General features: G+C 38.6%; 2 protein-coding genes across 2 annotated transcripts; both read right to left on the bottom strand.

Annotated features, from left to right (window-relative positions):
- Positions 1 to 50,714: 50,714 nt before the first annotated feature.
- On the bottom strand, positions 50,715 to 51,857 carry LOC150079258 (uncharacterized). The gene has a single exon (XM_090383008.1). It carries the CDS (start codon positions 51,855 to 51,857, stop codon positions 50,715 to 50,717), a length of 1,143 nt encoding a protein of 380 aa, XP_090239134.1.
- Positions 51,858 to 108,727: 56,870 nt separating this feature from the next.
- On the bottom strand, positions 108,728 to 356,071 carry LOC150079257 (dnaJ homolog subfamily C member 11). The gene is made up of 17 exons (XM_090384090.1): positions 355,964 to 356,071; positions 327,622 to 327,751; positions 310,637 to 310,710; positions 292,141 to 292,242; positions 258,008 to 258,069; positions 255,992 to 256,166; positions 237,525 to 237,592; positions 228,387 to 228,451; positions 217,860 to 217,984; positions 189,890 to 189,969; positions 159,661 to 159,777; positions 149,802 to 149,957; positions 145,171 to 145,240; positions 131,667 to 131,773; positions 124,559 to 124,649; positions 120,258 to 120,387; positions 108,728 to 108,870 (listed from the first exon to the last, which is right to left on the bottom strand). Exons 1-17 carry the CDS (start codon positions 356,045 to 356,047, stop codon positions 108,851 to 108,853), a joined length of 1,656 nt encoding a protein of 551 aa, XP_090240216.1. The 5' UTR covers positions 356,048 to 356,071; the 3' UTR covers positions 108,728 to 108,850.
- Between the last annotated feature and the right edge of the window lie 220,645 nt (positions 356,072 to 576,716).

Raw genomic sequence — 576,716 nt, 5'->3', positions numbered from 1 at the left:
GACCGTTTGGTCGTCCCGGAGTATAAACAGAAAATTTATTTTATTTATTTATTATTTACGCGTATCGGTGTTCCACAGACAAGAGTATGGCGAACATTACGTGAGCACGGCTTGTATCTATTTCACATACAGCGGGTGCAACACCTTCAACCAGGAGACGACGCCCAGCAATTGGAATTTTGTCGATGGGTAAATGCCAATTTCCGATTAATTCCATTGATACTGTTCAGCGATGAAGCTACTTTCACCCGTGACGGTATCAACAACTCTCATAGGTGGTCAGACGAAAATCCACATGCCACTGTAGAAACAAATTTTCAACTTCGCTTCTCTGTGGTGGGGTATCATCGACAATCAGTTGATTGGACCTGTTGTATAACAAAATCGTCTTACAGGGCCCATTTACCTAGAATTTCTGCAAAACGAACTTCCACTACTATTGGAGGATGTTCCCTTGGCTACTTGGGTACTTTCAGCATGACGGGGCTCCATCACATTATACCCGTCTGGTGATACAATATCTAAATCGATCTTTCCCTGAACGATGGATTGGATCGACGGCGGTGGTCCCGTTCATTCGCCACCAAGGTCTGCAGACCTCACTCCGTTAGGTTTTTGTTTGTGAAGATGGATGAAAAGCGCAGTATACAAAGAAAATGTGAATACAAGAGATGAATTGCTCACTCGCATTTTGGATACTGCTGCCCTCGTAAAGGAACGCCAAAGACGACCTCAGAAGAACAACACGTCATATTACCACAAGCGTTGCAAAGTGCATCGAGTTGGCGGTGGGATTTTCGAGCATTTATTGTGAACTGTAAAAAAATTGCGAATTATTTGTGTTTTGTATCATTCAAATACAAACAGTGTCATTTATCTTTCTTTAATACCTCTCATAATAGCTTTGTGCGCGCCAGTTTCAAACAGCTGTATCTCCGTATCCATTGAGAATTGGACACGTTTATATTTTTTACTCAGAATAATCGATACTATAACCTCCCAAAATATTTACTATTCCTCCTGAATCACCCAGTAAAGCTAAGGGGAATGAGAGAATAGTTTGTATAACTGGGGGAATGAGGTATAGTTGTTCCAGGATGCGTTTCCTAAAAAAAAAAAAAAAAAAAAACAGCCAGAGCAAGAGGGTACAGTAGTACACGCGTGTGATTGCTTGCTCATGTGACTGCTAAATACGGAAATGTTCTTGTTCCTCTGACCCTGTGTGGCCATCCTGGAGTATAAAACAGAAAATGCATGAGATGTATACACAAGGTGTTTCGTAACATGTGGGTCGTAGTTCCAGGATCAATTCAGGACCTAAAAACAATGAAAGATATATAAATATCCGTCGTATTCTGGATGGTTAGAGCTATGGCTCTTTGAATAAATAAAAAAAAAAAAAAAAAAAAAAAAGGCTGTGGAGTTTTCGATGGTAAAAAATTAATAAAAATGAATAAGAATAAGCAAATATGTACGTAGTATGAATAAATATTTTACTATGTATATTCTTGTTATTGTTTATTATATTTTACCATTAAACGCCACAGCCATTTTTTTATAATTTAAACGTCCATCTCTCCGTAACCGTTCAGAATTGGACATGTTTATGATGCGAACTCTTTTTCACTGTCCCAGCGCCTGAATTGATCCTGAAAGTACAGCCCGCATGTGTAACCTGTATGTTTGATCTTTTATAAAGCAAGTAAAATCCATGAGAATTCTAGATAAGACTGCATTCGCTTCGGAATAACCTAAGTGAGATTGATTTCTGCTACATCCATGATTGATAAAAGAACCAGTCTTCTTTCGAGGTTTGATCCTCATACTGAACTAACCGACCTCAGATGACAGTTGTATAGTTTTCCAGTGAAAAAGTCCTGCTTCGAACTTTTGCGAAGCAAACGAACCGACCTTGAGAACACCCTCCACCCCACTTTTTATAAACAAAGTGCACCATAACTTCAGTTAGTTTATGATAATCAAGGATCCTCCTTGTGCATGAGCTATCAGGGTGAAGTCGGTGCCCAGTAGCGCTTATCCGGCTTATTAAGTCCCACGTAGAACAACTCATTCCACTCCGTACTACGTTATCACCCAGTCATGCCTGGTAATGTGCGCTGTACCCACTGGCTCGGAATATTCTCACCCTTGTACCCCGTTCCTCACGCGCGTTCGTGCTTCACCTGTCTCTACGTTCAGGGAGAAGAAGGGGAGACAAGAAGGGGTTTCTTTTTCTGTGTCACGAGCATTCGAGTAGTTTCCATTTCCGCCCCCATCCCCTTCATCCCTCCCACTTTTAATAGCTAACACCGGTTATCAAGCAAAACGGTCTGGTCATCCAGGCCGACGGCGGAGGCTTTACCGAGCGTGAGGTCACCTAGTGTGGGGTCGCCAAGAAGAGCGTGACCTGTGGCTATTAAGACCTGATTTCGGGTTTCTCTTCAGCCTGGCTGCTTGTAATGTGTGGGCAAGTCGGCGACGAGCTCAGCTACCTTCTCGGACTCCGCTTGAGGCGTGCGGCAGCTATTATAGCCGTGAATGACTTTCCCACCGCTTCTTTCATTTTAGCAGCCCTGATACGCAGGTATTGCGGTCAGAACGGGGGCAATCTCTTTCACCGCCACCGGGCTGCGCGGAGATAACTTTGTAGGTTGATGCGCGCCCAACGAGCCAGTTCTCGGAGCGCCCTGCGACCACTCATCTGGGAGTTAATTTAATCGTTTAGACGAGTAAATAGATGCAGAGGGCGACTGCGTCTCACTTACGAACGCCCAAGTTTGCAATAAGAAGGTGGTTTGACGACAGCACCGTCATCCGAACAGTGGCCTTGGACGTCGTCTAGGGAAACAATAGGCTAACGGTCTGGTTGTGGACAGTGGGGGAGGGGAGGAGGAAGTATAGTCGGCATTTTATTCATACCGTCCATGAGGGCCGTGGGAGAATAGCAAAGGACGCCTTAAGAAGTTGGCCTGTCTTGCCCTGAGCGATGGGATAAGGTGGGCCTTGGACATTAACAGTAATTATTCTTCGCGGTAACCAGTGATATCATACTTGGTTTCGGCGTGGCCTTTCACTTCCTCGTCCCTTTTACTCTATTAGAAAGACGATGATGAATAGAAACTCAGTTGCATCAGCAGTTTCTTATCTGGTTTGTAGACCAGCTATGTGGATCGCTATTTATGTGCACACAACGCAAACTTCCGAAGATTAAGCAACGGTTAGTTGAACAGCATTCACAGACAGGCAAAACTGAAAGTTCTCTTTAATAGACAAGTCCTGAACTTTAATAACCATTCCAAACCAATCGTCTGGGCTCCACGCCCTTCATTCCCCCTCCTCCACATTGCGGCGGTGAACGTGTGTATATGGTAGTTTCGCCACTACTCCACATACAGCTGTTGGTTATACAAAAACGTTCAGAGGTGAAAAGATCCTTAATTAGAAAACGTGAACTGGACCAAATTTCGTGAATATCTGAATACAATTTTTAATGGAGATGACAAAGTAATCATTAACACCTTAACAGCAAAAGAATGTTTTTCTGGTTCAATATCATTTATATCAGGCGATGGCCTACTGGACGAAAAGAAAACAGACAAGAAGAACTTCTGTCCCATGGTGGTCTTCAGCACTAGCTAAATTGAGACAACAAACTCAACAGGCACGAAAAGCATACCAAAGGAATAGGCATTTATCGGACGCAGACACTCAGGCTTTGAAAAATGATTACAGAGACTTGAGGAAGAGGTACCATAAAGCAATTGTTGATAGCAGGCAAAATTGTTGGCAACTTCTGGTGAAGGAAACAGGAAATGCTGACCCTTGGGGTATAATCTATAAGCTTTCAAGAAATAAATTTTTGTGTGGTAATTTACGTAATTTACAATACGGTAATTAGAGAGAATCAAGAAACTTCGGACAGGGAATCTACAGTCGAAGCGATGGTGAGTAGCCTCTTTCCGGAAGACTTCTCGTATATAGACAGCCCAGACCAAGCGGAAATTAGACGCATTAATCGGGAATATATAAGGGGACTGATATTGCCATTTTTAATATGCTTGAGCTAGGAGCTACAGTAGCTAAATTGAACCATAAAAAATGTCCTGGCATTGACCTCATTGAGAATCAAGTGATTGAAAAATTTTTTGAATTCTTCCCTGAGACTTTATTGAACTTATTTAATAAATGCTTCCTAGAAGGGCTTTTCCCTCTTGAATGGAAGCTTGCGCTCCTAAAAATCTTGCATAAACCGGGAAAGCCAAAAACAAACCCCAGAGCATACAGGCCAATCTTGGCAAATTATTTGAAAGGATGATTCCCCAAGGATTTTAAAATTATTTACAGAACATAAACTCTCCTCTGGTTGCTTGTTTGTTTGTTATTTGGTTTTTAGGAGCATTAGCAACTAAGGCCATATTGCTCCGGGATATGCGGTGGTCATTCCTGACCTTTCCGCATCCTCCGTATTTGGTGGTGACGGGCTCGAACCCCGGTCTAATCAGGAACCTCTGATTGCCAGTTTGGATTCAAAAAAAGGACGATCCACTGAGGACGCAATCTCAACCTTGCTGACTTACATTCAGGAGGCAAACAGCAAATATGTTCTTGCTGTTTTAATTGACTTTGAGGGCGCTTTCGATTCCCTCTGGTGGGAGAGTGCTCTCAGGTCACTGCAACTGGCAAAGTGTGATGACTACCTGTTCAAAGTCCTTAGATCTTACTTTAAGGACCGACAAATTAGAGTATGTGCAAAGCATTTATCATACACGACTACCGTTTCAAGAGGATGCCCTCGGGGTTCAGTCTTGGGACCTCTCTTCTGGAATGCAGTGCTAGACCAGTGGCGCACGAAGGATAGCGATGAGCTCATCAAAGTTGCATATGCAGATGACCTGGTGGTGGCAAGTGCAGGGAGGATCAAGGCAAATTCTCGAACAAAAAATTCAGTCAGTTTTGAATAATTTAGTGGCATGGGCGGGTTTAAATAAACTAAAGATTTCTGTCACCAAGACCAATTTCATGGTGTTTAAACACCACTTCGATTATGGGAGGCTGCCAAAGGTGACCCTGTATGGTACTCAAATTCCATATGTACAGAACACCAAGTATTTGGGTTTAACTTTAGATGATCGTCTCAGGTTTTATGTACGTGTCACTAAAATCAATGAAAAAATCAAAAAGTTCGTAGCTGCAGTTAGAAGTTCCTGCAAGGAATGGAGTTTATCCAAAAAAACTCTGTTATTGTACTACAAGACAATATTTCTTCCCATTGTAGTTTATGGTGCTGGTATTTAGTTTGCGGCTGCTACCAAGGTTACAACTAAAGCCAAGCTTCTGTCCCTGCAACGTACAATGCTGCATACAGTTATATGCGCTCCCAGGACAATGTCGACAAATGCCTTACAGGTTATTGCAGGTACCATCCCCTTGGATTTACACATTATTTTCCGAGGTATTGTATATAACTTAAAGAAGGGAAGGGCGTTACAAATACTGAATATCACCTTTAATCCAAAGAACAACATAAAGGAGGAAAAACGTAGAATTTGGCGTGAGCTTGTGAATTGCTGGCAGCAACGTTGGGATTTGTGTGAGTATAGAACCATCACAAGAGGGTTCATTCCAGCAGTAAGCTTTGCAATGGACAGGTGGGTGTCTTCTTGGTTTGCTCCTACCATGACCACGAGTTACTTAATCACTGGACATGGCTTAAGGGCCAAACTATTTGAAAGAGGATTAAAACCTGACCCCTACTGTTCGTGCGGTGAGGTTGAATCTTAGAGACATGTCATCCTTGAATGCGGAATGTATACTTCAGACAGGCAGGAATTACTACATAGGTTACCAAACTTCACGGAGAAAAATTTACCTCTCTTGGTTCAGAGGTGGGACATCTTTGCTTTGCTTCAGGAACTCTCGGCTAAAGTTTTTAAAATAAGACAGGAGTTAAGAAATCTATTGCAGGATACCAATTAAGGGAAGTGCTGCACATTCGACGACAGAACGCTTCGTGTATTGTCATCTTTATAGGATGTTTCTGGTTTACAGTGCGAGTTGATCTTCCGCTCCTGGATACCCAAATGCAGGCTTGCATTTGTGGATGGGCTCTAAGTGGAGATAATATTAATCTAAGTGTTAATATTTTCTAAGAGTTATTGTTAATAGTTTCTAAGAGTTATTGTTGCAAACTCTTCTGATCGTGCAACCTTCTTTTCTTCATTGTGTTGTATAAGAAAAATTATATCAATGCGTTCTGTACTGTATAGAAGGAGCCGTGTAGCGTCTATTAATTTTCCACTCTATGTACAGATGCGTGTTGATTATTCCAGCATCTGTGACACCGTGCCAGGGAAGGTGTAGCAACTACACCCACTCTGTTGGCGTGCAGAAGCCTTATCTCGCACGCAGCGCCATCTACACAAAACCTAATTATTAGTGTATGTGTGACTTCTGTTAAATATAAAACAAGGTGATGTTAGAGAAGTAAAAAAGGATATTTGGCCCCGATCTCGGTGTGACCCCCTCCTCCACCACTACCTCCTCTCTCTCTCTGTGCCAGATGTAGTGAGTCGGGCGGTCCTAGTCGTGCAGCTTCCGTCATAACCCCGTAGTCATTTCGTGAGTCCGCGCAAAGGTAGCGGGGTGCGGTACAAGGAGATAGCATCACCTAAACGTGGTTGTTACTTCGCTGTACTCAGTATCAGGGAGCTCCGACCCGTCAGCTCCCGGTATTTCATGCGACGATAATTGTCGAGATAGTAACGACCTCTACCGGTGCCAGTTATTCTGTTGTATATATTTTACACTGGTGCAGACCTGTTTCCATGTCGCGGAGATATCAGAAGACCCACGAGAGGAGGGGGAAAAATGTAGAGGAGATTGATCAAGATTAAGAAATGAATGCTGGTGTAAGAACGATTTTAATTGATCGTTGATTTCCATTACATTTCTTACGTACATTTTTGGTAGTGCTACCTAACATTATCTTCACCTGGCCCAATTATTGTTCTCGTAATTATTTTTCTAATAGTTGTTTAATTTTAGTGGTTTAATGGTTTTCAAACACTTTACCTCTTTATATATTCGCACTTTCAGCGCAAGGCCGGCAATATTTCTTCCAGCGACCAGGGTCGAAAGAGGTTCATCACTGCATTATAGCTCGCATCTCAGCTCTTCCTGTAAATAAATAACTTTCCAACAGCAACGCATCTTGCCTTTCTTGTTCAACAATGGGGTTGAACAAGAAAGGTGAACAAGAAAACAGGTGACCAGAAACGTTCCACGTTTCTGGTCACCTGTTTTCTACGATATCTTTAAAGATTCTTCTCAGGCTTTCGGACCCAGCCCAAATGAAAAACATTACAATAGGCCTCGTGAGGTGAGTACCTCCCATGTGTTACATCGCAAAATGGTCCATCGTACAGAGTCCTAGCCCTAATCACAAAACTCGGGGAAAAGAAGCAGGTTGGGAAAGGATAGATGGGATTCATTTATCATCGTTAACCCTGTCGACTCCAGCCTCCTTTTCCCTGTATTACGTGGCAGGAAACAATGGTCAATCTACGATTGCTATTCTGCCGTTAAAGGCGCACTGTCTGTTCCCTCCGCACCTTTCTGTACCCTCGGGCATGAATACAAGAGTGTTGAGGATATGTGAACCTAATAGTGAAGGACATTCGCTTCGTATATCGGGGAGGGTTGATCAAACAGTTCTCATTTTGACTCGCTGGAATTTATTTATCGGATCGCAGTTTTAACGGCCTTGAAGTACTGTGTGCGCTAAACAGTATCAACAGACTAGCCTTGCTGTTCATGGATTATCCTTGCCTATTTTCAAAAGGCATCTACGTGAAGAATGTCAGCGGTAAAAACTGATGAAAAATCTGATATGAAAAATTGAGAAATCAAAAGTGCGTGCTGTCATATAGAAGGAAACAGCCTCGCAGAAGTGATCGTGAGTCAGAACGGAAGTTCTCTTACCTTACGTGGTCGTCCCAGAGTATAAACAAAAAAATATATTATTGGACATAGTATTGGGGGAGGGGGAGAAAGAGAGGTGTGGGCAAGATACTGAGAACTCGAATGTTGGATGATTTAATAGGCGCTGATAGGTATCGTATGCTTGAAGGAGAGGAGGCGAGATGGAGATGCAGAATCTCTATCATGATTTTCTGTGACAGAGAACTTATAATAACGTTAGATGCATGGAAGAGGTTTACATTAATTTAAATTCTAAGGCTAGGAGGCGTTAGCGTAATATTTCTGTAATTGTGCAATATCTATTCACGAGGAAATAACAGAAAGTGATTGATCCTGTCTTATACTTCGACTGTGTGCCAAGTGCCACGGGTCCTTCAAGAGACGCCTTCTGGAGTTCAGCCTAGTCGAGGATGCCCTCTGTACCTGTGGAGAACCTGAAGACTGGGACCGCGTGATGCACTCATGCAATGTATACTTGGGCCTAAGAACCCAATTATACCTAGACCTCCACACTACATCACTTCGGCCAGAAACCAAGTTATTCGAATCTAACGATGCCTTCCGCGTCGCTGGCATCACCTGCAACTCCCTAACACTACTCCTGTATAACCTCCTCCACACAGCAACTGATACCCAGCATCGGAAACTTCCAGTCATGAAACTGCAAATTGCAGCCAGCCCTCTCGACGCCGCTCCATGATTCTCCATTGTGACGATCCCGGACTCTAATTTGAATTTTACGTGTTCTCTTCTTCCTACCCACAGTTCTTCTCCAGGGCTCCTACAAATGCACCTAGCACTCTTCCTGCTCCTTTCGCCTGGGGATGCCTACACTCTGTCATCCCCTGCTGATGTGTTTATCTGTGTCTTTTTTTCCCTGTCTTCCACTTTCCTTGGCCCTCCCCACTCTCGCTTCTGCAGGAGTGTGGACGGCCCGTCAGATGTCTTTTAACTCCCTGGTCCGGCTCCTCGTTCCAGTGGACGGATGCTGGGAGGCTCCTTCCTAGTGATCGCGCCTCCCAGTAACGAAGAGGCCAGTCAAACAACACACTACTCACACAACCCACACTGACTGGCTTTGGAATGTTAAAAGAGTACTTAACGCGGATATGTGGAAAACCACGGGAACCGCATAACAATAACACTATGTGTGCCATGTGCATTTCAGAATCTTTTTAGCAGTGTAAAGGTAAAAAGGTAAACGTCAGCCATTATCAACCCACTGCAGGATGGAAGCCTCCTCGACATTTCATGCTGAGGGGAAATGGACCATAATCTGCCACGCTGGTCCAGTGCGGGTTGGCAGATTTACCGTATTTAACAGTCAAGGGCTTGAACCCCAGTCTACTCAAGGAGCGTGTGCTACTGCACTCTCGCTCCTGACCACTCGGCTACGGAACAATTTTTTTTCATAAACCTATCAGAAATTTAGGCACACGCTCTCAAAAAGGCTCGCCTACTATGATGTCTGAGAAGAGGAGCTCAAATTGGTTCAAGACTACAAATACTTAGGTGTTACGATTCAGTATGACATAAAATTTTCCATGCAGTGTAAACATGCAAGGATGGCTCATGGTGTATTGTCCATGATTTATAAGACCTTTGCTAGTAGGGAGAAGGATGTTATTATCCCTCTGTACAAGACTATGGTTACACTGCATTTGGAGCATTGTATTCAGGCCTGGAAGCTCCACCTAAAAAAAACTTTTGGAGCGGCGGTCAAAGAAGGGTGACCAGATTAGTGATAAGTGTAAATTGAGGCACATATGAAAAACGGTTTAGAAGGTGCAGTGCAGACTGCAGAATTTAACAACAAAATGAGTAAAGGGAAATCTGACTGAAATATATAAAGGATTGAGTTAAATGAGGAAGATCTGTTCTCTCTTGTAAGTGATACAGGAACCAGGGGATAGAAATATAAAATCTTAAGAAATAACAGAAGTCTAGACCTCATGATCTTCACCTATGGGCAGATTTTTTTTTTTTTTTTTTTTTAAATGTTAGCCTCCCAGATGGCAGAGGCGGTGAGTCGGGTTAAGTTCAAAGCGGAATTGTATGGTTACCTTGTAGAAATGGGAATAATATTTCATTCTATTTTAATAATAAAATATATACAGGGTTGTTAAAATTAAAGTGTCCCTATATAGAGGGCTCTGGAGCGAGTTCTAAGGCTGAAGATAAATTTGGACAACAGGTACAATAAAGAATGCGCTTCCCATTTATTGGTAAAAAAATAGTTCCAAAATTTGTCACTATATGGCGCTGTGGCAATACATATCACTTGAACAGCGCTACAATTGTTAAATGTGTCCTCCATTTCGGTCAACAACAGTTTCCATTCGAATAACAGCATTTTCTACAGCAGAACATAACATGTCAAATGGAATAGCCAGCACATGACGTCTAATTCTGTCCTTCAGATATGCCAGAGTTTGACATCCTTTCCGATACACCTGGTTCTTCAAAAAATCCCACAATCAGTAGTCGCATGGGGTGAGGTCCGGTGATTGGGGTCCCCAAGATGTCTTGAAAAAACGGCTGATGACCCGTTCGTCTGTAAGGTTTTGCCTTAACAATCTTTGGACACGACGGTGGATGTGGGGTGGCGCACCATCTTGCATGAATATGGTATCCTGAAGGCACCCACATTGTTGCAGCTCTGGTATTGCGAAATTTGCCAACATTTCATAATATCGCTGTCCAGTGACGGAACAGGTGCGGGGTTCAGTCGGTGGTAACTGTTCCAATCATGAATGTGGCCGTAAACACAACTGTCCCAAATGCGACAGTTGTGCGTATTCACTTGTCCATTTAAGCAGAAGTGGGCTTTCACTCCAAAGGATGTTCTACGGCCAAGCGATATCCACTGTCATTTGCGCCAGAAAGTGAAGTGAGTATGTGAAACGAATATCTGCATCACCATGCTTTAGCTGCTGTAACATGTGCATCTTGTAAAGATAGTACCGTAACACCTGACACATTACTAGCCTTACAGTGGAATACGGCATGTCCACTTCACGAGAAACAGCTGGCACCCTTGCGCTACCACATGGAGATTGACTTGATAAATCCACGACAGCCATAGCTACATCTTCAACACGAGAGGAGTCCACTCGTTTTCGACCTGTACCTGGTTGAACACCAAGATGTCCTGTCGCTTCGAATTTCGCAATCATTTTGCGGACAGCACAAACAGTCTTAGGTCCCTGTGGGCCTTATGCGCTTCTGACGACGGAATTCTCTGATAGCCGCAGCTGCATTGTTGCTGTTCTGATAGTACAGCTTCACTAATAGCGCCTTTTCCTGCAAACATCTACTGTATGATTTTGAAGACTGCTTTGCTTTTATACAGTAGAGCTGAGTAGTGGCGCTGTGGCAATAACTTACGATTATGCAAATAACGTAAGTTATTTGCATAATCGTAACTAAGATAGTTATGCGCCACACAGTGACAAGTTTTGTAACAAATTTTTTTTTTCCAATAAAATGCTAGCGCATTCTTTATTGTACCTGTTGTCCAAATTTCTCTTCAGTACGAGCCTTAGAACTCACTCCAGCGCCCTCTACATAGCGATACTTTAATTTTAACAACCCTGTATATTATGAAATTACATGAGGTTGTGTTGGGATATATATATATATATTTTTTTTTTTTTTTTTTTTTTGGCAAATTCATGAAAAAGTCAGTTCCTTGTATCATTTTGTCTTACTAATACTAATTTTATTTTATTAAAACTTCTACAGAATATAATATAGCATAATAAAGTGTAATGATTGGTCTAATTTTTACTTCTTCCCTTTTGTACAGCAACTTGCTAAACTAAATCATCTTGCAGTGATTCGACGACTAGAGTTTGTATATCGTAGTGATCGAAGCTAGTAGGAATTTCTGTGACAGTAATTACCTTTCATAATAGAGAAATGCACGCCATCTAAGGTGTTACTAAATACTATTAACACGTATCTCATAAAAAGAAGTGAGATAATCGTCTGAGTTTCTCTTTGGTATCTTCGTGCTAGTTTCTATTATGGCTGCTGCTGTTGGAATTCGCTAGAAGCGCCTTGCTGCTGAAGTTAAATTAATTGTCCGCTGTCATCATGGTGCTGGGGCTTGCGTGATTCTGAATTAATCATGCCGACCAGGGTCATTTTTTCGCGTTCCATTGTCGTTATGGTAAGCCTTACAAAAGGGTTTCTTAGTAACCACCTTGCTATTTTACTAACGACCCCTAAACAAATCTAAATCAGAGAGAGAGAGGAAAAGGAACAAATGGATGTTACAGACGTTTCCTTCAACCATTTTCCCGTCCAGAACGATTGTACAGTTTTCGCATGTACGTCATTTAGAATCCTTCTCAGATACATTCCTCTTATACATTTGCGCACTGTGCTTTCTTTCCTTTTATTCATTCTTTACTCAAATGCCAGTAGGAAATATTTCAGATTTTTTGTTACCTGAACACCTTCCCCCCCCCGCCCCTTTCTGTACACTCGTGTGGTTTCCATCCGGTAGCCATTAAGAAAAATTGCAAGATTTCCGTATGTCATCTTTCCCACATCGTGTTTTACATGCATCCTGACAGAACTAACCGCTACTTATTTTCCACACTGAAAGTGCACGGGGTTGACGTGATACAGGGTGACAAGAAAATCATTTTCAATGCATTCAACCATTCCGGTGAATTTGTCAGAAGTTTGGCGAAGCGGCTACGACCAAGACACGCGCTGCACGAATACGCACCAACGAGAGCTGCAGGTGGCGGCGGTGGTGATGACGGAAAGAAGTCCGTCGGAAAATTTGCATTTTAATGACCCACAAAGTTGGCGAAGTTTGAAGCGAAGAAACCGAGCCTCTCTCTCTCTCACCGGCTCTGCCGGACGAAATCATCAATTCCAGATCTCGATCCATCAGAACGTAATGACAGATTACCTAATTTTGAACCGACACGAGGAGGGAGAGACAAGCAGAGTGGGAGGGAGAGACCTCTCCACGGAGACGAGACGGTAGCGATGGCTGTCTGCTCTGACTAGCAGCTTGCTAAGCCTAATCATCTGTAGGGGGTGATGACAAATTGCCTCCCCTCAATGTGTCACATCATCGGCAAAGCTTACACGTGGTGTTCGGAGGTCCCTCTTAAATTAGAACTTGAGGCAAGGGAAGAAATTAATATAAATCACCCCTCCTCTTTTATACCCCTTCCTTCATCGCCGTACCTGTCAAACACGAGGATGATGAACCTTCTCCGCAGAAAAGGCACTCTTGAAGGAGGAACCATAAGAGGTTGGAGATGAAGAGGGGTGGAAAGGCAGACAGAGAGTCGACCGCGTGATACTAATGCGCATTTTACATTGCATGAGCGCTCAGCACTGTCGATTAAGACCCACCGGTTTCGACAACGGGCTGACGATGTTGACACTGTGAGTGGTTGTGCCGAGGATCGCTGTGGCAATAAGGTCAACAACGGCGCACTGAGAGATGTGTGAAATCTAGAGATGACGCCCACCATTCATCAACGATAATTAGCGTTTGTTCATTAACTTCATATCACCAGGAGTTAAGAAAAATGCCGCTTAATTACCCATCTTTACTCCATTCCTCTATTGTGACCACACTAGCACGTTCAATATATTTAACTATTTATTCGAAGTACTAGAAACAACTTATTGATGAAGTGTAATCAGTAACGTTTATATTCCAGATGGATTTGATTACTAAAGCTAGATCGTTTTTTATTTTTGGAAGTATTTGAGGTAATCTTCCCATAGGAAAATTTCCAATGGGAAGTTTTCTGTTGTAGCAGATTACTACTAATAATTCGAAAAATGGGTAATTAAACTATTGCAAGTATTTAAATACAGTAGACTGCACTGTTATAACTAGTCTTTTTGGTTGGACAAAATTTGATTTGTTTTGTATAAGTAGTTTTTCTTGTCGATCCTAATTATTATTTTAATAATAGACTTTAATCAGTAATACTAGATCAAACTAAATCTCGTTAATTCATTGTATTAAATCCATAAAAAATATTTAATATTGTAATTACGCCATTTTGTAAATGCCATCTTTTTAATCCTAAGAATTCTGCTGTTTATTCGCTAGTGGAGAGAACCCACTTGTTTTTAAATTACGATGCAAGCAGTTTCGTTATGGGCTTGATTAATGTATGACGCCATAGACTGTAAGTGCCCTCCCTTCTCCCCTCTTCTAGAGAACTCTTGAGGAGATCACTAAATAGTATCGTGAACAATATGCTTTGTTTTTATTTTCATTGTTATTAACCACCCTTAAAATAGCGTCTTTGAACTCCTAGAATTGTATGAGGGCTGTTACGGTACATACGAGTTTTCAGACAATCTGTAAGCCTGAAATCTGCTGAGCTGATGTCAGAGTTGCCTCCGAGTTGGGAAGCATCAGGAAATGACTGTCCAGAAAATGTTTTCTCAGAATGGCCTTCACTCCTTTCGTGACATGCAGTTATCCACCAACTTGCATAAAGACTGTAGTATGTATCCTTTCTCTGTAGTGCTGCCACAATATCAGAACGATCAATGTACGGTGCCGTACTTTAATGTGTGCGCTGAAGCTCGAAGGTACAGAAGTACACGCGCTTTGAGTGACTGTGGTTCAAGCTCGCGTGACTACTAAATACAATAATGTTCTCGTATTTCTCTATCTTGAGAACTCCGCTAATCTTACTGTTAATTTTATTATTGTTGTAGACGCCAGGTGGGTAAAGTGCCTGCCTGGTAACCCAAAGGTCGCAGGTTCGAATCCCGCCTCGGGCTTGGATCAGAATAGTGCAAAAAACTTGGGAGGTGCATTATGACCACAAAAGCCGATGCGCCAACAACTAACAAAAAAAAAAAAAAAAAAAAACACGAGACGGAGTTTCAGAACAAACTGTATCATGCCTGCATTATGCATCCACTTCAAGTTTTCTTAGGTTGGATCTCCTTGCTCTAAATTTCAGCTTCCTGCAAAGGGTATCGTAGGGCTCCGTGATACGATACCCCATATAAACAAGAAATTTCTTGTTTATCATTATTATTTCTGTTCGTTTATTTAATTTTATTCCCTAGACAGCCAACTAGCTAAAGAGGATTCCTGAAAAGCAGAAAATGCATTCCAGTCATCAGTTATATAGAAGAATATAAGATTTTTTTTTTTTTTTTTTTCGTTACTTTAGTCAAAAGAAAAGCTCAACGTGTAAGCATTCCTTAAAATATTTCATAATGTCACTTACAGTTGCGTCCTCCGTGACGGTCTAGTGGTTCCACGATTTGTCACTCGTTTGAAGAGGTTTGAGTTCCGTTGTAGATAGATTAGAGGAATTTCTAAAGTTCTCGTCAATGGAAGCTATAGTTAGCCGATTTTTTTCAGCCTCTACGCCATGAAGATCGGCCCATGAACACACAATACACAGTGGCGCAATATGATCTAAGTTGCTGATGTGCGCCTAAATCACAACAACAACAGTGCAGTTGTTTTTTACAATATAATAACGGTCTATCTGCTTGTTATTTATGAGTATTTATATAAATTATTATCTAATGCTTCCATCTGTTTCGACAGTTGCAGGAAAACATTTCTTTAACAATAATCAGGTTACATCAATAGTGCGACAAATGGTGTTATATCTATACAGTTTTCTTCTGTCTGACGAAACTGAAACATTGGAGCCTTTCTTTCCAATTTGCCTCCTTATACTTGCGTTTGTGCACGCCTAGCTCATATATGTACACGCGGCTCGTGGATGAGTGCCTAAGTTTTGGCTTCCGTGTGGTCAGAGGTGGCCACCATATTTTTAAACTGCGATACCAATTCAGCAAAACAGGAAGTCATGTTTTCATTGAATGTTAAATTCTGCTTTCACAGCTCGAATTTCACGATTCAGTCATTATACAGTGTGTACCGTTGGGTTAACACCAAGACCACTCTTTCTGTGAAGGTATTTGTGATGAAAATCCCAATAAGATTCACTGACTCGCTCCCGAACTCGAACCCGGATCTTTTTAACCCGGTGACGAGTGACAGATCCACTCTGTCACAGAGGTGGTGGTTCTGTGGCTGCACGCGCTTGCCATAACTGAATATAAAGAACACTTGCAGTTATTTTTTTTTTTATCATAATAAATTCAGATCTCGTAATGGAACCAGACGTCCTTAAAGCAGGTGTTCGGGATACCATTACTTACCGCCCGCTGCATAAATTAGAAGGTATGAATGGGAAAATTAAGAGGGTGAATAACCCATAATTAATCTCAATATTTACACCCCTCCTCACCAACTGTGGACACTTTTAATTACTAAAACCAGGACGCCACTGACACAAATGTTTCTGGCATACTCGAGCATGGTAATAACTATCTCACCACCTGTCTCTCAAGGACGGGCAAAGTTATTTTTCTGCTGTTCAACTCCCTGAACGCTGATTCGGAATGCTTTCATCAGCGAGCATGCTAATCAAGTGCCCCTTACAGCGTTCTGTATTGGCGAGCAAAACGGAGAGGTCCACAAAAACATGTTAAGTCGCTCATCCTGGCAGGAAGTACCAGGAAAACACAAGTGAAACCCTCTGGAAGAGAGACGTCAGAATGCTCGTGCATCACTACAGTGCCAACTCTAGGTACCTGCCGCTGCAACGTGTGGGTGTGCAGTCGTGAAATATGACGGGGAAGACATCACGCGTCGAACTGGCCCATTAAATCGCAACGGGTGGCTGACCTTTTCATTGCCACCTGACGCCCGGTTCGGGAGGTGCAGCAAAGCAGCGAAAAACTGTAGGCATGCAGATCGAAGAAAGGACAGGGCGACGAGCCTCGCTGACTAACCGGTTACTAAGGAAAGTGACACGGACGCAATAACCTTTGGGGGGGGGGGGAACAAGGAAGTCGCCGAAGACTCTCTCCAGGTTAGCAAAACTTGGTCACCATCACGAATACGCGCTCGCATACACACGGAAGTTAGGTGACATTCCGACGTTCGTGAACATGGCAACGTTTGTGTTATCAGTTTGCTAATTATCACACGATTATTTCTATAAGGGCTATCGGAATTTTAAATGAAGTTAATGCAAATAGCTGATTTTATCGTAATAATACTGTTACAGTAAGTCCTTCATTGGGAACTCGGTGCGTTTAACACGTACAGTATGCGAGTGCAAGAGTGGTATAATGCAATATACCGAGATTACTGTATTATCGCTCTGTAACATAAAATGATTGTTGCTCGTTACAACTCCCAACCTTGATTTATCGCGGGTTTTTTTTGTTGGAACAATCCCCGCTCTACCTTTGTATTTCTGTCCTGTGAAATAATATTTGATGACAGCTGTTTTTTTTTTTTTTTTATGTGTTTGCTTGCTGATAAAAGTCCTCAATGAATCGATCGCTTTGACTGGTGTGGATGAGTTTAACATCGGTTAGCAAAGAGTGCTTTAGAAATAAAATAAATTTTCTGTTTATGTTCCGAGACACCTGATCACAGGATCAGTAGAGTTGACGAGATAGGCTACAATATGCCTGGCACCCCAAAAGTCGCTGGTTCGAATCCCGCCTCGGGCTTGGATCAGAGTAAAATGCAAAAACTTTGGGAGGTTCATTATGGCCTCCCAGAAGCCGATGCGCCAACAACTAACAAAAAAAAAAAAAAAAAAAAAAAAAAAGGCTACAATGTGTAATCCTCGCGGCAGTGAATGCATTTGCACTATCTTTCAGCCACTTTGCTGAAATCCAGTGTGATACATATGTTTGGAAGGAACTAAGAAAATCAATTGTTCACAGATACAGTACAGTATTTATAATTCTAAAGAAGGATTATAGAAACCTGTAATTAAATACAGATTCACCGATTATATAAGTAGTGACTTATGGAGGTGGCACCAGGAAACATCATTCAGCTCAGCATCCAGAGTGATAAAATATCGGTGCACACCTACATCCTTTTCTTGCTTCATATTTTCTTAATGGAAAATCGACTTATTGCGCGCTCGCCGAAATCCTAAATCATTAATGATTGCATCCATAACATTTTGTCCACATTGCATCAGTTGAACAGTCTCACGACGGTGATCATCTGTGACAATGTAGTGGTTTCGCCACTTGCTCATTTATAAAAGCTTGGGCTCGAATCTCCATGCCCCAAAAATTTCCCAAACAACCGGACTAATCCTTATCAGCAAGTAGTATCTCACCACCTTTCTCTCAAGGACGGGCAAATTTTCTGCCGTTCAACTGTTCTCAAGCATGTAACCACCCATAGAATACAAGCAATTTTTATACTCAATACACTGAAACAGGACCAGGGATCTAGAATCGAGTCCAGCCTTTATCGGTTCGAGTATATGTATATGCATACATGCTATCTGTATAGCATCCTAATTAAATATCAATCCATGGCGACTTCTTAACGCATCCAACATTTTTTTTTTCTTGTTCAAATGCTAAAGTGATTGACGTTTTCAAGGCCTTTTCTCTACTCCGTAGCTGGACCAGTCATGGCAATTCCTACCAACCTTCACATTCCGTGTGTTATCCAACCTCTCCTATGCGAATAATTTTTTCCCCAAACAATGCAATTCACTTTCTTAATTCATTGGAAATAGATCCAGTGAGATACTGTTAGCGCAAGCAGTGTAGAATGAAGAGAGATTCTCTGAGGCCCACAAATTACTTCAACTATAGAGAAGGGTCTCAGCACCGAGGATGCCGTCCATAAACTCATCTCTCAGGCGAATGAAACGGAACACAAGTACACCCTAGCCATTATGGTGGACTTCGCCGGCGAATTCAGTTAGCTGTAGTGGTCCAGTGTTATTAGGAGGCTGGAGTTTCTTACAATCTTTATTAAATCCTACAACAAGAGATCAGTCCAAATTGTAACCAAATATCAAAGAGTCTCCAGATGTGTTACCCGGGGGTGCCTACGGGGCTCTGTCCTGGAACTATTCCTATGGTCAATTGTCCTGGACGAGTTCCTGGGGATGGATCTTGGTGGGGTCTTACCCCTGGCCTTCGCCGATGATCTTGCTCGTGTAATACACTCTGACACAAGAGATGGACTGGAAGTGAAAGCAAATCAAGCTCCCCACCAGCTACAGAATTAGGCCTCACTGCACCAACTGTCCATCTCGGGTGAAAAAACGAAGAGCATCTTGTTTAAAGGGAACTTCAAATCCGCAGACCCCCCAGTCATCAAGATAAACAGCACACCAATCCGATTATATACTGAAGTTTAAATACACACATAGATGCAAACCTCACCTGAAGTACCTTGCCGTTAAAATGAGAAAATACGCAGCCATGATCAGACGAATAAGCCGTGCTGACTGGGGCTGTCTCTCTAATTTACAAAGCGGTATTCGTACCGATTGTCTGCTGTGGTGCACTAGAGTAGAACAGGCGTAAACTCACTTCAATTCAGCAATTTATGCTTCTAGTATTAGTATGTAGTATTAGCAATGGCCATATGGTGCAAGGAAGCCTATGGCTTATGCTGCCTACCAGCCAAAAAAAAAAAAAAAATTAATAATAATAACAATAAAATAATAAGAGAAAAGGAAATAGACAACCTATGCGTTTCCCTCCTCCCACGCCCAAAATGAAATCCCGTAGGTAATTGACCTTTGAATTTTCCCAAACTGTCCGCTTCTACCACCCATGTAGGTAACTTATTCCAGTAATTTATAACTCGCTGGCTAAAATAAAACTTCCTGTAATCCTGTCTAAACATCTCTTCCCACAACTTGAAATTATGGCCCCTCTGCCTGTTACCAGGGCTTGCCGCACAGTCAGCACTCCTGTGCTCCAATCATCGCAAGATTCATGCCCCTCTATCTGAAAGTAGTGAAAAGAGGCCTCTACCATAGTGTTAGGGTCGGGCGCCACCTGTGGATTGCGCCATATGTACACTGTGAAGAAATACAGAACACTGTAAATGCCAGAAAAAGTGTAGTGTGTTGAATGTGTAGTTTTGTGTTGGGTTCTGTTGTGTGTCCTGGCATTTGGCCGCAGGGTCCCTGGTGGAACCCCACGTTGCCCGCACACACCATTAGGAGGTAGCCAGGCTGCCCATTATTCTCTGGCAGGTCTCCGTCAGGGTCGCCTGAGCTTCCTGAACGGAGACCAATTAAAAAAATAATAATAATAAATAAAAAAAATAATAAAAAAATAATAATAAATAAATAAATAAAAAATAATTTAAAAAAATAAATAAAATTAAAATAATAAATAAATAAAATAATAATAAAAAAAGACCGATAATAATAATAATAAAAAATAAGAAAATAATAAAATAAAATAAGTAAATAAATAAAAAATAAGGTAGAGTGCGGCAATACAGGGTGTACAGAAGAAGATGGGGGATGAAAGTAAGAGTAAGGGGATGTAGGTAAGGGCATCCCGTAAATTGACAGTGGAGCATATGCCCCACCAGGAGAAAAGGGGAGGGGATAACTCCAGAAGGGTAGAAAAACCACTCAGCGAGAGTGCTGAGTGTGACTTATATTTTGCGGTGGAGTGGTCAAGACCACTGGAGCCTACCAAACCATATGGAAAGTTAGCAGGTAATCCTACTTTGGATGTTCCAGGGTTAGCAAGTCGATGCTGGTAAAACAGTCAAGTACAGATTTTTTATTTCAAGTTTGAGTAAGTCCTTTACATGTTTCTATCCCTGGCTTGAGTTGGTTGTAGAGTCCTGCGCCTAGAAAAGAGGTTCTGTGCGTACTCACTTAATGATTTATAATATTGTTCTTCAGAAATTAGCAGGTGCTCCTGTCCTTGAGGTATGTGTTGTAGCCTGGTGTACAGTGTTCCTCGAAGATCGTTATAAATTGGGCAGTTATAAAGATGGTCCCAATCTTCAATTTCTCCACATGTACAGTAGGGGTTATTGATGATTCCCAAGAGGTTATTGATGATTCACCTTATGATTTATAGAGCCGTGTCCAGTTATAATATATGTACAGTAGAGGCCAGGAGAGAACCAAGGCGGCGACTTTGGATAAACTAGTTTGACATCCGGGATGAATTTCTTAGTTATCAGGCCCTTGTCCGTCTCCTCCCATCTTGTCTGCCAGATTTGTAGTAGCATGGCAGCTAGTTTTTTCTTTTCTTGCTTGCAGTCAGTGCGGGTGTCGATGGTATGTCCAAAGATGGTAGCTGGGATTCCCCGCGACAGGCGGTAGTGCAATCCTCGACGGATAACCTCCAAGTCAAGGGGAGGACACCTGCAAGAACCTGTAGGGCCGGAGAACTTACTGTGCAACAGGCCCTGGTAATGGCAAACAGTATACTTCGCTGAATTGTTTCCAGTTTGCATTTATTGCGAACGATTATTGCTCTATGGTACTAAATCCCGGATCCATATGTAATAACAGGGAGGAATATAGCGTTATACAGGAGTTTGAGTGTTCTCCGGTTCAGACCCCAGTCACACCTGCTTACTCGGACGATTAAGGCTGCATAATTTCTGATTTTTACTTGAAGGTATGAGAGGTGCGGGAAGAAGGAGAGCTTTGAATCCAGGATGATACCCAGGTGTTTTAGGGAAGTTACCAGCTTGATGGTTTTTCCTTGTACCTTGATCTGAGGTGGCCTTGATATTTGTAGGGTGCCTTTGAGAAGTATGGATTGTGTCTTCTGTGGAGAAATCCGGAGCTTGTGTAGAGTTGCCCAGTCCTGTAAGATCTGTAGTGCCTGATTTCCAGCGGCCTCGAGAGCTGCTCTGGTGTCCGCTGCGATGGAGATGGTAATATCATCTGCGAATGCTTGGATAGTAACAGGGCCCAGATCCAGACCAAGTAACTCATCAAGGACGATGTTCCAGAGGAACGGGCCGAGGACCGAACCCTGTGGGCAGCCTCTGTAGATAGATTTGGTGAGCTTCTGGTATGGTGAGAAGATGGTGATCTTCCTGTTGGAAAGGTAACTTTCTATACACCTGTATAAGTTGGCTGGTATGCGTGCCAATCTTAGCCTGCGAAGAATGCTTGGCCACCAGAGCATGTCAAAGGCCCCGGCAAAGTCAATGGTTATGAGGAGAAAGTACTTGTAATTAGTGTTGGCTGCAGCTTGGGTTATTTGGTAGAGAGCATCCTCTGTGCAGCGTCCTGGGCGAAATCCATACTGTGAATTGGATTGTAGGCCAGCTTCTGTGTAGTGTGTTAGGAGTCTGGTATGGAGGAGGCGTTCAAGTAGTTTGCTTAATGTGGACAAGAGGGCAATGGGTCGGTATGAGTTAGGCTGTTCTGGAGGCTTCGATGGATTTTTCAGTATTAAGTTTAATTCAGCTATTTTCCAGCTTTCTGGGAAGGATCCCTGGATTAGGCATTTATTGAACAGGTTAAGCAGAAATTGGGGATTTACCTGGGCGACCTTTTTTAGAGAGGCCTCTACCAGTGCCACAAGAAAGGCATTCCCACCCAACTACTGAATCTGCATCTGGACCTCACAAATGACCCCAAGCAAGAAAACACGTGTATCGCCAGCCACCTACAGCGTCTATGGCAGGAGTCCTAGAATGCAACAAATAAAGGAGAAATAACTAAGAAGTTCCCACAATCGTTCTTACCTGTCCCAAGCCTCCTCCTCCCTGGTATTCACCTGGACTGCAGGCAATCTTTCTGCTTACTGGGCTCTACCCATTCCAGCAAAAGTTAACAGCGCTCGGTATCGAGAACAACCCTTCCTGCCACTGTGGAGATGAGGATTCCTGGGCCCACGTCATGTACGAATGCCCCTTATGTGATGATCACCGCTTACGACTCTTCACCGGGATACAGTCCAACCCCCGCCATCAGGAACATATCCTCAAAAATGATGAAACATCTCAACATCTCATACAGCCTTCACACGATTTGCACAGGCAGTTCTTACCACCAGACAGGTTTACCACACCCATGACAGGCATGACCTGAACGTTCCACCATCATTGCAAACCCCAATAGGGATAGAATAAATGCTAGCACCCACAAAGTGCCGGAAATTAAAGCAACCTAGCTGTCATGCAAACCCCACTCTGGGGTAGGACTAAGTTGGCACCCTCTTGTGGGTGCGGATATCCCTACAGAGCGCAAGGCCATGGCGCTCACACAGGTGCATCTGCCCCCGTGACTTTAATACCCTATACCCTCTCCCCACTTCACCTTGGTCCTCCTTGTTCTTTACCCCACATTCTGACCCACTCTAATTCCTAGTGTGCTCTCTTCAACAAAAAGTTTTTGTTTTTATAGCTTGGCGTCTCTCAGGAAGCTCAGGCAACCCTGGCGGAGACCAGCCAGATCATGATGAGCGGCCTGGCTCACCTCTCAGTGGTGGCGGCGGGCAACGTAAGGTGCCACTAGTGGCCCTGCGGCCAAGCAGCCAGAGATATAACAACACAACAGAACAAAACACAATACTACATAAACCTGACACGACACTTTTTTTTCTGTCTTTTGCAGTTCTGCATCCATCACAGAGTACATACGGCGCAGATGTGGGAAACTACCGGTGGCGCCAGGCCCTAAGTACTGTGCCACTATTCAGCTTTGCCCTGTCTCATAAAGAAGACGGAATAAGACGTAACACGATGTTAAAATGTAATAAGTGATCCATAATAATATAATGTAATAACAATTAAATTAAAACTTTAACCTAAAATCATGACACACATATTTTACAAAGTAGTGTTGAACCACTACTTGTAAAATATTTTAAATAATTGCTTCATTTAAATAAAGTGTGTGTGTATATATATAGTGTCAAGGATTAGAAGGGTAAGGACAGTAGAAAAAAGAAATGTAGATTTGAAAAAAGCGAAAGAATGTTAATATTCTAAAATTTATGATGAAATAAGAAAATTATGGGCTGAATTGCATAGTCAATTTGGAGGTGAATGAACTGTAAAGCAAAAATATTAATACCAATTGATTAAACAAAATAAAGTAAAATAAAGTAAAGGTGGTAAAGCTGTCATATCAGAAATGTGTGGTCAAATTTAGTTATAGGTCGAATACAGGGAAAGCAAAAATGCAAAGTCTGATGTCAGCGGAAGTAAATATTGATACATGGTTAGGTATTTCATCAGGGGACTACACCTAACCATGTATCGGGAACTGCGTTTCTATACTTGTCCATAACAGTAGAAGAAAAGTTAAATAAAGTCAAAAAGCACAATGAAAAAAAAACATTTTTTTAGCACATTCTTTTACCGTATAAACAAGGTAGTCCCAACCCAGTGTAAATGAAATGAAAATTATTATGGTAACCAAAGTTTTCAGAGTGGGAAACCGTGTTTCCCATTCTGAAAACACTTAATTATATATATATTTTAACCATATCCTTATTTTTACCTTAATAATTTTCATTTCATTGACACAGCTTTACTACCTTTATTGTATTTTACTTTATTTTGTTTAATCACTTGGTATTAATAATTTTACTTTACAGTTCCTTTACCTCAATCTATGCAAACTTTATCAGTCTTATCTATTCTTACATATTATATACTTTTGCATCCTTTACTGCTGCTCTGCGCGTTTTGTTGCATTTGTCTCATTCCTTGTTTATCCATTTTTATTTTTCCATCAAATGTAACTATGACCACAAATTACATTTAATACAGTCGACGAGAAGGTGTACCCAAGGGGCAAAAAATAACATGCCTCTTGTTATTATTTCCATAAACGTACCCATTCGTCGGCATAATACAGAAGATAACTGAATTCGTCCGAAAAGCCCTCTTCACTTATCCGCTGTTTAATCGCTGCATCAAGTGTAGCACGTCTGTGATTTGCAGTCAACATGAGATGTTCAGTCGGCTGTCTGCTCTGATACCGCATCTCATGGAGGACACTTCGAATGGTCCTGCCGCAAAGTGTCCTGGACTGTCTCCCACATTGGATCCTCTGGACTGCTCAGCCCATTCGGTTGGTAAGCACAAGCCGCAGCCATCGCCTACCTTCGTTTATCCATTACTGGTCTCGTTTTTTTTAGTTGTTGGCGCTTCTGTGACCATAATGCCACCTCCCAAAGTTTTTGCATTTTACTCTGATCTAAGCCCGAGGGTGGGATTCCAACCCGCGACCTTTGGATTACCAGGCAGGCACTTTACCCACCTGGCTAGCCCGGTCAGCTACTGGTCTCCTACCACACGTTTTGTGCAAACACTTGTCTGCAACTCCTGATGCACTCGCACCATGATAGGTTCGAAACACACCTCCCCACGTTGCGCCAACAATCATGCCCCATTTTAAAAGTTTATCATATAGTCGAGCTCTTCCCATGCTCGTCACATATAGCACTACATGACAGTTATGCATATACAAACCCTTGTTGACTCCATTCACCCAACCAAACTTTATTCCCATGATTCAGTCCATTTACTCTCATTAATGTGGGTGGACTGTTTTTTCAATGTCTTTCAGTATATGTGTATCTCTCTCGAAATACGCGTTTTCGCAAATAATATTTTTAGGTACGTTTCTCAAAATATTCGAAATATCCATTTTGAATAAAGGAAGTAATCGACGCAGTGGTGCAATTACTACCGATTACAAAATTCCATACAAATGTGTAGTTCCAAGTACGCATTTGTGTAGAATTTTATTACCAAACACAAGTTGGTTTCAAATGCTTATCGGCAACCATCCATCCGTCCGTCTGGGAGGAGCCCTCATTGGTCCATGTTCAGGTATCGGGAAAGTTTTCACATTTTGGAGTGCGCACAGTTATGACTGTCATTTTATCCGTTAATGTATTCCTAATCTGTGTTTCATCCTATATTAATCACTAGTCGTCACTCGAACATTTCAAGTGTTCCACTTTTGTAATTACTCTCGTTGAATGTAGCCCCGCGACTGTTTGTTCGTTATAAGTTATTGCTGTACAGTATTCAATACATACAGTATGCCCATAATATTCTGTTTATATTCCAGAGTAACATAGATCAAAGGAGTTGACAGCTATTCATTTGACAATTAATATTATCATTAACCGTATTTAGTAATCACGTGGTTCCAACCACGACAGTGTCGAGTACACTGCTGTACTTCCACATCAGTCTCTCGGTTACGTCAGACCTCACTCATACGTGTATTAAATGATTTAGTGGTCAATTAGAGTTGCATTCTAACAAGTAACACCTTGAAAAAAAAAAAGAAGTCCGATAGTCTAATTCAAACATACGGCCTTATTACATTATTTCGTATGGGAAAATGATTTCCGAGGTATGCGTTTGCGCCTTATGCGACGTGACGATTTTCAGGAACGCATTAATAGCTTAACTCAAGAGATACTTGTATGGATACGTGTCGATCACAGTTGTCTCGTCATAAACCCTATGACAACAGAACTATTCTGACGTATACTTCGACGATTATTGCCGTGTCATGTACCCCGTCATGACAACAACTCAACATGTATGTGTGTGAACATTAAAAACATTTGAACTTTGTCCGATCATGGATAACAGCACGTAATTTGTTTGGGTACACATTCATTATCAATTCCTGGACTCTGTTTGTCTAGTGGCAAACTTTATTTTGATATTTGTCAGTAGCAAATTAGCAGTTTATCTTTATAATGCTATTTAATTTTATTTTCGCATTTCTTTTTTATTTCTTCTTTTTAATTTATTTAATTTATTTTTTTTGTGGTGGCTCCATTTTGGAGCCGGATATACTGGGCCCTGTTTTTTGAGGGTGAGGTTTCCTTACTTGTGCCACTGGATTGCTGGCATCCATAGGTTATTGCCTTCTGTCTTCCAGTGGATACGGGATCTATACGCTAGTCCTCATGAATTAGGCAGTGTACGCGAACAGTTGTGGCTGCACAAACTAAGGGTAACTCTGTGGTACCCTTAGTTTGTGCGTGATTAGGCCCATTAATTACAGTACGAGCACAGTTATGGTCCGCCTTCTGGTGGCGTGGGAGGCTACTGGGAAGCAACTTTCCTGGTGATTGTTGCTTCATGGTAGCAAAGTGTCCAGAAACAACAAGACACAAAGTACACAAACATACCACTATTCTAATTTCTGTCATTTTATAGAGTTACGTAACATCACAGTGTACCACGGCGGAGCTGAACGTTCAGGAGCAGTCCTACATAAGACAGAACACTTGTCCACATGTTGAAAGGATTCCACCAAGAAGGCGCAGTTCATCGTCTGTAGCACGCAGTTCTTGTACTCTGCTGATTCTGTCAGGATATCTTTTCCTTTCCTTCAGAAACGCGTGCTGCACTTCTGAATTCCGAAAATTTGGGTAGGCCTCGCTATAACTGAGTAGGGTATTTCCATCGCCTCTATAAGGATTTGTTTTTTTTTTTCAGTTGCAGTGTAATCTGTCCTATTCTGTCCATGTACTGTAATTTTAAGTGTTATTAAACTCAATGATTCCGTATCCATAAATTCCATCACTAGGGTGTGTTATTATTATTGTTGCTCTTATATTATTTCTCCCTGATTGGGGTTCCACCTCGTGACGGGTATTGCTACCGAGTACACAGGGAGATTGTTATGTCTGGTGTTGATGTGTTGGATCGAGGAACTCTGATTATCCTACAGGTGTTCAGGATTGCAACTTTCTGGAGTTCCTTGTATGACTTCCCTGGGAGACCTATTGCTGTTGGGCTGTTATATAGGGTCTTTGGCACCATACCGGTGGTTAGCAAGATGATCGGGATGGTCATTACTTGTTGCATATGCCACATCTCTTTGATCTTCTGTCTTATATTCGTGTACTTCCTGATTTTTAACTAATGGGTTTTCTGGAGGTTGTCAGAGCTGGGCACCGCTATGTCAATCAGATAGGTAGCCTTTTCCTTCTTGTCGACAAGGGTTATGTGCGGGATTGTCTTTCTGTTATTATGGCGCGGTCCCAGTACAGCTTGTGGGTTGGTGTCTCTAGCTACCTTGAGTTCGTACCCCAGTGGAAAAGGCCCGGGTTCGAATCTCGTCGATGACGCGGGAACTTTAATGGGCTTTTTTCACTCCGTGGCTGAGTTAGTCGGTCTCAAGCGTAGATAGCAAGATCTCCCCCCCCCCTCAAGAAACTGGGGGTTTTCTTCCAAAAAAACAGAAAAATCGACCAGAGAACACGCGCAATTTACAGAGACAAGTACGGGTTTATGTAATGAATTACGAGTGACCCTAATTATAATTTGATTTATTTGTTGTTTCCTTGCTAGCTTCTGACCTGGCTACCTGGTCGTGTCTACGAGTGTACTCAGTCTGGATGATCACCTTGCATCCCGTGTTGATGTGTTGGATCGTTTCTGAAGCCAAATGGTATTGTCGACATGTGTCATCTGACACTCCGGGCTCCTTGGCGATGTATTTTCTATAGTTTCTGGTGCTTATTACCTGGTCTTGGATGGCGAGCATAAATCCTTCAGCCTTGGTAAAGAGCTTTCTGCTTGTGAGCCATGCATTGGAAACCATTTTATCTATGTGATCTTGATGGAGGTCATTGTAGTGTATGCCATGGAGTGTTTTCTTTGCCCATCTTTCCACCTTCGTTCGTGGCGTCGGAGCGAGAGGGGACTCCTCGCTTAGGTTGAGTAGGATATGCCGCTTGTCTATCTTTCTTATGGCCTGGTAGAGGCTTCTGCGTTTTTCTGGAAGTAATCCTTCAAGTTAGCTATCGCTGTTTTCTGTTGCTCGACGAGGTCTATCAGGCCCCTTCCTCCCTCTTTCCGAGCTATTGTCGTCTCTCCACGGCTGAATTCGGGTGGTGTTGGCTGCTCTTGGTCATCATTCTCCTTGTCTTTCTCATGGTATCCTCCAGCTCAGTGTTAGTCTAATCTATGATCCCGATGGAGTATGTTAGTACTGGGACTGCGTAGGTGTTTATGGCTTTAACTGTGTTCCCTCAATTCAGCTTTCATTTCAGCAGGCTTCTGAGTGTGGTGGTATTTTTCGGTCAGACAGGCCTTTATTTCCTCGTAGTTTGGTCTTGCATTTGTCTAGACCAAACTCCATCCTGATATCATTGCTGAATGAATTCTTCGGTGATCTGGAGTAGTTGCTGAAGTTGCTTCTTGGGTGCCACGTAGACTTGATGTCATCCGTGTACATAGGTGGGTGAGGGTGTACAGGTTTTGCCTTCCTTCTCTCGTCCATTAATCGAGGGAAATCGAGGCCAGCTCATCGAGCTTCCACAATTAATCCTAGTGGTAGCTATGACAGCACCGTATACTGCTGTGTGGATGGCCTCCAGTGTTGCACCATTGTTGTTGTTATTATTAAACCATTTATTAGCTGCAAGGTCGCCCCTAGAATAGTCATCCATCTACCTACGATCACTTTACAAATATAGAATATAATTACATATTATGGTATAAGCCTGCAAAATTACTTGCGTTATTATTATAATACTGTACATTATATTGTTATTGTTCTTTATTCAGTTTATTGCTTTTTTACAATCGCCTCCTGTACAGCATGTAAACTAGAGGAGTACAAAATGGAAAATTACATAGTTTATTTGTATAGTTACAATAACGTATGCAATTTACAGTAATATTTACAATTTTTATTTGATATATACATAAATGTAATGAGTTAAAAATTTAAACAGAACGGGTAGATGAGACTCTAGAAATCTGGTAAGCTGAAGATGGATTACAAATTGCAGTACTGTACAGTTATACAGAGTGAGCGTCATTGCTTCTTTCGGATTAAGTGGGACTTTATTTCTAAGCATCCTCTCAAGGGTTTAGGCATGATCCAAGCAAGTTTGCGATGCAGATTCTTATGGATTGTTTTTTGTATGCCTTATTTTCAGTTAGTTTGTAAGAGTAAATTTCAAGTTCAGTGAAATATTTCGTGTTCGCCGGAAATCTACTATTCAGGCAGGCAAGGTTGTTGACTTTCATCCTTAAGCGATGAAGAGGATTCTGTATGCTTCTGTGCCACTATCAATTCCTCCTTTGGGTTAGTAATCCCGACAGGGTGGCGATATATATATATATATATATATATATATATATATATATATATATATATATATATATATATATACACTGTATATACACTAAGTGATCACTAAATTAAGACTACCTAACTAATACTTCGTAGAACCTCCTTTTGCCCTTAGTACATCAGCAATCCGACGTGGCATTGATTCAACAAAATGTCGGAAGCGTTCATGAGGTATGGCCAACCAAGCTGTGTGTAATGCGGCTAGCAGTGTAGGTATAGAGGTGATTGGTGTATCCAGACGCCTGATATGCCTTTCCATAATGTACAAGTGCCCTATGGGATTGATATCGTAGGGAGTTCGAAGGCCAGTCGATATGCTGGAAGTCAGAACTGTCTTCCTCAAACCATTCCTACACGACAAGTGCCCAATGGCTCGGCGCATTGTCATCTTGGAAGACACCATCGCAATTCGGGAAAAAGTGTAACATAGCGGGGTGTAAACAGTCAGCAAGCAGTTGACGATTGCGGAGACCACTGATACGTTATTCCACATAGACCAGCGGTCCAACATGCCCCACACCATACAACCGCCTCCACCAGCCTGCACTTTTGATACCATGCGTTGGATGAAGAGCCTCATGTTGTTGACGCCAATCCGTACACGACTATCCACGGTATGGAGTAAATAACGTGACTCATTCGACCAGTACACTTTCTTCCAGTCTTCTAACGTCCAACTTGCATCACTTTGCACCAGACAAGTATTTTTTACGCCGATGAACCTTGGTTAGGAGAGGATGCCGTAGGAGTCATCTGCTGGTGTAACCCATACGTGGGAGCATGCGACGCATGGTCATGCCAGATATTGTTCCGGGTTGGCCCATGTTGCATTGGGTAGTCAACTCTTCAACAGTGCTGCGCCTGTACGAGTCGTCGGACCCGGTGCTCACATCTAACATCAACCTTTCGCTGACCTTTGTAGTTTTGCCGTCGGGTCGTTGTTTGACCATTTTGACGCCAGTCCTGGTACATTTTAGCCTTTAATTACGGCGGCTCCCGAACACCCCACCAGTTCAGCCATTTGGGAAATCGAGGCACCAGCTCATCGAGCTTCCACAATCTGTGCTTTATCAAAGTCCGATAAATCCTTCCTTTTACCCATCACGCTCGGAATTTTACTACCTACTGAACTATAGACACCTTATCTATGCTACGTAGGTCGACTAACTCCGCACTCTCGTACCTCACGTGGTCAACGGGTCGCATTCAGTTTTCATAGGGATGGTCATAATTCAGTGATCACTCAGTGTGTGTGTGTGTGTGTATATATATATATATTTATTTTATTATTATTTTTTTCCCATGACGAGGAGCTTTCAAAGGTGTCGATGTTAGCCTGTAATATCGTTCGGGATACAGCATCCTTCCTAGTCGGTTTAGCCAACTTAAGATCCAATGTTTGATGGCAAATATCTTTTCTTGGTGGCATTCCGGTGCAGAGTACCATATCTTTGAAACATAGAGGGAAATTGGTGTGAGACATCTTTTTATATATTGGCATATATAAATATTAAAACAATAAAAATGCACTGCTTAGCAGCAAGAGATAGCACATAAAGTTTTTCAGATGGATCATCAGTTAAGTAATGGTCCTAGATACGATAATAAGAGAAATAGAATAACTATGACCGTTGTTGCTGCTGCTGGGCGGTAAAGAACCACTTCCATCTATAGGTGAAGCATAGCGAAGAGTCCTGCCCGACATTAAGGCGCTATATGCCTGCTGTTGATGAATTTAGTTGGATCTAAAAGAAATAAATAAATTTTCTGTTTATAATCCGAAACGGTCAGAGGAATTCACAAGACACGGAGAATACAGAAACAGCACCGTATTTAGCACTAACTGTCTGGACCCATCAGTTTTATTTTTAGGGACCATGTTGTTAAAGAGCCCTAGTTAATACGGGCTAAGTCAATTTGTTACAGTATCAGCTTTTCCAGTGTAAGTATATTTATTATAAAGTTATTTATCATTGTGAGCCACCAAGGTTCTATATTAAGGTTGATATAAAGAATTTTCTTGAAGATTGAGTGGATTTCCAGCAACTTTATTTATCCACCTCAGTATTCTACCGAGATGAATCTGTTGATGTACGTCTAGGAGAGCAGAATACTATATTGCCGAAGCATACATGGGAATTGGTAAAAGACAAAGCTGGATTCATTGAGCGATGACATTTTTATTAGCAATATCCACAAGTTCTCCTGAATCATCCACATGGATACAGAAGTTTTCTGGGTTTTTTTTGCAAAAATGGTTTTGAAAGGTGAGGCTCTTATCCTAAGTAAGGTCCAAGTGTAGTCTTATGTGTTCATTAACACACGAGACACATTCTGTAATATAAAATAAGAAAAAACAAAGTGACATGCACCCCCCCCACAAGTTCATAAGTGCAAGCGCATGACTCCTCCCCCAAGGAGGCGCACTCTCACCACCAACAAAGCACGAGTACCACTTACCTACAAAAAAAAAAAAAAAAAAACACGAAGACAGAGAACTCACAAACATCACCTTCTCAAGGGACATTAGCACTTGTGAACTGAGGACTCTTTTCAGTCGTTTATATCTATTCAGCCAAATGCCAACCCATACGATTCCGAACACAAGAAGTAAAAAAAAAAAAAAAAAAAAAAAAAAAAAAATACATTTTCTATTTATACTCTCGGACGACCACATAAGGTCAGAGGAGTTCACAAAATGAGAAGATACAAGAACATTACCGTATTTAGTAGTCATGCGACTTGGACCACGGTCACCCAAAGAGGGCGCACTTCTGTAACCTTCCGCTTGACCTCCACACAGTAACGAACAAACTAAAATCATGAGAAATGCTATGGCCACCGCCTTTATAGAAAATAAGGAAACATAACAAACAAAATGTAAATTTAAACGCCGACCAAGATGATCGATAGGTCTGAAGCAAAAGCAAATAAACGTTAAAACCAAATAATAAACAGAATTAACATAAGGTAGTAATATTGTACCTTCTTAAGAATTATCGTAATTGTAGCATTTATTTGTTTCGTGGAAATAGTGTTTCTTTTTTATAATACTTTTGTAAATATAATCAAGATTGTCGAACTAATGGTAGATTTACATGGATAAACAACATCCGTTGTCAACGCAGATTCAGTAAATTGGTCAATAAGTCCGTCAAAATCAGTATTCATAGAAATTTTTCTGTTTATACTCCGGCACGACAACCAAGTCAGTAGAGTTTACAATAAATCGTCAATACATATATTTTATCGTATTTAGTAGTGACGGGTTTGAACCCCGGTCCACTCATGGAGCGCGTGCTATTCACTCTCGCTCCTGACCACTGGGCTACGTCAGGCCTAGAAAAAATGCTGAAACTATCAAATATCCTACAGAAAGATTTAATTTTTAAGCCGGCGATGCAATAGACCCTGATGAAAGTTTGATCAGGAATCATTATTAGACTTACATTTTTACGTTTAATACATAATCACGTTTTTTATGGTAGGTTTAAAATAAAATAAATATCCAACTTTTAACCAGAAGTGTACGTAACTTACGCAACTCTACATAAAAATATTTTTTCTGTTTATACTTCGGCACGACCACACTGTGTGAGTTCACAAGGTGAAGAGAATACAAGAAACAGCAACATATTTAGCAGTTACGGGCTTGAACATAAGTTGGAGATTCTTTCTGTTTCAGAGACATTGAACATAATAAATTTACACTAAATGTGTACTTAACATATCGACTGTTGAGTTGGCTAATTATTTTATATTTGTTTTTCACAAACTTATGTTTTACCTTTTATTACTCTTAGGCGGGCTCCAAGTAAAGTTCCTGCTAGGGAAAATTGCTCTATAAAAGTTATTTGGAGTTTCATTTTCTTACAAGCAGAATCAGGGAAGGAGGCCAGTACCGTTCAAAAAATTCGTTCTTGTAAAAATATCAGGTAACTTTTTTTTAGTATAATAATAATGAATCGAGTTGACGTTTCCAGTTAACTCGCTGAAAAAAAATTAAAGAACAAATAAGGTGCCAAATTAATGGCTTTGGCATGTAAATTTGCATAATCATTTTATTTCCACTTTTATGGATTATAAATGTTTAAAGTAGTAGTTGTAGTAAATGGAAAATGATGCAGAAAAGCAAGCTTATATAGCATCAGCCAAAAAAAAAAAAAAAAAAACCGACACAGTTCACCCACTGCACCCTCCAAGAATTTGTCTAGTTCTTCCTTGAATTTCTTAAATCTCTCCACAAATCAAGTTGAAGAAGGATGGTTGCAGGATAGATGTGAGGAAGTTTGACTTCAGCCAGCGGGTGGTTGATTGTTGGAACAGTCTTCCGTCTTGTGGGTGTGTGTAGTCTCAGGAAGTGGAAGAATGTCATTAACATTCAGCTTACTGATTCCATTCACACCTCAATCAGATCTCCCCGCAAATGTCTAGTCTGGAGACACTGTAATTTGCAGAACTGAAGTCTTCCTAGGTAAGAGCACTCTTTTGTTCCCTTCATCAGTTTGTTTGCACTTCAATTCATCTATTCCAGCAGATCTCTATCCTTCCTAAAGTGAGGCCTCAAGACCTGTATACAGTACTCAAGATGCAGCCTAACCGTGGCCTTATACAAAAGGATAATCACCTCCTTATACCTGCTAACAACGTTTCTGTATATCATTGACAAAACTCATGAGCTGTCCTGGCAGCATGTCCGCACTGCTCAGAGAATTTAATGCCTAACTGCACACTTACCCCCCCCCCCAGGTCTTTTTCATTCGTCACTACCCTGAGTGTAGTACCACACAGTTGATAAGTTACTCTGAGGTTACTGCTACTCATGCATTTGTCAATGTTAAACTTCAGCTGCCATTTCTCAGCCCGTCCACCCAATTTTCCTAAATCTTGTTGCAGTAGCTCATTCTAATGAGTGTCGTTAACTACCCTGTCAAACCTTTGTATCATCTGAAAACTTAGACATTAAGCCTGATATACTTTCATCAATATCATTGATAAATTTTGAAAACAATGACAATGGGCTCAGCACCCTGGGGACCTCCACTGATAACATTAGTCCACGAACAGCAGTGCCCGTTGATAACCACTCTGTCTTCTTCCACTTAACCATCCCTTCATCCATAGCAGTAACTTGCCCTTAATGCCACATTGCTCCAGTTTGTACAGCAGTCTTCCATTTGCAAAAGTATCAAAAGCTTTCCTGAAATCAAAGTATATACTGTCAAAATTATTTTTTTGCATCCAATTCCTTGGTCACCCCATCATAGTAATTTATCAGGTTGGTTAGACACAGCACTGTAATGGAGGATATACGCCGTATATCCTCTGGATTTTTTTAGGTGATGAATAGCATATATCTTCTGGTTTTTGAAAGACTTGAAAAAACAAATATTAAAATTAAAAAATAAATTTATTAGAATTTGATTCTTAGGCAGTACTTATAATTTTATTATTTTTAATACATATGCCATATATATATATATATATATATATATATATATATATATATATATATATATATATATATATATATACAGGGTGTTTCAGTTAAACGTTTCAGAACTTCTAAGAGGGGTAGGGTACATCCTGACAACTCGAAATCATATAGCAATGTGGGGTCGGAAATGCTTTCCTGAAGCGGTGTTGTACACAGAAGCACCATAAAGAAAAGAGACCGTAAGTGAGAAATCGTTTTAATAATACATGAAAAGAAGCAAAAGGTACATGGATTAAAGTAAGTGTTCAAAGTTTCTTCCACGGGCTACAATGCACGCCTCACATCTCCGACGCATGGACATCCGAACATTCTGGAATACTCCAGGCGAATTTCGAATTTCTTCGGCAGCTACTGCGATTCTTGCAACCAGCTCCTCAGCATTGTCAACAGGGGTGTCATAAACTAGCGATTTCATATGACCCCAGAAATAAAAATCAAGACATGATAGGTCGGGTGACCGAGCAGGCCAACGCACGGGACCACCACGTCCGATCCACTGTTGACCAAATGTGACATCCAGGTAGTCACGAACATCTCCGCTATAATGGGCAGGGGCTCCATCGTGTTGGAACCACATTGTCTATTGCGTCGATGCAGAAATCTGTTCATCTCTCAAAAGTTGTGGCAATACTTGCTGCAGAAAGATCAAGTAGATAGGTCCGGTTAGAAGACACGGTAACAGGTAAGGTCCGATGAGGTGATCTCCCATAATACCGGCCCATACATTGACCGAAAATCGAATCTGTGCTGCACGACGTCGTATTGCATGCGGGTTCTCGACCGCCCAGATATGGTCGTTATGCGTGTTGAAAATTCCTTCCCTTGTGAAGGATGCCTCATCGGAAAACAACACTTCAGCAGGAAAAAGGGGATTTGTAGCACATTTTCCAAGGTACCACTGTGCGAAAGCAATACGAGGTGCATAATCCTCCGGTTGCTGTGTCTGGACACGCTGCCTGGAGTATTCCAGAATGTTCGGATGTCCATGCGTCGGAGATGTGAGGCGTGCATTGTAGCCCGTGGAAGAAACTTCGAACACTTACTTTAATCCATGTACCTTTTGCTTCTTTTCATGTATTATTAAAACGATTTCTCACTTACGGTCTCTTTTCTTTATGGTGCTTCTGTGTACAACACCGCTTCAGGAAAGCATTTCCGACCCCACATTGCTATATGATTTCGAGTTGTCAGGATGTACCCTACCCCTCTTAGAAGTTCTGAAACGTTTAACTGAAACACCCTGTATATACACACACACACACACACACGGATATACGCTGTATATCCTCTGGAAATCGATTAATAAGCACAGTAAACTCTCTGCATACGTAACATTCATAGAGTATACTTTCTGTTAATTTTACGACTACAGCATTTGTTAGACAAGAACTCCCCTAACTAACCCATGCTGTGATTGCAGTATAATTGCGTGCCTGTCCAGATGGTCCTGCATTACTTCTTTAACTAGTGATTCCATTATTTTCCCTGGAACAGACATTAAGCTAACAGGTCTTTTGATTCCCCTTTATGAATTGGTTATACATTTGCACATCTCCAGTCCACAGGAAACTCACCTGAATACGAGGACTCAGATAGAAAGACGGAACCGAACTAAATGAAACGAAATGGATTTCAAATGCAGGCAAGTAACTTCTTCTTTGGAGAAGCTACTCGTGTTATCCAAGTTCGTTCCGTCTTCCCTAAATGCGGAGTTACGAAAAAAGCGCCTTTAGTAAACATTCCGGAGAGGGGAAGGGAGGGAGCGATTTCGAGATATTTCGTTACGCCTCTGGCTGCACCTAGTGAATTATATCTGAACTTAAAATCTCCATGCCACAGTTCGTCTCCTTTCTTTGGTCTATTCCGATATATGCTTAGATTTTCATAAGCTGATACTCATAGATATAAATTAGTTGGTTTAACTGCTATTGGGAATGTTGATTGTGTGCATGTCTTTTGTTTTAGTTCCGTGCGCTCTCCAAAGGCGAAGCTACTTATCTGCATTCGAAATACATTTCGTTTCATTTAGTTCGGCTCCGTCTTTCTACCTGAGTCCTTGTATTCAGGTGAGTTCCCTATGGACTGGATCTTTTCTCTGCTTTTCTTTCAACAGTGTTAGCGCCTTCATTTCCTACTTCATATTACGGAGCAAACTCATCTGCAATATTCGTCGTGAACGATTTTATCTATTTAAAAGTCAGCCATCGCCTTCCACCTTGATGGGGGGGGTCGCAAGTAAAAGTGCTCATTCATTTCTTTCCAGGAAATGAACTCGCACTCTTACTTGTGACCCGATTTCACCTTGTGAAGTTATGCAGCTTTCAGGGGTGTGGTAAAAACTTCCTTACCACAGACTGTAGGGGGGGGGGCAGTTCTGCATGGATCCCTAATTCCATTAACTCTTTGTTCTGCAGATGACTGCCGTCAGTTATTTAAAGAGGTCTAAGCAACAACAGCAGGGTTAAGCAACCCAAGGTAACATGATCCACCTTAGTTGGCTTAAACGCTCAAAATGGGGTTAGCGGAGCGACGACGTCATCGTAAACCTCCACCCCTTGCCGTGGTATCTTCTTCCATTCTTGACGCGGGGTAATAAAACCCACATTACTACCGTCCCGTCTTTGCGGTGGGAGTGCATCTTATTATTTTAATTCGCACTGCCGACACAACCATCGACGCATCGTTAACCTTCCTACGGTAAAGGCACACCTAACAAGTAATCTAAGCTGAGCTGGTGTGTGCGGCTTCCTTGAATCCTACTTTATAGAGTTCAATTACCGCCTCTGCTATAGAATGCTGCCTCTGCATGTATGTTCCTGGTATGTGTTTAGTGCCGCAAAATCAGTGAGGTGTCATCACCATACCGCTTCGGCCTATTTTTTTCTCTTCGCCATTACGACGTAATATATGTATGTATGTATCTTCTGCCGAAGATGTCCTCTTTTCTTAGAGATGATTCGCAGCTCAATGGCTATAATTTACTGTCCTTGTAGACACTCTATACGAGTAAGGTCCATTAGTTTCAAGCGTTAAGACATCATACTGTGACATATTGCTCCCTAATAGCCATACGATCACAAAACCCTAACCTGTCCTCTATTTCTCCCTCCCATTATCCGTACACGCCCCTTCTCCATTCTCCTTTGTCCAAGGGTGGTCGTGGTTGAATGGCAGACAAGTGCGACCTGTATTTGAAAGGCCAGTCGTGCTCATAGCTTATATCTGCCTTTGCAAGAAAGCAGTCACCTCCAAGTGTACTGGGGTATAATAGAGGTCGACCCTTTGGTCCACGCCGCTGTTTAAATCGTGAGCGCACGTCGCCAGCTTGGCTTTAACCCTATTGGCCCTTTCACTGATAATAGGGTCAAAGGGATTAAAAACAAAAAAAAAAAAAAAAAAGAGGAAAGAAAGAAAAACAGGCCGCTGTTTTTCGCTTTAGGAAAACATTGGTATGCTCATCTTTTGGCTTAGTCATGTCCTCGTGACACGCTCATCTTCGTTTTCGCTGACATCTTACCGCATCCGGAACTCTGCGTCTGAGGATAGAGCGGCCACTGGAGTGCGGTAAATTACTTTCCAGCAGGGGGCGTATTAAATCGCAGTAATTGTTGGGATCTGTTAAGTTCACCGCGGGCGAGCACCCCGCGTGTAATTGTATCTGATTTCCAATACTCAACGTGTGCTGCATTAGCAGGCTCGTGGCGTGATGCCACAGCGTGAACTCTCCATCCCACACTCCCTCAAGGGAATCCCGAATGCGCGCACACAATAATATAGCCAATTGGTTCCATTCACTCACTCACTTCAATTATTCCGCAGTTGACTGCCAGTTTTTTTTTTTTTTTTTTTTTCGTTTATTCTAAGAGTGGGCAACTCCGACTAAAAGAGAAAATCTTTGGTTAACTCACCAAAGACTGTACACGAATGATACGCCGCATAGAAACATAACAAATGCTTACCTAATTACAAAAACCCTGTCATACACTGCTCGATAAAATTAACAGAACGAAATGTTTTTCGTGATTATTTTGTTGTGAACATTGATATAATAGGCATCTTGGCACGCAAATTTCGAGTATCAAATAGAAATCGATTAGCCACCTTACAGAACCGCGCATTATGCAAATTATTCATGCCTATAAAAACACGGGTTGCGACCACATCGTTTCATTTCCGTTTTTTGGTTTGCTCAGTGGGACAGTCACATCTCAAGTACTCGGGATGGCAGGTCATCGTCGTTTAGATAGTTCTTTGAGATGGGCCGTTGGTCAACTTGAAGCCGGGCAGGCCGCACATTGGCTTAATATGTCACGCAGTGTTGGTTGTCTCGGCACTATGCAAGCAGTTTCAGGATACAGGAACCATTACAAGAAGAGCTGGCCTAGGTCTCCCGAAGGCTACGTCAAACAGAACAGACCGCTGTCTGGCTCTAACAGAAAGACAGAACCCTGCGATGATTTCCTGTCATCTGTCTCTTGAGGTTGCTGCAGCCATAGGAGAAAATATTTCCAACTGGCCCGTGTTAAGAAGGTTCAATTCAAGTGGACTCTGCGCAAGGAAGCCAGTGGTTTATATCCCTTTAACCCCAGACCATCGCAGCGCTCGTCGAAACTGGTGCCTTGAACATGTGGCCCTGACAAATGGGGTACAGTTCTGTTTTCTGATGAGTCCCGTTTTAGCCTACAAACAGATTGTAGACGTTATTTCATCTGGAGACAACGAGGAATGCAGTACCATTCCTTCAACATCAGAGAAAGGAACAGTCACGGTGGATGCGGTTTTCGTGTGGAGCGAAATTATGATCAATGGCCGTACCCCTCTTCATATTTTTGTTAGGGGTACGGTAACTGCACAGAGGTACCGAACACATCCTCAAAACCCATGTGCAACCTTTCAGGGGTTCGGTTGGCCCAGATTTTCTTTTCATGCACTACAATGCCACTGCACATAGATCTCAAGTGGTGGAGGAATATCTTGAGACTGAAGATATCGAACGACTGATATGGCCAGCATGATCATCAGACTTAAATTCGATCAAACGTGTGTGGAATACCCTCTGGCTTCGCATTGGAGACCGACATCGAACTTCTCGTTCACTTGTTCAGCTAAGGTCTGCGCTGGTGGAAGAAAGGGATTTGTTCCCACGGAAGGTGGAAGAATGGGATTATTATTAGTAGTAGTATCTGTTTATTTCACAGAAGGAAACCATCCTGGGATGGCAAAGTGCCAGGAGGGTCAGGATTTGTTGCCTCGATATAAGGTTGTCGTATGGACACCCTTATATCGAGCATGGTTCTCCGCTGTCAGGCCTGTTTAACCGTTGGAGGGGATCATACGCCATACTGGTGTCACGTGACCATATTTTCAAGCATCTTGTATAGACTTCTGTAATGTTACCTTTTAGTAATTCTTATACCATCAACTATAAATGTCCCTTATACCTGTCTGAAATTTCTCGTTGTTTCCTCATTTCATCGTTATTCTATTGTACACCATATCTAATTTTGTCCCACTTCATCGCAAGCTGCACAAGTTACAACATGTTTTCTAGGTGTTCTGTTAATTTTGTCGAGCAGTGTATTTTAGAAACTCTGTCACCATAGTGATTCATCAGTAGAAGTGTATAATTCTCAAGCACAAAATAATACCAAGAGCATATTTGTTATGTACATAAATGAGGAAACAAATAGTTAATACTTGGAAATTTGAGTTGCAAACTAAGAACGTGCCGACATAGCTCAAATGGAAAGGTTAGAAAAACAACTTTTAATGGACAAATCAAGGGTCACGATCTGTCACTAATGGAGTATTAATATAGGAGGTTGGTGTTGATTTGTGGGGGGGGGGGTTATTTTAGAAAATGTTATTTTATATATTTGGTTATATTTATTATTTCCCCTATTAACAACTCCCCTTTATAATAACTCCCCACTTGCGCAATCTGACAATTTCTTTACAGAAAATTCCAAGTTCTAGGGGAAAATCTCCTTGATGAGTTTAATTCCCTTTGGATAGGCTTTTTCTCAGAATAACAAAGAGACACACAAATGTTGTATAATAAAAATACAGTTTATTGGACACTTTTACATAGATACATCAAACAAAAGAAATTTATTAAACTCATGACCAAATAGATTTAATTTCATCTTCTTATAACAGAATGTAAATGAGCAAAGTAATTTGCCTATTGAGCAAACTCAAGGAGGGCTATTTCCTTTACATAAATCATAAACAACTATCTCCTCTTTTAAACTAACAAAATGTTTCTACTTCCTTACTCCTGAGTTCAATTGACTTTCAAAAGAATCTATTAACATTCTCCTTTCATTACAAAACAATTCCTACTCCAAATTGATAAAGCTCCGATACTCTTAATTTCAGTATAAATCCTTACTCTGTTTTCTAACAGATTATAGCCTACAACCTTCTCTAATCTAGGTAATTATTACTATCAAATTTCTACAATTAACTACTTGCACATTCGGGGGTTACTGACATCCGTCTATCCCCTTCCAAAATTCATACTTAGTCATTCACTTATTTAACCAAATATTAACAAGTATCAATCACATCAAAAATTTTATATCTATTCCCTTCCAAAATTTATCTATATGTATATTGACTTGCCCTGGGTAATGTCCTTCACTCCATAACATTCACTAACTTATTCATTACAATAAAGTACTACTTATACATATGTGTTCAATCAAAAGTTCTGATAAACTGGTTATCGAGTGCCTATAGTCGGTGTGATGTTGAGAGTACTTAAGCAAACTAATCACTTACTGACATAACTTGGCAGACTTCACGGTACATCCTTCTCTAAGCGAGTAGGGGATTCTTTCTATCTGGGTCGCATCTCACAATCACTGGGGGAGTTCGATATAAGATACTGGATTCCTTCCTGGGTACCTTTTTATTTCTTTATGGACGCATTAATTTCATCTGATCAGAATGGCTGTACTCTTTTTGTCCGGCTTCGGATTTCATCAGCTCCAGCGTACTTGCTCTCAGAATATCAGGCAATATCGTTCCTTCATAATGGAGTTGACTCCTTCTCATCTACTTTAAGGATCTTGAAAACTTTTCCCTCTTTTCTATGGCACGTGTTCATCTCTCACTTCGAAACTCAATCTACTTTTGACTGACTGTCTGACCGACTTCTGCACCTCAACTTCATCTTTCCACTTACTCGACTGCCTCTCTCACTAACTTATTAGATTAACGACTTAACTGTTCACTTAAAGCTTATCTCCCCCTCATACTGACTACACATTAGAACTTAGCCACTTTTCTCCACCGGCTACTCTATCTAAAAAAACTCATTCCTTTCTTTTCTTCTCCAACTCTCATCTTACTGCCCCACTCACTGACACTGACCCACTCTCATCTTACTGCCCAACTCACTGACACTGACCCACTCTCATCTTCCTGCCCAACTCACTGACACTCACTCACTCTCTTTCTGTCCGTCTCCATCCACAAATTTTTCTTCCGAGTTTGTCACGCCTTTCCACAGTGTTCTACCAATCTCCTCCTTCCTATCTTCATTTTTATCCTTTCATTAGTTGGCAGGTCAGCCAGCCCTGTGGCACGTGATTCACAATACCCCTCTCCTTTTTTATTTCCTACCTGTTGACATCCGTTGAGCTCTTTCATGTAGGCCGAATGCATCAAAACAACTCCTTCTGTGTCATCACAGCTTGTCTCCATAGCACTTCAGAAAAACCACAAATTGTGACACTAGCTACTATAGCGTCTATTTTTAGAAACTAGTGTGTGCGTTTTGCTGTATGCGTTTCCGGTGCGTGACCCCTCATAAACTTGTTGCGCCGTACCACCTGCTGGGCTTGCTATAGTATTTTCTGTCAGTTTTCTGTTTTTGACGGATGTAAAGCTAATTTTTCTGTTTTTCGTTCTTCCTACCTTTTAAGTTTTACAATCCTTACTGGATAATTCTTGTTTATAGAAACTGACGCTATTAACATTTCTCCCAACGGCAAGAATCCAAAAAGGAAAACTAACTTCAGAAGTCAAAAAAATATATTTTATTTTTGTAAGATTTTCAGATCTTACAGATTCTTAGCTTTAGTTGTGCCAAAATTGCGCCCATTCTGGTCAGTATGCCTATTTTACTAGTTGAAAAACCTGGAGTCTGTAGAGGAATTAAGCGTGAAACTCTCGCCCGAGACCGACTAATTCGGCTACGCTGCGAAGAAGGCCCATTAAGAACTCCTCTCGCCTTGACGGGATTCGAACCCTAGCTTTTTCTACATGGCGTGAAAGGACAGCAATCCGTAACTACTCGCTACCTGAGAGTGATGTGGGAAGTCTTAAGGTATGACCCAGGGAATTAATTTGAGAACTGTCCAAACCACTTTGTTTGTGATATTTCGCACAAGGACTGTAACATCTTTTCAGAAAGGATAAAGAAAGAGAGAGGGGGAGGTCGGTTTCATGGGACTGACAAATCGTATTACTATCGCCAGTATATTCTAGAAGATGTTGCTTCTTGATATCACCGATCTGAAAGGTACTCATTTGTACAATGGGCACTCATCAGACCCATGCTATAAACCAACAAGCTTTAGTCAGAATGACCTGAAGGGAATCTTTAAACTATCGAGCTAAAATGGAATCTCCATTAGAATCAACACTTCCATGTCACAAAGCCCGAGTACACGCTCAAATACATATACCGATTTCTGCAGCCAGTCATCACCTACGGATCGAAAATCTGGGCGTCGGCAACAAAAACCACGCTAAAAACCATTTCATCTCATGAGTATACTGGCTTCTTCGGTGGGTCCTCTACAAGCATAAACTGTCCCCCTCACACACACTTCAGAAATGACCAAACTTCTAAAATACAGAAAAGTCTTCAAACGGATATTCACCCTCCGCTTGCTCGTGCCAATTAAAATGATAGTGGGTGAAATCAATACGCCAAGTTTTTGGCAGATTTTCAATTGGAGGATCCCCCAGAAACCCTTAAGAACCTTCCCCTCTCTGCAGCCCGTGGCGTGGAGACTCAGGATTGGCGACAGATTCCTGCCCATGGAGATGCTCCACAACGTCCAGGAGATGGATGTGGACTACAAAAAAAGTTCTTAGAGGACAAATCGCACAGAATACGCATCATGGGGGAAAACCCTGGTGCCGTTTGATCCTAAACACACTTTACAGAAGACGCGTCATGAGGGAACAGCTTTCGTCTTCAGCTGACTGACTGCCATCATTTTTTCATCACGCTGTGTGTAGCATGAAAAAAGAAAAAAAAAATTCTTTCATTTCCCGTATTAATATATGATTTATATGTAATTATCCTTTTTTTTACATATGTTTTTTGAATTTTTCCTGTATTGGTCAATTTTGTGTTAAACCCTTAGCATTGTCGCTGTTATGGGCATTGCTAGTCACTGAATGCAATAAAGATAGAGATAATAAGCTCACGTTGCAATAACAAAAATAAAAGTTAAAAACGATATTGAAATCTTTGTAAGCAGCGAACAAGTGCAAAGGGTAATGTCCGGTACATACCTATCCCTCACATTCCAACCTCACTTCGATACGATGAGAAATGAGAGTTCTTCAACATTGTTCGCCACACGACAGGAGCTGATGAAAGTGCGCAATCCATTGCTCATAGGTAAGAAGTCCTGAGTCAGTAGACTCAGGACTTCTTACTTCGTCGAGTTTTACGTAACTCGGGAATGACTAGTAACATATTGCTACTAAATTATTATTGACAAATCTGAATTCAGCGCGATACTTGTTAATGTTTGACCATTTTCATATATTCTTATTAGTTTAATTTTCTGATCCAACTCGATCGATTTCCTTTTCTCGGTAGATTTACTAGTATCGCTGTCACTTATTCTCTTAGTCGGCACCATAATAATGGTCAAAATTAAATTTTCTGTAAAGTACTTCACAGGGTTAAGGCGAACACTAACTATTATCACCCCGCGCGAGCTCACATTTTACTGAAGCACATTTCTAGAGGTCAACGAAAAACAAAACAATTTGCACTTTCCGTTTTATTGGACGTTTCTGTTAGCGCAATCTATTGTAAACGGTAGTAAACTCGATCGTATTGCATTTGCGATAATACCGATAGCTGGAATTATGCGGGTTTTTATATTATTATGGTGAATTGTGTGTGCCCTTCACTGAAATCTTCAGTCATATATATAAGAAAAAAAATAATAATAATTGTAAGAATCTTCTCTTTTTTCCCTATTTTTTTTGCTTGTTACTCCGATCTCACTTGCGCAATTTGTGCGTGCTGTCATCATCGTTATTATTATTATTTTTTTTTTTTGTTGGTGTTGTTTTAAATGTTAGAATCCTAAAAAAATAAATAAATAAAAAAAAAAGAGTGAAAACAAATTTACGTAAACCCGTAGTTGCGTAAGTCGGGGACTTGCTGTATAGAAAAATGTTCAGCAACCTACGTAACAAAATATGGCGTGATAAAAAAAAAAAAAAAAAAAACTTACCACGTACTACTCGTGTGTCCAATACGATGCTTCTCTTTATTTTTTACAATGTCGATTTTAAATCTAATAGCTTCCCTTTATTTTTTACGATGTTGCGTATGCTTTGGTGACCAACATTCTAATGGTTCATTAGAGATTTAACGGATGCACCGTTTTCAAACTTTTGAATAATTTCAAATCTTTGTTTAACTGAAAGTGCAACTCTTTTGCGTTTACCCATCATTTTCGCGATTTCTAAACAAAACAACAAAAAAAAAAATATATATATATATATATATATATTTACTATAAAAAAAATTTCGACATCCCTGACGTAAATAACGAAAGAAAATTTGTCTTTTTGCGGTGCGACGGAACACAACAGTCGACTGACGCGACGCACTAAAACAAACTAAACATTTGGTCTCATTTTTTATTGAGCGGCGGTTGTGCCTATTATCTTGCAAACGCGCTACCGCCGGGGTTGCAAGATAATAGGCACATTAATTTCACAATGAAGACTTATAACGCCACCTCTTATTGCATAATTACGACTTGCAAGACATCTGTTGGGTATTCTAGTTATTACTTGAATTTTATGATTTCTGATCGATTTTTTTTTTTTTTTTTTTTTTTAAATTTGGAGTCTTGAAGTGTCCCGGTTAATCCAATTCCGGTAAATCGAGAGAGTCGGCTGTATATCCGGAAGTGCCTTACTCCAATACCGCTTTATGCTTCTGAAATTTGATTCACTGCTTGAGCCCTCCTACCTAACGAGATTCCTCGGATTAGAATATTGGATACCAAAATGGACGAACAAAATGATGGGCAACCCTCTCACAATTTCCAGATCCATCTTCCAAGCAAATCTCGGGACCACTCACTGGAGATATCTGATGGCTACAAGAAATATCCTTAGCATGGTTCATAACCGGTCCAATTCTATCAGCCGTAATCTCGGGACCAAAGAAGTCGGGAAGAGTTCATCCCGATTCTCGTCGCCTGCTTCCGCTGAACCTTAGGAATCTAAATTCTCTGAGAAAGAAAGATAGGGGGGGAGGGAGGGGGGAGTTTCCAGCCAATAGCTTAGAAATTTTCAACAACAAATTAGATACACAACGGGATAAGTCCTGCTAAGTACTGCGAAAGATTTTACAGAAAGTAAACCTAAGAAAACTTATCAGCTGATGACTCTTTGAAAGGCAGAAGCACCTGAAGAATGAATGAATGCATGCATGCATATCGAATATTCACCCTCCTTGCCAAATGGCCGTTAAGAACCCCAACCTCTGGAAATAAGATTTAATAATAATAATGGACGAACATTGAGCTATGGAAGATCATGAGAAGGACCAGGACAGTGATGACGAAAAGCCGCCAACACCATCCGAAGGCGACCGTCGAAAGACTGTCCATAGTGTTAGGGCCAGGCGCCACCTGTGATTTCTCACATCTGCGCCATATGTACGCTGTGAAGAAATACAGAACTACTGTAAATGCCAGAAAAGTGTTGTCTGTTGCATATGACATATTGCGTTAGGTTCTGTTGGGTGTCCTGGCATTTGGCCGCGGGGCCCCTGGTGGGACGTCACGTTGCCCGCACACACCGCTAGGAGGTAGCCAGGCTGCCCTTTATTCTCTGGCTGGTCTCCGCCAGGGTCGCCTGAGCGTCCTGGACGAAGACCAAGTTAAAAAAAAAAAAAAGAGAGAGAGAAGAGAAGGCCTGGGGAACAAGAGGAAGGGGGTCTGAATGTGAGGAACAAGCTAAAGTGGACAGATAGAGAAGGCTGTCCACCCGAGTAAGGAGAAATAGGGGATGGGTAAAGTGTAAAGTGTATTGATGTCTAACGGCACCAGGGGTTTCCCCCATCTCCGCGTTGCTTTCATTGTAGAGTGTGTTTAGTGTCAAACGGCAGCAGGGGTTTCCCCCATCTCCGCGTGCTATACATTGTGGGTGTGAAACAGAACACTGTCAATGCCAGAGGTTTAAAAGTGTATGGATTTTGTACATGTGTAGTGTCGTGTACCGTTGTTCCTCTGGTCATTTAGCCGCTGGGCCCCTAATGAGACCCAACGTTGTCCACACTCTGCCTCGTGGAGGCAGACCAGGTACACCAGTATTATAGTTATTTACTCTGGCAGGTCCTGCCACCTAATTTCCTGAGATTTCAGTGTCAAGGACCTTAAAAAAAAAAAAACACGTTATATTTATGGGTCAGCCAAAATGAAGTACTATTTATGCAAATAAATGTTAAGTTTTTGGGTGTAGGGCTCATGCAATTTAACAATGGTTCAGACACTAGTAATTATAATTAAAAGAGAGAGAGAGGGGTGGGGAGACTGAAGGCTGGGGGGAAAGACAGAAATAAGGGGTCCATAGAGAATATGACCCCCAAATCAGTGGAGCAGGCCCATGCCCCACCAGAGGGAAGAGAGGGGCGGCGAGGGGAGGAGGAGACTAAAAGTCACCTCCCGCCCGGGGAGTGGAGGCAAAGGGCCACGCAAGGGAGCGTGGCTTAAAAAAAAAAAAAAAAAAAAAATCTATAGAGTCCCAAAGGAAGGTCTTGTATCAGTCCAAGATGGTTAGTTTAGTCGTGGTGCCTGTTCTTGATCCCTGTAGATAGCAATAAGTGTCCTCCTTCGGGTGAACAGTCCCTGGGCGAATTTTGTCAACTCCTTATACTCCTCTTGCGAGTACAACAGGTTTGATTCTCTGTTGCGAGGGAAGTAAGTCAGCTTTGTCATCAGGAGGCAGCGGAGATCCTCATAATTTTCACAGTTGTACATTATGTGAGACCATGTCTCCACTTCCCCACAGACACAGCGGGGATCGTTTACTAATTTAAAACTGTTTAGTTTGGCATTCAGGGCCCCATGACCTGTTAAAAGATACGTAGTGTACAGTCCAGGGTGAAACCATGATGGTGCTTTTGGGTATAATCTTCCGACATCAGGCAGAAATTTCCTCGTTATTTCCCCTTTTGTGGATTCTGACCACCTATCCTGCCAGACCTGCTGTAGGTGGGTGGCGAGTTTTGTTTTCTCTCTTTTTAGGTTTCCTGTAGGGTCAATGGAGTGGCCCAGGAAGGTGCAGGGAAGCCCTTTTGCGAGATGCTGCACCATGGCACAACGCACCACCTCGAGGTCAAGGGGGAGTGCTCCCGCCAGAACCTGCAGAGCATGTGTACTCACAGTGCAGCAGGCCCGTGTAATAGAGAGGAGTATTGTCCGTTGGATGGAATCGAGTGTCCTTCTGTTAACTGCAGTAGTTGCTTTCTGGAACCAGATGGGTGACGCGTAAGTTATGGCTGGTATAAATGTTGTTTTGTAATACAGTCCCAAGGTGTGCCTCTTGAGTCTCCAATCCCTTTTAGCTATTCTTGAGACGAGGGCAGAATATCTCCTTATTTTCTCTCGGATATGTTTCAAGTGTGGGTTGAAAGATTGGTTCTTGTCCAGTATGATTCCTAGATATTTCATCTCACTGAGTAGTTTGATAGTTGTATTTTCTACTTTAATTTGCGGTGGTCTACAGAGATTTAATGTTCCTTTTAGTAGCATTGAGTAGGTTTTCCCCGGTGAGATCTTAAGAAAATGGACCTTCATCCAGTCTTGTAGAATTTGAATTGCTCGATTTGCCTGGGTTTCCAATTGAAGTCGATTGTCTGCGGCAACAGTCAGTATCAGGTCATCTGCAAATGCCTGTGAGTGGACTTCCCCCCAAGTCGAAGGACAGAAACTCATCCAATACCATACTCCAGAGGAGTGGTCCCAGTACCGATCCCTGGGGGCAGCCCCTGTAAACAGTCCTGGTCAGTTTCTTGTACGGAGTCACTACTTGTATTTTTCTATTGGATAAATATGACTTCATTATTTTGTAAAGGTTGATGGGTGTTTTTGCCTTCCTCAGTCTGGCTAGGACGCTTGGCCACCAGATGGTGTCGAATGCCCCAGCAAAATCGACCGAAATAACTAAGAAATACTTCCTATCACAGGCAGCAGCCAAAATTAGGAGGCTGTTGAGAGCATCCACTGTTGAGGTTCCGGGTTTGAACCCAAACTGTGTGGGCATCACGAGATCTGCAGCTTCATAGTGGTGCAGGAGTCGCTTGTGAAGCATCTTTTCAAGGAGTTTACTAGCAACTGGGAGCAGGGAAATTGGCCGGTATGATTCGGGTTGTTCTGGTGGCTTCATTGGATTTTTTAGAATTAATTTGACGTTGGCCATTTTCCAGTCGGCTGGAAAGACTCCTGTCTTCAGGCATGTGTTGAATAGGTTTAGTAAAGTCTGCGGAGAGATGTCTACTACTTTTTTAATAATCTCCGGCTCCAGAAGATCTGGGCCTGGGCATTTTTTATTCCTTATTTGTTGCGCTGCCTGCTGTAATTCTTCTAAGGCAAAAGGTGGTTCCATTTGATCTAAGGCCGCCGTAGCCTAGTGGTCAGGCGCGCAGGTGCATAAGTACACGTGCCTTGAGTGACCGGGGTTCAAGCCCGTGACTACTGAATACGGTGCTGTTTCTTGTAATCTGTCTATCTTGTGAACTCCTCTGACCGTTTGGTCGTCCCGGAGTATAAACAGAATATTTATTTTATTATATGATATGTTTCATTTCTATCGCAGATCTGCAGTTGTTCTGGTAGTTGCGGGTGTGCTGGTTTTTGGAAAATCACATCGAGGATGTTGGTGATAGACTGTTCCCAGGTGGTGGCCAATGTTCCCTGCGGGGTGCGGGTCGAGGTCATGACCTCACCCCTGGGGAGTTTATTCGTAGTGACTTTGTACACCACCCCCTAGGGGTCGGCATTTCCAGTCGTGCTGACTAATTGCTCCCAGGCCTTCTGCTTACTTTTTCGTATTAACTCAGTGTATCTGTTTCTCACTGATGCGTATCTTTGTCTGAGTGCAGTTACTTCCACTTCCGGCCATGTACGTCTTGCCCTTTGGAACTGTTTTCTTGCCTTTATGACTTCTCTTCTGAGGTTCTGAATGTCCCGAGTCCACCAAGGGACTGCACCAGGTGTGGGCAATTTTCGCTTCATCGCAGCCTCACTGGCCGCTATTATGGTCTTGGTAATTTTTCTCTGGATGTCGTCTGGGTCTTCTTGTCCATCCGCTTCAATGCGGTGTTGGCATAAGGTTCGAGTCAGCAGTTCCCCAAAGAGTCTCCAGTCAACTTTGTTTACTGCAGAGCGGTTAAGCATCTGTTTGGCTATTGGTGTTCTATATAGAGATCGGTTGATTTGGAAGGTAATCACTCTGTGGTCAGACGTGGTCCAGGAGTCTTTGACTGTCCAGCCAGTGATGTGTCCTGCAAGGTTTCCAGTGGCAAGGGTGACGTCAATTGTTGCCTCCCACAGAGTATTACAAAACGTAGGAAGGTGGTGAGGCCTGTTTAGGACTGTCAAGGGAGAATTTGCCAGGAACTCCTCGAGACGCTGCCCATTTCCGGAGCCCCTTCTGTCTGGTGTTTGGCTGTGCCAAGCCGGGGAGCGGCAGTTTACATCCGCCCCTACCAAGATCCGTTGGCCTGGAAGAGTGTCCAACACAACCTGGAGGTATCTCGTGGCAAATGTTATTTCTTCCCCCGGCCTACAATATAAGGCAATCGCGTAGAAGGATCCCAGGGGTGATATTATATGGGCACAAGCAGCCCAGCCTGTGCAGAGTTGTGTGATACGGGTGGCAGTAATGGCTGGATTGCGGATCACTATAGCCGCTTTTGGGGTTTCATTCTCAGCCTGTATGATTTTATATGCTATTGGATAGCCTCTTACTTTTTTGGAGTGGGTGTAGGGTTCCTGCAACAAGAGGATGTCGGCATTTTCCTCGTCCGCTATTTTTCTGAGTTGTTCAGGCACTGCTTTGGCATGGTGTGCGTTTTGTTGTAATATTAACAGCTTGGTTGTATTGAACTTTTTAAATTGTATTGCCATAATCAGTCCTCATTTGGTATAAAACTCTTTATCTTGTTATACGTCGGACATTTTGGATCCCTGATGGAATGGGTATGTTCGAGCTTTGAGGATTTACAATTCACACAAACCGGTTCTTGCTCCTTGTTTGGACAGCTGTTGTATTCATGCCCTTTGCTAGCGCAGTGTCCGCAAGTTGGTGTGATCTGAGTGCATGTATGGGAGGTGTGACCATACCTGCAGCATTTATAGCATTTAGGCACGGTCACATACTCCCTGAACCTGTGGCTACCCCACTCAATATAGAGTCTTGTCTGGTGTTTTAGAATCTGCCAAGCGGCAGGAGCCAGTTCCACTATCCAGTTGTTTTCTCCGGACTTTGACTTTTTTGAATATCTTGGTTGCACAAGATTTGTCATGTCTTTATTTATCCCTTGTAGATTACGAGTTACCACTTCCTCCGCAAGTTGGGCAGGTGTCACATCTTTGTTGACATCGAAAATTAAGATTGATGGCCCTCTTCTCTTGGGTGGCTCTGCAGTGATACCCAGTGTGGCTATCTTGGGGTTTTCCACGATATTCTTGATATCCTCCCTTGACTCTGTTTCTATTATTACCCCTACATTTCTCGTCTTTCTAATTGCTTTTATCTTTGTTGTCTTTAAATCATCCTTCAGTGTTTTCATTATGGTGGTTTTAAAATCCTCACTTGTTTGTGTTCCTTCTGTCTCTGCTGGTCTGAGGACCACAAGGTTTGGTGTTCGAAGCAGCGGTTATTTTCTAGGTTGCGGGGCCTTTGGGTTTGTCTCTTTGTTGTTTGGAATCCTCAGTGCTTGTGCATATGTGGGAGTAAGCTGTTGAGACTGTGGTGTAGGAAGATTCGGTAGAGTGTCCAGCACTTTCTCAAGGATGGAGGTTCTTTTCTTAAGTTCCTCGTTAGTGGTTTTTAGTTTCTCGCTGTCGATGAGGAGGGCTGTGGTAATAGATTCAAGGGTAGCCCAGAGTTCTTGAACATAACTTGCCGCTTGTCTGGTGAATCGACTATTATCTTGATTAAGAAAGGTCACAAGATTCCTATGTAAAGCAGATATTATTTGATGGGTTGGAGAGTCTTCATCTATAGGTTTGTGAGTTGTAGGGTATGCATAAGGTGTAGTTACTGTGACGGCTAGTTTTCTGGATTGGGGGAGGCCTTCTGCCTCAGTCTGATCCAATGCTCTGCGTGGTCCCTCTGGTTGTTTGGCAGAGGAGGTCTTAGGGGCCCCTGATGGGGTAGGAAGATTAGTTGATAGTTTGGCTGCAGATAATGTTCCAGGACTCTCAGCTAGATTAGGAGAGGGCCCTAAAGCTGCCTGGGAGACAGGAGCACTTATAGCTGTTGGAGAGAGAGAGTGGTCTGTAATTTCCCAGTGTAGGGAGAGCTTGCCTGAAGGTTCCAGAGTAGGAGGGACAGGGGCTAGGCGATCTGCTACTGGCGTTGAAGTGTTAAATTGAAATTTAGATGAGATCACAGGGTCAGATTCATCAAGAGACACTTTGTTCAGAAATTCTAGTATGGTTTGAGGAGACCGGGGTGTTCTGGTTTTTGCTCTCCTCTTACTTTTCTGTTTCTTTTTCTTGGACTTGTTGACTTTGGGAGGCTGGAGGCCAACTTGGTCTGATTCGTCTGCTACAGCATTCTCGTCAGCCGACGATGAGGATGTTTCTCTTGAGCTCATGTCTAAGGGTTGTATGGTTGGGGTCAAAGACCAATAAAGCTATAATAAAGCAATTGTAAGGGGTTGCGGTTGCTCCTGAGTAATTTGATTTCTTCTGAAAGGTCTACCGGAGGTTTAACAGGGTTGAAATTTTTTACGCCTCAAGAGGACTGAAAATGCCACCGATCGACAGCGTCAGGCCAGTGTGATGACCTGAAGCCGCACGTCAACGCCTCGAAAATCCCCGAGTTATCCCCAGAACACAAGTGGGGGGAAGAAATAGCCAGCGGCGAGCGTGGCCCTAGAGAGAGGAACCGACGGCGAAGCAGACCACTTTCTGACAATTGCTATAAAGGGATTAGGCAAGGTGTTTCTGGTAGCACAGCTCCCTAGTTTATTTCACGCGCAGTCTTTAAAACAGCCGGAGGCAATGGGCTAGGTACCAAGAGGTAGGAGCACTCACAGTCGTAGAACACTGGTTGTCAATAGCCAACTGCTTTTGTTCTATAGTCGGGAATTGGAAGTACTGTATAATATTGATAAAATCAGCCAAGAAAGCATATACAATAAAACATTACCTGAGGAAGATGCAGGCGATTTGGTATTATTACCGGACAGTTCATCACCAGAGGAGTTCTTTAGAACATCTTTCTCGAAAATCAAAACAGTATAACCGCGCAAATTATTAACTTTAATCGGAGCTCATTCGCAGGCTGCCACACACTATACGCGCACGAACTTGCTCCAATTCAAAACTGTATGTACGTATCGTATTCCCAGCAATATCCACTAGGCCTAACTGTCAACAATACGTGTGTTATTACAGCAAAGCGTTAGCAGAATGCTAAGCCTAAAGGGATTAGGTCTATGACGAGAGAGTACAGACCAGATAACCCTCGTAATAACAAAATTTTTTCACTCACTTAATCCACTTGCGAAGTTCTTTTAGCTGGTACACTTTTCCAGTGGAAGAAAACACTTTAAACACATTAAAATAACTCAACATTCAGGAGCTCCAGAGGTATACCAGTTCACTGGGAAGGCCAGAGATTTAAAAGTGTATGGATTTTGTATAAGTGTAATGTTATGTATCGTTGTTCATCTGGCCATTTAGCCGCTGGACCCCTACTGAGGCCCAACGTTGCCCACACTTGGCCCCGTGGAGGCAGACCAGGTACACAGTAGTATGGAGCTTTACTCTGGCAGGCCCTGCCACCTAGTTTCCTGAGATTTCAGTGGCTAGGGCAGGAACCACTGTGCGAGTGCCAAAGGCCAAGCACTCTCTGGGAGTCAGCTTTTCAAGGAGTGCCAACCATGATGCCAGCATAGTATTTTAATTTTCAGTCTTACACTTTTATCAGTTGGGAAAATGCTATCCGACCCCAGTTTGTGTTTGCACTTGAAGGTCGTTGTTCTGAGCAGCTCTAAGTTCAGCAAACTTTGCCCGTCTGATGGTAAAGACAGCTTGTGCGTAACTCGTTAAAGCTTTGTATGTTGTTTCATTCTGAAGCAGGTATGTTTCATGGTTACGAGGGTTATCCTGGATTTCAGTAAAAAATTTGAGCCTACAATCATCGTAAGCAGGGCACTCATACATGAGATGCCCCCATGACTCCTCTTCGCCACAGTGGCAGAATGGATTGCTTTCAATTCCCATTGCTGTCAATTTCTGTTGAAAGGGCCCATGTCCTGTGATCAGGAATGTAACTTGCAGACCAGGTGAAAACCAGGAAGGAGACTTTGGGAAAGTCATGTCAATGGATGGGAGGAATCTTCTGGTAATTTCTCCTTTGGGCGTGGTTTCCCATGAATGCTGCCAAAGTCCTTGAAGGTTTTCGAAGACACGTTTTCTTTCTTGTTTCAGGTCATTGGTAAGCTGCAGTTGAAGATTTAACAACTGTGTCGGAATTCCCTTCTTTAATCGATGGTAAAGTCCCCTTTTAATCACCTCAAGATAGAGTGGCAAGCATCCAGTAATAACCTGTAGGGCAGGGGTGCTGACAGTGCGACATGTCCTGCAGATAGACAACAGCATGAATCTTTGTATTGAGTCAAGTTTACGCTTGTTCTTTTCCAGGATGGCCTTTGTACACCAAACTGAGGCTCCATAACACACAATTGGGAGAAACGCCGCTTTATAGATGTGAGACAAAGCTTTATGCTTCAAACCCCAGTCCGCTCTGCTGACTCTTCTTATCATAGCCGTATACTTTCGGATTTTTGTGGATAAGTACTTCAGATGAGGGTGAAAGGTAAGGCCGGTGTCAATGTAGATTCCCAGGTATTTTACTTCTGTGTAGAGACGTATAGGGATGTTATTTAACTTCATTGTTGGAGGCCTGCGTATTTGTAGCTTTCCCATGAGGAGAATCGATTTTGTTTTCTCACCAGAAATTGAGAGGTTGTGGAGTGCTGCCAAGTTTTGGAGAAAGGGGTTTGGCAGATCTCATTGAATAACAGAACAAAGTGATTAAAAATTTGAAAGATTTATTTCCTGAAAAACTCAGCGCCAATCTACCAGGCCATAAGGAAGATAGACAAACGGCACACCCCGTTCATTCTCGGCGATGAGACCCCACCCACCCAGACTGAAGAAACGAAGACAGAAAAATGGGCACAGAAGGCACTCCATAGCAGGCACTACAATTGAACTCCATGAAGACTACATAGATAAGTTTTCCAACGCATGGCTCATCAGCGGAACCCTCTTCCCCGAAACTGAAGCATTCATGCTCGTTATCCAAAACCAGGTAATAAACATAAGGAACTACAGAAAACACATCGCCAACGACCCCAGAGTGATAGACGACACATGTCGATGATGCCACCTTGTTCCAGGAAAAAATCCAGCACATCACTGCGGAATGCAGGGTGATCACCCAGACGCATTGGTCATCAGGATAATACACTAAAAGCTAGCGAAGAAAAATACCAGTTATTCAAAGAAGTATTCCATATTACAAGTACGAACTTCAAACTAGAGACCCCCTACCCACAAGTTTTATTCAGCCCCCGCCATAAGAGCGGACAAGATGATCCCGCACAACAGACCGGACATAACCTTCGCTGACAAGAAGGAAAATGCTACCTACATGATCGACATAACAGTGCCCAACACCAGCAACCTAAAGAAAACTTACGATGAAAAGATCAGGAAGTACACAGACGACCAAAAAAAAAGTGTGGCATATGGAACAAGTAATGACCATCCCGATTACCGTGTCAACCACCGGCATGGGGCCAAAGAGCCCATAAGAACCTAGCAGCAAATGGCCTCTCAGAGAATACTTCCATGGAACTCAAGAAAGCCGCAATACTTGAACACCTGTGAGATAGTCAGTCAGAGAGTTCTTTGACTAGTAATAGTAACTGGACGTAACAACTACCCCACGCATCCGGTATTAGGACCCGTCACGGGATAGAGAAAAAAAAAAAAAAAAAAAAAAGCACGGCAAGGAGAAGAAAGAGATGATATATATAACTAAATTCAAATTAATTGATTGTTATCCACTATGCATCTACAAATAGTTGTATGACTTCAGACTTTGTATATAATTTAAACCATTGAATGTAATTCAATTCTTGTATATAAGGCGCCTCCGTAGCCAGGTGGGCAGGAGCAGCAGTGCATAGCACACGCTTCTTGATTAGACCGGGGTTCGAGCCCGTCACCACCAAATACGGAGGATGCGGAAAGGTCAGGGAATGACCACCGCATATCCCGGAGCAATATGGCTTTAGTTGCTAATGCTCCTAAAAATCAAATAACTAACTAATTCTTGTATATATTGTCTTGGGTCAAGTCGACATGTGTATGTAATCTGATGTACATGCGGGCTCGAACCCTCAGATTGCAAATAACACGCCCCTCTGGGACATGGCCATTCCGGAGTGATTTACATAAGCAGATAACAATAAAGGAGCTACGTCTGACCTTGATTTTAAATCGAAATAGGGAAGAGATCAAATTTGACCAACTGGACTACAGAAAAAAAAAAAAAGGGATGAAAGTCGTTAAAACTACTTGTATGTTAGCATTATAATGAAGCAACATGTAAATAAGTTTATTTTATTCTCTAGGCTGAAAGGACAGCAGAGTTCATGAATTCATCTTGACTGCATGTAGTCAGTGTATTGACTTATTAAAGGCAGCGTGATTTTTAGCACCACGGTCACAATGCACCGTTTTTTTTTTTTTTTTTTTTTTTTTTTGGTGTGTGTATGTTTCTAAGGGCTCGAATCTGCAAGTTTCTTAATTGTGGCCGCACACGCTAACCCAGTTAAGTTTCTTTCGAAGGAAGATGTAAAAGGACCTGAAGTTCACCAGAGGCGTCTGGCGCAGTGTGAAGTGCCTTCCGTCATGACCTTCAGTGAATGGTACAAATTATTCAAGGAGGATGGAGATTGAAGCGCGCAAAGAAAAGCCAGTAACTGCAGTTCATTGTGTGACCGTCGTGTGGTTGATGAACTTTTGTGTATTGAGGAAGAATAACTGGTAAATTATCGTTGAAATTTAACAGCAGCGGCGTTGACAACCATAATCCCAACAAAGTGGTATTCTGTAAAGTCAACGAACAATGAATACCCAGCCAATTTTTACCAGAACAAAAAATCTTAATGCACATTTCATTTCATTCGAATGGAATCGTAAAAGTCGATGAGATATGGTGTATTGCCTTACTTCTAAAGCAAACGTTACCTAGATTAAAAAATAATAATAATAATTAGAAGAATGGCTTGTGGCAAACAAGGTGATGGTCAATGTTTTTGGTGTGACAGTCGTGTGCCAAAGGTGTTATGCATGTTGATTTCCTAAAACAAGGTCATACAACTGTTGGTTGCTACTGCGATCTCCTAAAGAGAGTTAAAAAAAAACACTTCAGAAACCAGTTTTAAGGAAGAAAGACCAGGACCTCTGTATAAAGGTGTTAGCTTTCTCTGTGGCAACGCCCGTTCCCATATGGGGGGGAGGGGGTACCTCAGTATATGCATCTGTTGTGCATGCATCCATGAATCTGTTTCTTTGTTTAATTTTCCATTTAGAAAGAGGTCTGTAATTATTTTCGTTTTTTTCTTTTTACAAGTTTCATATAAGTTTTGCATAAAATGACATCTGTTACATCTCGGCACTAGCGGACAAAAAGAGTTAGGTGCCTTAAAATGTCAATAAATCTGTTTTTTTTTGTCATCAAGATGATTCCAATTTCGTATCAAATATATGTCAGTCTTTGAAGATAAATGTAATGAAAACCATATTAATTACTTTATCATAACACTAATTCCACCCCCCTCACCGACCATTGACAGAGTATTTGCAGAAAATTTCGCAACTCCTAGTTCTTCGACAGAGAGAAAACAATTGGCATCTTTATGAATATCAGATAAAAATCCCCAAAATTGACTTAAAATATTAAAATGAAAATAAAATCGAAGCTAATTATAGCGACCCCAGGGGGAATGAGTACGATCGATATCGAGAGTCCATAAAATAAACAAAGGAAAGTTTGCACATTTAAATACAATTCTACAATTAAATATAGTATAATGAAATTCGGAATATGTACAGCAATATTAAACAAGAACATGCAGATTGTACGTTTTGAATTGATTGTGCAGTGTAGTAAGATTAATTTAGTAATACGTATGTACAGTAATTACTATATGCAGTAACACATGTATACAATAACTATGTTTAAGTAAAACTAAATGCAGCTGGGCATAATATTTTTAACAGTTATAATTATCTATATAATATTGGTGTAAAAACACCATACACAATTCTTAACGGAAAAACTACGATAGTAGTGTAAAGGACATCATCTCAATTGTATCTCATATTGTGCTCATACTTCACTACTAGTTACCATGTATTGCACTACCTCGAATAAGTAACGCTTCACTAATAGAGAAGACTATTGTTACTTATTCTCAATGGGCACCACCACCCAGACGGCACCGTTTCAAGGCTTGTTAGCCTTTCATCGGTGGGTGGGCAGAGACACCCTGTTATTGCAAACATGACAGTCCGGTTGTGAAGATAATCCCACAATATGAGATACAGTTGAGATGATTCCCTTTACACTACTATCGCAGTTTTTTCCTTTGAGTTGTCTATAGTATTTTTACACCTATATTATATATACTTGTGCTGCCACTTTATTAGGTTGTTGTTGTTGTTGTTTTGGTTTTTAGGAGCATTAGCAGCTTAGGCCATATTGCTCCGGGATATGCGGTGGTCATTCCCTGACCTTTCCGCATCATCTGTATTTGGTGGTGACGGGCTCGAACCCCGGTCTAATCAAGAAGCGTGTGCTACGCACTGGTGCTCCTTCCCACCTGGCTACGGAGGCGCCGACTTTATTAGGTACACCGTGCTGTGCACACAAAAGGTTTATCCCATAACGTTGCAAGTCACATGACCACAGTTGTGGATATAAATGCAGCATAACAACCTTTCTAGTATGAGTTAAGCGTACAAACCATAGCAAGAATGGGGGAAAAGGCGTGATTTAACGGACTTCGAACGTGGCATGGTAGTAGGTGCAAGACGTGCTGGACAAAACATCTCTGAAACGGCAGTTCTCCTGAACTTTTCACGCACCACAGTTTCAAGGGTGTATCGAGAATGGTGCAACGAACAGAAAACATCCTCTTAACGGCACTCCTGTAGAAGAAAATAGCTTGTTGATGAGAGAGGTCAGAGGAGGATGGCTAGAATTGTGCAAGCAGACAGACGGGCCACAATGTCGCACATCACGTCAGAATACAACCTTGGTACGCAGAACTAAATATCGCAACGCACCACTAGTCGCACTTTTTCGCAAATGGGCTCCAACGGCCACATCGCGTACCTTTGTTATCAATGAAGAACAAGAGAGCACGCCTTCTGTGGGCACAGAAATGCCAGCACTGGACTATCGAGGATTGGAAAATAGTTGCTTGGTCTGACGAGTCGAAGTTCCTGGTGCATCATGTTGATGGAAGGCTCAGAATTTGGCGAAAACAACATGAATCCATAGACCCGTCATGTCTGATGACTACTGTGCAAGGTGGAGGGGGCAGTGTTATAGTGTGGGGAATGTTTTCTTGGTACACGTTGGGTCCATTGATACCCATATATTCACGTCTGAATGCCACAATCTACCTAAACATCATTGCTGACCAAGTGCATCCGTTCATGTTGACAGTTTATCCTCAGTCAGATGGTTACTTCCAGCAGGATAATGCGCCGGTGCACAAAGCCGGAATCACTATGGAATGGTTCCAGGAACATGACAATGACTTTTCTTTGCTGCAGTGGCCCGCTCGGTTCTGGGATCTCAATCCTATTGAACATCTTTGGGATGAGCTGGAAAAGGCTGTTCGCTGCAAGCCCTCACCTCCGTCGAATCTCAAGAAACTGCGTGACACACTCATGTCTGCATGGTACTCCATTCCTGCACAACATTTTCAGCATCTTGTTCAATCCATACCTAGACGAATTCATGCTGTTTTGAAGGCTAAAGGAGGCTCAACACGCTACTAGGTAGTGTACCTAATAAAGTGGCAGCACAGTGTATATAAGAAGAAGAAGAAGAATATATATATACACACACAATATCAAGGCTTACATAGACAGGGGAATTCATTAGACTCTAAAATAACCTGTCAAAATGTGCTGTGTCAGTGGTAGAGCACGTTTTGAAGGCGTATGATATTGGTTCATTCTCTTTCACAGTCAGGCTGCCCTTGAATGAAACGACAAGTTCTAATTTTCGATGAACATCATTCAACGAAACTTCTTGTTCAAACGCAGTGGGTTCCTACTCTTCAACCGTGCAAATTTCAGGTTCCGTTACAGTGAGTTTTTCTTAGATCGTGCCTATCTGAAACACAATGTCCACATCGGCTTAATCTTCAAAACGGTTTTCACCTCTAAGTTTAGGCGATTACACACATCCTCAAAAATGTATTCACTATTATGGGACTGTTCTTCTCGATTAATAGACGAAAAGCCTGCGAATCTTCATTCGCTGCATGATTCAAGGAGACAAATCCAGCAAGTTTGAAGCATTCGGTGATCTCTTTTTCGACAATCTCAGCACGTCGATTTCGTATTGTTTTGCTTTCTAGACTTAGCATAGTTTTGTTTAATTACTTCAAAAATAAATGGTGGCTTCGTTCCACGAGTTCTTTAGTCACCAAGTTTCGAGAAACGGGTAATGTTCAAGAAAAGTTGTCAGTGGCAGGGAAGAAGAGGGACACAAACTCCACTTCTCTTTAGACCTGACGACAATATTGGCTGAGCTCAGAAATGAATAGGATAATGCTGGGTAATCTGCAAGTTTAGATTCTTTTGTCAAGGATTGTACACTGAGTGTATAGAAATCATGAGATACCAACTAGTAACGGGTAGGCCCACCTTTCGCCCGGATAAGGGCAGTCACACAGCGAGGCATTGAGCCCACTAATTCACGAAAGCGTTCCACAGATATCTCCATCCATGCTTGCTGCACTGCTGTCCATAATTCCGTCGCATTCCTGGGTGGAAGATTCAAAGCTCGGACGGATCCACAGCATCCCAAAGATGCTCCACAGGGTTCATGTCTGGTGAACGGGGAGGCCATTCCATGGTGATGAAATCTGCAGAATGCTCTTCGAACCATGTTCTAATCACCACGGCTCTGGGGGGAGGCACATTGCCCAGTGAGTGCACTATGACCATTAAGGGATGCAGATGGTCTGAAAGGATGGGGACACGTAACCTGGACCGTTCAGAGATGCGTCTAGACGTACCAGAGATCCCAACGTATGCCAGTTGAACACGCCCCAGACCATTACCGACCATCCACCTGCCTGAACAGTTCCTTGTTGACATGACTGGTGCATAGCTTCGTGCACTTTCCGCCAGATGCGCACCCTCCTGTCCGCTCGAAATCAGTGGACATGGGACTCATCGGACCAGGAGACCCGTTTGCAATCATCCAAGATCCAGTGCCGCCGATGTTCTTTCGCCCAGTTGAGGCGTAGAGTCCTGTGTCGTGGTGTTAGCAATGGCGGGTCGGCGGCTAATGATCGCCTGATGGCATTGGTGGAGACGTGTCTAGCACCTCCCTCGTTGAAGTCGGCGGTGATTTGTGCCACTGTCGCTCTCCGGTTGTACTACTTCCAACAAAGGCGAAATCACTAGAACATTCTTCTCTTACATTAACAGAGTGTTCCACAGGCTCCCCCCCTGGTTTTCACCTGGCCTTTATGCTACATACCTGTTAACTGGCCATGGATCATTAAAAGGCAAACTGACGGCCCTGGGAATCATCGATGATCCCACTTGCACCTGTGATGGGACTGAGAGTTGGTCGCACCTTATGTACGACTGCCCCCTGTATGAGGATCTCCGCTGCACCTTCATCACTTCCTTGACCTACATACCCAAAGACCAAGAAACACACCTGCTTGATAGTAGGGAGGAATATACAGCTTTTACGCGTTTCGCACAAGAGCTCTTCAGCCGAAGGAAATCCTTATCTACAGTTCCTGTACCGGCACCACAACGGTCCCAAGGAAGGCAATAGACGGTTTGAGACCATGATGGAAAGTCATCCAGACTAGACAGTCATGAACTTGATCGTCGCACCATCAAACGGACACTTATCCGACGATTGGAGTTTGAAAGCTACCATTGGATTGAATTAAACCCCTAGATTGGACACCACCTGATGTCAATGACAGAGGCGCCAAGTGGCGATCCTATCTATGTTCCCTTGTACAGTCACTTTCGACCTCATTCCTTCCCTTTTCTTCGCCTGATGGACTGAGTGTCCACTGATTGGTTGGGGATGCCTCGTCTATATCCCCTTACACTTACTTTCATTCCCCCCTCTTCTTCTGTACACCCTGTACTACCTCACTCTATCTAATCGCTTTTTTTTAGTTAATTTATTTATTTTATTTTATTCTTTTTTTAATTTTTTTTAAAATATTTTTATTATTTTTTTTATTTGTATTTTTTTTTTTTTAACTTAGTCTCCGCTCAGGAAGCTGAGGCGACTTTGACGGAGACTAGCCAGAGAATTATGGGCAGCCTGGCTACCTCCTAGTGGTGTGTGCGGGCAACGTGGGGTTTCGCCAGGGGCCCTGCGGCCAAATGCCAGGACACACAACAGAACCCAACACAAAAACTACACATTCAACACACAACACTTTTCTGGCATCTACAGTAGTGCTGTATTTCTTCACAGTGTACATATGGCGCAGATGTGGGAAACTAACCGGGTGGCGCCTGACCCTAACACTATGCATCTCCGGTTGGTTGAAACAATGCGAGACAGACGTCAACGGCCACGTTCATCCACCACCTTTCTCCACCCACAGCACTGTCCACGATGAGATGTTATTCAGGAAATGGCGTATTCCCGATACACTTGTGATACTGTCGAACGGGGATAGTGCAATTTCTGTACCACCTCCGCGATAGAGTGACCCATGCGTCGGGCACCCACTATCATCCCTCTTTCATAGTCGATTAACTCACGAAGTTTACCCATACTGACATCGCGTTGCCCAGGAACCGGGTATCTCATGAATTCTGTCCTTTCAATGTATTGTATGGGATTGCGAACCAGTTGTTCTAGAAAAATATCTGTTTGTACGAGAGGAACATTTGCAACTCAGTCGAAGTGGGCCCTACCAATTCGTACTGTTTAGCAATAAATGGGATGGTGTTATTTTTCTACATGAGTTGAAGGTTGTCGTTTCGCGACTCTGGTGCACACAGTCAAGCTACGAAAAGATTAGAAATTTTACACGAAGTGCCTTCAAAAATAGTGAGGGTCCCTTGTCGCCTGAAAGAATATAGATAAGGAATTAGGATGGAAATAGACACTCTGCCCTCGTATGACATAATAGTCCAGAGAATAGAAATAAAAATTAGTTGCTATATTTATATATTAACTTTTTAAACTGTCCGTTCTTCGTAATAATCGGTTCTGCCGTATTGCATTCTTTCGTTTACATTTAATAAGAATGTTATTATCTTGTAATAAGTGGGTCGGATTTCCATAAACGTGCAAAAATATATGCAGGTATAAATGTTTATGAACAAAATTAAAAACACATAATAAATTTAAGGAACTGTTATTGCTGCCCGCAATCTTCCGTATATCATCTCTCTTGTTCTAATTTTCGATGAATATAATCTTTATTGTGGTATACGAGAAAATATGGGCGCCGGTAGGATATTTTGAAAGGTGTTGCATGTAGGAAAAAAAATTTTGTTCACCAAAATAAATTAATAAAAATCGTGTATTACTTCGAAATCCAAAGGTGGTAGGTACACTTCACCATGCTGCCGGCGCCCATGCAAGAAAATACACGCAAATCCTTTCACAGCTAAGGAAAGCCAAGGGTTTACAATCTAAGTAATGCAATTATAAATACCAATTAACAATTACATTAAATAGGACAAAATAACAATAGAACAATACATTGATATAACATGAATAACTAAGTAACAATTATATACGTTAATTGGACAGTAACACATGCTACGTTGATTTAATGTAAAAATGTGCAATTGGCCACTTTTTTGTTGTCTGTGCCAAGTACTAATAACGAATAGACGGGTTTTTTTATATTGTAAATTATAATAATCAAACATTATTCGTAGTTTCTTCTCTTCGCTTTTATATCTGTTAATTGTATTGTGTAAGCCCAGTTGGAGATTAATAACTAAATAAATATATAGGTTAGGTAAATAAACAAGGTGAAATAAGCATTATATGCAAGTACTGTATTATACATAAAGCATGATTCTTCTGACATCCTAATTGCACAAAAATGTTCCGTTTATACTCGGCGGTCACACAAGAGTTTATAATATTGACAATAGAATCATTACCGTATTTGGCAATCACGTGTGCTTTGAACCACGGTCATCTCAAAAGCGTATGCAATTGCATAAACCACTCAGCTACGCCAGGCAACTGTACTATATTATTAGAACAGTTGAAATTGCAGAGACTTTTAAACATTTTGAAGTTTTCTTAGCTGGAATTTTATGATGGTGTATAGCGCCCATGCAACTCCGTAGCCGAGTGGTCAGGAGCGGGTCTGCAGTAGCACACGCTCTTTGAGTAGACCGGGGTTCAAGCCCCTGACTGCTGAATACGGTCGATCTGCCAACCCGCACTGGACCAGCGTGGCAGATTATGGTCCATTTTTCCTCAGCATGAATTGTTGAGGAGGCTTCCATCCTGCACTGGGTTGATAATAGCTGCACTTTACCTTTTTCTTTTTTTTTTTTATATATAGCGCCCGTCTATGAAGTTTTGGCTTTAAATCACTACAAGAAAGAAAAAAGAACAATAAATTGCTCGACTGCGTGTCAGAATACTTCATTCTTAGTTATGCACTGTGTTTATAAATTTATTGTTGTGTTTGTGCATAATTCATACGTGTGCTTTAGTGTTTTAAATTGATATAGTTTAGCGCTCATTTCTTTGCGAAGGTTCACTGTAGATTTCATCTTTCTTAATTTTCTTAACTGCTCCTCATACCTCTCCAAACACATTCGTTCCCGCTTTCAGAAAACTGCTTCCTCCACCACTAGATTCCCAAGGATCATATCTTGTCTCCGGAGCACTGCGACAAATTAGCGTTACATACAAAACTGCTTCTCGTGCAATCTGAATTTTCGATAGTGTGTCAGTTTTCTTATTCTTTGTACCCTACCCGTTGCCTGTGCGAGCCAACTCAAGGACGAAATTTTGAAAATAACTAACGGCCAAGAGATCGAGATAAGAAGGGTGTTGGCGTGCACGATTAGTCCAGTTACCGGGTGGAGATGTGCGCACCTTGCAAGGTGAACAAGTGCAATACCACGCTCAGAGTGCCTCAGAGCACCTACCCTTGACCCACCCTAAACTGCTCCTTCTGCATAATTAATCCAGAAATATGGGTATGTATCCGAACATCCCTTATTGCTTTAAGAATTTAAGCACCCTTTTCCTCTCAGTTTCTCAGCAATTTATTTACTTTATTTCAGAATTGATTTGGAATGCCCATAGCTACTCAGTTCTCTTCCCATCGCTTTTTATTTATTATTATTATTTTTTTAATTTCATGTCTTCTTACTTCCAAAGCACTATACGAAATTTGCTCTTACAGATCAACTACAATCTGCAGTACAAAGACTAAGTCATATTTATGTTTACTTGCTGCATGCTTTACTATCGTACATGAAAATGGCTTGAATTATGTACATTTTTTTACATCTTCCTCGACTAGTTTTGTTTGTAATATATAAATAAAGTTGGATTCTTTCGAAAGTTAGCTATATAAATTGTTTATGGTAAGAACAATATAAATACAGTATGTTGTAAATAAGAATCTTTTAGGCTCACGAGATGGAGCTGTTAATATAGTGAAAGTTGCAGATAAAAGTCCCAACGCGTAATTACTTAACTCTGCAGTCAAGCAGTTCATGTGTTTGGAAAGCAAATCCAAGTAATAATCTACATTGTTTCCGCATTTGACGTCATGAGGCACGCCCTCCTTAAATGGCACGCGAAGGTGAAATGAAATATTTTTTTTAACTCTACCCCTTTTTTTCATACCTGGGGCAATACTGCTTTACCCTTACTAGCGATAACGAAACAGGAAAACACTTCAGAAAAACATTACGGCTGTTGCGCGCGCACATTCCAACACCCACCCATATTTCTCATCAGGACCTCGCAGCTTCACGTCTAAGCCTCGAAAGAAACTGGGTTGCCGCGTGTTCGTTGCAAAAACTTTTAAGCTGCCATCATTTTGACGCCCCCTGAATTTAGGCAGCACTTTTACCACATTTCCTCCCCTCGGTGCGTTTAGACAGTGTTAATAGCACACACGAGGACCATCAGCTTTCAAATAAAAGCAACCTTGTTCCGAATTGCCACGCACCCATAGATCATGTTTGTTTTTCGCTAGCTGCAGGATGCTGACTGACAGTAAGGGGAGGGGGAGGTAAAATAAGGGTAAAAGCGTGTGTACGTAGCGATTACTAGTTACAGTGTAGGTGTGTGCATGAAGTTAGGAATGGAGATAAACTTACTTAAACGAACAATAAACAACCCTTCAGAAAGTGTCTGCACGCTCATTCTCGTGCGTGCGTGTCTATGCGCAGTCGTATTTTTTAAATATATATACAGTATATTGAAGAAAGGTATCGTTTGGAATGCACGGTGAATATTGTTATTTATGTCGCGTTTACTGAGCATAAAATGCGAAAATTTCTCCTGTAGTTTATCCCACCTCAAGCGCGTTAAACCGCCGTTTTCTGCCATTAATGCGTGTGCATTTATTTGAAGTCAGTAACCAAATATGCAAAGCTGTGTTCTTTTCAGCCCAACAGATTGTCTGCCTTATTTAGGCTGATCATCTGATGTGCGTTTCTCACCAGACAACTTCTCGTGCTTCTCCATTATGGTCCAATTGTTGACCGATGAATAAACCTAAATTTAGTGGTCATCAGATGCAGCCAACCTGTTCACTCCATCAAATCCTTAAGGAGCACCTTATGGATCATTACTTAGTTTACATTGATGGATTCTTAGTTTACGTTGATAACCTAATGACACGCATTATCTAGAAATGAAAAACAGTTTAGACAATTTTTTCTAATAGGGGAAAAATCAACGTAAACGCCCCCCAAAGAGACTAGTTGTGTTCTCTGTTTATGTTATTCATAAATATTTGAACGAACTGGCTGAATGTATTTGTAAATCAAAATTTTCTACATAAAATATCAAATAACTTAATACATTTAAACTGCGGCAACTCAGCCGAAAGGTGAATACGATACTGGCCGAATCACCATCGCGGGACGAGGAGAGAGAGAGAGTATCTCGCAGCGGAAGCCAGAATTTATAGTTTCACTTCTGATGTAATCAAATACTTAAATATTTTCTTAATCAAAATGATAGTTGTATAGAGCAGCGTTGTAACTGTCTCATTGTCATAAGGAAATTTTATAATATTTCTTCGCTTCAACTTCAAATTTTTAAGTTATTTAGAAAATTCTGATCAAATTAATACCAGCCAATAACTTTTAATAAATCAGTATTTGAAATCCATGCCGATATTGTATATTTGACAATTACACATTGCAACTTAATCCTTGCAACTTCGTACCACTTCATGACTTTACAACAGCATGAACTTACACTATTTAATATATACTATATATATATATAATTTTAAGGTATGGAGCACCTATTTTGTCCCTGTGTAAAAATTAAATATTTCATTCGAAATCTCCCCTTAAGAACTTGCGACATTGTTACCCACTGGTATCAGAACTTAAATAATTATCACCCTTCTTTCCCCTGATCCGGAACATCTGACTTCGGTCATCCGATCATCTCTGCGGTAGGTACTGATATTTACAAGGATCTAGTCATTTAATTAATGATGTTTGTGTGACTTGTTACAATTTTCTTAACTAGCAGAGAGGGTGGGGTTTTATAGATGACAATTCAGAAGAACATTGCCCATGGAAGTATCTATAGAAAAGGCATGCAGCAGAAATAGGACGTATATGAGACAGAGTGGAGAAGCTTCATAAGAAATGGATCATTAATTAACCTGGCTGCTCTCTTTTGAATGGAGTCTTAGAAGCCTTGAGAGAGCGTTTGGGGAATAATGTTCCATTGTAGGGGGCAGATTTGAGATTTGTACATAGAGAAAAGTACGCGAAAGAAAAAATTAAATTTGCTTAGATGCAGAGGAAGGGAATATTTGTGATGTGCTTTATATGAAAGAAATTATAAGTGTTGGTAATCCCTAATAGAGATGTGAAATTTGTTGAACGAAAAGCCTGAGTTTACAGTAGAGAGAGAGAGAGAGAGAGAGAGAGAGAGAGAGAAAACACATGCAATACTCTCCTGAGACTGACTAACTCAGCCGCGTTCTGAAATCAACCCATAAAAATTCCTATCGTCAGGATTCAAATTCGGGCCTTTTCCACCCAGTGTGGGGGAGGACGGTGCTGTATTCGCTATACTGCATGAGAGGGCACTATTGTGCAGACTTCGTTATTCCTATAGCGATCACAAGGCTAGATTTACTAGGGTACAGTGGTTCCAGGAGCCAAAGGACTGTGGGAGCCCGGACGAACCCAATAACTGTTGATCCTGAAGCCCTCGTTTTTCTCTTCTCGATCTAATTTCAGGGCTTCTAAAAATATGTGTACTGGGATCCCGGATTACCTAAATCCGCTATTCAGTGGTCACCAATTAGGCCCTCACTACCTCCTCTGGCGTAGTATATATTTATATCTACAGTCTTGCTAACCCATATAACTGTTTTCCATGATGCTGCTGGTCCACGTCTCATTGTCATGCAACAAATATTGGCAGTATGAGGGTGATTCATATACAAACATATATGTCTAGGATAGGTATAGTTGTTTTGATTTTTCTCCTAGGCTATGAGGCGTCAGTAAGTCGTATGTATTCTGTGTTGGTTTGCCTGTTTACTGGATGTGAAAGAAAAAAAAAAATGTCCATAAAATTTCCTCCCGTAGAAACGGGATTCGAACACAGATTTTAGCAACGCAGTGTGGTAGGACAGCGATATCGTACATGCGATGAAGTTTAATGAGGACGGTTTATGATTTTTTTTTTTTTTTGTGGAACTGTAAGTCTTCCATATATTAGTCATAAAAGTTATTTTTGCCGGAAGGAACGCGTGGTTATGAAACCACGCGAATAGTTCCATATAATAAGTGTATGGAACTACGCTAGGATTCAGATAAGAATTTGTAGCGCAAGAATGAAACCACTTTAATAATGAATGAAATTCTATTTACTTCGTGTGATTTAAATTGATGAAGAGAATTAAGTAGACAGGAGCAGCTATCTATTAAGAGAAACTGGGACCTGCTCTACCTGAAAAGCTGGGTCACCAAAGAGCCAGTTGTGGGTGCAGTGATGAACCTTTTAACAGTATTTCTGTCCATCCTTCAAACAAAAGAGCAGATTGCCGGAAAAATTCTTTCATTAAAAACTGCTGAACTTTTCACTGTCTTCTCGTCTAACTGCAGTACTGGTAAGTTAAGGACTACTGACGGACTAATTCCCTACGACCTTCATATCTTTTGCGGTCGCCATTTGTAGGGAAAGACCGAGGGAGAGGAACATTAGAGGAAAGTGAACCACTTTCATATGGTAATGGGATTTTAAATTAGGTTGTTCTTTTTTAACAACTTTCTTCCAGGCGCCTCGAGTTCACGTTGTTGTCCACGCCGGACACGTTTCACATTAACCGGCTGTACTAATCCCGCTTTAGAGATAAGCTCAATATTGGGCGTGTGTAGAAATTTCCACTTCCTACTCGGTTTTGATGGAGAGTTCGATTAACGTCCTTCAGAGGGCAGCACATACACGTGCATTTTAGAGGCCGTTCTAGTAAAGGACAGTAGTGGGTAATTAGAGAGCTTTCTATTTTTTTAAAGATAGGTTCGTGCGTGCTTTTAATTTTCTGTTTCTTTCACGTACATCCGATAGCATGCACTCCTGTGAAAAATAAATTCAACTTAACATTGTATACGTAAAAAAATAAAATTAGAAGTGAAATCTAGTTTCTTCATACTGAATTAAATTAACAGAATTTCTTCATAAAACATAATAAAAATCACCTTTTATTCCTTATCTCAATGGATTTTTGATGGTGAGTTAAGGACTTAATGCATGGTTTTCAAGAAATGTCTAAGAGGAGTTTCCGAACAAAGTCTAAATTTTTGGAAGTCTCTATTAATAACAGGTTCGTCTATCTTTCCAGGAAATAACTGAATACAGTCACTGACTTAGTGATGTCCCAGAGTATTTTGTATTAGGCTGGCATGCAGTTAGGTTTGCAAAACAAGGCAAAAATGTAGTCAGAGGTGTGTAATTATGCACACATCAAGTTCGTTCCAAAATGAATGGGGAAACGGAAGGCGTTTGGAATAAATGTACCCTTAAGAAAGAGGGCGAAAACTCTTGCATAGCTGTAAAAACAATTTTCCCCTGGTTCTCTCTCTCTCTCTCTCTCTCTCTCTCTCATACATATATACTTGTTATTTATTTATTTATATATAGCTTTTTCAAATTTATCAATAAAATTACGGAAAGTAAATATTTGTGTTCAGTTTTTTCCATCAACAGTCACATGTTCAGATGATGAAAGCATACTAAGGATAATTCGCTCACCGCTTTCATGGTATATTGTGGGTATAATTATCAGATCAAAACCTGATGTAAATTGTTCTTTGTTTCAGTTGCATGAAATCGGTACTTAAAGGCTACACCCCGGTACCTTAAATGCTTTTAGAAACTATTTCAGAGGCCTCGCTACTTTTTTTAAAGATAGCTTCGTACACGCTTTTAATTTTCTGTTCTTTTACTTAAACACTAATGTTTTGTTAATACGCGCCAGATACTCCTCGACACGCATGCACTCCTATTATAATAAATTCAACTTTTGATTGAATTTATTTTTCTTACGAGGCATTTGGGCATTGCAATTTAACAGTCAGAAATGATGCTTTTGAAGAGGATATACACTATCCTCCAACGTGTATTGGGACACCTCATCCCTGAAAACTAATAGTGGTCAGGCGCGCGTGTGCATAAGTACATGTGCCTTGAGTGACCGGGGTTCAAGCCCGTGACTGCTGAATACGGTGCTGTTTCTTGTATTCTGTGTATCTTGTAAACTCCTCTGACCGTTTTGTCGTCCCGAAGTATAAACAGAAAATTTAATGATTAATTCCAGAAGTCATGACAGGTAGGCGGTAGTGCCACGTAAAAGGAGGATATTGAAGGCATGCGCACTCGATGACAGGTAGACTGAAGTTATTATTATTTATACAGGGCGCCTCAAAAATACACGGCATAACTTCAGGAATGAGTTCCTCACATGTAGACAATAAAAATGTTTTATATCAACATAATTAGTTCCGGAAATGCTTTGTTCCTGAGTTATTAACCGGAATGTGTTATCTCCCGCAGGTGATTTCCTTCATCACAAGGTACTGACAGAATCTGGTGGTTTTCCATTCCGACCATGCACTCAAATCAGGAGCAAGCGGTTGTGTACGGTAATGCTCTGGAGGCTCGTCGTTTGTACCACGAAAGGTTCCCAGAACGAAGATGTCCAGACAGGAAAACGTTTGACGGTATCCATTGCCGCCTTTGTGAACATGGGACCTTTACACCTCGTGCTGCCGACAGAGGATGACAAAGATCTACGACTCCTGAAGTAGAGGAGGAGATTTTGGATATTGTGCATGCCACTCCTGGAATCAGCACACGCAGAATAGCAATACAACTGGCTGTTCAACGTTCGACTATTTGGAGAGTGTTGCAAGAACATCAACTGTATCCTTACCAGCAACGGGTACAGGCCTTGTCACCAACAGATTACCCTGTGCGAGTAATGTTCTGCCAGTGGCTCTTGCAGCAGTGACGAACGTTGAACAGCCAGTTGCATTGCTATCCTGCGTGTGCTGGATAGCAATGCACCTCCGTGAGCTTGGTTTCACCGGGCTACCAATTCCAAAATGAGGTTAAAACTGAATTCCTTCCAGTGCAGCATGCTCATCTCTAATCTCAGAACCAAACAGAGCAGAACAATTTCCACCGCTGCAGTGCAAGTTATGGCGGGGTCCCTTCTATTGGATCTATTTTTCATCTAACGTAGCCTCTGCTTTCGACACAAAAAACAAATACTTGCAGAATTACTTGGTATCCAGCTAAATTTAAATGAAGATTCTAAAAAAAAGAGAAAGAAATCCAAATGATTTGGCGAGCTAATTAGAATCTGGCAGACCAGATGGGACATCACCCCACTTGGAGCTGCCACAAGAAAATTCCTGCCTGTGTGACCTTACTCTCTAAATCAATTAAAACCTGGTGCTCCTTAACTATGGAAACTTCCTTTCTGGTAACTGGGCAACACTCTCTCAATCAAAAACTCTATCAGTTTGGCTTGTATCACACCGATCTCCGCCGCTGCGGGAATACAGAAAATTAGTCACCTGCTCTTTAACTGCGCAATCTACGACGATCTTAGGGTGAAGCTCCGAACTGACGTTTCAGATCTTTCTCCAGGGTGGGAGGAATTGCTTCTGCAGAATAAAAACCATCTTTCAGCTCTTCAAAACTTTGCCTCCGAGGTCTTTGCTCGCAGAAAGAGAATCAACCCCGAAGTAGCGAACCAAAATAGTCCATCACATCCATCTGTATGAGTGGGACAACAATTTGCATCTCTGCTATCCTGGATGACAAAACGTACTTTCAGAGGACACTCAGAGTTTTCTGTGGTGTTGGGCTGCGATTTAATTAACCATAACTGCACCAAAATTAGCTATATTTTCTTCTGTGGTTCATGTACACAAAAATTGTCATTACACTGATCCTTAAGGGACACTAGTTCGACTTCTGAATTATCCTGGATGTCAAAACAAGAGTACTTATTGAAGACTACGTTTTTTTTAACCAGCACCACAGCCTTTTTTTTATTATTATTATTTATTAATTTTATTATTTTTTCTAACCAGTACTACAGGCTTTTATTTTCATTTATTTATTTTTACAATTACTGTATTATTTGTTATTTTTTACTTTCATAACCAGCACCACGGTTTTTTTTTTTTTTTTCCTTTTCTCTCTTCTTTCGTTTCCTCTGGAATGAGCCCTGGAGGATCCTAGTCCACCTTTTGGCAACACTAGGTGGGCCAGAGTCTCTTGTGAGGCCGTACGTGCTCTGCTGGAACTGGTCCACCTTCCCGTGGTGTGAACGAGTATCCAGAATCATCTCTCCAGGTGACTGAAGCTTCTGGGTAGCCAAGCAGCCAGAACATACACATTACTCACACAAACCTACACCAATCACATTTCTGGCCCTTTTACAGTTGATTCTGTTCTTCACAGAGACCCGAGGCAGAGTTGAACAGACGTTCCAGGTGCCGCCCTATACATATTCACATTGACAACGAAATTTACATAATCACAACTAATAAAAAGCATAAATTAAAAATTAATTAGAAAAGAAACAATAAAGTAAAGGTTATACCTACAAAATTTTATGTTTATACATATAAATCATATAACGAAGAAGCATACAAAAATATCACAGTAAATAACTAAATAATGTTTATTCTTCCTGATTTTCTTATTGAAAAATCGTTGACAATTTCGGAAATATTGAAACTGGAAACAATCTTTTTCAGTACTAATGCGACTCAAATTTGTTAAACTTCCTTGCGTCATTTTGTTGATCTTAAATAGTTTTTTACCATTTTTAATTTGGAAAAGCGCGCTCTCCATTTGACAGGAAGGGTGAGAAATATTCGTATTGAATAGAAACGTTGGGAAACATAGCAAGAAGATCATTTGAAAAAATATACTGTAACACATCACATGCTTCCATGTTTGGCTGTATAAAAATTGACAAATTTTCTATTTCTTCACACCAATCAATAGCAATTTCTTTTAAAGAAGGATCCGACAAATTAGTTTAAGTCCATACAATGCTTAATTTTGGTTTCTTTACTTAGAGATAGAAACGAATAAAGGTCCGATAAAAAATTAAAACTATTATTATGAACCTTCAGTTGTTCGAATCTCTCTTCTGTTTGTAATATTGTTATGTCTAGTATGACATAATAAAAATTGGTTTTAATTCTTTAAGATGGCTGCTAATTTATACGATACGTATCGCAAAAGCTCAGGAATGCAAGATACACATGCCAAACAAAACGTATGGAGAACAACGTCTTGGGCGGAACACATTCGTAAGCCGAGAGTTTCTTGTACTTAATTCATGTAACATTTTTATGATTGTTGGTACTGACGTGTTTAAATTTTACATCGATTTGCTAACAACATTGATTTTTGATAATATATAATACCATATTACAAGGGAAGAAATGTATAAAGTTTGATTTTTGTTATTGATGATTTAGCTACATTTCTAGCATCATTATCACTGGAAATATCTGTATAGATATTGTATAGAGCATCATATATTTTATCAAGGTTGATTCAATTCTACATTCCCATCTCGTTTCACAAATAGGTGTGTCATTGTTGGAAGTGCCGATTTTAAGAAACTCCCACGATACGTTGATGCTGAAAATAAAACGTAGATTTCATGGACAATGCTGAAATTGTCCATGAAATTTCCTAGGAAGGTACTGCGAACAGTGCTTCTGGAAATTTTTTGACCAAGAAAATACAGCCATTTAAAAAAAAAAAAAAAAAGCTGGAGTCCACCTGGAACTCGCGTGAGTATTGCAGGGTTAATTTATACAGCGTGTTTCAAAAATGGTCAATAATTTAAAGGTGAAAAGTACAAACTAAAGCAAAAAGTCCCAGTGAACGTCGGGCGGCAAATGAACCGTTTTCGAGATAATGCACATTTTCTCTTAAAATCCGCCACTGACAATGGGAGCACTAGTTTAGCAAAATGCTGTGAATCCTTTGATAAGGGTGGTTTCATTAAACATAAGATAATGCATTTTTAATTTTTTGTTTCGACACCACGGGATTTTGCAGATGTTACAAAAGGGGTTCAAAATTCTGTCATTGCATCCGGTCGCGGCTTTGTAGTCTTCTCTGCATTGAGTTGGGAATCCTCTCAGGCATTCCTGGGTCATTTCTGATTTGCTGAAAGGCTCCTTCAACTCGACGCTGCAATTCCTCAACTGTGTTAATGTCAGAAGTATACACCAAGATTTTTATGACCCCAGATACAAAAATCCATAGGATTTAAGTCTGGTGATCTGGGAGGCCACATTCCAAGCCCACCTCTACCTATCCACCGTTGACGATACCGAGTCACAACTCGAGCAAAATGTGCCGGTGCACCATCATGCATAAGCCACATGTTCTGGCGTTGCTGAAGTGGAACATTATCATCATCAAGGAGGTCTGGAAGAACATTCTGCAAGGACAGCTCTCCTGTTTGGTCCAATTAGACGGTCTCCTAGTAGTCCTGCCCAGACATTCAACGAGAAATGTTGCTGATGTCGTGACTCGTGAATTGCATTAGGATTTTCGTGGGACCAAACGTGACAGTTATGAAAATTAAAAATACCATCACGAGTAAACCCAGCTTCGTCAGTGAACAAAATGTTGTTTAAAAATTGGGGGTTCAGGACACTCTGTTGTTGCATCCACTGGCAGAAGTTCACTCTGGGAGGGTAGTCTGTATTGCTGAGACCTTGTACATGCTAGATATGGTAGGGGTACAGTAATTGGCGATGTAAAATTTGCCACACACTGCTATAACTCGGTGCACGCTCTCGCAGAGCAACGCTCCTTCTCGAAATTCCTGGATTTTGTTCTATTCTTTTTAACACCCTTTCCAGGCGCCTCCGTAGCCAGGTGGGAAGGAGCAGCAGTGCGTAGCACACGCTTCTTGATTAAACCGGGGTTCGAGCCCGTCACCACCAAATACGGAGGATGCGGAAAGGTCAGGGAATAACCACCGCATATCCCCGAGCAATATGGCCTTAGTTGCTAATGCTCCTAAAAACCAAACAACAACAACAACACCCTTTCCTCAACATCATGTATTATGCTTCTGGGTCTACCTGCTCGTATTCCATGTGTGAAGCGCCAATGTTCTCTAAGGCGTTGATATACCATGATGAATGTACGCCTGTTGAGCTGCCTTCGGCGGGGAAATGCTTCTTGGTACAAACGTGCAGCCTCGAGTGCACTGAAGTTGGCTTTATCATACATGAAGTGCATGTCCGCATACTCCTCGTTGCTTTTTTTTTTTTTTTATGAAAACCCCAAACACGAGAGGTATCAGAACCTATAGTACTTAGTACCGTGCTTGGGTTGGAGGTTGAGAAGACGAGAGAAGATAGTTGTTGACATTAGACTTGAACTTCTCCAGATTGTAATTTTCAGGAAAGACATATGGGTGGCGCATCCGTAGCCAGGTGGGCAGGAGCAGCAGTGCGTAGCACACGCTTCTTGATTAGACCGGGGTTCGAGCCCACCAAATACGGAGGATGCGGAAAGGTCAGGGAATGACCACCGCATATCCCCGGAGCAATATGGCCTTAGTTGTTAATGCTCCTAAAAAAAAATAACAAAAAAAAAAAAAAAAACGACGAAAGACATATGAAGGAACGTTGTTCCAGAAAACGGCAGTTGAAGGAATAACCGAGGAAGATGAAAAGTTGGTTCTGGAGTTTGAAGTTGGACAGTAAATGTATATTGGCTAGTGGCGGCACGTGTTCGGACTGTTTCGAAAGAGAGAGCGGGAATTATAAAAGCCAATTCAGAAGAATAGTGCCCATGGAAGTATCTGTAGAAAAGGCATGCAGCAGAAACAGTACGTCTATGAGACAGAGAGTGGAGAGACTCTGTTAGGAGATGAGTCATTAATTAATCTAACTGCCCTCTTCTAAATGGAATCTAGAAGCCCGAGAGAGGTTTTGGGGGCACCGCCCTACATGTGGGAACAATATTCCATGGTAAGGCGGATTTGCGGTTTGTACAGAGTGAACAGCTGTTTGGAAGAAAAGTAACGCCGAGAGCGAAAGAGAAAACCAAGTTTTTTTAGATGCAGAGGAAGCAATAGTTGTAATGTGCTTGTGCTAAGAGAGATTTGAAGTCAGGGTAATCCCCAAAAGAGATATATCAACTTGCCTAGAAATAGGAGTGTCACCAAAGATAAGTATAGGAGCAGAAGAATCCTTTTTGCGAGATATAAGACAACACTGAGTTTTAGAAGGATTGAAATCAACTAAGTTGTCTTTGCCCCAACGGAGAATTACCTGGAGATCGGCATTTAAGGATTTGGTAGCGGATATTCGAGAAGTTGAAGCGGATTGAGCAGGGCAAGGTTTCTCAAAATGGAAAGTTGAATGCAATGTGCTATCATAGGCAAAACTATGGATAGGATTTCCAGTCAATGGAAGAAGATCATTAATATACAAGAGGAAAAGAGTGGTGGAAAGAACTGAACCTTGGAGAACACAAGCATTAGTGGAGAACTTAGAAGACAGTGAGCCATCTAGCATCACCCTCATTGAACAATCAGAGAGAAAACTGGATTACCAGTCACCAAAAACAGTTGGCAAACCATAAGATAGAAGCTTGTTTAGAAGACCTCTATGTCAAATACGATCGAAAGCCTTTGAGATGTCTAGAGCAACTGTTGTGTTTCACCGAACTTTTCCATTGAATTTGTCCATAAATGGGTAACATAAGCCAGGATATCACCAGTGGATCGCATTGACGGAAAGTTTCTAGGTGATTTAAGAGTTGGCGGTTAATTGATTTCTCCATTACTTTAGAAAGAGTAGAAGTAATTGCAATGGGACGGATTTGTCACCCTTTTTAGGAACTGGCTGGATATGAGCAAATTTCCAAGCAGAAGGAAAACACCTTTGGAATAAGAAAGTGAAAAAAGGCGGCAAGAACAGGAGTAAGTTCGGGAACACAGGTTTTGAGAACAAGTGGAGAAATATCATCAGGACCTGGAGCTTTCTTAGCATCAAGATTCATCAAAATCTTTCTGACGTTCTTTTGACGGAAGACCACAGGGGGCATTGAATGGAGCATGTTGGGAATGGTGGGAGGTGTTTTACCAAGATCATTAATACACGAGTTGGAAGAAAAATGGGATGCTAGCAGGTTAGCTTTATCCTTGGCCGAAGTGACAACAAAACCATCTGATTTTGGCAGAGATGGGCAGAAGTTGCTGCCAATAGCCTTGGCAAGAGACCAGAATGCTTGGCTACCATTAGGGCAAGAAGCAAGTTTTCTACTCTTAGCCTGTTCAAAATCTACTTTGGATTGATTAATAACTGCTTTACAATTGTTGCGAGCTTTGGTATAGGCAGAAAATGAAACAAGCCAATTACGATATGCAATATTCCTCTCCTGAACGGCTTTAGCACATTTATTGGAAAACCAAGGTTTAGATAAAGGACGAGATTTTAAAGTGGAATGTGGGATAAAGGATTCCATTCCTACAAGGTACGTTAGTGTCTAACGGCTCCTGGGATTTCTCCCATCTCCGCGGGTGTACATTGTATCGGGGCCAGAGATTTGAAGTGTGTGGGGGTCATGTGCTGTATATTGTGTTGTGCCCTTTGTTCCTCCGGTCTATTAGCCGCCGAGCCCCTAGTGGGACCCGACGTTACCACACCATGCCACGGGGAGGCTGACCGGGTGTACCACTGTAGCTAGAGTACTCTGGCGGGTCCTGCCACCTACTTTCCTGGGATTTCAGTGGCTAGGACCAGATTTGAGAATGAGATGATCGCTGTTTCTTGAGCAACGGTTGTAATTTTAACAGAGCGTAGGGTTGTTCGCTGATAACTTGTTCTAGGGCCAAATAGGTCGGGCAGTAATTTTGATGTTTTAGATTTTAGACCTGTGGGGCATATGTGTGTGTGTGTATATATATATATATATATATACACACACACACACACACAACATATATATATAAGGATAATTTCACTGACACGATCTGAACAAACGTTGACATAAAAAGTTTTGAAACTGTAGTCGGACCAAGAAAAAGAAGAAAAGAAATCTCGCAGGTCATCCCATTTTTCATTCTTGTAATGCCAAGCAACACGAGGTTGGGAATTGCCATGAGATAAAGGCTCCATTGGAGAAGAGACAATCACCAAGTTGTGATCTGAGGTGCCTAAAGGACCACTCACTTCAACCGTGTACTTAGAAGGGTTGTTTGTAAGAAAAATATCAAGCGTGTTGGTTGTCTGGTATTCTTGTAGATAAATGAACAATCTGTGCTAGGTCATTAGTAATTGCAAAAGCCTCAGCATCTCGACCTGCTGGGTCGGTGTGACTAGAAAACGGAAGCCAGCTGGAGTTGTGAACATTAAAATCACCAAGGAAAATTACCTCACTGTTAGGAAAGTTGGACTGGAGAAAGTCAAGTTGTAAAGAGAGGAAGTCGAAGAGCTCCAAGTGATTAGTGCAGTTGGGAGAACGGTAGAGACAACAGATGAATTTGACACAATGAGGTAGAGAGATTTTAAGCCAGAGAACATCGAAAAGAGTAGATTACAAATTACCAAGTCTCTGACAGGGAATATCGGAACGGACATATGCACAAGTACCACCGTTGAGGCGAAAGGAATCATACAGCGAATAGTTTGGGCAACTGAGATGAACAGTAGTTTAATCAACCGATAACTGAGATTCTGTCAGAAAACGTACATGGGGTTTGGCAGACTGCAAGTGGAAATGGACATCGTTGAGATTAGAATTGAGACCACGTATATTTGTGAAATGAACTAGGAAGTGTTTGGGAGGTTTAGATCTTTTCGCAGATAAGCTTACTCTATTAGTTTTACAATTCATGGTGTATTCAATAGTGAGAAAAAGTGGGGGGGGGGACATGCTGTATAAAGTAATGACATTTTTGAATATGGCGTACCATGCTAAGATATACCCAGATCTTTGACATAACGTGTCCTCGACCATGCTCCCCCTATACACACTACTCGGACTCCCTCTAGTCACTATCCGGCAGAGTAGAGGTAGCAAGATTATACACCATCTGATCCGGAAGCCTCCTAAAGAGTTACCAGTAGGTTCGGTCCGGTGTACTAACTAGCGGGCGGCCTGCGAACACCTTTTTAGAGCTGTACCCTCGAAATGTAAGGTAGATTGGATCTCGCCATGATGTCCATCATAACCTCAAAAGTCATCAGTCATACTACATGATGGAAGAGATAGGGTAGGGTTGACCGGAACTTAGCTCTGAAGACTAAACATGGGTTCCTTCACTTCAAACCTCCAATAAGCAAAGTGGTGGTATTGCACCGGTTGATGAGAGTCATCTACCACTTAGTATTGCCTGGTAACATAGAGGGGCAGCATTTCTCCATGTGGTGTGGGCGCCACACCTCGACCCCTGCTTATGTTGGTTCACACCTGGGCGGTCACCCACAGTATGCTTGTGGGTTATACCCAGGATTACTAAAAGTCCCACCATCGTGAAGGTGCAAGCAGAGGATTTGCTGTCACAGACCGTCCGGACTTCGCCGAAATTGGGTTCACTTGACTTGAGTGTCACCCGAATATCAGTGCCATCAGCGTTTTAGACTCTCAGGTAGCAAGCGCAGCCTGTCTGGCATATCTGAGAGAATGTCTGTGACAACCTCAAGGACCAGACTAAACTGATGTAACCTCTTTCCGTGTTGACTATTCTTTGACAGGTACTAGTATGCTTGCTACGTCTCAGAGCATTGAGAGAGGGGGAAAGGGAAAGAATGAGCATAACATAACCTAAACAAACAAGTAGGTGGTGGATCCCAACTAGAAATGTGCAATATCTCGAAAACGATTCACTTAAGGATCCATGTTTACTAGGCTTTTATTTGCATATTGTAGTCTGTACAGTTCACCTTTAAATTATTAACCATCACTTTTGAAACACCCTGTATAGTAAATTTTAGAGTAGTCAAGCATTATGCACACATCAACAAAAGTTCAGTGCCGTTTTAAAATTTTCTTCTTATGTAAGTTTCAGGTTTTCAGGCGTTCCTTGAACTTTGGCGCTTCAGGTGCAGTGCTCTACTACACCCTCGGGACGGTCTGCCCCTGGGGCCAGCATCTAGACAACCGCAGGCCTTGTCGGCTGTTCGAGGGTTGCCGTAGTGAATGTGTGGCGAAAGTAGTCAGAAGAGGAACACACAACCATGACCATGTGCACCATGCCATGTTGCATTTTTTCCGGGCAGAAACGGAACTTCCAAGACGTTAATGCGCTGTGTCATCTGGCCCACAATGTGCACGAGCGGTTCGAGGAACACAGTGAAGATACCACATAGCTTGATTTGCCTCCAAATGCTCCTGACTTCAATCCAATTGAACACCTCTAGGATGTTTCAGAATGGGAAGTGAGGCGTATGGACAAGCACCCATCGTCTATTCCGACACTGTGGAAAGCCTTGCAGGCTGCATGGCTGGAGATCCATACGGTCGTCTACAGACATCTAGTGGAGTCAATGCCTAGGCGAATAGCGGCTGTTATCCGTACGAACGGTCGCCCAACACGGTTTAAGTAGGTAATCATAATTCAGTGGTCAGTCATGTACATAAATATACAGTACATGAACTTCCAGATTTTTGACCGTTACTTGACAATAAAATGTAAAATTGGTACCAAATTTTCAGCGTATGTTTTGCAAGCCTTAGGAACGTTTTAGGATCAGTTCCGATTCGACAACGCCCCCCCCCCCCCCAAAAAAAAAAACTGTCAGTTTCGGGTGTTCGCGCATTACTAAAGAAGGAAAGTCGGATCCACACCAAATTTTCAGCTTATGTTTCGCTGATCTGTAGTAAAAAAAAAAAAAAAAGGTAAACTGCAGCCATTATCAATCCGCTGCAGGATGGAAGCCTCCTCAACGATTACGTTGAGGGAAATGGACCATAATCTGCCATGCTGGTCCAATGCGGGTTGGCAGATCGACTGTATTTAGCGGTCAGGGGCGTGAACGCCGGTCTACTCAAAGAGCGTGTGCTACTGCACTCCCACTCCTGACCACTCGGCTACGGAGGCCGCAGTAACGTCCCTTAGATCAATTACGATTGCTTAGCTTTCCCGGTCCCCCTCCCCCAAAAATCTATACTAATGGAAGTATACTTGGGTGTTACTCTAGAAAGAAAAACTTGGATAAACACTAAATTTTCATCGCACATTTTGTTGGTTCTCATGGAGATTAGGCCAATTCTGATCCACCCTTACACAAACGTTGCGATAAATCTAGAACAGAAACTCTGATCCTTTTCAAAAATTTTGGCCATTGTTTAGAATATTCCTTTGGACCAAATATCGTATCAATGGGTTAAGCCCTGGATCCTTATACACCCGTCGCCCTCCTCCCCGCGAAGCTGCTACACAAATCTCGCCTCATAGCTATGCATGACGTGGTAAAATTTTGGTATCATCCTTCACAACGAGTTACCACGTATTGCACTGCTTCGAATAAGTAAAGCTTCACTAATAGAGAAGACTAGTGTTACTTATTCTCATTGGGCACCACCACCCAGATGGCACCGTTTCAGGGCTTGTTGGCCTTTCATCGGTGGGTGGGCAGGCAGGCAGGCACCCTGGTATTGTAAACGTGACAGCCCAGTTGTGAAGATAATCCCACAATATGAGAGATGCCAAAAGGTGTACGTGATAATGTTTAAGTAAGACTAAATGTAGCTAGGCCCAATGAGAATAAGTAACAATAGTCTTCTCTATTAGTGAAGCGTTACTTATTCGAGGCAGTGCAATACATGGTAACTCGTTGTGAGGTATGAGCACAATATGAGATACAGTTTAAATGATGCCCTTTTACACTGCTATCGTAGTTTTCATTTAAGAATTGACTATGGTGTTTTTACACCAATGTTATATAGTTATTCATAATCGAACGCATCTGAAACGCAATGTATACTTCACCTGACTTGTTTTTAATGAGTCGCATTCGCAAATATGTAAAGCATCAATTGCCTTCACTATTTCCGTCCGTGACCATCGGCGTGTAGCAATTCAACTCCCACTGGATAGATTTTAATTTAATTTTACATTTAGGTCTTTTAGAAAGGTTTGCCAAGTCATCCTAAATTTCACTAAAATCGTACCAATGATCATCCTTCACAACGTCCCCCCACACAGAATTTCGAGTTCTCTGTTTACACGTCAAAGTATGTTTCACAGAAAAGTCTTAACACCAAATTTCAGAACAAGAACGATTCCGATTCTACATCTCCTTCCAGTAGTTCACCATCACTATAGAAATTATATTAATTTCGGATGTAAAGCATTGCTTGGGAGGAAAAAGGTAGGTGACACCAAACTTTAAAACATATGTTCTGTAGTTCTTAGAAAGCTTTTACAGCTAGTTGCAAGTTTATGCCCTCCCAATTCCATAGCCTTCCTCAGGAAAACACGCGGTAAATTTAGAACAGATGTTTTGATTCTTTTGAAGATTTGGTAGTTATTTAGAATATTCTTCTGGATCTTTGTACCAAGTGTGAAGTGTCATGTTGAGGTTAGCCCATATTCCCTGTATGCTCTCTACCCTCCATAAAAAAAAAAAAAAACTCTGCTACACAAACCCGACCTCACAGCTACCCATCACGTGATATCACCATGTATTATTCGGATGAGGGGAATGGTGGTAAATGCTTCTTGAAGTATTTTTATAGGCCCCCCAAGTACCAAGCGATAGATATATAGTGATCTTTCTCAGTGACTTCGCTCTGCTTTCTTTCAAGTGTTTTTCTCATCCTCATTTCTTTGTAAGTGGTTCTGTACTTAACAGATCCTAAGTAAGAACCCAGAAAGGAAAATCACCTTTCTTTTCCTAGTATATTTATTAATTTTTGACTAACAAACTAACTTCTCCAGCCGCTTGGCCACTAGGTGGCACCGCTCCTGCCTTCACGTGGCGGGGCCGGAAACCTGGGAGGAAAAGCTCTCACTCCCAGGGCTAAAAGGGAGCAACAATGGACTGTGATGGATGTCCACCACTAAAGCCAACAGGCTCTCAATATATGGAGACCCACAGAATGGAAGATGATCTCAATCTTCCAAAAAGAATGAAAAAGGACTGTAACAAATCAGAACCACCAGCTTTTCTAATAATACATTCCTTATCGACTCAGCCGCTAAGCAAACTCTCTCTCCCTTTGTCATCCAGAGATTCTCGAGAATGCAGCACGTACACCGAAAATGGTGAAAAGGCTACAATCAGGAGATCTTTTAATTGAGACTACTCAAGCAAGGCATTCAGAATTATTACTAATAATGCCATCTATAAGCGGAATCCCAATCAAAGTCTCACCGCATAGCACATTGAACTTCTCAAAAGGAGTAATAAGTGAGTGGGATTTATTGAACGTGACCGAAGAGGAGATAGTCATGGAATTACTAGAACTGAAAGTAACTCAATCAAGAAGAATTATGATACGGAAGGATGACAAACTTGTTCCAACACGTAATATTATATTGACCGTTAGTACACCAAATTTGCCGACCTCGGTTAAAGCAGGCTACCTAAACTGCCGTATCCGACCATACATTCCAAACCCTTTAAGATATTTCAAGTGCCAAACGTTTGGTCATTCCCAGACAACATGCAGAGGCGAAACTACTTGTTCTAACTGCGGGTCAATAAACCATTCGCAAACAGAGTGTACTGGAATGCGACCTCTGGAAATTGAAAAAATAATACAAAAGTATAAGATCGAGAATAAGGTCACATATCAAGAAGCAAGAAAGCAAATAAAGTCAACAATCCCAAAAAGCATGTACGCTTCCATTGCACAAAAGTGCCAAGCTGTTTCAACCCCAACTAAGGTATCAATTCCGCCCAATACATCCATTGCAAAATGGGCACAATCTGTGCTATCAACACCTCAAACTACCACCAAACCTGTTCTAGTTGATGAAAAATAAGTAATACCTCTATCACTGTTCCGCCTAAAATCAAATCATGTGATAAATGTCAAATAAATCACGAAGGCAACAAGCCACTGAATTACAAAAGACAAACTCAAATAGAATGGACTCTGAAAATATAGCTACAACAGTCCTTGATCTTCATGCAGAAGATGATATGGAGACTGGATTTTCACCAGGTCAAACTAACAAGAAACCACTCACAAGAAACAGACAGACTTGCCTTCCCTCCTCAAACCCCGATAATGCAGAACATTGTACAATGGAATTGTACGGGTTTACGCAGCAATACCGATGACATTTATGATTTAATCTCCCGATATGGTCCTGTAGCCGTTTGCATACAAGAGACTAATCTAACTCCATCAATCAAAAATTTTACATTTTACAGAAAAGATAGAACTCTTCATTATCCACACGTGGAGGCGTCGCGATTTTAGTTGACTGTAAAATACCTTCTAGAAACATTCCGCTTCAGACCCACTTAGAAGCTGTTGCTGTATGTGTATCAGTTGGGCAAATTCTAACTCTAGTATCTCTGTACTTTCCACCTAACAAGATGTGCACGTTCAAAGAACTAGAAGACCTCATAAGACAAACACCACCACCTTTTTGTATCCTTGATGACTTCAATGCGCATTATCCATTGTGGGGATCAGACCACATGGACAATAGAGGATACTTGATCGAGACGATACTAGACCTACTGAATCTAACATTACTGAACACTTGTGAAAATACTTTCACCTTCCCATTGGATCTATGTCAGCAATTGATTTAATTCTCTGTTCCCCCATATTGTATCCCAGTATAGAATGGACAGTTTTAAACGATGCACACAATAGTGACCACTTCCCAATCATATGCAGAATCCGAACGCTTCAAACACCATACCCTGATAAAGACAAAATCCATTGCAAAATGGATGTTTCTCTTTATCAAAATCAAAATTCTCCAAAGCAGATTGGGAAAAGTTTTCAACCCGTCTTTCTTTTGATAGCCAGTTGATCAGACTACAGCCCATTGATGATGTCACAGAGCATATTACCAGGCAAACACAAAAATTTTAAACATTGGTGGAATGAAGCTTGTACCAATGCCAAAAAGGAAAAAAATAAAGCTTTGAACCTGTTCCAGAAGTTCCCAACAATCAAATTCAATATAAAAGGCTCAAGTCAAAAGCTAGGCAAATTAGAAGAAAAGCCATAAAGGAATCGTGGATACAGTTTACCTCCACTATTACCAAGGATACTAGCAGTCGTGTCATCTGGAAAAAGATTCGGCAATTAAATGGGAAATATTCACCTCTTCCTTCTCCCATCTTAATCAAAAATGGACAGGAAATATCTTCTTCTGAAGAAATAACTTCTGAAGAAAAATGCCCTTGCAGAGACTTTCTACCAAACATCTGGCAACTCCTTTCTTAAAATCAAAGCTTCGGCTGAAAGGTACAAAATAAAATTCAATACTACCCAATATATTGCCTATAATCAACCGTTTAACCGTTATTTGAGCTGCAAACAGCGTTAAATAGATCACCAAACAGTGCAGCTGGACCTGATGGAATATATTATGTAATGCTGAAACATATAAACAGTACGGCCTTGAATTTACTATTAATGTTCTATAATCGAATTTTTCTTGAAGATACATATCTATCTTCTTGGAATCACTCCATCTTTTTAACCTTTCCTAAACCAGGAAAAGATCACTCACTTCCAGAAAATTACCGACCTATTTCTCTAACCAGCTGCCTAAGTAAAATCCTGGAAAGAATGATACACAGATGGCTTACCTGGGTTCTTGAAACTAAAGCACTGATGAACAATAATCAGTTTGGATTCCGACAAAACAGATCCTCTTTGGATCTAATGGTGAAAGCCGAGACTAACATCCGTAATGCCTACGTAAAAAATGAACATATAGAAAAGGCTTTCGACACTACCTGGAGGTATGGCATATGGAGAGAACTTCATTCCATAGGATTGCGAGGGCACTTACCAGAATTCATTAGTAATTTTCTTCAACGCAGAACCTTTCAGATCCGTTATCAAGCTGTACTTTCTCGGTCCTATGCTCAAGAAGGTGTCCCACGAGGATCAATACTGAGCTCTACCCTTTTTTCACTTAGACTGAGCACCATAACACACAATATCCCCAATATTGTAGAACGATATACCGTATTTCCCCATGTATAAGACGCACCTTTTTTCGAAAAATTTGGGGTCTAAAAACTGGGCGCGTCTTATACAGTGGTTGTAGATTTTTTTTACTTGCATTTCCCGCATTTTCGCGCTTGTTGCCGTTGCGCTCATTGGTTCGCACTTGTTACCGGTATATTAGGTTACGTTTTGCCACGTTCTGCCCAGAAATGGCTCAGAAAAGGTTTTCGTACAGTGCTGAATTCAAGTAATGAGGAGTTGTATGAATTTTATGATGAATAAAACTTGAGTTCAATAACTTTATGTAATACATTTTTTTTTTCAAATTTCGGGCCCCAAAATTAAGGTACGTCTTATACATGGGGAAATACGGTATGTATGCTGACGACCTTACTATATCTTGCTGTTCACAAAGTATTCATACCATAGAAAGACAGCTGCAACTTTCCATAAATAAGTTGGAGACATGGGCACAGCAGAATGAACATCGTTTATCAGAACAAAAACAATTGCAGTTCACTTCTGCAAAAAACGTAAGCTACACCCAGAACCGGAACTCAGATTAAAAAACCATTTGATCCCTCTCACCAGTAATCTTCGTTTTCTAGGCTTAATATCGGACACCAAACTTAATTTTCTTTCACATATCACATACCTCCGAACGGTTTGTCTAAAGAAACTTAATATACTTAAGTCCATTTCTGTTATGACATGGGGAGCTGATAGATACCTCTATTACATTTGTATCGTGCTATTATCAGGTCTCGTTTAGACTATGGTGCTATTGTATATGATTCAGCTAGGAAAAGCATTAATCAGACTTAATACCATCCATCACAGTGCCCTTCGTACTGCTCTGGGCGCTTTTAGAACACCCCCTGTTCAGAGTCTGTATGTAGAGGCACACGAAGCTCGACTTCACCTTAGAAGGAAAATGCTGTCCCCCAATTATGCAGCTAAAAAAAGCAACGGTCGAACAGGATGGACTTAGAAGGCCATCCTGTTCGACCGTTGCTTTTGAACCCTGAATGGACAGCATTCTATAACAGTAAACTTACTGAAAATAGACCAACTGGCATTAGACAAAAGATTTACTTCATACCTGGAATATTGATTTTGATAACATACTTCAAGAGAGCGATGTTCCTAATCCACCCTGGTCTGTAAATCTCCTTCACTGTGATACCCACTTTCAGCAATGGGGAAAAGAAATCCCTGGCAGATGAAAATATCAAACAACTACATAAAGAATATGCCCTCAACAATATACAAAGCTGCCAAATATATACAGATGGCTCAAAAACAGGTTCTGCCGTTGGTGCCGCAGCTGTCTTTCCTTCTTTTACAGCCTCCATATCACTACCGGTTGAATGTAGCAGTTATACTGCAGAATTATATGTAATCAAACTAACTTTACAGAATATTAACGCCTTCCACTATGCTAGCAGTATAATATGCACTAATTCATTGAGTGCAGTGTCTGCTTTGGGCAATCAATTTTCAATATCACAACTAATCAAAAAACAAATCATTTGCTGTTTAAACCATCTACGAAGTAGGAATCATTCAGTGAAATTCTGCTGGATTCCAGGGCATTCTGGTATCGTAGGCAACGAGAGAGCAGATCAGGCAGCCAAAAAACCAAACAGTACAACACCAGCAAATTACCAAGTACCATATAGAGATTATTTGAAGCATATAAAAAAGTCTGTACATTTCAGTGGACAGAAATATGGAAGTCACAAAGTAATAATAAACTGCTCCAAATCAAAGAACCAGCATTATGGATTTCCAGTTTCAGACAAAATAGACAGGAAGTAGTTGTACTAGCAAGACTAAGGATAGGGTACACACACACCTAACCCATATGTTTCTACTCATGGAGGATGACCCACCTCGATGCACGCATTGTACACTGCCACTTACAATCAAGCATATACTTTTAGATTGTCCTCACTATTCCTATTTCAGAAGAAGTACTTTCCACTCCCAATCACAAATGCAAGAACCATTATTGCTTAACCACATGATTGTAAATTGTGCTAACCTAGCTAAGCTCTATACCTTCCTGAAGCAAATACATATATATGAATTCCTCTGATGCCAAAATGGAACACAGTATATTACTTTAGGATAATAATATATGACCTGGTACATTTTGGCTTAAGCTGCCCTTGTGCCCTTAAATACCAAGTATTTGTATAGAACTTTTAACTCAGCTATTTGATAATGGAACGCGAACAAGATGTAACGAAATGTGTACATAACCTAACTTGCTTCATTGCGAATTTGAAATATGGGTTAAATTTCTAGCTTTGTTGTTCATAAAAATAATTACAATTAGATTACTCTTCAAAAAATATCATGTTAATGGGAAATAACAAATTTCTTCCTTCACTTATTATTTTCATGGATTTATAGAAAAACGGTTTAGAATAATACTGGAACAGAGGTGTAAATTTTTGCACAATTTTAACATTGTGTTAAAGTTATCGTAAAAAATTTTAATGTACCTTCAGTTTTAAATTTTTCAAGAGGTTTTTTTATATTTTCCCCCAAAACTAACACAGCCGAACCTAATCTGTAATTTGAATGAATTTAACAATAGTTTTTAACCATGAATAGTCCAATTATGCCCATTACTAGTAGAAAATATCTTCCTGAGTAAAAACCCGTAGTGAAGGGCCATACTCGATAAAAAGTATTTTTTCTAACTAGATAGGGGATTTTTTCCCCCCATTTAGTGTCCCAATATGTAGGAAATATGATGCTTACTATGTATATAAATTCATTTATTGAAAAAAATAAAATATAGATAAATAGGCATATTTCTGACAAATTCTAATGAGGTTTACGAATGATAAAATGAAAACTAAAAGTTTTTCATTTTATTATCAGAGAACTGGAACTGTAGAAATAAAAGTTACTTTCATTTCTCCAGTTAACTTACTATTACGTAAGCTGTGTAATTACGAATACGGACCACGAAAGCAGAGGCCTTTTGATTTTAAGCAAGAGGTATCAGAAAAGTTACCACAGAGATAACTGGCTTGTAGCGGCCAAGTGTTCTTTTTGATCCTCCAGTTATCCACGTAGCACCTGTAATCTAATTCGGTTTCTCTAATGAAGAACGCATGGCAGGGCCGTGCAAAGGTGTTTGGAACCCAGATGAAAAAGGGGTTAAGGGGCCTCGTTTATTTATGTTGAGACTTTGATGGCTTTCTCGATCGGGGGCCGTAGTGCTGCGCATCCAATGTACCCCCTCATTTGCACGGCTCTGGTGCATGGTGGCTTCATAAGTAGTCTATATGAAAGGCGATAACAGTAATGACGTTATCTGACCCGTAGTTGTGATTATTTGTCCAGTCCTGTATGTTTTTTCCAGTATTTGACTGGGATACTCATTGCAGAAAGAGTCAGATCCAGCCATAAGAACGGTAGTCAAATCATATCCTCCCACAAAAATGTCAGTGTGGATGCCCAAGGAATTGCTGAGATTTTCAGTAGTGAAATTGACATCAACTACGACTCCAAACGGTTATTATGGAAACTAAAGGTTGAAGCCAGCATATCAATAGGCGATATGGCCTTCAGCAGCTAGCCATTGTATACTCGAGATCATCATAAATAGAGGTATCCGGGAGAGAGAAAGAGAGGCGCTGAACCTCTGTATCTTGAAGCAGGCTTTGCATCCCTGAGGGGAAGGCGCGGCACGCAACAGAAACTAGGCCAACCAACCCATCAAGGAACGTTGGCTTGCTGGTATAGTCCATCATATGTTGCTAGCTGAGTACGAAGAGAGTACATTGCTCACAGCTATTATTTAAATTCCGTGACGTCACCTTACTACACCTTCCAGCGAAGGACAGAAATCACAACCAAAGTCGCCAGCTTTGTTTTGTTACCTTAACCCTAATCGTGAAGTATGAAAACTGCTTATCCTTTCACGCAGAAATAACTGATGGTTTGTTTTTTTTTTCCTTTCAAATTGGCATTCCTGTTACTTTTCTATAAACTAAAGATAACAGGGAAGCGAACGTAATAATACTATTAATTTTGGACGATAAAACGAGGTTTTTAATGTGTACTGTATTTCGTTACTAAATACCTTCAGAGTTTTCACACTAGATGGCAGCAGCTCATAAAATACTTTACAGTACAAATTAGAGTTATCAGCAATAACATTTTTCTGAAGCATCCTTAGTATGGATGGAACATATATGCTGTGTTAAATTGATTACGTAATAAAAGTTGGTTATGGCCTTTCGACAAACATTATAAATGACATTGATTACAATACAAATTCATCTGAAATAAGTTGTACAGAATTTAAAACGCTGTGTTATGTCAAAAGGATAAAAATAAAATAGCCTAGTGTCAATTCAGTTTAACATAATGAAGGGAAAGCTGAGATTACTTAAAAAAAAAAAAAAAAACTGCTAAACTTTGAAGGCAGGTATAATTATGGGGTTCAATTGAAAGGAGGGGACAAAGGAACTGCCGCATAAAGAACTTGGGGCATCCATTTACTTCGACAACAGTGGCACACTGAGGCACCGAAAATCGATAAAGGAGCACAACATAAAAAGCATCAACTATCTGAAAATACCATCATTGCAATTTAATAAGAATAAAACATACACGAAAATGCCACTTTTCTAGCCAATAAGCATCCCCAACAATAGCTGTGATGTAAAAAGGAGAAAGTAGTAATTACACGAAAGTCTAAGTTTATGAAAATGCCTGGAATTCAAGTTAGCTATTTGTTTAAAAGTTCAGCATACGGTGGTGCAGATTTGACGTCAATGTGTAAGCAGTAGTTTGTTTACACCATCTCAACAGTATCACACTAATCGCAGCACCATCCGGTTTCTCTAAACGATCCGTCAAGGGTAGAGGATGTAACTCCTTGTTACATTCTCATTGTGAGGAATGAAGTTTGTGTTGTCTTGCATAAATACTTATTTTAATCGCCATGTAAACATGTCTCGAAATAACCTTTCCTGTAGTAGCATTACGTTTCAATTCAAAATAATGTAACTTTTTTTTAAATAAAATTGTATGATTCACTTTTTTAAATCGTTAAGTTCAAGGGTTAACTCTTAAACCCCAAAATAGTTAATTAAATAAGTAAAAAAAAAAAAAAAAAAAAAAATCAAATACAGATACACTTGTACTAACATAATTAAAAAAAACAGCGAACTTACTATGCCTTCTCCTTTGTTGTCGTTTAGCAGCCAGCATCTAAACTGCAGTCAGAAACTGCGATTTCCACTAGGTTGAATTCTTACTTGGCATCATAGAAAAGATCATTCGGGAATATGTTAGGTGTATTAAGTGTCAAAGCAACTTATGAAGCTCCAGTATATTGTGCCTGTAATTGCACGTACTCTTCGGTCAGTTTCTGTTCGCTGAACGAAAAACTCGAGTGTCTGGGATCAAAAACAGTGCAACCTTCCCCTGAGACCGAAAACCTACTGAAGCTGGGCGAAGGTAAGGCTAGCAATGGACGGTATATACAGCCTGTATATGGGTGCATCATCCCTTTGTGGATGTTAATCAGATTATCATTAGATTCCGGACGATCCCTTTGGATTGTAGAAGAACTAACATCTCCTAAAACCAAAAAAGGAAGTACGAAATACATGACTGGAAGCGCTGGGAAAGATTATGGAATTTGTGGTTAAGGTACAATCCAGGACCACCTGGATAAGAATAGCGTTCTTAATGAATCACAGCACGGGTTCGTGAAATGGAACTGTTGCCTGACCAATCTAGTTAATTATTCTGAAATCATAAAACAGCTGGATTTAAAAACAATTCTGATAGTATTTACCTTGACTTCAAGTAAAATTTTTGATTTGGTTCCTCGTGAGAGGTTATTATATAAATTGGGATCGATGGAAAAAGAGAACTTTGCCATCGTTCCCAGTTTGCCCAAATTTATCCAGCCCTTGGAGCAAGGGCTGGCTAAAAGATTGTAGACATAGAGTAAATAGACATTCATCAGGGTGGACCAGTGTAGTAAGCGGAGGCCCCTCAGGGATCCGCATTGCGGCCAATTCTGTTCCATGTCTTGTCTTCCTTAATGAAAACTTAGAATGCTTCTAAATGTAAGGTAGGAGTCACTTATAAGCTAGAGGAGATTGGAGTCAAAAGCGGCCCAAGATGGAGAATTAGGGGCTACGATTAAGTCAGACATAAAAATTTTAATGCAGTATAAGTAAAGATATATAGGACTTTCCTAAGTAAGGAAAAGGATGTTAATTTTATTGTCCATGTAAGACGATGCTGAAACTGTATTTAGAATACTGTGTTCAGATCTGGAGGGTTTAAGAAATACAGAGTTTCTAAAAAGGGTTCAAAGAAGGGGAACGAGATTGGTGAGGAGTGTTAATCGTTATTAATATGATAAATTATTAAGAACAGTTTAGAAGGTGCCAGCTGCAAAGTTTGGGAACTTGATAAAGGTATATAAGGCCGTGAAGGGAATCAGTTAAATGAACTAGGGAGATATATTTTCTACTATAGAAGAAAGAAGAACCAGGGACATAAATATAAATTTTTGGAAAGTAGCAAAAGGCCGGATGTGTTTAGGCGGCATGTCGTAGATCGTTGGAATGAATTGTCTGCCATGAAAAATGAGGCGGAGAGTCTGGTAAAGTTCAAAGCAGAATTGGATAGCCACATTTGGAGACGGGGAAGGTATGAGTAATATAATTTTCCCCCCGTCTTTTTTGGCAGATGCAAAAAAAAAAAAAAAAAAAAAAAATCCGCTTTCTTAAGTCATCTAGCCATTATAATACTAAGGCCATAAAAATTTCTCATCATTGACGGGATTTGAACACACGCTGTGCAAGAACGATTATTATTATTGGTAGTAATAGTACTGGCAAATAATGCAAGGAAGAACTAGGGTCATATCGTCTAATTCTTCCTTATTTTTATTCCAACCACCCACTTCCAAAATACCAGATGGTAATTTGTTCTAACAATCAGTTACTCCCTGTCTGAAAGCAAATTTTCACACATCTATTTTGCAGCCATTCTTTTTCAATTTAAGTTTGTGTTTCCTTTTGTTGTGTGTTGTATGAGAAAGAGTTACAATACCATCCTCACTAAAGCTCTTCAGGGCTGAAAGCCTCAGACTACGGGAAGTTTTACTAGAAGAATAAGTTAGTGCAAAGCATTATTTTAATTCGTAGTAAATTACCGAAGTAGGTGAAATGTCATCGTTTTTGTTACATCTCATATTGCGAATGCCTTCAACGAGTTTCCTGGTATTGCGCTGCCTCGAATAAGCAACACTTCGCCAGTAGAGAAGACTAATGTTACTTATTCTTGGTGGATACCACCACCCAGACTGCACAGTTTGTAAATGGATATGGGATAATAAACAGTCTTATCCACATCTTTGTCCATATTAGACATAGAAAAGCACAAAGGTGGACAAAAGAGAGAGGAAGAAATGCGTCGAAAAAGAAAAGTAAATCGCTCGAATAGGCAGCACTTCCCCAGTAGGGAAGGCCGTTGTTTCCTATTCTCGGTAACGCAAGATGCCATCAGACTCCCCAGACGGCACCGTTTCGAAGCTTGTTGGCCGCTTATCGGTAGGCAGATAGGTACCCCGGTGATACGAGTGACAACCCAGTTTAACTCCACAATATGAGAAAACTCTGACACCTCTCAAAAAAAAAAAAAGGTAGAGTGTAAAGTGACAAGATATATAGTATTCCAATGCGGGACATCGATTTTACAACCCCCCCTCCCCCCCAAAATGCATATACTTCTTTGAACTAAACTTAAAAAATTTTCACACTCCTTAAAAAAAATTAAAGCGTGTGTACCCTGTACACATGAAAGATGTTTTATGTGAAAACATTCTTGGCTTGGAAGAGGTAGCGCAGTGGTCTTCAACCGCGGTGCCATGCAATTTGGGTTCAAGTTAATTAAACTTATATATTTATTTCATTATAAAAAGGTACATCCTTATGTTACCTTATGTGAGTAAGGATTTTTCGTGTTTACCACTATAAAAAATTAAACAAGGGGAAAAGACTACAAACGACTGAGGAAGAAATGAGAGTATGTCTTTCCAGTATTCCTGTAGGAGGGTGCTTAATGATTTTGTAATAACTGAGAGAAAAGTGGAGGAGAAATTGTTGAAGTTAAACATAAGAAAGGCACCTGGGATCTATACAGTTATATTAAAGGAGCCGGCAAAGGAACTAAGCCAACCTTAGCCATAATTATGAGAGCATCCTTGGACTTAGGGGAGGTTCCCACGGACTGGAGTTGTGCCAATATATCCCCAATTCATCAAGGGGGATCGAAGGGTGACACGAATAATTACGGACCAGTTAGTTTAACTTCTGTTCCAGGTAAAATAATGGAGTCACTTAGTGTCGAAGTTTGCAGGGTTGTTAATTGCAGTGTGCTACTGCAACAGATTATCCCTTTGTATAAGGCAATGGTCACGCCACGCCTTGAATACTATGTACAGGTCTGGAGGCCTCATTTTAGGAAGGATGTAGATTTGCTTGAACATGTACAGAGAATTGCACAAGATTGGTGAGGGCAATGAAGGGACCCTCTTACCAAGAGAGGCTTAAGTTCTGCAAATTGCAGCGGCTGGAGACTAGGCACCTGCGAGGTGATCTGATTGATGTGTATAAGGCCGTGAATGGGTTGAGCACACTGAATTCTGATGGGATTCTTCCACTTTTTCAGATTACGAACCTAAGGGGGCATAAATTCAAATTAAGGAAAGACAGATGTGTGGAAATTTTCCTTTAGCCAGAGGGTGGTTAATTGCTGGAACAAACTTCCATCTGTCGTGGAAGTTGATAGGTTAAATAAATTTAAGGAACTGGACAAACATTTAGAAAGAAGTTGTTTTGTAAATTTTATTTATTTTTTTTTGGCTGATGCTGCATAAGCTCATACATTTGCTTTCTTGCATCACATGCCACTACTACCTACTTCGGTGATTTACTATGAACTAAGATGATTCTGAGAAGCAACGTTTTTTGCTTTTCAGAACAGCATAATGATTTTGCCACTTGTCACACATTTTGAGATGTGTGGGTTTGAGTCCCATTGTAGACTGGAGAAATTTCTAAAGGGTTGTAGGTAGCAGAGGGATAGAGTTCTCCCGTGAGTTATTCCAGGATTTTCAGCCAGCACTACGTGTAAATCGGTTTATGAACACATAACGTCCTGTGCATTATGGTCCAAGTTGCTTATGTGCCTAAAATATCATAATATTTTAGGCACATAAGCAACTTGGAAATCAAAAACATTGTTTCTGCGCACTCATCATATTACCCAATCGATGCACAGCAAAATTCTTAACATCCAGTGCTTTGGCTACAGTATATGGATAGCCTATGATATTTATAGGAGAAGGGAAAGAAATTGATGGATTTCTATTGGTCCAATTTTAATGAAATTTGAGATGACTTGCCAAATCTTTCTGAAAGAGCCACATCCATTAGGAGTCGAGTTTTTTTTTTTTTTTTTTTGATTTGGTAGTTGTTGGCGCATCGGCTTCTGTGGCCATATTGCACCTCCCAAGGTTTTTGCAGTACTTTGATCCAAGCCCGAGGCGGGAATCGAACCCGCGACCTTGGAGTTGCCGGGCAGGTACTGTACCCACTCGGCTAGCCCGGTCGGCAGGAGTCGAGTTATTACATGGGAATCGACAGATATGTGAAGACAGTAAATGTTTTACTCATATATGCTAACTCACCTAAAAAAAGTCACCAGGAAGAGAATCTCATTGAATAAACTAACCGTGAACATTAAATCAGAACCTTATTTTTTAACTTTACAACAAACTTCATGGTATTCTGCAATTCACAAATATCACAGTGAAGTCAAGCACGTAATCTGGGTAAAGTAAAATGACTACTTTATATGTGTTGTCATAGTACTAATTCTTAACATTTATAACACACATTTTCAAATATCTCTGATATTGTCAACTTCTCAAAAACATTTATCACTAACTTAAAGTATCATTCACTAAGATCAAAAATCTCTAGCATAGAGGTAGGCCTTTATTAAAATTAAAGATATGAGTGAATATTCCTTATCAAATAAAGAATATTAACAGTTAATTTACAAATATGCATTACAAGGCAGACCACCATTAAGAATGATGGAGGTTGGAGACTAATGTATTCTAAAAAATCTTGCTAATTCAAGAATAGGATGTAAAGGTTGTTGTTGTTATTTGGTTTTTAGGAGCATTAGCAACTAAGGCCATATTGCTCCGGGGATATGCGGTGGTCATTCCCTGACCTTCCCGCATCCTCCGTATTTGGTGGTGATGGGCTCGAACCCCGGTCTAATCAAGAAGCGTGTGCTACGCACTGCTGCTCCTTCCCACCTGGCTACGGAGACGCCTGGATGTAAAGGTACTCTTATTTTTAAATAGCTGTTATTTTCTTTTGATTAACAATAATTACTGATATCTTTAATTAGGTAATAATACAAAGGGTACTAGGAAAGTTTTGCAATACAGCTTTGTTTATTTAATTTTTTCAAAGTAATTTCCTCTACATTCAATACACCTCTCCATCCTCCGAAACCAATCTTTAAACCAGTTCTGCCAAGTTTCACTAGGGAGTAAAGCACACTCGTTGTCCCAAGCCCGTAGAAGGTCCTCATCACTGGAAAACCGCCTCCCTTTTAGCTTCATTTTCACATGCGGGAACAGTGCAAAGTCGCAGGGAGCAAGGTCTGGACTGTAGGGAGGGTGCTCGAGAAGTTTCAGTCCTGTCGTGGTCAAATATTCGGTGCAGGCTTTGGCGCGGTGAGCTGCAGCATTATCGTGATGGAGGTACCAGGTGTCCATTCTTGACTTTGGCCGCAGGTTCTTCATAGATCCAATGACTTTAGGCAGGCATTGTTCAGTATACCACTTAGCTGTGACTGTCTTCTGCGTGTCCAAAATGACACGTTCCACAATTCCACTCGATTTGAAAAATACAGCTATCATTTTCTTCTTTACAGATCGGGATTTTCTGACAATTACGAGTGTGTCGTCATCATCAAAGACCCAAACTTTGTTTTGAGCCTTGGTCGGCAGATCGTAATAGTACAGCCAAGTCTCGTCACCTGTCACGATGTTGTTCACATACCGAGATTGTCCCTTATCAAATTTTTTTAACATCTCCCGGCACCAAGTCACACGTCGTGTCATCTGCTCTTCAGTCAGTTGATGCGGCACCCAGAGAGAACAAAGTTTCTTCACGTGCAAATGATCTTGCAGAATCGAACGAATTGCTGGTGCATTTAGGCCCAAAGTATCCTCTATCTGTTGGTAGGTCACTCGCCTGTTTTCGTCAAGCATTTTCCTCACAGCAGTAACGTTTTCCTCCGTAACTGACGTTCGTGGCCTTCCCGGCCTCTCAGAATCCTCCAGAGTGAAATTTTCCCTTTGGAATTCTCTATACCACCTGAATATCGTTGTATGATGTGGACAATCATCATCTAGTGCAAGAGTCATTTCTTCTAAGCACTGGTCTATGGTTAAACCACGCACGAAATTATACCGCAAAACTGTCCTTATCTCGTTTCGTGACCGCGATGCCATCGCAAGCACTTTACACTCTCACTACTAATGAATAACTGAGCCCATCGACTTGGCGCGGCGGCTACTATGCACGTATGAACATGTCTCAACATGCAGCAACAAGCAGCTTCCTGTGATTCATTGTTGCTTCATATTGCAAAACTTTCCTAGTACCCTTTGTATATGTTTGAAAATTTAACTTTATTGAAAGATATTTGAATATGTGTGCTCGTAAATGTTATATTATTATAGCTATAAGTTAGTATGCTTTAAAAAAAAAAAAAAACACCTCCATATGCAAGGCAGTATTGCTAGGTTAGGTTAATTTGTATTTGAAATGTTTTACACAAAATAAGGTTACTGTATTAGGAAAAGTAGTAGTTTCCATGGGTATATTCATAAACTGCTGGAAAATTATTCTAAAAAAAGAAAAGAATCTACACTAAAATGTGCACAAGAGCAAGTCATAAACAAAAATTATTTTAGTTTATTATTAGAATTTTATATAGGTTAGTCTAGTATGCTGACAAAGAAACAGTTCCAGGAATTTGAAAAATTACACTTGTCTTCCACATTTTCCTTTTTTGCTGCTCCATCCGACCATTTTTCTGCAACTGATGTGTATCAACATACAATTCTAACTTGAATGAACTTGAAAAAATTGCATAAAGCTTCCATGAATGACAAAAGTTATGCTTCAGAAAATGGATTGATCATGACTTTAACAATAATATGCAAATAAATGCATGATACTCATTCATGCATAATGAATACGTAATAAAGTTATACTTGGAAGCACTAGCCATGTTCCAAAAGCAAACTATGGAGTATAAATGAAAATAAAACATAATTAGTGCCAGGAAGCAGCTATCTGTTGAAAAACAGAAAATGAAAGTCACAAAACTAAATATAAGAATTGATGTGCTTAGTGCCCTCTATAATAAAAAACTTAGGTTTTTTAATTTTGTATATGAATGTTTAATCCAGCAATCAACTAACTGAAAATTAAATAATAAAGACTGAAAAACTAAATTTGTCTAGTTTTTCAGTCTTCCCCACAAGTATAGGGTAATTCTAAAAAAAATCACTCATTTCCCTGCATCTTTATTTGGGATTCAGTAAACAAATAAAGAATTTGTATTTGCCAAATTACATATATACCATCTTAAAGTACATAGCATATTGTTTATTTTTTAATAGATGATATTCTCAAGGTGACTTGTGTCTCTCTACAGGCATTCTTTTAATCTTCCACACATGCTTCCCATGATGTGGGATAGCATCTCAAAAGGAATTCTGGCAATTTCTTCACAAATATTTTATTTCAGCTCTTCAATATTGTGTGAACAATGAGAGTATACTTTGCTTTTTTAGTGTCCCTACAAAAAAAAAGTCGCTTGCTGACAGATCTTGGGGACCTTGGAAGCCAAGAAATGTCACCATTCCTGGCAATGATGTGGTTATGAAAAAAGCAGTCATATGGCATTCATTGACACTGTCAGTATGAGATGTCAAGCCATCTTGTTGAAACTGACTGGCCTCATTAACTTGAGGAAACATAGTTCATCAGTTAAAAATGTTGTGATCATGTTAGCATAGCAGCCTGACATCACACTTGTTACCCTTCTGTTATCATTTTCAAAAAAATATGGCCAATAATGCTCAAAAGGGATGAAACTGTTACCCAGTTTCATCTCTTGAGTGCAACTCAAATTTCATCACTGTGTAATGGCTGGTGGTGGAACTGGCAAGAGTTTTTTCTTCCAACTGCTGACAGAAGTTTTGTTTATTCACAAAACCATTTTGATGAAAGTGAGTTTCATCAGACATCCATATATTGTGAGTAGTCTTCATCATGATCCATTTGAGTTAGCATTTCTTGACAAATGTTTTTATGGCTAAGGAGATCACAAGGTTTTAATTCTTGCAATACCCAGAATATTTAAGTCCTGGTGCATTAATTGTTGAACACTCCAATTGGATAAGTTGAATAACAGCACATGCTGGTGTGCAGAATGCCTTGTACTCCATGTGAGGAGTGGTGCACAATGTTTTAAATGCCATGAACAGATGGTACAGAATCTTGACAGTTAAGCTTAAAGAAAGCATACATTGTGCACCACTCCACTCTTCCATGGTTACTAAATGGGATGATGTGGACAAGAGTATGTTGGGTGATGCACTCCTCTCTCCATCACACTAATAACCAGTTTTTAAAATCGCCCATTTTTCCTGCCCCACACCACACTAACTATTTGTTAACCTATTGTACGTATTCATGCACAAGCATGTACACTTGCAGTTTCTGTTATTTTTGATAAAGCTTAGTTTCTACTATTGGAAAGTTTACCAGTGAAGTGATGTTTTAAATGAATGGAAGATTCCTGGAGAAAGTATTGTTGTAAGTAAGTACATCTCATGTGTTAGACCCTCACACTGCACACCAATGTTAATCATGTAGATAATAAACTGGATGAATTTGAGGGTTGCTGGTTAAGACAACAAATGCCAGAGAATTTTATGGAGTCCTCATTTAAGGAGACAATACAATATCATTTGTACAGGTATGGAATTACAGTATAAAGGGATTCAGAGCATGACTCTACAGGGGCAGATGATATCTGACAAATCTAATTAGCCACTTCTTTATTGAGGTTGACAGTAAATAACTTTGATATCATTTACGTTTCAGTAAAGCTTTTGATACAGTACTACACATACAATTGTATAAATTGGAGTACTGTGGCATTCAGGGATAGTTAAGAGGTAGAAGATAGAGAGTAAACTAAATGCTGAAGTAATTTTTATACGTGGTCATGTGCAGTAGCAGGGGGGGGGGGTTAGAGGAATGTTTCAAGGAATCATTATAGCAATAAAAAAAATCCACATTGTTTTGATCATAAGGAGGGATTACCCCTACCTGGGAATGCCCTTGGACATGCACAAGCGGCATAAATTTAAATCTAGAACAGATAATTGCAGTGGTGTATTCGGGCCGGAACGACATCCTGGTATTTTTTTTCAAAATGTCATAATAGAAAATCATTAATATTATGAAACAATGGCATAATAAAAGGGGAGGGAGAAATATCTATTTTACCCATTGCTACTGAAAAAAAATATATATATTAATAGTAATCTTTAAAATTAATAGATTTCTTTAAAAATTTATTTAAAAACAAAAATATAAATTTCACAATGAAACTTGAATGTTTCTTACTAAAATACAATGTGTTAGATAAAGATATCCAATGAATGAGATCTACTACTGTGATGCGTGCAAACGCTGCATTTTGATTCGCCATGAGCTGAACACTAGAACTGGCTGTTCTATGAACCGTGAGTCTGAAGTCTGATTCAGTTACTGTACAGTCGATGTGGTGTTATCATATAGTCTTCTGGAGAACAAGCATTCTAGTACTATTTTTTTTTAGCAATACACCTCTGGGTAATTGGGGACTGGATGTTGACAAATATTTCTTTAGTCAAAGGTTAACTCTTTGAAATTTATCAAAATTTAGGGAAGGACTGGATAAATATTGTACTTGAGAGAAGGTGGTAGTAGTAGTTGCTATTTTTATGGCGCCCAACCCCCAAAAAATTAAATTTAATTTTATTTTTGGGGTTGGCTCCAATATTATGTCATAGTCTTTCCATTTGTTTAAGTGTCGCAATTTTTGTGTATTATCCAAATTATAGTAATATTTTCTTTCTTACTCTAGCCATGATGAATATATTCCACCACTCATTTTTGTCTATTGTTTTAAACTGTTAAAAAAACGTCCTCCTTGGCTTTGAGCTTTATTATTTTTTAACTTTCATATTCTTTTGGTTTAGTCCATTGCCAAAGTCAGCATTCACATAACATTTATTTTTGATATAGAGGGAATTAACAATATCAATTCTTGTTAATTTAGTTTTATTTTGTTTTCTATTTAGGGAAAATAAGTATTTATAGATAACACATTGGTAATATGAATGTTTTGAAACTGTGTTCCCTTTTCTGTTTTGGTATTTTTTGTTTATATGTCAGGTCTACAATGTGTATTTTACCTATCCATTTCTAGACTTTTTTCCTTTTAAATAAAAACAATGCAGAACAAACTTGCTCACATATATCCCTTTTGCACACTTAGAAGTTTTATCTTGAACATATTTTATGAAATTGTGTCTCTTCTAATGTATACACTCTTGAATGTACTGTGCAAAATTTCTTTGAGGAGCTATTCATTTATGCCAGTTGTTTCTTTACAAATACACATCTTTGTCTCTTCAATATTTATCTGCTTCTAATATCATAAAACAAGTAGAGAAATATTGATTCATTTTGTTATTTGTACTGGGTTCTCAAACACTGGACTATTTTTAAGGCTGAAACTTTTGTACATGAAGAATATGCTTCACAGTAGCCTCTAATGAATACAGTTATGAACATGAGACTGAATGGCCTGCTCTACATTCTCAGGCATATTTTCAGCACATGAAGCTTCCAGTGGCTTTAAGATTGGCTACCCACGAATTCATTGTGTTGATGTAAGGTATGATATGAATACAAAAATGCCACTGAAAGTTATGGGGCATTGTAGACTACTACATGCATGAAACAGCAGGAACTGGGATTCATCAAACTAGGCATGTTTTTCCAGTGTCAGTGTTCCTGAACAAGGTGTAATAGTACCATCTTATTGTTGTGAAAACACCTTTGGTGGCACCTACTAAATTTCAGACTGACGTAAAACCAATTTGTCACGGAAATGATGTTAACTCAGTCACTAACATTGATTCTATAGAGCAGTTTGCAGACTGAAGTAACGAAAATGCAAGATGGAAATAAGCAAATTATGTAATTTCTGCAAAGGTTACTAATCTGCATTTATTTTAAGTATTGTGATTTGTATTAATTGATTGCAAAATAAAAGCACTTTTGTATGGTATATTTTATTGATCATTCACAAATTTCCATAATTTCAGCTGAAAGACAAGATACAATAGATTTATGATAACTAAAGTAAGAGACATATACTTGCAATTGCAACATATCTAAATGTCTCTGGAAAACAGCATCGATTGAGGTACATGATCTTGTGGTTGAAATTGAGGGATTAGTGATGAAAGTTAGATCGAATGCTTCTTGCAGGAAAGTAATTAATGGTTTAGTTTCTTCCAATCCAAAATTAACGTTGAAATCACCACTCATGATCATGGATATGCTGGTATGAGTATAGCAACAAAGCAAAATGAATGAAGTCAATTATATCCTGTATGTCCTGTTGTTCTTAAGTGATCCTCTACAGCTATTACACACAAGGATCCTGTTGATATCGATAGTGTATCTTTAGTAGCTGGTTTGGTTTCTTTGTATCATTTTCAAACCATAGACTATTGGAAATGGAGCATGCATGCAGAACAGAAATCAATCTTCGTAAATATCCTTTTAAACTCTCAACGGACATTTTTATGTAAATAGTAGTCAGTGTAAGGAAAAGGAGCTTGATCATTTAAAGTAATCTGTTCCGTCATACATAATTATTACTCACTTTGGGTACATCATTGCCTTCAACCAGCACACACAAGGCGCCTCCGTAGCCAGGTGGGAAGGAGCAGCAGTGCGTAGCACACGCTTCTTGATTAGACCGGGGTTCGAGCCCGTCACCACCAAATATGGAGGGTGCGGAAAGGTCAGGGAATGACCACCGCATATCCCGGAGCAATATGGCCTTAGTTGCTAATGCTCCTAAAAACCAAAATAACTAAATCAACCAGCACAACTGCTGGTTGAAGGTCCTACTAAATCCAACGCTTGATTTTTGTGTCTTTTGTGCAATCTCTAGTCTTTGTCATTCTCGCATACTCATTGCTACATTAGTCTATTTTCTTAGGTTAGATTGCTCAATATTCTCAACAATGCTCTGCATTTGACTTCAGCATCATTGCACATTCAGCTATAGGAGTGTGGCACCATCTATAGCAGCACAAACAATGGAATGTAACAAAAATGCAGATTGCAATAATACAATATTTGTATTGTTGTAATCATACTATTCAACAAATGGCTACAATCAAATGGGTAATTAGGCTGTTGGCTTCGATTTCACTAACCTCTTCCAAGCATTGATTTGGTAGAGTAAGTAGTGGGCATGAGTATAAAACATTACATCGTTCATAACTTTCCAGCTGTTCTATGTGAAAATGCCTTTCATGTGTACAGGGTACACACACGCTTTTTTTTTGCTGATGGGAGTGGAACCCAGCTAAGTTGTTGAATGCAATACCCCATCTGTGACAGGTACATTAAATTAAACATATTGAAATGCCTCTTTGGTTAGCACTATTTTATTGACTATAGCCTTCTGATACTCCACACACATCTTGTGAGCCTCCTACATCAATGGGCTGTTTTAACAACAGGATTGCCATTGGCTGGATTTTATTTTGTATTGGAACAATCTGAATACACTTGAGATACTAATGGCATATCTCGCACCAACTACCATGCAATATTTCCAAGTCACTGAAACCTTTCATCTTGCCTTCTCACACTGAACTATATTGTATTGGCACAATTAATGCCATACTCATTTTCTGGAACTTTTCCTTATAGTATTTCATTTATGCTTATTACCTTTCTATACTTGATATTTTCCATGACCTTTATGTCTTAATTATAGATAGTATCCAAAATTTTCCAGATATTCAATGATCATCAGCAACTCATCAATTCGTTGACCCCATATTTCTAAAATATCCTTTTAATGTGTTCTGATAAAATTCTAAAGATTTTTCTTTGCCCTCTTTGACACGTATTAAATCTCCATCTTGTATTGCTGAAATAATAAGAATTTATTAAACAAAACTGTTTTATTTTTTCTTTAATTGCCTCTAACTTCTTGGGCCCACTGTGGTAGTCTGAATTTCTTGTCTTTACAGACTTCCACATACTTTGCACCTTCCACTAAAATTCCCTAAAATCTTCAACTAGTTGTTTAAGATACTTTTTTATGACAAGTCTTTTGTGGTTTTCTTGTTTCTATTATGCTTCCTTCATATAAATTGGTAGCAGTTTTTAGGATGAAATACAAACAAAATTAAAGATGCACGATTTGCATAAAATTTTAGTAGCTTTTTATCATTACTGTTACATTTACCTTTCTCCAAAATATCTCTATAGATGTGACTATCATTTACTATTTAGATCTTTAGCCAAAACTGTTTTCTTTTTCATGAGTTTCTACTGCTCTTTCTAAGATATTAAATCACTCTATTTAAATTTTTTTTTGGACCTTCATCTGGGCCATATGCACAGATATGCCTAGCTGCACATTGCCTGTATTTATCTTCTTTGTGGCTGTGGTACCTACCTTGCTATTCTGATATCATATTAATTTGTTTTTAAGTAAAATTCATTTGTTTGCCATTTAAGCTTTAATGCTGATGGTATCTATCTTGAGAGCTATTTTTATACACATATGTGGCGCCTCCGTAGCCAGGTGGGCAGGAGTGCGTAGCACACGCTTCTTGATTAGACCCAGGTTCGAGCCCGTGACCACCAAATACGGAAAGGCCAGGGAATGACCACCGCATATCCCCGGAGCAATATGGCCTTAGTTGCTAATACTCCTAAAAACCAAATAAACAGATACACATATGTAACTCTAATTCTCTTCCCTCATGGATTTCTCAACTTGTCTTCTGACCAGTTTTCCTATTATATCTACACCACTAATTTATACTTACCGGTGCCTCCATAGCCAGGAGCAGCAGTGCGTAGCACACGCTTCTTGATTGGACCGGGGTTCTAGCCCATGACCACCGTATATCCCTGGAGCAATATTGCCTTAGTTGCTAATGCTCCTAAAAACCAAAATAACAACAATAACATATACTTACCATTTTTTTGTTAGTGTCAGTACTAAAATGATGGCAAGAAAGTGAAGCTACAAGTCTAGGGAATGGCTTGTTCAAATAGCTGATATTAAATTTTACACCCAGTTCATGTGTCATTCTAGGAAGAGAAAATATATCCCAACCTTATCTATGTGCATTCTAATTCCTTAAACCCTTCAATTTGATCTTCTGGAAAGGATCATGAGTTTGATCCTTTCCAGACTTTTGTGGCTTGCAGAACTGGAGTCTCTTCCTGACCTGTATTACCAGTATTCAAGATGTGGTGATCCACAAATCTGTTGAGTGGAAGAAATACCTTTCTATTTCTTCTAGCAAAATAATTCTAGATGTTTCTGCATCCAGAATTGTTTTGGATACACACCCCCTCAGGAGTTTTAGCTGCTCCTTTTGAATTGAACTCAAAACGATGGCTATGGAATCATAGTCCACCACATGGATAGATCCTATACTAAAACATCCCATTCACTGACAGTTTCTTCTTGAAGACCTCTCATAGCATAGGAATCTTTAGTAAAGACCAAGTCGACAAGATTGATCTTCCTAGTACAATCCCTAACATGTGGATACAGGAAGCAGCCATCCAAATGGTCCAAGAACTGAACACTACTACATGCATGACCTAATGTTGCTTCCTCCATTCTATAGAACACCTGTTTAACTGTCTTTTATATGAAATATTTCATGCTTTCATATATTTATTAGAGCTAATTATTCAGCCATTTCTGATTACAAGTGGATGACATCGACTGCCAATGTTTAAAACATTATTATACTAAAATGCTATTAAGGATTCGTTTAGTATCAAAATTTTGGGGAAACAATTCTATAGATTCAACTACTTCTCTTTTACCCAACAGAAGCCACAATGCCCAAGAGCTAGTGACTCAGCCAAATTGTGAAAAAGCTGATAAATGTTCCTTGTGTTACTGATAGTGATATAACCACTTCATTACCTGTAGAATCAAGGAAAATGCCGTGAACACTGTATAATGATTCCACAAATTTAAATAAAAAGCTTACAGTTGTATACAAGATTTAAGAGATTTTTAAATAACTAACAAGCATTCTACCACGTCCAAAATAGATTACTTTTTTATTGTGTTGATCAATTTCTACATGAACTAATATACACCCTAATGCATTCTCTTGTTTAAATGCACATAGTCATGATTTTTCTTCTTTTATATTTTCCCATCATCAGGAGTGAGTTAGATGGGCTGGAAAAAAAAAAAAAAAACTGAAATAAGCTCCACATATTGCTACAAAACTTTAAAATCATGCATCTTACTTGTTTTTAAAGTGAAAACTCTCAAAGGCAACAACCACAGGCCAGATTATTTTCAGAATGATAATCTCACATGGCATATAATGTATTATATAGACACATTTGGTAATGGAGCAATGATTCTTATTTTTAGAATGGCAAGAAGGTAGCCGGGTTCACTTAAGCCACCACTGATATAAAACTCATTCCAACTTCACAGTGAATGTCTTGGTATAACGCTAGGATATTGAGACAACTTGTGAAGGTTGAAATTATTCCATATGAAAAATATGAGTACAAATAATTTATTTTTTTCTTTTCTGAAGCAATTTTCTAATTTGTAAGCTTAGAACATACTATATCTAACTATCATTTTACTAATAAGATAAGAGTAATCCTCGGTAGTATTTCCCGCCAGGTAGAGAATATTTTGATTAGGGGAAGGTCCCCATGGACTGGAGATGTACAAATGTATCCCCAATTCACAAAGGGGGTTCAAAGGGTGACAAATAATTACAGACCTGTTAGTTTAACTTCTGTTCTGGGGAAAATAATGTAGTCACTGGTTAAGGAAGTGGTGCAAGATCACCTAGACAAGACTGCAGTAATAGTTCGGCCACAGCATGGGTTTGTTAAGGGAACGTCTTGTCTCACCAATCTGATTGGATACTACGATGTGGTCACAAAGGAACAGGATGAAAAAAAATTTTGATATTATATACTTGGATTTCAGGAAAACTTTTGATACTGTTGCACAAATTGGAGCGGTATGGCATGAAGGGCAAGTTGCTGGGATGGTTGAGTGGGAGACAGCAGAGAGTGGTAATAAATAAATGGATACTGCTCTACATGGACTAATGTTATTAGTGGAGTCCCCCAGGGTTCGGTGCTGGGCCCATTGTTGTTTTGTATATTTATTAATGATATCAATGAAGGTATATCAGGTTTAATGTCCAAGTTTGCAGATGATACAAAGGTTGGCAGGGTTGTTAATGACTTATTTATTAGTAAAGACAGTATGCTACTGCAACAGGATCTAGAAATGTTAGGTAGATGGGCTGAGAAGTGGCAACTGAAGTTTAATATTGACAAATGCAAAGTACTGCATATGGGTAGCAGTAACCCAAGAGAAATGTACGAACTGTGTGGTACTACACTCAGGGAGGTGGAGAATGAAAAAGACCTTGGGGTAATTGTGCAGTCAGATATGAAGTTCTCTGAACAGTGCAGATGGGCTGCCAGAGCAGGTCGTGGAGTTTTGTCAATGATATATAGGAATTTTGCTAGCAGAGACAAAGAGGTGATTATACCTTTATATAAGGCAGTGGTCAGGCCACACCTTGAGTACTGTGTACAGGTCTGGAGCCCTCATTTTAGGAAGAACGTAGAGTTGCTTGAGTGAGTACCAAGAAGAGCACCAAGATTGGTGAGAGAAACAAAGGGGTTCTCTTACCAGGAGAGGCTTCGAGACTAGGCACCTGCGAAGTGATCTGAGTGAAGTGTACAAGGTCTTGAATGGTTTGAGCAGGCTCAATGCTGATGGGATACTTCCACTTGCTGAGATTAAAAACTTAAGGAGGCATAGATTCAAATTGAGGAAAGAGTTGTAGAATAGATGTTCGGATGTTAGCCAGTGGGTAGTTGATTGCTGGAACAGACTTCCATCTGTTGTTGTGGAAGTTGATAGCTTAAATAAGTTTAAGGCTGAATTAGACAAACATTTGTTGTGACCAGATGGGTGAAACAGGAAGGGGTTTTTTTTTTTTTGGCTGATGCTCTATAAGCTTGCTTTCTTGCATCATATGCCTCAACTAATGCTAAGATAAGCAAATATCAATTAATGCAAAAATAAGATAACAAATGCTCTGTACAATGCTCCTCATAATTCAAAATACTTCTGTTGCAGAAAAAATGGATGCAATATCCACTGTTCCTGATGATTTGGTAGTTGTAACCAGGAGCAAAAGAGGAAATTTGGGCCAAAACAGACTGTTTTTACTAGTACAAGTAAGTTTTCAAGCATTAACTTGCTTGACTACAACTGGTTATTGAATGCTCCAAAAAAAGCTAGTATTGCTAACTTTGTACCTCTTCAGAAATGCTTAGTCAAAAACTTTGACTCTGCGCTTTGGAAATGGCACAAGAGCTTCATCAGAAAGAAAAGATCTCAATTCCCCCCCTTTTAACTGATTCAATATTCATGGACATTCAGCACTGCCATTAGGAATTATTAAAATGTCAAGAATGACTTTTGACAGTTTGTTATATTTCATGCTTCCTTTTGCACCTGTCACTGCACAGACCAAGTACATGAAGTGTTTCTCCTTTCATAATAGTGTCTGGTAGGGTCTTATGCAAAACATCTATTTCTTTACCTTTAACAACAAGAAGTATTGGAAATTTTCCCACAAAAATTTGAAAATGATGCACTACATGCAACTTGTAGCAATAAAGTACTTCCTCACTGAACAAAAGAATGGCATCTTCTTCCTGGTAATCAAGTTCCAAAATAGAAGATTTAAAAATTGTTGCTATAATAAACTTACATATCTAGGAGTAAGATTTCCATACATGGATGTGAGGTATGTTGGACTGATGAGAAATGACAAATTTTCAAATGTTGGAAATTTCAAATAAACAGGAACACACTTTCTGCATGAGTGAGGATAACATGGTTAGAACTTTCAGCTTGCTTGACCTGTTTAGGATTGCTTTCAACAGAAGTCTATTTACTAGCATTTCATTTTTCTTCTAATTCTTGTTTCAATGATCTTGGTAAACCACCTACAACCATACCTTCATCTTTTTCTCACAAATACCCAATACACCTACTCATGGTCTTCCAACAGAACAATGTTAATAGAATTTCGAACCACCTTGATTCCAAGAAAGCTCCATATCCTGATAGTATTTAAAGAATAATTGGTATTTCTCCACCTATTCTGAAAGTCTGAGCTTGCTGCTGTTCTTTGTTGTCTTATGATACTTGTTTTTTCTTCTGCATGGAAATTGGTTCATAAAAAGGTTGACAAATCCTCCCCTCCCAATTATTGCCCCAACCTCTACTTTTTACAAAGTAATGGAGAAATACAATCAACCGCCAACTCTTAAAACTACTTTGAAACCTTCCAACTTATCAATGATCCCCAATATGAATTCAGTCAGTGTTGAGCCACTGGTGATATACTGGCTTAGCATTACTCATCTTTGGACAAATTTGGTGAAACTCAAACAGCTGCTCTTGAATTTCTAAGACTTTTTATTGTGTTTAGCATAAAAGTCTTGTAAACAAGCTCCTATCTTATGGATTTCCAACTGTTTATTGCAATTGGATGTCCAGTTTTCTCTCTAAATACTCACTGCAGTCTTTTAAGTGCTCCCACCTTTTCTTATTACTGAATATCATGAAACTCCCAAACTCTTTCATTTCACAAATATACGTGGTCTCAGTGATGTCCATTTCCACTTAGTCTGCAAAACCCCATGTACTTTTTCTGACAAAATCCCAACTATTGGTTAATTCAACCACTACTCATCTTAGTTGTCCTAATTATTTGCTGTATGATTCCTTTCGCTTCAAAGGTGGTACTTGTGCATATGTCTACTCTGGTATTCCCTGCCAGAGACTTAGTAATATCCTCTTTTCTACCATTCATCTGTTTCCCAGTCCAATTTTCCTTGGTGATTTTAATGTTCACAACTCCAGCTGTCTTCTAGTCACATGGATCCAGCTGGTCCAGATGCTGAGATTTTAGCAATTACTAATCACCTTGCACAGATTGTTCATTTACTTAATTTTTGCAGAGTACCAGACAATCCTAACACGCTTCATCTTTTTCTCACAAACAACCATTCTAAATACACAGTCAAAGTGAGTGATCCTATAGGCACTTCATATGAAGCCGTTCCCTTGTGGGAATTCTCAACTTCATGTTGTTTGGCATTACACGAATGCAAAATGGGATGATCTGCGAGATTTCTCCCTCCTTCCACTGGTCGGATTACTGTTTCAAATCTTCTGATATACATGTTTGCTCAGATTGTATCAGTGAAATTATTCATGTAGAAATAAAATTCTTTATTCTACACTCCATCTTAAAATTTCAACCTTGGTTTTCCAATAAATGTGCTAAGGCTGTTCAAGAATGTTGCATATTGCAATTGACTTGTATCCAAATCTCCAGGTTCATTTTCTGCCTACACAAAATCTTGCAACAATTGTAAAGCAGTTATTGAACAGTCTAAACATGCTAAGAGTAGAAAACTTGCTTCTTGTCCAATTGGTAGTCGAGCATTCTAGTCTCTTGCCAAAGCTACTGGCTGCAACTTTTGCCCATCGCTGTCAAAACCAGATGGTTCTATTGCCACTTCGGCTAAAGATAGAGCTAACCTTCTAGCATCCTACTTTTCTTCTAACTCATGTGTATTGATGATCTTAGTACACCAGCTCCTACCATTCCCAGTGCCTCCTGTTGTCTTCCATCAAAAAGATAACAGAAGAATTTTGTACAGTTTTGATGTCAAGAAAGTGCCAAGTCCTAATGATATTATTTCTCCACTTGTTCTCCAAACCTATGTTCCTGAGCTTACTCCTGTTCTGTGTCACCTTTTTTTCAAAGGAAGGTGTTTTCCCTTCTGCTTGGAAATTTGCTCATACCCAGCCAGTTCTAAAAAGGGTGACAAATCCCTTCCATCCAATTATTGTCCCACTGCACTTGCTTCTACTCTTTCTAAAGTATTACCTACCAACCTTTCATCTGATCAACGATCACCAGTATGGATTCAGTCAGTATCGATCCACTGGTGATATTCCGGCTTATGTTACCCTTCTGTGGACAAATTCAATGGAAAAGTTTGGTGAAACACTCAAGCATTTGATCTTAACACTTCAAAGGGTTTTGATCATGTTTGGCGTACAGATCTTCTAAATAAGCTTCCATCTTATGGTTTGCCAACTATTTTTTGTAATTGGGTATTGAGTTTTTTCTCAGGGTGATGGCAGATGGCTCTGTCTTTAACTTCATTAATGTAGGTATTCCCCAAGGTTCACTTCTTTCTTCCACATTAATGACCATCCATTGACTAAAACCCCTATCCATTACTAATTCCTTAAATGCTGATCTCCAGGTAATTCTCTAGTAGAGCAAAGATAACTTATTTGATTTCAATCCTTCTAAAACTCAGTCCTGTTTTATATCTTGCAGAAAAGGATTCTTTTGCTCCTGTGCTTATCTTCGATGGCACTCAGATTTCTAGACAAGATCACATATCTCTATTAGAGATTACCCTGACTTTTTCACTCCCAGCATTACTTTCCTTCCAAAAAGTTGTTCACACTGTACAAATCAAATCTGCCCTACCATGAAATATTGTTCCCACTGATGCCCCTCCCAAACTTCTCACACTTCTAGATTCCATTCAAAAGAGGAAATTAAGTTAATTAATGTTCCAACTCTAACAAAGTCTCTCCATTCTCTGTTTCATAAACATTCTGTTTCTGCTGCATGCCTTTTCTATAGATACTTCCTTGGGCACTGTTCTCCTGCTCTCTCTTCCAAAAACAAGCTGCAACCAGTCAGTATCCTTTTAATGTCCAACTTCAAACTCATAGAACCAACTTTTCTTCTTCCTCATTTATTCCTTCAACAATCTCCCTTCACATATTTCCTGAAAATTACAATCTGCAGGCAGTTCCTGCTTTACGAGTTCTTTTTTTAAAGTATCAAGTATCAACAAAACTGAAAATATGAACATTAATTGCTGCTAAACATTCATAAATACGGCATTTCAAACCACACATTTAGCTGTACAATACTACTGTGTGTCCAACTCTTAAAGAATTCCATATTTAGATTCCATCAAAATAATAAAACGAACCTGGACAAAATTACAGAGAACTGAGGAGAGTTTATTGATAATTTTGAAGGATTTCAAGACCCAGCAGAGATCATACAAAATGAAACAGAAGCAGTTGTTAATATTGCTAACCAACTGCAGCTTGAGGTTTTTACAACTCACATCACTGATTTGCTTCAAGCTCATAAATGAAGACCTTGAAATAGCAAAATGTGAAGAGGCTGAGGAAGAAGGATTTAACAGCTGAAACTCCTGTTTGTTCTTTCACTCTCAAGGGGCTTGATGAAGCTTTTCAATACAGATAAAGCAATTGAGATTTTCCAGGCGTGAGATTCAAATTTCGAGTGCACTAGAAAAGTTGCTACAGATTTCAAAATTGCTTATGCATGCTGTCTTGAAAACAAACGACTATTGAAGCATTTCCGAAGAAGACGACAACTCCTTATTCTGCCAACATACAAACTATGAGAACCAAGCCAATGATGAGTGTTGAAGAATAAACATTCTTTAACATTACTATGGTCAAAATTTATTTTTGAGGATGTAACCCCTGTTTTTAACATTATGTGTACAGGAATTAAATTCTCGCTTTTCGAGTTTTCACTAGGAACAAATTGACTCGTGAAGTCAGGAACTACCTGTACAGAAATTCAAGTATCTTCTCAACCTTCAACCCAAGCACAGTACTAAGTACTATAAGTTTAATACCGCTCATGCATGGGGTTTACATAAAAAAAAAAAAAATATATATATATAACAGTAATTCTGCAATGGGGTAAAGATAACTTAGTAAATATCAGTCCTAAAACCCAGTCCTATTATCTCTCTCGGTATAAAACACATCATAGATATTTCTTCCTCTACATGAAAAAAGTCGGGTTTTTTTTTTTTTTCTCTCTGCATTACTTTTCTTCTACACAACTATTCACTCTGTATAAACTCAAATCCATGAAATATTTTACCCACATCTGGAGTGGTGTCCCCAAAACTGTTTGGTTCCATTCAAAAGACTGCAGTCAGGACAATTAATGATCCATCTCTTATAAAGTCTTTCAACACTGTCTTACAGATGTTCAGTTTCTCCTGCATGACTTTCTTATAGCTACTTTTATGGACTTCTGAATTGGCATCTGTAATCTTCCAAACCAGATCAAACACATGTAGCAAGCAGTCAGCATCTAGTGATCCAAACCTTTCCTTTCTACTCTTCCCTCATATGTGTTTCCTGAAAATTAAATCTACAGAAATTCACATCTTAATGTCAAACAAGCATCTTTCCTCAGCCAATGAGAAGACAGAAGGCAATGGTACTAAGTATTAATAAAAAAAAAAAAAAACTATTGGATCATTTAATTCTTGCACCATCAAGCAAGTCCTATTCTGATATTACACCCTTTGATGAGTTTAGGGAGTTGTGTTGTAACTTGGTAATTCTGCAAACTTCATTAGTTTCAGTAATTTCTCAAATTGTTGTTTCAATGCTCTCTCCAGTAAAAGATGCAAATAAACATTTAGCACATATGATCCCATGCTCAGTTCAGGTAATGGCAGACAGTAGATGCTCTGTCTTCTTACTTCTCTACTAATGCAGAATGAATGCTACATGTATTTCTTTCTATGCACTTACATGTCCTGCTTATGTTTGAAAATGTCTCATTACATTACATTTCACACTGCCAAAAAAAGTAACATGAAACATGTTACCTTTTCAGATTTCACAATACATGCACATGTCTTCTGAAATTTTATGTTGTATTTCTTGGGAATCTTACTGAAAGACATGTTCATAGCTTTGCACTGTATATTTAAAATGGAATTGTTGCCTGTAACAGAAAAGCAAGCCTATTATCCCAAGTTTATAATTTGCAATCTAGACTATCCACACACCTGTCAATTTGTTAACAAAAAGAAAGTCACAGAATATTTTAAAATTCAGTTTTAATGTAGTTTACTAATCATGTTAAAAAGATGGAGAAACTCTTTGCAATTAAAAATATATTATGCTGATGAGATTGAAACAAAGTTAGATTCTCTGTTCTGTCATAAATATGCAGAGTTGGTGTTATGAGTATCCAATGATGTGAGACAAGCAGAAGCACTGCTGTCTGTAATCTACTGGTTTTTCAACCTTTCCATAAAACATGCTGCGAAAGAAGGCATCTGCAGAGGATTTAAAGGGGATAAACATGTTTAACAATTGGATTTAGTACTAGTAGTGGGAAATGATGAAAGAATGCAAGCTTATACAGCATTATAAATTTAAAAAAAACACCCTACCCACTTACACAACTGGATAGTAGTTTTTTTTTTTTTTTTCATACATAAATTACTCATTGGCAGAAAGCAAGTTTTCACACATCTATACTACAGCCATCTATTTTTAAACTTAAGTTTATATCCCCTTACAAGGGTGGTTCAATAAAGAATCGCCCTCACCTACTTCCACATATTGCAGAGTCATGATATTTTGTGTGTAGCATCATACGTATCTCTGTACTAAAGGTGTAAAATTTTAACCGTGTCTTAATTTGTTTTTCTCTTACAAAGCTGAACGTGTCACGAAGTAGCATCATGAACAAAGTTGAAGCCAGAGCTGTAATCCAGTATCTGTTCTCGAAGGGGAAATCTAAAGAAATCCACGAGGAGATGACTGCTGTATATAAGGATGAAGCCCCATCCTACGGCATTGTGAAACACTGGCATAGACAGTTTAGGTGTGGTCGGACATCGGTAGAATCTGAACCCATTCCAGGTTGTCCCCATTCAGCCATTGATGACAGCACAATCAGAAAAGTGGATTTGTTAATCACGGAAGATTGCCGGATCTGTGCGTGAATTGTCCCCAGAGGTGAAAATTAGTGTGGGCTCTGTTGAAACAGTCCTTCATGACCATCTCCATTTACGGAATTTGAGTGCAATATGGATTCCCCAATTATTGACTGGTTTCCAGAAGGCCGATCGAGAACAGAAATCGCAAGAGTTGTTAGCCCTGTGCCAAAAAGATGAGGAAGACTTTTTCTCTCATCTAATCACTCAGGATGAAAGTAAAAAGCAGTCCACGGAATGGCAACATCATGGTTCCCACCCCCCAAGAAGGAAAGGTCTTGCTCACAGTGTTTTAAGATGAGAAAGTCGAAATAATGACCGATTACCTGCCGAAAGGTGGAACAATTACAGGTGCCTATTATGCCAACTTACTCACAAAATCATGGGAGAAAATCAAAACATGTAGGCGTGGCATGTTGTCCAAAGGTGTGAGAACGCTTCAAGACAATGCCTCAGTTCACACGAAATGCTGCTCCATCCAGCCTACTCACCCGATCTTGAACCATCGGACTTCTTGTTTCCTTCCCTCAAATCATTTCTTCTGGGGAACCACTTCCCCGACAATGAGACACTCATTTCTGAGTCATGGTTCAAAGACCTACCTCACCACTTCTACAAAAACAGTATCTGTAGCCTCATCTATCAATGGGAAAAATGTGTAAATCTGCATGGTGGCTATGTAGAGAACTAAAACCTGTGCCAAGAATCAACAGGCTAGCACCTCTGCAGCTAGGTCAGGGCGATTCTTTATTGAACCACCCTCGTATGTGTGTAGTCCAAGAAAGAGTAAGGATGCATCAGCATTTAGTTCACTTAATCTAGTCAAAGCCTTAAACATGTTGAACACTTCACTTCCTCATATCAATGCTAAACCTGTATTGCCATTTCTCAGCCTCTGCCTCATTTTTGTAGATCTTGTTGTAGTATGCCTTGACTCCTATCAATAAACACCCCACCCACCTTTGCATCATTTGCAAATTTATATCTTCATTAATACTATTAATAAATATTGACGACAATGGGTCCAATACTGAAGGTGTAAAAATGTATTAGTGGAGTCCCATTAGTGGGACTCCACAAGAAAAGTGGTGCTTTTATAACTAGCCTCTGTCTTCTGCCACTCAACCATCCTTTTGTATATAGCATTAACTCAGGCCAATGCCACACTGCTTCAATTTGTACAGCAGTCTTTTATGCAGAACAGTGACAAAGGCTTTACCAAAGTCTAAGTATTACTTTGTGCATCTGGTTACTTTGTTACTCCACCATGGTATACAATAAGATTGTTCAGACAAGATATTCTGCAATCTCAGTTATAACCTGGTGGGTGTATTTCTGGTATTCCCAACCCTGAAAACTTCTCTATGGGCTAATGTCAATGCTAACTACAAACTAAATAAAAATACTTATTTACTTTGTCAGCAGCAACCTGAACAGGATATATGTTTTCTTTCCAGAATTACACAAACATGATAATATATATTCAAGTAAGGAAAGAAAACTGTAGACTAAAATTTGCTTTTAGTCAATGACTACTGGAACAAATCACTGCACAGTTTTTTAGTCAGACAGCTTATGTAGATTTAAAAAGGGATTAAATAAATAGTTGGAAGAATTAAATAAAATATAAAAACTAGGGAAACACGTTATATAAGCTTTTCTTCTTCGTATCATTCTGTTATACTCCTGCTCAACCACAGTACAAAAGAAAAGACTTGAACCAACAAATTTTTAAAAAAACAGTCATAATGAAGAATTATTTTTGAAGTCTCCCTATGCATTGGCTTAAAGTGGGGGGAGAGACTATGTGAAAATCATGATGATTAATGGAAGAATGAATAAACATTAATTTGGTTTATAGTTGTATCCAACACTGATTAACTGGAATACCTTTGTTGGTCCAATGGGGGAAAAACTCTGTGCAATAACAAAAGCTATGAGATAATTTTGTTTACTGGTACCATTTCTTTTTAAGGTGGGGGGGGGGGGGGGAAGAGAAATACAACTCTAACCGAAGAAACAAGAAAAGAAAATATCAGCCCAATACCAAAATAAGTCTTGTGTTTTCATGATTTCAAGTCTTTCATTCTGGCAACATTCACACAGGTGGTGCAGTTTTTTTGGCAAAAAAAAGTGCTAAATTAATGATCTTATTCAACTTTAGAAAAGGTCTAAAAATTGCATTTTCATATTTAGACATGAAAACTAATTATTTCTTTTATAAATAAAATAAGGCAGAAATTACTATCTCTAAATGTTAGAAAAGTGCAGCAGAACTTATTTAAACAAATACAGATTCTTTCAGGATAATTTTAGAGATTTAATTAGAACTGGTGAAATGTTTCAAATACTCCCTAGAAGTTTTTGTAAGCACTTGTGAACACAGCAAGATTTTGCTGTGTTCACAAGTGCTTGGACTATACATTTTAGCACCAATCACATCCCTAAATAAGTTCTGAATATGTGCTGGTTTTGAGAGTTTATACTGTATCAAAATGCAATTTAAGCCACTTATAGTTTTTTTTTTTTATATATATTAGTTCCTCTCCACATATTAATTGGCTATTTTTGTGGGACACTCCCTTAAATGGTTAGGGGTAGAAATGGAAGTAAATGTAGGTACCTTATAAAATTTAGCATGAGGGGTGATACACTTACATTCCATTGGTATCCTCAGAATTTCTCTATCACCAATTGTTACAACGTGGTGACGATCATGGAATTTATACTTTACAACTAGAGATTTATCTTCTCCTAGACAAGGGTCATAGAATCCTGGTAGGTTACTCTATTAAAAAAAATATATATATATATGTATAATTTACTACACGAAACTTTAAGCACAATTACAATGTTCCTACATAGCCTACTTAATAGCAAACACATACAATCCTTCCACTTAATGATTGATATAAATATTGAATTATTGACATAAATCTTGAATGAATTGTTTTTTGTTAAAAAAAGTTAATTAGCATCTTGATATGCAACTGAACCTGAAGAGCACAAGCTTTCTGGAATCATTTCATATGCTTTCATATGAAATGAAAGCATATAAAATATGAATTAACAAAATAAGTTGCATACCCTATCCATTTCAGTCCTCAGAACATCTGCTCAATAAATTAATGTAGGTATGGGAAGGAGCTAGGATAAAAAGAGGGCATGATGACTTTAAACTGGTATAAACTGTCCATCAATTGGAATGGCTGAGCTCAGACTGGCATGAAGGCCCTCATGGAATGTCCTACTAAATGATCAATGCAAACCCAAAACTGACAATCGACAGGAAAATCAGAATAGCTAATAAAAGCAATGGTTGCAATTACACAAAGAAATTTCTGTTTAGACCATAAATATGAAACTGAAACAAACAGGTATATATTTCAGGGTAAACAACTACTTTGATATTTTTTTAGAAATAATACAAATTCTCACTTGGCATACAGCAAACTTGGTGCTCTTTCTGGATGGAAAAGCTAAAAATATACACTGTTAAATGACTGTTATTTTTTGTACTCACTTAAGAAAATTAAAATAAGTTAATTTTCAAACAAATTCTCAAACAATGCCATAACTTACTGTGTAAGTTATGGTATTGTTTGAAACAGTAGGTATTAGAGAGTAATTGTAGTAATAATTAACATAATGCATTATTCTATTTAACCTAAACCCTGAAGACCATTCTTAAAATAAGAAATGTATAATAAAAAAAATCAATAAAAGAATTAGATTGAGCCAGTTTCCTGGTTTTTTATAAATAACAAATTAGTTGATTCACTGATGAGCCAAAATATTATGACCAGTGAGTCATTATGCAAATCAAAGCAACTGCAGGTGAACTACGGCGGGTCAGGATGCAGTATAAAAAACACCTGATACTGAGCTTCGTTAACCAGTGTTACTCTTGTTCTTCAGATGGGAAAGGCAGCAGACCTAAGTGTCTGGCCTTTTGACAAAGACCAGACGACTGGTTCAGAGCATATCCGAAATGGCATGGCTGGTGGTGTGCTAACAGTCAGCTATGGTTAGTACCTACCAAAAGTGGTCCAAGAAGAGGGAACCCACAAACCGCCGGGGAGATGTTGGACGACCACGGCTCATCGATGCTCAAGGTGAGTGAAAGCTCTCCCAGATGGTACGTGGCAACAAAAGGGCAACTGTGGCACAACTCGCCAGTAATTGGAATGCTGGTGATGGGAGTAATGTGTCACAACACACAGTGCATTGAACCCTGCTGAAAATGGGTCTGTGTAGTCGCAGGCTGCTCTGAGTGCCCATGCTAACCACGGTTCATCGGCGACAGCATGCCTACAATAGGCTCACGTGCCTACAATAGGCACATGAGCATCGAAACTGGACCTTGAGTGATTGGAAGAAGGTCATCTGGTCCGATGAATCACGTTTTCTGTTGCACCATGTGGACGAAAACAAGCCAGTGGCAGCGGTGTAGTGCTTTGGGCGATGCTGGGATACCCTGGGTTCAGTCATCCGTGTGCCGGGCACCCTGACATCTACCACCTACCTAAACATCATTGCTGACCAGGTACACCCTTTCATGGCAACGGTCTGCCCCTCTGACGGTGCCATCTTTCAGCAGAATAATGCGCCGTGCCACACCCCAGATTGTTCAAGACTGGTTCGTGGAACATGAGGAAGACTTCCAGGTATTGCCCTGGCCTCAAAATTCACCAGACATCAATCCCATCGAGCATCTGTGGTTTGTGTTGGAACAGCAACTCCGATCTGTGGCGTCTCAACCACAGACCTTACAGGAGTTAAAAGGATCTGCTGGTTACTTGTTGGTACGAGATACCACAAGACACATTTGGAAATCTTGTAACATCCATGCCTCGCCGGGTACAAGCTGTTTTGGCTGCACGTGGAGAATGAACATCATATTAGGTAGGTGGTCATAATGTTTTGGCTCATCTGTGTATACTCAGTGTGTTATATGTCGGGCCCATCTGATTTTTTTTTCTTAAATTAAATGAATTTTTCGTTTTCTGTGATTAACAGAAGTGAAAAGTAAATATAATTATCTACTTATAGATTAATTATTACATCTTTAGAACACTTAATAAAAGTCTAGTTTTACATTCTTTAAACTTAGCCATTCAGTTTAATTACAACTGTATAATATTTATTTATTTCCTCCCATATGCTGCCTTTTTTCTTTCTCTCTATGTATCTCTTCATAAGTTCACAAGTCTTATATAACAATACTGATTAAAACTACAAATGTATTTTTTTTATATTCACACTGTATGGAAAAAATAAACAATTAATGGATTTCTATTTATCTGATTTTAATGAAATTTGGAATGGCTCAACAAATATTTTTTAAAAAGGCCCAGATTTAACTAAAATTTCATGAAAATTCATCCATTGGGAGTCAAGTTGTTACTTGCAGATGGATAGACAAGGCAAAGACAATAGGTGTATATTATGCATATGTATTATATATATATATATATATACACACACACACTGAATGATCACTAAATTATGACTGCCTACCTAATACATCGTAGGTCCTCCTTTTGCCCTCAGTACAGCAGCTATCCGATGTGGCATTGATTCAACAAGATGTCGGAAGCATTCGGGAGGTATGGCCAACCAAGCTGTGTGCAATGTGGTCAGCAATGTGGGTATGGAGGTGATTGGCGTATCCAGATGCCTGATATGCCTTTCCATAGTGTCCCACAAGTGCTCTATGCGATTGATATCGAGGGAGTTCTGAGGCCAATTAATATGCTGGAAGTCAAAACTGTGTTCCTCAAAACATTCCTGCAAAACAAGTGCCCGATGGCTCAGCGCATTGTCATCTTGGAAGACACCATTGCCATTCAGGAAAAAGTGTAACATAGTGGGGTGTACACAGTCAGCAAGCAGTTGACGATAGCAGAGACCACTGATACGTTGTGCCATATGCACCAGGGGTCCAAGTTCCTGTCAGTGAAACATGCCCCACACCATACAACTGCCTCCACTGGCCTGCACTTTAGACACAATGCATGATGGATCAAGAGCCTCATGTTGTTGATGCCAAATCCATCCACGGTGTGCAGTAAATAATGTGACTCATCCAACCAGCACACCTTCCAGTCTTCTAACATCCAACTTGCATGCTCTTTGCACCAGGTGAGTCTTTTATGCCGATGAACCTTGGTTAGGAGAGGATGCCATAGGGGTCGTCTGATGGTATAGCCCATATGTGCGAGCGTGCGACACATGGTCACGCCAGATATTGTTCCGGATTGGCTTATGTTATATTGGGTAGTCAACTCTTCAACAGTGCTGCTCCTGTTTGCCTGTACGAGTCATCGGACCTGGCGCTCACCTCTAACATCAACCTTTCGCTGACCTTTGTAGTTTTGCCGTCAGGTCATTGTTTGACCATTTTGACGCCAGTCCTGGTACACTTTAACTACAGCGGCTCTCGAACACCCTACCAGTTCAGCCATTTGGAAAATCAAAGCACCAGCTTGTCGAGCACCCACAATCTGTCCTTTATCAAAGTCCGATAAATACTTCCTTTTACCCATCACGCTCAGAATTTTACTACCTACCGAACCACTAACACCTTATCTATGCTACGTAGTTCGACTAACTCCGCACTCTCGTACCTCATGTGGTCAAAGGGTCGCATTCAATTTTCATAGGGGTCGTCATAATTCAGTGATCACTCAGTGTGTATATATATATATATATGCAAACACACTCAATTCATATATGTATGGTAGAACAAACACACTCAATTCATATATGTATGGTAGAACTGTGTTTTAAAGAGAATATAAATTTCACTACATCCGTACGTGCAGAGACAGTGATATATGGTGAAACTGATAGAGACTACAGAACTGCTGTGAAATGCACCTAATAAAAACACTTTCTCAGTATAGTTTCACTATGAACAGTAAAAACAAAATCAGCATATGCACATGAATACCTACCTTGGAAGAATCAGGCAGCTGCAGTCGAGAATCTTTGACAAGACACTGCAGGGGTATTGTTACCTCAACCATACTGGAACTGTTTCCATGTCTGCACACAGAAATCAATAGTAATAATAATACTGATTAACTATATGAAATTAACTGAATTGCCACTGATTTCAAAACAATTTCATAATCTTAAAATGTAATGAAACAAAAAAAAAAATTAGATTTCTTATATAATATCTATTTTCAATCATAATCAAATGTAAATGTTCATGTATTTTAAATAGAGCTTCATATAAAAAACAGTTGTAATTTCATATTCACTGTCCAGGCAAAAGTATCCCAATACCACCCCCCCCACACACACACAAACTGTATTTTGTAGCAACATAATGCAGTGAGGCAAATATATATGGATGTCAAGAGATGGTAGTTACCTCAATTGGTTTTAATGCATTTAGTGCCCAGCTGTGATGAAACTTGCTGCGACAGAGAGTTTGGCAATAACTGTAGCCTACTAATGGATAATAACTGCATACAAAATGTAATGAGGTCTGGTGAAAATTTAAATATTACTGGCAAATCTTGTAAGTTTCAAAACTACACACCAGGTGACAAGGCTATAGTAGTATGTAAGATGAGACATTGTACCCATTGAGATTCACCGATGTTTGAAGAATGTTTATGGAGACATAGCAGTCAATGTGAGCACAGTTAGGCAGTAGGTTAAGTATCACATGGTGGTAGTAGTAGTTTGAATGATGTCAAGGTTTCAAGCTGTCTTTATACTGCAGTGACAATGGAAAATGAAGGGGAGGAAGAGAGAGAAAGTGGATAAAGTCATTTCTGAAGATTGTTGCATTAAGGCCCAGGAAATACATGCAAGAGCGGGAATAGGCCTTAATGCATTGAAAAATGATTCTGGACAAATCTGAGCTGGAGGAAATTGTGTACCAGGTAGGTTATAAAAATGCTAATGCCAGAGCAGTGAGTGTAGGCTTGTGCCAATCTTTTGGAGTGGTACAAGATCACTGGTGACTATTTTCTTGACAGCATTGTCACTGAAGAAGAGACCTGAGTACACCACTATGACAAAGTAGCAGTTCATGGAGTGGTTACACAAGAAATCAGTAAGAATTAAAAACTCAATATTCGTTGGAAAAATAATGGGACATTTTTTGGGACAAGACAGCAATTATCCACATAAATTTCCTATGAATGTGGGGGGGGGGGGAGACAATCAATTCTCCTTGCTATGTAAATTACAAACTGACAAAAGATCAGAAAAGAGATAAATTTTTCCTTCAGCATGACAATGTCAGACTCCATACCAGTATCCTGTCAAGGGAAAATTCAGAATTTACCACTGCATAGTCCCAACCTTGTGCCAATAGACTTTTACCTATTTTTCTTTGTGTAGGGGCTAAACAAATGAAAGCCCATGGCCTTCACAAAGTAGTTTTTGGGAGGCTGACAGCAACTTTTATGAGAAGGGATACAGGCTCTGGTTCAGCAATTGGGGAAATTAATATACAATGGTTCTTAACAAGTGAAAAAATAAATATAAGTAATTAAAGACTTGAAATATGTAATGTAGTGTTTACACTTACAGTGCTATCCAAGAAAAAATTTTGGAGGCTTTAGTTTCAGAATAACCTTCACATATATCATTTTGAATGATATTTAACTCTTTCTGTATAATTTAAACTTAAATGATTCACAAATTATTCATAATATAATTTTCAGTATATTTTCAATATGGCAGATGTCATATTTTTTCATGTAATTGTATGGATATAATTTCTCTGTTCATGGATCTCCCAGCTGCTGAAATATACTCAAGTTGGGTTTGTAAAAATTATTAAAGTAAAACCTCATAAATTTAGCATTCAAAAATCTTAATTCTAAGAAATCCAGACCTTTTGAAAATGTTGCATAAAAATATATATTAAAAAAAATAAGAAGAAATTACTCCATGCAACCTATGCTTTACTGAATGTTATTTTGGCAATTATAAATTATGCATGAAAAAAAAATAATAAATAAAAAAGCTAAAGCACTGTTTCCTAATGTGAGGCAAACTCTCCAATTGTAGTGTTTGACTGCCAGTTTATTAAGAAGGAATTCAATGCACAGTTTTGTTCTTTAGTTGCCAGTTTCATGGGACCTTGCAAAGCCCTCCTTACTGAGAGAGCAGGGCTCTCTGGCAGGCACCCTTCAGTGATTCAGTGACAGTGCAAAATGTTTGTGCCACAAGAGCCTTTGGTTAGACCTCTGAGGCTTTCTGCTGGTTTATAGATATAATTACAGAGTTACTGGTGGTGAAATGATCAGCCAACCACCTAACCCGTCTTGCAATATACTTCAGTAACACAAGTACAGCAGAGTGGCAATACTGTAATGTACTCAGGGGAATTCCCCACAAAAATCACACAGCAACTCTTATGGCTACAAGCATTGGTTTGTTTTGGCATGACAATCGTGGTTAACTCTACCACAGCTTCTTAAAGTAGCATATTTTCTGATGTCAATGAAACCCAAGCTACGATTATGAACTGTTCACTGATAATCAAACACTGGGATGAGTCTCTCTTAGTAAATGTAAGGCTTAGAATGTGATATCACAAATTATTTAAGCAACTAAGTTTGTTGTGTACATTTCTTCATTGCAGCCTTGGCATATCATTCACCAGAGGAAAATTTCCTATGCATCCCATTATAAGAAAAAAAAAAAAAAAATTTTTTTTTGCTTTTCAAATTTGTATAGTATACAGTTTAAATGTTAGCAGTCATCAGTGATGATTAGATTGCCTCACAATAAAAAAAAACATACATTTTCACAGTTTATTTTTAATTAAGGCTTAAAAAGTGAGTTCCAAGAAACACACTACAATTGCTGTAGTGGTAATGCAACCATCAAAACTATGAGTTTTTTGGTTAGCTGATGATCTGTGCACTTTACTATAAGAAGTTTACATTTCATGCAAGATTACATTTCAAAAATCTGGCACAATATTGCTGAATTTGTGAGATTTTAATGATTATTAGTATTATATTATATAAACCATCACTTTGATGGCCCTCAGTTTAACTGATTGTCCACCGAACCAGGTTTTTTGTTCGCATGGAACCACATGATGTAACTGCCTCAGTCTGATGGTGGCTACTGTAGAATGAAAGACTCAAAACTGCTGTATTGGTATAAGATGGCCATTCTGCTGCTAGCACTATACCTAAGCAAGAGCTCATAAAGAAGACTTGCATGTATTTTTCCAACATCAAAGCCAGGAAAAACTTTAACTTGTTTTAGTTAAAGGATATACCTGGATGGCCAAAACTAGATCTTCGCTAGCTACTCATCCCACATATGCAGAGATTTTATGCTGGTTACAAAATGTTTTAATTGTATGGGCTATTGTGACTACATCTTCTGCCAGATGTCTTTAAAAAATGCCTGGTTTGTGGGCACTGTGGCAAGGAAGGGCACTTATTCAAGGACTGCCCATTCAAAGGTCAACCTCCATGCTGTGCCAACTGCAAGGCCATCAAGAAACCCCACAATCATTCTGCCTAGAGGTGGTACCTGCCTGACTGGTAAACAAAAGGGCTGCTGAAAATTTGTAAAACAATATAGTTTATGAGTCATAGGCCTCCTCAGAATCAATATAAGTTGAAAATGGCTCAGATTAACACAACATTCTATTTCAGGAGCCATACTGAACAAACTACAGTGTTTATTACACCAAGAAAGGCAAGACCAATGATTGGTCTTGCCTTTCTTGGTGCCTTTCTTTCCAGTCTCAGCAAGGTGAATCGATCTGTCATACTCTGCAAGGCGGTCTTGAAGGCATCTTGAGGTCTTCCCTATGTAGCAGCTGTTACAATCTTTGCAGGTTATGCAGTATCCTATACTGCTGCACAAGAGAAGGGCAACCGGAGTCTTCACATTGGAAACCAGGTTTCTACTAGGCAGCTGCATGCATTTTATGTTGTATTCTTGAAGGATTTTTGAAATCTGGCCCGACATGCCCAGATAGTAGGGAATGTAGGCAGTAGGTACATTATCATGAGTTGATGGCGGTCTCGGGTGGATCGTGAGCTCCTATGCTTGCAATAAGCACTTGTCCAATATGTGGGCCCACGCATTTTACAAAGACATCCAAGAATGGAAGGGATCTGTCCACTTCTAACTCTAAAATGAACTGGATGAATACTGACAAGGAATTGAGGTACTCCAGTAATGCTGTTTCAGAACCACATGGGATGACAGTGAAGGTGTCATCAACGTATCTGCACCACGTTGTAATAGGTACAGGTGGTTTCAGGAATATCTGTTCTTCCACGTAAATGTTGGCCATGGTGGAACTAACAGGAGTGCCCATGGCAGTGCCGTGCACCTGCTCATATAAGGAATCTTCAAAGGTAATGACGCTGCCCGATAAACACAGCTTGATGGCGGCGGTACAGATGTGGACAGTGGTGTTGTGCTCGGTAGGTTTGAGTCATTCTCCAGAAGCCTCTTGGTGCAGCTTATGGCCTGTTGGACAGGAATCAATGTAAACAGGGACACTACATTGAACGACGCCATAATCTCGTTGTCAGAGATTGAGAGCTCTATAATAAAGTGTTAGTGACAGTGTGGATGGTATTTCCTACAAGGGGTGAGGAGTTGTGCAATATATTTAGATAGTTCATATGTAGGCACATTGCAGCAGGACACAATGTGTCGGAGAGGAATGCCTGGCTTATGAATCTTAAGCATTGTGTCCTGCTGCAATGCACCTACATATGAACTATCTAAATATATTGCACGACTCCTCACACCTCTTGCAGGAAATACCATCCACACTGTCATTAACAGCGGCGAGTTCATTCACCTTATAAAGGAGCTCTCAATCTCTGACAATGAGATTGATGAAACCTATTAAATGAAAAAGACACTTACATACGAAATATCCAGAGATATTGAAAAATACTGAATCCTTTTCAAAAGACACACCGACATCATACAAGGATAGAAATCTTTCATGAAGAACATAAGACAGTTCCTTGTAAAGCTTTAAGAGCATTGGAAGTGTCAAATTTAATAGAGAAAAAATTTGAAATCACATACTATTGCTGAATCTCTTGTTCTCCCTGCTACTATAAAAATGATTTCAATTATATATGGGAAAAGTACAGCAATGATTTAAATACCATTCCTCTATCCAGAGACAGTCTCGCAGCATATTACAGTTATCGCAGACAACGTAAAATTCAGTTTATTAAATCGATTGAAAGTCCAATTTTTGCAATACAGTTAGATGAATTCACGAACATTTAAAACCTTGCTCAACTCATTGTATATGTGAGATACTTCTACGTGGGAGATATCTTAGAGAATTTTCTATTTTGCAACGCTTTGGAAGGAAGAAAGACAGGCAAGAAGATTTCTGATGTTATAAATATTTTCTTTCAAACAAATAATCTAACGTGGAACAACTGTGTTGCAATTTGTACTGATTGTTGCATTAACAGGAGAAAATAAAGATTTAAAAGGCAAAGTAAAGGAAATTGCTCCTATTATTGTTTTTAATCATTGCATTATACATAGGGAAGCATTAGTAGCGAAGAAAATGCAAACTGCTTTGCATGAAGTTTTGAAAGGTGCGATAAGTTTGATCAACTTTATTAAAAAGTAGAAGCTTAAATAGCAGACTTTTCACAATGCTTTGTAATGAAATGGGATGAAATGCTTCTTTTATATATGAAAGTGAGGTGGCTGTCCAGTGGTAAAGTCTTGCGATGTCCTTTTGACCTCAAACATGAAGTTTTATTGTTTTTATCAGATAAAAATCAGAATCTTGCTCAATTGTTTACAAATCAAAAATGGCTTGGAAAACTTAGTTTCTCTGCTGATATATTTGAAAAACTTTTAAAAAAATGATTTAAATTTAAGTCTTCAAGGACAGGGAACAAATATATTAATACTCAGTGATAAAACAGAAATTTTCAAAGGGAAGCTTAATTTTTGGAAAATTGAATTTGAGTGTAATAATACTGAAACGTTCCCATGTTTTTGATTTTGTTAATAGAAATAATATTGACATTTTACAATTTAGTGATATCATTGCCACCCACTTAACAATGCTAATTAAGAATTTTTCCAAATGATTTAATGCATCTCCAGAAAAAAAGTTGTATGGGATTCGTTATCCCTTTGCTTTTGATATTTCTTCATGTCCCGAAATTACCATTCAGCAAAAGGAAGATCTTAATCTATTGTCTGACGAAGCCTTACATATATGCTCTTTTCAAGACTCTTGGGAAAAATTTTGGTATTCTATTCGAGATGAGTATCCAGAATTATCGAAAATGGTGATACAAACATTGCTAACTTTCGGGTCTACATATTTATGTGAGGTTGGTTTCTCAAAATTAACAGCTATAAAAACAAAAAAACATTCCAGACTTGATCCAGAAGATGACATGAGATTAGTAATTTCAAACATTGCACCAAATATGGACAAAATATTATCGGTTATCCAGGCTCATCCTTCTCATTAATTGTTTTGTAATCTTAATTAAAGAATAAGAATTTGATTTGTTGATTTTGCTATATTCAATTAAAATATTAAACAGTTATTTTAATGTGTAAATTAAAAAGGAAACTATTTTTTCATTCCTTTCTCAGTACTTGAATAAAATTTTCTACTACATAATTATAAAATGCCATTTTGATCCTCTAAAAATCTGGTCATCCTACCTCAGGGTTTACATTGAGGGGTCATGTCAATTTTATATATAATAAAGGGGGTTGCAAGTGAAACAAACTTGCTCGCCACTGGTGTAGGCTATCAATAAGCCAGATGCAATGTGGCATCTAACAATAACACCCCTCTCAAAATCAGTCATCTTAGCTCGAAGTGCCATGACAAGAACAACTAACTTGTGTGGCCCACCTGCTTTCCTTATATACTGGTCTGAGTCATTTGTTTATCCAAAAAAGTCCAGTGGACTATGAAGAGAAGGGTGTCTGGCTGAATATGGTAAGGCCTTATGGGGAGCAAGACATGATATAACGTTAAGTTAAAAAGGAGTGGGTAATAAAAATTATGCTATGAACTAAAAGAATACTTACTCTCCAACTCCTATGAGTCTTCCATAGAGTGCTTCTATAATAACAAGACCTCTTTTTGTTTCTTCTTGTTCTCTAATACGACTGTACGTTTCATGCATTAGTGCCACCTATTTAAATGTTATGTGATTTTTAGTTGATTCTGAATTGCCTAAAAGTTATTCAAAATAGAAACAATCATGCATTTATTGTAAACACTTGTAAGAGTGTTTTGATTTTCTAACTTATTCAAAGAGTGTAGTAGATTTTCTGGCCTTTAGGTTGCTTATATATAATAAGTAAATAAAAACAAATATGCAAGAGTTGTACAGTAATGCAACTTAACATTTATTTCCTTTTATTCTTTCCTTAACATTTATTTCCTTATGTTGCAAACATAAATGCAATGTTTGCAACAAACATTGCATTTATGTTGTATAAATGAAAAATGAAATTTGCTGCTTTTAATATATTTTATTAACATAAGTATAGCTTTTTTTCTCCTACCCCCTCATTCTCTGTAGGACCCCAGTCTTGCTAAAGGATTCCGCTATATATAAAAATTGGAAGAACAATGTCTTTGGAGATATCAAGAAAAAAGGCATGCAGTACAATATCTGGGCAATAGAGATGGAGTGATTTTTTTGACAGATTCAGAATTTGTGAAGGGTAACTAGAAAAATTTAACACCAGATACAAAATGAAAAATTTAGTTATTTTGATGAAGTTATAATGGCTAGGCTATTCAAATAAAGAAATCTCAACTAATCTAAAAATATATTGAAGGCAAGCATAAGTGAAACATTCTTTTTATAAGATATACTTGTAAGAATATTTCACTTATTAAATGTGATACTAGATGATCAACTTTATGTTGAAGAATTATCTGAAAATTGGCATTTATATTTAGCTGTGGATATTCAAGATTTCAGTTTGTACAGTGGAAGTTCATCAAAGGAAGAGGGAGAGTACTGTACTGATTACCCTCAAGTGGTCACTTCAGATGTTTGAAACATCTCAGTGGTTTCTGAAAATTTTCCTGCCAAAAAAATGAACTGAAAGTCACTCCTTTCAATGAAGCAGTAACATTAAGTTCATTTCAGAAGCATGAAACAGCAGTAAAATGATATTAGGAGAAGAAACCTTCAAATGAAAAGGATCAAATCACGCTTAGGGTGTTTCAAAGACCCTAGCCAATACTTGAGGGAGTTTAGACCTAACTGATTTAATGATTACAGAAATTGTGTTGCAGCCTGAAATTTAAATGGTTCTCAATGATTTTATTTTGTTAATTTTTATAAACACTGTAATGGCAGTAAGAGGAGAGGGGAAAATAAGAAAAAGAAAATCAATAAAAACTCTATTTGCTGCAATTTTATAATTTTCTAAAAATAAGAGTGTAGCAATTTACAGGAATATCCAGTTAAGTTTGAAAAATTAAAACAAATATACTCCAAGGTTCAAGCAGATGTTTATAACATATGTATTTATTTTTCACCACAATTTCTTGCCAAGTTGAAAGAGTATAAGAATGGACCAATAACATCATGTGGACAGATGAAATGAACCTCACTGTCAGGTGTGTGAACATGAAAAATTGTGGTCATAAGGTTAGAATCACACCCATATTTCATTTATCAAGCAGTGAAACTGTCAATATTGGTTCCTTGATGTATAATTTTTTGAGGAACTAATGGCGTAAGAGCCAAAAAAGTGTACGCTTTTAGAGTGAGTATGACTTCAGTAGATCCATAGGTTATCTACTCAATTCATACCCACTCTACAAGCAACGGACAATGGGAAAAGTTATCTTAATGTAAGACAGCACTCCAGCATACACTGGAAAACAAGTAAAGGATATCCTTAATCAACAGTGGGATCAACTGATGATGTTACCAACACTGAATTCTAAATGGGAAGCATTCAGGGACAATTTTGGAGGCTACTAGGCTTTTCATTCCAACTAAGAAATACTGTTCAAGGTTTAGGCCTAAATGGATGTCAGATGAATTAATGAGGCTCATGGCAGAGAAGAAGAATGTACGGGATGCATATAAAGTATCAGGTGACACAGAAGCTTATGGCAGGTATAAACTAGTCTGTAATCAAGTCACAAAGGAGGTCAGGAGGCAGATTACGAGAAATCTTTGGCAAAGGATGCAAAGAAAAACATCAAGAGTTCTTTACATATGTAAACTCTAGAAGGAAAGGGATGAATCAGATTGGACCACTTAACATAGATGGATTGACTATTGATGATCCTGCTCAAGTAGCTGATAAACTAAATGAGTATTTTGCATCTACATTCACACATGAGGAGTTATTCAATGAGAGGAGTGCCAGACGTTTATCAAACGCTAACAGGCAGCTAAGTAATTTTGTAATAACTGAGAGAAAAGTGGAGGAGAAATTGTTGAAGTTAAACACAAGGAAGGCACCTGGGGTAGACAGGATCTATCCAATTATATTAAAGGAGGCAGCAAAGGAAGTAAGCAAACCCTTCGCCATAATTATAAGAGCTTCCTTGGACTCAGGGGAGGTCTCAATGTACTGGAGGTGTGCAAATGTATCACCAATTCACGAAGGGGGTTCAAAAGGTGAAACAAGTAACTACAGACCTGTTAGTTTAACTTGTGTTCTGGAGAAAACAATGGAATCACTGGTTAAAGAAGCATTTCAAGATCATCTAGACAAGACTGCAGTAATAGTTAAGACACAGCATGGGTTTGTTAAAGGGAGGTCTTGTCTGAACAATTTGATTGGATACTATGATGTGGTCACAAAGGAACTGAATGCCAAAAATAATTCTGAATGAAGATGAAATACTGCTGAGCAGTATTAGACGCGACCATGATCACGAAGAAATTAACGATGACGCTGACGACGCATCAGAGCAACCCGTAGAAAAGGTAACTTGCGAAGAAATGATTAACGCTTTTAAAACGGTTTGAATTAGTCTACAGTTGTGTAGAAATTTGCCTTTAGCCAGCAGGTAGTTGATTGGTGGAACAGGCTTCCATCTTTTGTTGTGGAAGCTAACAGCCTAAATAAATTTATGTCCGAGCTGGACAGGCATTTGGAACGAATGGAGGGGTGAAATGGGAGCCTTTTTTTTTTTTTTTTTTTTTTTTTTTTTTTTTTTTGGCTTATGCTGCATAAGCTTGCTTTCTTGCATCATATGCCTCTACTAATTCTAATGCCAACATTTTCCCAGCAATTTCTGAACTTAAGAACATCTGGTTATGCAGATAACCAAAGTCCAGTGTTAATGCAAATTCCCCACAAGAGTACCAGAACTGAAAATGGCTTTAATTGAAGAGGTAATAAACAACCCAGATGAAATGTTTTCATAAGCTATCCATTGGTCATTAGATATATACAATGTGTTGTCAATATCAGTGGCAGTCACATTAAGGAACAAACATTGAAAAGTTTTGTACCAGTAATAAAATTTTCTAATGGTCATTTTTTTGTTACAGTTTATCTGCCCTAATAATAGTTATCCTGAATGTGGTGGTGGCAGACACTGAAATTATGTAGATTTGAAATCTTGAGGAAAATCAATTTCTTCAAGATATTGTCTTTAAATTGTTGAATATAGGAGTATTCCACAATTCAAACTCTTTTCAACAACACATGCCTGAAAATTAACTAAAGTACAGGAAACTGTACCTTCCCTAAGGATAAAAAGTTGCACGAATAAAGGCATATATGTAAAGTTTCTTTGTTTCTTGTTATAGGATGCTGTATACCCTTGTTGACTTTAGGCAATGGAACTAAAATGGTTGCTAGAAAAAAGGCCCTGAGCGCTGGGTATGTTCATAATGAAATAATGTTGTACCAACCAGAAAACCGTTTACAAATAAATAATAAAAATAAAAAATTAAATAACTCAGAATTGTATAAATAAAAGTGCTAAAAACTGCATACAAATAACTAAAATAAAATATATAAAACTTTATGAGAAAGCTTTCAAGGCATTGTGCCTCTTTGTCAACTCAAATAAGAAACACAACAATAGTCAATATATTGGCAGAAGCCTTCCACGTGTGCAAACATCTTACGGTGTGGATCATGGTTGGCAGAAAGGGGGGTGAAAGAGAAGGAGGACATCACTTGCCAGACCCTGCAAACTCAGTGGGGCAGAAATTGGCAATGCAATTAGGCCACCATTTCTCATCACACTGTTAAATAACGGTGCATAACAGGATGCACGCAAGTTCCACCACTACAACTAATGGTGGAACCCACTGCAGCTATATAGAGGGCTTCCATCCACATGAGATGTTGGGAGTCGTGAACACAGTCTAACACCTCAAGAATGGAACATGGATCATAATTAAGATGTTTTTCATTCCAAAAGTGCTCCACAATGGCTGAACTAATAACATCAGCACCCCTGGATAGTCCCCTCATGTTCTGAGATGCGTTATAAACCCAGGGGTTCACATCTGGTGAGTATGGGCTTGGCACACCCAGGGTCCCGAGCTGGATATCATCATTCTTCTCTTTCTTGGTGATTTCCTTCTCTCTCTCTCTCTCTCACGGTAAATCAAATTTTTTTGGCTGGTGCAGCATAAGCCTTGCACCATATTATTAGCCATATGGTTCAAGGCTTCCTTGCACCATATGGCTAATAATAATAATAATAATAACATCGGTAAAACTAAACATTGACTCTGTGATCATATCTCGGAGCATGAGAGGGCTATTGGGAGGGGGCGCTGTTACTAGCTCAGTCATTGTAGAGGAGCACTTTTGGAATGAATAAAATCTTAATTACAGTAAACCACCGCTATTCGCGGTATCTGTATTCGCGGTTGCCGATTTAATATAAAATGAAACCTAAAAAATGTGAATTTTAAAGTGCCGTGAATATTTTCCGCCATAAAAAAACATGGGCTGTGGCTAAAATTACCTTTCCCGGTCAAAACAGCGCTCAGTGGGTGGGGGGGAGAGGGGTGAAAAATTCGCGAGTGTGGATGTTTCTCGCTAATCCTTGTTCAGTATGTGTTATGCGCTTGTTATGGAAGGTTTCGTCGTTTGTTTTTAATTTATATGCTTATAAATTGAATAAATTTATCAATTTATAAATTGATATACTTACAAAAATGATAAATCTACCGTTTTGCAGTGTAAAACAGACTTTTTCGCGTGTGTTAACGGAAGAAAGTGACTTTATTGTGGACAAGTTCTTTCTAACCCCTACAAAAATATGGCTACGAATAACAAGAGAAATGTGAAAATATCAAAGAAGGTGATGACATTAGCGAATAAAATTGAGTTATTAGATAAAATTTCTAATGGTGAAAGTGACTCCTCAGTGGCAAAACATTATAAAATCAATGAGTCAACGGTACGATCAATCAAAAAATCGGAAGAAAAAATCCGCCGTAGCGTCCGTGAAAATGCGCTAATTGCTTCAAAAATTTGCTCTGTAACTCGTGATGTTAAATTAGAAAAAATGGAAAAAGCTTTAAATCTGTGGATAGAAGATCGAACTCAAAATAAAATTCCGTTAAGTTCACTCATCATTCGTGAAAAGGCAAAACTCCTTTATCAACACTTTAGCGGAACTGGTGATAGCACTGGTGGGATAAGTTTTTTTTGCTAGCCAAGGCGCTGGTTTGAAAGATTTGTTTGAAATTTCTAATAAATATTACATTTAACATTAAATTGTTTCTTATTTTCATTTCGATGCCATATGCTTGCATTTCACTATGTACTGTCTATGTACATAGTCATATTATGATGAAGAAATCTTTATTGCATACAAAATGCATATGCCGTACACAATACCCTTCACGGCTACAAGCCAGGGGTTAATATAATACATACATAGTACATACATACATAGATGGTACATATAATACATACATAGACAAAATTTTAGACTAGTTTTTCTTATATATTTCATACTTTGGAACGGAACCCCTTTATTTCTATGGGAGCCATAACTCAGTATTCGCATTTTCGGTATTCGCGACATTTCTCAGGAACGTAACCCCCGCGAATAGCGGGGGTTTACTGTATAATCCACGTTCCAATATCGAGATGTTAGACTGTGTTCACAACTCCTGCCATCTCATGTGGATGGAAGCCCTCCATACAGCTGCACTGGGTTCTACCATTAATCACAGTGGTGGAACTTACATGCATCCTATTATGGAGGCCATTATTTTACAGTGTGACAAGAAATGGCAACCTAATCACATTGCCAATTCCTGCTGCACTGAGTTTGCAGGGTCTGGCAAGTAATGTCCTCCTTCTCTTTCACAACCCTCCACCCCTTTCCATTTCTCACCCCCCCTCTCCTGCCAATCAGGATTTGCACCGGAAGATGTCTGCCAATATATTGACCTACTGTCGCATGTCTTATTTTGAGTTGACAAAGGGGCACAAACCTTGAAAGTTTCTCATAAGGTTTTATATTGGTTTTGGTTTACAGTTTTTAGCACTTTTATTTATAAAATTATTAGTCTTTGATATTTTATTTTTATTATTTTTTTAAATTCTATATGTATATGTAATTAAATTCTCAGATTAAAGTTATTTTTAAACAGTTTGCTGGATGGTACAATATTATTTCATTATAAAATGGCTGCCTTGATCGACATATGAACAAATGAAGAGAGAGAGAGAGAGCGCAATTACCTGATTTCTACATGCTTTTTTGTCCATTGAAATTCATCAGCAACTGTGAGTTGTGCATGGTTTAATAGTCATGTCCAAGACACAATACTATTATTTACTGGTGGCTGCACTATCATTTACCTATGACAATGGTTACAGCATTACAGATGGGAGGCTTTCCCAGCCACCACATGTGCCAGACTATCTGTTTATGCTTTTGAAAAAAAAGTAGGGAACTCGTTTCATGCTGACAATTTAGTTGAAGAGTTCAATGAAATCTGGGAATATCCCCGAATTTTACAACAGATGTGTGACTGAACACATATGGTGAAAAAAAATAGCACACTGGTGTGTCCTCTTATCTGTTGTTTCAATTTCCACTCAGTAGGATAAACAACATTTCCAATTCTGTAAATTGGAAATGTTGGTTATCTTTCTGAGTGGAAAGACTCCTAATTGAGACTATATAATCTAATTGCACCAAATTCTACACCATAAACAATAACAGGTAAACAAGTTTTACTGCACTTTACAAAATGTTTATACTAGTGGTATATCCCTGTGTACAGATCCATGTTTTCCAGTTTCCTTTTTCTTTGGTATTAGTATCAGTAAAATGATGCAAGGATATAAATTCAGCAGTGCCAATTGGCATCATAAAAAAAAAAAAAAAACTATATATATATAATGCACACACAATCCTACAACATATATTGGATACCTAACCCCTGAGAATTAATAGTTAATACCAGAAATCAAATGGTAGTACTAGTTAAAAGTAAGATACAAATGGCATGGAAATTTGATGACAGTCATATGGCAGAAAATTGGATTTAAAGGAAAAAAGAAAGAAATAAAAGAAAAACCTTAGATTTCTTCACAAGAGGTGCGATAGTAGATGTCATGCAGCGAGCACATCCATTTGCCAGACAGAGGGAACAGGACATCCACAATCAGCTTTTAAAAACAATTGTACACCAATGGAAGCCAGAAAGTAAAGTGCAAGTATTCATTTCAAGCCAGGTCAACTTCCAGTTGACCTGGCTTGGAATGAATTTATGACCTCCAGTCTATGGTTGAAACAAACAGTGAAAGGAAATTGCAGAGCAACCCTTAATGAGCTCACATGCAAGACAGAGGCAGAACTAGGAAGTGTAGAACCACAACCATCAGGAAAACACTTCTGGGTTATGAATATGCTCAAAGAATATTTTCATCTAGATTGTACTGTACTAACAATGAAATTTGGTGATAGATGTGATTAAAGGGGTCTGTTTTAAGTGGCTTTGACTTAGTACACTAGCTGTAATTGATGAAAACCATGAACATAACACAGGAGTGAATAGAGCTCACTCCTGTGCATCAGGCAACACAGCAGCAATCTCCAAAGCAGAATGCACTGGTCCCAAAGGAACTAGTTATTGTTGATGACTCTACTGTCAAGGAGATGGGGAATATATTATGCAAAAAGGATAAATGAAATAGGACCAGGGTATGTCTGCCAGGGGGTTTGTTTGTTGTTGTTTTTTTGGTTTTTAGGAGCATTAGCAACTAAGGCCATATTGCTCCGGGATATGCGGTGGTCATTCCCTGACCTTTCCACATCTTCCGTATTTGGTGGTGACGGGCTCGAACCACGGTCTAATCAAGAAGCGTGTGCTACGCACTACTGCTCCTTCCCACCTGGCTACGGAGGCACCTGCCAGGGGGAAAAATTGATGATGTTGTGAAGCATATATCATCTTTTAAGGGCATAAAGGGTGATATTGTTGTATACACTGGCACCAATGACATTAAGAGTAGGAGATCTGCAAATTTACAAGTACAGGTCATTGAAAAAAAAGTCGTAAGTTAGGATTAAATTTGAAAGTGTCTGCAATTCTGCCCAGACACGATAGGAGGGAGTATATATTGACAGCCTTGTCCAGGGCTCATGGGGTAGAATTTTTTTCAGCGTGGTCTGTGCTTGTTAACAGGAAAGACTGCTTCTACAGGGATGAGATACACTTAAATAGAAAGGGTGCAAGAATATCTGCTGATGCTATCGAGGCAGTGTTAGGTGGGTCGAAAAACTGCTAGTTTGGGGGTGATTCACAGACTAAAAGATTAAAAGTAGCTGCAGGCAGAGGTAAAGGTGATTCTTGCACTACTTCTATTAGAATAAGCAGCGGCCTAGAGCGAGGGGTGCTGGGGTTTCAATCAGGGACTGATGGCAGTTATCGTGAAACAGGTGGGTATATAGGATTTGTTAGGGTAACTAAGAATAAGAATAGGTGCATGTATACCAATGCTAGAAGTATAGTAAATAAATTTGATGAATTTGAAGTGTTGGTCAAGACATCAAAGGTGGATATTGTTGGGATATCAGAGACGTGGTGTCACACAGATATTAGGAATGCAGAATTGGAATTTGGGGAGTACAATGTGTACAGAAAGGATAGGAAGGGAGGAGGGGTTATGCTGTTAATTAAGAAAAACATAAAATCAAAAGAAGTGCATCCACTGATATAGATGGACAGTGCACTGTTCAGTCAGTTTGGTGTGATGTAAGCACTGTGAAAGAAGAGTAGGAGTGTGTTATAGGCCTATTGACTCCAATGAACAAGTGTACAGAGAAATACAGTGGTCTAGTAAATCAGAATGTCTTATAATGGGGGAATTTAGCTTTCCAGATATTGACTGGAACTTGTGGGTTGATCACTCGCCCACTAGTAACTTTTGTGGATTCATTGAATGATTGTTTTCTGCAGCATGTTCGAGAGGCAACCAGAAAGGGTAATATTCTTGATCTGGTTATCAGCAGTGATCATTCTTGTATTAAGGATTTGTCTATAAAGGAACCACTAGGTGGCAGTAATCACAGTGTAATGATGTGTAAACTTACTTCAAGAAATAATTACCATCAGGGGTAAAAGGAAAGGGTTTTTGCTTCCTTAAAGGTGACTACAGTGGTCTCAGACAGTTTTTAAATTTTGTACAGTGGGGTCAACTAATGATGTTACCAATAGCAAATTCTAAGTGGGAAGCATTCAAGGAATTAATCATGGAAGCTATTAAACATTTCATACCTATTAAGGAATATTGTTCAAGGTTTTGGCCTAAATGGTTGTCAAATGAACTAATGAGACTAATGGCAGACAAGAAAAATCCATGGGATGCATATAAATTATCAGGCGACAGAGAAGCCTATGGCAGATATAAGGTAGTCTGTAATCAAGTCACAAAGGAGGTTAAGCAGGCAAAGGCAGATTACGGGAAATCTTTGGAAAAGAATGCTAAACAGCAAGGATTTCTTTACTTATATAAACTCTAAAAGAAAGGGGATGAATCAGATTGGTCCACTTGATATCGATGGTTTGACTGTTGATGATCCTGCTCAGATAGCAAACAAACTGAATGAGTATTTTGCATCTACATTCACACATGAGGAATTATTAAGGTTTGAAAATGGCAGAAGGTTATCAAATTGTAGCAGGATACTTAATGATTTTGTAATAACTGAAAGCAAAGTGGAGGAGAAATTGTTGAAGTTAAACATAAGAAAAGCACCTGGGGTGGATGGGATCTATCCAGTTATATTAAAGGAGGCAGCAAAGCAACTAAGCAAACCCTTAGCCATAATTATGAGAGCGTCCTTAGACTCAGGGGAGGTTCCCACGGACTGGAGATTTGCAAATGTATCCCCAATTCACAAAGGGGGATCGAAGGGTGACACGAGTAATTACAGACCAGTTAGTTTAACTTCTGTTCCGGGTAAAATAATGGAGTCACTGGTTAAAGATGCATTGCAGGATCATCTAGACAAGACTGCAACAATAATTCAGACACAGCATGGGTTTGTTAAGGGAAAGTTTTGTCTGACAAATTTGATTGGATATTATGATGTGGTTACAAAGGAACTGGATGCAAAAAATAATTTTGATATCATATACTTGGATTTCAGGAAAGCTTTTAACACTGTTACACATGGAAGACTACTGAACAAATTGGAGCAGAACGGTATTAAGGGTAAGTTGCTACAATGGATAAAAGGATGGTTGAGTGGGAGAGGACAGAGGGTGGTAATGAATGGGCGCTGCTCTTCATGGACTAATGTTATTAGTGGAGTCTCACAGGGTTTGGTGTTGGGTCCACTGTTGTTTTGTATATTTATCAATGATATTGATGAAGGTATATCAGGCTTAGTGTCGAAATTTGCAGATGATACAAAGGTTGGCAGGGTTGTTAATGGCAGTGTGCTACTGCAACAGAATCTAGAAAATTTGGGAAGATGGGCTGAGAAGTGGCAACTGAAGTTTAATATTGACAAATGCAAAGTACTGCCTATGGGTAGAATTAATTCCAGAGGAACGTACCAACTGTGTTATACTACACTTAGGGTAGTAGAAAATGAAAAAGACCTGGGGGTAATTGTGCAGGCAGATATGCAGTTTTCTGAACAGTGCGGACAAGCTGCAAGAGCAGGTCATGGGTTTTGTCAAAGATATTACAGGAATTTTGCTACCTGGGAAAAGGAGGTGATTATCCCTTTGTATAAGGCAATGGTCAGGCCACACCTTGAGTACTGCGTACAGGTCTGGAGGCCTCATTTTAGGAAGGATGTAGAGTTGCTTGAGCGAGTACAGAGAAGGGCAACAAGATTGGTGACGGTAATGAATGGGTCCTCTTACCAAGAGAGGCTTAAGTTCTACAAATTGCAGCGGCCGGAGACTAGAACCTGCGGGGTGATCTGATTGAAATGTATAAGGCCTTGAATGGGTTGAGCAGGCTCAATTCTGATGGGATTCTTCCGCTTGGTCAGATTACAAACCTAAGGGGACATAAATTCAAACTGAGGAAAGACAGCTGTAGAATAGATGTGCAGAAATTTGCCTTTAGCCAGCGGGTGGTTAATTGCTGGAACAAACTTTCGTCTTTCATTGTAGAAGTTGATAGGTTAAATAAATTTAAGGAGGAATTGGACAAACATTTAGAGGAATTGGTTGTGTGAATTTTTTTTTTGGCTGATGCTACATAACCTCATACTTGCTTTTTTGCATCACATGGCACGATTACTATTACATAGCTATTTATTGTGACATTCTGAACAATTCTACTTTACCTGCATATTGGGGGGTCATGTTGATTACGCTGTGTCACAGTCAGTACAACAGTGCTGTAAGGAGAATAACATAGTTAACCTGCATGTCCAGCTCTGATCCAAATCCAACTGAACACCTCTAGGAAATTTTGGAACATCATCGATTGAGAGCCAGAACAAGATGTCTTAATATGATCCTCAAATGGCATGTTTTGTAGTATATATTTTTACCCATCCTTAAAACTAAAAGAATAAACACTTATATGCTAACCCACAGGCAGCAACAAAACACCAAAACCAAAGAAGTGTTATAGAATCATACTAAAACATATGTTTTGTATATATTTGTTAGGAAGTTAAATGCAAATTTGTTCTAATACAGAAAAAAAGGATCAATTTTCTTAACTTTAAGACTCAAGGTGTCCTAGTTCAAATAGAGAACTAGCTACAACCACAAGATTTCAATTGCCACATATCAAAACCACGTAGAAAGTATCCCTAAAAGGGTTGTCAATGTCATTAAACCCATGGATGTCACACTTAACATTAAAAAAAATTTTTTTCCCCTAACCAAATGTTTTTATTTAGTGTCCTAATACATGCTGCATGATAGGGTATATAAATATGCATGCACTAAAAGTAATCCATATCATTTCATTATTTTTATTTTATTATTGTTATTAATTTATTCTTCTAAGTATTCATTTAATCCTTTTAAATTTTGATAAATTCCACCCTCCTTTGCTGCTTCCTTTAATATAATTGGTGCTTTATTCACTTTTAAACATAATTTCTCTTCGTCTCTTTTAAGATATCATTAAATCATTCAATTCTTTGTACTGATTAGGCCACTATTGTTCTGAAGTTAAAAAAACTTAGTCACAACAAATGTGATGCAAAATATGTGTTAGACTTATCAGCAACCTATTCAGGGTCACCAATACTTTTAAATACTTAGCAGCTATATTAAGATATTCTGTTGCAAGGGCGGACAAAGTGAAGTACTAGGAAAGTGATGTACTTGCAATCATTAATAGTAAATTGGCCAATATAGTATAACCCTTTCATTTTATAGTTTACATATGCAAAAAATTATTTACTGTCATTGCTCTTTGCACTCTTAGACTAAACCAATCACCATGTGCTCTAGCATATCTAATTCCACATGTAACTTTAATATAAACTGATTTATATTGACTCTAAGATTCAGAGTTCCTGATATTTTAGCCTTCTCCGCACATCCTTCTCTGTCACTATGTTCCTCAGTTCTTTTGATATTATTTTAGTTTATACTTTGAAGAACAACTATGTTCATATTGTCTATATCTCAGATATTAGGGTGAAAAGCTGACCTGCAATTAAATTATCTTGGTAAAGTTGAGATTTCCTCTGTAGTGCTCTTCACGCCACTACTAATGAATATGAACGGTGGCATGGGGATAAAGTACTGCCCACACATTATTTTTTATCTGTGATAAAAGAATAGTAAAAAATTATTGTAAGATAAAAGGCAGATATATGCAGTATATATTTCTTATACCATTACATTTTAACAGAAGGAAAATTTTGACAGGCATTCAAAAATAAACAAACCAAGTATATGTGAATTTAAAATGTTCCTTCATGGATTTTTATGTGAACTTTAATTTTCAAGTATAGTTTAACTATGAAATAGGCACACAATATGCAGCATTATTAGGACTTTCAAGTGTGAATGTAATTTTCCTCAGGAATATAATCCCCACAAAGAGGTCCTACTGTACATCTAACATTATCTTAGTAAAAATTCCATAAATAATATTATAATGAACTTACTGCTGCTGCTGCTTCTTTTTTCCTTTCTGCCAACTTTGAAGCATTTGCTTCTTGAGCTTTCTCAGCCTCTCTGAAAACAAACAGTTAAGTGATTATAGTATAAATATTATTTCAATAATCTAAAGCATTAAATGCCTAATGGCTATATTAAATTATTCTGTCATGAGATGCAACAAATTGTAGGAATAGGAAAGCAATCTGAAAAGTTATGTTGCTGTCATTTAAATGGTACCTTTAGAAGAAAGTTTATTCTGATGCTGTGTGCTTTTTATATCAATCTTAACAGTTAAAAATTATTGTCTCATCATATGGGTTGATTATATAGAAATTCTACCACTTCATAGCTGAATATCTATTTGGCCCTAAACAAATTTTGCACCTAAGTTATAGGAAACACAAGTCTGAAGATACTATAATTGCAGATTTTAATCACTACAGGTACAAAGCACCACTTAACATTACACTGGGTTTGACCAATGACTTAGTCATTGGTCAAGTCCAGTCAATGTCCTCAATGTAGGTTGCTTATGTATTCAGATTGGACATCACAGCAATCCACATTTTTGGTGACTAGTTGATTTCCAATTATGCCAGGAAATGCAGTGCAAATTGAACACATTCTACCATGCCAATAAGCCCTAAAAGCAGCAGAATGAGTGATAATGACAAGAGCCTTCTTCACACCTATGAGGAGAATAACTTACTGTTATTCTCCTCATATGATGAACAGATCCAAGTATCCAAACAATAGCATAGCCACTAGCACGTCCCCCCCCCCCCAACATTTTCAGCAGCCTCTTTCAATATACAGCACATGAATGCAGATGTTTCTTCATAATTTTTAATGACCACGCAAACTGAAATGGATTATAAAGATTAACAAATTAGGCAATATGGTGTACTTGCCTTTTGTGCATTCCAATGATAGTATGTCTGTGTAATGAAAAAAATATGGAGAATTAAAAAAAAAAAATGTGGAGGGGAAAATCACCTGGGACCAGTCCATTCAGTCCCACTTCAAAAGGTTTCAATAAGTTCCTACAACTAGTAACAAAAATTTAATCCAGCACTTCATAAGACCATAAAGATATTCGCTTGAGATGTCCTAGGCAGGTACCAATATTCTTAACAGAGAATCACTTTCCTGGATGTGAAAAAGTGAGTACATTTATTTATGCACTGAATGGGAGGACAGAGATGATGGTAGTACTGCAACAAGCACAACATTCAACCATTATACTTGAGTACATGTTATCCATTATTACCTAATGAAAAAATTTTGGTATATTGTATAAGTGAATTCATCTATCTATATCTCTAAGAAAAATATTGCATGATATGGCGGCAGGTTGGCCAACTGTCCCAATATGGCCGGATTGTTCTGATTTAGAACTTCAAGTCCTGCTTCCCGATAATACTATCATTTGTTCTGATAAGAGGGGGGAAAACTGTTTATTTATTGTATTTACGTATTTTTAATTAATTCTTATTGGAATCTAACAGATGTGTTAAAAATTAATTCTAATAACAAGAGAAAAATGAGAAAGTCTAAAGGCATTTTGTTCGTCACTGAGTAATGAAAGAAAATAAAATGCATGTTGATAAAAAAATTGGGTGCAATTTTTCTCAAATTTCCGGAGGCAAATAATTTATCTCAAATTGTAAGCTCCATATTACGCATTCCACATTCAAGTGCCTCACCAGAAAGTTTTCAACTGAATGAAAACTGCTTGGCGGAAAGAGGCAGTGGCGGATTAAGGATAGTTGGGGCCCCTAGGCAAATTATATTTGGGGGCCCCCAAAAAATAATAATAAAAAAAAAAGAATAAAAAATAAATAAAAGTTATGTGGCAAATAAATGAAATTTTGTACTTCTGAATTTTTTGCTTAAATTAATCAAGATTTTTATGATGTTTACTGAAAACAATCTATTTTAGAACACTATAGGAAAATGTCTTGGCTTGGGGGCCCCCCAGGTACGTGCCTCATTGCCTTAATGGGCAATATAAAAGAGGGAAACCGTTTTTTATTAGAAAACTTAGAAGCCAAATTTATGGTGAAAGAAAACTACTAACATGTCCTGTTCAGAATTTAAAAACTTTTTAAAATCTTTGAAAGGAGAAGAAATTTTAAAACTAGCAAAATCTAAAGAAAAATATATAAAGTAAAAGTAGCCTTCCTCGCTATTTTTAAAAGAACTGTTATAAATAATATTATAGTTTATATAGGACAAATACTATATATTAACAACAATCATATAACAAATAAATACAATGATTGATAAAAAAATTATTTTAATTGTAATTTTGTATTTTTCATTTACTTTTTGAAGGAAAAAATGCTATACTACACATTTTGTTTCAAGTTGTCCCACTTACCAATTTTCAAAATATGGCCACCTTGTATGGTGGGTATACCAGTTTTTAGCATGGAATGCCTAGTATAATAAATAAATAAATAATGACCTTGTACTTTGAAGAGTTGTTTGTGAGAAGAAGATCTAGTGTTTGGTGTGTGGTTAGGATTGTCTGGTATTTTGGTAGGTGAATGAACAAGCTGAGCAAGGCCATTAGTAACTGCAAAAGCCTCAGTTTCTTGATCATCTAGGTTCATGTAACTAGAAAACTGAAGCCAGTTGGAGTTGTGAAATGTTAAAATTACATCACCATTAGGAAAGTTAGACTGGAGAAAACTGAGTTTCAAAGAAAGAAAGTCAAAGAGTTCCACATAATTAGCGTAGCTGGAATAACAACAGATGAATTTGAAAGAATGGGGCAGAGAAATTTTAAGTAAGATGAGATCAAAAAAAGGAGATACCAGGAGATAATAGGAATTCCCTGACAAGGAATATTTGAGTGAATATATGTACAAATACCAAACAAACCACTACTCATCAAACTGAGATAAGTAGTGGTGGCTTCAAAGACATTACTGGAAAGACCAAATCAAGGATGCATAAAGGAAATTAGGAAAACAAACAGAAAAAAATAAAATAAATACTTCATAATAATTCCCTGATCCTATTTATGATTCCACAATACCCTAAATAACATTGTTTTAACCTTCAGTCAATGCAAAGAAATTGATAATCTCTCTCATCTAAAATAAACTCTGATATTTCATTGATTGGGCATGATAAACTGGAACCAAATTAACAACTACCTACAGAGATAGCAACAATTGTGAACAGTTAAAGCCACATAAAAGGATTTTGATGGATTTGTAGACAATCCATAAAACTCCAGGTAACAAATAAAACTTTGTACTAACATATTAATCACAGAGGAAATCAAATCCATATGAACATCAGATCAAGAAGTCACATGAAAGCAACAAATATCACCAGCATATGAAAAAAAGGTTACTATCAAACACTAAAAAAGGAAAAAGAATTGCAGAAAATAACAACATGGACAAAGACCTACCTTCGGGATGGCCTAAAATCAGTCAAAAAATCCCAATAAATCAAAAAACTTACCACTAACATAAAAATAAAATTTCAATAATGATAATAATATATTTTGAATTACAAAAGAATCAAATGCAGCAGATAAAGTAGACTTTCAGAATAACAGCACCTTTGGGGATTCGATGTGCCGTTATTTCAATTTTTCTGTTATCTAGAAAGTTTTATTTTTAATATATTTAATATAGACATAATGAGGCAAAATAAGAAACAGGGAGATTAAGAATGCAATTTTATTAACTGCACATAAAAAACTTAAACATGTTGACAATCCAATGTTATATTCTGCCATTAATGCACTCCTGCTTACGTCCTGTTCTATTTTCTTTATTATATCAAGTTTAGTCTGCAGTAGCACAGGGTATCTTCACTGTCCTCCCCACACTGGGTAGAAAAGGCCTGGGTTCGAATCCCGTAGATCTCAGGCATAGATAGCAAGTTTCCCTCCCAGAAACTGATTTTTTATCCAGCAAAACAGGCAAATTGACAAGAGAACACAAGCAATTTACAGATACAATACACATGGGTATACGAATTAACTTTGCTGGTGAACCTAATTTTTTAAAGTCTGGACTATATCAAGTTTGTCACTAAGCTTTAATGTTGTTCTTTTTCTTCTCTGTATGAGGTTTATTAACTTTAGGCACCACAGTGAGGGGTTTTTAATTTAAAATAAATGTCAAAGAGCAGTATAATCTGTGATAGCAGTATAGAGTTCACTTTCAAAATGCGTACGTAAACAAATACAGTAATCACATGACTTGCTGTTTTCTTTTTTCGGCACTGCAAGACATCTGCACTATATGTAAAAATCCAATCTCAATGTGTCGTTAGCTCGAATGTTCCATTATTTGGGGTGCCGTTATTTCAAAAGTCTATTATATTTCTAAAAAAAAAAAAAAAATCAAATTAAAAACCCAATTTTTATCCCAAGCTTTGTAAATAAAAGAAAAAATATGCCAAGCAACGTCTTAGCAGATCAAGCAGAAAGGCCAAAATGCAAGGGGCAAGGCTTAACTGGAAATAAATGATATGATAAATTAAAATATATATATATATATCAATATGGAGTAATAATCTCAAAGAACTAAGGTCATTTAGGAATTTCAGTTATATTTAATCAATGTTAATGAATTCCTAGTAATTAAAAATTTTAACAACATACCTTTTCTTTTGTTCTTGATGATATGGATCAATCACAAAGTGTTTAATAATAAACCAACTCACAACTGGTATGACAGTACCGTAAAATACGGCACTGGGAAGCAACTCCTCAGCAAGTGTAATTGGGAAAATATAATCTTGACTAGCCCTGCTGACCCTATAAATGAAAAAAGATTGAATGTATGTACGTATGTATATATGTGAGGTACTACCCAAAAGTTCCCAAAATGTATTTATAAAATAAATTAGACTCACCATGGGTCTTATTTGCCACCGTCAAAGTAGCCCCCATGAGAGTGTAAACACCGATCCTCGCGCTTCTCCCATGATTTGAACGCGTCCTGAAAGTCCTTCGTCATAGTGTTCAGCACCACCTGCGATTTGGTTTGGATATCCTCAACGGCAGCGGTTCCCAACCTTTTTTGACTTGCAAACCCCTTTCAACATTATATTTTTATCGTGAACCCCTTTCAACACAATATTTTTAATGCGAACCACTAAGCCTATATTCTCTGAAATTATTATTAATATTATTATTATTATTAGCCATATGGTGCAAGGAACCCTAAGGCTTATGCTGCACCAGCCAAAAAAAAAATTCCTGAGTTATCCTGAGAGAGAGAGAAGTAGAAAGAAATCACCAAGAAAGAGAAGAATGATGATATCCAGCTCAGGACCCTGGGTGTGCCAAGCTATATTCACCAGATGTGAGCCCCTGGGGTTGTATAATATTACTGAATTTTTATTATACAATATTTCCAGTACTACATTTTCATAAGCAACATTACATAATAATAAAAATTATTATTAAGTATTAAGAAGAAGAAGACATCTTTATTGTACAATAAAGATACAATACATGCCCGCCACGGCCAGAGGCTTGACAAGGTTATGAGATAATATAAAAACATATTATAATATTAAAAAATATAATAAAATTATATTTATTAAATTAAAATATATTTTTTATACTTTGTAAAGCAGTTATTAATCAGTCCAAACTACATTTTGAACGGGCTAAGAGTAAAACTTGCTTCTTGTCCAAATGGTAGCGGAGCATTCTGGTCTCATGCCAAAGCTATCGGTCTCAATTTTTGCCCATCTCTCTTCCCACTTCTGTCAAAACCAGATGGTTCTGTTGCCACATCAGCCAAAGATAAAACTGACTTGCTAGCATCCTATTTTTCTTCCAACTTATGTATTTATGATCTTGGTAAAAAAACTCGCCTCAAAACTGTTTCTGGTGCACTCCATTCAGTGCCCCCTGTGGTCTTCCGTCAAAAGGATGTCAGAAGGATTTTGATGAATCTGGTGTAAGAAAGCTCCAGGTCCTGATGATATTTCTACACTTGTTCTCAAAACCTGAACTTACTCCTGTTTTGTGTTGGCTTTTTTCACTTTTTATTTCAAAGGTGTTTTCCCTTCTGCTTGGAAATTTACTCATATCCAACCAGTTCCTGAAAAGAGTGACAAATCCCTCCAATCGAATAATCGTCCTATTGCACTTACCATTACTCTTTCTAAGTAATGTTAAAATCAATTAACCGCCAACTCTTAAACTATCTGGAAATCTTTCATCTGATCAATGATCGCCAGTATGGATTCCTTCAATGTCGTTCCACTGGTGATATTCTGGCTCTGTTACCCATCTATGAACAAATTCAATGGAAAAGTTTGGTGAAGCTCAAGCCATTGCTCTTGACATTTTATATGCTTTTGATCATGTTTGGCATAAAAGTCTTATAAATCCTATGATTTGCCAACTATTTTTGTAGTTGAGTATCCAGTTTTGTCTCTGATTGCTCACTGAGGGTGGTAGTAGTAGTGGCATGTATATGAGCTTATGTAGCATCAGCCAAAAATAAATAAATAAATAAATAAAATAAAAATTTAAAAAATTTACACAATTCCCTCTAGGCTGAATTAGTGCAATTGTGTTCCTTGGCAGAAACGCGACTCTGATCTTGTCATCTTTTGATTTCAGGACATCAGCCGAAGAATGAGCTGGGCAGTGATCCAACAGTAGCAGAGCCTTTTCTTCAAGTTTTTTTGGAAACAAGTGATGTCTCACTGATACAAACTCACTTTCACCCTATTAAACAAAAATATAATTTGTCATCCAAGTATTGAAGCTATTTTTATCAATCACAGGTAGAGATTTTGTGTTGACATGTTTAAAACACTGGAGACTTCAACTTTCACCAATGCACAATGGCTTCAGCTTGTGATTTCCAGTCTTGTTGCCTACAGTAATTCTCTCTTTGTTAGTTTTCATGCCTGCTTTGTTGGGTGCCTTTATAATGTCTAGTGACTTGTTGGGAAGTTTATAGCACAGCACTATTTCATCACAGTTGTACAACCGTTCATCTGTGAATTGACCATCTTGAATTCACATTATGCAGAAAATCAGGAAACTCTTCAGCTACTGTAATTTCACTATATGTAAATTTGTCTACCACTCCAAAGCTACCCATCAGAAGCTTTAAATGTGCCACCATCTCCACCAAGCAGCTTATGAAATTTAAGTGCCTGTGCTTTCAAAATTACCCCATTTATCGGCACTTCTTTACTATGCTTCTGTAGAAGCCACTTGTATAATTTGGTCCAAATTATTTCTGATGCCCCACAATTTACCATGTTCACTGATAGCCAACTTCAAGCAGCATAGGATTGCAGTGGATCGTGCCAGATGGGATCAATTCAAAGAGCAAATCATAATAAATACACAGAACCTACACCAAGATGGTACTTGGACAAGAAATCCTGATGTTCATCAGTGTGCAGCAACCAAAGAGATTATAAATGCGGCGAATCAAGCTACAAAAAAGAAAAACCCAAAACCAGGAGCGGTGCCATGGTGGTCAAGAGTTAGATGCCCTACACAACCAAGTGCAAAGGAGAAGATGAGCCTTCCAGCGGACAAGGCATACAGGGCCCCCTCAGGATGTTGAAGCACTTAAGCAGCAATACCGGGAGACAAGAAACGCCTACACTGCAATGATCAGGCAGCGGACGAAGGTGTCCTGGGAGCATCTTGTCTCCTCGGTGGGAAACCAGGATCCATGGGGCACCATGTACTAGATTACAGTGAATAAGATGCCACAGGGTGAGGCTGTTACCTCGGTGAGGACACTCCAAGGACATATGACCACTAACTGGAGAGACACAGTTGGCACCATATTCATTCCCCCAAAAGACCAAAATATCCCTGAACAGGAAAAACTCTGTAGCAACAATGATGAGTACAGCACTACCAGCCACGAGGTGCCCTTCACAATGCTTGACTTGCACCTAGCCATCAGCAAACTGAGAAACAGGGAAATGCCTGGAGAAGACATGATTGAACCTGAGATTGCAAAAAAAGGTAGTAGAGTGTTTGCTCCGGACCTTTTACTAAACCTCTATAATCACAATTTGGCAGATTCTTCCAATCTGTTGGGACAATCCCCAACAGATTGGAAGAAAGCTGTTATTAAGCTTCTAATCAAAAGCCCCAGCAAACCACTGCACCTACGGATGTCATATCAACCCATTGCCTTGCTCTCAGTTTTGAGCAAGGTCTTTGAGCAATTCCTCCAAGAAAGAATAGAAAAGTATTACAACTTGGCACAACTTCCAGTACCAAACCAATATGGTTTCAGGGCACAAAGAAGCAGAACCGATGCATTAGAAATCATTGCTCTGGCACTTCAAAACTGTCAGAGCAAATATTTGCTGCTTATCTCAGTTGATTTCGCTAGGGCATTCAACACTCTTTGGTGGCCGAGCGTCCTCGCACGGCTGTGGAACTGCCCCAAAACCTATATTCTTGCATCAAAAGCTACCTCTCAAATAGAAGAGTTGTCGTTAAGACACCCTTTGCCAAAATTGAACAACAAATACATAGAGGTTGCCTGCAGGGCTCTGTGCTTGGACCTCTCTGCTGGATGAATTTCTGGCCATGGATGTCCGAGCACAGGCCTTTGCAGATGATCTCACCTTGCTCATAGCTGGAAACTCTAGGGCACAGATTGAAACTGCTGCCAACAATGCCCTGACTGTTCTGCAACACTGGACCAAGCTACATCGTCTACAAATATCACCAATCAAAACTCAATCCATTTTGCTAAAAGGGCATCTTGCCCCAACGAGACTGCTGCTAATCAAAATACAGGACAAAACCATTAAACTAACGACCAAGCTAAAATACCTGGGCTGGACAGAAGTCTCACATTCCTACCACATGTAAAAAATCTACAGAAGAAAATGAAAACATACACAGTGATGATAAATAGAGTGGCAAGAAAAGATGCACCCTTGCCCTCTTATACAAAGCTGTATTCATCCTGCGGTGACTTATGCCTCTGGAGTCTGGTACAACAAAGCCATGGCTGTGGTAAATTCTAGAAAGCTTCTCACCATCCAAAGACCGGTGCTACTCACCATGATAAGAGCTTGCCACACAGTCTCCACCCCAGCACTACAAGTGATGACAGGAAGCCTGCCCTTCGACCTGGAGGTGGTTCAGGCTGGGATGAATTTCCAGCTTGGTCGGAGCAAAAGCACCGACTGTGGTGAACAAAGAGTTCACCACAGATCCTGCAAGCAACAGAGCAAATGAAAAGAAGCGTCTTCTAGCTTAACTCCATGGAACAACAAAGGGACAAATAACAAAATAATTCATCCCTGAGATAAATAGTCTACCCAATGCTACCGGCCTGGTTTTCCCCAGGTCTTCATGTTACATATCTGATGACAGGACATGCCATCAGAAGTAAACTGGCCACCTTCCAACTAGTGGACAACCCCCTGTGTGCCGTGCCTTCGGGTCAGGGGACCCGAAGGCATGGCACACACTAATGCCAACACTACGAAGACCTCAGATTAGTATTAATCACCAAGATTCAATTCATCCCGAGAAATAATGGAGAGTGCTGAGACTTCTCAGACTTTGCCCAGGCCGTATATGCCAAGCAACAAACTTTACTACAACCACCAAATCCCAACTAGGAAAGTGGCAAGGTAAATAACAACAACATGAATTACCAACGTAGGATAAAGTGCAAACAACAAAATGACACAACCACACTAGGGGAAGAATGAATTGGGACCCTAAAATCTTATCACCCCACAAGTCAAAAAAACCTAGGCTCTCAATAAAGTGACCGCCTTCTGCGACAAACAGGAAAACTGCAAGTTTGTGACCTCAAAACACCTAGAGAAACAGCGACCACAAACAGCTTCCTCTCAACCCAACAGTTGACTCAACAACCACAACTGACCAAAAGAATTAGTGACAACTGGCACTGCACACCTGAGACAAAAGGAAATTGATTCCAAGGAAAGGACAATCATACTTGACCAAACACATGGATGTGACAAACTAACCAGCACCACAAGGAAAGGACAACCAAGATACTGGAACAAAGACCAGGACAGCAGCTGATCGCTGCCTAAGCCATATGGCGACCCAGGCTGGACACCTAGCCCAGCCTACTTCCAACCCCTATCCCTGGCAGGGGGAGGTAACCTTTTGGCACCTCCCCCACCTGCCATCCAAACTTCCCTCTGGGGTGGCATGGGCATGCCACACTGCCCAGCAGGGATCATCTTTTCTATCGACCCCTTACTTCTACTTCTACTACCCCCCAGTCTTCAATCTCCCCTCCCTCCCAACCATTATCTTTCATCTACGTATAGCCTCACACGTGTAAATTTAATAACATCAAAATTTTGCCCGACCTATTAGGCCTTTTAACACATCTCTCTAGCGTTTAACCCCAACCAGCGATTTCTTAACAGCAATCTCATTAAGCATTAATATCAAATGTGTAAAATTTTTTATTTTAGATCCTAGCCACTGAAATCCCAGGAAACTAGGTGGCAGGACCTGCCAGAGCAACTTGTTGTGATAATGAACACACCCGGCTATCCTCCACATGGCGAAGTATGGGCAACACGGACCCCACTAGGGGCCTGGCAGCCAATAAACTGGACAAACAAGGGCATAACACATCACACTGCACAAACATGGCCCACACACTTTCAAGTCTCGGGCCTGACAGTGTACTGTCCTCAATACAGCGAACACATGCGGAGATTGGAGAAATCCCAGGTGCCGTCTGACACGAACAGACCTTATATCTTATAATTTACCATGTTCTGAGAAAACTAAATCAAAATCAAACTGTCTGGCCTATCATAGTGCTGAAGTGAGGTCATGTGATTTCTCCATAAATTACTTGTCAGTTCATGTATATTTTTGTCTAGTTTAGCTCTTAGCAGTTTTTGCTGTCCTAAGTGTAACTTATAGTCGAAGAAAGGATGTTCTGTACTGTTCTTTACAAAAATTTTATTTATAACTAATGTAAAGCACTTGACAAATGGTAAACATATTCCCCTTCAGAGGTAAAAAAGAGTAAAGTGTAGCCATTATCAACCCACTGCAGGATGGAAGCCTCCTCAACAATTCATGCTGAGGGAAATGGACCATAATCTGCCACGCTGGTCCAGTGCGGGTTGGCAGATCGACCGTATTCAGCAGTCAGGGGCTTGAACCCCGGTCTACTCAAAGAGCGTGTGCTACTGCACTCCCGCTACTGCCCACTCGGCTACGGAGAGGTAGCTGTTTGTAATTAGCATTCCACTGATATACTCTTTTATTGCATCTCCAGCTATGGGGAGAAACTGGGTGTCTACAGTAATTAGTCTCTGACAAGTCCTCTTGTTTACAAAAATTACTTGCAACTGAATACTAACTATACTGAAGCGAATATACAGCCAATTTTTAGCTAATGTCTCCTCTTGGCAATAAGGTAGTAGGATGTATGGCAGATATGAGTATATACAGTACTCACTTTTTTCAGCTTCCAATATGAAATTGCTAGTTCTTTGAACACACTACTTTTTTCATAATTTGTTTTGGAGGACATGATCATACCCGTGGTAAATTTTTCACTTACTTTGCCATATAATGACATTTATGTGTGTGTGTGTGTGTGTGTGTGTGTGTGTGTGTGTGTGTGTGTGTGTGTGTGTGTGTGCGCGTCCAACTCCCAGTTGGACAGATGATTTTAATGAAATTTTATGCTTGCCTTTCAGAAGGATTTGCAGATCCAAAATTTCATTAAAATTGGACTAACGAAAATTCAAAGTTTTTTTATGTAAAATTTTGAGTTAATTTTATATACAAATGGAAGTTATTCTGGATGAATGACCAATTACTTTACAAGAAAATGTCAGTTCAACACAAATTTAAATTTTCAAAAATGTTAAATAAATACAGTGCCTCCCCTTTCCCCACAGAAAGTATTTTTTTACTTTTGGATGTTAAAGCCAGCAGTATTCCTGAAAGAGAAGTCAGATCGACACTAAATTTTCGGTGTATGTTTCTCTGATTCCTAGTAAACTTTTTTAGGCCAATTATAATTCCACAACCCCTTCCCTGTCCACCCACCCCACATACTTTCCCAAAAGAAATTATATGAATTAAAGTATGTTTCAGACATTCTAGAAGATAAAGGCATTAAAATTTCACTAAATAAATAGATGCCAAGTTTTCCATCATGTATTTTGTTGGTCTCTGTGCAGTTTTATGTCCAATTTCATAGCCTCAAGTTTTTACCCCCACACAGACACACTGCAATAAATCTTGGAATGGCAGTTTCAAATTTTAGCACTTATAATATTTCTGTGGACTTTTGTACCAAATACCATCTTCATAAATTAACCCAGGTATCCTGTGCACTAGCCCCCCCCACTTAAAAAAAAAAAAGGATTGCTACACAAATCTCATCTCACAGCTACTTGTCATGAGAGATGATATCATGTAGTGAGGTTTTAGCAAACACTTCCTGAATACAATGTAAAAGATTTGAACCCCTAAAGTATGTTATTTGATAATTGAACAAACCTGAAATGTAACGCAATGCATACATACCTAACTAGCCATGTTCTTGTGTAATTTTGAGCACATTCCCATAGGGGTAAAGTGACTATTGCTCTTCACCATGTCCATCTATATGTCTATCCATTTGCATGCAGCAACTCAGCTCCCAATGAACAGAGTATGATGAAATTTTGTTTCCTTTTCGAGTCACCCCAAATTTAGCCATCATATAGTATAAGAAAGCCACGGGCTTTTGCTGCACCAGGCAAAAAAATAATAATAATAATAAAATAAATAAATAGTAATTCAAAAAAATAACAGAGGAATAAAAATAATAACTAATAGTAACGAATGGGGCTGGTGTACTGGGGTCCATGGTTGAAATAACAAATATACACGTATAATTATAACCCAGTTTAATGTAAAAATATTTGAATTTCAGTTGATAAAGAGACATGCCAGTCTCGAAAGCTACTGCCTGTTAGTATATATTTTTTACATTAAACTGGGTTATAATTATACGTGTATATTTGTTATTTCAATAATAACTAATCATGTGCTTTCCTCTTCACATAGGTAACTATCCTTTGAATTTCTCTAAGCTGTCAGTCTCAACTACCTATGGAGATAATTTTTGCCCAGTAATCAAGAACTTGCTGGCTAAAAGAAAAATTCTTGCAATCCAACCTAAACTTCTAATTTGAATTTATGGTTCCTAGTTCTGGAATTTTTATAACCATGAAAATTTTACCTTCATTGGACCAATGCAAAAAATTTTTTCCATAAATTTTCAAGTTATCTCTGTATATAAATTGAAGTATGATTCAGACATTCGGACACTGCTCTACAAGGAAAAATCCAGTTCACATTAGGTTTATAGAACATGCTCTTTTACTCCTTGAGAAGGTTTTAGTATTGATTTTATATCTCTTACCAGTTCCACACCTATATTAGTTTTAGGTGTGGAGCATTTACTCAAAAAGGAAATGTTAAGTCAACAGCAAAGTTTCAGCATATATTTTGTTCATCCCTTGGAAGCTATTTGGGCTAATTGCAACTCAAGAGTGCTCTTAGTTCTCCCTGCCCTAGGAACATTTGAGAAATTTGGAATAGCTGTTCCAATCCTTCGGAAGACTTCAGGACTTGACACTTAATTTCATGTTGACAGGTTAAACCATATTCCATGTGCCCCCCACCCCCCCAAAATATCACATGAATAAGCAACCAAGAGGTAATAATTAATTATTATAAAGTTTTAACTTCTAGTATTTGATAAATTGAATGAACCAGAGATGTAGAGCAATGTGTTCATTAACTTGTTTCTTGCTGATTTGAAACATGGGTGAAAATTTTACAGCATCCATAGTTTTTGTGATATTTCCATTTTTTTTTCTCTAAAAAACATACAGAATCACAAAATTAAATGTTACTTTTCAAAAAAATCATGTGAATGGAAGATAGAATTCATTCTTTGCTTATTATTTTCATTGATTCGCTTAAAATTTATCCAACTCTTTTTTTCACGAGGATTTTTTTCACTAAACTAAACCAGCCAAAGTTTCTCTATAATTTGAATTTCAAATGAACTTAACAATAATGTTTAACAAACAAATATTTCAAGTTTTTTTTGGTTAATTTTTAAACCTCAAACACAAAATGTATCAGAACATATAATACTTAGTACTGTGCATGGGTTGAAAGTTAAGAAGACAAAAGATACTTGTTGACATTAGCTGACTCACAGCTGCCATGTAAGAATTGCATTATAAGTGATTATAAGGTTATTACTAATTGGGAGGTCCTCTTATTTGTGAATCACGTTTACACAAATTCACATTACTTGGATTTGCATTAGTCAGGGACTACCTATACTTATGTAAAAAATGATTCACAAAGTACATACTTGTTTGTTATATGTTATTTCTTTCATATTTATTTATAAACAAAATGTACCACCTGTACTTATGAAACAAAATAAATACTTGAATCATACTTGATTTTTAACATGACTCCAGATGGCACACCAACCACCATGGAAGCTCCTAGAACACTATGTTGGGATATCTTCTTTTCACACCCATATTCCACAAGAGCTCCAAATGTCCCCAATCTACAGATTTTAGAAAGGATTGAAAAGGGTTATATAAACTTTATTTTGGAATATTACAATGCACAATATTTCTTTTAAATTTCTTCAATGAATACAAAATGTTAATTGCTAATTAAATTTAGTTAATTATAAAAAGATTTATTGGATTGATTCAATAAATCTTAATTTCTTGAGAGAAAGACATGTGAGAATTAACTCACATTATAATAATAATTATAATAAGAAATTAAACAATACTGCACTCCATGTAAATTTTAAAGGCAAAAAATTATCTAGTTAATTGAAACAAACTGGAAAGAAAACTTTACAGAAAACTAGGAAATGATGTTACATGGTGATTTTCCATAAAATTTTTCTCTCTAAATAACTACTCTTATAACACGATTTTTTTTTTAAAAAGTTAGTTTATTTTTTAGCATTACTGACTAAATGTACTACACAATTAGATATCTAATTGTATAGTACATTTAGTCAATAAGGCTAAGTAAACTAACTTTTAAAAACACCCATGGTATAAGAGTGGCTATTTAAATAGAAAAATTTTACAGAAAACATTTCAACAACCCAACCATTTGGAGGTCAATTTTGATGACATTTTGAAATCCTTGTGGATATTGTTTTCAAGTCTAAAGTACAGAGCCAACTTCCCATTAATAGTATCCATGCAGTATCACAGTATTGTAGAACTGGACAGTTCTACAATACTACATGAACACTGATAATGGTAAGTTGGCTCTGTACTTGAAAGTGATATCCACAAAGATTTTGAAACATTGTCAAAATTGGCCTCTAAATGATTTCTGGAATGTTTTCTGTAAAGTTTTCTTTCTAACTTGTTTCAATTAGCTTGAACATTTTTTGATCAAGTTAATTGAAAAATTTACATGAAGTGCAATGTTGTTCGATTTATTAGAATCAATAAATCTTTCTATATTTAACTAAATTACTTTAAAATTAAAGAGCTAAAAGCACTTTAAAATGAAAAGTAGAAATACATTAAGGATAACTGATTGCCTGTGTTTCTCTTACATTAAGTTTATACAGCTTAATTTGTATTAGAAAAATAGAAAGCCACTCCCATAATTATGGCAATCTCTCACAAGCAATGCCTTTACAATTACCTGTTTTTTTTTTTTTTACTGTATTGTTCTGCAAATTTGTAGAATTGGTGCCGGCCTACCCTTAGTTGAGGAAACAATATTGAAATAACTATAGGGGAGATGATGGCAATAATACTTCTTGCTATAGAAGTGCTGTTTATTTGTAGTGCAATAGTAATACAATCTGTTAGCATTTGTTGGAGCATATGATGCAAGAAAACAAGTTTATACAGCATCAGCCAAAAAAAACCCTTTCCATTCACCCATCTGGTCACTCCAAATGTTTGTCTAGTTCAGCCTTAAATTTATTTAAGCTATCAACTTCCACAACAACAGATGGAAATCTGTTCCAGCAATCTACCCACTGGCTAATGGCAAACTTCTGCACATCTATTCTACAACTGTCTTTCCTCAATTTGAATCTATGTCCCATCAGGTTCCTAATCTGATCAAGCGGAAGTATCCCATCAGCATTGAGCTTGCTCAAACCATTCAAGGCCTTATACACCTCAATCAGATCATCTCGCAGGTGTCTAGTTTCCAGATGCTGCAACTTGCAGAACTTAAGCCTCTCTTGGTAAGAGCACCCCTTTGTTCTTCACCAATCTTGTTGCCCTTCTCTGTTGTCAAAGTGTTGCATATGACAGATCAATGCTATATTCAATATAAGTGTTAAATGCCATTAACCTGTTCACAAGTACACATGTATACACTGTGAAATAGAACTACAGCACCCTGAAGGAGCAGGAATACAGATAGGAATACTTAGAGCAATGATAGCCAAGGAATTAGGAACACATGGTAAAAGCTGCTGATACTAATGTGTGTGTGTGAACACATTTAATGACACAAAACATTGCTTACAAAAGACAGATCAATATGATGTAAGTCTGTTGCAGTTGCAGATATGCTGAGCTAAGCATCTCAGCATTGAGTCATACAGGTGTCAAATAGCCTCCTGTAGTATTTCCAACCAAGCACTTGCACCTTGTCCCACAGAACATCTGTGGTCTGTGCTGGCTGCAGGTGGCTGGGTGGATAGTATCCAGTCATGGACCACATATGCTTGATGGGGAAGAAATCCAGGGCCTGGCTAGCTAAGGCAGTATTGTCCATCTCCACAAAGGATCTTAGAAGAAACCCCCTGTGGCATGTGTTTTTTGGAAGGGGGGATTCCTGCTGAAAAATGGCATCAGGCACCCCAGTGAAAAAAGGGAGAGCAACAAGTTCCAAAATCATGGCAACATAGTAGCAAGCAGACAGAGTGCTGTTGACAAACATCAATAACAACTGACTATCAAAACTGATCACATCCCACAACATAATACGAGCAGGGCATGCAGAATGGTTTTCAACAATAGATCTAGAATCGTCAACACAATGATTGTTGCATACACATCATTGCCACATGTGTATGCAACAGTTATTGGGCCCCAAGCAGAAGTGGGATTCATCACTGAAGACCACTTGATACCATTCTTTGTCAGATGCTGTTCATGACGGACAACAGTCAGGGGTAATTGACACAATGGCCAGGTATGCATGGTGGCCCTCTTCTGCCAGTCAGTATGTAATGGTTCGACATGGGACGACAACCATAGCTTATTGGACGGTAGCCAGCATGGCTGTAGGTGCAGTGTAAATCTGCCAACAGATAAGACTACCCTCTAGTTCTGTAGACCTCTATTGTTCTCCAGATTCACTCAACAAGCAGCTGAACCTTCTCACAGCCACTGTTGCCATCATCTATGTGCTGTGGTATTGTCATTGCCTACATTTTCCACTGCACGATGAAGTGACCATCCACTCTCGAAGGTCAATAATCTGTTCTTTATTAAAGTTGCTGATATCAGTGTTGAATGAACTGTCTTGGCATTCTCTGCTTGCACTTTGAAGTTGGTGCCTGTGAGAAAGAAATCTGTGTTATTTTAACTCCATGATCTCTACTTTGTTTTTATACCAGCTGAGCTACTGCCCAATTGGTCCTGTATTTTAATCATTTATATATCTCAGTGCAACTCATCTGCTTGTTGTTTGTTTGTTATTTTGGTTTTCAGGAGCATTAGCAACTAAGGCCGTATTGCTCCGGGGATATGCGGTGGTCATTCCCTGACCTTTCTGCATCCTCCATATTTGGTGGTCATGGGCTCAAACCCCGGTCTAATCAAGAAGCGTGTGCTACACACTGCTGCTCCTGCCCACCTGGCTACGGAGGTGCCAACTCATCTGCCTGCTGATTTGTATGCACATGTGATCATTCTTTCTGGGTGCTGCAATTTCTGTGTGTATGAGAAATTAGAAAATAATATGTAGTAATAAATAGTAATCATAATAAATACATTCGTATTAGAATTATATTAGAATTGGAATTAGCTTTTTGTTTACTTTTTTGCTATTTTTTGATTGTTAGGGCCCAGGAGGGTAAAATATCTAGGTTTCAGTCCTGTCACCAGTACATGCACCTTAGGGTAGGGAGCTGTAATTTAGATACTGGCATCAAGTCTGTCTGGGTAATTTTATTATTAATATATTATTAAAATCAGAATAAAAAGTATCATTACTATACACTCTGACCAATGCTAAGCAGCTATAGCCAAGAGTCCATATTCATTTTATATACTTTGCTAACTAAATAGAATAATGTGAAATAAAATAATATAGAATAAAAAAATGAGATTCAATCAACAGTACAATAATACAAGTAAAAATATACATCATAAACCATAGCACATACTTTCCTATTAAGAAGCCACAGCATGGCCATGGTTTATGACCAAAATATTCTGATGGCCAGACAATTCAGTTTTATGGATTGAATGGTATTTTAGCAGAAGTTCATTTTAATAAAACTCTTTTTGTAAAACTGAATTGAATGGCAGTTTGTTTAACACTGAATGTAAAACAGACATATTACTAATTATATAGATAAGCCAAGAGGGTTACTTACTATTTTTGTACTGTCCTTGTGCATGCAAAAAATGAAACAAACATGCTGGTGTTGACTACTATGGTCATGGGTTCCCCCTGGATTTTCGTAACAGGTTTGGTTGATTAAAGGGTTGGGATTAAAACAAATATATAAAACATAGATATAAAGATATGCATGATTTTATGAACACGTTTGAAAAAAAAAGTTGTAAATTTTTTTTTTCTTCTAATTTTTCTTTGAAAATAAGGATGTTGCTCTCTGTGAAGGATGTTTTCAATTCACACTACCAGAAAGATCAACAGGTTAGCTTAGTACCAAAGCAAGTATATAAAATATATAGTGCTGTAATTGCAGCCATCAGAATAGTTAGTCAATTAATTAACTAACTTAGTTCAATCCGGTAACCAGAGAAGGCATTAATTTTTGTTCTTTGCTAATTTTCAATAAAGTTCCTTTGGTTGCATAGATTAGTGTTATAAAATTGCTGCAAATTTGTGTACATCTAATACACTGTGAGAAAATAATATTCCTGTGGATTTTTTGGATATTATAATCCCAGTGACAAAGGTGTGCAATTTTGTTTAAATGTGTTTTTTTTTTTATTGTATAAATTGACCATGGGTTTGTTGTCTTTTAGTATGAATTTTAGGTCTAGAAACATTATGGTTCCACACGTAAATCTTAAACAGGTCCCTTTGATTCTGCACGTAAAGCTTTAACAATCCTGGCACTGATATATGCAGAATATGGTAACATCACAGGGATCGACTTTAAAATGTGAAATTCCTGGAAACTGTGTATTTTTAACAATTACATAGATACTATGGCAGGGCTATTTAAACAAATAAAAGGAATTCTGATGGAGCAAGAAATGCTTTGGCCATCAATAACCTTTTCCTACATTATTTTGAATCTAAATTTCACCCTCAAAATGATGTTCAGTGAACTGCATTTGGTTCACCAATCTAGCCATTTTCAACTGCATTTTTAGTAAAATATATAGAGAAATCTACCCCACAAAACTCATATTAAAGAAAACAGTGACAACACTGAAATTAATGTTCCTACAAATAATACGAAAAGACAACAAATCCATGGTTGACTTATATGATTAAAGAAATGCATTTAAATGTGAAATTATGCACCTTTGGCAGCAGGACCCCAGTATTAAAAAAAAAAATCTACAGGAATATTAATTTCTCACAATGCATTAGACACATGAATTTGCAGCAATCGCATAACACTAATCCATGCAATAAAAGAACTTCATCAAAAATTAGCAAACAACCAAAAATTAATGCCTGCTCTGATTACAAAACTGAACCAGATAATATAATTTAAAAGTTATTCCCAATATTGTGCAGTTAATTACTATTCTAAAATTTGCAATTATAGCACTAAGCTAATTGTGTTGATCTTTATGGTAGCATGAACTGAAAACACCCTCCACTGAAAGTTGCTTCTTCTTCTCCCATTAAGCATGCTGCTTATTGGGTTAGAAAAGCTCATCCTCCCATCTTCTTCACTTTCATCTACTTCATTTGTCAATGGGTCTCCAGTTCTTTACTATTTCCACCCACCTGCCATTATCCATTTATATGTTTTTCCCATTTTTTTATATATCTTTTATAATTAATAGGTAGGTTGTATTTTACTTTGTTTTCTGATTTCCTCAATTTTAACTTTATCTCTTAGTGTTTTATTAGTTGTTTTCATTTATGTTCTATTTATCCTGTTGTACCTCTTGTCTCAGCTGCATATGTTATTATAGGTCTTATCATTTTATATATTTTAAATTTGGCATCTTGATGGATGTTTGGCTTCTTCCAAATTATGTTTAGCCCCCCCCCCCCCATATTCTACTCACTTTCAATGCTTGTTTTTCTACTTCATAAGTTATTCCTGAACTATTTATCTGTATTCCTAGGTAATTAAATTTCATTATTTGTTCTATCATTTTCCCATTATTAATTATTAATATTTTTTCCCAATATCGCGGGTTCGATTCCCGAGGCGGGAATCGAACCCGCGACCTTTGGGTTGCCGGGCAGGTACTCTACCCACACATCTGAGTGGTTCTTTTGATATTGTTAGGCTGTTTTCCCTATAGATACTTCCATATTATACTCTTTTGCTTTTTTATTAGTATGATGCAGCATTCTTTGCAAGTTGTTCTTATTTTCTGCCAATAGTACTGCATAGCAGATTATAGTTAATTTTTTATTCTAATTCCTTTATTTACCTCATTAATTAATCCACCCATTACCAAGCTGAAGAGAGTTGGATTCAGCGAGTCTCCCCATCTTAATCCTTTAGTTATTTCTATTGATCTGTTATTTCTATTGATTTTTCCTTGATCAGTTTTGATTATGCATTTATTGTCTGTATATATATATATATATATATATATATATAGAGAGAGAGAGAGATATATATATATATATCTCTAATTACTTCTGTTAATTGTTCAGAACTTTTAAGATTTCTATTTTACAACTGCAAGCAACACCCTTATTTAAAAAAAAAAAAAAAAAAATTAGCAACCATTTATTATTCATTATCATCCTTCACAACATTGTTTTAACATTCATAATCAAGTGTGCAGTGGTGTATATACACTGGCAGACAAAAAAACTGCATCACCTTAAAAAAAGTAACATTTGCAGTGAAATTGTAAGATATTGTTTGATTACAATGATTTTGTTTGTTGCAAAGCAAAGGTATTGCATCAGTAGTTTCTATAGATTGATTTGATTTGGTAGTTGTTGGCGCATCGGCTTCTGTGGCCATATTGCACCTCCCAAGGTTTTTGCAGTACTTTGATCCAAGCCCGAGGCGGGAATCGAACCCGCGACCTTTGGGTTGCCGGGCAGGTACTCTACCCACTCGGCTAGCCCGGTCGGCAGTAGTTTCTATAAATATAGCATTGGAAGGGTATACACGACCATTAGTATCCTGTTTTGAAGAGGTGTAAGCATGGCTCCATATGTTCAGTTGACACCAATAAAAAAAAAAAAAAAAAAAAAAAAATGTAGCTGTTGCTCTGTCCCAGGAAGGGCTTTCTATGTGTGCTATCACTGGTAAAATAGGCTGCCAACAGTATCCAGGTGCTGAAATCAAAGTCTGAAACCGGTAATGTGAAGAGAAGACCTGGATCAGACCGTAAGAGAGGTGACTACGCCTTCCCAAGATTGATATTTCAAACAGCTATGCTTTCATAATCACCATGCTAGTGCTCCTGATCTAAAACTGGACTTTGAGATGGCCTCTGGTGTTGAAACAAATGCACAAACTATCCAAAGACTGCTTTCGGAATGTGGTCTGCATGCCTATCAACTCCAGAAAGAGCCTTTGTTGACTCAACAAATGAGGAAGAAGCAACTTGCTCAGGCTAAAACGCATGTTTCATGGACAAAAGAGCAACGGGACACTGTCATCTTTTCTGACGAATTGAAATTCAACCTTCATGGCTCAGATGGGAAGTGATTTGTCAAAAGATGAAAATCGGAAGCATACCATCCTAACTGCATAACACCAACTGTAAAGTTCTTCACAAGTCAGATGGTCTAAGGATGCATAACAAGCAAAAGGGTGGGGAAAATTCAGTTTATTAACAGAATGGTGAATGCAGAAATCTACACCACTATCTTGGAGGAGTGCCTGAAATCTGTTATTAGGGATCACCACACAGTCGTTCAAAACTGCATTTTTCAACAGGATTCAGCACCTTGCCATATAGCAAAACTGGTAAGTTTTATGCTATTTAGATTTAATGATGAGTTTGTCTTCTTGTCTCACAAGGCTTAAAACATACTTACACCAATGTTTTCCCTCATTTTTCTCCCTTAAGGTACAGTCATACCTCAGAAATTGTGGCATTACAGTGTTGGACTGGCCTGGCAACAGTTCAGATTTGAACCCTATTGAAAACTGCTGGTACATAATGTCATCTAAAATTGCTCAGAAGCCAACAAGTAAGATTCAGTTGCAGGAGAGCATTGTAAGGGTGTGGTACCACAAAATTGGGCAACCATATATCCAGAAGTTGATTAACTCTATGCCAAATTGTTGCGAGGCTGTAATTGTAGCTCAAGAAGGAACAACAAAATATTGAGGACTTATCTTGCTGATTTACAAGTACATAATACTATTACGTTAACTTGTCATTTCAGTTTGTACAAATAAAATAAAATGTATGTTTGGTTGTCATGATTGCCATTTTAATGATTCTCATATTTCCATTAATTACACATTTTACCCTTTGGGAAGATATTTATGGCAATTAGGTATATCAGGTATATCACAGAGATATATATCCCATCTAACAAATGCACTTCAAACATTTCTGCAACCCACAATGAGTGCAAAACACATTATTTGCAAAATTCACAAGTGATGCAGTTTTTTTGTCCGCCGCTGTATATACAGGTAGTTGCCGACTTTACAAGTTAATTCGTTCCTAGCACGAGCTCGTGAAGCAGGAATTTTTTTCCCATAGACAATGTTAAAAACAGAAGTTGCATTCTCAACAATGAAATTTGACCATAGTAATGTTAAATAAGTCAACAAAACAATAGTTTATGCTTAAACAATGATTTATTTATCCAAAGCAACGAAAACATAGCCTTTAAAATCAAGCAAATTATAATAATAAAGAAATTATTTATGTCATACAAATGTTAAAGAATGTTTATTGTTCATCATCATCATCGACTAAATGCACATTCGTTGATGGTTCTTTACTCATTGTTGGCTTGGCACTCGTCAGTTTGTTGGAAAGACAAGGAGTAGTTTTCTTCTTCGGAAATGCTTCAAGAGTCGTGTGTTTCCTTCTCTTTTCTTTAGAAATTTCACGATAGCATGGATAAACATTTTTTAAAATCTGTAGAAACTTTTCTAGTGCATTTGAAATTTGAATCTTATGACTTGAAAATCTCAATTGCTTTTTCTGTGTTGAAAAGCTTCGTCAAGCCCCTGAGAGTAAAGGAACAAACAGGAGTTTCATCTGTTAAATCTTTTTCCTCAGCTTCTTCACATTTTGCCCTTTCAAGGAGGTCTTCATTTGAGCTCTCCATTGTGTGTTTGAAGCAGATCAGTGACATTAGTTGTAGAAACCTCAAGCTGCAACTGATTAGTAATATTAATGACTGCTTCTGTTTCATTTTGTACGATCTCTGCTGGTTCTTGAAATCCTTCAAAATTATCAATAAAATGATGACAGAGTTTATTCCAAACAGCATGTTCTTCTCTGTAATTCTGTCCCACACTTGTTTTATTACTTTGATTGCATCTAAAATATGGAACTTTTTCCAAAAGCCTTTAAGAGTCGGACCTTTCTCCTTATCTTTGCCTGAACAAATAAATGCACGCACAGTAGAAATGTGTTGTATAGCTATATGCGTGGTTTGAAATGCTGTATTTATGAATGTTTAGCATTCATTTATTGCAATTAATGTTCATATTTTCGATTCTATTGATACTCAATATTTGGAAAAAACGAGTAAACCTGAGAACTCATAAAGCAAAAACTCCTAAAGGGGAACTACTTGTATATAATTTTTTTTCTGCAAACATGTATATGAAATTGTGTGTATATCTGTATCTATGTTTTATATATTTGATTTAATCTTCAACCCTTTGATCAACAAAATCTATTACCAAAATTCAGGGGGGGGGGGTATCCATAACCAATTGTACAGTAGCAGTCAATAGCAGCATGCTTTGTCTCATTTTTTTCATTTTGCATGAACGTGGACTACAGAAGTAGTAAATAACGCTCTTGGCTTATCCATATAATTAGTATTGTCTGTTTTGAATTCAACAAAGTATCAAAGCCACTGCCACTCAATTCAGTTTTATTAAATTAGTTTTTATTGAAATTAAATTATGCTAAATTACTATTTCATCCATAAAACTGAATTGTCCTTAGTAAGATAACAAGTGCAATGGTTTATGATATATATTTTTATTTGTATTGTTGCATTTCTCACTGAATCTCATTTTTTATTCTATATTATTTTATTTAATATTTCAGTTTAGTTAGCACAGTATATAACACACACACACACGTATGCATGCACAAACACACACGCTTTATGTATGTAGACCCTGAGGAGTACAAAGTATATATAAAATTTATGATAATTTCAAATGTTTCAAAGTGCATTAAAAATCTTCCAGTAAGTACTGACATCTTGTCTGTGTTTCTAAGAAATTGTGGACACAATTTATAATGGACGTGAACATGAAATTAGATCTTAAATTTTTTGGAGGAGATTGCACCTGTCAGTCATCATTCTCCAAATTCAGCAACTGAAACTGAATCAAGTAATACACAATGAAAATTAATCAAATGATGATACAAAAATAGAGACAGAAGATAGTTTTACATAAAAAAAAAAAAAAAAGACGTAATGATAAGTTTGTTTTTTTTTAAATTCTGATTTGATTTTTGAAATAATTCAGGCTAATATTGGCCAACCATACCAAAGTAAGAACAAATTAATATCCAAATGCATTTATGTATGTTTTCATTTTAAAAAATTTGAAAAAACTAAACCTTCAGGGTCCAACAAGTGCTTTTATACTCACTCATGAAAAGATTAAGAAAAATGTTTGCTCTTTATGATGGAAATTTTGGTTTCTAAGCAGAGTAGATCAAAAGAATATATGTTCTGCTATTATTATTATTATTTTATTTTTTTTTTGTCCTCGCCTTTTTCCCATTTTATATATGAGGTCAGCGCTCAGTGTTTTGGTGTGAAATTTTTACGGCCGGATGCCCTTCCTGATACCAACCCTCACCCTTTATCCAGGCTGGGGATAATGCAGTGGTATTGGAATATTATAATAGGAAGGTCATTCCCTGACCTTCCTATTATAATATAGTTCTTAATTCTTTATTTGCCACTTTGCATCTCTCATATCAATCCTTATGTTGGGAAGTCTGAACTGATTTGATGAAACAAATCACTTAATGAAACAAAAAAAAATTTTGTGGGTGGATACGTTATAACAAATAAGTGGTAACTTGTGATGTCTTACCTATGATAGATCAATACCATCATATAAAAAAAATAAATAAATAAATGCTAACTGGTTTGTAATCCCAATATAGCAGAAGGACATCCTGCTAATACTGAATTATGTTAAGGGCATTAACTTATAACCTATCAATTATCATTACACGATTACATCCGTGACTATAACATTTATTAACAATTTTTTTTTCTCCAAAAAAACTGTAATAACCACAAGTTACTATGTTTAGGAAGTGATATGAGAAAATAAATTTCATTAGAAAGTAAATTTGAACAGTGTCCAAATGACACATTTATTAAAATTGTAGATTGCTGCTTATTCCAGCTGAGCATGTATAACAGTATTTGAATATACTATACTTATACTGTTTCTAATTTATTTATTTTATTTTATTTTTTTTTGCTCATGGTATTAGCAAGTGATGCAAGGAAACAAGCTTATATAGCATTATCAAAAAAAAAAAAAAAAAAACGCAACTCATCTGTCCATTGCTTCTAATAATTCTCTAATTCTCTCATAAATGTATTCAAACTATCCATTTCCACAACACCAGATAGTTGTTGATATTTGGTTTTTTTTTTTTTAGGAGCATTAGAAACTAAGGCCATATTGCTCCAGGGATATGCAGTGGTCATTCCTTGACCTTTCAGCATCCTCCGTATTTGGTAGTCACGGGCTCGAACCTCGGTCTAATCAAGAAGTGTGTGCTATGCACTGCAGCACCTAGCTACGGAGGTGCCAAACCAGATAAGTAAATTTGTTCCAACAATCAATTACTCTCTGCATGAAAGCAAATTTTATACATTTATCTACATACATTTTATACATTTATCCTGCAGCCTTCTTTAATTTAATATTATATCCTGTTTTATGTCATCTGAGAACGAGTAAGGATGCTATCAGCATTTACTTGGGGGGATACAAGGACTAATAGATTAACAGTAGCCACTGGCAGAGGTGAAAGTGATTCTTGCACTGCTTCTATTGGAATGAGCAGAAGCCTGGAAAACAAGACGCAGGATATTTTAGAGACTGCTAGGAGTCATTGCGGTACAAGTAAACACATGGGTTGTGTTAGGGTAGCTAAGAAAAAGAACAGGTGCATGTATACTTGAGTGTACACCAATGCTGGGAGTTTGGTAAATAAATTTGATGAATTTGAGGTATTGCTCAAAGCATCAAAGGTGGATACTGTTGGGATATCAGACACGTGGTGTCACACAGATACAAGGAATGCAGAACTGGAATTTGGGGAGTACAGCGTCTACAGAAAGGATAGAAAAGATAGGAAGGGAGGAGGGGTTATGCTATTAGTTAAGAAACACACAAAATCCAAGGAAGTGAAACCAGTCGACATCGCTGTACAGTGCAGTGTCGAGTCAGTTTGGTGTGACATAAGCATTGGGAGATCAAAATTGAGAGTAGGAGTGTGCTATAGGCCTAATGACTCTGATGAGTATAATAAGAAAATGTACAGGGAAATAGAGTGGGCCAGTAAATCAGAGTGTCTTATAATGGGGGATTTTAATTTCCCAGATATTGACTGGAATTTGTGGGTTGGTCACTCACACAATAGCAAGGCTTTTGTGGATTTATTGGATGATTGTTTTCTACATCAGCATGTTCGAGAGGCAACTAGAGGGAGTAATATACTTGATTTGATTATCAGTAGTGATTCTTCATGCATTAAGAATCAGCAGATAAAGGAACCACTAGGTCGCAGAGTGCTGAAGTGGGATTTACTCAAAGAGGTAACTACCATCAGGGGTAAAGGGAAGGGTTATTGCTTTCGTAAAGGCGACTACGATGGTCTGAGACAGTATTTAAATTCTATACAGTGGGACCAACTGATGATGTTACCAACAGCAAATTCAAAATGGGAAGCATTCATAGTACTTATCTTGGAAGCTACTAGGCTTTACGTACCAAATAAGAAATATTGTTCAAGGTTTAGGCCTAAATGGATGTCAGATGAACAAATGAGACACATGGTAGAGAAAAAAAATGCATGGGATACATATAAATTAACACGTGACACAGAAGCCTATGAGAGATATAAGGTGGTCTGTAACCAAGTCACAAAGGAGGTTAGGCAGGCAAAGGCAGATTATGAGAAATCTTTGGCAAAGGATGCAAAGAAAAACAGCAAAGAGTTCTTTACTTATGTAAACTCTAGAAGGAAGCGGATGAATCAGATTGGTCCACTTGATATCGATGGTTCAACTGTTGATGATCCTGCTCAGGTAGCTAACAAACTAAATGAATATTTTGCATTGACATTCACACATGAGGAGTTATTCAGCGAGAGGAATGCCAGAGGTGTATTCAACTCTGGCAGTAAGCTAGATAATCTTGTAATAACTGAGAGTAAAGTGGAGGAGAAATTGTTGAAGATAAACACAAGAAAGGCACCCGGGGTGGATGTGATCTGTCCAGTTATATTAAAGGAGGCAGCAAAGGAAGTAAGCAAACCCTTAGCCATAATTATGAGAGCTTCCTTGGACTCAGGGGAGGTACCCATTGACTGGAGATGTGCAAATGTGACCCCAATTCACAAAGGAGGATCAAAGGCTGACACAAGAAATTATAGACCTGTGAGTTTAACTTCTGTTTCAGGAAAATTAATGGAGGCACTGGTTAAAGAAGCACTGCAGGATTATCTAGACGAGACTTCAGTTATAGCTCGGACACAGCATGGTTTTGTTAAGGGGAAGTCTTGCCTGACCAATTTGATTGGATACTATGATGCAGTCACAAAAGAGCTGGATGGGAATAACTTTGATATTATATACTTGGATCTTAGAAAGGCTTTTGATACTGTTGCACATGGAAGACTGCTGCACAAATTGGAGCAGTGTGGCATTGGAGGCAAATTGCTGCTATGGATAAAGGGGTGGTTGAGGGGGAGAAGATAGAGAGTGGTAATCAATGGACACTGCTCATCGTGGACTAATGTTATTAGTGGAGTCCCTCAGGGTTCAGTGTTGGGTCCATTATTGTTTTCTGTATTTATAAATAATATTGATGATGGTATATCAAGCTTAATGTCCAAGTTTGCAGACAATACAAAGGTTGGCAGGGTTGTTAAGGACACTACTGATGCTATGCTGCTGCAACAGGATCTGGAAAGGTTGAGCAGATGGGCTGAGAGGTGGCAAATGAAGTTTAACATTGACAAATGTAAAGTACTACATATGGGAGACAGCAACCCATGGAGCAACGTATCAACTCTGTTTGTTATTGTTTGTTATTTGGTTTTTAGGAGCATTAGCAACTAAGGCCATATTGCTCTGGGATATGCGGTGGTCATTCCCTGACCTTTCCGTATCCTCCGTATTTGGTGGTGACGGGCTCGAACCCCGGTCTAATCAAGAAGTGTGTGTGCTACGCACTGCTGCTCCTTCCCACCTGGCTATGGAGGCGCCATATCAACTCTGTGGTACTATACTGACAGTGGTAGAGAATGAAAAGGACCTGGGGGGGTAATTGTGCAGGCAGATATGAAGTTCTCTGAGCAGTGCAGACGTGCTGCAAGAGTAGCTCATGGTGTCTTGTCAATGATATACAGGAATTTTTCTAGCAGGGATAAGGAGGTGATTATTCCCTTGTATAAGGCAATGGTCAGGCCGCACCTTGAGTACTGTATACAGGTCTGGAGGCCTCATTTCAAGAAGGATGTAGAGCTGCTGGAATGAGTACAGAGAAGGGCAACAAGATTAGTGAATGGAACAAAGGGTTGCTCTTACGAAGAAAGGCTTAAGTTTTGCAAATTACAGTGTCTGGAGACTAAGCACCGACGAGGTGATCTGTTAGAGGTGTATAAAGCATTGAATGATTTGAGCATGCTCAATGCTGATGGGATTCTTCATATTGCTCAGAATAATCACCTGAGAGGGCATAAATTCAAATTGAGGAAAGACAGATGTAGGATAGATGTGCGGAAATTTGCCTTTAGCCAGTGGGTAGTTGGTTGGTGGAACAGGCTTCCATCCCTTGTTGTGCAGGTTGATAGCCTAAATAAATTTAAGGCTCAGCTGGACAGGTATTTCGAATGAACAGAGGGGTGAAGTGGATCTTTTTTTTTTTTTTTTTTTTTTGGCTGATGCTGCATAAGCTTGCTTTCTTGTATCATATGCCTCTACTAATGCTAATGCTTACTCAATCCATTTAAAGACTTGGAACACCTTGATCAGGTCTCCTCATTTGTCCTAACTTCTAAACACTGCAACTTGCAGAATTGTAGTCATTCGTGGTAAAAGAATCCTTTTGTGTCCTCGACTAATCTGGTTGCTCTTTTCTGAACTCCTTCCAAGATATCCGCAAAATTCCTTAAAGTAAGGTTTCTAGACCTTTATGCAGTACTCAAGATGAGACCTAAGTACTGCCTCATACAATGGGATAACCACTTCCTTGTCACTGCTGGCAAAATTCCTATACAGTAAACGCCCGCTATTCGCGGGGGTTACGTTCCTGAGAAATGTCGCGAATACCGAAAACGCGAATACTGAGTTATGGCTCCCATAGTAATAAAGGGGTTCCGTTCCAAAGTATGAAATATATAAGAAAAACTAGTCTAAAATTTTGTCTATGTATGTATTATATGTATCTTCATAATATGACTATGTACATAGACAGTACATAGTGAAATGCAAGCATATGGCATCGAAATGAAAATAAGAAACAATTTAATATTAAATGTAATATTTATTAGAAATTTCAAACCAGCGCCTTTGCTAGCAAAAAAAAAACGTCCCGCCAGTGCTATCACCAGTTTCGCTAAAGTGTTGATAAAGGAGTTTTGCCTTTTCACGAATGATGAGTGAACTTAACGGAATTTTATTTCGAGTTCGGTCTTCTATCCACAGATTTAAAGCCTTTTCCATTTTTTCTAATTTAACATCACGAGTTACAGAGCAAATTTTTGAAGCAATTAGCGCGTTTTCACGGACACTATGGCGGATTTTTTCTTCCGATTTCTTGATTGATCGTACCGTTGACTCATTGATTTTATAATGTTTTTCCACTGAGGAGACACTTTCACCATTAGAAATTTTGTCTAATAACTCAATTTTATTCGCTAATGTTATCACCTTCTTTGATATTTTCACATTTCTCTTTTTATTCGTAGCCATATTTTTGTAGGGGTTAGAAAGAACTTGTCCACAATAAAGTCACTTTCTTCCGTTAACACACTCGAAAAACTCTGTTTTACACTGCAAAACGGTAGATTTATCACTTTTGGAAGCATATCAATTTATAAATTGATAAATTTATTGTTTATAAGCATATAAATTAAAAGTAAACGACGAAACCTTCCATGACTAACACATACTGAACAAGGATTACCGAGAAACATCCACGCTCGCGATTTTTTCACCCCTCTCCCCCACCCACTGAGCGCTGTTTTGACCGGGAAAGATAATTTTAGCCACGCCCATGTTTTTTATGGCGGAAAATATTCACGGCGCTTTAAAATTCACATTTTTTTAGGTTTCATTTTATATTAAATCGGCGATCGCGAATACGCGAAACCGCGAATACAGATACCGCGAATAGCGGGGGTTTGCTGTATATCAGTAACAAAACCCCACAACTGTTCCAGGAGCCTGTTTGAACTGCTCAGAAAACTTCTGACTGCATAGTTACCCCTGGATCTCTTTCATTCTCTACCACCTTGAATAATACCACCCAATTAGTATGTTATTCTAGGATTACTACTACCATATGTAGTTTAACATTAATCAACGTTAAGCTTCAATGAAAAGAAAACAATGGGTCCAGCACTGAACCCTGGCAAACTCCACTAATAGCAATTCTGTCTTCTACCACTCAAACATCCCTTTATCCATAGGTAACTTACCCCTAATGCCATACTGCTCCAATTTATATAGTAGCCTTTCCTGTAGAAGAGTTTCAAGAGCTTTACTGAAATCTAAGTATAGGATGTCAAATTATTTTTTGTATCTGGTTCCTTTGTTACTGTGTCATAGTAGTTAATCAGACTGGTTAGACAGGATCTAACCTTAACAAAAGCATGCTGTGATTTCTGTATAACTCCATTCCAGTGAAGATGATCCTGCCATACTTCTTTAACCATAGACTCCATTATTTTCCCTGGAACAGAGGTCAGGCTTATAGGTCTACAAATACTCACTTCCCCCTCGATCCACCCCCCCTTGTGAATAAGAGAGACATTTGCACATCTCCAATCTATACCTCCCCTAATTCCAAGAAATCTCTCATAACTATGGGAGTTTACGTTTAATTTAACAATTTTTATTCCATTTTCTTCTCAGTTAAAATCCATATCAATTAGTTTCCAGTTACAACTTGGTTTACTTCAGGTATTCCCACCCATAAAAACTTCTTCATGGGTAAATACACTGAGTGATCACTAAATTATGACCACCCCTATGAAAACTGAATGCGACCCATTGACCATGTGAGGTACAAGAGTGTGGAGTTAGTCAACCTATATAGCATAGATATAGTGTCAGTGGTTCAGTAGGTAGTAAAATTCCGAGCGTGATGGGTAAAAGGAAGGATTTACCGGACTTTGATAAAGGACAGATTGTGGGTGCTCGACGAGCTGGTGCCTCGATTTCCCAAATGGCTGAACTGGTGGGGTGTTCGAGAGCCGCCGCAGTTAGCGTCAAAATGGTCAAACAACGACCCGAAGGCAAAACTGCAAAGGTCAGTGAAAGGTTGATGTTAGAGGTGAGTGCCAGGTCCGATGACTCGTACAGACAAACAGGCGCAGCACTGTTGAAGAGTTGACCACCCAATACAACATGGGCCAACCCGGAACAATATCTGGAATGACCATGCATCACACATATGGGTGAGCATGCGATGTTTTCTGAGCAGTTCAATGTTCCGAGCCATCAGGCACTTGTTGTGCAGGAATGGTTTGAGGAACACAGTTCTGATTTCCAGCATATCGATTGGCCTCCAAACTTCCCCAATATCAATTCCATAGAGCACTTGTGGGACACTATGGAAAGGCATATCAGGTATCTGGATACACCAATCACCTCCATACCTGCATTGTTAGCCGCATTACACACAGCGTGGTTGGCCATACCTCCCGAACGCTTCTGACATCTTGTTGAATCAATGCCACGTTGGATAGCTGCTGTACTGAAGGCAAAAGGAGGACCTACAAAGTATTAGGTAGGTGGTCACAATTCAGTGTATACATCCAGAATATTTATTTAGTTTATCAGAAACCCAAACAAGATCATCAATAATTATACCATTCATATCTAGTGGGACAATGTGATTCATCCCTTTCCTTCTAGTGTTAACTTAAGCAAAAAGGCCTTTGCTATTTTAATTTGAATTGTTAGTCAATCACTTCTAATAATCTTTCAGGTGGTAGATGACTTTCATCAACCGGTGAAATACCACCACTTTGCTTATTGGAGGCTTGAAGTGGTGAAACCCATGTTTAGTCTCTAGAGCAAAGTTTCTGGCATCCCCCTCCCCCCATACTTCTCCTTCAACCCATGCACGGTACTAAGTACTATAGGTTTTGATACCTTTCGTGTTTGGGGTTTTCATAAAAAAAAAAAAAAAAAAAAAATCTGGCTTAATTTGCCTAACCCTTTTTGTAACTTGATTTCACATTGGTTTGTATTTATTGTAGGTGTCTGTGTCCAATGATAATTTATATTCTTTCCCAGTGCTTTTTTTGTAAAAAAATAGGTGCCGGTACTCATTCTTTGCTATCAGAAAAAATTCCGTGCCGGCACGGGTGACACGGCTGGCACGGATGACACGCAGTGGGTGTCAGCCATGTCAGCTGCTTCCGTCTGTTAAGGAGATCACGTGACACTGGGCGCAGTCAGCACCCATCAATCACGGCCATATCACTAGCAGTGGGAACGCTGTATCCGATACTGAATCTCGACCATTAATTTTATTAACACACAGTTTATTAAGCATAAATTTATTATACAAGTATATAAAAAATAAGTCAAAGGTGAGTCTTATTTAATAAATAAAAAATAATAAGTAAAATGTAAAAATACGGTAAGTACCAAGTAAAAAAAATTTCATAATGAAGTTTTGGTCAAATTCATAAACGGGTACCCCTTCCAGACTGCTAGTGATACAGCTGTGATTGACGGGTGCTGACTCCGCCCATTGTCACATGATCTCCTTAATAGATGGAAGCAGCTGGCATGGCTGACATCCACTGCGTGCCAGCCGTGTCACCCGTGCTGGCATGCTGTAAAAAAGGTGCCGGTACGCCGTACCATTGCGTACCCTCACAAAAAAAGCCCTGATCTTTCCATATGTTTTCTTCTCTGCTACTAGTCTTATTGTTCATCTGACTTACATTTAGGTATAAATCTTGAATAGTTGATATGAAATGCTTAGTTACTTCTATGATTACTTCCCTGAATACTTCCTATTTAAAATTTGCTGTTGGCAACTTCTTCAGTTGCCAGAAAAAATTCACTGAAGACAATTTAAGAACCATCAAAGACAATTGTATTCACCTTTATAAAAACAAGATCCCTTCCCTTTATGCATGATTGTTCTTGTTTCTTTTTAAGTAGTACAGCCTAGTGGTTCTTTTATCTGTAGATTCTTAATGCATGAAGTGTCACTGTGGATAATAAGAATAAAGGAACTGCTTTCTCCTATTATGGGCTGACTCAACACTGCACTGGCCACCCATGTCAGCTAGGCAGATCACTTTAGATTCTATGTGATTTTTATTCAAAGGATAACTCCCCCACTTCCATCCTGTCTGCCTCCCCACTGTAAACATTGTATTGATCATATTCAAATTCACACCCCCTTTGTTTGTGTGATACTGTATTGCTAATATCTCTACAATATCTACATTTGATGACCTAACCAGTACTTTAAACTCACATATTTGTTTACTATACTCCTGGAATTAGTGTACTAGCAAGTATACATACACCTGTTTTTTGCTAATACAGCCCATGTATTGCTTGTGTCATTAAGACCTCCAGCAGGCCTTATACTCCCTGACATTTTGTTTTCCAGGCTGCTTCATGTCCCAATAGAATTATGCCTCTGCCTGTAGCTGCTCTTAATTTATTAGTCTGTTATCTGACCAACAAACACTGCCTCAATAGCATCAGCAAATATTTCACACATCTTCTAATTATTGTCCAGGTAAAAACAGTCTCCCATTAATGAGCACAGCCCATGCTGAGAAAAATTCTACCCCATGAGCCTTGCATAGTCTCTCAAGGGATGAATTGATTGATGAGACTCTCAATGTACCACCCTCTTTATTGTGCCTGGACAGAATTGCAAACATTACACTTGCAAATTTAATCCTAGCTCGTGACTTTTTCTCAGCATTACTCTGTACTTGTTAAGTGAATCCTCAAATTTCCTATCTTATATCATTAGTACCAATGTGTACAACAATATCACCTTTTGTGCCCTTAAAAGATAATAGCTGCTCTATGTCAACTCCAGCCCTGGCAGACATACCCTGCCCTTTATGCACAATATATTTCTAGTTTCCCTGTTAATCAAGTCACAATTATAGCCACTTCTTGTGGGTCCACCGATCTCCTCTATGGAGGATGTTGTGGAACAGCTGAATGCTTGCTGTTGCAGGAAAGTTGGAAATAGTATCCGAAGATAAGAAAATATAGGGCAAAATATTGAAAGATTTAGGAAATATATCACACAATCTGCAAGGCCAAATGAACATAAAAAAAACAACAACCCAACAGCTAGATACTTTACTATGTTTATTGAAATTAATATTATTCTACACTGAATAAGATCAAAATTTTAAAATTATACAAATTACAGAACAATAGAAGTACTGCTGTTTTTCCCACTGTACTGTTAAACCTTGCTGACAAGCTACTTCAATCTCATATTTTCTCAGTGTGTGTGTGTGTGTGTTTGTGTGTGTAATTACTGATTTTGGATTCAATCACCTTTACTAGCAGAGGATAAGGCACCTAAATCCTTTCCCATAATTCTTTTTCCTTCTCAATACTGTGTAAAATGGTATGGGAGAGTTGCAGGACAATAAGAAGTACTGAAGCAAAGCATACAACAGCTATAAGTTGTAATAGTATAATGGAAATGGTTAGGCTGGCAAAAGTTAATTATGAAAAATCATTGACCAGGTGAGCAAAGAATAGGAGCAAGGAGATTTTTACATACATGAATACAGAGAGAAAATAAATAGATTCACATCCAATCTAAAATGATTGAATATGGATCTGATTCCAATCTTTTTCTACATCCCACCCCCTTAAGGACTGGATGTGGAAAAGTCACAGATAACCCAGCTGATATTGCTAATGAACTGAAAAAGGTACTTCCCATCAATCTTTGTGTACGAAAGACCCTTAACAACAGCAACCAAAACTTGAGCAGTATAAAATTTTGGATATTGAAATTATAGAAGACTGCTTATTTGAAACACTTTAAAGCCTCATGGCAAGCAGGCTCATGCATGCTGGGCCTTTTTCACAACGTCGCTGAGTTAGTTGGTCTCAGATGAGGTGGCGCACTATGGCCACAGATACGCCTTGCATACAAATTTTAGAGAGGTTGCCAGAACTTTGGGGTATGCCTTCAAAGTCAAATTTCTACTTTTTCTTAAACATTATTTATTTAATCACAAAATATTAAAAAATACTGCCAATATAATAATAAAATCTTAATTATTAACATATCAGTGGTGGTGGTGGTGCAAAACTTATTGGCACAAACAACAGTGGTACAAAACCTGATAAGTGTTAATTTTCTTTTTAATTTCTGGAAAAAAAACTTTTGTACATTTTTGAATTCCACTTGGACAATATTTCACCTTTTCTTATTGGATTTCAAAACTTATTTTATGCAAATGTTTATTTTTTAATTAAAAATTAAATATTTAAAAAATGCTGGTTTTTTTTTCTGGTGCATTAGCATATATGCACAAGTACTAAAGTTGTATCTTTGACATCCAGAAAAAATTTACAAAAATTTGCAAAGAAAAACAACAAGGACTTCTTTACTACCTTAGTTTGACTGTTGATGATCCTGCTCAAATAGCTGACAAACTGAATGAGTATTTTACATCTACATTCACACATGAGGAATTGTGTATGGAGGGGGAGGATAGAAGCTTATTAAACTCTAAAAAAGGTAAACTGTAGCCATTATCAATACACTGCAGAATGAAAGCCTCCTCAATAATTCATGTTGAAGGAAATGGACTGTAACCTGCCACGCTGGTCCAGTGCAGGTTGGCAGATCGACCGTATTTAGCAGTCAGGGGCTTAAACTCCAGTCTACTCAAGGGGGCATGTGCTACTGCTCTTCCACTCCTGATAACTTGGCTACGGAGGCCTACTAAACTCTAACAGGGAGCTACATGATTTTGTAATAACTCAGAGAAAAGTGGAGGAGAAATTGCTGGAGTTAAACATGACAGGCACCTGGGGTGGATAGGATCTATCCATAAATATTAAAGGAGGGGGGGCAAAGGACATAAGTAAACCCTTAGCCAATATTATGAGAGCATACTTGAACACGGGCAAATGCATCCCCAATTTACAAAGGGGGATCAAATGGTAACACGAGTTACAGACCAGTCAGTTTAACTTCTGCTCCTGGAAAAATAATGGAGTCAGTGGTTAAAGAAGCATTGCAGGATCATCTAGACAAGACAGCAGTAATAATTCAGACACAGCATGGGTTTGTTAAGGGAAAGTCTTGCCTGACCAATTTGATAGGATACTATGGTGTGGCTAGGCTGCCATGCACGGAAACTGAACTTGGCCTGTTATAACGTAAGATCACTCATCGGTGAAGACAGGATATTAGAGCTGGAAAAGGAATTAGAAAATGTTAATTGGAATATCATCGGTTTGGCTGAAACAAGAAGAAGAAATGAATCACTTATAAGTTTATCAAGTGGAAATCTGCTGTACACCAATGGAAACAGTGAAAGGAGTGAAGGTGGAGTTGGCTTTCTGGTCCATAAATATTTTAAAAACAATATTTTGGAATTCAAAAGTAGATCACCAAGGGTGTCAAGACTAATACTCAAGATTTCTAAGAGGTACAAGCTAAAGATTATAATGATTTATGCACCAACATCGAGTCATGATGATGAAGAGGTTGAAGAAATGTACACCGAAATTGAGAGTCTTCTAGATGAGCAGAAAACACACTACACTATTATTATGGGGGACTTCACTGCTAAGGTTGGAAAAGGGCAAAACAGTGCAGAAAGAGGAACTATAGGAAATTTTGGAATTGGTGAAAGAAATAAAAGAGGTGAAAGACTTGTGGAATTTGCAGAATCTCAAGGACTGTCAGTAATGAACACTTTTCAAGAAAAGGGTGAACAGAAAGTGAACATGGAAGAGTCCAAATGGATTAACAACTAATGAAATCGACTTCATCCTCACTAACAGAAGATATATTGTGAATGATGTTACCGTCCTGAATAAGGTAAATGTTGGAAGTGATCACAGAATGGTAAGATGTACACTTGATATAGATGTAGGAAAGGAAAGGAAAAAACTGACTCGAGTAAATAATACAAAGGTCTTTGAGATAACAGAGGAGGAGAAAAAGCAGTATGTACTGGAACTTAAGAACAAGTTTGAGCTTCTGCAGACTGCTCAGGACCAAGATATCGACGAGGAATATTACAACTTTCTGAAAGTGATAAAGCCCAAGAAACCTATAGGGAAAAAGAAATCCAAAGAAGAAAAAATTAGTCAAGAAACACTTGTCATGATGAACCGAAGATGACAAATGAAGAGCAAGAAAAACCTAACCCATTTACAATTTGCAGATGACATTGGGGGTCATAAGCCACGATCCCAAAGAATTAGAGGAAAATCTTAATCAGTTATGCACAGTTAGTAAGGATTTTGGACTAAAGATGAATATGGCTAAAACAAAAGTAATGATCAACAAGTATGCCACAGAAAGGGAAATAATGATTGAAGGAGCAGTAATTGAAAAGGTGGAGTCATATACTTATCTGGGACAAGTTATTAGCTGTATTAATGATAAATGGCTGGAAGTCAAGAGAAGAATAAATTTTGGATGGATAGCATTCAGGAAATATAGTCACATACTGAAATATAGTCACATAATGAACCAATGTGTACTCCCCACCATGACTTATGGAAGTGAAACTTGGGCACTCACCAAAAGAATGGAGGAGAAGCTGAGAACTACACAGCGAAGAATGGAACGAATTATATTCAGAATCAGACTGTTAGATAAGAAGAGAAACACATGGATTAGACAGCAAACTCAAGTAAAGGACATTCTTATCAAAATTAAAGAACTAAAATGGTCTTGGGCAGGACACATAGCTCGAAGACATGATGACAGATGGACTAAGAAAATAACAGAATGGTACCCAAGAGGAGCTAGAAGAAAACCTGGAAGACAAAGGCGGAGATGGATAGATGAAATTCATAAAAATTTTCGGGTAGTAAATGGATGGCCAGTGCTCAAAACAGAAGGAACTGGAAAACTGCTGGAGAGGCCTTCATTGGATTGAAAACGGCTGATGATGATGATGATATGGTGTGGCTAAAAAGGAACTGGATGCAAAAAATAATTTTGATATCATTTACTTGAATTTCAGGGAAGCCTTTGATACTATTACACATATTAGAGCAGTATGGCATTAAGGGAAAGTTGCTACAATGGATAATAGGGTGGTTGAGTGGGAGAAGACAGAGTGGTTATTAATGGACACTACTCTTTGTGAACTAATGTTATTAATGGAGTGCACCAGTGAACCCTGGGGCACTCCACTAATAACATTGTTGTTTTCTATATTTATTAATGATATTGTTGAAGGTATATCATGTTTAAAGTCTCAATTTGCAGATGATAGAAAGGTTGTTAGGGTAGTTAATCTAAGTAATCAAGATAAGATACTGCAACAAGATCAAAAAAATTAGTCAGATGGGATGAGAAATGGCAGTTAAAGTTTAACATTGACAAATGCAAGGTACTGTGTATGGGTAGTAATAATCCTAGATTAACGTACTAACTGTGTGGTACTACACTCAGGATAATTGAGGGTAATTGTGCAGTCAGATATGAAGCTGTCTAAGCAGTGCTGACAGGCTGCCAGACAGCTAATAGTTTTGTCAACAATATACAGGGATTTTTCTAGAAAGAATACGGTGATTATCCCATTGTATGCATTGGCTGGGCAAAATCATATTGAGGAAAGACAGTTGTAGGATAGATGTGCAGAAGTTTGCCTTTAGCCAGTGGGTAATTGATTGGTGGAACAGATTTCCATCTTTTGTTGTGGAAGTTGATAGCCTAAATAAATTTAAGGCTGAGCTGGACAGGTATTTGGAACAAACAGAGGGGTGAATTAAGAGCATTTTTTTTTTTTTTTTTGTTTTGGCTGATGCTGCATAAGCTTGTTTTCTTGCATCGTATGCCTCTACTAATGGTAATGCTAAAGCATACAATGGGATAATCAATTTAAAAAGGATATAGATCTGCTGGAATGGGTGCAGAGAAGGGCAACAATATTAGTGAAGAGAACAAAAGGGTGGTCTTACCAAGAAAGGCTAATTCTGAAAAATGCAGCATCTGGAGACCAGGCCTCTTCAAGGTGATTTGATTGAGGTGTTTATTGCTCTGAATGGATCAAGGAAGCTCGATGCTGATGGCATTCTTCCTCTTGCTCAGACTATACACTTGAGGGGGCATAAAGTCAAATTGAGGAAGGATGATTGCAGGATAGATATGCAGAAGTTTGCCTTCAGCTTGCAGGTGGTTGATTGCTGGAACAGACCTCTATCTGTTGTTGTGTAAGTGGGTAGTTTGAATAAATTTAAAGAATAACTATACAAATTATTGAAGGGAATGGAGAGGTGATGTGGGAATTTTTATTTTTTATTTTAATGATGCTTTATATGCTTGCTTTCTTGCATAATTCGCCACCACTGATCTCCCTAGGCCAGGCAATATAGAGGCCAGTCTCCATTTTAACATACAGGATAGTTTTTTAAGAGATTGTGCCCTGAAAGAAGCACACCAAATGCCAATATTTTTTGCACACCAAACTCACATGGTTCCAGCACATTAACCTTTGACTTCCAAAATCAGCTCCAGAAATAAGAAGCTTGAGAGGGAGGGGAGACAAAAAGGCAGACACACAACCTCTCATCAGTACAGCCAAATTTGATCAGTCAGCTATGAATAACGTCATGCTCTAGCAGCAATTGTTTTGTGTATGGCCATTATTTTTTGCTGAAAAATATCAGGAGAAAATGTTTTTGTTATGCACATTCCACACAAGAACACAATTCATAACTTAGGCAAATTTGGTCAGAACTTCCACTCACCTGGACTTTCTTTTTGTTATATATACAGGAATACCCCGAAGTTACGCGATAGGTGGGTCCGATGAAAATCGCGTAAGTCGAATTCGCGTAAGTCGGGGTACAACTTTGCATATAAATTTTACTTAATTGGGACCAAGGACTAACAAAAACACTAGTTTAGAAGAAAAATATTAATAAAATTGCAGTTCTTTATACATATTAATACAAAATATGTATTAAAAAAACAAATGACTTACGTTAAAAAGTTATTTCGATGTCGATGGCTTCATAAAATCTAACAAATTCGTCTGACGACACAGTGCCTTCTTTTTTTCACGCAGAATTTCTTCGTAGCAAGCTAATAATTTTTTTATTCCTTGCTTTGTAGCTATAACGCGTTCTTCGTTGGAGTCTATGTTTTCTAAAATTTTTAAGCCCTTTACAATTGAGCCCTTTTCAATTTTCAACCTCTCAAGTTTGCAATTGTCATGTGCTTTTCGCCGTTGCTTCATTTAGGCCTGTAGCACGTGCAATATCACATGGTCTTTCATTTCGCTCAAAGCGTTTCACAATTTCATATTTTTTCTCTATCGACAGAGGCGGACTGGCCATAAGCCTTACCGGGGTCAGTGTAACCCCAGTGGGCCAGTGTGATTTTTGCCATAAACCATAGTATGAGGCCACTATAAATTTTCCCGGGTAAGAATTTTTGACCCAGTCCGCCTCTGTTTATCGATAATTGCTTTTCCTTTTCTCTCTGAATCTGCAGTGTCTTCACCAGGACGCTTCCTTTTCACACCTTTTAATTAAGTATTTTACTCATTTTTAGGGAATAAAGCACAATTACAAAACGAGGAGGCACGCTTGATACGCATAAACAAAAAGCTGCGCTCATGTAACAACTGAATAAACAACACCATAAAGGCAGAGATACACTATTAACACCTCACATTTCTAGGGGTTACTATCATAAAACAATAAAAATCCAGTTGCGTTTCTGCTAGTGAAATCTGTTATAAACTGGTAGTAAACTCGATCTAATTGCATTTGCGATTATACCGATAGCTGGAATTGTGTTGGTTTTTACGTTATTATGGTGAAATGTGTTTCCCCTTCACTGATATAAAAAACATAAAAGCAGCAAAGTTGAATTTTGTTCATCTTTCGCTCTCATTCTCCGCCGTCGCACCGTATATCGATAACATATGAAAAACGACCTTGAAGATAGTGGGCGGCAGCTTTGCCAAACGAAAAAATCAAGAACCGCGTAACTCCGAGTTCGCGTAAGTCGGGGTAGCGTAAGTCGGGGTATTACTGTATATATATATATATATATATATATGTGAAAATCTCAAATATAAAAGGTATTAGAACCTATAGTACTTAGTACCATGTATAGGTTGTGGGTTAAAAAAATAGATGGTACTTATTAACATTAGACTTCAATTTCTGTACATTGTAATTTTGGAAATGCATTTGAAGGAAGGTTTTCTAAACAACAGAATTAGAAGAGAAAAAGTTGGTTCTGTGAGTTTGGAATTGGACACTGAATGGATGCTGACTGGCTGCAGCATGTGTTTAGGTTTTTTTGGAAGAGAGTGGGGAAAGTACAGATGTCAATTCAGAAGAAAAGTGCCAAATGGAAGTTTCTACAGAAAAGACATGCAACAGAAACTGAACACCTGTGAGACAGAGTGGAAAGACTTTGTTAGAGACAAGTCATTAATTAATCACACCGCCTTCACCTGAATGAAGTAAGAGAAGCTTGGGATAAAAACACCAGTGGAATAAGAAAGTGTATAAAGGCAATACAGAACAGGAGCAAGCTATAGTACTTAGTACCATGTAAACTTGTTCTCAAAACAATACAAGAGCAGGAGCTTGCTCTTGTTCTGTATTGTTTTGAGAACAAGTGGAGAAATGCCATCAGGACCTGGGCTTTCTTGGTATCAAAATTATTTAGAATTCTTCTAACATTCTTCTGTCAGAAGACCACAGGAAGCATTAAGTGGAGTGTACTGGATATGGTAGGAGGAGGTTTACCAAGATCATCAATATAAAAGTTAAAAAAGAAAAGCAGGATGCTAGTAAATCTTACCTTTAGTTGAGGATGCTATAGAACCATCAAATTTTAACAGAGGTGGGAGTGTAAATGGACAAAAGTTATAGCCAACAGCTTAGCAAGAGACCAGAATGCTTGACTACTATTTGTACAGGAAGCAAGTTTCTAGCCTGCTCAAAATCCAGACTTGAGTTAGAATAGGCTAATAACTGTTTTACAATTGTTGACAGCTTTATTGTAAGCAGAAAATGGAGCTGGAGATTTGGACACAAGCCAATTGCAATATGTTACATTCTTATCTTGAACAGTTTCAGAGTATTTATTAGAAAACCAAGGTTTAGATAAAAGGACAAGGTTTTAAGGTGGAATGTGGAATAATGGATTTCATCCCTACAATAATAATTTCACTGATGTGATCTGAGCAAACATTGGGATCAGACGATTTAGAACAGTAATCTACCCAAGGAAAAGAAATCTTGTAGATCATCTCATTTTGCATTCATGCAATCTTGCATTACTGGAGAAAATCAACAAAAACAACAGAAGGAACAGATGAAGTTGATGGAATGGAGCAGAGAGATTCCAAATTAGCAATTCTCTGACTAGGAATATCAGACCAGATATATGCAAAAGTTTTGAAGTAAAAAAAGCTCTTTTTACTTCAAAACCTTTAAAAGTAAAAAGAATCACAGAGTGAATAATTAGGGAAATTGAGATGATGTAGTGCAGAGATGGTGTACTCATGCTAGATGATGCAGTGATTGAGGAAACTGATAATTGGTTGTTGTTGTGGGGGTTTGATGGTGCATAAGCTGCTTTGGCTATAATGCACCTTGATAATTGGGATTGTCAAAAAAAAGTGAGTGGGGCTTGGCAAAATGTAGGTGGGACTGAATATCAACTGTGACTGGAATTAAGAATTATTTAAAATAAAGAAGGGTTAGGAATATGCATGAATTAATGAAATTTTTGCATCTCTCCATACACATAGCAAGGATATACCCAGCTTCTTAACATAACACAGCACAGTCTCTCTCCCCATTCATCAGTTGGCAGAGTAGAGACAGTAAGATTATACACTAGCTGATGCTCTCTATAGAATTATGGATAGGTTCAGGCCAGCAGACTATCTCGTGACACGCCCACATAAACCATATTAAAACCGTACCCTCAAAATGTAAGGAATACTCGACCTTGTCATGATGCCCATTATAACCATAAAAGACGTTACTCATGCTGCATGATGTAAGAGATGGGGGGGGGGGTTGCTAGAGCTTTGCTCTGGAGACTAAACATAGATTTCACCACTTAAAGTCTCCAATAAGCAAAGTCATGGTACTGCACTGGATAATGAAAGTCATCCAGTATTGGCTGGTGACTTCCTGTTACTGTTACCAGCTGTTTATTAAAACCAAGTGTAATTTCTGAAATTCTTGATTTAAAAATTAAGCTCAGCTATTTGATCAACATGAAAAAAATAATAATAATAAAATAAAATCTAGGCCACCATTAGACAAAAAAATTACCAAAACTTACTGACATTCCTGGAAATGCAAATCACAGCAATCAACTTTTTGCTTTACCATGTAAAAAACTTCAATAATATATTTTTTTAAAAAATATAATAAAACAAATGTGTACTTACTTAACAGAACCTCTAATTTTAGTTTCCTCTTGAAACTTGTGAGTATAACTAACCATTAAAAATGTGTTTGGAACACCTAGCTGTTAGAGAGGAGAAAAAAATCAAGAAGAAAAAAAGAAGAGCCCAATTTAATTATTATTCTAAGTATGTTGCTTATCATATGACAAATTTAAAAGTTGTCTGTCTTGAATATTTTAAATGTGTTCTTAGTAAATTAAAAGTTTGTCAATATTTAGTTACGTTCTAAAAAAAATGATAATGGCATTTAAACGGTCAAGAGATTATAATTTAGTCATAGCTTCCTGACTAGTAATGTGCTACACGAAATATCAGACATTATGAATTAAAATATTAAGTTCAGGCATTATGATCAATATCAATAAAATTTTTGGGACATCTGAATGATTTCTGTGATTTTAGCCATATTATTAATGGTATGTTTGCAACTGTTTTATTTACATTGAAAAGTCTCTCCTCAGCCCCAATGTGATTAAACCAGAATGAAAAAGTTTTTGTATTGCCAAAGATAATACTACTTAAAATACAAGCTGTTTTATTTCACTCAGCCTTAAAACTTTGTCCATAAATATCTTTTATGAAAAAAGTTTTGGCAGTTAATAATATCTAAGCAAATTTGAATTTTACATTGTATTTTACCATTGTAAATGAAACATAACCAAATACTAGCTCAATATATTGGAAAACTTTTAAAAGAACATGTACTAAAAACATACTGGAATACCAAGGACCTGAAATTTACACAAAAGAGCATATAAGGCAATTTTAATTTCAAGACAACTGGTTGTTTCTGGGTTTTAGGCACATTAGCAACTTAGCCTATATTGTGACATGTGTATTATATATCTGAAAGTGTGTGTTCATGGGCCAATCTATGTTGTGCATTCTAAAAATGCCACGCAACATGCAGGGGGAGGGACTTTATTCCCTCCACCAAAGATCAGTCAGCTACAGCCAGACTGATGAAGCTTTTAGAAATTGTAGTCTACAAGAACATAAACCCAGACCTCCTTAAAAAAAGTGACAAAACCCCATATGGAGGACAATTGAGAGGTAAACCACTTACAAGTAACTATATACAATGAAGGTCACTACAACAAAAGCTGAAGATATCTAAAAAATACACACTTTAATTGATTACTATTATAACCAACTTAAAAGTTAAAAATAGCATATATGGTGCCAACAGCAAAACTGAGAAAAATCTGTTATATACACTTCTAATCTTCATCTATTATAATAATAATAATAATTTATTACTATTTTAATAGATTATAATTGAATTAGTGTAATTGAACAATGGGATAATGAAATAATTATGGCTCATTATCATGCAAACCAACATTGTGGTATTTACAATGAGTTTAGGGAGCATAGGGAAAATAGAACGGGTGATGAAGTCATGCTTCTTTTCAAAAGAAGCCAGAATACAACAAATGCTTTTGCAGGTTCAGAAGTTACACATACTAGTACAGAATCTTTGGTATGATTTAGTTGGAAGCAAAGATATAATGAGAATGGGAATAACCTACAGAACAGAAGACTGCAAAGATACGAGAGCCTCTGCAGACAAATGGAATGGGAAAGCAAGAGTGAATGTCTTACCACGGGTATTTTCAATTAAACCTACTGACTGGAAAATAAAATTCTTAAATTGCATCAGTACCAAAAATATTCTAGACCTGAACATTATCCGTGAATCAGAAGACATAGTAGTGCTGGATTTTTTTTTTTTTTTTTTTTTTGTAGTTGTTGGCGCATCGGCTTCTGTGGCCATAGTGCACCTCCCAAGGTTTTTGCAGTACTTTGATCCAAGCCCGAGGCGGGATTCGAACCCGCGACCTTTGGGTTGCCAGGCAGGCACTTTACCCACCTGGCTAGCCCGGTCGGCAGTGCTGGAAATACAGCAACCATTAGCCAGCAGTGATCACAGAGTTTAAGTTGGATGATGGGGGGGTAACAGTTGTTAAAAGCAAAGGAATGGATTTTAATTTCAGAAAAGGAGATTATGACAGCTTAAGGTGCTGCATTAGCATTAGTAGAGGCATATGATGCAAGAAAGCAAGCTTATGCAACATCAGCCAAAAATAAAAAAAAAAAAAAAAAAACCCACTACCATTTCACCCCTCCGTTCGTTCCAAATACCTGTCCAGCTCAGCCTTAAATTTATTTAGGCTATCAACTTCCACAAGGGATGGAAGTCTGTTCCACCAACCAACTACCTGCTGGATAAAGGCAAATTTCCGCACATCTATCCTACATCTGTCTTTCCTCAATTTGAATTTATGCCTCTCAGGTGATTATTCTGAGCAAGAGAAAGAATCCCATCAGCATTGAGCATGCTCAAACCATTCAAGGCTTTATACACCTCAATCAGATCACTTTGCAGGTGCCTAGTCTCCAGACACTGTAATTTGTAAAATTTAAACCTTTGTACCTGTACCTGTACTCATTCCAAAAGCTCTACATCCTTTTTAGAATTTAGCATTAGTAGAGGCATATGATGCAAGAAAGCAAGCTTATGCAGCCAAAAAAAAAAAAAAAAAAAACGCTACCATTTCACCCCTCCGTTCGTTCCAAATACCTGTCCAGCTCAGCCTTAAATTTATTTAGGCTATCAACTTCCACAACAAGGGATGGAAGTCTGTTCCACCAACCAACTACCTGCTGGCTAAAGGCAAATTTCCGCACATCTAAACTACATCTGTCTTTCCTCAATTTGAATATATACACCCTCTCAGGTGATTATTCTGAGCAAGAAGAAAAATCCCATCAGCATTGAGCATGCTCAAACCATTCAAGGCTTTATACACCTCTATCAGATCACCTCGCCGGTGCCTATACTCCAGACACTGTAATTTTCTAAACTTAAGCCTTTCTTAATAAGAGCAACCCTTTGTTGCATTCACTAATCTTGTTGCCCTTCTCTGTACTCGTTCCAGCAGCTCTACATCCTTCTTGAAATGAGGCCTCCAGACCTGTATACAGTACTCAAGGTGTGGCCCGACCATTGCTTTATGCAAGGGAATAATCACCTCCTTATACCTCCTAGAAAAATTACTGTATATCATTGACAAGACACCATGAGCTACTCTTGCAACCCGTCTGCACTGCTCAGAAAACTTCATATCTGCCTGCACAATTACTCCCAAGTCCTTTTCATTCTCTATCAATGTCAGTGTGTACCACAGAGTTGATACGTTGCTCTGGAGTTAGTATTAGTATTAGTAACGGCCGCATGGTACAAGAAAGCCTATGGCTTATGCTGTACCAGCCAAAAAAAAAAAAAATCCGAACAAAACAATGATAAAAACAAAAAATAAATAAAATAAATAACTAAATAATAATAATTAATAAATAAAAAAAATAAAATAAAAAATAAATAAAAAGGAAATTAATCCTATCATCCTATGCACTTCCCTTACCCGAAAGTACTATCCAGATGACCTTTGAATTTCCCCAAACTGTCGGCCTCTACCACCCATGAAGGCAACTTATCCCAGTAATTTATAACTCGCTGGCTAAAATAAAACTTCCTGCAGTCCAATCTAAACATTTCCCCCCGTAACTTGAATTTATTAAGTACTACATATAGTTAGTTTGTACTACATATAGTTAGTTTCCTATATGTAGTACTTTACATTTGTCAATGTTAAACTTTATTTGCCACCACTCAGCCCATCTGCCCAACATTTCCAGGTCCTGTTGCAGCAGCATACTGTCAGTAGTGTCCTTAACAACCCTGCCAAACTTTGTATCGTCTGCAAACTTGGACATTAAGCTTGATATACCATCATCAATATCATTTATAAATACAGAAAACAACAATGGACCCAACACTGAACCCTGAGGGACTCCACTAATAACATTAGTCCACAAAGAGCAGTGTCCATTGATTACCACTCTATCTTCACCCCCTCAACCATCCCTTTATCCATAGCAGCAATTTGCCCACACTGCTCCAATTTGTGCAGCAGTCTTCCATGTGCAACAGTATCAAAAGCCTTTCTTTTTTCTTTTTCTTTTTCTTTTTTTTTTTTTTTTTGTAGTTGTTGCCACATCGGCTTCTGTGACCATAATGCACCTCCCAAGGTTTTTGCAGTACAGTACTTTTATCCAAGCCCGAGGCGGGATTCGAACCCGCGACCTTTGGGTTGCTAGGCAGGCACTTTACCCACCCGGCTAGCCCGGTCGGCAAAAGCCTTTCTAAGATCCAAATATATAATATCAAAGTTATTTCCTGCATCCAATTCTTTTGTAACTGCATCATAGTATCCAATCAAGTTGGTCAGGCAAGACTTTCCCTTAACAAAACCATGTTGTGTCCGAGCTATAACTGAAGTCTTGTCTAGATGATCCTGCAGTGCTTCTTTAACCAGTGCCTCCATTAATTTTCCTGGAACAGAAGTTAAACTCAGGTCTATGATTACTTGTGTCAACCTTTGATCCTCCTTTGTGAATTGGGGTCACATTTGCACATCTCCAGTCAATGGGTACCTCCCGTGAGTCCATAGAAACTCTCATAATTAGTAATCTGGTATTACTATTTAAGTTACTATTTAAGTTATGGCTAAGGGTTTGCTTACTTCCTTTGCTGCCTCCTTTAATATAACTGGATAGATCCCATCCACCTCGGGTGCCTTTTTTATATTTATCTTCAACAATTTCTCCTCCACTTCCTTCTCAGTTATTACAAAATCATCTAGCTCACTGTCAGAGTTTAACTCACCTCTGGCATTCCCTTCCCTGAATAACTCCTCATGGGTGACCTCTATCAACTGAGGAAATAGCACACAGAGCACAAATACATTAAAATTATGGTATACCTTTAAAGATATCTTTATATACATTTTGAAAATATAGCACAAGGAGGATGCCAAGATGGAATAGTGAGCTGGTCATTCTAATAGAGCAAAAAAGGATGACACAGGACAGTTACAGAGCAAAGAAAATACTGAAGGATATGGTAGTTACAAGTTCATATGTAATAATAACATTGAAAGGGTTAGGTTGGCAAAGGCAGATTATGAGAAATCTGCTAAATAGGAGGAGCTTTTCACAGACATAAATACTAACAAGAGAAGAACAAATCAGATCAGACTCTTGTGTGAGGGGATCAGGAAAGTCTTATCTAACACAGCTGATATTGCAAATAAATTCAACAGTTATTTTGCATTAATATTTATAGAAGAAAGGCCCATCGTAGTGAGGGAAAATTGTGCGAGAGAAGCAGAAGGAATGAAATTTCAGATTAATTAGAAAACTTTCAAGCCTAAAGGCTGTTTGTTTGGTTTTTATGTTGTTGTTTGGTTTTTAGGAGCATTAGCAACTAAGGCCATATTGCTCGGGGGATATTCGGTGGTCATTTTCTGACCTTTCCGCATACTCCGCATTTAGTGGTGACGGGCTCGAACCCCGGTCTAATCAAGAAGCATGTGCTACGTACTGCGTTCCTTCCCACCTGGCTACGGAGGCACCGTCGCCTAAAGGCAAATAGGCTGATGGAGTTGATAGTACATACCCAGTTATTTTAAGGGAGGTAGCAAGAGAGTGAATTAAACTATTAATGTTAATTATGAAGACATCTCTGAACTCAGAAAAATTCCCTTCAGTTGGAATACATTGGCACTTCGAAGTGCCAGTGTATTGCCAATATATAAGATAGCGATAAAGAGTGAAATGGATAACTAAGAACCAGCAGTCTGACTTCAGTGGTAGAGAAGATTATGAAATCAATGATAAAGAGTGTAATTCGGGATCATTTGGATAGAAATTAATTATGAAGGAAACAAGGCATAATTTTGTAAAAGGAAAATCATGTTTAACCAACCTGGTAAGCTATTTTGATAGTCACTCATGAACTGCACAAAGGAAATGATTTCAAAATTGTTTACTTGAATTTCAGCAAAGCATTTGACTCAGTACAGGCAACTCCTGCATAACACAGTACTTCTACAACATAGTTCCACTCTAACATGATTGATAAATTGTGGCAATCCTCGTACTTATATAACACAGTTTGAGAATTGCAGGAAATCTCGCATAACACAGTATTTTTGAGCTTTTGTGCTGGGAAAATCCTGCTATCATGTTAGATGTAATTTTCAAAGTTTCTTTTCCTTTTTGTGAATCTCCCCTGTTGACTTGTTAATCATTATTGCCTTTGTGATATTTTTCCAAAGGACATTTCTGCAGGTCACTACCATAAAACAATAAAAACAATTTGCAATTTCTGGTTTGTTGGTCTTTTCTGTTAGTGTAATCAATTATAAACGGGTAGTAAACTAGATCTTGCATTTGCTATAGTACTGATAGCTGGAATTCTGTGGGTTTTCACGTTATTAAGGTGAAATATGTTTCCCCTTCCATGAAATATTCAATCATATAAAAAACATAAATTTTCAGAAACTCATTACTCCGTATCTCACTTGCACATATCGTGTTTTCTGCAACTTGTGCAAGCCGTGTTCTTTGTTATTAATTGCTTTATCATTTTTACTGTTTTAAATTTTACAACAAAAAAAAAGTCAAGTGAACAGAAATATCAATTAAATAGTATGTACATATTATAGTACATATTAATTAAGCTATGTATGGAAGTGTAAATTTATTTTTATTTTGCTAACTGGAAAATATTCTTCCGATTTTTACCTATCATTTAACTTTGTTAATTGGTAAGGTAATAAAGTTAAATTTGTGCTTTATATCTTTAAAGCAGGGGGTCCACTGTATTTTTTTGGGAGATCCCTGGGTTAGGTCCTATGCTATTGAACTTGTGCTTGTTTGAGACCATAAAAAATTGTGACTTCGAAGCATGCAGGTCGTGATTTTTAAAGAGAGCAGAAGGTACACAAAATCTAGATGCTGCAGAAGAGATTGTGCTTAGCAGCGATGAAGAGGAAGAAAATTAAATGAACATACATAATCTGACATATAAGTATCACAGTTTGTAAGGTAAGACATTTGTTCAGTTATTACTATGTAACTAATATGGGTCTGTCATTAATCTCTTATGCAGTACAGGTAACCCTCATATAACACTGTAGTTTGGTTCCTACAAAATCTCGTGTAATGCAAACCATGTTATATGGGACTACGATGCTTGATCTGGTATTACTATTTAAGTTACTACTATTATAAAAATAAAGTTAAAATATTAAGTTATTACTACTATAAAAATTAAGTTTCCAATAGTTATTAAAAAAATGGTGTATTTTTGTTAGCTTTTGGAATTGGTTCTTAGTCCCATATAACATGGTTTTGCATTACATGAGATTTTGTAGGAACCAAACTACCATGTTATATGAGGGTTACCTGTACTGCATAAGAGATTAATGACAGGCCCACATAAACCATATAAGAACCGTACCCTCAAAATGTAAGGAATACTCAACCTTGTCAAAGGTCGAGTATTCCTTACATGCTGGAACATGTTGGAACTATACAAGAAAAATCCTTAAATGGATTGCAGGATTAGGAGGCAGAAGGTGTGGATTAATGGTTATTCTTCAGATTTGGCCAATGTAAGAAGTGGGGTTCCCCAAGGTTCAGTACAGGTTGTTGTTTTTCATTTCTTAAATGACATTGATGAAGGGATAAAGGGCATGCATGATGTGAAAATTTACAAATGATGTCAAGATTGGTACAGTAGTTAATAATTAGTGCCAATAGCACTTATTCAGGATGAAACAGATAAAACTTCAAGAATGGTCAGAACAGCTAAGTTTTAATGCAACAAACTGCAAGGTCTTAGATTTGGGGAACAGTAACCCCTAAATGATTTATACAATTGGTGGGATTGAGTTAAAAATAGTAGAGAAAGAAAGGGATTTGAGTTGTGATATGGTCAGAAAAGAAGTTAGTTATTTGGTTTTTAGGAGCATTAGCAACTAAGGCCATATTGCTCCGGGATATGCGGTGGTGGTCATTCCCCGACCTTTCCGCATCCTCCGTATTTGGTGGTGACGGGCTCGAACCCCGGTCTAATCAAGAAGTGTGTGCTATGCGCTGTTGCTCCTTCCCACCTGGCTACGGAGGCACCCCAGAAAAGAAGTTCACTGAGCAGTGTGAACAGGTGGCAAGGAAGGCCCATAGTGTCCTTTTTATGATTTATCATGCGTTTGCTTGTAGAGATGTCAGAATCCCACTCTATAAGGTAGTTGTAAGACTGCACTTGGAATACTGTGTTAAAATATGGAGATCACACCTAAAGAGAAACACTGGGCCTTTTGAAAAAGTTCAAAGCTTGCCAATCTCACCAGGTGCATTGCCTGTAAATGCACCTGGTGAGATCGGCAAAAGGAGATCCATATGCAGAAAGACTCTGAAAGGATAAAGGGATAATATGCAAGCTGTAGAGTTTGGTAACTAGGCACCTTACAAGAGACCTGACTGAGGTGTACAAGGCCCTGAGTAGAGAAATAAAAAAGAATGAGGATAAATTTTCACTATCATAAATGATTCTAGAACTAGAGGCCATAAATTTAAATTAGGAGGGAAGAGGTTTACACTAGATTGCAGGAAGTTTTCTTTTAGCCAGTAAGTTTTGTTTACTGGGATAAGTTGCTTACATAGTTGAGGGTGACATCTTGGGGAGATTCAAAGGTAAATTGGATGGGTACCTGTGTGAGGACTGAGTCAAATAGGTGGTTTGTTTTATTTTATTTATTTATTTTTTTATTTTTTTACTGGTGCTTTAAATGCCTTGGTATTCCTTGAAGCATATGACTAATACTAATAACATAATGAACACCTGAAACAAACTGATCAATACTTTTACAATTTTTCCCCTTCCTGATTCACTGTCGGAAAGAATGGCATCACTAATTTTATCCTTGCTCTAAAAGACTGAAGAGGGACAAGGATGATAACCCATACTCCCCATCAATTTCACTTTTGATGACATTGCTATTTCCACTGAAGTTTCTCATTTCAAATGTTATTTGTAAGTCACACTTTTCTGTTCTTTTATCAATCCCAATAAGCCTTAAAATATACCTTACACATTTAATAGTTGAAAGTATTTCAACAGAATTCATTCCATCACACATAAACACAGCCACAATTACAATTAAATGTTGGTTACTGACCTTCAAAAGTAGAAATAGAAAGTCAAGCTATAAGCTTTCAGTTATGATATGCCCTGATCACATAAACTTGTTTCTGCACCTCTAAAGAATGAAACTAAATATAATGCACCAAGAAACAAGTATTTTCAAAAATATGTATGAGAAAAATTACAGTATAGCTGTTGCTTGAAGCAAACATATAGTGATTATTGTTATCAATTCCTTAATGCTGCAAGAGCAACACAGCGACACAATTCATCATATAAACAGTTTCGTATTTGCACATAATTCACTCATTATTAATGCAGAATTTCTCTATAGTTAGTGTTATTAAGCTCACTTTAATAATGGTGATTATCATGGACTTCTCACTGTATTAAAAATTAACTAGAATAATATGCCATGAGAGAGAGAGAGAGAGACAGATGTCCAAAACAACATAGGTGGAGTTAAGCTTAATATAACATAAGATACAAATGCAATCTCTACAAGTTCTAGCGCATGTTCCTTACAGCACATGGTATAGAAGTTAAGTGTCAATGAAAATGTATACTAGTCATGAACTTAATTACACTTCTGTATATCATCTATAATCATATCAATCATGACTCCAGTACAATGGATATTTTTCTATTGGGAAACAAGAGAAATGTGTAAATAATATAAACTTGACTCAAATTCATAAAAAAAAAAAATTGTTAAAATTCATAAAAAAAAAAAAAAAATTGTTAAAATTCATAAAAGTTAGCAGGTATAACTTAGATGATCAGAAGAGTGTGTTAAGGTAATAATCATAAAATTTTAAATAGCATAAAGCTTAATGAGCGGTACTCACCTTAGATAATCTGCTTTGTTACGTGGAATAGGATGGAAAAATAATTTGAGGCTTAAGTAGTTTAAAAACTACTTAATACTGCCATAATACTAAACTTAACATCATAAATACGAAACTACCCACCAACCTCTCCCCGGTCTGGAATCTCACGCACTTGAGATTCCCACACGTTACAAAGTGCATCATGGGAACTTAGAAGTCTTTAAAACACGCGTTTTCTTCTCACTTTAGTATTGCCAACCGATGACGTTAATAAGAAAGTCGGTCGTTCATGACTTTTGGCTTCACCAGTCTCATTTATTTTATATTTTTAAATATCTTTAATATTTTTAAAGTTTAAATTAATTCTTCAGTGACAACCAGGGACGAAGTTGTGCACTCTACTTCCTTGAGCATATTTTAATTCCGTGTTCACACGTTCATAATCTTAACTTATTCTAAATTATTTTAAACTACTTAAGCCTCAAATTATTCTTCCATCCTATTCCACGTAACATAGCAGATTATCTAAGATGAGTACTGCTCATTAAGCTTTATGCTATTTAAAACTTTGAGTCAATTTCAAACGGTATATTACGACATTCTATAACTTATCTAAAGTAATAATCATAATAAAATTTGCCAGAGCTTCTCTTTAGTTTTTTACTATTGATTATTAGGGCTCAGTTAGGTAAAGGTTGCGGATTTCAGTACACTAAGACACCAGTGCACCTGCCTCAGAAAATAACCATTAGGAATTGCCAACAAATCTGGGCACGTATTTTTCACATTCAATTAGTAAATTATTATATTAGAATAATGATTAGATGTAAAATATAATGAAATATATATGAAATGCATGTTCTGATGAATATGAAATGCATAGATTAGAGCATGGTATAAGTATACCATGCTCTAATCCATGCTACACAGATATAGCTGAGAGGGGTGCCAATGTATTTTAGAGTTGTGCTAATTGATGTGGAATAAAAGAATATAAAATAAAATAACATAAAACACTAAAATGGATAAAATTAAAATAAAAAACTAAGTAAAATCATCATAAACCATAGCACATACTATCTTTTCAAGAAGCACAGCATGGCCATGGTATATGAGAGCAAAGTATTTAGATGCCCAGACAATTCAAGTTTATGGATCAAATGGTAATTTAGTGTATGTTAATTTCAATAAAACTATTTTAGTGGAACTGAATTGAATAGCAATGGCTTTAACACTTTGCAACATTGAATTAAAAATGGACATGTTACTATTTGGACAAGTCATGTATATGTGAGGAATGATAATGAAAAAAAAAATAATAGAATGCTTGTGAGGAATGATAATGAAAAAAAATAATAATAAAATGCTTGTGAGGAATGATTCAAAAAAAAAAAAATTAAAATTGAAGATAAGGATACTGCTATCCATGGAGGGTATTTTCAATTCATGCTACTGGAAAGATTAATACAACTGGCTTAGTGCCAGAGCTAAAGCAAGTACAGTGACTCGATTTTACGGGATAGATGATAAAAACAAATTCCGGATAATCGATTTCCCAGTTAATCCAAAAATACAGCAGTCCCGACATATGTTAAGAGATACGTTCCAGGACTTCTTAATTCATCGAGTTTTACATAACTCAAGAATGACTAGTAACATATTGCTACTGTATTATTGACAAATCTGAATTCAGCGCGATACTTATTAATGTTTGACCATTTTCATACATTCCTATCAGTTTAATTTTCTGATCCAAATCTATCGCTTTCCTTTTCTTGGTAGATTTACTAGTACCAGTTCTTGTTCTCTTAGTCGTCAAGATAATAGGCACCACAATAACGGTTAAAATGAAATTTTCTGTAAAGAACTTCACAGGGTTAAGGCAAAAACTCACTATTATCATCCCACACGAGCCCTCATTTTACTAAAGCACATTTCTGGAGGTCAACTAAAAACAATTTGCACTTTCCGTTTTATTGGGCGTTTCTGTTAGCGCAATCTATTATAAACGGGTAGTAAACTCAATCTTATTGCATTTGCAATAATACCAATAGCTGGAATTCTGTGAGTTTTTACATTATTATGGTGAAGCATGTGTCCCCTTCACTGAAATCTTCAGTCATATAAAAAATAATAAATAAATAATTGTAAGAATCTTCTCTTTTTTTCCTATTTTTTTGCTTGTTACTCCGTATCTCACATGTGCAATTTGTGCGTGCCGTGATCGTCATTATTGATTGCTTATTATTATTATTTTTTTGTTGTTTTAAATTTTACAATCCTAAAAAAAAAAAAAAAATTGAGTGAAAACAAATTTACGTAAATCCGTAGTTAGTTACGTAAATCCATAGTTACTGTATCATTTTTTGATACAGTAAGTCGGGGACTTACTGTATCAAAAAATGTTCAGCAACCTAAACATTTATGTTTAGGTTGCTGAACATTAGGCTGCATAAAAAATATGGCGATAGATAAAAAACTTACCACGTACTACTAGCGTGTCCAATAAGATGCTTCTCTTTATTTTTTACAATGTCGCATATGGTTTGGTCACCAACATTATAATGGTTCATTAGAGATTTAACGGATGCACCGTTTTCAAACTTTTGAATAATATGAAGTCTTTGTTTAACTGAAAGTGCAACTCTTTTGCATTTACCCATCATTTTTGCGATTTCTAAACAAAAAAAAAAAATATATATATATATATATTTACTATAAAAAAATTTCAACATCCCTGACATAAATAGCGAAACAAAATTTGTCCTTTTGCGGTGCGACAGAACACAACAATCGACGCAATGTACTAAAACAAACTAAACATGTGGTCGCTTTTTTTTTTTTTGAGCGACAGGTGCAAAGACAGGTTACAAGATAATAGGCACATTAATCGCCCAATGACGACTTATAATGCCACTTCTTGTCGCTTATTTACGACTTGCAAAAAAATCTGTTAGGTATTCTAGTTATTACTTGAATTTTATGATTTCTGGTTGATTTTTAAAAAAATTTTTTTTTTTTAATTTGGAGTCTTGAAGTGTCCCGGTAAATCGAGAGTCTGCTGTATATACAATATATATAGTGGTGTAATTGCAGATTTCAGGGTACAATATTGGGAATAAATATTTAAATTAAATCATATTTTCTAGTTCAGACTGCTTTTTCTATAAAATTTGATAAAATTTGGATAATTTTGAATTTGGCTATTTGCTAATTTTTGATAGGGTTTTTTTTTTTTTTTTTTTTAATGCATGGATTTATTTTGCATTAAAAAAATTTGTGCAAATTTGTAACTATCTAATACATTGTGACAAAATAGTCCTATGGACATTTTCAGGTGCGATCTTTTGCAGTGCGACTTCTTCAGTCATAATCTATTTATTACATAAATTCACAGCCAATTTATGTAATAAATTGTCTGTGAATTTGTCATCTTCTTGGGTAACTTCTAAGTCCAGGAAAGTAAAAGTGTCAGTATTTTCAATAGTTTTCTTTAATATGAGTTCTGTGGGGTAAATTACTTCATATATTTCATTGATATTGCAGATAAAAACAACTAGATCATTCATGAATTGAAATGTAGTTAATTGAACATCATTTTCATTTGGAATTGTGTTTAGAATGTTCTTGTAACCATCAGTATTCAGTTTATTTTTTTTAATTAGTCCTGCCCTGATATCTATATAATTGTTGAAAATACACAGCTTGCAGGAGGAGTTCCACATTGTATTGTTAATCACTGCGATGTCCATACTCTATATATACTGCTGCCAGGACTTGTTTAAGCCTTACAAGAGTGGAGTCAAGGTAAAAAGATTTTGGAAGTCAAAGGTCTCAGCTCTGTAGATCTCATTGTGAGAATTTATGTATCCAAAAATGGCTTTATTATTGTTTATAACTCATGAATTTTTCAGTTTATTTAAAACACTGCTAAGGATAACGGCAAATTTTCTGCTGGAATTGTAGCAGCAGGTATTTTTTGCTATTTGTAATAAATCTAAATCCAGCTGGTTGTTTGTGGAATTTTTCAATCATATATAGAAAGGGAAATTTTGTATTACCAATTTTTTTGTTCTAGTTTTTTGTGTAAGGCTATTAGTTTTTTTAAAATTCAATTTGTGCTCATTGCAACTTTGGTGTACATATCACTCTGGCTAATTTCTTCCAGGAGTATATCAAAATAGATTTTTTTTCCAAAAGATGGCAAAGTTGTTTACTGCTTTGTAAATGTTGATTACTATGATATTATATTGCAAATCTTTAATTTCATTCCAGAGGATGCTAAATTTAATGCCATTTTCCCTATTTGATTTATTGTGATTCACATTTGGTATGCTTCAAATGGAGTATTGCATTGCACACAAGTTTAAAACAAAAATATATGGTGTTCAGTATTATTTCCTTCTGGCTGCATGTTCATCAAATTTAAAACAAGGTTGAAATTTAAACCCATTATTCATAAATTTTCTAAGTTCAAATCCTTTTATGTTTAGGTTGCCAGTGATGATATGCCCAAGGAGGGATCCATGAGACTGACAAATTCAGGGTTGATCTTCCTCTTTTAGTTGCTAAGGTTTTATAACTGCAGATCATTATGTGTAATGGGGGGACAAAACCTACATTTAAAGTTACAGTTTAATTTTCCCAGTATTAGATGTTTAGTATGATTTTTAAAATGATATTTTATTCCATATCAGTTAATACAATCCATAAAATACACACAAGCACACACACATTTTTTTTTTTTTTTTTTTTTAGTAACAATAAAATTTAATACAAACATAATTAATACAAAATTTTGTGAGTGGAGATGTTGGCAAGTGATAATTTAAATATTAAAGCAAGTATATAGGAATGAGGTTATGCATACCTGCTGACCTTTAGAAATTGGAAAATTTTTAACACAGATCAGCTTTCACCCAAAAGAAACCTGAAAGTGTGATTCACAAAGAGTGCATTTTAATAATAATTGTGATATGTTGTTGTTGTTATTTGGTTTTTAGGGGCATTAGCAACTAAGGCCATATTGCTCCGGGGATATGCGGTGGTCATTCCCTGACCTTTCCGCATCCTCCGTATTTGGTGGGCACGGACTTGAACCCCAGTCTAATCAAGAGGCGTGTGCTACGCACTGCTGCTCCTGCCCACCTGGCTAAGAAGGCACCGATTATGATATAAGCTTTAGTGTAAGTGAGACCTAATCATCAGGTTGCATTAATCACATAAATAGAGAAAATTAAAAGCAACTGGAAATACATATAATTTAATTGCTGCTACTTACCTGTAGTATTTTAGGATGATAAAATTAAATCCATAAATTTAATTTTATCAACATAAAATACTACAAGATAGGTAGCAGCAATTAAATTACTTAACATTATTATAACTTATCTAAACACTAATGACATACATACAAATACATATTCATGCACTACTTCAGTTTAATCCTTTCCAGGAGTAAGTTTCCCAATATTATAATAAAAATAAGACAAACAGGCAGTAATCCCAAGTATGTCTTTTCATGAAATTTTAAAGATTTTTATAAAAAATAAAAACTGTATCAATAAATCCTTTTAACTATTAAGCTGTTCTTATTTTGACTTGATAACCTAGTGTGAAATTACTATCAAACTCAAAAGTAACTGGTTTGAAAATACCACGTGGCCATTTTAAAATCAGAAGGTTCTTTTTCTCAGTTCACTATCTTTTAAGTCATCATTATTTTATTTTATTTTTTTGATGCAATAATATCCTCCACATCTATTTATGTACAATTTTATTCAATTTCATCAATTTCTGGATTTGAATTTCAGAGAATTTCTTTAATTTCGCTTGTGGAAACCTACATCATCTCAAATTTTAAATAACAGTAAAATAAGGATAACAGGCATGCACTCCTACCTTAATTGTTAAAGCTATTTTTATGCTGTTATCTATTAATTATTTACTATTACTTTAAAATGCAAATAACAGATAGCAGAACATACAGCAGATTATATATATATATATATATATTTTTTTTTTTTTTTCCCTCTCCTCACGAAAATATATGCAATGCCTCTACAAGCCTGATGATTAAAAATAAGACAAATTATTGCAGAGAAATAGGATGCAATAACTTTCCTACATCCAAAGGTACAGAAAGGAAAATACAGGACATACCGATACTGAACACAGGCAATAAAAAATTAAAAAAAAAGACACCCAACAGGCAGACACATAAGACATTGTATATGGAAAACAAGAAATACAGGACAAGTAGAAGCACTGAATATAGCAAACTACTTGTTGTATACAAATTAGCTGCTATTAAATATTAAATCAGTGACTATTATTGTTAATGGTAATAACTCACTTCTTTTTCAGGCGCCTCCGTAGCCAGGTGGGAAGGAGCAGCAGTGCGTGGCACACTTGATTAGACCGGGGTTCGAGCCCATCACCACCAAATACGGGGGATGCGGAAAGGTCAGGGAATGACCACCGCATATCCCAGAGCAATATGGCCTTAGCTGCTAATGCTCATAAAAACCAAATAACTAACTTCTTTTCCATAAGAAATAAATAACATCACATTTACAACAAATTTCTGTCCTTCACTAAAGCAGAGGGACGAATAAATACCTGTATGGATATCCAGTTTGCATGCCAAGAAGGTGATCAATAACTATAAAACCACAACATTAAAAATCTGTTTTGATGTGGAAGGGCACACAACTGCATTACATCTTAAAAATATTTTCATTAAACAGTTATAACATTTTACACAAAGGAAATACTGCCCAGCAGAGTAAAAGAAAAGGCACAGACATTATTTCTTATATATTATAATACTGAACAACAAGGATTTTGTTTCATTTATATTTGTACAATCTAGATTCTTCTAAATTTAATGGTGTTGATTACAAAAATGATAATATTTTTGAAGAAGTCTATTTTCCATTTTCCAAAAAAATTATTTATTTTGATAGAAAAACAATTTTTTGCATCATGTTTATATGAATAAAATATCTTTTTGGTATAATTGTCATTTATAAAGTGCATCTGAAATTTCATGAAGTGCATTTAAAACCATCCCAAGCTAATTTTTCATTCTGGTTCAACTTGTCATGAAAGGCAACTGCGCTTCAACAATTCTTGAATCTGAGGTACAATGAAAACACTCTTTAATTTTGGTATCACTTATTCCTGGAAATTTTTTTTTCAAATAAAGAAATCTGCTTCCTTTGTTAATCACCTTAACAATATTTTTCATAACATCTAATTTAATTTATAGAGGGTAGTAAATAAATACTTTTTAGTTCTAATAATAGCTGATGTTTAATATATTTTTCTCTCCTGGTGTCAAATACTGTGGAACTGATCATGATTTAACCACATACTGTGATATTTTAGCTCCTTTGCATAGAAGCCAACAATAATTTCATATCCAGTTCATATACAATGTTAAACAATAATTATGAACCCTTCATCATCTGTTCTAATAATATTTTGCATAATTAAATTTTCAGTAAAAATTTGATATTGTATAACTTTCATATGTTACAGCATGCCTGACTGGAGAAGAATATTCATTTTGATTATGTTGTTGTTGTTTTGTTTGTTTGATTTATTGGTGTAAGGGCTACTAAGGCACCTATTTCAATCTTATTTGGTACATGATTGTTATATTAAATAAAAGGATTCAGATCAGGTGATATTTTTGTTTATCATTTTGAGGAAGGTAAAAACATCATTAATATCTTGTCGGTCTCCGAGAATCTGTTGTAAAGTAAGTTTATTAGAAGAATATAGATGTGAAGAGAAAGCTGTTTTTCGTTCTCTCAGATATAATGGGCATTCAATGATCAAGTGGTTTACTGTGAGTTGAGTTTGATAGTTGCTGCATAGTTGAGGGTCATCCTGAGTGAGTAAATAACTATGAGTTAGGTGAGTATGTCCTATTTGAATTCTAGCAAGTACTACTTCTTCCTTTCTATTGCCTCTTAGGCTTGATAGCCACTTCTTGTGATCGTTTTTAATCTGAAAAAGCTTATTGCTTTTTTTCTCCCTGCCAAATGGATAGCCATTTTTTTCTAATATTGTTATGTATAATGCGTTTTAAATCTGTGTAAGGTATCTGCATGTCTGATTTTATGTGACTGGCATTCTTGACTGCAAGATCCGCTTGTTCGTTTCCTCTGATTCCAGAGTGCCCAGGTATCCAACAGAAAATTAATTTTTGCCTGTTTGCAAGAAGCTGCACTAACTTGGTTTGAATTTGTTGTAGAAATGGATGACTGGAAGGAAATTTACACTGAAGAGCAGATACAGCGCTTAAGGAATCGGTGTAGATAATAGTTTGAGGACATAATGACTGTTTTACATTGTCTAGAGCCATCAGGATAGCATACAGTTCTGCGGTGTAAATACTGTACTCCAAAGGGAGCTGCTGGGATATTGTAATGTTTGGTAGAACTGCAGCTGATCCAACTTTACTATCTGTCTTGGAACCATCAGTGTAAATTTGGGTAAAACTAGAGAACTGAAAAGAGTGAGTTGCATGGATCTGCTGAATACTGCAATCTGGAAGGGCATTCTTCCCCCATTGTTGGAAATGTTGGTCAACATTGGTCAATATCTAGAATTATATCATTCATATTTAGTTCCCAGCACGTGGTTATGCTTTGTAATCTAATGCCACATGGTTTATTCTGCAAAGGTTTATTTTGGTACAAATTATGCCATTTTGGGATGAATAAATACTGCTTTATAGGATGATGTGGGAAACTTCTGATTTTAGCTGCATAACTTAATAACAGAGCTTGCCGACAAAGAAATAGGGGTGGTTCGTGTGCTTCCGTATAGAGACTCTGAACTGGCGATGTACGAAAAGCTCCCAGTGCAATTCGGAGAGCATTGTGATGTACTGGGTCGAGCCATTTTAATACACTTTCTTTAGCTGAGGCATATGCAGGTGACCCATAGTCTAGTTTGGATCTTTTGAGCGACCGGTATAAGTGCAGCAGCATGTACCGATCTGCACCCCATGACATAGCGGAAATTGCCCTGAGGAGATTCAGCTTCTTTAGACAGGTTGTATGAATATGCTTAATATGCTCTAAGAAACTAAGTTTTTTATCCAGAATTAGTCCAAGAAAGCTAATACTCTGTTGAAAAGAAATTGGATAAGAATCAAGATGTAAATCGGGATCTGGATGTAAATTCCGTTTATGGCAAATATGAATTGCTGTTGTTTTTTTTGTTTTGAAAGTCTGTATCCATTATTTTTGGCCCACTGAACAAGCTTGTTAATTGTACCTTGAAGCTGCCTTTCAATGAAACGCATGTTTTGTGAGTGGCTTGAGATTGCCAGATCGTCGGCATACAGATAAGTTTCGACTGTGTCGGGAATACATTTGGTAATGGAATTAATCCTGAGAGAGAAGAGCGTGGCACTAAGCACAGAACCCTGAGGGACCCCCTCTTCTTGCACAAATGTTTGCGAGAGAGCAGAGTGAAATCGTACCTGAAAGGTCCTATTGCTCAAAACGTTCTGAATAAATTTTGGAAGATGACCACGAAGACCGGATTCATAGAGATCGTGAAGAATTCCATACCGTCAGGTTGTATCAAAAGCTTTTTTGATGTCAAGACATATCATCACTAGGTGTTCGTTCCTGAGAAATGCATTTCGGATGTTTCGTTCAGCTTTGACCATAAGGTCAAGTGTTGATCTAGTTCTTCGAAATCCATATTGATTTTGACTTAGAATGCATTCAGTCTCTAGGAACCATGTCAATCTGGCATTAATTATTATTTCTAATGCTTTTCCTATACAACTAGTTAACGCTATCGGTCGGTAATTTGCTTGATCTGAATGGTCCTTTCCTGGTTTTGGGAAAGCTAATACAATAGAATGACGCCAACTGGTAGGGTAGTAGTCTTCGCCAAAGATTCTATTATACAGTTTTAGCAGAGCAGAAAGGGATTCTTCACTCAAATGATATATCATTTGAGTGAAGTACACTCCATCAGGGCCAGCAGCACTATTTTTGGATCTTGCAAGTGCACTACGTAACTCTGCCATGGTAAGGGGTACATTATATGGATGCTGTCGTGAAGTACTGAAATTGAGATTATATTTTTCTGCTTGTACTTTATGTGCCTGGAAACTTGGCTCAAAAGCGGTTACAGCAGAGATTTTTTCGAAGGTTTCACCTAATGTATTAGAAATATCGGGAGGATTGCAGATTTCTTTGCCTTTTAGAAATATTATCGGAGTGGTTATAGGTGGATATTTTCCATTAATTCTTCGAACTTTAGTCCAAACGGTTCTGATATTTGTGGTTCTGTTTATAGAGGAGGCATATTTGGACCATGTCTCTTTTTTGCTTATTCGTTTATGTGATGAGATTTAGCTCTAGCTTTCTTGAACTGTATGAGATTAACTGTGGTTGGGTATTTACGTAATAAGTTCCAGTATCTATTCTTCTCTTTTTTGGCATTGCTACAGGCTTCATTCCACCATACTTTTGTGGGAGCGAGTTTTCATGGATGATCTGGGTATACTGGTTTCTGCAGCTGCTATCATTTGCTGAGTTATGTAAGTTACGGCAGAGTCAATGGTGAGGGTCTCAATAGTCTGAATATCTAGATGTGCCAGCTCTTGATATTTCTTCCAGTTAGCTTTGTCGAATTTCCAAACAGTTTTTATCTCAGTTTGAGGAGGAGAGTTAGCCGATAGTGTGCATACTACTGGAAAGTGGTCACTATTTCGCAGGTTATCAGTAACCGTCCAATCAATAAGAGGAAGGAGGTTTGGCGAGCATATTGAAAGATCAATTGCAGAAGTTGACCTTGAGGAAAGATGCACGTACGTGTGAGTCCCATTGTTTAATAATGTTAAGTTGTGCCTTTCAAGAAATTTTTCAAGTAACTGACCTCTCTTATCAAGGTGCGAGGAACCCCATAGGGAGTGATGCCCATTCCAGTCACCCAAGATACAGAAAGGTGGTGGCAGCTGGGTAACTAAATCATTCAAATCTGCTAGAGAGTATGAATAGTTTGGCGAAAGGTATATGGAAACAACTGTTACCGCTATCTTAACCATAACTCTAACAGTGATTGCTTCTAAAGTTGTTCGCAGTGGGACTGGTCTGAAAGGAGTTCTGGAGTTTACTAGCAATGCTACACCTCCATGTGATGTATTAGAGTCGTTCCTATTCTTTCTAAGCATTATATGATGTTTTATGCTCATAGTTATTTTAGGGGTCAGGTTTGTTTCCTGTAGACAAAGAACAGCAGGCTTATATTTGGTAATTAAGTCATAAACATCGTCTATGTTAGCTCGGAGTCCGCGACAATTCCATTGAATGATTCTATGCATTATTGAGGATTATCGGGTGTGTCTGCTTGCTTACGGGATGTGGTCTGTTTGCACCTGTCTAGTCTTTTTTCCCTTTTTGGGAAATTTGGTCTAGTAACGTCCATGTCCTCCTCTTCTGCATGAAGTTCAAGAAGTGGATCATCTCAATGTGAATTTCTATCTATGTCCATGGTATCAGTACTGGTTTTTTGATTATTTCTTTCAGAGCTTGTTTGATTAACTGGCTGTTGTACAGAATTTTTATCTGGCGGTATTGTCAATGGTGTGTTTACCGAATGAGTTGATTGCTGTTGGGTAGGCTGTTCTTTTAGTGTAGAGAGAATTGACCTTGCCCAATCAGAAATTGAAATGCTTGGCGGAACTGAACAATCTGTTTGTACTGTTATGGATCGTTGCTTTTTTACAACTGAAGAATAAGATGGCAATTTATTTGAAATTAAAAACAATGTCTTTTTGCTTCTTGGTATGGCACCTTGTGTTCCACTTTGTACTTTTGTATATTCTTTTCAGTCTGCCACTGGATGCACTCCTTTGAAAATGCTGAATGATTCCCCTTACAGTTTGGGCAGCTTTGTATTTCAGTGGGGCAGTCTGTGTGAACATGCTCTTTTGAACCACAGGAGGCACAGGTGATTACACCCCTGCAGACTGCTTGTGAGTGTCCAAATTTTTGGCATTTAAAACACCGGACTGGGTTTGGAATATAAGGTCGAATTTTGCACCTTAAATATCCAGCTTTAACAGTTGTTGGTAAAATTGGTGTTTTAAATGTAAGAATGACCGTTCGGGTAGGAGTAAGAACCCCATCTTTCTTAATGACTATCCTTTTGGCATTTATTACATTTTGATCGCCTAATTCCTGAACGATTTCCTCCTCAGATACATTAAGGAGATCCCACTCGGCTATTACCCCTTTAAAGGAGTTTAAGGTGGCATGCGGGGTAACCTTTGTGGGAATTCCACCAAAAGTCAATATTTTTAATAGTTTTTCCGAGTGCTTATTCTCGTTCATCTCCACTAGAAGGTCTCTGGATTTTAATCTTCGAACCATTTTTGGTGGGCCCGCCACATTTTCAAGACATTTCTGTATTAAGAATGGGGAGAGCTTACTCAAAGGATTATCAGTCAAAGAATGCAGTATCAAAAAAAGAGGAGCAGGGGTTTCTGTTCCTTCTTTTTTCTGCCGTTTTGCATTACCTGCATTTAAGTCTTCTCTGTTTGAGAGATCTGGATCATGAGATCCATAAGTGGCATGTCTATTTATGTCCATCTTTGCTCCTTTTTGCCCCGGGAGAGTGTTTTTCTTCTCCCAGGTTACCAGCCCTGCCACGTGGAGGCAGGAGCGGTGCCACCAGTGACCAAGCGGTTTAGAGATTTAGTTAGGTTAGTACGGATTATATATATATACACAAGGAAAGAAAGGTGTATTTCCTTTCTGGATTCTACTTCAAAGCTTTTAAGTAAAGAATCACTTATGAAAAACAAGAAGAATAGAGACACTGGAAAATAAATATAACTAATCCGCTGAGAAAGAACGTTATGTATCGCACAAAATATCGCTTGGCACTCGGGGCCATTTTCATTATGTAGTAGAACTGCTTTTGAAATGAACTTTGATGAATCAATGATCAGTCACCATCTTGGGAGTTCTGTTTACATTTTAATGCCATTAGCAACTTTACTGCACAAACTAATTTTTTTTTTTCTTATAGAAAATAATATACTGAAATTTTCATTTTAGTAAAAAAAAAAATAAAAATAAAAACAGAAATCCTTGTTTTCTTTTGTGAGCAAATTCCCTCCTTGTAAACTGGAGCTTAGCTAGGATTCAGCTTGGTTTTTAGACAACCATAAATTTATTTTCAATCATTTAGGTCTAACAGTGATCAAATAAGATTTTTTGGATACAGGAGATTGGTATTCCCTATCTAGTTTATTCACATGCAGTGTTTTATCCTCAAAAATCTTGCTTTGTAATATCCATTATTTAGGAGGTGTGGGAACACTAACATTTCACTATGTAGTACTAATTGCACAGCAGCTAGTATGCTATGTTGGAGAATGTTATGCACTTTTACTTTTTGAAGAAGTCTTTTACATTAATAAGACAAAAGCAGCAATGCATAATGTGATTTTTTTTTGTTTTCTCTCCAATACCACTGGAACAGCAAGTGACATTGATTTTCATGTTCCTTTCAGTAAAGCTGGTTAACAGAGCAATTAACATAACAAATATTAGTATTAGTACTTTTATTTAAATCTTGAGCATTGAATCAAAAATAAAGCTCATAAGTTTTTTAAATTAAAATAGTGATATGTCCTACTTCTGATTTCATTGCAAACTCCATGAGGCAAAAAAGAATTTTAAGCTTTTTTTTCACACAATTACAAAGTGTTTAAAATAAAAAAAAAAATTAATAACTAAATTGTTCATTAATCTAGTACAAAGCCAACTGATTACAGGATACAAAATATTTACAATCAAATTCACAAGTGCTCGTGGTATGTACATCATGTTTCGTAGGTTGTTAAGTTCAAATTAAAGATGGCATCATCTAACAACCATTATCAACACATTTTGCTATAGTGTTCTTTTAAAATATAATAACTTAATCAAATAAATTATACAGTCAATTCTTTAAAATCTTGAACCCTTACAGACTGAGAGGTGCCAGATTTTAAAATTTTCTGGATTTAGAGAGAGAGAGAGAGAGAGAGAGAGAGAGAGTGAGAGAGAGAGAGAGAGAGAGAGAGAGAGAGAGAGAGAGAGAGGAGAGAGATGTATACACACACTTAGTGGGTTGAGCAGTTGCAGGAGAACATTTCAATTAATATTAAGCACAAACAACTAAACTTATTTATGTCTGTAAACAGTCATAATTATTTTGTCCTTTCATCTGTTTTTGTAGCTAGCAGGAATTAAACTGCATGGATAATGGAATAATCTTATTTCTCACAGCAGAACAAACTTGCCTTTGCAATGAGTTTCCATGGTATTGCACTACATTCAACATACAGCTTTAACTATATTTCAACTTGAAAACTAATTTCATTCACCATATGGAAGCTCACAAACAACTTCTTTACAACTTGTCTATGTGTTGCCACTTAGAGATAACCTGCTATTTAATGAGCCAGTTAATCTTGAAACAGGATGTCACAGCAGTCTCATATTTTAAACAAATGGTCAATCAACCTCTTAAGAAAACCATCTGTCTGAAAGCAATGCCATGCCAGGGAAACTTGTTACAAAGACACGTTTGTTCTGCTGGTGAGAATTAAAACCCCTGCATTATCTATGCAGTTTAAATCCCTGCTAGGCTGAAAAAACAGATAAAGAAGAAGATAGTCCTGCAAGCATCTTATAAAGAGAGAAACACCAAATTTTTGCATAGAATTCTGAAAGAATAATGCATCTGTTAATAAGAGTGCCAGATTGTTTCCTTTATATTTCTTGATTGTAAAATGTTGATTTTTTTTTTTTTTTTTTTTTTTTTGGTAAAAATGAGGTAAAATGTGCCAGGTTTTACAGAGTTTACTGTAATTACAAATGATCGTACATTGCTTTTCCACTGTATGTCTGCTTTTTTTTTTATATAACACATGGTTGTCTAGGGTGTTTGATATGCTCAGCATTAAAAACATGCAATGTAGTTGCATATCAATATTTTTCATTATTGAATGGAAAGTAATCATATGCAATTATTTTTTTTATCTTGACTGATAATATTACATAGTGTTTTTCTAAATGTGTTATAGTGTTTTTCTAAAGAGAAAAACACTTACTGCAGATATTTTGGGATACATCACAATTTCAGCAGGTCACCTTTGTATGTAAAAACCACAGGTGAGCTTGACCTTTGAAGGCTGCTACTACTCCTAAAATTATTTCACTGCCACTTAACTTCCTTCCACGGTGTTTGAGGAAGGTAGTAAAAAAGCTGTGGCTTCATTGGATGCTGACGGTTTTTTGGCATGAAAATTACAAAACAACATCCCTTGAAACTGCTTCTTATAGTGCCATCCATGTAATATGAATGGTGGCAATTACATCAACTTAATATAATAAATGATACAGTAAAAGATCTAAGATACAAGGGACAGCCCATTGGTAATGCCCCTTGGGTGAAAATATTTGTTATCGAGTTGGCATCATAAGGTCTTATATATGAGGGGCATTCAATAAATTATCTATCTACCTATGAAGGAAATGAGATAGAGGCAAAAATCTTTTATTTTTTATTTTTCAATATAACTCCCCTGATCTGCAATACACTTGTTCCATTTTGTTGGCAATGAGGAAATACCAGACAAATAAAATTCTTTGCCCTGTCCATCAAAGAATGTAGAAACAACAGACTTCAGTTCATTATCATCAACAAAGCAACATCCACATGTTTTCTTGAGGTGTTGAAACAGGAAACAGTCACTGAGGGTCAGATCTGGGCTGTAAGGTGGATGGGTAAGTTCTGTAAAGTCACAGTCTCTCAAAGCAGCAACAGCATGTGACATGTGCACTGGCTGGTGCATTGTGCTGAAGAAGCAGCACACCTCTGGAAAATTTTCCACGGCATTTTTTCTTTATGACATCCCTTGGGTTGTACAGTAGGGATGTATATGACTCCCCAGTGACTGTCTGCTTGTGTTCCAAGTAGTGAATGTACAAAATTCCCTCAGCATCCCAAACAATGGTGGCCATAATCCTGCCAGCTAAAGGTTGTGCCCGAAATTTTTTGGTTGGGGGAGAACCCTTGTGCTTCCATTGCACTGATTCTTGCTTGGTCTCAGGATTCCAGTGACCCATAACAATTCTGGAGATGAAAATTTCCAGATCCCTTCCATAAAGCTCTAAATTCCCCTCACAACACCGTACTATGAATTGCTTCTGCACAGGGGTCAGAAATCTGGGGAACCACCCTGCACTGACCTTAGTCATCGCCAAATGTTCACGGAGGATGGTTATAACTGTTCCCCCAGATATGTCACATTCTCCAGAGATTTGGGACACCTTTAAACGTCTGTCATTCAGCACAAGGGTTTCCACAGCTTGGCACATTTGTGGAGTGGTTGCTGACACAGTCCTTCCTGGACATGGATCATCTTTGATGGACTCTCTATCCCACTTGAATTGTTTTGACCAGAATTGGTACTGTGAAGGTGCACTGTTGCCATACACACACATCCACCATCCTTTCATGAATGGCCTTTGCCCCATTTCCTTCTTTGGTGAGAAACTTGATGAATGAATCATGCTCTAATTTCAGAAAATCCATAATTTGATACAGGTGTCTTCCTTCTTTCTGTTACAGTAGCACAACCTAAAAACACAGTGGGACCAAAATTAGTATGATTCAAGCTAAGATATACAGGAACTTGATAAATCATGAATCATTGAAATATAACTATGGGAAGTACCTTAGGTAGATAATTTATTGAATGCCCCTTGTATTGCTAGTATAGATATTAAGACATAAATATGCTAAAATAAAACTTGCTGTCTGTTTCTACCTATTTCCAAGTCAGTTATAAGACTTCCCTTTCAAGTTGAGTGAAAACTCAGCTTCCTGGATTCATGAAAAATTGAGGAAAGTACACCAACAAGGCACTATTGATACAAGCAATGTTCAAAGATGACTTACATGTTTTAAGGGAGGGGACAGTCACTAACATTTATGACCAGCCAAAAGCAGAAGACCAAGTCTATGTGCACTGAAGAAATGCTAAGATTTTAGATGACATAATTGAAAAATCTCAGGGCAATGGCCACATATGCAATGGTACATACCTTATGGAACAACCCATGTTAATATACTTCTCTTGAAACACCCACTACAGTGTTCAAAGAGAAGTACATTAGCAAGAATTTTAAGTATAAATTTAAAATTAACAAGTTTAAAGAAAAGTGCATTAACCATTTTAGATACATTAGATTATAGGAAATATGATGCAATTGGGTAATCAAGCTGTTAACAAGAGAAATTAAATTCTCCAGGCAAGAGATCTCCTAAAACTTGTTGCAGGAGTGCAATAACTTCCAAAGAGATCTTTCTGAAGGTCTGATAACAGATGAGACAGGGTCTTCCATTATGACCCCATTATCAACCAAAAAACAACCAAAATTTTGCATTCTCTTTCCCAAAACACTCTGGCCATAATTTTGGATTTTTTTTTGAAAAAGCTCAGAAATAAGAAAATATAGAAAAAAAAAAATCAGACAGAAATTTTATATTGCATGTCTTAAGTGAAATAGAAATATTGTGACAAGAATTAAATATTCATTTGACGTTTTATTGTACAAGGGTTGGTCCATATCTAATGCCTCTTTGTCCTTAAATTATATAAATTTCAGCTTTGTATCTGTTGTCTTTATAATTTTATGACCAAAGAGGGATTAGTTATAGCCAACCCTTGACAATAAAATCTCAAATGAATATTTAATTCTCATCATAATATTTCTATTTCACTTAAGACATGCACATAACTTTAACCAGATGTTGTAACATTATGTATCATAAACGGAAAAACATAACACTTCAATTAACAATTACCTGATAAGTAATTCTAAAATGTTTTCATAATATTTCAAAGTAAATGGAATGTTGCTAACAAAATTACATTTTTACAAAGATAAATGATCTAACAATATTCTCCATAACAACGTATGTAAATAATTTCAATTGAAATAAAATATTTATAATTTACCTGAACTGTTCCAACAAAATGGCCTTTGCTGGTATCCCATACTATAGTACTATTCATAGATGACTGGTGGCCTGCCTTCCATGTTAGGTATCCTATTGTGTGCTTATCTAGTTGTCTTGCTAAGACTGCAGGAATGGGGGGGGGGGATAGAATATTAGTTTTAATTTAAAAGGGTCAATAGTTCAATGAATCACATTCAAATGTTTTAACAATAATTTAGTTTTATTCTGCGAAAAGATCTAAACCTCCCAAGCACTTCCTAATTCATTTCACAAATATACGTGGTCTCAATTCTAATCTCAACGATGTCCATTTTCACTTGCAGTCTGCCAAACCCCATGTACTTTTTCTGACAGAATCTCAGTTATCGGTTGATTCAGTTACTGCTCATCTCAGATGCCCAATTATTCGCTGTATGATTCCTTTCATCTCAAAGGTGGTACTTGTGCATATGTCCGTTCTGATATTCCCTGTCAGAGACTTGGCAATTTGGAATCTCCTCTCTTTGATCTTCTCTGGCTTAAAATCTCTCTACCTCATTCTGTCAAATTCATCTGTTGTCTCTACCATTCTCCCAACTCCACTAATCACTTGGAGCTCTTTGACTTCCTCTCTTTGTAACTTGATTTTCTCCAGTCCAACTTTCCTAACAGTGAGGTAATTTTCCTTGGTGATTTTAATGTTCACAACTCCAGCTGGCTTCCGTTTTCTAGTCACACTGACCCAGCTGGTCGAGATGCTGAGGCTTTTCCAATTACTAATGACCTTGCACAAATCGTTCACTTACCTACAAGAATACTGGACAATCCTAATCATACAGTCAATACGCTTGATCTTTTTCTCACAAACAACCCTTCTAAATACAAGGTCGAAGTGAGAGGTCCTTTAGGCACTTCAGATCACAACTTGGTGATTGTCTCTTCTCCAATGGAACCTTTACCTCATGCTATTCCCAACCTCGTATTGTTTGGCATTACAAGAATGCAAAATGGGATGACCTGCGAGACTTCCTTTCTTCCTTGGTCTGATTACTGTTTCAAAACTTCTGATGTCAACGTTTGCTCAGATCGTGTCAGTGAAATTATTCTTGCAGGAATGGAATCCTTTATCCCACACTCCACTTTAAAATCTCGTCCTTTATCTAAACCTTGGTTCTCCAACAAATGTGCTAAGGCTGTCCAAGAGAAGAATGTTGCATATCGTAATTGGCTTGTTTCTAATTCTTCAGTTTCATTTTCTGCCTACACCAAAGCTCGCAACAATTGTAAAGCAGTTATTAATCAGTCCAAACTAGAGTTTGAACAGGCTAAGAGTAGAAAACTTGCTTCTTGCCCTAATGGTAGCCGAGCATTCTGGTCTCTTGCCAAAGCTATTGGCCGCAACTTTTGCCCATCTCTGCTCCCACCTCTGTCCAAACTAGATGGTTCTGTTGTCACTTCAGCCAAGGATAAAGCTGACCTGCTAGCATCCCATTTTTCTTCCAGCTCATGTATTAATGATCTTGGTAAAACACCTCCCACCATTCCCAACACGCTCCATTCAATGCCTCCTGTGGTCTTCCGTCAAAAGGATATCAGAAGGATTTTGATGAAACTTGATGCTAAGAAAGCTCCAGGTCCTGATGGTATTTCTCCACTTGTTCTCAAAACCTGTGCTCCTGAACTTACTCCTATTCTTTGCCGCCTTTTTTCACTTTCTTATTCCAAAGGTGTTTTTCCTTCTGCTTGGAAATTTGCTCATATCCAGCCAGTTCCTAAAAAGGGTGACAAATCCCTCCCATCCAATTATCGTCGCATTGCAATTACTTCTACTCTTTCTAAAGTAATGGAGAAATCAATTAACCGCCAACTCTTAAACTACCTAGAAACCTTCCATCTGATCAACGATCGCCAGTATGGATTCCATTAGTGTCGATCCACTGGTGATATTCTGGCTTATGTTACCCATTTATGGACTAATTCAATGGAAAGGTTCGGTGAAACACAAGTAGTTGCTCTTGACATCTCAAAGGCTTTCGATCGTGTTTGGCATAAAAGTCTTCTAATTTCTAAGTCTTCTTCTCTGATCGCTCACTGAGGGTGATGGTAGATGGCTTTCTGTCTTCTAACTTCTCCACTAATCCCGGTGTCCCCCAAGGTTCAGTTCTTTCCCCCCACTCTTTTCCTCTTGTATATTAATGACCTTCTTCCATTGACTGGAAATCCTATCCATAGTTTTGCCGATGATAGCACATTGCATTCAACTTTCCATTTTGAGAAACCTTGTCCTGCTCAATCAGCTTCAACTTCTCGAAAATCTGCTACCAATTCCTTAAATGCCGATCTTCGGGTAATTCTCCAGTGGGGCAATGACAACTTAGTTGATTTCAACCCTTCTAAAACTCAGTCTTGTCTTATATCTCGCAAAAAGAATTCTTCTGCTCCTATGCTTATCTTTAGTGACACTCCGATTTCTAGACAAAATGATATATCTCTTTTGAGGATTACTCTGACTTCTAATCTCTCTTGGCACAAGCACATTACAAATATTGCTTCCTCTGCATCTAAAAAACTTGGTTTTCTCTTTCACTCTCGGCATTACTTTTCTTCCAAACAGCTGCTCACTCTGTATAAATCGCAAATCCACCCTGCTATGGAATATTGTTCCCACATCTGGGGTGGTGCCCCCAAAACCTCTCTCTCAGGCTTCTTGATTCCATTCAGAAGAGGGCAGTTAAGTTAATTAATGATTCATCTCTAACAGAGTCTCTCCACTCGCTTTCTCATAGACATACTGTTTCTGCTGCATGCCTCTTCTACAGATACTTCCATGGGCACTGCTCTTCTGAATTGGCTTCTATAATTCCCGCTCTCTCTTTCAAAACAGTCCGAACACGTGCCACCACCAGCGAACAACCATTTACTGTCCAACTTCAAACCCACAGAACCAACTTTTCATCTTCCTCATTTATTCATTCAACTGCCGTTTTCTGGAACAACCTTCCTTCATACGTATTTCCTGAGAATTGCAATCTACAGAAGTTCGAGTCCAATGTCAACAAATATCATCTTTCGTCTTCTCAACCTCCAACCCAAGCACGGTACTAAGTACTACAGGTTCTAATACCTCTCGTGTTTCGGGTTCACATAAAAAAAAAAATTTTTCTTTATACTTATTCATGTTATGTGCAAGAAATAAGTGTTTGAAGCTTCATCCCTACTACATAATTGTCAGCTTTTGACATTCAAAAAGCTGGAGATCAGGTAATTGTAAGTAGGAGGAAAAAGAGGAGATTTTTCGGCTTAAACCAAAAAAATAGGCCAAAAATACAAACTCCACATAGGTCAGAGAACTTACAAAATGCAGTCAAATGATGATCAAAACTAACTTTCTAGAGATGTATTTAAAATTCAGCAAGCCAATAAAGAAAAACAACAGATAGTCATATTTACACAGTGGAATACAGTGATACCTTGGATTGCGAGTAACTTGGTCTGCGAGTGTTTTGTAAGACGAGCAAAAATTTTTAATAAATTTTAACTTGATAAACGAGCGAGGTCTTGCAATACGAGTACAGTTAGTCCTCATATAACACGTGTTTACACTACACAAATTCGATCATACACGATTTATAAATATGGGAACGATATCTTATATAACATGAACCGAATTCGCTTTTGCACGATTGACCTTCGTGTTTACAAGAAATTCGATCATACACGATTTATAAATATGGGAACAATATCTTATATAACATGAACCGAATTCGCTTTTGCACGATTCACCTTTGTGTTTACAAGAAATGTCAGTTGTTGTTGTTGTTATTTGGTTTTTAGGAGCATTAGCAACTAAGGCCATATTGCTCCGGGATATGCGGTGGTCATTCCCTGACCTTTCCGCATCCTCCGTATTTGGTGGTGACGGGCTCGAACCCCGGTCTAATCAAGAAGCGTGTGCTACGCACTGCTGCTCCTTCCCACCTGGCTACGGAGGCGCCTGTGAAATGTCAGTCGAACGCAGAATCACCCCAACCGAACGTAACACGATAGGAATGAAGAGAAGATTCTGAAAATGTATTTATGTTTTTTATATCAGTGAAGGGCATTTTACCATAATAACGTAAAAACGAACACAATTCCAGTTATCAGTATAATCGCAAATGCAATTAGATCGAGTTTACTACCAGTTTATAACAGATTCCACTAGCAGGAACGCAACTGGAAATTGTTTTTATTGTTTTATGGTAGTAACCCCTAGAAATGTGCTTTAGTAAAATGTGAGGTGTTAATAGTGTATCTCTGCCTTTACGGTGTTTATTCAGTTGCTACACGCGCGCAGCTTTGTTTATGTGTATCAAGCGTGCCTCCTCATTTTGTAATAGTGCGAGCGATGAATCTGTTTAACAACAATGCAATGTCATATTTCCGTGAAATCCTCAAAAGGAGGCAAAAGCAGTGTCATTGGATAGGTTCCTTGTTAAAGTCGCACAAAAAGAAAGTCAATAGATAGCAGTGATTCCGTTAGTGACAGTGAAAGTCGTCCTACCCAATAATTAATAAATTCGATTGCTTTACGTATATTAAATTTAAATATTAAAAATATAAAAAGGTATGTATATATTTTGTATTAATCATTTTTACAGCATATGAATATTTTTGAGTTTTGGAACAAATCATCTGGGTTTCCATTATTTCTTATGGGGAAATTCACTTTGATATACGAGTGCTTTGGATTACGAGCACATTTCTGGAACGAATTATGCTCGCAAACCAAGGTACCACTGTATGACAATTTTTTTTTTGGCTGATGCAGCATAAGCCATAGGCTTCCTTGCACCATGTGGCCATTGCTAATACTAACATAAACATTCATGCCTTACTCTATATCTCGATATAGAGTAAGGCAAGTAAGGATATAAGTCAATACTAAATATACTGGATGTTCTAAGCATAGAAAGAAAACTAAAAATTAAGCATGAAGAAAAAGTGTAGCTGCAAAAAGCCTGCCTAACAGGAAATCCTGTTAGGCAAGCTTTTTCCAGCTACACTTCAGCTATTCCTAATCAATAACCCAAACTGTATAATCTATGCAGACAAACTAAAGGTAGAATACATCATTTAATAAAATGTTAACCATTTTATGGTTCAACACCAATGGAAATCCAGATGACAGCATCACATGTAGACCTAAGGTTAATATGGAACCAAGACTGGTCTTTCAAAAACCATGTCATAAAAATTAAAAAGAAAGCATAAGCTTCTATGGTCAATTAAGCAAGAATTAAAAGAGATTCAAACAAAAACAATCAAGAAATACACAGAGAGACGCTTACTGCCAGGTCCCCTCTATGCCTGTGAAATACAGTGGTCTGTTCAGGCACGCTGTAAATGGAATACCAGATCTTGAGATGGCTGAAGAGAACATGAGAAACCTACTCACTATCTCAACATTTGTATTATACACCAACTTTAAGATTGAGCTGTGGGGCCCAAAATGTGCTCCAAAGCTGCTTTTTAGCCCTGATGAAGCTAATGGCTGGACTAATTGACCTAATCAGACACTCAAAAATTGTAGGTGAAACAACACATTCCAAGAGAAATCATGAATGTTAAGGTGTTGAGCATACATAATGTATTCACTGGAAACATTGCACAAGTGCAATGTTTCCAGTGAATATGTTACGTATGCTCAACACCCTAACACTCATGATATTGATACTATCCATATCATGAGTGTGAGAGGTGTGTGCTGAATGTTTGAAAATTTTGCCCCTGCAAAGGTTCTCTGCAAGGCTTTTGACAGTTTTTTTGCATGATAGGCTATCATCAGGGCAAAAGTGATGTAGCTAGAAGACAGTACCATAGCCGCCAACATTTGACTTTCAAAAAGCTAGATCAGATAACAAGGAAAAGCAAGAGATTTTCATTAAAACGCAAAAGGGTTTTTAAAATCCAAACTTGAAATTATTTACTGATAACATACAATTCAATATATTTAAATACAGCCATAGGTTCTTACCAGTACAGTAAAGTAGAGTAAGCTTTCAAATATTAGCTCTCTTCAGAAATCTATCCAAGTTTTGTTCGTAACAATGGTCCTGCTCTCTAGAATTGGCTAGCAAGAGAGTATCATCTTTTTATCTGGCTGAATATCCTATCAAACTTGGCATTACTATGAGAAATTGTTAAAATGCCAAGCATGACTTGGGATAATTTGTGATTCAAACTTCCTTGTGAGCTCCACAACCAATTCTTTCTTCTTTATGATAGTGTCTGGTAGGTTCTGATACTGAAATTGATAGAATTAATACTGCAAAACATCTATTGCTCCATCTATTTTTTTTTATCTCAATGATACTGAGAAGTACTGAGAACTTGTACACAAAAAAATTTCAAATCTGAAAACAATGCACTGACAACTCATGAAATTAGTGCTGTCTCGGCAGTTACAACAACATTTCTCAATGGAAATGTTTGCATCATACAGTCATATGCAACAATGAAGTACTTCCTCATGACAAAAGAACAGAATCTTCTCCTCTTATTTTAGACTTTCCATGACCAAATGCATAAGAATAAAACATCCTTCTAATTCTAAACACTCTGGTAATCTACTTCCAAAATGGGAGTAGAAAATTTTAAAATCTGTGTTACAAATTTAAACATCACATGTTTCAACACATCTAGAACTAATGATCTCAGCAAATGGATGTGAGGTATGCTGGATTGAAGATCTATATTCAGTTTTCGAAACATTACCATAACATTTAAAAGAAACAAGAAAATTGGTTTATTCAAGCCTGAAGAGAGGAACATGAACAGACTTAGCATTAGCAAGGGCACATGATGGAAGAAAGCAAGCTTATATAGCATCAGCCAAAAAAAAAAAAAAAAAAACCCTTATTTCACCCATCCCCTCGCTCCAAATGTTTGTCAAGTTCTGCCTTGAATCTATTTAAGCTATCAACTTCTACAACGACAGATGGAAGTTTGTTCCAGCAATCAACCACCCGCTGGTTAAAGGCAAACTTCTGCACATCTATCCTACAACCGTCTTTCCTCAATTTGAATTTATGTCCTTTCAGGCGATTATTCTGAGCAAGAGGAAGAATCCCATCAGCACTGAGCATGCTCAAACCATTCAAGGCTTTATACACCTCAATAAGATCACCTCGCAGGTGCCTAGTCTCCAGACACTGTAATTGGTACAGCAACCCTTGGTCCTGTTCACTAATCTTGTTGCCCTTCTCTGTACTCGTTCCAACAGCTCTACATCCTTCTTAAAATGAGGCCTCCAGACCTGTATACAGTACTCAAGGTGTGGCCTGACCATTGTCTTATACAAGGGGATAATCACCTCCTTATCCCTGCTAGAAAAATACCTGTATATCATTGACAAGACACCACATGAGCTACTCTTGCAGACCATCTGCACTGCTCAGAAAACTTCATATCTGCCTGCACAATTACCCCCAGGTCCTTTTCATTCTCTACCACTGTCAGTGTGGTACCACAGAGTTGATACATTACTTTGGGATTACTGTCTCCCATATGTAGTACTTCACATTTGTCAATGTTAAACTTCATTTGCCACCTCTCAGCCCATCTGCTCAACTTTTCTAGATCCTGTTGCAGCAGTGTACTGTCATTAGTGTCATTAACCTGCCAACCTTCTTATCGTCTGCAAACTTGGACATTAAGCCTGATATACCATCATCAATATCATTTATAAATACAGAAAACAACAATGGACCCAACACTAAATCCTGAGGGACTCCACTAATAACAATAGTCCACGAAGAGCAGTGTCCATTGATTACCACTCTCTATCTTCTCCCACTCAACCATCCCTTTATCCATAGAAGCAATTTGCCTCCAATGCCACACTGCTCCAATTTGTGCAGCAGTCTTCCATGTGCAACAGTATCAAAGGCCTTTCTAAGATCCAAATATATGATATCAAAGTTATTCTTTGCATCCAGTTCCTTTGTGACTACATCATATTATCCAATCAAATAAGTCAGACAAGACTTCCCCTTAACAAACCCATGCTGTATCCGAGCTAAAGCTGAAGTCTTGTCTAGATGATCCTGCAATGCTTCTTTAACTCCAGTCCATGGGTACCTCCCCTGAGTCCAGGGAAGCTCTCATAATTATGGCTATGGGTTTGCTTACTTCCTTTGCCACCTCCTTTAATATAACTGAATAGATTCCATCCACCCCGGGTGCCTTTCTTATGTTTATCTTCAACAATTTCTCCTCCACTTTACTCTCAGTTATTACAAGATTATCTAGCTTACTGCCAGAGTTGAATAGACCTCTGGAATTCCCCTCCCTGAATAACTCCTTATATGTGAACGTAGATGCAAAATATTCATTTTGTTTGTTAGCTACCTAAGCAGGATCATCAACAGTTGAACCATCGATATCAAGTGGACCAATCTGATTCATCCCCTTCCTTCTAGAATTTGCATAAGTAAAGACTTTCTGCCCAAGTGATGATAACATGCCCATACCATGATAACCATGCAAGCTGATAACCACAATAACGTGGTTATCGGCTTGCTTGGCTTTTTTAGGATTGCTTTCAACAGAAGTTTGTGATTCAGAAAATCTTCTCGAGGAGTTCAAGAACATCTTTTAAAACCTCTGGTTCATGAAATGGATTTGGAAATAGGTCGGTATTGTTCACTACAGATTGTCTGCTGTCCTGCTTCCATTTGACGCTGAAAAGTGGTCAAATGTGTTTTTTTTCCCACTATAAGCACTTCTTTAAATAAACATGTCAGAGGTTGCCACTGTTCCACCAGTCTACTTTGACATTTACCCAAAGACAGTCTAGTTGTAGGATAGATGTGCGGAAGTTTGCCTTTAGCCAGCGGGTGGTTGATTGCTGGAACAAACTTCCATCTGTTGTAGAAGTTGATAGCTTAAATAGATTCAAGGCAAAACTTGACAAACATTTGGAGCGAGTGGATGGGTGAAATAAGGGTGTTTTTTCTTTCTTTTTTTTTTTTTTTTTTTGGCTGATGCTATATAAGCTTGCTTTCTTGCATCATGTGTCTTTGCTAATGCTAATACGTACATACATTTCAAAATCTTTATTTTAGTGGCATGAATTAATTGAAACTGCTTCAATTTATCTTTCCTTCCAAAGATTTGTCCATCCTCACAGGAAGGCATGCAGGCTGGCTCTTCAGCACATAAATTAGTGATACAAGGACAACCTATTACCACCAAGCATTCAATCTCCTCTTGTATGCTGTACCTTTACTATATCCAGTTTTCTGGCTTACTATAACAGAGGCATTATCAACACTAAGTGTCACACAGTTAAAGGAATCTCACATGCTTTTAGGTTGCTCAGAAGATGCCCAACACTGTACCCTGTAGAACAGTCTTCCCTGCTAGCAATGAGATTAAGCTCCTTTCGAGTTTACTTTTATTTGTTTATTTTTTAAATATCAGAAGAAGGTCACCACAATGGGATACAGTTTGGAATATTTTGATTACTGTCATCTGTAGCAATCAAAAATGGCACATTTTCCAGAGTCATCACTACCACTTCTTTCTCTATCTGTGCAATTTCACAATGCCTTATGGGGTTTTTTTTTCTCTTCCACAACTATATTTTTTTGGTTTTTTTCCTGTCAGAAACATATTTATCAACAATGACCTGCATGATTAGTACAACTAATCAGAAGATTGTTCTATGATTGTTTTATGAAGATTGTAATATGAATAAATATTCATCATGTGTAACAGTATTATCATCACTGTGAAATGCTACATCAAATTTTTGCATTTCTTTCTACATGGTGCTTAATTGTTCTCACGCATATTTTTTTTCACAGGTCTGATTATATCATGTTTCCCACCTTTTAAATTTAAAAATCACATCTACATACAATACACAAAGAGTGTGTTATCTTTTCCTGAATTTGTAATACATGGAGAATATTGCATATTGTGTATTTCTGAAATTTTATTACACATTTCTATGGCATCTTACTGAAAGACATTGTTAATTACCTCACACCACACAAGCATGATGAAATTCTGCAGTCATGCCTTACAGAGAATAGTGCTATTTCCCACATTCCAAATTGCACACACTTCATACAACACAGAATGACATATCTCTTTGCCAATTTCTTAACGAAAAAAGAGAAGAAATTTGAAGAATTTTAAAAAATTAGAATTTAACAGTTTTCCTATTTTTTACAAAAAGATGGAAAAAATAAACTATGTTACAATTGTGAAATGAAGAAGAGGTTTAAACAAGTCAAAAATATGGATTCTCTATTGAAAATTCAGACTTGGCAGCTGTGCAGTACAGTAAGCCAAAACTCTCATAAGAAGTTTTTAAAAAGAATTTCTTAGCCTAATTGGCTAAACAAGTGATTTTCAGAACCCACCTTTAGAAACACCATTAGGTATGTATGAATACTTCTTATTGATGCAAATCCTTCAAATACAAATTGAAAATATATCACATTATATGAGCAAAGTTTCAAAATATTTGCTCACATAATTAAATTATACTTGCCTAATTGAGATCCAGGTCTAATTCCCAAAGGCGTAAAATGACACAATCCCTGGAAAGTGGCAAAACTACAAAATAAATATACCATTATTATCCATACAGAGTATATATCACTCATTACAAAATGACATATAGAGGATATTTAAATTAAAACATGGACAGGTCTACTTGCCACTTATTATGTGGACCTTCTCTGTCATAACGAATAAAATTTTTGAATTTGATATTAAAATTGGACTGAACATTATCAGTTAGATTTCATGGCTTCTAAATTTAAAAAAAAAATTACAAAATATATAAAAATAAACAACCATTGTGCTTTTGTTTTTTCTCAATGGGAAAGTTGTTCCCCATCTTTGTTTAAGCCTAAAAACATTATCTCTGTACTTCGGAAAACCAATTTTTTTCAAAGAAGAAAGGAAACAATGGTTGTATAATGTTTTATCTTAGTGCTTAACTTTGAATAGTTAGCTAAGAGTGCAGCTGTGTCATGTCTCCTCACACTGCAGCCATTGAATTTATTTTGGTTTCAAATAAAATAGGTTTGCTTATACAGATACATTTTTAGACTAAAATAAGGGAATAGTTTCCCCACTGAGAAAAAGCAGTTGATTAAGCAAAATTTAAATTTAGAAATCATAAAATCTAAATAGTAATATTTAGTCCAATTTTAACATCAAACTCAAAAATTTCAGTTTATATATGACAGAAAAAGTCCAGACTAAACCTAAAAATGAGCAAACTATACCCCCCCCCCCGGGTACCTTTTAAATGAAACACTATGTATATAATCTTATTTTCAGAATCAGCATTACAATGAATACAACCAAAAATCACAGATAATTTAGACTTATTTAAATTGAGACAAGTCTAAAGAATTATGTCATAAAATTAACACTTTTATTTGAATTCCTATTTAAGCTGCCTCTAGTTTAAAAGGAAATGTTTGTGATGTTAAAATCATGAAATTCGTTGTTGTTTTCTGTGGGGAATACACACTACACATGCATACCCTTATGCATATGTAGTGCGTATTCTAAAGACTGTGAAGTTGAGAGTGTGAAAAAGCATCTATACATATAGCAAGTGTACTGATATAGCAAGAGGGAGGGGAATTCAAAACAGTGGCAGTAAAAACCTAAAAATACTTACACATCAATGCAAGTACAGTCCACACTGTGATACTTCAGGATCATGACATTTATGTTATTACATTTTTATTAAGAAATGCAAATTGCTAAATTTTTAATACAGAAAAAAAAAATAATAGTTTCAAAGAAATAAAAAAATATTGAAAATTTGCTGATCAATATTAATGCCCCTCATACATATTTCCTGAAAATTATAATCTACAGAAATTCAAGTTTAAATTCATGCCAACAAATATCTTTTGAACCTTCAACCCATGCATGTTACTAAGTACTATAGGTTCTAATACCTTTAGTGCATGGGGTTTACATTTAAAAAAAAAAAAAAAAAAAAAAACACCACCAGATTACAAAAAGGCTAAGAGTAAAAAACTTGCTTCTTGTCCAAATGAAAACCAAACATTTTACTTCTGTCACTACTTCTGTCCATCTATACTACCATCCCTGTTAAAACCTGATAGTTCTATTGCATCCTCAGCTAAAGATAAAGCTGATTTACTAGCATCTTACTTTTTTGCTTCTAACTCTTGTATTGATTTTGGTAAATTATCTCCTACCATGTTCAGCACACTCCACCCAATGACTTCTATATTCTTCCAACAGAAGGATTTTAGAACAATTCTGAATATATTAACTTAATGCCAAGAAAGCTCCAAGTCCTGATGGCATTTGTGAGAGAAATGAATCTAATTTTAAAAATGCCTGAATACATTTAAATGTATCCCAAGAAAGCCATTGTTTCTTGGGAAACAATGAAATTGTTACATTGTTTCAATTCTAGGTACATTTTGTTGTTTCTTCAGAAACGATGAAATGTATCAGAAACAATAAAATGTATCAAAAATTTGTACACCAGCATGTTTTTTTCTGATCAGAAAGATATTGTGTTCAACCATCATCTTCATTTCATCATCAGAGAAGTCATTAATATGGACAAATTTCATCCAAATATCAGAAATATATTTCTGTACAAGTTGGAGCAGTGGCATTAAGGGCAAGTTGTTATAATGGATAAAAGGATGATTAAGTAGGAAAAGACAGTGGTAATCAATGGACACTGCTCTTCATGGACTAATGTTATTAGTGGAGTTTGCCTGGGGTCTGTGTTGGGAACATTGTTGTTTTAAATTTATCAATGTATTTATCAATGATATTGATGAAAGTATACCAAGCTTAATGTCCAAGTCCGCAGACGATACGAAGGTTGGTACGGTTGTCAGCCATAAAAGAAGTGAATGAACCTCATTCTGCACATCATTCTAACCAAAGGGCTGTGAGATGACATCAGGGATACATCAAGCTTGAAATCAAGGTGCATCTGTTGTGAAAACTCTTAATATAACTTTATTTGTTCTCTATAATTGTTTTGTACTTAAATTTTGCCTTTTTCTTTATTTAAAATGTATTAAAATGATAATATAGTCAGAAAATACTCTATTGCAGATTCAAAAAAAAAAAATTTTTTTTTTTTTTTTTTTGCAAGAAGCAGGCAAGAGACAGGAAATGATGCATATTATTATTTTTACAGTATATTTCATTATTAACATTCCCAATTTATTAAAAATAACAAATTTTTATATTATTTTATCAGCAATTATTTCCCTCCAGTAAATAAACAGATTAAACCATTGGGCATGCATGCACACATGCATTTCACTATGCCTGTATACATGGATACCAGTTATGCACACAAGAGATTCTGGATTATTACAAAGAGGGGGAAAAAAGAAGTTATTATTGCTATCAGCTTGAATGTATTGTGTATATAACAGACAATAAGGCTGCTGGTCATAAGAATAATTGCACATGGAGGACTACTGTACAAGTTGGAGCAGTGGCATTAAGGGCAAGTTGTTATAATGGATAAAAGGATGATTAAGTAGGAAAAGACAGTGGTAATCAATGGACACTGCTCTTCATGGACTAATGTTATTAGTGGAGTTTGCGTGGGGTCTGTGTTGGGAACATTGTTGTTTTAAATTTATCAATGTATTTATCAATGATATTGATGAAAGTATACCAAGCTTAATGTCCAAGTCCGCAGACGATACGAAGGTTGGTACGGTTGTTAATGACAGAGGATGGTACACTACTGCAACAGGATCTAGAAAAATTGAGCATATGGGCTGAGAAGTGGAAGTTTAACATTGACAAATGCAAAGTACTGCATATGGATATCAGTAACCCCAGAGTAACATACCAACTGTGTGGTACTACACTCAGGGTAGTGGAGAATGTAAAAGATTTTGGGGTAATTTGTGCAGTCGGATATGAAGTTTTCTGAGCAGTGCTGACAGGCTCATGGGGTCTTGTCAATGATATATAGAAATTTTTCTAGCAGGTATAAGGTGATTATCCCTTTGTATAAGGCAATGGTCAGGTCACACCTTGAGTATTGCATACAGATATGGAGGCCTAATTTTAGGAAAGATGTTGATCTACTAGAACGAGTACAGAGAAGGGCAATGAGATTAGTGGGTGGAACAAAGGGTTGCTGTTACGAAGATAGGCTGAACTTCTGCAAATTGCAGAATATGTAGACTAGACTCCTGCGAGGTGATCCAATTGAGGTGTATAAGGCCTTGAGAATGCTTTGAGCAAGCTCAATGCTGATGGGATTCTTCCTCTTGCCCAGATTAATCACCTGAGGGGACATAAATTCAAACTGAGGAAAGACACTTGTAGAATAGATGTGTGAAAATTTGCCTTTAGTCAGTGGGTGGTTCATTGCTGACACAAACTTCCATCTGTTGTTGTGGATGTTGACAGCTTACATAAATTCAAGGGTGAGCTAGACAAACTTTTGGATTGAATGGATGGGTGAAATGGGGGGGGGGGGCTGATGCTAAATAAGCTTGCTTTCTTGAATTTTATGCCTCTACTTAATGCTAATAAGTAGGTTAAATAAAATGCATATACATAAGTTAATTACAATAATTTTTATGACAACTATTTGTGGGGCATAAAAGGTAAGGAAATCGCTTCACAGTTTTCAGTTGTCTTCTTGAATTTTGTGAATTATTTCTTAACCTCTAAAGATGGATTTACCGCAGTAAACATACTCAGTATTTTTCTTCTCCACTACAAATTAAGTAATAAGGATATATTTTTGGAAGTAGGAGCCTCCAAAATAAACGTCATATTGTTCAGGAGTGGTGCAACTTCCACCTGAAAGAAAATTATTTACTGTACAAACAGCCCTGTCTAGTAGAGATAAGGCTGATGCATCTGTTATTGTGCAGTACAATTTAAAAGAAATTCAATGTTGTCAATGAATACAGAAAAGCATATATCCTTTATCCTTCTCAAAACTTCATTAGTGCTTAACATTGGAAGTTTTTGAGTGGCAACCGTTACCATACACAGCCAACATTTTAATCCAATTTCCTGTGGCTTGCACCTTTCAGCAATTAATTGAATCAATGCACACTAATCTGTTTTGGATACATTGTCTGTTTGAATGCAATACAAAAAATTACACACAACTTTTTGCATCCTTTTCCCACACGATGCTGAGAATGGTCATGAGTCAAAGGCACTTTAATTAATTTAATTTAATTAACAGTCTAATGTTAAAATTTTGGATTAGGCTTGTGATACGAATCATCTTCCATGGTTAGAGGCCTTCCACATAGCAACAGTGGGTCCCACTAGTAATCAGTGCCAGGATCCGCATTCACCCTATTATGGAGAGGCTACCGTTTCACATCACAATGGGAGGTGGCAAGTTAACAAAAGACTGCTATGCATTACAATAATCACACAGGGTCTGCTGGTTAACATCTATTTTTCTCACTTCTCCTTTCCTTTCCCCCTTTCCTTTTACTACACTCAATGCACAAACATTGTGGGATTTTCCTTTGTAATATATATATATTTAGTTCACTGTAGTTTATCTTTATCAAGCTGAAGAGGCCCACCACCACAAAAGCTTCTTGTCTCATATATAATGTATGTATGTTTTAGCACTTTTATTTACATATTTTTATTGTATTTAACCTCATTTTATTTTGTTGTACATAGTGATTTTAAATTCTTGTACATACTTTAATTCCATTTATTTTTAATTAATAATTTTGTATCATTGTATATTTTAATGAACTGTCTGAAGTCAGTAGAAACAATATCTCATTATTATGTCTAATCCTGAAGCCCAAGGACTTTTTTTCCTAACTTTAATTGAACTGGGGCTTATATTTTGATATACAGTAAACACAATTGCTACACAAACATGCTTCCTTGTATCATTTGGCCAATAATACTATTAATAAATATTAAAGCATATGCTCCTTCTAATATTAACTGAATATAATAACATTCCTTCTAATATTTTTAATGTTCATTTAATAAAAGAACATTAAAAATATTAGAAGGAATGTTCTTATATTCAAACATCAAATTAACACTCTAGAGACCGATTTAATGCAACCCACAAGCAGGTGCATCTGAACCATTCAACTATGCTTGGAATAAAGATATGAAATAATTTAAAATTGTGCAATTTGTAATGTTATTATTGATTCTAACATTATAATGTATACAAGAGTGAATAATATAATTAAATTTAAAAGAAATAATTTGAGTTATTTAAAAAGGATTGCAAAAATGGATATAAATATTTAAAAAAAAATTATTAGTGCAATAACAAAAGATATTACAGTGGATTCTGGCTATTTGGGCCACCGGTTAATCAGGGCAGCCGTTTATTTGGGGCAAATCTTAAAAAACAGAAACCAATCGAGAAAATAGCCAGGGTTTACTTCACTTAATTGGGACAGCATGCCGTTTAATCGTTGCAGGAGACCGCAGCACTGGAGATTACCCTACAATTGTCTCCGACGGTACCACATGGTTCAGTCGAAATTCTGGAGGTAACAACCATAAATCAATAAAAACAATTAGCAGTCATCTGCTAATTGTTTTTACTGATTTATGGTTGTGACCTCCAGAGGCTTTCCTGGGCTTTTCTATTAGTGAAATCTATCATAAACAGATAGTAAACTCGATCTTATTGAATTTGCGATAATATCGACAGCTGGAATTCTGTGGGTTATTACAGTGAAATGTATTTACACTTCCATAAAATATTCAATCATATAAAAAAATTAATTTTAAGATCTTCTCTTCATTCCTATTTTTAAAGCTTTGTAACTTGTTACTCACTTGCGCGTATCGTGTTACTTGCAATTTGTGTGTGCCGTGTTTTTTGTTATTGATTGCTTATCTTTTTACTGTTTTAAATTTTAACCCCACCCACAAATGTCAGCGAACAGAAATGTCAACTAGTTCGTATTTACATATTACAGTACGTATTAATTATTCCAATTATCACGTATATTCTTCCGATTTTCACGTATCATTTAATTTTTTAATTGGTAAGGTAATAAAGGGTAAATTTGTGCTTAATATATCTTTGCTTTTATAGCCTGTGGATAATATTCCTCCTATTTTCTCTAATTAGAATCGCTGTTTAATAGAATTAAAATTCAATTCACAAACGTGATCACAATGACCGGCACTTACTACACATTGTATAGTGAACGGTACTTTACTATGGTGAGTTCGTCGTAATGTGATTTGATTGTACACTGAACCAATTGAAAAAGGGGGGTGTACATTGTATTTTTAACTATTTACGTGAAACTTCAGATAATTGGGGCAGCTGCTTAATCGGGCCAAAATGCACTAGTCCCGACGTGTCCCAAATAACCGGAATGGACTCTATATATTTATAAAAATACACATATTGCACAAAAGAAACATTTATTTTTTATTACCTTTATTAATTTTAAATATTTAAATAAATTAAAAACTTAATTTTTAAATCGATCTTACAGAAAGTTTTAATCTCATGTGTACAACTCAACTCTTTTAAGTCTTTCGTGCTCAACACCTTATCCAAGCACTGAAACTCAATCTACCTTCGTAGGTAGGTTAAGTTTCTTTAATTTCTATTTGTCAAGCAAACAGGAAAGATGTAGGATGAAGTTGAATCTCATTCAGCATAACACTTAGCAAAGTGCCATTTTATGATTGGGCTGGAAAGGCAACAGAGAAGCATAGCTGTTTGCAAAGTGGTTTTGTGTAGCTTTTTTTTTGCAAGTATTACAACTTTTGTTTACTGCAATGTGAAAAAAAAACAAAAAAACTTGGTTTTGGACTTCTCAATGCAAGGCTTTCCATGTTTCAAACATAGGTAGCATGCAACACTATTTGTTTGTTTCATGTTTGTTATAGTTGCACACAAAAACAATTTTCATTTCATTGGACAAATGATTTATCCAAAGGTAAGTCATTTCTCCAGTGAAATGAAATTTCACAGGAGACATGAATGCAATTTCTGTAAAGAACTTCAGCAATGCAATTGGCAGAAAACAAACTCTACTTTCATCTTACATTAGTTGCCAAGTCAAAAAAAAAAAAGCATGTTGCTTTGCTACATTGTTTTTTCTTGAATAGCTTTTGGGATGTGTATTTTATATAGTAACAAAACTTCAAGAAATATCTACTGACACAGCATAAACTGCCAAAAACTGGTACTGAACAGAAAAAACTTCACAACCTTACATTGCATGCAAAGAAAGAAAAGGATGCAAAATTACCTATTGGAGGATGCATTATAAACTTATAACAAAAAAAGTACCAAATTGAAACTGGAAAGCTTTCATTTTGCACTAGAAAAATTGTGTACATTACTCATATGAATTGTTTTTTAAAAAACATATTACTGCCTTTCTTCAATATTTATTATGCCAACTGGAGTCAAACAGAAATCTTCTCATCCACATTACATTATATGCAAAAGTAAAAAACGTTGATTATAACTTACTTTATGCAAACCTTATTGTCATAGCCTTTTCTTAGATGCATATTTGATATGGTTGAAAAATGTGGTTTTATAAAAACACAACTTCAATGATTACGAATAAGATATTTTAGTGGTGCAAATTAGATAGTATTACTGACTAGAGAGAAAAAAAAGCTATGAAGCTTTTATAAATGCCAGCACTATAATTTTTTTTAAAATTGAGGGCTCTTTAACTATATAATTAGAAGTGTAAAAATGCCAGCAAGGCAAGATGATGTTAAAATCATTTATGAAACTTATGTTCCTATACAAACTGCAACAGGACTGAAATAAATAAACCTGCATGTAAAAAAAAAAACAAATATATATATATATACATAAAAAAAAAAAAAAAAAAAAAAAAACTGGAATAAGAATTCAACTTGCATGATCAGCTATACAGATGATAAAATTTGCTAACAGTAAGAAAACTGTCAATTTTAAACTGAAAACTGCAAAGTATTACAGTTTTACTCTTAGCAGACTTCACAATGTAAAATGCTAATTAGTAACACTGAGAGAATTGTAAATTGTTATGAATTTAATGCACACAAAGAATGATAAAACAAAACTGAAATTACAATTAATATGTATTGTAATATGTACATACTAACTAGTTGATATTTTTGTTCACGCTACATTTGGGGGGGGGGGGTGTTGTAAAATTTGAATACTAAAGAATGCTTGTTGCACTTCTAGTGAGCATTTATCACTATTCCACAAATTCATTAGTAGTGGATGCACAGAGGGACCTCTCTCTCTCCACCCAATAGTAAAATATCTGTTTTATTTATTGCCAAATTTCTTCAATTCTAATGCAATCAATGATGCAGATAAAAAGTTAAAACCCTACTTAGAAATACAAAAATTTTCAATGACTTAAAACTAACAGATTTTTTAACTTTAATATGTTTTTGGTGTATGTTACCATATACACTAAAGAGGGTTAATAATTATAAAAGATATAAAAATCATTTTTATTTAATATCTTTCATACTTTCTGATTCAGAAATAGAATTTATAACTAAAAACTATATTTTGCAATATATTAATAAGTAGACTATCATCGCCTTTCATATATATTGCAGTATTTACCATACATATATATATATATAGTAAATACTGCCAGTACAACTCCATACTTACCATCTCTTGGAGAGCGTTCGATAAATTTTTACACTAGAATTTAATCCATTTCCTGCCCCAATCTGGAACTAAAAGAAAATTCCATATGTATAAAATATATTTCATAAATAATAATAAGTATGGACCCCCACTTTACAATTGGTTCACTATATATGATCAAATTACCTTACGATGGACTCTCCATAATAAAATACTGTACACTATATGATATGTGGTAAGCGCCAGTCATTGTGATCACATTAGCAAATTGAATTTTAATTCTATTAAATGCCGATTCTAATAAGCAAAAATAGGATGAATATTATCCACAGGCTATAAAAGTAAAGATCACAAATTTACACACTTTATTACATTACCAATTAACAAAATCGGAACATTTTCCACAGGTTAGCAAAATAAATTTAAACTTATGTACATAGCTTAATTAATATGTGCTGTAATATGTACATATTAACTAGTTGATATTTTTGTTCACTCTACATTTGGGGGGAGTTGTAAAATTTAAAAGTAAGAACACGACACGCACAAATTGCTAACACAATACGTGCAAATGAGATACAGAGTAACAAGTTTATGAAGCTTAAAAAATAGGAAAGAAGAGAAGATTCTGAAAATTTATTTGTTTTTTATATGACTGAAGATTTCATGGAAGGGGAAACACATTTCACATAATAATGTAAAAACCCACAGAATTCCAGCTACTGATATTGTCGCAAATGCAATAAGATTGAGTTTATTACCCGATTATAATAGATTGCACTAACAGAAAAGCCCAATAAACTGGAAACTGCAAATTGTTTTTATTGTTTTATGGTAGTGACCTCCAGAAATGTGCTTAAGAAAAATATCACAAAAGGCATTCAAAATTGATTCTTATAGCCGAACATATGATAACGATGAAAGTGTAGTGCATTTTAATGATTTGAATTGATTTTTTGAAATTAAAGTGGCTGATTCAACTAACTAGTGATCATGTTAACTGGCGCCTACTTATTTCACTTTATGATGGGATGGGCTTATGATTTTTCTCCAAACAGGCATGGTCCTTCCTCTCAGCCAAATAGCATTTGTTGGCCGCGTGTTTTGTTTTTGCATCTTTTAGTTGAAGTGATTTTTTTGTGTTGTGCTTTAATCAATATATACAATTTCCATTATAAAAATTATCTTTTAGAGTGATAAACAGCTTAGTTATCTAGCAAAAATTTCAACTTCCGAGGAACGAATTACCAAAAAACAATGTGTTACTGGGTTCACATTACAATATTTTCACAATATGCTGGTGTCACTGGAATGGATTAATATTGTAAAGCGAGGGTCCACTGTATTCTTAAATTTCAGTACAGAATTCAGAACAAAACAAAGCTAACACTGCACTTTTTTTTTATTATTTTTTTTTTATTTAATACTACTTGATGTTTGATAAAACAATAAGAATAGCTCAAGCTTTTGGTATCTGTAATTAAGTCTTCATATATAAATTAATCTGTGATTAAGTTATATATGAAGATCATATTTTAAGTTTCATACTAGTTAATAAATAACTGGAGAAAAAGTTCTCAACTGCAGTTGCACATATATATGAGATCTTTTATATATAGATATAAAAGATGTAATTCTGATGTAAATAGAAGCTTTATGGCTGTTATTTAAAGGTATATTATGATATATACCTTTAAATAACAAAATACAAACAAGTATATTGGCTAAATGAAAATATAATTTCATTTAGGTTAGGTCAGAACGTGTATGTATGTGCAATTCTTCCCAGATAAATATGCTGAAAGCCTTGTGGATTAACTCAGACTTGAGGGAATATACCAGACTCATGGGAGAAGGGGATTTTTATCTTACTAGTTACAGGGGAAGAAAGAAATTATAGATCTGCATTTATCTGATGATATGGGTCAAAGTAATGCTTGCACTCACATCAAGAATTTTTTTTTGTTACTGCAACAGCCAATGTTGGCAAGATAATCTGAGGGTAGAAGTGTTTCAAATAAGTGGGAAGAAAAATCTAGGGAAAATAACTAGCCTAAATGACTTCAAGGGGTATATCAAGGTAGTAAGCTATAGAAGAATACTTATTCTTAACCGAGTCTACAGTAATGTCAGGAACACTGTCAATAAATTGTCTGAATTCAAACCCCTGTGCTTAGGATAACTAATGCTGACATAATAGGCCTAATAGAAATGTGGCACTATGCAGAAATTGGGGTACACGAGTTTCTCTATTGTATGTATAATATACTTTGGAAAGATAGTGAAGATATGAATGGGGGTGGGTCATGCTTCTCCTCAGGCTGTTTTTGATGAGAAGCATGGGTGGTGGGTCATGCTTCTCATCAAAAACAGCCTGAGTGCAAAAAGAACTTTCACTACCTCAGAAGTTTTCTGCCAGCAGAGAATCTGTGCGATGTGAGTTAATTGGAAGAAAAGTTATGAGAGTGGGAATAATCTACAGACGAGAAGATTGGAAGGGTATAACAAACATACAAAAGGAATGGGTAAGCAAGTGTGAATTTCTTATTATGGGTGACTTCAATCTGCCCCTAATTGACTGGAATAAGTAGGAGGGGAACTCACCATGGGAAACAAAATTAATTTTTAAATAAACTAGATTATTAATTTGTACCTGCATGTTGGAGAAAGTACTAGGGGTGAGAATACTCTTGAGCTCATCATTACTGACACCATAGGGCTTAAAGTACAGGAACCATTGGCAAATAGTGATCATGCAATCATTAGTTAGATGTTGCAGCAGTTAATGGCACAGATTTTAATTTCAGAAGAGGGGACTTCTGAAATTAAATTAGGGAGAATTTTTTTTTTTTTTTCGGTAGTTGTTGGCGCATCGGCTTCTGTGGCCATAGTGCACCTCCCAAGGTTTTTGCAGTACTTTGATCCAAGCCCGAGGCGGGATTCGAACCCGCGACCTTTGGGTTGCCAGGCAGGCACTTTACCCACCTGGCTAGCCCGGTCGGCTTTAGGGAGAATGGGTGTGAGTACATGTGAACAGGCGAAGTTTTTAAGACTCCAGCAAATAGAGAAGTTTTTGCTTTTTTATTGACTTAAATTGGCATATTAATTTATTTTTTAGAGTTGCTTTATATTCCTAGTAACAATACTTTAGTTTAAATTGAATTCAGATAGAGATTTTCTAGGTTATTACTTAGTATCGGTAAGGGTATCAAATCCACGCGTGCACAGGTTTTGCAGCTCCCGCGAACGAAAAGTTTTTAATTATACTAAACTGCTTTATTGACTTAATTGTTATATTAAATTATTTTCTATAAGTAGCTTATAGACCTAGTCAAGCTCTGTGGTTTATTTTTAATTTAGATAGCGCGATTTGGAAAGTAAATACCTCGTGTCCGTAGAGTAACCGTTCGTAACTTGTCGCCATTAACGGAAAACTAGATAGCGAGTATAGTAGTATCAATTAATCAGAAAATTTATTAATCTTATTAAATTTCATTGTCAATTGAATTGTATTTTTTTTAACTAAATAAATATAGCGACCTAGTTATTAAAACGTAACATCATAAATTAATACATATAAGTTGACAGGGGATAAGAAAGTCATATAATGTAACTCGGAGTTAATATTCGATACCGAAATATATATATATATATATAGTGTTATAACCACATTGGGATATAGGTTTAGGGTTATATTTTGTATTGGAATTTTATTGAACTTCAATAGAAATCATGACTCCGACCAGAGCAGCAAAGCAAAAGGCTCAAACTAGTGGAAGTGCTGTGGCTCAGGGGAGAACTGAGGGGGGAGGGTTGTCCTCTGAATCACAGTCTATTGAAATGCACTGCTTGTTTGATGTTTGTGGAGCAATCAGGAACGGGACATGATATTGCCAAAGGGAATGTCTTTGTGTGCGCACGCGATGTAAGGAGTGCAAGGAAATCAGGTGACGACTCTGCATTGTTATGGGCTTATATGAGAGCTTGAAGGACAGGGTGGATGCCCTCGAATGATTTAAACTGAGGGGCCCATCACTCTCTCAGCTGACCACATCAATGCCAGACCTTGCACTTGAACATCACGCAACACAGCGGCAACCCCCAAGGCAGAATGCACTGGTCCCAAAGGAACTAGTTTTTGTAGGTGACTCTATTGTCAGGGAAACGGGGAACATATTGTGCAAAAAGGATAGATGGAACAGGACCAGGGTATGTCTGCCAGTGGCAAAGGTTGATGACGTTGTAGGGCAGATATTATCGTTTAAGAGCACAAAGGGTGATATTGTTGTACATGTTGGCACTAATGATATTAAGAGTAGGAAACCAGCAGAATTACTTAACAAGTACAAGACAATGCTGAAAAAATGCCATGAGTTAGGGTTGAATTTGAAAGTGTCTGCAATTCTGCCCATACACGATAGGAGGGAGTATATGAGGGCCTTGTCGATCAATTCTGCCCTGGAGAGACTGTGCAAGGCTCAAGGAGTAGAATTTTTCTCAGTCTGTGCTTGTTAACAGGAGAGACTGCTTCTACAGGAATGGCATACACTTAAATAGAAAGGGTGCAAGAATATTTGCTGATGCTATCGAGGCAGAGTTAGGTGGGTCAGAAAACTGCTAGCTTGGGGGAATACACAGACTAATAGATTAACAATAGTCGCTGGCCGAGGTAAAAGTGATTCTTGCACTACTTCTATTGAAATGCAATTGAGCAGCAGCCTGGAAAGCAAGGCAATAGGAATTTCCAGGACTGCTGGAAGTCATAGTGGAACAAGTAAATACATGGGCTGTGTTAGGGTAACTAAGAGTAGAAACAGGTGCATGTATATTTGCATGTACACCAATGCTAGGAGTATAGTTCATAAATTCGATGAGCTTGAAGTGCTAGTCAAGACATCAAAGGCAGATATTGTTGGGATATCAGAGACATGGTGTCACACAGACATAAGCAGTGCAGAACTGGAATTTGGGGAGAACAATGTGTACAGAAAGGATAGACAGGACAGGAAGGGGTTATGCTGTTAGTAAAGAAACACATAAAATCTAAGGAAGTGCATCCAATTGATGTGGGTGGACAATGCAATGTTGAGTCTGTTTGGTGTGACGGAAGTACTGGGAAAGGAAAAATGAGAGTAGGTGTGCATTATAGGCCTAATGAATCTGATGAGTATAATGAACAATTGTGCAGAGAAATAGAGTGGGCGAGTAAATTAGAGTGTCTTATAATGGGGGATTTTAATTTCCCAGATATTGACTGAAATATGTGGGTTGGTCACTCACACACTAGCAAGGCTTTTGTAGATTTATTGGCATTTATTAGCAGCATGTTCAGGAGGCAACTATAGGGAGTAATACTATTGATCTGATTATCAGTAGTGATTCTTCATGCATCAAGAATCTGCAGATAAAAGAACCACTAGGTGGCAGTGATCACAGTGTGCTGAAGTGGGATTTACTCAAAAGGTAACTACCATCAAGGGTAAAGGGAAAAGAGTTTTTGCTTTTGTAAAGGTGACTACAGTGGTGTGAGACAGTATTTAAATTCTATACGGTGGAACCAACTGATGATGTTAACAACAGCAAATTCAAAATGGGAAGCATTCAAAGAATTAATCTTGGAAGCTACTAGGCTTTTCATATCAACAAAGAAATATTGTTCAAGATATAAGCCTAAATGGATGTCAGATGAACTAATTAGACATGTGACAGAGAAGAAAAATGCATGGGATACATATAAATTAACATGTGACACAGAAGCCTATGATAGATATAAGGTGGTCTGTAACCAAGTTACATAGGAGGTTAGGCAGGCGAAGGCAGATTACGAGAAATCTTTGGCAAAAGATGCAAAGAAAAACAGCACAGAGTTCTTTACTTATATAAATTCTAGAAGGAAGGGGATAAATCAGATTGGTCCACTTGATATCGATGGTTCAACTGTTGATGATCCTGCTCAGGTAGCTAACAAACTAAATGAATATTCTGCATCGACATTCACACATGAAGAGGTATTCAGGGAGGAGAATGCCAGAGATGTATTCAACTCTGGCAGTACGCTAGATAATCTTGTAATACCTGAGAGTAAAGTGGAGGAGAAATTGTTGAAGATAAACACAAGAAAGGCACCTGGGGTGGATGGAATCTATCCAGTTATATTAAAGGAGGTGGCAAAGGAAGTAAGCCATAATTAAAGGAAGTAACCCTTAGCCATAATTATGAGAGCTTCCCTGGACTCAGGGGATGTATCCATGGACTGGAGATGTGCAAATGTGACCCCAATTCACAAAGTAGGATCAAAGGGGACACGGGTAATTACAGACCTGTTAGTTTAACTTCTGTTCCAGGGAAATTAATGGAAGCCCTGGTTAAAGAAGCATTGTAGGATCATCTAGACAAGACTTCAGTTATAGCTCAGAGAGAGCATAGGTTTGTTAAGGGAAAGTCTGGTCTGAATCTGATTCGATACTATGATGTAGTTACAAAGAAACTGGATGCAAAGAATAACTTTGATATCATATATTTGGATCTTAGAAAAGCCTTCGATACTGTTGCACATGGAGGACTGCTGCACAAATTGGAGCAGTGTGGCATTGGAGACAAATTGCTGCTATGGATAAAGGGATGGTTGAGTGGGAGAAGACAGAGCGTGGTAATCAATGGACACTGCTCTTCGTGGATTAATGTTATTAATGGAGTCCCTCAGGTTTCAGTGTTGGGTCCATTGTTATTTTCTGTATTTATAAATGATATTGATGATGGTATATCAGGCTTAATGTTCAAGTTTGCAGATACAAAGGTTGGCAGGGTTGTTAATGACACTAATAGTAGTAGTGGCATGTGATGTAAGAAAGCAAGTGTATGAGTTTATGCAGCATTAGCCAAAAAAAAAAAAAAAAAAAAAACCACACCATTCCCTTCAAATGCCTATCCAGTTCCTCCTTAAATTTATTTCACCTATCAACTTCTACGACAGATGGAAGTTTGTTCCAGCAATTAACCACCCGCTGGCTAAAGACAAATTTCCACACATCTATTCTACATCTGTCTTTTCTTAATTTGAATTTATGACCCCTTAGGTTCATAATCTGAACAAGTGGAAGGATCCCATCAGAATTCAGCATGCTCAACCCATTCAAGGCCTTATACACCTCAATCAGATCACTGCGCCGGTGCCTAGTCTCCAGCCACTGCAATTTGAAGAACTTAAGCCTCTCTTGGTAAGAGGATCCCTTCATTCCCCTCACCAACCTTGTTGCCCTTCTCTGTACACGCTCAAGCAATCTACATCCTTCCTAAAATGAGGCCTCCAGACCTGTACGCAGTACTCAAGGCGTGGCCTGACCATTGACTTATACAGAGCGACAATCACCTCCTTTTCCCTGCTAGCAAAATTCCTATATATCATTGACAAAACTCCATGACCTGCCCTGGCAGCCTATCTGCATTGCTCAGAAAACTTCATATCTGACTGCACAATTACTCCCAGTAATTGTGCAGTCAGATATGTGAAAATGAAAAATGTCTTTTTCATTTTCTACCACCTTAAGTGTAGTACCACACAGTTGGTACGTTTCTGTGGGATTACTTCTACCCATATGCAGTACTTTTCATTTGTCAAGGTTAAACTTTAGTTGCCACTTCTCAGCCCATCTGCCCAAATTTTCTAGATCATGTTGCAGTAGCACTCTGCCATTACTGTCATTAACAACCCTGCCAACCTTTGTATCATCTGCAAACTTCGACACTAAGCCTGATATACCTTCATCAATATCATTGATAATACAAAACAACAGAGGACCCAACATCGAACCCTGTGGGACTCCACTAATAACATTAGTCCACGAAGAGCAGCACCCATTGATTACCACCCTCTGTCTTCTCCCACTCATCCATCCTTTTATCCATTGTAGCAACTTACCCCTAATACCATTCTGCTCCAATTTGTACAATAGTCTTCCACGTGCAACAGTGTCAAAAGCTTTCCTGAAATCCAAATATATGATATCAAAATTATTTTTTGCATCCAGTTCCTTTGTAACCACATCATAATATCCTATCAAATTTGTCAGACAAGACTTTCCCTTAACAACCCCATGCTGTGTCTGAATTATTGCTGCAGTCTTGTCTAGATGATCCTGCAATGCATCTTTAACCAGTGACTTCATTATTTTACCCGGAACAGAAGTTAAACTAACTGGTCTGTAATTACTCGTGTCACCCTTCGATCCCCCTTTGTGAATTGGGGATACATTTGCCCATATCCAGTCCATGGGAACCTCCCCTGAGTCAAGGATGCTCTCATAATTATGGCTAAGGGTTTGCTTAGTTGCTTTGCTGCCTCCTTCAATATAACCTTATAGATCCCATCCGCCTCAGGTGCCTTTCTTATGTTTAACTTCAACAATTTCTCCTCCACTTTGCTCTCAGTTATTACAAAATCATTAAGCACCCTGCTACAATTTGATAACCTTCTGCCATTTTCAAACCTTAATAACTCCTCATGTGTGAATGCAAAATACTCATTCAGTTTGTTTGCTATCTGAGCAGGATCATCAACAGTTGGACCATCGATATCAAGTGGACCAATCAGATTCATCCCCTTCCTTTTAGAGTTTATATAAGTAATGAAATCCTTGCTGTTTTTCTTAACATCCTTTGCCAAAGATTTCTTGTAATCTGTCTTCGCCTGTCTAACCTCCTTTTTGACCTGATTACAGACTAGCTTATATCTGCCATAGGCTTCTGAGTCGCTTGATAATTTATATGCATCCCATGCATTTTTCTTCTCTGTCACGAGTCTCATTAGTTCATTTGATAACCATTTAGGCCTGTTTCAAGTTTAAGAGAAATTCTATTCAGATAAGCTGCAATCACTCTTTAGGTGTGCTGCTGCAAATACATAGCATAACATAGAATGTTCCAAAAGTTACTTTATTAGAAAGAATAAACATCTACTGTACACTGAGAATCTTGTTTATTATACACTTTTATCCAGTAGAAATATAAACTGAACTAAAATGCTCTGCTAACAACTTTCAGCATAAATACAAATATAAGTTTAATATCTGAACATTTTCATTCATAACTTCATGACTTTACAGTTGGTACTCAAAGTGTGCATCCTCATTCTGAACACATTTTTCCAACACATTCTCAACACATCCTCATTCTCATTCTGAAAAGTTCAGACTGTTACAAATGGCCTCAAATGTATCTGAATAGCTATTTTCAAATCTTCCATGGATCTAGGACTAGGATGAATTGCATAAGCAATCTTTGATGATTTCCCAAATTGCAAAGTCACGAAGAATAGTTCTGGTGAGATAGTTGGCCAGTCAGTAGTTCCGTGAAAACCAATTGATTCTGTAAATGTTTCATTAATGAATCCTTGGCTTCAATGTCCACAGTAGGGTGATGTTCCCTCCTGTTATCAAATCATGTCATAGAATGTCTTTCAATTATGACAAGACTAGGTAAATATGGTTAAATAACTCTTTGCTGTCAGCAACATCAACTTGAAAATCAGCACAATGTAGCTGTGGTAGGTTGCAACTTGTAGCTATTTTATGGTGAACACTCCTTTGTAATGTAAAATCAAACTTCTTAGTTGGCATGTGTACTGCTTCTTGGTGGAATAACACCTGGAAACATATTCTGAAATGCTACAGAAATTTTTGTAATTCTTTCCAGTTTTCTACTATAGCTTTAAAGTAAAAAACTGTTGCTCCCTTATTTAGACAACTTTCCATCCTTCACAGTAATTATATAATTGCTAAAAATAAGAAAAAAATATTACTAAAACAATTTTGCCTAAAATATATGCAGTATATATACAGTACAATCTCAATATTTCTTACTGGTGGGACCTCACAACTGTGATGAATTAGCTGACATGACAAATTAAAAGGAGTAGAAAGTTATCCTGAATAAACCAACAGAGGTGTGGTCAGGATTTGGAGAAGAAAAAAAAAAAGACAAAATAAGTAACTTGACTAAAGAAACTCTGATCTGACCCATGTTTTTTTCAATCCCACTAAGTTTTCAGCTAAACTTGTTATCCCTTTATCAGTTTAAACAAACAAGGACACGTTTTAGAATGCTAACCTTCCTTTCTAAGGACATGTTTTAGAATGCTAACCTTCACTCTACTGGCTAATACAAAAAAAGAAAATCGTTGCAAATTAACAAATATTTCAGTAAAGCCATACGAATATATATTTCACAATTTCTGCCAATTATTAAAATAAAAAAATTTTAAAAAATGTCTTTATCAGCAGAAATAATACTGACAAAATAAGTTACATCCTATCAGCCCAAAGCCAGAGAAAAATTTCCATTAACATATTTAGTAAAGAACTGTACAAATGGATACTTGGGAACTTTCAACTGTCACTGAGACAAATCACTTAAGTGTGTAGCAAAAGGTACACAGTAGCAATGAAAAATATCTAGCTTTCAATATTTTTTCCTTTGGCTAAAAAAAAAAAAAAAAAAACCTGTCTATATCAACAGAAATAACACTCACAAAATGTCACATCCTTATCGGCCCAAAGCCAAAGAAAAATTTCCATTAACATAGTTAGTAAAGAACTGTACTAATGGATACTTTGGAACTTTCAACTGTCATTGAGACAAATCACTTGGGTGTGTGATCATTTAGTGACAAGTAGCAATGAAAAATATCTATCTTTCAATATTTTCCTTTGGCTAGAAGAATCATTCTCTCCAAAACTGACTGTGGTTTCAGTAAGAGTGCTTTAAGAGTAGTTTAATGGCTTATGCAGCAAGCCTCTCTCATTATAAGTTTTTCAGGCATAAGTAATTTTTAAAATTACATGTTGCCTATTGCTGCTTGAATCTTCTAAGTTATATATTAGTATAAAACTGTACTTCCTTTAACAATTCACAAAAATAGTCATGTACTGACCAAAGAATAACTCTACTAATCAAAAAATAATTTCAATGGCGCACACTTACATGGAAAAGCTGCAATAATATTTGCTGATGCTACTAAGGCAGTATTAGGTGGAAAACTGCTAATTTGGGAGGGGGTACACAGACTAACAGAAGCCATAAGCAAAGATAAAAGTGGTCCTTGTAATGTGCCCATTGGACATGTAGCAGCTGGGAAAGCAAGCTGTGGGAGGGCAGGATTACTGGGCGTCCCCTAAATTAAAGTTATTAAGAGCAAAATCAGGCACACCTATACTTCATTTGCACAAATGCTTAGGAACACAGTAGATAAAATTGATGAATCTGAAGCACTGGTTAAGCCATAAAATTCAGATATTTACAGGGATATCAGAAATGTGCCATTTGGATACAGGATATTCTGAATTTGAATATGGTGAAAAAACCATCAATAGACAGGACAGGAGTAAGGAGTTATTGCTCTTGTTACGAACCACACAGATTCTAAGGAAGTACATCTAACTGATAGGTTTCCATGAGTCAGTCTAGTGTGACATAAGTAGTGGGAAAACAAAAATGAGAGTATGCCAGTAATTTACAACACCTTATCACGGGGGATTTTAACTTTTCGGTACTGACCAAAACTAGTTGGCTAGTCGCTCGCACAGTAATAGAACATTTCTGGATTTACTGATTGACTATATTCTATGGCAACAAGTTATAGGGGCAATAAGAGAAAGCAATACTGAAATTGATTCCAACAAGTATTTTTCTATGAAAAATACTTGTTGGAATACACATAAAATGCAGCTTGTAATCTGCTCTTGGTTTTCCACTAGCACTTCTAGTTTTTGTGATGAGACTGATTACATGACCATGATGAGACTGATTATACCACTCATACCTATTTGGACAATCTACAAGAATATGATTATTATTGATTTATACATTTATATTTATGTAATTGATTGAATATATCTATAGCTTTCCTATATGATAATATAATTATTTGATTATAAATCATTTCAAATTCTGCCAAGTGTGCAGCTATTTCCTAAATAAATCACAATGGTGCACAATCACGACATATATTCAGAAAATTTACCCATTATACTTTGACTGTCCTTCTTCAGGTGACCAGAATAAGATGCAGGCACCATGTTATTTGTACTGCTTGTTTGAATGAACTATGTGACTGGCTGAACAAAAGGAAACAGTCCATGCTGTTTGCCATCCCCATGATATGGAAGGAGCCAAGAGACCATAATGGTAACTGTTAATTCTGTAATGTGAATATAAATGGATTCTCAACAAAGAATAAGCATAAGATTGTTTATTTGAACCTGGATTCAGCAATAAGACCAATCTCTCATGATGACGGTATGTTGATTCTAGTACCTCTGCAGCAAGACCTAGATTCTTTAGAAGATGAAATGGAAATGCTTGTTGAAATCAGATTCAGTATTGCCTTCTCTTATTACCTCAAAAACATGTTGGCATAGAATATAGTCATTCAGTAAATCCAAAAAGACGAGATGAATGACCTCATTACAGACCTAGCCCTCTCCAAAAATAAAGTCAAACTTCTTACTTTGAGACTAAAGCAGAAACACTTGGTTAAAAAGAAAATCAGTGATTCACTATCAGAAAAGAAACCAAGTTTTGGCAACATTCTTTACAGTAAATGATCTGCTTGCTCTGCTACTGCCATGATATCAATGGAGTTTTTAGGAAATTGTCACAAGTACACATTATATCTGAATAGTGCCTCTTCATCAACTCATCACAGCAAAGTATGGAAGCTGTTCTCTTGCATAATGGGAACTTAAATTTATCCATCCCCATTGCACACTCTGTTCATCTAAAGAAGCCAAAAAAATGGATTATAAAAGGCATAGGTACAAAGTTCTGTTTATTTAGTTTTTGATGTATTCACCCCAAAGTTCAATACACTTTTGTATTTAATATACAAAGAGTTTAATCCCTTTAAAAATATTCTCAAGGCTGGGCATCAGGCTAGGCTTCCACAACTGATTTTAGCTCTTCATCTTTAAAATGAGTTCTGCAAAGATGAGGCTTTAGGTTTCTAAACAAATAATAGTCACTGGGACTATTATTTGTGCTGTGCTGTGTGTGTGGAGGGTGGGAGGTGATAATATTACAGTTCAAATCCACATTCATGTTTGGCCTGTGCAATCTTGTGCATGTGTTCATTGTCATGAAAAAGCAAAACCTGAAACTCAAATTTCCTAGTCTTTTTCCCTGAATTGCAGTGTTTAACTTTGGCATAAGGCTGCCATAATATTACTTGATTATTTGATTTTAGCTGCAAGATAATCAATTAATAATGATCCCTTTGTGTCCCAGAAAACTGAGGCTAATGCTTTTCCATGCTGATTTGAAACTTTTTTGGAGACCATGTTGTTTCCATTACATGCTTTCTAATTTAGACTGAGATCATAAAAATGTAGCCAAATTTCACCAAACAGGATAAAAATGTATCTGGGTTAACAAGAATTAATTTTAAATTCTCTTTTGATTACTCCAACCTCTGTCTGTCTTGAATGGAAAGATTTCTGGGAAACTTTGCACAAACTTTGAACATTCCCAAATGCTCATGTATTATTGTTAAAATGCTTCCATGGGAAATGTTAAGTACTTTTTCAAGTTTGCACACTTCAATTCTTCTGTTTGTTAAATTTTTTTCTTCAATGACAGCAATTGTTTCAGAATTAACTATTTCAGCTGGTCTGGCAAACCCTGGATTATCCTCAACTGACTCTCCTCCTCTTTTGAATGCTGCCAACCATCTTGCAACAGCAGCATAACTGGGTGGTACTTCCCCAAACACTAGTTATTCCTTCATAGATTTCTTTAGCATATCTGCCCTCTTTGGTCAAAAATTTGATTACTGAACAATGCTCAATTTACTGGATATTCACTCTTTTCCACCTATCAACATAAAAAATTAAATTTTAGAAACTGCATAAGGCACTGACATGCATTTTTTTTTCATATTATTTTATAAAATGTTATCAAACAATTTATTTTATGAGGATTATCCCAAAAGAAATGCATTCCTGTAACTTATTTTATAACATAATTTACATTAAAAACCTTCAATGTAGTCTCCATAACACCCCATGACTGCATCCCAATGTGCAGATAATTTTTGAATGCTATTAACACTCTGCTAAGGTTAAACTATATGATGTGTTGGGTCATGGCTAAACTCACCCCCTTTAAAGACAGGAATCTTTGCCCACACAACAGTTCCTTTGGATTGGGGAATAGATCACAATCACAAGAACTCATATCAGGACTAATCAAGCAGTGAAGTAGTGTTCCCACTTGTAATTGATAAAAACAAGTTGTATACAGACTATGATATGAAGCTTGTATCATCACAGAATACCAGCTTCCAACATCTGTGGCTACTTCTGAAGAAGAAGTGTTGCACAGTAGTCTCCAGTTACTGATCTTCCAAGTGTTACATGGTCGGTGGCAATAATTCCCTCATAATTGTAGGCCACAATGACCAATTTTTTCACCTTTGATTGTTGCTGGTAACATTTAGAGGGGTGTGGTGAAGATGGTGTTTTGACTGAACTGGTTGTGACTTCAGTTCGGGTTTGACACTGCATGTCCATATCTCATCAATGGCAACAATGCATTTTAAAAACTCTTCACCTTCTTGGTAATGTGCAAGTAACTGCATTGCAATTTCTTTACTTTCTGCTTGTTGTTCATCTGACAGCAAATGTGGGACCCATCAGGTGGCAACTTTTTGTTTTTATAACATCTCTGTTAATTTGGTGAAGAGATTTGGTTGGCCATACATCTGCCTTCCTCCAAGTTGGTAGTAATAATGGCTGGTGATGTGTTGTCCACAGATGTTCTCAGTCTACCTGAGTAGTGCTAGTCTTCAACAATGGTCTGACCTTGACAAAATGTTTCAGACTAACATGAAATCATGCTACAATCTACTGTTGACCTCCCATACATTTCCTGCAACAATTCATAAATTCGTGTCATTGTTTGACCACAAAGTTTCAATTTTGATATAAAAAAAATCTTTAATCTGAACCTGTAATCTGACCCTAGACAACATCACCAACCAATTTTAAAAGCCTCTACAAAAACACTCAGTACAAGAACTCTATTTCAAGCACACTAATGTTGAAGATAACTTCAAATTATTATCCAGATACAAAGGGTACTAGGAAAGTTTTGCAATACAGCTTTGTTTATTTAATTTTTTCAAAGTAATTTCCTCTACATTCAATACACCTCTCCATCCTCCGAAACCAATCTTTAAACCAGTTCTGCCAAGTTTCACTAGGGAGTAAAGCACACTCGTTGTCCCAAGCCCATAGAAGGTCCTCATCACTGGAAAACCGCCTCCCTTTTAGCTTCATATTCACATGCGGGAACAGTGCAAAGTCGCAGGGAGCAAGGTCTGGACTGTAGGGAGGGTGCTCGAGAAGTTTCAGTCCTGTCGTGGTCAAATATTCGGTGCAGGCTTTGGCGCGGTGAGCTGCAGCATTATCGTGATGGAGGTACCAGGTGTCCATTCTTGACTTTGGCCGCAGGTTCTTCATAGATCCAATGACTTTAGGCAGGCATTGTTCAGTATACCACTTAGCTGTGCCTGTCTTCTGCGTGTCCAAAACGACACGTTCCACAATTCCACTCGATTTAAAAAATACAGCTATCATTTTCTTCTTTACAGATCGGGATTTTCTGACAATTACGGGTGTGTCGTCATCATCAAAGACCCAAACTTTGTTTTGAGCCTTGGTCGGCAGATCGTAATAGTACAGCCAAGTCTCGTCACCTGTCACGATGTTGTTCACATACCGAGATTGTCCCTTATCAAACTTTTTTAACATCTCCCGGCACCAAGTCACACGTCGTGTCATCTGCTCTTCAGTCAGTTGATGCGGCACCCAGAGAGAACAAAGTTTCTTCACGTGCAAATGATCTTGCAGAATCGAACGAATTGCTGGTGCATTTAGGCCCAAAGTATCCTCTATCTGTTGGTAGGTCACTCGCCTGTTTTCGTCAAGCATTTTCCTCACAGCAGTAACGTTTTCCTCCGTAACTGACGTTCGTGGCCTTCCCGGCCTCTCAGAATCCTCCAGAGTGAAATTTCCCCTTTGGAATTCTCTATACCACCTGAATATCGTTGTACGATGTGGACAATCATCGTCTAGTGCAAGAGTCATTTCTTCTAAGCACTGGTCTATGGTTAAACCACGCACGAAATTATACCGCAAAACTGTCCTTATCTCATTTCGTGACCACGATGCCATCGCAAGCACTTTACACTCTCACTACTAATGAATAACTGAGCCCATCGACTTTGTGCGGCGGCTACTATGCACGTATGAACATGTCTCAACATGCAGCAACAAGCAGCTTCCTGTGATTCATTGTTGCGTCATATTGCAAAACTTTCCTAGTACCCTTTGTATTTGTCAGTTTGCAGGTCTTTGGAGCAGGGAGCACATGCACAGTGTGCATTACTTTTAGAATAACTTTCATATAGTTTATAAATACATTTTATATGCCTTGTTCTAAGAACTTTTGACTACCCTCATAATAAATGGGTATGAGCTTCATCCCCATTCCTAGTACAATGCCAACCCTTACTGAAAATGTTTCCATTTCTCTACATGGCACTCCTTACACTTGTAATGGTCCCTTCATACTTAACCTGGATAGCTGTAATATACCTATGTAGGATCCCTTTCCACTTATATACACCATATTACTTCTCTTGGGATTCCATCACAGGCCTTCTCAAAGTCAGTGAGTATATGCATGTCAGTGAGTATATATGCAAAAGAGATAATCCTGAATAATTTTAATAACAAGTCTTCAAATCCTGATGGCATTCCTCCAGTTTTTCTTAAGACCTATTCTTCGGAATTAATTCCTGTTTGTATGTATTCTTTTCATACTCTCTTAATCCACTAATGTTTTTTCCTTCTGTATAGAAATTTGCAATATCTAACTAATTCCAAAGAGGAGTGATAAATATCTGCCATCCAATTATTCTCCAACCACTCTAGAGACCTTCTATAAAATAATGAAGAAATCTCTTAACCCAATAATAGTAATTGATAACTCTAATAGTATCTTTCATGTCACTAACTGCCAATATGGATTCAGTCAGTGCAGATCCACAAAGCAGCACATGGCTAATATCACTCATCTTTTGACAAATTTCACAGAAACCTCTGAAGGAAACTCAAACTGTTGCACTTAGATGCCTCAAGGGTATTTGATTCTATTTTGCAAAAACACTTCTGAGAATGTTCCCATCCTATGGTTGCTTTTCTGGATTATGCAATTGGGTAGTCAGCTATCCTGCTAATCACTCACCATATATGACTGTAAATGGTTCTGTCTTCAAACCTGTGCAAATGGAGTATCAGAAAGTTCTGTTACTTTGCTTAATTTTTTTGGCATTATTTTTTCTTATATACTAATGCCTTTCTACCACTGAATGGAAATTTTATCCAGAGTTTTGCTGACGATAGTGCACCACATTCTACTTTTAAGTTTGACAAATTTTGCTCCCATAAAATGCTGACCCGTACTTAATTCCCCCAAAATGCAAGGGGGAGGTGACTTAGTTGGCTACAACCTTGTTTTATTTCCAGCAAAGAAACCTGTTGCACTCACTGTCATCATTAGCAACATTCAGATTTTTTAAAACAGCACATTTCTATACCTGGATTAACTTTTAACTTTCAACCTTTCTTGAGTTGGAACAGTTTTCTGAGCAGCTGTACACTCTGTAGAAATCTTGCATTTGCCCTGCCTCTGCTATGTAATTTGAATATTATTCTTGCACATGGAGAAATGCACATCAGAAACTCTACAGAAGTTCTGTATTCTATCTATAAGACAACAATCAGACCTATAAGCAATCCTTCCCACTACTTCACTCCACTTGCTATCACACAGATATTTTTCTGCTGCATGTCTTTTCTATAAATTTTCTATGTTAGAATTGTTATTTATAATTCTCTCTCTCCAACTAGCTTTAACATCCAATGTTCAGTATGTATACATTTACAGCTTTAGCTTTACACTCACAGATATTTTTCATCTGTCATTAATTTTCTCTATATATTTTTCCTGAACACCCATCCTCGATATACATTTCCTATTCAAATTACAACTTACATACATTAGAGTATTCAAAGTCAATATAAATTCAATACAAATTTAAGTATCCAAAGTCAACAGATATTCTACAAAATCAAGTGTTCAAGGTCATTAAAATTCAACATAAATTCAAAAAAGCAAACAGAGTGAACATAAATTCCAAGTTAACAAGCTTCTTTTTACCAATTCCAGTGATCCATCCTTGTCAGTCTACATATAGCTCTCTAATGCCTTGGATAGATCAGATGAATGGGCTAAAAGAAACTTGTTAACTCTGTTAAAAAAAAAAAATGCTCTTTTTGTTCTATAATTCATTAATACTAAAGGAGAAAAATGAAATTCTAATTATTATATTTAGCAGAGCAATGCCATTATATAATTATATGAAAACAAACCTCAGTCCATGTTTTAGCTGACATTACATGGTGCAAAGAACATCCTATTGATCCATTACCAGTGCCATTCTGTGCAGCAAGACTACCATTTAGGGTGAGTGTGTCATTAATACTTAATGGTGCATCTATTGACTGGGAAATTACCATATTGCTGATTTCTATATGGGGAGGAAAACTAAAGAAAAAAAATAAAAATTAATAACAATGCAGCTACATAAAAATTAGAATTATATATATATATATATATATATATACACACACACACACAGGGTAATCCGAAGGAGATGAAACCCAAAGTTTTATTTACTGCATATGACAAGTAAGATATAGAACATTTTTATAAAATTTAAAAATGTACTTTAAAACATGTAACCAATGGCATAGTAGTAGCAGTAGTGACAAATGGTGCAAGAAAGCAAGCTTATATAGCATCAGCCACAAAAAAAAAAAAAAAACCACTATACACTTCAACCATTCATCGAGTTCACCCATATATCTAGTTCTTCCTTAATTTTACTCAAACCATCCACTTCCACAAAAATAGATGGAAGCCTGTTCCAACAGTCAACCACTTCCTGGCTGAAGACAAACTTCCACACATCTATCCTAAAACCATCCTTCCTCAACTTGAATTTATGCCCCCTCATTAGTGCAGTCTCAGAAAGAGGAAGAATGCCACTAACTTTCATCTTATTCAAGGATTTAAACACCTCAAACAGATCACCCCACAGATATCTAGTCTTCAGATGCTATAATTTGCACAACTTAAGCCTTTCTGGGTAAGATCATACCTTTGTTCATTTAACAAATCTGGTTTCCTGACCCCAGCAGTTTTACATCCTTCCTAAAGTGAGCCCTCCAAACATGTATACAGTACTCAAGCTGTGGCCTCAAGCTATGCCTTTATACAAAGGGATAATCACCTCCTTATCCCTGCTAGCAAAGTTCATTGACAAAACCGATGCACTATCCACTGCTCAGAGAATTTCATATCTGACTGCACAACTACTCCTAGGTCTTTTTCATTTTCAACTACCCTGTATGTGTGTAGTACACACCATACATTACTCTGAGATTACTGCTACCCACATGTAGTACCTTGCATTTATCAATGTTAAACTTCCACTGCCATTTCTCAGCCCATCGACTCAATTTTTCTAGATCTTGTTGCAATAGCTCACCCATTTCTGTCGTTAACCACCTTGCCAACCTTTGTATCATCTGCAAACTTAGACATTACACCTGATATACCCTCATCAATATCATTAATAAATATTGAAAACAACAACAGGACCAGAAATGAACCCTGGGCACTCCACTAATAACATAAGTTCACAAAGCACAGCACCCATTGATAACCACTCTGTCATCCACAGCAGCAGTAACTTGCCCTTAATGCCACATTGTTCCCATTTGTACAGCAGTCTTTTATGTGTAACAGTATCAAAAGCTTTAATGAAATCCAAGTATATGATATCAAAATTAATTTTGTATCCAGTTCCTTGTCACTGAATCACAGTAACCTATCACATTGGTTAGCCAAGACAAATCTTAACCCCCTTAACAAATCCATGCTGTGACTGCAGTATTATACATTCCTATATAGATGGTGTTGCATTACCTCTTTAACCAGTGACTCCATTACTTTCCCTGCAACAGACATTAAGCTAACAGGTCTGCAATTACACGTGCAACTTTTTTGATCCCCCTTTAAGAATTGGGGATATGTCCACACATCTCCAGTCCATAGGGTCCTCCCCTGAATTTAAGGATGCACTCAAATTTATGGCAAAGGGCTTGCTTACCTCCTTTACTGCCTCCCTTAATATAATTGGATAGATTCTATCCAGTCCAGCCATTTCTCACAAAGAATAATAATTGGTGAACAATAATATTTTTTTTTAATTAAGTATTTTTTATATGCAATATACTACAGTTTGTACAATCAATGTTCTAAAAGTTCCAGAGAAATGAAAAGTAAAATAACAGGAAATTTCTAAGGACACGGCAACTTACCTGAAATCAAAATCATACGTTTCAAAGATGTTTGTGGCATCAACACCAACAGTAATGGTTCCCTATAAAAATTTCAAAATGTTAAAATGGTAAATAATGTGTACAAAACCAAAAGCAAAAAACATCGAAATTTACAAGTGTTCAGAAAAGATGCATATTATTCTAGTAACTACAAAAATCCATTTTTTTTTTTTTTTTCCAGGAAACTCAAATCTATATAGTAGTTGTGTGAATTTCAAATTTGCAATTGTTTATTGTTTTCCTATAGCTTTTGTTGTTTTTGCTACAGGATGTGCAACCATAGAAAAAGCAAAGTAGAACTCCAAATTACTATGTGCTCCTGCAAGGTAAACAATCTACAATTTATGACAGGATGGGCATAGAATATTGGTTGTTGTTATTTGGTTTTTAGGAGCATTAACTAAGGCCATATTACTCCGGGGATATGTGGTGGTCATTCCCTGACCTTTCTGCATCCTCCGTATTTGGTGTCTTATCAAGAAGCGTGTGGTACTCACTGCTGCTCCTGCCCACCTGGCTATAGAGGTGCCACATAGAATATTGGGACAACCCACCCAATAACACTTGTCATTCTTCTTCATGGTAACAGCTGTCGGGCAATTCTAAGGTGCCCAACAACTGTAATCACAAAGGAGAATGAAGAAAATGAAGGAATGATCATAAAGTTTATCCTAGAATTGGTTCTGCCAAGAGCATAATGTAAAATGATCTATGCAGGCATGAGGTCAGTGCCCAACCGAGCCCTGGCTGTTACCTTTGAAGAATATGCAAACACAAAATGAACTATAAAAAGCACACTCTGATCACCTACAACAGCAGTAGTAGTAGTGGCATGTGAGGCAAGAAAGCAAGTGTATGAGCTTATACAGCATCAGCCAAAAAAAAAAATTTTCACACAACCATTCCCTCCAAATGTTTATTCAGTTCCTCCTTAAATTTATTTAACCTATCAACTTCCACAATGACAGATGGAAGTTTGTTCCAGCAATTAACCACCCACTGGCTAAAGGCAAATTTTCACACATCTATTCTACATCTATCTTTCCTTAATTTGAATTTATGTCCCCTTAGGTTAGTAATCTGAACAAGTAGAAGAATCCCATCAGAATTCAGCATGTTCAACCCATTCTCCAACCACTGCAATTTGCAGTACTTAAGCCTCTCTTGGTAAGACAATCCCTTCATTCCCCTCACCAATCTTGTTGCCCTTCTCTGTACGCGCTCAAGCAAATCTACATCCTTCCTAAAATGAGGCCTCCAGACCTGTATGCAGTACTCAAGCCGTGGCCTGACCATTGCCTTATACAGACGGACCATCACCTCCTTTTCCCTGCTAGCAAAATTCTTATATATCATTGACAAAATCCCATGACCTGCCCTGCCACCCTGTCTGCATTGTTCAGAAAACTTCATATCTGACTGTACAATAACTCCCAGGTCTTTTTCATTTTCTACCATCTTAAGCGTAGTACCACACAGTTCGTACGTTTCTCTGGGGTTACTTCTACCCATATGCAATACTCTGCATTTGTCAAGGTTAAACTTCAGTTGCTGCTTCTCAGCACACCTGCCCAAATTTTCTAGATCCTGTTGCAGTAGCACACTGCCATTACTGTCATTAACAACCCTGCCAACCCTTGTATCATCTGCAAACTTCGACACTAAGCCTGATATACCTTCATCAATGTCATTGATATATATACAAAACAACAGTGGACCCAACACCAAACCCTGTTGGACTCCACTAATAACTTTAGTCCAAGAGCAGCACCCATTGATTACCACCCTCTGTCTTCTCCCATCAACCATCCTTTTATCCATTGTAGCAACTTACCCCTAATACCATTCTGCTCCAATCTGTACAATAGTCTTCCATGCGCAACAGTGTCAAAAGCTTTCCTGAAATCCAAATATATGATATCAAAATTATTTTTTGCATCCAGTTCCTTTGTAACCACAATATAATATCCTATCAAATTTGTCAGACAAGACTTTCCCTTAACAAACCCATGCTGTGTCTGAATTATTGCTGCAGCCTTGTCTAGATGATCCTGCAATGCATCTTTAACCAGTGACTTCATTATTTTACCCGGAACAGAAATTAAACTAACTGGTCTGTAATTACTCGTGTCACCCTTCGATCCCCCTTTGTGAATTGGGGATACATTTGCCCATATCCAGTCCATGAGAACCTCCCCTGAGTCCAAGGATTCTCTCATAATTATGGCTAAGGGTTTTCTTAGTTGCTTTGCCGCCTCCTTTAATATAACTGGATAGATCCCATCTCCCCAGGTGCCTTTCTTATATTTAACTTCAACAATTTCTCTTCCACTTTGCTGTCAGTTATTACAAAATCATTAAGCACCCTGCCACAATTTGATAACCTTCTGCCATTTTCAAACCTTAATAATTCCTCGTGTGTGAATGTAGATGCAAAATACTCATTCAGTTTGTTTGCTATCTGAGCAGGATCATCAACAGTGGAACCATGGATATCAAGTGGACCAATCAGATTCATCCCCTTCCTTTTAGAGTTTATATAAGTAAAGAAATCCTTGCTGTTTTTCTTAGCATCCTTTGCCAAAGATTTCTCTTAATCTACCTTCGCCTACCTAACCTCCTTTGTGACCTGATTACAGACTAGCTTATGTCTGCCATAGGCTTCTGAGTCGCTTGATAATTTATATGCATCTCATGCATTTTTCTCATCTGCCACGAGTCTCATTAGTTCATTTGATAACCGTTTAGGCCTAAAACCTTGAACAATATTTCTTAATAGGTATAAAACTTTTGATAGCTTCCACAATTAATTCCTTGAATGCTTCCCACTTAGAATTTACTGTTGGTAACATCATCAGTTGATCCCACTGTACAGAATTTAAAAACTGTCTGAGACTGCTGTACTCACCTTTACGGAAGCAAAAACCCTTTCCTTTACCCCTGATGATAATTATATCTTTAAGTAAATCCCACATCAGTACACTGTGATCACTGCCAACTAGTAATTAATTAACAGGAGCTTTTGAGATTTAAGTATCTCTTCGTCAGCTGCATGAATACATACATGAATATAAAATATTACAAATGGAATGTGCAGAACATGATTATGTTGAGTAAAAAGAGATTGTGCATGAGGATATGTGAATGTTAAAGCATCACAGTATAGAACTGGGTGATTATTGTAGATGCCAGCTGCATACATGGGCTGACTGCCAGTGTTTTTCATGCTGTAACACTACAGATTCCACGATTGGGTGCTGCCTCACACCTCTATTGCAGTTACAAATGTTATGACAACCAGATATGTATGCAGTGACTCAAGCCACAGTCGTTCATGGTAGTAGCCGGATTGGTGAACCACATCAGTATCACGTCTGGAATTGAGGTCATGTTGCACTGACCAGTAATGCTCTGCAACTCCTGTGTACAGAGTCAGTTAATCGAATGGCTCTTTCATGTTCAGAGAGGCAGTCCTGCAGCCTTCTGGCAGTTTCCCCCACATAATAGCAGCTGCCATAATCATGGCATGTGATGCACTGTATTGCACTTAAAAGTGGGGGGGGGGGGGAGCGATGTCTTCACCTTCAAGATGAGATCGCAATCTTCTACTGGGAAGTTGCAGGCATTTTATCCTGTACCCACATATTACAAATGCGATCTGAAGCATCAGGACAATATGGGATGTAAGCGGTAGATATTGTCTGGTTGCTATGGGGTGGGGGGGCTTGGACATGCAGCAATCTCACGGGCTTGTAGGTCACACTTGTCCAAGACATAGGTAGGATAGCCACTGTTGGTGAGGTCAGCTCATCTTAGAAACTTCGTTGTACCTGGCATCCATGGAGCTGGAATGACTCCAGGCTTGAGAGAGTAGTGCGCACGCAGTACTGAACAAGTGGCAGGGGTATGCACTGACCTGTAGTTGGTAAACTGGCCAGAGCACGTGGACTTTCAGTATACTGAAGTTTCCAGATGCGAGCCTACGCGCTTCACTGGGACATCCAGGAAGGAAAGGGTATTGCTCGACTCCAATTCTATTGTGAACTAGATGAAGGGAGATAGGGAGTTGAGATGTAGTAGTTGTGTCTCTGAACCTCGGGGAATAATAATGAAGACGCAGTCAACATAACACACCGGAGGGTGACAGGGACTGGCAAGTTCAGGAATATGTTTTCCTCCACAGCAATGTTAGCAACAACGGACCTGATGGGGGTGCCCATAGCCGTGCCGTGCTGTATATTTGTCTGAAGACAGTGTCACCAAATGTCATCTTGAACGTCTGGTCAAGAGTCACCATAAGGCTCCAGGACCGCCTCTCTGAACATGAAAGGGCTATTCGATTAGCTGACTCTGCACATTCTGCAGTTGCAGAGCATTATTAGTCGATACAACATGGCCTCAATCCCAGATGTGATACTGAGGAGGTTGACCAATCCTGCCACTACCATGAACGACTGTGACTTGAGTCAATGCACATATCTGGTTGTCATAGTGTTTTTAATTGCAATAGAGGCATGTGGCTACACCCAATCATGAAGTCTGTAGTGTTACAGCATGACAAATGCTGGCAATCAGCCTATGTACGCAGCCAGCACCTACAGCAATCACCTAGTTCTACACTGTGGTGCTTTAGCATTCGCATATCCTTGTACATGCTCTCTTTCTTTTTACTCAACATGACCATACTCTGCACATTCCATTTGTAACGTTTCATATTTTATATTTATGTATGTATTCAAGCAGCTAACGAAGAGATACTTAAATCTCGAAAGTACCTGTTAATTAATTACTTATTAAACCCAGTTACTGTTCTTACCGATCGCACTGAATTTATTTCTCAGAATAAATAAATATTACCATATTCTTTAGGGAAGTGGATGCCAGAAGTTTATCAAACTCTAACAGGGCACTACATGATTCTGTAATAACTGAGAGAAAAGTGAAGGAGAAATTGTTGGAGTTAAACATAAGACAGGCACCTGAGATGGATAGGATCTATCCAGTTATATTAAAGTAGGCAGCAAAGGACATAAGTAAACCCTTAGCCATTATTATGAGAGCATCCTTGGACTCAGGGGAGGTTCCCATGGACTGGAGATGTGCAAATGTATCCCCAATTTACAAAGGGGGATCGAAGGGTAACATGAGTAATTACAGACCTGTTAATTTAACTTCTGCTCCGGGGAAAAAAATGGAGTCATTGATTAAAGAAGTAATGAATACCATCTAGACAAGACTGCAGTTATACTTCAGAAACAGCACTGGTTTGTTCAAGGGAAATCTTGTCTGACCAATTTGATTGGATACCACCACAATGAGGTCACAAAGGAACTGGATGCAAAAAATAATTTAGATATCATATATAGGTCAACCGTCACTAAACCGGCAGCATTGGGAACTGTGGGGTGCCGGATCACCGGTGGTTATTTTAGCACATACAGTTTACCTAACAGCTAACCACCTCTTCCTACCTTTAACACATTGACTGCCAAGCCAGTTTAAGAAAAAAATTCCCCAGGGGCCAAAAAATATTTAATTTTTAAATATTTAAAAATTTTAAATATTTCTGATGCATTTGCACTATATTTATACATATTTAAAAATTAAATATTATAATGTCTGTGTTGTTGTTTTTTTGCTTAAAATATAAAAAAAAAAAACTCTTTTTATGTCGCATATGTGTGGCCGATGTGGCCCAGTAGGTTACTTTATTTCTTGAGAAGCCTTGTCGGCCACATATGTGTGACACTATTACGGCATACACATGAAGGTTGTTTGTGATTAGTTTATTGCACACATGGCGAGTGTTGCAATAAAACTAATTACGATAAAATAAACTCCCAAACGTCGCAATAAGTTTGTCAGTATTGTTAGATATTTTGTGAAAACAAGTTCGTTAGCGCGCTGTGTGTTGTAAAAACAAGTGTGTTGTAAAAAAAAAAAAAAAGGAACGGCTAAAAGAAAATTAGTAAAATAAGAAATAAGAGGAATTGAGAGAAATTGCTGGAATTTACAATTAAGCAGAGTTAAACTTCTCACAGGACACACCGCTGTAGAGTTTTTTCAGAAGTTCAACTTTATCTGTTATGGACAATGTATGGCAATTACGTGAGGCAATTCCTTTATGCATTGGAACCGTGGCTAGGGCTTAATGTGAGCAGGTTATAATAAGAATAAATGCAGAAAAACCAAGTGGGAATGGCTTGCCAGTGTTTAAGAGTTCGCACCAACAGCTGATGCTGCAACCAATGGCACCAAAACAGCAGCGGCAGGTCGGTGCGCCAACCCGAGAAATTTGAAATTACGTTCACAGAAATTATGTCTGAATTAGCGGTAGAACCAGATTAGTGATGGTTGACCTGTACTTGGATTTCAGGAAAGTTTTTGCATATAAGACTGCTGTACAAATTGCAGCAGTGTGGCATTAAGGGCAAGTTACTGCAATGGATAAAAGGATGGTTGAGTGGGAGAAGACAGAGTGGTAATCAATGAACATTGCTCTTTGTGGGCTAATGTTATTAGTGGTGCCTCCCAGGGCTTGATGTTTGGCCCATTGCTATATTTATCAATGATTTCATGAAGGCATATCAAGCTTAATGTCCAAGTTTGCAGATGATACAAAGGTTGGCAAGTTAGTTAATGACAGTAATGGCAGTATGCTACTGCAACTGGTTCTAGAAAAGTTAGGCAGATGGGCTGAGAAATGCCAATTGAAGTTTAACATTGACAAATGAAAAGTACAGTATATGGGTTACAGTAATCCTAGAGTAACGTAACAACTGTGTGGTACTACATTCAGGGTAGTCGAAAATGAAAAAGACCTACAGGTAACTGTGTAGTCAGATAAAGTTCTCTAAGCAGTGCACACATGCTGTCAGGACAGCTCATGAGGCTTCGTCAATGGCATACAGGAATTTTTCTACCAGGGATAAGGAGATGATTATCTGACAGTGTCCAGCATAATTCCCTCCAGGGGCTCACATCTGGTGAGTATGGGCTTAGCACACCCATGGTCCAGAGCTGGATATCATCATTCTTCTGTTTCTTGGTGATTCCCTTCAACTTCTGTCTCTCTCTCTCTCTCACTCACTCACTCACTCACACACACACACACACACACACACACACACACACACACACACACACACACACACACACACACACACACACACACACACACACACACACACACACACACACACGGGGTAACTTGGGAATTTTTTTGGCGGTGCAGCATAAGCCTCAGGCTTCCTTGTACCATATGGCTAAAAATAATAATAATAATATTTATTAAGTCTATAAACCACATCATAACAATAAAAAACATGATTTTATAATGTAACTGCAACACACAGCATCTTTTTTCGCCGCCAGGTGGCCCAGTTGATGTTCAATTGTGCTCCCTAAAGTGACTTAAATTTAGTAAAAAATCTAGGTTATTATCATCTTATAGTGACGGATATCATCTTATAGTGGATGCCAAAAGCTTTCAAATAATACAGGTCATGAAGGCACGGGACTTATAGTAGATAAGTAACTTTTAATTTTAATTTGTGTTTGAACAATTTGTTAAAGCCAAAGCAAACTACTGCCATTGTCTGACTGGCTGAAGGTCACTGCTGGGGAAGAGCGCTTTTTGGTTGCTATATTGCCTTCAGCAGAGTTTGGCTGCCCACCCGCCCGCGACCACCTATCGCTTCAGCGCTCTATGTTATTAACTTTATTGAAAGTACCTAGAACAGCGTCTACAAACGCCCTACAGGTAATTGCTGGTACCATGCCATTGGATTTATTTATTGTCTACAGAGGGTTTTTGTACAAATTGAAAAAGGGTACATCAGTAACGTTTTTGGATATTACAATTGATTTGGAGAATAATATTAAAGAAGAAAAACAACGAATATGGAACAAATTAATGGATTTATGGCAAACCAGATGGGAAAGTGGTGATGTTGGAGCTGTGATGAGGAAATATATTCCCCAGTTGAACTATGCATTGGCAAAAACCGTGGCATCTTGGTTTACGCCTTCTATGTACACTTCTTATTTGTTAACAGGACACGGCTCACTTAGGGCCAAATTATATGAGAGAGGGTTGGAGACAGATCCTTTCTGTACATGTGGCGAGCAGGAGTCTTGGATGCATGTAATTTTTTTATGTTGGGAGTATGAAGACCAAAGGCGGATTTTGATGGCGCATATTCCTGACTTATCATTTGATACAGTGCATTTGCTTATTGCAAATCGTGACTGTTTTAATTTATTTCAGGAGTTTTCAGCTGCTGTTTTTGCAAGAAGAACTGTTCTCAGAGCCTTTCTTCAGAGGCAAACCTAGTGTCTTAATTGTCTTCATGGAGTTTCACTATTTGTTTCTACATCTGGCTGGCGGCTGGGGTGCTGGACCTGATTCATGGTGTTGGGTCAGGTGCTCTGGTTGGTTGTCTTTTGTGCTGCGATCATGAATACTCCATTCTGGATTCTGCCGTGCTGGATCAGATTCATTGCGTCGGGTCTGGTGGTCTAAAGGTTCTATTATCCATGGCGTACAGTTGGAGATTGCTGGATAGTACCGTTATTGGTTTTGGAGGTTCCAGTGCATGTGAAACAGCAGCTGAGGAAATATTCAGTTGAACTGTGATTTTTGAAGTTTATAGTTGTGCCATCCAGACTATTGAATATTATTGTGTTTTATTATACGTTTTTTTTTTTTTTTTTTCCTGCTGGCTCCCTGGTATGGGCAACCCGGGGAGCGGGATTGCTGGCACTCACTGGTATTGCACTACCTCCAGTGGGTGCGGGATTTCAAGTGCGAATTGTGCTACAGTAAAATCAGACTCAGGTAATTTAACATACTTTTTAAGGACTGCTTTGTAAAGACTATATATTCCCAAGTTCTCAAGGTAGATTTGGGCTTATGCCTGGGAGCTACCCTGAATAAGAACACACTTGCACACACACACACGAGAGTTTAATGTTTGTCAGAGCATATAATTATATGTAAATATATCTTGTATATAAATCATGTATATACTTTTATGTACATAATGTTGAGACTATATTGTGTGTAATTAATAAATGAATGAATGAATGAATGTAGTTAACCCATTAGACATAAACGCTATTGTTCTTCATCAGACTCTACTGCAGAATAGTTAACTGACTACCCTCCCCAATTAATGCTTGTTTTGGCATCTGCTGCTATAGCTCTGCATAATGGCTGAAAAAGGAAATGCACATCGTAGAGTTTCGCTGCACTCCTGCAGGCAACCACACCAGTCCTCTGGGGAAGAAAACTCGGAGGGGGTTCCCTCCTCGATCCCAATGACTAGAAACAAAATTCGGACCACAAAACAACAGGCTTCCAGAGCAAATGAACACAGCACACCTGCCACGGACAACTCTCCTGGCGGCGACGATGCCGACTGTAATGGGAGGAAGAGCGATTGTGCTCCTGCAGCATCCACGAAGAGATTTCCTCCCCTCAAGAAACAGGTTATCAAAAGCCAAAGCATCTGGTTCACTCCTCCCCCCTAAACAATGGGAGGATGAAGAGGAATGGAATGAAATGACGAATTTATTCAGCAAAGATTTTCCCAACCTTAAAAATTAAACAAAAACTGAGGCGCAAAATGGAATACTGCCTACGTAGCAAAAACAGCAACGTCACCAGGGCTGTATCATTACAAATTTCACGCTGCTGGGGCTCTTTAGAGAGGAAGTTGTATGAGGTCGTTATAGAAAATGAACAGCCGAAGGCCTCCGATGGCCGATTCCAACAAACTAATCAAACCCTATCTGAAATAACCAAAAATCCAACTATAGCCGCTTTGAATACTGGGCTACCCTCCAACCAAGCTTCTGATGAAGGTACTCGGCACCAGTTGTCTTATGCTGCCACACTCAAAACTACCTCAGATCCCCACCACACAGAACAAGCACATGCTGATTATAAAAGCTAGAGAAGGGTGCGACATCCCAGACAGCGATAGAGTAAAGGACACCATCCTAAAGAAGATAAAACCAAAACTAGACAATCTCCAAATCAAAAGCATTCGCAAAATTTGTGACAAAGGGATAATACTGGAAGCAGCCACTAAGTCAGATCTAGAACAGATCAAGTCTTGTAGCACAGCTGAAGACCGAAGTCTCACCTTTGAAACCCCTAAACTCAGGGGACCAAGTTTAATTGTTTTTGATGTAGATGGCTCAATCCAAAAAGATGACCTGCTGGAGGAGGTGTATAACAGAAATCTCTTTGAATCCATGAGCAAGGAAGAAGCCCTTAAGGAGATGAAAATTCAATTTTCCACCAATACACGGACCCGTGGTCGACTTAACTGAGTTATAGAAGTGTCCACCAGGATAAGGAGATTCCTACATAGCCAGGATAACATTTTTCTGGGCTGGTCATCCCACAGATTCAGAGATTTTGTACCAGTCCTGAAATGCTACAAATGTCTTGGTTATGGGCACACCTCTGCTAAGTGTCTTGAAAAACAGCCAATATGTGGGCATTGTGCAGAGGCAGGGCATCTCTACAAGGACTGTCCCAACAAAGCCTCACCTTCTAAATGCTCAAATTGCAAAGCAATTAACAAACCATGCGATCACTCTGTGCGGGATGGAGCGTGCCTTGTATACAGAAGAGCAGCAGATATAGTACGCAATAAAACTAACTATGGAAAATAGAATGCTCAATCACCTCTCTCCCAGACTTCGTATAGCCCAGATCAATGGCCAAAAATCCATATCAGTGGCAACACAGCTTCATCTCCTTCAGGAATCCTACTGCATCTGTGGAAGGGTCTCTGGTTAGGAAAATCCAGACGAGAAACCAATTGTGCCTCGCTGCTATCCTCGTCCGCAATCGAGACCTAGTAGTTACACAGATAGAATCACTTTGCACTCCCCACCTAGCTGGGGTTACAACAGAAGGCAGCTTCGGCCGTACTGCAGTCTTAACAGCATATTTCCAATTTGGTACTGATATCCTCCCGCACATAGCTTGGCTGGAACAAGCTCTTGACCTCCTGGAGAACACTGATGTCATTATAGCAGCAGGTTCGAATGCCTGGTCAACACAATGGTTCAACACCTTTACCGACACAAGACGAGACATGTTAGATGAATTCATTGCCTCACGCGGCCTTGAAATCATCAACAGACCTGGACAACCAACCACCTACTCTTCGGGAACTGGAGAGTCTAACCTGGACATCACACTGACTACTACTTCTCTTCGCAATAGACTCCTTCAATGGCAGGTGCATGACACAGCCACTACTAGCAACCATCGCCTCATCACATACACTGTCACCAATTCTGCCTTCCCTCGTCAAGTGTCTATCCCAGATATTGCAAGATTCTCTACTAAAACAGAGAACTGGGACCGGTTTGACAATGTAATTCAAGATGTTCTTCAGGACCCAGCTAGCAACTCCTACTAATCAATGAACCGTGTGCAGAAAACAGACTTTGTGCAGTCTGCTTCTCAAAGCTTCCATGAAAAAATGTTCCAGGAACCCAAGATCTGTATCATGGTGGTCGCAGGAACTCACTGACCTGCGCAATTCTCTGAAACATGCTCGCAAAGAGTACCAACGCAAGCGAAGGACTGAACCCTGCTCACATCATAGAACAGTATCGAGAGCGATTCAAAGCAGTCTGCTGTGAATATACTAACAAAATTTACCATGCCGAGCAGAGTTCCTGGCATTCCCTTGTCGAGACTGAGAGGAACCAGAATCCGTGGGGTTTAGTCCACAAACTCGTGAGGAATAAGCTGGGATCCATGGATGTCATAAACTCTGTCTGCTCTGATGACTCATCTGAGACTACCCACTGGGAAGATACAATCAACCAGATTCTGGATGAACTAATATATCAGGACAACACCAACTCTGACACTGACATCCACAGAAAGATTGCAGCACAAAATTCCAGCTTCCAGCCAGACATTATGGAGGAACCATTCACAGAGGAGGAAGTCGATGCAGCAATTAAAAAAATTAAAAAAGGTAAAGCTCCCGGTCTGGATTTTATTGAAGGTGAGACTGTGCAACGTCTCTGGGCCATAGCTCCAATGATACTTCTTCAGCTCTTCAACACCTGTCTGAGTGAGGGCAACTTTCCATCATGTTGGAAGCACGCTAACCTGAGGCTCTTACCTAAGGATCCCACAGGTACCTCCAAGGCATACCACCCGAATGCACTGCTTCCCATTCTCAGCAAGGTTTTTGAGACTGCTGCTCTCCCGCTTCCAACCCTGATATGAAGCCAATGGTTTGGCACCCTCGCTTCAATTTGGATTCAAACAAAGGTGCTCCACAATTGATGCTCTATCTAAAACCCTCGAAGTGGCAGAACAGTCGGATGCAACTTATGTATTGGCAATCTTCATTGACTTCAAAGGAGCTTTTTACACAGTGTGGCGGGCGGGCGTTCTTCAGAGGGCCAGAATCTCCAACTGTACCTGGAATTTCTACCACTGCCTCAAAAGCTACTTCTCTAACCGCAAGGTCAGCATCGAAACAAAATATCACTGCATCACCCGACATCTAACCCGAGGCTGTCCCCAGGGCTCCATCCTGGGGCCAGCTGTCTGGAATATGATACTCGATGACTGGCTCCTGAGGAACCACCCACACGATACTCAGCTTTCTAATGTCGACGACATGGTTATCATCGTCAAAGGCCCACTTGCACCACCATAGAAACCCAGGCTGCAGTCGTTATGGGCCACGGAAAATAAACTCTCAGTCTCCACTGAGAAGAGCAAAACCTTCCTACTGAAAGGCAAACTGGACTTCTCCAGACCTCTTACCATACGTTTTAATAACCGCACACTGAAAAACTACCGATCGGTGAAGTACCTAGGAGTAATTTTGGACGACCAGAGAACTTTCATCCCCCATATCCAAGCTATCAAAGAAAAGATAAAAAATTACATCACTGTGTTAGCACGCTTTACCTGCAAGGACTGGGGTCTTAAAGGACCAACCCAACGCCTTCTATATTCAGCAGTATTCATACCAGCATCAGCTTCTATGGCCATAATGCACCTCCCAAGGTTTTTTTTTTTTTTTTTGCAGTACTTTGATCCAAGCTCAAGGCGGGATTCGAACCCGCGACCTTTAGGTTACCAGGCAGGCACTTTACCCACCCGGCTAGCCCGGTCGGCGCAACTACAAATAACCCGCACATGTAGAACGACGTCAACTGCCACCCTACAGGTACTAACAGGCTGCCTCCCCTTGGACCTTCACGTTGCTTTTATCGGACTCTCACTCATGCTATTAAGAATAAGGAAGCAGAATTCCTTGCTATTCAAACCCGTACCGATACTGATATCAAACAGGAACATAAACGTGTGTGGCTAGAATTGAAAAACCTATGGCAAACACGCTGGAATAACTCCACAACTGGTGCAACTATTAAACTTTTCCTTCCCGAGGTAACTTACATCAACAAACAACAGTCCACTTGGTTCTTCAACGTCTATGCTTCTTCCTATTAACTAGTCACGGGTCCTTCAAAAGACGCCTTCTAGAGTTCGGCCTAGTCGAAGATGCCCTCTGTACCTGTGGAGAACCTGAAGACTGGGATCACGTGATGCACTCATGCAATGTATACTTAGACCTAAGAACCCAACTACTCCTAGACCTCCACACTACATCCCTTCAGCCAGAAACCAAGTTATTGGAATCTAATGATGCCTTCCGTGCACTGACCAGTTATGCCAACGAGGTCTTTCATCATCGCTGGCATCGCCTGCAACTCCCTAACACTACTCCTGGATAACCTCCTCTACACAGCAACTGATACCCAGCACCGGAAACTTCCAGTCATGAGACTGCAAATTGCGGCCAGCCCTGTCGACGCCACTACGTGATTCTCCATTGTGACGATCCCGGACTCTAATTTGAAATTTACCTGTTCTCTTCTCCCTACCCACAGTCCTTCTCCAGGAATCCCACAATTGTACCTAGCACTCTTCCTGCTCCTTTCGCCTGGGGGGGGGATGCCTATGCTCTGTGATCCCCCGCTGTCTTCCCTGTCTTCCACTTTCCTGTCTCTTCTCTGCTCTTTCCTTGGCCCTTCCCACACTCGCTCCTACAGGAGTGTGGGACCCGTAAGATGTCTTTTAACTCCCTTGTCCAGCTCCTCGTGCCAGTGGACGGATGCTCGGAGGCTCCTTCCTAGTGATCGCGCTTCCCAGTAATGAAGAGGCCAGTCAAACAACACAAACAGCACACTACTCACACAACCCACACAGACTGGCTTTGCAATGTTAACAGAGTACTTAACGCAGATTTGTGGGAAACCATGGGAAACGCATAACAATAACACTATGTCCACTATGCAACACATAGCATATAATATTGCATAATAACAGCATAGTACTTACTGCTATCACATAAGCTGGGAATAAAGTAGCACTGTTATACTCTTATCTTTGTTTCATGTGGCATTTTTAAATTAAATTTAGACTAAAATTATGCCTCAGACTAAAAAAGCAGCAAAGAAAAGCTCAAAGCAGTGGGAATGCTTTGGCTTTAGTGAGAGCTGCCAACAGAGTTCTCTTACTAATCAGCTTTTATACAGTATGCTACTTGTTAATTGTTTGCCAATCATCTATAGAGGAGTATGATACAGCCAAAGGTGATAAGGAGATTTGGGGATAACTATGGTCAGTGCAAGGTGGGTCCCCAGATTTCTGACCTCTGTGCAGAAGCAATTCAGAGTACGGTGTTATGAGGAGAATTTAGAGCTTTATGGAAGGGATTCTGAAACTTTCATCTCCAGAATTATTATGGATGATAAAATATGGATTCATCACTGAGACCAAGCAAGAGTAAGTGCAATGGAAGCACAAGGGTTCTCCCCCACCCAATTTTTGGCCACAATTTTTTGGGGATTCTGAGGAAATTTTGTATATTCACTACTTGGAACACAAGCAGACAGTCACTGGGGAGTCATATGCATCCCTACTGTACAAATTAAGGGATGTCATAAAGGAAAAATTTCCACAGAAGAAAAAAATCTGTGGAGATTTTTCTCCACAGAAAAATTTCCAGGGGTGTGCTGCTTATTCAGGATAGTGAACAGGTCACATGCTGTTCCTGCTGCTTTGACAGACTGTGACTTTACAGAACTTATCCATCCACCTAACAGTCTGGATCTGTCTCCCAGTGGCTATTTCCTGTTTCGATACCTGAAGAAAAACATACGGGGAAATCATTTTGCTGATGATAATGAACTGAAGGCTGCTGTTTCTTCTTTGATGGACAGGGCAAAGAATTTTATTTGTCTGGTATTTCCTCATTGCCAACAAAATGGAACAGGTGTATCGAAGTTCAGGGGAGTTACATTGAAAAATAAAACCAGAATTTTTAGGTGCAGAGGAGAGCAACAAGACTATTAAAGGACACAAAAGGTAATCTTACCACGAATGACTTCAGTTCCATAAATATACTTGGAAAACAGGCCCCTGCAAAAGACCGTTGAAGGCTTTGCATGAATAGAGAGTAAACCAAATGCTGATGGCATTGTTACTCCTCAGCCAACACACCTAGGGATACAAACTTAAATTGAAAAAGGAGTGTTGTAGTTTAGATGTACATACATTTTCTTTCAGCCAGGAAAAATTGACTGCTGGAACAAACTTACATCTGGTGGTGTTATGGAAGAGGATAGTTTGAATAAATTCAAGGAAGGATTAATTAGATGAATTATTAGATGGGATGGATGAATGAAAGGTGTTTTTTTTTTTTTTTTTTGCTGATGCTATATAAGCTTGCTTCCTTGTATCATTGCAACTACTAATACTACTCTGGGCTAAGATGCCAATCACTCAACACAAACAATACCGCATTATACAAACATATTCACCACTACATTGACCAGTACTGCTGGGTACAGTATCTTTATATACACATTATGGGGTTGCCAGAGTCTGGTCAAGGACTGCCTTCACAAAAAAAAAAAAAAAAAAACGTTTCCTGACAATAGCTTCTATGGAATCAGCTCTGTCTCTCTCTGCTGTTGAGAATTGTGTTATCTGATGCACAGGGATGGGCTCTAGCATTGAGCTGGGCAGCTGAGTCCCCTGTTTAAATTCCTTTAAGGGCATCAACCTTGTTCTTCAAGCATTATATCAGCCCATCATAACTCTGAATTTGTGCTACATCTCACACCCTTTACACCGAACACAAACATAGGATCCTCTTTGGTGAATCATGTTCTGCTACAAGTAGCTTTGCAAACAGACAAGTGTACATTATAAAGTTGGTTCCTATGAGAACTGCCATTGGTAGCTCTAACTTAAGCCAAAATATTCCTTCTACTTTGAGCCTTTTACTTTGCTGCTCTAGTCTGAGGCATGATTTTGATCTAAATTTAATTTAAAAATACCTCACACACCTAATGGATATGGGTACAATAAGGCTACGCTTATGAGACAGTAATACATATTACAGTACGTTCCCGACATACATAAGAGATATGTTCCAGGACTTCTTAAGTAAGTTGAGTTTTACATAACTTGGGAATGACTAATAAAATATTGCTGCTGCTACATTCCTGATAGGCCAAAATTACAAAAACCATGTAATATCCTCAGAAGAATGAAGAAAAATAGTTATATATTTTCAATTAATTAGTTATATATATATATATATATATATATATATATATATATATATAGAACAATAGTTACATATTTTTAATTAGTTCAATTAAAAACTTTATCGGGAGACAAGCAGTGAAGTAGCCAAAGTGTCTTAAAAGAAAACATAAAAGGAAGAAAAAACACGTTATTGTACTGTAAAAATTGATATGTATTTCGTATCCTTTGTTATTAAGGTTGACTTCATTGGTGCCGATCCCTTCATCGCTTCTCGTATTCTGTCTTCTTTGCCCTTTATTATTGTGTTTACTGTTGACACTGACAAATCTAAATTCCGTGCAATACTTGTTAATGTTTAACCATTTTTGCACATCCTTTATTATTTTGATTTTCTGATCCAAATTGATCACTTTCCTTTTCTTGGTAGATTTACTAGTACCATGTCACTTATTCTCTTAGTCAGCACCATGATAAAGGCCAAAATTAAATTTTCTGTAAAGAACTTCACAGGATTAAGGCAAAAACACACTATTATAACCTTACACGAGCTCACATTTTACTAAAGCACATTTCTGGAGGTCACTACCATAAAACGATAAAAACAAATCGCAGTTTCCGATTTATTGGGCTTTTCTGTTGGTGCAATTATTGTAACTGGGTAGTAAACTCGATCTTACTGCATTTGCAATAATACCGATAGCTATTCCAGCTATCGCATTCTGTAGGTTTTTACGTTATTATGGTGAAATGTGCCACCTTCACTGAAATCTTCAGTCATATAAAAAAAACAAATTAATTTTCAGAATCTTCCCTTCATTCCTATTTTCTAAGCTTCATAAACTTGTAACTCTGTATCTGCAATTTGTGAGTGCAGTGTTCATCGTTGTTGATTGCTTTTTTTTTTTCTTCTTTTTACTGATTTAAATTTTACAATCATAAAAAAAAAAAAAGTTGAACGAAAAAAATTTACGTAACTCAGGCTTATGTAAATTGGGGACTTACTGTACAGGTAAACCTCAATATATGCATTTTCGATCAATGCAAGTTTCGGTTAATATGATCACAAACATTTATACCATCCCTCTATATATGCCCCCTAAAATTTTGAATAGTGCAGCTGATTATAAAATAAAAAAATTTTAACAACCAATGCAAAAAAAAAAAAAGACACCCGAAAACCATCCGTAAACAGTGTTGCTAGATTGTGCTTCTACCGCTCCATTATAATGCCATAAGCTCAGTTTCACTTAGGCAACCATCCAAGGCAGACATGTCAAAGCAGTCTCTTCCCATTACTGAATTTCACACTAAGTAGTAATTAATATTTTGTAAAAGTTCACCATGTCCAAAAGGAAAAGTGATATATCAGTGGAATACAATAAGAATAAATGTAAAGTTATTACTTTGGATATGAAACTTTTGACATCATTAAATGGTTTGATAATAGTCAAAGCAAGACAAGCATCAGCATGGTGCTAGGCCTCAACGAGTCTACGGTATGACTAATTCTGTTGATATCTAAGGAATACATAGAACAAGGTAAAGTTGCATCAACATCTTTCAGTATGCAGTGCACTAGGAACAGAAGTCCTATTTTGGTTGAAATGGAGAATCTTTTAATACTTGGCTGGAAGATCCATCAGTACCAACAATATAATTGTACCAATTTTCCAAATATTACTGGAATGCATAATGTCAAGTTAACAGGGGACGTGATGAGTGCCGATAAAGATGCAGTCGTCAAATTTCCTGCATGTTTTAAAAAAATAATTACGATGACCGCCAAATTTTTAACATTGATGAAACTGGCCTTTATTGGAAGAAAATGTTGTCTAGAACTTTCTTAGCTAAAAAAAGAAGAATCGCAACCTGATTACAAAGTCTCCAAGAACCACTTAACTCGTCGGTTGGGAGGAAATGTTGAAGGCGATTTCAAATTGAAACCTATGCTTATTTACCATTCACTAAATCCGAGGGCTTTAAGAGATGGCAACAAAGCATCATTTCCTATAATTTGGCGGGCAAATGTCATAGGCACACAAGCTTTGTTTGAAGACCAGTTTAAGAGCTATTTTTGTCCAGCAATCGAAAACTATTGCAAGCAAAATAATCTTACATTTAAAGCCCTCTTAGTTCTTGACAACCCCCCCCTGGCCACCCTACTGCACTGAATGACCTGTGTGAAAATGTAAAAGTAGTATTTTTACCTCCAAACACTACATCTTTGCTGCAGCCAGGGCATAATTTCAACTTTCAAGGCCTATTATCTACAAAGAACTTTTGCGCAAGCTACAACGGGGGAAGGTGCAATTTCACTGACTGAATTTTGGAAGGATTTTAACATTGGGCAAGCTATTGAAAATATTTATGAGTCATGGCAAGAAGTTATGACTAGTACAATGAGGGCTGTGTGGAAATATCTTCTGCCTTACTGCGCAAATGACTTGTGGCTTCGAAAATCAAGTTGACGCTGTTATTGAAAAGGATCTTGGCTTTGAAGATATTGATTCCCCTAATGTCAGAGAATGCCTGGATTCATATTCACAGCCACTCACTGACACAGATCTTGCAGAATTGGAGCAACAGCATGCCTATGACAAGAAAGAAGAAATTGCAACTGAAGGAGAGGAATGTGTCTCTAAGGAAATTTCGTTACAGGAACACTAGCAGATGTTTCAAAATTTGGAAACTGTTAAACAACCAATTATGGATTTAGATCCAAATGTGGAAAGAAGCATGCTAGTTTGCTGAACCCTAGAAAACGAAATTAGCTGCTATCGTAAACTTTATGAAGAGAAAAAGAAGGCTACAACTATTGAAACAACGCTTGAAAAATATTTTTCTAGAAAGTAGCATATCCATTTTTCACTCATTTTGTAGCTCATTTTTTTAATAAATGTTTTTTTAGCTTACTTGCTTTTCATTATTCTTTATATTTCTATCTATGTACACAGTTAAAATGTATTTTCAAGGCCTAAATTAAGTCATCTAACGAATGTTCCAAAACATCATGGATGAATTAGAATTTTTCCCATTGGCATTTTACTTTAATATACAGTGAAACTTCCCTTTAACGGACAGCCATGGGGAATGAAAATGTGTCCGTTAGAGAGAAGTGTCCGCTAACAAGAAGTCTGAGGTAAAAAAAAAAAAGAAAGAAAGAAAAATCGTTAAACGTTTAATGTAAAATTAAATTAAAATATATACAGATTTTGAACAATATTTTTGTAAATAATATACAATTACATACACAAGAGATAAAGAAAAATCGTTAAACGTTTAATGTAAAATTAAATTAAATTATATACAGATTTTGCACAATATTTTTGTAAATAATATACATATAATTGTGCTATGCATATTATGACTTTATCTTAAGAAAAATACATACAGTAATCACTTATTTTCTTCTGCACCTTCTTCCGGCTGATAATTTTGTTTTCAACATTTGTTTGGAGTGAAGAAACCATCGAAAGTCCTTCAGTATCTTCTTCAGTGGCGAAAAACATTTTTAAACGATTGATTCGTATGAGCGCTTCTTCTATTTTCATCGGTGGTTCGTCGTTAATATATTCTTCGACAGAATGACCTCCTTCCATTTCTTTATCCTCATGAGGAACTTCTTGAAAAATATCGATGATAATGTCGTTGATATCTATAGCACCATCTTCTGTAGTGAGGTTCGAGTCTATATCTTTGTAGCCAGGGTCACTTGTAGCTGAAGTATCGTACATTATCAATAGATGTTGAAGTTCTTGTTCTTCTTGGTGCTCCACATTGCTGTTCACAACTTCAATTTTTGCGTTTGAGAAGCCAGACTTTACAAAACAGTTCACGACAGTTTGTTTTCTAATTGCGTTTACTGAAGAGGAAATCCATTGAATCGCATCTAGGATGCTGATTTTCTTTGCAAGGTCACTTGCCCATTTTACATCGTTCATGTTTGCAATGAGATGTCTTAAAACACGTTTTCTGTAGTGAAGTTTAAAATTTTTTATTATCTCTTGATCCAAGGGCTGATGCTCTGCAGATGTGCTTGGTGGCAGAAAAACGATTTGAATGTTGGACAATTCAATGTGCGGGTGAGATGCAGCATTATCCATGAGAAGAATAATTTTTCTGTTTTGACGAATCATGTTTTGGTTAAAGTGACTTATCCATTCGCTCATGATATCTCGTGTCATCCACGCTTTTTTTATTAGATTTCCAGTCAACATTCAAAAGATTCAACTTTATGCCCTTGAAACAACGAGGATTTTGTGGTTTTCCCACAACAAGTGGTTGTTCAAAGTCTCCCAGCATATTTGTACACAATTGTACAGTCAAGCGTTCCTTAGAAATTTTTCCGCCCTGGCACTTTTCGTTTTTTAGACTCATTGTTTTTTCAGGAAGAGCTTTAAAAAACAACCCTGTTTCATCACAGTTGTAAATATCCTTAGCGTCAAAATCACGACATAAATCTTCCAATTTGACGGACCACTCTGTTACAACCCCAGTATCAACAGATCCACCTTCACCACTTACGGTTTTCCAAGAAATTTTATGCCGAGTTTTGAACTTGTCTAGCCATCCCACAGAAGCTTTGAACTCATTTACTCCCATAGATTTCGCAACCTCCAAAGCCTTTTCCCTAATAATAAGCCCATTAATGGGAATTTTTTTAGCACATTCGCGACAAAACCACTCATACGTAACATTGTCAATTTGAAGTTCAACAGTTTTCGGGAATGATTTTTGAACCTGATCATTTCCGTGTTGCCAAAATTGTTTGAGCAGTTCATTTTTTTTTCTTTAGGATGTCGCTTACCTGTGTCTTCCCGATTTTGAATTTTGCAGCGAGATTGCTAACACAATTTTTTTGCCGATCATATGCATTAATGAGTTGGACTTTATCTTTTAAAGTTAAATGTTTACGAGAAGACATTGTGCACTTCACATGACACTGAAAAAAACTGAAAACTGAAACTGAAAAGACGAAAGGCCGACAAAATCCCCCCCCCATCTGCACACACTGAATTCATCGGAAGTTTTACACGTGCCTTAAAATTCTCGAAAAGGGGTTTAGAACAGCGACGTAAACCTTGATAAAATTCAGAGAATCGGAAATAGAAAATAAGCACCCGATTGAGGCAATATGTGGAAGAAAAGTTCCTAGAAAAAGGGCCGTGAGCTCTCCCGCAGTCCGTTGTGAGGAGATCAAATTAAGTGCTAATCTAAACGAAACAGTGCAGATTGCCTGTCCGCATCCGTTACAGAGAATGTCCGCTAGACAGAAGCTGCAAACACGTTAAAACCAATGGAGGTGAGTTGGGGAATTTGAAAATGTCCGTTGTAGAGAGATGTCCGTTAACGAGAGGTGTCCGTTAGGAGAAGTTTCACTGTATGCGGTTTCAAGATATACGGTACACTCGTTGCACAAATTAACTGCATATATAGTGTGTAATATAGTTATGCTATAAATCACATTTTTGTATTATTATAAATTTAAGTTTACATACTTAATAAAAGCACTTCTAAATTAATTATACTCCTATGGAATTACAGTAAAGCATCGATAATCCAAATTAATTGGGACTAGGGGTAGTTTGAACTTCCGACTGGTTCGGATTTTCAAACTTATCAAAAATACCGTTTTGGAGACTAAAAAAAAAAAAAAAAAAAATTTAGTAAGTTTAGAAATAAAATTACTAAATTGTAATTGCATATTTTTATTTATAGGTAACAAAACGAATGGAACTTTCAGCCACAATAACACATATGTATAGGCTTCAATGAAAATAATTACTTATTTTTTGCTGCACCATTTTCGAACTTTGTTCCTTTGCTCTCTCACTCTTTTCAGCAAGAGTAGTTGAGTTGGACAGCATTCAGTTTGTTGCTCATACCAAGCCATCGCAGTTTCTAGCATGACGAATGCCTCAAGCATGCGTAGGCCCAGTGATGATGTCATTTTCTTCATCATCATCTCCGTATCATTTTCAGGAGCTCCAGTTTCTTTTACATTCACAATTTCGTTTTAATTTAAAACAGAAAACCCTGTAACATCAATATCATTTTCCATCCACACCCTTGCATCACCTTCATCGTAATCTTCAAACCCAGGGATTGATTGAAACAAACTGATCATCTCATTCAGTAATTGTCCCTGAACTCCTTCAGTTCGATTCTGCTCATCTCCTACAGTTTCTTCTACAATAGGTCAAGTTTTTTCCAGGCATTTTTTAAATTCTGTGCAGTGAGTGTTCCAACATGTCATCTAGCATGTAGGAACTGTCCTTGAGACTGAGCTTTTTCGAAAAGGCTATGATGCTTTCTTTGTTATTTTCTGCTAAAAGTAAACAATGAAAGACTTGTTTTTTTAAATTCTCTACAACTTTTTGATACTCCCTGGTCCATTGGTTTGAGGAGTGTAGTAACGTTTGATGGAAGAAACATGACCTCTAATCCACTGTCTATTTTGTTTAATGTTTCCACTGAAGGATGTGATGCTGCATTGTCTAGGATAAGCAAGACCTTGCCCATTCTGCCTTCTTGTTCACAATACTTCTTGACATTTGGAATAAATTTGTTGGTAAACCATATCAAATTGGAGTGTGTGAAATATCAGATTACAAAGTGTGTTGAATAACAGATTACAAAGCGTTATGTTTAGTTAGTACTGTATGTATATTGATTAAGCTATGTACATAAGAAGCACAAATTTATTTTAATTTTGCTAACCGGTGGATAATATTCTTCTGATTTTCACATAACGTGACCTTGAGGTTGGTCCTTCAGGTTGTCACAGACATTCTCTCAGATATGCCAAACAAGCTGTACTTGCTACCTGGGAGTCTAAAGCGCTGATGGAACTGATATTCAGGTGACATTCAAGTCAAGTGGACACAATTTCGGCAAAGTTCGGAGAGTCTGTGACAGCCAAATCCTCTGCTTCCACCTTAACGATGGTGGGACTGTTAGTAATCCTGGGTATAACCTCCATGCACAAGCACACTGTGAGTGACCAACCAGGTGTGAACCAACATAAGCAGGGGCCGAGGTGTGGTGCCAACACCAAATGGAGGATATTGTTGTTGTTTGGTTTTTAGGAGCATTAGCAACTAAGGCCATATTGCTCCAGGGATATGCGGTGGTCATTCCCTGACCTTTCCACATCCTCCGTATTTGGTGTTCACGAGCTCAAACCCCCCAGTCTAATCAAGAAGCGTGTGCTACGCAGTGCTGCTCCTGCCCACCTGGCTACGGAAGTGCCACACCAAATGGAGGAATGCTGCCCCTTTGTGTTACCAGGCAATACTAGGTGGTAGATAACTCTCATCAACCGGTGCAATACCACCACTTTGCTTATTGGAGGCTTGAAGTGGCGGAACCCATGTTTAGTCACCAGAGCTAAGTTCCAGTCAACCCTTCCCCCCATCTCTTCCATCATGCAGTATGACTGATGACTTTTGAGGTTATGATGAACATCATGGCGAGATCCAATCTTCCTTACATTTTGAGCGTACAGCTCTAAAACGGTGTACGCAAGCTGGCCGCTAGTTAGCACACCGGACCAAACTTAGTGGTAACTCTTTAGGAGGCTTCCGGATCAGCTAGTGTATAATCTTGCTACCTCTATTCTGCCAGATAGTGACTAGAGGGAGTCCGAGTAATGTGTATGTGGGAGGAATTGTCAAGGCCACGTTATGTCAAGGATTTGGGTATATTCTTACCATGTGTATGCCATATCCAAAAATTTCATTACTTCATACAGCATGTCTCCCCTCACTTTTTCTTACTATTGAATACACCATGTTGTTGTTGTTGGAGTGGGGTTTAATGGCACAAGGGCTACTATGGCCAAATTGCGCCTGTTACTTGGGTCTAGAAGTGACTGTATATGTTATAGGAAATAGGTCTAAAAGTGACTGTAGACGTTAATCGTTTTCAGGTAAGTTAAAAGTTCTGAGAAATTGCTATCATCTTGTTGTTGTAGAGGTTTTTGTAAATTTAGCTGTGATTTGAAACATGCAATTCTAACTGAATGATAAAGTGCACACTCAATTAGGATGTGCTTAACAGTAAGTAGGCAGTTACAGTGTAAGCGAAGTGGAGGATCTTCTCCTAGCAGTAAAAAGAGGTGTGTTAGATGTGTATGGCCAATTCGTGGATTCTCCACAACTGTGGATTCTGTTTTATCACAAGAAGTTTGTTTCCTGTCTGGGTATGCCACATTTCAGACCACATCTCAGTACATATCCGTTGTATGATTGGTTTGAAATCAGAGTAAGGAACTGAGATGAAGTCAAAACAAGCAGGGCGCTTTGCAGCTTCATCTGCACGCTTTCCTGGAAGTCCGACGTGGCTGGGTATCCAGCAGAATTTTACAGTCAGCTTCTTTTCGTCGAGGTTACATAACAGTGATCTATTTTTTTGAGAAGTGGATGGGAATGTAGTAGTTTATTTTGTAAGGCACTCACTGCACTTAAAGAGTCTGTATATATTATGACCTGAGTATTTAATAGGTCGTTAAAGAGATTCAAAGTCATTTTTATTGCATACAGTTCAGCTGTAAAAACACTACATTCAGTTGGTAACTGGACAGAGACAGTGGATGTAGGAAGGACAACTGCAGCTCCTACAGACATTTCAGTTTTTCAGCCGTCTGTATATACATGAAGACTGTGAGTATTGGCCAATGCATGAGCATCATGTAACTGTCTAAGATTTTGATTCCATAGGGAGTATTTTTTCCACTGAAGAAAGGAGTTATCACACAGAGGTATATATATTGCCCATGGTGCTTGTACTGCATCTGCGGCATGAGATATATTTCCAAAATAGATGTTCCAGCATTGCATTAGCTCCTGTAGCCGAATGCCAGCAGGTTTGTTTTCATTAGGTTTATTTTTATAGAAGTTTGCCCATTGAGGTTCAAAGAGATATGTCCAGATGGGATGATAAGGGATGCTACGTAATTTGGCTGCATAGCTGAGAATCAATACTTTTCTCCTAAGATGTAGTGGAGGTTCATTGGCATCTATATACAGACTTTGCACTGGGGATGTCTTAAAGGCTCCTAAAGCAATCCTGAGAGCACTAGGCTGCACCAGATTGAGCCAGGTCAATGCTGTCTTCCGTGCAGAATCATAAACTGGGGCTCCATAGTCTAGACAAGATCTTATCAAGGTTCGATACAGGTGTAAAAGTGTGAAGCAATCAGCTTCCCATGCCAGAGAAGAGATAACTTTGAGCATATTCATTTTTTTCATGCACTGAGTTCGCACTTGCATTATATGAGCTTGAAAGTTAAGTTTAGTGTCAAGTACTAGGCCCAAGAACCGGATATTTTTGCTAAGTGTTATTGGTTGAGTTCCTAACCTCAGCTCAGGATCTGGAGGGAGCTGATGTTTTTTACAAAAGTGAATAGCAGTTGTTTTTGTTGCAGAGAGGCAATAGCCATTGTGGGATGTCCATGATTCTATTTTATTTATTGAGAGCTGCAATTGACGCTCGATGGAATGCATATTTTGTGAGTGGCAGGATATTGTAAGGTCGTCTGCATATAGATAGGTGTCGACATTAGCTGGAATATTGTCTGTAACGTTGTTTAGCCTTACTGCAAAGAGTGTTGCACTAAGAACTGATCCTTGTGGGACCCCTTCTTCTTGGACAAATATTCGAGATAGTGAATTACAGTAACACACCTGAAAGGTTCTGTTTTGGAGAAAGCTCTGAATGATTAGTGGTAGCTGACCTCGAAGTCCTGTGGTATACAGATTTTGAAGTATGCCGTAGTGCCAGGTGGTATCAAAGGCTTTTACGATATCCAGGCAGATCATGACAAGATATTCTTTACGGATAAAAGCATTCTGTATGTTGGATTCTGCCTTGATCATAAGGTCTAGAGTTTACCGATTTTTCCTAAAGCCGTACTGGTTCTTGTTCATTATCGAATGAGATTCTAGGTACCACACTAATCGAGCATGAATAATTTTTTCAAATGCCTTACCAAGGCAACTGCTAAGAGATACTGGCCGATAGTTTCGTGGATCTGAATGATCCTTTCCAGGTTTAGGAAAGGCGAGGACTATTGAGTGGCGCCAAGAAAGAGGATAGTAGCCTTCTGAGAAAATCCAGTTAAAATAGATCAGTAATGAATTAAGAGTTCTTTTATTTAGATGTTTAAGCATCAAATAGTTTATCCCATCAGGCCCTGGTGCACTATTAGTTGATCTATTTAAGGAGCTCTCTAGTTCAAAAAGAGTAAACGGTTGATTATATGGAAGAGATGCTCTTGTATTGAAGTTCAACTTATATTTTTCTGCATTGGCTTTTATTTGTTTAAAGGCTGGTTCATATGCAGATGTGGCAGAGGTTTCAGAGAAGCATTCTGATAGGGCATTTGCGACTTCCACTGAGGAGAAGTCTTTACCTTTCCAACTTATGATGGGTGTTGATTTCGGGAGGGATTTACCATTCAGTTTTTTGATTTTGTCCCAAATTTTCCTACTGACTGGAATACAACATGAATTGTCAAACTAACAGCATTAGCATGGGCACATGATGCAAGAAAGCAAGCTTATATAGCATCAGCCAAAAAAAAAAAAAAAAAACCAACCCCTTGAGTAAGCTTATCTGCGAAAAGATCTAAACCTCCCAAACACTTCCTAGTTCATTTCACAAATATACGTGGTCTCAATTCTAATCTGAATGATGTCCATTTCCACTTGCAGTCTGATAAACCCCATGTACTTTTTCTGACAGAATCTCAGTTATCTGCTGATTCAACTACTGCTCATCTCAGTTGTCCAAATTATTTGCTGTATGAGTCCTTTTGCCTCAAAGGTGGTACTTGTGCATATGTCGGTTCCGATATTCTCTGTTAGAGACTTGGTAATTTGGAATCTCCTCTTTTTGATCTTCTCTGGCTTAAAATCTCTCTAACTCATTCTGTCAAATTCATCTGTTGTCTCTACCGTTCTCCCAACTCCACTAATCACTTGGAGCTCTTTGACTTCCTCTCTTTGCAACTTGACTTTCTCCAGTCCAACTTTCCTAACAGTGAGGTAATTTTCCTTGGTGATTTTAATGTTCACAACTCCAGCTGGCTTCCGTTTTCTAGTCACACCAACCCTGCTAGTCAAGATGGTGAGGCTTTTGCAATTACTAATTATCTTGCACAGATTGTTCATTTACCTACAAGGATAGCAGACAATCCTAACCATAGAGTCAACATGCTTGATCTTTTTCTCACAAGCAACCCTTCTAAGTACACGGTCGAAGTGAGTGGTCCTTTAGGCACCTCTGATCACAACTTGGTGATTGTCTCTTCTCCAATGGAGCCTTTATCTCATGGCTATTACCAACCTCGTATTGTTTGGCATTACAAGAATGCAAAATGGGATGACCTGCGAGACTTCTTTTCTTCTTTTCCTTGGTCGGATTACTGTTTCAAAACTTCTGATGTCAACATTTGCTCAGATCATGTCAGTGAAATTATTCTTGTAGGAATGGAACCTTTATCCCACACTCCACTTTAAAATCTCTTCCTTTATCTAAACCTTGGATTTCCAATAAATGTACTAAGGCTGTTCAAGAGAAGAACATTGCATATCATAATTGGCTTGTTTCCAATTCTTCAGTTTCATTTTCTGCCTACACCAAGGCTCGCAACACTTGTAAAGCAGTTATTAATCAGTCCAAACTAGATTTTGAACAGGCTAAGAGTAGAAAACTTGCTTTTTGTCCTAATGGTAACCGAGCATTCTGGTCTCTTGCCAAAGCTATTGGCAGCAACTTTTGCCCATCTCTGCTCCCACCTCTTTCAAAACCATATGGTTCTGTTGTCACTTTAGTCAAGGGAAAAGCTGACCTGCTATCATCCCATTTTTCTTACAACTCGTGTATTAATGATCTTGGTAAAACACTTCCCACCATTCCCAACATGCTCCATTCAATGCCTCCTGGGGTCTTCTGTCAGAAGGATTTTGATGAATCTTGATGCTAAGAAAGCTCCAGGTCCTGATGGTATTTCTCCATTAGTTCTCAAAACATGTGCTCCTGAACTTATTCCTGTTCTTTGCCGCCTTTTTTCACTTTCTTATTCCAAAGGTGTTTTTCCTTCTGCTTTGAAATTTGCTCATATCCAGCAGTTCCTAAAAAGGGTGACAAATCCCTCCCATCGAATTATCGTCCCATTGCAATTACTTCTACTCTTTCTAAAGTAATGGAGAAATCAATTAACCGCCAACTCTTAAACTACCTAGAAACCTTCCGTCTGATCAATGATTGCCAATATGGATTCTGTCAGTGTTGATCCAGTGCTGATATTCTGGCTTATGTTACCCATTTATGGACAAATTCAATGGAAAAGTTTGGTGAAACACAAGCAGTTGCTCTTGATATCTCAAATTTTAATCGTGTTTGGCATAATGGTCTTCTATGGTCAAGCTTCCATCTTATGGTTTGCCAACTGTTTTTTGTAATTGGTTATCCAGTTTTCCCTTTGATTGCTCACTGAGGGTGATGGTAGATGGCTCTCTGTCTTCTAACTTCTCCACTAATGCTAGTGTTCCCCAAGGTTCAGTTCTTTCCCCCACTCTTTTCCTATTGTATATTAATAACCTTCTTCCATTGACTGGAAATCCTATCCATAGTTTTGCCGATGATAGCACATTGCATTCCACTTTCCATTTTGAGAAACCTTGCCCTGCTCAATCAGCTCCAACTTATCGAATATCCGCTATCAATATCTTAAATGCTGTTCTACAGGTAATTCTCCGTTGGGGCAAAGACAACTTAGTTGCTTTCCATCCTTCTAAAACTCAGTCTTGTCTTATATCTCGCAAAACGGATTCTTCTGCTCCTATGCTTATATTTGGTGACACTCCGATTTCTAGACAAAATGATATATCTCTTTTGGGGATTACCTTGACTTCTAATCTCTCTTGGCACAAGCACATTACAAATATTGCTTCCTCTGTATCCAAAAAATTTGGTTTTCTCTTTCGCTCTCAGCATTACTTTTCTTCCAAACAGCTGTTCACTCTGTACAAATCGCAAATCCGCCCTACCATGGAATATTGTACTCATATTCTGGGGTGGTGCCCCTTAAAACCTCTCTCAGGTTTCTAGATTCCATTCAGAAGAGAGCAATTAGGTTAATTAATGACTCCTCTCTGACAGTTTCTCCACTCACTATCTCATAGATGTACCGTTTCTGCTGCATGCCTTTTCTACAGATACTTCGATAAACACTATTCTTCTGAATTGGATTCTATGATTCCCGCTCTCTCTCTCTCTCTCTTTCAAAACAGTCCAAACACTTGCTGCCATAAGCCAACATCCATTTGCTGTCCAACTTCAAACTCACAGAACCAACTTTTCATTTTCCTCGTTTATTCATTCAACTGCCATTTTCTGGAACAACCTTCCTTCATAAGTATTTCCTGAAAATTACAGTCTACAGAAGTTCAAGTCTAATGTCAACAAATATCTTCTTTTGTCTTCTCAACCTCCAACCCAAGCACGGTACTAAGTACTACAAGTTCTAATACCTCTAGTGTTTGGGGTTTTCATAAAAAAACACCATTTAATTTTGATAATTGATAAGGTAATAAAAGTGTAAGTTTGTGCTTTATATCTTCATTTTTATAGCCTGTGGATAATATTCCTCTGATTTTTGCTTATTAGAATTGCTGTTTAACAGAATCAAAATTCAATTCACAAACGTGATCACAATAACCAGCACTTACTGTAAATATTTTACAGCACCAACATAAAAAAATAATAAAATAAATAAATGCTGGCTCATTCGGATTATTTACGCTCTATTGTACATTGAATACTAAATAGTGTTTATACTGTTTTCATACTGATTCAGAACAATGGTGGCAGAATTATGTTATGGACCATGTGATACAGTTATGTTACAAAATCACATTTGTATTATTATAAATTTATAGCTTACAGACTTAATAAAAACTTCTAACAAAACTTATAATATTATTTATGCTACTATAAAATTAGAGAATAAAAATAGTTTATCCTGATTTACTGAACAATGGCTGCACAGTACACTCTCACTTTTTAAGTAATTACAAATGCACAATTAAAAAAAAATTACACCTACTACATCAGATAAACAAAAAAAGTAACTGACCTACTAATTTTAAACAAACAGATAGCAGAAATCAATAATTTTTAGGAAATATAAAAGTTTAGTTAGCAGAATTCAAAATTTGGTTCTTATTGTCATTTGCACATGAATTGTTTGTAAGGAAAAGATTGAGTGGTAAGTGTGGAGGTGAGGATTGTCTAGTATCTCACCCAACACCACCAAATACGGAGGATGCGGAAAGGTCAGGGTATGACCACCACATATCCCGGAGCAATATGGCCTTAGTTGCTAATGCTCCTAAAAACCAAATAACAAACAAATAAACAATCTAGTATCCCAGTAGGAAAATGACCATGTTATGTAACAGAAAATGCCTCAACACAGAATCTTCCAACCAATTCATTTCAAAGAAACAAAAAATCTTAGCAGTATGTAGACAATACTCTGTCAACAATTTAGAATCTACATTAAGAATCCACCTTGGTATGCCTTTGTTAAAAGTCATACCAATCTTTGTAAAGATACAGCCCACAGTAATCATAAACAAAGGACTAAAGGTTTAACCTCACAAACCTGTATAATACTAGTCATTGCCATGCAAAGTACTAGGGGCCAAGTTTGGTTTTTAAGTCACCATGGTAATCTAACTCTTGGATTTGCTGAGCCATGTTATAATTCATATTCAAATATGATTTATAATCATCTTTGTTAATATAAAGAATATTACAAGTAATATTCTTTATATTAACAAGTAATATTCTTTATATTGTACAAGTAATGTACAATGTATATATTTCTGTTCTAATTTGATTTATAGCCTGGGAAAATGATTAGTCATGTTTCTGCACTTTCTGAATAAATACATCTTGCTTGCTTGCATTCATTCATTCATTCATCAATACATTCAATAAAGAATCTAAAATAAAATTTTTGGGTTGATATCATCTCTAACATGACCATAAAGCCAAGCCATGATAGCCAAAAGTCTACTCCTGCTGCTGGATAGGGCCAAAGTATCTGCAAGATGAATTCAAAACACAGATGTGTTCAATTTGTCTTGGAAATGCTTTCATGCAGTCTTGGGGGTGATCTGACTGCATCCTCATGTTGAAAAACAGAGTGAATTATGAGGAATGTGGGTAATTTCGGAACGTGATATCTAGATCGTCATGAGTTAAAAATGCTATATTAGCATGGGTCTGAATTTAAATGGCTGTGGAGGCTGTCTGAATTTTGATAAATGACTACAGAGTTTTCAATGGTAAAAATAATGAAACAGTAAAAAAAAAAATAAGTGTATGCAAACATGTACTTAACATGTATGAATAAACATTTTACTAGGTATTATATATGTCTGTTTATTTTTTAATTATTTTTATTATATTTTACCATTGGTAATTCCATAGCCATTTTTTTAAAATTCAAACTACCACAGGTCCATGACCATTTAGAAATCAGATTCGTGTTGATATAACATTTTTTACTCAGAATGATCTCAGGAATCACATCCTGAGATCATTCTGAGTAAAGATCTGTGTTGTGCATTCCTCATTTATTCCACAATGTGAAAGCTATTTGTTTAATTGGAAGATTAATCTTCCATACACCACTTGGCTGCATGTATACTCAATACATTATTCACAGGTTTGACCTACATTTGTTAATAAGAAGCCACCCATCACCTGATAAGAGACCATTAATTCTTAAAAAAGCTGCATGTCAACAATGGTGCCCTAAGTTTTAGACCGAGTCACCTTTTATGGTGATATTATTTATATAAAATGATATTGGCAATTTCACTGATAACTGTGTTGTTTCTGATGTGCACACAAACCCAAGTCTTCACAGCTGAAAGTCTGCTTCTGTCACTGACAGATCCAAAGCACATCCAAGACAGAAAGTGAATGCAAATGCATAGTTTCAAATCATAAGTTACATTTAGTTATTAAATGTGTTGCTTCCACAAGGCAGGAATTCAAAAAACCATGATGAAATCATCTAACATAAAGAAATACAAATTCAAACTAACCACTATTAACTAAACCCAAAGATGCTCCAGTGTAGATAAACAAAATGTGGCTATATACAAGATTTATTACTACAGTCCATTCCGGTTATTTGTGACACATCAGGACTAGTGCATTTTGGCCCGATTAAGCGGCTGCCCCAATTATCCGAAGTTTCACGTAAATAGTTAAAAATACAATGTACCCCCCCCCTACAATTGGTTCACTGTACAATCAAATCACGTTACGACGAACTTAACATAGTAAAGTACCGTTCACTATACTATGTGCAGTAAGTGCCGGTCATTGTGATCATGTTTGTGAATTGAATTTTAATTCTATTAAACAGCGATTCTAATTAGAGAAAATAGGAGGAATATTATCCACAGGCTATAAAAGCAAAGATATATTAAGCACAAATTTACCCTTTATTACCTTACCAATTAAAAAATTAAATGATATGTGAAAATCGGAAGAATATACGTGATAATCGGAATAATTAATACGTACTGTAATATGTACATACGAACTAGTTGACATTTCTATTCACTGACATTTGTGAGTGGGGGTTAAAATTAAAAACAGTAAAAAGATAAGCAATCAATAACAAAGAACACAGCACACACAAATTGCAATACACGCAAGTGAGAACGGAGTAACGAGTTACAAAGCTTTAAAAATAGGAATGAAGAGAAGATCTGAAAATTAATTTTTTTATGATTGAAGATTTCATGGAAGTGTAAACACATTTCACCACAATAACCCACAGAATTCCAGCTGTCGGTATTATCACAAATTCAGTAAGTATCGAGTTTACTGTCCGTTTATGATAGATTTCATTAACAGAAAAGCCCAATAAACAGGTGACTGCTAATTGTTTTTATTATTTTATGGTTGTGGCCTCCAGAATTTCGACCGAACCACGTGGTACCGTCGGAGACAATCGTAGGGTAATCTCCAGTGCTGCGGTCTCCTGCCCCAATTAAACAGAATGCTCTCCCAATTAAGCGAAGTAAACCCTGGCTATCTTCTCGATTGGTTTCTGTTTTTTAAGATTTGTCCCAAATAAACGGCTGCCCCGATTAACCGGTGGCCCAAATAACCGGAATCCACTGTATTTTTAAGAAAATAAAACTTATTACAAAATAACTTCAAACACTATCACAATTTAGATTGTTTATAAATGGATATAAAAAATACACAAATCTAAATATTATATATCCAAAAAGTGTTACAACACAACTCATTTCACTAACCCTATTAATCTATTGTAATGAAATTTATTCTATTTTTATATTCTATTCACTTTTGAGCTTCAGTTATAGGTTTCTCATTTTGTTTTGAGATAAAATAAAAGAAAAAGCTGCTAAATGCTGACCTTTGGATTAGTTCTCTGTTGAAGCCTTCGCTCTTCCCTTTCTCTTGATAACCTTTCATATTCCTCTCTTATTTCTTGTGGAGTTTTTGTTCTTTGAACAATCTACAATTTTAGAAAATGCCCTTGAAGCTACTTTAAAAAAAAACTGGTTACAATATTTTTCTTTTAAAAAAACTCTGCCTTAAAAACAGACTGAATAAAAACAGAATATATATACAAACAAACATGTAGTACACCCTCCAAAATCCAGCAAACCAGGACCCTGCTAGATCTTGGAATATGTTAGAATGTTATGAAAATGTATTATACTATGAAATAAAAAACATTAAATGTAATACTAAATTTTAGTGCACTTATCACTTATGTGAAATAAAAGTTATTGAAATTTTTCTGTGTCATATAGTGGCATTGGAAATTCTAACTAGAGCTTGTTGAGAGTCTGAAGAGCTATTGAGTGTGCTCTATGGATATTTAAAAGACCCCTACTGATGTCTGACACACTAATCATCCTGATGGAAGGTGATGGTAAGGGAAAATAGTGGCTCCTTGTCACCTTTATGGATGTGAATCTTGTAAAGGGTTCAGGCATGAAGAAGCTGTTAATCATTAACTAGGTGATTTTTTGATGATGACTCCTAACTATCACCCTAAGCATGCCTTTGGACTACAAAATGCATGAGTAATGAGTAAAAGTGAATGAGACTGAGCCATATGAAATTAGTGATGTCATAATTACAGATTGTTTATTATAAAATACTTTGAGCATAAAGGCAAGTAAGGCTCCCAGAGTTGATGGCATATACCCTGTAGTTTTCAGGGAGAATGCAAAGGAATGTATTGAACCACTGAGGTTAATTATGAGGGCATCTTTGAACTCAGCAGTGATTCCTTTGGATTGGAGAAGTGCCAATGTATTGACAATACATAAAAGTAGTTCTAAGAGTGAAGTTGGTAGCTACAGACTGATCTGACTACAGTGGTAGGAAAAATCTTAGAGGCAATAATTAAGAGTGCAATCCAGGGAAATTTTGATAGCTATGGCATTCTAAAGGACACACAACACGGCTTTGTTAAGGGACAATCGTGTTTAGCTAACTTAGTTAGTTAGTTAAACATTAGTAGGCTATTTTGACGCAGTTACTCATGAGCTCGATTTAGGGAACAATTTTGATACAGTTTATTTGGATTTTCCTCTAGAGAGGATATTAGACCTGGAAAAGGAATTAGAAAATGTGAATTAGAATATCATCAGCTTGGCTGAAACAAGAAGAAATGAATCAAGTTTATCAAGTGGAAATCTAATGTACACCAATTGAAACAGTGAAAAGAGCAAAGGTGGAGCAGACTTTTTGGGCCATAAAGATATAAAACACAACATATTGGAATTCAAAAGTACATCAAGAAGGGTGCCAAGATTACTACTCAGGATTTCTAAGAGGTATACACTAAAGGTTATAATAATACAGGCACCAACATCGAGCCATGATGATGATGAGGAGGTTGAAGAAATGTACACTGAAATTGAGACTTCTAGATGAACAGAAAACTCACTACACCATCATTATGGGAAACTTAAATGATAAGGTTGGAAAGAGACAAAACAGCACAGAAAGAGAAACTATAGGAAATTTTGAAATTGGTGAAAGAAATGAAAGAGGTGAAAGACTTGAGGAATTTGCAGAATCTCAATGAATGTCAGTAATGAACACTTTTTTCAAGAAAAGGGTGAACAGAAAGCAGACATAGAAAAACCCAAATGGATTAACAACTAATGAAATTGACTTCATCCTCACTAACAGAAGAAATATTATGATGTTACCATCCTGAACAAGGTAAATGTTGGAAGTGATCACAGAATGGTAATATGCACACTAATTATTATTATTAGCCATATAGTGCAAAGAAGCCTGAGGCTTATGCTGCACCAGCCAAAAAAAAAAAAAAAAAAAAAAATTTTCAGGACTCTGTGTGTGCCAAGCCCATACTCACCAGATGTGAGCCCCTGGAGTTTGATATAAATGTAAGAAAACAAAGGAAAAAGCTGACTCCAGTAAATAACACAAAGGGATAAGGAAATGGTTATCCCCTTGTATAAGGCAATGATCGGGCCACACCATGAGTACTGTATACAGGTCTGGAGGCCTCATTTTAAGAAGGATGTAGATCTGTTGGAACGAGTACAGAGAAAGGCAACAAGATTAGTGAATGCAACAAAGGGTTGCTCTTACAAAGAAAGACTTTAATTTTGCAAATTAAATGCTAGGCACCAGCGAGGTAATCTGACTGAGGTGTATAAAGCCTTGAATTGTTTGAACATGCTCGATACTGATGGGATTCGTCCTCTTGCTCAGAATAATCGCCTGAGAGGGCATAAATTCAAATTGAGGAAAGACGGTTGTAGGATAGATGTGCAGAAGTTTGCCTTTAGCCAGCGGGTGGTTGATTGCTAGAACAAACTTCCATCTGTCATTGTAGAAGCTGATAGCTTAAACAGATTTGAGGCGGAACTAGACAAAAATTTGGAGCGAGTGGATGGGTGAAATGAGAAAGGTGTTTGTGGTTTTTTTTTTTTTTTTTGGCTGATGCTATATAAGCTTGCTTTCTTACATCATGTGCCCTTGCTAATGCTAATAGTCTATGAGATAACAGAAGAGGAAAAAAGGCAGTATATACTGGAACTTAAGAAAACGTTTGAACTTCTGCAGACCTTTCAGAACCAAGATATCAATGAGGAATACAACTTTCTGAAAGTGATAAAGCCTGAGAAACCTGTAGGTAAAAAGAAATCCAAAGAAGAAAAAATACCTGATTAGTAAAGAAAGACTTATCGTGATGAACCGAAGAAGACAAATGAACAGCAAGATAAATACCGACAAGGACAAAATTGAGTATACTGAGTTATGCAAAGCCATTAGAAAGAGACTCAGAGAGGACATAAGAAGATTTAACACAAGGAAAGTAGAACAAGCATTAAGGGAAAACAAAGGACTTAAATTAGCAGTCACGAGCAGTAATACAGAAAGACAAATGATACTGAATCTGAAGAACAGTGATGGTGTACTTATATCAGAGTAGGCATAATTAAAATAGCAGAAGACTATTATAAAGTATAATGAAGGCACGAGGGAATGATGACAGCAGTGGGGAAGATGGATCACAAATTTGCAACACATACAACATACCCAATATCCTACCTGATGAGATAGAACATGCATTGAAGAAAATGAAGAATCAAAATGTCCCGGGTGAAGATGAAGTTACTGTAGAGTTGTTAAAATTGGGAAACAGAAACTGGCAAGACTGTTCACAAAATACATTAGGAAAGGTGTGACCCCTAAGGAGTGGAATAATGCAATCATAATTTTGCTGCATAAGAAAGGAGACAAATCAGAAATTGGCAATTATACACCAATTAGCTTGTTGTCCCATATCTACAAGTTGTTCACAAGGGTCATCACTAACACATTAGAAAGAATACTTGTTGAGAATCAACAGAAAGACCAAGCTGGCTTTAGGACAGGATTCATGTAATATCAAGACTAATGGAGAAAGCAAATGGATATAAAATGCCATTATGCCTGGCATTTGTGGATTATGGAAAGGCATTTGACTCCATACAGCATAAGGCAATGTTTCAGGCACTGGAAAGACAAGGCATAGACACACCCATACATCACGATTTTGAAGAAAATATACGTGAACGCTACCTCCTTTATTAGACTAGACAAAGACAGCAGCAAATTTAAAATTGAGAAAGGAGTTTGACAAGGAGACACAATATCTCCGAACTTGTTTACTGGTGCCTGTGAGAAAGTTTTCAGAAGATAGGACTAGTCACAGAAAGGAGTCAATGTGAATGAAGAGTACCTAAACCGCTTACAATTTGTAAATGTCATTGTGATCATAAGCCACAATCCCAAAGAATTAGAGGAAAACCTTAATCAGTTATGCACCAGAGTCAGTAAGGATTTCGGACTAAAGTTGAATATGGATAAAACAAAATTTTAGGGCATTGGTCAATTTGTAGTCATTAATGACAAATAAAAAATGTAGATATCGATTATAATACAGGGTTGTTAAAATTAAAGTATACTTATGTAGAGGGATATTTCTCTTCAATACGAGCCTTACAACTCGCTCCGCATTGTAAGGCTCGTATTGAAGAGAAATTTGGACAACAGGTACAATAAAGAAAGCGCTCGTCATTTATTGGAAAAAAAAATTTGTCACTGTATGGCACGTAACTATCTTAGTTACGATTATGCAAATAACTTACGTTATTTGAATAATCATAAGTTACTGCCACAGCACCACTACTCGGCTGTACTGTACTGTATAAAAGCTAAGCAGTCTCTTCAAAATCATACAGATGTTTGCCTGCACTACAGCAGCAATGCCAAAAATGTTGCAGGAAAAGGTGCTATTAGTGAAGCTGTACTATCAGAACAACAACAACCATGCAGCTATCAGAGATTACTAGCGTCAGAAACGCATAAGGCATGGACCTATGACTGTCTGTGCTGTCCGCAAAATGATTGCGAAATTTGAAACAACAGGACATCTTGGTGTTCAATCAAGTAGAGGTCGAAAACGAGTGGACTCCTCTCGTGTTGAAGATGTGGCTATGGCTGTCTTGCATTTATCAAGTCAATCTCCATGTGGTAGCGCAAGTGTGCCAGCTGTTTCTCGTGAAGTGGACATGCCGTATTCCACTGTAAGGCTAGTAATGCATCAGGTGTTGCGGTACTATCCTTACAAGATGCACATGCTACAGCAGCTAAAACATGGTGATGCAGATATTCGTTTTACATACACACTTCAGTTTCTGGCACAAATGACAGGGGATATCACTTCGCCATGGAACATCCTTTGGAGTGATGAAGCACACTTCTGCTTAAATGGACAAGTGAATACGCACAACTGTCGCATTTGGGTAACAGAAAACTCTTGATTTATCCGAGAGGTCCCACTGCATTCTCCAAAAGTGACAGTGTGGTGTGGATTTACGGCCACATTCATGATTGGGCCATATTTTTTTTGAACAGGCAACACCAACTGAATCCCCCATCTGTTCCATCACTGCACAGCGATACTATGAAATGTTGGAAAATTTCGCAATAGCAGAGATGAAACAACATTGGTGTCTTCAGGATACCATATTCATGTAAGATGGCGCACCACCCGACATCCACTATTGTTTCCCGAGATTACTAAGGCAACAATTTACAGATGAACGGGTCACAGCCGTTGTTTCCAGACATCTTGGCCACCCCGATCAACGGACCTCACTCCATGCGACTTCTGGTTGTGGGGTTTTTTGAAGAACCAGGTGTATCAGGAAGGATGTCAAATTCTGGCAGAACTGAAGGATAACATTAGACGTCATGTGCTGGTTATTCCTGTTGACATGTTACGTTCTGCTGTAGAAAATGCTGTTCTTAAAATGGAAACTGTTGTTGACAAAATGGAGGATACATTGAACAATTGTAGCACTGTTCGAATGATTTGTATTGCCACAGTGCCATATAGTGCCAAATTTTGTAACTAATTTTTTCTTTACAATAAATGGCAAGTGCATTCTTTATTGTACCTGTTGGCCAAATTTTTCTTCAGTATGAGCCTTAGAACTCGCTCCAGAGCCCTCTACATATGGATACTTTAATTTTAACAAAACTGTATATAGGAGAGGGAGAATATATATGATATATAGGAGAGGGCACTCTCGTCGCAGAAGAGAACAGTCGGTGGATTTTTGGCTGCTGTAAAGGGATAAGTATTTTTAATTTTTACCGTATTCTTCGTTAATTAATATAGTACATTGTGTTTTACAGAGATTAAATAGGTTTAATAGTGTTCATTAGCTTCTTATTTTGAATTTAACCAGTGATTTTTGGAAGTTATGACGGCCAGTGTTGGGGCCAATATTGTTGAACTAGCCGCCATATTGTAATCGATAAGAAATAGGGTAACGTATATATCTCGAACTGATATCGTAAAGTATAAAGTAAACCCAGATAGCATAATACAGAGCACTGTATTAGGAATCTGTTATCTTATTATAGTATTATCAATTAATCAAAAATATTATTAATCTTATTAAATTTCATTGTTAATTAAATTGTATTTAAACGGAAATCATGACCCAGACTAGAGCTGCGAAGCAAAGTTCACAGACTAGCGATAGAGCTGTGACTCGGGGGAGAAACAAAGGGAGTGATTCTCCAACGCATCACAGTCTCAAAAAGTATCCAAAATGTGAAATGTTTGCCAACCTTTCTAAAACAGGATATGATCTAGCCTAGAAGGATGGCTTCTGTGTGTGTGTGTGCTAGGTGTCTAGAGTATCAAGAAATTAGGCGCCAACTCAGCGTTCTGATGGGCATCCACGAGAGCTTGAAGTGTAGGGTTAATGCCCTCGAGGAAATTAATATGAGGTGCACATCAAGCTCTCCGCTGCCCAGCTCAACAGCAGAGCTCATCCTGTGCATCAAGCAACACAGAGCCAATCTACAAGGCAGAATGCACTGGTCTCAACTAGTTATTGTTGGTCACTCTATTGTCAGGGAGACGTGGAATATACTATGCAAGAAGGATAGGTGGAACAGGACCAGGGGTATGTCTGCCCAGGGGCAAAAGCTGATGATGTCGTAGAGCAGATATCATCTTTTAAGAGCACAAAAGGTGATATTGTTATACACGTTCGAACTAATGACATTAAGAGTAAGAGATCTGCAGATTTACTCAACAAGTACAGGTCAATGTTGAAAGAAAGTCACGAGTTAGGGTTGAATGTGAAAGCGTCTGTAATTCTGCCTAGACACGATAGGAGGGAGTACGTGATAAGAGCCTTGTCAATCAATTCGGCCTTGGAGGGAATGTGCAAGGCTCAAGGAGTAGAATTTTTTTTCAGCCTGGTCTGTGCTTGTTGACAGGAGAGACTGCTTGTACAGGGATGGAGTACACTTAAATAGAAAGGGTGCAAGAATATTTGCTGATGCTATCAAGGCAGTGTTAGTTGGGTTGGAAAACTGCTAGCTTAGGGGGATACACAGAATAAAAGGTTAACAGTGGCCGCAGGCTGATGCAAAAGTGATTCTTGCACTGCTTCTATTAGAATGAGCAGCAGCCTGGAATGCAAGGTAATAGAGATGTCCAGGACTGCTGGGAGTCATAATGTAACAAGTAAATACATGGGCTGTGTTAGGGTATCTAAGAGTAGGAACAGGTGCATGTATACCAATGCTAGGAGTACAGTTAATAAATTTGATGAGCTTGAAGTGCTAGTCAAGACATCAAAGGCAGATATCATTAAGATATCAGAGACATGATGTCACACAGATATAAGGAATGCAGAACTGGAATTTGGGGAGTACAATGTATACAGAAAGGATAGACAGGACAGGAAGGGAGAAGAGGTTATGCTGTTAGTTAAGAAACACAAAATCTAAGGAAATGCATCAAATTGATGTTGGTGGACAATGCAATGTTGAGTCTGTTTGGTGTGACATATGCACAAGTTTTGCAAATTACAGTTTCTGGAGACTAGGCACCTGCGAGGTGAACTGATTGAGGTGTACAAAGCCTTGAATAGTTTGAGCATGCTCAATGCAGATGGGACTCTTCCTTTTGCTCAGAATAATCGCCTGAGAGGGCATAAATTGAAATTGAGGAAAGACGGTTGTAGGATTAATGTGCGGAAGTTTGCCTTTAGCCAGCGGGTGGTTGATTGATGGAACAAACTTCCATCTGTCGTTGTAGAAGTTGATAGCTTAAATAAATTCAAGGCAGAACTTGACAAACATTTGGAGCGAGTGGATGGGGGAAATAAGGGTTTTTTTTTTGGCTGATGCTATATAAGCTTGCTTTCTTGCATCATGTGCTTTTTTGCTAATGCTCATGCTAATACTGGGAAAGGAAAATTGAGGTGTGTGTGTGTTATAGGCTTAATGAATCTGATGAGTATAATGAGCAATTCTGCAAAGAAATAGAGGGGGCCAGTAAATCAGAATGTCTTATAATGAGGGATTTTAGTTTTCCAGATATCAACTAGAACTTGTGGGTTGGTCACTCACACACTAGCAAGACTTTTGTGGATTTATTGGATGACTGTTTTCTACAGAAACATGTTCGAGAGGCAACCAGAGGGAATAATACTCTTGATCTGATTATCAGCAATGATTATTCATGCATTAAGAATTTGCGGATAAAGGAACCACTGGATGACAGTGATCACAATGTACTGATGTGGGAATTACTTTAAGATGTAATGACCATCAAGGGTAAAGGGAAGGGCTTTTGTTTTCATAAAGGTAACTACAGGGGTCTCAGACATTTTTTAAATTCTGTACAGTGCGATCAACAGTTGATGTTACCAATGTTGAATTCTAAATGGGAAGCATTCAGGGACTTAATTTTGGAAGCTACTAGGTTTTTCATTCCAACTAAGAAATACTGTTCAAGGTTTAGGCCTAAATGGATGTCAGATGAATTAATGAGGCTCGTGTCAGAGAAGAAAAATGTATGGGATGCATATAAAGTATCAGGTGATACTTTATATCAGTTGACACAAAAGCCTATGGTAGATGTAAACTAGTCTGTAATCAAGTCACATAGGAGGTAACACCGGCAAAGGGAAATTACAAGAAATCTTTGGCAAAGGATGCAAAGAAAAACATCAAGAGTTCTTTACATATGAAAACTCTAGAAGGAAAGGGATGAATCAGATTGGACCACTTAACACAGATGAGTTGACTATTGATGATCATGCTCAGATAGCTGATAAAGTGAATGAGTATTTTGCATCTACATTCACACACGAGGAGTTATTCAATGAGGGGTGTGCCAGAAGTTTATCAAACTCTAACAGGGAGCTAAGTGATTTTGTAACAACTGAGAGCAAAGTGGAGGAGAAATTGTTGAAGTTAAACATAAAAAAGGCGGCACCTGGGGTGGATGGATGGAATCTATCCAGTTATATTAAAGGAGGTGGCAAAGGAAGTAAGCAAACCCTTAGCCATAATTATGAGAGCTTCCCTGGACTCAGGGGAGGTACCCATGGACTGGAGGTGTGCATATGTATCACCAATACATAAATGGGGTTCAAAAGGTGAAACAAGTAACTATAGACCTGTTAGTTTAACTTGTGTTACAGGGAAAATAATGGAATCACTGGTGAAAGAAGTATTTCAGGATCACCTAGAAAAGGCTGCAGTAATAGTTAAGACACATCACGGGTTTGTTATAGGGAGGTCTTGTCTGACCAATTTGATTGGATACTATGATGTGGTCACAAAGGAACTGAATGCCAAAAATAATTTTAATATCATATACTTTGATTTCAGGAAAGCTTTTGATACTGTTGCACATGGAAGACTGCTGAACAAATTGGAGAGATATGGCATTAAGGATAAGTTGCTACAATGGATAAAGGGTTGGTTTAGTGGGAGATGACAGAGTGGTAATCAATAGACACTGTTCTTCGTGGACAAATGTTATTAGTGAAGTTCCCCAGGGTTCAGTGTTAGGCCCATTGTTGTTTTGTATATTTATCAATGATATTGATGAAGCTATATCAGGTTTAATGTCCAAGTTTGCAGATGATACAAAGGTTGGCAGGGTTGTTAATGACAGTAAAGACAGTATGCTACTCCAACTGAATCTAAATAAGGGCAAATGGGCTGAGAAGTGGCAACTGAAGTTTAACATTGACAAATGAAAAGTACTGCATGTGGGTAGCAATAAAAGAGAAATGTACCAACAGTGTGGTACTACACTCAGTGAAGTGGAAAGTGAAAAAGACCTGGGGGTAATTGTGCATTTAAATATGAAGTTCGCTGAGCAGTGCAGACAGGCTGCCAGGGCAGGTCATGGAGTCTTATCAATGATATATAGGAATTTTGTCAGCAGGGACAGGGAGGTGATTATCCCGTTATACAAGGCAATGGTCAGGCCACAACTAGAGTACTGTGTCCAGGTCTGAAGGCCCCATTTTAGGAAGGATGTAGAGTTGCTAGAACAAGTACAAAGAAGGGCAACAAGATTGGCGAGGGAAACAAAAGAGTGCTCTTACCAAGAAAGGCTTAAGTTATGCAAATTGCAGTGCCTGGAGTGTAGGCACCTGCAAGGTGATCTGATTGAGGTGTATAAGGCCTTGAATGGGTTGAGCAAGCTGAGCACTGATGGGATTCTTCCTCTTGCTCAGTTTAGGAAAGTCAGTTGTAGAATAGATGTGCGAAAATTTGCCTTTAGCCAGCAGGTAGTTGATTGGTAGAACAGACTTCCATCTTTTGTTGTGGAAGTTGATAGCGTAAATAAATTTAAGGCTGAGCAGGTTGTTATTGTTATTTGGTTTTTAGGAGCATTAGCAACTAAGGCCATATTGCTCCATGGATATGCGGTGGCCATTCCCTGACCTTTCCGCATCCTCTGTATTTGGTGGATCACGGGCTCGAACCCTGGTCTAATCACGAAGCATGTGCTACGCACTGCTGCTCCTGCCCACCTGGCTACGGAGGAGCCGGCTGAGCTGGACAGGCATTTGGAATGAATGGAGGGGTGAAATAGGAGGGTTTTTTTTTTTTTTTTTTTGACTGATGCTACATAAGCTTGCTTTCTTGCATCGTATGCCTCTACTAATGCTAATGCTAAAAGTAATGGTGAACAAGTATGCCACAGGAAGGGATATAATCATTGAAGGAGTAAAAATTGAAAAGGTGGATTCATATACTTATCTTGGACATGTCATTAGCTGTAACAATGATAAATGGTTGGATGTCAAGAGAAGAATAAATTTCAGATGGATAGCATTTAAGGAAATATAGTCACATACTGAGGAGCAATATCCCAATTTGTCTGAAACCATAAAATAATGAACGAATGTACAGGTAGTTCCTGACTTTATGCGTTAATTTGTTCCTGGCACACGCTCGTAAAGCAGGAATTTATTTCCCATAGATGTAATGTTAGAAACAGGGATTATGATCTCAACAACAAAATTTGACCATAATAGTGTTATATAAAGGTCAACAAAAATAAAGAAATTATTTATGTCAGACAAATGTTAATGAATGTTTATTCTTCTTCATCTTTTTTGTTTTGTTAGTTGTCGGCGCATCGGCTTCTGTGGCCATATTGCACCTCTCAAGGTTTTTGCATTTTTCTACTCTGATCCAAGCCCAAGGCAGGATTCAAACCTGCGATCTTTGGGTTGCCAGGCAGGCACTTTACCCACCCGGCTTCTTCTTCATCACTGACTAAATACACATTGATGGTTCATCACTCATTGGTAGCCAGGCACTGGTTGTTGGTTTATTGTGAGTTGCCTTCTTCTTCAGAAATGCTTCAAGAGTCGGGGTTTTTTTTTCCCCCAAAACAGTCCCTCTTTTCTTTATAAATTTCATGATAGGATCATGTAACATCAGTGTAGTAACTGCTTTACGTTATCTGAGTTCAAGCAGACGACACTTTCGTCTGCTGAACAAACAAAACGTATGCATAATAGTACTGTATTGTATTGCTATACATGTGGTTTGAAATGCCTATTTATGAATGTTTAGCATTTATTTATTGCAATTAACGTTCATATTTTCAATTTTGTTGATACTTGATACTTGGAAAAAAACTCGTAAACCCGGAAACTCGTTGTTGTTTTAGGAGCATTAGCAACTAAGGCCATATTGCTCCAGGGATATGCGGTGGTCATTCCCTGACCTTTCCGCATCCTCCGTATTTGGTGGCTCACGGGCTTGAACCCCGGTCTAATCAAGAAGCGTGTGCTACACACTGCTGCTCCTGCCCACCTGGCTATGGAGGCACCCCGGAAACTCGTAAAGCAGATTATATTAGGAATCAGACTACTGGATAAGGGAAACACATGGATTAGGCAGAAAACACAAGTAAAGGCCATTCTTATTAAAACTAAAGAACTGAAATGAACATGAGCAGGACACACAGCTCAAAGACATGATGTCAGATGGGCTAAGAAAATAACAGAATGGTACCCAAGAGGAGCTAAAAGAAAACCTGGAAAACAACAACACAGATGGCCAGATGAAATTCAAGAGTTTGTGGATAGTAATTGGGTGGCCATTGCATAAAACAGAAGGAATTGGAAAGTTGCTGGAAAGGCCCTCATCCCACAGTGGATCGAAAAAGGCTGATGATGGTTTGGATTTTAGGAAACCATTTAACTCTGTAACTAATGAGAGGTTACTGTATAAGAATGAATGGGTGGAGATTACTGCTATGATTCTAAGATGGATTGTCAGGAATCGAGTCATGGATCAGTTCATGGACCATTGTTGTTTTTCATTTTCATAAATGACATCAACAGAGGGATAGAAGGCATGATGTCAAAATGTGCAGATAACATAACAATTGGCAGAGTTATTATTGATCAGTGCAAAGCAGCGCTCCTTGAGGATGACTTAAAACGACTTCAAAGATAGCTAGAGAAGTGGCAGCTATGTTTTAATGTTGCTAAATTCAAGGTCTTCACTTGGGGAATAGCAACCCTCAAGTAAATTATACACTTCATGGGGTTAAATTAAAAACAGTGGAGGAGGAAAGGGATTTGGTAGTTACAATACAGGCATATATGAAGTTCTATGAACAGTGTAAACAGGCAGCCAGGAAAGTCCATGGTGTCATATCGATGATTTATCGAATGTTATCTTGTAGAAATAAGGAGGTTATAATCCCATTGTATAAGGAAATTGTAAGACCTCATTTGGAATACTGGGTTCAAATATGGAGACCTCATCTGAAGAAAAACATTGAGCTTTTTAATAGGGTCAAAAGATGGGTAACTCGAATGGTGAGATCAGTAGAAGGACGACTGTATGAGGAAAGGTTTCAATCATGTGGGCTACAGAGCTTGGCAACCAGGCACCTCATAGTAAGCTTTACAAAGCTCTGAAAGGGATTAATAAAATGAACGAACATGGAATTCTCACTGTTATAAAGAATTCCAGAACTATGGGTAATAAATTCAAATTACAGGGGTTGAAGTTTAGATTAGATTGTAGAAGTTTTCTTCTAGCCAGCAAGTTACTGATTGATGGAACAAGTTTTCCTCGCAGGTAGTTGAGGCTGACAGTTTGAATAAATTCAAAGGTCAGTTGGATAGTTACTAGAGTGAAGCAAATAATTTGTATTTTCTTATCTACTTGGGTTTTTTTTTTTCTCAGTGCAGCAAAAGCCTGTGGCTTCCTTGCACTATATGGCAAATACTATTACTATATCAGAAACTGCTTTTCTTCTCACCAATACTCCTCACACAGGCCAGCCACTAAACACCAGATTCCAGCTTCTCATTTATCCTCCGTTTGCCGCCGAGTGGTCAGGAGCGGGAGTGCAGTAGCACACGCTCTTTGAGTAGACGGGGGTTCAAGCCCCTGACTGCTGAATACGATCGATCTGCCAACCCACACTGGACCAGCGTGGCAGATTATGGTCCATTTCCCTCAGCATGAATTGTTGAGGAGGCTTCCATCTTGCAGTGGGTTGATAATGGCTGCACTTTTTTTTTTTTTTTTTTTTTGCCAGAAACACTAAATTAACATAATTCTTAGGCTTGCTTGCACCATATAGCCATTAATAACACTAATACATGCCTCTTGTTTTTTCTTTCTTCTTTTTTTTTATATATTACCCTCTCAGATGTAATTATGAATAAGAAAAGTTTTGAAATTACAGTACAGTACTGGGAAAACTATACATCACACTTATTATTAGAAATACTGGATGTATTACAGCATTGTAAGACAAGATCATGAGAAAAACTTGTCTTGAACATAAGTTTCATTCATACACTGGAAATGATTTTCACATCATAAATATGTTAGGTATAATATTTCAACAAGTACTTCAATGATCATGAAAAAGAAAAAAATGCTTCATACAGTATATAGTAAAACCCCACTATAAAAGACTATATGGGGTGGTGGGGAGGAAGGATAAGACCTATCCACTAAACCTGACTGTCCACTAAGCTTGAAACAAATACATACAAATACCTAATAAAAAATACCAACTTCGTTGCCACATCTCATATTTCTGGGATTAGTTGATATAAATTGACCCCATGGGAACTAAGATAGTTGTTTCAGCACAGTTTTCACAAAACAAAATGACAATCAGTTTAGTAAGACAACTAAAATTAATGCATTAAACACAGACACTAGAAGAATTAATGGATTAAATAAAGACAGCAACAGTGTTATTCACCTGATTGCAGAAATATCGGTGTTACAGCTTGACGAAAATCAAGCGATTACTGTTTACTAGCTGGTACCTCAATTTCTTCAGAAGAAAACTTCTTCAATAATATAAGTGCTCTTTTGTTCAAGTGTAACTAATCTATGCAATAATTTTCCTGAACATGAATAAATTAAGCAGTTCAAATAAGAAAAGAAGAGTGTTTCTAAGAAGCTATGGTCATATGTGAATATTTTATCGAGTGTATATATATATATATATATATATATACAAAGGGTACTAGGAAAGTTTTGCAATACAGCTTTGTTTATTTAATTTTTTCAAAGTAATTTCCTCTACATTCAATACACCTCTCCATCCTCCGAAACCAATCTCTAAACCAGTTCTGCCAAGTTTCACTAGGGAGTAAAGCACACTCGTTGTCCCAAGCCCGTAGAAGGTCCTCATCACTGGAAAACCGCCTCCCTTTTAGCTTCATTTTCACATGCGGGAACAGTGCAAAGTCGCAGGGAGCAAGGTCTGGACTGTAGGGAGGGTGCTCGAGAAGTTTCAGTCCTGTCGTGGTCAAATATTCGGTGCAGGCTTTGGCGCGGTGAGCTGCAGCATTATCGTGATGGAGGTACCAGGTGTCCATTCTTGACTTTGGCCGCAGGTTCTTCATAGATCCAATGACTTTAGGCAGGCATTGTTCAGTATACCACTTAGCTGTGACTGTCTTCTGCGTGTCCAAAACGACACGTTCCACAATTCCACTCGATTTGAAAAATACAGCTATCATTTTCTTCTTTACAGATCGGGATTTTCTGACAATTACGGGTGTGTCGTCATCATCAAAGACCCAAACTTTGTTTTGAGCCTTGGTCGGCAGATTGTAATAGTACAGCCAAGTCTCGTCACCTGTCACGATGTTGTTCACATACCGAGATTGTCCCTTATCAAACCTTTTTAACATCTCCCGGCACCAAGTCACACGTCGTGTCATCTGCTCTTCAGTCAGTTGATGCGGCACCCAGAGAGAACAAAGTTTCTTCACGTGCAAATGATCTTGCAGAATCGAACGAATTGCTGGTGCATTTAGGCCCAAAGTATCCTCTATCTGTTAGTAGGTCACTCGCCTGTTTTCGTCAAGCATTTTCCTCACAGCAGTAACGTTTTCCTCCGTAACTGACGTTCGTGGCCTTCCCGGCCTCTCAGAATCCTCCAGAGTGAAATTTCCCCTTTGGAATTCTCTATACCACCTGAATATCGTTGTACGATGTGGACAATCATCATCTAGTGCAAGAGTCATTTCTTCTAAGCACTGGTCTATGGTTAAACCACGCACGAAATTATACCGCAAAACTGTCCTTATCTCATTTCGTGACCACGATGCCATCGCAAGCACTTTACACTCTCACTACTAATGAATAACTGAGCCCATCGACTTGGCGCGGCGGCTACTATGCACGTATGAACATGTCTCAACGTGCAGCAACAAGCAGCTTCCTGTGATTCATTGTTGCGTCATATTGCAAAACTTTCCTAGTACCCTTTGTATTTTTTTTTTTTTTTTTCTATTTCGTTTAATTTTTCGTTTTATCAGTTTGTATATTATACAACACGGTTTTATTTTACTCTATATTTTTATTTTATCACTAAAGCTGGTAAACAATCATTTTTGTATAAAAATTTTGCAACTTTATGATTGTTGGCTGAGCATCATTGAAGTAAACTGATGAGCCAAAACAAAACGTAATATGATGCTGATCCTCCACGTGCAGCCAAAACAACTCGTACCCAGCGAGGCATGGCCGCTACAAGATTTCTAAATGTGTCTTGTGGTATCTGGTACCAACACGTAACCAGCAGATCCTTTAACTCCTGTAAGGTCCGGTTGAGACGCTGCAGATCGGAGTTGCTGTTCCAACACAACCACAGATGCTTGATGGGATTGATGTATGGTGAATTTGGAAGCCAGGGCAATACCTGGAAGTATTCCTTATGTTCTGCAAACCAGTCTCGAACAATGCGGGCAGTGTGGCATGGCACCATCAGAGGGGAAGACCAATGCCATGAAAGAGTGTACCTGGTCAGCAACGATGTTTAGGTAGGTGGTAGACGTCAGAATGCCCAGCACATGGATGACTGAACCCAGAGTATTCCAGCAGAACATCACCCAAGGCATTACACCGCTGCCACCAGCTTGTTTTCGTCCCACGGTTCATCTAGGCACCATCACTTCCCCAGGTAAACGACGCACACATACCCAGCCGTCCACATGGTGCAACAGAAAATGTGATTCATCAGACCAGACAATCTTCTTCCAAGCACTCAAGGTCTAGTTTTGATGCTTGTGTGCCCATTGTAGGTGCTGTCGCCGGTGAACCGTGGTTAGCATGAGCACTCGTAGCGGCCTGCGGCCACGCAGCCCCATTACTCCCGTCACCAACGTTTCAATTACTGGCGAGTTGCATCACAGTTGCCCTTCTGTTGCCACGTACCATCCGGGAAAGCCTTCACTCACCTCAAGCATTGATGAGCCATAGCCGTCCAACACCTTGCCAGCGATTCGTGGGTTCCCCCTTCTCGGACCACTTTCAGTAGATACTAACCATGGCTAACCGTGAGCACCCCACCAGCCGTGCTGTTTCAGATATGCTCTGACCCAGTCGTCTGGCCATTACAATTTGGCCTTTGTCAAACTCGCTTAAGTCCACTGCCTTTCCCATCTAAAGAATAAGAGTAACACTCATTAACGGAGCTCAGTATCAGATGATTTTTATACCATGTCCTGACCTGCGCATGCGCCGTAGTTCACCTGCAGTTGCTTCGATTTGCATAATGACTTGATGGCCATAATGTTTTGGCTCATCGGTATACATCAATTATCAAAGCTTTTCCTTGTTGAAAATGAACATGACCTAGTTATCATTTATATGTTTATACTTCATCTAGGAATGAAGGTCTTTTAAGCTATATTATTTTCAAGTTTATGCTGCCAATCTTTCTTGAATTCGCTTTCACAAGATTGTTTATGAAGTTGAAATTGTTTGCACTATTCAGGAACATCTTAATGAGTTTCGTGATATAGCAAAATCTCGTATTAAGATGACCTCCTCAGAAGAGGGCAGGATGTGCATGAATATTTTGTATTGAAATTTCATGAAATTTCATTTTAATGAAAATTATTTTGAAATAATCTTATTTGTTCAAATAAATTCTGCTGCTTTTCTAATATACAGAAGTAGTAATTTCCATTTTATTTTACTTAAATATCAACTTTGATACAAATGGTAAGCAGTGAATCAAATTAGTCCACTAGATATGAATGGCTTAACTGAATAAGTATTTTGCATCTGTATGGTTTAACTCAATAAATATTGTGCAAATGTATCTCCAATTCACAAAGTGGGATCAAAGAGTGACATGAGTAATTACAGACCTGTTAACTTCTTTTCCAGGGAAAATAATGGAGTCACTGGTTAAAGAAGTAGTGCAGGCCCATCATACTACGAGAGTAAAAGCATTTTATACAAAGGCTATCATTACAAAATTAAATTGCAAGAAATATGATAAAATAGATAATTTATTGCTATTTTTCAAATAAAATGTTCAATTTTTGTTAACATTTAACTTTTTTTTTCTCCCCACATTAATATGAAAATTCAAATTTAGTTGTACAATTGAAAATCAGATCAGCTTGAACTAGGTTCAATTCAATTAGTAATTCTGACACTTATTTTAAAAAAATCTTTCTCCCAATTGAGTGAACCACTTATAGGAATGTTACTAGAAAGGGAACATCTAGAAGCCGAGTCCTGAAAGAATCCAGAGGCTGAATTCTTCTGCCATACTTTTTTAAATTTCCATTTTTCCTTCAAGCAAATGCTCTCATAGCTGCATTTACAATATTGGTTTTACAGTATCATTCATAATTTTCCAATAAAATTTTTCTTTCCTTGTAATCTACCATGGTTTAGACATAAGTGGACTTGGAAAATTCTGAATTCTTCATCAGAACTATGTCAAATGAGATTTGCAAAGAACTAATAATAAGGAAGTCATGCAGGAACCAGAAATATTTTTCTTGTAATGAACTTTTTTGTTAAAACAGTATTCTTTGTAATGGGATTTTACTGTTTTATACATTTTTGTAAAATACAATGAGGCTGCATTAAAATACAGTTCCAGTTTGACATTCAGTAATATACAGAAAATAGGTCAAATTAAGGTTGTACAATGCTCATACAATATATATATATATTTTTTTTTTTCACTATACTATTACACATTTCCTTACCTCCCAACCATCTGTTTCCAAACCTTTTGTTCCCAGTGTATCATAAATAGCCCTTTTATGTGGATCTATTAAAACTGAAAAAAAAGGGGGAGGGGAAGAAGTATTAGCTTTATTTTTCAAAAGGCAAGATTTTTTAATTGTAAAAAATTTAAATATTCCAGCAAATGCAGTAAACCCTCACTAATCTGGTTACAGTTAATCAAGATGTCGGATAATCCAGATAAAAATACAAAAAATTCTTTTACAGTTGAGTACTGTACTTTGAAAGACACACAGGATTTAGGAAGGCAGATGAGTCACTCTGACTGTGCAGAGAGAGACAGAACGTACATCACATTGTCTTGCAAGTTGTTCAGTATTGTTCTTGACTCTGAGTCGGATGAGTGTAATTGCTTATATCGCTTCATTTGCATACTTCTTTATATGTATATATGTACATACGTTAACATATTTTATATATTATAGGTTTATGTAATTGTTGGCTAAACCACAACACTGCTGCCTTGTCGAGGTCCTCATATGCAGACCGTTTCATAATTTTTCTGATAGTTATGCCTTTAATGCTATCAGATGTCCCTGCAAAATCTAATAGCTGCATTTTATTTTTTATGATGTCACATATGGTTTGGTTACTAACATTATAATGATTCATTAAAGATTTAATGAATGCAACATTTTCAAACTTTTGAATAATTTCAAGTTTTTGTTCAATTGAAAGCACAACTCTTTTGCATTTACTCATCATTTTCACGATTTCTAAACAAAAAAAAATATTTACTATAAAAAAAAATTGACACTCCTGACATAAAAAACGAAACAATTTTTTTTTTGCAGTGTGATGGAGATACAACAATCCACGCGATGCACTAAAACAAACTAAACATTTGTTCTCTTTCCATTGTTTTTTTGAGTGGCTGGTGTGAAGACAGCGGGAGTTGCAGGATAATAGATACATTCATCGCGCAATTATACCTTTGTTTATACCTTTCTATTTATTACTTGAATTTTGTGATTTCCAGCAGACTTCTTTTTTTTCTTTTTTTTAACTCTGGAGTCTTGAAGTGTCTTGGTTAATTGAGAGTCTGCTGTACAACCCCAGGGGCTCACATCTGGTCCTGAGCTGGACATCACCATTCTTCTCTTTCTTGGTTATTCCTTTCTACTTTTCTCTCTCTCTCTCTCTCAGGGTAACTCAGGAATTTTTTTTTGGCTGGTGCAGCGTAAGCCTTAGGTTTCCTTGCACCATATGGCTAATAATAATAATAACCCCTATGTCTTTTATTGATGGATAAACGTATTGTCTTTTTATGGTTTTTAAATAAGGATTCTACAGTGATATTTTTTTCATTTATTTTCATCAGCACTACCTATATCATTAAATTTTCTATTTATTTGTGTTCTACATTTTTTTTTGTCTTTTAGGGCAATCTTTTGCTTCACTTATTCAGTTTATCACTTATTCTGGATGACCTCTCCCCCAATTAATTTGGATTAGTGAGGGTCTACTGTATATGGAAGGTGTGTGTGTGTGTGTGTGTGTGTGTGTGTGTGTGTGTGTGTGTGTGTGTGTGTGTGTGTGTGTGTGTGTGTGTGTGTTATGGGAGTTTAGGGGCACATAAGCTGCTGGGGCTATAGTGCGCCTTATGGAAGAAGGTCTTGCATAATGATGTTTTGAAGCTGTCATCTAAGAATTACAGTTGGACCTCAGATAATGTTGCTTGCTCCTTCAAAGTCATGTTGTTTCTGTTGCTACCAAGACTATGGCTAAAACCTTATCTGAACTACTTGGAAGTTTGGGTTTTGCCACCTTATATTGCCCAAGAATGCAAGTTAAGGCTTTTCACTAACTGTGAGTTGATTATATTTTTAAAACGTTTTAAATGACATGAAATAAACTGATACTTGCATCTGAGTATTTTCTTAAAATTATAAAATTACATAATCATTAAAATTATAAAAATATTTAGTGAATGTATTTAATAATCTACTTAAATGTGATCAATAGCCAATTTCTATAGTAGCCCATGAAGCAAAAGGTCCTGCTACTTGGTCTCAAATGTTTGTATAACTGTATTCTTTTAACCCTTTGGAGCGAGATTGCACAGTCAAACATGGTGGAGTGATTTTTTTTTTTTTTTTGTGGAATTTTCAAAATTATAAAAATGAAAACTAAATGAATGCCTTTAAGTAGAATTTGTTCTTATTTTGACTTCATTGTCCAGCATTAAAGTGAAATTACTACTAAATATCAAATCAGAATTTTAAAAATTTTAAAAGCACTACTGATGCCTTCAATCCCTTTCAAACAAAGAGTGTAGTAACTTTATACATTGTCATATACATATATTTCAAAAATTGGATGCAAACAGTACATCTTGAGTATAAAAAAATATATAATAAAAAAAAAAAAAAAAAAGAGAGAGATTTTCAAATGGATTCCAAATGCTGCCAAGCTCAAAATAGTTTGAAATTAAATTACTGAAAAGCTACGTGCATGTGCATTACCCCTTACTGATATTATTATTATCATTAGCATATAGTGCAAGGAAGCCTGAGGCTTATGCTGCACCACCATCCAAAAAAAAAATTTTAAATTACTCAGAGAGAGAGAGAGAGAGAGAGAGAGAACAAGAATCAGAAATAGAAGGGAATCACCAAGAAAGAGAAGAATGATGATATCCAACTCAGGATGATGCCGGGTGTGCCAAGCTGATACTCACCAGATGTGAGCCCTTGGGGTATGCATACATGTTGATTCACATACTTTAATGTGCAACTGTTTTAATGATTGTGTACAGAATCACAAACGAGTCATCAGCAGACAATCAGTTTGGATTAAACATAAGTATTATCATTTTTACTGTCATCTAAATTTTGTGTGTATTGCTCATGTTTGCCTGGTATCCAGTACACATTTTCAGATAGTCTGCAATTGTCTTAAGTGGCAATGAGAAAACCACATTATGCCTGAATCTATTAAAACTTCTTTGGTTGTGTAAGTTCAGTGTGATTTATTTGTGTTGGCATGTTGAAATAGATATCCAGCATACTAAAGGAATCAGAAGCATAAGCTCTAATCACATGTCCAATTACAGAAAAAATTCCAGAATTAACATAGTCTTTACCTGAAAGAAAGCAAAATGAGACATCAATTAGCAAAAATCTGGATACAGTATGTAATTTCTCACTATACGTTCTGCTGGAAAATTTTGAGGTTGCATTGTTATTAGGTGAAACGATGAAATTGGATGCAACTATATATGTAAAATATATGTGAATTGGGTTTGTTGATTTAAAATTTTTGCATTTAAAAATCATAAAGCAGAATAACATATGCTATTTTCAAATCTATTATGATAAGGCCATTAACCCAGTTTAACTTTATTCAACTCTAAGGATTAAATATTGCCATTATTGGATAATGACATCATTCTGCTTGTTGTCATGACTTGCTTTGCCAAAAAGTTGGTGCCGTTGCCATGGAGCTTGTAACACCGTGTTTTGTTATATGATGTCATGTGCCTTTATTCATTTTGTGGCATGTCTTGGGGGGGGGGGGGGGATACACAAAAAGGCGAATGCCTGTGATTTATAATTTTTAAAAGATTTAAATGGTAAATATATTATCCAGCGTGAAATATATAGGAAAAACATTCCTTTAGAAGTATTTAACAATTCATAAAAATACAAGTTGATACAATGCCATGTTTAAGAAATCACAATGAACACAGGTAATTGCAGCTGTTTGATTGGTTGTAGGCTGGTATAAAGTTCCAGCATAGTCTGTCAAAACAATGGAGTCTAAACCCATGTGATATTATAATTTCTTTCATTGTGTAAGTACAAAGTGTTGGTCATGGTGAAATGGGTACACTGGAATAGAAAACATGTGTTAGTCATTAAAGGTGAAGAGTGGTGCTGTTTACAGAAAAAAAAATTCCAGAATTAATGAAGCATTTGCTTGAAGGATAGCATAATGAGCAACCAATCACTGAAAACCTGGGAACTGTGGAAAAATGAGTTTTTCACTTTATGTCATAAGGATAATAACTGTAAACACAAGGTTGTGCTATATGCTGAAGTTGAAATGCTAGCAACAAAAACAGTTTCAAATGAAAATTGGCTGCAGATTTTACCAAAGGAGGCATTGTGTCAATGGATGATTGCAGCTCACAGAGAAAATTACATCACATTTAAATCAATGCCACAAGGTGTTCCTACAACAAAATTTTTTTCATACCATGCTACATTGAGTAGCACTGATGATGAACATTTCCTAAATGTGTACAAACTATTTTTGAAGGTTACGCTACCTTCATACAATGTGGTTCACGAATTTGAATGGGAAACAAAAAATGGATTTTCCTTACAAATAACATCCTACCAGTTATTTGGTAGTGTTAATGGTATGTTTCTGAACTGAAAACTTTATTGTTAGAGAGAGGGAGAGCAAAATTTATAAGAATAATAATTTTCCTTCGTAAATAATTTTATAAGTAGTTTTCAACAAAAGGCTTTCATTCATTAAAACTGACTCTTTAATTATAGCACATATCCAGCTAAGCATATTGGAAACATTTATGAAGCATTTATGCGGATTAATTTAAAGTTTCACTTTGAAGCTTTAAATTAATCTGGATAAAATACAGATTTTAACAGGAAATTTTAAAAAAGTTTCTGAAACTATAATTTCTCAAAATATTACGGTTCAAAAATGAATACACTTAATTTACAGAATGAAAATTTAAAAAAATATATATGTATAATGATTTCTCACACCTTAGAAAATAATCAACTTTTATTTTAAAAATTCTCCATCTTATATTCTAAAACACCAGCCCAGCAGTTTACACGCTTTCCCATAGAACAGCAGTTCCCAAACTACTGAGATTTATGGACCCCTACATATACACTGTGTTGCCACTTCATTAGGTACACCCATGCTGTGCACACAAATGGTCTGTCCCACAATGTTGCAAGTCACATGACCACAGTTGTGGATATAAATGCAACAGAGCAACCTTTCTAGTATCAGTTAAGCTTACAAACCGTAGCAAGAATGGGGAAAATGAGTGATCTAACGGACTTTGAACATGGCATGGTAGTAGGTGCAAGACGTGCTGGACAAAGCATCTCTGAAACGGCAGTTCTCCTGAACTTTCCACACACCACAGCTTCCAGGGTGTATCGAGAATGGTGCAACGAACAGAAAACACCCCCTAAACGGCACTCCTGTGGAAGAAAATCACTTGTTGATGAGAGAGGTCAGAGGAGGATGGCTAGAATTGTGCAAGCAAACAAAATATTGCAATAGACCACTAGTCACACTTTGTGGCGAATGGGCTACAACAGACGACGGCCACATCATGTACCTTTGTTATCAATGAAGAAAAGACAGCACGCCTCCTGTGGGCACAGCAATACCACTAGACTATTGAGGATTGGTTAACAGTTGCTGTGTCTGACAAATCGAAGTTCCCGGTGCATCATGTTGATGGAAGGCTCAGAATTTGGTGAAAACAACATGAATCCATGGACCCGTCATGTGTGACGATTACTGTTCAAGGTTTTGTTTGTTTGTTTGTTTGTTATTTGGTTTTTAGGAGCATTAGCAACTAAGGCCATATTGCTACGGGATATGCGGTGGTCATTCCCTGACCTTTCCGCATCCTCCGTATTTGGTGGTGACGACTGTGCAAGGTGGTGGGGGCAGTGTTATAGTGTGGGGAATGTTGAACATCTTTAGGATGAGATGGAACCAATTGAACATCTTGGGGATGAGCTGGAAAGGGCTGTTCGCTGCAGGGTACACCTCCATCGAATCTCAAGGTACTGCTTAACACACTCATGTCTGCATGATACTCCATTCCTGCATGTTTTCAGCATCTTGATGAATTCAAGCAGTTTTGAAGGCTAAAGTAGGCTCAACACGCTACTAGGTAGGTGTACCTAATAAAGTGGCAGCATAATGTATATATATATATAATAACTTTATTTATCTTCAATTTGCTATAAATAGAACGAATAGTAGTAGTACTAGTAGTGGCATGTGATGCAAGTAACAAGTGTCCTTAAATCCAGTTCATCCTTAAATTTATTTATCCTATCAACCTCCACAACGACAGATGGAAGTTTGTTCCAGCAATTAACCACCCGCTGGCTAAAGGCAAATTTCCGCACATTTATTCTATATCTGTCTTTTCTTAATTTGAATTTATGCCCCCTTAGATTCATAATCTGAACAAGTGGAAGGATCCCATCAGAATTCAGCGGGCTCAACCCATTCAAGGCATTATACACCTCAATCAGATCACCACGCAGGTGCCTAGTCTCCAGCCACTGCAATCTGCAGAACCTAAGCCTCTCTTGGTAAGAGGATCCCTTCATTCCCCTCACCAATCTTGCCCTTCTCTGTACATGCTCAAGCAAATCTACATCCTTCCTAAAATGAGGCCTCCAGACCTGTACGCAGTACTCAAGGTGTGGCCTGACCATTGCCTTATACAGAGGGACAATCACCTCCTTTTCCCTGCTAGCAAAATTCCTATATATCATTGACAAAACCCCATGACCTGCCCTGGCAGCCTGTCTGCATTGCTCAGAAACCTTCATATCTGACTGCACAATTACTTCTAGGTCTTTTTCATTTTCTACCACCTTAAGTGTAGTAAAACACAGTTGGTACGTTTCTCTGGGGTTACTTCTACCCATATGCAGTACTTTGCATTTGTCAAGGTTAAACTTCAGTTGCCACTTCATAGCCCATCTGCCCAAATTTTCTAGATCCTATTGCAGTAGCACACTGCCATTACTGTCATTAACAACCCTGCCAACCTTTGTATCATCTGCAAACTTAGACGCTAAGCCTGATATACCTTCATCAATATCACATTGATAATACAAAACAACAGAGGACCCAACACCAAACCCTGCGGGACTCCACTAATAACATTAGTCCACGAAGAGCAGCACCCACTCAACCATCCTTTTATCCATTGTAGCAACTTACCCCTAATACCATTCTGCTCCAATTTGTACAATAGTCTTCCATGCGCAACAGTGTTAAAAGCTTTCCTGAAATCCAAATATATGATTTCGAAATTATTTTTTGCATCCAGTTCCTTTGTAACTAAGGATTTATAACATCATGATATCCTATCAAATTTGTCAGACAAGACATTCCCTTAACAAACCCATGCTGTGTCTGAATTATTGCTGCAGTCCTGTCTAGATGATCCTGCAATGCATCTTTAACCAGTGACTCCATTATTTTACCCGGAACAGAAGTTAAACTAACTGGTCTGTAATTACTCGTTTCACCCTTTGATCCCCCTTTGTGAATTGGGGATACATTTGCACATCTCCAGTCCGTGGGGACCTCCCCTGTGTCCAAGGATGCTCTTATAATTATGGCTAAGGGTTTGCTTAGTTGCTTTGCTGCTTCCTTTAATATAATTGGATAGATCCCATCCACCCCATTTGCCTTTCTTATGTTTAACTTCAACAATTTCTCCTCCACTTTGCTCTCAGTTATTAAAAAAATCATTAAGCACCCTGTTACAATTTGATAACTTTCTGCCATTTTCAAACCTTAATAACTCCTCACATGTGAATGTAGATGCAAAATACTCATTCAGTTTGTTTCCTATCTGAGCAGGATCATCAACAGTCGAACCATTGATATCAAGTGGACCAATCAGATTCATCCCCTTCCTTTTAGAGTTTATATAAATAAAGAAATCCTTGCTGTTTTTCTTAGCATCTTTTGCCAAAGATTTCTCGTAATCTGACTTCACCTGCCTAACTTCCTTTGTGACCTGATTACAGACTAGCTTATATAGGCAATAGGCTTCTGAATCGCTTGATAATTTATATGCATCCCATGCATTTTTCTTCTCTGTCACGAGTCTCATTACTTCATTTGATAAACATTCAGGCCTAAACCTTGAACAATATTTCTTAATAGGTATGAAACTTTTACTAGCATCCACGATTAATTCCTTGAATGCTTCCCACTTAGAATTTGCTGTTGGTAACATCGTCAGTTGATCCCACTGTTCACAATTTAAAAACTGTCTGAGACCACTGTACTCACCTTTACGGAAGCAAAAACCCTTTCCTTTACCCGTGATGGTAATTATATCTTTAAATAAATCCCACATCAGTACACTGTGATCACTGACACCTAGTGGTTCTTTTATCTGCAAATTCTTAATACACGAATGATCATTGCTGATAACCAGATCAAGAGTATTACCCTTTCTGGTTGCCTCTCGAACATGCTGCTGCAGAAAACAATCATCCAATAAATCCACAAAAGTCTTACTAGTGTGTGAGTGACCAACCCACAAGTTCCAGTCAATATCTGGGAAGTGAAAATCCCCCATTATAAGACATTCTGATTTACTAGCCCACTCTATTTCTCTGTACAATTGTTCATTGTACTCATTCGAGTCATTAGGCCTATAACACACTCCTACTCTTATTTTTGCTTTTGCAGTGCTTATGTCACACCAAACTGACTCAACAGTGCACTGTTCATCTATATCAACTGGATGCACTTCTTTTGATTTTATATTTTTCTTAATTAACAGCATAACACCTCCTCCCTTCCTATCCTTTCTGTACACATTGGACTCCCCAAATTCCAGTTCTGCATTCCTTATATCTGTGTGACACCACGTCTCTGCTATCCCAACAATATCCACCTTTGATGTCTTGACCAACACTTCAAATTCATCAAATTTATTTACTATACTTCTAGCATTGGTATACATGCAAGTATACATATACCTATCCTTATTATTAGTTACCCTAACACATCCCATATACCCACCTGTTTCACGATGACTGCCATCAGTCCTTGAAACCCCCAGCACCCCTCGCTCCAGGTTGCTACTTATTCCAATAGAAGTTGTGCAAGAATCACCTTCAACTCTGCCTATGGCTACTTTTAACCTTTTAGTCTGTGAATCCCCCCAAGCTAGCAGTTTTCCAACCCACCTAACACTATCTCGATAGCATCAGCAAATATTCTTGCACCCTTTCTATTTAAGTGTATCCCATTCCTGTAGAAGCAGTCTCTCCTGTTAACAAGTACAGACCACGCTGAAAAAAATTCTACCCCTTGAGCCTTGCACATTCCCTCCAAGGCTGAATTGATTGACAAGGCTCTCATCATGTATTCCCTCCTATTGTGTCTGGGCAAAATTGCAGACACTTTCAAATTTAAAATAATTTGAAATATGTAAAACAATTATATATATTAATCGTATTGAATACATGTCTACATGTCATGCAGACATGAATGGTATCTTATGTAGAACGGAACCAGGACATCAGTTCAACTCCGCCTTTGTACACTGTGTTGATGTTCTATTTACGAAATTTGTTGTGATTCTATCAGTATATTTTTTAAGAAAATAAACACATATTACTTGATACCTTCTGAACGTTTTGCAGACCCCCCGGAACTGGTCTACGGAAACCCAGGGGTCCATGGACCCCAGTTAGGGAAACACTGTCACAGAACATACACCAAAGTTCAAATTCAATCCTAAAAAATCAGTTTTAGGGAAAAATTATGTTACCATCCAGAAACGGAAAATTTTCAAAATAAATTAGGAACACCATCCTATAGCAAAAAATTTTAAAAATAAATGATGCTTGCTAATGACGGCAAGAAAATTATGGCGGCTGATGTGATGTAACTGGTGACATCACGTCCATGGCCTAATTATGTGCAAGGGATCGTGGGACACAAATGTGTTACTACACCACCCCTATCTGCTACCTTATCATCCCCCTCCCTTCCTTTTCTTCATTGTATATAAACACTGTCATAAATCCAGAGCTGGCCCATGTAATTTTCTAGCTATACGGACTAGCTAAGGATGCTCAGAGCTATGAATAACTTTATCCATTCATCTCAAACTCACCATGATTCAGAGAGATTATCAGATAGTTGCTGTTAATATTTTATATTAAATTATAAAGATTAACACTGAAATGTTACCTAAGAGGAGCTAATTGAAAACTTGGAAGACAACAATGGAGATGGACAGATGAAATTCGAGAGTTCGTGGGTAGTAAATGGATAGCCATTGCACAAAGCAGAAGGAATTGGAAAGTTGCTGGATAGGCCTGCATCCTGCAGTGGATTGAATATGGCTGACAATGCCCATCTAAGCAGACACCATGCTGTGGCTACCTAGTTGGCATGGTGTTGGATGCAGACACTGGCCAGTAGGGTTTGACCCTTGGCCAGTGTGGGATAGTGTTCAAAAATGGAACTCCAACATAGGGATCCTTTCCCTATGATCTTTCATTCCTACCATGTGGGATAGTTGTTCTCTCACTTCCCCCACCCTGGGTGAACCCTTCCCCTTTGCCTGGTGGGTCACCCCCACTGCCATCTATCCCCAGGTCCTGGGGATAGTTGACCTGGGGGTGACCTGGCAGACCCCCTTCTGCCCTCACCTTCAAACAGGTGGGTGCCTTCACTATTGTCCCCCCCTCTCTCTACCACTTTAGCCCCCTCCCACTTGCTATCTCCCCATTATTCCTTTCTAAGTTTCACTTTTTTTTTAAACTGGGCACTCCCTGTCTGTAGCCTTGGCTACCACAGGATTTGTCCCACCAGTGCTTTACACTCCCTACTGCCCAGCCCACCTCCTTGTGGCACCAGATGGTAAACTAACAGTTTTTGAGTGAAAACAAAGGCCCCTAGGATAAGGGGGCCTTTATTTTCTTGGGGGAAACCCCCAGATCCGCATTACAGTTAACACTATACACTATGTTCTAAAGAGTTCCAGAACTAGGGGTTATAAATTCAAATTACAGGGCTTGATGTTTAGATTAGATTATAGGAAGTTTCTTTTAGCCAGCGAGTCTTTGACAGCGGGAAGAAGTTGCCCTCGCAATTAGTTGAGGCTGACAGTTTGCATAAATTAAAAGGTCAAACTGGATACTTACCTATGTGAGGAGGGAAGCATATAATATGTGTTTTCTTATCTATTTTGTTGGGCATTTTTTTTTTTTTTTTTTTGCCAGTGCAGAAAAAGCCTCTAGCTTTCTTGCACTACATGGCGAATACTATTACTATTATTACTATAACTAATTCAACAAAATAGACTTTTTTGTATTATATTAAATTAAAATATGTCAGTCAAAGTTCAATGTTATCTCAAGCATGGAGCTGGGTGCAGTGGACCTCTTACACCTGCCTAAGAACTGGCCTTGATCCTGGCCTGAAACTTATTTAATACTGAGCCAAAAGCTTCAGAAAAATTCTGCTCAAGCAGAATTTGTAACTGAATCTCAATTACCACAAAATAACTGGGATTCATTTACTGAATGTAAGATGAAAAACTGCTAATTAATTTAGAAATCAGGTCTTTGGTTTGTTTGGTTTTTTTTTTTAAGGAGCATTAGCAACTAAGGCCATATTGCTCCGGGTCATGCGGTGGTCATTCCCTGACCTTTCCGCATCCTCCGTATTTGGTGGTGACGGGCTCGAACCCCGGTTTAATCAAGAAGCGTGTGCTACGCACTGCTGCTCCTTCCCACCTGGCTATGGAGGTGCCAGAAATCAGGTCTTAATCAAGCTCAAACTAGTTAACAAAGTTAAAGTTCAACCAAAGTCCTGCACTTGTTACAGCTAAAATCAAAACAAACAAATGTTTTCCAAAATTTTAGCATTATAGGATGAGGTCATCATCATAAACAGTATAATTCCAGAAAAGAGTTTGAACAGACCAATTTCAGCTGAGTTTTACTGCAAAGACAATTTCATGCACCACCTGTTTCAGCCTGCATATCACCACAAGCCTGTGTAATACATGTGAAATCTGCTGTAACCAATTCTTCCAGGAAATACAAAAGTGCACACTTTTTTCTCTGCATTATAAATTTAAAATTTAAGTTACTTATTTACTTTTACCACTTTTATATGATGTTTCTTTTAGATATGTAGCACTATTGCGTAACCAAATCTTGATTATCAATATTAAAACTACATATAAAGAATCTCACAAACAAACAAAAAAAAAAAAAATTTAACTAGGTACAACGTTTTCCATGAAATTTCTCATCTGTAATGAATCAATGGTAGTCACGAGCATGAGAATGATAAATTGATAATATTTTCAATCAATAATTAATCATAATTTTTATATACACAACTTTTCAACTGTTTTTGAAGTTTAATTTGATATCTACATATATACAATAGCAGTACCCAAGCAGGAGTGCCCAGTAGCTTTCAACTTCATACTTGTAGAAAAATACAGTGGATTCCAGTTATTTGTACCACTGGTTAATCGGAGCAGCCCGATTAATGGGCTGCCCCGATTATTTGGGGCAAATCTTAAAAAACAGAAACCAATCAAGAAAATAGCCAGGGTTTACTTCGCTTAATTGGGACAGCATGCCATTTAATCGGGGCAGGAGACCGCAGCACTGGAGATTACCCTACGATTGTCTCCGACGGTACCACGTGGTTCGGTCGAAATTCTGGAGGCCACAACCATAAAATAATAAAAACAATTAGCAGTCACCTGTTTATTGGGCTTTTCTGTTAATGAAATCTATCATAAACGGACAGTAAACTCGATCTTATTGAATTTGCGATAATACCGACAGCTGGAATTCTGTGGGTTATTATGATGAAATGTGTTTACACTTCCATGAAATTCTCAATCATATAAAAAAATTAATTTTCAGATCTTCTCGTGATTCCTATTTTTAAAGCTTTGTAACTCGTTACTCCGTTCTCACGTGCGCGTATTGTGTTACTTGCAATTTGTGTGCCGTGTTCTTTGTTATTGATTGCTTATCTTTTTACTGTTTTAAATTTTAACCCTCCCCCCCACCCACAAATGTCAGTGAACAGAAATGTCAACTAGTTCGTATGTACATATTACAGTACATATTAATTGTTCCGATTTTCATGTATCATTTATTTTTTTAATTGGTAAGGTAATAAAGGGTAAATTTGTGCTTAATATATCTTTACTTTTATAGCCTGTGGATATTATTCCTCCTATTTTCTCTAATTAGAATCGCTGTTTAATAGAATTAAAATTCAATTCACAAACGTGATCACAATGACCGGCGCTTACTGCACATCATATAGTGAACGGTACTTTAGCATGTTGAATTCGTCGTAACGTGATTTGATTGTACAGTGAACCAATTGTAAAGAGGGGGGGGGGGTACATTGTATTTTTAACTATTTACGTGAAACTTCGGATAATTGGGGCAGCCGCTTAATCGGGCCAAAATGCACTAGTCCCGATGTGTCCCAAATAACCGGAATGGACTGTATATAAAAAATTGAACAGATCATATGAATATTGCATATTTAAATATCCATCTGGTTGTGGTTTAATTACATGTGATATCAATGTTGTCACTTGTAAAATTACAGAAAAAAATCAGCAAATATTGTATTTTATTGTGAACGAAGGTCACGGATGATCCTCAAACTTTTAAGTGACTATAATCAAGTCTTGTGAATTATCCATATAAATAGTACCCACTGTGGCAGAAATTATCAGTAAAAGCAGTCATTGATGAAAAATAAATTTGTATAAAAATCATATTGAAATCACTACTTTGTTAAAAGTTTGTAAGAGATTTCAGCAGCCAAATTTCATTGTATTAATGTATCAAGGCATTTAGTACAAAATATCACCAAAATGTTGCAAATAGTGAATTTCTTAACAATTAAACAGGCCAGAATCAGCATCACAAAATATTTCTCACTGACAATTGACATTGTGTACATCTAACCAAACAACAATAAGCAGCCAGTGGCAATCATTTGGCACAAGAATGATTGCAATGGAAAACAGCATTATAACATCACAAGTTTGCTTGACAAAAAAAAAAAAGCATTTTAAAATCTGGGACAAATGAAATGATGCATTAAACAAATATTGGAATGCCAAACAGCTTACATTTTAAACTTACTGGTCACATTTTAAGTTAAGGTAATGTTTGTCCAGTGCAAATGTATGAGGGAAGTTGTTCATTTGATTTCAAAACTCATTTCCAAGGTGGTAAAGGCCAAATTAGTAAGTCAGGGTGCTTTACAGACAATGGCATAGGTCCAATTGTATATGAAGCTACCTTAAATAATTATGACTATAGTGACATTAAGAATATTCTGCCAGCCTTCAATGATGCAAAACAAAGAAAGAAGCTCTGTGACTAGCTGTTTTAATAAGACGTGACATGTCACAGAAAAAAAAAAAAAAAAAAAAGTTATTAATTGGTTTAAAAATCGGAAAATTGTCCGATTTTTAAATCGGAAGGATTAAGTTCTTATGGGAAAAAAAACTAGATAAAATATTTCTGTAAAACTTGTGCTAATTTTTTGCCAAAAATAAGTTAAAATTGCAGTTGTTATTAATACGTTTTGTAAGGTTCGTGTCTGGGAACTTTACTGCTACACCTCATATATTTTTTATTAATTTTTTAAATTATTTAAAAAAATTCTTGCCATGGGAAAAAGCCACATACCATTAAGTTTAGTAGTGAGCAACATTTGTGAAAATGAAACTTTGTAACTGGAGCTGTTTATGCTGGCACAGTTCATTTTCACATGGGAAAATGAACTTCATATTCTTCAATATTTGAACTCATATTGTTTACTTAAGATGGTGCATCTCAACAATTCAAGCTGTTCCTAAAACATGTGGTGATAGCACACTACCAGAATTGGACAGAAAACACCCTACTAATTTTAAATTCATATTTTTAATGATTGCATAGATTAGGTTTAATGAAAATGTGTTATTTTATTTGTTTATGGCCAAACTTCTTCATTAACAAAACAATTAATGATGCAAATCAAAAGGAAATGCAATAATTGAGGAATTCGAAAACTATCATTTTTATCATTCTGACAGACCTTTTTTTTTTTTGACAAAAAAGGTCTCCGCAATGTTCTGCAGAGGTATGTGCCTGCTGAACTGTTAAGGTCTCCAGTTTCTGATGGAGTACAAACCCAGACCTCTCCAAACAAGTTAAAAGCAGCAAATAACTATACAGTCAGTCCTCGTACAGCACGATAGTTGTGTTCCTAGAAACCCTCGTGCAATGCAAAATCATGCGATATAAACAACAGGCCCTATGGGAAAAATAGGGTTAGGTGCCGACCACCCAAGAATGAACACACATTTGTAACGAAAACATTACCAAACACAATAAATAATCGTAATAAAATAGTTAAGTATTTTATTATGACTATTACGTAATAAAATATTGCTAATGCTTTTGCTTCTATCGTAAGCAAACTTGTTTTTTGTTTGATTTTCTATTCAAGCAGATTATAGCCGTTCCATCTCTTACAATTCTTTGTGTCTTAATCTAATGGATTTTAATTACACTTTGAGTTGTTCCTGCTATGAAAGTTTTTTTTATTTTCTCTGCATTCTTTGTAATTCTCAGCTTTGCCTCATTTAGGTCTGTAGCACAAGCAATATCACATGGTCTTTCATTTCGCTCACTGCATTTCACAATTTAACATTTTTTCTCTATCGACAGAGGCAAACTGGCCATAAGCCTTACCGGGGAAACCCCGGTGGGCCAGAGGCCGGTGTGATTTTGGCCATAAACGCTAGTATGAGGCCACTACAAATTTTTCCGGGTAAGAATTTTTGACCCAGTCCGCCTCTGTTTATCGATATTGCTTTTCTTTTTCTCTCTGAATCTGTAGTGTCTTCACCAGGACGCTTCCTTTTCACACCTTTTAAGTATTTTGCTAATTTTTAGGGAATAAAGCACAATTACAAAACGAGGAGGCATGTTTGATACACATAAACAAAGCTGCACGCGTGTAGCAACTGAATAAACAACACCGTAAAGGCAGAGATACACTATTAACACCTCACATTTTACTAAAGCACATTTCTAGGGGTTACTACCATAAAACAATAAAAACAATTTCCAGTTGTGTTTCTGCTAGTGGAATATGTTATAAACTGGTAGTAAACTCGATCTAATTGCATTTGCGATTATACCGATAGCTGGAATTGTGTTGGTTTTTAAGTTATTATGGTGAAATGTGTTTCCCCTTCACTGATATAAAAAACATAAATACATTTTCAGAATCTTCTCTTCATTCCTATCATGTTGCATTCGGTTGGGGTGATTCCGAATTCGACTTTTCTTGTAAACACAGGCGAATCGTGCATAAGCGAATTCGGTTCGTGTTATATAAGATATTGTTCCCCTATTTATAAATCGTGTATGATCGAATTTGTGTAGTGTAAACACGTGTTATACGAGGACTGACTGTACTGTCATAGACAAAAATGATGTAATACAGATTAAAAAAACCTTCAAAAGTGAATAAAGTAAAAGAGAAGAAAATGATGAATTTGACAGTGATCATAACACAGATACATAAAAGGAGGAGATCGTTCAGATGGTGAATGAGCCCGAAACAAACAAAATAGCTTTATATAACATTTGTCCTCTTATGCTTAATCCGCCACAAGAAATGAAGATAATCAGTTCATTTAGCTATTTCAATAAACAACTAAATTATGGTAAGGTACCCTTCTGGTGTGCTAATTCCAGGTTTAGAGATACCTAAATCAAGAGCACGAGCTGCTTGAATGGGCTGAGTAAACTAAACATTTAGTCACATGACAGAAACAAGGTAAATAATTTAAACCGAGCAGTTCATAAGTTGCAGTAAGTCACAATCAGAAACATCCCTGAAAGGTAGATGAAGTTCAACAGGCTCAGCAAAAAATATCTTTCTGAATTAAAGGTGCAAAAAACACTGTGCAGATTTCTATAGTACTCACCCTGAACTGGGTTAATATAAAGTAATATAATTCATGGGAAAGAAACATGTCTGTTCTGACTTTCTGGCCTCTATAAAATCCAGCACCCATACTTTGGACCCATTTTTGGAATGCATATACCCAATTTGTCATGCAGCGACCTGATACACATAAAATACATACCTTCATAAGCGCTTTTTGTCTTATTAAATAAAACTTCTGCATCTTTTTTCAACAAAGCATCTGTATGCTTATCGGGATGATACAATTTACTCAGTCTACGGTACGCATTTGTTATATCCTCCTGACTGGCCTATTAGAAAACATTAATGAATGAGATCAATATAAACTTAGAATTAAAAAAGGTTTAAAAAACATCAACTATAAAACACAAATACAGGGTTGTTAAAATGAAAGTATCTCTATGTAGATGGCTCTGGAGCGAGTTCTAAGGCTCGTACTGAACAAACATTTGGACAACAGGTACAATAAAGAATGCACTCGCCATTTATTGGAAAAAAAAAATTGTGACAAAATTTGTCACTGATTGGCTTGTAACTATCTTAGTTATGATTATGCAAATAACGTAAGTTATTTGCATAATCGTAAGTTATTTCCAGAGCGCCACTACTCAGCTCTACTGTACTGTATAAAAGCAAAGCAGTCTCTTCAAAATCATACAGTAGATGTTTGCCTGAACTACAGAGCAATGCCAACAACATTGCAGGAAAAGATGCTATTAGTGAAGCTGTACTATCAGAACAGCAACAATGCAGCTGCGGCTGGCAGAGAATTCCAGCATCAGAAGTGCATAAGGCATGGGCAGACCTATGATTGTTTGTGCTGTCTGCAAAATGATTGCGAAATTTGAAGCGACAGGACAGCTCAGTGTTCAACCAGGTAGAGGTCGAAAACGAGTGGACTACACTCATGTTGAAGATGTGGCTATGGATTCATCAAGTCAATCACCATGCGGTAGCACAAGTGTGCCAGCTGTTTCTCGTGAAGTGGACATGCCATTCCACTGTAAGGCTAGTAATGCGTCAGATGTTGTGGTACTATCCTTACAAGATACACATGCTACAGCAGCTAAAGCATGGTGATGCATGCAGATATTCATTTCACATACGCACTTCAGTTTCTGGTGCAAATGACAGTGGATATCACTTGGCCATGGAACATCCTTTGGAGTGATGAAGCACACTTCTACTTAAATGGACAAGTGAATATGCACAACTGTCACATTTGGGCAACAGAAAACCCTTGAGTTATCCAAGAGGCCCCATTGAATTCTCTAAAAGTGACAGTGTGGTGTGGATTTACGGCCACATTCATGATTGGGCCATATTTTTTTGAACAGGCAACACCGACTGAACCCCACACTTGTTCCATCACTGGACAGCGATATTATGAAATGTTGGCAAATTTTGCAATACCAGAGCTGCAACAACATGGGTGCCTTCAGGATACCATATTCATGCAAGATGGTGCACCACCCCACAACGACCGTTGTGTTCAAAGATTGCTAAGACAACACTTTACAGACGAACAGGTCAACAGCCGTTGTTTCCAGACATCTTGGTCACCTTGATTGCCGGATCTCAACCCATGCGACTTCTGGTTGTGGGGATTTTTGAAGAACCAGGTGTATCGGGAAGGATGTCAAACTCTGGCAGATCTTTAAGGACAGCATTAGACGTCATGTGCTGGCTATTCCAGTTAACATGTTACGTACTGCTGTAGAAAATGCTGTTCTTCAAATGGAAACTGTTGTTGACCAAAATGGAGGAAACATTGAACAATTGTAGTGCTGTTCAAGTGATTTGTATTGCCACAGCACCATATAGTGACAAATTTGGTAACTAATCCCTTTTTTCCAATAAACAGGAATAAACCTTTTTTCCAATAAACAATAAAAATTTTCTGACAGAATCTCAGTTATCGGTTGATTCAACTACTGCTCATCTCAGATGCCCAAATTATTCGCTGTATGATTCCTTTCGCCTCAAAGGTGGTACTTGTGCATATGTCCGTTCTGATATTCCCTGTCAGAGACTTGGCAATTTGGAATCTCCTCTCTTTGATCTTCTCTGGCTTAAAATCTCTCTACCTCATTGTGTCAAATTCATCTGTTGTCTCTACCGTTCTCCCAACTCCACCAATCACTTGGAGCTCTTTGACTTCCTCTCGTTGCAACTTGACTTTCTCCAGTCCAACTTTCCTAACAGTGAGGTAATTTTCCTTGGTGATTTTAATGTTCACAACTCCAGCTGGCTTCCGTTTTCTAGTCACACCGACCCAGCAGGTCGAGATGCTGAGGCTTTTGCAATTACTAATGACATAGCACAGATTGTTCATTTACCTACAAGAATACCGGACAATCCTATTCATATTCCCAACCTCGTGTTGTTTGGCATTACAAGAATGCAAAATGGGATGACCTGCGAGACTTCTTTTCTTCTTTTCCTTGGTCAGATTACTGTTTCAAAACTTCTGATGTCAACGTTTGCTCAGATTGTGTCAGTGAAATTATTCTTGCAGGAATGGAATCCTTTATCCCACACTCCACTTTAAAATCTCGTCCTTTATCTAAACCTTGGTTTTCCAATAAATGTGCTAAGGCTGTCCAAGAGAAGAATGTTGCATATCGTAATTGGCTTGTTTCTAATTCTTCAGTTTCATTTTCTGCCTACACCAAAGCTCGCAACAATTGTAAAGGAGTTATTAATCAGTCCAAACTAGAGTTTGAACAGGCTAAGAGTAGAAAACTTGCTTCTTGCCCTAATGGTAGCCGAGCATTCTGGTCTCTTGCCAAAGCTATTGGCCGCAACTTTTGCCCATCTCTGCTCCCACCTCTGTCCAAACCAGATGGTTCTGTTGTCACTTCAAGCCAAGGATAAAGCTGACCTGCTAGCATCCCATTTTTCTTCCAGCTCATGTATTAATGATCTTGGTAAAACACCTCCCACCATTCCCAACACGCTCCATTCAATGCCTCCTGTGGTCTTCCATCAAAAGGATATCAGAAGGATTTTGATGAATCTTGATGCTAAGAAAGCACCAGGTCCTGATGGTATTTCTCCGCTTGTTCTCAAAACCTGTGCTCCTGAACTTACTCCTATTCTCTGCCGCCTTTTTTCACTTTCTTATTCCAAAGGTGTTTTTCCTTCTGCTTGGAAATTTGCTCATATCCAGCCAGTTCCTAAAAAGGGTGACAAATCCCTCCCATCCAATTATTGTCCCATTGCAATTACTTCTACTCTTTCTAAAGTAATGGAGAAATCAATTAACCACCAACTCTTAAACTACCTAGAAACCTTCCGTCTGATCAACGATCACCAGTATGGATTCCGCCAGTGTCGATTCACTGGTGATATTCTGGCTTATGTTACCCATTTATGGACTAATTCAATGGAAAGGTTCGGTGAAACACAAGTAGTTGCTCTTGACATCTCAAAGGCTTTTGATCATATTTGGCATAAAGGTCTTCTAAACAAGCTTCCATCTTATGGTTTGCCAACTGTTTTTAGTAATTGGTTATCCAGTTTTCTCTCTGATCGCTCACTGAGGGTGATGGTAGATGGCTCTCTGTCTTCTAACTTCTCCACTAATACCGGTGTCCCCTAAGGTTCAGTTCTTTCCCCCACTCTTTTCCTCTTGTATATCAATGACCTTCTTCCATTGACTAGAAATCCTATCCATAGTTTTGCCGATGATAGCACATTGCATTCAACTTTCCATTTTGAGAAACCTTGTCCTGCTCAATCCGCTTCAACTTCTCGAAAATCTGCTACCAATTCCTTAAATGCCAATCTTCAGGTAATTCTCCAGTGGGGCAAAGACAACTTAGTTGATTTCAACCCTTCTAAAACTCAGTCTTGTCTTATATCTTGCAAAAAGGATTCTTCTGCTCCTATGCTTATATTTGGTGACACTCCGATTTCTAGGCAAAAGGATATATCTCTTTTGGGGATTACCCTGACTTCTAATCTCTCTTGGCACAAGCACATTACAAATATTGCTTCCTCTGCATCTAAAAAACTTGGTTTTCTCTTTCGCTTTCGGCGTTACTTTTCTTCCAAACAGCTGCTCACTCTGTATAAATCGCAAATCCGCCCTGCTATGGAATATTGTTCCCACATCTGGGGTGGTGCCCCCAAAACCTCTCTCAGGCTTCTTGATTCCATTCAGAAGAGGGCAGTTAGGTTAATTAATGATTCATCTCTAACAGAGTCTCTCCACTCGCTGTCTCATAGACGCACTGTTTCTGCTGCATGCCTCTTCTACAGATACTTCCATGGGCACTGTTCTTCTGAATTGGCTTCTATAATTCCTGCTCTCTCTTTCAAAACAGTCCGAACACGTGCCGCCACCAGCCAACATCCATTTACTGTCCAACTTCAAACACACAGAACCAACTTTTCATCTTCCTCATTTATTCATTCAACTGCCGTTTTCTGGAACAACCTTCCTTCATACGTATTTCCTGAAAATTACAATCTACAGAAGTTCAAGTCCAATGTCAACAAATATCTTCTTTTGTCTTCTCAACCTCCAACCCAAGCACGGTACTAAGTACTATAGGTTCTAATACCTCTGGTGTTTGGGGTTCACATAAAAAAAAAAAAAAAAAAAACAGCAAGCGCATTCTTTATTGTACCTTTTGTCCAAATTTCTCTTCAGTACAGGCCTTAGAATTCGCTCCAGAGCCCTCTACATAGGGATACTTTAATTTTAACAACCCTGTACATTAATACAAGCAAATCATATATGCTGTTCGACACAAGAGTACTAGGACTAGAAAGTTTCTCATATATAGGATGGTACATATATCAGTTTAGCAAGAAAAGATACAAAATGATAAATAAATTACTGAAAACAATTCACTTAAATGTAATGAAACTACATGTAAATATAATCTGAATATTAATAAAGTAATACAGGAATGAAATTTACTTCAAGATTTAAATTGTACAAATTATTTCTCAGGAAAGTAACATATGGCTTTCCCTGTATTTGTAGTAAAGTGCCACCACCATTCTGACAACAGCTTCAATGCCATCTCGCCAGCAGTCAGGCACAAAATCAGTGCAAACAAACTTGGAAAAACAATTGATACAAAGTTGCAGTGTGACAGATATCAGGTGGTGATACCGCTTGTAGTAGTACAGTATAATGATAACAAGTAGCAGTAACAGTTTTTTCCTCCAGTAATATTACAAGCCTAAGGAAACAATATAATTTGTTAGCATAAAGAATTAACATGCTATTATTAACAAATACATCAGTAAAATTGGTGCATATGTCCAGAGCCACGCCAACCCAGTGGTGCAAGTGGTGTACCACACCAAGGCAGCAATGACTAAGGGGTGGCAGAGACTAAAAGGCAGTAAAGACCAATGTTCTGTAAACACTAAAAAAGATGGTAAAGACTAAAGAGACAAAGTTTAATGTTATTGAAGAATATGTTTTGTCGTATTTTATATTATTTAGGAAACAAAATTCAAAATGATATTTTAAATATATTACAAAATAGTATAAGGACAAAATTTTTAGATAAGGAACAAATGACAATTATTTTTAAGATTTGTAATTTATATATATTTAATATATATATAATTTTGTATCTTTATTATGATACAAAAAAACAATACAATGTACCCTTCGCAGCAGGAATGCCAGGGGCTTCACACTGGCTGGTGGACAAAGGCCTTGAGGATGGGGCCCACATCGAAATTCGGGTTCATCCCCCAGGGCCAACAATATAATAAGTTTGTTAAATTATTCACAATATATTCATAAAGATATTATACAGTATTTTTGACATTATATACAATATTATACAGATATACTTTTTAAATTTATTATACTGCTCACATTACTGTGCAGTTTACCTGGTTGAGTTTAGGCCATCAAGGATCTCTCTCTCTCTCTCTCTCTCTCTCTCTCTCTCTCTCTCTCTCTCTCTCTCTCTCTCTCTCTGGTATTTGCGATCCTTGGCAAATTTGTAGAGGTTGCCGTCAATTGCTTGGACTGTGATAAGCATCTGCATGGGGGAGAAAACAGCCCCACGGTACCCCCAGGAGGCTCACATCTGGTGAGTACGGGCTTGGCAAACCCAGGGTCCTAAGCTGGATATCATCATTCTTCTCTTTCTTGGTGATGCCTTTCTACTTCTCTCTCTCTCTCACACACACAAACAGGGGGTAACTCGGGAATTTTTTTTTTTTTTTTTAGCTGGTGCAGCATAAACCTCAGGCTTCCTTGTACCATGTGGCTAATAATAATAATAATAAGATTTAGCAGTCGAGCAAAGTTTAGTGCGGTTGCCATTGCAGTTGTTCTTTGCTGGGGTGGACGATGATGTATGTGTGATCCAATGAAGGAGCCAGTATTCGGAGGAGTACACATGCTTGATATTCGTGGGGGCTGCAGATGCCCATATTTCGGAGGTGAGTAACACGACGGAGTATACAGAGGTGTATACGTACCGCCGAGTCACATCCAGATCTTTAACGTGCAGTAGTTGTTTGGTAGTCCAGCGCATTTTGCAGAATTTTGTTATGAACTTGTCAATGTGGGAGTTGAAGGTCAATTTGCAATCGAAGACGACTCCCAAGTCTGTATGTATGTTTACCACTGGAAGGAAAATGCCATCTAGAGAAGCTTGGACTTCAGTGGGTTGGTGCTTCAAAGAAAAGACAATTTGTGCTGATTTTGCAGGATTAATAACTAGTCCAAATTGATGGAGATAGGATCGTAAGTCGTGTAACTTTCGAATGATGTTTTCATTAAGGTTTGAGATATGTTCGCCGGGGTTAATCTGGGTGTGTAGCTTAATATCGTCAGCATAGCAGATTATGTCTTCTCTTTGTTGCACTAACAGAATAATGACTGCTGTAAATAATACTCCGGAGAGAACTCCGCCTTGGGGAATTCCCGCAGTGATTTTTCTTGAGATTATATCTTGATCCGCTGTCAGAAGAATGATTCTGTCAGAAAGCAGGGTTGTGATAAACCACAACATGTCACCTTTTATATGGAAGTAATTTTCTAGAAGGTGAACGAGCAAGGGAATGCTGATTGAATCGAAGGCAGCTTCCAGGTTGACGTACGTGATGGTAAGTTCTGCTTTAGCGTCTAGTGCTCTGAGAATGGTGCTGGTTATGGATGTTAAATTGGTGACTGTGGCTCTTCCTGGAATGGCATAGCGAATTTGTGGGGCTTTGTGAAGCATGATTTGATTGGTGATGGTTGAAACTAATGTCTTCTCCACAAGTTTCAAGAGGCTGGCCTGAACTGTTTAATGAGGGATGCAGATTGACATTTAGGATGTGGCCTCACAGCATATCTATTCCAGAGAGGGGGAAAGTAGTGCTGCGTTAAGACATGGTTAAAAATTGAGAGTAGTGGATTGATGATAAACGTGCTAAGACACTTGATCATGAATTGTGCCATGAGGTTGGGGCCTGTGGTTGCGTTGGGTGGCAATCCATTTATAGCAGTTATAAGCTGCTTCCTGGTGAACCAAACGGTGGTGAGCATATCCGTTGGGGCTACATTGTTCGAGAACCGTGCAATGTGATCCTTCCACAGTTCAAGGTCCAGTGTTTTAGGATGTTATAATGATGAAAAACAAAAAATTGAAATTAGGGAACATTTTTTAGGTTTCTGTGAAATTGAAAATACGACTGGTAGTGGGCTAACTACATTCATTTTAGAATTTTTGGAAAAATATAACATTAATATTCAAAATATGCGTGGGCAACGCTATGACAACGGGGCCGATATGAAAGGAAAACAATGGTCTTTAGGAAAAAAGTTTAGATACAAATCCCCCGAGCATTTTTCATACCTTGCGCTGCACATACTTGGAATTTAGTGGTGAATGATGCGGCAAAAATATCTTTTGAGACAACTGATTTTTTTGGAATTATACAAGAACTTTATTTTTTTTTCTAGTAGTACTAAATGGTGGGCAATATTAAAAAACAAAGTTTCAAATCTTTCTCTGAAACTTTTACTGTCTGCAGCCAAAGCAAATTAATGTATTTTCGTTATTTTATTTTTAACATATTTGCTTCGTGTATCATAATATGTTTCGTGTTTAAAAAATAAAATTATATATATGTACAGCAGGCCCCCGTTATAATGCAGTTCACTTTACGCTGATTCGCTATAATGCTGTTCTTATATTATAACCCATATCTGACCATAACGCTGTCACAAATCACTATAATGCTCTTTTAGATTGCATTTTTGGCATATTTAACAAAATCGTTTCATTTGATGGAGTCGATAGCTTGAAAATGAATATCAAAACAGCATTAAAACGTTTCCCACACTCAGTGATATTTTCTCGCACGCTAATTTAATTGCAGTACAGTGACTTGTTACGTAATTCCGAGATCAACATTTTAAAATATGATCAAGTATACTGCTTGTAATATTTGCGTTATATGCATTTATCTGAAGTGTAGTCATCACTCAGTACAGTATTAGACATCGTGCGTAACGGACAGTTTACTCGAACATTGTATCATAATTAATGCAACCAATGCGGTTACATTTTCGAAGGGTTAATAATAGCGGATAAGAATGAAAAAGCAACAATGTCTGAACACAGTACGAAGACTATAAATGTAAGAAAAAGACTGAATTTTAAAATTAAATTAGACGTTTTTGAAGCGAATTGATTCCGGTCAAAGATAAGCGGATGTGTGCCATAATTTAGGACTTGCAAGTTTAACTGTAAGAACAATTATAAAAAAATAAAGAATTAATTTTAGCAGCAGGAAAGATAGCTGTTCCATTGCAAGCAACTAGGGCTAGGCCGGCTATTAGGATTTTATTGAAGATAATATCCAATGCAGAATTCAGTTAAGTTAAATATTATAAAAAAAAAAAAAAAAAAAGAGAGAGAGAGAGAGATTAGCCAATATAATGATCTGAAGAAAACTCACCTAAAAAAAAAAAAAAAAAGTGGAACCATTTAAAACTAGTAAGGGCTGGTTGAATAGATTTAAAATCCAGGGAGAAGCCACAAGTGCAGATTAAGGAGCCGAAACTTTCAAAAAAGAACTTGTTAAAATTATTGAAGAGGGATATTATGTGTTATACTTCTCAACAAGTTTTTAACATAGATGAAGCAGGACTTTTGTGCAAACGAATGCCTAAAAGAAGTTTCATATTGAAAGAAGGAAAAAAACATGCCAGGTTTCAAAGTGGCAAAGGATCGGTTGACTTTATTGTTGGGTGGTAACGCTATGGGGGATTTAAAATTAATACCCCTTTTAGTTTATTTGGAAGAGGGCCAAAGTTCAACCCAAAATCGACACATTTGTCTTGATTAAATTCATCAATTAAATTAAATCAATTTAGATCAATTAAATTCATGATTTTAATTGGAATTTTAAGTTTAATTTTGATACATAAGTAGTTACCACATAATTATATACGTATGTAATGCAGAATATTTTATATGTACAAATATTTGAATATTAAATATTTTGACCGACATTTGTGCATCTTTTCACTACTGTTTATTATTGATATTAGGAAATATCCTATGGCACTGACCGCAACTCACAAATAAATATGTTACCTTATGGGAATGCGGCGCTCGCTTAGCGCGGATTCACTTAGTGCTCTGTTTTTCCAGAATGAATTATCAGTATTAAGTGGGGGTCACCTGTATATTATTTTGGAAATATATATATTTTTTTTAATTTCCAAAAAAAAAAAAAAAAAAATTGATACAAGAAAAATGACAGTAGAGGGAGTAGGGGAAGCAATAAGAAGTTAGCACCAGGGCGGCTATATAGCTTGGTATGGCCCTGCATGTCTTCACTTTAGGAAAAAATTATTCTGAATAGAATAATTTACCAATTTACACATGCCATCCTTCTAAAGATGAAATTCAAAAGTTTCAAAATTTTCCCCAATTTGATAACAAATAAATTACAGCTTTATTTTTAAGTATAGATGTTGAAGATTATATATTAATTACCTAACAGAAAAAAGGAAAGAAATTCTATTAGCTAACAGCTATATTAATGGCTAAATGAAACTTTTCATAATACAGAGAACTTTCCCATACCTTAACATAAGCCAGTTCATTTGTCATTGGTTCTACTGGTAATGACTGGCAAATGCCAATCAACCTGTAATTACTAATATACAGGGTGTCTCAAAAATACACGGCATAACTTCAGGAATGAGTTCCTCATATGTAGACAATAAAAATATTTTATATCAACATAGTTCCGGAAATGCTTGGTTCCCGAGTTATTAACCGGAATGTCTTATCTCCAGCAGGTGATTTCCCTCATCACAAGGTACTGTGGACATGTGTATATGTAAAGGGCGGCTCCTAGAACGTTTGTTCAACTCCGCCTCGTATCTCTGTGAAGAACAGTAGCACTACAAATGGGCCAGATATGTGTGTGACGTCGGTTTGTGTGTATTATGTGTGTGTTTTGTTGTTCTGTTCTGGCCGCTTGGCTACCCAAAAGCATCAGTCACCTGGACAGATGATTCTGGATACTCGTCCACACCACGGGAAGGTGGGCCAGTCCATGTAAAGCACGTACTGTACTGTCTCAAGAGAGACTCTGACCCACCTAATGTTGTCAGAAGGTAGGCCAGGATCCTCTGGGGGCCCATTCCAGAGGGAAAAAAAAAAAATGATCACCCGTGGTGCTGGATTTGGAACCAAAATTATTAAAATAAAACATTTATATAAATAAATAATAAAATAAATAAAATAAAATTTTAAAAAAATAAATAAATAAAAATAAATAAATAAATAAATAAATAAAATTAAAAAAAAAAAAAAAAGGAAGAAAGCACTTAATTTTGTCTGCAGGCCGAGGAAAATTTCATTTCTTGAGGATTTGAGTTTATGTATTATTAAAGGAGATCTAGCTATGCATCAGCAGGACCGTTGTGCTGCATCCTGTTGAGATCTGTCGACACTGAACGCCTTCGAAGAAATACGCCTTGAGCGAAAGTCTGAAGAATCTGAAATGACTCTGAGCTTTGAAGCAGAGACGACTCCTGTCCTGATTGAAAATTAGTAAGTGCTTGAAGAGGAAGTCTGAGATCGTCATACAGGGAGCAATGAAACAAGATGTGATCCCAACTCTCTGGCGATCCACACGAACAGAGGTCTGTTTGTGATAAATTGAACCTAAGAAGACTCTGGTTCATCGATCCATGTCCTGTCAACAGGTACGACGTGAATATGTCCATGCAGAACCACAATCGAACACGTTTATCAAGGAGAAATGAAACTTGTGGTATAAATTTTCTTGTTGTTGCACCAACGGGAGCTGTATCCCATTGAGACTGCCAAATGTTTACTAACTCGTTCCACAGTCTCCTTCTTTCTCTTTTAGCATCATCTTGAAGGTTGATGGTTATTCCAAGAAATTCGGTCTCAATCTGCCTTTTCAGTCTGTATAAAAAGCCTCTATAAGTAACTTGCAAGTCTAAAGGTAATGTTCCGGCTAGTACTTGCAGAGCTTGCGTCGAGACTGTCCTGCATGCCTTAACTAAACACCGCAAAATGGTTCTCTGCAATGAGGCGAGTTTTGTAATGAAGTGTTTGAGCCGTGAAGGTACTGACAGAATCTGGTGGATTTCCATTCTGACCATGTACTCAAATCAGGAGCAAGCAGATATGCACTTTATGTATGATTTGGCGGACGGCAATGCTCTGGAGGCTCGTCTTTGTACCACGAAAGGTTCCCAGAATGAAGGTGTCCAGACAGGAAAACGTTTGAAGGTATCCATCGTCGCCTTTGTGAACATGGGACCTCTACACCTTGTGCTGCCGACAGAGGACGACCAACATCTACAACTCCTGAAGTAGAGGAGAAGATCTTGGATATCATGCATGCCACTCCTGGAATCAGCACGTGCAGAATAGCAATGCAACTAGCTGTTCAACGTTCAACTATTTGGAGAGTGTTGCAAGAACAACTGATGTGGAAACTCTCCACAATCAAATTGTGGCGGGTTGTGAGACAATACGAAACATGCCAGGAATGTGGCATCATCTTCGCAAGTACATGAGATGTCGATGTGAGGCCTGTCTTCAGGCAGAAGGTGGACATTTTAAACAATTACTATAAGGTGATGTGAACAGTTAAGTGTCATAGACAGACCTTCAAAACTCAGAAAGCAAGCATTTCCGGAACTATGTTGATATAAAATATTTTTATTGTCTACATATGAGGAACTCATTCCTGAAGTTATGCCATGCATTTTTGAGACACCCTGTATACATATAAAATCATTTATTGCTATCCAATAAAGTAAGGGCAATACCCTGATACAACCAAGCTAGAGGGGATTTACATAAATTAAGTGATAATAATAACATAAGAAACAGATAAGCAGCTTTAACAAAGGAATAAAATTTTAAAAAAAAAGTCACAAGCTCAATGAAACTGTAGATAATATGCCTGCAAAAGATAACAGTTTGAATGAGTGAATCTAAATACTTTTCAAAAATTATCTAATTTTCTAAATACTTTTCATGGCTTTGTTAGGAGAAAATCATGTTAACTAATTTAGTATGCTTTTTGACACAGTTACTCAGAAGCTGGATTTAGGGAAAACACTTGACATAATTCATTTCGATTTTAGCAAAGCATTTGACTCTGTCCCTCATGAAAGGTAACTGTAAAAGGTGGGGATTACTGGTAATATTCTAAGATGGATTGCTAGGTGGCTGCAGGGCAGATTACTAGGTGGCTGCAGGGTTGTGATTAATGGATATACTTCAGATTGTTGTAATGTCAGGAGTGAGGTCCTTCAAGGATCAGTTCTTGGACCACTACTGTTTTTCATTTTTATAAATTACATTGACAAGGGGATAGAAGTCATGATGTCAAAATTTGAAAATGACATAAAGATTGGCAGAGTCGTTAATGATCAGTGCCAAGCAGCACTCCTTAAGTATGACTTGAACAGACTTCATAGGTGGTCAGAGAAGTGGCAGCAATGTTTTAATGCTGCTAAATGCAAGGTCTTACACTTGGAGAACAGCAACTCCCAAGTAACTCCAATACATAAGGACGGTTCTAAGAGTGAAGTGCAAAATTACTGGACGGTTAGTCTAACTTCAGCAGTAGAGAAAATCATGGAAACAATGATTAAAGATGGAATTCAAGTTCATTTAGATAGAAATGGAATTCTGAAGGATACTCAGCATGGGTCTAAAAAAATAAAATCACGTTTAACTAATCTGGTTAGCTATTTTGACAGGATCACTCAAGAGCTGAATTTAGGGAATAATTTCAACATTGTTTATTTGGATTTCAGCAAAGCATTTGACACAGTCCCACATGAGCAGATACTTTATAAACTGGAACAGGTTGGGGAAATCCAGTTCTTTTTTTGGGATGGTACGTAATGGTACACCATGTCGGCACCTTTATTAACAGTGACGTGTGCCATTTGGATGTTTGTTTGTTTGTGTTTTTTAGGAGCATTAGCAACTAAGACCATATTGCTCCGGGAATATGCGGTGGTCATTCCCTGACCTTTCCGCATCCTCCGTATTTGGTGGTGACGGGCTCGAACCCTGGTCTAATCAAGAAGCGTGTGCTATGCACTGCTGCTCCTTCCCACCTGGCTATGAAAGCGCCTGCCATTTGGATGCAGTACACTTTGAAATTTGTAATATTCCATAAATTTTTTTTTACATGTTTACCTACTATGCAAATAAGCTTATAAAGTTAACTAAATTTGCATTTTTTGCTGTCTATTGTTAAGATATTTTCTATATAAAACATTATAACCATTTTTAGAATTCTAAATTACTCGGTCGGACCTCTGTTTGATGAACTCCTTTTATAGCAAATTTTTTTTAAATTTCCCCTTGGAAGTTGCATTTAAAATAGTTTCTGTTGAGCGAAGAAAATTTTCATATAAAGAACGGATTACGACAGACTTAACTCGGTATGCACTGTTCGCATTTCTGGCCTTCAAGCAATTTAAGCAATTAGTGCAGTAGCACTAAATTGGCTTCTCCACTACCAGCACGACTTCTCACATATGGAGAAGTCGTGCTGGTCAAGGGGTATTCCCAATGCTGACAATGGGCTTTATTCAACCTACTATTGCAGCAGTGCCCAACCTTTTCCTCCAGGTCAGGCTAGCAACCTCTCACCCACTCTCGTTTTTTTTTTTTCCCTAGCAATTTATCCTGGACTGGGGCTCCCCTGGGCCGGGGGAGCCCCCCTCCTCTTTCATCCTTCCCCCTCTTCACCTGACTCTAGTTTTCTTTTCCTTCCTGGGAAACTCGTTCCCCAGGAAGGAGGGCGAGCAGATAGTAGGAGGAGGTCTTGCCTTCCCATGGCTAGGGATGAGTACCTGGAGGCAGAAGTCCAGGTGAATACTGCTTCCAGGTAGCCAAAAGGCCAATACACAACACAACACTACACTACTGAATATGCCCACAAGCTCACAGACAAAATTTTTCTGTCCTATCACTTTCTCCCATTGGGATGAAAATCTCCTGGCCGGGATTAAAATTTTTTTTTCTCTCTCTGCTTCCTTTTTCCCTATCCCAGTTCAACCGGTTGGAATTTTCTTTTTTTATTACACGACACACACTGGCCTTACCTTGACAGAGTCTGTAAAAACTGAACAGAGCAACAAGGCAGAGATTAACTTCTATTCTAGGAGGCACCCATACAAAAACACAAATACAATTTCCGTACAGGGGCCATATTCAAAAAATTCAGAGTTAAATATCTTTCGACGGGCTGCACTGAGTGATTCGAGAAAAATTAGTGTTACATTTTCCATATCTTGTTCCATGTAAAAGAAAAATTGAAAATATTTGGAAATTTTATTAACTACAATACACAGTTACATTTACTAAACAAAATATTTAATGAGAAAATTTTTTGATAATTAACAAAACTGAAAATTCTGTTTTAGTTCACTTTCCATGCGGGCCATAGGTTGGACACCGCTGTGAATCAACTGTAAGTGCCCCGTTCAAGAATTAGGAGAGAGTGGTTTTCTTTTAGCCCAACAAATAATCATCTGTTGTTTCATGGAAGTGTGTTATCCACATTTTTCCATAAATTTTCCCTATCTCTGTTTACATGGTCACAGTACCTGAATATCCGAACGACACTGACATTTTGGAAAAAAAAAAAATTAAAATTTAACAACTAGTTCAAAGAACTAATGACAATATCGATGAGGAGAGAAGGAAAATGAAGACAACAAAGGTATTAAAACCTTCTAAACGTGAAATGTTGGCATTTGGTGAAAATGAAGTTAGAAAATTGTCAATTAGGTTACAGTTAAATGAAATAGATACAATTTGTGGATTTCGGGTTACCTTATTGATAAGATGGTTTCGGAAGAATTGAAGCATTTGATGAACGCTCTGAGTATGATACCAATTTTATCAATGAATGTGAACAAGGATTTTCACAAGTGAATCTGATTGTCAGCCCAACCAGAGCTTCGTTGACAAAAACAATTCCTTCACTAATATTTCTTAAAATTGTAGGCCCACCGGTGACACATTTCAATCCAGCAAATATGTTAATTCATGGCTGCTTCGGAAACATCATTCAGCAACAGACACAAACAGGAAAAAAAAGAAGTTGGCATAGTGTGTCAGATGAGAACTTAATAAAAACTTAGAATATTCTACAAAAACTTTATTATGAAATTATTTTTACTTATTACTTATTTTACTCACATTTTACTTCTTTTTTTTTTTTTTTTTTTTACACATTTTACTTATTTTTTTATATACTTAAATAATAAATTTATGCTTAATAAACTGTGTTAATATACTTAATTTTTTGTTCTTAATCCAAAAACATTACTACTAAAGTAACAATATCAGGAAATGATTTTTTCGAGTACTGTACTTTTCATGACCTTTTAATTTTCAATTTTTCCTGACAGCAAAGAATGAGTACTGGCACCTATTTTTTTGCAAAAAAAAGCACTGGGGGAAATCCATAGATGGATAGCTGGATGGCTTCAGGGCAGAAGGCAGAGGGTTTTTTTTTTTTTTTTTTGATTTGGTAGTTGTTGGCGCATCGGCTTCTGTGGCCATATTGCACCTCCCAAGGTTTTTGCAGTACTTTGATCCAAGCCCGAGGCGGGAATCGAACCCGCAACCTTTGGGTTGCCGGGCAGGTACTTTACCCACTCGGCTAGCCCGGTCGGCGCAGAGGGTTGTGATAAATGGTTATTCCTCAGATTGGGTTAATGTTAGAAGTGGGGTTCCCCAAGGGCTGTGATAAATGGCTATTCCTCAGATTGGGTTGATGTAAGACGTGGGGTTCCCCAAGGATCAGTATTAGGACCACTGTTGTTTTTGATTTTCATAAATGACATAGATGAAGGGATATAGGGCATTATGTCTAAATTTGCAGATGATGTAAAGATTGGTACAGTAGTTAATGATCACTGCCAAGCAGAGCTTCTTCAGGGTGACCCAGATAGACTTCAAGGATGGACAGTAAAATGGCAGCTATGCTTTAATCCAGCAAAGTGTAAGGTATTACACCTGGGGAACAGTAACCCCAAAATAATTTATATACTTGGTGGAGTTTAACTAAAGCCAGTAGTGAAGGAAAGGGACTTGGGTGTTACGATATGGTCAGACATGAAGTTCTACAAGCATTGTAGTGAGGTTGCAAGGAAGGCCCATGATGTCCTATCAATGATTTATCAAACAATTGCTAGTAGAGATAAGGACATCATAATCCCATTATATAAGGATATTGTTAGACCACACTTGGAATACTGTGTTCAAGTATGGAGACTGCACCTAAAGAAAGACATGGTGCTTTTTGAAAGGGTCCAAAAATGGGCAACTCGCCTGGTGAGATCGGCAAAACAGCGTCGATATGAAGAAAGACTTTGGATATATAGGTTGCAGAGCTTGGAAACTAAGCACCTTAGAGGAGACTTGTTTGAGGTGCTTAAGGCTCTGAGAGGCATAAGTAAAATGAATGAGGATGAAATTTCCACGGTTATAAATGATTCTAAATCTAGGGGCCATAATTTCAAGTTACGGGGGAGATATTTAGACTGGATTGCAGGAAGTTTTATTTTAGCCAGTGAGTTATAAATTACTGGAATAAGTTACTTACATGGGGGAGACTGAGTTAGGAAAATTCAAAGGTCAGCTGAATTACCTATGGGAGGACGGAAACACATAGGTTGTCTATTTCCTTTTCTCTTATTAATTATTTATTTTTTTTAATTTTCTTCTTCTTATTATTATTTTATTATTTTTTTTTTTTTTGGCTGGTGCAGCATAAGCCATAGGCTCCCTTGCACCATGTGGCCACTGCTGATACATCATGATGTATACTTGCATATGGAATACTACAAGCTAATTGCTTTTCTTTTAGGTGGCTATTTAATTAATCCTCTACTGCCCAAATGATTCTATTTGGTTTTAAAAAATGTTAAATGTATAGATAATGGGTTAAAATTACATAAGATTCAATAAATAAAATGACGTAAGAAATTTTTGTTTTTGAATTTTCCAAAAACTGCTTTATAATGCTCAGGTTGCACTGGAAAGTACTGTTCTAGGTTTCCCATTATTTTTAACCTTTCATGTACCTTCCTTAGACTACAAAATAATAATAAAACAAATTATATATATAGCAATTGAGTAATAATAAATATATAAATTTAAATTAATAAACACAAGTCATAATATTATAAAATAATATTTTGAATTGTCACATTGTACTGAGTACATATGGGTACTTAGTACAATGACACGGATTTAACTGATGTTCAGTATTTTCTATTATAAGTCAAAAAGGTCCCTAATATATTTCATTGAGTATCAGAAATTCCTTGCTGCCTTCCAGATGGAAGGCTTTCATTCCAAGAGCAACGAGTTGTGCTGTCCAGCTACCAACTGCCCTCTAAGTATGAGTTACATAATCAGCTATATTTGGCTGCAGGGTAATATACAGGCCTGCTTAATTACCATTATCAACTTATCCTTTTTTTCATCACTACTAATTATCAGGCCCATCATCTAAGGCAGAAGTGAGTGAACTGCTGGCCAACTACACCCCACATAAATATTGTATATAGCCTACACTTGAAAATCAATATTGATAAAATGGCCTATCACTGCATAATCAATTGTTTATCAATAATTCTGTGACTTGCTGGCTAGTGTTTGTTGCTCAACATTTCAACCTACTGTATTTTGCCACTGTTCACCCAGCAAAATAAGTAGACTATGGAAGACAAGCATTTCAAATGAAATGGACAGTTGATTTTTTATAGAATATAGAGATAAACCAATAAGTTTAATTTGCTCAGAAGAATAGCTGTATATAAAGAATATAATCTCAAAAGATGATATACAACAAAACATTCAAAGTATGAAAATTTTTTAGGATAAATAAGAAGGCAAAATTCAAAACATGAAGTCTCTCACTATTTGGCAAACACAGCTAGTGAAAGCCTAGGAAATTATTTAAGCCATGTTTCATAAGTTCTAAAATAGCTAAAAAAACTCAAAAGAATACTCACAATGAGTGTTTCACATTACATGCATTTATTTGACACTTTCTCTGCCATTATGCACATGAAAATTCAAAGTTACATGCACAAAATCTACACACCACCGCATTACACTCTTTCTCACTGGCATCATGTCACTTTATGGTTGTCCATCAGCACATGTAAAACTTTATGTACAGTTTCCACATACATATATATATATATATATGCATACAAAGTGGCAACTAAATAAATTGCTTCAATGTAAATTTTCTCCCAAAACAAGCATTACGATTGAAATAATTGCACCTATAACCTCAAATTTGTTTATACATTGATGTAAAATGATTAGAATTTTATTGATAAGAAAATAAATTAAAGAAAAAACTATTTAGATATATTTATTTATAAATAATCTCATAAATCCACTGAAGGCCATATAAATACCTTTTCATTGTGACCAATGTTTGAACTATATAATAAGATGAAAAAAAAAGGCCACTCAAAAAGCCATCCCTATCACGAGCAATAATTACACTTTTCTTTCTTTGAGTTAACTGATTATAGGTCATACCACTGCTGAATAGGATGTGAAGACAGATAGCAGCAGATGCATTTATAAACAATATAATGCAATACCATTCTAATATTATAGAATTATGACACAATATCATGCTAGTTTTAAAGATTGATGTAATAGCATCTTCAGATGATATAATTTTATCTATAGAGGGAGTTATTAAAGAAATATTCAATTTAAGAGGGTGATGCAATTTATGTGGTTGCCAGCATATATACTGTATATATACATATTCATATTAATGTGCTGTAAACAGTGGGTGCAAAAAAGGCGATAGCGTCTCAAAACAAGTTAGTCAATGTATGCAGTCGGTTATATTTCAAGCATATTCAACTTTTTCTTAATTTTTTTTTGTTTGTTTTCTGTGATTAATAGAAATAAAATATAATTATATAACTAAGTTTATAACATATTATATAACTATTATAATTAGATGGTATGAACCAGAGCTGTAATGCTCAATACGTTCTACGTTGATATCAATAATTGTAAAATAATAAGAGAAGTTTACCTAAATATAGTGCGTAGAACACTTCTGCATGATACTCTCCAGAAATTAAAATGGAAAAATTGAAAAACCGTTTAATTTCTGGAGAGTATCATATGGAAGTGTTCTACGTACTATATTGAGGTAAACTTCTCTTATTATTTTACAAATAACTATTATAAATATAATAGAGTTATCTCCTTATCAATTAATTACTAAGTTACCTTTATAGATCACTTAATAAAACTATAGTTTTATGTTCTCTAAACTCTGACATTCAGTTTAATTGGAACTCTATATTATTTATTTCTCTCCTCCCTATACTCTTTTTTAAATTTCTTTTCTCTTTATATTATTATTATTATTAGCTTACGGTGCAAGGAAGCCTGAGGCTTATGCTGCACCAGCCAAAAAAAAATTCCTGAGTTACCCTAAGAGAGAGAGAGTCAAAAGGGAATCACCAAGAAAGAGAAGAATGATGATATCCAGCTCAGGACCCTGGGTGGCCAAGCCCATACTCACCAGATGTGAGCCCCTGGGGTTGTATACATGACATGTATCTCTTCACAAGCAAAACCAGTCTTACATAACAAGACACAGTGTGCACAGACTGTCTGAAGCTGAACAGTTGCATTAAAGCTATATTTAATGTATGAATTTCTTTTTTTCCATAAATTTGTATGAAAAAAAAAAAAAAAAAACCAATAATTGCTAGATTTCTATTTGTCCAAGCTTAATGAAATTTGGCATCCAGGACTGTTCGTGGGGTTTAGTCAATGATACACAGGAATTTTGTCAGCAGGAATAAGGAGGTGATTACCCCTTTGTATAAGGTAATGGTTAGGCCATATTTCGATTGCAGCATACAGGTCTGGAAGCCTCATTTTTAGAAGGATGTGGATCCATTGGGTCAGGTGTAGAGAAGAGCAACAAGATTGGTGAATGGAATAAAAGGGTGCTCTTAATAGGGAAAGCTTCAATTCTGTAACCAGCAGCATCAGGACCTACACACCTACAAAGAGAACTGACTGAAGTCTTTAAGGCTTTGACTCGATTGAATAAGCTCAGTGCCAATAAAATCCTTTCTCCTGCTCAGATAATACACAAAATAAGAATAAATTCAAATTGAGGAAGGAAGGTTGCAGAACAGATGTGCAAAGTTTGCCTTTAGCCAGCAGGGGGTTGATTGGTGGAACAAAAACAAACTCCCATCTGTTATTGTGGAAGAGGTGTGGATAGCTTGAATAAATTAAAAGAATGCATGTGCAACTACTGGAGAGGATGGATAGATGAAATGGGAAGTTTTTATTTTTTTTCCCCATTTTCTTTGGCTGATGCTGTATGAGCTTCCTTTTTTGTATCATTTGCCACTACGAATAATAATTGGTAGTTGCAAAAAGCATCCAGATTATGCTCATTGTTCAAAGTTGATACAATAGAATACACTGCAACAAAGCATAGCATGTTTAGATATGCTTCATCTTGACCTCTATGCAATAAGCTGTTCACTCACTTATGGCAGTCTTATTGTCGGCAGATGACAAAGATATTGTATCTTGTATTTCAAAATGTGTGTGCAGTGTATCATGCAGCTCCTGAAATACAGATCAACTCCCTGTGGTACACGTGATGACACATACCTCTGTGAAATGGCTAGAAATAAGTTTAGTGCTATTTTATGTGTGTGTGTTGTTTACGACCACTTTGCTAACATGAAGGAGCAATTATCACAGACTGCTTTGCGGCACCTGCCACAAGGAGGCAGGCCACAATTGTGCAGCACTATCTTAATAAGAAAAAAAAAAGGGGGGGGGGGGCAGAGAGGAGATCCACCCCTGCAATTCTGAACCAGAGTTAAAAAAAAAAAGTTGGGGGAAGGCAAAAGCCTGTTACCCTGCTCCACAGAGAAAGGAGAGATTGAAGCTCTGGGAGAACATTTCGGGAGTGCAGGGTAATTGAAAAGCTGTTATGGTATCAAGGGTACCACTAGGGCTTACAATACTGGTCAAAATCTTAATATCGGTATTTTGATATTTTTAATTTATGAAATCGGGATACCGGTATTCCAAAAACAAACGTTTTTCTCAATAAATTTTGATAACAGTTAATAAAGTAAGGAAAAAAAACAAGTACTGTAATTACTTGAATTCAAGTTTTAAATAAACATTTATCGCAATAATAAATATTCTGAAAAAAATCATAAAAAATACAGTTAATCTAAAAACAAAAAAATACATAGTTACTGCAAAGTTTAGTTATGTTTAAGCATCCACACTACCTGTCCGAATAAAGTGAGCTCTTAAGAAACATAAGCAATCAATAGTATGATCATTTAAAATGGATCTAATTTTGGTACATATTTGATTAGCGGCAGAAAACACCCTTTCAGAGTCTATTCTGGTACTTTCGTAGACGATCTCAGTCCATATTTTCTAGGCTTTGAACTTTTTTAGGAAAAATAGTTAAAGAGCATTTCATTAATTTCGTGAATTAATGAAAGTTCATCATGTTCATCTTTTAAAATCTCACTGGAGTCAGGCAATTTCTTATTTTGGAAAGAATTTGCGGAATACTGATGTTCTGTTCCACATTGGTCTTCCATGGTTGAATTATTTTCATCATTTTCTGAAGGAGAAAGACGTTTCATTCAGCGAAGTATAATTTTCACTATATCTTTACTGAGTCTGGGAGAGAGTAAAGAATGGGGATAAGGAATAAAGAGAGCAAAGAGTGCAGTTAAGGAATTCTTCACATATATAAATGCAAAGAAGAGAAGGACAAATCAGATCAGATGCATATGTAATTTCATGAAATAGTATTAGATACCCCAACTCATGTTGCAGATGAACTCGACAGTTACTTTGCATCGATATTTACAGAAGAAAAACCTTTCACGTCAATGAGAAATTATAGGAGTGAAGTTGAAAAAAATGTAATTAATGATGTTGAAATTTCACATGTTGATTTAATGAGAAAACTTTCACACGCACAGGAAAGTAAGACTCCTGTGGTTGATGGCATATACCCTATAATCTTAAAGGAGGCAGCAAGTGAGTGCACTGAACCATTAAGGCTGGTTATGAGAGCATCACTGGATTTAGGAGAGTTTCCGTTGGATTGGTGTAAATTGGAACATAAATACGGTTCTAGGAGTGTAATGGGAAATTACCAACCGGCCAGTCTAACTTCAGTAGTAGGGAAAATCATGGAGGCAATGATCAAGGGTGGAATTCAGGATCATTTAGATGGAAATGGATTCTGTAGGATACACAGCATGGTTTTGTAAAAGGAAAATAATGTTTAACAAACCTTGTTAGCAATTTTGACAGGTCACTCGTGAGCTGGATTTAGAGAATAATTTCAACATTGTTTATTTAGATATCAGCAAAGCATCTGACTCAGTCCCACATGAGCGGTTACTTTATAAGTTGGAGCAGGCTGGAATCATAGGGAAAATCCTTAGATGGATAGCATGATGGCTTGAGGGCACCAGGCGGGGGATTGTGATAAATGATTATTCCTCAGATTGGATTAATGTAAGAAGCAGATTAATGTAAGGAGTTCCCCAAGGATCAGCATTGGGACCACTGTTGTTTTTGACTATCTTAAATAAATAAATAAATATGATCTTTACTGTAAGGTTCCTAGGTACACACAGGTACCCTACCTTTACAAACCCTTCACGGCACTAAGCCAGGGGTTAACAAGTGGCAGAGATATCATCTCACTGGAAATGTAATAAATACATAATAGGATAAATAAATAGCATACAACAGATTGAATTTAGTTAAAAATAAAATACAATAATACATCAAATTAAAATAATAAAATAAATTAAAATAACACATGACAGTTTTCTTGAATTCAAGTTTCCCTGAAATTCTTGCCGAGCCAATGTGATCTCACATCAGTTGATGGTTGTGGAACACATGTGCAGATCCAGGATGCGCCGTCTGTACTTTTTCTCATCAACGATTTTGCATAGGTCGGCGCCCAAGGACTGAGCTAGATGGAGCTTCTGATAAGGGAGGAACCAATCTTTAAAATGTAACCTCGACGGAAGAGCAAGAAGCTTAGAAGTGGAGCAGAGTGCAGGTTGAGGGATTCTCCAGCACACAATGTCGGGTTCTGAGATTCTTCCAGCGATCATTTTGATGGTGAAGATTTGTCTTCTTTCGTTCATTAAGGCTGCAAATCTGGTTAAATTCAGTGCTTTGGCCATCGGTGTTGTGTGAAGTTGTGGTGGGAGATGACACTTCCAGGTAGCCCACTTCAGGAACCAGTATTCTGTGGCATTCAATGATTTGATTGTTGTCTCTGCGGCTGAGCCCCACAACTCTACCCCATACAGCATACCTCTGAAGATCATCATCCTGATATACAATCTTATCAGATTTGTATTATGAATATGTAGCAAGTGCTGCTTGGCAATCCACCATTTCCTGTTGAATTTAGCACAGAGTTCTTCAATGTGATGATGGAATCTTAATTTTCGATCAAAGGTCACACCCAGGTCTTTCTGCCTTTCGACACAGGGGATCAAGACTCCACCTATAGCAGGTTGAATTATGGTTGGTGTGGGTTTCAGTGAGAAAACCATGATGGCAGATTTTGAAGGATTAACTTGCAGGTCAAATCTCATGCGGTACTGCTTTATTTCTGATAAAATCTTGATGGTTGCTGTTGTGTCTATTGCTTCATTGGCTGATTTTATTTTTCTTAAGATCTTCAAGTCATCCGCATATGATGACATATCTGGTCTGTTGTGTACTAGCAGGTTAATTATGGCTGTAAAAAGAACTTCAGACAGGACTCCCCTTTGACATCTATGAAGGGATATAGGGTGTGATGTCTAAACTTGCAGGATGATGTAAAGATCAGAAGAGTAGTTAATGATCGCCGCCAAGCAGAGCTTCTTCAGAGTGACCTAGATAGACTTCCGGGATGGTCAGAAAAGTGGCAGCTATATGCTTTAATTCAGCAAAATGCAAGGTCTTATACCTGGAGAACAGTAACTCCAAAATAACTTATACATTTGGTAGAGTTGAACTAAAGTATGTAATGGAGGAATGGGACTTGGGAGTTATGATATGGTCAGACATAAAGTGGACAGGTTGCATGGTGTCCTATCGATGATTTATCGAACATTTGCTAACAGAGATAAGGACATCATAATCACATAAAGGTGATTTTATAACCTTTATGTGATTATTAAATTATTAAATTAATTTAATATAAATAATTAAATTAATTTATTAAATTATAAACTTTTTTTTTTTAATTAGTACCGAAAAACCAGTATTTTTGTATCAAATACCGGTATTTGAATACCAGAAAAAAATGACCAGGATCCCAGTATTGAATGCCCTAGGTACCACCGGAAAGAAGGCACTTTCTTCTAATAAAGGCTTTGCTTCCAAACTCTTTGGGAAGGCAAAAACATTCTCAATTTCAACAAGTTCATTCTAGAGTCCTAGAGAGAATTTCTCCATGGTAAGTAAAACAGTCTACAGACATTTTCCAGAGTTATGTATCATAAATATGACATGAATAGAGGATGTGAGCCCATTCCTTATTATCACCATAGTAGTAAAGGTCAGAATTTGAGATTCCTAAACTGTGAAGCTCTGCTCTGAGGGAACTTGTGTCCTTTCAGGAGGTTTGAGAGGTAGCAATTGCTACGAAACCAGAAAATAATTTCCTTGTTACATGAAATTAAAGGAGGGGAGTTTTTGCAACAGCAGCTAGCCATAATGTGACAAAACAAAGCAACTGCAGCAAACATGTTCCATGATCAGGATGGCTCTCAACTTCAACAAATGAAATTATGTCTCAAATGCAAACTCTGGTATGAAATGACCAAAAATGTGTACATGAAATTTCTGAAGAAACATTAGAAAAGCAAAACTCCAAAAATTGTTTTCTTAACCAGGATAATGCACTGTCAACACTTATACAAGATTTTTTAACAAACATGGAATTACTCAATTCTGTCAAAACTTGTAAAATTCACCAGGTGTGACTTTTTATATTCGTTTTATTTTCTGAACCAGAGGATGGAAAAAAAACAAAAATGGATGTAGACTTCATGACAAACAAAGAATAATATAATGGCTCAGTTTTTGGTAATTTCGACATTAGCTTTCTAGAAGTGCTTCCAAGAGTGGAAAATGATCTGAAGTGTGTCAACACAGAAGAGGACATAGCTTTGTACTCTGCCTTTACACAATGCAGTAGAATTCCTTTTACTATGTCATTAAACAGCATGCACTGATCAAACAAGCTGAATGATAAGAGGGATGACATTTAATCCTGTGTGGTTCATTGTGCTGCATAAGTTTAAGGTAATGGATGGTTCATTGTGCAGACCATATGTGACTTCATGCAAAATCTATGTAGTTTCGTGTGATGTGCCACAAAAGCTTTATGTGATATTGTGATGGTGATTATAACCCACATGGGTACATCTGATTTTTGTAAATGACTGGAACAGGAATGAAATGCAAGTTTCCTACTGTGCAGACTGCACCAAGGGATTCATTTTGGCATCTTCAGCATTCATGTGGGCATCTTGGCTGGATATGTGATGAACACTTGGAATTGACAACTAATTTGTAACCTGACAAAAAACCACTTTAGGATCATGACACTGACCCAGGTCAATCACTCAACACAACTCTACACCACATTATCAGTGCAGTGATGAATGTGCAAACATTCACAACTACACTGATTGGCTCTTATGGGTATAGTATCTTCACAAACACACAGTAAGGTTGATATAGTCTGAGTCGAGGCTGCCCTCACGCACAGGAAGGGGAAGGAGCTCTATATGTATGATATTGTTTGCACGCTATTTTACTTCATTCTAATAATTTTCTATATGATATTCAAAATTTTAACTTGTATAATATTGTCTGTATGATAACATATGGCAGGTTTTGTGTATTTGATGGGAGGGTTTGTATTTGATGACCTACCATTTATCAGGTCATCAAATACAATAAACAAATAAAAAAAATTCAAAGGAGGTTAAGTCACCACCATGTAAGTATGTTCATCATCACTATATATGTTTTGAACAAACCTCATAGCAAACAAACAAGCTTAAAAAATAAATAAATTTAAAAATTGATCAGTCAAAATGACCAAGTGAGAAAACAACAGGTTCATTAGAAAAACAAAAATAATAAAATAAATATTAACTAAAATATACAGTGTAAATTATTAACTCTAGAATGGTAACAATAACCATACTGACATTTAACGGTTGTTGTTGTTATTTGGTTTTTAGGAGCATTAGCTCCGGGGGGATATACGGTGGTCATTCCCTGACCATTCCGCATCCTCCGTATTTGGTGGTCACGGGCTCAAACTCCAGTCTAATCAAGAAGCTATTGTTATTGTTATTTGTTTTTTTTTTTTTTTAGGAGCATTAGCAACTAAGGCCATATTGCTCCGGGATATGCGGTGGTTGTTCCCTGACCTTTCCGCATCCTCCGTATTTGGTGGTGACGGGCTCGAACCCCGGTCTAATCAAGAAGCATGTGCTACGCACTGCTGCTGCTTCCCACATGGCTACGGAGGTACCTAATCAAGAAGCGTGTGCTACGAACCGGTGCTCCTGCCCACCTGGCTACGGAGGCAGCACATCATTTAATGGTATGGTTATCTAAATTTTAAATGTATATAATGAAACATGTCTCAAATAAAATTTTATTTCATTTTATTATAAAATGACTGATTTATTATTATATTATTATTATTAACAAAAAAAATTATTACTCTGGGCAGAATTTTTTTTCTTGTTCTCCATGTATGTATATATAGCAATTCCAACAATGGTAAAACTGCCATAAACTCATTCAGACAATAGGCATGTTCCAAGCAAAGTAAAGGTTGGCACCTTTACTTTGCTTGCCTTGCCTCTGCCACCACGGACTTTATGAAATTCAGTCCACTGAACAGAATCAGCAAATGACTCTCTCATTGACTCCTTTGACAACTCCCAATCACTGATGAACTCCATCCACAAGTTTGCCTCTTCTCTTAAACTGCAAAGTGACTAGCTCTCATCTAATTATTGTAGTTTATTATTATTATTTTTTTTGATTATTTTTCTATTCTCTTACTAATTAATTTATTTGTTTTACCGGTAACTTGACTTAATGCAATCCTCTTTTGTACATATAATTTTATTTTTTAAATCTATATCAATGTTTATCTTCCTGTTGGATTTCATATTATTGTTATCAATTGTGTTCATTGTTCTGCTCTCAGATACACTGTTAATGGTTACCTGTTGTGTATCTTGTTGTTAATAAAATAAAATATGAAGTTCTACCAAGAATTTAAAATATCCAGTACTAAAGGTATCGATACGTCAAATGTGAGTGGTGCTTATCGACTGTAATTTGTAAATGATAAACCGCAATGACTAGCAACTTTGGGGTCAAGTTGCTAATTAATGGAAAGGAACAGTGCGCGAGGGGGGAGCTGTCACTGACCACTCTAGAAAAAAATTGTTAACACTGCTTTGCAAACTACATGCTAGATTTACGTCTCTTGCCATTCTAGAGTTAAACTGATTTCTTAAGTAATTTTGTATTTTTTTAGCTATTTCGTGGCATTGTCGCGTAACCAGTGTATTTTGAAATTTTGCGTTGTCGTTCACTTACCTAAACAAATTGTTTTATTATATCATTTTTATTACATTACCCTTTACTGATCAATACCTTCTTGCATACATTAGACGACCAAAAGGCCCAGTTTATAGGGTCTAACATGCCCGCAGAATAAACAAATGCAAACTTTTCAGGCGAGTATTTAAATTCAAACATCAGTCAGTATATATATATTTTTTTTTTTTTTTTACTCATGAGTAAAAAGAATATTGCATTAAATAATAAATTGTGTCTTACATTTCTAGATAAATTTAAAAACGTGTAAAAATCATCCTGTAGCGGTGACCCTTCGTCGTCTGGACTATCCATGTGATACGCCATATTCAAACACACACACGTTGGTACCCTCTTGTGGGCAAAGTTGGAGTTAAACAAACGCAACCCGTGGAGAAACACCGAGTCTAGAAAAAGTAAAAGTTATGATCGTATGAATTAATGTCATTAAATTTTTTTTTTTTTTTAATGCCTGTACTGATGGTAGAGGCTACTTCGATGGAGATTTTGTGTGCAACAATATATTTTATGTGCAAGGTGGTTGTGAAGCCACTTTTAAAAATTAATAACTCGAAAACTATTTATTGTGTTTATTTTTTGCAGTGCAAACAGTAGACTGTTTGCACTGAAAAAACATATATTAGTCTACATATATTACATATATTAGTCTACTGCAAACAGTAGACTAATATATGTAATTTGCATATGTAAAAATTCATATATAGTTATTGTTAAATATATGATTAATTCTCATACATTCCATAGGAATGTCTTCAACCAACACTCATCCCCAACTTATCCAGTTAATCCATTATGGAAAAAAAATGTTAAAAGTAGTAAAGCAATATTATCATAAAATTTATTATCAATACATACAGTTTTATTAAAAAAACAATAGTTAGAAAAACAGTTTATAAAAAAATAATAGTTTTAAAAAATAATTTATAAAAAATAATAGTTAAATAAAATAATATATTAATAAGTTATGCATATGTGAATTCACATATGCATAAATAAAAAAAAGAATAAAAATAATAAAAAAGAGAAATTTTCCTTAGAATGCAGAAAGACTGACAAGGGTTAGAAAATGTAGTGCTAAAGAACATTGTCGTTCACAAATTTTTAGAGAGCCACAATAACATAAAGGAGAACCTGTTATATTAAAAAAAATTAAATCTGGGATTCAGTGAACCATGACAGTAATCAATTACTGCAGAATAAGGGAAAAAAAAAACATTTAGCAGTAGATTGGTTTTTTTGAACGAAAAAAAATCAGAAATTTTTTTTTAGTAACAGAAACTTTACTGGAAACGCTCAATCAACTTTACCAACGTTGAGTAAGAAAATGCTAACAAGGAGTCCAGTCAGTCCGGTCTCAACAAAATTATCAGAACGAAATATTTTTCATGAATATTTTATTGTGAAAAGTGTCGCCGAAGGCGAATATTTCATATAATAGGCATCCTAGAATGCATATACCAAGCATCCAATAGAAATCGATCTGCCACCTTACAGAACTGCACATAATGCAAATATTCATGCATATAAAAATATGGGTTGACACCACATCATTTCATTCCCCTTTTTTTTTTTTTTTTTTGGCTTGCTCAGTGTGATAGACATACCTCCAGTACTCAGGTTGAGAATTCATCGTCGTCTAGATGATTCTTCGAGATGGCGGGCCGTTGGATGACTTCAAGCCAAGCAGTCGCAGGCAGAGGAGACAAGTTGGCTTAATGTATCATACAGTGACGTCTTGGAATTATGGAAGCAGTTTCAGGAGACAGGAACCATTACATGAAGAGCTGGTCAAGATCGCCCGAGGGCTACATCAAACAGAACAGACCGCTATCTGGCTCTATCTTGTAGATATCTTGAAGATATCTTCAAAATCCTGTACTGATGGTAGAGACTACTTCGAACGGTGATGGAGATTTTGTGTGCAACAATATATTTTATGTGCAAAGTGGTTGTGAAGCCACTTTTAAAAATTAATAACTCGAAAACTATTTATTGTGTTTATTTTTTGCAGCGCAAACAGTAGACAATATATGTAATTTGCATATGTAAAAATTCATATATAGTTATTGTTAAATATAAGATTAATTCTCATACATTCTATAGGAATGTCTTTAACCAACACTCATCACCAACTTATCCAGTTAAGCCATTATGGAAAAAAAAGGTTAAAGTTAGTAAAGCGATATTATCATAAAATTTATTATCAATACATACGGTTTTATTAAAAAAACAATAGTTATAAAAGCAGTTTATAAAAAAATAATAGTTATAAAAATAATTTATAAAAATAATAATTAAATAAAATACTATATTAATAGTTATGCATATGTGAATTCATATATGCATAAATTAAAAAAAAGAATAAAAAAAATATACAAAAAGAGAAATTTTCCTTAGAATGCAGAAAGACTGACAACAGTTAGAAAATGTAGTGCTAAAGAACATTGTCGTTCACAAATTTTTAGAGAGCCACAATAACATAAAGGAGAACCTGTTATATTAAAAAAAATTAAATCTGAGATTCAGTGAACCATGACAGTAATCAATTACTGCAGAATAAGGAAAAAAAAAAAACATTTAGCAGTAGATTGGTTTTTGAAGGAAAGAAAATCAGAAATTTTTTTTTAATAACAGAAACTTTACTGGAAACGCACAATCAACTTTACGAACGTTGAATAAGAAAATGCAAATAACGAGTCCAATCAGTCTTGGGATCTGGTAGACGTTAATCCATTGCTCAATAAAATTAACATAACAAAATATTTTTCATGAAAATTTTATTGGGAAGTTATCTTGAAGATAAACAAAAGATCGTTTTATCTTGAAGATAAACAAAAGATCGTTTTATCTTGAAGATAAACAAAAGAAAGGCACCTGAGGTGGATGGGATCTATCCAGTTATATTAAATGAGGCAGCAAAGGAAATAAGCAAACCGTTAGCCATAATTATGAGTGCTTCCTTGAACTCAGGAAAAGTACCCCTAGACTGGAGATGTGCAAATGTGTCCCCAATTCACAAAGGGGGATCAAAGGCTGACACAAGTAATTATAGACCAGTGAGTTTAACTTCTGTTCCAGGAAACTTAATGGAGGCACTGATTAAAGAAGCACTGAAGGATCATCTAGACAAGACTTAAGTTATAGCTCGGACACAGCATGGTTTTCTTAAGGGAAAGTCTTGCCTGACCAATTTGATTGGATACTATGATGCAGTCACAAAAGAACTGGATGCAGGGAATAATTTTGATATTATATATTTGGATCTTAGAAAGGCTTTTGATACTGTTGCACATGGAAGACTGCTGCACAAATTCGAGCAGTGTGGCATTGGAAACAAATTGCTGCTATGGATAAAGGGATGGTTGAGAGGGAGACGACAGAGAGTAGTAATCAATGGACACTGCTCATCGTGGACTAATGTTATTAGTAGAGTCCCTCATGGTTCAGTGTTGGGTCCATCATTGTTTTCTGTATTTATAAATGGTACTGATGATGGTATATCAAGCTTATTGTCCAAGTTAGCAGACGATACAAAGGTTGGCAAGGTTGATAAGGACACTACTGATGCTATGCTGCTGCAACAGGATCTGGAAAGGTTGAGCAGATGGGCTGAGAGGTGTCAGCAAATGTAAAGTACTGCATATGGGAGACAGCAACCCCAGAGCAACGTATCAACTCTGTGGTACTACACTGACAGTGGTAGAGAATGAAAAGGACCTGGGGGTAATTGTGCAGGCAGATATGAAGTCCTCTGAGCAATGCAGACGGGCTGCAAGAGTAGCTCATGGTGTCTTGTCAATGATATACAGGAATTTTTCTAGCAGGGATGAGGAGGTGATTATTCCTTTCTATAAGGCCACACCATGAGTACTGTATACAGGTCTGGAGGCCTCATTTCAAGAAGGATGTAAAGTGCTGGAACGAGTACAGAGAAGGGCAACAAGATTAGTGAATGGAACAAAGGGTTGCTCTTATGAAGAAAGGCTTAAGTTTTGCAAATTACAGTGTCTGGAGACTAGGCACCGGCGCGGTGATCTGATAGAGGTGTATAAAACCTTGAATGGTTTCAGCATGCTCAAGGCCGATGGGATTCTTCCTGTTGCTCAGAATAATCACCTGAGAGGGCATAAATTCAAATTGAGGAAAGACAGATGTAGGATAGATGTGCGGAAATTTGCCTTTAGCCAATGGGTAGTTGGTTGGTGGAAAAGACTTCCATACCTTGTTGCGGAAGTTGATAGCCTAAATAAATTTAAGGCTCAGCTGGACAGGTATTTTGAACGAACGGAGGGGTGAAATGGGAGTGTTTTTTTTTGGGGGGGGGGGCTGATGCTGCATAAGCTTGCTGTCTTGCATTATATGCCTCTACTAATGCTAATGCTAATACTAACAGCAGGACGGAACCCTACGAAGTCCTGTCATAAACGCTTTCTTGAAATTGTTGCGGTGAAAGGTGAAAACATTTCCAACCGGGCTGTGTTAATAAGGCTCACTTCAACTGCACTTTATATAGGGAAGCCGCAGGTCTGTATCCCATTAAGGCCAAACCAACACAGAGCTCGTCGAAACTGGTGCCATGAACATGTGACTTGGAACCCTGACAAACGGGGTACAGATCTGTTGTCTGATGAGTTCCGTTTTAGTGTACAGAATACAGATGTTATTTCATCCGGAGACGAGACAAGGAGGAATGCGGTACCGTCCTTCCAACGTCAGAGAAAGGGACACATATGGTGGAGGCGTGTTTTCTTGTGGGGAGGAATAATGATCAACGGCAGCACCCCTCTTCATGTTTTGGATAGGCGTACCGAGAATTTATCCTTGAAGCCTATGTGCGAGCTTTAAAGGGGTGGGACAGGCCCAGATTTTCTTTTCGTGCATTCAACGGCACTGCATAGAGAGCTAAATTAGTGGAGGAATATATTTAAACTGAAGATATACAGCGACTGCCGTGGCCAGCACGATATTCAGACTTGCATCCTATCGAACATGTGTGGGACGCTCTTCTGCATAACAGTCACACGCCGGCAGCCAACTCGTCGGTCACTTGGTGAGCTAAAGTCTGCGTTATTGGAAGAATCAGATTTATTGCCACAGAATCTTAGAGACACCGTTATATTGAACATGGTTCACCGAATTCAGGCCCGTTTTTCCGTTGGGAATCATATGCCGTATTGATGGCATGTGATCACATTTCCCTGCATTTTGCTTTAACTTCTGTAATGTAACCTTATTGGTAATTCTTATACAACACCTACACTAGTGTGCAAAACTTAAGGACCAACACTATTTCTAAAGGTTACAACCACAAAATCAAACGAAACAGCCTGTGACAATTTGCATAACTCTGGCCGTTCAGTAGAAAGCTGGTACACATGAAAAAATTTGAATCGTGATGAGAGGGCTCACATAAACAGATAAAAGCAGCAGTTAAGCAGTTATATGCAAATTACCGAATGGCGCGCATGATTCTTACAGACGTTCGACTTGTTTCATACAGTGCTACAGACAACGAAATGGTCAGTAGACAACATCTGGAGGACTTTACCCAGGGTTGAATAAATGTAAAGCTCAAAGAAGATCGAAGTGCGAGGAGTGTGGCTGCAGAGTTCGGTATTGCCCATAGCATCGTCTCACGTGCTGGTCGGCCTTCAAACCACAGGTACAGCTGTTCGAAGGACCAGAGGTGGTCGTCCACGAGAAACAACGCCCAATGTTAACCGCTATATACTCCTACAGGCCAAGAAGGAACGACACCAAACAGCGGGATCCATTGCAAACCAGCTGCACAGGACGCAGGATATCGCGGTTTAGTGTGGCCAGGCGACTCCACAAAAATGGACTGTTTGCCCGAAGGCCAGAACGCTGTGCCCCTTTAAAACCTGCCCATCGGAGACACCGTTTACAGTGGTGCACAAACACAAGGACTAGACAACAGCGCAATGGGGTAAGGTACTCTTTACTGATGAGAGTAGATTCAGTCTCAGCATTCTGGAGGTCAGCTAATCTGGCGAGAGGTTGGTACACGGTATCACCCAGAAAACATCACTGAAAGGAATCGATATGGCGGTCGAGTGTTTTCGTCTGGGGAGGCGTTCTTTTGGATGGACGTACACAACCCCAGCTACTGGAAGGCAATACTGTAACCGGTGCACGCTACTGTATTGAGGTAACCCTTCCCCGTGTTCGTCTGTTCCCTGATGCCATTGGCCCCGAGTTCGTGTTTATGGATGATAACGCCACACCCCATCCAACTGCAGCTGTTGATATGCTTTTGGAAAGTGAGGGCATTGTTCGTATGGATTGGCCTGCCCGTTTCGGCGATTTAAATCCCATCGAACACATATGGTACGCTCTAGGGAGACGCCTAGCAGCACGTCCACACCCACCAGAAAATGTTCACCAGCTGAAGATGGCTCTGACGGAGGAACGAACGATGTTATCCCAAGAAATTATCAACAACATTGTTCTAAGTACGGACACGCGGTGCAGAGCCTGCATCGAAATTAGGGTGGCCATATCTCCTACTGAGGACCACGTCTTCCCTTTGTTCTATCTTTGTCAGTGATGCATCTGTATCATGGCAGCCGTGCTATGTTGTCATTTTTGAATAAAGTCCCTCTGAACCGTTATGTTTCAGCTGTTGTGTCCGTGTTGTTTCCTTCATCATTTATGTACCTCACGCGGTTCCTTTGTTATGATTTTCCAATATCCAGGCCAGTCCTATGAGAAGCTACAGGTGAAAACCTGATTGGTCCTTAAGTTTTGCACACCAATGTATAAATGTTCGTTTTACTTGTCCGAACTTTCTCGCTGTTTCCTCATTTCATCAGCATACCAAATTTTGTCCAGATTCATTCCGTGCTGCACATGTTATCCAAAGTTTCCTACACATTCTGTTAATTTTGTCGAGTAGTGCATTTATTCCAAGAATATTGACAGAGATTCTATGATGAAAGAAGAAAGAATAGCCGATACAAATAGGGTAAATATCTAAGGGAAGACACTCATTTACTGTTTGTAGTGCGGGGGCGGACAAATTCAGACATGCTGTAAAACATTGCAAGTAATATGGGGAAGTGGATAAAGTCAGACATGGTGTACACATTGCATGTATTAAGTATAAAATGAACTTTTTTCCGTCGTGGTATGCATGATGGAAAAAAGCTTCTTTTAGACTGAATTCTCTAAGTGCCAAACCAAGAGCCAGCAGTGTACAAGTAAGTTTATAAAAGAGGGGCTTTATTGAGAATAAGGGAGTGTTAGTGTCCAAGACCAAAGACTGTTTATAAACATTAAAGTACTCTGAAGTACATGCGCTTCCGTTTAGAGCGCACACACATACCGGGTGGAAAACGCTAGTCGAATTCTGTCAATGACTGAGGATTTCATTATGGGCCTTCTTCACATCGAGGCTGAATTAGTCGTTCTTGGGCAAGAGGAGAATGCTTTTTTCACCTGGAAACTCGTGTTATGTGACCTATAAAGAAACCAACTGATCATCGAATTCAGACAGTTTATAGATATAACAATCAACAAGAACAACAGTATTCTGATGTACATAATGTAATTTTTTTCAAATTCTGTGACATGAAATTGACAGTTATAACAGAACGAGAGAGAAAGAGAGAGAGAGAGAGAGAGAGAGAGAGAGAGAGAGCTTATAACAATTATAGGAAATTCAACAAGATGACCTGTCAACGACATACCAGTAATTTTTCTCTTTGCAATAAAATTAGCAATTGTTAACCAGAATTCTGTTCTCGTTAGCAAACTACAATTCACAATAAAAAATAATAGTATTAGGCAAGGATTCAAGAGAAGCAAAAAAAAAAAAGAAAAAAATATGATATTAGGCTCACCCGTAAATGATTACATCTACCCAAATATTTATTTTCTCTATATAGTATCGGTGTAAATATACCATAGTTAACCCATAAATTACGTATGTAGTGTAAAAGGCATCGTTTTAATTGTATCTCATATTGTGGTTACCTAAACCCATAAGGAATTATGCCTTGTGCATTTCGTTTTCTAATTTATTTTCTCTGTAAATTACGTCTGTTCTCAGGTCGATTCGCCTATTTCATGTATGAAAAAACCCCAGTTTCTGCGGAAAAAAAACCTTGCTATCTACACCTGAGACGGACTAACTCAGATACGGAGTGAAAAAAGCCCATTAAATTTCCTCGCGTCATTGACGAGATTCAAACACGAGCCTTTTCCACCTGGTGTGGGCAGGACGAAGACAATATCACTGTGCTAGACATGCAGACTCTTTACCACTATTGGCAAAATTCCTGTATAACATTGACAAATCCAAACATCTCCCGTCAGCATGCTTCTGCATTCCTCAGAGAGGTTCATATCTGGCTGCACAATTACTTCCACGAAATGAAAAGCGCAACGCTTGCAAGAGGTCGCAAACCTTCAACATTTTGGTTAAGCGATGAACGTGCTATCCGATTGCGCCGTGGTATGTATGGTGTCAATAAAAAAATGTAGTTTGAAAGTTATTCAGAACAATACACACATAGTTCAGTCGGATGAAATTTTTTCTTCGTCAGAGTGTAAACAGGACCCCAGGATTAATTTTTTTTTCCTTTTAAGATCCGAACTCCAGGGGCTCACATCTGGTGAGTACAGGCTTGGCACACCCAGGGTCCTGAGCTGGATATCATCATTCTTCTCTTTCTTGGTGATTCCCTTCTACTTCTCTCTCTTTCTCTTTCTCTCTCTCTCAGAATAATTGAGGAATTTTTTTTCTGCTGGTACAACGTAAGCCTCAGGCTTCCTTGCACCATATGGCAAATAATAATAATAATAATAATAATAATAATAATAATAATAATCAGCAAAGATATCAGGATGGTATTTCGTCTAGACAAATGTAAGACCCATGGATTTCGTCAGGGAAAATTAGTCAACCGAAACTACCAGATGCAGAGTGGTAGAGAGATCGAAGCCATGGCAGAGAGAAAGGCCTACAAATACTTGGGGATGATGCAGGCTCAGAAGTTACAGCACAAGGAAATTAAGGCCGGCCTGCCTGACTGAAAAATACCATCAGAGACTCAGAAGCCTGCTGAAGGCAAAGCTGAATGGAGCGAACACAGTTAAAGCCATAAACACCTATGCAGTCCCAGAGCTAACATACTCCTTCGGGGTCATAGATTGGACTAACACCGAGCTGGAGGATATCATGAGAAAGACAAGGACAACGATGACTAAGAGCCGTCAACACCACCCGAAATCTGCCATGGAGAAACTAACAATTGCCCGGGAAGAAGGAGGAAGGGGCCTGATAAAACTCATTGAGCAACAGAAGACAGCGATAGTTAACCTGAAGGATTACTTCCAGAAACACACAGGAGCAATCCACCAGGCCATAAGGAAGATAGACAGCGGTATACCCCCACTCAACCTAAGCGAGGAGTCCCCGCCCAACCAGGAGGTACAAATGAAGCTAGGAAGAATGGGCAGAGAAGTCACTACAATGATCTCCATCAGGATCACATAGATAAAATTGCTTCCAATGCATGGCTCATGTGCAAAGTGCAAAGTGCAAAGTGTGTTAAGTGTCTAACGGCACCAGGGGTTCCCCCCATCTCCGCGTTGCTTTCATTGTGAGTGTACCAGTTCACTGGGAAGGCCAGAGATTTAAAAGTGTATGGATCATGTGAGTGTGTTGTGTTATGTACCGTTGTTCTTCTGGCCATTTAGCCGCTGGACCCCAGCTGAGGCCCAACGTTGCCCGCACTTCGCCCCGTGGAGGCAGACCAGGTAACCACTAGTTTAAATTTGCACTCTGGCAGGTCCTGCCACCTAGTTTCCTGGGATTTCAGTGGCTAGGACCTTAAAAAAAAAAAAAAAAATTTTTTTTTTGCATGGGAATATTGCGCTAGAATTAGAAAAGCCAAAATGGTGGGCGAACAGCGTAATTTAGACACGGTTATTTTTGGCGTGTGGGACATTCGCTTGCATACAGATAGAGTTGGGTAGGGAGAATGAAGACTGGAGGGATAAAGACAGAAGAATGGGGTCAATAGGGGAGACGACCCCAGGTAGAATCAGTGGGGCATGCCCATATCCCACCAGAGGGAAGAGTGGGGTCGGCAAGGAGGGGAGGAGACAGGAAAGCCGTCACCTCCCCCCGCCGGGGTAAGGGAGAAGAAAGGGCCGAACAAGGGAGCCGGCTCAGATCACTAACATGGCGTGTATGTAGCAAAGCTGTGGCTTCGTCAGGTCCATGACAGTGTACAGTCCATTAGTTGGTCAGTGTTGGGATAGGATCCCATCCACTGCTGTTCCAATAATCAGGGTGTCAGTGTGGGATGGTGTCACTAAGGGGATATAGGTCTCCTCCAGTTAAGTCCTAGTCATTGTTGTCCGTTTCAGTTGTCAGAGTTCCAGTGTCGAGTTTAGGGAAGTTGTGGTAATGCTCGTAGTCTGCTGAACAGTTCGTGCGCAAATTTCGAGAGGGCTCTATAGTACTCCTCTTCCGACAGTACAAGGTGTTCCCGATCCTTCGGGTTGAAACATATTTTTGTTATAAAGTGACATCTTATATCATCAAAGAGGGGGCATTCATGCATCAGATGTGTCCATGTCTGATTTTCACCGCAGTGGCATAGTGGTGATTCTTTTATTCCGAAGGTCGAAAGTTTGGCATTAAAGGAACCATGTCCCGTTAGAAGGAAGGTGGTGTAGAGCCCCGGTGAGAACCAGGCCGGCTGGTGGGGGGTAGACTTGGGTAACGTCCGGGATAAATTTCCGGGTTATGGCGCCTTTAGTTGATTCTGCACATCGGGACTGCCAGGTTTGCCGGAGATGGTTGATAAGACGTTTTTTCTCTATGTTGCTGTTGTTGGCTGGATCGGTAGTGAAGACGATGTAGGATATACTTTTACCTCTGGACAGTTGAAAGAGCATGCCGCAGCGGACAATTTCCAGGTCCAGGGGGAGTGATCCTGCCAGGGCCTGCAGTGCATGAGAGCTGACAGTGCAGCATGCTCTTGTGATGGTGAGCAAGCTGCTACGCTGTATTGATTCTAATTTCCTTTTGTTCACAGCCGTGGTTGCTTTGTTGTACCAAATCCCTGCATGGCTCACGTGCGGGATGCTCTTCCCCGAAACTGAAGGATACATGCTCGCCATCCAAGACCAGGTAATCAACACCAGGAACTATAGAAAATACATCGCCAAGGAACCCGGAGTGTCTGATGACACATGTCGACGAGCCACCTGGCTTCAGAAACGATCCAACACATTACTGGGGGAGGCAAGGTGATCGTAATAACAACCGCCCTGTGTACTTTGTAGCAATACCCTTCAAAAATTGGAACTCACAATCAAGGAGAAATAATAATAAGAATAATAATAAGTGCTGCGAAGAATTCATTTGCCTGGTATTGATGGCTTTAAAATAGTTTTCAACTCTTCGTAATCTTGGTTTAGGTGTTTAAACAACATGAGTAGTCATGCTTCTGCCATGCCGATAGAAATACAACGAACGTGATGAGCTTGACTCTTGAGTAAGGTGAGAAACTGTGGGATGAGATGGCGTGATTAAGAGCAAGTAACATAAAAGTAAGTATTGAAGGAATGATGTAAGCTCAACAGTTGTGAAGGTTTTAAAAACGTCTAGAAAAACAGGTCGGAAAATCGGTGTTGATGTAGCTTTCAAAAAAGTAATTTCCGCTCTCCACAGGGTGGAAGAATCTGAGTTCGAATCCCATCAACGATAAAATGAAATTTTATGGGTTCCTTTCAAAGCGTGGCTGAGCCAGTCTCTCTGTGGAGGGGGAGGGGTAAGTTGGTTTTTTCTCCTAGAAACTCTGGTTTTTCGTCCAGCAAACACAGAACGCGCACACAATTTACAGGAATGCGATAAGCGGCCACATAACTGTTTTTGCTGGTGTTCTACCGCTATATTCTGAGTACATGCAATGATTTCTTGTGAAATAATTATTTTATATACTTCAAAAATCGAAGTTTTCAGGATATAAATTTTTCAACTTTTGTAGGCCATACACGAGCGCTTTTATCCTCTCGTTTCTGTTTGGTCTCGGCTATCGCTTCGGTCCTCCGGGAAAAACAGTGGAGTTCCAAATCTACAGTAGTGTCAAAAGCTCTGCTGGAATCTAAGTATAAGACATCAAAATTAATTTTTGAATGTAAGTCCTTTGTCGTTTCGTCAGAATAGCTGCTCAGGTTAGGAATATATCACCCCTTAATGACTGAATTTCTATCTTGAGGAACCTGTATTATCTCTTTAACCATTACCTTTATTATTTTTCCTCTTACAGAGATCTAGCTTAAGGTTCAATAACTACTCACTTCCTTCCTATTGCTTCTCCTCTGTGAATATAAAAGACTTTTGCACATCTTCGATCTGTACTCCCATTAATTCAATGATTGTAATATAATTATGGCTAAAGGTTTGCTAACACATTTTCTTCTACTTTTATTACTTATAATAGGATAAATTACATTTACTCTTATCACAAACTCATCTAATTGTTAGAATTTGATACACTTTTGTCATCCCCATCCATAAACAATTCCTCTTGTGTGAATGTAGATGCAAAATACCTATTCAGTTTGTCAGTAACCTGATCAGGTTCAATAATTAAACCATTCACAACTAGAAACCGATGGAATTCATCCCTTTCCTCCTACTTAGTATATTTCTGATATTGCCATCCCTAAAAAAATTCGTTATTCCTGGATAGAGATGCAAACATTTATTCATTTTGTCAGCAACCTAAACAGCATCATTAGTAGTTATGCCGTTCATATCTAATGGGTCCAGTTCTTTCTAGCGTAAGAATTCTTTGGCCTTTCATTGAATTCTTAACCAAAGTCTTCATACACATGGGTATATATGCAAGAAACATTCACAAATAATTTATGATGTTCTACAACGTTCACGAATCTTCCACATCTTTCTGGAAAATTCTCGAATATTATAGAAATTTCTTAAATATTATTTAAGTTTTTCGATTTTTATACTTAACAGAAAATACGTTAATGAAAATTGGTAAAGGCTCTGGTCCTATTTTAATAAAAACTTTGAAAATTAAGAAAATTTTTAAAAAAACTGGTCAAAATTCCACGTCGCATTAATGGGATTCAAACTCAGGTCTTTTTTACTCCGTGATCATGCATGGTGGCTACAACATTTGTCGATTTCATGCGAGAGTAGTATGGTTTTCCTCTCAAAAACTGAGGCAAAACCAGCAAATCAGCAAATCGATCACAAAAACGCGTATTTTACCAACAAACTTTCTTTACACTGGTTGGACTAGTGAACTGTGGACGTGATATGACTTTTAATCTATATTTAGCGTGAAGTGAAGCGGCCAGTTCAGTATTGACAACTATAGTCCTCTTATATCATGTGGAAAAGGGCTGGGTTCTTACATAGTCAAAATTCCAGTTTGTTTTATGGGGATTTTTGCTGTGGCTGAGTTAGTCGTGTGTAGGTTCCTTTTTTTTCCTTTTCTTTTTTTCTCTAAGTAACTCTGGTTTTTCATCCAACAAACAAGGCACATCATGGCTATTTGTAGTTTATATATAGAAATCGCAGACCCTTTGTGTTTCTCTTTGCTCGAAAACAAAAAACTCTAATCAATTAACGTTATACTTACTCATGTTTACAATATATGCATACGATTATGACAGTTCGTTCTTTGCCATGAAGAGGGCGTTTTACTTAAATCTAAGAACATGTGCGGGTGACAGGTGTTAACTTTTGGTAAATATTCTAATGTGTTAAAATTTGTCTAGGAATCAAGCTAATTTCAAATATAAAATGAAAAGCAGTTGAGTTGAAGGTAAAAATGGTACACAGAAACATAAGCTAGCATTTTTTCCCCTTGAAGTTGATTGGCAAAATTGTAAGGGCAATTATCCAGAGAGAGAGAGATGCAGACGACGGCCAGTTTATGACGAGTACTGCTGTTGCATTCTTGATATATGTTTAACCCTAATTTAAAAAAAAAATAAAATAAATAATATATATATATATATTTTTTTTTCTTGTTTATACTCCGTGGTGATCAATACCTGAAAGGAGTTTACAATTAATTAGTTTTACAGTGAATGCATCGTTAATCGTATTTAGCAGTCGTGAGCTTGAGCCGCGATCCACTCAGACGCGTGTGTATTGCTGCATCTTCGTGCTTGAGGACTTGGCTACGGTCTGCCTAAACTTACTAATATGTGACACACACCCACTATCGCTTGTCGCACCAACTCTGAAATTTTTGCTTTTATACTTTATCATGCACATGCTGGAGCCTTAAAAACAGGATTTTATTATTATTATTAGCCATATGGCGCAAGGAAGCCTGAGGCTTATGCTGCACCAGCCAAAAAAAAAAAAAAAAAATCCCGAGTTACTGAGAGAGAGAGAGGGAGAACAAGAGTCACCAGTAGAAGGGAATCACCAAGAAAGAGAAAAATGAAGATATCCAGCTCAGGACCCTGGGTGTGCCAAGCCCATACTCACTAGATGTGAGCCCCAGGGGTGAATTTTTTGTTCCAGAATATAACATAACACTGCCTTATGTGTTTGTGTCGTGACTGGGTGGAGACTAGTGATATAGCTTGGGATTGTAAAGGAAACAAATATCGCTTTTAATCAAATAATATTGCCCGTTAGTTAAATCTGTTATTCATTAACCACTGTTGCTTTTAGCGTGGCATAGATAATCACTGCCTTCCCCATACCCAAGGGAAAAGGCCTGTGTGTGAAACCCATCAATGAAGCAAGGAATTTTTATAGGTTTTTTTTTTTTTTAAATTTTATCACCTGAAAGCTTGGGATTTTCATCCAGCAAACAAATTGACTGCAAAATAGATACAATGTATATAAAATTATACTGAAGCCTCATATCCTTAGTTGCCTTGGTGCTTAATACACACACTAAAAATTTGAAGGCTGTTGTAACTGGTATCAGGCCTATTTGACTCATTCATCTGATAACAGGTAGCCACAATTAGCAACTTTGTGTTGAGCAGAAATAAATTAATGAATAAGTGAAACTGGTCACAACTGCATTCAACTTTTTAATGAATAATTGATTCACCTACTTGGTGATGATATTTGATTAAAAATTATATTAATTCCCTTTTGGATAAATATAGTCATTTCTGAAGTGATTAGGTCCAAGCTCTATTATTGTCAAGTGTTCCTAGACAGTCATGACAGAAAAACATAATCCACTGTTGTATTATTTTCTCAACTGTTTGGAATAGCAAATTTGCTGAATATGTCAATAATTTGGCATCATATTCATTCTAAATTATTGACAATTAACAAGTATATATATATATATAAAATAATTAAAACAAACGAAAATTAAAGCAGGAAATTATTTGATAGGTGTTTCATCAGCAGCTATAATATCAATTAATTAATTTCAACTAATAGTGAAAATCTGAAATTTTCTGCTGTTGATCCTCATTTGGTGTACCTTATAAATATTAGGAGGTTTTGAATACTGAGGCTTTTCTCCATGATGGTACATATTTCTCTTGATATACTAGATGTTATGGTTTTAACTTAGCAAGTTTTGGATTGTGTGATGAATATTTAATGATGAATACAATTACATTGTAAATCATAGAATTGTTGTTGTTTATACTTTAGCATGACCACCAGGTCAGTGGAGTTTACAATAAATCTATCAATACAAATGTTAATCGTATTTAGCAGTCACGGGCTTGAACCCCGGTCCACTCAAAGAGCGTGTACTACTGCACTCGTGCTCTTAACCACTTGGCTACTTCGCATTTCTCCCATTCTGAACTCAAATCTTACATTAATGGAGAAGTTATATTCTTTCCTAAGATATTACCATGCAGTTAAGATATTGAAAATTCCTGCCCATCGTTATGTCAGTGATGAGCATTTTGGCTTCTTCCAGTTTATTGTTGTTACTTAGATATCAAGTATCTGGAGAGAAAATTTTCACTCCACATTGAGAAACAATATATAGAGATGACTATAGGCACTTTGTAAAATATACAGTGAAATATATATTACTGCAGTAGTTGAAACACACAGAGACATACATCATAAGTAAGGCAGTAATGCCTACCTATATCATACGAGGGGTTTGAAAAGTTTGTGGCGTCTGAGCATGAAAGGGTAGTGGTACAGTTTTAAAAATTTCTCTATTTAATGTATAACACGGTGTTGGGCCCATTCTTGTTTTGTATTTTTATCAATGATATTGATAAAATCATTGCATAAAAAGCAGGGTTGTTAACGACAGTAAAGATAGTATGCTACTCCAACTGGATCTACATAAATAAGGAAAATGGGCTGAGAAGTGGCAGCTGAAGTTTAACATTGACAAATACAAAGTACTGCATATGGGTAGAGAGCACTGAAGAGAAATGTACCAACTCTGTGGTACTACACAGTTCGCTGAGCAGTGCAGACGGGCTGCCAGAGCAGGTCATGGAGTCTTGTCAATGATATATAGGAATTTTGCTAGCAGGGACAGGGAGGTGATTATTCTGTTATACAAGCCAATGGTCAGGCTGTACCTAGAGTACTGTGTACAGGTCTGGAGGCGTCATTTTAGGAAGGATGTGGAGTTGCTAAAAAGAGTACAAAGAAGGGCAACGAGATTGGTGAGGGGAACAAAGAGGTGCTCTTACCAAGAAAGGCAAATTTAGCATTAGCATTAGTAGAGGCATTTGATGCAAGAAAGCAAGCTTATGCAGCATCAGCCAAAAAAAAAAAAAAAAAAATAAATAAATAAAAAATAACCACTTCCACTTCACTCCTCTGTTCGGTCGAAATACCTGTCCAGCTGAGCCTTAAACTTATTTAGGCTATCAACTTCCACGACAAGGGATGGAAGTCTGTTCCACCAACCAACCACCCGCTGGCTAAAGGCAAATTTCCTCACGTCTATCCTACATCCGTCTTTCCTCAATTTGAATTTATGCCCTCTCAGGTGATTATTCTGAGCGAGAGGAAGAATCCCATCAGCATTAGCATTAGCATTAGCATTAGTAGAGGCATTTGATGCAAGAAAGCAAGCTTATGCAGCATCAGCCAAAAAAAAAAGAAAAAAAAAAAAAAAAAGTAACATAAATAAATAAAAATAACCACTTCCACTTCACCCCTCTGTTCGTTCGAAATACCTGTCCAGCTGAGCCTTAAACTTATTTAGACTATCAACTTCCACGACAAGGGATGGAAGTCTGTTCCACCCACCAACCACCCGCTGGCTAAAGGCAAATTTCCGCACATCTATCCTACATCTGTCTTTCCTCAATTTGAATTTATGCCCTCTCAGGTGATTTTTCTGAGCTAGAGGAAGAATCCCATCAGCATTGAGCATGCTCAAACCATTCAAGGCTTTGTACACCTCTATCAGATCACCCCGCTGGTGCCTAGTTTCCAGACACTGTAATTTGCAAAACTTAAGCCTTTCTTCGTAAGAGAACCCCTTTGTCCCATTCACCAATCTAGTTGCCCTTCTCTGTACTCGTTCCAGCAGCTCTACATCCTTCCTGAAATGAGGCCTCCAGGCCTGTATACAGTACTCTAGGTGTGGCCTGACCATTGCCTTATACAAGGGAATAATCACCTCCTTATCCCTGCTAGAAAAATTCCTATATATCATTGACAATACACCATGAGCTACTCTTGCAGCTCGTCTGCACTGCTCAGAGAACTTCATATCTGCCTGCACCACCACCCCCAGGTCCCTTTCATTCTCTACCACTGTCAGTGTAGTACCACAGAGTTGATACGTTGCTCTGGGGTTGCCGTTTCCCATATGTAGTACTTTACATTTGTCAATGTTAAACTTCATTTGCCACCTCGAAGCCCATCTGCTCAACCTTTCCGCAGCAGCATAGTGTCAGTAGTGTCCTTGACAACCCTGCCAACCTTCGTATCGTCTGCAAACTTGGACATTAAGCCTGATATACCATCATCAATATCATTTATAAATACAGAAAACAATAAAGGCCCCAATACTGAACCCTGAGGGACTCCACTAAATAACATTAGTCCACGATGAGCAGTGTCCATTGATTACCACTCTCCTGTCTTCTCCCCCTCAACCACTCCTTTATCCATAGCAGCAACTTGCCTCCAATGCCACACTGCTCCAATTTGTGCAGCAGTCTTCCATGTGCAACAGTATCAAAAGCCTTTCTAAGATCCAAGTATATATATCAAAGTTATTCCCTGCATCCAGTTCTTTTGTGACTGCATCATAGTATCCAATCAAATTGGTCAGGCAAGACTTCCCCTTAACAAAACCATGCTGTGTCCTAGCTATAACTGAAGTCTTGTCTAGATGATCCTGCAGTGCTTCTTTCACCAGTGCCTCCATTAATTTTCCGGGAACAGAAGTTAAACTCACAGGTCTATAATTACTTGTGTCAGCCTTTGATCCCCCTTTGTGAATTGGGGTCACATTTGCACATCTCCAGTCAATGGGTACCTCCCCTGAGTCCAAGGAAGCTCTCATAATTATGGCTAAGGGTTTGCTTACCTCCTTTGCTGCCTCCTTTAATATAACTGGATAGATCCCATCCACCCCAGGTGCCTTTCTTGTGTTTATCTTCAACAATTTCTCCTCCACTTTGCTCTCAGTTATTACAAGATTCTCTAGCTTACTGCTAGATTTGAATACACCTCTGGCATTCCCCTCGCTGAATAACTCCTCATGTGTGAATGTCGATGCAAAATATTCATTTAGTTTGTTAGCTACCCGAGCAGGGTCATCAACAGTTGACCCATCGATCTCAAGTGGACCAATCTGATTCATCCCCTTCCTTCTAGAGTTTACATAAGTAAAGAACTCTTTGCTGTTTTTCTTCGCATCCCTTGCCAAGGATCTCTCGTAATCTGCCTTCGCCTGCCTAACCTCCTTTGTAACTTGGTTACAGATCAACTTGTATCTATCATAGGCGTCCGTGTCACGTGTTAATTTGTATGTATCCCATGCATTTTTCTTCTCTGCCATATGCCTCATTAGTTCATCTGACAACCATTTAGGCCTAAACCTTGAACAATATTTCTTAGTTGGTATGTAAAGCCTAGTAGCTTCCACGATAAGTTCTTTGAATGCTTCCCATTTTGAACTTGCTGTTGGCAATATCATCAGTTGATCCCACTGTATAGAATTTAAATATTGTCTCAGTCCATTGTAGTCGCCTTTACGAAAGCAATACCCCTTCCCTTTACCCCTAATGGTAGTTACCTCTTTGAGTAACTCCCACTTCAGCACACTGTGATCACTGCCACCAAGTGGTTCATTTATCTGCAGATTCTTGGCAATGGTTTGAGCATTGAGCATGCTCAAACCATTCAAGGCTTTATACACCTCTATCAGATCACCTCGCTGGTGCCTAGTCTCCAGACACTGTAATTTGCAAAACTTAAGCCTTTCTTCGTAAGAGCACCCCTTTGTTACATTCACTAATCTTGTTGCCCTTCTCTGTACTCGTTCCAGCATCTCTACATCCTTCTTGAAATGAGGCCTCCAGACCTGTATACAGTACTCTAGGTGTGGCCTGACCATTGCCTTATACAAGGGAATAATCACTTCCTTATTCCTGCTAGAAAAATTCCTATATATCATTGACAATACACCATGAGCTACTCTTGCAGCCCGTCTGCACTGCTCAGAAAACTTCATATTTGCCTGCACAACCACCCCCAGGTCCCTTTCATTCTCTACCACTGTCAGTGTAGTACCACAGAGTTGATTCGTTGCTCTGAGGTTGCTGTTTCCCATATGTAGTACTTTACATTTGTCAATGTTAAACTTCATTTGCCACCTCTCAGCCCATCTGCTCAACCTTTTCAGATCCTGTTGCAGTATCATAGTGTCAGTAGTGTCCTTGACAACCTTGCCAACCTTCGTATCGTCTGCAAACTTGGACATTACGCTTGATATACCATCATCAATATCATTTATAAATACAGAAAACAATAATGAACCCAACACTGAACCCTGAGGGACTCCACTAATAACATTAGTCCACGATGAGCAGTGTCCATTGATTACCACTCTCTGTCTTCTCTCCCTCAACCACCCCTTTATCTATAGCTTTGTTAAGTTCCGCAAATTTGCATCGCTTGGAGAGTAGGCATCCGTGAGGTGATCTGATTCAGGTGTATAAGGCCTTGAATGGGTTGAGCAAGCTGAATGCTGATGGGATTCTTCCTCTTGCTCAGACTAAGAACTTGAGGGGTCACAGTTTCAAATTGAGAAAATATAGTTGTAGTATAGATATGCGGAAATTTGCCTTTAGCCAGCAGGTAGTTGATTGGTGGAACAGGCTTCCATCTTTTGTTGTGGAAGCTAATAGCCTAAGTAAATTTAAGGCTAAGGTGGATAGGCATTTGGAACGAATGGAGGGGTGAAATGGGAGCGTTTTTTTTTGTGGCTGATGCTGCATAAGCTGGCTTTCTTGCATCGTATGCCTCTGCTAATGCTAACACTTCAAATAGTATCACACCAAATTTCATGCAGTCAGTAAACCATTTTTTTAAATACAGGTCCTGAGGTCAATGCAACTGTGTGAATAAGGAAAGTTGGACAGAATCAGTCACCATGCAGTTATCCAATATTTGAGAAAAAACAGACTAATGCCAAAGGCAGTTCATGAGGATATGGTTACAACATTGTGTGAGGATGTCCCCTTCCTATTCCATGATTAAGAAGTGGCGAGCAGAATTTAAAAGAGGGAAAAAGAGCCTGGAAATGACCCACTCTGTGGAAGACCTGCAGTGTCCACTGCAGAAGTTGTTGACAATGTTTGTTATCTGGTGATGAGTGATCAACCAGTGACAGTTTGGTACATTAACATCTTGGGCATTTCATCTGAACATATGTAATAACAGAGGTTCTTGCTATGAAAAATGTTTCAGCATGATGAGTCCTAAAGTTGTTGATAGAAGATCAGAAATGCATAAGTTGTCAAGTCAAGTGAAAATTTGCATAATTTTCTTTCAAGGTTTGTAACCATGGATGAGGCGTAGATCGGTCACTTAAAGCCAGCAACAAAGGAGCAGTACAAACAGTAGAAACAACGCTTCTCCCCCTCCAGAGACAGCTATATCAGTTCCTTCTGGTGACAAGGTGATGGCATCAGTTTTTTGGGATGCTGATGACGTGTTGCTAGTGGATTACCCTTTCAGAAAAGCCAAATAGTCACAAGAGCATATTACTCAGACCTTGCATAGTGTTTACATGAAAATATCAAAGACAAATGATTAGGGAAACTCAGCAAAGGAGTCTTGATCCATCAGTACAATGTGCTACCCAAGTCTGCCATTCCCATGGTTGTATGGCTTTGAAATATTGGACCATCCCCCATATTTAAAAAAATAGCACTATTGAACTTTCACCTATTTCTTAATTAGTAAAAATACTTTGCTGTCATCCATTTTCCCAAAAACAGTGATTTCATTGTTGAAGTGGATGCATTTCTGGAGCCCAAGATAAAACTTTGTTCACAGCTGGAATTGATGTATTACAGCATTGCTGGCAGAAGTGTATTGACTCTAAAGGGGACTATGTTGAAAAAGTAACATGTTACCAGACTCCGCAAATAAGCACTTCATACTTAGATTATGAACTTTTCAAATTAGCATTAGCATTAGTAAAGGCATATGATGCAAGAAAACAAGCTTATACAGCATCAGCCAAAAAAACCCCTTCTCATTTCACCCATCCACTCGCACCAAATGTTTGTCTAGTTCTGCCTTGAATCTATTTAAGCTATCAACTTCTACGACAGATGAAGTTTGTTCCAGCAATCAACCACCCAATGGCTAAAGGCAAACTTCCGCACATCTATCCTACAACTGTCTTTCCTCAATTTGAATTTATGCCCTCTCAGACGATTATTCTGAGCAAGAGGAAGAATTCCATAGGCATTGAGCATGCTCAAACCATTCAAGGCCTTATACACCTCAATCAGATCACCTCACAGGTGCCTAGTCTCCAGACACTGTAATTTGCAAAACTTAAGCCTTTCTTCATAAGAGCAACCCTTTGTTCCATTCACTAACCTAGTTGCCCTTCTCTCTACTCATTCCAACAGCTCTACATCCTTCTTAAAATGAGGCCTCTAGACCTGTATACAGTACTCAAGGTGAGGCCTGACTATATATTGCCTTATACAAGGGGATAATCACCTCCTTATCCCTGCTAAAAAAATCCTATAAATCATTGAACCATGAGCTACTTATGCATACCATCTGCATTGTTTAGAAAACTTCATATCTGACTGCACAATTACCCCCCCCCCCCACCAGGTCATTTTCATTCTCTACCTCCATCAGTGTAGTACCACACAGTTGATACGTTACTCTGGGGTTACTGCTTCCTATATGCAGTACTTTACATTTGTCAATGTTAAACTTCAGTTGCCACCTCTCAGCCCATCTGCTCAACTTTTCTAGATCCTGCTGCAGTAGCATACTCTCATTACTATCATTAACAACCCTGCCAACCTTCGTATCGTCTGCAAACTTAGACATTAACGCTGATATACCATCATCAATATCATTAATAAATACAGAAAACAATAATGGATCCAACGCTGAACCCTGGGGGACTCCACTAATCACATTAGTCCACGAAGAGCAGCGTCCATTGATTACCACTCTCTGCCTTCTCTCACTCAATCATCTCTTTATCCATAGCAGCAATTTGCCTCCAATGCCACACTGCTCCAATTTGTGCAGCAGTCTTGCATGTGAGACAGAATCAAAAGCCTTTCTAAGATCCAAGTATATAATATATGATATCAAAATTATTCTTTGCATCCAGTTCCTTTGTGACCATGTCATTTTATCCAGTCAAATTGGTCAGACAAGACTTCGCCCAAACAAACCCATGCTGTGTTCGAGCTATAACTTAAGTCTTGTCTAGATGATCCTGCAGTACTTCTTTAACCAGTGCCTCCATTAATTTCCCTGGAATGGAAGTTAAACTAACAGGTCTGTAATTACTTGTGTTGCCCTTTGATTCTGCTTTTTGAACTGGGGATACATTTGCACATCTCCAGTTCATGGGTACCTCCTGTGAGTCCAAGGAAACTCTGATAATTATGGCTAAAAGTTTGCTTACTTCCTTTGCTGCCTCCTTCAGTATAACTGGATAGCTCCCATCCACCCCAGGTGCTTTCCTTATGTTTAACTTCAATAGTTTCTCCTCCACTTTGCTCTCAGTTATTACAAAATCATCTAGTTCACTGCCAGAGTTCAATACACCTCTGGCCTTCCCTTCCCTGAATAACTCCTCATGTGTGAACGTAGATGCAAAATAGTCATTTAGTTTGGTAGCTACCTGAGCAGGATCATCAACAGTTGAACCATCGATATCAAGTGGACCAATCTGATTCATTCCCTTCCTTCTAGAGTTTACATAAGTAAAGAACTCTTTGCTGTTTTTCTTTGCATCCTTTGCCAAAGATTTCTGGTAATCTGTCTTTGCCTGCCTAACCTCCTCTGTGACTTGGTTACAGACCAACTTATATCTATCATAGGCTTCCGTGTCACCTGTTAATTTATATGTATCCCATGCATTTTTCTTCTCTGCCACATGTGTCATTTGTTCATCTGACATCCATTTAGGCTTACACCCTGAACATTATTTCTTAGTTGGTACGGAAAGCTTAGTATCTTCCAAGATTAATTCTTTTAATGCTTTCCATTTTGAATTTTCTGTTGGTAACATCATCAGTTGCTCCCACCGTATATTATTTAAAAACTGTCTCAGACCACTGGAGTCACATTTACGAAACCAAAAACCCTTCCCTTTACCCCTGATGGTAGTTACCTCTTTGAGTAAATCCCACTTCAGCACACTGTGATCACTGCCACCAAGTGATTCCTTTATCTGCAGCTTTTTAATGCATGAAAAATCAATACTGATAACCAGATCAAGATTGTTACTCCCTCTAATTGCCTCCTGAACATGCTGCTGTAGAAAACAATCATCCAATAAATCCACAAAAGCCTTGCTAGTGTGTGAGTGACCAACCTACAAATTCCAGTCACTATCTGGGAAATTAAAATCCCCCATTATAAGAAACTCTGATTTACTGGCTCACTCAATTTTTCTGTACAATTGTTTATTATACTCATCAGAGTCATTAGGCTTATGTATTTCTTAACTAATAGCATAACTTCTCCTTCCTTCCTATCCTATCTATCCTTCCTGTACACATTGTACTCGCCAAATTCCATTTCCGCTTTCCTTATATATGTGTGACACCACATCTGTGATATCCCAACAATATCTGCCTTTGATGTTTTGACCAGCACCTCAAATTCATCAAATTTATTTACCAAACTCCTATCATTGGTGTACACACAAGTATACCTGCACCTGTTCCTATTCTTAACTACCTTAGCAATCCCATGTATTTACTTGTTCTGCAATGACTGTCAGCAGTCTCTGAAATCCCCCGCACCTTGTTTTTCAGGCTGCTGCTCATTCCAATAGAAGCAGTGCAAGAATCACTTTCAACTCTTCCGACGGCTACTGTTAATCTATCTGTCCATGTATCCCCCCCCAAGATAGCAGTTTTCCGACCCACTTAACACTGCCTTGAATGCATCAGCAAATATTCTTGCACCCTTTCAATTTAAGTGTATCCCATTCCTGTAGAAGTCTCTCCTGTTAACAAATGCCTCTCCTGCTTAAAGAAGAGGCATTAGCGTTGCTGAAAGCCAAACAAACAGTGCAAAGAAACTAAACTTTTGTTGTATCAACCAGAAAAAAAACACTTTGTTTATTAAAATCTGTATCTCTCTTATATTTTCCCAATTTCAGAAGGTATCAATCCATTTGCCTCAAACCTCATCAGACTGATCATCAGCCGTTTTCAATCCACTACAGTATGAAGGCCTCTCCAGAAACTTTCCAGTTTCTTCTGTTTTGTGCAATGGCCACTCATTTACTACCCACGAACTTGTAAATTTCATCTGTCCATCTCCGTTGTTGTCTTCCAGTTTCCAACTTTCCGACTTTAACATTGAAGTCCCCCATAATGATGGTCTAGTGAGTTTTCTGTTCATCTAGAAGTCTCAGTTTCGGCGTACATTTCTTCAACCTCTTCATCATCGTGGCTTGATGTTGGTGCATAAATCATAAATCATTATAACCTTTAGTTTGTACCTCTTAGAAATCCTGAGCAGTTTTGACACCCTTGGTGATGTACTTTTGAATTTCAAAATGTTTTTTATATCTTTATGGACCAGAAAGCCAACTCCACCTTTGCTCTTTTCACTGTTTCCATTGGTGTACAGCAGATTTCTACTTGATAAACTTATAAGTGATTCATTTCTTCTTCTTGTTTCAGCCAAACCAATGATATTCCAATTCACATTTTCTAATTCTTTTTCCAGCTTTAATATCCTATCTTCACCGATGAACACTCGTACGTTGTAACAGGCCAAGTTCAGTTTCCGTGCATGGCAGCCTGGTTGTACCCAGAGATTCTTAGCACCCTCTGCTTCCACTCTGATCATCTTGCTGCTGGTAGATGGGGAGTGAAAGCCGCTGCTGACAACATGATGAAAGCTTTGTTTCATCATATCGTCATGTGCTAGAGCATTTGGTCTTTTCCTCTTCACACTGACCAGGCATCTTGAAGGGAACCTGTCTACACGTTCATTGTCACCAAAGTGATGTAAAAGGCTTACCATCGAGAAGGTGCTCATGAATGGGTTTTAGGGAGGTAGGCCAACCGGACTTCTCTTAAATCTTCTAAAATAGAAAGATATCAGCTCCATCAGTGTTTTAGACTGAGTGTCTGATAACACACAGAATGCCTGTTCCCCTCTAAGCCTCCTCACTGTCAAACCTCAACCACCCAGGAACACAGTTTATTTCAGAGACTGACAACACAATGGCTAACTGTGAACTTCCTTTATTTAATTTTGTTAGTTTTCTGTAATAGTATATTTATGCCCTTGGTTTTTATATCTCATTTCATTGTGAAAATTCTGCTGTGATTCACATCCCCCCCCACATGCCTGCCCCTTATCAGTTTATTTGCTCAATTTTGATCTCCTACAAGAAGGCCAGTGTCGTTTGTAAATGTGGTCTCCAAGCCTGAATACGATATTCCCAAATGATGATTGCATCTCTCTAAATGCAAAGTTATGGTAAATCATTGATAAGACAGTGCAACTTCCTGGTTACCTCACCTTCATGTCTGATTGTAACCAAACACTGAAGTCTTTTTCTCAGTTACAACCTTCAGCTCTACTCCATCTATTTTATAAGTTATCTTCAGGTTATTATTTCCCAGTTATATTTGGTAGCAATAAAAAATTTCCACTTCCGTTAAGCTTCTCCATAAAAATCCATTAAGCTTCTCCAAATCATTCTTCAGGTTTAGCTTGACTTGCATCATTAACCATCCTCCCAACCTTTATATCATTGCAAGTTTTTCAACATCATATCCTTTAATTTATCATCTTTATCATTCAAGAAGATCATACAAAAGAGTGGCCCTAGAACCAAACCTTGAGGGACCCTGCTTATAATCCTGGCTCATTCTGAAGGTTGACCATTTATAACGACGTTCTGTCTCCCATACTTCTACCTCAGAATATTGGTTGTGCCCCTAACAGTTTACAGCTTGTAGAGCAACTTCCTTTGTGAAATCATGCCAAATGCTTTGCTAACATCCAAGTATATAATGTGAAAATTGTTTCTTCTATCCATTGCACACATCTAGAAACGTAAAGTGAGAATTATCAAGAAACTGTTTGAACAAAATCAGTGCACTTTTTTTTTTTTTATAATTGTTAGTTACTGTGAGTGACAAAAACTGTGGTCATACTTTAAATTTATGTTACCAGTATATAGGATAAACTTGTTTTGTCTTTTTATGCAGCCAAAAGATAATTGTCAAGTTTACTATTATTTTTCCAATATGAGTGGATATTTCTCCATTTAATTTTGATAAAAATATTTGAGGTAATAACTGAATATTAAATAAAATAAATCTTAAAAGTTTAAAATAATATAACAAATAATAAAATTAATATAAAAATCAAATTTACATAATATATTTAAAATTATATAAAATTAAAATTATATATATTAAAAATATCAAATCAGTTAAGGAAAAAGTTTGACTAGTTATAAAAATGGTGTGAAGGAACAAAAACAAGATTACATACTTGATTAATCATGAAAAAGTCGAGGATTAAGCAGTTGGAACAAGTAACTGAATGTGGAAAAGGTGAGGACAACAGTTACTAGTAATAATAAAGACAAATGAGAGTAATGAGACTTGTTATTGTTGTTGTTATTTGGTTTTTAGGAGCATTAGCAACTAAGGCCATATTGCTCCGGGGATATGCAGTGATCATTCCCTGATCTTTCCGCATCCTCTGTATTTGGTGGTCACGGGCTCGAACCCCGGTCTAATCAAGAAGCGTGTGCTACGCACTGCTGCTCCTGCCCACCTGGCTACGGAGGTGCCAATGAGACTTGTGGCAGAGAAAAAAAATGCATGGGATGCATATAAATTATCAGGAAACACAGAAGACTATGGTAGATATAAGCTAGTCTGTAATCATGTCATGAGGGAGGTTAGGCAAGCAAAAGCAGATTATGAGAAATCTTTGGCAAAGGATACAAAGACTTCTTTACTTATGTAAACTTTAGAAGGAAGGGGATGAATCAGATTGGTCCACTTGATATCGATGGTTCCACTGTAAATGATCCTGCTCAGGCAGCTGACAAACTGAGTGAGTACTTTGCATCTATATTCACATATGAGGAGTTACTTAAGGAGGGAAATGCCAGAAGTCTTTCAAATTCTAACAGGGAGCTAAAGGATTAACTCAGAGCAAAAGTAATAACTGAGAGCAAAGTGGAGGAGAAATTGTTGAAGTTAAACATAAGAAAGGCGCCTGGGGTGGATGGGATCTATCCAGTTATATTAAAGGAGGCAGCAAAGGAAGTAAGCAAACCCTTAGCCATTATTATGAGAGCATCTCTGGATTCAGGGGAGGTCCCCATGGACTAGAGGTGACAAATATATCCCCAATTCACAAAGGAGGATCAAAGGGTGACATGAGTAATTACAGACCTTTTAGTTTAACTTCTGTTCCAGGGAAAATAATGGAGTCACTGGATAAAACAGGTTAAGGGAAATTCTTGTCTGACCAATTTGATTGGATACTATGATGTGGCCACAAAGGAACTGAATGCAAAAAATAATTTTGATATCATATAGTTTAATTTCAGGAAATCTTTTGATATCGTGCATATAAAAGACTGCTGTACAAATTGGAGCAGTATGGCATTAAGAGCAAGTTGCTGCTATGGATAAAAGAATGGCTGAGTGGGAGATGACAGAGAATGGTAATCATTGGACACTGCTCTTTGTGGACTAATGTTATTAGTGGAGTCCCTCAGGTTCAATGTTGGGCCCAGTGTTGTTTTCTGTATTTATCAATAATATTGATTGACTTGGGCATTAACCTGATAAATCAATATTATCAATCAATATTGATAATATTGATTTATCAGGTTAATGCCCAAGTTTGATGATGATGCGAAGATTGGCAGGGTTGTTAATGACAGTAATGACATTACACTACTACAACAGGATCTAGAAAATTGGGCAGATGGGCTGAGAGGTGGCAACTGTAGTTTAACATTGATGACTAGTACAACTACACCTCTTGTATGGGACCTAGCTGTCCTAGGAATGACACCACTAGGATTGGACATGTAGATGTCAAGGATGGGATGTGGCCCCAGGAATGCCTACTGGCCTGACAAAGCAGCTCCATGCTGCACATATGCCTCATTGGCGATCTGGGCCGACGCCCTTGCACAGTCCCCTTTTACTCCAAGTTTCCTGGTGTGGGAGGGAGGTAACAGCCCTCCTGTCTCCTCCCCTCCTTGCCACCCCTCTTTTCCTTCTGGTGGGGCATGCCTATGCCCCACCAGAAGGAAAAGAAAATTGGGATGATAGAGAAGACGACCATGCGGTCGTCTTCTTTATCATCCCCATTTTTCTGTCTTTCCTCCCAGTCTTCAGTCTCCCTCCCCCTATTCTGTCTGTTCACTAGCGTACGCCCTACACGTCCAAATTTAATTATGATAAAATTCAACTGCGCTCACCATATTTGGTCTTTCCAACTCTAGCGTTATCTTCCCTTTTTTTTTTATTAATTTTATTTTTTTTAAATTAATTAATTTATTTAATTTATTTTTTTTTTAACATGAAATCTCAGGAAACTAGGTGGCAGGGCCTGCCAGATTAAAAAATTTCAAACTAGTGGGTACTAGGTCTGCCTTGACGGAGCCAAGTGTGGGCAACATTGGGCCTCAGCAAGGGTCTAACGGCTAAATGGCCAGATCAAAAGTAATGCTACTTTAATTAATTTAGTTCATCAAATTAATTATTTTTTATTGTACTACTAAACAAGTGCCAATAAAAGCTCTAGTAGGGGTTGATGTCTATTCACAAACTGGTTTATACATTTAGAGAATGATAATCAAGTAGTATTAATTGACTTTGGTTATTTTGTATTCATGAAGAAAATTAAATACACTATTCTGCATTTTTGTTTAACCTTCCATCACTTGCACCCTCAGTTTCACAAAGATGCTTGTGTGACGTCTGTGAGACACCTCTTTTTGTTTTAATTATAAAAAAAGTAATTTTTAGCCTTTCTACTGAATTGGAAATGGTAATCTATTTATTATTATTATTATTTATTATTATTATTATTAATGGCCATATGGTACAAGGAAGCCTGAGGCTTATGCTGCACCAGCCAAAAAAAAAAAAAAAAATTCCCAAGTTACCCCCTGAGAGAGAGAGAGAGAGAAGTAGAAAGGAATCACCAAGAAAGAGAAGAATGATGATATCCAGCTCAGGACCCTGGGTGTGCCAAGCCCATACTCACCAGATGTGAGCCCCCGGGGTTACGATTTGTAAAAATGTCAAATAAAAATAAATAAGGGAAACCAATAATAATAATAATGAAAAGTGTATTTTTTAGAATTTTCAACAGCACTGATTGCATGTTGTCTAAACACAACATGAACATCTGTATTTTTGTCAGCTATTTGCATTTAGTCAGTAAAACCAAAGCTGTACAATAATATTATACACCTGTTACTGGCATCTCACAGATTCCACATGGAATTGGGAATTGCCTAGATCACTTCAGTCACCAGAACAAGTTCTTGTGACCAAAGTGATCTTTTGTGATGGTGATATTGCAAAGACAGTTGTTACTGAAGAAGTATTAAGGAAATGCCACAAAATGTTTGACTTCCTTATGCACATATTTCCAATTAGGGAATAAACATAATAATACCAATGTAGGTTTTGAGTGCTTTATTATCTTGAAACAGAAGATACTCTTTTGCTCATCTGGTATCTGTTAAACATCGAACAAAAAATTAATATTTCATAATTTGAAATTCAAATGACTCTAAAGTGTATTGATATGTTGGGTTTTCTATGTAGTTTTTCTGTTAACCAATTTTGAAAAGTAGATGGTTTTATATCAGTTAGTTTTGCAATTTATCAGTTTGAAATACCTTTGCATAATGCTGATAATAAATTTGAATTTGGATTTTTTCAGCTGATGATTATCAAAGACATGAAGCCTGTGATGCTTATGCAAACATATTATTGAGTTGCTGGCTGGATGATAAACATGTAATGTTCAATGAATCTAGCTTTGTGGCAGAAGACTTTTCACCAATAAAGGTAGTGTAAAGTAGTTTTTTGTTCTTTTAGCATTAGTTGAGACATACGATGCAAGAAAGCAAGCTTATGGAGCATCAGCCCAAAAAAAAAAAAAAAAAAACTCCTCCCATTTCACCCATTGATTCACTCCAAATGCGTGTCCAGCTCAGCCGTAAATTTATTAAGCTATCAACTTCCACAACAAGAGATGGAAGTCTGTTCCAGCAATCAACTACCCGCTGGCTAAAGGCAAATTTACACATCTTTTCTGCAATTGTCTTTCCTCAGTTTGAATCTATGCCCCCTCAGGTTCTTAATCTGGGCAAGAGGAAGAATCCCATCAACATTGAGCTTGCTCAACACATTCAAGGCCTTATATACCTCAATCAGATCACCTTGCATGTGCCTAGTCTCCAGATGGAAATTTGCAGAATTTAAGCCTTTCTTGGTAAGACGACTCCTTAGTTCCCCTTGCCAATCTTATTGCCCTTCTTTGTACTCATTCTAGCAACTCTACACCCTTCCTAAAATGAAGCCTCCAGACCTGTACACAGTACTCAAGGTGTGGCCTAACCAATGCCTTATACAAAAGGATAATCACCTCCTTATACCTGCTAGCAAAATTCCTGTATACCATTGACAAGACTCCATGACCAGCTCTGGCAGCCCTTCTGCACTGCTGAGCAAACTTCATATCTGACTGCACAAAAACCCACAGGTATTTTTCACTCTCTACTTCCCTGAGTATAGTACCACACAGTTGGTATGCTTCTCTTGGGTTACTACTACCCATATGCAGTACTTTGCATTTGTCAATGTTAAACTTCAGTTGCCACTTCTCAGCCCATTTGCTCAACTTATCTAGATCCAATTGCAGTAGCATACTTCCTTATTCCACTGTTGTTAACAACCCTGCCAACCTTTATATCATCTGCAAACTTGGACATTCATCAATATCATTGACGAATGCACAAAACAACAATGGGCCCAGCACCAAACCCTGGGGAACTCCAGTAATAACATTAGTCCATGAAGAGCAGTGTCCATAGATTACCACCCTCTGTCCTCTCACACTCAACCATCCCTTTATCCATTGTAGCAACTTGCCTTTAATGCCATACTGCTCCAATTTCTACAGCAGTCTTCCATGTGCAAAAGTATCAAAAGCGTTCCTAAAATCCAAGTATAAGATATCAAATTTATTTTTTGCATCCAGTTCCTTTGTGACAACGTCATAGTATCCAATCATATTTTTTAGACAAGACTTTCCCTTAAGAAACCCATGCTGTGTCTGAATTATTACTGCTGTCTTGTCTAGATGATCCTTGCAATGCTTCTTTAACCAGTGACTCCATTATTTTCTAGAACACAAGTTAAACTAACAAGTCTATAGTTACTTGTGTCAACTTTTGAACTCCCTTTGTGAATTCGGGATCCTTTTGCACACCTCTAGTCCATGGGGACCTCCCCTGAATTCAAGGAAGTTCTCATGATTATGGCTAAGGGTTTGTTTACTTCCTTTGCTGCCTCTTTTTATATAACTGGATGGATCCCATCCACCCCAGGTGCCTTCCTTATGTTTAACTTCAACAATTTCTCCTCTGCTTTGTTTTCAGTTATTACAAAATCACTTAGCTCCCTGATAGCATTTGATAAACTTCTCATGTGTGGATGTAGGTGCGAAATACTCATTCATTTTATCAGCTACCTGAGCATCATCATCAATAGTCAAACCATCTATGTTAAGTGGACCAATCTGATTTATCCTTTTTCTAATGGAGTTTACATAAGTAAAGACGTCTTTGCTGTTTTTCTTTGCATCCTTTGCCAAAGATTTCTCGTAATCTGCCTTTGCTTGCCTAACTTCCTTTGTGACTTGATTACAGACTACCTTATATCTGCCATAGGCTTTTGTGTAACCTGATGATTTATATGCATCCCATGCATTTTCCTTCTGTTCCATGAGCCTCATTAATTCATCTGACATCCATTTAGGCCTAAACCCTTGTCAGTTGGGATCAACTGACAATATTACCTACTTAATGTTATGTCTGTATAGAATTTAAAAACTGTTTGAGACCACCGTAGTCACCTTTATGAAAACAAAAGCCCTCCCCTCCCTGAAGTAACTACCATCAAGGGTAAAGACCCTTGATGGTAGTTACTTCGGCCCTGAAAAGATTGTGCAAGGCTCAAGGGGTAGAATTTTTTTCAGCCTGGACTGTACTTGTTAACAGGAGAGATTGCTTCTACAGGGATGGGATACACTTAAATAGAAAGGGTGCAAGAATATTTGCTGATGCTATCGAGGCAGTGTTAGGTGGGTCGGAAAACTGCTAGCTTGGGGGGAGACAAAGACGAATAGATTAACAGTAGCCACTGGCAGAGGTGAAAGAGATTCTTGCACTGCTTCTATTGGAATGAGCAGAAGCCTGAAAAACAAGATGCAGGATATTTCAGAGACTGCTGGGAGTCATTGCGGTACAAGTAAACACATGGGTTGTGTTAGGGTAGCTAAGAATAGAAATAGGTGCATGTATACTTTTGTGTACACCAATGCTAGGAGTTTAGTAAATAAATTTGATGAATTTGAGGTATTGCTCAAAACATCAAAGGCAGATATTGTTGGGATATCAGAGACGTGGTGTCACACAGATATAAGGAATGCAGAACTGGAATTTGGGGAGTACAACGTCTACAGAAAGGATAGACTGGATAGGAAGGGAGGAGGGGTTATGCTATTAGTTTAAGAAATACATAAAATCCAAGGAAATGAAGCCAGTGGACATCGCTGGACAGTGCAGTGTCGAGTCAGTTTGGTGTGACATAAGCATTGGGAGATCAAAATTGAGAGTAGGAGTGTGCTATAAGCCTAATGACTCTGATGAGTATAATAAGATACTGTATAGGGAAATAGAGTGGGCCAGTAAATCAGAGAGTCTTATAATGGGAGATTTTAATTTCCCAGATATTGACTGGAATTTGGGGGCTGGTCACTCACACACTAGCAAGGCTTTTGTGGATTTATTGGATGATTGTTTTCTAAATCAGCATGTTCAGGAGGCAACTAGAGGGAAGAATACTCTTGATTTGATTATCAGCAGTGATTCTTCATGCATTAAGAATCTGCAGATAAATGAACCACTAGGTGGCAGTGATCACAGTGTGCTGAAGTGGGATTTACTCAAAGAGGTAACTACCATTAGGGGTAAAGGGAAGGGTTATTGTGTTCGTAAAGGCGACTATGATGGACTGAGACAGTATTTAAATTCTATACAGTGGGACCAACTGATGATGTTACCAACAGCAAATGCAAAATGGGAAGCATTCAAAGAACTTATCTTGGAAGCTACTAGGCTTTACATACCAACTAAGAAATATTGTTCAAGGTTTAGGCCTAAATGGATGTCAGATGAACTGATGAGGCATATGGCAGAGAAGAAACATGCATGGGATACATACAAATTAACACATGACACAGAAGCCTATGATAGATATAAGTTGATCTGTAACCAAGTTACAAAGGAGGTTAGGCAGGCGAAGGCAGATTACGAGAAATCTTTGGCAAGGGATGCAAAGAAAAACAGCAAAGAGTTCTTTACTTATGTAAACTCTAGAAGGAAGGGGATGAATCAGATTGGTCCACTTGATATCGATGGGTCAACTGTTGATGATCCTGTTCAGGTAGCTAACAAACTAAATGAATATTTTGCATCGACATTCACACATGAGGAGTTATTTAGCGAGGGGAAAGCCAGAGGTGTATTCAACTCTAGCAGTAAGCTAGAGAATCTTGTAATAACTGAGAGTAAAGTGGAGGAGAAATTGTTGAAGATAAACACAAGAAAGGCACCCGGGGTGGATGGGATCTATCCAGTTATATTAAAGGAGGCAGCAAAGGAAGTAAGCAAACCCTTAGCCATAATTATGAGATCTTCCTTGGACTCAGGGGAGGTACCCACAGACTGGAGATGTGCAAATGTCACCCCAATTCGCAAAGGAGGATCAAAGACTGACACAAGTAATTATAGACCTGTGAATTTAACTTCTGTTCCAGGAAAATTAATGGAGGCACTAGTTAAAGAAGCACTGCAGGATCATTTAGACAAGACTTTAGCTATAGCTCGGACACAGCATGGTTTTGTTAAGGGGAAGTCTTGTCTTGCCTGACCAATTTGATTGGATACTATGATGCAGTCACAAAGGAACTGGATGCAGGGAATAACTTTGATATTATATACTTGGATCTTAGAAAGGCTTTTGATACTGTTGCACATGGAAGACTGCTGCACAAATTGGAGCAGTGTGGCATTGGAAGCAAATTGCTGCTGTGGATAAAGGGGTGGCTCAGGGGGAGAAGGCAGAGAGTGGTAATCAATGGACACTGCTCGTCGTGGACTAATGTTATTAATGGAGTCCCTCAGGGCTCAGTGTTGGGTCCATTATTGTTTTCTGTATTCATAAATGATATTGATGAGGGTATATCAAGCTTAATGTCGAAGTTTGCAGACGATACAAAGGTAGGCAGGGTTGTCAAAGGACACTACTGACACTATGCTGCTGCAAGAGGATCTGGAAAGGTTGAGCAGATGGGCTGAGAGGTGGCAAATGAAGTTTAACATTGACAAATGTAAAGTACTACACATGGGAAACAGCAACCCCAGAGCAACGTATCAACTCTGTGGTACTACACTGACAGTGGTAGAGAATGAAAGGGACCTGGGGGTGGTTGTGCAGGCAGATATGAAGTTCTCTGAGCAGTGCAGACGGGCTGCAAGAGTAGCTCATGGTGTATTGTCAATGATATGTAGGAATTTTTCTAGCAGGGATAAGGAGGTGATTATTCCCTTGTATAAGGCAATGGTCAGGCCACACCTAGAGTACTGTATACAGGTCTGGAAGCCTCATTTCAAGAAGGATGTAGAGCTGCTGGAACGAGTACAGAGAAGGGCAACAAGATTAGTGAATGGAACAAAGGGGTGCTCTTACGAAGAAAGGCTTAAGTTTTGCAAATTACAGTGTCTGGAGACTAGGCACCAGCGAGGTGATCTGATAGAGGTGTATACAGCCTTGAATGGTTTGAGCATGCTCAATGCTGATGGGATTCTTCCTCTAGCTCAGAATAATCACCTGAGAGGGCATAAATTCAAATTGAGGAAAGACAGATGTAGGATAGACATGCGGAAATTTGCCTTTAGCCAGCGGGTGGTTGGTGGGTGGAACAGACTTCCATCCCTTGTCGTGGAAGTTGATAGCCTAAATAAGTTTAAAGCTCAGCTGGATAGGTATTTGGAATGAACAGAGGGGTGAAGTGGAAGTGTTTTTTTTTTTTTTTTTTTTTTTTTGGCTGATGCTGCATAAGCTTGCTTTCTTGCATCAAATGCCTCTACTAATGTTAATGCTAATGCTATATCCCACATCAGTACACTGTGATCACTGTCCTCCAGTAGTTCCTTTATCTGCAAATTCTTAATGCAAACCTTTTTATCAAGTTTCTGTTTGTTTAACTACAACTGAGTAACTTTTATATTTCTGTTGTGTGTTACAAAGTCACATATGGTACCTTTACACCTTAGTTAAATTTTTCTGATATCTCAGTGTATATTATAGTTTTTTGTATATGATAGTCTAATAAATAAGGCATTTTTTTTCTCAAAATGAATGCACTGCTAATTTGTCCAAAATGAAAATGATGGATAACCTTATTTAAAATATGACGGTACTGTGAATCTTCTGCATCAATAAATGTCAGTTAACTGTTAAAACAGGTACATCAAAAAAGTCACACCCGTTGATGTAAAAGTACACCATTTTTTTTAAGAAAAAGAAAAAAAAAACAAGAAATAGTTTAAAATTGCACACATTATGATGCCTGTTAACAATATCATTTGTGTGCTGGAGCTGACTTGTTTAAGCTGTTTGTTAAATATGACTGCATATTTTTAAATTATTATAAACTAAACTGAATAATATAAAACTATAGGTACAAATCTTCATTCTTCACCTTTCCTGTGTTTGTTTGTTTGTTTTTGTGCATGCATGTGGGTGGGTGGGTAGGAGGTAAGATTTGAATGAAATTTTATATTTAGTTCTTTTTGAAAAATTTGTTGAACCATTGCAAATTTCATTAAATGAAATAAACAGAAATCATACAATTATTATTTCCTTTTTTTTTTCACCAATGCACCATAAAAAATTAAAGCAACCAACCAAACCATCCTTTTTTTTCAAAACATTGTTATTAGTAGTGGCAAATGATGCAAGAAAACAAACTTATACAGCATCAACCAGAAAAAAAAAACAAAACACTGTACTTCCCATATACCTGTCTATCACCTCGCACAGTGTGTAGTTCTTCTTTGAATTTATTAAAACTACCTACTTCTACAACAGTAGATGGAAGTTTATTCCAACAATCAACTACCTACTAGCTGAAGGAAAATTTCTACACATCTATCCTGCAACCATCCTCAATTTGAATTTATGCCCACTTGTATATAGTCTGAGCAAGAAGAAAGATTCCATTGGCATTGTGCTTACCCAATCTATTAAAGCCTCAATGAGATCTCCTCACAGGTGCCTAGTCTCCAAGCACTGCAATTTGCAAAATTGAAGCCTTTTGTTCTCCTCACCATTTTGTTGCTCTTCACTGCACCCTTTCTATCAGATCCACATCCTTTCACAAATGAGGCCTTCAGACCTGTATGTAGTACTCAAGATGTGGACTAAACATTGCCTTATACAATGGGATAATCACCTGCTTATCCCTACTGGCAAAATTTCTGTATATCACTAAGAAACCACCATGACCTCTATTGGCAGCCTGTCTGCAGAGAACGTCATATCCAACTGAGAACTTCACTATGCCAGAAGAACATAACATTCTTCTGGCAAAGATTGTTATGTCTTTATGGAAATAAAAAATAAAAACTTTAAAGAAATAAAATTTAAAGACATAACGCTCTTCTGGGAAAGTGAATTATGTCTTTAAGGAAATCCCACATCAGCAGGATGTGAGCACTACCCAAAGAATCTTTTACCTGCAGATTCTTAATGCATGAAGAATTTTGCTGATAATCAGATCAAGCATATTGCTTTCTTCTGTTGGCTCTCTAATGTGCTGCTATATAGTTGTTATACTCATCACAGTCATTTGGCCTATAACATGCTCCTATTCTTATTTTTGTTTTCTCAGTGCTTATGTCACACCATACTGAATTAACATTACACTGGCCACCCATGTCGACAGGATGCAGTGCCTTCAGTTTATTATGCTTCTTAACTAAGAGCATAATCCCTCTCTTCTCTCTGCCCATTCTGTATACACATTATATTCCCCATATTCAAATTCTGCACCACTTATGTCTGAGTGCCACCATGTCTGCGATATCCCTACAATGTTTGCATTTGATGACTGAATCAGCACTTCAAATTCATAAAATTTATTTACTATGCTCCTAGCGTTAGTGTACATACAAATATATATGCATCTGTTATTACTCTTAGTTACCGTAACATAGCCCACGTATTTGTTTGTTCCATAAGGATCCCCAGCAGGCCTTGAAATCTCCAACAACTTGCTTTCGAGGCTGTTGCATGTTCCAATAGAAACAGAATAAGAAAAGAGCAAGAATAACTTCACCTCTGCCTGTAATTCTAGTTAATCTCTTAGTCTGTGTATCCCCCAAGCTACCAGTTTTCCAACCGACCCTAACACTGCCTTGATAGTATCAGCAAATATTCTTGCACCCATTTTATTTAAGTGTACTAAACTTGTCAAAACCGCTTCTCCTGTTAGCAAGCACAGACCACACTGTGAAAAATTCTTCCCAGGGCCAAATTGGTTGACAATACCCTCAACTTATATGCCCTTCTATCGTGTCCGTGCAGAATTGCAGACACTTGCAAATTTAATCGTAACTTGTGACTTTTTCCAGCATTGGCCTGTACTTGTCAAGTAAGTCCTCTGAGCTCCTACTCTTAATATCATAAGTGCCAATGTATACAACAATATCACCTTTTATTTCAGCATTTTGTACATTATATTTCCCACTTCCATGACAATAAAGTTACTGACAATCTACCTCCTATGGGACCAGTGCATTCTACCTTGGGGATTGATGCTGTGTTGCCTGCTGCACAAGTATAAGTTCTTGCCTTGAGGTGGTCAGCTGTGAGAGCTTGATGGGACCGTATATTTTAATTCCTTTGAGGGTATCCACCCTGTTCCTCAACCTCTCATAAACATCAATCAGAACACTGAGTTCATGCCTAATTTCTTCACAATCTTTGCACCAGACACATAAAACGATACTCCACTTTGGCTGTATCATGTCCCGTTCCATTCACAAACATTGCACAAGTAGCACAATTTGTAAGGCAGTGATTAGTAGGAAGTCTGCCTCTTCAGTTCCCCTCTGAGCCACAACACTCCCATTATGTGGAGCCTGTTGCTTTGCTCCCCTAGTCTAAAGCATGATTTCCCTTTAAATTCAATTTAATTTAAGAATATTACAATAAACTAATATATATACTTAAATGCAGTAATAAGACCACTCTATTCTCAGGTTATAGTAGTAGTGGCATGTAATGCAAGAAAGCAAGTGTATGAGCTTATGCAGCATCAGCCAAAAAAAAAAATAAATAAATAAAAAAAATCACACCATTCCCTCCAAATGCCTGTCCAGTTCCTCCTTAAATTTATTTAATCTATCAACTTCCACAACGACAGATGGAAGTTTGTTCCAGCAATTAACCACCCGCTGGCTAAAGGCAAATTTCCGCACATCTGTTCTACATCTGTCTTTACTTAATTTGAATTTATGCTCCCTTAGGTTCGTAATCTGAACGTTATGCAGCAGTGATACTTATTAAGTTATCAAATGTATGTTATATGTATTATGCTATATCATTATATTTGTAGAGTTTTAAATTAGTTGTATCCACACTATAAATAAAATTTCTTAGCTAAAAAGAAGACAAAAATATATATATATATTCCGACCTACATGATTAGAACTTCTAGCTACTTGTTTACCACAGATAAAACCCTGCAATTCCACTACCATGCACTACATTACTAGTTACATGACAAGATATTTGCACCTAATCGCCAATACAAAGGTTCTATGAATACAAAATCTCTAGCTAAACTTAAAAATAAGCCAACGAAGGTGACTAGGACTATTAAACTATTTACTGACACAATTTAATATGTTATTTCAGTCAAAAAATTCAAAAAATTTCCAGAAAACTTCTCTCCTTCCAAGAACTCAACATTTTTTGACTGCAGAGTTTGTAGCCTTGAACAAGTTGAGTCAAAATTTTTCAGCTGTGAGCAATCCTCTGTAGGTGCAAGATGCTGTGCAGTCAACCACTTTGTCTATGCCCTTTGCTGCCAGTGATTTTTGTTTTATTTTTAATTATTTTACAAAATGTGATTTTTGTTTTGATTATTATTGATCAAAATGGTTTCTTGTTTTGAGTATTGTTGTAATTATTTATCTATCTATTCCTTTTATCTCTTTGATAAAGCATTACTACTTTCACTTGCATAAGCTTGAAATTTCTACACACTTATGGTTTTTTAAACTGGGAAATGGAAGAAACTAATAGTTTCATGTTTGTTTTTCATTTTCAGCAGAATTAATAAAAGTGTTATTTAATTTAAAATAACATGTGAAAAAATACATTTTTAAAATTTCAAATTTTTCATAAAAATAAAAATATCACATGTAATAAGTATTGTAATCTAACAGTAAAAATTCAAAATTTAATTTGGTATACTTCTAATAAAATTCCAAAAATCCAAAAAACTTTCAAGAAATAAAAATCAAATTTGAGCATCTTACAAACAGGTGTGGCTACCATCTATTTAAACGATTTCTTTTAATATAGTTGGTTTTGCAGAGAAAAGCTAAATAATTGGGCGCGATTATGTATGCAATACACCAATTACATTCGTACTTTTTAAATTTTGGCACAAGTAATAATGTAGATCAAAAGTCAAAATGATAATGAAAGAATATTAAAGTGACAACCATATGAATAAAATTCATGTGGTTGTTATTTTAATAGATTATTTTTTGCTCAGTAGTTAATTTCAGACATTCAGCAGTTTTAACTCTTGCTGGTTGCATAGCCTGTAAAAAATATAACTTCACACTTGTAAGGTCTTTCTGCCCTCTCATCACCTTGAAGTAAACATCCAATAGTGTTGTTGATATTCATAAAAAAAAATTCTGCCTTTTTAATGCAAATATCTGAACTTGTATATTTTTTAGGTGCTTTTTCCAAATCTATTATTCATTTTATTATATCATGCCAATTTTTTTTCATAAAATGAAATATAAAAAATGTACTACCTATTGTAAAATATATATGTACAGCCACTCCCCGACTTACGTAAGGGTTGCATTCCGCGGAACTTTACATAAGTCAGAATTTCCCTAAATGCTTATGCAGCACTTGCAAATTTGATTGAATTTTGTTGAAGAAAAAAAAAAATGTTTGGCGAACATGTAAATAGAATTATTTATTCAATTTTTTTATCTCATATACAGGAAAAATTACAAAAGTGTACAAAATTACAAAAATTTCAAAATTATAAAATTACAAAAAAGAGAGAGGAGACAGGCATAATGTCAGCAAGTTTTACCTTTCGAGCATCATTGCCAGAATTAACTCTCCAGCTGATAAGGGCACCTCCGTAGCCAGGTGGGCAGGAGCAGCAGTGCGTTGCACACACTTCTTGATTACACCGGGGTTCGAGCCTGTGACCACCAAATACGGAGGATGTGGAAAGGTCAGGGAATGACCACCGCATATCCTTGGAGCAATATGGCCTTAGTTGCCAATGCTCCTAAAAACCAAATAACAACAACCACCAGCTGATAAGCATGCTGCTCCGAAAGTTGAGGGCTGTGGAGATTTAAAAGAGGTTTTTCCAACACATCACAAAATTTCTCTGCAGCTGCAGAATCGGCACTGGTGACTTCACTGCATACTTTAATGTTTTGGAAACCAGTGCGATGCTTGAACTTATTAAACCACCCGTTGCTTGCCACGCACTTGGCTTGGAGTTTGCTATACTTATCCTTAATATCTTCATAAATACATCTTGCTTTTGCTTGAATGGCCTTGGACTCAGGGGCACTTGCTTCTGAATCAGATTTTCCATCCATATTATTAATAGCTTTTCCATCTTCGATATAGCACCTGAAAGCTGTTTTGTGATCACTCTTGATCTTAAATGCATTGATATTTTAACATATTCTATATGCAACAGATGACCAGAAGTCTGAAAAACAAGATGCAGGATATTTCAGAGACTGCTGGTAGTCATTGCGGTACAAGTAAACACATGGGTTGTGTTAGGGTAGCTAAGAATAGAAACAGGTGCATGTATACCTGCGTGTACACCAATGCTAGGAGTTTGGTAAATGAATTTGATGAATTTGAGGTATTGCTCAAAACATCAAAGGCAGATATTGTTGGGATATCAGAGACGTGGTGTCACACAGATATAAGTAATGCGGAACTGGAATTTGGGGAATACAATGTGTATAGAAAGGATAGACAGGACAGGAGGGGAGGAGGGGTTATGCTATTAATTAAGAAACACATAAAGTCCAAGGAAGTGAAGCCAGTCGACATCGATGGACAGGGCAGTGTCGAGTCAGTTTGGTGCGACATAAGCATAGGGAAATCAAAATTGAGAGTAGGAGTGTGCTATAGGCCTAATGACTCTGATGAGTATAATAAGATATTGTACAGGGAAATAGAGTGGGCCAGTAAATCTGAGAGTCTTATAATGGGGGACTTTAATTTCCCAGATATTGACTGGAATTTGTGGGTTGGTCACTCGCACACTAGCAAGGCTTTTGTGGATTTATTGGATGATTGTTTTCTACATCAGCATGTTCGTGAGGCAACAAGAGGGAGCAATACTCTTGATCTGATTATCAGTAGTGATTCTTCATGCATTAAGAACCTGCAGATAAATGAACCACTAGGTGGCAGTGATCACAGTGTGTTGAAGTGGGATTTACTCAAGGAGGTAACTACCATCAGAGGTAAAGGGAAGGGTTTTTGTTTTCGTAAAGGCGACTATGATGGTCTGAGACAGTATTTAAATTCTATACAGTGGGACCAACTGATGATGTTACCAACAGCAAACTCAAAATGGGAAGCATTCAAGGAACTAATCTTGGAGGCTACCAGGCTTTACATACCAACTAAGAAATATTGTTCAAGGTTTAGGCCTAAATGGTTGTCAGATGAGCTAATGAGACATGTGGCAGAGAAGAAAAATGCATGGGATACATACAAATTAATGGGTGACATGGAAGCCTATGATAGATATAAGTTGGTCTGTAACCAAGTCACAAAGGAGATTAGGCAGGCAAAGGCAGACTATGAAAAATCCTTGGCAAAGGATGCAAAGAAAAACAGAAAAGAGTTTTTTACATACTTGAACTCGAAAAGGAAAGGGATGAATCAGATTGGTCCACTGGATATTGATGGTTCAACAGTTGAGGATCCTGCTCAGGTGGCTAACAATCTAAACGAGTATTTTGCATCTACATTCACGCATGAGGAGTTATTCAGGAAGGAGAATGATGTAGGTAAAGTAAACATTGGCAGTGAGCTGGATGATTTTGTAATAACTGAGAGGAAAGTGGAGGAGAGATTGTTGAGGATAAACATAAAAAAGGCACCTGGGGTGGATGGGATCTATCCAGTTATATTAAAGGAGGCAGCAAAGGAAGTATGCAAACCCCTAGCCATAATTATGAGAGCTTCTTTGGACTCAGGGGAGGTGCCCATAGACTGGAGATGTGCAAATGTAACCCCAATTCACAAAGGAGGATCAAAGGCTGACACAAGTAATTATAGACCTGTTAGTTTAACTTCTGTTCCAGGTAAATTAATGGAGGCACTGGTTAAAGAAGCACTGCAGGATCATCTAGACAAGAATTCAGTTATAGCTCAGACGCAGCATGGTTTTGTTAAGGGCAGGTCTTGCCTGACCAATTTGATTGGATACTATGATGTAGTCACAAAAGAACTGGATGCAGGGAATAACTTTGATATTATATATTTGGATCTTAGAAAGGCTTTTGATACTGTTGCACATGGAAGACTGCTGCACAAATTGGAGCAGTGTGGCATTGGAGGCAAATTGCTGCTATGGATAAGGGGATGGTTGAGTGGCAGAAGACAGAGAGTGGTAATCAATGGACACTGCTCAACGTGGACTAATGTTATTAGTGGAGTTCCTCAAGGTTCAGTGTTGGGTCCGTTGTTGTTTTCGGTGTTTATGAATGATATTGATGATGGGATATCAAGTTTAATGTCCAAGTTTGCAGATGATACAAAGGTTGGCAGGGTCGTTAAGGACAATACTGACGCTATGCTGCTGCAACAGGATCTGGAAAGGTTGAACAGATGGGCTGAGAGGTGGCAAATGAGGTTTAACATCGACAAATGTAAAGTGCTGCATATGGGAAACAGTAACCCCAGAGCAACGTATCAACTCTGCGGTACTACACTGACAGTGGTGGAGAATGAAAAGGACCTGGGGGTAATTGTGCAGGCAGATATGAAGTTCTCTGAGCAGTGCAGACGAGCTGCAAGAGTAGCGCATGGTGTCTTGTCAATGATATACAGGAATTTTTCTAGCAGGGATAAGGAGGTGATTATTCCCTTGTATAAGGCAATGGTAAGGCCACATCTTGAGTACTGTATACAGGTCTGGAGGCCTCATTTCAAGAAGGATGTAGAGCTGCTGGAACGGGTACAGAGAAGGGCAACAAGATTAGTAAATGGAACAAAGGGTTGCTCTTACGAAGAAAGGCTTAAGTTTTGCAAATTACAGAGTCTGGAGACTAGGCACCGGCGAGGTGATCTGATAGAGGTGTATAAGGCTTTGAATGGTTTGAGCATGCTCAATGCCAATGGGATTCTTCATCTTTCTCAGAATAATCACCTCAGAGGGCATAAATTCAAATTGAGGAAGGCCGGATGTCGGATAGATGTGCGGAAATTTGCCTTTGGCCAGCGGGTGGTTGGTTGGTGGAACCGACTTCCATCACTTGTTGTTGAAGTTGATAGCCTAAACAAATTTAAAGCTCAACTGGACAGGTATTTCGAACGAACGGAGGGGTGAAATGGGAGTGGGTGTTTTTTTTTTTTTTTTTTTTTTTTTTTTTTTTTTTTGGCTGATGCTGAATAAGCTTGCTTTCTTGCATCATATGCCTCTGCTAATGCTAATGCTAATGCTAATGACAAACTTTGTCCTGCTTTGTACCTCTTAATTAATCATTTTCATTTCTAAATCAATTTTGTTTTGTTTCCTAGCACTGCCAGCACTTGCACTTTTTGTTGGTCCCTTTTCCTTCACCATTGTAAAAAATAAATAGGAATGAAGAGAAGATTCTGAAAATTTACTTGTTTTTCATATGATTGAAGATTGCAGTGAAGGAGAACTCATTTCACCATAATACCGTAATGTAAAAACCCACAGAATTCCAGTTATCGGTATTATCGCAAGTGCAATAAGATTGAGTTTACTACTCATTTATAATTGATTGCACTAACAGAAAAGCCCGATAAACTGGAAAGTGCAAAGTGTTTTTATTGTTTCATGGTAGTGACCTCCAGAAATATGTTTTAGAAAAAATCACAAAGGCATTCAAAATTGATTCTTATAACGGAACATATGATAACGATAAAAGTGTAGTTTAATGTCCATTATAAAAATGACCTTTTAGAGAGATAAATAGCTTAGTTATGTAGCGAAAATTTCAACTTCCATGGAACGAATTACCAAAAAAAAAACAATGTGTTATTGGGTTCACATTACGATATTTTCATGCTACCTCCATTTATTCTTACAGGATGCAAAATACATTTCCACAATTTTTTTTAAGTTTGCGCCGACTGGTAAAAACTCACATGAAGTTGATATTACGTAAGCCAGGGAGTGACTATATTTTTAACATACAGCAGACAGTTTTCAGAACAGAGTAAGAACAAATAGTAATATGCACATTACTATTTTACAATACTAGCCATCTTGCTAAATTGATGCTTTAGTGGTTTTACATTTTTTTTTTGCACACAGGTATAAAAACAAGTGAATTTGTGTTTTTCAAACTTGTGCTCATCACATCAAAATCCTTTTCAGATAGCAACAGAGTGTACAATCAGTGCCTCATTTCACCTACCTTGGTATCTTTTAGGTGCATTCACTTATATGATTGCTAAGTGCCTATTGTATTCATCATATCCATCCATTTCTGCATGTAACAACTCAGCTCCCACTGGATGGATTTTCATGAAATTTCACATCATCTCATCAGCACTCTTTTTACAGAGCAACAGTATTCTACAATCGATGCTTCATTTCACCTGACTTGGTCGTTTTAGGTATGTTTTCATATATGATTGCCAAGTACCTATTGCCTTCACCATGTCCATCTGTCCACATATAGCAATTTGACTCCCACTAGGTGGATTTTCATGAAATTTTATTTTTAGTTCTTTTAGAAAAATTTGACAAGCTGTTCCACATTTCATTAAAATCAGACAGATAAAAAGCTGGCAATTGTTATTTCTTTTTTCCATACAAATTGGAAATACAGTAGACTCTCGATTTTTTGGGATAGATGTTAAAAAAAACAATTCCCGGATAATCGATTTCCCGGTTAATCCAAAAATACAGATGTTCCCGACATACGTAAGAGATACATTCCAGGACTTCTTACTTTGTCGAGTTTTACGTAACTCGGAAATGACTAGTAACATATTGCTACTATATTATTATTGACAAATCTGAATTCAGTGCAATACTTGTTAATGTTTGACCATTTTCATACATTCTTATTAGTTTAATTTTCTGATCCAAATCAATCGCTTTCCTTTTGTTGGTAGATGTACTAGTACTGCTGTCACTTATTCTCTTAGTTGGCACCATGATAACAGTCAAAATGAAATTTTCTGTAAAGAACTTCACCAGGTTAATGCGAAAACTCACTATTATCATCCCGCGCGAGCCCACATTTTACTAAAGCACATTTCTAGAGGTCAACAAAAAAAACAATAAAAACAATTTGCACTTTCTATTTTATTGGGCGTTTCTGTTAGCACAATCTATTATAAACAGGTAGTAAACTCGATCATATTGCATTTGCGATAATACCAATAGCTGGAATTCTGTGGGTTTTTACGTTATTATGGTGGTGAAGTGTGTGTCACCTTCACTGAAATCTTCAGTCATATAAAAAAAAAACCATAAATAATTGTAAGAATCTTTCTTTCCCTATTTTTTTGCTTGTTACTCTGATCTCACTTGTACAATTTGTGCATGCCGTGATTGTCGTTATTGATTGCTTGTTATTTTTTTTTTGTTGTTTTAAATTTTACAATCCTAAAAATAAATAAAAATAAAAAAAAAAACAAATTTATGTAAATCTGTAGCTGTGTAAGTTGGGGACTTACTGTATCGAAAAATGTTCAGCAACCTACGTAAAAAATATGGCGATAGATAAAAAACTTACCATATACTACTTGTGTGTCCAATACGATGCTTCCTGTTATTTTTTGCAGTGTTGATTTTAAATCTAATAGCGTCTAATGTTGATTTTAAATCTAATTTTTTACAATGTCGCGTATGGTTTGGTCACCAACATTATAATGGTTCTTTAGAGATTTAACGGATGCACCATTTTCAAACTTTTGAATAATTTCAAGTCTTTGTTTAACTGAAAGCACAACTCTTTTGCATTTACCCACCGATTTCTAAACCAAAAAAAAAAAAAAAATAATATATATATATATATATTTAGTATAAAAAAAATTTGACATCCCTGACATAAATAACAAAACAAAATTTGTCCTTTTGTGGTGCGACGGAACACAACAATCAACGCAATGTACTAAAACAAACTAAACATTTGGTCTCTTTTTTTTTTGAGTGGTGAGTGCAAAGACAGCGGGGGTTGCAAGATAACAGGCACATTAATCTCCCAATGATGACTTATAATGCCACTTCTTGTCACTTATTTACGACTTGAAAAATATTTGTTTATACCTATTCTAGTTATTACTTGAATTTTATGATTTCTGTTTTTTTTTTTTTTTTTTAATTTGGAGAGTCTTGAAGTGTCCCGGTAAATCAAGAGTCTGCTCTATACCTTCATCAATATTATTAATAAATATTGAAAACAACATTGGGCCCAGCACTGAACCATACGGAATTATACTAATAACATAAATCCATGAAGAGTACTGCCCATTTATAACCACTGTCTGTCTTCTCCCATTCCTTTATCCATAGCAATTACCTTTAATGCCAGACTTCTCTAGTTTGTACAGCTGTCTTTTATGTGCAAAAGTATTAAAAGCCTTTCTGACATCCAAGTATACAATGTCAAAATTATTTTTTGTATTTTAGTATGCATTCAGATTGGACAGACAGGATCAATCTTTAACAAATCCATGCTTGTGACTGCAGTATAACAACATTCCTCTCTAGATAGTCCTGTGTTACTTTATTTAACCAGTGACTTCATTATGTTCCCTGGAACAAAAGTTATGCTAACAGCTCTGTAATTATTCATGTCACTCTTTGATCCACCTTTGTAAATTGGAGTTGCATTTGTATATCTTCAGGCCATAGGGACCTCCTCTGAATCCATGGATGCACTCATAATTGTGTTTCAAGATTTGGTTATCTCCTTTGCTTGCCTCCCTTAATATAATTGAATAGACCCCAACCACCCTGTGCTTTTTTATGTTTTGCTTCAACAATATCCACCTTTGTAAATTGGAGTTGCATATCTTCAGGCCATAGGGATCTCCTCTGAATTCACGGATGCACTCATAATTATGGTTCAAGATTTGGTTATCGCCTTTGCTGTCTCCCTTAATATAATTGAATAGACCCCATCCACCCTGTGCTTTTTTTATGTTTAGCTTCAACAATTTCTCTTCACTTTCCTCTTGGTTATCGCAAAGTTATTTAGCTCTTGTTAGAATTTGGTAAACTTCTGGAAACCAATAAAAAAATGATGTCTCCTATGTGAATGTAGATGCAAAATACTAATTTATTCTGGTTGCAACCTGAGCAGGATCATCAACAATTAAACTATTCACATGTAGTGGACTGATGCGGTTCATTCCCCTCTGTCTGGTGTTTATGTAGGGTAAAGGAGGCTTTGCTGCTTACGTTTGAATTTTTTGCCAGAAACTTCTTGTAATCTGTCTTAGTTTGTCTAACCTCATTTGTGACTTGATTGCAGACTAGTTTATATCTACTATAAGCTTTTGTATCACCTGATAATATATGCATCACATACATTCTTCTCTGTCAAAATCTCATCATTATACATCTGACATCCATTAAGGTCTAAGTCTTGAAGTAGCTCTTAGTATAAAAATCTTGTAACTTCTATGATTACTTCCCTGAATGCTTCCCATTTAGAATTTGATGATGGTACTGTTATCAGTTAGTCTCACTGCACAGAATGTAAAAAATGTCCTAGACCACTGTACCCACCTTTAATGAAGAAAAGCCATTCCTTTTGCTCTTGACAGTAGTTACATCTTAAATTAAATTGCACATCGGTACACTGTGATTACTGCCAGGGGTGGACTGGGTCAAAAATTCTTACCGGGGAAAACTTGTAGCGGCCCCATACTAGTGTTTATGGCCAAAATCTCACCAGCCTCCATCGGCTTCTGGCCCTGTGGAGTTTCTCGGTAAGTCTTATGGCCAGTCCACCTCTGACTATTGCCAATCAGTGGGTCTTTTATCTGCAGATTCTTAATGAGTGGAGAATCATTGTTGGTAATCAGATCAAGAGTATGGCTTTCTCTCATTGCCTCTCTAACATGCTGGTGTAGGAATCATCCAATAAATCTACAAAATTCCTACTGTGTGAGAAAACAACACACTCATTTCATTCAATATCTGGATATTGAATGAAATGGATAGTTATAGTTCTCTATTATAATACATTCTGATTTATTGATCTACTGTATTTGTCTGTTCTGTTTGTTATGACCATCATTGATGTTAAGCCTATTACGCACTACTAGTCTAATTTTTGTTTTCCTGGTGCTTATGCCACACCAAACTGATTCCACATTGTGCTAGCCAACCATGTCACCTGAATGCTTATTAGCCTTAGATTTTATGTGCTTTTTAACTAAGAGCATAGCCCCTTCTTGTCCCCTCTGTACCATAGTGTGCATGTGTTGTTTGTTATTTTGCACAAGTATATGTATTTTGTGAATGCTTGTATAAATGATAATTGTGTGCATAACTATCTTTGCTTGGTTGCAGCCCTCTATTGTGTCCAAGTTGCCAGACATGGAGAGCTTTTGCTCAAGTGTTAGTTTCTTAGTATACATAAGATCAATGAGTGTTAGTGTGTTGAAGTCTATGCTCCCTGCAGCGTTTTTGTCACACCCGCATTGTTGGATGTGATGGAGAGCTCTTGCTTGGGTATATGCACTTCGGTATATGTTAGAACCATAAATGGCAGTCTATGCTGGTTTGCAGCTCTCAATCACTTCTGCAGTGTTGGGCATATGTATGTATGTATTATTTAAACCACCTAGTGTGAGTACTAGTAAGTATTAGTATTACATTATATTGTAGTATTGTATTATTTTATATTAGTAACAGTCTCTGTATAAAATTTTTCAACCTGTAGTTGTTGGAGTTGCATCATTGGGCGTGACCGAGAGCATGCACCACTATATTTTATAACATTTCTTATTTCGTAACACTTTTATAGATATAATTCTTTATGTCATATACAGTGGTGCCACGGTGTGGTAGGCATCCAGGCAAATGCCTAGGGTGCCATTTGGTTAGGGGCACTTTGCCCCTACCCAAATGGCACCCTGTGGGTTATTTAATTTTGTAGGTAATCCATATGCCCCAGGAAAATGCTTAATTTGCCAAGGGTGTAAAAATATCTCACAATGGCACTGGTCATATGTGTCTGTAATTATTTTATATGCCTAACCATAAATATGTTATCTGTCTATTATTTTATTCTGAGTATAAAAATTTTTATATATAAATGGATACATGAGTTTGAGATACGAACACAAGTAAGTCTTAATGTTATAATGTGTATACATTTTTGGCTGCATGAGTGAGTGCCTGCTGTGATTGTTGTTGTTATTTTGGTTTTTAGGAGCATTAGCAACTAAGGCCATATTGCTCTGGGGATATGTGGTGGTCATTCCCTGACCTTTCCGCATCCTCTGTATTTGGTGGGCACGGGCTCGAACCCCGGTCTAATCAAGAAGCATGTGCTATGCACTGCTGCTCCTGCCCGCCTGGCTACGGAGGCGCTGTCTGCTGTGATATACTAGGTGTGTGTGTGTATGCGTGCACATAATGTGTTAGTTATATATGCAAATTTAAGATTTCAATAGTGTTGGGTGGGAAATGAGTCCACTTAACTTGCAAAGAGAAAAAATTGTGTGTGTGTGTGTGTGTGTGTGTGTGTGTGTGTGTGTGTGTGTGTGTGTGTGTGTGCTGTCCTTTTCAAGCTACTGTATTGAGTGAGTAAGCGTGTGAAAATGGGGAATGAATGTGAATGACATCTAAGTGTCAACTGTTGTACCTTGAATGTGTATATTAAAAATAATATAAAAAAATCTGAATTAGCTATTCTTGCAGGTTAAATTAGCTATGAGCAGGTCTGGTCACTTGTGTAAACTATGCAGTGACTGAATGAATGTGATTAACATAAAAAAGAAATTTTTGGTGGCACCTGTGTCCTGTCTGTATATGGATGAACGTAAGAATGATAAACGTGTGAGAGAGTGTTATGCCCTGTTATTGTTTGCCCAAAAATATGTAAAAAAAAAAAAAGAAAAGAAAAAAAAAAGCGTGTATGATTGTGTAAATGTATGACAGGTGAGCAGTTGGGCTGAGTGCATGTAGAGCATGTGTTGTTCTAACAAGCCTCCCGTAATTTGACTTCAGTTGGAAAAGCCTGTTAGGAACCCCCCCCCCCAACCTTGCTGACATCATGCCCCTGATCTGAGGTATGGCATGGGATATGCTGGCACTGGCTTCAGCTGGCCTGGCCAGTGTGGGATTGTTTCAGAGAAGTATTGCATATCGCAGTTTGATCTCCTTCCCCGCATAGGGCACCCTGGCTCTACGACTTTACTCACCTAAAATCCCCATCTCCCAAACCAAAGCACAAGCATTACCTAGGGTTTTTACCCACCAGAGACCTTTATATTCCCTACAACACCTGGCCTGTCTCCTCGAGGCAAGTATGAACAACATGGGGTTTCACGGGGTCCCTGCAGCTAAATGGCCGGAGGAAGAACGGACAACACTGCACTACACTACAAATTTTAGTGTAACCCCCCCCCCCTTTTTTTTTAGGCCTTGCCACTGAAATCCTTGGAAATTAGGTGGTGGAGCCTGCCAGAGTACTTAAATAATCTACTGGGTGCCTGACCTGCCTCCTCATGGCAAAGTGTGGGCAACGGTGGGTCCCAATAGGGGCCCAAAGGCTAAATGGTCAGAGAAACAACAGAACATAACGCTACACAACAGACCACTCCTCACACACTTTTTAAATCTCTGGCCTCCACAGAGTTCTGTGTCACTCACAAAGAATACAATGCGGAGTTGGGGGAAACCCCTGGTGCCATCAGACAACTAACACACTTTACACTACACTACACAAATCAACACAAACTCACAATATCTCTGGCCTTTATTTGGGGCATCCCTCGGTTCCACTTGACAATCAGCCCTATACACCGTGTCCTTTCTGTGCACATTGTATTCCCCATATTCAAATTCTGCATCCCTTATGTCTGAATGGCACCACTTTTCCGATTTCCCTATAATGTCTGCATTTGATGACTTAATCAGTCAACTTCAAATTTATTTACTGTGCACCTAGCATTTGAGTGCATGCAAGTATACATGCACCTGTTCTTACTCTTAGTTATCCTAACACAGCCAGTACTTGTTCTGTGGTAACCCGCAGCAGGGCTTGAAATCTCCGACACCTTGTTTTCCAGGCTGCTGCACATTCCAATAGAAGCAGTGTGAGAATCACTTCCACTTCTGCCTGTGGCTCTAGTTAATCTACTAGTCTGTGTATATCTTCCCCCCTATAACTAGCAGAATTCTTGCCTCAATTGTATCAGCAGAATTCTTGCACCCCTTCTATTTAAGTGTATCCCATCCCGTCAAAAACAGTCTCTCCTGCCAACAAGTGCAGACCATCCTGCGAAAAATTCTACCCCATGAGCCTTGCACAGTCTTTCTCTGAGGCTGAATTGATTGACAAGGCTTTCAACCTGTACTCCATGCTGTCATGGGCAGAATTGCAGACATTTTCAAATTTAATCGTAACTTGTGATCCCCCCCCCATATTGCTCTAGTGTGCCCTCGGGTATCCTACTCCTAATATCATTAGTGCTATCATGTACAAAATTATCACAGTCGGTGCCCTTAAAAGATGATATCTGCTCTACAGTGCCATCTACTTTTGCTCCCTGGCAGACATGCTCTGATCCTATTTCACCTATCCATTTTGTACAGTATTATGTTGTTGTTATTTGGTTTTTTAGGAGAATTAGCAACTAGGACCATATTGCTCCGGGGATATGCGGTGGTTGTTCCCTGACCTTTCTGCATCCTTCGTATTCGGTGGGTCACGGGCTCGAACCCCGGTCTAATCAAGAAGCGTGTGCTACGCACTGCTGCTCCTGCTCACCTGGCTACGGAGGCGCCGCACAGTATTATAATTCCCATTTCCCTACCAATACAGTCATCGACAATAACTACCTCCTGTGGTACTAGCACATCTGCCTTGGAAATTTCCGGAATTAGGCTTATTATTAGAGACAATGGACTTAATTTTTTCCATTGTTGCCGCACCTGTCAGGTCAGTACCCCTACCCATACACTTATCTAATCTATTTTCCTATATCTCATTATGGTTGCTGGGCATTTCTACTGTTACTAGTAGTGTCCAGGATCCATATTCCATTCTAAGATATTATTATTGTTTTTTCGTTCTTTTTTAGACTTTCCGTATATCGCTACAACCTATTTTTATTAATTATATAATATATATATAAATTCATTTAATACTCCAGGATGACCACATAAGTCAAAGGAGTTTACAAATTTCACAAGGCAATACAATAATCAACTACATTTAGCAGTCGTGAGCTTGAATCACAGTTAACTCAAATGTGTGTGCGTGCTACTGTACTCCCACATTAATCACTGGGTGATCTCTTCATTATCATATACACTGAGTGATCACTGAATTATGACCACCTACCTAATACCTTGTAGGTTCACAAGATGTCGGAAGCATTTGGGAGGTTTGGCCAACCAAGCTGTGTGTAATGTGGTCATCAATGCAGGTATGGAGGTAATTGGTTATCCAGATGCCTGATATGCCTTTCCATAGTGTCCCACAAGTGCTCTATGGGATTGATATCGGTGGAGTTCGGAGGCCAATCGATATGCTGGAAGTCAGAACTGTGTTCCTCAAACCATTCCTGTGCAAGTGCCCGATGGCTCGGCGCATTGTCATCTTGGAAGACCCCATCACCATTCAGGAAAAAAGTGTAACGTAGTGGGGTGTACACAGGCAGAAAGTAGTTGACAATAGCGGAGACCACTGATACATTGTTCCACATGCACCAGGGGTCGAAGTTCCTGCCAGGGAAACATGCCCCACACCATACAACTACCTCCACCGGCCTGCACTTTTGATACCATGCATGATGGATCAAGAGCCTCACGTTGTTGATGCCAAATCCGAACACAACTATCCATGGTGTGGAGTAAATAACTTGACTCATCTGACCAGCACACCTTATTCCAATCTTCTAACATCCAATTTGCATGCTCTTTGCACCAGCGAGTCTTTTACGCCAATAAACCTTGGTTTGGAGAGGATGCCGTAGGGGTCGGTCTGTTGGTATAGTCCATACATGTGAGCATGCTACGCACAGTCATGCCAGATATTGTTCTGGGTTGGCCCACATTGTATTGGGTAGTCAACTCTTCAACAGTGCTGCACCTGTTCACCTGTACGAGTTGTCAGACCCGGCACTCACCTGTAACATTAACCTTTTGCTTACCTTTGCAGTTTTGCTGTTTGGTCGTTGTTTGACCATTTTGACACCAGTCCTGGTACAATTTAACTACAGTGGCTCTCAAACACCCCACCAGTTCAGCCGTTTGGGAAATCGAGGCACTGGCTCATCGAGCACCCACAATCTGTCCTTTATCAAAGTCTGATAAATCCTTCCTTTTACCCATCACGCTTGGACTTTTACTACCTACAGAACCACTGACACCTTATCCATGCTACGTTGGTCGACTAACTCTGCACTCTCATACCTCACGTGGTCAACGGGTCGCATTCAGTTTTCATAGGGGTGGTCAGAATTCAGTGATCACTCAGTATATATTATAACCTTTGAAACGTAAAACACCACAAAGATCAGATTGCCATTAGATGAGGGATTATCATTTTAAAAATGCAAAACCAAGCCATATGCTGCAACTGTGTCTGTTCGACTAGATTTGATCAGAATAAGGAATCCCAAACAAGAAATTGAAATGGTTGCTACAGCCAGGTTGTACATTAGTACACATGCTTTGAATGACTATAGTTCAAGCTTTTGTGACTGCAAAATATGGTGCTCTTTTTTGTAGTCTGTTTTGTGAACTACTCTGACAACATGGTCTCCCAGAGTATAAACAGAAAATGTATTTATTTTTTAAATTCCATACAGAATACCCTAAAAGTGAACTTTTTTGCTCTGTCTCAATTCCCACATATGCGTAAATCATTGGACAGAGGTTCCCCTGGTATATAAAAAAAAAAAAAATACTGAAGACTAAATAGTTTGTTACACTGTTCAATGAATAAGATAGAGGGAACACCTTTCACTATTTTCAGGACCTCTTTGTTCTCAGATCTCAATATGTGCATGTGGAGATCCAAGACTGGCTTTAAAAGGCTACATACACTTGCAAAATTGACAACAGCAAGTATAGCTGCTGCACAGATAGATGACTTGGTATTGAGCTCGCATATTGCAAGTTGGAAAAACAGTGATCTAAAACTTCCCTCATGAAGTATGATCATCAGCCCAGAATGTTTGGAATGGCTATTCTCAGAGTGTACCATAAAAATTTTCAATACTTTGGGCTTTGATCCAGAGAAGTGTTGTAATGGCAGGATATACAGACACAAGTCCTAACAGAGACATATGTGATCTCATTCTGATACCAGAATATGGCCATGCACCCAAACTATTGACTGACTGTGCACCAATGGTCAAGTGATTGGCCAAAAGTAAGGACAGTGTGGGTTTAAGCCTGTGTGCTGCCAAAAAACTGGAAAAACCAGAGTTTTTTGGTTGTCCTTAATTACCTGTGTATATAGTCACAATGAATATGCAAACTCTTCTGGCCCTGACTGACTTGAGAATAAAGAGAAGTATAATATTTATTTATTATTGCCGTTGTGTGGTAAAATGTAAATAAACAAATAATTAGTAAATTCAAGCCCTTGTGGGTAGCACAGTTGGTATCATCATCCTCCACACACCGGGTGGAAAAGACTCGAGTTTGATTCCCGTTGATGACGTGAGAAATTTTATGGGTCATTTTCACAACTTGGCTGAGTTAGTCAATCTCAGGTGAGGGTAGTATGGTTTTTCTCCTGGAAACTCAGGTTTTTCATCCAGCAAACAGAAAATCGACCACAGAACACACGCAACCTATAGACAATATACATGGAACATTATGGCCTTAGTTGCTAATGCTCAAAAACCCTACTAATAAAACAACAGTAGATTTAAATCTACACTACATGGTAACTTTATTAAGACAGTGGGCTAATAGCTTGCTGGACCGCAATTGGCTCGATCACTGCTTCAACATGACATAGCATGGAGTCAGCAAGTTGTGGAAAAGTGACACGAGAAATATTAGACTGTTGATATAACAGGGCTGCCTTCAATTTTCAGAGCGACATGAGTAGATAATTGTGCAGACAAATGTGCCTTTCTGGTTCATATCTCATATGCTGGAATTGGGATCCAGAAACAGGGTGGCTAAGGCAGATGCTTGAGGTTTTCCTCATATTCTTCAAACTACAGGGTTGTTAAAATTAAAGTATCCTTATATAGAGAGCTCTGGAGCAAGTTCTAAGGATCGTACTGAAGAGAAATTTGGACAACAGTTACAATAAAGAAAGCGCTTCCCATTTATTGGGAAAAAAAATTATTTACAGGATTTGTCACTGTATGCCACTGTGTCACTGCTTGGCACGTAACTATTTTAGTTACGATTATGCAAATAACTTAGGTTATTTGCATAATCTTACGATTATGTAAATTTTAAGTTATTGCCACAGTGCCACTACTCTGGCACTGGCTGATGCTCATCCAGCACTCTCCAAGCAAAATCATTCCATAAAGAACAAAGTACGGTTATCTACTGTGTAGAACCTGGTTTGTTTCATAGGTTTATTCATTCCATAAATTAAGAAATCATACTCCAACAGATAAAAATCATTGCTGCTTTTTTATTGTTTATTGCTTGCTGATGTTTGACCACTGAAGTGGTTTGATCATTAGCTGTTTTTGCTAACTGTCACAGGTTTTTCCATCTTTAATATGATTTACTTTAGTTTATTTACATATTTCATGTGTTCCTTCTTTGTGTCTTTACCAACCTTCTAGTAAACTTTTGCTTACATGGAGGAATATTACATTTTATCTGCTGAACCAATTTATTTTGTTTTATCATCTAAAGAAACAATATTTGTACTCCGCAATTTCAGAAAAGTTAGAATTTTTATGTTTCCTTACGCCTTCCTTTACACATTTCGTCATTTTCTACCAGCTGAAGGTTCAAAATTACATGAAAATAAGTGAAGCTTAAAGAGAATTCACCTTTTCTGTGCAAGAGCAATCGCTCTTCACTGGTGCATGAACATTTATGTCAAGACGTTTTGTAAAATGAAAGAAAATATCCAGCGTAATATAAAAAAACAGAAAGCTGGGAGGAGTGCCGTTGTCATAGCAATTGGACAATAACGTAAAATAAGTGTTTTTCCTCCTTCTTGGAATGTACTAGCACAAACCACTCGTTGTTCTCGCCTTCTTTGTGAGGTGTATACCCTCTTAGTTTTTTTTATTTTTATCTGTTGACTTCCAGTTTTACTTCGACAGATGTCCTTTCCCCACGAGTGCCGTTTATAACATTCCTCTCAACCAGTTATCACTTTCCTATATTGCTCTGCGAAATATCATTTTTTCCGATTACGCCTTTTTTCACTGGTTTACAGTCGAAAGATTACAATGCTTCAAACGACTTTTAATTGAATTGAAATGCAGAATAAGTTTTTCGTAGGAATTCTGCTTGTATTTTTCCTGAGTAATTACTTTGTTTTGCCATCTATTTGGTTTTACCTACACGTATAATATAATGTATTAAATTCATTATGTACTATATAACATGCGGTGATGAATACATTCTTCCTTATGAATCACTATACATTTAACTTAATGCTAAATTTCGTTTGTTGATTTTTATTTGGCTCTATAAAGGCACCCTCGCGGCTAGAACTTGGCTACGATCGGCTTTTTCACACACAGTGTGGAAAAGATCTGGATTCGAATCCCGTCAAAACTGGAGGAATTTTATGGATTTTCGGTGAGTTGCTCAGCCTACATGCGAGAGTTCCTGCTTACGGAAATTGGGGTTTTTATATTGAGCAAAGCAAGTAAACTAACCACATCTGGTGAGTACGGGCTTGGCACACCCAGGGTCCTGAGCTGGATATCATCATTCTTCTCTTTCTTGGTGATTCCCTTCTACTTCTGACCCTTGTTCTCCCCCCCCTCTCTTTCTCTCTCTCTCAGGGTAATTCAGAATTTTTTTTTATTTTTTGGCTTGTGCTGCATAAGCCTCAGGCTTCCTTGCACCATATGGCTAATTAATAATAATAATAATAATAATAATAATAATAATAACCATCTAGTACGTGTATACAGACACAATAGCAACGCCCCCACGCTTTTGCACTGAAGCAAACGTCTATAAAAACAACACACGTTAATATTAATAGTCTTTACACAGCTTTTTAGTAAAAAATCTTCATTGTACTCGTGTGGCGCCTCCGTAGCCAGGTGGGAAGGAGCAGCAGTGCGTAGCACACGCTTCTTGATTAAACCGGGGTTCGAGCCCGTCACCACCAAATACGGAGGATGCGGAAAGGTCAGGGAATGACCACCGCATGACCCGGAGCAATATGGCCTTAGTTGCTAATGCTCCTTAAAAAAAAAAAACCAACCAAACCATTGTACTTGTTTGCCTTTGCCTTCTTGTTTTCTAAGTATGCGATGTACTCCGCATTGATGGACAGTGCAATGTTCAGTCAGTTTGGTGTGACAGGCACTAGGAAAGCAAAAATGAGAGTAGGAGTGTGTTATAGGCCTATTTACTCTGATCAGTACAACGAATAATTGTACAGAGAAATAGAATGTGCCAGTAATTCAGATTGTGTTATAATGTGGGATTTTAACTTCCAAGATATTGACTGAAACTTGTGAGATGGTCACTCTCACACTAGCAAGAGTTTTTTCGATTTATTGGATGATTGTTTCTGCAGAAACATGTTCGAGAGGCAACCAGAGAGTGTAATACTCTTGATCTGGTTATCATCAGTGATTATTCTTGCATGAGAATTTGCAGATAAAGAAGCCACTAGGTCGCAGTGATCACGGTGTACTGTTGTTGTTTTTATTTGGTTTTTAGGAGCATTAGCAACTAAGGCCATATTGCTCGGGAAATATGCGGTGGTCATTCCCTGACCTTTCTACAACTTCCGTATTTGGTGGTGACGGGCTCGAACCCCGGTCTCATCAAGAAACGTGTGCTACGCACTGTTGCTCTTCCCAACTGGCTACGGAGGCGCCACGCAGTGTACTGATGTGGGACTTACTTAAAGATATATTATCATCAGGGGTAAAGGGAAGGGTGTTAGCTTCCGTAAAGGTGACTACAGTGGTGTCAGACAGTTTTTAAATTCTGTACAGTGGGACTGGACCGACTGATGATGTTACCAACGGCAAATTCTTAGTGGCAAGCATTCAAGAAATTAATCATGGAAACTACTAGGCTTTTCATACCGATTAAGAAATACTGTTCAAGGTTTAGGCCTAAGTGGATGTGAGATGAACTGATGAGACTCGTGGTAGAAATGCATATAAATTATTAGGCGACACAGCAGCCTACGGCAGATATAAGCTAGTCTGTAATCAAGTCACAAAAGAGATTCGGCAAGCGAAGGCAGATTACGAGAAATTTTTGACAAAGGATGCTAAGAAAAACAGCAAGAACTTCTTTACTTACATACGCTCTAGAACAGTGTTTCCCAACGTGGGTCCCACGCCCCACATGGGGGCAATTTGATTGTTCAGGGGGGCAATTCAAAAATTGCTCGTCTAGAGTTTAAAACAACCGCCTACTATGATTTAACTTGTACAAAAGAAGAATTGTTGGTATCTCAATTTTAAATAAGCATTCGTTAAATGTTGTACTTTCTATAGAGCTGCACTTGAAAGTTTGGAATAATATCAACTACAGTTTGCTCGGAGAGTATTGCTTACTATGCCTAGTGAAGGAATAGTACATACTGTATTGGACGATTGCTTATGGCATATGCAATGTGCAAGCAAAGTGGTTGTCTACTGTAGCCTACCGCAAACTCAGCATGTTATATGAAATAGGTAATTCCTTTCATACAAACGCTCGTTTGGGCATCGTGACTGTACATTTGGATAGGTTTGACGATCTCAGATTAAAATAAAAATTACTTTGTCCACGCACAGAATTATTATTAATGAAGAACCGTGATATACAATGGTATGTATTTGTCATATATGTATTTCTGTGGTCTCAGTAAATAAGCAAATAAGTCCAAAAACTCGAATTTGCAGGAGAGGAAAAATAAACTTCACACTCTCATATAAACACGCATATATTCGAATATACAAATATTTATTACTCACGCTAAAACTACAATAACGAAGATAGCTGCGTGTCACATAATAGTAAATAATAAATACTTTATTATAGTGCACTTATCTCATTTTTGACAAATTAGACTTATCTGCTTGTTCACAGAGACCACAGATTTAATAGCCCGAATTCAGTAATTCGTGTGATTTATTCATTCAAAAAGCGTACTAATAATTAATTTTGATATATTAAAATAAAATTAAATTAACTTTAATGCATAGTTTATTTTTAGTTTTTGATTTATCTTATATTTATTTCTTTCAGTTGCGCAGTAAAATGAGTAGTGCAAGTAAAAAAAAAGTTCGTCAGTATTCAGAGGAATACTTAAAATTTGGTTTCATACCCGCTATCCACGATCAAAGGTCACCTTTTTGTCTTTTATGCCAACAATGCTTGACCAACGAATCAATGAAGCGAGGTCGGCTTGAGGCGCATTTGAAGGCGAAACATAATGCTCATGTAAATTCAGATTTAGATTACTTTCAAACTTTAAAGAAGAATTTTGAAAAAAGAGCAACATTAAAGTCTCTGTTTATTGCTCATACTGCAACTGTCAATCGTACTCTTGAGGCTAGTTATGAAATTTCTTTACTCATTGCTAAATCTGGGAAAAATCATACTATAGGAGAGAATTTAATCAAACCATCAATATCAGCATTTCTTAAAACAGTTCTGGAAAAAGATGACAAAGACGTGAAAGCTATGCCACTCAATAACAATACTGTTAGCAGAAGAATAGATGAAATGAGTGAAGATATTGAAATACAACTTGTTGGAAAGCTGAAAACAAGAAAATTCTCAGTGCAAATGGATGAATCAACTTTGAGAGACAGTGAAGCCGTACTGATAACTTATGTGAGATATATTGATAAAGGTAATTTTGCTGAAGAAATGTTATTCTGTAAATCATTAGAGAGCACCACTACCTCCAAAGATATATATAATAAGCTAAAAAATTACTTAGATGACAATAATATACCAATGAAAAATATAACATCTTGCGCTTCAGATGGTGCTCCTAATATGATGGGCAAGAAAAATGGCTGCTTAAAATTGATGAAAGATGAGAATCCAGAAATGCTTCTTGTGCATTGTGTTATTCATAGGGAAAACTTGGTAGCTAAAAATATTTCGCCTGTTCTTCATGAAGTACTAAAATCAGTTATAAAATGTGTCAATGCTATTAAAGCTAATGCCAAATGTGAGCGTCTCTTCAAGCTTTTTTGTGAAGAACAAAATGGAGACCATGTGAGACTTTTACTTCACACTGAAGTAAGGTGGCTCTCGAAAGGGAACTGCTTGAAAAGATTCATGGAACTATTTGATACTATTAGTGACTTTTTAAGTGACAAACCTGAAATGAAGCATCTGTTAACGGTCGATGGTAAAGCATTTGTGAGTTATTTAGCCGATATCTTTGAAAAACTAAATATATTAAATAAACAACTTCAAGGAACAAATAAAACTCTCGTCGATGCAAAAGCGAAGATATTTGGTTTCATTACATTTATTGAATTATGTCAAAAATATATTTGTAACAAAAATTTTGAACAGTTTCGTTGGCTGCAAAAATGTGAAGTGACTGATACCGCTGTACTTGTTATTGTCGATCATCTGAAAATTCTGTCCGCTGATTTAAAAGAAAGGTTTTCTGATTTAAAACAAATTGATTTTCCAACCTGGATGATGCAACCAATGTTAGTGGATTTGTCTGATGTATCAATGCAGTACCAAGAAGAACTCTCAGAAATGCAAAATGATGAGTCAGTTAAAACTTTATTCAATATAAAAGGAGCGATGGCATGGCTTTGTGATGAAACAGAAATTAAATACCCAAATTCAACCAACTTTGCAAGAGAGCTATTGTTACCGTTTCCATCTTCATATTTAGCTGAATGTGGATTTAGTGTCATAAATGATTTGTTCCTAAAGAAAAGAAATCGACTGGATATCACAAAACGGGGAGACTTGAGACTGAAGCTGACTAAATTGGAGCCCAATATAAAATCTCTCTGCGGCAAGCATCAAGCACAAGGGTCTCACTAAATTTAGTGCACTCATCTAGAAGTGACTTCACATGGAATGTTGAAATTATTAAACAATTAAATAATAATTACTAAAAATTAAAATATTATAAAAAAATCTTTCATATAAATTATTTTGTACTTGAATTTTAGTTGTCCATTATATGTTTTGAAAATTTACTTACTGTTTTTTTCTTAATAATTTCCTAATGATTTCTTCCTAAAACCTAAGTTTTGTGTCCTGAACAAGTTGTAATTAGGCTTCATTTAGGAAATAATTCAATTTTTGAATATAAAAAATATGTATATCGGTGTTTCCCAACGTTACATAGGGGGCATCAGAATTTTAGAAAGACTTAGGTGGGGCATGGTAAAAAAAAGGTTGGGAAACACTGCTCTAGAAGGAAGGGGATGAATCAGATTGGTCCAGCTGATATCGATGGTTCGACTGTTGACGATCCTGCTCAGATAGCTGATAATCTGAATGAGTATTTTGCATCTACATTCACACGAGGAGTTATTAACATAGGAAAATGCCGGAAGTTTATCAAACTGTAACAGGGTGCTTAATAATTTTGTAATAACTGAGAGCAAAGTGAAGGAGAAATTGTGAAGTTAAACAAAAGAAAGGCACCTAGGGTGGATGGGATCTATCTAGTTATATTAAAGGAGGGAGGCGGCACAGGAAATAAGCAAACCCTTAGCCATAGTTATGAGAGCAATCTTGGACTCAGGGAAGTCTCAACGGACTGGAGATGTGCAAATGTATCCCCAATTCACAAAGGGGAATCAAAGGGTAACACGAGTAATTACAGACCAGTTAATTTTACTTCTGTTCCTGGAAAAATAATGGAGTCACTGGTTAAAGATGCATTGCAGGATCATCTAGACAAGACTGCAGTAATAGTTCAGACATAGCATGGGTTTCTTAAGGGAAAAGCTTGTCTGATAAATTTTATTGGATACTATGATGTGGTTACAAGGGAACTGGATGCAAAAAATAATTTTTATGTCATATACTTGGGTTTTAGGAAAGCTTTTGACACTGTCGTACATGGAAGACTACTGTACAAATTGGAGCAGTATGGTATTAAGGGTAAGTTGCTACAATGGATAAAAGGGTGGTTGAGTGGAAGAAGACAGAGAGTGGTAATCAATGGACGTTGCCCTTCGTGAACTAATGTTATTAGTGAAGTCCCCCAGTGTTCGCTGTTGGGCCCACCGTTGTTTTGTATATTTATCAATGATATTGGCGAAGTTATATCAGACTTAGTGTCGAAGTTTGCAGATGATACAAAGGTTAACAGGGTTGTTAAAGACAGTAATGGCAATGTGCTACTGCAACAACATCTAGAAAATTTGGGCAGAGAAGTGGCAACTGAAGTTTAACATTGACAAATGCAAAAATACTGCACATGGGTAGAAATAACCCTAGAGAAACGTACCAACTGTGTGGTACTACACTCAGGGAGGTGGAGAATGAAAAAGACCGTGGGGTAATTGTGCAGTCAGACATGAAGTTCTCTGAGCAGTGCAGACGGGATGCCAGAGCAGGTCATGGAGTTTTGTCAATGACATATAGGAATTTTGCTAGCAGAGACAAGGAGGTGATTATACCTTTGTATAAGGCAATGGTCAGGCTGCGCCTTGAGTACTGCGTACAGGTCTGGAGGCCTCATTTTAGGGAGGATGTAGAGTTTCTTGAGCGTGTATAGAGAAGGGCAACAAGATTTGTGAGGGGAACGAAGGGGTCCTATTACCAAGAAAGGCTAAATTTCTGCAAATTTCAGCGGCTGGAGACTAGGCACTTGCGAGATGATCTGATTGAGGTGTATAATGCCTTGAATGGGTTGAGCACGCTGAATTCTGATGGGATTCTTCCGCTTACTCAACCTGAGGGGGCATAAATTCAAACTATGGAAAGATAGTTGTAGAATAGATGTGCGGAAATTTGCCTTTAGCCAGCGGATAGTTAGTTGTTGAAACAAACTTCCATATGTCATTGTGGAAGTTGATAGCTTAAATAATTAAGAATTTGCAGATAAAGGAACCACTAGGTGGCAGTAATCACAGTGTACTTATGTGAGATTTACTTAAAGATATAATTACCGTCAGGGGTAAAGGAAAGGGCTTTTGTTTCCGTAAAGGTGAGTACAGTGGTCTCAGACAGTTTTTAAATTCTGTACAGTGGGATCAACTTACCAACAGTAAATTCTAAGTGGGCAGCATTCAAGGAATTAATCGTGGATGCTACTAAAAGTTTCATACCTATAGAGAAATATTGTTCAAGGTTTAAGCCTAAATGGTTATCAAATGAACTAATGAGACTCGTGACAGAGAAGAAAAATGCATAGAATGCATATAAATTATCAAGCGACTCAGAAGCCTATGGCAGATATAAGCTAGTCTGTAATCAGGTCACAAAGGAGGTTAGGCAGGCGAAGTTAGATTACGAGAAATTTTGGCAAAATATGCTAAGAAAAACAGCAAGGATTTCTTTACTTATATAACTCTAAAAGGAAGGGGAGGAATCAGATTGGTCCACTTGATATCGATGGTTCGACTGTTGATGATCGTGCTCAGATAGCAAACAAACTGAATGAATATTTTGCATCTACATTCACACATAAAGAGTTAAGGTTTGAAAATGGCAGAAAGTTATCAAATTGCAGCATGGTGCGTAATTATTTTGTAATAACTGAGAGCAAAGTGGAGGAGAAATTGTTGAAGTTAAACATAAGAAAGGCACCTGGGGTGAATGGGATCTATCCAGTTATATTAAAGGAGGCAGCAAAGCAACTAAGCAAACCCTTAGCCATTATGAGAACATCATTGGACTCAGGGGAGGTCCCCACGGACTGGAGATGTGCAAATGTATCCCAATTCACAAAGGGGATCAAAGGGTGACACGAGTAATTACAGACCAGTTAGTTTAACTTCTGTTCCGGGTAAAATAATGGAGTTACTGGTTAAAGATGCATTGCAGGATCATCTAGACAAGACTGCAACAATAATGCAGACACAGCATGGGTTTGTTAAGGGAAAGTCTTGTCTGACAAATTTTATAGGCTATTATGATGCGGTTACAAAGGAACTGGATGCAAAAAATAATTTTGATATCATATATTTGGATTTCAGGAAAGCTTTTGACACTGTTGCGCATGGAAGACTGTTGTACAAATTGGAGCAGAATGGTATTAAGGATAAGTTGCTACAATGGATAAAAGGATGGTTAAGTGGGAGAAGACAGAGGGTGGTAATCAATGGGTGCTGCTCTTCGTGGACTAATGTTATTAGTGGAGTCCCCCAGGGGTCGGTGTTGGGTCCACTGTTGTTTTGTATATTTATTAATGATATTGACGAAGGTATATCAGGCTTAGGTTCGAAGTTTGCAGATGATACAAAGGTTGGCAGGGTTGTTAATGACAGTAATGGCAGTGTGCTACTGCAACAGGATCTATATAATTTGGGCAGATGGGCTAATAAGTGGCAACTGAAGTTTAACCTTGACAAATACAAAGTACTGCATGTGGGTAGAAGTAACCCCAGAGAAAAGTACCAACTGTGTGGTACTACACTTAAGGTGGTAGAAAATGAAAAAGACCTTGGGAGTAATTGTGCAGTCAAATATGAAGTTTTCTGAGCAATATAGACAGGCTGCCAGGGCAGGTCATGGGGTTTTGTCAATGATATATAGGAATTTTGCTAGCTGTCACTCTGTATAAGGCAATGGTCAGGCCACGCCTTGAATACTGCGTACAGGTCTGGAGGCCTCATTTAGGAAAGATGTCGATTTGCTTTAACGTGTACAGAGAAGGGTAACAAGATTGGTGAGGGGAATGAAGGGATCCTTTTACGAAGAGAGGCTTAAGTTCTGCAAATTGCAGTGGCTGGACACTAGGCACCTGCGCGGTGATCTGATTGAGGTGTATAAGGCTTTGAATGGGTTGGGCACGCTGAATTCTGATGGGATCCTTCCACTTGTTCCGATTACGAACCTAAGGGGGCATAAATTCAAATCAAGAAAAGACAGATGGAGAATAGGTGTGCGGAAATTTGCCTTTAGCTGGTGGTTAATTGCTGGAACAAACTTCCATCTGTCGTTGTGGAAGTTGATAGGTTAAATAAATTTAAGGAGGAACTGGACAGGCATTTGGAGGGAATGGTGTGATTTTTTTTTTTTTTTTTTTTCGGCTGATGCTGCATAAGCTCATACACTTGCTTTCTTGCATCACATGCCACTACTACTACTACCATTAGATGTCTACACTGCTCGACAAAATTAGCAGAACATATAGAAAGCGAGGTGTGGTTGTGTTCTCTGGCGAGTCCCGTTTTAGCCTACAAACAGATTCTAGACGTTATTTCATCTGGAGACAACGAGGAATGTGGTACAATCCATCCAACATCAGAGAGGAATACATTCCGTCGAGGCGGTGTTCTCGTGAAAGGCGGAATAACGATCAACGGTCGCTTCATGTTTTGGATAGGGGTATCATAACTGCGCAGAGGAATCGGAAACAGATCCTCGACAACGGCACTGCACATAGAGCTCAAGTGATGGAGGAATATCTTGAAACTGAAGATATCTAACGACTGCCGTGGCCAGCAGGATCTTAGACTTAAATCCAATCTAACGTATGGGACGCCCTTGGGCGTCCCATTGCACGTTGACAGCTTACTCCCCGGTCATTTGGTCAGCTAAGGTCGGCGCTGGTGGAAGAATGGCATTTGTTGACACAGAATCTTATAGACACCCTTATATTGAGTATGGTTTACCGCTGTCCGGCCTGTTTAGCCCTTGGAGGGGATCATGCGCCGTACTTATGTCATGTGACCATATTTTGGAGCATCTTGTATCGACTTCTGTAACGTGACCTTTTTTTTGGTAATTCATATAGAACCCCTATAAATGTCCCTTATACGTTCTGAAATTTCTCGCTGTCTCCTCATTTCATTGTTATTCTATGGTACATCACCATACCAATTTTTTTTCCTGCTTCTTCGCAAGCTGCACGAGTTACGCCGACCGGGCTAGCCAGGTTGGTAAAGTGCCTACCTGGCAACCCAAAGGTCGCGGGTTCGAATCCCGCCTCGGGCTTGGATCAAAGTACTGCAAAAAAAAAAAAACTTGGGAGGTGCATTATGGCCACAGAAGCCGATGCGCCAACAAAAAAAAAAAAAAAAAAAAAAAATGCACGAGTTACACCACGTTTTGTACGTGTTCTATTAATATTGTCAAGCAGTGTAGTTTCACTGTATACCGTCAGAGCCCTCTTCACTTGTACATAAATTTGCACTGATCGCTAATCTGGTCATCCTTCTTTGAATCCACTTTAGAAATTTGTCTTTTTTTTAAACAGCCTTCCTCATATGCAATACTTTTAATTATAACTGTTTTTGTATCACCCTCCCCTGGTGCTGTCCCATGCCCTCATTTAACTTAATTTGCTTTTCTAACAAACGCTTCTCATTATCGCTTATTTTACAGCAGTATGGGCCACTAACATTCCTCCAAAGATCTGAGCTTTCTTTCGACTGTGAATATCGTTGAGAAGTATCTCTTCTACTCATCTTCCATTTCTGCTGGGCTTTCTATAGATATTCCACTGCAACCAGTTAAAGGGCATATTTCATTTAATTTTCTCTTCTCTTCCAGGTGAGGGTGATACAAAAACAGTTATAATTAAAAGTGCTGCATATGAGGAAGGCTGTTTAAAAACAAGAACTCCCTGTACCGTAGCTCTCTCGTTGTTAGTTCTTTCACCCGTCTTGCTCCTTTAGTGGTTTTGTTATTTATTCTTTTATAATGTTCATACAAGTGGAAATTACGCGATTGTAACTCTTCGATGTTTGTTTCTTTATGGTAGGATTTCGTCACGATTGAACGTGTGGTAATCTTTTTACGTGATCAAAGTTAGATTAATTATTTTTTTCGGAAAGGTTGGTTGAAAGTTGTTTATGATACAATTTTCATGGTCTTTGGAATATTTATTTATATTCTGAGCTACTGTTAGCCCTATATCCATCTCTTTTCCAACCTTTAAATTGATGTGATTTATTAGTATCGATAACAATTGTTTTCCATTTTCACCGAGCACACATTTCAGATCCATGTTTAAGAATCACAATCACACATTCAACAAACCACACATCACGACTATGGTATAAATAATCTAGATATATAAATTTCAAACAGGGTTTCTATATTTCAATACCAGGGTCTCCATAATAAGTTTTTGTTAGTTGGAAAGAACGAATTTTCAGAGTTTTCTTGCTAAATAGGGCTGAGGCATAAACTAAAAACATTAAATAATTTTTTAGAAAGTTTTTTGTTCAACCTGACCTGACCATAGGATTAAAGTAACATTGCATTCTCAGTTGATTAACCTGGTTATGTAATATGCCTTACTTGATATCGCCAGTATGTGATCGCTGATAGGATGCGCACCTTCTAGACTGATAGTTTTTTTTTACAAATTAAGGATTGTTCTATTGATTGTTGAGTATGCGCCTTCTAAACGCAAGCAATTGCTTTGCACATGTGCTGTATAATCTTTCATGTACAGGTACTGTAGTTCTTTACTTTATGAGTTAATTCGTTCCTAGCGCGCGCTCGTAAAGCAAAAACTTGTAAAGCGGGAATTTATATCCCCTAGACATAAGGTTAAAAATAGGAGTTACGTTCTCAACAATGAAATTAGTTAGCTAATTGTTTAAACAATGATTGATTTATCGAAAGAAATGAAAACGTAGCCTGTAAAATTAAGCAAATTATGATTATAGAGAAATTATTTACGACTTACAGATGTTACAGAATGTTTATTCTTCATCATCATTGACTAAATGAACACTCGTTGATCACTCATTATTGGCTCGGCACTCGTTTGTTTGTTGCACAAGGAGGAGTCTTATTCAGAAATGTTTCAAGAGGCGTTTGTTTCCAAGATAATCTTCTCTTTTAATTATAAATTTCACGATTGCATGTATAAGCATTTTTTAATGGCACACACAAATTGCAACTAACACGATTCGCGTGGAGTAACAAGTTTACGAAGCTTAAAAAAAAAGGAATGAAAAAAGAAGATTCTGAAAATTTATTAATGTTTTTTATACGATTGAATATTTCAATAAAGGGCAAACACATTTCATCATAATAACGTAAAAAACCACGCAATTTCAGCTATCGGTATTTTCGCAAATGCAAGAAGATCGAGTTTACCACCCGTTTATAATTGCTTGCAGTAAATAACAGAAAAGCCCAATAAACCAGAAAGTGCAAATTGTTTTTATTGTTTTATGGTAGTGACTTCCAGAAATGTGCTTTAGAAAAATATCACGAAGGCATTTAAAATTGATTCTTATGACGGAACATATAACGATGAAAGTGTAGTGCGTTTGAATTGGTAACTAGTACAGTTTAAATCCACGCTCACGACCTTTTATATGGCCTTAAGGTCACGCTTTTGACCTGAAAACTGACATTTTAGAGAGATAAATAGCTTAGTTATACAGCGAAAATTTCAACTTCCGAGATCTTGAAACGGATTACCAGAAAACAATGTGTTATTGGGTTCACATTACCATATTTTCACGATACGATCGTGTCTCTGGAACTGATTAATATCATAAAGCGGGGTACACTGTATTGTATAGCTTCGCATGTGGTTTGTAATGTGGTATTTATGAATGTTAAACATTCATTTTTTTGCAATTAATGTTCATATTTTCGATTTTGTTGATACTTGATACTTGGGAAAAAAAACTCGTAAACCCAGGAACTCGTAAAGCGAGAACTGCCTGTATAAGGGATATCATATTTCTGCACTCATTTTTAAATGTAGGCACTAGATGGCGCTTGAAGATCCACTTAGCTACTCTTTTTACATTTCAAAAATTTTAATCTTGGTTTTTAACTGTGATCGATGACCGACGAAGTGCTTTAATGAAGCCAGATGCTTCGCTTATCATCTTTCCTGATGCGAAGAAACGGTAATCTCATACGCGGACATTTGAACTGATACTCAAATCTAAGAAGTTGCATTTCCCATTTAATATTCTTGTGTGCCTATTAGACACAATAACTACACTCGTCATCTTGACAGGAGCAAAGGATATGGGGGGAAGAAGATATAAAGCTTCAATGGCTAATTGCAACGGTGAATCAGTGCAGAGAGCTGAAAATAGTGACGTCGATTCAAAAATAAATTCCAACTCAAGCACTTAGCTTAATGCGCTTACCTTCATTTATGGCCGATGAAGACCGAAAAATGCTTATCGTTGCGTTTTATGCTGTTCGCCATCATCTAACGAAGGTTGAGTGAAGCCATAAACCATTGCCTCCGTTACATGGCAACTGAGCTCTTTCAGCTTATACATTGTTGAAAGTTGTATTTTGAACACTTCGGAGCGAGGTAAAACTAAAGGGAAAAATCGACGGAAGGTTATTTTCGATTTTTTGCTTACAGTGTTAGTTATAATATGCGATTAAGGTATTTTAATTTTCCTTAGATTTTAACGATTGTCACAAAATACGATTCTGGTTTCCGACTAACAAAAACTTATTATGGAGTATCGTGGTATTGAAGTATAGAAACACTGTTATTGAAGTAGAAGTACTGAAATATTTTTGTTCAGTGTCGGTTAATAAAATACTCGCCTTCACTTGCTAAAAATGCGATAATTAAAATAGTTAAAATGCATTTTAAAAGAGATGAACGAATGAAACCTCTCCAAAGGAATGTGCGCATTATTTATTTATTTATTTTTTTTTTTTTTCAGAATATAAAAACGGAGGGACATTGGAAACCATAAGTTTTCGAGCACTTGCATTTTTAGCGAATATTACAAGAAAGGGAAAGTAATTAAGAGTTAACTTATTATCAGAAGGTCACGTGTTGGAGTGAATTACTTTGCCTTGGGTTTTACGGAAACTAGAGATTTGGATCATTAGCACCTAAACCAAGGTATTGAACCATAACCTGTCAGGTCTTATTATTATTATTATTAATTAATAAAGGGGGACGTGATGGCCCAGTAGGTATGACACAAGACGGCCAGTCTGATAGACCCGGTTTTCCCGCCTTGAAGGGAGCGAGCTGGTGTCCATCACGTGTGGTAGATCGGCGTGAGAAAAATCTTAATAATAACGGGAAAAACCATCGCGAAAGTCGCTTAAAGGATAAAGTGTTCATTGTTTTACGGCCCCAGGGGTTCCCCCATCTCCGCATTGTGTTCTCCAAAACCACTCCAAACGTACCACAAAAACCAATTGCCAAAACCAATATACCTAAAACCTGGAGAGACTACAGACCTATTTCCATAGGATGAAACTTATTAAAAATCTCAGAGAAATGCAAAATCAAACAATTAAATAATCAGTGTTTTGGCCGCCGTCCATTCTGTCTTCACTCAGTCATCGAAAACAGATCAACTATAACAAACCTATTAGAGACAAGTTGCAGGATCATAACCGCCCTGAACATTAAAAGCCAAATGGATATCCTTTTCCTGGACATTAAAGCAGCTTATGACAGGATAGCAATTCAACCCCTTCTCCACTCTCTGGAATCTCACTGTCACATTACAGGAAACTTACTCACACTATTGCATTAATTACTAACAGAGAGGCACATTATTGTTAAGCATCGATATTATTAGCATCGATTACACACTAAACAGAGGGGTTCCCAAGGAGAGATTCTCTCTGCGACAGTTTTCGCTGCAGCCTTTGATCCTTCCTCTCAACCTGCGATAACATCATTACCTACGCCGACGACATGAAAATGTTCTTTCCATTCAGTAATAGTGTTAGTGAGCACAAGGTTGTTCAACAAGCCACAAAACAATTAACTAACCTGGCCATCTTCCTGGCTTCGATTGGGCTTGAAAGAAACCCTCTCAGAACGGCCCAGTCATCCTTCTCCTGAAAGTATAAGAAGCATAACATCACCATACTCTTAATTGGTCAACCCATACAGAAAGTCGAATATCACAAAGATCTGGGAATTACCTGGACAACAAGTTATCTTTCACGGAGCATTTCACTACCACAAAGAAGAAGATCCTAGCCGCCATCTGGCGCTCAAGACAGGAGTCCATAATGCTCAACTGGTAAAAGAATACATTTTTAGGTGTGTTGCCCCGGTTGCCTTATATGTTTCTGTCATTTGGTTATCAGCTCCAGAAACGTAGCTCAAAACCTTCCTAAGCATTGAATATTGGCTCCTTAGGTTGCTAAACTGGATCTTATAATTTCCCTTCACTATCAAGAGGTATTCGGTATGCAAATATGGAGTGGACACCCTTGAATTTTATTGTTATGAGGAAAAATATTCATATACTGGCCAAGTTACTGACAGGTAGATATGATGCGCCAGTCCTAATCATGCAGTCTGCAAATAAAACCACTCCGGTACAACCAAATCTCCATGAAAAAGCTTTAACAGAATGTTCCCTCTTAATACAATGGAAATCCTGAACCGGTTTCAAGTAAACTTGAAAAATTATGCTTCAATAAGACTTCCAACCTTCCAACTAACAACTTTCTTTTACATGTGGTAAAAATGCGATAATTAAATAGTTAAAATTGCATATTAAAAGAGATGAACGAACGAAACCTCCCCAAAGGAATGTGCGCATTATCTTTTTTTCAGAATATAAAAACGGAGGGACGTTGGAAACCATAAGTTTTCGAACACTTGCATCTTTAGCGAATGCATTCCAACTCAATTTTTACTTGCACGGCAAGTAAGAGGTTAGGGGTTCTAGTTAGTACTGTTGTGGCGCCCGCCTGCCGTTGAAGGCGGTTCTAATGCGCAGTTCTTTCAAAATCTCTGCAGTCGTTTAGTATGTCGGTTTAGAGGTTGACCCTCTAGCAAACACAATCTTTTTGCTTCTCAGTGTTATGCTGTCATCGAGCAGTTCGTGCGGGAAGTTTGGTAAGCTTTACATGTGGATACTCCTCTGAGACACCCAGCACGAAGAACCTTTTTTATTTATAAACTCAATTTTTTGTAAATTTTTTCGCTGAGTTAAAATTTTTTTTTATCCCCTCTAGCTTGCACGCTGTACAAGGAGCGATTGTAAGTAGCAATCAATTGAATAAATAAATACAGTACTGTACTTTGTTTGCGTGTCACAGTACTCTGTGAAGGCCAGAGGTTTCAAAAAGTTGCTGTTGTTTGTAGTTTTGTTGCACAAAAGCTGCTTCGGCTATATTGTGCCTGTTCAAGTTTTGTTATTTTCAGTTTTTCAAAAAGTGTAAAGTGTATTTTAAGTGTTGTGTAGTGTCACGTTATGTTGTTCTGACCATTTAACCATTGGGCCCCTGGTGGGACCACCTGTTGCTCATCCTTAGCTACGTGGAAGCAGGTCAGGCAGTAGAGGGATCACTTTTACTCTGGCAGGCCCTGCCACTTAGTGTCCGAGATTTCAGTGGCAAGGGCCTATATATGAAAAAAAGAAAAAACACGCAGTAAGTTTAGAGTTGAAGACTGAAGGAGGGGGGGACAGAAGTATGGAGGTGATAGTTAAGGCAACCCCAAGAAAGTCAGTGGGGACAAGCCCCACCAGATGAAATAGAGGGGAAAGGGAGTGGGAGTAAAGATACCACACTAGGTAGCATGGTTCAGATCGCTAAAAGGCGCTGGCGGCAAAGCTGCAGGTCGTCACTTTTGGTTAAATTTTAGTGCAATCCAGGAAATAACAAGTCTGATAATGTGGTCAAACTTGGGACGTAGTTCCCGTCCAGCAGAGGAACTCATGATAGGTTGATTTTTTCAGGTTCCCTTGTCAGGGTCCATAGCTTCTTCCGGTTCTAAGTCTCGTCACTTCGTTATCGCAGTCAGGGTTCTTCTCGCGAAGAGGTCCTGCGCAAATCTAGTAAAGCCCATATAGTCAACTTCTGTGTCCAGAAGGTGTTGTTCCCGGCCTTGTTGTATGTTAATCTTGCAATAAATGTCCATTGTATATCCTCATAAAGTTGGCAATGGTACATAAGATGTGCCCAGCTTTCAGGCTCGCTGCAGTTACGGTGAGGGTTCTCAAGGAGTCCAAGTGAGGCGTCTGTCATTAAACGGTCCGTGGCACGTGAGTGAGAATGTAGGAAAGAGTCCTGGGTAGAACCAGGGTGGCAACTTTGGGTAGACTTTGTCGATGCAAGGGAAGAACCTCCTTATAACTTTGTTGGAATACATCCACATATTCTGCCATACTTGTGGTAAGTGTTCCATTAGGCTTGCTTTTTCCACCTTCTTGCCATTTTCCAGCTCAATTGCGCGTCCCGAGAATGCCATGGTGATCTCTTTCGAGAGATAGTACAACAAGCTGCATATAACTATTTCCACGTCCAGCACCTGGACCACGTCTGTGCTGATCGTTTTGCAAACACCTGTCACTGTGAGTAGAATGAACCGCTAGATCGAAGTCGCGGATTCTTTTGTTAGTAGCCATTGTTGTCTTGTGGTACCATATGGCGGTAGCATATGATATCGCTGAAAGGAATGTGGTCTTATAGTAGAGCGATAGGATCTGTTTATTCATACCCCAGTCCCTGCGCATGACTGGTGCAACAATGGCTGATTAATTCCTCATTATGATTCTAAGCTGTTTAAGGTGGGGCTGAAATGTCAGGTTATTGTCGAAGGTGCTGGCTAGTTAAAATAAAATCTAATTAAGTAACTGGTTAAATAAAATGTAATTTTGTTTTTATGAGCAAAACGCACTCCATCAGTGAAAATGCACCGAGCTCGTGGCTTTGTACGGCTCCGATGTCATGTTAGTTCAGCCTGAGGCTGCCGTAGCCTAGTGGTCAGGCGCGCGGGTGCATAAGTACACGTGCCTTCAGTAACCGGGGTTCAAGCCCGTGACTACTGAATACGGTGCTGTTTCTTGTATTCTGTCTATCTTGTGAACTCCTCTGACGGTTTGGTCGTCCCAGAGTATAATCAGAAAATTTATTTATTTTTATGTCAGGAAGGTGGGTGGCACGAGTTTATCAGTGGTTCGAAGAATGTAGTGGGCGACAACAGATGTAGCTATTCATCCACATTATTCGAACATGTCAATGATATCGATGCAGTAGTGCAGTCTGACAGACATGTCTCTTATGAATCGGAATGGAGGTTTCACTTGGAACCTATGAAATATTGTGCATGAGCATCTGAGCTAGTGGAAACTCTGCAGCAGATGGGTGCCTCACCAGTTGGCCGACAACCACAAGAAAGCACTCATGGCCATTGCTCACCAACTCGCAACAATTCACGGAAGGCGGGCGAGGAATTTTTCGGTTGCATTATTACAGGAAAAGAGACGAGTGGTTCTCTGTTAATCCTAGACTAAGGTGAAATTCGTCGTATGGAATCAACATGTTTCTCCCTCCGCGAAAAGTTCTGGATGATGCTGTACAGGGAGTCATTTCGGCGGATTTCAACTCACATGGTGCGACTTTCAAATCAGCTGCACATTAGGCCTCATTGATCCGGTTTACCGCAATAAGCTTGACATATTGCCGAATAGAGAGCCGTATGTACGCTGTGAAGATTTACAGTAGTTCTGTGCATACGTATGTACGCTGTGAAGCGCCCCTGTTGTATGAAAGTGTATGCCCGCACATTGTTGCACCATATTGGACTTCTTAAGGTCTTGCCATTGGGTAACTATTCCCCACCCTCCCTATGGTTTTCGACTTTGAGTCGTATGATATCCACCTTTTCTCACATTTAAAGGAGATTTCAACTTTCACTTCATGTGATAAGACGCATTTCCATCTCAGGGAAAGCTTCCTGTCAGACAACACCAACAAATTAGCGACTGCTACGCCATCATCTCATTTATCTGCATCATCATGGCCTTGACGATTGGATCGCCGCTATGACAAGTGCTGAATAAGTATGTCGAAAATAGTTTAAAGATGAGTCTTTGCGAACGATATGTATTTCCATAATTCACTTGTACTTATTTTTGACGTACCCTTGTAAATAAATAAAATAAATATATAATAAATTTAATTGTTCCTTTATTGGCACGATGCGTAGCTAAATCGAAGTGGAGAATAGTAAAAAATAAGCACTTTACCTGGTAGAGTGTCATCTGTCAGCAATACAGTCACTGAAGAAGTGGTACTGAAAACTACTCATAAGGACAGAATTCAGAGACTGAATTCTGTCCTTATGAGTAGTTTTCAGCACCAAAGTGTCCTTGTAAGTACAACAATTCAGTCACCGAGGAAACACTGTAGGAAGTTCCACGAAACGTCTGAGAATAATCTGTGGTCATTTAAGAAATTATAACAACAGATTACACTCTGTCCAAGTTTAATTGCGTATTTATTTATTTACTCTATTTGAAGTATACACTTTTATCCCGGTACGGCAGTAAGTGGGAAAGCTAAAAACAACTAACAACATGTGAGTGAAAGTACATAGCAGAGTGGAATATACAGAATAAATCAGATACAATGTATACAATAAATTGCATATTGTATCCGCTATGTAGATTTTATATAGCCGAGGCTGCAGCACACTAAGCTGTCACAAGGTTCTCCGTAAATTGCTAAGTTTGTTGAAAAATGGCAGTTCCATAGGGCTTATTGCCAATAAGACGAGTCTTATTACCTTCCAATACGGTAATTTCGCTCGTCTTATTGGCAATAAGACGAGGGAATTACCTTATTGGGCGGCATATTATCGGTGTTTTTATTCGGTTTTAGGAGCATCAGCGACTAAGGCCATATTGCCTCGTGTATATGTCTGTAAATTTCGTATTTTGTGGTCGATATTCTGTTTTGCTGGATGAAAAATCCGAGTTTCCAGGAGATAAACCATACTACTATCGCCTGAGATCGACTAACTCAGCCACGTTGTGAAAAAGATCCATAAAAATTCTCACGTCATCGATGCGACGGGCGCCTCCGTAGCCAGGTGGGAAGGAGCAGCAGTGCGTAGCACACGCTTCTTGATTAGACCGGGGTTCGAGCCCGTCACCACCAAATACGGAGGATGCGGAAAGGTCAAGGAATGACCACCGCATATCCCGGAGCAATATGGCCATAGTTGCTAATGCTCCTAAAAACCAAATAACTAGCTAACTAACCATCGATGCGACTCGAACTCAGGTCTTTTTCACTCGGTTTGGTGAGGATGGCGATCCTACCAGCTGTGCTAGCCACGAGCTATGGGTGTGATTGTAGGTGTCTGGGCTAGTCATAATTGGAGCTTGGCAGCTTCTCGGTGCTTTGGCCGTGAGAAAGAGAAATAATTTCGGAAAGTTTTGGTGCATCTGTTCTTGATATAAGTAATTTTGCCAGAGTGATGAAGTTGTCGGATTATGATTAATCCCCATGGGATCCAGGTGCTATGAAGATGCTTTTTCCGATTGTAAAAGATTTTCGGAGTGTTGTCCTGTTTAGCACCCTTTGGATCCAGTATTTGATACTGAGGAACCTTTTGAGTTGATTATACCATGCAGAAGACCAAACGACAGATGCATAGGGTGCAACGACCGAGACATCTCAAGACATATCGTGTTGTGAGGCTTGGATGGTAAACATTGGTAAGCTCCTTGCTTTGCTCTCCAGAGGGTCTGCAAGGGTCTTTTTCTTGGTGCTTGCGAAGTGCCACGGGAAGGTGAGTTCTTCATCTCAGGTGACTTCTAAATCGGTGTGGTGCGAAATTCTGTTGATAGGAAGGCTATATAATAAGGACTGATGTTATTTTTCTTCTTTTTGTTTGAAAAAGTGATATGGGGGAACTTCTGAGATTTAACTCTCAAGAGTAGTTTTGAGGTAGGTTACAAGGTCCGAAATATGGCTTGTTGCACCCCATGAGATGTGTATAGTGGCTTGGCTCTTTTGCGAGGAAACGAACATCTTGAGGTCGTCTGCATACGAAATAAAGTTCTTATGCAACTATAGTATATCTGTTTTCTGTTTTTTATGCTCCAGGATGACCACACGGTCAGAGGAGTTCACAAGATAGAGAAAATACGAGAAACAGCACTGTATTTAACAGTCATGGGCTTGAACCCCGGTCACTGAAAGCAAGTTACTTATGTACCCTCGCACCTGATTACTTGGCTAAGAAGGGGTCGATCGATGTTGACAGAAAGCTTCTTTGGGGTAAGCCTGTGTTTATGGTGACCTTGAAGCAATTGTTATTATGTATAACAAGGATTATTTTTTCAGACAAATTCTTGTACGGACTGGTTTGAAAAGTTGTCTGACCAGCCCAGAGCGCTGACCGCAGTCCTGTTGAGAACCTCTGGGATGAATTGGATCGTCGGGTTGGTGTGAGGAGTGACTGCCCAAAAAAGCAAGCAGCTGAACTGAGTGCCGCTTTGAAAGCCGAATGGCAGAAAATATCGGAGGACATTTACAAAAACTTGTGGAGAGTGTTTCACGGATTGTAGAGGATGTCGTAAAGTCTGAAGGTTTCAGCACATGTTATTGGTTTTCCTGTAAACTATTATTTGTGGGTATGCAGGTGTCCAGATATTAATGGTAGGGCAGCCTATTTTTACTGCGGTGATTTTTGAATTCTAATAAAACTCCCTTTTCAATCTATATATAAAATTTTTTGAGAATTTTGAGTCTGCCTTTTATGTTAGCTAATGTTGTCAGCCTTTGGAGTGCCTCAAGATGTATTGACCCTTCTGATATCTTGCTTTTCATTCAACATGGGACACAGACGTTTTCGGCAGTTATCCCCCACCCTGAAATTTACCAATTTATTGACAATAATTACCAATTTATTTTATACGGGAATTTTTGGGATCCTTTCTCTATTGCTGCTCTAAACAACTATGCGGGTACGTGAAATTGTTTAGAGCAGAAATCCCATCTCATCCCATCTATGCTCTTACACTTTTGTTCTTACAAAAGTATTAACTTGGTTCTTACTGAATGCTCTGACCCGTAGCACAGTGGATATAATCTCCATCCTTCTCACACAGACTAGAAAAGGCCTTAGTTTGAACTCTGCAATGACGCAAGGAAAGTTTATGGTTTTTTTCCCTTAACTTAGCCTAGTTAGTCGGTCTCAGAAGAGGAGTGCATGGAATTTTTCTGCCGGAAAGTAAGGTTTTTCGACAGGAAAATTGATCACAGAATACACGCAATTTCAAGACACAATATACTGATGCGTCATAGTTCATACTGGTGCTTAAAACACATACGCGCTTTCAGTTGCCACTATCAGTTCTACTCTTGAAAAATCCTTTTTACTGTTCTTTGTCAGAATTCTCATCATCAGTTTACCTCTCACTGCCTGTCTTTCTTATTTACCATTTAGCAGTTTTTTGTACCTCTTTCTTCAGGTAATACACAGGTATTAAAATTGACTACATTCTCATCCCATCTATGTTTAGAAATTGCCTTCTACCCTGTTTGATTAACCCTATCAAATTTTGTCATGAAGTTCAGTGTATTCACTAAACATTCTCCTTCGAGTTTTAGGCTTGCTCGCCTTGCACATGAGAAATCTGTGTGCAAATAATTAAAATAAAATAAAAATCAATAGCTGTAACTTATCATTCTGTTGATTTTGTCAGAAATGTTTAGTGGCATTGCACGAATACGTTATCTAAAATAATTAAATGCACAAGGCATAATACTTTAAGAGTTTAGTATCTATATAATATCGGTGTTTAGATACACCATAGACCCTCTTAAAAAAACTACAAAGTAGTTGTTGTGGGCATCATTTGCTCTTTCTCATATTGTGCTCTGCCTTCACGACGAGTTGCCATGATACTGCACTACCTCAAATAAGTAACGCTTCACTAATAGAGAAGACTATTGTTACTTATTCTCAGTGAGTACTACCACCACCCAGACATGTTTCAAGGCTATTGGCCTATCATCAGTGGGTGGGCAGGTACCCTAGTATTGCAGAATGACGACCCAGTTCTGAAGTTAATCGCACAATATGTAGTTTTTTTAAGAGTGTCTATGGTGTATCTAAACACCGATATTATATAGATACTAAACTCTTAAAGTATTATGCCTTGTGCATTTAATTATTTTAAATATTATCTTATACACCTTTTGGCATCTCTCATATTGTGCGATTAACTTCACAACTGGGTCGTCATGTCTGCAATACTAGGGTACCTGCCCACCCACTGATGATAGGCCAATAGCCTTGTAACATGTCTTGGTGGTGGTAGTACTCACTGAGAATAAGTAACAATAGTCTTCTCTATTAGTGAAGCGTTACTTATTTGAGGTAGTGCAGTATCATGGCAACTCGTCGTGAAGGCAGAGCACAATATGAGAAAGAGCAAATGATGCCCACAACAACTACTTTGTAGTTTTTTTAAGAGTGTCTATGGTGTATCTAAACACCGATATTATATGAATACGTTATCATACTCGAGGCCGACCGGGCTAGCCAGGTGGGTAAAGTGCCTGTCTAGCAAACCAAAGGTAAGGTGTGAAGTGTATTTTGTGTCAAACGGCACCAGGGGTTTCCCCCTTCTCCGCGTTGCTTTTATTATGGGTGTACTAGTTCACTGGGAAGGCCAGAGATTTAAAAGTATATGGGTAAAGTGTGAAGCGTGTTTAGGGTCAAACGGCACCAGGGGTTTCCCCCATCTCCGCGTTGCTTTTATTATGGGTGTACTAGTTCACTGGGAAGGCCAGAGATTTAAAAGTATATGGGTAAAGTGTGAAGCGTGTTTAGGGTCAAACAGCACCATGGGTTTCTCCCGTCTCCGCGTTGTTTTCATTGTGGGTGAACCAGTTCGCTGGGAAATGCCAGAGATTTAAAAGTGTATGGATATTGTATATGTGTAGTGTCATGTACCATTGCTCATCTGGTCTTTTAGCCGCTGGACTCCTACTGAAGCCCAATTTCCCCATTTTCGCCCGTGGAGGCAGATCAGGAAACACCAGTAGACTAAGATTTACTCTGGCAGGTCCTGCTGCTTAATTTCCTGAGATTTCGGCGGCTAGGACCTAAAAAAATATATATAATAATAAAAAAAAACAGAGAGAGGAAAAAAGAAAAAAAAAAAAAAAAAAAAAATATATATATATATATATATATATATATATATATATATATATATTTGGTATTTTCGATGAGGAATAACCCAAAATTTTTGAAAGGCTGAGTGTATGGGCGAAAAACGTAATGCGGAGATGATTAAATCAATTCCGACGTGTAGGAATTGATTCGTAGTAGGGCATTCGCTTGCGTATGTGCAGGTAGAGTGGGTGGGGAGACTGAAGTCTAGTGAGAAAAGACAAGTATGGAGTCGAGAGAGGAGGCAACCCCAAGTCACAGTGGGGCATGCCCATGCCCCACCAGAATGGAAAGTGGGAACGGCGAGGAGGGGAGGGGACATTAAGACCGTATCCTCCCTCCCACCGGGGATAGGGGTATTAAAGATGAAGGAGGATAGGGCGCCCTCTTCAAGTCACCAAATGGCGTTTGGCAGCTGCGCTGCATTGTCTCTTTTCTTCAGTGTCAAGTCGATTTCAGTCCAGTAGCTCATGGGGAAAGCCCTGTCGTTGTGTTTTTCACTTTATTGTCTCAGGGTTTTTCTCTGTAGTAACTCCATTGGATGGTATTTTATGGTCTTGTACAGTTTAACTTGTGGTGGTCTTTCGTCAGACGCGATTTATGGTAATTAGCAGTTTTCTCCTCTCGAAGAGGTCTTGCGCATATTGAGAAAGTGCTCTGTATTCCTCTTCTGTGTCAATGAAGTGGGATTCCAGTCCTTTCGGAAGGTAGTGTATTTTTGTGATCAGGATGCCTCTGAGATCTTCGTATTCTGGGTAGTCGCAGACCAAGTGGTTCCAGTTCTCGACTTCCCCACACGTGCCGTTGGGGTCCTCAACAAGGCCGAACCGAGCAGCTTTTCCTTAAAGGGACCATGACCAGTAAGCAGCGAAGTCAAATGCTTCCCCGGAAAGTATCGGGCCAGTTGCTTGGGGTATATTTTGCTGAAGTCGGGGAGGAATTTTCGTGTGATTTCTCCTTTTATTGTATCGGTCCATCTTTGTTGCCACTCCCGGAGTAGGTAGGCCTGTAATCGGACTTTTTCTGTTTTTGTACTACTCGCTGGGTCAATTATGAAATCCTAGAAGGTGGCAGTGATCACCCCCCCCCCCTGGCGTGCAGGAAGAGCAAGCCAGCTTTTACAGCCTCCAAATCGAGGGGGAGCACTCCAGCAAGCACCTGCAATGCCGGTGTGCTTACTGTTCTGCATGCTCGTATGGTTGTTAATAAAATGGTCCTTTGTATCATATCCAGAGTTCTCCCATTGACTGCAAGCATCGTTTTGCTGTACCACACTACCCCAGCATAAATTATCGCAGGGATGAAGGTTGCCTTATAATACAACATTAGTGTTATTTTTTTAATCCCCAGTCTTTTCTCGTAACCCTCGCCACCAGTGCCGAGTAATGTCTTATCTTCGTCGTTATATATTGTAGGTGAGGTTGAAACGATAAGTTTTTGTTTAGGATAACTCCTAGATATTTCATTTGGTTCGCAAGTTTAATGGTCACACCTTCTATTTTAATTTGGTGTGGACGGCGTATTTGCTGGGTTCCTTTTAGTAGAATAGATGTAGTTTTTGCCGGTGAAATTTTTAACTGGTTCCTTGAAGCCCAGTGTTGTTGTTGTTATTTGGTTTTTAGGAGCATTAGCTCCTAAGGCCATATTGCTCCGGGGATATGCGGTGGTCATTCCCTGACCTTTCCGCATCCTCCGTATTTGGTGGTCACGTGCTCGAACCCCGGTCTAATCAAGAAGCGTGTGCTACGCACTGCTGCTCCTGCCCACCTGGCTACGGAGGCACCTGCCCAGTGTTGTAGTTTCTCTACAGCTTGGTTTGTGGTGGTTTCCAGTTGGGCTCTTGAGTCAGCTTCAATGATAAGAATAAGGTCGTCCACAAAGCCCTGGGCCCCAACCAGCCCCAGGTTCAGAAACTTGTCGAGGACCATGTTCCAAAAAAGTAGCTCCAAGACAGACCCCTGCAGGCAGCCCCTGTGTAAAGATCTTGTGACTTTTTGTAGTTGGCATTTATTTCTACTTTCCTGTAAGATTGGTAGTCGTCCATTATCTTGTATAGGTTGATAGGGACTGCAGCCTCCCTTAGTCTGCCCAGGACACTCGGCCGCCATAATGAGTCGAACGCCCCGGAAAAATCAATTGAAATGACTAGTAGGTATTTTTTTCTGCATTCCTGCGCCTTCCGAAGCAGGTTTCCAAGTGCATCCACTGTGGAGGAACCCGGCTTAAATCTGAACCGATTCCTAGCCGCCAGGTTTGCCCTCTCATAGTGGTTTTTGATTCGCTTGTGCAGCAGTCTCTCATAGTTTGCTAACCACAGAGAGCAGTGCGATAGGTCTATATGACTCTGGGCAGTCCGGTTTTTTGTTAGGATTTTTAAGTATTAACTTGGGTTTGCCGTTTTCCATGCTATGGGAAATTTGCCTATTTCCAGGCATCTGTTGTATAGGGTAAGTAGTAAGTGCGGTGCAAATTCAGCAGTTTTCTTCAAGATCTCTGGTTCAATCATGTCCAGTCTTGGGCATTTGCGATTTCTGATCTTGGCAGCCTCACTGAGCTCCTCAATGGTGAAAGTGGGGGGGGGGGGTTCGATTGCCGAGGTGATATAGTTTGTATTGTCCTTGCAAATTTCGTGTTGTTCTTGCATGGTTAGTATTGCTGGTTCCTTGAAGATTTTGTCCAGTATGTTGCCCATTGACTAATCCCAGGTGGTCGTTAGGATTCCCTCTGGTGTCCTGGTAGTACTAATGACCTCGCCCCTGGGGAGCTTATTGGTTGTCACCTTGTAGACTATGACCCAGGGGTCGGTGTTTCCAGAAGTAGAGACTAGGCGCTCCCAGGAACGTTCTTACTTTTTATGGTGTCTGTGTAGCGATTCCTAGCTTCTCTGTAATGTTGTCTCAGGACCTCCACCTCATCTTCCGGCCAGGTTCTGCGAGCTCTCTGGAAGTCTTTATTGTTTGCATCTGTCGTCGTTGTACAGCAATTTCTGGTGTCCACTAGGGTACTGCACCAGGTTTTGGATTTTTTTCTTTTTATCGCTCAATCACTGATGTTCAGTAATAATTTTGTAGTTTCCCTCTGAAGGTCATCTAGGTCGTTCCGGGGGTATGTTTTCCGGATTGTGTCTAATTGCCATGGTGATCAGCTCTCTATACAGTGCCCAATCTGCATTTGCGACTGCATATCTCTTTTGTGGTTGGTTTGTTTCAGTTATTCTTGTTAGTTGTCTTTCAATTGAAAAGGTTATTGTCCGGTGGTCTGAGGTGGTCCATGCTTCCTCCACCCTCCAGTCAGTTACATGTCCAGCCATACTCCTGGTGGCCAGGGAGACATCAATTGTGACCTCCCAGAGGGTGCTCGAAAAGGTCGGCAGATGGTGGGTCGATTTCGTACAGTTAGATGGGATCCTGCAAGGTAGTCTTCTAAGATTTGTCCATTTTGTGTTCCTCGCCTGTCTCGAGGAACACAAAATGGACAAATGCTGTGCCAGCCGGGGAGCAGCAGATGACGTCAGCTCCAATGATGACCCTTTGATTTGGTAGGGTATCCTGTAGGCATCGGAGTTAGTCGATGGCAAAGTCTAGTATTAGTATTAGTAATGGCCGCACGGTGTAAGAAAGCCTATGGCTTATGCTGCACCAGCCACAAAAAATTAAAAAAATAAAAAAATAATAAAACAATGATAAAAAAATAATAAATAATAATAACCAATAAAAGAAAAGGAAATTAAACCTATCATCCTATGCGCTTCCCTGACCCGAAGGTACTATCCAGATGACCTTTGAATTTCCCCAAATTGTCAGCCTCTACCACCCATATAGGCAACTTATTCCAGTAATTTATAACTCGCTGGCTAAAATAAAACTTGCTGCAGTCCAATCTAAACATTTTACCCCGTAACTTGAATTTATGTCGCCTAGTTCTAGCATCATTTATAATCTTGAAAATTTCGTCCTCATTCATTTTACTGATGCCTCTCAGAGCCTTAAACATCTCAATCAAATCTCCTCTAAGGTGTCTAGTTTCCAAACTCTGCAACCCACATATTCGAAGTCTTTCTTCATAAGGACGCCCTTTTGCCGATCTCACCAGGCGAGTTACCCGTCTTTGCACCCTTTCAAGAAGCTCAATGTCTTTCTTTAGGTGCTGTCTCCATACTTGAACACAGTATTCCAAGTGTGGTCTAACAAAAGCCTTTTTAATGGGATTATCACGTCCCTATCTCTACTTGCAAAAGTTCGATAGATCATCGATAGGACACCATGGGCCTTCCTTGCAACTTGTTTTACAATGCTCAGAGAATTTCATGTCTGACCGTATCGTAACACCCAAGTCCCTTTCCTCCAGTACTGTGTTTAGTTGAACTCCACCAAGTGAATAAGTTATTTTGGGATTACTGTTTCCCAGGTGTAATACCTTACACTTTGTTGTATTAAAGCATAGCTGCCATTTTTCTGACCATTCCTGAAGTTTATCTAGGTCTCTTTGAAGAAGCTCAGCTTGAAAGTGATCATTAACTACTCCACCAATTTTAACGTCATCTGCAAATTTAGACATCACGCCCTCTATCCGTTCATCGATGTCGTTTATGAAAATTAAAAACAACAGTGGTCCTAATACTGATCCTTGGGGAACCGCACTTCTTACATCAACCCAATCTGAGGAATAGCCATTTATCACAACCCTCTGCCTCCTGCCCCGAAGTCTCCTGCTATCCATCTAAGGATTTTCCCAGTGATTCCAACCTGTTCCAGCTTATAAAGCAACCGCTCATGTGGGACTGAGTCAAAAGCTTTGCTGAAATCTAAATAAACAATGTCGTAATTACTCTCTAAATCCAGCTCATGAGTGACCCTTTCAAAATAGTGAACCAGATTTGTTAAACATGATTTTCCCTTTACAAAAACCATGCTGAGTATCCTTGAGAATTTCAATTCGATCTAAATGATCCTGAATTCCACCCTTGATCATTGCCTCCATGATTTTCCCTACCACTGAAATCAGACTGACAGGGCGATAATTTCCGACTTCACTCTTAGAGCCATCCTTATGTATGGGAGATACATTGGCACTTTTCCAATCCAAGGGAATCTCCCCAGAATCTAGTGATGCTCGCATAATTAGCTTCAATAGTTCAATGCACTCACTTGCCGCCTCCCTTAAGATTATAGGGTTAATTTTGATATCATATATTTGGATTTCAGGAAAGCTTTTGCCACTGTTGCGCATGGAAGACTATTGTTCAAATTGGAGCAGAATGGTATTAAGGATAACTTGCTACAATGGATAAAAGGATGGTTAAATGGGAGAAGACAGAGGGTGGTAATCAATGGGTGCTGCTCTTCGTGGACTAATGTTATTAGTGGAGTCCCACAGGGTTCGGTGTTGGGTCCACTGTTGTTTTGTATATTTATCAATGATATTGATGAAGGTATATCAGGCTTAGCGTTGAAGTTTGAAGATCATACAAAGGTTGGCAGGGTTGTTAATGACAGTAATGGCAGTGTGCTACTGCAACAGGATCTATATAATTTGGGCAGATGGGCCAATAAGTGGCAACTGAAGTTTAACCTTGACAAATGCAAAGTACTGCACATGGGTAGAAGTAACCCGAGAGAAAAGTACCAACTGTGTGGTACTACACTTAAGGTGGAAGAAAATGAAACAGACCTGGGAGTAATTGTGCAGTCAGATATGAAGTTTTCTGAGCAATGCAGAGAGACTGCCTGGGCAGGTCATGGGGTTTTGTCAATGATATATAGGAATTTTTCTAGCAGGGAAAAGGAGGTGATTGTCCCTCTGTATAAGGCAATGGTCAGGCCACGCCTTGAGTACTGCGTACAGGTCTGGAGGCCTCATTTTAGGAAGGATGTAGATTTGCTTGAACGTGTTCAGAGAAGGGCAACAAGATTGGTGAGGGGAATGAAGGGATCCTCTTATCAAGAGAGGCTTAAGTTCTGCAAATTGCAGTGGCTGGAGACTAGGCACCGGCGCGGTGATCTGATTGAGGTGTATAAGGTCTTGAAAGGGTTGATCACGCTGAATTCTGATGGGATCCTTTCACTTGTTCAATTTACGAACCTAAGGGGGCATAAATTCAAATTAAGAAAAGACAGATGTGGAACAGATGTGCGGAAATTTGCCTTTAGCCAGCAATTGGTTAATTGCTGGAACAACCTTCCATCTGTTGTTGTGGAAGTTTATAGGTTAAATAAATTTAAGGAGGAACTGGACAGGTATTTGGAGGGAATGGTGTGATTTTTTTTTTTTTTTTTTTGGCTGATGCTGCATAAGCTCATACACTTGCTTTCTTGCATCACATGCCACTACGACAACTACTATTCCCTAAACTCCAGGAGCCTTACTGGCCTATAGGCTCGAAAGTTTTTTCATTAAACAATCTTGCGAAATTTCAGTATCATTAATTACATATTTTTCAACTTGGTTCCCACAATTTCCCATTGCTGCAAAAGGTTTTTCATTTGTAAATATCGATGCAAAATAACTGTTGAGTTCATCTGCAACGGCAGCTGGTGTATTTAATACTATCCCCTTTCCCTTACATAAAGGTCCGATCTGGTTTGTCCTGCTCTTCTTGGCATTTATATATGTGAAGAATTCCTTATCTCCCCTCTTTGCTAGTGATTTCTCATAAACTGCCTTTGCCTGTCGAACCTTTTGTGTGGCTCTATTACAGATCATCTTGTAGCTGTTATAGGCTTCAGTACTTTTTATTGCTCTGTAACCTTTCCATGCCACCTTTTTCTGCTCAAGTAATGTGGCAACTTCGCTATTCATCCAACCCGGAACCATCGTGGAGTATTTTTTTAATGGTAAATACACAATCAAAGTATCTGTGATTAATGTTTTAAAAGATACCACAGTTCAAATGTATTCATTCTCTGCGCGATATCTACCCAATGAATAGAGGCCATGTAGTACCTTAAGGCATCGTAATTTCCTTTTCTGAAATTAAAACCCATTCCTCTGCCTTTTACTGCTGCTACCACTCTCATCATCATCCACCGTAGAACTCCGTGATCACTTCCTGCTACTGGTTCCTCTACTGATAGCCCTGTTGTGTCATCTGAATCATGGGTGATGATGAGGTCTAGGATATTCTTTTCTCTAGTACTTTCCCTGACATGTTGATACAAATAATAGTCATCTAGTTGATTTAAAAATTTTGTTCCCCATGTCGAGTTTCCTTCCTATTTTCTCCAATCAATTAGAGGCAAATTGAAATCACCCATAATAAGACATTTACGCTTACTTGCCCATTCTATTTTCATGTAGAGGGTTTCGTCATAATCTTCACAATCACCTGGTCTGTAGATTACTCCTACTCGCATTATACCTTTGTTTCCGACTATCTCACACCATACAGATTCTATACTAGCATGTGAAACGTCTGACTCCGGGAGAGCTATCGTCGCACTCAGGCTGCTTCTGATAAGAAGCATTACCACACCACCCCTTCTATCTGCCCTATCCTTCCTAAATACATTATACAAGCCGTACTGAAACTCATCATCCCCTATTTCCGGGTGGCACCACGTCTCCGTAAGCCCTATTATGTCCGCGTTACTTGTTTTAACCAGCAGTTCGAATTTGCTCATTTTATTGACGACACTTCTAACATTACTATGTAAACAATTAAGACTTACTGTTCTTGTATATTTAACAACCCTAACACCACCCTTGAAGTTTTTTAGGCTCGCTTCCCTGGAATTAGCTGCCCACTCACTTGAAACGTTTCAGCCCCCAGAACATCTAGATAATATGTCCAGTTGGAGGTAACAGATAAGAACTGTTGAGGTATGTGCAAGAGTTACTTTGACCAGTATTATCAGATAAACGTGTGTCAGTATTACCCACATCCCCCCTAACTAGCAGTTTCCCTGAACTTTTAAGGTATCCTCAATAATACTGGGAAAAACGTTTGCACCACCTTTGTTTAAGTGTATCCCGTCTCTACAAAACAAATTCCTTCTAGCTACAAGTGTGGGTAAGCTGATAGAAATTTTTCCCCTAAAGCTTTGCTGAATCCTTCAAGTCTTCAGTTAATCCACAAAGCTTTTAACATATAATCCCTCCTATCGTGTCTGGATAGAATTGCAGACACAGACATTGTGGCCTAGCTCGCGGCATTTCTTCAGCATGGTCCTGTATTTTTCCAAAAAATTGTCAGATAGTGTACGTTTAATGTCACTAGTACCCACATGAATAATAATATTTTCTTTACCCCCTTTAAAATCTGACAATCTGTTGGTGACATCATTAATAGTTGCTCCCGGCAGACATACCCTGGTTCTACTCCACCTATCCTTATTACAAAAAATATTCCCGTTTCCCTGACAATGGAGTCTCCTAATAAAACAATGTCCATTTTTAAAATAATGGCTATAGTTTGTCCCAGTCTGCAGTAGTGTGCCACAACATATAGGGATCCTAATGCTGTCCCAAGTTGTGCACAAGCAGCCCATGGAGTACACAGCTGTGTGATTTTATTTGCGCTGATGTTGGTGTTTCTTATCAGAACGGCAGCCCACGGGGTGTCGTCCTTTTGTGGATTACTTTGTTATTGTTATTTGTTATTTGTTTTTTTTTTTTTTTTTTTAGGAGCATTAGCAACTAAGGCCATATTGCTCCTGGGATGTGGTGGTCATTCCCTGACCTTTCCACATCCTCCATATTTGGTGGTCACGGGCTCGAACCCCGGTCTAATCAAGAAGCGTGTGCTACGCATTGCTGCTCCTGCCCACCTGGCTACGGAGGCGCCGATCACTTTGTAATTGTGTGGGTACCCTGCGACTCGTTTTAGATGTGTATACGGTTCCTGGACTATAATGACATCCACGTTTTCGTCTTCGGCTTTGGTCCGTATCTGGGCAGCCACTGCTCTGGCTCATTGTGTGTTAATTTGGATTATTTTCAGCATATTTGTGTTATAATTCTTAGTTCTCGTTCCCATAGTTGATTTTGCTTTGGTATAAGGTCTTGGTTCGTTGGTATGTAGGGCATTTCGGGTCCCCAGGTGAGTGCTTGTGGTCTAATTTCATAGTCTTACAGTTAACGCAGGTGGGTTCCTTATCTTTATGGAGGCAGGCATTAAAATCGTGGCCCTTTTCAGAACAGTCGCCACGTGTTGGGGTGGTATGTGCACACGCGTGTGTGTCGATTGGCCAATCTTGCAGCAGCGGTAGCATTTCGGTATGATTACTCGTTCGTGATAGCGGTAGCTTCCCCATTCAATGAAAACACTTGTTTGGTCTTTCAGGAGCTTCCAGGCCTCCTGGGTAAGCTCCACTACCCAATTTTTATATATATTCCGTTTCTCACTTGTATGAAGTATTTGGGTATTACTGTTTCTTGTGGGTCCTTTCCCGGGATTCTACTCTGTAAGTTCCTGTGGTACAGCTCAGATGCTAGTTGGTTAGGTGTGACATCTTTGTCCACGTCATAGATTGTTATAACCGGACCTTTCCTTTTTGGTGGCTGAGCTGTTAGTCCTAAGGCAGCAATCTTGGGGTTTTCAATTATCTCTTGCATCTCTCGCTTTGACTCGGTTTCGATCAAGAGTTCTACGCTCCTCAGTTTGCGTATTCCTCTTATTCTTGTTTGCTGGAAGTCGTCCTTAGTGCTTATTAGTTTGTTCTTATTAGTTTCCTCGGTGTTTTTGGGTCTTAGTATTTCAAGGTTAGGCATTGGGAGTAGCCTTTTTTTCCCTGGTTGTTCCTTGGCTGGTATATTTATTACAATTGGTGGGTTCCTCAACGCATTTGCGTAGGTAGGGGCAGGCTGTTGCATTTGTGTGCTCCCTACACTCTAGATTGGCCTCTAATTTGGCTGCATTTCTTTCTGCCTCGCTGTTGACCTTGTGGAGGACTGTTTCTAGTTTAGTCCAGATTCCCACAATCTTGTCTCTGAGGGCTGCCGTGATTCTGTTCGTTGACTTTTTAATTTGTTTTTGAGCTCTATCTGAAGGGCCAGTACCTGGTCCAGCACAGTGCCTTCCGGCAGACTGGGGTCAATGTTTGGGGATTCAGGCTGTATGCTTGCTTCTTCGTTGTTTTCTGTTCGGACGTCCTCTTTATCTTGTTATTATTTAGGTTAGCCTTGAGATCTTGTCTCTCTTCCCAACTTCAGGGCGGCGTATTTCTTATATGTCTTTTTGGGCCTTGACTGTGGCAGTGCGTCGTTACCGTCTCCACTTCGCTCTATTATTTTCAATTCCTCGTTTTGATCTTGTTTGTGATGTCCTCTTGTTAGTTTTTCATCGTCCATAGTTTGTTCTGTGATTTTCCGATTTGAATTGCTCATTTTGTCCCAGTTGGTGTCTGACTTCGGATCCTCGAGGCTGTTGCGGATTAACGAGTACAGGACCTCTCCGTCGGGAAGAGCATGTGAGATGATAGCAAATGATGCCAGCCGTGAGTACGTGGCGCAGTTTGTTTCCTGGCAACGTTCAGTTCAAGTTTTTAACTTTCCCCAGTTACAATTGGGGAGGGAGGGGGTTCGCCCGAGAGTGAAACTAGTCTTTGAGAGATCAGACTAATTTATGTTGGGGTTTTCTATGACGGAGGTTATGGTGAACACAGTTTTACACTAGTGGTGTAGTTACGATGATTCGATCCGTCCATGAGGCTCTGTGGCAAATGGGGGGGAGACACAAGAATCATTGTTATTTGCATTTAAGTCTACAATAACGTTTCAAATTTGTAGCAGAAACACTGTCTAATGTTACTCTGATTGGGACACCTCCCCAGTCAAGGGCAAATACTCTGTATAGTGCCTTCAGATGGACATTCGCAATTAGTGAAATGCGGCAGTCAAGGTCACAACTGAAGGAGTAGATGTCTTTACTCACTAATCCCTGCGCCGGAGGGGAATGCTACACATTCCGTTGTCACACAAGGGGGTATACATTCCGTTGTCACACAAGCCTCCCAAGCCAAGTATAATTGGTGTCCTCTCTATAGCCCTTCTGTCAGCCTCGTGGTGACCAGTATGGTCTGGCAACAAAGGATATAGATTAAAAAAAAACGTAAATAACCTGCAAAGTTCCCAGTAAATGAACAAAAGTTTCTCACCCTGAGATCCGCTGTACTTCTAATGAGTACACTTTTCATAAACTAGTAGGCACTGTAACCACATATTCATAAACAAATTCCAGGAGCGCGGAAAACGTGCATCCACACTGGACGACGGCCATACTGGTCCAAGGGTATGTGGACATGTGTTTTTGTAATGGGCGGCTCCTAGAACGTTAGTTCAACTCCGCCTCGTATCTCTGTGAAGAACAGTATCACTACAAATGGGCCAGATGTGTGTGCGACGTCGGTTTGTGTGTATTATGTGTGTGTTCTGTTCTGTTCTGGCCACTTGGCTACCCAGAAGCATCAGTCACCTGGACAGATGATTCTGGGTACTCGTCCACACCACGGGAAGGTGGGCCAGTCTCAGCTAATCACGTACTGTCTCAATATGAGACTCTGATCCACCTGACGTTGCCAAAAGGTGGGCCAGATTCCTCTAGGGGCCCACTCCAGAGGAGAGAAAAAAAAAAAAAACAAAAAAAAAAACATATATATTTATTTAGATTTTCCCGTGGTGCAAAAGAAAAAAAATAAAATAAAATAATAATAATAATAAAATAATAATATCACTGTAAAACGCAAAAAAAAAAAAAAAAAAAAAAAAGTGACAGCAACCCTGAAGAACGCAAAAAAAAAAAAAAAAAAACCAACCATGTGACTGATTTAGAACGCGAAGAGAGAAAAAAAAAAAATAATAAATAAATAAATAAAAAATAATAAGAATAAAAGAAATAAAATAAATTAAATAAATAAAATAATAATAATAATTAAAGAAATAAAATAAATTTAAAAAAAAAAAAAAAAAAACCAGCCATGGACTGATTGTAGAATGCGAGAAAAAAAAACATATATACATATATATTTATAAAAAAAAAAAAAAAAAAAAGGGGGGGGGGAAGAGAAAGAGAGAGAGAGAGATGTTTTCCTTCCTGAACACAGGCCGCAGAAACAAGCTCCACAGCCCATGCAGCAGGCTGGGGGGAGGGGGGAAATACATGGTCGGTTTCAGTCCACTGCTGGGTCATCGATGTTTGCCACTGGTGGTCTGTTAATCCTTCTTCTGCGCCTAAAGACTTCAGCTGAGTAGGTTTGCAGTGCAGGGAGGTTGTTAGGGTTCTGTAGGAAGAGCTCTAGATGCTCTCCAGAGATCTGTGTACAGCTGACAAGGTTGTGTCTCAGATCAGCATACGCAATGCACTCGAATAGTACATGCCACCAGTTCTCTTTGGCTCCACAATGGCAGAGATCTGTTGGGTGGAGACCCAGATGGTGTAATTTTTCATTCATGGATCCGTGTCCGGTAATTAGGTATGATGTTTCTAGTGAAGGGGTGAACCAAGACTGTACAGATTTAGTAGCAGTGTAGGTTACATCAGGTAGGAATCTTTTTGTGACAATGCCCTTTGTTGAATTATGCCATCGAGTTTGCCAAATGTTGAAGAGCTCGTTGTAGCAACGTGTCATCTCAGCCTTGGGGTCAGCATCCAGATTAACCTCAATGTCAAGGATCCTTGTTGGGATATTTTTCGTAATGCGGAAGCACAGCCCTCGGAAGGTGACATGTAGATCGAGCGGAAGTGCTCCCGCAATGACCTGAATGGCAGGAGTGGAGACCGTTCTACACACTTGGCAGATTGCCATTAACATTGACCTCTGGATGGTTCCAAGCTTGTCTCGCATCTTTACAAGAGTTACCCGATGGAACCAGGCTCCGGCTGCATAGGTCACAATTGGTAAAAATACTGCGTTGTAATACAACCGCAGGGACCTTTTGGAGAGTCCCCAATCATTCTTAGAGATGCGTATGATGGTTCCTGAGAATCTCTTAACTTTGTTTCTTAAATTAACAAGATGTGGAAGAAAGCTGAGTTTGTGGTCAATAATCACTCCAAGTACTTTGGTTTCGGTGACGATTGGCAGTTGAGCATTACATATCTTTACCTGCGGTGGGCGCCTGAGATCCAGTCTATTCTTGAATAGCATCATTTTAGTTTTTGTTGGGTTGATATGCAACTTATTAAGTGCGGCCCAAGTTGAGAGATCGTCGAGGACCTGGTTTGCATTTTCTTCAATGGCCTTCCGTGAATGCCCTGACACCACAACTGTGAGATCATCGGCAAAGGCCACAATTTTTGTATTCCTGAAGGTGCGGGAGAGCCAGTCTTGGAGGACTATGTTCCAAATGAGGGGTCCCAGGACTGACCCTTGGGGACAACCTCGATTTACTGATCTTGTGACTTGCTGGAATTTTGACTTGAGAATAACTGCTCGGTCGGAAAAATAGTTCTGGAAGAGGCTGTATAATTGCTGGGGGCAAGCGGCAGTTCGAAGGCGTGCCAAGGCACTGTCCCACCAGACGGTATCGAAGGCTCCCTCGAAGTCTATGAAGATGGCCAATTCGAATTTTTCTTCAGAACTTTCAATATGTAAAACCAAATCGAACAGAGCTTCTTCACACGACCTTCCACGGGTGAAGCCATACTGGCATGGTGAGACCAAATCGTGCATTTGTAGCATGCAGACAACCCTGAGAGCCATGAGTCGCTCAAGGACCTTACCAAGGTTAGCCAGCAGGGCAATAGGCCGGAAGCTGCGGGGGTCTGTTGGTGGTTTGTGAGGCTTCTTGATGAGGCGAATGAGGGCAAATTTCCATTCTTTTGGGAAGCATCCTTCTTCCAAGCATTTATTGAAGAGAAGGAGTAGATGGTGCGGCCGCAGTGTGTGAAAGCGGATGATGAAGATGTATTCTATTAGGTCAAGGCCTGGACACTTTTTGGCATTAATGTTTTTAAGGACTGCTCCCAGTTCTTCTAGTGTGAATGGGTTGGCTTGCTCTTTTGCTATGTAATTGCTGTTGGCAGCTCTAATTGCTGAGTGTTCTGGATGATCCTCAGAGATGTCATCAGGTGGAAACAGTTTGTCTAGAATAAGGTTGGCAGAATCTTGCCAACACTTAGTTTCCTGAGCGTCTACTGAAACAGTGTTGAATATTTCTGGGGAGAAGGTTTTCTCTCTCAAAATCTTATATGCCAGGCCCCATGGATTTGTACGGTTGGTTTCTTTTACGAAATTTGCCCAAGTTTCTCTCTTTCTGGCTGCAATTGCCTTGATATACTCATTCTTTTTGGCGATATAATCCCTATGAAGGCGTTCGACATCAGGAGCTGGCCAATCACGGTGTCGCTGGTAGTTCCTGCGCGCAGAGTGGACTGCCTTACGAAGGATGGTAAGTTCCCGGGTCCACCATGGGCAGATTGCTGGGCGGAACACCTTCTTCCTTGAGGACCTGTATGAGGCTCTGAGTATGGAGTGCTGGATAAAGGTGGTCAAGTCCTGTGCATTTAGCGAGTCCATCTGTGATGGGTCTGGATTTGGAAAGTCCAGTTCTATGGAGCTGTCATATGCTTCCCAATTGACGTTTCTCGAAGAGAATCTAATGAAGTCAGTTGGCCTTGTTCTGTTGTTGTTTCTCGGTGGAACCAAGTCAAGATGGAACAGTATGGCTCTATGGTCGCTAACAGTCAGATCCGGAGTTACCTTCCAGCAACTAACTGACTGACGTAGGTCTTTTGTAGAGAGGGTTAAATCAATATTAGATTCACCGGTGGAGCTGGAGTAAGTAGTGAACTGGCTAGGCTGGTTATGGATAATAAGATTTTGGCTGAGGATGAAGTCCTCAAGAAGCTGGCCACGGCCATTGGCAACTGCACTGTGCCAGAAGGGGGATTTTGCGTTCAAGTCAGATGCAACCAGGAGTTGTTTGGAGCCAATAAAATTCAGGGCGAATTCCAAAAAGTTTAGTGCTTCATTGATGTTACTTGAGGGAGGGCTGTAGAGTGACATCAGGTAGAATGATTGATCTGTACATGTAATCTGGATACAGGTGGAGAACTGATTGCAGAGGCCCTGGACAACCAGGACATCGAGATCCCTATTTATGACTGCTATACATGTTTTTGGGTCCACTGGGACAGGTTGAATGACTCGCGTGTGTATGGAAAAGCCAGTAATTTTAGAGGTTGGATGGGGTTGTATTCTTGCAGCATACGGCTCTTGAATCAGAACAACATCAATTGAATGCTCCTCAGTGGCCTGGCGTATTTCATCCGCAACTGTGCGGGACCTTTGCCCATTTATTTGCATCATTCGCAAGTATTTAGTTTGAGATACAGGGGCTCCTCTTAGGCTCCCAGAAAGAGTGGGCAGGACTGGAGCGGGGACACAACTGGGATTTCTTGTTGGTTTAGGGATCAGCGGTCCTTAGTCTTACGAGTTCCAGAGCCCTTTGGTATTCTGGGCATAAAATATCCCGGAGGGAATGGTTATGTGCTCGCCTGTTCCTTTTACAATTCACACAAGAGGGCTCTTCGTCAATGTAGGGACATTCTGCTTGGACATGCCCACTCCTGGCACAATGCCCGCAGGATGGAGATTTGTGGGAGCAGCGTTGGGAGGTATGCCCATATCCCAGACATAGGAAACACCTAGTGACAATTGTAAACGGGCGAAATCGGTGTGCACTGCAACCAAGGAATAATCTATCTGTAGAGAGGACAGTTCTATAAATCCGTGGAGAGAAGCTGATTACTTTGTGTTCTGTAGAGTTGGATTTTGATTTTGTTGCAAACCTAAAAGTGGTCTCAGCCTTAACTTCCTCCCAGGCGAATCCCCGGTCCTGTAGGTTTCTGTGGAACAGATCTTCAAGTAATTCGTCGTTGGAACTGTGCTTTGGAACATCGTACACTATGATTGACGGATTTGACTTTTTAGGAGGAGCTATGACCACTCCTGCATTTGTGAGAGTACCACATGTGGCAATACTTGTTAGGTCTTCTTTTGTTGCGGTCTCCAGTAGGACTCCTTTGTTCCTAATGGGTCTCAGGGATTTCACTTTTAGATTCTTATAATCAGCCCTTATAGTGCTTTGCACCAGATCTTTGACGTCATTGCTAGTCTTGAGCTCTGAGGTATCACTTGCTCTCAACAGTAGTAGATGCTGTGGCTTCTTCTCTGGGCGGTGCACATGGAGAGTTTGTATCATGCCACGGGCAAGGGGCTCCTGTCCCGACTTCACTGCATCAGCATAGGAAGTGACATCCGCAGCAGGCTCAGGGGGGCACGGAGTCTCAATATAGTCTCAGTAGGACTCCTTTGTTCCTAATGGGTCTCAGGGATTTCACTTTTAGATTCTTATAATCAGCCCTTATAGTGCTTTGCACCAGATCTTTGACGTCATTGCTAGAAGGAGAGATTGCTTCTACAGGGATGGGATACACTTAAATAGAAAGGGTGCAAGAATATTTGCTGATGCTATCGAGGCAGTGTTAGGTGGGTCGGAAAACTGCTAGCTTGGGGGGAGACAAAGACCAATAGATTGACAGTAGCCACTGGCAGAGGTGAAAGAGATTCTTGCACTGCTTCTATTAGAATGAGCAGAAGCCTGAAAAACAAGATGCATGGTATTTCAGAGACTGCTGGGAGCCATTGTGGTACAAGTAAACACATGGGTTGTGTTAGGGTAGCTAAGAATAGAAACAGGTGCAGGTATACTTGCGTGTACACCAATGCTAGGAGTTTAGTAAATAATTTGATGAATTTTAGGTATTGCTCAAAACATCGAAGGCAGATATTGTTGGGATATCAGAGACGTGGTGTCACACAGATATAAGGGATGCGGAACTGCAATTTGGGGAGTACAACGTCTACAGAAAGGATAGACAGGATAGGAAGGGGGAGGTGTTATGCTATTAGTTAAGAAACACATAAAACCAAGGAAGTGAAGCCAGTCGACATCGCTGGACAGTGCAGTGTGGAGTCAGTTTGTGTGACATAAGCATTGGGAGATCAAAATTGAGAGTAGGAGTGTGCTATAGGCCTAATGACTCTGATGAGTATAATAAGGAACTGTACAGGGAAATAGAGTGGGCCAGTAAATCAGAGTGTCTTATAATGGGAGATTTTAATTTCCCAGATATTGACTGGAATTTGGGGGCTGGATACTCACACACTAGCAGGGCTTTTGTGGATTTATTGGATGATTGTTTTCTACATCAGCATGTTCGGGAGGCAACTAGAGGGAGTAATACTCTTGATTTGATTATCAGCAGTGATTCTTCATGCATTAAGAATCTGCAGATAAACGAACCACTAGGTGGCAGTGATCACAGTGTGCTGAAGTGGGATTTACTCAAAGAGGTAACTACCATTAGGGGTAAAAGGGAAGGGTCATTGCTTCCGTAAAGGCGACTACGATGGACTGAGACAGAGTATTTCAAATTCTATACAGTGGGACCAACTGATGATGTTACCAACAGCAAATTCAAAATGGGAAGCATTCAAAGAACTTATCTTGGAAGCTACTAGGCTTTACACTACCAACTAAGAAATATTGTTCAAGGTTTAGGCCAAAATGGATGTCAGATGAACTAATGAGGCATATGGCAGAGAAGAAAAATGCATGGGATACTTACAAATTAACACATGACACAGAAGCCTATGATAGATACAAGTTGATATGCAACCAAGTTACAAAGGAGGTTAGGCAGGCGAAGGCAGATTACGAGAAATCCTTGGCAAGGGATGCAAAGAAAAACAGCAAAGAGTTCTTTACTTATGTAAACTCTAGAAGGAAAGGGATGAATCAGATTGGTCCACTTGATATTGATGGGTCAAGTGTTGATGATCCTGCTCAGGTGGCTAACAAACTAAATGAATATTTTGCATCGACATTCACACATGAGGAGTTATTCAGCGAGGGGAATGCCAGAGGTGTATTCAACTCTAGCAGTAAGTTACAGAATCTTGAAATAACTGGGAGTAAAGTGGAGGAGAAACTGTTGAAGATAAACACAAGAAAGGCACCCGGGGTGGATGGGATCTATCCAGTTATATTAAAGGAGGCAGCAAAGGAAGTAAGCAAACCCTTAGCCATAATTATGAGAGCTTCCTTGGACTCAGGGGAGGTACCCATAGACTGGAAATGTGCAAATGTGACCCCAATTCACAAAGGAGGATCAAAGGCTGACACAAGTAATTATAGACCTGTGAGCTTGACTTCTGTTCCAGGAAAATTAATGGAGGCACTGGTTAAAGACGCACTGCAGGATCATTTAGACAAGACTTCAGTTATAGCTCAGACACAGCATGGTTTTGTTAAGGGGAAGTCTTGCCTGACCAACTTGATTGGATACTATGATGCAGTCACAAAAGAACTGGATGCAGGGAATAACTTTGATATTATATACTTGGATCTTAGAAAGGCTTTTGATACTGTTGCACATGGAAGACTGCTACACAAATTGGAGCAGTGTGACATTGGAGGCAAATTGCTGCTATGGATAAAGGGGTGGTTGAGGGGGAGAAGACAGAGAGTGGTAATCAATGGACACTGCTCATCGTGGACTGATGTTATTAGTGGAGTCCCTCAGGGCTCAGTGTTGGGTCCATTATTGTTTTCTGTATTTATAAATGATATTGATGATGGTATATCGGGATTAATGTCCAAGTTTGCAGACGATACAAAGGTTGGCAGGGTTGTCAAGGACACTACTGACACTATGCTTCTGCAACAGGATCTGGAAAGGTTGGCAGGGTTGTCAAGGACACTACTGACACTATGCTTCTGCAACAGGATCTGGAAAGGTTGAGCAGATGGGCTGAGAGGTGGCAAATGAAGTTTAACATTTACAAATGTAAAGTACTACACATGGGAAACAGCAACCCCAGAGCAACGTATCAACTCTATGGTACAACACTGACAGTGGTAGAGAATGAAAGGGACTTGGGGGTGGTTGTGCAGGCAGATATGAAGTTCCCTGAGCAGTGCAGACGGGCTGCAAGAGTAGCTCATGGAGTATTGTCAATGATATACAGGAATTTTTCCAGCAGGGATAAGGAGGTGATTATTCCATTGTATAAGGCGATGGTCAGGCCACACCTAGAGTACTGTATACAGGTCTGGAGGCCTCATTTCAAGAAGGATGTAGAGCTGCTGGAACGAGTACAGAGAAGGGCAACAAGATTAGGGAATGGAACAAAGGGGTGCTCTTACGAAGAAAGGCTTAAGTTTTGCAAATTACAGTGTCTGGAGACTAGGCACCAGCGAGGTGATCTGATAGAGGTGTATAAAGCCTTGAATGGTTTAAGCATGCTCAATGCTGATGGGATTCTTCCTCTAGCTCAGAATAATCACCTGAGAGGGCATAAATTCAAATTGAGGAAAGACAGATGTAGGATAGACGTGCGGAAATTTGCCTTTAGCCAGCGAGTGGTTGGTTGGTGGAACAGACTTCCATCCCTTGTGGTGGAGGTTGATAGCCTAAAATAAGTTTAAGGCTCAGCTGGACAGGTATTTTGAACGAACAGAGGGGTGAAGTGGAAGTGGTTTTTTTTTTTGGCTGATGCTGCATAAGCTTGCTTTCTTGCATCAAATGCCTCTACTAATGCTAATGCTAATGCTAATGCTAGTCAGGGTCAGCATTAGTACAATTTTGGGGCCTGCCAATTGCATCAATGACCTTTTCCAGGACATCAGTTTTGGATCGAAGTTCTTCATTCACAGCTTTGAGCCTCTCATTGTCAATGAGGAGCTCAGTTGTAATTGACTCAAGGGTGGACCACAACTCCTGCACACGGTTACCTGCACTTCTGGTGAAGCGACTGGAGTCGTGGTTTAGGAATGCGATCAACTGCCTACGAAGTCGAGAGATTGTTTGTTGAAGGGTAGCTGGCTCTGGAGTGGGTTCACCTTCTGGGACACTAGATGGAGGAGGTATCGCCAGTCTAGGAGAGGGTTTTAACCCAACTGCGATAGCGTTGGCAAGGGCTGTCGGTGTGATAGTTTGGGAGACACTTTTAATCTCTGTATGGGTGGAGGCTATTTCCCCAGAAGGTGGAGCAGCATCAGTGGGTTCAGCAACAGGGCTTTGGTCAGGGGCCAATACCAGTGGTTGCCCCTCATCTTGGGTCACAAATTCCGAGCAGAGGAGAGCAGCCCATGTCTCCATGGTCTCCTTAGTTTTCTTGTTGGCCTTCTTTTTCTTTTCTTTTTTCCTCGCGAGATATCCACTTTTGAGCTGGATCTTTGGCGGGGTACTAGTTGGAGGGGGATTCTCTGGAACTGTTTCAGGCTCCTCCTCACTAGCAGAACTGGAACTTTCCCTCCCGCTCATGTCAGGTGAAGGGAGTGCAGGATGAAAAGCAAAGCACAAGTGTAGCGATGTAGCATTGACAAAAACCAGCAGCTTGTTGGGCTGGAGGTTGGGCTGTCTGAGGAGATAATTTTTAATTTGCACTTGCTGCGAACTTGCTAGGGGGCACTGCGAATAGCGCGCTGTTACAATCTGAAGGTTTTGATCAAGTTTCCAAGCACTAATTAACTATACTGATTGTGGAGACAATTGAATTAATTCCACTCATTATACTGTATAACACATTATGAAATAAGGGGATTATAAATTTAAGAAAATAAGCAGCAGCATAATTAAAATATAGGTTCATGGCAGTTTTCAAATGCAGGAATTCCAGCAACCAATCACAGAAGAAAGCACTGTTCACGTGACTTGTTTCCGGAAGAAGCAATGGCCGACTATTTGCTAATTAATTTATCGCTAAATGTGGCAACAATACTAAGAACCCCATAGTCTTCTTGGTAGTGAGTATAAATGATATAGAAATAATGACAATTTCCCCAGTGTTCCAAAAGTACAGTTAATCAAACTAACAAGCAGCAGGAACAGTATTAACTGACACTATAGAAATTATTACAAGACATACCATAGGCAGAACTACAGTGGGAGCGGCCATTACATACAAACAACAACGAGGTAGCATGTCTGTACAATGCAAATTAGAAAAACGTTAATATCTTCTCACTCACTTAAAATTTAGCCACAAAAATACATGCACCAACTCACCAACTAATATGGAGTCGACGACACTACTTTAAAATCGCTAATTCCAAAAGTAATCCATAATTTGAACGAACTTTTGAGGAGCTTCACAAACACAACATAACTATATAATTCGCTGGTCCAAGGGTAATGTAAAGTACAGTGTCGTGTACCGTTGTTCCTCTGGTCATTTGGCCGCTGGGCCCCTACCGGAGCCCAACATTGCCCACACCTCGCCCCTTGGAGGCAGACCAAGTACCCAGTAGTCTTAGATATTTACTCTGGTAGGTCCTGCCACCTAATTTCCTGAGATTTCAGTGGCTAGGACCTAAAAAAATAAATAAATAAAATGCGTGTATATGCGTATATATACAGGGTGCAGAGAAACTACCGAGAAACTTGAACAGGTGATAGATGGTACCAAAGGAAACATTTTTTGTCAAGTAAACATAGTTCGTAAATGAGTCGTTATAGCAGCAGAAGCTATTAAAGGGTTGTAAAAATGAGAATAACACATTCAGTAATTTATTGTCGTTTAATGTATACAAACCATTTGCTTTTGCACACAAAATAGAAAAAAAAAAAAAAAAACAATTCATAAGAAGTGCTCGAACTGGTGACCGTGATGTTCAATGTATAACTCACACCGATGCATGATTGAATGTTGTAGGTGTTGAAAGTTCCTAGGATTGTCTTGTATCTCTGCACTTCCTGCAACAATCCGTGTTATAAGTTCTTCCACTGTGTCAACTGGCGTTACATACACAAGGGTTTTCATGTATCCCCAGAAGAAAAAGCCCAAACAAGACAGATCAGGCGACCTTGCTAGCCAGCTACAGGTCCACCTCGACCAATCCATCTGCCTGGAAAGGTTGTATATAAGTGTGCGCGTACATGTCTGTCAAAATGTGGTGGTGCGCCATCATGTTGGAACCACATTTGTGCTCGGACAATCAGAGGAACATCCTCCAACAACTCTGGAAGTGTGTGCTCTAGAAAACGCAAATAGAGTCGTCCATCTAAACGTGCAGGCAACATGTATGGTCCAATTAAAACGTTTCCCACAATGCCAGCCCATACATTGACACTTTGCATGGGGATTATTCTCTGCCCACACATGACTGTTGCGGCTGTTAAGCAGTCCCTCGTGGGTGAAACATGCCTCATCAGTGTAAAGCACATTATTGGCGAAATCAGGCTGCACGTTGGTTTCCTGTAAAAAACAGTGGAAAAACTCGACACAGTGGGCAAAGTCAGCAGGTTCTAGTGCATGCACTTTCTGGCATCGGAAATGATGTTGTCCGGCTTCGTGCACCACATCCAACACCAAACGATGCTGCACATCCAATCGGTGTACAACGGCAAATGATTTGTACGAATTAAACGACATTAAATTACTGAATGTGTTCTGATTTTTACAACCCTTTAATAGCTTCTGCTGCTATAACGACTCATTTACGACCTATGTTTACTTGACAAAAAGGGCGCCTCCGTAGCCAGGTGGGAAGGAGCAGCAGTGCGTAGCACACGCTTCTTGATTAGACCGGGGTTCGAGCCCGTCACCACCAAATACGGAGGATGCGGAAAGGTCAAGGGAATGACCACCGCATATTCCTGGAACAATATGGCCTTAGTTGCTAATGCTCCTAAAAACCAAATAACAACAAACTTGACAAAAAATGTTTTGTTTGGTACCCTCTATCACCTGTTTAAGTTTGTCGGTAGAGTTTCTCTGCACCCTGTATGCATTTGAGAACGATAAGACGCATGAGGGGATATCGCTAGGTCTTAGATAGTCCGAATTTTGGGCTAGCAGTAATTTGGAAATGTTAAAATTTTGACGTGTAGGGCATACGCTTAAGTACAGATAGAGTGGGGGGGAGAAAGACAGAGGTGGGGTCAATAGAGGAGACGGCCCCGATTTTCCTGGGCATGCCAATGCCCCACCAGAAAGGAAAATGGGAGGGGCGAGGAGAGGAGAAGACGGAAGAGACAGTCCCCACCTTCCCCGCCAGGTATAGGAGTTTTAAGTGAAGGGGGCTAGGGTGCCCTCTTCAGATCGCCATATGGCATCAGGCAGCTGGGCTGCGCTGTCTTTTCTGGGATTCACAGCATAGCTTGACACTCATGGTACGAACCCCGTCTCCGTGTATTCCTGGATGTCTCCATTTTGTGGTTCAAAGTGAATTCTGGTAAATGGCATTGAGTGTCTTTCTTTTGGCAAAGAAGTCCTGTGCAAACTGGGAGTGCGCTCTGTACTCCTCAAACCCAAAGGCTGCGAGTTCAAATCCCGCCTCGGGCTTGGATCAGAATAAATTGCAAAAACTCTGGGAGGTGCATTATAGCCACAGAAGCCGATGCGCCAACAACTAACAAAAAAAAAAAAAAAAAAAAATCATACTCGAGAGTTGCCATTTCAATTCTTCTCTCTACCTTTCCGTTACGTCAATTTTGTTAATGTTTGAAACAATGTAAAAACTCAGGTTTTTCTTGTGCCATCTCACGATTTGTCTTATTAGTATTTCCTTTTGGTATAAAAGTGTGATTCTTACTGGATGTTATGATTTCATCAAATCCATCTTACACTCTTCCTTAATCATTATAATTCATAGTCAAAGACACTGTTAGACTGATAAATACTGTATGCTGGAACGTGGCACAGCTTTGCACTACTTACTGACTATACTTTTTATATATACAGGGTGATTCACTACCAGTGCGACAAACTTGCAGGAGGTGTAGGGGGCACAAAGACGAATCGGAATCACATAGCATTTCGGACCTTGCAATGCTATGTGATTCCGATTCGTCTTTGTGCCCCCTACACCTCCTGCAAGTTTGTCGCGCTGGTAGTGAATCGACCTGTATATTGGCCGACAAGAAAAAACTGCATCACTTGTAAATTTTGCGAATAATGTGTTTTGCGCTACATTGTGGGTTGCAGAAATGTTCGAAATGCATTTGTTAGATGTGATATATATCTCTGTGAATGAAATCCAAAAAAAAAAGACTCCACCTGATATACCTAATTGTCATAAATATCTTCCCAAAGGGGAAAATGCATAACTAATGAAAATCATCATCATCATCATCAGCCATTTTCAATCCACTGCAGGATGAAGGCCTCTCCATCAACTTTCCAGTTCCTTCTGTTTTGAGCACTGGCCATCCACTTACTACCCAAAAACTCATGAATTTCATCTATCCATCTCCGCCTTTGTCTTCTAGGTTTTCTTCTAGCTCCTCTTGGGTACCATTCTGTTATTTTCTTAGTCCATCTGTCATCATGTCTTCGAGCTATGTGTCCTGCCCAAGACCATTTTAGTTCTTTTGTTTTGATAAGAATGTCCTTTACTTGAGTTTGCTGCCTAATCCATGTGTTTCTCTTCTTATCTAACAGTCTGATTCCGAATATAATTCGTTCCATTCTTCGCTGTGTAGTTCTCAGCTTCTCTTCCATTCTTTTGGTGAGTGCCCAAGTTTCACTTCCATAAGTCATGGTGGTTAGTATACATTGGGTCATTATTTTACGTTTCAGACAAACTGGGATATTGCTCTTCAGTATGTAACTATATTTCCTGAATGCTATCCATCCAAAATTTATTCTTTTCTTGACTTCCAGCCATTTATAATAACTTGTCCCAGATAAGTATATGACTCCACCTTTTCAATTCCTGCTCCTTCAGTCATTATTTCCCTTTCTGTGGCATACTTGTTCATCATTACTTTTGTTTTAGCCATATTCATCTTTAGTCCAAAATCCTTACTAACTGTGCATAACTGATTAAGATTTTCCTCTAATTCTTTGGGATCGTGGCTTATGACCACAATGTCATCTGCAAATCGTAAATGGTTTAGGTACTCTCCGTTCACATTGACTCCTTTCTGCGACCAGTCTAATCTTCTGAAAGCTTCCTCAAGGGCAGCAGTAAACAGCTTTCGAGATATTGTGTCTCTTTGTCGAACTCCTTTCTCGATTTTAAATTTCCTACTGTCTTTGTCTTGTCTAATAAAGGAGGTAGCACTCTCATATATTTTCTTAAAAATCATAATATATGGGGTATCTATGCCTTGTCTTTCCAGTGCCCGAAACATTGCCTTATGCTTTATGGAGTCAAATGCCTTTTCATAATCCACAAATGCCAGGCATAATGGTGTTTTATATTCATTTGCTTTCTCCATTAGCTGTGATATTACGTGAAGGTGATCCATAGTTGAGAATCCTGTCCTAAAGCCAGCTTGCTCTTTCGGTTGATTCTCATCAAGTATTCTTTCTAATCTGTTAGTAATGACCCTTGTGAACAACTTGTAGATGTGGGATAACAAGCTAATTGGTCTATAATTTCCAATTTCTGATTTATCTCCTTTCTTATGCAGCAAAACTATGATTGCATTATTCCATTGCTTAGGCGTCACACCTTTTCTAATGCACTTTGTGAAGAGCCTTGCGTTTTTGTGTTATGTCTCTTCCTCCCAATTTTAACAACTCTACAGTAACTCCATCTTCCTCCAGGGCTTTGATTCTTCATTATCTTCAATGTATGTTCTACCTCATCAGGAAGAATATCGGGTATGTCGTATGTGTTGCTACTTTGCAATCCATCTTCCCCACTGCTGGCATCATTCCCTCGCTCTTTGTATAATTCTCTATTGTAGCCTTCTGCTATTTGAATTATGACTTCTCTGCTGTTTATAAGTACACCATCGCTATTCTTCAGTTTCAGTATAATTTGTATTTCTGTATTACTGGTCATGGCTGCTGATTTAAATCCTTTGTTTTCCCTTAATGCTTGTTCTACTTTTCTTGTGTTAAATCTTCTTATATCCTCTCTGAGTCTCTTTCTAATGGCTTTGCATAACTCAGTATACTCAATTTTCTCCCTGTCAGTGTTTTTCTTGCTCTTCATTTGTCGAGGCTTTATCACTTTCAGAGAGTTGTAATATTTCTCGTCGATATCTTGGTCCTGAGCAGTCTGCAGAAGCTCAAACTTGTTCTTAAGTTCCAGTACATACTGCTTTTTCTCCTCCTCTGTTATCTCAAAGACCTTTGTATTATTTACTCGAGTCAGTTTTTTCCTTTCTTACATCTATATCAAGTGTACATCTTACCATTCTGTGATCACTTCCAACATTTACCTTATTCAGGACGGTAACATCATTCACAATATATCTTCTGTTAGTGAGGATGAAGTGGATTTCATTAGTTGTTAATCCATTTGGACTCTTCCATGTCCACTTTCTGTTCACCCTTTTCTTGAAAAAAGTGTTCATTAGTGACAATCCTTGAGATTCTGCAAATTCCACAAGTCTTTCACCTCTTTTATTTCTTTCACCAATTCCAAAATTTCCTATAATTCCTCTTTCTGCGCTGTTTTGCCTTTTTCCAACCTTAGCATTGAAGTCCCCCATAATAATAGTGTAGTGTGTTTTCTGCTCATCTAGAAGACTCTCAATTTCGGTGTACATTTCTTCAACCTCTTCATCATCATGGCTCGATGTTGGTGCATAAATCATTATAATCTTTAGCTTGTACATCTTAGAAATCTTGAGTATTGGTCTTGACACCCTTGGTGATGTACTTTTGAATTCCAAAATGTTGTTTTTAAAATCTTTATGGACCAGAAACACAACTCCACCTTCACTCCTTTCACTGTTTCCATTGGCTTACAGCAGATTTCCACTTGATAAACTTATAAGTGATTCATTTCTTCTTCTTGTTTCAGCCAAACCGATGATATTCCAATTCACATTTTCTAATTCCTTTTCCAGCTCTAATATTCTGTCTTCACCGATGAGTGATCTTACGTTATTTTATTATTATTATTTTTTTTAGGGTTGCCCGTAATTAAATACATTAACCCGTATTTGTGTCTGTAAATTGCGTATGTTCTATGGTTGGTTTGCCTGTTTTGCTGGACGAAAAAACCCCAGTTATTGGGGAGAAAAACCTTGCTATCTACGCCTGAGACCAACTAACTCAGCAACGGAGTGAAAAAAGCCCATTAAAGTTCCTCGCGTCATCGACGGGATTCGAACCCAGGCCTTTTCCACCCGGTGTGAGGAGGACGGTGACGATACCACTGTGCTATCCGCGCAGACGATCTTACGTTATAACAGGCCAAGTTCAGTTTCCGTGCATGGCAGCCTGATCGTACCCAGAGATTCTTAGCACCCTCTGCTTCCACTCTGATCCTCTCGCTGCCGTAAGAGGGAGAGTGAAAGCTGCTGGGGACTGAGGGCCATTTCTTTTGTTGTGCTGTCATATGCTGGAGGGTTTGGTCTTTTCCTCTTCACGCTGACCAGGTGTCTTGAAGAGAACCACTCTACACGTTCGTTGCCACCTAAGTGACGTAACAGGGCTTACCATCGAGAAGGTGTGCATGAGTGGATTTTAGGGAGGCAGGCCAACCGGACTTGTCCTAAATTTTCTGTAATAGAGAGATATTGGATCCATCAGTGTTTTAGGCTGAGTGTCTGATAACACACACAGGATACCTGTTCCCCTCTAAGCCCCACATATTATTTTCCACATATTAATATTAATGTCAGTGATGGATTTAATTTGGGATCACACCTTTCACTTGCCACGACTCCTGGAAAGTGCCAGGTGTGAAAATATCAAAATAGTTAAAACAAGTTAAATTGCCAAATCTTTATGTTCTTCAATTATATAATATTTTAATTTTTTATATAATATTTTAAAATATTATTATATATATAACAATTCAGGGGGAAACAGATAGAAGGATAAAGATGGTAGAGTAGGCATCCTCAAAGAGGTCAGTGGGGATGAGCCCCACCATGCGCAGTATGGGGGAGGCAGGGGGGGAGGAGACAGAGACCCATCACCTCCTTGCCTAGGGAATGGGGTTTTAAAGGGAACCGGGTTTGAGTACCCAGTTCAGATCAGATCGCCAAATGGCGTGTTGGCAGCGGAGCTGCAGTATGTCTCCGTCGGTGATCGTTGTCAGTTGTAAGTTGCTCCATGTAAGTTGCAATTTCTGTAGGATGGTCAAACTGCTCATCCTGCTCAGACAGTGTCCTCTGCTGCTCTGCAGGTCCTTGCTAGAGTCTTACTACTAGACCTGCATGTCATCTTCAAAGGACTATGCTATCTTCTAAAGCACGGAGTTCCCTGGGATATTCTCGGCATCTCATGCAGCTTAACTGCTAACATCAAAGACGAGAAACGGAGAATCTGGAATGAACTTATCAGTGTGTGGCAATCACGATGGGATTCCAGTACTACTGGTCAAGTCACCCGCTCTTTTGTTCCTGCAGTTACCTTCCCTCTCAACAAGAACGTCTGCCATTGGTTTTCTCCTGGCATAACAACATCGTATATACTTACTGGGCACGGCTCCATCAACTCCAAACTATTTCAATTTGGCTTGTCTGACACCAATCTCTGCTTGTGTGGCGCTGAGGAAACCTGGACGCACATAGTGGCATAGTGTTTTGTGGAAGGCGCCACTGGTGGTTTCCCACATCTGCACCATGGTACTTTGTGAAGAATTTACAGAATCTCTGTAAAAGCCAGAAAAAGTGTGGTGTCTGGTTTGTGACAGAGTTGTGCTGTGGTCTGTTGTTCTGTCTCTGGCTGCTTAGCCGCAAGGCCCCTAAGGGACCCCCACGTTGCCCGCCACCACCACTGGGAGGTGAGCCAGGCTGCCCATTATACTCTGGCTGGACTCCGCCAGGGTTGCCTGAGCTTCCTGACGGAGACCAAAAAAAAAAAATAAATAAATAAAATAATAAAATAAAATAAAAATAAAGTAACAGATTAAAAAAAAAATTAAGAAAAGTAAATAAATAAAATAAATAAGTAAATAAAAATAATAGAAATAAAATAAGTAAAAAAGTAATAGATTAAAAATAATAATAAAATAAAATAAAATAAATAAATAAGATAAGTAAAAAAAAAAAAAAGAGAGAGAGAGAGAGAGAGAGAGAGAGAGAGAGAGAGAGAGAGAGAGAGAGGGGGGCATAGAAGAAGAGAGAAATTGAGGGGGAATGAATTTGGGTGGGTTGACAGGGGAGAATAAATCCACCCTAATTTAGGCAAAGTATAGGAAAGAGTGTGGGTTTAGAAGACACAGGGGACAGGTGCCCCTTTGTAATTGCCAATGGCATAGTGCCTGTAAATCCCGCACTGAGGTCAGTGCCAGCAATCCCGCACCTAGATCGGTGCCAGCAGTATATCCTACCCAGTTCGGGTTTGCGATGACTTTTAAATCCCGCACTCCGAGGAGTGCCAGCATCCCGCACATTGGATGGTGCCTGCAATACATCCTACCCTATGAGGGTTTGCATGATTATGTCTGCGTTTTTCCGGGGGAATAGAGAGTTATCCCACGCCGGTCCGGTTTAGTTCTTGGGCTCTGAGTTCTGCAATCTTAGCTCGCCTTAGTGCAAATGTTTCTTGCGCGTAGGTGGTTAATGCCTTATAGGTATCTTCCTCGAGTAGCAGAGTGGATTCTTGATTGCGAGGGTTTCTCTGTATTGTGGTGAGGAATTTAAGCCTACTGTTGTCGTAGCTGGGGCACTCATACATGAGGTGCCCCCAGGACTCCTCTTCGCCGCAGTGGCAACGTGGATCATTCTCGATTCCCATGGCGGTCAGTTTTTGTTGGAAGGATCCATGGCCGGTGATGATAAAGGTCACATGGAGGCCAGGCGAAAACCAGGGTGGAGGTTCTGGGTGAGTTGAACTTATGGATGGAAGGAATCGTTTTGTGATGGCCCCTTTTGTTGTAGTGTCCCAGTCATGTTGCCATATCTCTTGTAGATGTTGGGTTATCCGTTGTCTTTCCTGCCTGGTGCCGTTTGCGTGTGTCAAGTTGAAAATGTAACAGTTGGGTTGGAACTCCCTTCCTTAAGTGATAAAAAAGCCCTCTTTTAACCACTTCTAAGTATAGTGGCTGATATCCAGTTAATACCTGCAGAGCAGGGGTGCTGACGGTGCGGCACGCCCTGCAAATTGAAAGGAGCATGAATCTCTGGATTGAATCCAGCTTACGTTTATTTCTTGCTAGGATGGCTTTTCGGTACCAGATGGAGGCACCATAACACACAATTGGCACGTATGCCGCTTGGTATATCAGAGTAAGAGCTTTGTGCTTCAGCCCCCAGTCTGCCCTGCTGACCCGCCTTATCATAGCACTGTACCTTTGAATTTTGTTGGCTAGGTACTTTAGGTGGTGGTGGAAGGTAAGCCCCGTGTCTAAGAAGATACCTAGGAGCTTGACTTCAGTGTGCAGCCGTATGGGCATAAAGTTTAATTTTATTGTAGGTGGTCTTGTGATTTGTAGCCTGCCTTTAAGGAGTATGGACTTTGTTTTCTCTCCTGAAATGGTAAGGTTGTGCAGGGCTGCCCAGTTCTGAAGTTTTACCAGTGCTCCATTTGCCATTTTCTCCAGGTTCGTCCTGGTGTTAGCACATACCAAAAGGACAAGATCATCCGCGAAGGCCAAGGACTCAACACCTCCCAGGTCCATGCCCAGGAACTCATCCAGGACAATAGACCAGAGGAAAGGGCCAAGCACAGAGCCCTGCGGACAGCCTCGATCGATGTACCTAGTCACTGTCTGGAATCTGTTGGTAACTTGGACTTTTCTACCAGTTAAATATGACCTTAAACTGTTGTATAGGTTGTTGGAAACATTTGATTGCCGAAGCCTCCGAAGAACACTGGGCCACCATAGTCGATCAAAGGCCCCAGCGAAATCTATCATGATTGCAAGGGAGTACTTAAAGGCTGTGTGAGTTGCTTGAGTGATTAATCTGTTAATGGCATCTTCTGTGCTGCTACCTGCTTTGAATCCAAATTGCTTGTCACTTGGAAGCTTTTATTCTTCATATCTGGCGGCCGACCGGGCTAGCCGAGTGGGTAAAGTACCTGCCCGGCAACCCAAAGGTCGCGGGTTCGATTCCCGCCTCGGGCTTGGATCAAAGTACTGCAAAAACCTTGGGAGGTGCAATATGGCCACAGAAGCCGATGCGCCAACAACTACCAAATCAAAAAAAAAAAAAAAAAATCATATCTGGCGGTTAAGCGAAATAGGAGCAGGCGTTCTTGTAGCTTGGCCATTACAGAGAGCAAGGCAATCGGGCGGTAGGACGTTGGAATTTGTGGTGGCTTGTCGGGATTTTTCAATATAAATTTCAGGGTTGCCGTTTTCCAGGATGTTGGAAAGGTGCCTTCTGTCAGGCACCTATTTAGAAGGCTTAGGAGAGTAACAGGATAGCATTCTGCAAATTTTTTAACCACAGCCACTTCCAGCAGATCAGCACCAGGTGTTTTCCCTACTTTCATTTTGTTTATTGCCAAGTCCATCTCAATGTTAGTGAAGGGGGATTCCACAGAGGCAGGATGATAGTTGTGATTTTCATCTACTATTTCTTGTTGTTGTTGAGTCATAGCTGCAGACGCACATTCTGTATCGCTTCAGTCTGTACCACGATGACAGATCTACACTACAAGCTGCTGTCAGCAACTTCTCTGAAGGAAATGAAGTGGCGCTGACTGAAAATTCTCAATCGTTCTCAGCTCTACAATTCTGCTCTGCTGTTTTCACCAAAAGAAAGTAACTCTTCTCAAGTTTATCAACATATCAACAACAAGGAACCAACCCAACACCTGCAATGTCTATCGATATTTCTTAAAACTGATATCGCCTGCCATCTACTTTTTTTTTTTTTTCATTCTTCCTAGGACAGAAAAAGACTGTTGTCTTGTGGTTCCTGTGCCACAATTTATACTTCTGATTAGTTGCGTGATGTGATTTGCTGTGTGAACATGTTACATGTTCATTACACTTATAACATTGTAATTAACACGATTATATGTATACATCATTGTATGTATCATATATATATCATTGTATATATATCTATGTATGTACATAGCGGATTTGCCAGTTTCTGGCTAGGGGCGGCTTGTTGTTGTTGTTTTTTTTTTTTTTTTTTTTCTTTGTTAATAAAGAATAAAAAATGCCCATCCTGCTCCGGGGGTAGGATATACTAGCTGGCAGTGGGTGGGAGAGACACGTTTATTTCATTCATAATCTGCATTCTATTTTTATACTTTTTTCTTGTATTTTATAATATCTTTTTTCTGTTAGGTTATATGTATACATATATCTATATATTTATTTTCGCTCACCCATTCATATTTTTCTCACACACTAGGGGGGGGGGATGCAATGGTGTGTTACGTAAATTTAAATTCTAATGGATAATAGTTAAGCTAATTAAGCAAGAATATAAAAGATTAAAACTAGGGTTAGTATATGCTTAACTCTAACATTTATGATTTGTGTCCTTTTTCTCACACACTCTCATTCATTCTTCTGGCTTTCATTTCATTTGTTCGACCCTTGCTTTCTGCAATGCACTCTGGGCACCTGAACTTTGTTATTCTTCAGTTGTGGTGCAGACCTAGCGGCAAGTTTTTTTCTGCCCAGGGAGGAATGCGGTGATAGTGTTTGTGTTGTTAGTAAGTGTTTGTTAGTATATATAAAGTAATGTAAATTATTATTAAGTTTGTATTTTTTCGGCCAATTACTCATTCATTCCCATTCACTTCCACATCTTTTTCACTGATTCCATTCACCATAACACTCATTCACTCTCTCTTTCCCTCATGCCGGTTCACTCTTTCTTTCACCAAAACTGACATTCATTCCCTTTTACCATAATTCCTAATTCACTCTTTCACTCAGTGCCTATTCATTCTCATTCATTCTACATTGCATCCCCTTGCTACTAGCTAACTGATATTTTTCAGCTAATCTGCTTCCCTGGCTGCCTGTACATCTCCTTCTCCTACGTGGTTACTTATTTGGTGTGCCCCAGGTTCCTACACATGGTAGGGTAATCCTGGGGGGCTACCCAGGTAAATCCAGTTTTGTCATGTAAGGTTTCTATCAGGGCGCAGATTACTGCTATCCTGACAGTTTTTAAGTCATCATCTGGGCGTGATGGGAAACGTGGTCAATTTTAATTGCTTGTTTATTGATTATTGTTTTCTTGATTATTGTTTAATTGCTGGTGGGACTGAATTGCCATTCTTGGGATTGTTCTTCGCATTTCGAATAATTTCTGTGTGAAGGATGTAAAGGCTTTGTAGTTTTCCTCTTCTATGATGAAAAGATGTTCTTCTTCCCTGGGAAGGGAGCCAATCTGTCCTATTAGCTGTATTTTGGGGATGTCATAAATTATGCATTCATATAGAATGTGTGCTCAGTCTTCACTCTCGCCATAGGTGCAGTTTGGGTCGTCAGTCAGCCCTTCACTCTCGCCATAGGTGCAGTTTGATTCATCAGTCAGCCCTAAGGAGGTTAGTTTCGCCTTTAGAGAGCCGTGGCCTGTCAATGAAAATGTAAAAAGTCCAGGGGCATACCACTTAGATGGCTTTGGGCTAAGCATTGCCACCCGTGGCAGAAACCTTTTGGTAACCAGACCTCTGGTTTCCTACTCTCACTTTGTTTGCCATAGCTCATGGAGCTTTGTGGCTATTCTTTTTCTTTCAACGTTGAAGGTGTTGGCTGTATCAAGGGCTATCCCCAGAAATTCTGTGGGTATGCCCTTTTTAAGTCTATAATATAAGTAGTAGCCGCTTTTGGCTACTTCCAGGTACAGTGGGAGAGCTCTGGCCAGCAATTGAAGCGCAGGTGTGCTTACTGTGCGACATGCTCTGGTTATAGTGAGTAGTATTGTCCTTTGTATCGATTCTAATTTATTCCCATTTCTTATTGTGGCCTAGTGGGTGAACCACGCACCGGATCCATAGGTGATAACAGGTAGGAACAATCATATCTGCATGATTTCTCACTCTCTTCGCTAAATGGGGATAAAAAGTTAATTTTGAAACAAAGACCACTCCAAGATATTTTTGTTCTGTTACTATTTTTAGAGTAGTTGTGTTAATTTTGATTTGTTGACGTCTTCTTATATCCAGATTGCCTTTTAGAAGTATATCATATAGTTTTAGAAGTACTGTATAAGACAAATCATACCTTGATGTATGCCGCTAGACTTATATGTGGCATACTGAGGTATGTTTTCAAATCTTAAGGAAAGACTGTCAATGCAAACATTTGACATACACTGTGCTGCCACTTTATTAGGTACACCTACCTAGTAGCGTGTTGAGCCTCCTTTAGCCTTCAAAACAGCCTGAATTCGTCTAGGCATGGATTGAACAAGATGCTGGAAACGTTGTGCAGGAATGGATTGCCATGCAGACATGAGTGTGTCATGCAGTTCCTTGAGATTCGACGAAGGTGTAGCCCTGTTGCGAACAGCCCTTTCCAACTCATCCCAGAGATGTTTAATGGGATTGAGATCCGGACTAAGCGGGCCACTGCAGCAAAGAAAAGTCATTGTCATGTTCCTGGAACCATTCTATAGTGATTCTTGTTTTGTGCACCGGCGCATTATCCTGCTGGAAGTAACCATCTGACTGAGGATAAACTGTCAACATGAACGGATGCACTTGGTCAACCACGATGTGGCATTCAGACGTGAATCTGTGGGTATCAATGGACCCAACGTGTGCCAAGAAAACATTCCCCACACCATAACACTGCCCCCACCACCTTGCACAGTACGTCAGACATGACGGGTCCATGGATTCATGTTGTTTTCGCCAAATTCCGAGCCTTCCATCAACATTATGGTTCCATCAACACCAGGAACTTCGACTCGTCATACCAAGCAACTGTTTTCCAATCCTCGATAGTCCAGTGGTGTTGCTGTGCCCACAGGAGGCGTGCTGTCTTGTTCTTCATTGATAACAGAGGTACGCGATGTGGCCGTCGGCTGTTGTAGCCCATTCGCGACAAAGTGAGACTAGTGGTCCGTTGCGATATTTTGTTCTGCGCACCAAGGTTGTATTCTGACATGATGTGCGACATTGTGGCCTGTCTGTTTGCTTGCACAATTCTAGCCATCCTCCTCTGACCTCTCTCATCAACAAGCAATTTTCTTCCACAGGAGTGCCGTTGAGAGGATGTTTTCTGTTCGTTGCACCATTCTCGATACACTCTTGAAACTGTGGTGCGTGAAAAGTTCAGTTGATCTGCCGTTTCAGAGATGCTTTGTCCAGCATCTCTGAAACATTCCACGTTCGAAGTCTGTTAGATCACCCCTTTTCCCCATTCTTGCTACGGTTTGTACGCTTAACTGATACTAGAAAGGTTATTCTGCTGGATTTATATCCACAACTGTGGTCATGTGACTTGCAACGTTGTGGAACAAACCATTTGTGTGCACAGCAGGGGTGTACCTAATAAAGTGGCAACACAGTGTATAAGAGACTGCTTATGGGCTGTGCTCCCCTCCCCCATTTCTTTCCATCGGCGTGGTTGGCTGACTTTCTGCAGAGAGCATAGTCTCTAGAGTTAACATGAATGGGCCAATGTTTTCTTTACAAGCGAGACAAGATTTATTCTTCAAATTGGTTATCGAAGTCTTCTCATCTGGAGAGAATTTGGAACCTATTCCCATCCCTTTAACATCCTTTAATATCAGAAAGGAACTCTGTCGTAAGAATAAAATGGAAGCAGCACATTGAGAACAGCCACTCCGGTTCCTGCATCGTCCAGGAAATCACTATGAAGGTTCTGTAGGTCTTTAATTCATATCCATTGATGATAATGCACTTCCATAAAGGGTCCAGCTGGTTGACGAATTTCTCGAAACTAAGAAATTCTTTGAATGGGATAGCCTACCAGATCTCTGATATTGAATCCAATTTCACAAATATGGGATGCTTTAGGATGAAGAATTGCGACATGCCGAGCTCCTCACAGAATCATAGCGTATGAGGAGATAAATAGGGAGAGGCATGCTCCCTATTAACCTCATGAATCGTGCAGATTGTTTAGAGGTAGTCATAATCTCATGACTATACTTTGCGTGTCTTTTCAACTTCAGTATAAAGAATGATGAAATAACTTTCTTCACTAAAAATGTGATAGATTATCAGCAAGGGCATTCGGGATTTAGGACAACTGGACAAAAGTTGGCGTACATCCCTTTTTATTGCTTCATTGCTTTTAGACGTGTTACGTTAATTGGGCTCGCAGTTACAAATATTTTAACGAAATCGATTCTTGTAATGGAAAAAAAATTATTTTAACCTTAGCTTTTTTCCTCCCGACACACACAGTTCCTAATTAAGAGTTTCTGGTTTTCATGGTACTTGATGCTAGTATACAGAGGACTCTAAAGGACTGTGAATCCATACGAGTATTAATGCCGTTCCCGAGTGATATTTTTCTAATGAACTTTAAACTTTTCACTGTAGATAATATCTGATTCATTAACGAAATTGCCGACCGGGCTAGCCGGGTGGGTAAAGTGCCTGCCTGGTAACCCAAAGGTCGCGGGTTCGAATCCCGCCTCGGGCTTGGATCAAAGTACTGCAAAAACCTTGGGAGGTGCATTATGGCCACAGAAGCCGATGCGCCAACAACTACAAAAAAAAAAAAAAAAAAAAAAAATTAACGAAATTACGCTGCTTAGAGTGAATTTTCCACAAGGCTTTTCACACTTATAAATAAATAATCTGCGTATTGTATAATTCTGTTTTTTTCCCCTCAAAACTAAATTACCTAAATCGCCCAAAACCCAGTTTAGCATTATTTCTCTTAATGTTGCAAGTACTTAAGAAGAAAAAGCTAATTATCGAATAAAGGAGGTAATTTTTAGTTTAATCTATGGGTTTGAGGACAGTTTAGCCTCGGACGAAGCATAAGAGTTAGCACAGGCCCATTTTACTGCTCATTAAAATGTTTCTTTATTCCCGGCTATTTTTTCTTCTAGCGCATTAGCTGGAGATCTCTGAAATTGTCGTAGTTTCATAATTCCATTATATCCAGCTTTATGGTTACAGTTAAATATCTGAGTCAACTTCAGTAGTTGATGGAACAATGAACCTTACATTAGTTTCGCGATAAAAATGCTATTATGCAAAATTATATGGTATGAATTATTATACCATCTTTAAGTATATACCGCTATATACTTATTGATACCTTTCTTTTCTCCTTCTCTTTTAACTCAGTAAGCATTTTATTGAGTGGATATTATTTTTCTGAAAAAAAAAAAAAAAAAAAAATCATACACGGAGCAGTTGTATGAAAGCCTTTGAGAGAAAGCAGGATTAAGTTAATTGAAACTGTATCTGAATTACTAGATGAGATTAACTTAAATAATTCTGATCTGCACCTTCTTCGTTTATTCCCATAAGGATGAATCGCAAATCACAAGCTGACCTCGGAAAATATGACTCTCTCTCTCAGAAACAGAAACTGTAATATTTGAGAGAGAGAGCAGACTACAAAGCTTTTAAAAATTTAACCATTGCACGTATTGTGTACGCAGAATTTAAAATGGTTTGTCAAAAACATTTACATGTATTTCAAAATTGTTTTAGAAAACTCATCGATGTAGTTGGGGAAACAGAGAACAGGAATTTAAATTTTGACAAGTAATTCAAATAAAATTTACTATTAGATTACTATTTCTGTTGCTTTTATATCCACGTTGTAAAAGGTTTTATGCTTTTATATATATATATATATATAGCTATATGTTACCACTTATCAAGATAAAGCTAGGCTCTTATTGTATTAATCTGATTTCATTCAAAATTTTATTAATTACAAGACTAATACAAATTTTTCTGTTTTTTTGATATTTTTATAAATTTTTTATAGAGTTGTTGTGATATGGAGCGCATGACATGCTACTGCGCTTTAGTGCTATTTTATCATTATATCTCTAAACTTTGTCAAGTTTATTTTTAATTTGAAAATTGAAAATTATTGAAATTGTTTTTCCCTAAATTCGGCGTCCTCTCGGGTAGCGAAGCGGTTATAATTGCCGTCCTTCCCCACATCGCGTGGAAAAAGCGAGTTCGACTCCTATCAATAGCATGAGGAACTTTTGTGGGCTTTTTTCCACTTCGTGGATGAGTTAGTGGTCGCAGTCAAGGATAGCAAGTTTTTTCTCTAGGAAGCTCTGGTTTTTTGTCCAGGAAAAAAGGCAAATCGACAGAGAACACACGCAATTTATGGACATAGCACATATGGGCAGATAAGATAGGCTTTTGATTGGTCCTAAAATGAAATTTTTTCAACAAACCCTAAATCAGATTTCGGTGATAACAATTTTCTGTTATGCTCAACTCAGCCACTTGTGTTCCAAAATATTATTCGGCTATCATATTGCAAAAATTACGAGACTGTTTTCATCTGAACATTATTATTATTATTATTATTATTGTTGCTCTTATATTATTTCTCCCTGATTGGGGGATTCCACTCCGTGACGGGCACTGCTACCAAGTACACAGAGTGGTTGTAATGTCTAGTATTACTGTTGGCCGAGGAAATCTCTGACTATCCTACAGGTATTCAGGATTGCGACTTTCTGGAGTTCCTTGTAGGTGTTCTATTATGCTCAATTATTGCTGCTAGGCTGCTATGTAGAGTCTTTGGTACCATTTGGTAGAGTCTTCGATACTTCTTGCATATGCCACATCTCCTTGACCTCATGTCTCAGGTTCGTGTACGTCCTAATTTTTTCCTCATGGGTTTTCTGGATATTGCTAGTGTTGGGCACCGCTATGTCAATCAGGTAGGTAGCCTTTTCCATCTTGTCCACAAGGGTTATATCCGGTCTGTTGTGCGGGATGGTCTTATCCATTATTATGGCGCGGTCCCAGTACAGCTTGTGGGTTCGGGTCTCTAGTATTGCCTGGGATTCGTACTTGTAGTCTGGTACACTTTCTTTGGTCAACTGGTATTTCCTCGCTAGTTCTGATGTATTATCCTGGTCGTGTCTAGTGAGTGTACTCAGTCTGGGTGATCACCTTGCACCCCGCGGCGATTTGTTGGATAGTTTCTGAGGCCAGGTGGCATCGTCGACATGTGTCATCTGACATTCCGGGCTCCTTTGCGATGTATTTTTAATAGTTTCTGGTGTTGATTACCTGGTCTTGGATGGCCAGCATGAATCTTTCAGTCTCGGGGAAGAGCGTCTCGCTTGTGAGCCATGCATTGCAAGCAATGTTATTGATTTGATCTTGTTGGAGGTCATTGTAATGTCTGCCATGGAGTGTCTTCTTTGCCCATCTTTCTAACTTCGTTTCTTGTACCGTCTGGGCTGGAGGGGGTTCCTCGCTTAGGTTGAGTGGGGTATACCACTTATCTCTCTTCCTTATGGCCTGGTGGAGTGGTGCTGTGTTGTTCTCGAAGTAATCCTTCAGGTTAACTGTTGCTGTTTTTTGTTTAATTATTATTATTATTATTATTATTATTTAATAATAATATTTGCTGTTTTCTGTTTATTATTATTTTTTATATATATATATATTTTATCAATAATAATAATAATAATAATAATAATAATAATTATTATTATTATTATTGAGATTTTTCCACCCCTTGACGGATACTAGTACCAAGTGCATGGGATTGTTGGTTGTATCCGATTACTATTGTTGTTGTTATTACTGTTGGTCGAGGAACCCTCTTATTATATCACAGGTGTTGAGGATCATTACTTTCTGGAGTTTCGTGTAAGTGTTCTTTGGGGGGCCTGTTGCTGCTAGGTTTTATGAAGGCTCTTTAGCACCATACCGATGGTTGAGACATTGTACGGGATGGTCATTACTTGTTCCATATGCCACATTTCTTTGACTTCCTGTCTTATGTCTGTGTACCTCCTGATCTTTTCCTCCTAGGTTTTTTGGATGTTGCGGATATTGGGCATGCTATGACGATCAGGTAGCCCCCTTTCCTTCTTGTCGAAGAAGGTTATGTCTGGTCTTGTTCGTTATTATGACACGGTCCCTATACTGGGACATAATAACGAACAAGAAAAATTCCAGTATAGGGACCGTGTCATAATACTACTCGCAAACTATCCTTAATACCAAACTATCCTTAATATCATTAGTGCCGACGTGTACAACAGTATCACCTTACGTGCCCCTAAAAGATTATATGTTTTCGTTCTCTTAAAAGGTGATATCTTTAAGTGCACGAAAGGTGTACAACGTCATCTCCTTTTCCCTGGAAAACGTACCCTGGTCCTGTTCCAGCGAGTTTGTCGCCCACCAAATCAGGAAAATCGACCAGAGAACATACGCCATTTATGTATATACCAAAGGGTACTAGGAAAGTTTTGCAATATGACGCAACAATGAATCACAGGAAGCTGCTTGTTGCTGCATGTTGAGACATGTTCATACGTGCATAGTAGCCGCCGCGCCAAGTCGATGGGCTCAGTTATTCATTAGTAGTGAGAGTGTAAAGTGCTTGCGATGGCATCGTGGTCACGAAATGAGATAAGGACAGTTTTGCGGTATAATTTCGTGCGTGGTTTAACCATAGACCAGTGCTTAGAAGAAATGACTCTTGCACTAGATGATGATTGTCCACATCGTACAACGATATTCAGGTGGTATAGAGAATTCCAAAGGGGAAATTTCACTCTGGAGGATTCTGAGAGGCCGGGAAGGCCACGAATGTCAGTTACGGAGGAAAACGTTACTGCTGTGAGGAAAATGCTTGACGAAAACAGGCGAGTGACCTACCAACAGATAGAGGATACTTTGGGCCTAAATGCACCAGCAGTTCGTTCGATTCTGCAAGATCATTTGCACGTGAAGAAACTTTGTTCTCTCTGGGTGCCGCATCAACTGACTGAAGAGCAGATGACACGACGTGTGACTTGGTGCCGGGAGATGTTAAAAAAGTTTGATAAGGGACAATCTCGGTATGTGAACAACATCGTGACAGGTGACGAGACTTGGCTGTACTATTACGATCTGCCGACCAAGGCTCAAAACAAAGTTTGGGTCTTTGATGATGACGACACACCCGTAATTGTCAGAAAATCCCGATCTGTAAAGAAGAAAATGATAGCTGTATTTTTCAAATCGAGTGGAATTGTGGAACGTGTCGTTTTGGACACGCAGAAGACAGTCACAGCTAAGTGGTATACTGAACAATGCCTGCCTAAAGGCATTGGATCTATGAAGAACCTGCGGCCAAAGTCAAGAATGGACACCTGGTACCTCCATCACGATAATGCTGCAGCTCACCGCGCCAAAGCCTGCACCGAATATTTGACCACGACAGGACTGAAACTTCTCGAGCACCCTCCCCACAGTCCAGACCTTGCTCCCTGCGACTTTGCACTGTTCCCGCATGTGAAAATGAAGCTAAAAGGGAGGCGGTTTTCCAGTGATGAGGACCTTCTACGGGCTTGGGACAACGAGTGTACTTTACTCCCTAGTGAAACTTGGCAGAACTGGTTTAAAGATTGGTTTCGGAGGATGGAGAGGTGTATTGAATGTAGAGGAAATTACTTTGAAAAAATTAAATAAACAAAGCTGTATTGCAAAACTTTCCTAGTACCCTTTGCCGAGTGGTCCGTCGAGAGGGTGCATAAGTACACATGATTTGAACGATCGAGGTTCGAGCTTGTGACTTCTAAATATGGTGCTGCTTCTCGTATTCTCTTTATCTTGTGAACTCCTCTGACGTGTGGTCGTCCCTTAGTATAAACAAAAAAATTATTTATTTATTTTTATTTTATTGAAATAGGCTTTTGATGTCCCTAATATGATATTTTTCCTCCAGACCCTCAGTCAAAATTCCTTGATAACTACTTGTATTTATTATGTTCATCTCATCCGATTCTATCCCAAAATGTGATTCTGCTAACCTATTGCAAAATTTCCCTGTCTGTGTTATCATCTGAACATGTGGATGGGTGTTCGACCTGGTGCCTTCTTCATCACCACTCCTTTTGTGGTGAAAATGACGATGCCACTCAAGCACTCGTGACCGTGATAAAGCTTCATTACAATAAGCTTCTTGCACAGACGATGTGTATGTCTGTAGCACTTTTCTCCAGTTTTAATCAAAATTTATTGTTCACTTGTTATTTGTCCACGCCTGCACGACACCAGATTTATGCTGGCTGAAAAAATCTGGCTTGAGGACTTCAATGGAAATGCGTGCTGTCTGTTGTGATAGAGCTGTGTGCGTTAAGCTCCAAAGCAAACAATGAAAAACGCCCATAAAAATTCCTCGGAATAAATAGTGTGAGTTCGAGTGCTAAACCAGACTCCATTTTCACCCAGTATCTTAGGACCGTTATTATATCCACAGTGCTATTGGTAAGTAGCAACGACAGGAGTTACACGAATTAAAAAAAAAAAAAAAAAAAAAATCTATCAGTCCAGTACGTCCCTTGTATTTCTTCACCAATAATCGAACTCTGATATGTATTAATGGCTGCTTTGTGATCGATTGCAACTGGCATAATTTGAATTCGAGTTTATCAGTGTATGTTCTTTGAAGTATAGTTTTATGTCAAAGGCAATACCAAAGTCAGTGCATTTGGCAAATGGTGTTTTCGATCCCCCAAGAAAGATTTATACTCGGGTGTGCTGAAGTTTCTGTGAGAAAGGCCATTTTGTCAGTTTTAGTAGAGTTTTATCGAAAGTTGGAAGTGTCTGAGATAGTCCTGTAGGTCATTTAACTTTTGACTGATTGTATCAGTGATGTCCACCACAGGTTGCCTTTTTTGTTTCGTTATCACTTTCATATAATAGTCATAGCGATTCTCTTTTTTGTTTTGTCGAAGGAAAAGATGATAGCAGTAATTAAAATGCTAGGTAAAACAGTACTTTTTTTGGGATCCTATCCCCGTTGTGGTTTTCCTTGAGATGGCGCAGTGTCCACTCTTGAGGACGATATGGAGCACAGTTGGGAACCACAATATTTCATTTTGAATGAAATTGTAGCGTTTAAGAACAATTATGACCCCCTTGAATGCTTATGGTATAAAACACTGCTTCAAAATCCCCATATTAGACTACCAGTTCTGTTTTATTTTCGAATTCCCGTAAAGTATTAGTGGATAGAGTGTCAAATTTCTAACTGGCGATGGATTAGGTGTAGAATAAACCTTGTAACCCTTTATTTAATGCAACCTTTATTTTATTTTTATAATGTAACCCTTTATTTTATGAATATGACTCAAATAATGAAGACTGACTGTTGTAAACTTTGAGTGAATGAAACCATGACACAGTATAATAGAGCGTCGTAATATAATAATGCTCTGTTATACTGTGTGACATGGTTTCATGTGTTTTGTTGAACTTTATAAGATTTCTCCATCAGAAATTTCCTATTTGTAGGGCCATGTGGAATGGCGGAGATAAGGGCAGTCGATTACAGGCAAACGTAAACGGCAGGGTGGAGTGGTATTGATTTATTTCTCACAAAACTAATTTTTTATTCCCGATTATGGAAGCGAAAATATTTATCTTGATAAGCGTGATTATTTTCTTTAATACGAGTGTTCTGCTTTAACCGTATTTTTATGGTTAACTGTATTTTAAGGAGTGTTCTTCTCACTTAAAACTCTCTGAAAGTCACATTCATATTGCAGTTTTTTTTGGGGAGACTATCGAATACGTACTTCCTATCGACCGTTGCCATGCTCGTAAACATGAAAGTTAAATTTAAGGTTCTTAGTATTCAGAAATTAAAGAATGAGCTTGGAAAACGTGCATATGGTGTCTTACACGCGATTGATTTTAGCAGTACGACCATATCTTCTTCAGTTTACCATTATTTTCACGCCGTGATATAAAATTTTAAAATTATTTAATTAAAAGGGAGTTCGTGTATATATATATATATATATATATATATATTATTTTGTTTTGTGTGTTTATTATTTGATTAAAGCGATTTATGAAGAACTGAAAATTGAACAAAAGCAGTTATAAGCTTTTGAAAACAAATGAAAAGGTTATTTTGCATCGCATAAAGACCTTATTTAAAACAAATATTGCAATGAAATCTGTTTATAATTTGAATGCTCATCCGACATCGAAATTAAAATACCTCTAGCAGATATTGTAGGATCCATCATGTGTACTGCTAATTTGGTTTGCGTTGAATTGTAAACACAAATATTATTATTACATACGGTATGTGGAAGGCTTATATTATATGTATTCGGTTTCTGTTGGGCAGTTTCTATTGGTCCGATTTTAATGAAATTTGGGATGGTTCGACAAATCGTTCTAAAAGAACGAGTACAAAATTTCATTAAAATCCATCAATATAACATAAGCCCTCCACATACCGTATGTTAATAATGATATTTGTGTTTACAATCCGACGCAAACCAAATTAGCAGTACACATGATGGCTCCTACAATATTTGGTAGAGGTATTTTAATTTTCATCCACCATCTTGAAACAAGATGTCGAGTATTACATGGAGTCGGACATACAAAGAAGTAATAATTGATACATTTTATATTTTAATGAAATTTGGGGTGGCTCGACAAATCCTTCTAAAAGAACCAAATATAAAATTTTATGAAAATCTATCCACTAAGAGTCGAGTAATTACATATGGACAAACAGACATGGTGAAAACAATAAGAGATTTACACATTCCTTACATATATATATTAATTATATTTATTGTTGCTACTAGAAACAATAATATTACATTTAGGTAAGTAGATTAATACGGTTAATGATGCATATACAACTAAAGTGTAAAACAAAATTATTATTTGTTATTATTATTATTAAAACTATTAAAATCTTTGAAAAAGTTATTTATTACCGTTGTAGAATGCTGTTTTGTTCATACCTGCATGCGATCCTACGGCGTAGATCAACTACTTCAAACCTGTCAGATACTTTCCTTAGAGTACAGAAAACCTTAAGGTTTTTGTACTCTAAGGAAACTCTTAGAACTCATTTGGAGATCATATTTCTAAATATAAATCTGCTTATGACTACTTGCACTCACCCACTTGTTTCTTATGCTATATACTAAGTTTACTTAGTTGCTGGACAACTTAGTTTCCATATTCGAAATTCCTATTGTCATTTAACAAGTCATTTAACAGAGAGTTTGTTTTATGCTGAGAACATAAATCAACCTCTAATTTTATTAGATGCGTTATACAGGGAGGAGTGATGTTGTTTTTAAATTTTACGTGCATTAGCAACTTAGGTCGTATATATATATATATATAATGTCTGTCAATTGCGTGTGATCTGTGGTCGATTTTCTGTTTGCTGGACGAAAAACCCGACTTTTCGAAAGAAAAAAACCATGGTACTCTTGCATCAGACCGACTAACTCAGCCACTTTGTGAAAAGAGGCCTATAAAAATTCTTCGTGTCATTGACGGGATTCGGACTCAGGTCTTTTCGACCCTGTGTGAGGAGGACGGTGATTATACTAACTGTGCTACCCACAAGGGCGAGGGTTGATGGCTGCCACCCTTTTCGAGGGGGTGTTCGCGCCATTTCTAGTAGAAAATGAAAACTTATTGACCTGCGCTGAACCTGAAGCACTTAGTTGTGTCGAATGAACAGCATGGAATACGAAAGATCAACGATAGGGTACAATCGCAGATGAAAATACTGGCAGAATATCTAGCAATGGCGGGAACGCATCTAATTCAGTTCAAAAATTGCTACACTAGTAGGTATCATCCTGGTTCACAGTTATCAATCACTATGAAGAGATAAAAAATGATATTCAGGTAAAGATACCCTCCGAATTCAGGCATCAGAATTTGGAGGGTATCGGCGAACCCAGACCTTGTTTGAAAGTACATGAGATGATGGGTTTACTTTCAAGGTCTACTTTGAAGAAGGCATGTTGCATTATGGGCAACATAAGGTACCATAAACCCGCTACTATCTAAGCGAAACACTGATGAAGAAGTGTCGGAAATTTCTATTATTTAGTTAGTAGTCATTATCAGAAGTCTGGACGATTAATTGGTGTTATTCAAACTTAATAATTTCCATATTCAAACATTATAAAAAATTTCATTATTCTCTGCCCTACATGTATTTAATTCAAATAAATAATATTTTCATTATATTTGTAAGAGTGTACTCTTACACATGCATGGGACTGGTTGTACCAGAATCCTGTAGAAAAAAAGGTTCCCAGTTCGCCCCGGTTTCTAATTTCCTACCAAACAGGAGCTAGTTCTTCAGGAATCCATGAAGTGATTCATGCTAAAGGAGGGACTGCACATTATTAATTGAGAAATTACACAGATGACTAATATTTTGCCAGTGTCTATATCTTTCTGTTTGAACCCGTGTTTTTTCAGTTATATATATTTTTTTATATCTATCGTTTTTAATTTTCTTTCCTCTTTAATTCTGTCCCCCCAAAACTGTTTACACGCACATGCCAATTGCCTCTCTCTCTCTCTTTTCTCCGCCTCTTCCTCCCCTATCTGTTGTCACCGTCTTACGCGACACGTACACATACAGCATGATAGTTACTTGAGTATCGTCCTACATCATTTCTTCCATCGACAGCGTGAGTAAATCGGAGACACTATCAATCAGTCATGTGGCGAGCAAGGCAGGACAACAAAGGAAAGCTAGGTATGTATTATTGGTACCTGTTTATCTAGACGTGCTAATTCCGAAAGGCGGTAATGATGGCAGTCACACCTTAAATAGCATATAGTAAATCATCTACTCGTAAAGAGATAATAATCATCTACTATCTGCGAGAAGTTGAACTGTGGGGGGGATGTAAATGTTATTTATTTTACCCTCTTTGTTATTTTTGTATTATATTTATTTTCCCCCTAATTCTCCCCCTTCCACATTAACACCTGACTTGTTAATCTCTCAGAAGATTCTAGATTTCGGGGGGGTTTCCAGTGGTTATATTCCTCACCCGGACTCTAGGCTCTGTGTTCAAAATGACTGACACAACTCATATGTATTATATACAATTTGTTTATTAAGATTAATTACATGAAATAAATTGGTGAATAATTAAGTACATATAACAGTTGATAATATTATCTTCACCGTACAAATATAAAATGTTTGGCTAGGTTAAGCTATACTCTTTTACATTGTCCTTCACTACATCACATGGATAATAATACTTCCATAATTTACTTAATACAAATATTCTCTAAGTAAATCACCCTTATATTCTAATAGGTCAGACTTATCTTCCACTCTTCCTTTATACAAGGCTATTCCTCTGTTAGCAATATTTATGATAAATCTCTCTTATTTAGATTTTTATCTTAATACATTCGCATTCATCCTTTAAATCAATATTCATCTCATTGCCTAAGTTATGCTAACAACTTTACTTCTGACTTGTCATTCTACCATATTTTAGACATCATATATATTTATATAACATTCTCTATATAATCTCCCTTAATTACTCCCCTCCAAAACTGTTATCTTACTTTCCATTAATCAGGGTATTTTACTACCTCTATGAAACCCCTTCCCTTATCATAATTACTCATTTTTATGTACATGTCTCTTATTATATATAAATCTGTTACAATTTGCTCTTTCTGTATTTGTTATCCTCTCTCTAGAGTTTTTAAAAATACATGGGAATACTAATCAGACACTTACTGCTAATAATGGACATGATCCCTCCGCTGGGGCTTTCCGTTCTTTATTGGGGCTGCTGTTCTCGTCTGAATAGGGCATCATCTACATCTTCTAGGAATTTATCATATGGTCCTTGATACTGCTACTCGGTTTCGGTCTGCAACTTTACCTTCACGGCTCTCTTTATCTGCACACTGGCCAATGTCACTGCCTTCTGATGACGGACTAGGTTTTATTTCTCCTTAGACTTCACTTATTTGCCCAAGGCTCTATTTCTCCTTTTGGCGCACTTGTCCGCATACTGCTCTACTGTCGCTTCCATCACTAGCCTTATAAAACAACTACTTAACCGTTCACTCCTATTCTTAAAACTCATCTAACCTTTCACAACTGACTACTCCATCTTAAAACTTTGCCAAACTTTCTTAACTCTAACAGACAGACCTAAACTTTATCAGAACCTACTCTTCAGGAACCACCTCTTTAGGGACCATCCTCATAACAAACACTGGAACAACCTCTCGGGAACCTTCGCTCTCAGGAAACTTTCGGGAACACACCCTATCAGGAAAACTTTCGGGAACCCCTATTCCTCGCCTCACATCCCCTTTTGTATCTCCACTACCTCTCATTTCTAACCAATCATTCGCTACTTCGCCCCTCTCATCTCCTATCTCATTCGCTCATTTCATTCCTATTGTCCTTTGTTGCCTGAACTTCCGACATCCAGAATTTTCGCGATCCTTCTAGAAGGATGGCCGGAAGTTCCGGGTCTTCTTGTGACCTCACATGCCCTTAATCCCCCATGAAAATTTTAAGTACTTACTCCCATTTTTGAATATCCTCCACTATCGTGTGCTGTCTCTTTCCCCAAATGGGTTTCGTAGCGGTCTATTGTTTGATTAAGGGTGGGGTTCTGCCTTCGCTCAAAATACTTTCACTATGAATTTTTTTCAGATCAGTGAATGCATTGTTCCGAGGATTCGGAACCGTTTCCCACCCGTTGCTATTTCAATCAAAGACTTACTTAAAGATTTTTGGCCGAACAAGAGATATAATTAAGGCTGGGAGTGTCTGAACTACAATTTTCAGTCTATTGTTTTCTAAAAACCCGGTATTTTTGCTGAAGGCTGACTGTTTAAAAAATACAAATAATTTCCAATACTTAACAAAGCCACTATTAATAATATTTGTAAGGGTGGGTCCTTACAGAACCATTCGATTCTTCATTGGTATTGCAGACTGTTCATATAGTATCATATTCATCATGTTCTTTGCAGATTAGCATCTTTTCCTTTTCTTTTGCAAACATTTATGTATTCCTGTATGCAAACTGATCAATTTCAATGAATAAGGTGAAGAGCATAGCATAGATAAAAGCCTGCTATTTTATATATGCCCAATCCTTCCCTGTAATGTTTGTTATTTTCATTCTTTTATTTTGGATCACTGAACTGTAAAAATGGTGTAATAGTTTCTTTTTATTGTAAAGGAATTATATAGTTAAGTTCGTTGATGAAGTTAATTTATATAACTTTTTTTTTTTTTTAATATAACCTCTTCCATTTGGTAGCGATTCAACTTCTATTTTAGTAGTGTTTCTGGGAACAACACAAGCATTTAAAGAGAAACAATTAAATATACTTTGTACAAAGCCAAAAAAATCGAGACCGTCAAATCAGGGACATCAGATAACCAGGGTATGATTTGCTGACTATTAACCCAGAATATGAAAACTTATCGCAATTCCTCATATGGCCGTTTCGTACTTTATTAAGTCCTCATCCGTGAAGAGATAGTCGAAACAGAAAGATCAAATGAACAGACAGTCTTATACATCTTTATAAATATCCTGTGTCCAACCATTTCAACTTCTAGTCAACTGTAAATCATATACTAGAATAAGTGCAGAGTGTGAGGGGGAAACGAATCAAGCACAATAATTAACAAAAGAAACCAAAGAATTTACATACCAAACAAGACAATAAAACAATCTAATTCGTAACTTAAAGAAAGAAAGGCATAAATTATAATAAAGTTTGTTAATTAATCAGATCCATAAAATTCAAATGAACGTTTCTACTCCGGTTATATTTGTCCAGCTACAATAGCGGACAAATTCAGGCAGATAAAATATAATTATTCAAAATATTTCAAATTCTTCAAAATACTATGAATAAAAGGCATAAAGTTTTCGAGACAACAGCACACTGTGCGATTTTACTCATGGTCTTTTGAAAAAAGTAACAGTGAACTTGGTTCTATGTAGTTGATGCTCGCAGCAGAAAAGTTGATAAAATGTCGGATTTTTTTGTAGTAAATTATCCAATATAAATTACATTCTTTAATAAGTATTAGCAGCGTTTATGTCAGCAGGTGAGAAAGGTTCTAATCGGGTCTTGTAAAGTGTCAGAGGAATGAAGTAACTATGAGAAAGTGTTTCCATCGGGTACTTAATTAAATCCTAAGAAAGAGTGCCACTGTCACTTTTCAAAATAGACGCGTTTGCTCTTTAATAGTGGAAGCCTCTGCTTTTCTGTAAATGAAGTTTAGCGGGTAGAAAAATTCTCTTGAGCAACGTTTTTGAGTGTGTGATAATAATTATTCTCTCTTAAAAAGAAATATCGCTTTTTTGCATAAGAGCAACTTTGGTACAACAAGGAAGTCATTGGATTTTTTGTCTAAATTGCACGTATTTGTGATTGCTAAACCATGCGGCCCTCACCCAAGACTTATTCGCTGTTCCAGTGTGTGAAAAATTCCCCCCAAAAAATTGCTCCCGTTGTGGCGGAATTGGAATGTAAGCCTTTTCCGCATGATATGGAAGGACAGAGACTACGTCTACTGTACTATCGGCAAGAGTCGTCTGACTAGAAGGGGTGGCATGTAATGAATATATCTTCATATTTTAAAATAGAAAAAATAATATATAATAGTACGCATAATATACAGGTTATTTCATAATTTCACGGAATTTGGCCCTTGAGGCTATTACAGACATTCTCCTCTCAGGCATGCCAAGCTGGGCTTGCTACCTGGGAGTTCAAAACGTTGATGGAGCTGATATACGAGTTACACTCAAATCAGGTGGACCTAATTTCGGCGAAGTCCGGTCGGTCTGTGCCAGCCAAATCACCTGCTTGCATATTCGCAGCCCTCTTGGGTAGCACAGTTGGTAGGATTGCCGTACTCCCCCCACACCGGGTAGAAAAGACCTGAGTTCGAACTCCGTCGATACGCGAGGAATTTTTACCGGCCTTTTTCACAACGTGGCTGAATTAGTCGATCTCAGGCGAAGGTAGCATGGTTTTCACTCCCGAAACTTGGGTTTTTCGTCCAGCAAACAGAAAATCGACCACAGAACACGCAATTTACATACCGTATACACGGAGAAATATGGCCTTAGTCGCTGATGCTCATAAAACCGAACAACAACAACAAATTCCTCGTTCATTTCAGAAATATACGTGGTCTCAGATCTAATCTTAGTGATGCCTTGGTACTTGGAACGAACGGAGGGGTGAAATGGGAGCGTGTTTTTTTTTTTTTTTTTTTGGCTGATGCTGCATAAGCTTGCTTTCTTGCATCATATGCCTCTACTAATGCTAATGCCCATCTCCACTTATAGTCTACCAAATCCTATATAGTTTTTCTGACATGATCCCTGTTATCAGTTGATTCAACCACTGATCATCTTATTTGTCCGAATCATTCGTTGTATGATTCCTTTCGCTTCAAAGGTGGTACTTTTGTATACTTTCCGTTCTGAAATTCCTTGTCAGAGACTTAGTAATTTGGAATCTCCTCTTTTTCGATCTTCTCTGGTTTAAAATCTCTCTATCACATTCTGTAAAATTCATCTGTTGCCTCTATCGTTCTCCCAGTTTCACCAATCACTTGGAATTCTTTCACTTCCTCTCATTGAAACTTGATTTCTCCAGTCCAACGTTCCTAACGGCCAAGTACTTTTCATTGGTGATTTTAATGTTTAAAACCTCAGGTGGCTTCCATTTTCTAGTCACACGGACCCAGCTGGTAGAAATGCTGAGGCGTTGCAATTACCAATGACCTCGTAGAGATTTTTCATTTACCTACCAGAATACCAGGCAATCCTAACCACACAGCCAACACCTTTGATCTCTTACTCACAACAACCCTTCTAAGTACACGGTCTAGGTGATTAGTCCTTTAGACACTTCAGATCACGATTGTCTAAATGCTGGTGGTCTCTTCTCAAGTGGAACCTTTCTCTTGTGGTTATTCTCAACCTCGTGTTGTTTGGCTTTACAAGAATGCAAAATGGGATGATCTGCGAGCTTTATTTTCCTTGGTCGGATTACTATTTCAAATCCCCTAATGTCAATGTTTGCTCAGATTGTGTTAGTAAAATTATTCTTGTAGGGATGAAATCGGTTATTCTACACCACCTTAAAATCTCGTCCTTTATCTAAACCTTCATTTTACAATAAATGTGCTCAGGCTGTTCAAGATAACAATGTTGCTTATCGCAATTGGCGTCTATCCAAATCTCCAGGTTCATATTCTGGCTACACCAAAGCTCGCACCAATTCTAAAACAGTTATTAATCAGTCCAAACTAGATCTCGAGATTTTCCAATAAATCCAACAGGCTAAGAGTAAAAAATTTGTTTCATGTCCAAATGGTAGTCGAGCATTCCGGTCTCTTGCCAATGTTATTGGCCTCAGCTTTTTTCTCTGTTCCCACCTCTTTCAAAACCAGATGGTTATATTACCACTTCAGCCAGAGATAAAGCTGACTGCTAGCATCCTACTTTTCTTCCAACTCTTGTATTGATGATCTTCGTAAACCACCTTCTGCAATTCTCAGTACACTCCATTTAATGCCTCCTGTGGTCTATTGTCAAAAGGATGTCAGAAGGATTTTGAACAATCTCGATGCTAAGAAAACTCCAAGTCCTGATGATATTTCTCCACTCGCTCTCAAAACCTGTGCCCCTCAACTTACTCTCCTGGTTCTATTTCGCTTTTTTTTTTTCTATTTCTTATTCCAGCGGTGTTTAATCTTGTGCTTGAAAATTTGCTCATATTCAGGCAGTTCCTGTAAAGGGCGAAAAAACTCTCTCATCTAATTATCGTCCCATTGTACTGCTACTCTATCTGCAAATTACTCTTTCTAAAATAATGGAGAAATCTATTAACCGCCAACTCTTAACACTATCTAGAAACCTTCCATCTGATTAATAATCACCAGTATGGATTCAATCAGAGTCGATCCACGTGATATTCTGGTTTATGTTACCCACCTTTGGACAAATTCATTGGAAAAGTTTTGTGAAACTCAAGCAGTTGCTCTTGACATTTCAAAGGCTTTTGATCGTGTTTGGCATAAAGGTCTTCTGAATAAGCCTTCATCTAATGGTTAAGCAACTGTTTTTTTTTTTTTTTGTAATTGGGTATCCAGTTTTCGGTCTGACCGCTCACTGCGGTTGATAGTAGATGGGTCTCTGTCTTCTAACTTCTTCACTAATGCTGGTGTTCCCCAAGATTCACTTTTCGGCTTGTATATTAATGACCTTCCATAACCGGGAATTCTATCCATAGTTTTGCTGATGATAGCACATTGCATTCCACCTTCCAGTTTGAAAAACCTTGCCCTGCACAAACAGCCTCAACTTCTTGAATATCCACTACCAGTTCCTTAAATGCTGATCTCTTCTGGTAACTTTCCAATGGGACAAAAATAACTTAGTTGATTTCAATTCTTCTAAAACTCGTTCCTGTCATATCTCTTAAAAAGGATTTTTCTGCTCCTGCGCTTATCTTATACGACACTGTAATTTCTAGGCATGATCATATATCCCTATTGGGGATTATCCTGAATTCTAATCTCTCTCGACATAAGCAGATTATAAATATCGCTTCCTCTGCATCTAAAAAACTTTATTTTCTCTTTCCCTTTCGGCGTTACTTTTCTTCTAAACAGCTGTTCACTCTGTACAATTCGGAAATCCCTCCCTACCATGGAATATTGTTCTCATAATTGGGGAGGTTTCCCGAAAACCCCTCTTTGGCTTCTGGATTTCATGCAAAAGTGGGCAATAAGGCTAATTAATGACTCATCTCTAACAAAGTCTCTCCACTTTCTGTCTTATAGACGTTCTGCTTCTGCTGCATGCTTTTTCTATAAATACTTCCATGGACACTGTTCTTCTGAATTGTTAGAATCACCCTCCCCACACTGGGTGTTATCGTCATCGGCAAGACCCGAGTTCGAGTCTTGCCGATGACGTGAGAAATTTTCAAGGCTTTTTTCACAACACGTTTGAGTTAGTCCGCCTCAGGGGAGGGCAGCATGGTTTTTTCTCCCTTAAACTTGGGTTTTTCGTTCAGCAAACAGAAAATCGACCACAGAAGACACTCAATTTACAGAAAGCATATACGGAGCAATATGGCCTTATTCCCTGATGCTTCTAAAACCCTATTACAACAACAACAACTAACTGTTCTTCTGAATTGGCGTCTATAATTACCGCTCTTGCTTCCAAAGCAGTCCGAACACGTGCCACAACCAGTCAAAATGCTTTTACTGTCCAACTTCAAACTCACAGAATTAACTTTTCATCTTCCTCATTTATTCATTCAGCTTCCGTTTTCTGGAACAACCATCCTTCAGTACGTATTTCCTGAAAATTACAATCTAGAGAAATTCAAGTGTAATATCAACAAATATCTTCTTTCTCCTTCTCAACCTTCAGCTAATGCACGATACCAATTACTATAGGTTCTAAACGTCCCGTGCTTCGGGTTTTCATTGAAAAAAAAAAAAAAAGAATAAAAGTAGGAGTATGTAGCTACAAATAAAAAAAAAAAAGTTCTTATGAGCATACACTGCTCTACCGTTGATATCACGATGCCCAGACGCTGATTTTAACCCGTGTGCTACTTGCGAGAACTGTACACATAGGGCAATACAGGGATTACAATCACCGTTCTCCACGCATGCATTGGGTGGCAAATACTCAGATTCGAATCCCGTTAATGACACCAGGAACTTTTACGGGTCTTTTTACCTCCGTGGCTCAGTCAGTCAATCTATCTCATGTGAGGAGAGCAGAGTTCCCTGCCGGGAAACTCTGGGTTTTCATCCAGCAAAACAGGCACCTCGACCAGAGAACGCACACGACTAGAGGAGGTAATTCTTGGGTAGTCCTAATGTGACAGTTATTTTGTACAGAGAAGACAGACACGGCAGGAAGGGGAGTGGAGTTATGCTCTTAGTTAAGAAGCAGTTAGAATTTAAAGCACCTCACCCAGTTGACTTAAGTGGCCAATGCAATGTTGAGACAGTTTGATGTGATTCACTGGGAAAACAAAAGTGAGGATAGGAGTATGTTATAAACCATTGATTGCGACGAGTATAACAGACGGCTGTACCTACAGTATAAGGAGAGTTGGCCAGCAAACCAAAATGTCTTATAATGAGGATTTTCATTTTCCACATATTGACTGAAGCTTTTGGGTTTATCACTCACACAATAGCAGATATATTCTATATTTATTAGATGGCTGTTTTCTACGGCAGGTTTTTAGAGAAGGAACGAGAGAAAACATTACCCTTTATCGCATTATCAGCAGAGACTCCTCATGCATTTAAGAATATCCAGATGTTGGAACTATTTATGTGGCAGTGATCATAATACTGTATATTGATGTGGGATCTGTCCAAAGATTTAATTAATATCAAGGGTAAATTGAAGGGTTTTGCTTTCGTAAAGGCAACTGCAATGGTCGTAGCTGCAAATTCAAAATGGGAAGCATTCAGGGGAGTAATCATACAAGCTACTAAGCTTTTATTCAAAAACACATATTATTTAAGGTTTTGGCATAAATGGATGTCAGATGAACTGTGATGTGTAGTGGCAGATAATAAAAATGCACGAGATGATTATAAATAAACAAGAATCACAGAACTGTATAGTAAGTGCAAATTACTCTGCAGTCAAGTCAGTGAGGAGACTGGGTTAGGTAAGCTGTGACAGATTATGAGAAGTCTTTGACTAAGCGTGCAAAGAGAGATTACAAAAAAAATTGCTTATTTTAAAGCTAGAAGGAAAGGAATAAACCACATTGGCACACTACACATGAATGACAAAACTATTGATGATCGTGTTCGAGTTGCTGACAAGTTAAACAAATATTTTTATCTACATTCACCTGCGAAGAATTTTTTAGAGATGGGAATACAGAAGTACTTTAAATTATATCTGGAAGTTAAATGGTTTTATGATAACTGAGGAAAAAGTCGAAGAAAAATTGCTTGAAGCTAAAGTAAATAAGGCACCTTTGGCTGGCACCTTTACACAGTTATATTAAAAGAATACGCAAAAAGCAATCCCTTACCATGATTATGAGAGCTTCCTTGGATTCAGGGGAAGTCCTACGGTTTGGAAATGTACATATATCTTCCCCAATTCACAAAGGGATTGAATGATTACAGACGTCTAAGTTGGACTTCTGTTTCAAGGAAAATAATGGAGTTACTGGATAAAGGCGTTATTCAGGACCATATGGATAGGAATATAGTTATCCGGGAATCACAGCATGAATACGTTAAGGAGTAATCTTGTCTGACCAATCTCATTGGTTACTATGACGCAGTAGCAAATGAACTGGCTGCAAAAAATATATATAATAATTTAGAGATCATATAATTAGATTTCAGGAAAATCTTTTGATACTGTTCCACATGAAACACTTCTGTTCAAATTGGAACAGTGTGATATTAGGGGCACGTTTCTGCTATGGACGGTTGAGTGGGAGAAGACGGAGCGCTTATCAATGGGCACTACTCTTATTGGACTACTGTTATTAGTGGAGTTCCCCAGAGTTCAATTCTGAGCCCATGATATTGATGAAGGCATATCAGGCTTAATGTTTGCAGATGATATAAAGGTTGCCAAGGTAGTTAACAACAGTGATCAGGATCTGCTGCTATAAAAAGACATTTAAAAGTTATGCGGATGGTGTGAGAAGTGGAAATTGAAGTTTAACATTGACAAATGAAAGGTAATACTTATAGGTAGCAGTAATTCCAGAATAATATACCAACTGTGTGGTACCACATTCAAGGTGGAAGGGAACGAAAAAGATATGGGGGTAATTGTGCAGGGAACATAAAGTTCTTTGAATGTGTAGACGGGCTGATAGGACAGATTATGGGGTTTTGCCATTGATAGACAGAAATTTTGTCAGCAGGGATAAGTAGATAATTTAATGGTAAGGCCGCATCTTGAGTACTGCATACAGGTTTGAAAGCCTCATATTAGGAAGGATCGGGATCTGTTGGTCCAGATGCAGAGAACAGCAACAAGATTAGCGATTGGAACAAAAGGAAACTATTAGAAAGGAAAACTTCAGTTCTGCAAATTGCAGCACCTGGAAATTAGGCACCTGCGAGGATATTTCATTGAAGTTTAAAGTTTTGAATGGACTGAATAAGCTTAATGTTGATGGCATCCTTATTTATGCGTAGGCAACACACATAAGGGGGTATAAATTTAAATTCAGGAAGGATAGTTACAATATACACTGTGCTGCCATTGTATTAGATACACCTAGTAGCATGTTGAGCCTCCTTTAGGCTTCAAAACAGCCTGAATTCGTCTAGGCATGGATTGAACAAGATGCTCAAAACGTTGTGCAGGAATGGAGTATCATGCAGACATGAGTGTGTCACGCAGTTCCTTGAGATTCGACGGAGGTCGAATCTCAAGGAACTGCGCGACAGCGAACAGCCCTTTCCAGCTCATCCCAAAGATGTTCAATAGGATTGAGATCCGTGGACTGAGCGGGCCACTGCAACAAAGAAAAGTCATTGTCATGTTCCTGGAACCATTCCATAGCGATTCGGGCTTTGTACACCGGCGCATTATCCTGCTGGAAGTAACCATCTGACTGAGGACAAGCTGTCAACATGAACGGATGCATTTGGTCAGCAACGATGTTTGGGTTGCTGTGGCATTCAGACGTGAATCTATGGGTATCAATGGACCCAACGTGTGCCAAGAAAACATTACCCACATCATAACACAGCCCCCACCACTTGCACAGTAGTCGTCAGACATTACGAGTCCATGGATTCATGTTGTTTTCGCCAAATTCTGAGCCTTCCATCAACATGATGCACCAGGAACTTCGACTTGTCAGACTAAGCAACTGTTTTCCAATCCCCGATAGTCAAGTGCTGGTGTTGCTGTTCCCACAGGAGGCGTGCTGTCTTGTTCTTCATTGATAACAGAGGTACGCGATGCGGCCGTCGGCTGTTGTAGCCCATTCGCGACAAAGTGCGACTAGTGGTCCGTTGCGATATTTTGTTCTGCGCACCAAGGTTGTATTCTGACGTGATGTGCGACATTGTGGTCCGTCTGTTTGCTTGCACAATTTTAGCCATCCTCCTCTGACCTCTCTCATCAACAAGCGATTTTCTTCCACAGGAGTGCCGTTGAGGGGATGTTTTCTGTTCGTTGCACCATTCTCGATACACCCTTGAAACTGTGGTGTGTGAAAAGTTCAGGAGAACTGCCGTTTCAGAGATGCTTTGTCCAGCACGTCTTGTACCTACTACCATTCCACGTTCGAAGTCCGTTAGATCACTCCCCATTCTTGCTACGGTTTGTACGCTTAACTGTTACTAGAAAGGGTGTTCTGCTGGATTTATATCCACAACTGTGGTCATGTGACTTGCAACGTTGCGGGACAAACCGTTTGTGTACACAGCAGGGGTGTACCTAATAAATTGGCAGCACAGTGTAGATTTGAAGAAATTTGTTTTCAGCCAGACGGTATTTGATTGCAGGATAAAATTTTCACGGAAGTTGGTAGTTTGAACAGATTTGAAGGGGAATTAGAAAAATTATTAGAGGGAATGAATTGGTGATGTGGGAACTTCGTTATTTTTGTTTTTTGTTCATTGTTTATTTACTTTTGATGATGCTGTATAAGCTTTTTTTCTGTCATCATTTGCTAATACCGATCTCAAGATGTAACAATAACAACATTAATAATAAATATTCAATCAAAGAAAGAAAAACATCGGAGAAACTGTAAAAAAGTAAAGATATTTATCGAACTTGTTAAATTAAAAGAAGTACAGGGACTCTTTCTTCTTCATCTTGTATAAATAGCTAATAAGGTTTTCTTTTTACAAACGGAAAGAACACTGCAATTTTATGCTGTCTAAAGTTTCCTCATTCAATTAAAGAATAACAGCGCAAGTTGAATTTAACTCCAGCAAATACAAGAACAAGATTCAATATTCATTATCTTGAAATAAAACATTGAACTATTGTTATATTTTTTTCGCCATTGGATTAGAGTAATCGAAATTTTTCAAGCGAAAAAAAAAGTGATTGTATCAATTTTGGCGCAGTTAAGAATTTTCTTCGTTCTGTATCAAATTAATTAGCTACTAAGTTCCTTAGCTAAATCAGACTGCATCAGGAGGCACTGCATAGGGAAAGAGGCGGGCAGCTTGATAAAGAATTAATTATTCTCTGGAAGGATAAGATTCAACTCTCATTACTTGTGCTTCTGTTGTAAAGTGGATTGATTAACAAATTCTTTCTTCTATTTCAAATACAAGTACAAGATAGATAGATAGCTGGAGAGAGAAAGCGGGGATTATTTTGAAAGTGTCTTTTAACTAGTTTTCTTTTGATCGTTCTTAACAGTTCTATGCAGAATAAAAATGTTAAACCCTGCATACAATATTCAAATATTTATCATTGTTAAATTAAAATTTGGTTACAGGGTCAATGATAAAGGTTTAATTTTTACACTATTTTTATTTTGCTTTTAAAGTTAACCACTAAAGAGGCGTGCAGCGTATCTTGATTAATTAAAATAATGATGTTTTTTTAATGTGCTGAAAAAAAAATATGACTTTTTATTAGTAATTTACACCGGACTTATTGCAATATTCATAGTCTAATTAGGATAAGAAAACCAATATTTGTAACTACTTCGCGGTACAGAATTTTTTTACTTCACTGGATATCCAGATGTTGCTATGGTACGTTGTGGCGTACCATAGCAACATGGTAATCGAGAAATTTTTCACATGCGTACACAATTTTTTAAATATCTAACGTTTATCCGTGTCTAATATACACACTGGCCAAAAATTAGAAACCTTGTGTCTTTGTCGTCAACGGATACTTAAACGTAAGGTGTGCAAATATTTCACATGGTATGATCACAAATTCCTTAGTTTCGGTTAAATACTGTATGCTTTCCTGGTGCTTCTTAGGCGATCCGGTCATGGGGAAGATTGGTGATCTTTTCGATATTTAGAAAGGTGTTATTATTGGTGCATTTAGCAGAAACCACAATGAGAAAACAAAGGAAATCACTCGTGTGTCGTACTCCATGTACGAAACTGGAGGTATATAAAGCGAATTATGCTTCAGAATATAAGGTCCGGTGTGTATAAAGTTACTGAAAAATATAGTCGAAAGACCCATTTCAAACCCAACCGAACTATGCGGCGGAAATTGAAGAATCTATGATTTGTTGTATATTTTTATTTTTCTAAGTATTCTCCAAGAACCGAAATATTTCAAATCTAGCGATACTCTAAAGCTCTAATTCTAAGATTTGAAAAAAAAAAAATCTTTGTTGGTCGCACATTCACAAAGCCCATATTTTAACATTTTAGTCAAAGTGATAGGTGTGTATTAAGCGCAAAAGCAACTAAGGCTGTGGGGCGTCAGTATATTGTCTGTAATTGCTTGTATTTTTGGATTCGGTCTACTGGACGAAGTTTCCGGGAGATAAAAATAAACTGTGCAACTCTTGACTGAAATGCGACTAATTTAGTCACTTTGCGAAAAAAGCCCTGAAAAAGTCCTCGGATATTGACAGAATTCGAACCGAACTCAGGCCTTTTCCACTCAGTGTGGTAGGACGGTGATTATAACCATAGTCTTCAGCTATAGAGTAGCCACTTCTTGTGGCATAATCCTATCCTATAATTAGGATTAGCAGAATCCGGAATGGTCGACATGGTATCCATAAATCAAGCTCCAAACTAAAAGAACCATATCTTAGGGACTTCAAAGCAAGATGCAAGAGGATGGAGATGCAGTCCTTCAGTTCAAGTTAACACTGGATCTGTTTACATCATCAGCAAAAACCCTCTTCAAGTTCCAAGCACATTGGAGAAAAGGAGAATAGCAGTATTACCTAAATTGCTGATACGCCTAAAACCCCACAACAACCAGGTTGGTCGGCTTGCTTGTTTTGATGGGTGAAAGAACAGAGCGTCTGGACGAGACGGGCATCATGTAACACTTGTTCGAGAGTTATGTGATGCCCGTGCGGCATTGCCATGCTTTGGGCGATGTTCTGCTGGGATAATCTGGGAAGTTTGATCATTCGTACGTTAACAATCCCACAAGAAGATTCGAGATGCAACGGATATAAGGTATAAGCTTAAATTATAGGTGAAAGCATCATACTTTTGAGTAGGACTGTTAATCTCTTGACACTCAATCGCGAATAATTATAATATGAACTTACCCCCCCGTGTATTGTCGTAAATGAATCAAGTTAAAATAACTATTAATTAAAATAAGCATATATTCAACTCTCATATCACTTCAAGGGAATCGGAAAGAATCACGGAAAGACGGCGGCCACCAACCTCCAAAAACTAACCAACACCACAAGCCATCGTGAGAATTGAAAAACAATTGTCGCGAAATTCTAAAAACGACGTCACTAATAAATTAATTCACACATAAGTTAAACTTTAAAATCGTTATTAACTTCTTTTAAGAGACCACCTTATTCGGTTTGTTACCGTGTTCACTAGAAGTATAAAAGTGATTCGCGAATGATAACCCTCCCCCCTGTTTTATATCAAATTAACGACACGAGATTATTTATATAAACCAATGTATGAATTACTATTCATACATGCGCGTAAGAGTCCACGAGTCCGAAATGTTATAATATCTGCGTATATTAATAGAATTAACATTTAATCTCATTTCTAATGTTTCGGCAATTAATAATTTAAAATATTCATGCTGCTTATTATGAACCTTGGATTCATTAAAAAGAAACACATGTCCATCAGTGATTGTATGAAACGCAACGGATGCCAAATGCTGCTGTATCCTTACCGAAAGTAAATTTTGGGTCGAGCCAATATAAGTAGAATTGCATCCACCACAAGAAATATTGTAAACAATATTGTAAGCTTCCATGGTAGGAACTACATATGACCTATATTTCAAGATAGTATGGAGCTTATTCATGGGTTGTGGAACAATCATAAATTCAGTGTTCTTAAATATGTTAATAAATTGTCTATACCAATGTTGCATATACGGAACTTTAATAAAATGTTTGTGATCCGCCCTGTCATTTGTTGTACCCGTCTCTAATTTATATTTCTCCTGTTGACTAATCTGCATAATGGTACCTAATGAATAACCCCTATTTAAAAATCTTTTTGTTAGTTCCGTGAGCTCATCCAATAAGGATTCTTGTGTAGAGTTGTATCTATATGCATTATGAAACTGGTTAAAAATAAAGCTCCTTTTATATGTAAAAGGGTGGTAACTCGAACGGTGCAAAAATTTTCCTGTATTCGTTGACTTCCTATAAATTTTAAAAAATATGTTTTTATTAATTCTGGTTAAAGTAAAATTTAGAAAATTTATGGATTTGTGATGCAGGATTTCCATTTCCAGAGTGAACTTAAGTCGAGTATGAATGTTATTAAATGTATCCAGGACCTTCTGTACTATGTATTTATTAGTAATTAGTAAGATATCATCAAGATATCTACCGTAGAACGTTATATTAGGGAGATGTGGTGTTAAGTATACCTGCTCGATCTTATTTAGATAAATTTCAGCCACCAATCCACTCAAGCTAAGTCCCATTGGTAACCCGAATATTTGCTTGTAAATTTTATCTTGGAAATTAATATAATTGGTTTGTACAAGAAATTTAATCAAATAAAATATTCCATTTCTGGGTAAATTTGACATGTTTAAACAGATTGTCTGATCATTGATAAGGTCCCATATTACGTCAAGGGCATATTCTACATGTACGTTGGTGTACAAGGAAACGACATCTAAAGAGAATAATTCGTCATCTCCATTTAGCGTTTTTTCTTTTAATTGGTTGAATAACATCTCTGAATTCTTTAGACAAAACTTTAATGTTAAACGCAAAGGTTTAATAATGTTGTAAAGATACGCCGCGAGCGATGCAAAAGCTGTGTTTCTGTAAGAAACAAGGGTCTAATAGGGTATTCTATTTTATGAAGTTTGACTTATCCGAAAAGTGTTGGTACCGCATTAGTCTTAAGGGATTTTAAAGTGGCCATCGAAATATAGTCTTTTTTTTCTGTACTCAGTTAACTTGCTATTAAATTGTTTAATTAAGTTGTCAAACACCACTTTCTCTACAACCTGGTATGTAGAACTATCAGATATAATATTACAACTGTATCACCCTTGTCGGCTTTCTGTACAATAATATTGTTGTTCCGTCGTAATTTTTGGAGACTAGTGCTTTCTTCTTTTGATAACCTAGGTATATACGGGTCCTAGTTCTGATTGATAATTCCATTAATCTGCTGTATCAACCCTTCCCTATTTTTAGAGCAGCTTTTTCATGCAGCTTTTTCTTCTCCATAGTTTTGCTATTGGTGATGTCTGTGCTGAATCCCAAACATTTCTGTGGGATACCCTTGTCCAGGTGGTGCGTAAGGCCCTGTTGAATGATCTCTAAGTCCAGTAGAAGGACGCCAGCAAGGACTTGCAGGGAATGCGTGCTCACTGTGCTGCAAGCTCGAGTAATCGTCAAAAGGATTCAGCGGTGAATCGAGTCAATGATTAGTTTATTGACAACAGTTGTGGCTTTGTGATACCACGCGCCAGATGCATACGTGACTATTGGGGTGAAGATGGTTTTGTAGAAAAGACGTAGCACCCGTCTGTCTAGGCCCCAGTCTCTGCGAGTGACTCTGGCAACCAATGCGGTGTACCGTCTGACTTTTGTGCGCAAGTATTTCATGTGGTCCTGAAATGATACGTTTGGATCTAGGATCACGCCTAGGTACTTTAGCTGCCTTGAGAATTTAATTGTTTTCTGGTCAGTCTTGATTTGTGGAGGCCGTCTGAGGTTGAGGCACCCCTTGAGCAGGATGGAGTTTGTCTTTGCAGGGGATATTCTAAGTTGATTTTGCTTTGCTCATTCCTGAAGGGAGGCCAGAGCCTGGTTTGCCGATGTCTTCAGTTGTGCCCTTGAGTCCGCTAACACTGTTAGTTGAACTCGTCAGCAAAGGCCTGTGATTTTACCTCGTCAAGGCCTATGGCTAGGAAGGAGTCCATTACTACATTCTACAGTAGTGGTCCAAAGACCGAACCCTGTGGACAGCCGCGAAATGTATTCTTGGAGAGATTCCCATAGGGAGCAACAATCCAGATGGATCTGTTTGCGAGATAGCTCTTGATGACGCTGTATAGGTTGCCTGGGATCCCAGCAATCCGAAACCTCGCTAAGACGCTCGGCCACCAAAGTGAGTCGAACGCCCCAGCAAAGTCCACGGCAATCACGAGGAAATACTTCTTGGTGCATCTTCTTACTTATTCTTGTAGGTGCGTTAAGGCGTCCACCACTGAGCGACCCCGCCTGAAGCCAAATTGGTTGGGTGAGGCCAGACCAGCCCTGTCATAAAATTGCTGTATTCGTACATAGAGGAGGCGTTTGAGTAGTTTACTTGCAACTGTGAGAAGTGCGATCTGTCTATACGAATCTGGGAGGTGTGGTGGTTTGGTCGGATTTTTCAGAATTAGTTTGATGTTTGCTTTCTTCCATGAGGTGGGGAAGGTGCTAGATTGAAGACAGAGGTTGAGCAACAGGTTCGGGGCCCACTCTACTGTCTTCGTGATGATTTCGGACTCCGAGGAGGATAAACACTCCAGATCTGTTTGAGGGCTATTTCCAGCAAGACTCCTTTGTTCCTCACTAGCCTAAGAGACTTGATCTTAACATTTTTTAAATCCGATTTAAGAGTTTTAGCCACCAATGTCTTAACGTCAGCACTTGCCTTACAATGAGTATTTTCAGAAGCTCAAAGAATTAAGACATTGTCAGGTTTCACTTTAGGAACATTTGCAGCGGAACGGGCAGAATCAGCAAAGGTCCTGACAATAGAGTTGTCAGTAGCAGTGTCTTCCTGCAAAGTTGAATCATCCGTGATAATCGGGGCAGGGGACACATCATGTCTTAATGTAGGTTTGTCTGTAGAGGAACTGTCACTAACAGATTGTTTGACCAAACAAGCCATATTTGTTGTTATACTGGAAAATGTATTTTTAACTCTTTGAACGATATAACCTTTTATGCTCACTCCCGCTACTTACTTTACAGAATCAACGTTAGTGACTGAGTTAGCGTCATTTAGGAAGCTGCGGGCGTGAGTATAAAGTAGTATAAAGTCATCATTTAGGAAGTAGCAGGCGTGAGCCTGCTACTTCCTAAATGATGACGTCTCGCATTTTCGTTACCAATCGGTTTTACTTCAGGCTGAAATATTTAGTCTGAACGATGTAGTGTTTTATGCTCACGTCCCGGAGGGAGAGGTTGTGATAATTGCTGGATGGGGAGAGCGCTAATATTGAGAGACCGAACATGTGGGCGAATTATGATAAGATTAGATTTTGACGTGTGGGGTACGCTAGCGTGCAGATAGAGAAGGGGTAGACTGAAGACTGGGGGGGAAGAAAGAGAAATTGGTCAATAGTGAAGACAACCCCGAGGTTAGTGGGACATGCCCATACCCCACCAGAGGGAAAGAGTAGGGATGGCGAGTGGGGGATGAGACAGGGAGCCGTCACTTCCCCCCTCACCAGGGAAGGGAGAGAAAGTGGGCCAGACAAGGGATCAGTATGTCTGTGATTTGGTCGGAGCTACGTCAGATCCATGGGTTTAGGGATCCAGGATAGGTCCTAGCAATGAGTTTAGTAGTCCATTCTATGCTGGGAATTTCTGGGAAGAAACGTCCTCGCTGAAGATTTAGACTCCAAGATCTCCATAAGTCGGGTGGTAGGTCTCTCATGGGCAGTTTTGCTTTCTCTCGAGCAGATGGTTGTCAGTTGGCATGGTTAGTGGCAGTGGATATCGTTCACGAGGTTGGTGAGTGCAAGGTTGTGACTTCTAGGTGTAGCCCAACCGTAGTCTGTGCCAGTGGGTTTTCTATGGTTGTTGTGGTTGTGGGAGAGTCCATCTTCTCGTGAATAGGCCTTGTGCATATTGAGCGAAGGCACTGTAGGTGCCTTTTTCAATTAGCAGGAGGTGCTCCTGATCGTGTAACTTTAGTTGGGTGTTAGTGATGAGTAGGCATCGGAGGTCCTCATACAGTTCACAGTCATACACGAGGTGTCTCCACATTTCCCGTCGGCCACAGTCTCATAGGGGGATGTTGCTTAATCCTAATCCCTGGAGTTTATCTCTTATGGCGCCATGTCCGATTATCAGGTAGGTGATGAGAAGTCCAGGGGATAGCCAAGATGGGTAGTTTGGGTATACTAGTTACACGTTGGGAATGAATTTTTTTGGTTATTTCCTCTTTACTGGATGCTTGCCATCGATTTTGCCATGTCAGTTGGAGGTGTGCAGAGAGACGCCTATGTTCCCCTTTGGGGTCATTTCTGGTGTCTGTGTTGATGGTTGACTCCAGGTAGTTGGCTCCTCGTCCTTTGGAGAGTTAATATGTTAAGCCACGGAAGACGACCTCCAGGTCAAGGGGTAGCGCCTCCAAAATATGCATGCCTGGAGGGAATGCGTACTTGCTGTATTACAGGCTTTTGAAATTGTGAGGTACGCTAATTGTGGAATTGTGAGGTGAGCAGTATATACTGCTGCGTGATCTCTAATTTCCTTCTGTTGACAGCTGTGCTGGCCTTGTGGTACCACACGCCAGCCAGCGACATACGTTATGGCAGGCAGGAATACGGTTTTGTAAAATAGTTTGAGGGTTCTTCTCTGCAGGCCACAGTCCCTGCTGGAGATCCTCATGAACAGAGTGGAGTATTCTCTGATCTTCTGTGTATAGGACAGGTGGGGCATGAATGAAAGGTTGTTGTCTAGAATGATTCCGAGGTGTTTTAATTCCTTTGTGAGCTTTATGGTGGTTCATTGTCTTTGAATTTGGGATGGTCTCCTAATGTCCAGGGTACTTTTAGCAATATTGAGCTGGTCTTTGGTTGAGGATATGCAGAAGTTGTTATCAACAGCCCACTCCTGTAGGGTGTTGATGGCACGGGTGGCTAAAGCTTCCAGCATAGTTCTGCTGTTCTCCAGCAGTACCTCAGATTAGTCCGTATATGCCTGAATGCAACACAGCCCAGGTCTAGGTTCAGAAAGCTGCCGAGGACCATATTTGTGTGGACCCAAAACAGCCCTGTGGGCAACCGCGGAAAATCTGTGTGGAGATGGAGCAGTAGGGGGATTCGACAATGACCAATCTGTTGGCAAGGTATGTCTTGATGCATTTATAAAGGTTGACTGGGATGTTGGCCTTCCAGAGTCGGCCGAGGACATTTGGCCACCATAGGGTGTCAAACGCCCGGCGAAATCTATCACGATTATCAGTAGGTATTTGTGGTTGGTTGTTTCAGTGGTGATGTTTTCCACAGTGTCCTGTGTGGAGCAGCCCCTCTTGAAGCCGAACTGATTTTGTGACTGCAGGCCTGTGGCGGTGTAGCAAGTTTCGATTCTATCTCTGAGGAGGTGTTCAAAGAGTTTGCTTAATGCAGAAACAAGTGCTATTGCTCGGTATGACTACAGAAGGTCCAGTTGCTTGTTCTGGATTTTTAAGACAAAATATGGTTTGGCGATTCTCGAGGCTTGTGGAAAGTATCCCTTGTTGAGGCAATGGTTAAAGAGGTGAGAATTACCTCCAGAATGATCTTGACAGCCTTCTTGACAATTTCGGGCTCCATTAGGTTGGCACCCGGTGATTTCTTGTTTCGCAGCTTTATGGCAGCCATGTCAAGTTCGGTTCTGGTCAACGGATCTTTCTTAGTGGTGGTGGTGGTGTAGGTATCGTTATCATGACATAGTTGTAGTTGTTCTGGTGTAGAGGGAGTCAAATGTCCCAGGAACATACTGTCCAAGATTTTGTTGGTGTTCTCTTGCCACATCTTGGTATAGATTCCCAGCAGCGTCTTGGTTGCGGAGAAGACTTCTCCCGTGGGGAGTTTATTCATTGTGACTCTGTAGACGACCCCCCAGGGGTTCTCAATTCCGGATGTAGAAACTAGTTGCTCCCACGAGCGCTTTTTTCTGAGTCGGATCAGAGCCATATACTGTTTTTTTGCAGCACAGTAATGGTTGTGGAGTTGGTTCATTTCCACAGCTGGCCAGGAACGTCGTGCTCTCTGGATGAGCCTTCTATTTACCTCATGTCTGAGTTGTTGTAGTTCCAGGGACCACCATGGGACAGCCCCTGTAGTGGGGTTTTTCCATTTAATTGAGCGGTTTGCGGCAGCACAGATGATGTCCACCACTCCGATCTGATGCTGGTCTGGGCTTAATCCTTCTGTTTAATGGGTTGCTTCGCTTAGTGTTGCCTGGAAGAGTGGTTCAGCCTGCCTTCTGTATGGCCTATCTATGTTGGGTTGGTTGTTGTCTGTCTATGGTGCATCAAAGCTTGAAGGTTATGACCCTGTGATCCGATGTGGTACAGCTTTCTCTGACCATCCACGCAGAGAGGTGTCCAGCCAGAGATCTTGAGGCTAATTTAATGCCAATTGGGGATTCTCCCATTGTGCTAGAAAAGGTGGTTGGATTATTTGGCTGGTTGAGAATGGTGAAAGTGCTATTTGCCAGAAACTCCTCAAGACATTGTCTGTTTGTGGTGCCGCGGCACTCTGAGGTTCGGTTGAACCAGCACGGGGATCAACAGTTCACGTCTGCACCTGGGGTGCTCCCCTTGGATCTGGCAACCTCCAGATCCAGGGAGAGCGCCCCAGCGATTACCTGCAGCTCAGGTAATCGCTGGTTTCACTCCATCTCCACGACGATCCTGGCATTTTGGAATTCTGTGAGTACGCTCTGCAGGTACCTGATAGCTGGGAGGATATCCCCCCCCTCCCGGATGGCAGTACAGTGAAATGGTATAGAATTCGCCGAGTGAGGTTATGATGGGCCCACGATGTGCAATAGCTGGGAAATTTGGTGACTACGATATTTGGGTTTCTGACCAGGATGCATGCCCAGGGGTCTCCCTATTATCCTGAACTTTTTCATAGGCTAGGGGATATCCCCTAGCCTATAAAAAAGCATATATCCACAGCAGAAAGGCGAGAATCTTTTCTCACCTCCCTGCTGTGGACATACTGTTCTTGAATTAGTAGAACGTTCAGGTTCTCTTCATTCGCTATTTTGTTGAGTTGACCGGCTACGGCCTTTGACCGCCATGCAAAGTTAAGTTAACCCTGTTTAGGTTGAAATGTTTAAAGCATGCTTCCATAGTCGATTCTCATTTGGTACGCACCCTTGACTTTGATGTACACAGAACACTTGTTGTTAATGAGTGAGTGGTCCGCTGGCAGCTTCTGTAATTTATAGTTTGTACAGGTAGGTGCTTCGTCTTTTTTGCGGCAGATGCCAATCTCGTGGCCTTTCTCTGCCCAGTGGCTGCAGGAAGTCTCTAAATATGTCTGGGCACAGGTGTGTGTCGTGTGTCCAAATCGACAACACCGGCAGTATTTGGGGACAGACACATGCTCTTTAAAGCGGTGGCTGCCCCAATGTATGAAAATTCTGTTCATTTGGCTAATCGTTCTCCATGCTTCTGGCGTGAGTTCCACTACCCAATTTGTATGGTGTCCTGTCCTAGCTTTAGTTTGAAATTTTGGAGTTATCAATGTCGCTGGTTCCACTTCTGGGTGTTCATGCTGAAGGTTCCTAGTGTACAGTTACTCCTGCAGTACTTTTGATGTTAGGTCCTTGTCAGTGTGGAAAATGACAATACTGAGGCCCTTTCTCTTGGCGGGCGCTGCTTCCAAACCAAGTGTCTGGATTTTCCGGTTGTTCAAGATTTTAATGGCATCCTCCTTCATCTGTGTTTCAATGATGATGCCCGTATTCCTTGTCTTTTGAACAGATTTAATTATCGTTGTCTTTAATTCTTGTGAGAGGTTCTTGATAACTGTTTGTTTGACTACTTCACTGGTCCGGTGTTGATCTGTTGAGGTCGATTTTAGTATGACCAGATGTGGTGTCGGCAGGAGAGTCTTACGCTTTGTAATGGTTGTCACATGTGGCTGTTCAGGTATGGTATCCAGAGCCGGTGTCCTCAGCGCTTGGACATATGTGGGTACATGCTGTAGTATTTGTTTTGACCCAAATTCAGCATGGGCTTGGAATTTGGAGTTGGCCCTTTCGCCCTCGAGGTAGGCCTCTATGAGGAATGTGTCTAGTTTATTGCATAGTGTTCTTATTTGTGCCTTTAGTCCAGTGGTGACTGTTTGTTTGCTCTTTGAAGAGGGTTATTAGAGCTGTTTTCAGGAATAGGGACTTTTCATATATTGTACCTCTGGTAGGGCTGGATCGAGGGACGGCTCCTACACTTTGTCTTCACTGCTCTCTTTTGTCACTGTCGCTGTGAGGCTTTCGTGCGTCCACTTTAACACTTTGACTTTGGTATCATAGCCTTCTTATACTTCTTCTTGCCAGACTGAGGGGCCCCAAAACGGGGGATCCATCCCTTCATCCTGTTGTTCGGGTATGATAATACATTCGTTGCTTTGGGTCTGCTGCAGTGTCATTAGTTTGATGCGTTTTTCCCTTCATATCACTATTTTTCGGATAAACGAGACTTGTCGGCTTATTCGGGCTTCCTCTCTGCTATCGAAAAGCACTTAAAAAGTTATGGCAAATGATGCTCGCCACAAATTTGTAGCATAAACTGCAGGCTAGTTATGTGCCTTTAAAGGTATTGAGGGGCTCAATACCCCCCAAGTGTTTGAGTTGGCTCTCCCCCTCAAACACTTGGGGAGGAACAGCCGAGTGTTAAAATGCCCCTGGAACGATGGAGTTACTTCTTGATGTTTCTGGGGGCGGCGAAAACGATGGTGGCATTGAAAGTGCTGTGTAAGATAGTTCGCCTCTTACCATTGAAAGTCTATGACAGAGGAGGGGATACAAAAAAGTCATTGTTGTCTTGGTAAAAATCACACACAGTTTGACTAAAAGTTGGGAGACAGTCGCTGTCCAGAATTACAGTCAGTGTAGCACCTCACTAGTCAAGTGCTGGGTAGAAACATGGCGACCGCGTTATATCGGTCACTGGGCCCGTACTGGGGGCCCAACGTTGCCCACACCTCGCCCCGTGGAGGCAGACCAGATACCCACTAGTCTTAGATATTTACTCTGGCAGGTCCTGCCACCTAGTTTCCTGAGATTTCAGTGGCTAGGACCAAAAAATAAAAAAATAATAAAAATAAATAAGTCCATATATATGCGTACATATACATTTGAGAACGATAGGATGCATGAGGGGATATCGCTAGGTCGTAAATAGTCCGAATTTTGGGCGAGCAGTAATTTGGAAATGTTAAAATTTTGACGTGTAGGGCATACACTTACGTACAAATAGAGTGGGGGAAAGAAACACAGAGGTGGGGTCAATAGAGGTGACCGCCCCGATTTTCAGTGAGGCATGCCCATGCCCCACCAGGAAGGAAAGTGAGAAGGGCAAGGAGAGGAGGAGATGGAAGAGACCATCCCCTCTTCCCCGCCAGGGATAGGGGTTTAAAGTGAAAGGGGCTAGGGCACCCTATTCAGATCACCATATGGCCCGGAGAAGACAGCACAGCAGGGCTGCGCTGTCTTCTCCAGGATTCACAGCATAGCTTGACATTCCTGGGGCGAGCACCGTCCGTGTTCCTGGATGTCTCCATTTTGTGATTCAAAGTCAATTCCGGTAAGTGGCATCGAGCGTCTTTCTTCTGGCGAAGAGGTCCGGCGCAAACGGCGCCTCCGTAGCCAGGTGGGAAGGAGCAGCAGTGCGTAGCACACGCTTCTTGATTAGACCGGGATTCGAGGAAGCGTGGACCACCTGGGACACCGAGTCATCACCTGCAAAATAACTAGAACACTGACAAGGGAAAAAATAGTAAAGCAAATATGCCACAGATACGCTGTCGCCAAGGCAGACTGGCCGAAATACAAGGAGCTTTTAACTTTTTTTTTTTTTTTTTTTTTATGAAAACCCCAAACACGAAAGGTATCAAAACCTATAGTACTTAGTACCGTGCATGGGTTGAAGGAGAAGTATGGGTGGGGGATGCCGGAAACTTTGCTCTAGAGACTAAACATGGGTTTCACCACTTCAAGCCTCCAATAAGCAAAGTGGTGGTATTTCACCAGTTGATGAAAGTCATCTACCACCTTAAACTACAGCGATTCCTAACAAACCGCCGTCCCTAGATCCACGAAACAACCCACATGACCTACAGAAGGCAACCACGGAACTGATAATTGACATAAGCAATCAAACCATCAGGAAAAAACATCCTCAAATGGGAGCGGTCTCTTGGTGGACTTGGGAGATTGCAGCCCTTCGGCGGAGAATGATGAAAGAAAGAAAAGACTTTCAAAGAGCCCGAAGAACATGGCCAGCAAATGAAGTCGAAGCATTAAGACAGAGATATAAACAAGCCAGAAACCAATATACCGAAGCCATCAAGACAAGCTTGGGAGCTCCTAGTCTCCACAACCGGAAACACTGACCCCTGGGGAGTAGTCTATAAGGTAACTACCAATAAGCTTCCCAGAGGGGAGGTGACTGCTACCACCAGGACCCAGCATGGAAATCTTACCACCACTTGGGAGCAGTCGATAAATAACATCCTAGATGCAATATACCTAAAACTAGAAATGCCAATCTTACCAGCACAGCAACACATATGTGAAAACAACAACAACTACAACAGTCAAGAGATAGAACCCCCCCCCCCCTTTACCCTGGATGAACTCGGGGAGGCTTCACGTCGAATCAGAAACAAGAAATGCCCAGGCCTTGATCTCATTGAGCCCGAAATATTGAAGAAACAGTGGAATTTCAGCCACAATTACTCCTCACATTATACAATAGATGCTTAGAAACCGGCCTATTCCCAACTACATGGAAAATAGCTAACCTAAAATTAATACTAAAAAATCCTACAAAGAATCCAGAAAACCCCGAGACCTATCGACCAATCGCACTGCTCCCAGTGGCCAGCAAGCTGTTTGAAAGATTGCTCCATAAAAGAATAACAAATCACTATGAAACAGCAGGCCTCCAATCCGCAAACCAGTATGGCTTCAGACCGGGGACCTCAACTGTGGATGCACTGGGAAATCTGCTCAAGATAGTGCAGGACTGCAGACAAAAGTACTTGCTGCTCATCTCCGTTGATTTTGCTGGGGCGTTTGACTCACTTTGGTGGCCAAGCGTCCTGGCGAGGCTGAGGAAGGCCCAAGTGCCGATAAACTTGTATAAAGTCATCGAAAGTTATCTAACACAAAGAAGTGTGGAGATAAACGTGCAGTACCAGAAACTTACGAGAGAGGTGCACAGATGATGTCCGCAGGGGTCGGTTCTGGGGCCACTCCTGTGGAACATGGTCCTCGATGAGTTCCTAGAAATGGACCTGGGACCTGTGGGAGCGCATGCGTTCGCAGATGACCTTACCTTGACAGTGGAGGCAGACTCCAGGTCCCAACTGGAGGTGTTGGCAAACCGGGCACTACAGCAGCTACAACAATGGGCTTCCAAAAACCAATTAAGAATTTCACCAGAAAAAACCTCATCAATCCTCCTCAGAGGGAAACTACAATTGCGGCGGCCCCCGCAAATAAAAATTGAAAATATCACCATAAAATTCGCGAGCGAGCTAAAGTACTTAGGCGTAATCCTGGATAATAACTTGTCTTTCCAGCAGCACCTGAAATACATCCCAGAGTAGCCCCTGAAAAATCAGGGGCTACTCTGGGATGGTAGTCAGGATCACAAAGAAAGACTGGGGTCTCAAAAAGAGAACCCTGTCAATATACTACAAAACAACTTTCCTACCAGCAATCACCTATGCAGCAGCGGTGTGGTTTCCCAAAGCAGCACTGGTTGTGAACAGAAGAACACTTGAAACGATCCAAAGGACCATATTACTCACAACAACGCGAGCTTGCAGCACAGTAAGCACCCCAGCACTGCAGGTGCTTGCCAGAGTGCTCCCCATGGATCTGGAGGTTATCTAGGTAGTGTTGCTGTTCCTGCTGTCCAGGGGAGTGGCTGCCACCCACCAGGGCTACACGACTTATCCGGCGAACAGCCTAAAGAATGAAAAAATCAGGTTACAGACCACCTCCTAAACCTTTGGCAGAGAAGGTGGACTGAGACCACCAAGGGAGAAGTGACAAAAAAATTCCTACCGGACATCCGCAAGATATATCCAAAACAACCGGTGTGGTACTTCCCAGGGTACCACATGACAACACTGTTAACAGGACATGGCCCCTACAATGAAAAGCTTTTCGGGCTGGGTCTCACCGACGATCCCAGCTGTATATGCGGGGAGAGAGAAAGCTGGAGCCACATAGCTTATGAATGTCTACAATATGAGGACCTCAGAGGGATTCTCATATCAAGAATCAGATACCTTCCGAAGGGATTGGAGTCCCACTTCCTGGACTCAGAGGAAGAATACAGGGCGCTCTCCCTCTTCGCGCAGGATCTATTCGCTAGGAGGAAAATGCTAATTGCAATCTACAGCAATCAACACAGAGACTGACAAGAAACGCTACCAGATGAAACAGAAAATCGAAATTCGCGGGATACCAGACTCGACCAAATGGAACGCTGACAACTGGAAGAGACGTTAGGACAGGGATTACCCCATGAGTGCCATTGAAAACAGAGAAGAGACAAAAAGCAGCATAACTGCCAACAGACTGACGGCGACCTGAAGAGGGCACTCTAGTCCCCTTCACCTTTTATTCCCACATCCTTGGGGAGGGGGGAGGGGACGACCTTCGCTCCCTCCCCTTCTCGCCACCCTACATCTACTCTGGTGGGGCATGGGCATGCCTCACTGAAAACTGGGGCTACCTACTCTATTGGTCCCATATTTCTGTCTCTCACCCCCCAGTCTTCTGTCTCCTCCCCACTTCTATCTTTATGCTAACGAAAGCCCCACACAACAAATATTAACGTGCCAAAAATCCTTGAGCCCAAATTCGGCATAACAACCTTAGCGATCATACCCCCACGCCAACTCATATGTGTATGTATACATGTGTATGAAATTGTACATGTGTATATATATGTGTGTGTGCATCGTCACTAACCTAATGGATTTTTTTTTTATTTTTTTTATTTATTATTTTATTTTTTTTATAGGTCCTAGCCGCTGAAATCTCAGGAAAGTAAGCGGCAGGACCTGCCAGAGTAAAACTGAGTCTACTGGGTTCCTGGTCTGCTCCACGGGGCGTAAGTGGGGCAACGTTGGGCCTCAGCAGGGGTCTAGCGGCTAAATGACCAGATGAACAACGGTACACGACACTACACATGAACAAGTCCCTCACACTTTTAAATCTCTGGCATTTCCCAGTGAACTGGTTCACCCACAATGAAAGCAACGCGGAGATGGGGGAAACCCCTGGTGCCGTATGACAATAACACACTTTACACTTACCACCAAATACGGAGGATGTGGAAAGGTCAGGGAATGACCACCGCATATACCGGAGCAAAATGGCCTTAGTTGCTAATGCTCCTAAAAACCAAATAACAAACAAACAAACAAACCGGCGCAAACTGGGAGTGCGCTCTGTACTCCTCTTCGGTGTTCAAGAATTGGTGTTCCATTCCTTTTGGAAGGTATCTAATCCTCCTAATGAGGATACCTCTGAGGTCCTCATAATGTGGACAGTCATATACTAGGTGATTCCAACATTCGACCTTCCTGCATGTGCAGTTGGGGTCCTCTGTCAGGCCAAAGCTAAATAGGTTCTCATTGTAGGGTCTGTGACCGGTTAATAAAGTTGTCATGTGCACACCGGTGTTTAATTTATATACTATGCCCCAGGGATCCGTGTTTCCTGTGGCAGAAACGAAGAGTTCCTACGACTGCTTCTTGCTCTTCTTGATGGCGTTCGTGTAACGGTTTCTGGTTTCTCTATATCGTTGCCGATTTCAACCTCGTTGGCAGGCCGTGATCTGCGAGCCCTCTGGAATTCTTTCCTTTTATTTGTTTGTTGTCTGAGTGTGGCTATTTCCTTGATCTCCCAAGAAACCAACCGAATTGAGGGTTTTCTTTCTGATTGATTGGTCGCTAATACTGGTTATAATATCATATCAGTGGTTCCCTTCTGTAGGTCATTTGGGTCGCTCTGAGGATTTAAGATCTGTGGGTTGTTTCCAATTGCCTTAGTCAGCAGGTCCTTATGCAGGAGCAAGTCAGCTTTGGTGACTGCTTATCTGTTTTCCAGTTTGTTGATATTGCTTGTGTCAGTGCTCCTGCTATTCTATATGTTATGACTCGGTGATCCGAGGTGGTCCAAGCTTCTTTAATACTCCAGTTGGTTACGTAGCCAGCCAGCTTCCTAGTGGCTAGAGAAATGTCTATCGTGGCCTCCCAGAGGGTGTTGTAGAAGTTCAGCAGCTGGTGTGGTCCGTTCAGTACCGATCACACCAGCTACGAGTTGGGATCCTGAGAGGTAATCCTCAAGTACTTATCCATTTCTGGTTCCTCGTCAGTCAGGCATGGTGCTGTACCACATTGGGGAGCGACAGTTTATGTCTGCGCCTATTATAATTTTTTGATTTGGAAGGGCATCCTGAAGGTGACGCAGGTAGTTAATTGCTATTTCTATCTCTTGACCCGGCCTGCTGTATAGGGCCACTACATAGAAGGACTCCAGCGTGGTAATTAGTTGGGCACATGCGGCCCATGCTGTACATAATTGTGTTACTTTTTTAGCGGTGATGTCCTTGTTCCTAACCAGGATAGCCGCCCACGGTGTGTCCTCTTCCGTGTGTATCATTTTATATTGGAGTGGGTACCCAATTATTCGTTTCGCGTGTGCCTACGGCTCTTGTAGTATTATGATATCCATGTTTTCCTCTTTCTGCTTTAACTCGAATCTGGTCAGCCACTGCTTTGGCTCGCTATGCGTTAGTTTGGGATATCTTTATCGTAGCTGTGTTGTGTTTTTTGTTTTAGTTCTCATAATCAATCCTGCTCTGGTCTGCTCTTGGCTTTAACGTAAGGTGGACTTTGTGGATCCCCGGTAGAGTGGTTATGGTCAAGTTTCATTATTTTGCAGTTTACACATGTGGCTTCCTTGTCTTTGTGTGGGCAGGCGTTGAATTCGTGTCATTTTTCCGGACAATGGCCGCATTTTGGGGTTTTCTGTGCACAGGTGTGAGTGGTATGGCCGAATCTGCAGCATTTCGGCACGACCACCGCTTATGGAAGCGGTAGCTTCCCCATTCAATGAAGATCCTGGTCTGACCCTTTAATGCTTGCCAAGCTTCCGGGCAAGTTCCACGATCTATTTTCTGTTTGTGCCTTCCCTCGCTTTTATATGGTATTTTGGCGTTAGTACTTCGTGCGGTTCCTTAAGTGGTATTTTGCGCTGCAGATTTCTGCAGTAAAGTTCCTCTGCTAGCTGCGTCACATCATAGATGATTATAGATGGTCTCTTTTTCTTGGGCCGTTGGGGCGTCAGCCCCCAGGTCATCTATCTTGGGGTTTTTGAGGATCGGACACATGCTTATATGAATTTTTTTACTTATTTTTGGTACTTAACTACCATAAAATTTTGTTGTCACCTATAATTTTTTCGGTGTAAGTTCGCTGTGGATGTTACCCAAATCTGACGTTGTGTGTGTGTTAGAACGCTAATACTGTATAATAAAGGATATATTTTTTTAATTTTCAAATTGAAACTTATGTTTTTTGGTTTATAGTTAGCCTTTATAGTTTAGAGTACTTGATTTTATAGTTTTTCTTAAGTACTGGTAGTTATGGCTGTATTTCTTCGAAATAATTTGGATCAAGAGGAGAATGCCCATTACTCTCAGCAAAACTTGTTTTTGAGAAATTACGATCGGATTTTATTTAATTTTAAGTCGTAAATGAATTTAACTAGCCAGCAGTGCTTATGATGTCAAGTACGACGCTGTAACGTAACAAGGTTATAAATATGTAAATTAAATATATCAAGATAGAAATTGAGAATTAAAACTGTTATTGAAAATTTTTCATCTTATTAATGTGTTAATGCAAATTCCGTGATTTCTTAGTTCTTTGTTGAAATGAATTAAACCATATCATCATCATAATTCATATTTTCTATTTGAACTAATTTCAATTTTACGAGAAGAAATCAAACTCGATAAGAGCAGGATGCGTTTTTATACTAGATCGAAACTCGTTCTTAGTAGTTGCTTCGACTTAAGGCACTGTTTTAAAAGTAATATTTGTTTAATACAGTATTTCAGAAATGACACGTAGCCATCACGCGCAGCATAGTGGTTATAATCATCATACTTCCACAGCGGGTGGAAAAAAGGCTCGAGTGCGAATCTCGTTAATGATGCAAGGAATTTTTGTGGGCTTTATTTCACAGTCCGGCTGAGATTAGTCGGCCTCAAGGCAGTTTGCTTTCAAATCCTATATATTTTCCGGTTTTATATGTCCATTAGTGATTATATAATTACTAATAAAATAATATTTTAAAGGAAAGCGTGAGAGCATTATTTATTTTCATTGTTCAAGATATTGGCGGAATTTAATTGACGTTCCAGGTGCCGCCATTCATCAGACACATGTACTACTAGTTGTAACCAAACTTGAAACGTTGAGACTTTGTTTTTAGCAGCGCCATTGGGGAGATGGAAAAAGTTTAATTGCAAATCAAATTTCAACCGTGCTTTGTAGGCACAGGCGAAGAAATAAGAATAAAATAAAATAATGTTTTAGAAAAGTACTCAGGCCTCAGACGAGAGCTGCATGGTTTTTTCCCTCCCAGAAGCACGGATTTTTGGTTGAGCAAGCAGGAAACCGACCGAAGAATAGACACAATGTACTGACACCTCATATCCTTAGTTGCTTTAGTTTAACACACACCACAAAAATGAACAAGTAAAAGCGAATTATATATAATAGTTTCTTTTTTTTTTTTTGGTTCAGAAATGATTAAAAAAAAAGAAGAAATGCCTAAAAACGAAAACAACAACAACAAAAAGGTTTTTGGCAAGCAAAGGGAGAGAAACACACTTATTGTAGATAAACGTCAATATTTGGTAGAGCTTTCGCGTTGGCAGCTTGCCAGAGGGGCGTAGTCGGAGGTTTAGAGACAGTAATATACTTGCCAGCCCGGAGCAGAGCACAGTAAATTAAAGCTTAGAAGATGGTGTTAGTTGGCTCTACTAGTGGTGCGTGCTAAAAGAGCAAGAATTACTTTACATTCGCTAAATGGAATAATTCCCCGTGGTCTGTAATATATCAGCGTTAACAGTAGGAGAGAAGTAGAAAGGGGGGAACATTAAAAGTGGAAATGCGTTGCGGGATGTTGATCCTTGTCCAGAGGCCATCATCTTCAATGACTCATGAAAGATGACTTCTGCTAACTTTTGTGGGATATATATGTGGTATCATTATTTCCAGAAATATCTGCGAGATATTATCGATGAAGAATCAGAATGAACTTGAAAGGAGTGATTTGTTTTCCTTTTTAACGTGTTGGTTGCAGCTATAGTATTTAAGAATTTCTTTTCTCCCCTTTTATAAGTTTTCTGTTCACGACTGTTCGTCTCGTGCTGCTCTTGTCACAATCTCCGCTGGTAATCCGACTTTTTTTGTTGCACTGATTTAATTATATCAATAAAAACAAGTTTTACCGTTACTTGGATCCAGGATACAAGAATTATATGAATACGTTGTTCTTAGCAAATTCGAATCAACTTTGCTTTTGAAATTCAATGAGTAGGCTGCTTGTTTCCCCCTCAGTGTAGAAATGGCTGCTTTATCCGAGGGTGAAACTGCGTACTTTTATAAGTAGCTTATAATATATATTGCGATTATACAAAAAATAAATAAAAATAATAGGTCTGATGGCCGATTGGTTAACTCGGGAGTAGAGTAGTATGCGCTTTTGAATTAACCGTGGTTCGAGTCTACGTGATCGCTAAAAACAGCAGTGTTCGTTTATTTACTGTCTTGTAAAGTTCCTGACCATATGTGGCCTTCTCGGAGTATAAAAAATGGAATGTTTATTTTAAATATAAATAGAATATTTCGATAAATATGAATGGATCATATTATAAATAATACACAGTTTTGTCTGGGCATGTCTAGGTGGTGCCAGAGGTTTCCCCACAAACTCGCCGAGTGTCACTACAAAGAAGAATGAATATTGCTAAGTAAGTCGTGAGTGTTGTGTAGGGCTTGTATTTAGTGTGGTATCATGTTTGAATTGTATCACTAGCTTCAGCAACCATCAGGAGAGCTGCTGGCTAGTTAACATCCCTACCACGAGAAGGCAGGCTGTAATGTTGCTTTGAATAGGAAATAAGAAGAACATTTGGCCGGGCCTCCAGCAGAATGCCTGGATGAGAATAAGTAATGCATAATGCACCTGCGTGTGCTTGTGCAATTGCATCATTATAATGATGTAATCCTTTTAAATCTAAGTTGTTATTTTAGTTGCATAGTGTTCAGGTCAATCTAAGTAGAGAGTAGTAAAAAGTTTAGCGCTTGCACCTTCTTAGAGTAAATCCTGAGTTCAATTTCTTAAAGGATACAGATAGTTCTTGGATGTTTTGCGGTACTTCCTATACAAATTCAGAGCAATTCAGTCTCTGAAGAATTATTACTGGTAGTGACATAAAACATATGAGACTTCTCTATATTACTTTAAGAAATTAAAGGCAGATTTTACTGTGTTTGAATGGAAGTGGTTAAAATTTCACAATTCTCCAATTCTTTTGAGTGCAAAAATTTTTGAGTGCATAAATTTGTATTATTTTGCTGCATTCTTGCCTGGATGAGAATAATTAATGCATAATGAACCTGCGTGTGCTTGTGCAATTGCATCATTATAATGATGTAATCCTTTTAAATCTAAGTTGTTCTTTTAGTTGCATGGTGTGCAGGTAAATCTAAGTAGAGAGTAGTAAAAATTTTAGCACTTACACCTGCTTAGAGTAAATGGTGAGTGTAATTTCTTAAAGGATACAGATAGTTCTTAGATGTTTTGCGGTACTTCCTATACTAATTCAAAGCAATTCAGTCTCTGAAGAATTGCTACTGGTAGTGACATGAAACGTCTGAGACTTTTCTGTATTACTTTAAGAAATTAAAGGCAGATTTTACTGTGTTTCAATGGAAGTGATTAAAATTTCACTTTGAATTTGAATGGTTAAAATCTCACTATTCTCCAATCCTTTTGGGTGCAAAAATTGAAAGACCGAATGAACAGCGTGGTATTTTCGTTTTTGTTGGGTTTATGTATTGTATCTGTTGGTTAACATTTCAAAATAGAAAACAGCAGTAACTGGGGTCAGATATCACGTGATAATTAAATGTGTGATTTTTCTGTCCGATTCTGAGGCAGATTTTCAATAGTTCTAAAAATCTTAAGTCAGGTCATTTATGACAATATGAATTTATGTATCCTTTGGAGAATATACCGGTAGGTGTTCTGAAGGCAACACTCGCTGTGGTTAAATTATAAAATTGGAAATTTGAAATTTCGACATTACATATTTTACCGCCAGCAACATACCACATAAAATACAAAACGTTGTTCTGAAATATATTCTTATCCTTCAGAGTTTGATCCTTAAAAATCTAATTACGAGCGAGTCATTTGTTTCATCATCATGTATGATTATTGTTTGGACCTCATAGTTTAAATAAAATGGCCAATTAAACCTGGGACGCGACTGAACTTTTGCTAAATGAAGGTACATATAAGCAATCCTAAATCACGCCTATTGTTTTAGGCGCATTATCATATCATCGGCACCATGCCAAAACCACGAATGTGCAAATTTGTCACTTTTTACCCAAATGCATTCTTGAGGTTGTTTATTCGTCAACTACACCCTGTCAAAGATGAGTATGTGTATTTCAAGGCCAAGTGGTAGAAAGTGTTACATGCATTTTCACTTATCTGTGAAAAAAAAAAAAAACACTTCTCACCATTCAGATTCAGAATTGTGGCACTTTCGTTAGTTTGGCATGGTAGAATCTCACAATTGTAGAATCTCATTACTGCCGTAAAACTATATCTAATAAGTATCTTGATGCTACTTTCAACATTTCAATAATGTACAGGATGTTTAATGAACAGTGTACTGAACAAGGCCTGAAAAAAGTTATTTGAAAAAATAAAATTTAGGAAAGCGTTTAGGGAGTTTAACTTAGGTTTATTTTACTCCAAGAAGGACCAATGTAAAAATGCTTGGTTTATCATAGTTTGACTCCCGAAGAAAAACAGATAAGATAGACGATTTTAATATGCACAAAACTTGGCCAGTAATGATCAGTCTTATCTAGCATTTAATTTCGATCTTGAGGCTGTTTTTAAAATTCCAATGGGAAATGCTATCTAATTTTTTTTACCTACGTAATTAGCCGTTTACAAATCAACAGTTTTTTATATGCATTACCATGAAGGTCACTGTTACTTATGGGATGAGACCCAAGAAAAAAGAAGCACTAATGAAATTGTAACATGTTTGCTTAAATACATTAGGGACAAATCTAATAATAAAAATATTACGTCAGTTAGAATGATGTCTGATTCGTGTGGGGGTCAGAATAAGAATACACTTATGGCTTCGTTGTGTATGTACTTGTTAAAATTATCATCAGTTTAAAAACTGTTAGACACTCCGTTTTTGAGCTAGGCCATTAAGAAATGGAGTGTGACTCAATGCACTCTAGAGTTGAGAGAAATGCCAAGTATGTACCCGCCTGTACCCGCCAAATAACTTAAAGGCGTTGTTTCTTGGAGAAAATTCTGCTACCTTGAATTCCAAAAAGGACAGGACGGACATGTCACAATGTTTTACAAAACAAACTACAGTACAAAGATGAATCTATAACAGTAGACCTAAAGGAAGGCCCAACGATGAGCAACATAACCCTCCCAAAGCCTATATAATGAAGAACTTCGTATAACTCAAGCAAAGTTTAAAGATTTAATGAAAATGTGCTAAGATTTGAAAATACCGAAGGAGTATCACAAATTCTATTTAAGTTTAAAATCATCGGTAGAAATAAGGGATAATTTGAATAAATGAAAACCAACAAAAATGTGTTCAAATTTTTTTTTTCACCTTTTCAATTCTTTATGAATCTGACAAAATTTCAAATTTTACAACGCCAAAACCGCGAAAGCACTTTTTAAGCCCCTACATAATGGCAAGCTTAAATTACCAATGCTATATCAATTAAAACCAGCATCTTTGGAAAGTACTTATAAAATAACATTTAGTTAAAAAACTTAAAAACTTGGTTTTTCCAAAGCCAAAGAATCTTTAAATGCGTTTTTCTCAAAACTATCCTTTTGCAGATTCGTGGTTTGGCGTAGGATCGACAATAAGTACGTAAAGAGCCACCGTCTTCGTCCGTCTGAGTGTAATAACTCGACTCCCAATGGTTGAATTTTCATTAAATTTTATATTTGGCTCCTTAGAAAGATTTTTCGTGCCTTTAAAAATTTAATTAAAATCAGGCCAATATAAATTCGCTAGTTATTACAGTATTTCTTTCTTTCATTCATATCACATAAGCTATTTATATACCTTATACGATGGGGTACCAAAAAGATAAAACATCAATAGGAAGGATGCCGTTTTTAATATAAGTTGTCTACATATTCAGTAATTAACATGTGAAATTTAATTCCCGTAGATGATCGTACACCAGAGGTGGAGCCCGGAATCTGAAGAAGGACGCAATGGTTGACAAAGTGGAGTATCGAGCAGTGATAAAGTCCCTGTATTTGCAGGGCAAGAAAGATCAGGAAGTTGACGAAGAAATGAAATCTGTGTGTGGGCAGAATTGTCCATCTTATGAAGCTGTAAAAAAGTGGAAATGGTAGTTCCAGTGCGGTCGTACAAGTGTCTTTGATGAGCCAAGAGAAGGAAGGCCATCAACATCCAAAGACAGTCAGGCGGTTGCAAAGGTTGAGCAGCTGGTGCTGAGTGACAGACGTGTGACAATTCATTTAATCGGAAATGCAGTGGGAATTAGTTATGGGTCTGCCCACAGCAGCGGCTCCGCATAGGACACTGTCATGTTACACACTCCTTTTTGCTGAGGGCTGATGACCCTCCTATGTGCGAGCAGTGCGACACCATTTTATCCGTTCAACATATTTTATGTGACTGTACCAGTTTTAGAAATGCTCGTTTTACCGCTTTTAACCATCTGACTGAGCCATATACACTCAGTCAGATTTTATCCGACAATGACCATGTGTCTGCTATTTTTAGCTTCCTAAAATCAGTAAACCTTTTTACTCATATTTAAAAAATCTTATTATTTTAAGATTTATTATTGTTACTTGTTTACTGATATTTGTCTTTTACAGTTTATACTTGTTTTTATACCCTGACTTAGTGACCTAATTCATTAGGTCACTGAAAGTTTTACTTTTTTATGACAAGGTTTTGGCGCATTATAGCCTAAGTTGCTGATGCGCCAATAAAACTCAATCAATCAAGCCCACAGCATTTTACGTGACCAAAAACTAAAAAAAAAAACTTATTTTTAGGCTACCCGAATAATTAAATTCATCTGCTGTGCTGTGTGTCATATGTCTGTTAATTGCGTTTGTTCTCTGGTCGATTTGTCTCTTTTGCTGGACGAAAAAATCCAGATTCTGGAAGAAAAACCTTTCCATCTACGCCTGAGACCGACTAACTGAGCCACGGAGCGAAAAAAGCCCATTAAAGTTTCTCGCGTTATTTTACGTGACCACCTGCACATATCTAAGGTCTCCGCACGATGGGTTCCAAGATTGCTGACGCCTTTGCAGAAGCAATATCGAATGCAATCTTCTCGCCGACCGTTGGATTTGTGTACTGCAGATGTTGAGAACTTTTCTGATCGGTTGGTGACAAACGACGAATGCTAGGTGTACCAGTATGGATCGGAGACTAAAAACATGTCAAAGCAGTGGAAGAACACCTCCCCACCTCCCAAAAAGGCAAATACCACTCCATCTGCGAAGAAGGTGATGTCCGTGTTTTGGGACAGAAAAGAGGTTATCATGACAAATTACCTACCTCGTGGTTCCACACTTACCGGAGAATACTACAGAAATCTTTTGAAAATGTTACACTATGCTTTGAAGGTGAACAGGCGTGAAATGTTAACCAAAGGTATCCGTCTTCTGTCAGACAATGTACCGGCTCACACGGCCGTTGCCACCACCAACTTTGTTGCCCAGTGCGGCTTCGAACTACTGCAGCACCCACCCTATTCTCCTGACTTAGCAACGTCAGACTTCTTGTTTCTAGAAATGAAGAAACCATTGCGTGGACGCCACTTTTATTCGTCTCAGGAAGTCATCACTGAAGTGGAATCGTGGTTTCAGGCAAAAAGTGAGGACTTACTATACTTCTAGCATTGGTATACATGCAAGCATACATGCTCCTATGCCTATTCCTGGTTACCCTAACACATCCCATATACCCAACTATTCCATGATGACTGCCATCCGTCCCTGAAACCCCCAACACCCCTCGCTCTAGGTCGCTTCTTATTCTAATAGAAGTTGTGCAAGAATCACCTTCACCTCTGCCTGCGGTTACTGTTAAACTATTAGTCTTTGTATCCCCCCAAACTAGCAGTTTTCCGACCCACCTAACACTGCCTCGATAGCATCAGCAAATATTCTTGCACCCTTTCTATTTAAGTGTATCCCATCCCTGTAGAAGCAATCTCTCCTGTTAACAAGTACAGTCCAGGCTGAAAAAAATTCTACCCCTTGAGCCTTGCACAATCCTTCCAGGGCCGAATTGATCGACAAGGCTCTCATCATGTACTCCCTCCTATCGTGTCTGGGCAGAATTGCAGACACTTTCAAATTCAACCCTATTTCACGGCTTTTTTTCAACAGTGACCTGTACTTGTTGAGTAATTCTGCCGGTCTCCTACTCTTAATATCATTAGTGCCAACGTGTACAACTATATCACCTTTTGTGCCCTTGAAAGATGATATCCGCTCTACAACGTCATCAACCTTTGCCCCTGGCAGACATACCCTGGTCCTGTTCCACCTATCCTTTTTACAAAGGATGTTCCCCGTTTCCCTGACAATAGAGTCACCAACAACAACTAGTTCCTGTGGGACCAGCGCATTCTGCCTTAGGGGTTGCCGCTGTGTTGCGTGATGACCAAGTGCAAGCTCTGGCGTTGATGTGGGCAGCTGAGAGCCTGATGGGCCCCTCAATTTAGTTCCTTCGAGGGCATCCACCCTGTCCTTCAAGCTCTCATATAGGCCCATAAGAACGTTGAGTTGTTGCCTGATTTCGATACACTCCTTGCATCGCGCACACACAAAGACATCCCCCATGGCAATATCATGTTCCGTTCCAGAGAGTTCGGCAAACATTTCACAAGTTGCACATTTCTTTAGGCTATGATGCGTTGGAGAATTGCCCCCCTCAGTTCTCCCCCGAGTCACAGCACTCCTGCCACTTTGTGCCCGTTGCTTTGCTGCTCTAGTTTGGGGCATGTTAGTTTAAATTAATAAAATCAATAAATTAAATATCAATAGTATTTGAATAGAAACTATTAAATAGAAACAGTGAAGCGTATTACTATATAATTATGCGTTAGAGCTACCTAGCTACCTCAATTAAAAAATTTGAATTCCCTACCACTATATCCAAAAACAATGGCTACAGAAATGGAACGAAATAACGGTTTTACCTATCGTAAGTAAAATCCACAAAAACTCTTTATCTAAATTAAAAATAAAAAATAACCAGCGTAACTATAACTATATGACTACGTATTAAGTACAATATAAAATAACAATCATGTAAATAACAGGTAAACACTTATCGTTTTTGCAGAGCCTGTAACTGACAGCTGTAACTTTTAAAGAGATTCAGCGCCCTCGTCCAATGGTCAATGCCTTAAACAACTGATCCATAGAGGGAAGAAATGTGTTACTATACATGGAGAGTATATAGAAAAAGGATTAAAGTTCCTGTGAAGTTTCACCTTTCTAGGGCTATTATTTCTAGGTAAGGGTACGAACGTTTTGATACCCCCTCGTATTTTAGCTGAAGCACTGGATATTATTTGTGTTGTTACCGTGTGCTGATTGTTTGTAGGGAATAATGGACAATATGGAGGACCTACAGAAACGAAATATTCTCGGTTTGCGCATAAAAGTCGTTACTTTTTGCCAGTTTTTTACGAATTATTACTTTTTTGCTAACGCGCCTGAATTGTAACGGTCGTTCATTAACTAACGTGTCTTAGCTATAGATATAATTTAATTTTGCAAGCAGTGGTTTGCAAAGGTTTTAAATACCTTTATATAACGTTTGAAGTCTTATATTTTACATACTTGAAGGGTTCTTTATTTCCAGTTTAGTGTAAAACGCATGAACTGCATTAAAGCTTTAATAACTGATTATTTCTGTTCACCACCTCCTAATCTTTGTCCGTCATTTATCATTATTCATTAAAATAGTGTAAGTAAATCTTATTGCTACTGATATACGCGATACAGTTTTTTTTCTATTGAAAGAGAGATAGTGCGTATTTATCCATGTGTAATTAATAATGAAGAAAGGACACAATTCAGACATAAGTGCATCGGGCATTAATTTCCCAATTTTCGGTGTTTTAACGTCCCCCCCCCCACCAGTTTTCATGAGTTCATTTTTAAGCACCATAATTTTATAGTACGATTGTATTATTGTAGTCTGTTGATCTGTGTATCACATACCTTTTTAAATTGAAGCATTGGTTGAATTTTGTAATCTGTTGATCTTTGTATCACAATTTCATTAAATTGAGGCATTGATACACCAGTATAAGCCTAATGATGGCGTTTAGTTGAATCTTGAAATTTCGCTGTTCAAGTTAAGTGCATTGTAGTAGTTATATAATCTTCATGTAAATTTACCGTTTTAGTAAGTGTACTTGACAGTAAATTAAATTTAAATCGTATTCTTCCTTTATTATTTATTGTACAGTTTTATGAATAATGAAGAATTATTTTGGTGTGAAAGGCATACGCGATTACTATTTATTATAAATTCAAATAAAGTTAAAATTGAACACTTCTCGCCACTTACATAATTGAGAAAAATTCTTCGTTTATTGGTTTAAGTAATAATTAGTTACAAAAGAGGTATAGTTTGCTCAACAGTCCGGCACAATTATTTCAAACAGGCTTTGAAATTGGTTTTAAAATCTAGAGTTCAAGAACAATTCTATTCGGCAGCTAGATACCAAATACTGTACTTGCATTGCAGGTGTCTAGTCAGGAAGTTAAACTGTTCCTATTAGGAACACTTTAAGCATTTCACTTTTTTTTGTTTTGAAAACGAATTACCAAGATGTTTTGAAACACGACTAACTAAAAATAGGTCTATTAATTTGGTAAAGTGACTAAGTGATGTACGTACTCTCGCATGATTCAATAAACTAAAATTAATTTACCAAAAATTGTGTGTGTGAAAATTGGTTCATTTTTCGAGTATCTCGCGATAGTTTGTAACTGTCCCATGTTTTCTTTCTTTCTCTCTCTCTCTCTCTCTCTCTCTCTCTCTTTTTTGCTCACTTAAACCCATAACCGATCTGGTCATCCACTTAGACATCTTTCTTTTGCAACATTTCTTTACTGGAATAAATGCATTGGTAGTTTCCGGGATAAATTCCTTGAATACTTCTCACAGTGAACATTTATCGAGCAGCTTATAGTTGTATCTCCAGTAATAGAGTCCAAGAAATACTTCGATCCATTATAGTCCCCTCTCTTGAAATTGAAGCCCTTCCCTTTTCCCATGACCACAGAAATCTCTTTGGACATTACCAATTTTAAGACATTCTGATCAGTATCCGATACTGGTTCCTGTACTGTCAAATTTTGGATGTGACTTGGAACGAAGTTGAGGGTATCAGAGGTCTTTATAGTTTCTTTGACATGTTGGAATAAATAACAATCATAGAAATGGCTCAAAAATCTGTTTCCTCTTGGTATATTGCCGCCCACCCATGATTTCCAATCTATAAGAGATAGATTGAAGTCGCCCATTATGAGGCAATCACAGCTGTTAGTAACATGCATTAATCGCAGTAGCCTTGGTTGCTTTGGCGCAAAAACAAAACAGCAACACTCGTTTGGATTCTCTCGGTTCGAAACTTATTGGAGGCTGAATTTTTAAATGTCTTTTCAATCAAGGCTGTAGTTAGCCGATCTGAGGCTTTTTTTTCAGCCAGCACGATGTGCTGAGAAACTCTCAAGCGAGTAAGTTTCATGGCTCTTCATTTTCGCTCTAATAGTAATCTCAACGCAGTCAGCATTTTCTGCTTAGATGTGTATTGAATAAAAGTATTTTGTGAATATAAACTGGGAGGGATTGCATAATAGATGCAAACTGAAAAAAAAATATATATCGCAGAACTTCATTGGGAATAATATTAATTCACGCGAATTTTTCATGAAATTCATAAAAAATTTCTCTACTTATTTTAATTTTCTCGAAACGCTGAATGTAAAAGTACCTATTAGTGAACATTTCCAGCTTGCCTGTCATTTGAAGGTGCAGAGTAATAGGTGGAGCTTTTGGGCACCTCTAGTCAAGTTTCAGCCAGAACGATATGCATAGTATGAACAAAGGAAACAGTTATTTAGTTTGCTTCCTAAGAAGCGGAAGTGAGGAATAACATTACAAAGCCCGTTAAACTTAACGAGAGTCAAATATTCAAAGCGTTTAACTGCTGGTTTAGTATGTTCGCTGAAATGAAAATTGACCGGTGAGTATTTGAAATGTGAAATTTTTTTTGTTTAATTAAAAAAGTCTTGGCTTGAATAAAGTGTAATTCAGAAAACGCTTTATTGAAAGTTGTACGGAATCCCAAAGGCCGGGAAAGTGTAGTCATACCTGAGCAAGAGTATTTTACTACAATGTAAATTAAACGTAATGTAATGAAAGAATGATTTAAAAAATTAATCACTATTATTCCGAGGTTGAAGGAATTGTTGCAAACTGCGACAGGTAATGCTGAAGATGTGGCAACTGCCACGTTCAGGAGACTGTGCATCTTTGATTATATGAGTGAATATGAACTCCTGCTTATCCTATTCTGTAATTTTCATTAATTATTTTATTTGGTTGTTAGAAATTTTCTGTTTATACTCCAGGACGACCACATAAGGTTAGAGAAATTCACAAGACAGAGAACAAACAAGAACATCACCGTATTTATCAGTCATGCAAGATTAAACCACTGCAAACTTAAACGCTTGTACTTAAGTACTTTCGCGTTTAACCGTTCGGCTACAATAATAATAGGGTTGGGGAATATTAAACTATCTGTCATTTTAGTTTAGACGTGTAGTGTACCTTGTTCACAGTACTATAGGAATGCAGTGTTTTGATGAATTTTATAACAGTGATTTAAATAAATAAATCTTTATTGTGAAGTAGAGTTACAGCACAATATCCCATCACGGCGACGAGCGCCAGTGGTTCACATCTAGATAAGATAAGTACGGCGTACAAATACAAAAAGGCTACAAAATACAGCGAACATACAAAAAGACTACAAAATACCGATCACAAATGCAACAGAAATACAAATACAGCATAAAAACACAGAGCTAGACACAAATACAGAAATAAATACATAAGAAATACAAATAAATAAATATCAAGGTTCAAGGGCTTTGATAAAGTTGTGTCTGTCCTTCTTGTTCCTTATTATGCTGTCGATGTCGGCGTCCACACGGTTGAGTACGGGGAGCATCTGCTTGGGAAGAAATCTGTCAGTGAGTACAAGCCTGTTGTGGTGAGCCACGAGTGCTGGTACCGACCTTAGGCTTGGCTGTGGAATCCTCCAAGAGCAAGCGTTCCAAATATTTGGAGATGATATTTGGAGATGATATATTTGGAGATGATATTTGGAGATGATATTTGAGATATCGAGTGCTTGTGCCATCATAGTGGTTGTGGTAGCGGGAGGTAGCTGAAGCTTGTTATTGGCCCATTTCAGTAGCCAGTACTCAGCGGTGTACACCCGCTTGAGGCTTGTAGGTGCAGCAGAGGCCCATATTTCTGCACCATACAGAATGGCGGGGTAGACGGTGGAGGTGATGAATCTTTTAACAGTGACAGGATGTCGGACATGTAGCAGCTGCTGCTTTGAGATCCACCGTAGCCGAGAAAATCTGGTACTGATTTTGTCAATCTGGTTAACAAAGGACATCTTTTGGTCAAACAGAACGCCAAGGTCTTTGTGTGAGGGTACGTTTGGTATTCGTACCCCTGCGAGTGAAACGTTGAGTACTGTCGGCATGGATTTAAGGGAGAATATAACCTGAGCAGACTTCAGTGGGTTGATTTTTAGATTGAAGTTTGCCAGGTACAATTCTAGATCCTTAAGTTGGGAATTGATCCTGTTGCTGAGCTGGACGGGGTTGTCACCAGGGTTAATTTGATTCAGTAGTTTGAGGTCATCGGCATAGCATAGGAGACCATTCGTTGAGGCAATAATAGGCACGATGATAGCTGTGAACAGGACACCGGATAGGACACCCCCCTGCGGTACTCCAGCAGTAATGTCGCAGGATAGGGTGTGTTGTTGCCGATGGAGAATAAGTACCCTGTGACAGAGAAGAGATTCCAAAAAGCACAGCATGTCACCTCGAATGTGAAATTTCTCCTTAAGTAGGAGGAGCAAGGCAAGGCTGCGCTTATGTCGAGATAAGTGGTTGCTAACTCAGCTCTTTGTTCGAATGCAGAGAGGATGCGTTCTGTGGTGGCTGCCAAGTTAGTGATTGATGATTTTCCTGCGATGGCATAGTGAATTTCAGGTGGTTTAGTTTGGAGGATTTGTTGAGTGATTGTGGGTAGCAAAGCCTTTTCAAGCGTTTTTAACAGACAAGAGGCAACTGATATGGGTCTGAACTGGCTGACGTTTGTGGCAAATTGGTTTTTAGGGACGGGGTACACTCTGTACTTATTCCACTCAGGTGGGAAATAATGCTCAGCGAGGCATCCGTTGTAGATCGAGAGAAGAGGGTTTATGATGAATGTGCTCAAGCATTTGATCATAAATTGCGGAATTCCATCCTCCCCAACAGTGGCTGTTGTGGGAAGGGAATTGATGGCATGTATGAGCTCCTGTTTCGTAATCTGGATAGTCCCTAGGACATCTGAAGGGTTTTCATAGTCAGGCTGGACAACTGTAGATGGGACTGTTGTTGTATTTGAAAACCTGGCGATGTATTTGAGCCATTCTTGAGGTTCAGGCATATGACTGAATCCACCATGTGGGGCAGCATAGAATGGCTTTCCTTTCCTCAGAGTGCGGTTTAGATTTACTTGAATTGCAGCAGCTTTCTTTCGATTAAAGTGGGCCCTGGCGCGGGAAAAGGCGATTCTGTCTTGACTGCCATTCGTAAGTTTCCATTTCTTATGTAGGACTTGTTTCATTTTGAAGCTGTTGTTGAGGTCAGCAGTCCACCACGATCTGGAACGGGGAGTTACTGTTACTCGTTTGGTGGCAGCATAGTCGGTGACGGATTTAATCCAGTTGGACAAGAGTGTCACTGCGAGGCTGAGGTCGCAGTCAATGAGGACATCCCAAGGAATGCAGGATGCTGCTTCTACACAGAGTTGAGGATTAAGGTATTTAGGTGCTGAAACGTATTTGACTATTTTGTTGTCAGGGATGTTGAAGTTTGGCACCTGCAATGACCATGTCAAAACTATGGGCTGGTGATCGGACAGGAAGAATGCGACGGGATCATCCTCAGCTGTGCATGGTGTTGAAGCAAAAGCGAGATCCAGTAGGTTCAATCCCCTGGTGGGGTTCTTATTGACCCGTGTCATGTTGATGGATTTGAAGAACTCGCAGAGCCTGATAAAGAGGTGATGTCGGTTTGGAGGCAGGTTAAAATCACCACAAACAAGGCGTTGTGCGGACGGACGAAGATGGTTTAAGAGCCAGTTCCCTAGATCTTCAATAATTTCAATTGTAGGCCCTGGGGGAATATACACAGATGCGATATCAATGTGGCTGGAGTGGAAGCGTAGCGAGACTATAATCGCTTCGAAAGTTTGAGTTGTAGTTGAGGTCGAATTCTCATATGAGAATAGGGAGGTGTTGTACAGTATGGCTACTCCACCGCCTCTAGATTGCTCCCTGGAGGCAGACAGCATGTGGTAGCCGGCAATAGCTGAGCAGAAGAGTGTATCTTGATTAGGTTGAAGCCACGTTTCTGCGAGGCAGACCACGTCAGCGACCTGGGAGAGGAAGATCTGTTCTGCTGAGTCTAGTTTGTTCCTGATGGACCTGATATTTTGGAAGTACGCCCTGATGACAGGTGTTCGACGAACTTCCGTCCTAATTGGAGGTGTTCTGAGTTGGCATGTTCTCGAGCGAACGGCGCGACTTCCTGACGAAATATGGACTGGTATTTTATGGGGACCGTCGTATAGAGGACTCTGGATACTCTTATCACGGCGGGGTGGTGCTTTAACTGTGGGGCTTGGCAGAGCAGTGGAATGAAAGGAGGACTGCTGAGATCTTTGGATGTTGTCCGGGAGTGAGTCCAGTCAGCTGTGGGTGGTGACGTTGCAGACTTTGTTTTGGTGCAGAGGTGGAGGGTGGAGAAGGTGACTGGTTCTCCTATTATAGAAGGGTCGAATAATGGTGCCAATAGGCCAGATAGATTCGGTTCCAATTAAATTGAACAGGTCCTGTGGGCAGTCAACCTTGAACGATGCGCAGCGGGGGTTCCTGGTGTGAAGTTGCTGCACCTTTAGTCGAAGGTTTAGTTGATCGCGTAGAACCTCAGCGACATGATTTGCTGTGGTATTTGGGGCTAAGCGAGATATGAAAAGTCCACTAGAGGGTCTGGACTTCTGCCGTCTGGGAGGTGTGTGGGAAGGCTGCAGTTTGGAGTTAGTCGATGTGCCAATTCGAAGCCAGTCACGTGAAGCTGCACTTGTTCGTTGGCTCACTCTGAGGTTCATACGTGTACTTTCCTCTGGTTGCGTGGGATAGGATGGATTTGCAGCGGGGTGAACTGGGAGTGGAAATTGTAGTGTAGAAGAATCCGCTGGTTCGTATATTGAATTCGCTCCGACACTGAGTCCCAGGCCTTGTGAAGATGAGAAGTGCGAGTGAGGTATGACAGGACAGGCATTGCGAGAAGTTGGGTGTGAAGGTGGAAGTGATGACTTTTGCCTCATTGGCATAGAGGTAGAGAATTCGTTATTGCAAGTAAGAGAGTTTCTACATACGGTGCCATTGACCGTTGGTGGAGACTGCTTCTGTAATTGTGGAAACCTCTCTTTCGTTGAGTGGCGATTAACATCAGTTGCCCTTTTCAGGTTCTTCTTGAGCGTACGTGAATGATGGGCTTTTGTGGGTGGTTTTTGCCCTTTCCCATCTGTTTTTAGAAGCTGGTCGGAGCGAGGAGCTGGCGCTCGACGATGTCCAGTGTTTGGCCGTTTTTCAGATTCATTTCTACCTGGAGCTTCTGATGGAGGACTGGATATTGATTTTTTGCTACATTCGGGGCAGACTGATACTGTAATGGCCTTTGGGTAATTTTTATATAATCTACGAAGATCGTCTGAGTTCAGAAGGTTAGTGAGTTTGCTCGGATCTGCTAGCTTACTCAGTTCAATCTTATTATAGATATCAAGGAGTATAAATTTCATCTCCTTGTTTTCTTTGTGTAGCACTGTGATGTCGTCTTGTAGCTCTGCCAGTTGTGCTTTTGAGATTTCGTTTCCATGATCTATTTTCGCAGTTGCTTCTGATGAGGGTGTCCTGAAGTTTAATAGTTCATTTTCGAGCTGATTAAATCTGGAGATCAACCGCTCGGTACTCTCAACAACTGCGTCCGTGGTTCCTGAACATGACACACCGGGTTCAGGTATCCTCAGTTCTAGAAGTTCATTTACTTTAAGTACTATAAATTATGACAGTCAGAATATTACATAAATAAATGTACCGCCACTGCTGTGCAGCTCTTATTATTTATCCTGTATTGTGAATTGCTCTGACTCTATTTGGCCGTTCTGGAGTATAAACAGGAATTTTGTATGAAGTTTCATATATTTAAATATTATTTCTGTGTTAAAATGTTCTAATTTGTGTAAACCAAGCAATACTTTTCTGTGAGAAGAGAATGGGGAGTAGTACACAGTTCCACGAATATTGAGGAAGATTGCCTTACTGGAGTGCATAAAACATTTTGCCTCTTAAGTACTCTTAATTCAAAGCAGCAATTTGAGTTTTGAATAGTATTAGTATGAAATGCAACAATGCTCAAATTTATCAAAAGCATCACATTTACCGCATACAAATATATTGCTTTATTTTTCAAATGTGTCTCTGTGAACTACGTTTCATTTTCTGTATTAAGGACTGCGTGTTTTTTCAGTCGTTCATATTTTTAGTGGGGAAACTTGTATTAAGGTTCTTTTTGATCCTTGGTACAATTCCTTCCCCCTTATTACGGTTAAGTGCATTCCCCATGCTGGACTCTGAGAATGACAGAACCGTGCAAAGTACTAGTAGAAGCTCAGGGACACATTCTATGAAGCGGACACTGCAGTCGCATCGGGGTCCTGAGCTGGGAGGGAGGGGAATCCAAAAAGAAAAGAGAAAAATGACTTAGGGTCAATAAAAAAAAATGTTGCATCACGAGAGCCCAAGCTCCTGATGATACGCCACTGTGGAACATTTCTTTTGTGGCAGCAAATAGTCATACATTCAAGGCCTGTTTACTTCCTAGCATTTTGATTTTGTCGAATATACCGATCTTTAGTGAATATTTTGTAAAGCATATGCTTTTCGTGTTGTGAGAAGAGTGAAACGCGTAGCACGTGGGATTATAATAGTTGGTAGACACCACCACCACCGGGAAAACGTCCAATTTCAGAATACAGGTTGGAAGGGAGGGGATGATACTTAGTGTGTCATCAAAGAAATCAGAATACTGCTATACAATTTTTTTTTGTGTTAAGATATTTGAAATGTAACACTGCTGTGCTAAATTGTTCGCCTGGTTGCAACCTTTTAATACAAACTATCTGCTTTTCAAGACTAATTCTCTATTTGACTCCTAACGAAGTACAAAAAACTGCAAAAAAAAAAAAGGGGGGGGCAGGTCGCTTTTACTGCACATCTTGTGTACTAAACTGCCTTTGTAATTGTAATCCAGAACCTGCACATTACATCGACTGTACACTACCGCACCTACCTACCTAAATACTAGGAAACGACGCGCCAACGGCTGTGATTGGTTACGCTCCGTGTTTGGATCCGTATTTCGCATGGTGGGACGTTTTTTGTATATATTTTTTTATAATAATAATAATAAACAAAAAATTTAAAGGTATTTGACCTTGAACCATGAAAATTTTTCTAGTCTATCATGCTGGTAAATTTCGCTCATTTCGTATCGGGTTGGCAGGATCCATTTTATCGAGTTTCAGAGAATAAAGCCTTTAATTTCTGCCAGAAACCAGACTCTGCCATTGCTTTGACAGCCCCCCTATAGAACTTCCTACCGTCACGAAGAATAATGACTTCTGTTTGATGGTGGAAGCTGACCTTTACAAACAGGATACGCGGAAGTGCCCAGAAGGGTTTTTGAAGATATTACGCCGTAACAAAATCTTGCTGTCACGGCGTAATGTATTATTAAAATGTAGATTTCAGTCAACTTATTGCTTGTATTATTTTACAAGTATTACTTATTCTTACTTCATTTATAGCCATTGCGTGTGATTTACATCATTATAAATGATAAAAATATGAGGGAGACAGTCCAAGGAGGAGTAGACTCCGGAAATGCTTTTTGTGATGCTTGTGTTTACGGAATTCATTTAATTTATTTCAAAATCAACTATTTTGATTTAAGCGTGTCATTACTCCTTGTACGACCACATGGTCCGAAAATTTATAATTTTTATCAGTACCTAGAGTTGAAGCATATTTGTCTTGGCTTGATTTCGCAGTAAAATTCCAGAGAGAGCTGTACCCCTTACAAAATGGCCCTCGAGAAGGAGAGGGGAAAGCAGTGACGTACGGTTTCTAACTTCGCCCACTTACTGCATTCCCCCTCTTCTTCTCGACGACTGCATGTGGTGGATGTCACGTGACATAACACTATGTTGGAGCTGAAAAAGAAACGGCAATTTTTTAGGAGCAGCAAGTAACAGAAATATACATTATTCGAGGAAGACAAAGTTTTACGTAATATAACATCTGAGTTAAAATAAAGAAAAATTAACATGAAAACAGCAATTTTTTTTTCAAAACAAGAAACAAAATGTAATACCACGTGCGGCCAACGACCGGTTTTTGCATGAATCCCCCCCCCCCTTCCGAAGTCGCGTAAAAACCTAACTTTTTTTCACAAATGAAAGTTGATTAAAAACATCATCCCTCTTATGATTTTTTTCCCCCAACGACCGGTTTTTTGCTTGAATCCTTCCCGAAGTCGCGTAAACACAACCTTTTTTTCACTAACACCACGTGCAATTCTTCTCGGCCAAACAGAACAAAACGATTGTACGTGCGATGAAATTGCTCTTTGAATATGTCCAAAATGTCAAAATAAATGTTTTTTTTATATATAAATCTCTGGGGGCTGCTGACCCCAAATCCCTGCTTTTTTCACCGCAGTTCACGAGACAATAACACATGCAATTAACAATAAAATTGGTGTTTGTATATGCACAATACGCCAATAGATTTTTTTTAAAGAACATAACTGACACAATACTAGGATAGTGAGATAGGAAAAGAATACGGAAATACAAATAAAACTCCCTCATTAGGCTTCGCATGTGGGCTTGTAACATGTGGCAAGCAAACACCAGCAACCGAACCGAGCAAGCAAATGTGACCACAAAACGATACGAATTTCGCATTTATCGCTGGAGTGACGTCCGCCTGAAACTAAGAGGGGAATGCATGAGTGGGCGGAGTCACATCCTGTCAATCACTGCTTTCTCCCGCTTCTCGTCGCCATTTGGAAAGATGTACCGCTAACTGGAGTTTGGCCGATATCGCAGTTTGAGCTACTAGTATTTCAGATTTGGTTCTCTTTGTATCTTATCGAAATATCATTCTGTATCTATCATAATGTCATTCTTCCCCATTTTAGGATATACTTGTATTTAATTTGTAAATTGTAAGTTTTTATACAGCACTCTACCCTAATGAAATTTCCGATAAAGAGCATTTAGTAATCATGTTTTAATTAACTCCTCCTGTCGTTCTTTAAAAATGTCATTAATCATGCAGGAGAAAGTTTTTTTTGTCTCTGCTTAAAGTCGTATTTTTTCCGATAAATTTCTCTTCTCTGTTATTTAGCTTTAGCAATAACATTCATATTAGTCAAATGAATTCATATTTTTATGAGTTGTCTAATTTATGATATGGGAATGGTATTGAACCAAAATGAACTTTTCAAATAAAGGTTTAAAAACTTAATTTGAAAAGAAACCTTATTGTATTTTTGTGCTGCTAATCTGGTCAATGGTTTACTTACACAGTGGTCTCCTAACCTGCTATGCCACTTTTTCTGCTTTATTCCCAGCAATTTTCTCCGAACACCAATGTCCATAATTCACAACTTCTAAAGTAGCGAGTCCTTTTCTGACACTGCATAAGTATACTACACCAACCCAACGTTAGTGTGAGAATGGGGAGATAAAAGGAATTCCCTTGCTAGAAGAAAAGTTCTACTTCAGGCAGCGCTATAAAGAAAGCTGGACCCGAGAATATAAATGGTAGGCATTAGAAAATAGGGCGTCGTTTGTTTTGTTGGTGGCCTTTTCTACTTGGTGTTCCATATTGCAACAGCATAACGCCTACCTTACTGTTTTTATGCAGGCCTTACACGATCAATATTACTGTCAGTATTTTCATTATTGACAGTATTGCCCTTACGTTCAGTATCTTCTGTTAGTTGCACTCTCCTGAAGACAAGAACATATAGTGTAGTACAAATGGATAATAAAAAAAAAAAAGACTTGTGTTGTTTATTTTCTTTTTCATATCTCTCACAGTAGCATCGGGCTTTATGATCTTAATTTCTAGTAGCTTCTCGTAAGCAATATTACGCCTATCCCTGTGTGAATACACCTTGCTGCAGATATCCGATATTTCTGGTAACCCGCGAGAAACAGAAGTGAAGTTTTTCAAATTTTCACGTTCACACTGACGAACACCTTCCATGATTCCGATAACGATACTGACAGTACCATCAGTATCCCCCACAACTGGAAAGTACTGACGCTCAATATTCGATTTTTTCATCAGGGTTCAGTATGAATTTTTTTTGCTTTCATTTCATCAGTATGAACCTCACATGATCAATATTACTGTCAGTATTCAAAATACTGACAGAAATAGTGATCGTCTGAGGCATGCATTAGCGATTTGTTTCTTTCAAAATTTGTTTTTTCACGGGTTCTCTAGTTTTGCATCAACAAGAATAAATCATATATCATTCAAAAAGTCACACTCAAGAAATGAGTTTGATATTATGTAATGAATTAATTTTTAAATACAAAATTACGTAATTTATGCGTTTGTATAACTGAATAAACTATTAATTTGTAAATTATGATGTTATAAACGCAACCATGGTTGAACAGTAGTGTAATGGATAAAAGTTTCATTATTACTTCGGCAAGACGTGATCAGATCCTAAAGAAAGCGTTATTTATTTTTTCTAATTATTGCTTGATTCTTTTGACAGAAAAATTGAACACTGATTATCGACCTTTATATTCAAGCCATTCTACGATCCACTTGGATCACAGATATCACAGACTAGTCGATTAGGCACAATATGGCCTTAGCAGCCCTTGTGCCAACAAGTCGATTACAGAATCCGACATAACACCGGCTAAAGTAAAATGACTTTGCTATAGGAACTAACATGTAATATCACTGAGACTTATGAAAAAGGACTTATGTAATATCACTGAGACTAAACCACGTAAAAAAAAATATAGCATATTAGTACTGCAGTTAAGGTTGAACTTGGCAATGTGAATTTTATTTGAATTTAATTTTCAAAATAAAAATCAAATATAAGTAAGGAAAGAGAAAGCAACACTCACCTTCAGCAGTGTGAACGCACACCGATACCAGATAGAAATGCCAGAGAATGAGCCCCATTTTTGTAAGAACCTTTAAGATAAATAAGGGGATCTGGCACTCACAAGCGCTACCTCTTCAAAGGAACATCAGCACTTATAAACTCTAAACGGGATCGTATTTCAGTTATTGATCGTTGCCAAGCCGAATGACATAGTGGCATAGTGTTTAGGGTAAGGTGCTATCTGTACTCTTGTGAGGGATACAGGACTCTGTAAGTGCCAGAAATGTGTATAGTATTACGTTGGGTTCCGTTGTTTCTCTGGCTTCTTGACCGTAGGCCCCTAATGAGACTACGTTGCCCGCCACCACCACTGGGAGGTGAGCTAGGCTGCCCATCATACTCTGGCTAGCCTCTGCCAGGGTCGCCTGAGCTTCCCGGCAGAGGCCACAACCCCCCCCCCCTTTTTTTTTGAAGAGTTCACAGGGTATAAGAGAAGAGTTCAGAATGTGGAATGAAAGGAAGGTGGACTAATAGTGTAAAGTGTAAAGTGTAGAGTGTATTTATGGTCATACGGCACCAGGGGTTTCCCCCATCTCCGCGTTGTTTACATTGTGATGGGTGTGCCAGTTTGCTGGAAATGCCAGAGATTTAAAAGTGTATGGATATTGTTCATATGTAGTGTCGTGTACCGTTGTTCATCTGGTCATTTAGCCGCTGGACCCCTACTGAGGCCCAACGTTGCCCCACTTTCGCCCCGTGGAGGCAGACCAGGTACACCAGTATTATAATTAAATTACTCTGGCAGGTCCTGCCACCTAATTTCCTGAGATTTCAGTGGCTAGGACCTTAAAAAAAAAAAAAAAAAAAAAAATTCGCACGTTGTATGTTGATCACATACATGTTTCCCGGTTTTAAGGTGTTGCATTTGAAAATTTAATGGCCGAGGAGAGTGCGAAATAATTTAGAGAAGCTAGAATTTTGGTGTGGGTCTTGCGCTGGCATAGAGATAGAGAGGGGAGGAGACTGAAGGCTGGGGGGGGGAATAGCTAGGAAAGACTGGGGTCAATAGAGTAGACGACCCCAGCATGTGCCAGTGGGGCATGCCCATGCCCCACCAGAGAGAAAGATGTGGGATGGCAGGGGGGAGCAACAAGAAGGCTGTCGCCTCCCCCTCTGCCAGGGAAGGGAGGAAAGTGTGCCCGGCAAGGGAGCCGGCACAGGTCGCCATATGGCCTGGCGGCTGCATGTCTGCTTGAGTCAGGTCCTTGTTGTCCCATCCGTGTGTAGGTTCCTGTCTGTGGTTGTCACTTGGCAGCAGGACAGGTGTCTTAGTCAGGTCCGTAGTTGTGGGTATTTAGTCCAGTCTGTACTTATGTCTCTATCTGGAGTCATGGTCATTAGTTATTGGATCCTGGGTCCATTTGTTGGATCCGAGTTTGTCGAGTTTTTTTTTTTTTTTTTTTAATGCTGTTTCTTCCTGGGATGCAATCCCTTTGTGGATTGTCTTGATGGTGACTGTCCGTGCACCTTATATGGTTGTTTGCAAAGTCATATATTGTGAGCCTGAGAAACGCTATTGTGGCTGTGGGGGCGGAAGAGTATACCTTCTGTGAAAAAGATCTTGTGCAAAGTTTGCCAGTGCTTTGTAGCTATGCTCTTCCTCCAATAAGCGTTCCTCTTGATTCTCTGGTACATAATGTAATTCCGTAATTAGTCGGCATCGGAGGTCTTCATAAAGCTTGCAGTGGTACATTAAATGCTCCCACGTTTCCACTAAGCCACAATGACAGAGGGCAGTGTTGCTCAGTCCAAAGGTCATTAGTTTGAATCTGATGGCGCCGTGGCCAGTTAGGAGGTACGTGGCCAGCAATCCTGGGGAGAGCCAGCTTGATTCTCTGGTACATAATGTAATTCCGTAATTAGTCGGCATCGGAGGTCTTCATAAAGCTTGCAGTGGTACATTAAATGCTCCCACGTTTCCACTAAGCCACAATGACAGAGGGCAGTGTTGCTCAGTCCAAAGGTCATTAGTGGACTAATAAGTGGACTAATAGTGAAGAATGCAGTCCACCATGAATTTAGACGAAGTGGGGGCGAAGGGGATTAAAAGTCCCAGGAGCAGGTGCCCCTGTGCGAACGCCATTGGCCACGTGCTCTGTATGTTGATCCCGCACCCTAAAGTGGGTGCCAGTATGTATCATACCCAAAAGGGTTTGTAGTATAGTTTCCGTAGTACGGATTTACATTTATCCTATCCTCGAAGGGGTTATTTTTTCGGATTGTCTTGGCAGCGGTGAGCTTGGTACGCCTTGTAGTGAAAACAGCCAGCCGAAAGACAGTGAATGTTTCTGTATGATCCGAACTAGACATAAAATAACGAATAAAACTCAAAATTAAGGATGCCAGGGCCACCGTCGCCCTTTCTAACGTAAATAAGCAAACATAACAGACAAAATAGAAATTTAAACGTTGACCCAGCTGGGCGACAAGTCTAAACTAAATGCAAATTAACGTCGTGATCTTAAACATAAACGTAAATTTAATTTAACATAACTAAATTAAAATCAAATGGTTAATTAATGCAAACTAAATAATGTAAATTAAAAAATATGAAGAAACTAAGTGGTAGTCGTCAAGAACGTTCAAACAAAAAAAAAAAAAATCAAAGAAGGGAAGGGAGAGGTAAACAAATATAATGGATTTTATTACGTCAGTATTCATGCGATATTTAATTGAGTTCTCTTCGTTATTTTATGTTTCTGATCGTATAGAGACATCCATTAACAGTTTGCTGGTAATGTTAAGTGACAAATACAATCCTTTTTGGAGTTCACAAGCGCATTGTCCCTTTTGAAGAACGTGTTATTATTATTTGGTTTTTAGGAGCATTAGCAACTAAGGCCATATTGCCCCGGGATATCCGGTGGTCATTCCCTGACCTTTCCGCATCCTCCTTATTTGGTGGTGATGGGCTCGAACCCCGGTCTAATCAAGAAGTGTGTGTGCTACGCACTGCTGCTTCTTCCCACCTGGCTCGGAGGCGCCTTGAAGAACGTGTGTTTGAGTTTCTGGTTCCTATTTATTATAAAAGTGGCATTCATTTTTTGATGAGTGTGGGCAGGGGATGGTGCATTTTCACTGCTGTTGGTAAGTTTTGCTTTGTCTTTTCTTATTTTATAGTTTTGTTTTATTTTATTTTTATTTTGAACATTAGGCGGCTTGGTTTATAGCAGAGGTTCCCAAACTTTCTCGGTTCACGGCGCCCCGTGAACGGAAAAAAAAAATTCTGAGTTACCCTGAGAGAGAGAGAGAGAGAGAGAGAGAGAGAGAGAGAGAGAGAGAGAGAGAGAGAGAGAGAGAGAGAGAGAGAGAGAAGAAGAAGAAGAAGGGAATCACCAAGGACTAGGAAAATGATGATATCCAGCTCAGGACCCTGGGGTGCCAAGCCCATACTCACCAGATATGAGCCCCTAGGGGTTGGCCATTGTGTGTTTGTTTATTCTGTATACAGAATAAACAAAATAAACTGAAATCATTAATAAATACACAATACAAAAAACAGGTAGCAGGCATACCTCGAATAACGAATAGGATGCGTTCCACGAAATTACTTCGTTAAGCGAAACTTCGTTTTCAGAGGTAAAAATACTATGGCCAGAATAGGGATACGTTCCTACGTAAAGAAAATGAAAAGCTTTTTTTTCGAACAAAGAAAAGTTTTATTAAATAAACATTCAACTTACATACAAAGTGAAATCACATTTTAAAATATGAGTCTAAAGTTGATTGCTTATGCTTTTTTTCTCTTTCATTTAACAATTGCCTATACGGAGTTATTGCATTTAACACTGATCGCTTAACAATAAAACTTCTTCCTAAATCAGGATCATTTTCACTAAAAAAATTTAAACGTTTTCAATGTCATTTAAGCAGCTTTTTAAATCTTTGTTTGTAACACTTTTTCGGCAGGAACTTCTTTAACTTCGTCTTCATTATCTTTGTCTTCGTTGCTAACAAGGTTTTCTAAATCTTCCACTGAAAAACCATCATCTTCTGCATTCAATAAATTTCTAACATCCTCTTCATCGACATTTTCGAAACCTATTGATTGAGCCATCTGGATAACTTCATTTCTAATTTCTTGGATGCTATTTTCTTCTTCTAGTACAACTTCTGGCCATATTTTGCGCCAAACTCCATTTAAGCATTTCTTAGTGACTTCTTTCCAAGAACTATCAATGTTTTCAATTGCGTTTTTAATGGTGTAGTTTTTCCAAAAAGTTTTAACTGTCATTTCCTCTTTATCCTTTAGTTCAGTTAAATTGCTTAATGTTCGACGCAGATAATAAGCTTTAAATGATGCTATCACTCCCTGATCCAATGGTTGAATCAGAGAAGTTGTGTTTGCTGGAAGAAACACAACTTTGACAGGAATGCATGTGTCCAACGTGTTAAGATCAGTAGGATGTCCCGGAGCATTGGCTAACAACAAAAGAGCTTTTTCTTCAAAGTTGTTTTTTTTGACAATACCGTTTTACTTCAGGACAAAAGTGGTTAACAAACCAATCAGTAAATAACTCCTTGGTAACCCACGCTTTTCTATTTGCTTTCCATATTACAGGTAAATTCATTTTTATGTTACCTTTTAACGCCCTCGGATTTTCTGAATGGTAAACTAATAACAATTTTAATTTATAATCGCCAGAGGCATTTGATCGAAAGAGTAACATTAAACGGTCTTTAGCTTGATCGAAAGAGTAACATTAAACGGTCTTTAGCTGCTTTGAACCCAGCAGCTGGTTTTTCTTCAATAGAAATGAAACTTTTTGTTGGTAGCCGTTTCCAGAACAAACCGCTTTCGTCAACACTGAACACCAAATTTGGTGGAAAATTTTCACGTTCAATTATTTCCTTTAGTTTTTCTGAAAACTTATTGGCGGCTTCTCCTGTTAATTTTACACTATGAACCCTGGCCCGTTTTTTAAATTTCTCGAACCAACCACGAGAAGCCCAAAAGGTTTCCGTAATTTCGTCAGTTTGTTTAGATTTCAGGTGATTAAACTGGAATATTTTTTTTTATGTTAAATGGGGCTTGAAATTGCGGACTTCGTTATATCGAAGCTTCGTTATCAGAGGTAACGTTAACCGAGGTATGCCTGTATTTACTTTTATTCTTTCAGTGTTATTGTGATAGTGCAATGGCTCAGTGTCACTTTATACCAAGCATAAGTTGAAAGATCAATTATTTGAAAGATTAATTGGTGATTAATTTTATAATATTTAAACTGAAAGTGAGTGATGAATTCTCTCAGAGAAATAAAAAAGCAACTCATTAAAAAACACAGACAGTGTTGGATGTAACATCATTTTCTGGAAACCCAGACACAAATAAGAACTTCAAATGCAGAGTGAATGGTTATTGTAAGTGAATGCCACCATATATAGAACTGCAATCCAGTTTAAGGCTTTTGACCAATCCAGTATAAGAAGAGAAACAACTGCAACTGGAAATTCTAATCAAATGGAATTAAGTAAAAGATATGAAGCCCAAAATTTTGAAGCACTAAGTACTGAACAACATGATTGTCGTATGATGAAAACATTTTTTTTTAGTTTTGTGACAACTGAATTATTCAACAGTTGTTGCCACAATAGCAAATTAAAATCGTAATTAGCATTTGATGCAAGAAAATAATCCGATTGCGTGTGTATTAAAAATATGTTATATGATATTGTTATTATAATAATAAATTATAAACAAAATTACAATTCATAATACAAATCATACATACTTATATAATAATTTTATTCTTTATATAGAGGTACTAAATAAACACCGATTATATAGGAACAGAAACGCACGCTTCTAGGTTCAACCATAACCGCAGCAGTAATTTGTTGTATTTGGTACTTGGTTTAGTGTTTTCATTTGCATAAGGTCTTAAAGCAAAATCAATATTATTTTGAATATGTATTGTAGAAGTATACTAAAGGTGTAGTCATAGTACTGACTCTCTTAACATTTTATTATATGCATTTCCAACTATCTTTGAATACAGTCGATATTCAAAAACATTTATTATCAAATTAAATCATCTTTCACTAGAAGGCCTAAAATCCCTATTTCAGGGATTAGGCCTTTTATTACCGAATTGAAGATGCGAGTAAATATGATAAGGAATACTTTAAATGTTACGGCGGTACGCAGATTAGGTCAACTAGTTCTCTGCATTATTGAAAGAGATTTATCTACCACGGCAGATTTACAAAATGAATTTATAAAACTACAATACTGGTAATTTATGGTTGTTCCTGATTAAACCAGCTCATCAATTAACTGACTACAGGGCTTAATTAAATTTTTGTTCCATAATAGCATCCATAGTGTATTAAATTTAATGACCATTTTTGGCCCACTATGGCAACAGTAAATAATGCGACCATAAACTAACAACAAAGAGTGTATTTTAAATACTGAAATTAGTTCATAGCATTGTTATCATGGCCTTTAGCTGGATTAAACTTTAGAATTTATCATTTTTATTGTATCAAGCGCAAATTTAGTTTATCCACAAAAGATATATTTTAAACTTAGTTTATTTTGTCTCTGTAATCAATTATGTATTAAATATATAGTAAAAAGTGAACTTATCAGAACTTGTATCTAATTGATAAATTTCTACAAATAGTTTTTAAATTTTATTGGTACTATGAGAATATATCTGAACAAATTAGAATGAAACAAAACAGATACTTTTAAGAAACAAACTTCTGTTCCTAATTTAAAAACTAACATTTAATTTTATTTTTAAGAACAAAAGAAAATCTCTGTGCAGTTAATGAATATTGCCAATTAAATTTAGAAAAAGAAAAAAGTATTGTTAAAACATGAGCATAGACATTATTCATATATAATTAATAATACGTTAGAGGAAATTGATGTTAAAGTGAGGAAATATGGCCATATTTCCTCATTTTAACCATAATAATCAACAGGCCATAATATGGCCTGTTGATTATAAAAATTTTGATTTATAAAAGATTTGTTTTTTGATTTATAAAAATTGTTGATTACTCGAAGTTCCCCCCTTTCCCCCTCTAAATGTGGTGGAATTATTAGCAGTCCCCCCCCCCGTTTTTTTCATTTGTAGTTAGTGTGTTCCCCCCCCCCCCCCCCTCTCTCTCTCTCTCTCTCTCTCTCTAAATGCGTATTTAGTATCTTTTTGAATTATAACAACCCAAGTTTTTAATAAGGCTTATCGTTTTTCTTAACAAGTGACTAATTGCGGTTTTACATTTAAGAATATTGCAATAATATTATATTATTATTATTATTTCACAAAAGGAAATAATGCGAGATACCGTTTTTGAAATGGGGTAATGTAATTATATAGGTGCATATCTTGATGTTCTGGTAAAAACTATTTCTCTGTACAAATGACAACATGTTTCGACATTACTCAGTAGGAAACAGTCGGATAACTACCACAATTTCCATGTTCTAAAATTTCCTGAGTAGGTTTTCAGGTCAATTCCTATTGCATATCTTTCCCCTCAAAACAATAGCTTTGATCTTTTTCAGAATTTCGGGACTTATTTAGAATATTCTTAGGAACCTTTGTACCAAATTTCATTTTGACATAATAACCCATATCTACTTTGCAAGTCTCTCCATCCTAAAAAGAATTGCTACAAAATTTCACCCCACGGCTACCTCATGTGGTGTAGTTTGAGTACAGCATAAAAGTTACGTTAATCTCCGAATATATTATTTGATAGTCAAATACGCCTGAAATATAAAGGAATGAGTACCGTACAATTCTTTTATATACAAAAGGATTTTCTCATTCACACGTGGACGCATATATTTACTTGACTATCTAGGAGAGGTTTCAGAAACTTATCTTTCATATAATACAGTTGCTGTGGTTCTCTTACGTTGTCCTCAAGGTTTCACATCAACCTGGTTTCATATTTTTTGAGTATGAAATAGCTAAGGCGTTAGTTGGATTACTTAAATTGCCCAAACTGGTGTGTTACAAATTTTCATTCTGTCATCGTACCTCTTTTAGCGACATGAATAAGTTGTCCCAACTCCTTGTATTTATCGGCGAAAAGGATGATAACAGTGCTCTTTCAGTACGTTGCTGTCTTCCTGAGTCACTACAACTGCCCAAAATAGCCTGTTAATAACGGCGATTATCATAATGTCATCTGCAGATGAGCCAGTGCAGAGGTGGAAGTGCGATACCAACGACATGGCTGGTGTAACAGCAAAATCCATTACTGCTAATGAAAGTTACTTCCACAGTGGACTTGGTAATAAGGACAAGAATGGCAAAAAATACAATTTTATGATTCACACAAGCATGTTGTATATTTTCAGATGTCCAGGTAGTACATACTTGCATAATCCACGTGAGAAATAATATCTATTGGAAAGCGTCAACGAAAAACAGATCTTCCCACTTTTATTATGTAAGTTAATATACGTGCTAATAATTACGTAGGTTAATATACATGCTAACCTGGGTTACCTTTCATTTGATGAAAATAATTTAAACAATGAATTTACACCTTTTTTATATGAAAATTGTGCATTATTTATTCAGGATAGGCATAGGCATCAATGTATTTTTTTTTTTTTTTTTTTTTATGAGAACCCCAAACACGAAAGGTATCAAAACCTATAGTACTTAGTACCGTGCATGGGTTGAAGGAGAAGTATGGGGAGAGGGGAGGGGGATGCCGGAAACTTTGCTCTAGAGACTAAACATGGGTTTCACCACTTCAAGCCTCCAATAAGCAAAGCGGTGGTATTTCACCGGTTGATGAAAGTCAGCTACCACCTCACAAAAGCTTGCTCCAGCTGACAAATGTGCTTCAGAATATATATTCTAATCTTTGGATCACCTATTCCAGCAAATAAAAAAAAATCTTGTGAAAATATTTGAGTTTCTTACATTTATCACTAAAATTACACTTGGACTGAGAGATAGCAGTGGAATGGAGCACTTTTTTTTCTGGTGTATAGGATAACAGAAAGTAACTCTTCTAAAACAAGGCATGTTACAAGCGACAGTTCTGGGAGAGTGTCATGGTAATTATAGTATCAGTGTTAAAACAGTGCCGTGAATTGTATCAGAAGTGCTGATAAGGAAGAGAGCAATGTTGCAAGACAGCAGAAAGTACCTCGTCAATAGCATTGACATGACACAAGTTTTGTTCATTCGTTCGAGTTATGTTGATACTACTAATGAAGAATTGTTCAAAATTGGGACTTGGCAAAGAAAGTGTTCCAATCTGTTTAGGGGATCTTCGAATTCTTGCCAAAAAACCAGAAATAAACCCTGTATCCTTAATCTAGGCAGTTTCTCAGGTTTTTCCCTCATTTCCGAAGTAATCGTTGCAATACTCTGCTAAACCAGTAACATGTGTTGTGCATTGCGATATATTTAAGTGCTTAGAAGATGACTTCCTCGCTCCCGGTCTCGTCACAGGGAGGCAGGTCACTTCAGTATCGAGCTGACAGGGCTGTCTCCAGTCTTACCTAGCTATGGAAAGGCGGCATCCTAGAGAAAAGGAAGCTGGGAGGTAGGAGTAAGGAATATAGATGTAAAGACAGAGTATGAAAGAAAGAATCATGCCGTTCCTATGCCTCCCACTATCCATAAGGATAGTGGGAGGTATAGAGAAATAAAAGGAACAGAGTTCCGTTTCTTACGTACTTAATAAAAATTCAGGGCAAAAGCCTGACTGCGGGAAAATTTACAGATATATAAGTTAGCGCAAATGCATCATGTCTATACGCAGTAAATCAACCGAAGTTATTATAATGGCATCTTTTTCAGTACATCTCATTTGAATGTCTTCACAACGAGTTGCCTATTCAGTTATACTTCGAATAATTACCGCTTCTCCAACAGAGAAGGCTATATTGTTATTTATTCTCAGTGGTTACCACCACCCAGACGGACGTTCCAGGGCTATTTTTTCCCCTTCATCGGTGGGTAGGTAGGTGCTAAACACCATAATGATGTTTAAGTATCATAAGATACTAAACGCTATTTGGCATCTCTCATATTGTGTACTGAATTTCACAACTGAGTTGTCAGCTGTTATGCCATCAGGGTACCTACCTACACACCCGCCGACGAAGGGCCAAATAGCCCTGAAACGGCCGCATGGGTGGTTGGTATCCACTGCGAATAAGTATCAATAGTCTTCTCTATTTCTCTATTGGGGAAAGCGTTATTTATTCGAGATATAACCGAATAGGCAACTCTGTGTGAAGGCATTCACAGTGTGAGATGTACTGAAACGATGCCACTATAATAACTTCGCATGCCACTATAATAACATGACGCATTTACACCAACTTATAAGAATTATATACACAAAATTTATCCCATTAGTTTCTCCTTGCCCTATTTAACTCCTTTCTTCTAAACTAAACTGCATTTACAAAATCCAAGGAAGCATTATATATATATATATATATATGCAACTCTGTTACTCATTCCATTCACATGTCCATTCATCTTCATCCTTAAATCGCTATGCTCAGCACATTCAAACAGGATATGTTCTGTATTCTCTGTGTCATCACATGTTCATCTATCATCAGTAACTGTCTTTTTTTCCCCTCTCTATTTATTTATTTTTTCTTTGCCAGTGCAGCAAAAGCCTGTGGCTTCCTTGGACTATATGGCTAACACTAATACTACCATCCGCCGTACCTTGTTTTCTACGCTGCTGCATGCTCCAATTGAAGCAACGCAAGAATCATTTTCACTTTTGATTGCGGCGGTTGTTAACCTATTAGTTGGTGTATCCTTCCCCCCCCCCCCAAACTAGCAGTCTTCCCGCCCACCTAATGCTCTCGTGGGTAGCACATTTGGTAGGATCGTCGTACTCCCACACCGGGTGGAAAAGAACTGAGTCCAAGTCCCGTCGATGACGGGAGTAATTTTTATGGGCCTTTTTCACAACGTGGCTGAGTTATTCAGTCTCAGGCGAGGATAGCATAGTTTTTTTTTTTTCTCCCGGAAACTCTGATTTTTCATCTAAAAACAGAAAATTGCCCCCTTCAGAGCATACTCAATTTACACACAATATACAGTACATGGAGCAATATGATCTTAGTTGCGGACGCATCAATAGAATCAGAAGATATTCATTCACTCCCTTCTATTTAAGTTTATTACATCCCTGTAAAAATAGCTTCTCCTGTTAACAAGCAGTGACTATGCTGGGAAAAATTTTACTTCGAACTTGTACAGTTTCTCAGGACCGAAATGGTTGACAAATCTCTCATTATATACTCCGTCCTGTCATGTTTGGGCAAAATTTCAGATACTTTCAAATTTAATCTTATTCCACGACCTTTTTTTTTTTTTTTTTCAATAATGCCCTTTATCTGTTAAGTAAATCCTCTGCATGCTTATTCTTATTATCATTAGTACCATCGTGTACAACATTATCACCTTTTGTGACTTAAATATGATAACTGTTCTGTAGCATTGTTAACTTTTGCCCCTGGCAGATATAAGCTGTTGCTATTCCGCCTATCCTTTTTAACACAGTATGTTTTCTTTGCTTCTTTATGTTTGCGATTCTTTTTATATCTCCTTTAGATTCCTAGGTCCGCGTAGTAATACATGTTATTGGACATTTTACTGCTCCTCTGAGCTTGATATGCCAGTCGTCTACGCCCATTTACGTCTCGGTTATGCATGCAAATTTTATTTTCAGGTAAATCCGTCGTCGTTTCTAGGTGGTACAATTTCAATGACGAGCAGTTATTTTCATCGAGACGGTCCCGGCTTGTTCGATCTTGGGAAGCGCACTGTGTGAAAAAGACCCGAGTTGGAATCTCGTTAAGAAGCAAGAATTTTAGTTTATTTATTTTTTTTTTTTATTATTTTTGTTTGTTTCCTTCACACCGTGGTATAATTAATTGATTTCGAGCGAGGGTCGCATGACTTTGCCTCCCACCTAAAACTCGAGTTTTTAATCCAGAGAAACAGACAAAACTACTATAGAATACACGGAATTTATTCGACGGTGGGATACCGCCAGCTTACAGAAACGTTTCCCTGTCACCTCATGATCTTATTTAACTCGTCGTACATTCTTAAACAAGTCACTTCTAAATATTCACCCACTTGGCAACCTTCAAATGGTTCAAAAAATTGAAATCCAAAACAACTAGATCATAAATCTTCGGTAAGATCAGAATTGCAGTCCATAGTGTTTTTAACGATGCTGAGTGGTCATGTGGGGGTTTCAGTTTACCGTGTTTCGAGCCCACATGATTCTAAATACAGTAGTGATTGTATTCTTTGTCGAAATCATTGATTGTGAAACGTCTGTAACTTATGTGGTCGCGCCGGAGTATAAAGAGAATATTGAACAAGGGGGAACAATATTTTGTATTTCCCTTTGTTTACCTTGCGTTGTGATACCATACATATCTGCAGTACCTGAATATTTATTCATATCCGAAGTATAATATAAATATAAAGACTGTTTACATTCGTTTCAACTGTACATAACTCTGAGATCTGTGTTTTAGAGGTTAAATTTTATGCTCAGTGCAAAGGTTTTAACCTGTTGCTCAAAGCACGAACGATTAACTTGATAAACAGTTAATGTTTTTACCTGTAATTTCAGTGTGATAGTCATATCGATGTCTTTTACTTCATGTGTGTGATATGAATTATTCACATTGATCTACAAATTAGAGACTAATTTCTTGAATGTTATAATATGTTGTTATCTGTTTGTTTGTTTGTTGCTGATTTTGACAATATATTATTTTTGTAGCATTAATTAAATTTATAAATTTGTACATCTGTCATAAATTGTCTAATTTTAGTTACAGTTGTATAGGTATGTGTTTTATTGTATTATAATTATCTTTTTTTTTTTCTATACATTAAAATAATTTTCCTCCTAATGATATTTATTCAGCCAATGGGAGAAGAGAGATGTGCGTTACGTGTAATACGTAACAAATACTAAAATACGTAATAGAAGCTTGTTTTACTGTGAAAAACAAGCTTCTGTTTAAGCGTGGTCACGCGCTATGTTTATCTAACATGGCCACCCGGTATCATTCTTGATTTCCATATGTAACGTATTTATTTAAATAACTAAATGCAACAAGGCATAACATTTTAAGATTCTATATAAACCACAGACAACTCTTAAAGAAAAACTACGATCGTAGTGTGAAAGGCACCCACCGATGAAAAGTCAACTAGCTTTGAAACGGTGCCATCTGGGTGATTGTGCCCACCGAGAATAAGTGACAATAGTCTTCTCTATTAGTGAAGCGTTACTTATTCGAGGTAGTGCAATACATGGTAACTCGTTGTGAAAGGTGAGGACAATATGAGATACAGGTGAAATCAATCTTTTCACACTACGATTGTAGTTTTTCTTTAAGAGTTGTCTATGGTGTATCTACACCGATATTATATCATAAAATAAAATAAAATATATTATATTATATTTAATAGTTGAGGAAGAGATACACACAGAGTCGAAAGCTTTTATAAGTATTTTATTTTATCAAAAGAAACGAGCGCAGCGAGCAGGGGTGAAGCTCCCTAGTTATCATTATTATAACAATTGAGCATTTCGCTGTTATTTTCAGAAATATTCAAAATCCTGTATGGGCTTATTTACAAGTAATTACAGTTATTTCAGTTATTATAGTGTTAATTTTATTATATACATTCAGTGATTCTAATTTATGTATTACCTAAATTATAAATACCTTATTAAAGAATTAATAATTGAAATGGATTTAAGAAATATATGAATACATGAATTTTTACCTTATTCAACACCATTTATAACAACCCAGGAGATGGACTCCTTCCATTGTTTTCTTCCTGTTCGGACTCGATATAAACGGTTCTTGAGTTCTTTAATGGTGATCATGTACACGTGAGAATATACTGTTTGCTTTTGTGCACCAAAATTTCACACTTCATGTTCCAGAAGAAAGTGGTTATCGCTTTTCCTTCCCAGGAAGCTATTTCGAACTTCTTGAGTGGGGGATCTGATATATATATATATATATATATATATATATATATATTATTTTTTGATTTGTCATTTGGTTTATGGCTCAAAGTAGTGTAGTCTGTTTCATCATTTAATCGAACAACTTTCTTTCTCTAAAGTTTGTGGTTGCTACTGCCGAGGTGGGCAATTATATCGTGGTTTGTTCATTGAGGTCTGCTTTTCTTTTCCGGTTACATTCACCCTCTTGACCAGGCGTCCAGGTATGTTTTCAGCAATATCATCCTCCTGGATATTTTCCAGATGTTTCTGAATATTCATAAAAGTCGGCAAAGCGTTAAAAATAATTACTGTACTGCTTTACGACGACCTCCTTCACTATCCGACTCCATTTTGAAAAGTGCCATCTCTAGTCATCTTCCGGAATTATGTGAAATCATGCAGGTGGGGGAAGATGACGACTACAATAAAAAAAAAAATCATCTTTTTTAAAATTATCTTTTGATAATAAAAAAAATGCGGTAAAAAAAACCTTTTGAGCAACCTCTCTAACTCATGGGCCACTTTGTTTGCATTACAGTAAATTGTAGTTTTATTTCGTATGCATGATTATTGATGAACTCAGTGGATGAACCGAGTTACATCAACTTAGTTGATGAAACTCGGCTTTATATACAAAATATGCCACACTGTTCATGCTTTATCTGTCATTACCTCTAGACACCATGGTGAACAGAGTAGTTTAAAAATTGTCCGACTTAAAAAGTAGGTCACGGAGACGAATTTTGTAGTAGCAATAGCCAAGCCATAGAAATGGCCACGGTGGATAAGAAATGATCGATTTCTTTAGAATAAAGGTAAAAGCAGTATGGGGGGGAAGTCACACTTTGAGTAAACGTGCAGGTACAAGTACTCTCCTTACAAACTTGGGGTTTATAATTTTACAGGTGTAGTAGTGATAGGTATTTTTCTTGTTTTAATAATAAATGAAAACATCCTTTCTCTTTCACCCGAGCCTATATGGAGATTGGCTTACAAAGCATTCGAATCTATAACAGTATTTCAATATGAGACAGTTTCTGTTCCAAGCAGATTAACTACGCCGTGGATAGCTATCTACTAATCAGTATCATATGACACATCTTCATAAATGCGATGAAAATTTTTGTGTTAATCAACATATTCCAGCCTCTAAAGTTTGCAAAGTATAATTTTGGAATTATGTTTTGATTTATGAAACGGTGAAATTAAATTACAAGTTCATTTTAGATACGAAGTATGACATTAAATGGAACGTAAAATTTATTTACAAAGTCTTATTTTTTGTCTTCGCATCATGTATCTTTTAAGTAATTTTTGAAAATTAATTCGTGACATGGGCAGCATATATAAAAGGGTTATCCACTCCTGCAGTGCATGATTTTGCTGACTATAGACATTTTTGTAGGTGGAAACGGAAACCTCAAATTCGTATAGTACTTTTATTTATTTACTTATAGTATATTCACTCGGAGCGGCAAGCCCTAGAGCTTAGGTAAAGGCCAGCAAACAGCTAATTATATAGTGTGTTTAGGGTCTAACGGCACGGCGTCTCCTAGCCGGGTGGGAAGGAGCAGCAGTGCGTAGCACACGCTTCTTGCTTAGACCGGGGTTCGAGCCCGTCACCACCAAATACGGAGGATGCAGAAAGGTCAGGGGATGACCACCGCATATCCCTGAGCAATATGGCCTTAGTTGCTAATGCTCCTGGCGCCTCCGTAGCCAGGTGGGAAGGAGCAGCAGTGCGTAGCACACGCTTCTTGATTAGACCGGGGTTCGAGCCCGTCACCACCAAATACGGAGGATGCGGAAAGGTCAAGGGAATGACCACTGCATATTCCCGGAGCAACATGGCCTTAGTTTCTAATGCTCCTAAAAACCAAATAATAAACAACAACAACAATCTGACGGCACCAGGGTTCCCCCCCATCTCCGCGTAGTATACATTGTGGTGTAATTCAGAACACTGTAGAGGCCAGAGGTTTAAAAGTGTATGGACATTGTGGTGGATAATGTTTTGTACCAGTGTTCATCTGGCTTTTTAGCCGTTGGGACCCACCGTTGCCCACACTATGCCTCGTGGAGGCAGACCAGGTACACCAGTATTTTAGAGATTTACTATTTACTTTGGCAGGTTCGGCCACCTAATTTCCTGAGATTTCAGTGGCTAGGACCTAAAAAAAAGTGGGGGGGGAGAGAAACGCTTAAAATTGGGTCAGGCCGGAAAGAGATATAAGTTATGCGGGGTAGAGTTAAAATTTTTTGAGTGTAATTTTGATAAAGGTCAAACGCTAGTCGTGAGATAGCTAGAGAGGGAAGGGAGACTGGGGAGTGAGAGAGAGAAATATTAGGTCAATAGTGAAGATAACCCCAAAAGTCGGTGGGGCAGGCCCATGCCTCACCAGGCGAAGAGTAGGGGGTGGCAAGGGAGGGGAGGTACAGAGGAAACCCCCCCCCTTGCCAAGGGAAGAGATGGAAAGTGAACCGGGTAAGGGTAGCCGTTCAGATCGCTAAATGGCGTTTCGGCAGCAAACTGCACACTGTCTTTGTTGATTCTTCCTATGCCATTGCTGGGCATGTTGTCCCGTCTGTGTGAGGTGGTCAAGTTCAGATAATGGCTCCAGTTTAAGCCATTTGTCAAATACAGGTTAAGTTAACGATTTGTTGTTCTTAAGATTGTATCTGTCAGGTTTTTGTTTGGTTGAGGCTTCTAAGCATATTTATTCTGGATGACGAGTGGTTGGTTTGTAGGAAAATTCCTGCTAAAGGTGTGGGTATGCCTTTCTAGTAAAAAGATCCTGCGCGAACTGCGTTGAGGGTTTATAATTGTCCTCGTTCTCCAAGAGATATTGTTCTTGGTTTATTGGCGAGAAACGTATTCTAGTTATTAAGAGGCATCATGGTCTTCGTATAGTTGTCAATGGTGCATGAGGGGCTCCAACGTCTCTGGCTGTCCATAGTGGCAGAGAGCGGTGTTACTCATTCGAAACTGGAGAGTTTGCTCGTATTGCGCCGCGTCCCGTAAGTAGGTATGACGTCGCAGCAGTCCCGGTGAAAAACAGCTGATTATTGGGAAAATGTTAGACCAGGATCACGGTCCACGTGGCGTCACGATCCAAGAACTTTACTCCGTATGGGCTTCCCCAGAATACGCGCCCTCTCAAGGTGCCCATGCTTACGGCCACCCATTGCCTATGACGCCAAAGGTTTGCATCTGAATGGCGTCTAGACCAATGACGACTGGAAAAAGTCGCCCTTTCCGTTTCTTGCTATGCCGTATGGAGGGTACTGCGAAAAAGCAGAGAGGAATCACTCCGATGTCCTAGTTCAGTAGGTTTCGACCTTTTTTTTAAATAACGGCACACCTAAGTAATTTATTTTATTTTGTGGCACCGCTACTCAATTTTCTGCTTGTTTTTTTATATATATATATATATATATATATATATATATATTAAGAAGCAAAATAAGCAGAAAAGGAAAATAACAAAAGTTATAGTATGTCTAATGCTCCAAAACGCGCAGTGCAGCAGTAGAGGAAGCAAAAGGATATAAATAATGTGCGGTTTGTAGAATAAATAAAGTGCCTATGGAAATGAAAAGTACACAAAGTGCCAGAACTAAGACAAGTTTAAGGTATAGTAGAAAGTGGAAATGCAGTAATGGTTAAACAGGTGAAAGAATTTGAAAAATCTAATGCAAAAATGAACTGGGACTGAGAAAAAAAAAAAAAAAGGAATATATATAAGTAAATATATTCCTTTTTTTTTTTTTTTTTAATATATAAGGGCAATTTTAGCAAGAGGTCGAATCAGGGGATGGCAAATATGCAAAATTTGAATATAGTAGATGAAAATATGATGTAGAGCCAAGAAATTCATCAGGGGACTACTCCTGACCATGAGGCGCCTCCGTAGCCAGGTGGGAAGGAGCAGCAGTGTGCAGCACACGCTTCTTGATTAGACCGGGGTTCGAGCCCGTCACCACCAAATACGGAGGATGCGGAAAGGTCAGGGAATGACCACCGCATATCCTGGAGCAATATGGCCTTAGTTGCTAATGCTCCTAAAAACCAAACAACAGTAACAGTAACTAAAAATGGTCCAGATATGTGTGTGATGGAGGTTTGTGTGTTCTGTTCTGGCCACTTGGCTACCCAGAAGCATCAGTCATCTGGACAGATGATTCTGGGTACTCGTCCACACCACGGGAAGGTGGGCCAGTCCCAATAGTGCTCGTGATGTCTCAAATCGAGACTCTAACCCACCTGATGTTGCCCTCAGGCTGCCAATGCGCCATTAAACACCAAATCATCTAACCAACCAATCGTATGTTTGATGTTTTTCTGGGAATCGCTAGGAACCCTCATACTCCTATACCGCAATCTGACTGCTAAAAACCACCCATCCATTGTGGCCGATTAAGTACACCCCCTTTATAGTGGCCCTCGTGGGTAGCACAGTTGGTATAATCGTCTTATAGAGTCCATTCCTCGCCATGTGGCGGCTATACTTAAGAAAAGATGAGGACATGGCCACTATTAGACCAGACAGGGAATCAAACTAAATATATACAAAACTGATATGAGAACATAGCTCTTGTTTATTTTGATTAAGCGTTTTGGAGATATTAAAAATTAATTGTGAAGCAGCTGTTACTTTTCATTATTCTTTGGAACAGTTTCTGTGCATTTAACAACAGCTTCCAGCTTTCGTACACTAAGTTAGATAACTTGTCGACTTGCATTCTTAGGAAATTATCTCATTCAAGATATGTATTTGTGTCATCGTCAGCGATCACGTAACTGTTCTGGTCAAATTTGACATCTAGGTAATAGTAGGTTACTTGTCATTAAACTAAAGCTGTGAATTCTATATGAAACATTTATTAATTATTTGCTGAGCACTACTCTCGAAGTGTTAATCATAATTAGTTTGTTTGCAGTAATTTCGTGAAGGAGGGAATATTTCAATTTTAATCATTTTCAATTAACGACGTAGAGAATTCTGTCGCCTAGTGACAAACACGTATTAAAAATGAAATTGCAGATATTGTATGAGTTATTATTGTCTCTTAGCAACTGTTATCGTGGTTATTGTAGTCAATCGTTATAACAGGAGTTGCAGTGTGTTGTGAAATATTAAACTCCAGTTAACTGAATCTTTAATTAAAATTTCTTTGGTACAGGCTGTCTAAGCCTAGTGGCATTTTCAAGCTAAGATAATTCATATTTATGAAAATGATTCATTTTATGACTTGCATGTAGTACTGCAATTAGAGTTGAAGCGGTTATTTTTAAAGATTGGTATTAAATAGATAATAACAGTAATGCTTGAACATAAATTTATATTAAAATAATATATTCGGTTTAAAGATATTCATAAGAAAATCGTTTTAAATCGATCATTTGCTTCTTCACTTTTAAAAGCAAAGACGTGCTTTTATTTTGGAATCTTTGTCCCTCATCGGAATTAAATTTTACAAAATATTAATAATATCATACTAGGGGGCTTCGCAAATTCCCGCGCACGGTTTTCTACGTAATATATAGAGGTATGACGGAGGAAGTCAAATCTTTTCTACATAAAAGACACCTGTCGAAACGCACTGATCGATATATAATCAGGAAATTACCTATGTAATTATTTACCTGTGCATGTGTAGTGCGCGGAATTCTCAAGGTCGAATAAATATCACTGTAATTATTTGCTTGCGTTTACATAGGTCACTTAGGAAAAGGCCTGTTAAAAATTAAATCTTGGGTACCACTCCATACTTCGACTAAAAGTCAGGAAGAAGGCAGTGATTGGCAGGTGCCACTCACTGTTTAGCCCTTCCCCTTTCCTCCTAGGTTGACATGCCTAGGGTGTTTATCCCCCCCCCCCTTGCTGCTGTTTTAAAATCGGAAACTCGTTTTCCTATTTTAAAACAATGGGATGGGGGATAAACATCCTACTTAAACTAAGTAATACACTTCCTCCTCGACGACACAAAACAATCAGAAACAAAACGCATTCACAATAATCACCCAATCACCGAACTCGACGGTGCAATCACTCCGTTCTGCGACCACGCCCACTGCGCGGAGACAAGTAATAATAGATTTTATCCAGAGGCCTTTTGCTTCAGGTTCCATAATACATGAGGAATATTTTTGCATCCGAAAGGGCAGGACTAAAATATTTAACTAAAATATTTAATTTAAAATATTAAATTGGCTCGAATAAATATCACTAGGAGGAAAACTTTTTTAATATATAGAGAGATAATACGTTATTTTCCATAAAACATTGACCTTCACGGCCCTGAGTAGCCGAGTGATCAGGCGTGCAGGTGTATAAGTACACGTGCCTTGAGTGTCCGGGGTTCAAGCCTGTGACTGCTAAATACGGTGTTGTTGCTTGTATTCTGTCTATCTTGTGAACTCCTCTGACCGTTTGGTCATCCATCCCGGAGTATAAAAAGAAAATTTATTTATTTATTATATTTATTATGATCACTGCCTTTCAACACCGTGTAGTTAAGGCCTGGATTCGAATCCTCCTTGACGGAAGAACTTTTGAGCTCTTAGCATTTCGTGGCCGAGTTAGTTGGTTTTCAGCGAAGGTTTTTCTGGATAGTTTTCATCCAGATAACCAGACAAACCAACTATAGGATACACTCAGTTCACAAATACAATACCCTTACTGTTCATGGTCTTAGTTTTCCTGGACAAAATCAAATAACAACAACCAAGTTATTTTATTATTATTATTATTATTATTAATTTATTACCCCAGGAAACTGTGGGCCACACCGGGACAGCAATGTGCCAGGAGGATGTGAAATTTACATACAGTACTAAGGTGCGAGGAACCACACGTACAACGTACATGAGTACGTGCGTGTTTACACGCTCGACCAGACGTATTTACAGAGATGAACTTCAAAGAGCTCGAAATAAAAACAAAGTTTTTGTAATAAAAACTTTGTTACATATATAGAGGTATGATAAATGCAACAGGAACAGCAAGATAAATGCAACAGGAAAAAAAGTCCAGGTGTAGGTGAACGTCATACAGTGGCGGACAAAAAAAAAAAACTGCATCACTTGTGAATTTTGAAAATAATGTGTTTTGCGCTGCATTATGGGTTGCAGGAATGTTCGAAATGCATTTGTTATATGGGATATACAGGGTGATTCACTACCAGTGCGACAAACTTGCTGGAGGTGTAGGGGGCACAAAGGCGAATCGGAATCACATAGCATTGCAGGGTCCGAAATGCCTTCGTCATGCTGTAGAGGACGTTGAACGGGAGGTCGCGTGAACAGCGATCCCGCTGGAAGTCAGCATTTGCGAACCGTTTCTGTTGAAGAAACCAAGTAGCAAAAGTCCTCCGGAGTGGATAATCCGCAGGCTCCAATGATTGGACGCGTTGCAGATGGTATGAACTAATTTGGTTTGTTGACAGTATCCTCCATACAGTGGATTGGGAAATACCCAATCGATGGCCTATCGCTCTAGTACTCGTACTCGGATTTCCTTCTGCAAGACGTAGGACATTCTCCTCATTGTCTGGCGTCCTCGTCGTTCGCTCTCGATTCATGGTACCTCTCGTGAAACAACCAGTCTCGAGTAACCTTCTGTGCACACGTGCGAAAATCGTATGATGAGGAGCACGCCTGTGCGGGAAACGTTCCTGGTACAAGCGCAGAGCAGCGCGCCCGTTATAGTCCGCAGCTCCATACGCGAGGTGCATGTCGGCCAGTTCAACGTTTGAATACTCGTCCATCCTACTGCCTCGGGAACCGGTTTGCAAATGCTGACTTCCAGCAGGATCGCTGTTCACGCGACCTCCCGTTCAACGTCCTCTACCGCATGACGAAGGCATTTCGGACCCTGCAATGCTATGTGATTCCGATTCGTCTTTGTGCCCCCTACACCTCCTGCAAAAAAAAAAGTTTGTCGCACTGGTAGTGAATCACACTGTATATCTCTGTGAATGAAATCCAATAAAAAGACTCCACCTGTTATACTTAAATGCCATAAATATCTTCACAAAGGGTAAAATGCGTAATTAATGGAAATATGAGAAATCATGCAAATGGCAATCATGACAACCAAACATGCATTTTATTTCATTTATGTGTACAAACTGAAATGACAAGTTAACCTAATAGTATTATGTACTGTAAATCAGCAAAACTAGTCCTTAATATTTTGTTGTTCCTTCTCGAGCTGCAATAGAGTTAATCAAATTCTGGATATACGGTTGCCCAATTTCGTGGTACCACGCTCTTACAGTGCTCTCCTGTAGCAGAATTTTACTTGTTGGCTTCTTCTGAGCAATTTTAGACGACATTGTGTACCAGCAATTTTCAATAGGGTTCAAACCTGACTTTGCCGGGCCAGTCCAACACTGTAATGCTAGCATTTTTGAGATATGACTGCGAGGGAAAACATTGGTGTAAGTATGTTTTAAGTCTTGTGAGACAAGAAGACCAATCACAAGTCTCCTTGTGAGACAAGAAGACCATTAAATCTAAATAGCATAAAACTTACCAATTTTTCTGTGTGGAAAGGTGCTGAGTCTTGTTGAAAAAAGCAGTTTTGGACGTCTGTGTGGGGATCCCTAATAACGGGTTTCAGACACTCCTCCAAGATAGTAGTGTAGGTTTCTGCATTCACTGTTCCTTTAATAAACTTAATTCGCCCCATCCCTTTGCTCATTATGCAATCATAGACCATCTGACCGGCAGGGAACTTTACAGTCGGTGTTATGCAGTCAGGATGGTATGCCTACAATTTTCGTCTTCTAACATATCGCTTCCCATCCGAGCCATGCGAGTCGACAAACCTTATCTAGTACAGTGCATAATTTCTCTTCTGGATATGAAAGATATCTTATTGAAAATCAAAATGCGTTCTCAGCTCTACAGGAATTTGCCACACAGGTTTTCAACAGACGACGTGGATTGTTGAGCTGACTTTTATACTCAACAAAGCTACTTTTTTTTTAATAATAATTATTATTTTAACATTTTATCTAATTAATTTATATTTATTTATTATGTTTTATTTTTTTTCTTTAATTATTATTATTCTGTTTTTTTGAAACGTAATAATATTTTGTCCATTTAATTTTTTTTTTTTTTTTTTTTTTTGCTAGCCCCTTAGGGGACAGGATTCGCTGGTCTCCAGTGTATTAGAGACGGGATTTTAAACTGCTTGTACCCAGATTTGGGCTTCCTGGGTACGGAAACTGCTGGCATCCATTGCTATTACACTTTCTGCAGTGGATGCGGGATTCATTGTGGTATTCACCACCGTACGTGATTATAGGAGACTGCTGCACCCATAAAACTTGCGCTTATTCCTGTGGCTACTTGAAATATTACATTTAATTTAGTACTTGTATGGTTGTGCCCGCCTCCTCGTGGCGTGGACGGGTACTAGGAAGCGGCCTTCTTGGTGATCGCTGCTTCCTGGTAGCAAAGCGGCCAGAAACGGCTAAACAACACACGCACTACGCAAACATAACACTACACTAATTTCTGGCCATTGTATAGAGTATTCTGTATTATCACAGAGAACAATGGCGAAGATAAACTAACGTTTAGGGGCCGCCTTGCGTAAGACACAACAAAACGAAAAATAAAAAAAAATGCGGGTTGAATTTCGATTCGTCAGAAAAGATGACTGTGTCCCATTGCTTTTTTGTCCATGAAACATGGGTTTTAGCCCAAGCAAGTCGCTTCTTCCTCATTTGTTGGATCAACAAAGGCTTCTTCTTGGGTCGATAGACATACAGACCACACTGCGAAAGCCGTCTTTGGATAGTTCTTGTACTTGTTTCAACACCAGAGACCATCTCAAAGTCCAGTTTTAGATCAAGAGCACTAGCATGGTGATTACGAAGGCATAGCCTTTTAAAATATCGATCTTGGGAAGGCGTAGGCACTCTCTTACGGCCTGATCCAGGTCTTCTCTTCACATCACCGGTTTCACGCATTAATTTCAGTACCCGGGATACTGTTAACTGGAGGCAGCCTATTTTATCAGTGATGGCACGCGTAGAAAGCCCTTCTTGGGACAGAGAAAGAGCTACACTTTTTTTGCCTTGTGTCAACTGAACATATGGAACCATGCTTACACCTCCCCAAAACAGGATACTAATGAACGTGTATACCCTTCCAACGCCGTATTTATAGAAACGGCTGATGCAATACCTTTGCTTTGCGACAAACAAAATGACTGTAATCAAACAATATCTTATACGTTTCACTACAAATGTTACTTTTTTTTTAAGTGATGCAGTTATTTTGTGCGACGCTGTAGATTCAATAGCTGGTAACAGTTAAATATTTCCTTTCTGTGGAGCTTGTCCTCACAGAACTTATCAGCCAGGATGCCTAAATTATTGTAGATCTGAAGGCAATTTGCCGGGAACATGTCCTTAAGGAAATCAATGTTTGTAAGGTTAAGGCGCAGAGGGAGGCAGGAGTTGGGGTGTTCTCCTCGTCTTCTTTGGCCCAGAGATTAATGGAGATATAGACCGAGCATCAATTCGACCTGTGATAAGCCGGGCTAGCGTGAGTGCATTTCTTTTCGTGATGAGAAGTCTCCAGGGAGTGGTGCCTAGATTAGCTTGGAGGATGGATCTGGAGATATTAAAAGGGTGGCCCACCACCCTGTTCATCCATCTGAGCAACCAATATTCCAGATTGAGGTACCTTTTTAGATGGGAGGCAGGAGCAGATGACCAAATTTCTGATGCGTAGAGAGGGATAGGGGTAATGCACCTCAGGATGTACCGACAAAGCAGCACTGGCTGATGCAGTCCATCGAGCTCCTGACGCACTGCCCAAAGTGCCGCGTACGTCGTCTGTCTCATCCTGACAAAGTGAGTCCAACGTCCCAGGTGAGGCCTAGGTCTGTATGGGAAGTTACCCTTTCACCGCTAACGAAGATTTGAACACCATTTTTGACTTTTTTTTTTTTTTTTTTTTTGGTTGTCGGTAATTGAGCAGATTTGGAAGGGTTCAGATGCAGTCCAATTGTGGCTAAATAGTTTTCCAGCTTCATTATCTGTGTAGAGGCATGTTGGTTAATATCAAGAATCTGATGAGGATGATTTGAACTCATGTAGAATTTCAGTTCGTCGGCATAAGAAACAAAGTTAGAGTTATATGCTAGGAAAGGTTCCAAAACAACTGCGAAGGAACACTCCCCTGCGGGATGCCTCTTGTGACGTTGAAAGTTACCTGGATGTCGTTAATGGTAACAGTCAGATATCTGGGAAGTAGAATTGACTTCAAGATTTGTGGCAGGGCATCTGCCAGACCGAAGTAGTGCTTAAGTATGGTAAACAGAGCTGGAACGTATATTCTGTCATATGCCGATTTAATGTCCAAGAAGATGATGTCAATCTGGGATTTGCTGTTGAGTGCTTGTTGGATTCTGAAGAGAGTATCTAGAAGATTGTGCAATACAGTATGAAGGTACTCGGGCCAATGACCAAAGCAGTACTGGGAAATTGTTGGCTGAATCGCTTTTTAAAAGGTTTTAAGTAAAGAGCAACTGATGGAGATTGGTCGTAGATCTTTCGGAGATTTTGGTTTCCTAATCTTTGGAATGGGCTTAACATGATAGGATCTACAAATTGATGGAACGATTCCAGATTTTAGGATTTGTTTGAAAATGTGAAGTATAAGGTCAACTATGTATGTGCTGCATATTTCCTATGAATAGTGAGAAACCGTCTGGTCTTACAGTAGCTTTATTGGATAATTTGTTAATGTCATCAATCAGGGTCTCTAGATATTAGCATTAGCATTAGTAGAGGCATATGATGCAAGAAAGCAAGCTTATTCAGCATCAGCCAAAAAAAAAAAAAAACCCTTCCAGTTCACCCCTCCGTTCGTTCGAAATACCTGTCCATCCAGTTGAGCCTTCTATCATTCATCCGCGCCCTAGGTAACCAGCCCTCCTGTGAGAGAGAGGAAACTGGATCGGGACAATCTGCCTGCAGGAAGCTACACTGCGCTCATTCCTGTACTAGCTTTTGATCAATGACATGATTTGTATGATGTGGAAGAATCCTTCTACCCCTCTTCAACTGATCGAGAACAACTTGGTTTAGAACTTTCCTTTTCTTTTTCAGGAAGTAAACTCTTTTCTTCTTAAAGATGGTAAGGTCTGAGGAAAGTTGTGATTTCTGCCATTTCTGGTAGACCTTCTGCTTCCTAATGAAGGCCAGCTTGGTTTTCTTATTAAAACACCGATTCGATCTGCTACAAATCTTAACTTTCTTGGCTGCACCACGGAGTGCAATTAACTTCAATTGTTCGGACAAGACCGTGATGGCATCCTCTGTGGACTCAGAATATAGAGAATATAGGCGTTCTTAGTTAAATCCGTTCAGTCACTGTAAAACGATGTCCTGCTTCAGATATTGAGAAGGCAAATCTTGGCAATTCAGCTGTACACTCATCCGGTAACTCAGGGGAATTGCCCTGTATGGATAATTGATATGCAGTTAGCAGGTGATCCGATTGGAATTGGAAATTGCTAGGCAGGAGCTGGATGCCTGGTAGGTTATGGAATATTAGATCAAGTGCTTGATCTCTCCTCTAGTAGCCGGCGCCAAAAACCGTGTAAGATCAAAGGTCCGAAGGGTGACCTCAAGGCCCACAAGAGCATCCTCATGCTTAGGCACCGGCAAGTTGAAATCATCCGCAACTACAGTTGTTCTAGGCACTAAATTTGTTGCCAGCCAGGTGAGCAGCTCAGATCTAGTCTTCATCGTGATTTGGGGGGGGGGGGGGTTGTAAACCACGCAGCATTGAAGTTAGATCAGCGTTGTACAGATTGCATCAGAGTTGTTCGACCGACTTACTACTGTCCTTATTGGCTGGAAACGGCTGGTAAAAAAGATTTCTACATCAACACCCCGTCTGGTGTTCCTCGGATTTCCAATGTGCTTGTGGAGGTGTGATACAAGATCGAGCTGTCTATCCGCCCATAGCCATGTTTCAGTAAGGCAAATGAAATCAAACTCTTCAAGAAGAAGGACGGTCTGGAGAGAGAGAAGCTTGGTTTTTATACTGCGTACATTCTGCATGAACCAAAGAAGCTTTCCGTCGTGCGAATCTGGTTGCATGTGTCCCTTTTATTGCTATGCCTGTATGTCCTGTCTGGGTCTGTTGTAAGCGATCGGTCTACTTCTCTCTTGAAACGGCTTAATGAGGGTACCCAGTGGCGGATTCAGGGTAGGGGAACGTGCCCCCCCTATCTTTTTTCAGAGAATATGCATAAATTGTTTAAATTCCCTTTACCTACAAAAAAATTTTTTTTCATTGTTAACATAGGATTTTATCTATTTTTGCATTGTTGCTCAGCTATTTTCAACTGACTACAGTTGGCAACACTGGTGCTGATGTTATCGCCATTCTAGTTCGAGACATCACGCAGTTTGGTCGTGCGTAACGTTTACTTAAAAGTAATTCAGACTTTAACTGTGTGCCTGTGTCCTCCAGTCACATTATGTTTGAGTGTCATATTTATTTTGTTCTGTGCATTATTTTGTGCCTTGTTTGTGCACAAACAAGGCACGAAATGGTGCCTCCCTGTCAAAAATGGTGCCCCTCCTGTCATATTTTTCTGGATCTGCTACTGAGGGTACCTACAGGCCAGCAGTCAGAATCCAAGACGATATGCTTCGTATTCGCCGGAGAGGAGACGATAAAGGAAGAGTAGGTCGGAAATCTTTTTGATAACCTTTGCATCGATCTTAATCCCATGCTCATGGGCAAAGAGTGCCCTGATACTTTCCGTTTGCGTCGAGAAACCCAGTCTTGAAACGAAAATTCTTTCTCTGGTCTGTACAGCTGATATATTATAGAGCTCCACCAGCCTTCTCGACTGAGAAACCGAAACCGGTTGGCCCAGGGCAGAAACGTTTGTCTCCTGTATTGGTAGTCAGTCCCCTTGAGGTTTCACTGTCGAAACATCTTGGGCGGAAATAGCCGTTCTGGGGTTATGGCTGGAAGATTGTGCTAGAGGGTCCAATTGATCAGGCTGACTCAAGGCAACTACCTGGAAAAAGGTTCGCCGCTCCCTGTTTTGGCGTGGGGGTTCTCTCATCATCAACATGTTGTGATTGTGGTGGGGCAGGTTCAGAACCTGCCCCACCACAATCACAACATGTGGTGGTGGTGGGGCAGGTTCAGAACCTGGCCACCATGCTTATTCTGTTGTTTCCTGCAAGATTGGTCCGGTTAGGTTCACCCGGTTTCGTGCACTGATCCTGTATACGGGGACTATCAGCAACCAAGAGCAGGCCCTGCTCAACGAGGGATGTGTACCCAGTGGGTTCGACTCTACGGGCGGAGCGGAGATCTGCTGAATTAACCTGTGAGTGGTGAACTCTGTAGATTTTTTGGATCAGTTTTCTCTTGCTGGGATCAACCAGTTTGGGCTGAGGGTTTTAAATTATAAATGTTAATGTTATTTAAATTTCTAAATGTTAATGATTTTGTTACAGTCGTATGAGACTAACTTTGCTACAATAGAGCCAGTTTTTAATGATATTTCGCTTTTAATTCTATTAAAAGTGAAAATATCGAAAAGCACAGTTTTTAACAAAATTTGCTATTGCAATCTTTAAAAGCAGGAAATAATTGTACAATATCGTATTTTTTAATTTCATTTTTTTAACGCGTATCGTTATGCTAAGATTTATATACTGTACATCTTTTTGCTCTGGTAGGCTCTTATTTAGAAATTTCCATCCTTATGCAGATATGGTGAGCCTAAGTAACTTCTCATCAGGAGTTTAAATTTTGTAGTAAACAGATAAATAATTATTACAAAGGGAATGCAAAATTTTTAAAAATCTCCATGGTATAAAGAATCCAGTCTCAACTCAAGTGTTCATATGGACACCTCAAAGCTGACTTTACGCATAGGTGCACGGATGCTCAGGCTGATAGGTCTTCCATTGATAAGGGGTTAGATTTTCTGGGACAGGTCCCCCGCAATGGTTCTAGTCTCGCTTCCCACATATCCTAAGACAGCCTCCTGGGCCATGTTCGTTTGCAATTATTTAAAACAGTCGAAAAACAGATTTACCCCGTTATTACAGTGCTCTGAATCAACGTTGAAACCTCTATGTAATTGCATGTTTTGTTTCTAGCATTTTTTTTTTTTTTTGTTTTGCATGTTTTGTTTTGTTTCTGGTAAATTCAATCACGATCTTTCAAAAAGTTCCATAGTTTCAAAATGTTTGAAAATTTAAGAAGGACCTTCACTGAGGTCATTTAATATCTAAATTCTGGCCAATGAGATTATTGGAATGTATCCTTGAGAATAATAATTCTACTTTGATGAAAATTCGATGGTGCTCTATCTTGTAATATGGTTTTCTTTTCTTTCTTTATTATTTTTTTTTATCGATCCATTTCTGGTTTCATTAAAATGGATAAATGGGATATAAAGCGAAAACTTTTCTTTTCGTACTTACTGTATGTTATTTCAATTTGAAGCAAAAGGGAAATTAGTTTACAAAATTGTTTTAAAGTATAATTTTGGGCTCTTGTTTAACGTAAAGAGCCGGGAGCTTAGTAAGAAATAATATCATTGATAAAAGAAAATTATAATTTTCGGAGATTATTTTAAAAAAAATTAAGTGAAACTAATTAATAGACGGAAAAAAGGCAAGGCCATATTAAAAATGAAGAAATAAAAAAAAAAAAAAAACTTGAAGTAACAAATAGCCAATCAAAAGTAAGGGGAACAAACTTTAAAATGATATTGATATAGAAAGGATGGGAAAAGGGAAATTTAGTTAAACGGATATTCGAAGTAAAAATGAATGGTTAATAATCCTAGAGGCAAACCAGGGCGAAGATGGATCAGCTGGCGCCAAGCAAGCGATATATATTGAAAAGAGAGCTAGACCTAAAAATTTAACAAGAAATATAATAGTATGGTGGAACATAAGTGAATGGAAGGCTAATGGTCCAGAAAGACTGATTTGCACTATCATGGTGACCTATACACCGACTGGGTATAACATTTGGACGATGATTATCCAGATATTGCATACTATCTCTTTGTAGCAGTGCACAGATTGGAGGAATGGATAGACAATATGTAAGATGTACAGAAAAGAGGAATTCTCAATTAAGTCACTGCTCACTCTAAAGTGGCTGTTTTTTTAAAGAGTTCACTTTTGTTATTAATTTACTGATTCTGTAAATAATGAATTGTTTATTTTGTTAATCACAGAAAAATGCGCGAAATACTTATTTCCTCTCTCCCGGATTTTAATAAAAACTGAAGTTATTTACTTATACAGCAGAAAATGAGTATTACAAAGAATAGATTGAATATTGTGTTGTGGTATGTGCGATGAAGAGAAGGCAGTTATGTTTCTATATTATTAGTTAATGAATTAGTTGCACGAATCTTAAGGAGTGTAACACTGGTGTATTATTGTTAAAATAATACTTGAAACGGATTTTTTTTTTTGGCTGGCCAATCATACGCATTTGCTTGTCTTTAGGAACCATTACTTTATTTTCCTAGTTATTGATGAGAACCATTACTTTGTTTTTACGGTTTTGAATTATTTTTCTTTGCAGTTTAAAAAGTTTCTTTCAGTTCATTTTTAAGATATATGAAAAAAAAAGAAAAAACTAAACCACGTTGCAAATACAGCAAATTCTTATTTCTTCTGTTAACTTCTATTTTTCAGTTAGTAAAATTTTCTTCGATTTTAGATGTTATCGTCTGGTGTTCTGGGTAAATATGGCCTGCATTGTTCGACTCTGTATCAGATGATGCAAAAAGAAGGCGAAAATTGTGTTAATTTGGGTCTTTAGAACAGTTCAAGTACTTTTGTCAAAATGCTATTTATTGGTTTGTTTTGATATACACTACCTTTCAGAAATCTGGTAAATCTTTCAAATCGCCATCCATTATAGTAGATGACGACTCCAAAACTGTAACGTGGGTAATCATTGCTGATGGGATCCATCCTTGGGATCTTACAGTGCTCAAAAAATAAACACAAGAAATCAAAGCTTGCAGAAATTTGAAAGTTATGTAGACAGTTATAAATGAGGTAGAATCGATAAATCTCCAAAACGTTTAATGAAATTTAATTTTTCAAGTGATCAACCATGCACAGATAGTTCGTTTTTACGATAGTAGCTTATAAATACAAATTTTTTTTTCCAGAAATGAAGAAATTTACTCGATTCAAGGCACGATTGTTACATAAAGTAAGAGAAAAATTTTGAACAAACTCTCTGAATTGAATTGTCAAGTAAGTGCTGTTTTATGTATCAAAACTGAATATTTTTTTTTCTAAAATTTCAAAATCATTAAAAACTTACTTTTTAATTTAACACAATTTGTTACAGTTTATGCGATGTGTTTGTTAGTGTTTGAAAGGTATAACGTATGCATACAGTGGTACAATTGACAAACAAATATTATATAAGTGTTTTTATTAGTAATACAATTCGATAAATGCCATGAATTTTCTTATTTGTGAACTTAGGTAATTTTTCCTTCTTTTAAATGTACAACACATTACTTTACAAATCAATTGTTTGTAAGATATTTTAATTATGTCTGGCCATTAAAAAAATAGTTCTAGTAATGTTCTTCGCTTATGGCTTTCCTACCAGATAAAAATATTATTAGCTAATGCTAAGAATGTAGTGATCCGAAAATATTTCGATGTCATTGCCTTAGTGACAGATAGTTCTCTTGCTTTATTAGTAACACTTACTGAAATATGCATCTCGCTGTCATTCGTAATCGGTATTCATTGACGAAATTAGTGTTTTTGCGATCAGTTTTCGCATCTTTCTTTTTTTCTTTTTTTTATATACATATAATTTTACCTTTCGTGTTCTTGCGCATTTATTTGCAGTAAAAAAAAAAAAAAATCCTTGCCTCCAAGTACTTGAGTCATTTTTCCGCAACGTGTATAGCGATAAGATGGCCTCTCTCGAGAACTTAATTGAACTTCCGCCTTTGCCGAGGATGAATGACGTACGACATTAGCTCCACGATGAAGTTTAATTGTACATCTCGCGGTGATGAGTGCTCTTACACTAAGCACGTCTGTAATTTATTGCCTCTATGCTTAGGTATTGGGAAGGGCTGAGACGGGGAAGAGACTGATACACAAATTTTCCAGGTTAAAGTAGGAAAACAAATAGTTAGATATGGAAACTCTAGGGAATAGAGTGGGAATTTTGTCGGGAGATCGCATACAACGGAAATCATTGTCTTCAATATTTTTCACATTTATTTCATATCAGATGGACCTACAAATATTACATATGGAAACATTAGATAATGGAAAAAGGCAGGAATAACTGGTTGATGAAATCCAGAATGAAATGAATAATTTCGAGGGAAATTTAGGAGAGATTAAACAATAAAAAGAAAAACTACTATGAAGAAGATAGTAATTAAATTAGAATACAGAATGACTATGAGAGTTTCACAATAGTATATTTTCAACATTTTTGACATATTCTTAATCTTATACACGCGTAATTGCAACTTCGAGAACGACCGTAAGAGGAATTTTAATTATAAACTGGCGTGTTTATTTCAGAGAAAATCGCAGAGAGGCTTCAACCCCTTAATTAGTTTTTCATTTATCTGGCAATGTAATTTCATAAAATAAGTAAAAAATCAGCGTATCTACCTAAATAAATAAAGAATTTGTGATTGGAATAGCTATCAGGTATCATAAGAAGAAAAAGCAAACGATCAGTTCATGAAAACAATTAATCCAAGTGCAGTTTTATCAATTTATTTAAAACATTAACTTACAGCAATTTGACTACAGTCAAATTGCTGTACAGTTTCAAAAAAGCATTAATGTCTAAATAATTAATTTTAAATTTGAGCTTTAATTAAATACCGTTTACCATTATTTTCATGTTGGTTTTACACTGTTAAAGATGACTACACTTTAGGGCATATGGGACCTGCCAGTTTAACTTATTTGTTATATCCTGTGTGATATAGAATACAGTATACCTGTTTTTTTTTTTTTTTGGTTTTTTTCAAATTCATAATTTATGCTGAAATGAAAAAAAATATTTATTTTTATGCTGCTACTATCGACAATGAACGACAAAAAAAAAAACCCGATCACCCCTTTAAATCATTTCAAATTATTATTATTATTCCTTTTCGTAGGCGAAAAGCCTCACCCCGAGACAATGTCTAAGAGAGTGTTTTTATTGGTGCAAGTTAGGATTAATTACATGATTTTTAAATATATGTACTTGAATGAGTTAACACCGAAATAATTTAACTGTACATTATTTAGAGTGATGCTAAAAGTAATTTATACATTTCAACCTGAATTGTGGAGTTCTGACAACCCCTTAACCCCTGGCCTGTGACGGGTAGGTCGCGATATACCCGTTACGATTGCAATTAAGAGAGTCTTGAATTATTCTTTATTTTATTTATTATTATTATTATTTTTTTTTTGGTAGTTGTTGGCGCATAAGCTTCTGTGGCCATAATGCACCTCCCAAGGTTTTTGCAGTACTTTGATCCAAGCCCGAGGCCGGAATCGAACCCGCTACCTTTGGGTTGCTAGGTAGGCACTTTACCCACCCGGCTAGCCCGGTCGGCAATTGTTCTTTATGAAAGATTTGAAGTCGGCGTTTTCTGGCTATGGAAGCAACATGGTAACGATTTCACAGTCGAAGAAGGTGATTTTTGGTCCTAGTGTTGCCTTGAGGGCGTCGTTATTCACAATTGGAGAAATATTTAGACTATGTTCGATAGAATGCAAGAGTATAAAGCTTGGCCATCATTTGGCGATTGGTGCATTAGAGATCATGAGTGTCAGTTGGAGAGAAAATCCGTGGTGATTGGAGTTCTAACGTTGAGTTGAAGTTCCTTATGGTGTTGACGTGTTTATGCTTATGAAAGTTTATACCTGGATGTATGCATAAGGGAGTTAAATACTTAGTATTGGCTGGGAACACGTTCATTAGTCTGTCAATATTATTTAGTTTAAATCTCAGTGGTAGTCGCGAATCGGAATGATATCTGCTCACAAAGCTTGGGCCAGATACAACGGCATCCTGATTTGGGTGGTCCATTCTTTAGTGTAAAGAATTGACAGAGTACGCAGGCTCTTCGCTATTACTTTTCGTGTCCGCCTAATGAAATTTTGGGTTCTCTGTTTCAGTTAATCCATTGCAACATTCAATACCCCTGCGCAAGAGATTATTTTTTTTTCTGATACGGCAACGGAGAAGATCAGATAACAGATACATTTAATGCGATTTGCACTAGACATCTGAGGATATATGGTATTAATTTGTTTTGGATTGCTAAATGTCTGGGCGCCTCCGTAGCCAGGTGGGAAGGAGCAGCAGTGCGTAGCACACGCTTCTTGATTAGACTCGGGGTTCGAGCCCGTCACCACCAAATACGGAGGATGCGGAAAGGTCAGGGAATGACCACCGCATATCCCGGAGCAATATGGCCTTAGTTGCTAATGCTCCTAAAAACCAAACAAACAAAACAGCTAAATGTCTGCTAGTTCTTGCTATATGATCCACGTGAACATATTTGAATTCAGTTCAATCGACAGTTATTTTTGTGACAAGCTATATGATGGCATTCGGTCGTTTGTTGTTATTATTATTATTATTATTATTATTATCAGTTTATTCAACAAACACCACTGTACAGAAATTATCTAGGAGAGTGGCTCATACATACATCCAACTAAACTTATTTATTGGAATATAACAAAGGATAAAATATCAACAAAAATAAGGTATATAAATATAGAGGAAAAATTACACAGATACAGAAATCATACATTCATAGAAAAATTACAAAATATTATACATACATCGAAAAATGACATCATCATTTACACTATGAATTGGTCCTCATTGTCATTCTCTGAACAAAGGGGACACCCTCAGTCCAATAAGAGTCTTTTGGAAACACAATATATAGTTCATTTAAGATTTTTATGAGTTCGAGGGCACTTGAAGTCTTTCTTGAATTACGTTCTTCATCATATTTGTAGTTTCGTATACAGATCTGTTGCAATGAGCTTCCTGTAAGTTTTCTCATGGCAGTGCCTGTCCGGGTTTATTTTGAGGTCTCTAAACAGCTCCAGAGTATTGGCAGGAAACATCCGCCTTAAGCCGTCCGTGTTATTGAGAGCACTTCGGAGACTATGAGGGTTGTGGAAGCGGGCTCCAGGGCCTTACTACAAGATTTTCAATTTGAGGGGCATCTAATCTCCCAGTCGGAAGTTGTGCTAGAGTGCAGATGTTACGTATTGTGATCATCTGAATCCACTGAGCTGTGTTCAAGTTTGCTTACAGTATGGATTTCGAAATTGTGAAGGGCTTCCCGGCAATCCTATTTATCCACCGGAGCAACCAGTATTCCAAGCTGAGAAATTTCCTAATATAAGTATTTGGAACAGAGGACCAAATTGTTGAAGCATATAAGGATACAGGAACGATACATCTTTGGATATATTGGATCACTGGCTGCTGGTTTCGAATCCCAGTTATTTCCTGTCTTACAGCCCATATGGCAGCAAGAGTTTTTTTTGTTCTCGTGTTCTGAAAGTGCCTTTAGAAGGTAAGGCCCTCGTCCCACGTCACTCCTAGGTCGGTGTATGAATTGACTTTCTTAATCTGTGCTCCATTAAGAGATAATTGGATTTGATTTTTAATCTTCTTATTAGTTACTGTCATTTGTGCTGACTTGTCTGAGTTTAGCCACAAACCAATTTTGCGTAGGTATGTCTCCAGTTCATACAGCTTAGCGTTGGCATGGAAATTGACGTCGGATACCAGAGATCCTTCGTTAGAGACAACAAAATATTTTATATCATCGGCGTAGGAAATAAAATTCTGATTCCCCGCCAGAAAAGGCCCCAGAGCGGCAGCGAACAGCAAAGCTGATAAAACACCTCCCTGAGGGATGCCCCAAGTGAGGGTGTATTCTGCACGGAATTCTTGGTGTTGTAAAATTAGGTGCCTTGGCTTCAAAATGGTCTTGATGATCTGCAATATTTTGCCCTCAATGCGGAAATAAACATTCAATATGTTTTCAAGTGCAGGTAACGACACTATCGAAAGCTGCCTTTATGTCAAGGAATATGATGTCATTTTGGGCTTTTTCATTTAATGCATGCTGCATTCTGAAGAGAGTCTCCAACAGATTAGTAGTAGTGGATCGTCTCGCTACGGTATGGAGGTGGGGTGGCCTGTGCGCAAAACACTGTCGGGTTAAAGCAGGAAGGATGACTTTTTCAAAAAGTTTTAAAAGAGAACAACTGATGGATATAGGTCAAAAGTCTGAAGAGGCCTTAGTGATTCCATCTCTGGGGGAGGACTCCATCTCTCAGGATGTTTTGGAAAATGTGCAACAGCACATCAACAATATAGGCACTGCATATTTTTAAAATAAAGATAGGAAACCCGTCGGGGCCGATCGTAGATTTGGTAGGCAAGGAATTAATGGCATTGATGAGATCTTCTCTAGAAATAGTGACTGTGGATAAAGCATTCTCACAAACGCCTCCTCTCGCCAAAATATGTTGTGCCATATTCTCCAGCTGATATCCTTGGACATTTTTTGCTTTACCTTCAACTGGCAGCCTTTCAAAGCACTCCTTAGCCCAGTGTCCGAATGTGGTTTCTTCCATTTCAAATTTACATAAGCGTTTTATTAAGAATCGGACCCCATTGTTGTGTACGGCTTTCTAGGGTCTCACACGAGAGGTTAAAAGAATTACGCAATTCTCAATTCAATCAATATCTCTGAATATGCTTTACATGATTCGTTGTGAAGCATATTCGATGAGTGTTCATTAAAGTGCTGAGGATATTTCCCTCAGAATATTTGTAACTTAATTAGGGATGGAAATGCCATATGCGGCTACCACATCTGAATAAACGACATCCAGTTGTTGCTTGTTATTTATAGCTTGCTCTAGCCGTAGTAAGATATCCTTAGGTCTGTAGTAGTCGACTCTTGCTGGATTGCAGAGTGAACGTATTCATGTATCTATGCTTAAAACAGTGTTGGATACCATTATTCAGGATTGTGTTTTTTTTTTTTTTTTTTATTATTATTATTATTATTATTATTGTAGAGTGCATTAAATAGTGAGTAAGCTGAAATTGTTTAGAGATTCAGGGTTATTGCTTTTGGGGATGGGTTTACCGTTATCATTTTTCTATAGCTTCGTAAATCCTCTTCTTTTAATATTCGCTGGAATTGTGTGTAGTAGTATGTCAATGATGAAAATCCTGCAGATATTTATCATAAATAGTGGAAATTTATCTCTGATTGTGACGAATAATATAAAACTTACTTTATTCAGTTTTTCATTATTCGTCCCAATCTGTGTTCACTGATTTGTGTTCATAGTAGTTTAGTTGATCTCTGATTACTTCTTGCACTCTGATAATGGCGCATTATAGTCTCAGTAGCTAATGCGCCAATAAAATCAAAACCAACCAACCAACCAACCAGCACTCTGATAATGTTCGTTTTCTTCATTATCAATTTGAAATTCCATAAGGGCATGTTCCAAATGTGGCTATGTGGCTTCAGTTCATTTTTTACAGGTTTTTCTCAGTCATCTTTTGTGCGAATCTTTTTTTTTTTTTTTTTTTTTTTAGTTGTGGCAATTCTTTAGTCTTTAACCCCATTGATGTGCTCTTCGCTTCATCTGAGTGAAACTTGCTCTTTCACGTTTATATTGGACATGATTTGCTGGATACCCGGATTTCTTCCATTTTTTAACAGGTTTTGTTTATTTCGAAATACTGTATTAGTTTTAATTGTAGGCTGAAACACGAATTTGCCCTGCGCAATATTTTTATTTTTTTGGAGATTCTTTCTTGAGATATACAAACGAATTTTGCAAGTGATGTAATTTTTTGAGCACCAAAAATTACATCACTTGCAAAATTCGCCAAATTTCTGTGAAATTTGGCAATATATCATATATGTTTTGTAATAGCATTACCCTGTTGCATCATCTCTAGCAAGCTCTTTTACATGTCACGTGTCATACATGATTGCATCACCCTAGCGGCATACAGTGCATATGCCAGGAGTCCAGTATTATGTGCTACTGCAATGGCCAAGTTTTCACGATTAACATCATTTAGGAAAAGTGTTGCTGCTGTATTGAATGCAGAGGAATATTCTACACATAAAATAGCTAAAAGGATTCACTATAATCAGTCAACAGTAGCACGTTTATAACGAAAATTATCAGAAACTGGCAGTTTAAACAGAAAGGCAGTGGACGCCCGCGAATGTCTTCTGGAGCACAGGACAGACTTTTGGGCTGTCTGTGTCCGAAACAGAAGATCCTCATCGATAGATGATCTCAAAACAGTATGGGAGGAGTAAAGGAAAGTACTGCTACAGTATGTAGACTCATTCTCTCATCTGTATTAGTAGCAATTCTTCAAAGAAAAAAGCCACTTCTGATGCAAAAAATGAAAGGCCAGCTTCTAAAGTGGGCAAAAGAGCATGCTAGTTGGTGTAAGGATCAGTGGAAGTGTGTTATCGCTCTCTGATGAGTCAAAATTCAACTTGCATGGTTCGCACGGTCAGAAGCCTGTTAGACAAAGAGGAGAAGAATAATTTCATCCTGACTGTATCGTCTCCACAATGAAACGTTCTGCATCTCAAATACTATGGGGATGTATTTCACATAGTGGAGTTGGTCATCTTGAATATGGCAGCTTTTCCCATCCTGTTGGAGCCAGATATCTCTTTCATTTTCGTCTACCAAAAAACATTAAATTGCAGAGGTGACAGTTTGTTCAAAAATTATAGGCCTAACCATCTTTCTCGAATTATGCCACACCAAACATCGACTTTTGGGCATGTAAGGGATTTCGCGAAAAATGCTCGAATTTTCAATGCTTCATGTCTTCCAGTTGACGTACAAGGGGAGGATAAAATAATGGAAATTCCTGTGATAAGTGTTACAGATATGTACTAATATGACGTTGGGCCACCC

This window comes from Mastigoproctus giganteus, chromosome 10 (genome assembly GCF_048544385.1).
Source record: "Mastigoproctus giganteus isolate SK-2022 chromosome 10, ASM4854438v1, whole genome shotgun sequence".
Lineage (NCBI taxonomy): Eukaryota > Metazoa > Arthropoda > Arachnida > Uropygi > Thelyphonidae > Mastigoproctus > Mastigoproctus giganteus.
This window is presented reverse-complemented; position numbering and strand designations above follow the sequence as displayed.

Excerpts from the sequence above, each read along its gene's own strand:
- LOC150079258 (XM_090383008.1), bottom strand. The coding sequence starts at position 51,857 with ATGGCAATACAATTTAAAAAGTTCAATACAACCAAGCTGTTAATATTA.
- LOC150079257 (XM_090384090.1), bottom strand. The coding sequence starts at position 356,047 with ATGGCGTATCACATGGATAGTCCAGACGACGAAGGGTCACCGCTACAG. Across the intron at positions 258,070-292,140 it reads AACAGAGAACTAATCCAAAG|GGAACCATTACTGTTGGTGT; the intron begins GTCAGCATTTAG and ends AAATTTTTATAG. Across the intron at positions 120,388-124,558 it reads AGCTGCCTGATTCTTCCAAG|AGTAACCTACCAGGATTCTA; the intron begins GTAGGTATTCAT and ends TTTTTTTAATAG.